The following is a 576,716-nucleotide window of genomic DNA, read 5'->3' on the forward strand; positions in this document are numbered from 1 at the left end:
ATTCATGACCTTCTTTCCTAATTCGACTTTGGATGATTTCTTAATAACCGACTGATCAAATATTTTCGGATAAAATTACATGTTTCTTTTTATTTAATATGATCGCGGTCGTGGTACTAGACGCACAGAATGGAAGAACACGGCTACGAATCTAATGAATTTATAGTACCGAAACAGTAGTAGGTAGGTGCATGAGAGTATTGATCTTTCCTCTTTGCAAAAGAGAAACGAACTATTACGTGTGCGAAATAAAACAGTTTACATCGTGGAAGCGTAGAAGACCTTGCAGGTGTGGCACGAACGGAAGAACTTCACGATCCGGCGATTCCTTAAAATACGTTACGGAAAAAGACATAGGAGAAAACTGTTCGCGCACATCGGCTGGTACCACATGCAACGAAACGAGAACAGGAGCTAATGTAATTTACACCGATCGTTTATTATCGATGCCGGAATATACGGCGGCTATCAGATGCCGCGGTGACCGCAGAAAATGAAAAACGATATCGCAAAACATCGACCGCAAAGAACCGCGACGAGGATGATTCCAGGCGTCGGAAAAATGAAAAAGCGATATTTCTCGTTAACCCCTCGTGATCCGCAATTCCGACTCATAGGCCAGTGTTTTTGCATCGGTTACACATTTAACGTTAGGCAACGGCCCACCTAAAACTGTCTCCGGCCAATGACCAAACAATAGTCCGTGTCGGTTAATACGAAGAAAAGTGTCGACTCATCGTCGTCGTTCACCAAACAATATTCCACTCTTATCCATCACTTACCCCTGAAACCTTAATTCCCATTGCACCTTCTCGGCAACTTCCGTTGAACGGGCCCAGGTATTCCAGGCTATCCACTGGGCTCCTACAGGACACACGACGGCCATTCACTGTGAGGACACGGTCGCACTGCACGCACACACCCGATCACAAATCGCGACACACGATGATACACAGCAATACGAGAAATCGGCGTTTCCAATCCGCCAAGGAGACACTGCCACTTGCCAAAACCCATGTCACTCGACGAGAGATCCCATAACACCCTCGCGGCAGACGCGTGCACGTCGCGAACCGTGTTTCGAGGAGAACTCGAAGTCGAGAAAAATCTGAAGTGGAAAGCTCGCCTAACGTGCCTTCCGGAATAGTCTTGAGAGAAGTACGAACGAAGGAGGGGACACACTGTTTTAGGGAGAATGCAACCGAGAACTGATAGGAGCAGAGGTTGGTACCCTGTGATTGGACTGAAGGTGGTTGGGGGAAGGCTGGGACACTCGAGAGGGCAAAGAACTCGACCGGCTGGAACGCGTGAGCGATTCGAGGTAGCTCAAGGTGACTCTCGAATAACCCCGTAATAGATACGGAATCGGAATAAAAGGTTATTACCAGGTTCGAGAAATTATGAAAACGATACACGACACCGAGATTTTCTCGCGAAACGCGTTTGCGTTCTATGGTATCGAGGATTGAAAACTGTACGAATTTAATCTAGATCGATACGACGATACAGAAGACGCACTTTAACAAAGGATTTACGAGCGAAAATATGTTGACTACCGATTGGCGAGATTCGGTGGGAAACGTGGCTCGGTGTCGCGTACACTCGTTCCACGAATCCAGGGCTGCGCGAGAAGCGAGCTTGGTCGGTGACAGCGACAGACTGCGTGCCGTGGGACGCCGGGTGAACGAGCGAACGAACCGATGGACGGTGGAACGCGGACGAGAGGAACGAAGGAACGAGCGAAACGGCCGGAGCGAAGCTTGCACCTTCGTAACGACAATGATCAACCGCGGGGTGCATTCGTGTTCCAGACGCGTTAGGGGTCGCATCATTTAGCTCTCGACCTTTTCAGGGGAATGAGTGGAACGGTAGGGTATAGCTTACTCGGTACAGAAGAATTTTATTGCCTCTCACCGAGGCCGATATCTCGAATGTCCGGTCTTGCCGGAAACGTTATGAGCCCTATAGAGTCTAAATTTTGATATAAACATAGATTTAAGTCGTTCTTGGTGCCCCTTTAGACTCGATACGAAATTGCGCCGTAAATGATTACCGATCGGAATTATTAATCCGAATGTTACGGAATACTTTTAGCACGTAGAAAAGAACGCGTACCGAGATGGAAGATTTTTCGAAATATTTCAGCTCTGTGTGTCCCGCATTGGTTCAAAATATCGAGCGTTCCGTTGCCTCGGAAAAGCGAAGTGGTGTAAGAAGAGGGCTCGATTCGAGACGATTGTCTAGCGAAAACCGTGCGAAGGGGTTCCTGATACGAAAATCGGGGAAGGGAGAAGCCGCTCATCCTACTTCCGGAGGAGGTCGAGGCACCTCGTGCGGAAAAACCTAACGACGGGGTCAGACGGCCGGGTTCAGTGACACGGAGAGAATTTGCTTTTCCGCGGGGGTGGAAAGTTGAAGGGAGAAACGGAGAGATAGAGGGGAAGGAGGTGGAGGAGGTGAAGGAGGAAGGGTGGCCGAGTAGAGAGGTTGCCTGGACGAGGGGTAGAAGGAGGTTCGAGAGGGTAAACGTACTTACACGCTAGCACAAATTCGGCGCGAAGGAGAACGAGCCGAATGTTCCTAGATGCAGAGAGTCGAGACTGTCTCGAGCGCACATGGCTGCCTTCTCTCTCCCTCGCCCGCGCGGGCCTGTGCGCACACCGTGTACACGACTCGCGCACTCACTCTCTCTTTCTGTCTTTGCCCTCTCACACCCTTTAGTCGGTGGTCTGTCGCGTTCCGTCTCTGTTTCGCAGCTCTGGTTTGCCCGTGCAAAATTCAGTGCCAGTGGCGTAACCAGTAGGGGATCGTCGACCCCACTCCGCATCGCTATAGTCTCGCTGTTACCCCTCCTACGGCCTAGCAGCCAGCGTTGCCACTTGCCAATGGCGTTGCCAGCTCGTTGCAACGAGTGGGAGACAGCCCGTTATCCCCCGCCTAAGGTCGCCTTAGAAAATCAGCCAGCGTGCATCGAAAATCCCGCCCGCGACAGGGTCATTGTGACCCTGCCTAATTTTCACTTCGCGAATCTCTCCGTTACCCTGTACCGTGTAGTCGGTATGTAATACCTATTTATAAAATCGAAGTGGAGCGTCTACGTGGAATAGAGCAAGATTTCGGGAAGGAACGTAGGGAAGACATTTTCCTCTCGATGGTTTATCGGGACTAACGTGGCCTCTGTAAATATTATTAAAAAGAAGCAACGCGAAACAATGGAAGCGAAGATGAACTTGACCGTCGACACGCGCGATCCGTTCTCGGTCGCTCGAGAAAATAATCCCGTCGGTAACGAAACAGTATCCGCGTAAGGAATTGAACGTGTATAAAAGTCCGGCGCGCGGTCTTGATCGCCGCGGGACGCAGCACCGGTAACTCTACGACAATAAATATTAATTCGTTAATGGCTTGCGCGTAACCTGAAACCGTAACGTCATAGGATACTTCTAATTTGCGCCGTTCCGGAATGTTACTCGATCGCTTCAGTTTCCAGCAAACCGGGCGAACCAGTTTCGTTTCTGGCAGAGCTCGTACGCGATAGACGAATCGAGTAGCTATTCGACCGATTACCGGATTCTCCTCTCCCTCTCCGTGCGAGTTTAGTTACCAAGATGTCCAACTCGGGGCGTTCGTTGGCGGTTCGAGTCGAGCAGTTACTCGTGGCACGATCATGCGACGTTACGTTCGAAATGGTTCGAGGTAGCGAGTACAGATCGACGAGAGAACTCCGTGCTTGGCGGGGTTCACGGCGTTTTTCGGTAGGACCGATATACGGCGTAACAACAGAATGTCACTTAACGATTTTATTTTTCTGCACGCCGGACGGACCAGTCCCTCCTCTCACGGTCTCGGAGAGTGCGGCTATGCGTACGGCTCGGCGTAGATGCGTGTGAGCATACAACGACCGCGTCCACACATGCACGCGCGCGAGCACGCGGAGCGTTCACACGAGAGCTTGAAGAGTGCAACGGACGATATCTCGTGGCTGGCTGCATATACGTGTTCCTGTGGTGGGGGCGGTAGAGGCCGACATGGCGGCCAGTTTTCTGGAACGTGCACGGGTCCGCCGCTACCAATTTTCTTTCTCTGGCTGCCCCGCTTCCCAATCTTTACCTCCTTCTTCCCTGCCCTTTCGTCTCCTCTTTTTTGCTCTCTTATTTTCTGCCTCGATCTTGAAAAGGAAAGGGAACCAGCCGAGATTGAAAGGAAGGATCGAACGCGGATTACTCCGGCATATATTGATCCTGAAATCGAGGGAACACCGGCGTTACTTTCGACGAAGATGATTGAACGACGACGATGACAGGGCCGCACACGGCACCGTCGAAACGATTCTTGTTCGTTGAAACGCCTCGATCGAACGGAATTCCCAAAGTGTTGTAAGGCTCGGTCGATGGTCACGACCCAGTGAAAATTAATTGCGCGTGAAGATCACGGGCGAGGGATCATAAAGCGAGTCCGCTAAGAGGCTGGGTCCGAGTATGTTAAATATTTGTCGTCACAGGCTTCATTACTCTCGAAAGGTTGATCAAGGGGCTGCGTAAAGCAACCAGGAGTCAATAAGCACGGGAACGAAGTGTCGGCAAAGGTGCGCGCCAAGTGTGAGCTCAAACTTTGATTCGTATGAGTGAATATTGCTCAATCGAGCCGAGAACATTTTGGGGCGAGCCCCGAGTCTCGTCGATCACGCTTCGGTGCAACGTTAAGGCCATTGTTCCGCGCCTATTTCAAACATCTCGAGTAATTATACGAAGCCCCGTGTAGTATCATCGCGATCATCGAGCATGCAATGCCGATTGAAAATCAATCGCCCGTGTGGAAACCGCGCACGTAAATTCCAAAATTTACACCAGCGATTCCCAAACATGGTTGCCAACCGCAATCGAACCACCCTATGCAACAGTTAAGCGCGAACCTCGGCGTACACGATAGCGGGGAATATATTGGGTAGTACGGAAAGTCATTTCGTTTTCCAAAATGGAGAATATATCATTTAATCATTTCTCGCGTAGAAAAAAAAATTATTCTTTATTTTTTATCCGTCCGCTTACTGGCTGTAATTTTATCACACGAGTAATTTTATCATCCATTTTTCCTTGGAAATAACGAACGGGGGAATATTTCTGGGAAATTTCAAAATGTCTCGTTCCTGGAACTGGTTTTTCGAAATTCAAACGAGTTTATCGTTATAGATATTCTTCGTCTATATGTCTAGGTAATTATTGTTCTCCGTTAAGACCGTTTCTTGTTATTCTTTGGTCGTTCGGAAAGTCATTTTGTTTTCCAAAATGGAGAATATATAATTTAATAAAACGTTTATGCGCTCTAAAAAAAATCGTGTTTCATTTTCACCAAAGAAAACGAAATGACTTTCCGAACAACCGAATAGTTCTCCGACAAGGACATCGATAAACGATGGTTTGAAAATGAAAAACATGCGTAGACAAAGTAGTTTTTGGAAGTAATGTATAAAAACACGAGACGAATGACAGTCGCGGATTGGTAAAGTTTGAACTAAAGTCTAAAAGCATTTTTAAACAATCGATACGATCAATAATGTTACGAATATGCACAGCGTTGTGTTAACGGTAATTCGTACTATTTGTATTCATGTTAAATCGTACTGTTCGTATTAATGATAAAATTTACAATTTGCATTAATGGTAAAATTTACTATTAATGTAACGCTACGTGTATTAATGACGTTATCGATCCATTGTACAGAATTTTTAAACCTAAAACTTCGTTTCGTCGCATTCGCTATTCGTAATGCACGAGAAAGTTAGTTTTGCCCAAAAATATGTTTTTCGAACAGAAATTAAAAGATCGCTCTTTCATCGTTTTGTCTTCGATCTACAGAGAAATGAAACCCATGCTCGTTGAAGTCGCGCATACGTTTTATCAGGTTCTTGGAATACGAGATGCGACACACGCTGCGTATACGTTGCTCGAAGAACTTTATTCTCGACAATTAAATATCGCGTAAGTCGCGTGTTACCGTGCCCGCGTGCAGGGAAACGAGAATTTCGTATGCACTTAACCTAATAATATTCATTCTTTCCCGCTGCATCGTTGTCCCCCTCCTTCGATAGCCGCTTCGACACTGTCACGGATAATCGAGGGTGAAAGAACGAGCGAGCACCGGAGGAATAAAGAGAGAGAGAGAGAGAGAGAGAGGGACCGAGAAACGGAGCGGGGCGAAGGGAAGCGAAGGGAGGGGGAAGAGAGCCACGGTAGGGGGAGGGGGAGGGGGAGCGAGTGCAGTTCTCGCGATCCAGCGTGCGTTGCACTCCGCACGAAAAAACATCGTCCGGGCGGGCCGAGGAAGGAGGAGGTGGGTCTTCGTGCATCTCCGGCCCGCGTCGGAGCTTATATTGATCACGAGAGAGTGCACGATATTCGAGAATACATTATACGCGGACTCTAGCCTAGCCGGACCGCCTATAGTCGCGCGGAGCATAGGCGGCCGGGCCGCTGCACTCTCTACTCCCTCTTCCTCTCATGCTCTTCCCCCCTTCGCGCTCCTATCCTCCCGACAGTCCTTCTCCCGCCTCCCTGTCCCCTCTCGCACGATTCCCACTCCTTTGATTGTCTACCTGTCCTTGTTCACCGTGCTCCCTGCTTCTTGCTCTTTCTCCCACCAAACACGGTCTGCACCTCGGTCTAGCGATGGGCGCTATTAGTCGTTCCGCCTGTTGCCAGTTTTCGTGCAGTTTCAGGAGACGCGAATCGGTGCGAACCTGGTATTCGCTTCGTGAAGCCTGGGCAAGTTTAAGAAAAATGTCGCGATACCCTATACAACGATCATTCTCGGATACAAAGAGACTTCGAAGTGTCCGTTTTCAAGGGCTCGTGTAAGAACTTTTATTAAATCCGTTCACCCTCCGATTGAAAATTCCCAAGCACGGTGCTAATTTAATCGCTGGAAGTTCGTGACAATTGGTAACACTTTGGAAAGAAATCGTGCAAGGCTCACCGCGAGGAGAGACACGTTTCTCGATAACGCGCGCGACGATCGATCCACGATCTCGGTTTTCGTAGTTTCCTTTATTGTTTTCTCTCCGGAACGCGACTCGCGATATTTTCAAGGCCGTTGAAGTTACCGTAACCCTCGTAAACACGAGCAACGAACAAGCCGGTTCGAAACGTCTCGTACCCATCGCTACCCATGTCTCACTCAATTCTCCCTCCCGAATACACACCTAGACTGCTCGTTCTCTTTCCGTTCCACCTTTCGTCTCATTCTTTTCCACTATCCTATATGCTTGCACTACCGTCTGTTGCTCTGCCTCTCCCTCGATCCAACGGTGCACATTATGGCTTCCTCTCGCTTGCTCCTCTTTGTCATATAACCCCTATCTCTCGCGTGTTTTCTGCCGTTCTTTTTCTCTCGCGCGAAACCTCCTGTCTTCTTCGTTCCCCCGCGGTCGGTGTTCCGTGCCTCTCTCGGTCCCTCAGTCAGAGTTTCTGCCCTCACCACCCCCGCCAGAGGGCCAATCGTCTCACCGCGGCGATCTTCCTGCCAGCGATGCCTGCGCGCACGGGAGGCTGCGGCTGCATACGCTCTGCTTTCTTTGGAATTTATCGCTGGCCACCCTCGAACCTGCGTTATCGAACCTACGCGGAGTACTCTCGGGTCTTCCCGATCGTTTCCAATCGGGAAATTCGCGCTGGGTACACACCTTTTGGAATATTCTTTTTTGCGTTAAAAGAAAACAAAAAAAAAAAAAAAACAAAAACAAAAACAAAAAAAAAACAATTTCAATCACCGTGTAATCGGACCACGGTCGACAGTCATCGAACATCGTTCGTATGTATCTCGTATGTACATTCCAACGGGTGTGGAACGATCCTCGAGTTATACGAAGTCTCAAAAATTAGGTGTACAATCTCCCAGTGGAGCATCGGTTCACAGTCCAGATGTCCTTGCGCGAGCACTTAGGCGATAGGATCGTCCACCTGCCCGTGATCGTCTCGCGCGAACAAGAATCATCCGTTGAGTTTGTTAGTGGTTTCGGGCTGTTATTAAAATAGCAACTTGGAAGCCCGATCGTGTACAACCGAAGGTGGTGGGGGGGTCAGGAAGTTATCGGACCACCGTTGTTCCCCGCAGAATCTTTGGACCGATCCGAGAGTAGACTCTCCCGTGGCACAGGCATTAATCCAGAAGGTTCTCTTCGTAGCATCCCCCGGGAGTCCCCCCACTTGTCGAGGAGACGTAGACGATACGATGGAGGGGAGCCGATGGCGAGGGAAAAGGGGACGGTGGAACGGGCTGGGCGCGGGCAGGGGACTTGGGTATGCACGGTAGGGGCAGGAGAGGACCTTGGCCTTTTCGCGGAGCAAAAATAAAACCTGTTGACACCGAAGCCCCGCGGACGCAGAGGAACCTCTCTCTTTCTCCTTCTCTCTTTCTCTCTCTCTCTCTGGCTCGTTCCTCTTACCCCTCTCTTTATCTCTCTCTTCCGAAGCCTCCGTTTCCAACCTCTTAAATATCATCTCGTCCTACTCTAGACGGGGTGCGATTTCAAAATTTACCTCGTGTACGAGGGGTGTTTCAAAAGTTCGTGATCTCGCGTATGAAAAAAATTATTATTCCTTTACTTTTTTTTCATCCGTTCGCTTACTGGCTGCAATTTCATCGCACGAGGGGTTTCATTTTTCCTTGGAAATAACGAACGGGGGGAATATTTCTTGGAATTTTCAAATTGTCCCGTCACTGAAACTGGTTTTTCGAAATTCAATCGAGTTTATATTCTCGCGTATATTCTTCGTTTATACATCTGGGTAATTATTGTTCTCCGTTAAGAACGTTTCTTGTTATTCTTTGATCGTACGGAATGTGATTTCGTTTTCCAAAATGGAGAATATATAATTTAATCAAACGTTTATACGCTCTAAAAAAAATTGTGTTTCATTTTCACCGAAAAAAAACGAAATGACTTTCCGAACAAGCTAATAGTATACGTCTAGCAGCGACGTACGATATAAAATAATCGTGCAGTATACAAAATTTTACTTTTCGTATTTCTCGCGTTATTTTTCTAAAATTGGTAACATTCTTTACATTCTTTGTCTTCTTAGTGTTTCATAAAGAAAAAATCGTGTTTCATTCGCACCGAAAAAAAAAAATGAAATGACTTTCCAAAAAACCTAATACATCGTTGTGGATATTAATGGGTGGTTCGATACAGCAACAAACAATAGATATAACGCGAAAATTATGATTCGCCGGGCTAAACAGATAGTGTGTCGTCTCCTCGACCTACGATCGTCTCAACTAGCATATATGTGTTCACTTAATTTTTGAATTATTTCCTACACTGTCACATAGAAGATCTAACCGTTAAAATTGTGTATAAATATTCATAATTCATTTCTTAATGATACGAGAACGCAAAATTGTCGCTAGCCCGATGGACGACCCGTGTCAATATCGGTTTGTATAATTTACTTTTATTCGGAGCAAGATAGTACATCCCTAAAGGGATTGAGATTAATACATTTAATAATCTTTGAAATTTTATCGGTTGAAATCTGCTAAATAGCACCTACCGTTCCTTCGTTCGATGGAAATTTATGTCTAACGGAAAATATTTTTATTAAAAATATATATACATCGGAAGAATAATGTTCTGTTGCATTATTAATAATGTTTGTACATAGTCCACTATTAGTCGTATACATACAAGTTTGTGTTGAGAAAAAAACGAACCGTAGCATATATAACAATATTTTATTGAACTAATCACAAAGAACGTACCACGGTGCAAATGCAACGTAAGTGATACGATGATTCAGTTGCCGTGAGTATCTATTTTTGTTTATTTATTCTCGTGGATAAAGAAATTCGAGATAATACGGGCAGTGTGGGTAATACGTGCACCATTGTTCGAATACTTGAAATATTCGAGTTACTTTTTTTAATTCAGAGACTGAACTTAATTACAACTTATCCTTGAATTTCAAACAGCTGACAAAAGAAACAATTTCTAACCCGTTATTTGTTCGATAAAAATTGTCAATATGAACAACAAAATGAAATTATATTCAACTATTAACGAATGAATAGTTTCTCCGAGTAACTATTCTCGTTTAACGATAACCCTACTCTTTTCTCTTTGTATTATAGTTCATTTTGTAACGAGTGGCGTACAAGTGTTCGCTATTAATACTTTTATCATACTTTAGTTCGATCGTTCGAAGAGCGAGTGTAATAAAATTTGTCTGAAAAACTAGAATTATTGTTACGATACATACTAAAACGGCTTAATTCATACCTTTTAATAATAGGACTGTAACGGTGCCATTGGTTGACATTTCCAAAAACAGATAAAAGTAATCGTATTAGAAAAATTGAGAATTACTAAAAAACTTGAATATTTAAAATGGCCGAAATTGTTCGCATAATCTGATCACTTTATCTTGGACTTATACGTCGCTTCGGAATCTAGGTTTGTTAAAAATAATAAAAAGTGACGACTTTAATTGAATTTTTCGTATTTACACAATGCCACAGTCGTGCCGGAATGATACTCGATAAAAAGAAAATATATTTACTCTTAAATCGCGTTAAATATATTTCAAGAAAATCCACGGGAATCCGTTAACGATGCAACCGTGTGGGAATATTTTTAACAAGCAGTTTCAATATAAATCACAAAATTCGTACTCTAATTCTACGAGAATTTTTCTTCGCGGTATTCACGAGAGATCGAAGTTTGGGAAACACCAACTTACGAAACGAAGTTCTGTCCACGTTCTTTACAACTGAATCTCCTCAGTGGTTTCGCGCTACGATTGCCCAATCGGGTCAACTGTATTGTCATCCTCTCAGAAAATTCGCATTAACTTACAGGATGTCCCGATACTGTACCGACCGGATACATGCATGCAGTGCAGTAATACCGGTTGAATGCATGTGGCTCTGTCTGTTTCCCCTTCGGGCTGGCCGGTCGTCTCTCCTCGTCCGCAGGCTGCGGCGAGCATTCGTGTTTGCGCGTGCACGAATGTTCGTTCGCAGACTACGGGAGCGTACACCTTGGTGCGGCTAGACGAGCCAGAGACGATGAGAAGCGGCCTCCGGCAACCTCAACCTAGCATCAGACGGACGGCCGCGTCTGTGTATGCGGTGTGCACTCGTACGTGCGCGTTTCAGCGCGGAAAAAAAAGAAAGAAAAAAAAAGAAAACAACGTTGAACGTGTACGATCGGACTGCAAGTAGCCGGCCCCGCGGATTCTACGGCTGCCTCGTTGCTTTCGGTTTGTGAAAAACCTGCTCACGTTCGCGATTTAAAACCACTTAATTCGGTGGTTCTGCGATCTCTCCTAACTCGGAGATATTCGGGTGTCTTAATCGTTTGTCGCGTTCACATTTCATTTACGAAAATAACAATGGAAAGTTTCAAATTAAATACGAAAATAAAAATGGAAAATTTGAAATTAAATACGAAAATAAGAATAGAAAATTTGAAATTAAATACGAAAATAGTCGACTTTTTTGTTTTTTTTTAGGATTGTGGGGTTTAGGTTTTTTAATATATATATATAAATTTTTGTATAAATTAATGACGGAAACGTTTATCAACGATATATTTGCATCGACTATTTTCATATTTAATTCTAATGTAGCGCACCGCGTAACTAATAAATCTGTTTTTTTTTTTTAATTTGATTTGTATCGTCTTACGACGAAAGAATCGTAAACGAGAACGATTACAATTTATTTACGACACGCTTGCATTCTTTTATGGCTACTTGATTTTGAAGAAAGGAGAGCACATAATTGAAATGTAATTTATGTAGTTTGTCGAATAAAGTAAAAGTAAAGTATAGTATGTAAGTTGTGAAATCTATTGAAAATTAAAGTTGTACTCTACGTAAGAAAAATCGTGTGCATACAAATTGTGATTTTTAAAACGAAAACATAAATTACATCCTACCGTTAATTCTTCGTGAATTGCAGCACTATATTGCTATATACTTTTTCAAAAACGATAAAATGTTTCACGATTCGTTCGATTATGAGTCAATGCCAGTGTATTAGTAATCGAAAGAAATAATAAAAATAGGGATACGCTAGAGACGTGTAAAATTTATTTTTCCAATTATTAGGTAAGAACTCTACGTGAAAAACCTATTCTCATCGCACGAAATACAAGTTTGGTGTAAATAATTCTTGTTTCAATACAGTCACCTGCGATTTGGTCAATTTTAAATCAAGTACGTCACATTTGGGTTAAGTTACAGTAACTATATATACACCGTATATATAAAAACACCAATTAGTTTCGTTTCAACATAAATCGCATTCGTATGAAATCTTAATGTCCGTCGCAACGTGAAATTCGATCTCGAATATTTGTTGGTCAAATTTCTTCGAAACCCGACGAAATGATAATCTAATGCGCCTGATTGGGTTACGAATTGCAACAAATGCACGGAAATGGTGCAACGAAACGGAACCGCGTCTTGCTGGAATGCACCTGTTCCATTCCATAGGAATGAAGGCTTGAAGCGAAAAAACGCGATTCTTCTGTGGGGCCGAACGATATTCGTTCCGAGAGAAAAGAAAACACGCACCTGCGATGCACAGACGATGCACAGGTGTGCATATGTGCATCGCGCATGAACATCGGCGAGCTTGTGTCGAAAATTTGTTCGCTAACGCGACGTTACGCTCCGAGGTTGCAAGATGGTAAGTACAGTGAATCCTGTCAAAGTGTCACACGATTCTCTGTCATCGTGTCAAAGAGTTATCCCCACTACGTTCCGAAACTGTTGGTTCTGAGCGAACCTCGACGTTATCTACCACGCGCGACTGACGATGGACTTACGTTATCTACTAACGAGTCAACGAAGCATAAAAATAACACTATTGTATATTAATACGGTAAAGTCGTTCTTAATATTTCTAACCTTTCGAACAGTTTCTTCAAGATCGATGTAACAAAAAAAGATAAAAATTGATTTAACACTGGAACTACCGAAGGTGTCGATTTGACTTGTTACAAACTTCTTTTTAAAAATTACTCGATTACTAACGGTGTCTGCGTACAAACGGTTCACTTTGGTGAACAATTATGAAAATGGATAACTAATGGTACTTGAAAATTAATTTGCCCTTTTCCCATTTACAATATCGAAGGTACGTATGCGGTCTAATACAAAAGAACAATACTTTCGATTTCGGCGATTCTAGTGTTAAAAGATCAGTCCCGGAAATATCAAACATTAAATGCTCTATAGTCGCCATTAATCTTCGGTTAGAAAATATAAATATCGGTAGTAATTATAATTATTTATGAGTATCTCCAGAATGAAATGAAAAAGGAAGAAGCCTTTGAAAAGACGTAAATATTTCTTTCATTCTGTAATAGCACGTATTATAAGTCGCTTGTTAGGTATTCAAATACACTGTACAATAAAGTGTTTCCGCTCTCAATGTACGATACGTGCTATTCTGGTAAAAAAGGAAACATTTACGTTTTGCCAGTAAGTACTTTTTTTTATTATTTTCATTTCATTCGAGAGATACTTAAAAAATAATTATTATTGGGTTGTTCGAAAACGAAACACGATTTTGTTTAGAGCGTATAGACATTTTATTAAATTACATATTCTCCATTTTGGAAAACGAAATCACTTTCTGAACAACCTGATGCTACGTGTAATAACTATTGTACCACGTATAACGACTTATATCGGTAACTATCGCTGATATAACGCAGTACCGATTGTTGTGAATAGAGTTTGTCTCTTAACGAATGAAAAGTCACCGCGGTGAAAGTCATGGTGGAACGTACCGTTGCGACCATTGAGAGAGGAAATGCAGGAAGTGAGGGCCGGGCCAAAGGGCCGTATCGGAAAAATTCTCATTTAGGTCGCAGCCAATGAAAGACCAGGTGGGTCCTCATGAAAAACCTTCCAAGGGAAAGGGGCCACGCCTGTCAGCTTCGGGGACCTTAATAGAACGACCAATGGAGGGGGCACCGGTGCATCTGCATCCGGGAATTAAAACGTATCGGTGCTAAACAATTGAAAAAGCTCGAACGCGTTAACCGGTGCGGAGAGCGATCTATCCGTTTAGGTAGGTCGTTGCACTCGACTTGAAAACGACAAACTGGAAATGTGAAACGAAAACTAGAGAAACGAAGAAAAATTGCTCGGTAAAAGGGGCTAGAAAATGGTGCGCCAACGATCGTAACGACCAATCGAACCGTATTTCGATACTTTTCCTCGCACAGTGACGAATTCTGGTAAATGTATCGTGTACGTGCAATCCGTTTCGCGTGCCTCGTACCTTTCTCGTATCGTTTAACACGTTATGCATCACGTGCTCATCGTTGGACATTTCATTTCGCGTCCGAAAGACGTATGCAACCAACGACGGACATTTATTGTATCAGTGGCTTCGGTCACGGATGGTTATCGTTGCGTACAATTCACAACCATTCGTTTGTAATTATATCGCGTTCAGCGCGATCCTTCGAAGCAACATTATTTATCGAACGTTGAAATCATTTTGAGGAACGATTCGCAGTCGAAAGAAGACTTATAATATTTTTCGTTGATTATTTGCGAAAAGAACTCGCAATAATAGTGTATGTATAGAGATAAATGAAGTAACGTGCCAGAAGTAGAGGGGAGAATTAATAGTTGAATTTTGTCTCGCAAAGAATTCTAATATGAAAATGTATCTTGTGCATCTTGGTGCATCTTTGGGCATACGGGAAACGAGCAAAAGGCGAAACATCGACCAATTAGAACGAAAGAAGAATATTTACTTTCGGTATTATATAATTTATCCTGATCCAGACGATGTGTACGTTCACGTAAATAAAAGTAGAAACACTTCGAACTATTAATTCGGAGGCACTCGATCGGTATTGTTAGCTGAGCAGAAATTTCGATGTCGTTTTATTCAATTATTCGAAACAGGTACGTATAAGCGAATACACAAGTGTTCGACAGTCTTTTTTTTTTTATTTAATTCGCAACGAGCAACTCGAAAACGACCGTCTAGACCAGAATAGCACTTTAAATTGATCCCGGATTCAAGTAACAGAGCCCCCGTCACTGTTTATATTTATTTAGCGTGAGCGGTCTGCGGTTTCAACCGACAGTTATACGATATCCACACGCGATCAAATTTGATCCATTATCAAAAATTACAATTCTTATATTTTTCATTATATTTTTACGATAGTGTTACCAACGAGTCCGCGGGAATTTCCCGATGAAAATGAATCCAAACACGACATTATTCGGATTATTCAAATTATACGTAAAACAGAATCTGAATTTTAGAAATAAGCGCGCGCTTTTGAAAAATATCGTATTCGGACCAATTTTCGTTTAGAAGAAACCTTGCCAATTCGTTGATAATAATATCGTACAAATATAACGCAAATGTAAAAATTTGTATTTCAAAGCATTGATAAAAATTTATACGCCCACGACGTCGTTTTCAAAATTCGATCACCGAAAACATGCAACGCGAGACCTGCTCGCTATGCACTTTCTTCAAAAATCGTTACCTGTTTCACTTTCAAGTGAACCGACGATTTCGATTTATCGTTTGAAATTTAAAAATCATTGTACAAAATTTACTCCTTGAACTGTCACAGGTTTCAGATCGAACGGAGACAGCTACGAGGACAAGTAGATATTTCAGGAATTAAGGGCTGTTACCTATCCTCGGCACGCTCGACTCTGAATATGTCAGGGATGACGTTCAGAAACATGGAATGAGACGCGCGTTCCAGGAAGTGATGGGTTTAACATACGACACATTCAAAGATGGTGTTTCTTTTCATGGAACGGTTAATACCACGCCTTTGCGCAACTTTCAAATAAAATAAATCCTTTTTCTAATCCCACTTACCAATTTCTAAATTTCATTCGTGTCAAAACTATTACTTTAAACATTGTGAGCAATATGAGAGAGTGATATCGAGAGTAATAAAATGTACCTATATTCTGTGTTTAAAAACAATTAACTGCATTAATGTAACAACGTGCCGAATATTCTATATTTGCTTTTTAGAAATTTCATCCGCTAAGAATTGGCCACTTGTCAATTAAGTTCGCGAAAATTTATGTACATTATTTACAACGCAAAGACACAGGGGGGAAGGGGGAATAGTATTTATTCGCAATTAAAAGAACATATTGGAAATTAGACGAATCATCGCGGGTCTACTTAAAGGTTAAGAATATGAATACGAGGGATACAGGAGAAATGGTAATTTTGTTTTTCGTGCACTTGGATTTACTCTTCTCTTAAAGTCGGTACAAATTTTAAATCCGTACCAGCCCGATCACCTTACTCGTGATCCACCACCGTAGATCGAGCAATTAAATAGAAACTACGATAATGGCTGAATAAAATTCCGTGGAAATGTGTAATAAAATCTCAGAGTACGAATTGTCTTCGGTTCTCTATTAAAGGATGAAAATGCTTACCGTCTGCAAAAGTGGCTGGGATAAAGAGAACACCGAAGACAAAGAAGAACTGAAAAGGAACAGGGGAAAAGACAGACGGGGAGGAAGAAAAGGGAGAAAGAGAACCTTGGCCCACAGGCCTACTGCAGCGCTGGCTGCAGCTTGCTTGCACACTGTGGCTCTGCCACTCTGCCATTCATGTGGGAAACACCCTACGTATTCGTAGGGTTGGGCCAACAACCGCCGGAAAAATTTCTCTTTCGATGTATCGCGACGGCCCCGCCCCGTGCAGTAACATGGGGAGGAAAAGTTCGGTGAAGACGATGAAGGACTGCAATGCCTATCGGCCGGATCGAGGCACTTTTACGAATCGATCTTTGAAAGTTATCGAAATCTTGTTTCCCGAATAAAATGAAAATATTACCGCGAAGCAGTCCAACTATCGTTCAATCGAACTATTTCCAGAGAGAAAAAAAAAATATATATATATATATATAAAATGTACCTATATAGTTTTATCTAAACAAAATAAATAAGTTAAAACCATGTTTGTAATAGAATAAGGATCAGCGACTGTCTTAATTTTACGTATAGAACGGAAAAGATAAAGGGCGCAATTTGAACTTAAAAAGCGACACAACATAAAGTAAGTTGGTTATACGCTATACGACAGATCTTTACCTCGTCGTCAGGAACGTCGCTGCATCCCGTCGAGCCGCTCTCGAAACGTGGAAATCCGTAGAAATCGCAAATGAAAGAGAACGAGAGAACGTTGTAGCGTAGATACGGAGAACGTCCCAGTGAATCGTGATACAAAACAGCGAGCGGAAAGTATAGTATAATAATATGCTTTCAGATTGATTGCGGTGATTTCCGTATAGAATAATTTTGATCCTGAAACTAATATGGATACCCCCTAAAGTGCGAATACAATCGGCACGGTTAGTATCGGGTTGTTTATTTTTCGAGATTACAATATCACGATGTCGCAATACATTGAATTGCGCTCGTCTGTCAGGATGATACCGATTGAGATATACTACTTTTTGAGAACACCGTCCTCGTCAGCTCGCAGTCATAATATCAAAATTATGAAAACATTTATTCTTATATTTCCGGCTCGCTTTCTCTGTGTCTCTTGTTTCGAAGCACCCTTCTTGTATTACGATTTATCGAACACCCTATACGGAGTGTTTCGTTTATCTTGACCTTGAAATCTCGTATAAAAATGACCTTGAGACGAAGAAGTCGTTAATCGTAATATTTATCTTTTCGAAACGAACAACTTATTCGTTACACGTTTTTCTGTAACCTTCGAAGCGACCGAGACATCATGACGGTCAAGATAAACGACACCCTGTACATCCTGTATCTATCGGACACCGTTCGTTCGTTCGTTGGTTCGTACGTCAGGTCGCCGCTCCCTGAGAGATCACTGCCCTCACGCATACCCGGTGCCTTCTCTCGTTCCTTTAGCCGGTCGACGTCGTGTGTCCCACCACCTCGACGACGGGGGCCAGGGATGTACCGCGAAACCCACGGACCCGCGGCGAACAACACGCGCGAAACGTTTTTGACTTCAGGGCGATCGTTGAATACGTGTACTCCACGTTGCTCACGAACGATTACGAATCATTACGCGTGGAAACATACACGAAAGAAATCAACAACAAACACGAGAGAAGGGAAACGAAGAGCAAGTAACGATGAGAGCGATTTGCGAAGAGTTTCGCGAATACTATTTCCGACGGTCAACGTGTTAACACGAACCGAAAACGTTCTATGCACTATCGGAGATATGTCCGTCAAGCAGTGCGAGACTGCTTCACGAGAACTTAAATGCTTTCTCGAAAGCTGTGGACACCGTTCGTGAGAACATCGTTCCCATCGCTACAGACCGAGCTTCCCTCCCTCAAGTCTGAATCTCAAAACTATCGAGCCGTCTCGACGATCAAACGACAAACGACCGCCAGACGTAACGATCACTCGCGAACGAGCATGTTTCTTCTTCCCGAGAACCGGCCGGATGCACGATGGAACTTCTGGCGGGTGGTCGATACACATATTCCGGCGGAGTGCACTGAGTATTCACGTCTTGCCCGCACTTTTTCGTGTCCTCGCGAATTCGCGGCACAGAGACTGCAGCCACCCGGATCGCAAAAACCCCGTTCTTTTCGCGGGAGAAAGAACGAGGGATTTAGAAACCCTAGCTCCCCCCACCCCGAAGCACGTGTGTGTGAACGTATGCACGTTCAGCGCACACCACGATAGATAGAGTGTATACGTACAAAGGGGAAACGATGTTCACAAGCCGGCGACGAGACGACGATTCCATTCTTTCAGTGGCACGCGTGGCAGCTAGTCGAATGAGCGCAACGTCGCCATCTGTATCGCGAATTTAGCAGCAGGATTTGCGCGAATTGACCGACGAGCGCGACGGTTATTGCGGTGGAGGGGATACACGCGCTTGCGCAACCATCTGTTATCACGAGGTTAATGCATACGAGATGTTTCTTTAAAACTTGTATAGCGCAACGGGTTGCATATTTCCGGGTGTCAGTTCGGTTCATCTTGTTGCCGTTTGATTAGTTATAGCATTCGTCGATCCAAAAAGTAAATATATCCACAATTCACGATTAAATTTTAGAAACTAAAAAACCGAATTGCGAAATAACATTGTAAATTGTTGCAACGAACGATATACCACTAATGGAAACGAATCTTAATCACATTCATTATAACGGAAATCAAATTGTTCGAAATCGATAAAAAATTTAGTATTTTACAACAATACACATTTTATTAATACCAATAGGTCTATTGAGTTTTTGGAGATTTTTATTCAATTAAACATACTATTTAAAAGCAATTTGAAATTTTTAAAAGAGCGCATTCAGACGATATTTTCACCGGGCATGATATCGCATTTAAATCGTATAGTACGTTTGAATCGACGATAAAAAAAAGTGTAACTTTTACAGAATCGTTAGGCCATGGCATTTTTCGCAACTGTCTGTTACAGTAAATTTATGTTTCATACTTTATTTTTAAGCTGGAAAAGTAAAGAAGATATCGCGGGAATTTGATCAAATCCACGAAAAAGAAGACATATCGTTTGTTCGTTATTTTTTTCCTTAATCTGTGTTACTTTTATTGGTATGTAATACGTATAATAATATATTTATATATATATGTATATATATATATTATATTCGTCAATATCGAATATATTAATATTTTATCAGTTTTCTCTTTCCATAAATTAAATAAATAACTCTTGACTGTGATATATTATTAAACAAAATATTTTACAAAAGTAAATAGCTGTAGATTGCCAGGTGAAGAGTGTGAGGATAGATGTTACTATATCGTCTATTCAAAAGTAACTAGACATCCGAAGCGCTTTATTCCGTATACGTGATCTTTGGCGAAGACATGATTACTCTTCGTTTTTCTTCAAATACCGAAGTATATATATACATATACATATACATACATACATACATACGTATATGTATATGTATATATATGTATATTTTTGTGTCTGGCAAATCTCGTCTTTAAAACACATAATAGACGTATATTCTATAAAAAAAAAGCATAAAAATAAATTGAAAAGAGTACGCACGATGATTAAAATCCTCATCAACGGTATTTTGGCCAAGATGTTTCCAAAATATTGATTCACTTAAAGCATTCTTATACGCTGGAGGTCTACTTGCATTCTTATCTCGTTTGAAAATACACGAAAGCGTCTGGTCTCTAAAGAAGCTGAAGAGGAGAGGTCGTCTCTGACCATGTAGAGTCTACACCCGAAGAAAAACAAATCTGTTCAAGGGGACATGATAATCGCCAATGTCACACCATACACGCGCTCCGTATTGCTCGACCCGAAGGCGACCCGGTTTGTCGTTCAGTGTTTAGTCGCTTTTCAATACCACACGATAAAGTAGTATTTATTACACTAGGCTGGACTGAGGTATCGAGAGGCAAGATGGTCGTTTAACTCTAAACATGGCGTAAGGTTACAAGTGAGAGCTGTGAGGCTGCTGTTCGTAAAACAGCACGTAGGCTTCGCTGGAAACAACCGACCGCGCTGGAACCACGGACACCCGGTTGTCATTGTACTCGTGCCACTCTCCTGAATAGGGATGCTTGCAATACGCGGTGTAATGGCCAGAATACGTGGTACCCGAATGGTTCGCGACTCCGTACAAATTGTATGTACAGCCCGGAACTCTTGGGGCGGCAAAGGCACTGAGATCCAATCCCATCAATGGAAAGTCCACCATTACGTTTAGCTTGCCGCGAAAACGTTCCATGGGAGAGAAACGTTTTAAGTCTGGAAATGCTCCGTTAAGGAAAATACAATATCTTTCGAACGCATTGCCAACCAATGATACTTAGATGGCCCGCAGGCTTTTTACTAAACCTTGCGTCACTTTTACCTATTCCATAGGACAAAAATACATCAAATGACTCGATTTGATATTCAAGACCAACTTCGATTATTTCGGATTTGTACTTTCACGCCCTGTCAGCTTGCTGTTTCTGTTCCAGCGATCGAGGCTTTGTTTGAAAAAGGATACGAATAACAAGGATCTTCGGGAACTTCTGTATGCTGAAACTTTTGGTACACTTTCTCCTCATCTGACACTTTGAACAGGTCGGCTTCTCGTCGCCATCGAGAACCTCTTCTCGGGTAAAATGTTCGAGACACTGACTCAATTTGACCGTGCCACTCCTGGCCGGTATCGGCAGACTCAAGTCCCAGAAAGGATCCAGCGTTACCGACACGTGATCGCAGGAAGTACAACGCAATGAAGAGCGTAATTGACCAACGAACACGTCGACTATCATACTATCTTCGCTGCGAAGATAACGTTTCCAGCTCTCTACGGCTTTCTGGCTGTCCCTGTTTTCAGAAAATCATGCGACACTTTAGAAAGATGCGTAGCGATTAATTATCTTGCGGATGGACGAAACTAAAGATAATTCTAGTGAAAGGGATTTAAAATTCTGATGATCATGGAACAATCAGTTACGTGTACATCTCGGGAATATCCGTGTGTATCGGCTGTGGCTTCACTGTCACTCTGTTCACATCCTCGTGCAACCCCTCGAGCAAATATCGGAGAAACTCTTGAGCGTCTTGTTGACTATACCCCATGAAACGTGGCGCGAATCTCTGTATCTGAGATTTCAGCGCCGTCGTGTTCACCACGTGATCACCACCCACCTCCCACAATTCATGGATCACCTGGTTAAACGCTTGAATAAGGGCACCCTTCATGCTGGACGTGGTGGTGTTTATATCTGCCAGGTATTGCTCGTTTAATAGATACTCCAGCAACGGTCTTGTATTGCTCAAACATTGAATCACGCTGTTCATAAAACACTGTAAAAAAAAAAAAGGCGAAAAGATAAGATTCGTTTATTGAGCAAAAACAATGAAAAATAATGAATACTGTAAAGTCTCTCCATATATGAAAAAGAGATTTACTCTTTAAATGAAATTGTTATCCTTGTTATTAGGGATATGTCAATCTGGAGCTCGGTTAACGAGCGTACAGTGTAATCTGATACGTTATCGAATATCTGGGTGAGAGGATCTAAGGTATATTTAATGTTAGAGTAATTATTTTAAAAAGGGGATAGATCTCATCGATCTTTTTGAATATGTTGTAGAAATCAATATTTTAAACAACTTGTTTCTATACATATAACCGTCACTTGACCTTAATTTCTAAGATTTTCCCAAAAAACTATAGCCGCTATCACTACAATAGGTGTCGCCTATAGCTACCTATTCGTGGGAATGTATGCATAAACATTGAATCGTCAATTATTTTTCTATAAACACATCGAGGCAACCGCCAACGGACGAGTATAACGGGTGTGAAAACTCGATTTGAGTCTCACGGCGACCAAAATAAGAATTTAACTAGAACTTTACTCAAACCTAACTATTATGCCTAATCACAGCGTGTGTTTATAGAAACTGCAGACAATCGACAATCCAATGCATACACATACACTGCCATGGATGCATAGCATAGGCAACATCCATTATAGTGTAACAACAGTGTACTAATACGATAGCAAAACTTTCTCACTAATAATAATTATTTTTCAATGAAAATTTCACTCTCATATTTGTAACACTTTTCCGATTAAAATAAGACTAGACGCAATAATGTTATTAAGATTATATTTAATTATTTAATAACTATTTTTACTAATTAAACATGTAAATATAGTTTAAAATATATTGCGTTCGGTCTTATTTTATTCAGGAAAAAGAAAATGTTATAATTGAATTAGTACGAGTCTCACCGATACGCCTTTGATCTGTACCGGCTACCTCAAGCGCTCGTCCACTCTATTTTTTTTTTTTCGCTTATTGTTCTTTTCTAAGTTCGACGTTGTCAACGAAGGAAAAAAATGTTGCCTTCTCCGTATGTAACGTTTGAGCCCCTAGACTTTTAATTATGGAGCGACTTTACTGTACCAATGGTCGTGTGTTATCGGAGCGGATGTACCGCTATTCGTGGTTAAATTGTCGCCGCCAATACTTACTGTATTTCCAATATTCCGCAACCCGTTTAGCCCACATCGCTCGTCGCGATGCGCTTGCAGCCGATTACGTACCGATTTGTTCGTCGGGCTTCCGTCCTGCAATGCAATTCAACATCAATTTTCGTTCAATTCGATACGTACAATACGCGTTTAGGATTCTACGTTTCTACAGGGATTGGAAACCGTGTATGATTGATAGTGTCGCGTTTTTTCGTAAAAGCATGACAAGTTAATTTTTTTAGTGGCGGCAGTCTAGCTTGCGCGATACATCACGCCACTCGTTACGAGAACAAGAATATAAAACACTCCACGCAATCGACAACAAGGTATATAATACACAGGTCGGTTAGTCATCGGATTATACAACACTGTATTAGGATAACACGAATCACCACGCGGCACCGCACAAAGAAAATGAAAAACAATCAAATCGGTTAGGTCGCTGGGTATTTTCTACATTGTACAGAAAAAAAACATTTTGTATTCCTTACATTCGCCAACACAGCCAGTGATTTTATGCGATCAAGTCATTTTGGTTAGGCCTCGGATTAGATCTGGATTAAAAGAAACTCCACATGGTACGTACATTTCTCGTTGCGTTCGACCTCAGCGTGTGGACAGTTCCGAACAGAAAGTACGCCCAACACAATATATTGAGAAAAGGGAAGATAGTGTGAGTATCTAAGGCATCGAACAACCGAGAAAAAGAAGCGGTGCATAACGGAAACGTCATCGCGCGTGCGCGACACTACGTGTCTCTTTCTCTCCCTCAGACGCTCTCGCAATTCTATCCCCGAACACTCACCTTCGTACGACTGGCTGGAGGCTGTAGAGTAGCGCGCGCGGATACCACAGAATCACCGAACTGTACGGAATAAACACCAGAAGGAAGTAGACGGTGTTTCACCGACGTGAGAGGCGTCGCGACACCTAGCAGAAACGCGTAAACGAACAGTAAGGTAATCACCACCCACACGCACCACAACCCCCAGCCTATGATTTGGGTATGCGCCAGTTTACAACACGGCGTAATTTTCGAGGATCGGTTCCGGCGGCGCCGTCACGCCGAATCTACACTGAACTTCCATCGGATCCCCGTCCACGCGGCTCGCCGAATAAACAGAAAGAACGAACATCATTGGCCGCGTCGAAACAAAGACGTAGCAACCCTAACGATCCCCTGTGTGTGCTGAACGAGAATTTCCGCGGGTCCCCCACTCTGTAGCTGCACGACACTACGCTGGTTCGCTGGTCTCATCGACGACGACGCGGTCCACTCGAGCAATCAATCCAGTGGAAGTTTCCGTCGCGGAAAAGATCGCCGATCGATGGACTAAAAACAGTCACACGGATATATATCTACACACGTTCCACCACGGTCGCTATAACGACACGATGGTTCCGTCTAATGCACGCGGTGTAACGCGTACTCGGCACAAGCGTTGCCACGAGGTACCGTTATGTTATGAGAGATCCGTTGACCGTGCTTCTCACTCCCCTGGTGAGAGAGCTCTGGTCTATTAATAAAAAGCAGCAGCGGACTGACCGTCGATGAGACTGGTCGAAGAAAACGTTCGAGGGACCGACGACGGAGAGGCTGTTTCGTAACGAACGAACCGCAAAATCCCAGCACGCCGAACGGAACACGTTTCGATGTGCATCGTGTGTCCTGTGTACCCCTACTTCGTACTCCTATGGGCTTCGCTTCGCGCTGTGCCACTGAACTTTCCGTGGATCGGGGGGGAAAAAAACCGACGGGCCACGAACTCGACTCCCCGTCGTAGTCGCGCGCACATGTGGCCCGACATGGCGGCGATCCTGCATCGACGCCGCGTGCTTTTTTGGCTCTGTGTTCGTCGTGTCTACGAGGCTGCTGCAAAGCTGAGGACGCCTCTCTGCGCATTGACACCGACACCGATGGACAAGTAACGTTTATTAATACACGATAAAACAATCGGGAAGGGATCGAGACACGGGTGTCCGATCTGAAGAAACCAGAACGAAACCGATATACATACGTCGTTGTCGATCGAAAGCGACGAAACGCTCGAGGAATAACTTTCTTTCCACCGTTCGCGCCGGGGATCCGTGGATCGCTATTAATATTCACCACATTCCCAAAAGCCGTATTTTGCCAGGCTCGTGTTACTTGTTCGAACAAACATACCAGAGAGGATAGACAGCCGTAGAGAAAATATTAAAACGAACGATGCAGCACGAATCGGGGATGCGGTCGCTCGGTGAAAAGCGGCGATAACGTCGACGAAAGTTAACGACTTATACCGAGAATATCGAAAAGTGATATCGGTTGAAATACGATACGCCCGAGCCCCGTGATACGGGGCCACTGTCTGCGTTACTGTGTTACCGATGGTTACTCTCGAAATACGGCTCGTAAGCGCGCGTTACCGAGCGAGGATCGGTCGTAAAGATTCGCGTAATCTTTGGGACACTCACGAACTGTTTGGCGACCCCGCGGTAGACACTCTGGTGTGCCGTGGACGGTGCGGTGGGCGACGAAGTCAAATTACTACTGGCAGCGTTCGTATTTCCTGAGAAATGACCGTCCGGTCGCCTGGACGTGGAAGGTACGGATGGATCGTCCCCGTAGGTACCGGAGGGTCTTCCAGCAACACCGTTTTGCAGAACAGGCGGCGTTGCGTCGCCACCGAATCTGGTATGATCGATAACGTACGAGGTGGACGCGTTACGTTGCTCATCGTCGTCCTCCAGTGTCTCCGAGTCCTCGGTGTGACCGCCTTGAAGGAGGAACGCGATCGTATCGTCGATGACGCGCATTACATCGAAGGTGTCCTCGGGCTGCGTGACTTTGTCCTGGCCGTTGTTATTGATCACCAGCTCCGTGTTACTCGGGTTAGTGGCAAGGTTAGTCAGCAGGTCGAGCTTAACACCGATCAAACCAGCACCGCCAACACCACCGGGAACGGGCGACAGGAGATTGTTATGCTTAGCGGGTGAGACCTCGTCGGTTCGATGAGCAGCGCGTTGTTGGTGGTGGTGATGGCGGTTGTTCAGATTGTCGTCGTCGTCGTCGTCATCGTGCTCGTCGTCGTTGTTGTTAATCCCGTATCCGCAGGCGTCCTCGGTGATTCCGGTGTTGTTCCTGTTCCTGTTCCTGTTGTTGTTGTTGTTGTTGTTGTTGTTGTTGTTGTTGTTGTTGTGCTGATCGTCGTCGGGGTTTTCGTTCTCGTCTTCGTCGTCTTCGTCGTCTTCGTCGTCTTCGTCGTCGTCGTCATCGTCCTCGTCTAGGTCGCGGACGGTGCCGCGCTCGTCGATCGTTACCTCGCCAGGCGATGCGGCACTCTCCGCGCGTACATGCCCGCTGGTAAGCACCGTGCTGCTGGCCAGTGGTCCTCTCTTCGACCTGGACCAGAATGCACCGCCAGCAGCGGCGGAAGACGACGATGAGGACGAGGAGAGCGAGGACTCGGGACGGTCCCTGGTACGTTCGACGTCGCGTTCGTCGCCGCCGAACAGCTCCGTTAACGATGAACCGGTCGTGTGATGCTTCCAATGGTGGGAACCACCGCTGGTGTTGCTCGTCTGGCGGATGTTCGGTATGTAACCGGACGGCGAATACCTGCTGATTATGTCCGCGGCGGTGGTCGGTGGCGGTTCGTGCCTGGAGGTGGACGACGACGACTCCTGCTGGGCTCTCTCCCTCGAGGAACCGGAGGTTACGGAGATGCTCGACGAGGACGACGACGTAGACAAGCCGTATCTACCGCCGCTGGTCCCGTTCGCTGTCACATTCGTGGCCGCGCCACCACCGGTGCCCGTATTGCTGTACGCCGACGACGAAACTGACCTGCAAAGTTCGTCCAATGTGAATATTGCGAACGTTGTTTCATTCGGCTGGGCCCGCGGCCAAGGGCTACACCTCCCTCCCCCGTCTCTAACCCCCTCCTCCCTCTATTTTCGAGTTATGCAATCATCGTGAGCATACACGCAACGCTTATAAACACACGCACGCGCAAACTCCGCACACTCGGAACAAGTAAGCAGCAGCCGTGTGTTAGCAACGGTCCGGCGGCTGCTTGGACCGCGAGACTGGGCGATTTGCAAACGCAACGGAGGAGAGACGTAAAATATTTTCGGAGAAAACACCGAGAATGTTGGATAAAGGTTGAGAAGAACGGAATTTTCGATAAGGATGTATTGTCTTTGGTCGAGGGGTTCGGGTACAACGCCACGAATTTAATAAGATCCCCGAGGTACGGCACGAACCAGTTGAGCGGCGAGGATGAGATCGGACGAGTGTCGCCCGGTAGCCTGGCTAGCTGGTGTTATCCGATACCGTTTCAAACGGGCAAGACCATGGAAAGGACGGCGAGAATCTACGTCGAACTTGGGGATCTTATTTAACTCGACGAGCTATATACGTACGTATATATACATATCGGTGTCGATGGTTAAGCGAGAGCACTCGCGGGAGTGGAATAGCGATAGAACGAACCACTCGATGGCGTGCAGAGGGAAGACGCCATAGTAAAATCTTACGGAGCCAGTCATGCTTCCAGGCGATCGCCACGGTTCGTTCGAATTTAGCCGCGTTAAAAAAAGCCTCTGGTGGCCCTGGCCTAAGGTGGTTTCAGGATGGACAGAGGCCCGACGAGTTAAAACTATTTTGGTTAAGAGAATTACACTTCTGGCCGAGTTAAATAGGACGACCCGGTCTAGCAGGGGAAATGAATAAATATATTTAAAAAAAAAAAGAAAAAAAATAGCGAATAAAGCGGAAAGGATTAGACACGAGACGTTCCGACGAAAATAATCCAACCGTGAAGTGGGCAGCTGTGCTCTACGGTGCTTGTTGACCAACCGCCTCACCGACCGTCGATCAAAAAAGCGGAAAACATCGTCGGGAACTTCTTACGCGGTCAAGTCGATGTCGCTGGCCTACATGCCGACCAGAACGATCCTCTTCGGGGTTTGGAGGTTACTAAATCAGACGCGCGACACCGTTTGCATACGGTGGATTTGGAAACGGTACTAGATACTTAAATACACACCGAGGCGGGGAGTTCGGGGATTCACCGCGATCGTAACAGCGGCGCTCGCAGATCGACAGGATTCCGGGAGAAAGTAATTTCTCACTGCACAACATAGATGTGAATTCACCGAGGTCAAGGCCTTCGGTTGCACGATCTAAATCGATTAACGCATGCTTTCGTTGACACATTTGCGGTAACGGACAAATTGTATTTGGACAAACGCTCGTCTTGCGATAGATTTGGAATTGTTTCAAGAATTCGATAATAACATTGCCGATCTGAAGTATAGGTTAGAACGAAGGAAAAATTTGGTCCGAAGCGAAACGTGTCTATAACGGGGCGTCTAATTGGGGAGCCAAACCACGTTCGTTTGTACAACTCTCTTGCAACTGGTACTTAAGGAATCTTTTTTTTTTCTTTTTCTTTTTTTTATAAAACACAAAAATCTTTCACAGATTTACTTTAAACTTCCAAGGAGGACTGGGTCAATAATGATTTTTAATTTTGCACGGATTTTGAGTTTCGAACAGTTTCTTGTAAGAATCGGACCCAATTTTTTAAATTTTGAGTAAACTTTTGGGGGGGAAACAGCGAGCTTGTTATTCTCGTTAAGACGTAGCAAGGAACAAAGTTTGATGTAAAAAACGAAGAGGCACGAAGACACGCGTGGAAAAGTAAAGGCAAAAGGTAAAACTTTTCAAAAAATTAACCAAGAACGGAAAAGAAACGGGAATTGTAATTTTTGAATATTTAGTTGAAGCGAAAATTACTCGCAATGTTTGAAAGTTTGGGAGTTACAAAATGAAAAATTACCACGGTCAATATTAATTACGTCCAAGTGACGATAATGCGCGACAAATAAGTTAGCTGGGCAAACAATAACGTTATTGGCTCAAAGTCAACTGAAAGTTAGGAGAATTCCAGTTGGGGCCAGCTCGATGCTCGCAACCCACTTCCCCGGTAAAAATAATTTCTCTCAGGTTCCCAGGACTCAGGTGTACCAGTTACGGGTTAATAATAAGCGTAAAGTCGCAACGATTGTTAACGGAACATAAATATTGTCCGAATATATTTATCCGATATTGTGTACCTACGAGATTCTGTTGTTTAAAATGCAGGACAGCGCTCGAAGTAAACCTGAAACTACTCGTTGAATTTGATTGTACTCGACCACCGATCAAACCATTACAGTGATTCAAAATATTCGACGAATACAATTCGAATATTCTACAAACCGATCAAGTATCTGGACGTTTGTAATATTAGAATGCACAGGGCAACGTAAACTATAAATAAAGTTCTTTTTCTAAACTCTCCTTTCATTTCACAATGTTTTACTAGCGAATAGCAACACTTATATTTCGATACAGAGAATCTAACGCGGTTACATTTTTCGACCCGAAAGTTCTTTTTCCAATCGCTGTATTTCTAGCTAGAGAAAGGAGTCTTTCGGCCGAAGTGACAGAAATATTTAAAAAGCATTTTGCTAATTTCGTCACGGAAGGAAACTTAACCTCGTTTAATATTCACCGTTTTAAAGTATCCACGTTGTGTTCAATTGTCAAAATAATGATATTCGAATGTCTGTAAAATACTCAAAGTGCATTCGTACCGTTGAAATACCCGTAAAATATTCAAAGTGCTATTCGTACCGTTCAACTACCCCGTGAAATGTTCCAAGTGCAATTCGTACCGTTCGAATGCTTCTAAATTATTCCAAGCGCAATTCGTACCGTTCGAATGTTTCCAAATTATTCCAAACGCAATTCGTACCGTTCGAATACCTGTAAAATACTCGAACAGTCCCGGACTCGAAGCCGTGGGTACCGACGCAAAGTACGCGCCGAACGGACTCTCCACGAATATTCAACGACGCGTCCAAGGTGACGCGAGGCGAGAAGAAAGTGGTATTTTGACCCATCGGTGACAAGTGCATAGACAAGAGAATCTTGTGTAACTAGTTCCTCGGTTGCCGGTACGGGTTTGGTTTACTATGCTCGTGGTGCGGCCCATTTTCACCGTCGACCTCGACCTTTGTCGTCCGGGTGACCGCGGTCAGCCGAGACGTCACGGAGAACAGGGACTTTCGCGCCGACGTCCTTGAAACATTGTTTATTCGGAAGCGAACAGAAGCGAACAGAAGCGATCGGCGCTTCTGCTAAGGGTGTCGCGTTCGGCACACGATTCGAGTACCTGTTGCCCGCCCGCCCGCGTTGGATATTTATAAACGCATTGCTGCACCAGGGAATAGCGTGAAAGTCTCTGGTGTCCATTGCGTAGTCGTGTTGTTCTCCGGGGAGTGCTATTGGCACGAAAATAATCGGTAAAAGGGAAAGGAAATCGATGACAAGTGTTCCGGTAGCGCTGCGTGGGTCAACTCCTCTACTTCACCCACCCCCCGCCCCCCACCCCTCCTCGCCGTCCCTGTATACTGTGTGCCTCGGAACAACAACAATCGCTATCGTCCTGACGCTTTACCGACCGCGTGGGCTATAATTAGCGGTTTCAAGAATCGATGGTGGACCAGCAAGCCGTTATTTTTAGCGTTTTAAGAATTCTGTTCGCGTCGCGACGGGCCGTAGCCGATGTAGGAAAAAAGTGACGACTCGCGGACCAATTGTGATCTGCGGTTTGGGGAACAACCGGACACGGTACCTACCTACCTAACACCTCTGTCGGTTCTCCATGACTACCGAATACGAGTGTGTCGCGCGAGAGCGTAGGCGTCGACAATTTCTGGGAAACGCGAGTATAAATTTATTGTGTATTCTTGAAACGCAGAATGGGTACAAATACATGTCTACGTGTCACGTGGCACGGTATCTATGGCTTCCTCGTAATATATAGATTCGAACCAATTTTCTTGCGTTCGCGACCGAAATGACTTACGCTGCGGCATTCAAGTGTGTCTATACGTTGAATGATTTCGTCGAGGTCTGGGTAACGTGGTATTTGGAGGACAAATATTGTAGACGATCTGCCACATCCGGTTTAGAGCGACGAAAGAGACGATGGATCGATCGATGTTAATCTGGTTGGATTGATTCTTAATCTCGGTTTGGGTAATGGATATGTTCTACCGATGAAAAATAATTCTAAATTAATTTAGTGAAATAATGACGAGTTAGAAAACGATACTGTTTTTTAGCTAATTATTTGATTAAAAAGATATTTGGAATAGTAAATATTGATGGTAATTGAAGGGTCGTTTTCACGGATGCTTGTCCTTGTTTTGGGCATTAGCTTTTATATGGAAATCTTGGAACGGTTGGACATTTGATCAAATGTTCGGGATTGTTTCAATGCTTCAAGAATGATTAAATTACGCGAAAGAGAAAATCGACGATAGGTGAGAACCGTGATTAGAAGAATTGATCGATGAACCAGGTTTAAAAAGAGAAATAAAGCCGATGCTAAAAGTTGTAATATTATCTAATTTAGATTTATCTAACTACAAGATGATGATAACAAAAATTATTCCAAAAAACCTGTTGAACATATGGAACGGAAGCAATAAAAATATTCTCGTTACTACACGTATATTCTTTTTATATGTTGGATCCGATGGATATCCACGCTCTTGTGTGACAGGCTGTAATGAGGTGTTAAAATATGTATAAAAAAATACAATTGTTAGATGTAAAGCAATGATAAAATATTGTTCCAAAAAAATATCTCACACGTGTGGGAAGAAAGCAATAAATTATTATTAGTGTTAGACGTAGAAAAACGTTTCGTATATATACCTACGTTTTAACCATATACGAGTTGCAATCAAAAAGTTCGTGCAATTGTTGAATTTCTCGCGATACGAATGTTGGATTAAAAAGATTCCTTTTCTATAAGATAGATACACCGATCTTTGTCATCTGTGTAAATTGTTAGCGATATCGTTCGCACAGGTCAAACGTCGCAGCGAGTTTCAGCATACACGACGATATTTCTGCATTTCACAATGGAAGATCAAAGAATTTGCATTAAATTTCGTACGAAAGATAAGATAAAGAGCTCCAGCATTGTGAAAATACCGTGAAAAGGTGAATATATGGATACGATATCGAAACAAAGGCTCGATCGTTTCAATGGAAGCTCTACGACCGATATAAGCGCGTCAAGTACGATCAAATGTTAAAAGTTCTTCTAACTTCTTTTCTTTGATCGTTGAATTATTGTACTTCCATGAATTTCCACCACGAGGCGGTACGGTGAATAAGGAATATCGTTTGAATGTTTAACGTCGATTGCGCGAAGCAATTCGTGAAAAATGGTCAGATTTGAGAACTCGTGGAAATTGTATCCCGATAATGCACCAGCCTGCACATCGTTGCTTCTCCGCAAATTTTTGGCCAAAAATAGCACGGTGGCGATACCACAACCACCGTATACGTCCAACATGGCTCCCCGTGACTATCTTCTGTTTCTAAAAATGAAAAGGACCACGAAAGAACAACGTTTAGAGAACATCGAAGAGATAAAACGAAAGTCACCTTTCGAGGGAGTTGAACGCGTAATCAAAAAGGGCATTCCGAAAATATTTCGAACACTGGAACTATTTTGGTATTATTTCGAAAAATACGGTATAAATTTAGACGAATGGACACACACTATTGCGAACAAACGAAAATTGCACGATCTTTGCGATCACACCTCGTGTTGATTTCTATGTATCGATACATCGATGGATATCGATGTTACGACGCTCTTGGGCGACGGATTGCAAACAGGATGTTAAAGTGTGTACCAAAAATGCACCTGTTAGACATAAAACGATGATGAAAATTTGTTCCAAAAAAACATGTCAAACGTGTGGGAAGAAAACACTGAAGTATTATTATTGTTACGCGTATAATAACGTTCCGTATATGAAAAATGAGTCACGGGAAACAGGGCCACGAAATATCTTCATTGTGTATCATCGTATCGAGAAACTTCCCGAGAGAAAGTAATAAAAAAAAAAACCAAAAACAAAAATTTTCAAAATCATTTTTCACACTTTATTAAGATCAGTGGTCTCTTTCAAATAGAAACGTGTATTTATGTATCACAGTATGTCGTACCTGACATCGATACCAATTCGTCGATCTAACATTCTATGACCTTGAAATAACCTTGAATCGAGAACTTTAGATTCAATCAACAGAATTTTCGAACATTTCATTCGATTCGAACAATACAATTTCACGTCATCGATACTTCCATCAACTTCTCCAGAAATTTCTCAATCCAACGGTTCACTTCTAGGTCACAGAACGTTACATCGACTATTATACTATAATACAAAAACGCACGATTTCATATTTAAAAAGAAAAGAAGAAGAAAAAATTCCCCACAGATAAATCATGGTAAAGAGCAACCTTGTAAAAGTTTCTCTCCTATCGTTGAACGCATTCTCTTCAACTTTGTCTCGAAAAGTTTCTCCATGCTACGATATTAATAACGAAGATATTTCGGGGTCTTGATTCTCTCGCGACTCACTCTGTACGCTTTCCACCAACCGTACCTTCGTGTTTTTTTTTTCTTTTTTTTTTTTTCTTCTCCTTTTTATATTTCGGATCGATACCGCGACAGATATCGACGCGATACGACGACGCATTCGTGCGACGGATTGCAATGGGGCCAAGCGTTAAAGAAATGCGATTGTTGTTAAGTGCGATCAAGAGTGGGAGAATTGAAAAGAGGCGCACTGCGTCGAGCTAGAGACACTTATCGGAACGTCGTGTGACACAACGACAGCGTTGAGATCTCGTATCCGCCGACCCCGTGCCTTTACACCCCTTTTTGTCAGGGATTGCTCACCTTGCGGGTGAGCAGCGAGACCGGCTGTACTCCCACACGTAGTTCCTGCGGATGCCCGTACCCGTCGTTGTTAACGAGTAGAAACTGTAGGGCCGATCGAGCATGAGCAATTTTAATATTTTATCGCATTGTCATGAAGCCTGGGATCGGCAGCACGCTAGCGGCGGCTCTCTTCTAACTTGAACTCGTATCTCCATTAAGTGTGACAACGCTCTCTAAACGGGCAATTTCACGAGTGATTATTTCGTTTCGATAATAAACAAACACGGAACGAACGTTATTATTTGCAGCTTCCAATGTACGGCGGTACCGTTACAACGTGGAACGTTCAAATCGCGCGGATCACGACCAAGAAGCTTAAAATAATGACCGAAATGATCAATCGTTTCGGTTTGTTCGTGTCACGTATAGTGACGCGCAAAATCATCGAGACCCGTGACACTTTTCCGTAATAACTTCCGAATACGAAATTGTGCGAGAAACGTCTCTTGAGAGTGTCCGATGGGTTTTTCTTTCTTTTTTTTCTTCAACTCTGTATTTTACGATCGTAATAATATCCGTAGAGAGACACCGGTCTCGTTTAACAATCTGCAACATTACACGGACGCATATTCATAGTTGCAACATGGTCTTTTTTTCTTTTTTCCTTTTTTTAAACACGATCTACACATTTATTAGCTTCCAATGAATTGCGTATACGAACGAATGACGTTACTGGAAGATAGAAAACGAACGATTCTCTCAACGTGGATATATGTTAATTCATCGAAGAAATGTATTCTTGGGGTGAATAAAAAGTACGCGCATCCGACTGTTCAAATTCTATCGGTCCGGGAATGATAAAAATAGGTGCAGTTTCGCGATTAGAGCCAGTACAGCTGCTGGAGAAGTTTTCGAAACGATGACACGATTGTCGCGATGAAACGGAAGTATGACGTTTCGTTTGATGGATTCACAGTGTCCTTGATACGACCTCGAAAAATGGGGGAAGAATAGTTTCCCTTCCCGTTACCAGATACTACGTGAAAAATAAGAAAGAGAATCTAATGTTTCTTTTGTGTCTCCTGGGTAACGTTCGGTAATTGTTTCAAACGACTCACGCACGAACGCTGCAACGTATCGAGAGAAAAGGTGTTGCTTAATTGATTTTACCAACGTACGTAACAGAAATGTACAAGCACCGACACGACCGGTTAAATCGGTCGACGTTGATCCCATCGAATATGTATGAACCGGGCAACTGTGTTCGAAGCGAAACAAAATTTAGCAAGAAAAATGAGCCGCGACGAGCTTCTTAAAAAAAGAAAGAAAAAGAAAAAAAGAGTCAATACGTTAACCATCGTATCGAAAAATGTGCAGTAACGGTCGCCGTAATAAACACGACGACGAATCATTGAAGCCTAACTATGGTTTACGATACAGTAAAAACCTACATTTCTTTTCTCCCTCCCCATTGAAAACTCTTCGTAATTCGTACAGAGAACTGTTCTTCACCCGATATACTCGCGAACGTTAATTCGACGGTAATAAATATATACAAATTGTAACCTGTAAGGAAGCAATAAATCCGTCTATCTATCTAGCAATAAATATCTATCGTTACGCTGTTTTCGAAGATTTATTATTCATGCATATCGGTGCATCAATATCGAGCGCTCCTGGCGCGATAAGAAATTCCATCCACAATGTCGGATTCAGAAGTCGTTGCAGAAAAATACTGCCGACCGATATTTTTGCACGTCGTTGTATATTCGAAGCGAACGGGCGAAAGCAATTGACCTCTTCCACAGACTCGTCCCCCAAAAGTGAGTCTCTTTGAAAGCCAGCAGGCTGTAGACCTCAATGGAAGCATACATTTTCTAGTCAGCGGAGTATCGACGATAGTAAGACGCCACCTCTGTAAGCAACATTCCCGTACGGACATTCATAAAAAGTAGCATTAACCCTTTTGGTGCTGGAACTTCGAAATACGTACACGCGCTGAACTGTTCGTTGCACTTTGTCCATATTTAGCGACGGGATCAAGCAACGTAGCCTCGAATCCTAACCGACTGGATTTCAGCCCTCTGTGCACTTATAGAATATATCGGATCGGTGGAAAAGTTCCGATGTATTCCAACGAAAAGATCAACGTTGGGCATCGAAATTAGTCTCTTTATATCGTACGAGAGACAGATACAATAATAAGAACCCGAATTACACATTCTGTCTGTTTGTTTTCCAAGGGATTAAATACGGACGAAATATAATAGATATGAATAGTATGAGTGTGGATCGAGCATACGAAAGTGTGAACGGGACTTAAGGATGGATGTAAGGAAGGTTAGGGTAGCGAGATGTCCGACGGCGCGTACGTACTAAAAAAATGTGTATCGTATTTAATCCAAGTTCGTATGTGCAATTATAATTCTATGTTTACGGATATTAAATATAAAGTGATCGAGTAACCAGTGTTACATTTATCTTTAATAGTTTTCAACCGAGCGGTAAAATTACTTAGCATTAAAATGCGATAGAACTTTTCCACCGACGTAATAAATATATACGTAAAATATTTATTTTCAATACCAAAAGCGCTACTCTAGAATCGAGTAGGTTCAAAACGTTCACGAGTGTCTTTCCAGAAATTGTACGCGTTACGCATTGCAGAGCATTCGTCAAACGTACGGATAACAAGCACGATTCGAATATCGCTTGCAAGTGGCTCGATTCTGTCGAACCAAGTATTTACGAGTACAGGGTGTTTAAAAAATATTTGTCGCGGTTTTCGTACAATCCACGCGTCTGGATTGGTGGAGATTTGTTAAAAATAACTGGCCTCGAAATATCGTGTTGACGTATTCCTACATTCCTACGTATTTTAATGAATACGAGAATAAAAAATTCGAGAGAAATCATACGTCACGGACGAACAGTTCTCTCGCAAAGGATCGTTGAAGTCTTAGCGAATAAGATCGCACCAAGGTGCTTCTGCACTTTGTCCAACGAGACGAGACATTCGAGGTAAACAAAACCACGTGACTTCGACAGAATCCGATTTGTTTGCTGTGTCGACGCGTCATTCCGGCCAGGAGTGTATCTTAAGTCAGACACGTGGTGGGTCGAAACACGAGATGACTCGACAAACGGTTAAAAAACTGATGACCAAGCTTTCGTTGAAAAATTATTTTAAATGTTAGAGTCCGTAAAAGGAAGTCTACTATACAAGGGGCGTGTCACTCAATTGGGATGAATTATATGGTACTAATACGTAAATAATACTTTTATACTATTTCTGTTTGTAATACATAAATAATAAACTATTAAAATTCTATCGTAATGTTAAATTTTAAATATGTGCAGATTCGGGGCATAACACCTCCGCCTTCCTATTATTTTGATCTTACCGCACTTGTACCGTTTTCTTCACGCGCAGTATCTCGTCTCGTTAAATCAAGTATACAGACGACATGTTTCCGCACTTTGTATTCGGTTACGATATTATTACGTATGAGTACTTTAGCGAAACACAATAAAGAGCGTAGAGGGCGACAACGTCGCTACGATACCCTGTGCTCGTAGACAACGATTGGTACATATTATCAGGAAAGGGGGCGAATCGTGACGCAACCGCAAGCATTTTCGTCCAATCCCATTGGCTGAAACTTCGACAATCTTCGCGAGAGATTTTGATTCATCTGCAACTGATGATCCTCTTTCAAGTTTTTATATTCCTCTCGAGTAGAATACTCGTGAATAATTATTAAAACATTCAACTTTGAATGTTAAGGTCAGAACGAATTTCAACGATTTTATTTAGCTACGATAAGGAAGATGAGAAAGAAAAAGAAATGTACGAATTCGGTGCATAAAAACACGGCATATATTAGCGGAGAAAGCGAAGTGAAAGGGTAAGGTACGGTGACTTGCTGTTTTGCAACCTAACCTCGAATTTGTGTCTGAAAACCGTGACAAATATTTTTCTTCCAGTACGTGTACACTTTCAAATTATTCGTTACGAGCAATATTCGAACCCGTGATGCGAACCTCGAAAATTGAAGTTGATTCGGATTCGTGAACACATGTTGAACTTGATCCCGTTCCTATCCGTATTCCCCCGTGTACGTTCAAGGTTCGCGAGTCTGTAGCACCGAAAGGGTTAACAGAGCAAAAGAGTTCGATTACACTAATGGCTGACTCCCACTAGCGCTCAAGAGTCGCGACGCTCAAACGACCCACACGCTCAATAAACAAAATTATTGGGTTTGGACAAAAAGTCTTCTTGTTTTTTCTTCCAGCAGATGACACTTATCAAGCCCAACGCGATTTTACTTCGCGTCTTGTATACATAACCTAATTCGACTCGTACATGCGTAATCGTGCTCTCGTTTATGTTCTCATACGCATTTTGCACGTATGTATTCGTGCTATTGAATAAAGTTTTCCTGTTTCAATTTTTATTGACAACGAGAAAGTCTTATACGGTCCCGTTCAATTTCAGATTACCTTTTAAAATTAAAATCGTGCGCTAAATGTACATCGTATTTATATTATTACGCGAAAAGCTTTGAAACGAATTAACCACGTTAATTGAGAGCTCACCGTGGCTGACATTTGTTTTTTTGTCTTTTTAGTAAGTAAATTGAGGATTTACTGTAGCTAACATTTGTTTTTTCGCCATTTTGATACTCTGTTAAAAACGAGACGTCTTTTTGTCCGACCCAATGTAACACTGCCTAGAACATGAACATTCACAAGAGGGGAGACTCGTATCAACACAATGTTTCACGAAAATCCTGAAGCGTCGTTGAGTGCGCGCTGTGTAGCTCATCTACATTTCCATTGAGTATTTTTAATTGCAATTTGGATACGATAATCACAATTTATAATTACACCCCTAGTAACAAGTTATAGTATTAAGTAAACGAATAGTTTCAGAAAATCTGGTAACTCGATTTTTAAATTTCGGATACGACAATTATAATTTATAATTATACTCTTAGTAATAGTATCAAAAAATTTGGCGACTCAATTTTCTAGTCGCCTTCAATTTTTAGCGCGAAAACTTCAGATTTATTTTCAGTCGCTCGAAGGTACCGATAGAATTTTTTTCGTCGGTTAATAATCAAACAGAGCGAAGAATCCTCCATCTGATTTTCTTCGAATGCAAAAAGGATTTTCGCCCCTTATTTTTTCGTTCTTCGTCTTTATCTAGCAATAACTTTGTCGTTTACAAGTCCTCGTTAGAAACATTTTCGAACACAGTGATAGTTTTAACTTTCAGCCACCGCACGAGCCACGAATGGTTCTTCGTACGAATGAGAATTTTATTTCTGTTTTACTAAATAACAAAATGTATACAAGCGATACCACATAAAGCATTTGAAGCAATTATAGCCGGAACTACGAATGGTAACAATAAAATTCTTTCACAAGGTTTTAAAATTCTAAAAGGCCTTTCTCGTAAGAAGTAAAGCACCCCGTGAGGATGGGAGTATTTAAACAAAATTAAAACAGTGTAACAATTTTAATCGATCGATGAGTACAATTAATAAATATTATAACTTCGAAAGTAATATTTTTCTTCTGTTCTACACAGCGAGTAAGTTACAATAAAAAATATGTTGTCCACGAAGAATATCAAATCGAATGACTCTCGGTCCTATGTTATAATAACTGGAAATTATCTTAATAATTATCTGAAATACCGTCCGCTTATTGCTACACTGTTATCATTGCTATAGTTGGAACAATAAGTAACGGAAGTGACGGCAATGATGTGTCAGTTGACCTGACCGACCGATATAAATATGCAAAATTCCATGACCCGAAATTGGATCGATGATTCGACGAACAATACAATTGTAGAAACCACATATCGAGATGTTTGGAAAAACAGCTTTTCGTACTCGTTACGCTCAAAGGGTTACCGGGTATAGGGACTTTCACACTGTTCACGGTCTCGACTTGTAGTCCTATGCATTTTATATATAATTTCGAGATTATTCGATAACGTATAATTTTGGACTTGTACTGTTCTTCGACTCGTCGATTCAATTAGAATGTCTGGATTTGCCAGCAGAAAACCAACTGTGTTGCACAAAGCTGTACAAATGGTGATTTTTGACAAAAGTGTGAACACGTTGCTAATTTTGAACAAATATCTCGGTAATTATCAACGAGTTAGCGAATTGTTTGCACAACGGTACAATATTCGAAAGTCACGTTTGTATGTTTGTAACGACGTACACCATGTAGAGACAATGTGACACAGTATTCAACCCGTGGTTGAAAAATGAACCTGTCGTCACGGAGGAAGCTGCTATGAACATTTTTGCGGCAATCAACGCGAATCCGGAAATTAGTCTTCGTCGATTGGTTCGAGACAATGCAAACCAGACATCCTTATTTCACGCGTATTGACGCATCCGTATTTTAATTCGTACAATTTTTCGAAATTACTATTTTGCCGAAGGAAAATATCATTATAAAAAATTTTCAGAGTATTCGAAAATAAATTTCAAAATTACTCCCATCGACGCAATTTATTCAATTAATACTCTGGTTCGATACAAATAAATTTAACCCCTTTTACATTTTTTAGCAACAAACAACTTCTTTTGAGTTAATGATATTTCAAATAGTTAAAAAAACGGCGTTTGAGAGTAACCGTTCTTAATTTAGTAAATTAATTAATTTTCGTACCCGCGACCTCCAAAATTGTAAATTAATCGCTCTATTTTAAATAATACAATTTAAAATACGGATGTACTGTTACACGTGTACACGTGTCTTTTTTAATACACTTAAAAAATCATTATTCCAGTGCAAAGTGTATCGCTTCCATCGATTTTGAATTTAGATAAGAGAATAATTTTCCAAGATCGTCCCTCTCTATCTTGTACTCAATTTTTTTTTTTTTTACGAGGGGAACCATACCCCTTGCCTCCTTCGGGGATACTTAACGCGTGTGTGCTATCTGTTACACGAAAGGCATCTTCGAACCTCAAAACCTGGTGAAAGAATTTTTATCGCTACCTTTTATGGTTTCGGAGAAAACGGCGTGTAACACTTTGCGCGGTACACCCTGCATATTATGAATATGCATATTACATAGGCATATGTACCTATTTCCTTCCCCTCGGATCGAGCAGTATTTTTTGATCATTTTCCTACTTAAAGCTTAGACGTAAAAACGAGATACAAGGAACCGAAAGTCCCGATCGAACTGTATTTGGTCTTCTAGTTAAACAGTTAAGCGTGCTAATAGTAACCCGGCATCGAAAAAACTTGTCCAAGCTACCGCAAGTGCATAGGCGCGTCTCGACTTCCAATTTGTAGAATGCGGTTGGATGCGCAAGCTCACTGGCGAAGACTTCGGTGCATTTGCGGTAGTACGAGCTAGTTTTTTCGAGATTAGTGCACACGTCTCGCGAACTTGAGCCTGACGCAACCGTCATTTGAGCGACGCGCAAAGGATAATTTTTCTACGAATGTGGTCAAAAGTTTGTAATTATACTTTCCTGTTAATATTTAACACTGTTTTACCTCGTGTATATAAAATGAATGTGTACCGAAAAGTGAACAAGCATTATGTATATTCTGTGTATGTTCTACAAATCTGGTGAAAAGTTTGTAATCATACTTTCCTATAATTATATTAATGTTTAATATAGTTTTACCACATGTATACAAAACGAGTGTGTACCAAAAAGTGAACAAGCGTTAACTACGTTCTGTATATGTTTCTCGATTACAATGATACGAAAACCACTGACATTGACAATGACAATAAATCAAATGTTTGCAATCTATTTGCAATTTCCACGCAAATATTACGTAAACTACGTTATGTGTAAAGTTTGTAGAAGTAAATTAGTTATATTTGTATTATTATTTTTCCTTTATAAATTCTGTACTTGTGCTTTGTAAACATGTATTCTTTTCCTTCCAACTATTAATTACTAATACTACTAAAAATAAATGATTGGAAAACGTAATTTAACCCTTCTGTGCACAGGTCGGGTCTCGATGACCCAGCGTATATAATTTCATCACTCTATTTACGTAAATGATAGAGTAACGAGTTACTTTTTTAAATCTTCTTTCATTTTTATTTGCAAAAATTACACGATACGCTATATAAAAGAATACTCTGTGTTTGCAACACTCGTGTAAAACTACTTGCAAAGTTATTAATTTGTTTAAATCAAGTTCCGCGGATCCAACCTGTCCCAAAGTGAACGAACGCTTTACCCGTGCACAACCGGGTTAAGGTACCGCTATAAAAATCCAATTGAAAAAAAAAAAAAAAAAAGAAATTACTCCTTTCGAGCGTGTATAAAAAAACTTGATCCCGGGTCAAAAATGACCCGAGCTCTCCGCGCGACAAAAAGATTACTCCTTTTGTACGCGTATTAAAAAAAAAAATTGCCCGCGGGCAAAAAAATGATCTAAGCTCTTCGTGCGGTAAAAAAGATTTCTTTTACCCGTATATAGAAAGATTAAAGCACGGTTGAAAAATGACCCGAGAGAGTCCTCCTTACGGTGAAAAAGAAGATTATTTCTTTGACGCGTGTACAGAGAAATTACAGCTCGGGTCATTTTTGACCCGTCTTACGTTCACCGAACCGTCAACGTTCGCGCGATGTGAAACAATAACAACGAATACTCATGGAAACCGAAGTGTTTTCGTTAGATCCTCACCCCCCGTGACGTATAACAGCTTCTGACCACATTATTGGAAATATTTCCCTAAGCGCGCCACATCCCCCTTGAGCGCTAGTGGAGATCAAGCGTAAAGAAACAAACACCGTTACCGCAGGCGCTTCTGGCAGTCCGAGCGTAATTGCCGATCCCTGGAATCCAATAGAATCCCGGAGGTCGTGGAAAAGAGACTCACCTGCCTGATGGGCAGTAGGATCGCCTTGACTCGGACGTATAGCTCGAACGATAGCCCGAGCTGCCCGACGAGGTGTAGAAGTTCGTCGGCCGATCTAGGATCGACGAGGTACCAGCAGATCGGTAAGAGTTCAGCTTGGAGGTGGACGTGGAGGTGCCGATAGCGGAGCTGCTGGTCCCGCTGCTACCGCTGGAGCATCGTCTGCTAGGTGAGTGCGGCGCCATTGGGCTGGTGCTGTACGACACTGCTACGGCGCCCGCCTGGCCCCCACGGTGATATGACATTGCACCTGGGTCACCAGTCTCTCAATCTCACTCTCACTCTTTTTTTGCTCTTTTCTTCGTAACAGACCTCCTGAATCCCAACAACATTCGAGAGCTTGGTATAATTATCGTTGCGGTTAACTCGGAACGCCTTCCTTCTTCTCTCTATCTCTAAGATGTTCGAAACGTCGCGAACTCGAACACGATACGGGGGTTCGCGATTTACGAGAGGATTATCGGGCGCGCCGGTACGGTGAACCCCGAAACGTGATTTCAACGCGCTCGGGCGAGGGTTAAACATTCCGTTATTTCTGGATCGTGCAATACGAAGGGCGATCCTCGATCCGGGTATTCAATGTCGCAATTTTGACGTCTAATGCGATAATACCCACCATCCTCGTCCCTAAACGCGTCACGGTTCATCTATAATACGTCGAGTCGGGAATATCGGGTAAAACCTGTCAATCGACTGTAAAATGTGCCTCGAGAGTCCGAATATGCGACGAAGTGTACCACGCGTTTCGTTGGACCGGCGATTATCCGACACAGGGCCGCCCCTAGAGACTACAGGACCCGCTATAACGCACAGTATACTTCAAAGATCTACATTTTTCAGGGAACTATATTTTACGTTCTGACTGACGGCGCGGCTCCTACTTAAATAATAATAAAATTAAAAAAAAAACTATATTTTACATTTCAAGTTCGTCAATATAGTTTCTAACTTAAATTTACTACACGAATAATAGAGTTCTAAAAACGCGTTAAACAAAATTGGATACCTCGGCCGATATAATTACAGTTGGTTTATTTTTTTTATAAAACATGGAAGTGGCTAGTAGTAAACGCGGTGCTCGGTTTTAAAGGCGGTACCAATCCGACATGGAAATGTATGCATCTACGAACGTTTATGTGCGCCAAACTGAAGGGAAAACTTTCGAACTTGGCGCCAAACAATTACAGTCTTGTGTTTCGAACCGTTTCTGTGGTTGGCATGATGCTGAAAGATCTTGAAAACCGGACTCCGGACTCTTCGAGGGGGACCACCACCAAACACGAGGCACGAGATTCTAGTAAAGCCGGATCGCATTACCAAGCGATAAAGCCACTCGACCGGGTAATACCCTTATTATTTCGAGTAGCTTACGTTACTCGTGTGCACACGGCTGCTAACCGGTTAAATCAATATCGCTGCACGAAACGATTTTCTCAACGGTTTAGAAGAATAACAAGAGAAAGCAACGTGCCACCAGCTAAAGCTCCATTCCAGCTTTAGTTCTGACCTCACGCTGACCTTGCAACTCGAGCGTACTACTTCACCTTGTCCCCCTTTTTCAGAGCGAATTACGCTAACCGCCCGGTGCCGGAAAGAGGGAAGGAATTCTCGCGCTACCGTCAATGTTCCATTTCGACCACCGTCGAATTCTGTGGCCGAGCGAGAAATACAAAACGAAGAAATGCCAAAGGTTACTGGGTCGCGTTAAAAAAAGGAACTCGGTTGACCTTGAGCCGAAAAAAGTGTGGTGCACCGGGAGCTACTCGTGCAATAGTTAATAAGGTATGTGTGCGGGTTGCAATTGTGTCGTGTCTGGAAGATTCGTGAAATGTTCCATCATCAACGCCGTACCGTAATTGAGGAGGATAGCGTAGGATACTGGACGTAAGGAGGGCAAATGGTGCGCGTGTGTCCCGCTAGAAATACGACCTTAATATCTTCGCTAGTTTAAATAACAGAACAAAGCGTTACTTGGGAAAGTTGTACGGCATCGAGAGCGGACGTAACAAGTTGGCGATAGTTTCTTCGCAAGTGTGGGCGTAGAGGTGATTCGAAGGTTGACTTCCTTTTGTTTTTACGGCGACTCGAACGAAGTGACAAATTCCCAGAATAAAAACACAGAGGCACGACGTCTGTCCCATGCACGACGATAATAATTTCCGTGATATTCTGCTTCCAAAGCTACGTGAAAACACTGGCCTACTTCTTGTTTGTTTACATTCGAGGCGATGAGGCGTACAATGGCCTTTAAAAAGAAAAAGAAAACAAAGTCCACGCTACCCGCAAACGTACAAGCCGTGCGCTTCGACTTTCGATTGGATGGAATCGCGGCTGGACGCGCAACCTGATTGGCGATTACTTCGACGGATTTATGGTAACATGGACTAGTTCCTTCGGTCCAGCGTGCACGCGCGTTATGGTGATTCAAAGTTTACAATTTCAATGCTTGGTCGTGTATCACGGAGACTGCTGATTTTTTTGGAAATGCGCGCTTTAATGTCTTCGCGCAAAACGTTTATCGAATTTTATCACAAAAAGCTGGGCATTTTAAAACCGACCTTGATTCGTTTCTGTTCCTCCGTCGACAATGATATTATCGTCGCCGTGGTACGTATCTCTCGAAGCTGTATTAAATTATTTTTTGATTCAAGAATAATATTTAACTGTTAATTTTTAACATTATTCTGGATGCACCGGTTAAAGAAAACACCACGAAAATTTTGTAACATTTTTTTTACCACTATGTTAATTGTTTACATTCACGTGTATCGTTGGCGATAAATAAATCGCGAAATTAATTCTACATAGGCGCTTTCCCCTACTACTTCGACGTTGAAAAGATGAACTATTTCTAGTACGACGCTTCTAATCGAAATAATTGCAATTTCTTTTTTCGGAACAAACGACAACGTAAAAAAGAATAAATTCGCGATTCGACGTGCAATGTTAAACAGGGAAATCCACGATCATGCCAAATACCTGGTGTCAAGAAAGCAGCCGCGCTTTGGCGGAATTTTTCCCCAGGTTTGGCAGGGATCCCAGTTTTCACCGGAATCAGACGCGCAAAACCAATACGAAACGTGTCTTGGATTTCACCAAAGATCGTGTAACAAGTAGAACCGTTTAATACACGCTTGAACCTAGCAACGATTTTACGCAAACTTCGATTCGCTAATAAACCCGTATATCGTATTCAATGAATTTTCAAATCGACTAATAGTACTGCAACCGAACGTTTTGCACTATTTATGAAATGATCGCTGCGGTCGAACGCTACGGTAATTATTCGTGCCGACAAAATTTTCCTGGGAAGGACAAAACATACACTACCGTGTATAACAAACGAACAAGATTACGCGTTCTGTGTAGCAGAGCTTCGCGACTAATTACAGCAAGACATTACGGGTCATCTCTTACGTTTCGCAGGCGAAGTCGATAACGCGGTTATGTAATAACATAAAGAGCACAATTGAAATTATGTAACTAATTCTACGATACGAACCGAGCAACAGACGAGCTAACTGTGCGATTTGATCGTATTTTCAACGGTTGCGACGACCAGCGTTAAATAATATTATCCGGGACAAACTTTTCCTTTCGTTTGGTCGAAACAGCGTCGTTCGTGGCAAGTAATCGAGAGGTCGTTTACATCCGGCGTTCTTTCATTTGAAATAAATCTCACCTAGGTCACGTGTGCGACGCACGGTATTTTCGAAAAGCGACAACACCGCCGCCGCCGCCGCTGCGTGCGCGCGCGCATTCGACGTCGCGATTCCTACCACACATAGAAACGTGCCTTCTTCGATCAAGGGATCGTACCGATTGCGTCACGAGGATCTGTACCCATGGATTCCGAGAGAGCGGATTATATGTTTATGCAACGAAAGCAAGGCACGACGCGTTTTTCCTTTTGCATCTTCGTGCCGCTACGAGAACTACGACAACCTTTCTCAGCAATTCAAATGAATATCCGTGAATACTCGATGATAATGTTTCGCTTGAGTAAGCAACGCGAAACGACTATTCCAATGCCTTTTGTTTTTACTTGTCGACCCATCAGAAAGAAAAGTATTGTAACGAGGAGAAATTTTGAAAAAATTTTTTTCACGGAAAAACGTGTTTCAAGGCCTCGTGATCGCATCGGGACTATTTTAGCAGAAAGTTTCTTGAACGTGCGTGTGTACGCGTGTACGTCTATTAATACAATTGAATTACCACTCAAGAATGAATTAACTACTCTTGAATTAATAGTCAACGAATTATTTTTAAGTTTTATACTATGATCTCAAGATCTCAGTACGTTTTGAGCAATATGAGTTCACGGATAACAATGACTATTTCGCAATTTTTTTGATTTTACCGACGTACGTTCGTTGTTTGTACAAATTTTGTAAAACGTTTTAAGTAAATCTTAAAGAGGATTCAATTTTACCCGAATAAGTTAAATAAACTTTTTCTCTATCTTCTCCATAAAGTGCACGTTACGTTGCATTGTTTAAATAATTGTTTTTTTTTTTTTTTTTTTTTTTTTTTTTTCGATTAATATAGTTTGAAGCAATGTGTCGATAAGTAGTGTGACGTATTCGTCTCTGTTAATTTCCTACTTTGCTATTCCCCACTCGATAAAGCAATGTTGCTTATCATCGAGGCGCTACAACTCTCGCGAAGCTAGCCTATCCTACAAAGTAGGCATGTCAAATATGCGGCCTGATTTCCGTTAAAAATTTCGGCCCGCTTCTTCTTTTTTCTTTTTAATTTCTTTTTATTATGCAAAGTTTCGATCACTTACATATTATTAATTTTTGGAAATGAGTACTCGTACGAACAACCTTTTTCAATAATTAAAACCAAAACACAACTCAATTTAATATAAAAACTTGTAATTTTAAATATCTTTAAAAGAAGGAAATGTTATTATTTAAAAAAAAACAAATTTGTATTTAATGTGTCTACCCTATCTTATAAATAAATGCACCATTTTGTTTATTTCCGTGAAAATTATTGTTTTCTTCTCAATCTTATACTCTTGGGATAATTAATTACTAGTTTTTCAAAAAATATCATTGACTGTTGAAAAATAATTTTATATTTGCGGCCCATGAAACGGTTACAAAGTGAAACTTGTAACGTACCAAAGTGAGTTTGTTTGACATGTCCGCTATAAAGCAACGTGGAGTTCCCAAGAGTGGCCAACAGAATTGTGCAAGTCCATGAAAATCAGAATTCAGATGGACCTTAAGCGGAAGTCAGGTTAAGGAGGCGGGGAATACACGACTTGACCTATTTTGCACACCCCGCCAGCCAGCCTATCTCATTAGGGACTGAGTAAGAAAAATTTCCGAGATGGATATCTCGGAAAGGGGATTGATCGCACCGCAAAACGCGACCAAAAAAAGCAACCTTCCTGTGTGGCGCTACGAATCAAATATGACCGCATTTCCTTTCTGATGTACGGTCCACATGTCTCGTGTAGAAACACCAAAAAAAAAACGACGGCGAGCACGTTAACTTTGTCAAGCCCAATGCATAATTAGAACTTGATACAAGTGATAATTAAAAATAAATCAATATATTTCTTTTCGTAAATTGTATTAACCCAATATAAATTATATTGATAAATTTTATCGGCTTCTTTAAATTTCAAGTGTAAATAAATTGAACTACGTTTATTCGCATTCGAAACGGTGTCCGTAAAAATCAAACCTTTTAAACACTTTGAATGTACTGTGCGTCGCGTTTCGAACACGTGGAAACGTGGCTTAACAAGTACACGTGCACGGGGAATAGCATTGAGATTTTCAATAGCAACGAGTTCCGTCTCACGTGCAACTGCACTCGTAACACAATTAATAAAATCGATTCGAATTCACCTATACGCGAGCGAGTCACTTTCGAAGTCACCTCTCGCATGGATTGTATCGTATTACATAAGATAACGTCGCTCGTTGTTGGCTAATTTTAAGGCGACACTTCTTTCCTCCCTGGAAAAAAGTGGCTCTCCAACGTACGAAAACCGTAATTCGATCCGACCATGCGAGACAGATATATAATGGTTGAGCATTTTAGGTTTGCTAAAGGCAAGTGTGAAAGTTAGATGAAAACGAAAGGGCAGAAAAATGACAAGTAACGAGAGTCGCATACTTTGTTTATTGTTTGATTGTATGTATAAACGTTCTTACGCTCTCACGTTGAAATATTTCAATGACGAATTTTTTAATAACGGTTCAAAGATTGTATTAAAACGACGTACCACATTGATCAAAGTAGTTCTATCCCAAAATCGTAAATTGATGTCGCGATGCTCTTTCCTGCCTCGATCGTGCATAAATTTGGAGCACTTTTCACAGAAATAAAAGATAAATAATTATTCGCTGTCAACGCACAACCTTATTCACCGTTTTAAAAAACATTATTTAATCCTTTACGAACGGATGTTTTGAAAATGGCCGAAAAATAACCTATTCATCTAAAAGTTAGTTTATTCGATATCTATTTTTTTCTTAATTTAATAAACTGTTACTTATTCACTAAAGACATAAACTTTTGTTAATTTATGCCGACGAGTTTATAAAAAATTTTTCGATACGCGTCTGAAATGACAAATGTTTCGTCAGTAACATTCCTACACGCATCCGCAAAGGGTTAAAACAACTTATTATCTCGAATGATCTGTTTCTCTGATAATCGATTATTGACAGAAAACTTATTTGACTTGATTAGATTTTTAAATGGTCTATTGTAAAATACTTGAATTATTTCTAAAGCTACATGAACAATTTTAATGCGAAACTTTCAGTCGTGTGATTCAAGTTACTCGATGCATCTCTATAGTATTTCCCATCTTTGTTTCTCTCGAGACATGTGTACGTAATTCAACGTGTCAGAGCATCGATTCGCAGTAAAGAAACCACGTTAGGTTTTACAGTAAAAAAATTAATTGAGAAAGAATCGATTATGAAATATTATTTTCTGTAGACATTCGAATCAAGTATAAGGAAAGAAAATGTATTCCATCGCAGAAGGCTCAAAGTCAAACAGCAAGATTAGGAAGTTATCATGATCACTAGATTAATAATTTGCTTGAAAGAAACGAAAAAAAAACGAAATATTTAAAAATCATCACCTTGTAAAACACAATTTTTATTATTAACATTTTCAAAAGTCTGAATCATGTATTTACAAACTGTCGAATACGAATTTAATCTTTTTTTTTTCAATCTTTCACCTACCTGCAAAGTTTCATTCTAATTGATACACGACATTTCTCGTGTAGGCCACTTGTAAAATAAAATTGCGATGCGAAAGCGTTTCTCGATACTTTGAATATTTTTACCGAGCTGTTCCGATTCGTAACCTAACCCCGTGCTCACGAGGCCAGAAAGAAGGAGACGGACACAGCCGAATGGTGGAGAGAGGGAAAGAGACAGAAAGACGCTTTGATTCAGACGGCCTTTGGCATTTCTCGCGTTCCAAAGTTAAAACTCGCAAGAACCCGTCCAGAAGAATCGTAATTCACTCACGCGCCGAGAGTCATTCACAGAAAATGTATAAGAGGAGAAATACTCACGGCCCGATGCTTCTGAAAGAGGAAGTAACTTGTGGTTTCACTCGATATATTGTCGCAGGAGGGAGGGGAGTCTGCTACCACACGATTTCACGAAACGTCGATGTTACGAATTGTTTCGAGGTATATCCACGATCATGTCGTGTACGCAACAAATTTACGGCGGTTTGTTACGGGGAGGAAAAAGGGAGGAGAGGCACGAGCCATCCCTCGGAACTGTCGGTGACGTCACCGTGATGAATACTCAGGACTTCCGACGTACCTGAGGTGAGGAGATAGTCGCGCGATGCGCTACGAGAACCTCGAGGCACACGATCGATTTACTGCACGTTTACGTCGATCACGTTACCCGCGTACGAGTTGAAATAATGATCCGGTGTTACCGGGCGTATAATGTGCTTCGCAAACTCGATACAGTAAGGTCGAGTTATTTACCTTTCTCCAGACACTTCTTTTCGCTCTCGTGGCCTACACCGCGCGAACACTTGTAACACCACGAGATTATCACCACTCTGACGACTTTGCTAACGCAACGTGCGTGCAAATAATATGGCGATTACAAGGTTGCCGATTTCCGCGTTGACAGTCATCGCTTCGGTGACTACCGTATTCTGCGCTAGCGCAGACGAAAATGCTGTCTCGATCGCCTAGGGTGGAACAGCGACCAACCAGTGCTGCCACGTTATCGTGACGCGTATTATTTCAACTACCAATGACCACACCAGCACCGCGAAAATTTTTTCAATTTAAATATCGTTAACCAATCTATCGAAATGATTAACGTTTCAAAGCTTTTCGAATAGTAAATACTTTATTTCCAAGTCTGAACGATTATAATTCATTTTAAGTCTTGTCTCAGCGTTAATATTGAAATCAAATTTGCTAGATTTTACACTATTTTATAGATTCTTATCCTTCCTAAACAAAAATGGCTATCGTTTCATGTATAAAAACTTATATATAAAAAGAAACAAAAGAACAGTTTATTTTTAATTTATGATACTCAAACTACTTAAGATTCCTTGTTACATTGTTTTTCTACGTATTCAATAGCCATCTGCTGAACACGAGCAACATCCTCACGAGTCCCATGTTGTTTTTCAAAGCTAATGAACTTTTTAAATATGCTCTTCATTTTCCTTGGCGGTAGTGTCTGAACAACTGCTCGCTCCAGTACTTTCCTATAAATATAACAGGACCTTATGTAAATACGCTACTATATTAAAAAAGAAAAACTATTAAAAAAATGTTTACCTTGCAATATCAATATCATTAGATTTGATTAACGAATCAACATAACACGACCATATATCCACACGTTTAGGGTAAGAACATAAAATTTGCTCAAACAAAGTCTGTGCTCTTTCTTTGTCTCCAAACTTATTTTCCAAAATTGCAAACTTTGTTATCAAATTTACATCTGCATAGAATTTATGTCAGTATTATTATCATCATATTTTTATCTTATCTTAATATACTTATTTTTTAATATATACGTACGCTCAGATGCTGGTAGAGATTGCAAGGCTCTTTGCATAATATGTCTAGATTTATCTTTTAAACTCATTTTTAAAAATGCTGTGCCACATTCTATCCATACTTGAGGATTCTGCTTGAACTTTCCTATCATAGTAGTAATTATCTTTTCCAATTCAATTTGCCTTCCAGCTTCAATATGTACAGTTAACATGTGAGTGTACACTTTCAGTGAATCGTTAGTTCTTACCGCCTCTTGGAAAACATTATTTAAAGATTCCAGTGTTCCGAATTTTGATTCTAAATTCAACCAAGCATTCCACACATTTAATCTTTCATTTTCTTCTCGGAAATTAATCATCTTAGTAGCTCTTCTTGCAACTGCTCTTGCTTTCTCAATTTCTGTTGTCTGCAAATGATAAGCCATATACTGTAACCAAATTATTGAACTATCTGGACTTGCTAAAACCAATCTATCAAATTGATCAACAGAATTTGGCAATTGTTTGCTGGCTAATGCTTCTTCTCGTTGGCGAATTTCACGTTCTTTTTGCCTCTCTTGCTCTCGACGTTCAACAGCACTTAATTTTTTCTTTTTCTGCTTTGGTTGTTCCATTTCATCCTCGCTGTCACTAGATGACTCTTTATTTTGAAGGAGATCTAAATTGGGTTTGTCATCCCAAAAAAATCCACATTCGGGTATTGTTGGCTTTTCCTTATTGGAATTATCATTTAAACTATCATTTTCAATTAACTGCATATCCTTTTCTTGTTTCATGTTGTTGGATTTCATTTCTTTTTTTTGTTTAGTGTGTGTTTTATTTATAATTTCTCTGCAGTTTGTGAGCACACTTTTTGTACCAACCGTCTCTGTTTTTATCTTTTTAGCAGGTACCTCATTTTCCTGAAGCGCCTTCTTTCTCTTTAAAATGTTCTTACTTGGTTCTGATACTGTATTGTATTTTGCTTCAAATGCAGATTTAACCATACAGATAGGCACGATATCTGATTCATTTGCATTCAATACAACATAACACCTAATTTTCGTATGAACAACATAGGGTGATAAATCTGGCTGCAAATCGTTCATATGACGCCGAACTGGCATTGCCGCTAAAGAACCTTTACCATGGCCTTTCAATACAATTAAAATGAACCAGTTTGTCACCATTAAAATCTTACCTCGTATTACTTTTCCTTCAGGAAATTGTAATTGCTTATTTTGCTTCATACTTATACTTTTCATTACTGAAGGTAACATAGTCATTTCAACAAGTTCATGTATATAATTCTTCCAAATAATTTTTGCAGAAACTACATCTCCAACTTTTAAACTTCCCGAGTAATGATTCTTGTGCACTATACCCAACAAATTAGTTTGTAATTGAATTACAAGTCCCTCAGGTGTAATTTTCTCAATTTTCCCGGTAACTTTCTGTCCTAATGTAACTGACGAGATTGGCCTATTTTCATAAAAGGAATTTTTAGTTAGTTCTGATAATTTATTAAAGTACAAGCTCAGAGTGTCTACTGCTGCTATCATTCTACTTTTAGAATCAGATAGTTTATTATAAATTTTCTTTAGTGTAAGCGTTAAAGCTAGTTGCTTTTCCTTTTTATTAATGGAGACGATTGTTGCAAATAAAATTTGATTTATATGCAATAGATTAAAATGACTGATATTACTGTACGAGACGTAACCGAATGGTGTGCAGCCTGTAACGGGTAAAATAACTCTTACGCCAGCTGGCTCAATATCTTTAACTGAACAAGGTATACAATTGCCTACTTCTAATTGTTCAAAATTTCTGTACTTTTCTTCTGGTAAAAACGTTCTAGTCAAAATCAAACTAGGCATTGTAGTAAACACCAGAGCAGTGAGAGTATCTCCAGGAATGCATTTTGATGCTAATAAAACAGCAGTTTCCATACAGGGTGACATGTGTCCTGCTGGTAAAAATCCTGTACTAACAGTTTGCCCAACATTTTTATTTATTCTCAAGTACACACCTTGAGTAGATGATTCTGTAATTGTTCCTTCTACACATTCTCCAATGACAAACATGTTTTCTTCTATCTTTGTATTCTTTGTGACTATACTTAGAATTATCTTCTCTAACTTTTTATCTACAGATTCGATCCTTACCAAAACTGTTTGTCCAATGGAATAGTTCCAATTTACATTAGCTGCTTCTTTATCTAGCGTAATACGCGAAACCCAACCTTTGACATCTCCAAAAAATTTTACCAATAATCCATTCTTATTTATTTGAATGATAGTACCATGATGCATTGATCCACATTTTGCTTCTCGTATGTCATGTAGAACAGGTAAATCACTTGTTAGTAGCGATTTCTTCAAAGTGAAATATACTTTATTTTGTGTACTGTTGACAGTTAAAACTTTTGCTTCAACTTCTTTATTAACTTTCAATTTCTTTAAAATGTTTATACCTTCATCAGATACATGTTCTGACGTAACATGGCCGTTAATCTTTCCAGCTTGTACATTAATAAAATGATTTTTCATGTTAATACTTGTAATTTTTACATTCACTATGTCACCAGGTTTAAAATCAGAAAGTGAAAAATATTTCTCTTCCATTAATGAACACTGCATTGTACAAACATAAGTAGCATCCATCCAACAATACGATAACACTCTACATTTATGTTTGGTACCAGGTGCAAAATTCTGAATAATTTTGTCAAAATCAATATTTGTTCTTTTTAAGGGAACAAATCCCCGTATTCCACTTTTAGTTAATTGCAATACAACTCCACCAGATTCTCTAAATAAAGCACTGGCTTCTTGTATAATATCTCCCGATTTAATAGTATTATCTTTAGACTTATCTATTATTAAACTAAAATAACCAAATTTTACAGTTGGTAAAATATATAGTAATGTGCCAATAACTTCCATTTCCTTTGAATATTTAGATAAGGGATTGTTTAAATAAAGTTGATTTATGTAACCTATATTGTTTTTACCAAAGCAAACATACAGTCCATTAGAAAGGACTTTTTTTATATGCAGAACAAATTTCGTTCCTGGCATCAAGTTGTCCAATGACATAATTTCAACATCATTTACTGCTGCGACTAACTTCTGTTTTGTAGATAATTTAATAGTTGATGTGTTCTCACTGGTTTTAATTTCCTCCACATGGCATAAGAGCTGCTTACCTGGAGCTAAATAATATTTATGCATTAATAATCACTTCAATTTCTGTACTTATCTAATTATTAGTTTTACAAAGAATAGACATATTTCACTCACATAAATATTTTTCACTGCTGTTCTCTTTAGTGGGTATAAATGCTCTTACATTTGTTAATCCTGTATCTACAACATAACCATGATCCTCTATACTAGAAACAGTACACACTATTTTCGAACCACTGTCCAAACAACTGATGCTCAAATTTTGATTTATTAGTTGAGGTTCAAGGGATAATACAATTTGCCATTTTTCTTGTGGCTGTATACTCTTTACATAACATACAACATAATCCCCACAAGAATAAAGTTCAGGCAACGATTTAAATTCATTAGACTGGCCGTGTTCAGATTTAATTAAATTTTGTAACAGATTTGTGTATGATTCGCTAATATCCGTAACTTGAACACGACCTACTATACCACCTGGCAAAGATATAATCAAATCGTACTCTGTTACTTCAAAAATACATCCCAATACTACCAATCCTTCACATATTGTTGCATAGGATAATCGGTCTGCAGTGTTAGCAACAAAGTTTACTTTTTCTTCATCATTTCTTAGTGTTTTATTTTTCTGATAATTCTTCTTATTGACTTTCTCGTGCCTTTGAAGTAACTGTTAAAGTAAAAATATTACATCCCTGAAGTAAGCAATGAATATAATAGTTATTTTAATGTATAATATATTTACCGTATTTGAAGGTTTCTTCTCTTTAAGTTTTTTCCCACCTCTTGGAAAATTCTTTAATGTCATCTACAAAAATATGCATTTGATTACTTGTACAAACATTAATATGTAAGTTTGCTAAGTTTTTTTACTAAAAAAATAGGAGCATAAAATCGCGAATTATCAACAATATTGATCATTTATCATACATAATATTGTATTATATTTTTTTTAAGTAATAATGTACTTAATCACTACATTTTTAGTTTACTCATAATTTACCTTTGTAGTTTTATTAAAAAGATTATCTGTCTAAACGTATCACATTTACAGATAGTCACATTACCGCTAGGTTCGTTGTATTTAGGTTATGTTAACAGTAATCAGCGCCATGTGCGTATTCCATTACCTGCGCAGTCAATCATATACAGTTTGCAGCATTAATTTTTTGTTATTGACATTGTCAATCTCAACTCGTTATATGGAATTAAGCAATACTTTTCTTTAAAAAAAACTTTTATTTTGAGTTCAATTTATTACTATATTTGTAATATACAAATTTTAACAGATTACTCTACTTTTACACACATTTATATTTCGTTTATATACTTTTAAATGTACAATATTTATATATTATCTATGAAGCATCTATTATTTTCTGTGTTTCAGTGTTATATATACTGTTTCTTAATCGTTTCAATGGATCATTTATCTTTGCCACTGGAGGTATAAGACCTGCCACAACATATCTGCCATCGTCACATAGAAAATTATAGATACCACACGCGTGCTCTACAGGAAGTACTTCAACTGCAATGCCTTTATCATTGAATATTTGGTTAATTTTTAAAATTTCATTAAAATTATATGCAGTCTCAAGTCCTAGGACTACTACATCTGGCTTTGGCTCAAGAGCAATGAATAGGGACAAGCTTTTCTCATTTATCTCCTTGCCAGATCTAATGTTCCAACACAGAATAGTTTTTGGAAAAATTGCAAGTGGTCCTATTAATATTGAACCATTATTAAACGTAAATCCCATCTATAAAGATAAGACAATCAATGACATATTTTCATAAGAGTATTTACACAAGTTAAAAATAAAATCATTGTATACCGCCGAGCATGATTCTATCATAAGTTTGGGACCTTCGCCGAGGTTAATCATTTTTAACGTCGTTTTGCCGGAACCTTCGTATGAGCTTCCATTCTTTAAATACGAGCAATGAAATTGTCTTTAAATAATTATAAACATTTAAAATGAGCTCTACTCTGACGAGTTATTGTTAGGTGCATAACAAATTTCACATTATACAATTCAGTGCACTTGCTTATCGAATAAAAATATATTCTTCTTTTGTTTATTTCAAGGACTGTACAAACAACAATTAAATATCTCAACCAATGAATCTGTTACTTACCTGATATTTTGTAGTAATCGTTTTATGATAAATGGATTTCTGTTTAAGACCATTATTTTGTTTTTAATCAATATTTAAATTACTAAGAAGAGTTAAAGATATTTGCGACGAACCATCCAACATCAACCTCATAATACACTCAATAGGTGGTTGTGCACATTCAATGAGTCGCATCATCTATGACCATCATTGATAACATTCGATTGGTCGATTCTAATAGCATTGTAGATTTTACCGACACAAAAATATAGAGTTCACGGTGGTATATGAAATCTAAGAATATCCTATCGTAGGCTACATCATGGAGATGTTCGGTCGGTTGCGACGTCCCCTTGCTATTTTAGTATATTTTTAGAAATATCGCATAGAAATACTTTGTCACAGGCGTACAATTATCGTATTTTGACAGAACATTGACACCAATTCGCGACGAAAATGAGTCGGTGCTGTTGGAAATTCGACTCAGATAATAAAGGTAAGCATCGGAATATTGCAGGTTACAGAATGATAAATGTCAGAAAGCACGGTAAAAAAGCGAGTAAGATTCTAGAATTGTTAACTCTGTACTTATCTCTTGTCTGTGATTTGTATGTTTTTGGGGAAATAGTCCAACATACAATTTAATATTACAGACTATTATAAATTCTGAAGAATTGTTCTATAATGTATATTTTAATGAAGTTTCATAGCGTTGTACATAGATCTTGATGAAGAAGAGACAGAAGAGGATAAACAAAAAAAAATATACAGTCACTGGGATCAAACACCTGATATACTCTTAGAAGAAATTTTTTCTTACCTAACTATTCGTGAACGCTATTACTCATCTTTAGTTTGCAAATCATGGTATCGTGCCTTCAAATTGCAAAGTGTATGGTCAACATTTAAATTAGAGGATACTACACTTACTAGGGGCCAATTTAACTACTATAGTGGTTGGCAATTTGTTTTGGATCATATGAGAATATCCAATTGTTTAAATAAAATTGGAAAGAATATTCGATCATTGGTCTTTGAGCCTATGTTAAATTTTTATAATCTTTATGAATTTATGAATATGATATCTTGGTACACGGAAAGACAAGGATCAGACAATACATCAGTGGCAGGAGTCGGTACTTATATTAGGCGATTTAAATTCACATTTCCTTGCAACATGGCAAGCATAGATGATCCTGACCGCATTAGAGTCTTTGGTACTGGTGGAAAATTGCTAGAAGCATTAAAAAGACTTATGCGTAATTTACATAACATAAGATGTTTAGAATTGATAGATCTTATGTTGGACAGTAAAGAAGCTTTACATTTAATGGATGATATTTGTGATAATTGTACACAAACATTATCAAAATTAGTATTAATTAATACTACGAAGTATTATTGCCCCCTTTTACACGTTGGAATATTTATTAATTTAAATGTAAGTTTCATTCGATAAGGAATTTAGAATGAATATGAATTCTTTGATTTCAAATATTTGTTTTGTTTATAAAGGTATTGATTATTAGTCCTCAAAATCTTCACGAAGATGTAATAGATTTAATTGGCTATACTAGATTGAAACACCTTCATATTGTTCAAAATCGCTACAGTCCAAAGAATACCACAATGAGATTGGTAATAAAAATATTAGATTGTTTAAAAACACATCATTTCAAACATGTCATTTTATTTTTAATATTTTGTTGATTCAGCCTAAACGTTCTTCTTGGATAAAAATGAAAGCAAATAATCCTTATCTTAAAGTACATTTTGAAGTGGAAAGTTACAGACGAACAGATATACTTTTACCTATTGATTTATTGGAGCATGGTGATATTCCATGTCATAGTATTGTTGTAAATAATCCAAATACACAGGTCAGTGTATGCTATAAAATTATAAAAATTTACTTTATGATTTAATATTTATAATAAATATTACAGATTTTATCCTCCACAATTCATACTCATGGAACATTTTTTGCATCCACAATAAAAGTATATGCGTTTAAAGGACTGACAAGATACTTCTTACATAGAAATTTTGCACAAAGATTGGATGAAGCATTAGTACAATTCTGCAGAATGTGTCCAAATCTTCACACATTGGTAATATTTTGTGTCTGAACAAACTACTGATGTTATACCCAATAGTTTTTCTAGTATACTGATTCTAACAAAGTTCTTATGGTAACCCAATATACATAACATAAGCTGTAAGAAATATGTTAAAAACATCAAAAATATCTCTTGGACTTTTTAGAGATCTATTTATGTACATATGTTGTGTGGCAATATCAATGGTCTGTGAATAGTACACAAGGCAACAGACTTAGATACAGATCGATTATTGTATCAATGACTTGGAAGCCAATCAGTGGGAGGCAAACATTTTACCATGACACATTTGATAACTTGGCTAAGGATTGGGTTGATATTAGTCCAGTAAAACCGAATGTTTTGATTAAAAGTTACGTGTCTACACAGATTGGTTTCCCCAATATTTTTTAGTTTTTAGTATTATAGCTAATGCAATTGTGATGTAAAAGTAACTAACTAGTGAATTCACGAAAGACATCTGAATAGTTTTAAACTAGTAATCTGATAGAGTTTTATATCCGAGAAATATTTTTTTACAGATGATTCGAGATAAGATATCAACGGCCACGATTTTAGAAATTGTTTCTACCGCCAAAGCCTTACGTTGTTTGTACGTCCGACGAAATGCAGTTTTAAAGAAATGCGATAGGGATTGGTTAAAAATATTGAATTGGTCGCCAGAGCATTATCAATGGATTAAAACAAATAGTTGGAGCTATGAGAACACCCAAAGAGAGGTTTCTAGAATATTGAAATACAGATGGCATATGCTATCCGAAGAAGAATTTAAAAATCAAACATTAAAATTACATATATAATGAACTCGCGTAACTACAGATTTTATTATCTTTTTAATTTGACTCAGCTGTAATGTAAATATAAATATACAAGAAATAAATTATTTAAAAATATATGTTGGATTGTTATGTACAGGAATTGTACTATTATTAGAAATATAATGTAATAAAACTACAAGAATTGCAAGTATTTCACTTTATTTTATTATGTGGTATAATCAAGGTTCCTATGCTGTGTCATAACTTTTTAATTATGTACAATGCCAGTATATATTTTTAACGAAATATTGTACTTAAATAATTACATCTAAGTAAAGAGAATCAGATATAGTATAAGATTTTACAGTAAGATGTTATTTATTAAAGATAAAATATTTGTAGTAACTCGATTATTAAAATTAACAAAATTCATATATATTGTAAACAAAGTTTTTGATATTTTGCATATGCTATCGCAAACATGTTAACGTTATTAAACTTTACAAAACTGTCTATCAATGTCAATAACTTTATTAGATGAAAAAAACAATATAAGGTCATTATCGCACCAAGTTTTATCGTATATACATATTTTAGTTTCGTATATACAAAACTTAAGTAGCACTAAATAACATTATACAACATTATTTTCGGATAATCGAGATTAGATTAAAACAAATCTTTAGTCATACTGAATGAAACAAAATTCAACTATATCCATATTCATCTCTATTTACAATTTAAACTAGACGATTACGAAGAACACAGTATTTAATAGTTTCTCATGATCGAATAGTTATAATAAATAAAAGGTGTAATTCAATTTGCACGATTCTAAAACAAGTTATCTAATGTATAAAAGCAGAAAGTTGAAGAATTACGGTGCCAAGGCTGCTGATCGTTTATCTCTGTTCTTATTGCGCTGAATAGTGCGCGCTTTAAATGCAGCTGCATTCATCAATGTCTATAAACAAAGTAAAGTTAAAAAATTAATCATGGAATCATAAACTCTAATTTATTTCATATTGTTGCAATAGTAAACTTACCCTTTCCAATTTGGTAGTTTTTTGATTATTTTGAACTGGTAAAACTTTATTGCCGAGGTGGAAAATTTCGCGTAAAAGTTGGTTTTCTGCAAGATGAATATTAATACCCGGACCTAGTAGTCTACAGCATGCGTTATATTGAGTTCGTGCACACCATCCCTCTAAATACAGAATTTCTTGTCCAAATTTAACGTGCATCTCTGGTACAACATCTTCCTAATAATGATTGTAGAATAGTAATTAGTAATATAGCATATAATGATGGACAATCTTGATATTTTCATTGCAAAACATACTTCTATGTAATGAAGTATATCTCTGAAATTAGCTCTCTGTTGTTTTCGATCCTTTTTTGCTCTGTACTTGTTAGAGTCTGTAGCTAGTTCTTTTAATATTTCAATTAAATCCAATGACCAACTTTGTTCATAATCAGAAGCGAAATCACGACCAAGTTCAAATATTACAGCAAGAGCTTCTCCAGCTGATAACCGAACATCCAAATGTGGTGACTCAAGTAATTCTCGCAGTCTATTCAGAGAACTAAAATAACATTGATTTTTGTTTATCATTTTATGTCAGTGATCATATATTATCCCAAATAGGTAAGTAGCATGCTAAGGTACTCACGGCATGTAACTATTAGTTCTATTGCTTGTAAATAAATTATGTATATCAGCTGAGGTCATAACTGTTAAAAGAAGTGTCCATGATGAGATTGCTGCTGCATGTAATGCTGCCACTTCAGGTAAAATGTTTGGTATAGCTCCATTTCCTTTCAAATAAGAACCAGAAAAAATACCAGATAGTAACTGTACGATTTCAATCGTGTCTACTGCATCATTGCCTGATAAAAATTGATTCATACTCAACGCCCAGCAACACTATAAATTTTGATTAGAATTTATTATTTACTTGTTAATTTTAAATTTATTATTATTTAATAATTATTTTGTATTTTACCTCAGAGCGAGCTTGAGGTGAAGCTATTGTATCGCTAGCAACAAAAGTCAAAGTACTTTTTAAATCTCGACAAACTGTTTCAGCACTTTCAAATGCCCCCAATTGGACACAAAGTAAAGTACTTAATCTGGCTGCTGTTGACTGTTCTTCACTACGTCCTTTTTTCAAACCTCGCTCTACAGAATCTGTAATGGTCATTTTCCTGTCCTCTACGAAATCTGGAACATACTTGATTGCAAACATTTTTTCAATTCCACTGAAGCAAACTGTTCTGCCTTTTGCACTCCTTTGTGTTAGACCATCTATTGCTTCTTTCAGTTTCTCCTCAAATGCTTCTTGCTGCGAGAACTCATCTACTTCGTTATCATTCATATCATCCAACATGCTGCGATTATCAGATTGACCACTGGATTCGCTGCATGCATCATTATTATTTGAATCATCATCAGATGTTAGTTCAGCTTTTTTTCCACCGTGACCTGTATAAGAAATCCATGGTATGTGTATTGTTAATCCAACTTTGATTATTCTACTTCTAAAGTTTTTAACAAAATACTATCTATGATACTAGCATTTAATTAATTTCATTATATCCTTTTTCCCTAAGGTTAAAAAAAAAGATTAATAATTTTAAGTAAACCAAATTAATATATAGAGTTAATGTACTATAAATATGAAACAAAAGTTTAAAATTTTTAGCCTTCCAAAATTAATATTTATAAGTGAGTTATAAAGATAGTGAAAGGAAATGAGAACAGCTGTTGAAAGTGAATGTTGTGTTACATAATGTAAAGTTTAAACAGCTGTTACTCTTGACATTTGATATAATTGTACCATATGTGATATCAAACAAAATATTATTAATGCATAGAAAATCGAAATTCCAATACTGAAATTGATAATGTTATTCTTTAACTTTTAATTTACAAAAAAAGGAAATGTTTTTTCTTATTACAAGATACATATGGATACATGTTTCCTTTCATCACAGATATTTAAAATGCTAAAACTACATTCCTTAAAACAAGTTTTTCTTTTTAAACGCTTATAACGTAATATAATTCATAAGATAAATATTAATTCTTAAAATAAACTACGTATAATTAATATAAATTAATGGTGCTCATTGAGGTCTAAAATTTCAAGAAATCGCTTCATTCTCTCAAAGCGTTTGAATTCTATCATTGTCGAAAATAAAAATTTGCGTTTGCAAATGTCTAGTGTAATGGTTTAATAAATAGTAAACATTCGATATTGATATATACGATGATCTAAATTTAACGCAAAAGGTTCGGAAAAAACATCACGTTGATCGACGTAAAAGATACGATTCATGCGCCTAACCCTTATCTCGTTTTTGTGATGTACAAAAATGTAAGTGGTTTGAGAAATTCTGATTCCTCGTTATTTGATATGAGAAATCTGATCGACGAAACTAGTGTACCAACGACACTTGTACGATATGAAGCATTCAAAGCATCAAATATTTCCATTCGCTTCCATGCCTAACCCAGAGACCCATGTGCGAAAAGCATGAAAGTCACATGGGTATAGGAGATGGTGTCACGGATGTTGGCTGGCTCGTTTCAAGATAGCTAAGGATATTTCGTGAATCAATATGCGATCTCTTAGTTTCGAAATGAATTAGCGCATATATCCATCGTTGTTAAAAAAAAACGTGCTAATCGACGAAGTACTCATGACGTAAGACGAAATAAATAAGATTTATATGCTGGATGAGTCATTCATTGAGAAGGACAACAATTTAAAAATTATTTGCCACGTGCCCTGACGAAATATTTTTTGCTATTTCAAAAATAAATGTACCAATGAATGATACGTAATAGGAAGACGATTAAAAAAATACGGCAGTTCTTACCGGATTTTCCTCTTCTGCCTCCTTTGCCTGGCATCGTTCTTCACCTTCCTTATTGCACAATTGATACTAACAAAAATACTCGATCAAGAGGGTAAATGTCTCGCACTAGTAATTTTCTTTCGTATACTGAATGCACTGCATGAATTTCTAATAAAAACTTGGTAAAAACTCATTAACATGTTGCGAACTGTTCAAAACATACACGCCGAGACAGCCTGCAACGGGCTTTCTCAAGTGCACTGTCTTTCACGAGCGCGAACGTAGCCGAATATTAACGAATATTCTCGAATAGTAACGACGCATGCGTCGTATTTACAATAAATGTCACACGTGACGAATGAATTTCTCGCTTCCATGATCCAATAGGAATTAGATGAAGTTCGCGGGAACTAAACATCGCGTCTCTGTTGTATGAAACGTTCGTAAGGCAATGAAAATTTAACGCGGGAAAATTTGACGAAGTTAAATAAAAATTCTCATAATTTAAATATTGCATAGTTACAAGCGTAAATAATTTTATTAATAGGGGATAAAGTAAAAGGAAGGAAGATTTTTGCTTGTAAAAAAAAAGTAGGTGTAATCATTAAAGTAATTAGGCACAATTCTTGTAACAACCATATGTTATTTTGTATCCTTGAAGTATAAAAACAATGTTAAAAAAATATAAACAACAACTTTTAAGTTTTTCTTCATAAGAACGACGCATTTACGTTGTGACAGTAATAATGAATCGATGAATTCGTTTATATCTGTGATTCAAAGTTAATAACACATTTTAACTTATTAAAAAAGGAGAAAAGACACAGTATGTCTACAATGTAACAATATTGAAGGTGAATGATGAATACAATTGTGTGATTTGTATTATTGCATATAATTAATAGTATTTATATTACAAGATTGTATTAACCTGCTCAAATATGTAACTATGATACAAAATTTAACATATTCAAAGTGTAGCAAAGTCAAGAAGAGCTAGTCTTATTGTAATTGTAGTTTATATTTAGATTTTGTTTACAGATACGGATGGTCACCTACGAATATGTCAGTCTTTTCTGAAGCACCTCAATTATTAGTAAATATTTTAGCCAAATATAATGGTCACATTTAAATTACACAATAAGCAAAGATTACAAATAGAAAGAAATTATTTGCTATTTCTTGAATATGTCTGACTTTCTTCATTGATATCATCAAAGATAAAGTTATACTTAAAAGAAAAATATCACATCTTGTAACATACTTTATTACAATATATAGTGATTGAAAGAAATGTGTAATTAATTAAAAATTAGTTAATCGCATGTATTCGTTGACGTTGAATCGTGATATGTATACTATGCAAAATTTAATTAGATTTACTTCAGATGAATCTTAATAATAAAAATACTATGCTTGTCGTCGCTAGCAAACTAATTGTAGACCTAGTAGCAGCATTTTTAATTGACATTAAACCTTCACACGGCGTTACTCGTAAAATAAAATTGAATATAGAATCCACAATGTTTGCTGGTGTTGGGTCCGAACATTTTTCCAATTTAGCTACGATGCAAGTTTGAAGCCTGGAAATATCCCTGTAAATACATCATAGAATATTTATTTACTCAAGGATTTAATAAATGAATATAATTCAAAAGTCTAAATCAATGTATGTACCTTAACATTTACTTACATGCATTCCTTTGATCCAAGAACAAGGGATGGAAAGTTATCTAATCCTCCTAAAAGTTCTCCATTAGAATTAATAGGGGGTGCATAACTTCCAAATGTAGCATTGAAACAATTTTCAAGTTCTTGTTGCTTTGATTTCAAACATTCTGGCCCGTTAGCAGATATGAAAACTACAAATAATATGAAATTTATTTAATACATTTATACAATCTAGTTTTATGGAGTTAAACTAGTGCCATATGTACAAACATTTTAATACTTATATACATACGAGCAATGCGATCTCCTTCTTTGAAACATACAAAACTTAGAAGAGAGTCTGTGATATTTTGAATTATTTTCTTATTTTCCTTTTCTTTTTGTTCTAAACAAGGTTCTATGGCTGTTGTAAAGTTGCTCACACATTTTTTAAGAACGGGAGTTTTACGGCAATAATTTTTGAATACAATATCTAAATCTCCAGTAGGTTTATATTCTTCCATTTCTTCCTGCAGTTTTGTGATGTTGACGAATGATTTAAGGCACTGTAATAGTTCATCTTTAGCAAGATCAGCATTCTCAAATGCACCATCTCCTCCATTTTTAATACATTTTTGTTTGAACAGATTCCTTTCCTCGTTAAGAACTGGTATTGAGGATAGATTCAAATTCTCTAAATTTGGGATTACAGATACATTAAGATTGTTTAAATCTATGACATTAGAAACTTTGTTTAACACTTCATCAGTATTTGGTAAATTTCCTTGTGAGTTGGTGTATCCAAGGAGGCCTGAAATAAAAATGGAAATACAAATAATTATAATTTATGACATTCATGAATCAACAAATAATGTTACATTTGTGTTACATTATGTGTGATATTGTATGTAGCCAATGTTTTGTACTGCTTAAATACTTTTTGCATAATTAGTATAATTACAGATTCCTTGTTGAATATTGTAGATTGTTTCATTTTTCCGGCAAAAAATATTTAAAATCACAATGAAAAACTATTTCTAAGTCGAGGTATGCAACTTTTTAACTGAATTACAAATTTCCGACAACCTTCTGAAACACAGGTTTAAAAATTAATTTAATAACACGTCTTGCTCGAACGGAAAAAAATTAGACTTCAAAGGATTAACGTCTACATAGCCTCTGGCCGCCTTTTTACGGCTTGAGCTTCAAATGCCGAAGTTCAGTAGATTAATTTTACTATCTATTAGTTTACCTCGACAAAAGCGGAAATAAACACGTCGTTTACGAATTTCTGTATTGAATTACTCTTTCTATCTGTAATTGCAAATTATCTGTACTTCCGTTTAGATATCTTTCAAGAAGTACGTCATCTACTTTTGCTCCGCGTTAACAAATGATGTTTAGGTATAATCAAAACGTGATTTTTGCTCACGTCTCCATACATTCTACTTTATATTAATAAGTAGGTTATGAAATATATCATAGAGCCTATAGTTAAAAGTTTCAACATGATTTACGAGTTCTAGCTCGTAAATTTAGTAGCACAATATCGATATATCGTGCTTATTGTACATCGTTATATAAGCATACATATTTTGATCTGTGTTTCGTTTGTTTTCCACGAAAAATAATTGAGTAAAATCAAATGTACACAGTAACCGTAGAGTACAAAGTACGGAAGTTGAATCGATATACATTCGTCACACGTGTATCGTAATGATAAGACTTTAGGCGGCGAAAAGAAAAAATCCAGCAATCGATTATGGCAATTGTTGTTCGATACTTATACGAAATTTACGTGCAAAATAATTATTACAATTAACATCACAATTAAGAACTAATTAAGATTCAAATCAATTTTAATCGTTCCTTGAATCAACAATTCGATATTTCGTTGCTGGATTCGATGCACTGACAATGATGTTCTCTTATCGATTATGCGAACATGATCGAAGGTCGCTGTCGTTTCTTGATCACGAATCGACTACGATTCAAGTTTACCATACCGCACTCAGCAGAACAATGCTTGACTCTTAAAAAGAAAACAGGAAACGAATGATCGTATTTCAAACTGAATTTGATTATACACATAACAAACAGTCCCTGACATTTAAACCCAAGCTACCGGTAAATAAATTATTTTTAACGCGAGTACGAAACCACAACACTTGTAAGGTATGATTTTGCACATGTAATTATCTTACAAATATCGAATTCTTTATCAGACTGTCTTTTTCGTTCGCAAATAGCTTCCTTTGTTGTTTTACGTGATACTACGCGGTATGAATCATCGTCACAAATTCTATCAACGAATAGGAAACAAAAATGAGGGACGATCTATGCTTTCGAGTGTAGAAACGGGTCGTCGAACTTACCGCAAAGGAACACCACGGCAGTGGCTGTCGAGTATTTGGTCATTTCCAATTTCTTTTTTTCACAAAAGAATACGTTCGAGCGGGAAATATGGTGACTCTTTTAATGCCAAAACACTGTCGGCGAGTTCTCCGTGAAAAATATGCACGTACACGACACGAGTAAGATGGAAATGTACCTTCAGCTACGCATCACGATTACCATCGTACTGGCTTTATGCATCCAACCTCTCGCTGTTTGTTATGGGAGGCGTATAGCGATGTGTCAGCGTTGCTCGGAAAATCGGTGAAAGGGAGAGGAACGAAAACGAAAGAGTGAGGCGTAAATCGGGAAGCAGAGGACAGAACAAACTAACCATGAACATGCATGAACGACACTCCGATACTGAGCTACTGGGCGCGTGCGCTCAACTTATATAAACTTGATGCATTCCCCCGCCCTTCCGTAGCTACCGTGCTCTAATTTCACGTGGATTACGTTAAAATACCTCAAAGTTTCGAATTTCTGCGGACTTCCGTCGTTTTGACTATCTTGATAGGAAAAGTTGTTGAAGTAGATTAAATTACATAGAACAGAAAAATTGTTTCTTTAGCTTTAAAAGTATGAGCAGTTTGAAATTAAAGGTATTACTGACTCAATGAGCTCGTAAATTATAAAAACTAACGTTTAGAGTAATTTATACATGTGAAAAAAGATGATGAATTATTAATTGATGAAAATATATATTATATATTTAAAAATTGTTACATCATAATTCCTCGGTAATATAGTAATCAGTACTCCTTATTATCTACGTATATACTCATATGATGGTTTAGACTTTAATATTATCTATAGATGTATATACTCATATAACGATTCAGACTTTAATATTATTTATATATTATATACTTATATGATGATTTAGACTTTGAGAAAATAACTGACGACGAAAGTACCTGAAAACAATTGATATAATAGCGTGTAAGCCAGCGCTGTGTAGCGTAGGGGCCCCTCACACGCCTGTTACCCTTTCTAACCGATCATCCCCACACAGCATAAATACTTATATTGCCAGCGCAACCGTGCGACGCTAAAAAGGCAGCCATGACGAGCTAGCGTCTCCGTCATAAGGAAACTCATAGACGATGTTTAGTTTTACATTCCGGCAGGAGTGGGAGAGCGTTAGAGATCTCACGAGGCTTGGCTTGGATAGTAACATATTAAAGAGTGACAACCAAAATAATTGCGCAGATTTGTAGCTTATCAAGTAAAAATAAATAAGACAAATTAAAAAAATTTATATAAAAATGATTTTCTAAAGATGATTTCACTAAAAGATTCTCGATAGTATAGTGGTAAGTATCGTATCTGTCAGATCTTTACAAACTTTTGTAGTAAACTCCAAACAAAAGAAGTGTAATTGTGCAATATATACGTTTGGACGTAGGATGAATACAGACATATATATAGCAGTACAAAGTGCAAACATTTTGTATGGCTAAATAAACAATAAAATAAGTGAAAGTGAGTGTCTCGATAGGCATTCTACTCTCTAAGATCTGCATAAATAAAACAAATAAATTAATTAATGAAAAATCAGAGGATACTCCTGCAGCAGCATATACCTCGATAAATGATCGAATGATACATTCAAACAAATTTTAAAGCAATTAAAGCTACCAGTGCAAATGTCTCCCAAAGATGAAAATTAGAAAATTTATTAATAAAAAACTACGCCGTGAAATTATCAAATAATGGAAAATAATTGCGATTAAATGCTAGGTATATAGTAATTTGACTATGGTCTATAACATCAAATTTATTATAGATTTATGTCAAAAATACTTAACATGACGTTAATTTCGTTAGAATTTTCTTGAACGTTATCTGTTATTTTAATTAGTTGAAAAATAGACACATGTAAACATATATTATATTTTTAGAGTTTTATTTTAGAGTATTTATTTTTACAAGCTTAAATTTAAGATGGGCGATAAAAGTATGTGAAATATAAGAAAATATTATTTAACATTATTTAGTTTAAATTATATTCCAAAGAACTGGAACATAAAATATCCTCGATAGTATAGTGGTCAGTATCTCCGCCTGTCACGCGGAAGACCGGGGTTCGATTCCCCGTCGGGGAGATTTAATTTTGCAAAATTTAAATATTGTTTTTTTTTATATGATAATAATGTACATTAAAATAATTTTGAATTTCTATACTTTCAAATGTGCGGATCATCAACAGTCGAATTTTATTTTGACAAAAGTAATATTTTCGATTCTTTTTAATGTTATTCTGTAATATTTAACGAGTGCAATTAGAAACTGTGAATTTTATTTGGCGGAAATCATCCATTTCTGAGTTATTAATGGTACCATACAACTGTATTTCGATTGTATATATAAATTCGCGGCAACGTGTGTGTGTGTGTGTGTGTGTGTGTAGCACAGCCTAATGTTCTATTAATATCCTGTGAATAGTATTAGTTTTTATGAATAAGAATTAGGTTAAGATTGAGCTAGTTTTTTTTCTTACTAAATGAAGAGCCGCTTGCCGCCCGAAGTGAATGCGATTCATTGCCATCTTGAATATTACGTGAAAATATCAATCCTAATTTATTAAGAAGTTTAAACAACATATTAGTCGGTTATTCTTATGCGTGTAAATGAAACAAAAGATAAATGATGATTGCATGCTGATGCACATGCAATTATTACGTTGCCACAGACGTATATGTACAGTCAAAATGCAATTGTATTGTACAATCAATAAGTCGAAATTGGATGATTTTCGCCAATTAAAATGTATGCCTGCGAATTGTAATCGTCAAATACTACACAATAACATAAAAAAAGTCGAAAACTTTATGTCCACCAAAATGAAATTTAATCCACCGACTTTGGGAAATATTTTTCGCCTCAGACGAGTGCCAAGAATTCGAGCTCACTGTCCCCTTATTTTGTTTCAAGGTCTCAAGTGTTTCTGTCACATCTGTTTTTCGTTAGATTCTCTTGAAGATTATCCAGTTTCAAAAAATATATTTATTCATTATCATCATTATTAATAATATTATTATCAAAGCTTGAATATATATAATTGTATTTTATTTGTGGTTATTATTTACATTCTATGCTATATTTTTTACTGTTTTCACTATAAATAAAACATTTGGAACATTTACATTTTTTACGTTTTGTAACTTTCCCACACAGCATAAATACTTGTGTATATTACCAGAGCAAACACGCGATGGTATGAGACAGCCATGACGAGTTAGCATCTCCTGTGTAAGGAGGTTCATAGACGTATAGCTAGTGTGACATATAGTAGAAGCGGAAGTGAGAATCATAGAAGTCTCCAGAGGGTTTGACTTGAACAGTGACATACTAAAAAGTGGTAATTGAAATAATTGCGCAGACTTTTAGTTTATTAAGTAAAAAAGAAAATAATACAAATTTAAAAAATCAGCTAGGTAATTTGAGTAAAAATAAATTTTTAAAGACCATCCTAATAAAAGATCCTCGATAGTATAGTGGTCAGTATCTCCGCCTGTCACGCGGAAGACCGGGGTTCGATTCCCCGTCGGGGAGATTTAATTTTGCAAAATTTTTAAATTGTTTCTGTTTACATAGTTATAGAGTATATTAAAATAATCTTGAATTTTATTATTTTCACATTTGTAGATCGACAACTTTGGCAAATACTTTTCGTTCTAACGGAGTGTCATGACTCCTTATTTGTTTTCTTATTTCGTTTTAAAGCAACAGTGTGCACCTATTTTTGTCACACCTGATTCCGGTTAGGCTCTCTTGAGGATCATCCAGTTTCAAACGACGCAATACGGAAGAAGTGTATTTGCAAATTTAGCAAAAAAGATATTTATTTATTATCATTATTATTATCGCATTTTTTATACACATAATTGTATTTTTTGCACTGAATGTGCAACACAAACACGTGTGCGACAATTGCTTCCATGCAATGCTATATTTCTTACCGCTTTCGTTGTAAATAAAACATTTGGAACTTTTACATTTTTTTCATTTAATGACTTTCTTTAACTTTCTTAGGTCTAGATACTTGCGATATGATATTTAACGATTTTCAAATTAGCCAGCTGGTCTTTTTATATTTTGTGTAACTAATTTTTTCTATAATTATTTTCTACATACACACAAAACATGATCACATCGTGATTAGAGTCAAAACCGACTTTCGTGTGGCCAAGGTAATGCGTAAATACACTTCGATATTTTACGTACATTCTCAACGTATTCATTTACAGCAAGCAATAATATAGAGAACGCAGTTTTATATAGACGCGCGCACGTGCCTGTATATGTGGTATGAGAAGTTAGATAAGAAGTCCATAAGACGTATGAAGCCTGATCACTTGCAAAAAAATTACAGTTTATACGACATATGGATTCTGATCGCCTGTGTAGAGACTGTAATCTATACGAGGTATGGATTTCGTAGGTGGGAGATTAAGGAATTAACAATAACATTTTCGCGCGGTGAAATTATTTCTGGAACCACAAAGCGTCTCTAAAATCTAAGCGCATCTAAAATTCCTGCACCTCCGTTATTTTGCATTATTTTTACTAATGATTTTAAAAGCATTTTATCAAAATCCGACAAAAAAATCGATTACTTTTAAGCGACAAACCAGTGTGTTCTCTTAATGTAATATTAAAATCTCCTTTTATTACTTGTTATCCATTAATCGTTTAAGATGATTGTATCACTTGTATCTATTTTTGTTGTTGTTGTGGCACGATAAAACATTCTTTTAAAGAATAAAGATATTTATATTTAAGTTCATACACGATTCATTTTATAGTAAAACAAGTCATGAGTTACAACAATAATTATTTCCTGTAACTTGTAATATATATATATATATATATATATATAATATATGCGATCTATATCTTAATGACGTCTATACTACTATACTAAATATGTAATTTACTATAGAAACGAAGCATTGTGTGGTAGATTCCAAAGCAGTCGTCTATACGTAGTCAAACGTCATATTTTTTGCAACAGTATCTTATATCTTTTTTCTTTACTTTTTTTATGTAAACTGCACAACATCTTTGCGAATCTGCCCTTTTGCCTTTCGGAGTAATTTTCCGGGCAATACGTCATTCTGTTAAGCGAGATATTATATTTATGTGTGTTATTCCTTAATTAGTGTTTGATTCATATAATTTATGAAATATTTTTTCTGTTAACGTAATTCTGTATTGTAAGCGCCTGGTGGATTTTGCACAATTAAGTGACAGGCAGTTTTCTTTAGTTGAAAAACATATTAAACAGATTGAAACTTTAGGAGAAGGTTAATCGAGAAAAAAATAATCTTAACGAAGATAAGCAAATTTAGGTTCCCTTGTACTTTGAACAAGATACTCTTACTTTAATAAGGCACTTCGCTTCGTTATGTGATATAGGTTCGATACATAAAATTCTAGGACCGCATAATAAAAAACCTTACAAATCCTTCGTAGTGTATGAATTAAGGAACACTGACAATGACTGTAATTTCTACAAGAAGACTCTTTGTACAGATGAATCATGTTTCAAAAATAATAAGTCACCAAATTATCAGAATACACACACATGAAGCACTGAAGATCCACGATTAAGAAGATCAATTAATTTTTTAAATCAATTTTGTGCTAACATTTGATCCTATTAACGATACGTTATTGGGACCATAGTTTTACAACGACATATAAACCGACCATAGATATTTAAAATTTTTAGCTACATTTTTTAATCATTAGGAACCATTGCTATTATCTGTTGCACAGGATATATACTATAAACCGTTTCATATCTCGAGAGGCATAGCAAAATTTTTAAACTATAGGACTTAAATAAGCAGACCTGTGAAATAACCACTTCGATCTGCGGATATTACACTCACAGATTTCTGTTTGTGGGGTCATCTTAAATTTGTTGTTTACGCTACATTGTACAGAGATATCAACGACTTGAAATGAAAACTAATTGAAGTGTGTGCATCGATATCACTGTCAACACTAAAAGAAAGTATGAAACGTGTAATTAAAAGAGTAGAGGAATGCCTTACACAAAATAGAAATCACATTGAGCATATTCTTTAAACTTATGCAATGTGGGAAGATTAAAAAGATATTAAATGAATGCGTAATGAATTCCCGAATAATATTTTCGTATAGTAAGTCTTTGAATTCGTCTCAGCAGTAATTATTGTTAAATACAATTATGGGTTTTTAATTTTAAAAAAACATTGTTATTTTATGACCATTATTACAAATTTTTTTAATTTATTCAAATCATAGTATTGTGTATAAAAATCGATGAAACTCTTTCCTTTTATATTTTTTTCTAAAATCTACTATTTGCGGGAAAAACATTGAGAATTAATAACATAAACACCCTGTATATTATATGCATGTTCTTTCAATGAATCATATGTGTGTCTGTTTATAAACATAGGACTGACAGACGCGATTTGTTGCTGGGTGTGAGAAATATAGGGTCCGTATGAGATACAGACAGCGGCGGTCGTTGAGGGATGAGGGGTAGGTGTAGGAGCTTATGTCAGACCTTTAATCATATTAGAGTTGATTTCCTTGGAATATTTTTCACACGGGCAATTGTGTGGGCCTTTCAAGGACTGGAAATTCACATAACCAACGTGTCCTAATACTCATCGGCAATAAAACCAAAAGTATCATTTACACAAAAATATAAATTTCTATATCATGGAACCTTAAAGCGAAGATAGAGTAAATATTATAAGCGTATATTTCTTTCAAGTTAAATCGAAAAATCGAATTTTAAACGTACAAAGTCGTGGGCATAGAAATACAGATTGTAGTTAATACAACCGATATATTATGTAATAATTCATATTATTACATTTGAATGTGGATCATAATATATATATAAACTTCTGAAATTTCTCACATTGTACAAGAAGCATCGGTGGTTCAGTGGTAGAATGCTCGCCTGCCACGCGGGCGGCCCGGGTTCGATTCCCGGTCGATGCAATTTAATTTTGTCTACACTCTTGTTTTTATCTGCGATTCGAATCATACGTATCTTTTATTAACGAATGAAGAAGAATTTAAGCATGTCAGAATTATTGCATTGATGACGTAAGTAATGTTTACAGTATTTGCAGTGAACACTCATTTTGCCTCCATTTATCATTACATTTCTAATGGTTTAAAGTAGAACATTTACGAGCAAGATAAAAATTACGTAAACGGAAAGAGTATCTATTAAAACGCTACGATACGTTGGTAAAAACAGTACACTTTGTATACACGTTGCAATTTACCTGATACACCACGATCATCGTTTCCAAACGTGCATTAACTGACACGAAAAATATTCAATATCTTTAAATAGCTAATCTACATATTAGTATTTTAAATCTTAATATGTACAATCTACATATTAAAGCGAACGATACAGAATGATAAGGAGAATGTATAAGGAGATCGAAATAATATAACTAGCGAGGATATTTAGAAATAATTTGTAGTTTATATGACAACACGATAACATTCATGTTTACATATCGTAGTCGGTAATTTGATATATCGTCTATGATAAAGAAGTTTAATATGCAAAGATGCAGACGAAAAATATAGAGATATTTAGTTTCAATCGAGTGTTTGCTACGTGTACCAAGCAGAGTTGTGCACATTCTAATTTAAATAACGAACAATGAACAAGAATAATAAATAACACGTTTTTCCGCGAGTCATGAATAAAAGTTTATCTAGATAAAGCGATATGCGTTACATGTTATTCGAAGGTGGGTGAATAAATATTTATTTGTTACACAGAGTGGGGAACGTAACTGGTATCACTTAGATAACGCTCTAAGTAAAGATTTTAGTGTAAGATAAGAGTTTAATCATTACGAGGAGAATGGAAGTCAAATTTTTTTTTTCGTTAATAGGTAGAATTTTTTTGAAAATTATTTAATAACCGTCACAAGATCACTGAATTTGTTTCACTATTATTCGTATCTTTCGTTACGAAAAAAATTAGACTTTTATTTAAAAAATTGAAGATGACCTAAAAATTGCAATTTAGGAAAATGCAAACGTTACGAATAAATTGAATACTTCATGATGTGCTCTTCTTTGAACCAGATATATTTCATTTAAAATATTATTTTTTGCTGAAGTTACAACTTTCGTAAGTATTGCAATGGTTCGAATCGTGTTACTTCTCGTAATTAAAGTTAAAATATCTCCCAAATTAATGAATTTGTAATATAAATATGTTAATAATTTTGTATGCAAAGGAACAAGCTAAATCGAATAATGTAATCAAAATGACATCATTTCGTTAAAAAAAAAAAAACTTGACCTTTACATGTCCTTATGTATATAAATACTTACAAAACAATTAATCGCGTCAAATTAAGTCTCCTACGTAACCATTAAACTTTTATTCCATATATTTTTTACTAAAATCATCATGTACGTCATAATTGAAGTGGTTTCAGTTACATGTCCCGCCCTCGTATAATTAAAAAAAAAATATCCGTTATGCCCACGTTAGTGGTATATGAGTGTTAGGCTTTGGTCTAATCAAGTACAATTACAATCTTACAATTGATCGCTTACACTTCGGAAAATTAAGAATTTAGAAATGTTTACAAATTTTCCATACATTTGTTACGAATCTTAGAATTTACAAATTTTAAGAATTTCACAACTTTTTGACAGAATTTTTACAAATTTATAAAATCTATGAATGTACAAAATTTCAAAAAATTGTCATTATAACAAATGTTTTATCTAGATAAAACTTTATTCGACATCGACGAAAATTATGAATAAAGAATAACAATTATCCGAATAATTTGTTCGAATAAAGGTACTTTATCTGGAGAAAGATGTTATTCGAATAACTCTCGACTGTAATCCCAAGTACTTAATTCGTATTAAACGGGATATCAAGAATAACTCTTATTGGACGCCTTTGTAACCCTGTAAACACATGTGCAGTTTAAAAACAGGCGAATTAAGCATTAACCCATTTTACGAGGGTCGATCTCAAATTCAACGTGTACGATTCAGAATGGAGTAAAAGATTATAGTATTATTAGCGATAGAAATTAAAATAAACACTTATACCATCGATTACGCGATTGTGGTAAAGGCATGTTATCACAAGTTGGTAAGTTTAAAGCAAGCACGTATAAATTAATACGTGAATAAATACAGACTTTATTTTGGAAAAAGAATCAATGTACAGAATTTAATAAAATCGTGGTATAAAAATGTCATTATTGCCCTACAAATTATTACGCTATAATTGTGGTAACGGAAAGCATTGTTCGTAAGTCTATAACGAGCATCTGTAAAATCGATGTATAAAGTTTTATGAAATAATGATACAAAAATATTGTTATTGCTTTCTAAATTATTGAGCCATAATTGTGGTAACTGAAACGAAAAGTATTGTTTGTGAGGAGCAAAGAAGCGAGGGAAATCGTAACATGCAAAAATGAAGGACTGTTGTTTATTTTGACATTTTATTATTTCGTTATGGGTAAAGGCAAACTGGTTTCGTATAAATAATTTAAAATAATTTAAACGCCAATTTGATTCACGTTCACTGCACGACAATCGTACGACGAGTATCGTTGAAAATTTCACTCTTGACAGATCGTTGTATTTGATCTTTGTTAAATTTCGATATCAGGAGACCATCGAAAAAGATTAGATAATAGAAATATTCGTGCAAAAAAAGAAATCGCATTTGAGATTGACACGATCGAAGTATTCGACGTATCCTTTGCGATTTTGGGTGAAATCGCTCGCATGTGTATCGTATATGTATATGTATATTATCGTACAATGTTTATATGTGTACGTGTGTATATATATACGCTCTCATTGCATTGGACCCTGCAACCAACTTCTGTTCCTTAGATACTATACACACGTGTCGTATATCTATATCTATATGTACAGGGTGTTGATAAAAACGGAAGATATTTTTTTCTCAGTTTCAGTTTTTCGTTCAATAAAAAATCAAGGAATCCTTCACCATTTCGCCGATTCGTCACTTCGTAACCTAAGATACGAACAGTTCAATTATACCGATACGATTTCCGGTACGCCCTACGACCCAGTTGGCCGATCGTGCAATCGCACATACGCCCATTCACGTACAAGAAACACATGTCCATGATGTTCGCGCGTATAAAATAGTAGCTACGCTAGATAACAAAGCCACGAATTGCAAAATGTGAAAAATTCCAAATTACGTTCGATCTATAAACGTTACGAGCGATCGATCCTGAAAAGACGCGTCACATTTTTCTCAATAACCTGTACAATATGAAATATTTATAACCGTATAATCGGGTAACAATTCGATGCAATGATTTTCAAACTTTAACCATTTTAAGTTTAGTTAAAAAAAGTTTTATTCACAGACCATCGAAGGACACTCGTGGACCAGGTTAAGAGCCACCGCTCAAAAACAACCAGGAAGGTAACGAATCTCGTTATATAAAATTATTTCCTTGTTGCCTCTTTTTTTTCTTTTTGTTGCAGAATAAGCTTAGTCACGGGTTAATTGCCCACGCGGAAAAAGAACTGAACGTAAAGCGAAGTTGTAAATCGATATAATTATTATTGCATAAGAGAAGCCTCGTAGCGCCCGGTGGAGGATGAAGAGGGAGTGAATCGTGTCCACTGTTTGACAATCAATATTTCATTCGCCGGTGACAGTGAAATCAGCTGCGCGTCGCTTTCGCGAGACATCGGACACGGTCGCGCCACAGAAGCCACACGGTATATTCTTCGAGCGTTGACATTGGCCATGGACGCCCCTGGCGTCCTTCGCAGAGCCGATAATTCCGTGTTACGGCCAGATGCTACGAGGAACGTGCGTCTCTTATCGTAAGACGTGACGAGGGTTCAGAGCTTGTAAGCATTGCGCATCATTAAGTCGAAGTACGCGTCGTGGTCGATACTCGCGCTAATTGCGCTGTAGTAGTTCATGAACTCCTCCTTGGTAACCTGTAACGAACGTACGTTAACGAACAATTATTTTTCACGCGGAAACAATCGTCCCTCTCGTAGAGAGTACAGAGTTCACGATGTTCCTGATCGAACACAAACGGGATGGATAGTAGTCGACTCTTAAAGTGTACACGATTGTTAAAGGTTCATAGAGGGCAAACGGTACAAGTCGATTCTAAAGTGATCTAAATTTTCTTACAATGCCATCTGTTGTGTTGTTCTGCTCGAAATTAGCCAAGAATTTGTTCAATATGCTCTCCTCGCTTTCCTCGCCGCTGATGTAACGAGGATGACATTTAACGTTGTAGACGCCTTTCAGATCATCGTACGTGATCACACCGTCGCCCGATTTGTCCAGTTTTTGGAAAGCCTGTTCCACCACATTCCTACGGCTCTGGGCCATCGGTGGCTACGCAACGACTCGTCCCATCAGGATGCAAAGTACTTAAACCGGGGAGAGACTCGAATAAAACGTTCGAATAAAAGTGATTTTCCAACTAGAAGTTTCATCGAGGTTTTTCGTTGTACAGGAATTGTCGAAAATCACTTTTATTCGAATGTTTCGCCGTGTGATCCCCCTCAACACGTTGACCGCCACGCCAGTTTTCCATACCAGTATCCACGATATTTGTTCTGGCCGTAGTGCAAAAAGTAGATAACATTCGATAATTTGTCGATGTACTTATTACTTCATAGTATTACCAACGAAAGTAATACTATTTAAAAATATACAAGCATTAAAGTTCGTGTCTTATAAGCGCTTTAGAGAATCGTTGGAACCTTGGAGCGTCGGTCATCAGTGACCATCGGCGCGTTCAACGTGTTAACCCCTTCGCCTACAATATCGTGCGACTAGTGGTAAGGCAGTCGGTCCAAACATAAGAACCATGGATGATTCTTATCCACGTTTTTACATTCAAATATATTTTCTTAAATATATTAGAAAGAAACCCTTATATAATGTCTTCGAAAAGAAAATTTAGCGTTTACAAGGGCAGCGAGTTGTGACCTTGCTGTTGATTACGACACGCGAAATTTAAATCGCAGGGTAAGGGGTTAACGGCGAAACGGAGGAATCGATCGTGAAAATAATCCACGATACGCACTCTTATGGCGACGAGGAACTCGTCGACACTGATGTTTCCATCGCCATCCGTGTCGAATTTGTTGAAAATCTCTTGGATCTCCTCGTCCGAGATGTCCAGGTTCGTTTCTTGCAAGCCTCTTGTGAATTCCTCGAGGGTGAGTTTCTTGTTGCCGTCATCGTCCATACGACGAAACGCTCTGCGAAACAGGACCATTGTATGAGTCAACTTAGTCCACGAGAACTTCCCATTAGGAAATATGATACGATAGCGACGAACGACTGCACTTGGAATTTGCACCGACATTGTACGCCTTCCCTACAACTCTGAATATCAGTTGCCCTAGCATTGTACAGTGTCTGTAAAAATATTGCGACTATCGGGGGGAAATTATATTATAAGATCTTTGGATCGGTGAGGATCCGTCGAAAAACTTTGCTGTAAAATTGATCTTCGTTGAGTTTTTCAAGGTGAAATTTTTGTTTGAATAAATTTTATTTGAGAGGAAGAAATTTGCAAAAGGAACCAATCTAGAGGTAATGTAATCATTTTTACGAAAATTGGTAGAGAATTTTTATTATTTTACTTAAACCGATTTTATTCGTCTCAATATTCGCATTTCAAATAGAACGTGTGATATACGTATCGTTTGATCGTTTGATAAGTAATCTGTAACGCAGATTAATTGCAATTATGATTAAACTCTCTTCTATCGGTACCTTCTAATGAGAAAACAGTTTACGTTCTCATTGATTCGCAAGCCACATTGAATTTCACGAGAAAAATTTTTCTAGTAGGAAAAATTATTTTACTGGATATTTCACTTACCGAGCGTACAAAAGGTGTCGAAACATACCATTTTGTCGTATTTGAAATACTAATCTGTGTTAATAAACAATCAAATGATAAGATAAATAAGATCGGTTTAAGTAATAATAAAACTTATTTACGAACGATTAAGTTACTATCGATGGTTTTGTTTGAAAGTTTATTCCTCTCAGTGAGTAGAGTACGATGCGATCGTACAAAAATTTAACCTTGAAAAAATCAACGAAGGTGAATTTTACGATAATGTTTTTTGGCGGATTTTCTCCGATCTTGAAGTGTAGAATTTTATCCTAATAGTCAAGTCGTTGCTTTTTTTAGTCGCATAAAACATGTAATTGTACAATTTTTATTCTAAATTAGATAAATTGCATTTTTCGATCTGGAAAATGTCTTCTCTAATTGGAAGATATCACACTTTAAAACATTATAAAATTTAAACAATATTAAGAAATTACCGTGTTTCTTATTCGTAGGAAGCAAGCAATCATACAATTTTTATTCCAAATTTAGCCTTTAATCAGCGAGTCGTTGGAACGAAACGTTAAAACGCTCCCGAGTGCGAAGGCTTAACGCGTAACTTGGAAACGGTCATACAGGAAATTGCCTCTGACAATTCTTCGTATCTGTAACCGCGCATTTCCTTTAGTTTTGTGTCACCCCGTATCTGGGAAAACATCCCGAATGCGAGATACAAAACAAATTTTTCCATCGTTGGCCACAAGTAATTAGTTAATGCGTTATTAGGGTATGTTCCCGATTAACAAGATTACCTCTTACATCCCTGACGAGCATCGTTACGTCACATACTTTACGGAACACGCGATAATCGTCGCACGCAGCACACACGGCTAACCGTAATGCAAACAAAGGAAAAATAAATTCACTACTTACCTACCCAGTCCGAGGATACCGTTGGCACCTCTGGCTAGGCAGAGCAAACGCAGTTTTTCGATGGAGTCCGTGGTTGTGTGTACGGCCCGTTGGGCCTTATTGATCATCTCAGTCTGTTGCCTCGTCGTAGCACTCTGCGGTCTGTAGAAGAACATCCCTGAAAGAGAAACCTGTGCGGTTGACTCACGTGACGACCGTGACTCAGGTATCCATGAAACACAGAGAACGAGAGGGAGAATCGAGATGAGTTACTCATCTCTTGGCATACAAATTCACAAATAATGATACAACACGTTAAATTCGATATTTGGATGGTTATGGACAACTGTTATCTATCATTAAACCATTTGAATGAAACATGTGCTCGCGAAGAGCCGACTCTCGATCTATTATTTCGATCGAACAAAGAGAGATAGAAAAGAAAGAAATTGGTGGGGAGAGCGCGAGAAGTGGGAGTTGACAACGCGAGTTGATCTGTACCGATGTACCGAGATTATCGTGCTGTTTCTTTTCTTGAAAGTTAACACCGGGAATGCGAACGCCGTTACGGTATTTGGAGTTGTATGTCACTTTAATCGCCACGCAAGGCGTGGCAATCGCTTCGTCAAACATTCCCCTCCCGTATCTTGGCGCTTGGATTAGTCAATTAACCCTTTAAAGCTCGTATTTGTTTCGACTTAACCCGTCAATAATGATGATATTTTTTTGTCATTGATTTTATTTCTTGGCTTCACCATAATGTGTTTTTTGTTCATTATTTTGAACATAGACATTGAATGTGCGAGAAAATAGTTATTTAAGAATGTGCAAGAATATAATACTTTTTTATTGTAAACAGTAAATAGAACAGTTAGAGGACAGATTGGTAGAACATTTAATAATTAAGTTTTCCGTGAGTAATTTCAAATACAGGACTGCATAAAGTCCAATATTACAGTTTTTGCGATAAAATCTTATTCTCTTAAGACCGCGTATTTTTTTATTGCTTCTCTTACCGCAGCAGACTCATTTTATGTATAAAAATTTTTCAGGAATATATCCCAGTATATCCAGTAAGACAGGGATTTTTAGAGATCGATACAGAGTGCATGAAAAGCGACGATGAAGAGTAATGTTAAAAAAACTTTGAACCTATTGATATCTATGTTTCGAAATATTCAACAAGAAGTATAAAGAGCCTAAACGTAGTCTTCTCAATACCATCCAAATTGCTTATTTTAACGGCTAGACTAAACAGATCGCTTCTAAAGTATTCCTATCGCTATTTGACTCTAACTTGAGCGTGTATTTACATTTTGGACGAGCGTGTATTTACATTTTGGACAATTAACCGTGCCCCAGTCACACTCGAGCGTGAGCGTTAAGTGATTAAATGGAGGTAAAGAATGGAAAATTGATACCGACGGAGGGCGGCGGAAAAATATCGAACTAAGGTATAATTTTACATCGACTTAGCACTTTGCCGATCGATCGAAACGGTTCGTGTTACGTGTTTACCGCAATTGCGCTCAAATCGTCTCGTTAATTATTTAGAAATTCAAGGGTAAAACGGAAACGGTGAATCGAAGAACTAACGCGTAACATTAACGAGGCTCGATCCCGTAAATCGTTGCGTTTCACGATGAACAAAGACTGCGATGTCGAACCGATCGATCGTCATCTGAACGACGAAATTCAGAATTTTTAATGTTAGGCGGAAGTATCTGGATACAATTGTCACGATAATGTAAACTAACATCAAATTTATCGATTTGAAATTGACGATCTCAATTGCAACATAAGTAATGCCATATGCGCGAAAATAGGGAGAATATCGACGCGTATTACCCAAAGAGATAAAATTATATTGGACGACCATATCTATTTACCAAAGCTTAAATGCATAGTAGACGTCGTATCTCGTATCGTTTTATTTGTTTACACTTACCTTCTTTTCCAGGAAGAGTGGCTCGAACCGTGCGCACCCGTTCCCGTGGCAATATCACAACGATCAAATTTTAATTGATAGGGGTTGATAAAAATATGCGTGACACCTTCGAAGAAGACCGGAAGGCGAGTGACGATACGGGGTTCCTTTGACGCGACTAGTCGCATTCTATAGGGCGACACACATTGGATCGCGCACATGAACGGACACCACACTCGCGTATGAAAACGAGGTGTGTTCGACGTGTACAATGTCCGTACAATAGTCTCTGTACAACGTATCCATAACGACCGACTAGTCACAACACGTGTATCAGCAAAAAATTCATGCGTGATCAATCGCCGATACCGATTTCCTGTCGAAGAATTTCAAGAGACCGAGATATCAACTAGTACCGGACAGAAACCTGTAGAACTACTCGCGATTGCCCCTAAAATCTTGTACAGTCAGTGATATTTCCTATAATGTTTTCTTTTTGATTTTTATCTAATTTCTAAGCATTTTTTGAATAATGTTAACTCCTCTGGACACGGTTGAAATATTTATTCACTTTGGAACGGACTGGGTTCTAGAGGCTCAATTTGAAAAAAGTGAACGATACTGAAAATATTTTTATTTAATCATTACAAACGTAGCGTGTTAATTTTACATACCTGATCCTGTCATCTTTGACGAATTAAAATAGAAACGAAAATTAAAAGAATCCTGTAGTTAGGTCTGAGTTAGGTCTATGAGACCAGACTTGTGCCCAGAATAGGTAAATTACCACAGGATCGTGTATTCGAGCGAGTACATTGCTCTGCAACACCATATCCGATTGTTTACAAGCTGTACCACGTATGTTAGTGACTTAATAGCGACAACATTTGCTGTACAATAGCAATTATTTCCAGGAATTTAACATAAAAGAACGAAACTGAGCGTTCAGCCCTCAACCAGCGGGTCCACGATAGCCGCAAGTGCGAAAGAGAATTTATTTTCGAGCGAGCTTCTGTTTCGTGATCTTCAACAGACGTGTAATTCGACAGTGTCGAAGGTCTTAAACATTGAACATTCGGATTGAATCACCTTTTAATTGGGACTTTTACAGTCGATGAGTGGAACCAAAGCTTTGGCATTTCGATGTTCTTGAGGTTATAATGTAAGGCAATTATACCGAAACAGCAATGATATCCGGTCTTTGTTCTAACGGATTTATCCTCTTGAGCAATCTATAGCTATTATTGACTGCGTTGTTAAGCTGAAATGCTATATACGTCAAAAGTAAATTTAAGTCTGAAATTATCTCGTCCGTGTACCGTGACAGTGCACGATAATATTGCTTTGGCCTCGAAAAGAGCGTGTTTCATATCGATGGATTAATCCGAGTACGAGAAACATTGATTTACGTTCAGGTTTAACTCAAAACTAGTGTAGAAACTATTTAGGTTTTTGACATTTATTTATAATTATTTAAAAGGATATAAATATTATAAAAATGCAATTAGAATATATTATGCAATTAAATTATAAATTTCTAATAGTTCTTCATAATATCAATAGCGACCCCAATAACGGACAAATATTTGGAAGTATCATAGAATAGAAAAAACTAGAATTGTTCAGTTCAAATGTACATTTTACCGACGAGAAAGAATTAACGACGAAATTAGGGGTTATCGACTGTACAAATTCAAACCTACTTACAGTCTGTCGATAACTTTTTTGTATCGCATGAAATAGAGACCTATGAAACTCTACCATTTTCCTGTTAATTTAAACATTATCGATTCAGACTAGAATAAGATTATAACGCTATAAGTGGTAAAAATTAAAACTAAGCATGCCGACAATTATTTATTTGAAAATGATCGCAATTTTGACTGATCTGCATCTGATGAACATGTTAGAAAATTTGGCTAAATCTGTATCAGAGTTTGCACTGAAACCAATCACGCAGCGGAACATTTTCTTTAAACGATAGATAGAACAGAGTTTTGTTTTAAAGTTGGTACAATAAATAAGATATAGCTTTCGCTACCATACCCTACAAACAAACTATACTTATGATGAACTGTACGAAAACGACTACGACCACGACCGATTTATTCGTCTTATTTGTTACGTAATTAATGATTGTATTACGTTGTCGCTGGTGATACATTTTGTAATTACATACCAAATTTTATTGATTACTCAGCTATCATTCTATAGAGGTCATTACATATGAATACCCGTTCTGTAAACTCGTTGTGTTTATATGTATTTAGGCAATGGATAGAGGAAGGTTCAATCTTTTATTCAAATTTGTATTTCTCCTAGAGATTAAATGTAATTTTAACCTTTCCTAGTGCAATTTAGCCTACGTCCGTGTTGCCATATATCATAAGGATTAGATATCGTTATACTGTTTTAGCACCATTTTTTGACTAACATTCTGACACTATGATTTAAAATTAAAACCTTATGGGAAATCTATGGAATTATAAATACGGGTTTCTTGTTGCGAGTAATATCAAGCTCATTGCTTACGAACTGAGAATAATTTGTTAAGATATACGAATAAATAGAATATTTTAATATAGACATTTGTCGGTCGAATTTGTTGCTGTACGACACAAATGTTAAATTAATGTATTTGACTGACAAATATTGCTTTCCATAAGCACTATAATTTGTGTTTCATATTTCGTCTCTGGTACTTATAGAAACAAGTTTACTACGTTTACTACGTTTACTACCTTTACTGATCTTGTTAGTTTATTGTAATATAGTTCTTAGAATAAAGAGGTCGCTCCAAAATCACTGATATTTCACGAGGTCGGTATTTCAGATCGTGTGACATCGACTTTTATAACATGAAACGTCTATTCTAGTATATCTCATCTGCGATCAAATGTCGATTTATTTCTCTATTATCGTAACATTCTTATACTAATGTAATTTTATATTGAAAAACGTAATATGAAAAGTAAAATACACACTTAACGTATATGCATATATATTTCATTTAGATTAAAGGTATTAAAGAGAATATTCTGGAATAGTCGTAAGCCATGTGTTGCATCTGCTACCAATGCGAAGAAGACATTTGGACCGAGCTGTAGCCGGCTTGTTCTTCATTGGTCGATGTGCGTTGCGTGGGTACATCTGATTGGTAGATGTACTTGATTCCTTTTCGCTAAATAGCGTCGCGGGTTAGATTATATGACAGTCGGTGTAAAACAGCAGAGTGAGAAATTTGGTGTATATTTCGATATTTTTTCGCTTTTTTGTGCCATTATTTGTGGACCTTCCACGATAGCAATGAAAAAGACATTAATATTGCTATCAATTGTATTTCTTCTAGCAGGTAAGTCAAATTAAGGAATGGTAATTAGAAAGAAAAAAGCGTTCGCGTGTACACCTTTAGTCACGTAGAGTCGCAGCACCGTCAATTGTCGTTTTTCTTGTTGTTCAGGACACGCTCAGGCAGAAGATAATATCGATGAGGATGTTGGAACCGTCGAAAACGATTTGGGTGCTAGCCGGGAAAGATCTCGAACAGGTAATACTTTTTTTAAATGTGTTTTTGTGTTATTAAAACAGATGCACATATGGGATCTTTATCTGATAATGGTAGTCATAATAGACATCCACTTCTGTGATAATATAGGAGGCTAAAAATAACTTTTTATTTACATTTATATAGCTTACAAATATATACTAATGTAAGAAACCTATATGTATTATTTATTTTATTATATCCTGTTAATAAATGTGTAAGTAAATGTTTGCAGATGACCAGGTGGTACAGAGGGAAGAGGAAGCAATAAAGCTGGATGGATTAAATGTAGCTCAAATAAAGGAACTTAGAGAAAAAGCTGAGAAGTTTGTGTTCCAAACTGAAGTCAATCGTATAATGAAACTTATTATAAATTCATTATACCGTAACAAAGATATCTTCCTTAGAGAGTTGATATCCAATGCATCAGATGCTTTGGATAAGATTAGGTTGCTATCCCTTACTGATAAAAATGTTTTGGATAGTAACCCTGAGCTAGCAATTAGAATAAAGTCAGACAAGAAAAATAAAATATTAAGTATAACTGATTCTGGTATCGGTATGACTAAGAAAGAATTGATTAATAATCTTGGAACTATTGCCAAGTCTGGTACTGCTGAATTTTTGGGCAAGATGCAAGAAAATTCAAATACTCAGGATCTAAACGATATGATTGGTCAGTTTGGAGTAGGCTTCTACTCTGCTTTTCTGGTTTCCCATGCAGTAGTTGTCACCTCTAAACACAATGACGACAAACAATATATCTGGCAGTCCGATAGCAGCAGTTATAGTATTGCTGAAGATCCAAGGGGAGACACCTTGAAAAGAGGAACTACAGTCAGGTCAGCAAAATAATATTTATTTATTATTAATCTGTGAAATTTATAGATTTATATTTATACTTAATATAGAAAACATCTGCAATGTATACATAGAATATATTCTATAAATTAATATAGTAATATTAGTATTTTATTTTGCATAAATATATATATTCTGTGTACATTTAGCACATGTTTATCATATTCATATACACTATAAATACATAAATTTCGCAATCTATTTATTACATATTAATTTGATAATGAAACTCATTTATCTATTATTACAGCCTTCATTTGAAGGACGAAGCATTAGACTTTTTGGAAGAAGATACAGTCAGAAACTTGGTAAAGAAATACTCGCAGTTTATTAATTTCCCCATATATCTCTGGAGTAGTAAAGTCATTCAAGTTGATGAAGAAGAGGAGGAAGAGAAACTGGTAAAGGAAGATGTAAGTGAGAAGGAAGAATCTACTGAAGATAAAGCAGCAGATGAAGAAGAGGATGCAAAAGTAGAGGATGGAGAAGAAGACAAGAAAACCAAAAAAATTGATAAAACTGTGTGGGACTGGGAATTGCTGAATGATTCCAAACCAATATGGACACAGAAACCATCAGAAGTAGAGGAAAAAGATTACAACGATTTTTATAAGGCACTAACGAAAGATACTCAAGATCCTCTGGCAAAGATTCATTTTGTTGCAGAAGGTGAAGTTACCTTCAAGTCGCTTCTTTTTATTCCTAAAGTTCAACCAGGCGATAGCTTCAATCGTTATGGTACTAAAGCAGATAATATTAAGTTGTATGTTAGGAGAGTCTTTATCACCGATAAATTCACCGATATGATGCCTAATTACCTATCCTTCATCCGTGGTATTGTCGACAGCGATGACCTACCGCTGAATGTTTCGCGTGAGAATTTGCAACAACATAAGCTCATTAAAGTAATTAAGAAGAAACTAATTAGGAAAGTATTAGATATGATAAAAAAGATTCCCAAGGAAGATTACGAGAAATTCTGGAAGGAGTATAGCACAAACATTAAACTAGGCGTGATAGAGGATGCTCAGAATCGCGCTAGATTGTCCAAGCTGTTGTTATTCCATTCTTCTGCGCAGAAGGGCACAACATCTTTAGTAGATTATGTCTCCCGCATGAAGCCCAATCAGCAACACATTTACTACATTGCTGGCTCCTCCGAAGAAGAAGTGAAGAAATCCCCGTTCGTCGAGAGACTAAACAAGAAAGGCTATGAAGTTCTATATTTGACCGAAGCAGTCGACGAATATGCCATTTCTGCTTTTCCTGAATTTGATGGCAAAAAATTCCAGAACGTCGCGAAAGAAGGATTCTCGCTTGACGAAGGAGAGAAAGCCAAAGAAAAAATGGAACAAATGAAAACCACCTTTGAGCCTTTGGTTAAATGGCTGAATGATGTACTAAAGGCATACATCAGCAAAGCTCAGGTATCTGAGCGTCTCACAGAATCTCCGTGCGCTTTGGTTGCCAGCATGTTTGGATGGACTGGAAACATGGAAAGATTAGCGATTTCAAATGCCCATCAAAAAAGCGATGACCCACAAAAGACTTATTACTTGAACCAAAAAAAGACGTTGGAGATTAATCCAAGACATCCACTCATTAGAGAACTATTGCGTCGAGTAGAAGTGGATACTAACGATCAGACAGCGAAGGAAATAGCTTTGATGATGTTCAGAACGGCCACTCTTCGTTCCGGATACATGCTCAGAGAAACTGCCAGCTTCGCAGACAGCGTAGAACAGCTCATGAGGAAAACTTTAGATATTTCGTTAGACGAAATGCCAGAAGAAGAGGAACTACAAGAAGAAGAATCTGCTTCGACGGAAGCAGAAGCAGAAAAGATCATAGACATAGACACGAGTGAAGAAGACGAGGAAAAAGATGAAGAAATGCACGATGAACTATAATTAAGAACTGCGTTGCACAAGACTAATTTTTATAGCTGTATGATTATACTATGTATAGTAATGAGGTAATTCATTCAGTCGTGCAACTATTGTTGTTATAAATGAAAACAAACTGTTGTAATTGTACAGAGAGAAAGGAAAGTATCCTTTGATGGTTCTTTGTAGCATTTAAAATGTTTTGTAATAATACAATTGCGGAGATACATCGAAGGATGTGATAAATATGTAGAGATGAAATATTTCGTTAATTAAGTTCGATACCATAATCTGTAGATTTTCGTAAGTTCCATGTTCAGTAATGAATTATTGTTATAATTTATTTGATTTGATCTTCCATTTTTTTATTTTAACATAAAAGGATCACTGACTGAACATAAGTATAGTAATGTTTGTGATGCGAATGACTGTATTTGTATAAAAGGATATTAAAAGATTATTGAAGTAACATCATCATTATGATTTTACACTTGCGTATTACCGACCGATTGCTTCATGTAATATTATCGGAGTTTCCTGTGTTTTTTGGTAGAAGTAAGTTCGATAACGTTATTAATAAAAAACGAACAATATTCTTCTATCATTTTCAAGAAATATAAAAAAAAGATAACGAATATGTTTTTTTATAGTAATGAAAAAAAATATCTTTTAATTTTCAAACGAAAAAATGAGTATTAATGTTTTTCTCCTTTTCAAACTAATACAGTTCCACTGTTACAAATAGTTATTTATATGCAATTAATTAGGGTTTGACACCATTTAAGTGGAATACGTAGAATTGAATTTAAAAATTGCGTTGAACACGCGCGTTCTTGATACTAAAATTACGAAAGGGATCATTTTACCTGTTTTGAATTTCTTTTTAAAGTTATTAAATCATTAACGTTGCTTTTACCTACAATGTTCGGTAACAAAATTAATTATTTTCGTAAATAAATTCTTTTCCCTTTTTACTTTCGAAGATAGGAATGAAGTCCGGTAGAAATAGAAATACGTTCACCGTCCATAGTTTAATATCAACTAAAATTTAAATTCATAAGTGCCGGGTGGATATACTCAGGCTTCATTTATTATTTCGAAAATAAAGACAACAAATTTTATTCAACATTTTCAATTTATTATTGTCAGAAGAATTATATTTTATATGAGTAGTACAACATATATTTCAGTATATCTTATATATCATACTAAATTGCAGCATTGTTTCCAGTATTTCCTATCTTATAATTTCCACGATTTGTATTTTCAAAACAATACCAAGTTATTCATTTCCGGCAGACGTAGCCATCCCAACTAACGGACCAATAAAGTAACTTCATTCCTATGGAACCAGGACAAATTGCGTAGGTATCCGAGCGCGGCCGAGCGCTCATTTCCGTTTTCGAATCCGACGTCACCTACTCTGAAAGCCCGTGTGTTTTGTGTTTCTTTGGGGCCACGATGATTATCGCTAATTTAACGTAAGTATCATCATGTTCTGGGAACGAAATTGCGTAAACTAAATTTGGCGGGATTCGCGCAGTGTCGTTCGTAAAAGGAAACTGGTCACGAAACCGCGCGAATTCTTTGCCCAAGTTTCACGCCAAGGAACGAAGACCTCTCTCGCCATGCCGGTCTATAAAACAGCCCCTCTTTATCAGGCACATTTAATTAACCGAGAAACGACGGGAAAAAGTCTCAATCGGCAATCTTGTACTTGTCTGTATCAAAACAATCGTCTTAACAAGATAGAACATTTTGTCAAGAGCGAAAATAACTGCTTGATAATATTTGGATGGTCACATACATATAAACAAAATAAATGGCGTCAGCATACTTCTGTTTCGAATATGACAAATTTCGACCTTTCATGTGCCAGTTGACTTTTCCGCAACTTAACAAACCGACGATCTATGATAAACAGTATCTGCCTTTTTGTGGAATGTAAATTATCAATATTTGTTATAAAAATTATGCATAAACATATTTTATATGTATTTTTTTTATTGTATTTCTTTTCTCACAGAATTGTAAGTAATTAAATCTGGTACTGTAGAATGTGAGGCATAAAATACATTACTTAGTGTTACCAAATAGTTTGGTACATTTTGTCTAGTCTGTACGTTGCACAAGGATAAATTACAAAAGGGTTAATTAACAGCCACAATGAAGGCAACATCACATATTCAGATTTAACGATTTTTTTGACTAATCAATAATGTTTGTTACAGGTTGAAATTATTGAAATTGAAACTAGATTTCTTCATGTCTTAAAAATATCTAAAGCAAAACACTAAATAAACATTCTCACGTACAATTTATAAGCAAACAAAAAAGTGTAACATTAAACGAAAAACATAAACAAGTTTAACTCGTAATTGTACATCACAAACGGAATCTTGAGCAAAATGGGCATTCAAGATTTGCAAATCTTTCTGAATAACAAGTATGTAGGAGGATCTGAACCCGTGGATCTAATAAGAATGGCGAATACATTTCGTATGGACCAATACTATCGTGTTGGTAAATCACGAGAATTATATTCTGGAAAATTAAGACTAGTCCTTGATGGAGAGTGCTGTTTAGATAGATTATATGGAGGCTCCTACTCAAGTATATATACTTTTTCTCTTGTTTGTTACTTCTTTAACAAATACAAAATTGAAAAAGCAATTTATACTTTAGACTGGGTTTGTGGAGGACAATGGAACCGAATGTTAGAATTTTTAGCAGCTCTCATACAAGCGACAGAACCACCAGGTATGGAACTAGCAGTATTCTTTAATGGATGTTTTGAATCTCCACGACTCACAGACTGGATTCAAAATCAATTACAAGTGCGAATTAAAGTAAATAATGTAAGTTAAAATCTGTTTAAACACTTGTAAATACCATCAAACTTGCACAGTTTTAGATAGTGATTTTTACAGGTACTAAAACATATTTCAACAAAATGTACTCCACCTCCAAAAATATGGTGGATTCCACCGGTATGTCTAAGAACCAGTTTGCGTATGGCTCTGCGGCATTTGAATGTTACAGTTGTAAGTTAAATTGTTCTCAAAATTTTATAATGTTCAATTCTAATATAATATGTGGTTTAATTTGTATTTAAACAGTTATGTAGCATGGATGACCATCATCAAGAAGTAATTGCTTATTGCCGAGAGAATAATTTCGATGGCTTGATTGCTGATGATGCAGAGTATGCTGTATTTGATCCTCCACGATATTTCTCATCTGAGCAATTAAAACTTACATACAAGGTATACCTGCATGGAAAAAGTATTCATGGTTTGTATGAGGCACAAGATTAATGACAATTGTATATTTGTAGGGTACTCTTAATACAAAGGAATACATTCTCCGTAAAGTTCTAAAAGCATTGAAGATACCCTCTACTAAGCTATACTTGTTAGCGGCATTACTCGGAAATTATATCTTAACCGAACAGGATCTGGCTGATTTTTATAAGAAGTTAAACATTGACACTAATTTAAATAATATTAGTGTGGAGAAAACAATTAAAACAATTGCCAGTTTTGTTAACGAACTACCATCTGTCGAATTGGATGTAGCGTCGCGAAAAGTATTCGGATCTCTATCAGATCCAAGATGTTCCAAACTAAGGCAATCAGTTCAATACTATATAAATGGAACTAAAGAAGGATTCTTACATTACAAACCAGTGAAACCAACCAGAGGTAAATTTTTACTTTAATTTAGTAAATTCAATTGTTACGAGTGACGCTTTAATTATAAAAATAAAAAAAAAACATTTTAGTACATAAATTGGACTCTAAACAAAACTCAGTACAAACACAGTCAAATTTATCCGAAACTCCATCAACGTCAGAAGTTGATTCCAATTTAGAGACATCCAGATTCGCATCCGAAACCGTAGAGAGTGAACGTGAGAGCTTGTCCGCCTATAAGAAGGCGACTGCAAATGCGAAATCTGCACCACGGATTGTGATAGATCCACCGGGTATTCAGGGTCACGAAGACGCCAATAATGTTAGGGCGGAAGAAGAACAAAGTAAAATAAAATTGAACAACTAGAAATCATTGTTAATTCTTATCTTCGCAATGTGGAGAAAATACTCTCTTGTTTAGGTAATGGACACGCTGTCAACGGTACACACAATCTTCTAATTAGTTCGTCGAGTTCAAGCAGCAGTTCTTCCGCCACGTCTCCATCTCACGCGACGGCCGATTCTGCTAAACGAGCAGAACAGACCAATATTCCTACTACGGTGCCGGAAGTGATGCGCACCGCGTCGGAGAGGCATCAAAAAGGATTGATGTCCCCTCATATTTATCAGATTCTAAATGCCGGCGAAATCAAGTTATCGGTTCTCTTAGAGGACGAATATCATCGCGAATTTCCATCTATTCATCTTATCTACAGACGCGTTAGACAAATGGTGTATGCGATATTGTTCAATCTACATCACCGAATGTATTTAGCTGCCAAGAGTAAAGAAAAGGGTGGTAAGTAAAATAATCTTAAATCTGTGCATCTAAATTGTTAGTTTTCGATACACTTTTTTTATTCGATTGATAGATAGCGAAAAAATCGAAGTCCCAGACGTTACAATAAAGGAGTGGATATGGTCCAAGTCAAATCCATATCAGTTTCCGGAAGTGGTAAAGGCGGAACAAATTGGTTGGGGTGTTCCTACGATTCAACGTTTATGGTTTGGGTACGCAAGTTCAAATTTCCTGAATGACAGTGTCCACTGAATTCTTGTCAAAGAGGGTGTTAAGAAATTTATACACAATATCTTTCAGCACAGGCATAGACGACAAACGCCGCCGACTGCGAGGATTCTTGACCTGTATGAGGTCAGACACGCCTCTTATGTTGAATACTTCCTATGTACCACAACACCTCTTAGTCATGGCTTGTGTATTAAGGTGATTTCTTTTTATGACGTATACTAAGAATTATATAATCACTTTGATTATTCGGTTTTAGAAATAAGTACTGACCATGATAACTTGTATTTCTGGTAATGTGTCAATTCTTTTTTCAGATATATCATGTCATTTTCGGACCATATAAAAATTTTACGTCGTCAGGAATTAGATGCTTTTATTGCACAAGCATTTTCACCTGAGCTTATGAACGTTCAGTATTTGCAAGATCTCCAGGTACTATAAATATACTCCAGTCATGTTTCCTTTGATGAATTATTTATTAAATTTGTTGCACAGCTTCCCTTTATGACATCCCGCGGTGTACAACTAGCTACATTATTTATGGCTGGTGTCGAGACTGCTCTCTTGGCTAACGATGCGTGTGGTGCACCTATTCCATGGTTAATGTGTTGTCCGTGGTTATATTTTGATGGAAAATTATTCCACCACACATTAGCCCTTACTACAATAGCGAAAAACTTACTGGACCTCTGCAGTGGTCATATAGATCGTGTTGTGAAAGTCGAGCGAATGAGAAAAGCCGTATTGGAGGGTATCAACGTTGTGTTTGCACGTCCACCGATGCCTATTGCAACAAGTACGTTTTTTCAACGTGCTATTAATGATTTTAAGAAATACTCGAGTTCCAATTTAAGAATCTAATTGTCCCTTCCATTCACCTTAGCATACCATGAACCTACCAAGTGGTATGTTTTCGGAGTGGAAGGAAAGTAATTCAGCTATGTTGCTTCGTGGGCTTTAATATACATATTCCTAGTTTACGAATCTCGAAGCTGATACATGAATCTTTTTGCATAAAAACAATTTTTAACCCTTAAGTAGACACGTTAATGTGCTGCTGACTGATATAGATCAGTTATTTTGTAATTAAAATACAACAAATTAAGTACACAATGTACAAGATAACGATAAGAAAAAGATAGCATTTATTCGTAATTAGAAAAAAAAAAAAAACAAATATAAGCGCGCCCACTTAAGGGTTAAGTAGCTCTCTGATTTATCTAGCTTGAACAAAATTCAGAAAGATGTTCTTTAGTATTAATAACGGAATCAAATAGTTTAATTTCATTCCTATTTGATATATAGGAATTCAATGTGATTTTGTTTAATAGATATCCGTGTAACGGGAATGCAAAATATTTTTGCCGCTGGCTGCCCTCTTAACGACGGTTTAGTGCGTGGGCGTGGTAGTGGAACGATGCCTCAGCGTGGATTAATGCGTCGCCCTATACCATCTCGTGGTGGTCAACTGGAAATAGCTGGAGTTGTTGTAGGTCAATGGGGTCCTAACTACGGACAGCCTGGTCGTTTGCCTCAGCCCTTGCAAGGACATCCCCGTGGGCGGCTTCCTCCACAGGTAAGATATGTATGCAATTACAGTTTGATCATGGTTAAAAATCGTTGTATTTACATGGAACAAGAATCGTATAATTATTGAAATATTTCGTTTTATAAGTAGTTATAATTAGGTAACGAAGTTACTTTTGTGATTTAATTTTTTACACAATGTCACTTTTTGATATAATTTACATTATAATTGTACCATAAACATTTTGTGTCTTGTATACCTGTAACATGCGAGTATTAATGCTCAACTGGTAAGGAGCGGAAATTAATTTTATTCTGGTTCTTTAACGATTTTTCTAACAGTTGACAATTACCTTTTATAATTATTAAAAGTATCTGGTATAACCATTATAGGTGACGTCAATAGGCGGTCTTAAATATGGTCTTCCACGTAGTTTTGCCCATATGGGTCGGCCTACGTTTCAGACGCGCGGAAACAATCGTACGCAAATAGCAGGACGTGGGAAAAAAATGCAAATGAAGGTGAAAACAGAACATTTTTGTTTATGCTTCAATTCTCTTTCTTGGTAGTTCTCATCTTAAATGTTACATAAAATGTGACTAACATAAGTTTATTTTGCAGGTAACTGGTAAAAAGAAAACCACCGTTAAGAAGAGCAAAGAATGCGAGAAGAAGGATAACAAGGGACGAGGTAACGGCGTTGATGGAATTTCGGATTACAAGTAAGCGTAATACCTTTATCTATCGTAGCGTTTTAGTATAGTTTTGAACATTGACCTTCTCGCCATTAGTGACTCGATTCCAAACATAAACGCAACAAAAGACGCACTGTCGGTGCCAGGTCAATTCGAGGACACCGTGGAGAACGGCAAAGGAATAGAAAAAGGGCAGGGTGATGCGTCGCTTGTTGCTCCGGTTGCTGCCGAGAACTAGGTATTTATACATCACTTTTTATCGACTTTTAGACACTCCCGGATGTGACACAAGACTGCAATCAAAATCTTATTATACGTGTAAGGGGTGATTGTGCGCCACGCGACATCTGAAAGCTCCGATATGTATTGACAAAAATTGTATCCGTATGGTGTTCGGATTGTTCTACAACTGAGAAAACCAAAAGGAAGAATTCTTTTCTGTCTTGTTGTACGCTTCAAATATCTAGGCGATCGTTGTTGGAGCGTATTGGAAGTTTCGCACAAGGGGAAGACCGTTCAAATGTCGCGCGCAGGATCACTCAATAATGTCTAAAGCTCTGATGGGGCCAAACTAATTAAACTAATATAGGAGACAAGTCATCGGTTAACGATGTCGAGATATGTAACACACATACACAGGATAGACCCGTTTCCGACGTACACAATACGATGTCCTCACTGCCAAACGTACCATTCAGTGTGTAAGATAAAAGCAAAACAAACGAAAAAAAAAACAGCAAAAGTAAAATAGGAGAAAAAACAGAATCGTGCTTGTGCTAAACGAGCGTGTTTCACCGACTCCGCTCGGAATCACCAATGGAATGAACTCGACTGATTAGTGTATGCGTGCGCTAATTTTACTAAACGAGAACAAGTCGTCGTCAGCTGCTAATAAGTATTTAATTCTTAAGAAGTGTGATTATTTTTTTTACAATGAAAATATATATTTTCCGGTATTATATGAAATGCTCGCATTGACAGTCTCAGTACTCTGATCTTTTGTGAGAATCGTAACACGGAATCGTACAGGACAGACGGACAGACGAATCGACAAGACGCACAGTCTTACTGTATTATACAGATAGTTTAATGTTTTTGTAGATAAGAACACGCGAGACAGGATACTGAGATATTCATTAACAAATGGAGACTGATGCTTTTCATATAGGTAAAATATATATTTATATATGATTTAGATTAGAGATTCCCGATATATAGCATATTATATGTGTAAGTTGTGAGTGCTCGTGTACGTATGCGTGGATGTATGCGTGTGGCCTGTATTCATGTATGTGAAAGAAAATTGTAAGAGAGTAAGAGAGAATCAATTGTTTATTTGCGAAAACATGATGAATGCGAGAATAAGAGAGTAAAGAGAGAGAGGGAGAGGAAGGGAGAGAGAGGTGGAGAGGAAGGGAGAGAGAGAGAGGGAGAGGAAGGAAGAGAGAGAAAAACTTCGAGAAACATAAAAATGTATATATATAAACGTGGGATGTTAAACGATGTCGGTGCCGCGTGCACGCGCGCGCACAAACCCGAGAAAGCAAAGAACGCTTGTACGCTCGTGCACGCAGCCCACCTCCGAATATATTTATTTGCTGTTGCGTTAAAGAAGAGAAGAATGTGTGTGTGCGACTTCGGGACGAATTACAAATTTATGTACGATAATTGTAACCGTGGATCCTCGGGGCTTGTCGTGAGAGCGTTGACAATTGAAGAAGGGCGAAGTTCTTTGAAAGAGTTACCCTCACGATATGCTCAGTATCGCTTAAAAAATATGCTACACTTTCGTCGCAAATTTTTCGTTACGTCAAAAAAATAGCGGTAAGTTGTGTACTGTTCGAAAGTTGCGATTTTCTGTATAAATATTGCAGAAACGTCGTTCTGTTTTTCGTTGTGAATTTGAGTGAAAATTATAAAAAGGAACAGCAAGAAAATTGTTGCAATAAAATATTTGCGCTTTCTGTAGCATATTTTAAGAGATATGTATGCCTCGTTTAATTGTACATACGAATAGTTACTTTAGAAGCGACAGTGTGATTGGTGTACATAAAGGAATATCCGGTTGTTGCGTGCTTGTCACGTAAACCGGGTTAGGGAATGATTATGTTAAACGAGAAAAAAAACTATTTATGGAGTAGAATAGTCAAAGAGACTTTCTACCAAAGATCATTGGAGTTTGAAGGATGGGGAGTTTCTTTTATCCGTGAAGTATGATATACAAAAAACGTGTAAAAAAAAGGGAAAAACAAAGAAGCAAGACAGCACGACAGAACACGATTATTAAAGTAAGAACAAAAAAAAATGTGAAAGATAAATAGGAGCAAAGGTGAGGCAAAGAGGATATGTGTCTTGAATGCAGAAGTAATTAAAATCGAATAAGAGAGAACGAGCGAACGAGAGAAAACCATTTATTGAGATAATATAATGAGAGATAAGAATAAAAAAATGTTATATTTTTGTAGATTTGTTATTGCGTAAAATGCATTAAGACAATGAGAAACTTTATATAATTTGAGCGACGGTTAACAAGCCGGTGTAGGAGAGAAAGAGAGCGTTAAGCCAGTAATTAAGATCGTGGTGGGATAGAGTGGAGAAGAAAGGTGAAAGTGCATTAGATGATGATGGTATGTTGAATATGTTTGACATCCGTGATTAATGTGTAAAAAAAGTCTCATTAATTCTTCTGTGTCTCCAAAGCTCTCAGAGTTCTGAGTTGCTTGCAAATAAGGAAAGGAATGAAAACAAGATATGATAAGAGAAACGAATTTGAGCTAAAAGAAAACGTATCTCAATGTCAGCTTCGATGTGAGCTATAAAAGCGTATGCATATAATAAACAGTTTTCCCAAATGTAATTCGAAAATGAAAAATTACTTAAGAAGATTTTTCAAAGAATGGAAAAAAGAAATCCCGTGAATGGAAGAGCTATGTTTGTAGGTAAACGATTCGCTATCATTCGACGATTTTCAATTGAAACACACACATGTTGTTTTCCGAGTATAGTAATATACGAAATGCACCGATATATGTAAAAAAAAAAGAGTCACCGTGTACCTCCTTTGAACATTCGAAATTAATGTCAATTGTACACGAACGACAGAAACGTATAATGTTAATGTTAAAACTAGAAACAGACTTTTCAGATCTGCTGAATGAATATAAAAATACTATTCGAGAATTAAAAAATGCCACTCTACGCTTTCGTGTAAAGGTAGATTTTCTTTGTGAGAAATCGATCGATCATCCTGAAAAATGCCAGAAAATGCATAAATAAAAAATATTATGAAAGAAAACTAAGACACAAACACGATGTACACAACACGATCAGTTGCTGCTGCACTGATATGAGTAACGCAATAAATAAACAAACAAGGAATAATTTAATAATGATAATATTGATAATAAGTAAACGAAGCGAACAAGCAAATCATGGAAAGAATGTAAAGTAAAAGGGGGAATATAAAAGAAGATAAAAGAACAAAATAGTGAAATCCATATTGAATGAAAACAGAGCAGAAGTATCGCAAAAAGCAAACGATAATATATACAAAAAGAAAAATGAAATGAAAACTTACATGTAACATGATCGACGATAAAGAACAGGTGCGTGCCTGACTCGTGCCTGCTTTTCGTTGTAATAAGTAGACGAGTAAAAGAAAACATAAAATTAAATAAATAACGCAAAAATAGGGGCCCACGAAAAACCTTGTCTATGCTAAGACGTATCCGCCAGAAAAAGGGAAAAAACCAAGAATAATCTCTCTTGTGTAATTTTAGAAGGTAAAACTATTTTATAAACGATCTTCTCGAACAATTGTGTGTTATTGTGGTAACAGAAAATTAATCATTGTACTTTGAACTAAGACACCACTAACTCCTCGCTGTGTATCATGCTGATGGAACGACGATAAATGCTTCTTATAGGTGAGAAACGGTCGAACGAGAGAAGAGTGTAAATTTAAGCGACTATTTTTTGTTCCTTCTTTTAATCATAACACACATCCGTGCGCAAATCATTGTTTTGTAAGTCGAGACGTCAGTTCCCTGATTATTTTGCCTTTCTATTTTCTCAATGCTATCTATCCCTATATGTTACTTTTTGTTAGAGCAGACTCTAATGTCAATGCAGCGTCTGTAATTGAAACGTAATGATAATTGTTTCTCACTGTGTGAAAACAAAGGAAAATCTTCGCTGCTTTGTTATTCGTTTCACATTTCATTTACTATTCAATTTTTAAAAATTTTTTTTATAATTATTTCGTTCTTCGTTTGATTTGTAATCACATTTGTAGTAGAATCTTAGGTCTTTTCGCGAAAATCACACTATACATGTATATATACATAGAAAAATATATAAAAAAGAAAAAGGAGCGGATCATTTAATTTCAATGATTTGTTTTAAATGATTGCCACAAAAAAATGACTATGATGATAATAATGAGTTATATTATTGTTTCACTGTATCTCTGTAGAAGCACGCAACAAATGGGCATTAAAACAGTTTAATGTTTCTTCTCATTTCTCTTTGAAACGTGCCGTGTAGCTTCGTGTAGATTCTTGATGGCAACCTAATAAGAAACAAACAGGTGAAAAGCCCTTTGAAGGGAAGAGAGACAATGAGTTGCTATGTAATGCTCGATATTTAAATTTTAAGTTCTTTTTTTTTACCATAGTTTTTTCACTTGCATACCTATTAAGAAGATATATTAAAAGTACGGTAGCAAAGACAGTAAAATAAAAACTATTTAATAAACTAAAAAACCAAAAAAAGACGTAATGAATTAAAAACACTTATCAATGTAGCTGCAAACGTATGTGGGCCCCGTCCTTATATATTCTTATTAAATATTACATAACAAGTATATTCTGCTATTATTTTTCATAGCTAATGGAAACGACAAGGAAAAAAAGTAAATGATTAAAATACAAGTGCGTACAGAGGGTAACCATTGTATGTTACAATTTATAATCATTGTATGTTTATTTTCGTTTTAATATCTTTTTTCTTGTTTTGTTATATGTAATAATACAAAGTAAACGATCATTACGTATGTAGCGCATAGAATGCAAAAAGTCTTGAGGAAAAACCTTCAGCAAACATTTTGTGTGTTGAGTAACAGTGATACAAAAAAATCACTGCTTCGTTTGAGTAAAGGAAAACAAGAAAAATTGTACATGCGCTATAATGTTGTCAATGATCATATTATTTTTTACCTATATGGGTCAGTGGGTAGGTTGTTATCTGAATCAGTAGGAAAAATATATGTAAAATGCAATAAGCATTATGAAACCATTGCATATTCTTTGGTATGACAATGTTGAAACTATTGCTGTGTAATGATTTAATACTGTATTCATCATTCATTGAACATTATTCGTATATGATTACAGTAGAACTTGAAGTAGAATGATATGCAAGGTTTTCTATGCAAAAATACTATACTGTATTAATTGACAATTTACTGGTGGGGAAAACAGGACAACCGACCCATTTGGTCTTTGCATTTTTCTATAACACACAGTCACATTGATGTATTCTTGTTGGATTATTCTACATTGTAACTTACTGTTGTAACATATACCCCATTCATGTCTAGTGTCAAGCAGAGCTGATTCTATGCTTTTGCTAGTTGGAAAATTGGAGAAAATGCGTTTTTAAACATAAAACTTATGAAGAAGAAGACGATACAAGAAAATAAAACGCGGAAATTTACTAATTATTCGTGTATTAAAAAAAAAATTAAAAACAAATTGAAGATTCCGAATGTTGTTGAATAATTTAGGAGCAGGTGTGTGAAAAGATAGAATGAAAAAGGAAACGGAAGAATCAGTGCTGGCGAAAACACGAGGCAACCAAAAAGTTATTATAAAGCTAAAAAAAAGTCACATTTAAAGTACTTTTAAAGCGGATACATATTTGGAAAAGTAGGAGGTAATCATTATATAAATGTAGTGGCAACTCTATAATACTACGAAAGAAATGAAACCAATATATTCAATAATTATTCGAAATATTAAATGCAAAATGCACTTTAATGGATGTTGTAACAATTTAGAGTATTCAAATTGCATCGACATTTTCCTGTAAATCTGTTCTTTGGAATACAACTGCTCTGCCGGTTGAAAGGCACTTTTCTTTTGAAAAGAAAAAAGAAACTAATGGTTGCATATTGGGAAATGAAAGAACACTTTTTCTTCTTTATCCCAACGTGCAGAGAAGTTTCTCCAATGACAGATACTTTAAGTTTGTTTCTTTTAAATATATATTTATCTTTGTTTATTTTGTATAAAAAATGCAATTATACCATACATATGCAAAGTAGATCGGTTAAGGTTTCACAGATCCTCTGTTGAGTCGAAGAAGAAAAACTTTGCAGGGCACACACTGCACAGTTCAAAATAAAGGAAACAAACTTTCAGTAAAGTTTTGTAAGAAAGCTGTTCGTGTGAGAAACCCTCGGAGATGGTTGGCTGACATTTTCGGAAGTTAATAATGATTTATTGAAACGTGTTGTCATGTCTTGAATACAATTAAAAGAACTATAAAAAAACGCAATCTTACGTCATTAACTTTATTTCCACTTTACATGTCTGTGCATTTGTGGTTATATTACCTTCAAATTTTTGTTATTTCCCTTACCGTTTTTATTTTAATATTTGCTAGAAACTTATCAATATAAGATTGTAACAACAAACTATTAAATTTGTAAACTAATAATTTCAATTTGTTGCTTAACGGGTCGTTAATAATGAAATGAATGATTCACGATGTTTGTGACATTCATTGCATCTTTATTCCACTTTGTTGTTCGCTAGATAGAGTCGTTAAATACATCTATCAATTTAGTAGAAGAATTTAGTATCACAGCGTTATTTATAGGATACCTGTGTAGATTACTCTTATATTCTTCTATATTGGTGATATAATTCCCAAGACGCGAGTCGTTGTGGCATTCCGTGTTGGGAATATAAATAAACGGATATTTCACATTTTCAGCTTTCTCTACATTCGATTCAGCTAAGAGGAAAGTAAACAGTGAAATATGTTACAAACTGTACTGTTGATCGTTTTAATGATATTAATGATGGGATCAAGTTTAATGCATACTCAAGAACTTCAGTTGATTCAATATTAACAATCCAGTTCATTAGAATAGAGAATATACTTGATCCTATCACGAAATCATGTATTCGTATAATACACAAAATTAGTATCCTTACACTGTGTCCTTTCTGCATGTAACTTAACATCTTCGTTTTCTTTATCGGCCGATTTGGGTGTTCCGACCACATGCACACTTAACTTTCTCAAATTGCTTCCGTTCATCGTATGAGAATTCATCCATTCTCTCAATTCCTCGATCGTGATGTGCTCTATTGCCATCAATTCATTTTCAATTCTATCGAACATATAATTACCTGTCGTTATCTCTGCCCAGTTTCTATGGAACTCTTCTCTTAAATTTATGTCATCACATTGTTTCTGCTTTATCAATGCTTCTTTTATACTCTTTAGATCCTCGTCTGTAGTTTCTTTCAGAATCTTTTTAAACGCCTTTAAGAAAACCTCAATCCTGTTATCCACATGCTCTGTCGAATATTTGTCCGCTTGAGTGAAAACGATGATTGAATAACCGAGAATACCAAAATGATCTCTCAGAAGACAAATAATCTTGTAGCAAAGCTGTTCTTTTGTCCTCAGTTGATTGAAAAGTGGTTCGTCCATGATCATCTAAACAGATATTAGCACAAATTTGTTATTTCTTTGATTATTAAGTACAAATTTTAAAAAATGAATAACATCTAGTGTGTAGAGCATCTTACACTTACAATGAGAAGTTCAATAATAACCGATAATTTGATGGCCGTTATACCAGATTGATAGTAATTTATCACGACGGAGTTGGCGTCCGTTGGGTTAAAGTTTCTTACTTTACAATAGTGTGAACCTATAGGTATTTCATTGACTATGAGCTGTGGCATAGTATTAGGCAGCAATGGTCCACATTTTAGTGCCTTGATAAAGTCTTGTACATTTTTGATTACATCTTCCTTGGTCATGTTACCTTGCACCAAGCACTGAATGTAAATATGATCAGTGAAGCACTTGATGAAATTCTGAAAATCGTGAAACTCCACATCGCTGATGGCAGCGTGTCTATCGACAGCGGGCCAGTAAACTTGCATTAAAATGGACAAACTTACATCTCTGAAATAATTAATAAAATATGTGAAAACATTGCTAAAGCATTAATGAGCTCTATAAATCGTTACGTACTCAACTAGCTTCTTCGGCTTTAAAAATGTATTGTAATATTTTTTAATCAGTTTCTCTTTCATGACGTCAAACAATTCTTTCGTTACAAGCGTTGGGCAGTTTGCTATATACTTTGCAAGAGTAATCAATAAAAGCTGAAAATCAGAATCTTAATTACGCACAATTAATATATAAATTGAATGACAACATTTAAGACTTTTTACCGGCAACTTTTGATTAAATCCGTAAACATTAACTATGATACCCTTGTCACTTGTATACATATCGTAATTCAGCTTGGCAGTTGTAGCTGGATACAATTCTTCTACTAACAACTGTCCTAATACTGCGACAAATAAATCAGTCAGAGCTGCGCTGAAATTTGAATAAAAGGAATATGAACATTTTAATATCGTTTCTATAAAAAGTGCTTAGTATATATTTTTTCATAATTTACCTCTTAGGCGAATTAACTGACATAGGCGATATAATATAAAAATTCATATAACACTCGGGAAAACGGAATTTAGGGTCAGGGCGATACCAAACTTCAGATATATCGTCTGAGTAGATTTTTGTGGGATATTTGGGAACATCTGGTGGTATCGGGATCAAGGTAAAATCGTCCGTAAGGAAGACATTAGATAATGGTAAATGAAATTCAGGGAAAGGTTCAATGGTTCTCCAGCATTCTATCCATTCCTGTGGTATCTCCACATCCGTGTATTTGGTTTGGAACCATGGCTCGACTTTATCAAATTCCTCATCGTTAAACTTCTTGTCAAAAATGATGATATTTACGTCATCAGGAGTTAAGTAGTTCATACACGTTTGTATAGCTTCTGGATTGTATTCAAAATACAATGTGTTACCAGTTATGTAATCACGAGGTGGAAAGTAATGCATGTTCTCGCACAATTCTTCTACATGGTCTACCGGTGGTACTTTATCCTCAAATCTGGAAATAGTATGTTTTATAAACGTTAAAAATTCTCCAATCTCTAAGTTTATTAATTCTATTCACCTAAAATTCATGTCTTCGATCTGTTGAATCTCATCATATATTTGCTGCTGTGGCCCTTCTTTACGCATAAAATTAATGAATGCGAATATGGCATTCAACACTTCTGACAAATGTTCGTGTCCTTGGTCGGTCAGTATTAACGACAAGATGAACAATGCATACATGGAACTGTGTTCGAAACCGCTCTCGCTATTACCACTGTAGATATCGAGACACCACATCTTTTTTCGCAAGTAGCTAATCAACGAACCCTTTCCCTCATGCCCTATAATCCACGCAATGTAATGATGCGGTTTGATTTTATACAAATCGTGCATAGATGGCATCGACCATGTTAATTCTATCTGTAAAAAAGGCAACGGATGGTACACTGCAGTTGTTTTAAATCTTTTAGTTTCGAAACAAATAAACATACTCGACAGATGTCTTTTATTGGTTTGATTTTATAGATTCTTCTGTATCTCGGTGTGTCGAAGGAATTTGCGCCTTTAAATGCTGAAAAATCGTCCGGTGGTAAGCCATTGTTAGGTACGCTAGCAAAACATTGCGTTACATAGTCTTCCAACACGTCCAATGAAAATCTAGCCTTCAAAGAATCGAAATTTAGACTCTATTCAATTGAAATTGAACTTTCGTAACACATAAAACCTACTTGTATGGCAAGTGTCATTCTATGAGCACTATAATGACGTTCTCTGAAATTATGTAGTTGTTTGTAAAGCTCTGCGTCCGTCACATTATCACGTAACGTGACTAAATTGCCCCAACCAAATTTCGTTGCCGGATGATTCGGTCGTGCAAAACTACAAAACAATTGCTCTTTCCTATAAGAATCAGAAGGTAAGGCCATCTGAAATTCTGTACAAATAATTTAATGTTATTATGCACAGTGCTAAGAAGTAAATTTACAATATATTGATATATACCGCTTTCAACGGCTTCTCGTTCTCTGGTTATAGCATCCTTCTTCATCAGAGGTTTGATAAAAAATTGAGCAAAACGATCAAGAGCAGGCAAGAGATGTTTCCCTTGTATCTCGAAGTAAAATGTTGTTAATTCGCAATCGGTAGAGGCATTATCTGAACCACCTCTTATTTTAATAAATGCATCCATTTCATTTTCCTAAAAAATTCATTATTTATTACGCAATGAAAAATAGTGGTAACATACATAAATTCAGAAATTGAATGTCTCTTGAATTTTTGCCTGATAATACCTGGGGATATTTCTCGGATCCCATAAAAACCATGTGTTCCAAAAAATGTGCCAAACCTGGAATTTCTGGTGGATCACTGAAGCTTCCCATACCCACGCATAAACCACATGCTGCCTGTAAAAGAAATATGCATAACAGCACTCTAAAAATATTAACAACAAATATATTTAACATTATCCAACCACTGAATCGTATATTTAAACCAAAGATACCATTTTTTCTTCTCTTTTTAACCGTTTGGAACAGGTGGCTGAATTCTCAACATCTGAATCACTGCCATCCAATTGATCATCCTCATCATCATCCTCCTCATCATCCTCTTCATCATCCTCTTCATCACTTTTATTGTCTTCTTCATTTTCAGTTTTTTCGTCTGCCTCATCTTTATTAATATAATTAATAAATATTTATATTAAGGAAATTACAATACAATGAATTAATGAAAAAGAACAGAATATTTGGGTAAAATCTGTTACTCGATATTTAAAAAAGGTTTCTAGATGTTTGAACTACAACATTTTTTTAATATATAAAGTATCTTCCTTTTACCTTCATCTTCATCATTGTTGTCTTGAGAGGCAGATGAATACACATCTGCGATTAGCAAAGCAGTTAAACCATTTTCCAATTTGATTACCCTAAATAAAGCACGGAAAAAGGACAGAGAAGTAGAATCTAAAGTAAAGAATCATAGTTCATCTAAAATTTAACTAGGTGCAACAGCATATGTTTTGCTTTCTCTCATACCTGTACTCCTTCGTATCATTTTCTGATTTAACAGGTGTGTCTAAGTAACTGACATTGTCACGTGGTTTCTTTGTGATATTGATGGATACTTCTTGGGGCTGATTTTCGGTTTGCATCTTGTCAAATACGGAGTCGGAGATGTTGAGGTTATGTTCTGCGGAGGTGGTTACGTTTTTCGTCAGATTCAAGGAATCTTGATTTAGTTGTAGTTTCTTCTCAATTGAACTCTAAAGGGACCTTTTTGGCATTATTGTCAACGTAAATGTTTGTTTAGTCTCGCATTGGTATACCTTTGTTAAAATATCTGCCACATATGTTTTATCGATAAGGTAAGTAATAGACCAAAAATAAGAAGCAATTCCGTTTTCTTTCATACGCCGGTAATAAAGGGTAGATACAAACGGTAACTTTATTGTTATCTTAAAACATGTCCGTAACATTAAGCTCGCGTCTTTTGAATTTGAAGCTTTCTACATTTACCTGATTGAAAGAGTTTCGTAGGATAGGAATGAAATTGTCTCGGATAGTGATGTCAAAAAGTGATAGTTTAAAAGAGTAAAAATATGTCTTATAGTAATCTAAGAAATACTGTCCCTTAATTTTCCTGCAAAAATAACTGGTTCACTTGAAATTCTACAGTTGAATTTTTTCTTTGTAACACTAATACGAAAAGCATCGAACTAGTTGAAAAAATGCATCTACAGTCAGTCCCACAATATAGTGTAGTGTAATTACTTCGAAGTTTTGCAGCTATTGTACGTGTATACAATCAAGGTATAGGGGCAATATTCACAGGTTCAATTGATTACATTTCTTGTGAAAAAGACTTGCGAGAAAAACAAACAAAAAAATTCTTTATGGGCAAACTTTTGCATGTATAGAGCTACTAATTCATTCTTTCTACATCTAAGTCATTAAATTCTTTCATTCTAATGACATCTGAAAATTTTAGATTGCTTGAGTTCTTTTAAATTCAACTATTAAAAAAGTATAATATTTAAAAGGTACAGAATAGACGACCCTACATAAGGGTTCAATCTGGACCAATATATTAGATGGACTAGATTTTTAAAGCATGCGCGTTGAAAACAACATCAATAAAGTACTCTGATTGAATAAAAGCATGGTGTTGTATGGTCCTACTGGGCTGTTATTAATTTTATGAAAATTAATAAATATTACGAGGAGATGAGATGAAGTATATATACACACGCATATGTATATATACACACGCGTCATGCAATTTCAATTATGAAATGTTGAATGATTTATATAAATATTAATATGCAGGAGAAGCTACAGTGAAGAAAGATATTGAATAACCACGTAAATAAAACATCAGTTTTATATAACTAAAAACAAACATCTTATCTAGTAGAAATTGTAGAGAATACATTTGGAAAATAATTTGGCCTACCTGTCACCGGAGCCCGCGCAAACTTTGTTGATTTAACGTTGAATGTACTGCCACTGACGGTTGTTTATAGTTTGCGACAGAGGTCGACACTGATCTGAATGTGTGAAAGGTTAATTTTACAGAGTTGTTTTTGATTGTTTAATTAAGTCGTTTTCAAAATGTTTTCTTGCTATGCATATATGCGCAACAAATAAATACAAATGTACGAAACATTCACTGATGTTTTACGAGTTGGAGGTTATGTTTATCATTGCAAATTTCAACTTGAAATAACAGCTGTTCTAAACATTTTTTCACCAATGATTTAATAACCGACATGGATACAGGAAATTCGACTTCTGGTGAAAGTTCTTCGCAGTTGAATCTAGAAACTACGCCGCGCGTTGAGCGAGTAAGTTTTCTAAGTTACAATGGTTTTAAGTACATATTTGTCAATCATTGTTATACACTCTTTATTTTTAAGAGAATTACCCGAGGTTCGCGACAAAAAGCTGTTGATAGCGTGACGAAAAAGTTTCTTAGAAACTTCGATCCAGAGCATAGCGAAAGAGAGAAGCGTAAACTTCATCGACGACTGTACCAGGGTCACAAGAGACACGCATTGTACGATGAGAATGGTCTTCACATAGAAACAGGAGACGATCTATGTGACTGTTTAAATTTGAGTTGCGCTGGTTGCCATTTCCCTTGTTCTAAATGTTCTTCCACAAAGTGTGCTCATGAATGCAGGTGTAGTACATGAAACAATTCTACAAGAATCATGGATATTTATAAATATTACCATTGAACATTTTTCACTAGGAGCAATCGTAAATGGACCTATGAATCGATCGAGAACGAAGGCTGTGATATCGTTATAAAGAATCCCCTGTTAAAAGAGATTTAATTTTTCATGCGAAGAGTGAAGTTAAAAGACAAAAGTTAAGATTAAAAAGGTAAAAGTGATCGTATTATGTTTATAAAAGTCGAGTGGCTGTGTTATTCGACAACTAGGACATTGATTTGTTTACTATTGTGTCTAAATTAAGATTACATAAATTATATAGATCTAAGATAACAAGTAGGATAGAAAGAATAATGTTGTGCAACTATGGAAACATAATAAAGTTATGCATTGGATCCTTTTATATTTCCCATTATACTTGGATCCTTTTCAATGTTGCCTCTTTGACAACATTGGCTTTCCTTTGTTCCCATAATTCAGTAATCTTAAACAGAGTAAACTCTTATGAATATAGTATTTTTTAGGAGGGACGCAGTAGTTTGTACAACTTGCCAGTAGAATGTCGGTATTTATAAATAGAAATAATTCATCGAGGCTCGTATAATCAGCAACCAAAAAGCTTTTGGAAGAGGATTACCGAAAATCGTAGTAGATTTAAAACAGTAGAGACATCCCGCGCTTAATGCACGTGCGTGTGGCACAGTACACGAAGACGCTATTGATTTTCCCCGGCACTTTTGGCGTAGTGCGCACGTACCTAACGCGCATACACACATACCATGCGCGCACACATTTCTTTGGAGTGGGGCGAGCCCCGGTGCGGAGGGCGTGCGCCTCGTTCCTCTTTGAAATCATCGTCAAAGTTCACGCAACTGAGTACCCGGAGAGGAGCGAGTATGGTGATTCTGTGACCGGTGAAAATCGAGCGTAACATCCGTTGATCGATCCACTAATTAACCATCGTGGTCATCGTCGTTTCATTCGCCGGTATATCAAGTTACGTCTCCGGGAAGTTACCACCGAAGAAGAACCTTGTACCAGGTCAGGTGCTGTTCTTGACCGCCCGGCTCGAGGAAGCTTCTCTTTTTTCACGGTATTTCCTCGCGTTGAGATTGTCACCGTTCGGGGAGATACTTTTGAAACCTGATAGCCACGCAGTGTGCATCTGGTGTTTACTAATTGCAAGAAGATCGTGGTGGTATACACCGGTGTCTCCTCCAGGAACAGCATAGTTCTCCGCGGGTCCAAGTGGATTCCTTCGCCAAGAGGAGCTTCTACCAGAGCGTCCTCCGCTCGGCCAGGTTCGCAGAGACGCTTTATCGTTTGTAGACCTTCTGCAACACATCAACACGGGTCAATGCAATCGTAATCTTATCACCCGATGATGGGACTCGTGACGCGTCAACGTTTAACCGTGGTCGTGGTTCAGAATTTCTCATGCTTAGACCTCTCTTCGCCGGTTGTATCGGTCGACCCTTTGTGCACCTTTCACACCGATCAGTCCTATGATCAGCTATTGACTTTTTACCAAATCTAGGAATTGTTCAAATTAGTGGACAATTCTTTTGTTTTGATTCGGCAGTTCCGCTTTTCCTCTCGTGGAAAGACCACTGGCCTCTGAAGTGAATATCGTGGTGGACGATGCTTGAATATGACAAGGGGTCTTTGAAGTATCACTTGTTGAATACATGCAGGTATAGACATGTGATTATAGGTCACAAGAGGATTGTGAAGTGGCAGGTATTGAAGGCAAAGGGGGGAGGGCGATCGCTTTTTTTTTTGCCGCGGAGCGGTTTTAATGTTCGAACGTATTTATCTGTGTCGAGCTTGGACAACAGGTTTTTAATCCCTTGCTAGCGGTGAAACGTGTTTCTATGCACTCGTATTTGTTTTGCAGATGAAGAGCACAAGTCAGTGGAATTGTGAAAATGAAAGGTAAACACGAGAAGCATCCCTGGAGATCGCTACGTTGAGTTCTGAAATCAGAAGCTAGTAGCGATGAGTTTAAAGCGCGAAGTCTCGAATCACTTTAAAAATTGTCTATAATTGGAAGTCCTGTTGACAATATGAATCGCTCGATTAGTGCTGGAACCGACTGGTACGGAAAATAATTTTTTAAGACTGATTTGCTCCGAGAGATATCAGTGCTTCAATGTTCTTGTGACTTTCGAATCTTTCGAGTGTTCGCTGAAATTGAACCGGAAAATAATTTTGTTGGAGCAGAGACATTACCGTTGTTTTCTGAATGCTAACCTGCGTAACGACAGACTTTGTCAATTCTTCGAAGTTATTTTATTGTCTGCGCAACAGACTTAAAAACATCATTAATGGTGGGAGTTAGGAAGCATGTTGGCCAACGTAAACACTTGCCGGTAAGGGTGCAGAAAATAACCCGGTTGTAGGGTTGTGGAGGGTCGCCGCAACCTTTCCGCATGGTCGTGGGCGTTTCACGTTGCTTTGTGTGTTGTGTCACAGATAGGTCGAGGTTTAAACGATCTTACAGAAGGGACCCCGACTGACGGGGGTTAACATCGTCGGGACGGCAGATGTTAGGATGCCGGAGCAAAGCAACGACTATCGCGTGGTGGTGTTTGGGGCGGGTGGTGTCGGCAAGAGTTCTCTCGTCCTACGTTTCGTGAAAGGAACATTTCGTGAATCCTATATCCCTACTATCGAGGATACCTACAGACAGGTAAGCACGATAAAAAATACGTTGATTCGATACTTCATCTTATAAATACTTATTTTGCGATGTATCGTGGTAACGAGTCAATCAGCACCCGCGGAAGTAGTTGGAGATCTTTTTCCGTGCAAAAATGAATCGAAAGTGTCCAATAACCATTTTTGGTAAGAACGTTCGTTTCCGAGAAAATCAGATTTTAAAAATACACGGGGCACGCGCGTATCTAGATTTGTTAGATGCACGTGTAATCCTGTTTATTTTTTAATCAATTTTTCCGAAAACGAACGTCCATAAAAAAAAATTATACTTTTCATTTTCAATTTATTTTTCATAAAGAATCAACTGTTATTATTTTAAATTGATTTTCTGACTTCACGTTTCGAACACATTGTTAACGAAGCAATCGTGCGAGTCGATAATGAAAGAAGTAGCGTAGAATTGGTCGGACAGGCGATGGAAGTAGTAGAGGCACGTCATGTATCAGGCAATGGTAATAGATTTCCCAGATTAGATAAGTAACAGGAACCACAGTGACGTAAACTGCTGACATTTTGTCGATGATTCATACATGATGTAAGATCATCACTCTAATTGTGCATCTCTCGATCATTATTTTGCTCTGTAATCGCGAGATTCGCGTGAAATTAAATCACGAGCAAACAATCGATCTTCTCGACCAGTTTTTCTCTACTTTATTTACATTTCAAATTTGTTTCTGACTCGAGTTGGTGGGACTAGTTTAAAGATCTGATTCAATTTAATTAAATACGTTTTATTTGTAAATTATCACCGTAACAACGTATATCTTCTGCATCGATTGTTTCAAGATGAACAGGTTGCAGTTACCGGTCCGTAGTCTTTTGAGTTATCGTGTATCGATATTGGATTTATCGACATATTGATCGTCGATATATCATTGTAAAACATTTATCGTTTTCTAACTTTTTAAGTGCTTTTTCACATGTTTGAAGATTTTAATACATTAGTAAATCAAAAATAAATATAAAGATAATATTCGGTGCAGAATATTAGCGATAATATCTACGCGTCTAGATAAGGATTAATCAAAACACTTCTTTATCAACATCGAAGTGCAAAATCGCGCTGCAATTAGGATTGTACGATCGATCGATAAATTTATGATATCTGCTAAGTAACTAACTGAACGATGCAATCCTACTTGTAAGTACGTTGGATCGTTTGAAGAAAGTGCAAAAAAATATAGGACGTCCAATAACTCGAAACACAACCGACAAAGCAGCTGATTCCTCGTTAAAAAGTAAGTCGAAATTTGTAGAACGAAATTTTTTGTACGAAACTTCGTTTCCGAATAAAATTAACGTTGAATATCCATTGGCTGTATATCTATGTACAAATCTAGATGAAATAGAATTAACCGAGTCGGGATTCGATTTTACCATAAACGAAGTCTTATACAAAAAATCGTATTGCACGTTTTTAACTTATTCTTTATCTTTATATTAATTTTAATTTATTCAATCTAACATAACCTAGCATAACCTAGTGTATTTGATTTAGTTATATATTATTGCTTTTCTACAACTTTTAATGTTCAATAATAGGTAATATTTGGTATTACTTACATTTCATATCGAATTATGTATCTAAACATTCATTTTTGTTAGTAAAATACCGTTTAGTTCTCGCTAAACATTAAGCTTTTATTTTAGATGATTTGTAAGGAACAAAATTTAAATAAGCGTGTAATGCTCGCCTACTGGTAAACGTGTTACAAAACGTAGTGCGTGCAATGTAGCGTTAATAAGGAATCACTTCCCTATCGGTTGTGCCACGAATTACCGGACACCCCTGTCAAAACAAGCTTCGTTGGTGAAATTGTTGAGACCCGTGCTGTGTGTGCGACGAGAAGCGTGGCGGCGAAACGAGAAAACACTGGAATAAATGGGACGTCGTGCTGCGGTATTTCAGGTGATAAGCTGCAATAAAAACATATGCACGCTTCAAATTACGGACACAACGGGGTCTCATCAGTTTCCCGCGATGCAGCGGCTCTCCATAAGTAAAGGTCACGCCTTCATCCTGGTGTATTCGGTGTGCTCACGGCAAAGCCTCGAGGAACTACGACCGATCTGGGCCATTATTAGGGAGCTCAAAGGACAGGACATATCGCAGATACCTATAATGCTGGTAAGACCCGCTATTCTTTGACGGCTACATTTTTCATTGGCTGTTTGGGATCTTTGTCTCTCTACAGATTATTATTTTCGCCCGAAACGGGAAATGTGAACAATGGCGTAAGATATTTTCGTACTTGGTCGCTTCAAACGTGACGTTCTCTTTGTACTGTAATTACGGTTAGGACTCCTTGTCGAATTTTTCTGCACTCGAATTCTCAAAACATTTTGTTAATACGAATATTTGTCGAATATTTAATTCGAACATTTTGTACCCCGATCGTATCTAAATATTCGTAATGTTTTAATAGCGCGATGTAGTCCATGAATCGAATTCTTTGAATTCTTCGTTCAATTTAAAACTTTCTTTTCATTTAAAATATTTTATCACATACCGATATTTCTATTTCGATGAAGAAACATCAATGCGTTTAAAATTTTTTCGGACAATAATATTCGGACTTCGTAGCGATCGAATGCTTATAAAGTACTTGACTATTAAATTACTCGATTGATTACAGTTGTAATTGCGATTTCTCTCTCTCTCTCTCTCTCTCTCTCTCTCTCTTTCTTTCTTTCTTTCTTTCTTTCTTTTTTTTCGGTTAACTCTTTTTAACTGAAATTAGTTTCCTTTATTTTTGTATACGCACGAAAAGATCTCTGTAAAGTGTCAAAGCCCTAACAAATGAATGCACTACATACAAATATATACTATGTACGTATAGAGGATGAGGCATACAAAAAGGGCAGCATAAAACTATTTCTGTCGCTTTTGAGGAAAAAATTTCAAAGAATAAAGTTGCACGGTTCAAAGATACGATAATCATTTTCAAGGTCATTTTACTTCGAGATTTCAAGGTTGAAACTTTTACACGTAATATTGTTGTTTTTTTACATTCTTATAGGATATTAACGGTTAAACGTAAGAATTCGTATCTTCATAAATAACGTTCGAAAGAAAGTAAAATCCTGGTGGTAATTCACGCATTCACCACCAGATAGCAATCATTTAAATGCTTCCTGCAAGTCTCTTAGTATGAACGAACACTTTTAAGTTGATTGTCAGTAACATAACAAATACTTTAAAAAATAATCGTAGGAATTTATTTTCCTACAGTTTTGGTATATTTCATACCAAATTTGATTTGATTAATTATTTTATAGCAGTGTTTCTCAAACTTAACTTTTTCGGGGATTTCTTCGATAAAGGAAAACTTTTAACGAACCGTTTAGCGGCATTTCATTCTTTTTAACGTATTTTTATAAATATCTTATTCTTGCAATAAATTTAAATTAGAAACTAGAAATTAAATTAGAAATTTATTTTACCGTAAGGTGTACTCTTCCGAAAAATATAAATTTGTAAAGTACAGTAAATGTACAATATTTAAATTTTACCCAGTCCCATAAGGACCGGGGAAACCGAGAGTCTACATTGTATTGAAGGCCGATGAAAAGATGGCGCAACTGTCGACAGCTTACTGCTGTGGTAGCTTATCCTTCGGGAATACACACAGATAACACACACACACACATTTTTCTTATCTATCAAACGGTCATTCACCAATTTGAGAAATAGTAACACATGGCGAAGAAAGGAAATGGGATAATAAATTTAAAATACAATAAAAAATAAGAAAAATATATATACATTAGGGAATAATATATTCGACTATGAGCTGCTTTCTGTGACTTCTTTTCATCGGTTCACAGTACACTTCAGCGACCGTGCCTCCTGAAAAGTTTTTAATCATTTTAAAACAGAAGCCCTACGATCTTCCGGGGGGGGGGGGGAGAGGCGGAAACCTCAAAATTTCTTTATTTTCGATCGAATCTGATTATAAACGCGTGTTCTGTTGGTTTTCCATCAGGTTGGGAACAAGTGCGACGAGAGTCCGTCGATACGCGAGGTGTCGATGAGCGAGGGTGCTGCGGAGGCGGCGAATTGGGGCTGCGGGTTCCTAGAGACCTCCGCGAAGACGAACCACAACGTGAACGCTCTGTTCCGGGACCTGTTGTTGCTCGAGAAGAATCGATCGGTCTCGTTGCAGCCGGTGCAGAGCAACAATGCGATCAGCCTGAAGGAGAAGTGCATCGTCATGTAACCGATCGCGGCCACATGAGCCAGGATTTCAGGATGTTCCGGCGTGACGCGTTCGTAGGCGATGCGACGAAGTCAGACAGAGGACAACGTTCGGTACTCCCTGTACACGGCATCAGAAACGTTTGTCGCACGTTTTCCGACCCGGGTGGCATCGTCCACTGTAGTCTCGATGTGATCAGTAGGTAGAGTAGGCTGAACCTCGCGCGAGCGAAAGGGACGATAGGTATCTGCGAGACCACGCGTCGCACAAGGTGCGTCTAATGCTCCTCCTGGTATTGTTGCTAGGAAACGTCCCTGTCCGTGAGAATCCTTCGTGGCGTCTGGATCGTCGACAAGAAAAGAAGAAAAAAGAAAGAAAGAAAGAAAAAAAGAGAAAAGAATCGATCGAACGATTCCCCGTGGTTGTTGGAGGGACCCTATCCGTTGTTACAATTGTTCGTTGTTCCGTTCGGGCGTTCGCGTTCGGAGCATTAGACCCACGTTGTATACCTCTTTATAACCGAATGTACTCTATACTATTGATAGATTTTTTAATTTTGATACAGAGCGATGTACTCGGTCCGCTTCCTAGGTTCCAACGAGACCAACGACAACCACGCGTTTATTCGTTCTGGACGAGTTTTGGCTCGTTTGTCAAGGACACGAACGCCTCGCTGATGATTAGGGTCCGGTCGTAGGTACGCAGGTTTCAACCGCGCTCGATACGTTTGACCATATTCGTCGTCGAGCTTACCGTACTCCGGACGAAACGACCGGCTCCGACCAAAAACATAAAAGTGACAGGAATAAACAAATTGGGGTTTCGGATCGAACACCGAGGTCGCGTTATCAACGACACGAGCGGTCGTCCCTTTCGTGACCAACGAAAGAACAGGTGGATTTTTCTGAAAGAGCAACCAGTACAAAAGCACCGCGAACGCGAGTCGACCACGTATCTTATAAGGAGAGACACCGAACTCGTTCCGTTGAACCCGCGGGGTTGGTTTCGTTATTCCGCGCTCTTTCACGAATAATCGTTGACGCCCCACTGTCCGAGACTACTGCATGATAACTTTGGGGGATGATGGGCTGGGGGGACCGATGTCGCGGTGTGTTTCTCCGTAAAGAGAAATATGAACAGGAGAGTACGGAAGATGGAGGACGGTAGAAGCGGCGAACACGCGAACAAGAAACGACAAAATTAGATAAAAGTTGTTACGAGATTGGTTTTTGTTGAATAGTTGTAAGATTTTTGTAACGACGCTAATTAGGATTTATTACTCGACACGTCGGAAAGTTCAGAAACAGAAACACACACGCACATACATACATACATACATACATACATACATACATACATACATTCATACGTACACGTGTACACACTCGGGTGCACAAGACACACACACCCACCCATAGAGACTTACGTACACAAGTGAGACAGGCTTTACGCACACAAACACATTAGGCACACGCGTTTCATCGCGTTGACCCAGATTTTAGTGTTTTCCTCCTGTATGTCGTGCACACGTAGACCGCAGGCGTGTTAGTCTTTACGAGGAGACGCTAATTAAAGGGACTCGTCGCGAAGGGCTCGTTTTCCCCTCGACAATTTTCGTTCACCTCAGTTTCGCTACGCATTTATTGTCGCGGCACGAGAACATCCGGCGAGAAACTTTCGGCCAATTCTCTCCGGCATTGTCACGATCTTCGCGATTTTCGACATTTTTTTATTAGGCGCTCCCAGCTTCACCTTAAAAAAAGGGTGAAAGACAGATGAATCTCGTAGACTTGTGATCAAATCCGAACTGTACGGGGTGATCCGGAAATACGCGTACACATCAGGGGGAGGCGAATCTACGACGAGCGAAAAATGTTTCATATATATACTTTTTATATACCTTGGTTTTCAGATCGTGGATGATCGCAGAGAATGTGTTCCATTCGTCCTTCAACATTTATGTTTAACATGTATCGTACATTCAACGGAACTCGACAATGTACTGTGCGGAGCTGAGAAGTTGACTTCTGGGAGAAATTGAGAACCCAGTCAACACGTTGACCGCCACGTTAGTTTTCCATACTTTTTTACTGTCCGCGATATTTGTTCGAAACGTAGCGTAAAAAATAGAAATATTCGATCATTTATCGATATGGTTGTTCTTTTATAGTATCGCTAACAAGAGGAATGCCATTTAAAAGTTTACAAGTATCAGAGTTCGCGTCTTGTAAGCACTTTGGAGAATCGTTCTAACTTTGGAGTGCCGGTCACCAGTGACCATCGTGGCTTTCAACGTGTTAACAATAAATGAAGATTGCTCAACGTTGTCCATATTCTTCTGTAACACTGTATTCTCCTTGAGGAGGTATTCTGGTAATCTAGTTTCAAGAAATCGTTTTTTCTTTTATATACAACACTCTCTTCGATTATCCGTGACTCGAAAACCAACGTGTACAGGCCATACGTTCGTAGGACATTTTGCACTCATCTTGGTACGTAGGTTCACCTTCTGAGGTATGAACATATATTTCTGACACCAATGTATACATAGACCAACGTTGGACGGAACTTCCGTCCATCGGCTTCAAAGTTTTTTTTTTCTCGATTTTCCGCCGGTACATTACCGACACGATTGAGCGTTTACGGTAGTTTTTTTTCCTCTTCCTCGACAACACGTCTCCGTATTGCTGGAAGCGAAAGCTTTTTCCCGCGAGGTACGAGTGGACAGAGAATGGAGACCAGAACCTGGCCAATAGTCGTCGTGTTAGATCCTCTCGGTGAATATCAACGAATTTATGGTTCCAACTACTTTGTAGTCAGTTTGTATATCGCTGGTCTGTCCACTCGTGTCAACGTTCAACCTTCGTACGACGATAGCTTTTCAAGAGGGCGAATGCTGCATTCTGTCCAAGAAACGAGAGTCGTCTCGTGGATTAATTACGATTCGTTAGTGAGATCAACGTCGTCGTTACGATTACTACGATTATTAATATTATTACGAATCCACCGAACGTTGCCGGTTGTTTACGGTAACGTATGTTGTTTTACAGAACGTAAATTTTGTAGAGGAACGAAGACGTTTCCCTTGTACATGTCGAGTGTACGAGCGGATCGTTGGTAAACGGATACGCGCGTGCAACCATTGACGAAACGGGGGCCGGTTTTGTACCGATTCAGCGTTTCCCAAACTCCGTGGTATCCGTTTTGTCTTGTTCCCGGAGAGTAAAACTTTTATCCGTGGAGATCATATTTTGTATTATCAGAGCGCAATAAAGTTACATTAGGATACGTAGAGAACAGCAAGGGCGTGCATATACTCGATGAAAGATAATAGCTCATGATAATAGTTTCTTCTGTATAGATATTAACAGAGTGATAACGAAAAAATGTCTTTGGAAAAATCTACTTTAAACTCGGTAATAGTTTCTTCTTCATCAAGGATTAATACGATACTAGAGAAAGCAAGATGGACAAGATCTGTTTTCACTCTTGGTAGCAGGTAGATTCATTCTGCGTTCTTTGCATTGTCAGGAATCGGTAGAGATACCAACGAAATGGGTAAATAGACCAGAATTTGGTAATAGTTTCTTTTTTCCATTGTCGACGATCGATATTGTATATTAACAAAGCAGTGAAACAAAGTTGCTCTCGAAGGAATGTATTTAAATTTTGGTAATACCTTCTTCTTTGTACTATTAAGAGTTAATACAAATATTAGCAAACCGGTAAAAGAAGGTTTTCGAAAGGATGTATTTTAACCTTGGTAATAGCTTCCTCTTTATACCATCAAGAGTAGTACAAATATTAATAAATCTGTAAAAGAAGGTTGTCTTCGGAAAGTCTATTTTGATCTTGGTAATAGCTTCTTCTTTGCACTAAAAAGAATTGATATAAATATTAGCAAATCGGTGAAAGAAGATGGTCTTTGAGAATATGTATTTTAACTTTGGTGATAGTTTTCTCTTTGTACTATCAAAAATTGATACGTATACTATGAAATCGGTAAAAGAAGGTTGTCCTCGAAAGGAATAATTTTAACTTTAACAACTTCTTCTTTGTACTAACATCACTCTCTACTATTTAAATCCACGAGAAGTCTCACGAATCTATAAAAGCACGATAATAATAAAGATCGAAACGAGCTTTTGTTTTAAAGAAAAACAAGGAAAGTTTTTCAATGTAACGTTTATTATTAGAATTACCACGGTTGCTACGCGAATGACCAGTAACTTGGGGGACGCTGGACGAAAACTCGAATCTCCGTTAAAGCTGGCAAAGATCATCGACAACGTGCGCGTGATATCTCGCAGCTTGCGCGAATCTTTTTACAGAGAGATTTGTTTAGTAATCGCACACGCGAAAGCTCGTTACTATTCGTACAGTCAATCGACGAAACTCCTAGGCGTAAATTGTATATAAGATTTTCTATATTCAAGTTAGGGCGTGTTATGGGCATCAGCTGATCGAGGTATTTGCACTGTTTTCGGTTGGACCAGGGATCATCAGGTTGTCCAGAAATTGAGATCGATAGATGATTTTTAGTAAAATTTCCCAACACGACACAATACTTATATTCCTTTACAAAGATCGCAGCGTTTGTCTCGTTTGAGTTCTCACGAAGAACGACGAAGATATCCCTTCTGAATTCTATCGTATTATTTCTATCGGCGTGAATTCCGTTCTATTCGCATTTGTTGCGAGACAAGACGCAATTAAGTCGCACATGGCCGTTTCTGGTCGAGAAATTACACGGTTACATCGTAGCCATCAATTTCTTGACAACCTGATACACACACACACACACATATATACACCTACACGAACGAACACACACACGAATACCCGCGCATCTGTGCATGAATGTATGTACATACACGTATTCGCTGTTATATTTAGACGCAAGGTTAACTAGAGTCTAGTCAAAGGCGAATCTGACCTTATGAAATCGACCCTCGACGGTCTGAAAGAGGAGCTCTGTGCAAGAGAGAGAGAGAGAGAGAGAGAGAGAGAGAGAGAGAGAGAGAGAGAGAGAGAGAGAGAGAGGATCGCGCAAACACACACACACACACACACACACACACACACACACACACACACACACACACACACATGCGCGCGCGCGCGCACACATAAGTTAGACGTTTAAACAAAAATTGTATCCTCTGATTTTTTCGGGGCCAATCGATGTGATTAACACACGAATCGTGAGAGCTTCTTCCGCGCGACGGTAGGTCGACTTCCGTTCCTTTTTGCGTCTTTGCAGGGATGGTACTGCGATCGTTGATTTCGATCGGATCCTTCGTTGGATCGCGGTGATCCAGCGCGTTTTCGTATTTTCGACGACTTTTTAACCATCATCGAGAAATTCGATTTTTCTATCCTCGCATCTCCGTTTTTTACGAAACGACTGCTTCGGTGTGGTCCCTTTTCAATCGGTTTAACCCTTTGCGCTCAAAGCACTTTTGCTAGGAGAAACCGATGCCTTGATAAAATTCTTCGAATCGTAAAATTAATCTGAAATCGAATATTTTTATTTCAATACTTCGCATACATATATAGTTTACATCATACGAGAGCGTAATATTTAAATTCCAATTCGAATTCCAAGCCACCAAGTATTTTCGAATTGGAAATAGTACGTTGAATCACTGTCTCCTCTCGAGTCCAAAGGGTTAAAAGAATGAAACGTTTTCTCGTCCCGTGTCTTACGGATGACCGGGATTCTCGAAGGATCGGGTTTTCGATGTTTGTTTCACGCGAAACCGCTCGAAACGCAAGTGGGTTGAGTGGCGGTGGTGGTGGTGGGGAGGGGTTTCCCGTTTTATTTCGACGCCGACGAACGCGGGCCGTCGTCTGTGTCCGCGCATGCGCGATGGATCGGTCGCGCGCTCGAGATCGTCGAGTACTCGCCGAGCCGAACAGCGTACATCGAGAGCACAAATTTTTATCGCGTTGTATCGATAGCCACGGCACGCACGACCACGATGATACAGACCTCGATGGATCTCGTACGATATTACGCTTTATTTTTTATTGTGTGTCCAGAAAACGTCCGGTGTACATTGATATTTCGATGATGGATCGGTGTTTGCCGTTGTTCGAGGACGGAGACCGATTGTTCCCGAACGCTGCGAAAGATGACCGGCGAGAGAAGGATAGCGTTGAGAGTGGAAGAAATAACTACGATGGATCCAAATAAGTAAAATTAATAGAGAAATCGTTATTTAAAGGAAAAAAAAAAATAAATAAATAAATAATAAGTATTATCGTATCAGAAATACTTACCATAGAACACGACGGATCCAAGTATTATAAGATATCTAGAAAATGTGATAGAAAATTGTAGGCTTTATTAGCGACAGAGTGACTAGAGAGCTTTTTGATTCCTAACGGAGTAACGCAGGTTCGAATCCATCCTATATAAGGATTTTTCTCGATACATTTTCCTGAATTTGACGTTATCGGTAACTAAGTCAATTGAGTAGATAAATTGGAAATGATAGCGTTGAGAAGGTAAGAGAGAAATAGTTCGAAAGTAGATAACGGTACATAATGGTAAAAAATACGAAAAAATAACGGGGGAAAAAAATATTAGTTGTATTGAAAGTACACTTAGGAACGCGAAGGATTCCGAGTAATATAAGCAATCTAAGAAACACAAATAGTAGTAGGTGTCGGTGGTGAAGTGATTACAGCCGCTCGACTACACACACCCCACCAGTGGCTCGAGTTTTTCAAATCTACAGCGTTTATAGAGTTTAGTAGAAACTATTTCCATCGCATTCTTTTTCACGGATCTTCCAGTAGCGTAATATTGTCTGAACGAGGACACCCATATCATCGAGCCATATCACCGAAGTTTTAGGTTCGTAGGAAAGTGGTTAATTCTCGTTCGTCTTCGAATAACGGCTTCCGGTCGGATAAAAGAGAAAGGTCGTCCGTGCCAAAATTCCGTTGTCCGTTATTTATGGAGTTTACTTAGGCTTAAGCTTGTTGTTAAGTGATCGATTTTAAAACACCATACACAGTTCTCTTAATATCCGTGTCTTCGTTGGTTCATACGACAGAACAAAAGATTGTAATGACCACGAGCATGCTTGCCACACTTCGCTTTCCTGCAAAAACAAAAATCATCGATGTAATGAAAGAAGTTTTTTAAAGATTAAGGAACATTAAACTCGAACGTGTCAAAGGTGGGGATACTCGCGAAATGAAATAGAAGTACGTATCGATAGAATTTATTATAACCGATTCGATACTGTACGGTGAACGCCAATGGGCGAAAAAAAAAAAATGAACGCGATATATCAACGAAGTTATCATATCAGTATTTCATATCACACCATCCATTGACTCTCAGGTCCAAATGTTACAATAATACACAGTGTGTCTCTGTAGAACGAAAAGTGAAAAATCACACGTGAACTACTAGATTTACACAGGTAAAATGTATACGTATGTATGTATATATACATATATATGTACACATCCGATTTTGTCGATGGATTAAACAAACCTCGAGAGAGTTGAATTCCCACCTTTGATCGCTCGTTCACGAAGAGAAATGAAGGAATCACATATCATGGCTGCGCGTTCCACTGTGTATACTCGCGAAATAGAGTGCGTCTAGAATGGCACGAAGAACGTTTCGAATATTTAGCGAAAGAGTACGAATCGAATGACCGATTTTATTGTTGCGACGGCTCGTTCATTATTATCCACTCAAACCGTTTTAACCCGCTACGAATCTGTACTCGTGAAAGATAAACCGCGAAATTATACAATCTTGATTCTTGGCAGCAGACTTGTTCACTGGAACCATCACCGTCATTTCCGCTCCTGATCATCTCCTGTATAAACCCCATGATCCAAAGTCATAGGACAATTGAGCATTTAAACTAATTTTGATTACATAATGTAAATTATTGAAATTGTTTTGCTTCACTCTTGTATGTATTTACAAATTTGTTGACAAATGTTCTAAACAATGGAAAACGTGTTTGAATCGTTGAAAAAAAATATCCAAAGTCACGAACGAAGCTGTGAAACATTCCACGAAATGAATGGAACGACAATAATCAAGAAGTTGGAAAAAAAATTAATCGCTAATATAACAAAATTAACAAAAGCGAGTCCATAGACAAAAAAAAGATTCGATTATTCTTGAGGATGATTAAACATAATGTTGGTGAGATTCTGCGCAAATTATTGCCATAAATTTCATTGTTTTCGACTTTCCATGCTTAAAAATGATTTAAGGTTAGGTTGTAGCCAGTGTCGTGGCTGTACCCCATCTTTTACGAACTTACAATACAAGGTGAGTCAATAAGAACTGTTATCTGAAATATCTCGTTATCTATCGATTGGACAAAAGAACATTTCATAAAAAAAACATTGTATTCAAGGGGGCCTATTGAACGAATGTTTTTTAATTTATGACAGCACTAATAAATTTTAAGACTTAGAATTGATATTTACCCAAAATGATTGCTTCCATGCTGTAATTTTTGTTCCTGATTATATCATACGGGAAAATAATTTTATTATATACTTCTTTTTATTATAAGATGAAGGTAACCTTAATTTATTCGTTAATATAGAATAGTATTATTTAAAATTCGTTTTTGCAAACATCACAAGTAAAATAACTAATATTTTCCTGATTTGTGTGATGCACATGTGTATAATCTTCACATTAGATGCATTATACTCAAATTTCGTTAAATGATTCCTTACACATATTATTCTATTCAGTGACTTCTGTATATAATTTACTTTAATTATCTAGCGATGAAAGTAAGAATTACTTTTGGTTGGTACTGGATACCGGTCGGTACTAGTGAAGCGATTTTTGCAAACTTTACACTCTTTTTTTTCATAACTAGTTGGTCATTTACGTTTATAATTCCGGCTACGATTGTTGCACATATGGACCTAGAAGCCTGTTAAATTTCATTAAAATCGGTGAAGATCAATACTGACATTCCTTTTGTAAAAATCGAAGTATTCGAGTGCATAATCTTGCATACTAGGGTCATTAATGGCACCAAGAAACTTCCTTCGAGTACCTCGACAATGGTAATCTACCTACATCAATGCCAAAAGCTACACAACCATGTATCAAGGCTTCAACATTTATCTTTTTATACGAAAGAAACTACAATCTGTTCTATAAAAGTATGTCGGCGATATCTTTGAAAGTTAATACCTAATGAAAAGAAAATTATACTAATCCAAACATATACAGTCTTCTCGAGTACGGATTGGCTAAAATTCGTTGGTACCATTGAGAAGAACGAAACCTTTGATGCAGATCCAATAGGAAACGTACGGTCCATAATGAAGCACAAACTTAAGGGAACGCGTATATTAAAAATAAGAATAAACTGTATTCAAGAAATATGGAACCTGCTACCCGTATCATATATCGAAAAATTGATAGAAAGGATTTCGAGACGCTATAATTGCCAACGGAGGAGATTTGTTATCAAGTAAGAGTATTAGTGTTTTAGATATACATTCACAGTATAGAGCTTCTTACATAATACTATAATTGCTAATGCAGAATATTGGACTCGTTATTAATCCTCGTTGTACCACTCTTGAGTTTTTCCAGACTATTTCTATTCCAGACTCATTCTATTACATAGAAATTAAGACATTAAGAATTATTTCCATATTCAAAATATTTGTGCAAGGTCAAATTACGGGCCCGTTTAAACCCAGTTGTGGTCTCCCTCGTGGTCCCTTAAACTGGTATTGTGAAAGTTAAGTAAGAGTACCAATATTTTAAATAAACCTTCGATCCGTATAAAGCTTTTTACAAATAAATTGTTGTTTATAGAAATATCACTGATATTTTACTACGAGACTGTATCTCTCGATCCAAGGTACTACAAGAGAGAAGAAGAAACCCCAATCGAGGGAAAATGACACCGGGTACCAAGATCGAACCGTGTAAGGTTCTCGCGGTCGTTGTCGTCATCGTCGTCCCAAAGAAGAACCACGTCAAACGCGTATTGTATAAGAAACACTCGACGTATCGATCGATCGACAAAAAATACAGACGAATCGCAACCCGGACCGTTCGAGGAACGAGTTTGGCGTCTTTTGGTTACTTGGTGCGTCGTCGAGAGTGTCAGGAGGCCAGAATCGCGTAGCCAGAGGCCAAGCGAACCCGGGTAGGAGTGGCGAGGAGAGCAAACATCGGGGAACCAATCGTCGAGAAAGGGTGGTCCAGTGGATGTTTGTCTTCCTGCTTCACCGGGGGGATGCTGGAAGCACGTAACGCGGCGTTCCCGGAGCCAATCGCGAGCGATGCCGATGGAGATGTCCGAGGTATCTCCGTCGGGGATTACCGTGAGATTTCTTTCGACGAGGAGGCCACTCAGTCGAAGATCAACGATCGTCGTTCGCGATCTTCGAGAGTGTCCCGTTCATCCCTTCGTTACACGCGTCACCCCGGACCTCGTAACCCCAGGAAGGTTGTTGTGACAACGATGGAAAGAAGAAAGAGAGAATAAATCTCTCAAAGACAACCAGGGGGGTACGCGGATCATCGAATCGTTCCACGTCGAAGGATGCTGCGCGGAAAGAGCAGGAACAAGTCGGAGAACGAGGAGGACGAGGGCCAGGTGAAGCAGAGGAGACCGAAATGCGCGCGTTGCAGAAACCATGGTCTGATCTCTTGGCTGAGGGGTCATAAGAGGGAGTGCCGTTATCGCGAGTGCCTCTGCCCGAAATGCTCTTTGATAGCGGAGAGACAGAGAGTAATGGCGGCCCAGGTAACGTACACTCGTGATCGAGCAATTGCAAGGCGATCGTAACGATCTACCGTATAGATCTAACCTTTTGACCGCGATCGACGCCTATTGGCGCTCGGTCGGTCGGTCGGTCGGTCACGTGCGTTAAACGCCTATGTGCGTTGGGTGCCTACGTGCGCTCGGTACGCAAGAAGGTTCTCCGCACAGGGGTCGGGGTACATTTTGCGTCGAAGACCGCGGTCAAAGGTTTGAGCGATTCTTGCCATCGCTCTAGATCGTTCGTAAGAGATCGATGATTTTCTAGCAGGTTTAACGAGGCTCTTTTACGTGCTCGAAGAGTCTTTTTTTTGTTTATATATTTTATACACCCGGTTTCTTGTATTTTACATCGGTCTACCAAGCCTCTCTTACGAAGAGTCTTTTCTATTATTTGTACACTTTGTACCCAGCATTTTCTATTATAACACGTTAACTGTCACTTAAGAATGTCTTCGAGATTTGTTCAAATTGTAGCGTGAAAAGTAGAAATACTTGTTAGTCTATCGGTGTACTTAGTACTTTGTAGCATTGCTAATGATAGTAACGTTACTTAAAAATTTACAAATATTTACGTATTTAAGCACTTAACGTGTTAATATCGATTTACCGAGGCTCTTGAACGCTTTAAAGAGTCTTTTTTATTATTTAGACATTTTATACAATCTTTTCCGGTTAACGTCGGTTTCGAATAATTCTAGACTCCTTCTTAATATCACCTATCGATGGAATCAATCGAAGAATGGTGCAACATAAAAATCCATATTTTGAGATATTTGTAAAGACAAACTTTTGCACTTATTAAGTACAAGGGACTACGTACACGTACTTTTCTTACGTCGTTCTTGACTACAATGTGTAAGTCAATAATGCAGTTTCGAGATTATTCGAAAATGCCTGATTTTGGACTTGGATTGTTCTTCCACTTACTGATTCAATTACAGTCTCTTGTAATTGTAATATTCGGGACATTTACGAAATCGAATTATGCGGCACTCCACGTAAATTTTAGAAAGGAGGAAGTCATCGTTTTGTTTTTGGTTTTAAATTTTCTTCTGGGTCGAACAATCGTTTTTATAACGTGAAAGATATAAAGAAATTCTTATTTTATAAATTTTGGATCGAAGGTTCGTGGTTAAAATTTTTAGAAAAAATAATTAATAAAGAACATTGTTAACATTGTGTCGATATCAGTGATTTTTTTTGAATTTTTAGAAAAGTTGCTAAATCGTAATATTAAACCACAATGCAACGGGACGACGAAAAATCGACGAATGACCAATCGAGTTTGTTGCGTATTTTTTTTATAAAATTTTTCATCGCAACGATGCAACGATACGAGGATACGCAACAAATGGATACCGGGCTTTAACGAGCTGTTAAACCATTGACTGTCTATAGGCGCTCGATCGATCAGTCGATCGCGTGTAGTAAACGCCTATGAACGTTTAACGTGTATACACCGTGAACCGAAATTTGTGATATAAATGGGGTTAGGGAGATTCTATGGCTCGAAGTCAGACGAAAATAAAGAGTAACGAAATTACATCGGGGGAATAAAAATGAATAAAGAAAAGGAAAGATGAATAAAAAGTCACAGCAGTGGATGTGTTTCAAAGTCTCGGTAATAATTGTTTGAAAACAAAAATGTGTGAAACTTTGTACGAGAATGGAGAACCATTGGAGAATATTAGCGATGGCTCGACAGAAAGTAATCTAATAAATAGAGGCAATAAGTTGTACATTATTATTTGCAGTAGATACAGAAAAGAAACTTAACAGATGTAGTACTTAGTGATTGCACATTATTGTTGTTTATAGAAAAGGGAGGTGCTATTAATGCGTAAAATTTTAAGACCTGAGAACACTTCTGAGAAAAGAATAATCAAAGAAGTATATCGTGTACATAATATACCGAAAAGAAGTTTAACAGATGTAATAATACTTCAAATAATACCGAAACAGATATCAACGAAGCACTCAAGTAGTCGAGGGATAAGTTTCTCGTGGAATCGAATAATAGCGAGGAAAATCTTGGAGTTTTTTTAGAGATCAAAGATATTTGAAAATTTTTTGCAGAAAATCTATTATTTCGTATCGTGCAAAACAAACACAACGATTGCAATTTAAAACAAAATATATTCGCACGTTTTATTACATGGAATGGGCAAATAAAAATTTCCTTAAGTTTTTACAGGAAATTAATAAAAACTTAGAAACATTTGAATTTAATAACCTGCACACCTTTGTAACATCGAATGGAGAAAATTCTAATTAGCCCAAATAAATTCCTAATTTATTTTATTCTTATTTAAAAATACTTAAATTACCTATTTTAATGAACCTTTTTTATTTTACTCAATATCCCTCTTGAAGATAAATCCCTAATTTATTTTATTTTTATTTAAAAATACTTAAATTATCTATTTTAATGAACCTTTTTAATATTATTAAATATCCCCCCTAAAAACAAATCGAAAGTTTACTCGTGGAAGTAAAATCTCTACGAGTAAATCCTTGTAGCATTTGCACGTAGTACGGATACAGCTGCCCGTCGTGTAAGTAATATTCTCCAAACAATCGCGTGACCCACGTTCTCCATTCTCGCAATCGTTCAAGTGCTATTCCTAATATTTTGACCGATGCAATTGAAGAGCCTCTTCCAGATCTATAGGTCCGGCGTTTCTAGCTTTTCGTTGAATAGAAGGATGTTTTTGAAAATGAACCAATACAGGACTGTGATAAAACAGAGATAAAAGGGACTAGGGATCTCGATTTTGAATCGATTCTTTTACACCGATTGATCCATCTTTTGTATCGATCTGTCGTCGATAAATTTTGCCGCGAATCAATTTCTCGTTACGAAATCGGATCGATTTAAAAAAAACTAACAATCGAAACGATTTGAAAAAAAAAACATAATTTTTTCTTTTCTTAAGAAAATGTAGTTTCCGTAAACATCAGTTTCAATTTGGTGTCTCAAAAAGGATAGTAAAGCGTCTCGTTAATTATTATTGCATTTTTGAAATTCTTGCGTAGAATTTTGTGTTTTATATTCAAAATCTCACGTCAATTCAACCGTACAAACGAACTCGTGTCATTATGACCTAATTGTCGGTATGTATGCGGTATCGGTTTCAGTTTGGCGTCGCAAAAGGGTTAATGAAGCGTCTCGACAAACAGGTGGAGCCACGGACAAAAAAAGGTCAATTTCCAACGCGCGTCGTCGATTCGGATCACCTTCGATATTTAACAGAGTCGATTTGCCCTCTGTTATTTTCCAGACAGGGAAGATAGCATATTATTGTCGCCATCTACATTCGGATCGTTGTCGGTGATTTTCTCCGACGACAAAGGGTGGGCAACAAAGATTCAGTTTCATTCGTGGCACTTGTGCCACTCGATCCTACCCATGCCCCCTCTGGCTAGGAAAAAGTCGATCAACGAGGGGACGAAGAGGGGGAATTAAATCCATTAACGCTCGGTGTAGCGTTTCATTTTTGTTTGCACAGGCATTACGATACTCGATACTTTGTCCACGGTGGCTTTCGATTCGGTTGACGGAAACCGTTACCCACTGATGATATCCACGAGTCTTCGAACCTGAGTTAACGATTATAGCGAAACTAGAAGGGCTAATTGCAAGTTAGCAGAACGGTGCATGTTTATAGTCGAGCGGTGACAAACTCGGTTTAATTATTTTAGCAGTTACTTAACCAATAAACATTGTTCCAGATCGAAGCGTAACGTTGCTCAAGAAAGTTTCTTGTGAAAATTTGTTTAGATGCTAAATACGATGAATAGATTACCTATTAATCAAAAATATACACCGAAGTCCAATGTTACTACTATCTCTCGAAAAGTTCTCACTCGAATGAAAATAATTCCTAGTTATTATCGATCCAGTTTGTGTCACTTCTATGGATCATCTTTAGACGTTTAAGAATTTTGAAGTATGAAAGAGGTTAATGGATCGAAGCAAAATTTAGAATATGATATCATAATATGTAAGTAAAATATTCGATCACAAGGATTCGTGCATTTTATGAATTCTAAGATAGACGTTCCAAAAAGCTGTTTCTCGAACATCGCTATTTGGATATTCCTAGTCTAAAGCATTCAGGGGCGATCTCTAATGAGGATGGTGTGTCTTGAAACAATCGATTTTTCTTAACGGTACAGATCAGAAATTAGAAAATCGATTTGTTAAAAAATCATACCACAAAAAAATCGATCTACAGGATTAAAACGATTCAAGACCTACATTCCTAACCAATCTCGTTTACACATACGATCAGATTTTCTTACATGTGCTTCGCCGCAAAAACAAGAATTATTAAAAAAAAGTTTGCTTTTGATCAATCCGACTTTGTATTGAGAAAGTATAAGTGATAAAATTTACCAACAAAAGATCGATACAAAATATCTACCGGTGCGAACAAATTGATTCAAAATCGGCAGCGTTGACCTCTAGAATCTACATTCCAAACGACAGTCTCGATTACTTCACCTTGTTTTGTACGGGAAATGTAAAATCTAAAAGAGGGACTCTGTCAGACTTCCTCGATGATCTCCGATGTGAAACAATATAGTGGGTGGTCCAGCCGGGAATAACACATGCCAAATGGTCCCATATGTATCTCTATTGACATTGGCTGTTAAGAAAACACATATGCAGTATCGTCTAAGCGGCGGGGTCCATTTATAAATTGGGAACGGAGCCCATGATCCGATCCAGCTTCGTTCGCGTTTTCATTGCCACGGACCTCGCGTCGCTTCTCCCTGTAACGACGAATCGAGCGGTCAACAACACCCGATTGATTCGCGCGTTCTGTAAATGCAACAAGGTGGCCCTAAAGAGACAGCAAGCCGCCGAGGACGCGATCGCCCTCAAAATGGCAAAAGTGGCGACCGGCCAAAAGCTGAGTCGACTTCCACCGGGGAAAATATTTGGAATGGCCGTCACCGAGCCTAAGTCCGCAACAGACACCAACAAAGAAGCCGATCCCTCTCAGAAACAAGACCAGGAGGTGTCCGAACACTCGAAGAAAGATGACTCGTTGAAAGACCAGTGCCACGAGCTTCCGGTACGTATATGGTACTATTACAATTTAGAAGCAATGTTTTTTAATATGTTTATGTTGGTCCTGAGAATTGTAATAAACTTTCAACGCCATCTTGTTCACACAATAAATCAGTAAATTCGATAAAAATGATGGCTAGCTAAATGACGACTAACTAAAAGAAAAGATACGACACATAAGAACCCGGTCCACGATATACGAAGATCTTTAATTTTATCGCAAATATCATTCTACTCGATTCCTTCTTTTCTTTTCCTTTACCAATCGAGATTAGTAATAAAACGTATAGAAAAATTGCAAGCTACGTATTCGCAACAGTTACAAAATAATATAAAAAAAAGAAACTTATAACGGAGTCCCTGATTCTCAAGGAATAATGATCGAGGTGTAATAATTTACAAATTATAAACTCAAATTTTTTCATTTTCACGCGTTACATTATACACTCGAAAACGTCCTTCTCGTGAAATTCTGCTCCACAGTCGATCGCCGAGGACCTCCCCAAATACAAGAGCCAGGTGTTCAACGCCAACAACACGGACGACTCAAAGGAGGCCAACGTGTCGCAGACTTCGGTGGACACTTTAGCGCGTCTCTTTCCCAACACGAAGCTCTCGGTGTTGCAGCTGGTGTTGCAGAGATGCGGCCAGGACCTGTTGAAGGCGATCGAGTACTTCGCCAGCGACAGTTTCGGGATTGGTTCAAGCGCATATGCCTCGGCTTTTCGACCACCTACGCAGACTATCGGCGAGACCAGACCCGGGGAGCAACTCACGAACACGATGCTGGCCCCGATTTACTCAAGCCTCTCGAGAAGCCTTTACGGGGATGGTTACTGTCTATTGAACATCGTTCCGGACCAATTCCCGAAGAGTATCGTAACGGACGCGTTGCCAATGAAGAATACCACCCAACACGACCAGGACAACGTAGCACTGAACGTTCAGTATAACAATTACTTCAATTCCGGGATGCAGCAGCAGCTACGGGATCACGTTTACGCACAGGTCACGGACCACCTTCCACCCAGGCCAGGATTCCTTCATTTGCCACCCGTGTTACCGGGTATACCCTGCGTGCAACCGAACTGCGCTCAGTGTAACTACAAGTTCCCCTGAATTGGTCATGTGTGACTATACGGTGTGAGAAACGGATACGGCGATCTCGTAAAGAACTATAAAGGTTGCGTGACATCGAGAGAGAACAGGTGGGAAGTTCTCTTGTCTCGAATTTTACGAGTTCGCGGATACAACGGTCAATAATAGGGATTCGTATTTCTTTTCGGCGATACTACTCGAATTTCAGGGGGGGGGGGGGGAGGGGGACTTGAGTGAAAGGTTGAAATAAGAGAGATTTTCAATATTGTTAATTTTATGTTTTTTTTATTGGTTCTATTAGAAAAAAAACTCCGTTTGATTTTTTATTCTGGATCAAAATGAAAGATAGGAAGACCCATGAAGAGGATTTATTACTTTGTTAAAAAAAAGTTGTTAAAAAAAGAAATATGTATCTTGAAATGTTAAAGAACATATATATATAGAAAGTGACAATAAGTTTCATTAAAGTTTTATGTTATAAAGAAATTATTGAAAATCACTTTTTATTTTAACGTTTTACCCAAGTGACGCCTCTTAACGGTACTCGGTTCTGTTTGGACCTGTCGCTATAGATCAGTAGCGGCATCCATTAGCTCTTTCGCTGCGGTGATCCTCTCCGCTAGAACGCCCCCGCTGAACGAGCTACCGCGTCAAAAGTGTACTATATGCGTTGCTGAAAAGATGACGAACGGGAGAAACGCGGGTACAGTTGGTTGCAGTGGATTCTGTTTTTACTTTTTTTATTATAATATGATATTTTATTGTAAGATAATATTTATTATATCTACTACTATTTAGTAGATTTATACATAGTTATATCTACTACTATTTAGGGCTGGAAACAAGAGAAGAGCGATTATAGTCGCCCATCGTAGCGAAAGATTTAAATGATAAAAGTGGTTCTTCAGAAAACCATAAGAAAAAAATAAACGAACGATCAGAATGAATATTTCTGTCATTTCTAATAACGTGAATAGAAATATCTTAGCGTGGGTTCGAATAGACCCGGAGACCGCCTTACGAAGGTTAACGGATGAAACGACTTTTCAGAGTTTCAATCTTTTGAAGAGTATCTTTGAAACTATTGAATTTAGAAAAAAGTGGAATTTGTTTTAAAACAAATACCGTACGGTTCGTGGCGGATAATATAAGCGTACACACGTAAAATAAAAGAATACGTATCCCTTATTTCTGGTTGCCCCACAAGTTTACAAAGTTTCACCAAAATTTGGGGGAGGAAGAGTGGACGCTTCATGGATGTTTCTTACCAGTCACGATTTTTATTGCCGTGACAGTGAATATCACACTTGTCCATATCAATTTTCAAGCAAATATTTTTCCTCAACACGTCGATTACCACATCGTGTATACATCTATAACCCTAATGAATCGCCTACTACTGCATCATTTTTTTTTAACACAACGTTTAAACACACATAGAAATTCAATGGATAGCTCTGCAGAAACTTTTGGTCAAAGTGATCAAAATTGAAGTATAAATTATTGAAAAAAAAAAAATCACTAGGGCAATGTGCCCATGAAAAATGTTATGAAATCAATTTGGCAGCCGACGTATTATAGTACGAGCGAGAACAAAGTTTCGTGATAAAAGAATAAAAGAGAACCTAACCTAGATCCATTAAGTACGGCTCTGTAGCCAACAAACAGCTTTTCAGTAGGGAAAAACACGTTTCGCAGCTTATACTCAACAAGGCTTAACAGATCACTCGAGTGTGCCTCGAGTAGATCGCTATATTTGTTCTACGCATTATACAGCAGTGTTGTCCAACATGAACTCTGGTACATAAAGACATTTCCTCGCTCTGTCCCTCACGTTACCGTGGTACAGGAACCGTTGATTGGTATCGCGTTATGTGTGCAATACCTTGTATAAACACAGTACGTCGCATACAGGGGAACAAAGCTGTGTAAGGGACGCTATCAGGTCGACGATAATTTCCGCTTTCAAGTGAGAAAAATCAAGACCGACGATTCATTCGAGAACGGGTTAGGTAGCGATTTTTATCTCGTAGCGAGATCCAGCGAGGACGAGTAGAGTAAATACAGTAATATTCACTTAAATTTTAACAGAGTTGTCTCCACTAAATTTCAATGACCTATCCCCACCATTCCCCCACTACGCGATAGCAGCTCTCGAACTGAGCTTGATTCGATCGTACGAACAACTACGGTAGTAGATACAGCAAGAGTAAGCGAGAAAGAAATAATATGCCAAGAAGCAACAATCTAGCTTGAGCACTTCGACGGAAACGAAACAAAAATTTTTATTTCTACATTTTTTCACATTATCTTTGAAATAATGGTATGTACAAATTGATGAGTTTCTCCCGATTAAAACGAGTCCAAACAAGGCACGCATTGAAGAAATTTTAGTACTGTTTTATTATTTTCATTATCTCAGATATTTAAATTAATTGGGAATAAAGTTCGTCCGATTTACATCGTGTTTGGACTCATTTTGATCGGGAGAACCTCGGCAATTCAATGATACAGTTATTAGAAAGAGAAAGTGAGATAATGAGAAATTTTAATTTTTGTAATCAAACGATTCCTCGTAATGCGTGTAGCGTTCCTTTGAAATACTCGAGATCGACCGTACCCACTTCGCACACTACTTCTTTCTCGCTCACTTGCGCTATGTTTGCTCTCTTTCCGTGTTGAGAGCCTCAAGACTTGAGCTGAAATAAAATCGCTACCTGCCCTGCGATAAATTCAACGTCAACCCCCGATTTATTTAAATTTAAGCGAGCATTACTGTGAACAAAAAGGACATAGAATGAACGAGATAAAGCAATTGCGGACGAGTCACTCATTACGTGCATTCGATGATCAAAATTTCGAAACGCAAAATGAATATTTATTCGTCTTTCGTCATATCTTTATGAGTATACTATCAATGATTTAGCAAAGATTTTACGAACGATTTAGAATTACACGTACAATAATATGTATGCGTCGCGAATTTTGTTTTGCAGAATTTAAAAGCGACTCGAATTATAGATAATTTAAAAATAGCCCAAACGAGATCGCGTTTGGACTGATTTTCGTAAGGCCACAGTTTCGCAAGACTCTATATTTTTAAAATCAAAATTAGAAGAGGTGTTCTGATCGTCAATCATAATTATAAAATGCACCTTTTTGACCACGTGACCCACTATGAGCATCATACTCTGCGTCGCAACTCGGTACACCGTGTTTATGATAACCCAATTGAAACGGAGTTAGATATTTAATATTACTTCGTCGAAATTTAATAATGAAACATCGACGAATAATACGTAGTAAACGACAACAGAGTGAAAATAATTAATATTTTATAATAGGTTCTTCAATAAGTTTTATCGAACGACAAAACTTATTGAGCAATCGAGTACTATACTGTTCAATAAGTTTTATCGAACGACAAAACTTATCGAACAATCTGGTATAATACGACAGGTGTGTTTGCTCGTTTATAAGTTAATTCCAGCCCAGAAAGTACGAGGACAATGGTACACAATTTCTGGAGCACTGTTTAGCCTATTTCTTTCCTTTGTTCTTAATCGTGTCAGTGATGAAAATTCTAGTCAGTTATTCTGCTTCGTAGTGAAACTTCTTCGTTGATCTTAATACAAAAGGATGGCAAACTTAATTCTTTCTAATTAATCTTGAATGTAAATGAACGAGTTGCCTTCTTCGACTCGGTTAATGTATGTAGATCTTTAAAAAGCAAATAGATCTTTTTTTTTTGGTTATTGCACATCACTATATTGATTTCACGATTCACTAACACTGCATACACACACACATATACGTATACACATTGACCTATGGTATATTTCTTCCACCAAGGAATATACAGAATGTTTCGAAAGTTTAGGACAAGCTGGAACATGCAGATTCGGAGAAAAGTCGGATCTTCCTTTAACATTTTACAATCAAAGGCTTCGTTTTCAAAATATATGAAGTCAAAAAGTAATTGTTGTATTAATAATTTTTATTTACGCGCAGGAACGTCATGATACGTGTTCTCATATGTGTGCTCCTGTGTAGCCGTGTGATCAGCTGACTACGATATACATAGTCATATCGGTAAAGTTTAATTGTTTATTTACACGTAATCAAGATGCTCGAGAAAAGTTTCAAAATAGGGTAATCTTCTTGGTGATTCGAGCGTTTATTTGTATTAAAATTAAAGCATATCTTTGCACGGTACAAACTTCTTGTGTAATCGATATTTATTTCGACGATTTCTTTGCCCAAAAATATACTCGACAGTGTTTCGTTGCACTAAATAATTGTGCTTGAATGGTTATTCGCGTTTCTTTTTTTTTTTATTTAACAGTTTTACATCGCATGTTTACTATCGTCGTTAATCGGTTCTTTCTCCATTATGTTTCATCTATTAATTTTGTATCCTTTACGAATCCAAGTAGATCGTGTATTTTCTCAGTGATGACATTGTCTTTAAGTAAAGGTTTCAGTTTGTGTTTATTTCTTTCTTTTTCTCGCGTTCCTTTATTTCTTATTTTCGCTGCAATTACGTCACGTTGCATTGTTCACCGTAATACAACGTTTTCTATCTTCTCTAGGTAAAACAGGCGTTTATATCCAAAAATAACCAGATCGAAAACGTTTACATTGCGCGGTCACGTTTTTTTAAATTTAATACAAATAAACGTTCAATGTTACCTTTTTGTATTATATCTATTTATATCTCGAAACTCTGGAAAAACTCCCTTGCAAAATGGTAAAGCATTTTTCGTTTTCTCTTCGCGCGAGGAATTTCCATCTTTTAGCTCATTCCATTTTATCCAGACACACTATACATGCGGTCCACGTTTTCCAAAACTCGGAATTGGAACTCACTTTCTTCTTTTTCCATCGAATCGTTGCGCTACCTGTTTCTCTCCTTTTATCAAAATGCTTTCCACGGATAATACCGCCTACGGTGCATATCGACCGTCTCTTCCAAAATATATACACGAGTAGATCAACGACGCGTCTTTGCGTTGTACACGGTACGAATAAAAAGCCACTGAAATTCCCCGATGTCCTCGTTTCTCGCGCGTTCCTTTTAAGGGGAAACGTTTGCGTTCCGCTCCGCATTTCCTCGCCTACGCTTTCTCATTTTTTTTCTCTCTTTTTTTTTTCTTCCATGCCCCACTGAGAACGAGGCGGTCGGCGTTATTCGTCGTTTTTAATTAAGGAGTCTCATTGCTTAATTAGAATAATGTTGGCGTATTAGCGTGCAAATTGGAACAGTAAATCTGTGACTCGTTGTGTACAAAGCGTTCGGTACTTTATCACGGATACCGAAGTTCGAGATAAGTGGAGAACGTGGAGAAATATTTTTTCCTCACTTGTGCAAAGCTTTCAAGAAAACCGATTTCAAAGTTGTTCGGTCGAAGCACATGCACGCTCGCTCGACTCGAATTTTACACGTTTGTGAACAAATTTGTTTTCCCGTATTTTTCGACTTATTCTTCAATAAGGTTGAAATTGGTCAAAAATTGCTCGAGGTTGTCAGCATACCTCTCAAACATAATTTTTCGTACTCTTTAAGAGAGTATTCTGGTAATCTTTTTTTGTTTCAAAAAATTGATTTCTTTTTTTTTTGCATGCAACATTTTCTTCGATCGTCCATAACTCGAAAATACAGAATTCATAGGACATTTGTTACTGGTCTCGTTGTGTGTATTGTTACTGGCCTCGTTGAGTCCTGAACTATGGACACGTATTTTTGAATCACCCTGTACATTAAGTTAATCAAAAGTAGTCCAATCTGTGTCGTGTTTGGACTCGTTTTAACCGGAAGAAGCCGAAGAATGCAAAGAATGCTACAATTTTTAGAAAGATAACGCGAGAGGTACGCAAAAAGTAAAATTTTGTATATTGCACGATTATTTTATATCGTACGTCGCTGCTGGACGTATACTATTGGATTGTTCGAAAAGTAATTTCGTTTTTCCTTTTTTTGGTGAAAATGAAACACGATTTTTTTAGAGCGTATAAACATTTTATTAAATTGTATATTCTCCATTTTGGAAAATGAAATGACTTTCCGAACAACCCATTATATCTATCGCGCTTCCTCCCGTTGCAACCGTTCATTTTCTTCGTTGAGATCAATGTTCCAAGTTCGATTCTACGAAAAATACGCTACACTGCGCGCAAACACTTTCGTCGCGTCGAATACCAAATTTCACGCGACAGTTTAAGCCCGAATCGTTGTATCCGGTCTTCGCTTCCTGTACCTACCATTTGTCGCGTGCATCGGGATTTTCAGCCTGCAGGCGAGATAAGGGAGGGTGGTTCGGTCGAAGCCCATTATAGCCTGGCGATTAGTCGCACGAATCTTGAACGTTATTGGTGTTATCGTGTGTGAATTTTCCACGTGGGCTTAACGAGCGCCGCGCGAACGTGGGCCACGATGAGCTGTAGCTAGCTGTAGTATCAACCGGGGAATATCCGTGATCGGTAGACCTTAATCTTCAAAGTTCAGCGCAACGAGTTGGGCCAAGTGAAGCGTGTCAGCGATACGCATTACTTGCTCGAACGCCGAGCTTTCCCTCTCTACCGATTGACCTTTGATCGTCGAGCGTGAAATAAAACCTGTTAGAATAGTTCTCGGCGACCGTCAAACCGGTGAAAGTGCGCTAACTTATTTTTCTGCACGGTCGGCTTCTTAACTTGCACCGGTGATCCATTGTTGTAACGATACTTCAGACTCTTCTTTTTTTTTTTATTTCTTTCAGGACGTGTCGTACGAGAACAAATTATGACGAATACACCGATTCGAAGTTCGATATCACCTTTAAATTTTATTTATGATATATATATAAATAATTTAAAATAAAATAATTGTATTCGACCGACATTTATGGATTCACGTGTACTGACTTCGCGTCGCGAAGCTTGAATATTCTGTTTCTTGTTCGAGAAGCGGGTATATATTACATCTCTTTGTTCGTAAAATTACGACGACTTACGTGATCGTTATAATTGTTACAAAGTGCCTCCACGTGACCTTTCTACTGACTTTTTTTGTTATAATTGTTCAAGTGCCTCCACACGACCTTCCTACCGACTTTTTCGGTACACCTTATATATTCGATTCACTGTTACATGTTTTTCCGTTTCTTACAATTTATAATCACTTGTCAAATGAAATGTACGAATGAAGCGTTCAATTGTGAATTAAATCGATATCGAACTATGATTTAGTTGTATCCAACCGTAAGTAGTCGTTTATCCGCATTGAATACAATGCTTTAAAGAATATAACTAAATTATAGATAACGAGCTTATTTACCGTATGCTAAACCCTAACAAAGAACGTGGTGTCAAACTTGTTGACTGCTGCAGAGGTACATATAAATAGCGCGGTTATTTATACGTTATTTATAAACTGATAAATAACATTGTTCTTAAAGATACAGATTTTAAGAGAGATATCTTGTTCGGATATTTACGAAGCGAGGAGAGTTTTCTTTGGAAACTGGCTATAAAGTTTCACAACAGCTACCGTGGCTGCTAAACTAATAGGGCGGCATAATCGAGTTAGAAAGATTCAATTGTCTGTATAAACAGTGCCAATATCGTTGAGCAACTGTTGATGCCCGGAAGCAGTTTGCCTTGGCTTCGGTTTTGGGGAGATGGATAAACACGCTTGATCCCTTGGGGAATCCGCAAACCGTCGTGCTTTGAATCGTGAAGAACTTAACACCGTGCCAAGAAATATAATCCATTCATAGAAACCTTCAAATCCTGCGTTTGTTTGGGAGAAGTTCCTCGTAACATCGAGATACAGAGTACAAATGAGATGGAAACTAAAACGACACACACAAGTCTTTCGTTATTTACTTTTTATTTGGTTCTTTAATAAAGTTCACAGAATGTGAATAACATTTCTTTTTTTTTTTTGTATACGTACACGATACGAATATACCAAACATTGCGTTCTCTATACCGACTGTCTTTAAGAATAAATGGTTATTTGCTTAACAATAGGCACATCAGTTTTGTGCTAAAATAACCAATACCATTATGAGATCCACTATGTAAACGTTAAATGAAAGTATTAATCTTACAATCCAAAATACTACGTAAAAACGAATCGAAAGATTAATAACGTTTGCACGTGTGAATTAGGTTCGATGTACGTCGCTACACCTCTTGTGTACACCTTTGCGTGAAAGAAACGCACAGAAAGCGTCGGATGCAATCGCTGTCAAGCTCATAATTAGATTCTTCGAAAGGGGTTACGCGACACGTCTTCGCGTCTCACAGAGATATATGTACACAGATAGTAGATTCCTCGAATGTATGTACATTTTTTGTTACTTTTCAGTGAAACGCGTGTGCCCCAGAGTGCGTGTCGTTGGTTTGAACGAGATCCAATTTAGAATCGAAGATGTGGCTTGTTCTTAATCATATGTCTGTAAGAAATGAAAACGATAATATTAGGCGATATTCAATATTGTGTAGAATTATACACTACTCAACGACTTGAAGAAGCTTTACTAACACCGATATAGGCTAAACGTTTAGTACTAAATATATGGTGTCTCTATCATCCTTGAAATTTAATTTATTTTCTTAAATTATTCTTAACCATTTTGAGCACTACGAACAAGATGTCCTTGTGCATATACGTACTTATCAAGATGTTCCCAGAATACCATTAATGCAGCTCGATCCAAATGTCTTTTTGTCCGACTCAATTCGATTACCGTTACCGCCCAACGGGCTACGTTTGCATCCAGCCTCATTTCATCATATTTTAAATGAAACGCGCAAACTGCAAAAATAAAAATAAATCACATTGGACGATACTTGCTAACAATACATACCAAAAATACAAAAGTCTACACACTTTTTGAAAAAATTTCAACGGGATTGCCATCAAAAGGCCAGCCCTTAAATTGCCAAGCTGGACCCATTACAAATACAGCGACAACCCTTTCCCAATCTGCGTTTGTGAGTTTCTGTGGATTATCCACTACTCTGTACGGAACCGTGAGCCCACCTTCCTTACGACGTTGCAGAAGGACTTCGTTCTCACGTTTACTTCCTTGTGTACGCTTCTCTTCATTGGTGAAGTACTTCAGATCCTGAAGAATATCTTTCGCATTGTACATCGTAATCAATGACGTATTCGCGCTCGGAATGATGATAATGGGTGTTCTACTGGGCCGTTTGTTTTGCGCGGCTTGTTGAGGAGTAAGTTTAGCGGCAGAAGTCGGTAACAAACCGGAACTGGGAGTCGTTGAAGGATTGGTCGGTGGTTTTCTAACTGCTGGATTGGTGCCTTCTGTTACAGATTTTAAAGTCATGCCATGATAAGTACCCATTGTGTCGATTTTAAATCCTTCTGTCTCTTCCTTTTGTCTGTTAAACCTCTCCTGATCGTAACGATTGTAAACAGCTGGCTGCGGTAACGGGCGCATTGGCGTAGAACGCGGAGTAACCATTGGTGTAGGAGCAGCAGGGCCTTTCTGCCTACCTTCCTCACGGGCTTTGATGCTTTGAAGTATTGCAAATATATTCTTTGCAAATATCTTTCCACTACTTTGTAGTATAGTCGCGCGTGTTCTCCACTGTCTTTCCCTAGAAACTATATCCTTGGTGTCGTCAACATCCATCAATATAACTCGTAAGTCAGATCCCATTCCAATATCGTCATTTTCTTTAATCGTGGTACGTTTCTTAGCTAAACGTTTAGCCTTAATAGCAGCAATCTTTTCAACAGACATAGCCTCAGAAAGAGATTTAATGTTGTCCACGGTAACAGAAGCTTCCTTGGGTGCATCCAGCCTAGCTGCCAGTTGTTCCTTAACCTTTTGAACATGTGTCTCTTCAAAACGTGGTTTCTTTGATGATCCACTTTCCAGTCCATCTTCAGCAGTTCGTTTTACTTGAGTAGGAATTTCCAAGGGTGCAGATTTATCTATGGCGGCTGATGTAGCAGTTTCACCATTGAGATAGGCCAATAAATCTTTTCTATCAGGTCTGCGTACAACTGGGATATTTTCAGCAGCTGCCTGTCGTACATACACAGGATGTGTAAGCTGTACATGTTTGAGCAAAAACAAAAGGCACTCGAGAGTATAATATTCCTTTGGCGTTCCTTCCTTGCCAGACCTAGAAACAAACACATTCTATAATCTTCTATTAACTATTACTCCAGACATTACGCCTTTGATGCAATAAACATCTCTAATTGTTTTCAAAACTGCAAAAATATTAAAATTTTAACAGATTGCAGACTGTATGTTATTGACTTTATAAAAATTCTAATCCCGCGCATTTTCAGGACGTATATTTAATTATATATTCAAAAAACGTGAACAGATGTTCTGTATGTGGAAGAAACATTTAATTTGTCAATAGTTTATTTAAAGAAGAATGTTCCGTTCGATTTTTTTTTCACACGCATAATTGAAACGTACGAGCAGTGTGCATAATTTGTTACACTATAAAAAGAAAGTAAACAAGTTAAAAACATTTGCTTCGTCTGATTTTTAAAAGTCAAGATCACTAAAAAGGATCGATGAGTCCACAAAAATATGACAATTTTTTTACAATTTATTTATTATTTCACGATGGTAAATGTTCGGAAAATTGTCTAATGGTGGAACCTTTCCAGGTTACAGCTGTCGGAATTTATCCATAGTTAATCCAATATGAACTTACCCGTATGTTAAATAATTGGTTTTCACATTTTTTGGCCAGGAAAATTCCCCGAAAATGATTTGATTTTCACGTTCGATTATCTCCTTTTTATTAACATTGTACTGCCGCAATAAGCTCAACGGATCCGCCATGATTATAAACTGCTACTCCATCTTCGGGTGGTTCAGTAAACCAAAATATAAATCGTAATACACACGATGCACATGTCAACTTTCGACACACATTTCGTAAAGTGGGTTGTGCACAGCTTTTAACGTTGTATCTCGTTCGCAGTTCGACGCCGACGACGTTGTTAAAATATTTCTAGAATATCTCTGATTTCACTCGAGAACTTTGTCCTTCGCTTTTTGTATGGAAAAAAAGGTCAACCTACTCCTTAAGTAAGCCGAACCAGTTATATTTAAGAGGTTATCTTCATTACGTAGTTTTATTTACACTGCGTTCTGATACGGAATCAGCTGTTATTGTGTCAAACGGTTCTTGAAGTCTCTCTTGCAAGGTACTTCGATCGAATCTGTATCTGCAACTATAATTTTGATCAATATTTACTTATCGTAACCATCGATGCTAATTGCAAAAGAACAATGAGCTTCCCGGAGAAACAGGATAATATATCGAAGGATGAGTGGGTTGCCAAGCTGGAAGAGAACTCTCACACGCAGCGCGTTTCCATGAATAATCTAATTATGAATTATCTCGTCACAGGTTGATCTCTATTTTAATAGCAACACACATTTTTATATGTGCCTATTGTAATCATCAAATTATGTCATGCAGAAGGCTTCAAGGAGGCTGCAGAGAAGTTTCAACAGGAATCTGGAGTGGAACCTACTGTAGAGTTGAGCTCTTTGGATGATAGGATTCGCATCAGAGATGCCATTCAGAATGGTCGTATTCAGGAAGCAACAGATCTTGTGAATCAGCTGCATCCAGAATTGTTAGACAATGACAGGTATCTTTATTTTCATCTGCAGCAGTTACATCTTATCGAATTGATTCGCACAGGCAGAATTGAGGAGGCACTGCAGTTTGCTCAAGATCGATTGAGTGAAGCTGGAGAATCTGATGATAATATCTTATGTGAACTGGAACGTACTCTGGCTCTGTTAGCTTTTGATGAGCCTCATAAGAGTCCTTTCAGCGATCTCTTACATCCAACTCATAGACAAAAGGTACTAATTCTTAATTACCTTTTGTGCTTTGTAAGTTTTTAATAATATCTATCTTATACCTGCTATATCTCATTCATTTAGTTATTTTAATTACATTTATAGTATTTTAGCTTTGTTTTTATTCAATAATATTGTTTAATCTTGTAATTGATTATACATATATCAGCAATATTTTGAAATTTTTATAAAACTATAGATAGCAAGTGAATTAAATGCAGCCATATTGAAGATGGAACACAGAGAATCTACAAGTCCACGGTTAAATAATTTGCTTAAAATGATACTTTGGGCACAGGATGAATTGGATAAGAAAAAAGTGAAGTATCCCAAAATGACTGATTTAGGTAGTGCCACCATTGAAAGTCCAAAGTAATTTTAACAGAACATACTGTGGGACAATATCAATTTATTTATTAGAATGAGAAATGAATGTGTGGTTGTATTATATTAGTGTTTTACATATGAACAGGATATAAGGGAAGAACAGAGATTCGAGCGTTTTAATATAATCCCATTTGAATTGTAACAGTTGTTTATTTTTTATGAAAAATGTGTATAAAATTTAAATTATGTATTACGCTCGAATTCGGAGAGAGGAACGCGCCAATTACAATAGCACATTTTTAACATTCATTTGTTCTGCGAAACAAGTCATTGTCGCATATCTTTTCTGGCATCTAATAATACTGACAACATGATTAAAGTACAAGTTTGTTACAAGCTTATGAAAATTAACTAACATTTTCTAAGTAATATGCGCACGTTAAGAAACGGACCATTTTAATCGATATTTGTGCAATATATGTGGTCAAACACCGCGAAGATACTTTTAAAACCTCTTAATGATAAGCTATATACAGTACAGTATAGAAACTTAATGTCAACATTGGTAGTTTAAGAGTAAAGAGAAAATATAACAGAAATATAGCTTAGACGCAACGTCGTGTGATAATTATTTGATGTTTATAAAGATTTATATTTCATACTATTGATGTAGTAAAAACATAATGAGTAACAAACACTTTAGGGTCATTGAATATTCCTCTCTCATATTAGTCGTGTTTATATTGTATCTGATTTTTATAAAAACAAGCAAAATTACACATTAAATATTTGTCATTAATGAATAACATTTACAATTATCTCTAACAAAAGCTACCATCCAAACATATATTCCATTGCTTTGGAAACTAGACTTGTAGACTTTTGTGGTACATTTTCTAATGATTTTACTGATTGAGGACTAAGATGCTGGTTATAACCAGCTGCTAAGGGTCTTGCATTTTGTATTCTAATTGGAGTATGCGGTGTACTGTATTCCTGTGAATGGTTAACTTTTCCGAGACTCGAAAAACACTTGATACTACCATTCATTTTAGAACGATTTTCTTTATCACTTCCTAACACAACACCTTCGTCTGTACAAGGAATCACACCGATCATAACAGATCCAGAAACAATGTTTCCGTTACATGCAAGTGCTCTTTGCACTTCTTGCTCCGAGGCGCATTTCAAGTGTATCCAATTACTTTGTGCATGTGGTGCTGGATGTTTATCCACTATACGAACTCTGCTCGAGATATGAGCTAATACATTGTTTATGTCACTAGGAAGAAAACCAAAAACTGTTACCCACTGCAAAAGACCCTGGGATTCATTCATATTTGGGTTCAGTGGGCTATCAGTAAGTACGGAATTGTTCATTGAGTTTAGTAAGAGTCTAGACTGATTGCAAGGCATGCTTTGATTCACAGTGGATATGTAGGGTGATGCTGTAGGTGACATTTCTAAGGTATCAAATAATCCTCTAGTTGGTGGCCCACCAGTACGACCCTCTGTCACTATTTGCGATGTGTTTGAAGTATTAGCTCCACCAAACACTGCTTTCTGCCGATTAGTACGATAATCTGGAGTGCCATAAAGTGGGGATGATAAACTCGTGTGACCAATATGCAATTGTTTTGGAGTATCTTGGGGACTTATCAGATTTACTTTAGCTGGCTAAAAAGTTAAAGAAAATGTTGTGTAGTCGAAACATTTACATAACAGTATTTAATATTGATATATACTTACTGTTGTGTTGTCTCCCAAAAGAAAACTTGGAAGATATGCAGAAGTTCCTGGACTTCCAGGACTTTGTACAGGACTTCCAACAGGTGATCCTAATGTCATTGGTTCCATCTAAAAAATCCAAAGCCTTAATTTAAAAAAATTCAGACCATAGTATTGATAACATAAAAATATATAATATAATACGCGTTACTTAATTAAAATTATAAAAGTTTATTAAGAGTTACGTAGTTTAAAATTTTAATATTACTAATTTCATTTAATAGTATAATATACATAATTGTTTAGGTTATAAATATCAAATGTCTAAGTACATTCACACAAGTGATTTTAAAAAATTTTTTTAAATTTTAAAAAATACGTACTTTTTACTATGTATTATATTTCCTTAAAAAATTCTAAGATTCATGAATATAGTGTACTGATGCTAAATATTCACAGCACTTTAAACGTTAAATATTCTGAATAACGTACAATATTTGATTCTAGTCAACAGATGGCAGTTTAATCTTATACAGCATCTAATACAAATTTTATTGAATGACACAGTGGTGCCACCTAGTGGCAAAGATGAATTAATAACACTAGACGGTGATTTTAAACTAGCGTAATTTTGATATAAAGAGAAAAAGTAAAGACAACTAATACCTTTTTTTTGAATTGCAGATCTGTATAAACGACAATAATTGATGTATTGTTGTCTGTACGTACATGCGTGCGTGCGTGCGTGCGTACGTACCTACATACATACATACATACATACATACATACATACATACATACATACATACATACATACATACATACATACATACATACATACATACATACATACATACATACATACATACATACATACATACATACATACATATACTATTTACTTGCATCAGAAGCAATAATTGCTATCGTAAAAGAACACTCAATGCAAACAATATATTTTAATCTCTTTTACTGCATTATGTTATTACGACAACCCTAGGGTGACTAAGAGTTAAATAACACAATAATTAATGAAAACAAAACAAATTATATCTCAATGAATGTTTATAAACACTAAAGAAAGTTTAAAACTGACTATAACATATAAAGTACACAAATGGTTGTAGATACATACATGTACCAAGTTTTAATAAACTGCATTCATACTTAAAAAATATTCAAATTAGATTTTTTAAAAAACAAAGCCTTATAAGAAAAAATTTTATTTCGCATATTTGACTTATTTTTACATAAAGAATCATTCCATTTTTGGTTGTATCACCAATTGTGCCCCACCCTATATAAAATGCTTAGCACTCGAAGTACAGACAAAATTGTATCAAATTTTTTTTGATAATTCTGAACCTTATACTTTGTATAATGATAGCAACTTTTTTTAAAAAAGTAATTTAAGTTTAATATAATAATACTTATTAAATATAAGAAGACTTTCATATTAAAATTCTCTTAAATCTATCCGACGAGTATTGTCAAATGATCTTAGATAAAAATGTAATAACATGTTTTTTATGTTATGTTATGTAAAACAATAACAATCACAGCGCACTTGTTAACAAATAAAATGAGAATGCACTATGGAATATGATCAGTCTGTGTACAAAATTCACATTAACATGTAGAACTGTTTATACTATATAATTTGTTTTAACATTACCAATTACTAAATTAAATACATAGAAATTGAAAGTGTATCTCAATAAAGTATCAAAGGAAGTACTACATTGAAATATGTAGCTATGTTCTACGCGTTATTGCTTTGTCATATGTGTACAATATCCATATAGTCTTACATTAATGGAAAAGTCATTTAAATATTATTGTTAACCTAAGTGTAGTTCAGGCTGAATAATGAATACTTTCCATACTTTGCCACAGTTAGATCTGTGTTCCAAAGCTAAATAATTTCTCATTGGCACTAATAAATAATAGTATGGATCTGTATTTAGTTGATACTCTTGCATAGCTTTATAAACAGCCTTAAATGGTGGCTGTTTCTGTGAATGAAATGTGCCCCTAGATCCATGTAAAACCAAAGCACCTTCTTTCTCTGCCATAGTACAAACAGGCATGTACATACAATGATCGGGTCTATAATTATATCTGCACGAGTATACATAAAGTTTTTCAGGATTATGATGAAATATGATATTTATTATGTCTTGATCTCCCCATGTTATCTTCAATTTATATTCCTTGTGTATGGGTATCACATGGGCTATCCACCTAAATTCTCTCATCCTTGTTAAATTCATCAACATCACACCTGAATTCACACCTAACTTTCCATAATATGGATGCTTTGCAAATCTGTTATACCAGCCTGTATTAGGATCTTCATGCTCTGGACTTAAAGCTGCTAATTGACTGGAATTCATTTTCTTAAATTCATCCCAAATTTTTTCTGGTGGAGCTAAGAACAAAGTGTCTGTATCCACGTAAAGAACTGCATCCGTATCATTTAAAACTGACTATAACATATAAAGTACACAAATGAAAGGATCAATTAAGGTAGGTGATAGTTTTTAAATGTACTTACCGGTAAAAACAATCTCTGAGCGGCACAAGGCTTGAACAATTTCTTCCACATTGCTGCATCGCTTCCTTCCGGAAAGGTAATAGATTTGACTATAAAGTCAAAAGTTTTGTTAGATAATAGCTTCCATTCTGCCAGTTTCTCATTAAATGCAGGGATTAAATTATTCTCTGCTAAAACAATGAATTGTAGAGGTCTGCTCGTAAAAACCAATGCTGACTTGAGCATTGTCAGTGCTTCGTTCAATCTGTCTCCGCAAACCACAACACATATTGTCACTTCTCCTGTTGTTATGGGTGGTACGAATTTTTTGACAGTTGTCGAAGCAACAGCAGCCTCTTTTGTCTGTGCATCGTATATCTTGTTCGAGAAATTAGTTAAATTAAGCAGTATTATTAATGCAACGAAGATAAGGCACAAAAAAAACAATTTATACACAGATTTCATCGTTGTACTTTTCGAGTTTTACATCCTCCACCGACTTTCCGCTGATACACGATCGGTGGAAAATACCGTGGAAGAACTTCGCATTTTGATGTTCTTCCTTGTTGTTTATAATTCAGGAATATAACCTTACTACTATAGAAAAATAATAACAGGTAGAAGACACTATCCTGTGGTTAGATACAAATTGAGATCATTCGAAAAAAATGTTAGATGTCCTTGAAAGACGAAAATTCTTATTAAATACTCAAAAGAAAATTTTAATTGTGAAAATGTCCTCGTTCTCCCACTTTCGAAAATATCGATTGATGTGTTCCACCTTGACAACAGAACCTGTTTTTCACTCCCACGTACATTTGCACAGATTAAATAGTTATATAGTGTAGACAATTTGACTGTATCTAAAAATTAGATACAATAATAATTTCAGAAATATTTATAAATATTATTAAGTAGAAATCCTACAGAAGACTTGTTACTTTACACTTTATTATCTCATAATGTAAAGGGAAAGGTATACATACCTTTGGGACTATCCATGAATATTTTTAATTAATAATATAATGAAAACCATATTAATCAGTTGTAGATTCATTTACATGCATTGTTATACGTATGTATTTGAAATATTATTTTAACGTATATTACAAATATACAGCAATTTAAATAAGAAAATTCTATAAAAATTTCTCACAAATACACACACGCGCCATGTATCGTATCATATCATATATATATATATATATGCACACGCGCGACAACACACGCACCCAACAAGGCTATTTAGGCCTTGTGATTTTGTAAAAACACATACATCGTACTGAATCCTATTTTTAATGGAAGTAAATCACTGGTCCTTTGAGGGGTAAAATTAATTATAACGATTAATTTGTTAGAATCTTCAAATTCTATACAAACATATCTGCAATATCAGGAACTAGACTCATTCGACGCATTGGAGATAATCAGTCTGTGGTAATAAAGAATTTGTTTACTACATTGAGTGTTTACTCTGACATTTCTTGCTGTGCATTTCTTTCTTTCTTCTTGTATGAATTGTTCCTAGTTAAAAATTTCTTTTATATCAATAGCTAGATTAACGTCCGAAAATTATACGTATCACGATGGTGATTTCTCTAGTGATATATTATGATCTAAGTGATCACAGTGAATAGGGCAATGATGGTAGGACACTGCACTTGCATGACCCGATCTTCCCGAAGTCATAGGTACTCCTTGTTCCCAAATATCTCTTGCAGGATCGTAAATTTCTACAATTTTTAAAAAATGTTCTCCATCGTATCCACCTGAAAAGAATAATAGCAATTAATGTAAAAGTTATAAATGTGATGTAAAATTGGATGTATATAATTAAGTTCAAGAATTCTTACCCATTGCATATAATTTTCCATCTAGTACTGTTACACTGAGTGCACTACGAGCAATAGTAACACTACTAACGTATTCCCACATGTCTCGTTCCGTGTCGTACCTTTCGACAGAATTTAACTGTCTACTTCCATCATATCCTCCTACAACATATATATACTGACCAAGATTAGCTACTCCTGCTCCTGAACGACTGCATTTCATTGACGAAACCATTGTCCATTCATCATTTTCAGGATGATAACACTCTACAGAATTAAGTCGATTTGTCCCATCAAAACCACCAATGGCATAGAGTAATCTGTTATTGTTGATTCATATGAATATTACAATTTAATTTAAAAATTTTTAAGTGTTAGGTCAAATAATGTAACCACATATTACTTTTACCTGTTGACCATTGCTACTCCAACTCCCAATCTTTTGATGTGCATTGGTTTTACATTTGTCCATGAATCTAGATCTGGATCATAACACTCAACACTACTATGATATACTGCACCCGCACTACCACCTACAGCATACAGTAACCCATCCATCACAGCTACTCCTACACGATTTCTTGCGACAGACATTGGACTACAAGGTCTCCATTGATCTGTTACAGGGTTGTATTTATCAACCCAATCACTATCATATCTGTGAATTCAATGAAAAATTTCTAATTTCTTGACTATTCTCCATTATTCTTTCTTTTAACATGCTCTCACCTACTCTCTGGTGAATTGTTTCTGCCACCAACAGCATAAAACATGCCTTTCAAAAATGCTCCACCCAAACCGGATCTAGGAATAACTAACTTTGCATGTTGAGTCCATGTTTTGTCATCTGCGTTGTACCCTTCCAATACATCCAGTGAATGTATTAAGAAACCACCCACAATATATATTACCCTTCGAGTATTAGGGGTTCTTTCTTTCACTACTGGTTTCTTGTGAAGAGTCAAGTCCTTAAAGATTTGTGCAAGATATTCTCGACATGCAGGTACTTTTTTTAATACATCACAGTTCTTCATTTGTTCCCGTAAAAAATTTGGAGTGAGATACTGACACCTCACTGCATGTAGTATATGTTCCATTTTTGGTCCTCTCGCTTCTTCATTGTATTTTACCCACTTTAACACAGCATTATATACTTCTCTCTCTTCTTGCACATTAAGCTCATCCTTTCTCACTAGTGCTATCAATTGTATCGCTGATAATTGCAGAAACTCCTCTTCCTGACATATTTGACTAAAATGTTGAACAATAAACTGATTTGCTTTTTGGTATAAACTGTGACAACCATGTTGTTCAGCAAAATTTGCAATTCCAATAGCATTTGTGGGATCTAATTGTCTTTCCAAAAAAACACAACACGCATCTATGACATTACTAACCTGCATAATATATAATAATGAATAAATATATATATAATTTACATGGAAAATATTTTCATACCTGAAACATGGTGGCTGCTGATAAAAGTGAACACACGGTAATCTCTGTAACCCTTATTTGACCAGTGTACATAAAATACATTAAACGTGCCATAGTTGTTGGACAGACACCTTGAAGTTTTACCCTAGTCATTTCAGATTCTTTTAAACCTCCTGTAAACATTGCCTGTAAAATTATAAATAATGCAATATGTTTTGTATTTATCTATGTATAAAATTATATCTTTGTACAAATTACTAATGAGCACTTTTACATAAATTACCTTAAAATATGGACTTGCAGCTGCTAAAATAACTTTATGTGCATGGAATAATTCTGATCCTACTTCAAGTATGACATCAGTGAGCATATGATGGCTACGCATTATGAACATCATCTTCATAGCATCTTTAATGTAATTAGTCATATAAAATGTCATGTCTCCAAGATCTCCAAGCTTTTCTGTACCTTCCAAATCTTTTTGATCATCTGTCATAAAGGACAAATTGGATCCAGAATTTGGAGATTGGAAGCTACTTCCAGCTCCTTTTTTTGCATAACAATCTTCTTCATCCATTAAAATAAACTAAAAAAAAATTAACAGTATAGCAGACAACCTCAACCTCCCAACATATTATTGATTAATAAACATGATAAATTTTCATTTTTGATTTATTAAAGATGTATAAAAAAACGGTAGAATTTATAAAACGACTTGATACAAATTCAACCTGATAAACAATATGACTCATGTAAGATTAACGCGCGTTTGTAATTCGTCTTTTTGGTAACGATTGCAAACATTTGAATACAAGCAAACACTTACTCAAATTGAAGAGTCTTGGCAGTATACAGAAATGAAAATTACCAAAGGAACTTGTTGTCCAATAATTTTCTTGACACAAACTAAATTAGGAGGGGAGAAAAAGGTGCGATCGTACGATCATAATTCGACGATTAATTTATTGATGTTGCACGATGACGCAGGGATTAAACAAATGCACCGGACCCTGTCTCGGTAAATGAGATGTGTTGCTGAACATGGGCACGCGTCAAACCACAGAATTAACATACGCACGTGCTTCTACGAGATCTTGAACATTGACAGTTTCTCTTCTGTCAAAAAATAAACATTAGATGATCATTTCGTCACTACACACCGTGTATATATAGGCTGTATTCTTCCTTTTTTTATGAATTGTCATGCGTAATGTTCACGCTAGCACATTGGAAGCCGATAACGAATTTGCCTGTGATTCTTAATCGGCTTCTCAACGAGGAATCTGTATATCGCCCATGCTCGATACACTTTTATACAACGAATCAGGAAATAAGGTAAAAAGGCGCGATAGGAATGAACAAAAACTGACACAATGAACACAAAACAAATATTTATTTATATATCACGATAGTAAACGAGTTAAGTCGTGATTGAAACTTGCAACGCCAGAACCGCACATAAAGCAGACGCGAAGGAAAGTTCAACCGTGAAACAGCACTCGTGATCGTAGGTGACGCGGATGACTTGCAAATTCTTTCGTTCGCTTACTCTGCTCGATGAAGCACGTAGTTATCGCATCGCGCGTTGACTCTGTACTTTTTAGACCACTCATTCTGTGCACCTTTGAACCAGCGGTTCCGGTAATTTTTACATCTCACGTTTCGACTTATAGATCACTCGGTGGTGTACCATCGTACGTGTAATCTACTATTGACGTTCTTCGTTTATTATCGATTCAATGAGCTCTTAAAGTAATTTGATCGTAGAGGAAGCTGTAATACTAAACCTAAATATTATTAATGTATTGAATGTTAATTATGTCAAGTATTATGAAATTTTGTAACGTAATCGTAATATAAGGTGTCATAATATATACATTCAGAGAGAACGTAAGATTCATCTTTTTTTACGTTCCCATATCTTGTCGATGAATACAATATACAGGAACAAAGTAGTGTGATTAGCGATGGAATATGTCTCAAATTCTATGAGTTTATATTGTAAAACAAAAGCGATACGTATAAGGAGTCGAATTTTCATAGAATATTGAACATAAATATTAATATGTTTTTGTGGACGTTTCAGTTCTATTAAATTTCTTTTAGGAAATACAATAGTCTGTATTGTAAGTCACAATTTTTTGTACATATATGTATAATCCGATCTTTCTTTAGTATTTAATTTTATTCATCATGATATAGAATCATTAATTATTTTTCCTATAATATAGATGTTTCCATGATTAATTAAGTTTGTAATTAAAATAATAAAGAATTTTCTTTATCACCACTAATTATGACAGTATGATAATAGTTTATTTAAGGTTTATAAATATTATTAGGAGAATTAGGAGCGATGGTTATTTTGAGACAATATATTTATTTCTTATTAATATGGAGTTTTCAACAATAACAGTGTAATAGTAGGCGTAACAAGAGAGACGAGGTAGGTTACGAGAACCTAACCTAATACCGTACGCCAACAAGTTACCGCGATAACATAATATTTATGATCGTTACGGCTATAGATGTTTTTCTACTTTATGACCTAAACCAGTTCTTATTTCAATAAAGTTGCAATCAGACACGGATTCTGCAACCTTAATGTAATTTGAGTACTAATGGACTTTGAATATTATTATCTCTCAAATTAAAAGCACAGTAACTGTGTGATATCAAATCAAATTTACTTATACTAATAAAAATCAGTAAGTACAATATGAAATTCCAATGATAGTATAATTTCGAATATCTTAATCGACGAGCCTTGAGCATTGCATCCTATGCAATTCAAAATTGTATGAGTTGATTATTATGTTGTACAAAGTTTCGCAACAGTGATCATTGACAATTACATTTCACAAATATTAAGAATCTCTATATGAATTAATCAAAAAGTTAGTTTATATGCATAGAATTCAATGATTAAGTTCTTCCAATTTTAAATTGCCATTATTGTTCATGTTTTTGTTTCAAATCTATTTTAATTCGTATTACAGTCCTTACGATTTAAAAATGTCATGTCAAGTGATGAATTAAAATAATTTATTGTAAACTTAAACAACAAGACAATTTTTTTTAATTGAAATAATTCTTTACAAAGACTTTAATTTTTTCACAATTTACATATACGCAATATCTGATTTTGTTGATAAATTTTAAAAGTTTAAAATAAGTTTATTTGTGAAATGAGATATGATAATAATGTTACTTGGCAGGATTTTGAAATTAATGTAACAGTAGTTGAAATTATGGCAGTGCTTTGTAGTGTATAATAATCTTATTGCCATTAGAGATGGAATTAATATATTATAGCTAATACGATGCTAATAATAATATTTAAGTACTAGTTATTCCTAAGAACTGAATTGTAAAATTTTACTTTAGACTTATCAAGCAGTAACTGTTTCTAGTCTTTTCTTGTGGCAACCGCTAGTCTTTATTCGAATTTTTTGATGATTTAATTTTAAATCTATTGCTTCTATTTTATGGATTTTGTCAACCATTTTGCATACAGATTATACATTTCAAATGGTATTTGTTATTTTTTTATTTTTTTTCAAAATTAGTGCAAACACTTTATAATGTTCATTTAGTTATTGGAAAGAACAGAGCAATAAAAAGTTCAATAGTTCGTATGTAATTCAATTAAAAAGTCATGTCAAAAATGAAATACATCTTTGTTTAGATTTAATAGGCCGATTTATACACTTAAGGGTTACAAATAATTATCATCAATTCACAAGATAATTGTGTACAGTAATTTCTGAATTACTTTTTTTTCAATTTGTTAGCACAAGTACAATTATAAATGACTAAATTTTTGCTCTAATCTTTCCATATAATGTTCCAACTATATAGGTTCTTGTTGGCGCACAATGAAGTAGGGGGCTCGACCTTTAATTCAGTGCAATAATGTTTCTTCAGGTATCTAGTAGAAGACATGTATGTACAAGGACTTTCGGGAGACAGATTTGTTTTATACACGCTGGAATGAATCATAAAAAGAATGTATGATCACTACTGAACTAAATTACTGGTAGAACCCACTTATCAAGAATTACAGCTATAATTAATTTAATAAGTCTATATTTGATTTATTTAGGCTTGGGTGACTCTAAACTGGCCCCCTATTTTGTATTTTGATTACTTCCTGAATAAATTGCAATATATTTTAATGCTAGTCAATAATTTTTCCAACTCAAAAAGTCAAAGAAAAAATAGAGATAACTCTTTATTGTTTGTAACGCGCAATTAAAGAGTCTAGTTCAAGATACTGTGGAAAATCTGTAAGATAATAACAATAGATGCAAATGCATGTATTGATGATGTAAATGATTCGAATGAAAACGAACGAGCTAATGCAATTATTCAGGACACTTTCATCAGTAGCAGTCATGTATTATCATGCAGTAAAATCGAAACTCATAAGTGCATATAATTACTAAACGAAAGACTTTTTTGCTGCGAAAAATGGAACGTGAAATTCTTGTGTTCAATGAAATTCACACGACATTCATTCACGAAAGTCTATTCCTTACATTTTCAACAATTTAATTATAAGTTCAAATATAACGGTCTAACGAAAAACTATGAAACTAAATACTATCTCTATGCAATTGTAATATAGCGAATTGTTCAGAATACGATAACGCTTTTCAAGTAAAGAATTGGGCGGATCGACTACTTCTAAGGCCTCGCTCATGAATTATTTAAAATTAATTTAGTCCCACATATTCACACTACAGACTAAGTTGGATAGCATGATTAAACAAGAGATGAATCATTTTCATCCGACTGAAAGAATTTTGTCGTCGGAGGAGAAACAAAAAGGGGATACGAACATCAATCGATAACAGTATTTTTCAATTCCGACGATGTTTCGCATGCAATTCCTGAATTAATTTCATCTATCAGTCTAACAAACCGATAAAGGGTACGCTTTCGTGTGGATACAGCAAACACACGATTACCATGCGATATAAGATTTTTTTGGGAATAATAATCATGATAATCATGGAGTGATATCGCGAATAATGAATCGCTGTGAATTTGTATGTTTGCTGATGGCGAATCCCTACATTCTGTTCAGAAATGACTCGGTCGATTAAAATTTCATCCGCCTGTAACATTTTCTCTTCAAAATGGGCGCGATAGTTACGAGATTATGTGTATCTTCGTAGTAAGTGGTCATTCTACACCGAGAGTCCTTTGAGCGAGTCTCTCCCCTCCATGATCACGAGCATTATTAAAGTGGCAGTATGCGATCCAATTCAGTAAAATTCTGTAGACCAGCGATTTCTCAACTTTTATCTTTGTCCTATTGATGAAATTGTCGGACTTCCTTCATACGTCTCGTCCTACGTCTACTAGTAGACTTGTTAGTAAGGCCTAGACTTAACATACCCTGCCTTAGACGCAGGAACATACGGTGGTTGGTCGAAGAATAAATATGTAAGAATCGATGGCGGACAATTCTCAGGAATAATATGAAATGGAAAGCCTCTATTAGTGAGTGCACGAGGTGTCGTCACACCAATATGCGTGCAATTACCCTACTTTCCAAATGGAACTAAAAGGCATACATCAATACAAAATTTACACAACATGTCAACGGATGAACGAACAATCGAAATAAAGTTGAGATATACGGCAGTGCATGATATATAATCACTATTACAATTAAGAGAGACTCACCCAGGCTGACGGTTAATGTAGAGTTAAAATGCCAACAAGAAAATATTTTAGTATTCATTCAAGTTCGCTACTCGTTAAGACATTTCTACTAAAGTTTATAGCACTCTTTTTCTTTAATCAACATATCCTATTATATTATCAATGTACGCAACAACATGAATAGACAAAGAGATTCTTCGTTCTTCGTAAATCTCTCTCTCATTACACGACCCCCGAAGATTGCCTATGTTTTAAACATTTTTTTTTTGTTTTTGGCTTTTGTTAAATTGTCGCATTCCTCTACAAATTGACCTATAAATCTGATATTGCTTAAATCAATCAAAGCCCCTCAGAGGCAACGATCCTCGAAGCTCTGTTGCTTTCAAGAACTCTTAAAGCGGCGCGTCGATCTATCAAGGAGGATGTAAATCGCGATGATGAGCCCTGGCATTTAAAATAGCTTTCAATTCAGATTCTAATTGTTTTTTAGTTCGTTCGCTTACCGATCGGCCTCCCACCACCGGTTGGGCGGTTAATCTTGGCGAAGGTAAATCAGCCATCAGTTTGCCACTGTCTCTGTTTTCGTGGCTTCTAGCGCGTCGTATAGGCTTCTTCATTGGCAACGCGTCATTTTTAATTTTCTCGTGCGATGGTCGCTCTAAAGACAACGTCATTTCTTGGTTCAAGGTATACGTTGAACCGCCTCCAACAGCTTCGGAGGATCTGCTGAGGTCGACAGTTCCGGAACCCCATTCGCGAGACAACTTTCGTCCGATGGCAGACGTTAGTTCATTATTTGGGGACAACAAGGGACTCTTGGACATTTGATGGCTAGACAAATGCGGTGGTCTTAAAGTACTGAATACCGGGAAAGATTGTCCTCGTTTCGCTGGACTGCGAGAGTATCTCGGTGTTGGCACACCACCTCCACTAATTTCGCCCTTTACCACCGGTGTAGTAGTTCCGGTCGAGTCGCTCCTGGTAGGAGCTAATGGTCGTAACGTCGCGCTACCACCAAAGTGCGAGCCAAGACGCGGAGGTGGTGAGCTACCGTCACCGTGACTCAATCGTCGTCCAACGGTCTCCAATGGACTTCTTGCCCTGAGATTAGTACTACTTAGAGTAAATTCTCTCGGTTTCATTGGGGTTTCCAAATTTATGGGAGATAATCCAAGCCTAGAGCCTGACAGATTGGTTGAACTCCTACTTTTCTCGGATCTCTTCGGACTTCGGGGCATCAAAGGACTTTTGCTTCTACTTCTTTCTCGTCCTTTGATTACTTTTTCATCTTTTTTAAGCGTCGATGCTTTCTCTTGATCTTCCGATACTGTCTGTGTCTTTTCTTCTTGCTGTACTCTGTGGGATCGAAATGGTTAAGTTGTTACTTAACTTGCTCGATTGAAATTATAAGAAAAATTTCCGCGAGTCTTGAGTTACCTTCGAATTTCTTGAATCATCTCGAAAAATTGAGCTTTACTTTTGCGCCTTTGACGCTGTTCGTGTTCCTTCTAGAACATGGTCACCTTGTAGATATATGAAGAGTAGGTTACAGGTTTCAGAAAGAAAAAATCACTTACTCGTTTTACGCTTTTTTGGAACAGAGAAGCAATTTGTCCTTGTCGTACCGTGTAAACTAATTCCCTCGCAGCGTGATGCGGCGACACCAATTCCACGCAATTGATGAATCTGTACAGCTTTTGCGAGAAGAACATGACGTTACGGCTGCGCCATATTGAGTCTTCCGGCCTGTGTCTCAATCTGGGCAAGGAGTATTTGTAAAACAGGTGTTCTCCAGCTAGTATAATGGTACCGAGCACAACACCCATTCCAAGTAAACAAAATACACCGGCCACAGATGCCACACCTAAAGGCCTGGGTTGTCCTCCTTGCTCGTGTTCAAGACCCGTATCCATATCTTCTCTTCCTCGTATACATGGTAAACCACCATACCTACAAAGTTCACAACTTCCTTTTCATTCTGAACTGATGAAAATTCGAATTCTTTGCACTCAGAAGTTAGATATTCCTACTTGAACTGTAACTTAAACGTAAGCTAAGTGCAAAGAGTCAAAGAATGTGAACAGAATACGTGGTTTACCATTTCTCTTGTAAGATATCGAGTAATCCGGTACTCGTGTAATTCGCTATTACTTTGGATATACTTTCTTTCAGGGGATGCCCTTTTGTAAGTGCAACAGCGTACATGTCTTCGTTTATAGTGTCTCCGATTTTTTGCAAGCGGCAGCCGTCATCTATTGCTCGATAGTAATCCAAAATAGGCGTGTCTGCTATAAGAATATCTAAACTACCATTTCTTAGTCTTTCTACACCTTCTGCGACATTTGCTAACGAATACCGAGCCATGTGTGACCACAATTGTGGACTTGCTTTTTGTACATAGTAGTCCGCTGCAGATGCTCTCGGTGCACCGACTTTTTGCAACAGTAACTGTAAAATCATTTATTGTTAACACGACAATTCGTGTAAATGCACAATGAAAGCTGAAGATTCAATTATAAATACTCACGCTTTTATCGTCATAATTGCTTACTGCCGAATGAAAAAAAAGGCCCGCAATTAGGGCAGCTATATTGGCTGTATAAGAAGCCACGAAAATAACAGAGAAACCTCCCCAAATGTTGATTAGAAATTTGTTAGGCCAAGATTTCGGGGCTTTGAAGGCAACCAGATGCCCGCATAGAAGACCCCACATTACCCATAAAGCAGAGGCAATTGAAAAATTCTTGCTTCGTTGTCTGCCCCAGGGGTTCAAACCAAAGGGGCTGAACCATTCATATAACGCTACTGCTATGGCAGTAAAGTTTAGGAATGTGAAAACAGCGATCCACAGTTCCGTACTAAATGGAAAGAGAAACGCAAATAGTGATATCTCGGATTTCAACTTTGGCGCCGTGAGAAAGCTTACTCCACTGAAGAAATAAGGTGTTGTGAAGTCAACTACTGCGGCTCTATGAGCAGACACGCTCAAAGGCGCGAACGCTAGTTGCGCTCGACCAGAAACCAATTCTCCCATAATGCCATTCCACGGACCACTTCTACCATTTCTCTTCCCGAACAGACCGTCTTCCACCAAGTATAAGTCATACCGAAATCCTAATTCGCGGGATACCAGGGACATTAAGTCCATGCTTAGACCGTAACAACACATCACGGTATTTCCTTGGCGACAAAATATTCCTCTTAGACATAAACCTTCTTGCAAGTTCGTTACCGTAGTAAACGGTGATGCAAGCGCCGTCACGACACGGTACATGGGCATACCAATCTTTTCACCACCTTGTTCGAGATAGGCGGGCACAATTCCACCTCCGGGCCAAATGATGGTATCGAGGTGAACCTCTTTTCCACCTTTAATTGTGCCTACTTTGGTCCATCTAATAAGGAAATTTAAATGTAAACCAAAATATATTCATTGTATTCTTAAATTCAATAATAATAATGCTTGAACAAACCTCAATTGAGTTTTATTTCCAGGAAATCGTATTGCTTGTAAGTTCAATAATTGAAATTTAGCTTTGTCTTTGGAAATTTGACTAGCTGAGTCTCTCAGTTTCTGCGTCAAGGTCTTAGAAACATTACTTCTTATTTCGCTTATTAAAAATTTAGCTTTTCTTTCTGCAAAGCATTCTGGTATAAAATTTTGTTCGAGCCGCATTTCTCCAAATTGATTTAACTTGGGTTTTACTTCTAAAAATGTTTCATCCAAAGCCTGGGAAGTTTCTCTTATCATCCTGGATAATATTGTATCACTACCCATTAATTTTATGCCAGAAGGTCTTAATGCAAGCATACCAACTGGCATAAAATCTTTTGAATTTAATTCTTTGTCCATTATTCCAATTTCTTCATCATCATCAAAATGAAAACTTTTGTCTTCCTGTTTAGGTACAGTCTTTTCATTTTGCCATCTGTATTCTTGTAGTCGATGTATATCATTAGCTAAACTTGGCAAAGCATGTAATGTTAACTGGCTTTCAGCTATAAGATTCATGTTTCGGTTTAAGTTCTCCATTGGTGCAGGATTTTCATTCGTTGCAATCGATGCTCTCAAGTTGTGTATAATGTGTGAACTGATTATATTTGGCTCATTAGGTCTTAATTCTGCCTTGAGGTCTAACCAAAGCCATAGAAATCTTCCAGCAAGCATTTCAAATTTGCTAGCAGCAGAAAGTATCCTTCGGGCATTGTTTAAATCACAAGCCATCACCATAACTCCCCCACTTCCTCCTTCTTCCGCTACTCGTCTCAGTCTCATTCTTAAAGTTTTGTCATTTGTTGGAAGGTATATGATGGTTCTGGGTATTAAAGTTGGTTGGTTAGATTGTAAAAGATGAGTAACTGGAAGTAAAGTGGTATCAATGAGAAGAGTAAATGCATGCCAGTTTGCTCTATGCATTAAAGCAGCTGCAGCTGCTCCTACTTCTTTTGTACTTGAACCTATACGACTTTCAAATTGTCCAAGATTTCCCTGTAAAGTATAATCTTTGATTAGTTGTATGCAGATTACTTTAGCAAAAAGGTAAACTTTAACAGACCTGCCGAAGAAAATCTTCATGTGTAAATGGTAGCCATAGTGCTGGAAGATTTAAGGCAGCTGCAGCTGTTGCAAGAAATCTGGCTGCTGATCCTCCCCCAATAATCAAGCTCAATACTGTCTTTTCACCTTTAATTTCAGTACAGAATTTGTTCAGTAACGTTAAAGGATATGACAATGAATCTGATTTTGGCGGTGCTTCTATATAGGATACATTCATATCTGCATGAGATGACTCTAGTCTTGCTTTCTCCCACACTTTTTGAATGTCTGTTTTAATAGAGCTTTGCGATTGTGTCAAGCATACCAAGATGCGCCATGGAGCAGCAAATAATCGAAGTCGTCCTTTGAGAGCTCTCACAGACCTGCTAGTATTTGTAGTACACGAGGCTATTGAGCAAAATGAAACTCCCAGTAAAAACAGAAATACAATTTTCCAAGAGAAACCAAACATCTTCAAATTTTCTATACTTCTCCTCTTCTTTATTCACTTAGCTTTCTTGATTTACATTATCCATGTAAGGTACTAATCTATAATTATGACAACCAGAGTGCATAAATAATATTCTGTTAAGGCTGAATGAATATAATATTTATGTGTAATGTTAATCATTATTACTCATGAACATATTTCAAATCGGTATTATTTTGTTGACAGTTCTAAATGAAAATATTTTATATTTTCAGCATTTTTGCATGAACAACATTAATATGAAAGGTTTTATCGCGTAATTAATAACTCTGCTTTCATTAGAGAGATTTTATCTCATACTTTTGTTAATGTTAATTTTTGACTTTTAATTTTTTATATTACATTTTCTTTTTATATAACTTGTATATTTTTTCACAAATATAACATGTTGTATATAAAATTAAAATTCATTCAACCGATTATTTTCTGTTTCGATAAATCTACAAATATTAAAAAGAGCTTACCTTTTACCGAAGTGAATCATATGTCGTAGATCCGGGGGTGGGTGAAGAAGAGCCCGAAGATTGCTTCTTAACCGCCACATAATAGCTATCGATTAGGTAATCGTATCAATTGTCGTAAAATAATGTCAATTGGTCAATGTGGAAGACAGGGATGAACCGTCACTTGCCCTCTTCTGGACGTCCTACCCAGTGCATAACAGCCATTTTCGAGCAGCCCCTCCCTTTAAATTTCACACCTACACTACTCGTGCATTCAGTATCTATATATGCAGTACTCGTATTTGCTTTGCTATAATCATTGAATAATAATACTAGTTTTAATTTTTTAATTTTGAAATGTTATATTTTTTCTAAACATTTATATTAATATATAAAAAAATATAAAAAACATAATTATATAATTGGATACATTGAAATAATTATCAATCATTTTTACAGAGTTACTACAGTATAAGTTGAAAAAAAGAATTTTAGAAAAATGACAAGATTAGAGTTTGAGTGATGTTAGATATTCAGTATTACAAGTTTCAAGCAATTTAATATATAGTAAATCTTGACAAACTCTTAAGTTTTGTCACTTTTGTAAAGTACAAAGCAATTCGTTTTAAATGTAATGATAGGTATAAGGTGTAATAGAAAAATATAAAGTATTTGGCCGGAAAATATCTTTATATATTTGGAATCTTCCTTAATTTACATATACCTTATATACATATATGTTATGCCGCAATACGCTTAATACAGTAAGTGATCTTACAAGGCTTTATATGATAAAGATGCATGTACATACACAGTAGCCATTCAAATGCAGCTTCAACTTTACCTCTGCTATGAATTTGTTACTTTGTCGCTACAGCTAAGATAACATAGCTGGAATGTAACACGGAGTTGTCTTACAATTAAATATAATATTCTCGGGTCTTTCCGCTAGGAACTACCTTAATTGTGGACATAGATTTTATTCTCTGTAACAAGTAACAGACATTAAAATTAACTAAATAAATTTTGTTGTGATGCATTATCATCGAACGTGCTCCAAGCATTATTTAGTTCCATAAAAATCAATTTCGCTATATTTTCGTTAGCCGTTCCTGCTTGCTGTAAACATAAAGAAAAAGAAATATGTGTGATTATTATTCAGGTTGACATTTATTTCTTATACTTGAAGTTTATTACAATGTTTACAATACCTTGTCTGGATGCACAATCAAGCAAGCTTTCCTGTATGCTTTCTTAACATCTGCACCCGTAACTAATTGATGCATTTCAAAACGGTGAACTTTTTCAGCTTCTGGCCATAAGACAGTATGCATTGAACAGAGAAGAGCACGTAAATTCCCTTTTTTACCGTTCGTCCACTCAGCTATTTTTAATCGATCCGGATCCATAGTTTTCGCAGCTTCTACTTTCCTCATTTGATTTATTGTCTTTGGATTATCTTTCTCCGTTTTTCTTGAACTAAAGAAGTTATATCCTTGACTGCCAAGTAAATCCTCAAAAGCATCTCCACTTGATTTAGTCGACTTATTGCCAAATGTAACGCTGTCTGCGGTATTGGTCTCGTTAGTTACATTGGATTTGTGCGTATTAGGACTCGAGTGGATTGGTGTACTAGCTGGCGCAGGACTAGCAGACTGTGGAGTATTCGAATTCCTCGGTGTACCATTCCAACTTGACGTTAGTCCAGCCCCTAACGAACTGGCAAGATTTGCAAATGGATCCTTATTTTGTGCTGCGAAGTTTGGAACACTCGAATTTCGTGGAAAGTTTTCTTCGATGTTTGGAGACTTTGTAACGTTAGGTTTGGTATTTTGCATACTTCCCAAGAGATTCTTCGCGGAATTTCCAGCCAATGGATCAAACAATAAGTCGTTAACTTCTGGTTTAACGGTAGGTTGAGTTTGATTAAAGAATAAATCATTCATATTTAGATTATTATTAGTGTTATCGTTTTTAGTAGGCTGATCGTGCTCAAACAGTAAATCATTCTGAACAGGATCGCTAATTGTGGGTACGGTGTTTTTTGTTTCTTCCTGAGTAAAAACACCAAAACCTCCTAAGAGATCACTTTCGTTCTGACTAGAGTTAGAAAAAATATCTAATCCTGGATTCGCTGCCTGTTGTGGAGTATTTAAGGTACTGGTGTCCGGTATTCCTAAGTTCAATAAATCAGCTTCTTGGAATCTAATTTCCTCTTTTGATTCTTCCTCTTCATTTTCTACTTGCTGAGGTACTTCTTGTCGTACGTTAATGTTGCTCGGTACTTCGACTGTGGGTGCAGCTGGTATTTCCTTTTGAACCTAATGTAATTAGAACATTAAAGTAATTGTATTAACTGATTCGATTTTTTTGAGACTTACTTCTTCCGGTCGAGCGGTTCTAAAATTCTCTAATGTTTCTTCCATTTCCAAGGTTGATCCAAATAACGGATCGGGTTCTGGTTTTGACGAAGATAATTCTGCTTCCCACGGTGCCGGAACTCTAGCTAATTTTGAATTCTCTTCAGCTATTGTAATATTTAAAATAATGCGGAACTTGCCACCAATTTCGGGTACATCGTCGAGATCTTTCTTTTCAAACGTTAAAGGGGTTTCAGTCAAGGGTATGTAACCCGTATGAAAATGAAATGATGTGATCTTAATTCCGATCACGCGACCAAGTTGCTGGCGAGCATGGAATATCACGATAGTAACATCTCCGCGAACTGTTGCATTACCCAACATTAAAGGAACTTTTCCCTCCATCATACCGAATAATCTCATCTCCTCGTACTCTGGTCGCTTAGTGGAGAAAACTAATGCACTGTTACTATAAATATCAAGATATGGTCGACAACCGTCTTTTGCTCTTGTAAACAACGGTACCGGTTGTATAACTAAAGTGCGTAGCGCCAATGGTTTCGTATGCGGATGTACACCACTACTCAATAAGCTCATGTAATTAATACTACGCAATTCTGAAGGTTGTAACTGAGGCGGCTGACAACGTCTTGTCGTAAATAATGCTATCGCCTCTTTGGGGGTCGTTAATGCTTTAGCATAAATGAGTAATGTACACGCAATTGTAGCGCTTGCTCGATATCCATCCTAAAATTAAATCATTAAAAATATTTATCAGCTTGTACATATTCAAAGATTGTTTAAGTGAAGTATACTTACATTGCAATATAACACTACAACGTGATTGAAGTCGGCGTTCAAGTATCCATAAATATCTTGACAAATTTGGTATAATGCCGACAGTAAAGGAGCATTTGAGTCTGTTGAAGCATAGGCGAATGAGCAATCAATATGTCTACCAGGAAGCCTAGATACGTTTGGTCGTCCACGAGATAAATTATAGAACTGAATACGAGCAGGAGGTGGATGCCGGGCTTGAAGAAAAGCTCTAACGTCGTCCACGTGATTAGCTCGATAGGCGGACTCTATTCCATCCGCTGGATAGGGCATTATTAGTATACGAGACGTTAAGTAACTTGCATCCAATTCAGTTCTAGCCATGCTTTGTTGCACGGAATGCATCATTTTACTTGAGGTATCCTTTAAATTACGTAAAATACTACCAGCACCATCCTTCAACGAACTAAATAGGCCTGTTGGTTGAGCTACTGGAATTTTTGCAACAGCTGTTTGAACTGGTGCAGGTCTTGGAGGTGGCACATTTACTGGAGGAGGTGGTCGTGATTGTGGAGTAGGTGTAGTAGGTGGTGGAGCGGGTCTAGGAGGTGGAGGTGTTTTAACTACAACTTCTACTTTCGGGGGTTCTCTCGGATCAAAATTATTTGATTCAGCTATTGCTGCCAAACGTTCTAGAATCATTGACGTTGCGAATCTTCGGACAGGTGACACTTCCAAACACCCTGTTACTATATCATGAAGACAGGCTAAACGAGGATTGGGAGGAAGTGGTGGATACTTGCCGTTAACAATAGCAAGTTTATTACCTGTAAATACAATATACAAGTTACAAATATTGACTTCAAATCTCATACAAATTTAAATTCATACCTTCAGGAAATGGGTGCCTTAGTGTTATTAAGGAATACAAGATACAACCCAGTGCCCAGCAATCAACTGGTGGACCAATAGGCTCGTTATTCCATGTATCCATCACTTCAGGTGCACAATACATAGGTGTTGTATATCTTGCCATTTGCTCTTCTAATGTAGCACGTTTTTGAGCATTCCATGATGGATTTGGTAAAATTTGTTGTGACGAAACACTTCCAAAGTCACAAAGTTTAATCAAACCATCATTTCCAATTAAGAAATTTTCTAGCTTTATATCTCGATGTACAAGTGGTTCAGGCTCTTGACTGTGCATATGATGTACAGCTTTTGTTGCCTGGTATGCTATTTTACAAATTTGGGCAAGACTCAAAGAATTTGGCGACAAATTTCTCAGTAGATCTGCTACTGTTCCACCTGAACAATATTCCATTACCAACAAATATTCATACCCTTTACGATCCTCATTTTCTAATCGTTGAGTATATAGATACTGAATTATATTTGGATGACCTGATAGCCTTTTTAAAGTCTCTATCTCTTGTATAATACTTTTATTAGCTTCTTCGTCGACTGGAATGAGTCTCTGAAAATATAAATATATGTAAAAAAAAATATTTAATTCACTATACATATAATAATACAAATACAATGTAGTTCACCTTAAGTGCATATTCTTTTCCTGTATTAATATCTTCTACTACAAACACTAAATTCCAACCACCTGTTAACACAATATTTGTCATAAATTATCTACATATTGATAATAATGGATGTCTTTAAGGTAATTATACATTTTTTTTAAGAACAAAAAAAAATAATATGAATATAAATTTCATATGATGGCGTGTTTTTTTAAATAAAATATAAAATTGTGTAATTTTATCCTTTTAAATATTAAATATAAATTACATATAAATAACATGAGTTGCGATATTAAACTTTTTTATATTAATACCTAATTATTATATGTGGAGGATTTAAATATGCACCAATAATTGATCTTCTTCAGCTATGTTTGAAAATCTATTAGAACAAGAACGTATCACAGAATATTTGGTTTGCACTGGTAGTGCACAATTAAATGTCAAAACACATTTGACACATGTCAAGAGATTGATAGTTAACAGTGCTAGTACAATGTATCATTGATTGTTTTACATAGTTTTAAGACGATACGATAAAGAATAAATATTTTTATGAGACGATCAAAAATAATCATCAACGAAGAAAGATTTTATTTCAGTGAAGTAGTATAGCAGTCAAATGAAAGGGTTGACAGAAACTTACAGTCGGCAAGTAGTTTGGTCACGCGTAATTTCACATTGTTGATTTCCAATATTTGTCCAATGTATTTATTCGTATTTGTCGCTCCATTCAAGTATCCCAGAGCAGACTTCAAATAATCCGACATATTTCCTTAAAAATATCTCTTAGAACCCCCGGAAAGCGTTCACCTAAAATTACAATGCAGACAGCCGATGGTGTCCGGCCATACTGTCTTTGTGACGTCATTACCAGTGCTGTACATACACATTTTTTACATTAATGATTGTAGAAACTATTGTTGATGAATGTTTATTTGTATAAAATATATCAACTTCGATGACATTAATAATTTGACTATTGCAGAAGCTCGTTAATAACAATACTTTGGTATACTTATGGAAATTATGCCGAATACAATTGCGAAATGAGCGGAGTTGTCGAACAAAAATACAAATGGTATTGTGAAATAAAGCAAGTAATAAAAAGAGCGCAATAATGTATTTACACTCTTTTAAGTCCGAGAAGTGTTCTTCATTTTTTATCGAATATTTATGATTGAATTTGCGATATTAGAAGAATAAACAGTGTACATTGTAAAATATTTTTTAAAAGAAGTTTATTGATTGTGTAGAAAATTAGGAAAGACGGAACAAAGTTACGAAAATATTTTGACGATACTTTTACTTCAGTTTTAAACGATAAATAATTTTATTAATTCGCATTAAACATGCGCATGCGCATTTCGTGATGCAAGACAAATTTCACAAATCAGCAACACAACTACTAAAAACATATTGTTTCTTCAATCGTATATTTTTGTACGGTGTCGCCGTTAATTCAGTCATTATCGGCGATTAATGACTAACTTAGTAACTATATACATAGGTTACTAAGTAAGCAGACTTATCCTGATTTGGATCAAACATATGTATATATATTTGTGTATTGTTTTCATTCTACAAACAAACATACTATATTAATTATCATAATATTGTAAATTAATTCTTGGATCTGACGTCGCCTGTCAAAAGTTTAAAAATGTCCAAGTTCGTGAAATTTACAAAACTTAGGTCCACTACAGATTACACGTTTTGGGCAAAATTTGCAGAATTGAAAATAGATAAATTCAAATTGGATGAGAAAGTAGTAATCAATTTATGGGGAATCTATAATCTTCAGTCGTTAAATGAAGACAATACCAATCCTTTAGTATTGGATTTTACATCATTCAACGAGTAAGTTTAATTCATTTATAAGTTAAGTAAAATAAGTACTTGTTGAAATCAACTCCATATAGGTAATTTTTAGAGACACAGAAACAATTTATGGCAATTCGTCAGTAATTTGTTGTGGAAAAATGATTAATACAAATACTTATGAGGCGTTTCGACAAACCAATCCTGGAACATTTATTAATACCCTGGGAAAAGATATTTTGGACAGCATTGTAGATGGATCTAGTTTGCAAATGCCATGGAAATTATCATTATTTTTAGTACTGGCATATTCGGATTTAAAAAAATATAGATTTCATTATTGGTTTGCGCATCCTACTCCATTAAAATTACCTGAAATTTATTACGAAGAATCTCCAAAATCAATTAACGAAGAATTCGTAATTACTCATGTAGAAGACCTTTGTAAAGGCTTCCTCCAACTGGATGGCAGATCAAAGAATTACTTTGCAGTTTTAATATCTCATAAAAATAATCTGAGTATTGTTAATCTGGCAACAGGAGTAAATATAATTGAAACACATAAATTTTATGAAGACAAACCACAGGTATGAGGTGTACTTTTATGTAACTATATTGTGTATTGCTCTTCATGTATTTAATTTATTTTTAGGAATATAGTGAAATTTATTTTGCATTTTATGACCCTTCTACAAACTCTGAGCCAGGATGGCCTTTGCGCAATCTCCTTTGCTTATTATTTTGGCACTGTTCTATGTATTGTTTTACAAAAACGATTAAAGTTATATCTATAAGAGGAAATAAGGCACAAAAGAGTATTGTTTTCAAACTTAAAGTTCAAGAATATGAAAATATTAAAAGACTGAAAAGCACTTTGTTTAAAAATCAATTAGTCGGTTGGGAAAACAATGCAAATGATAAACTAGGTCCAAATATAGCTGATTTATCAGATACTATGGATCCAGCCAAGTAATCTTTTTAAATAAATAAATTTAATGTGAATTTTATTTATATATAAAAATTTGTATTTCTTTTTTATTTTTATCTTTTATTAGGTTGTCAGACAGAGCTATTAACTTAAATTTGAAGTTAATGAAATGGCGGCTTGTTCCAAATCTAGATTTAGAAAAGATTAGTAATCTTAGATGTCTTTTATTGGGTGCTGGAACCTTGGGCTGTTCAGTAGCAAGAGTACTTATAGGTTGGGGAGTGAATAACATAACTTTTGTTGATAACTCTAATGTTTCTCATAGTAATACTGTAAGACAAAGTTTATACAGCCATCAGGATGCTGTAGAGCATAAGTATAAAGCTTATGCAGCTAGAGATGCATTACTCAATATAAGACCAAGTATGGTGAGTCTTCTAAAATTTTTTAAATGAAATTTCATTATATAAATTACATCAACACCACAGAATGCAGAGGGTGTAATCCTACATGTTCCAATGCCTGGGCACGTTGTTGGTAAAAGTATGATGGAGTCAACAAAGCAAGCACTGGAAAAATTGGAAGAACTCATTGAAAAGACCGATGTAGTTTTCTTTCTTTTGGATTCTCGAGAAGCTAGGTGGTTACCCACTGTATTATGCGCGGCAATGAATAAGATTGCTATTAATGCTGCTTTAGGTTTTGATTCGTTTACTGTACAAAGGCACGGTACTCGCAATTCTTCGATTCTATCTTCTCCAGATATAGATGTAAAAAATCCTTTAGGATCGGATCTCGGTTGTTATTTTTGTAACGATGTAACACAGCCTGGAAATGTATGCATATGAAGAACTGCAGTGACTTAGCTTTTTGTTGTCTAATTTTTTAATGAAAATTATTTTATTTCACAGTCTCAAACTGATAGAACGTTAGATCAACAGTGCACTGTTAGTAGGCCAGGCTTGTCACAAATTGCTGCGGGATTAGCGGTCGAACTATTGATTGCTTTGTTGCAGCATCCTCAAAGGTAAATAAAAAAATGCAAATTTCGTGTAACTTGAAGAATTTATTTGATTGTTTAACAATTTGTTTCTATACTTAATAGTATTGAGGCAGGAGCATTAATGGGTAATAACAGAGATAATATTAATTCAAACAACACGGAATTAGTTGGTTTATTAGGAGGTGTGCCACATACGATACGCGGGTCTCTGTGGAATTATGATATGCAGTTGACGATAACGCATAGATTTACATCCTGCACGGCTTGTTCTGTGCCTGTCATCACGGAATATAAAAATCGCGGTTTATCATTTGTACTTGACGCATGTAACATTCCAAACTATTTAGAAAAATTATCAGGATTAGAGGAAATCCTTAAAAGATCCGATTTGGACGAGGTATATATTTGTTGGAGTTTCCACACGTACAGAAACATTGTTGATATTATTGTATGTATATCTAATTTTTCTAACTTTATTTTAGCTTTGTTATGCCTTGGATAACTTAAGCGACAACGACGACGACAATAACGATGAATTAAGCGTTATACCTTAAGATTTGATCTGTGCATTTGCACGCTTTTAACTCGGACAAAAATCTCTTTGTTATATATAGAATTAAGATGAACCAAATGTGATGGATAACTAGATGACCGCATTCGATAATGTCAGTATTCATACATCTACGCAATTGAATTTTAAGAGTACAATGCTATAAGCATTTGTTATTGTGACGTATACCCTTGGAATTGTGATCTGTTATTATAGACGTGACCTTTAAATAAAATTTTTATGCAAATCACAATATATAAGACCGCAATGTACATTGTAAGAGATTGTAATAAGTTTTTTAATCTTATTTTTACCAATTGGATAGAACAAGCATAAAGAAATAAACGATGTTGAACAAAACATTAATGTTGCTTAGTAATGTAGAGAGAAAATATTTTTTATTATATTTAAGGATAACTTTAATTTTGAAATTTCAATACGCATAATACAATTTCTATCAAGATATTGAGAAAATAACACGGGCTAAAGTTTTATTAACTTGCATCGATAAAATTATATTTTTAAAATTAGCTACAGAATCTACTGAAAAAATATTCTCTCCTGGAACACTTTTTGTAAATATAAGAAAGGAAAAGCATTATAGCTGAAATTGGAGGCATAATCAAAGAAGGGTAACACGGGCATCAGACCATATTTACACAGAGTGTGGTATACAGCATGGTTTGCAGTTTTGCCTGTAGAGTGCGCCGGAACAACCGAATGCCATGCATTCCAGTGTAATGTTCAAGTAGTAGGGGAAGCGAGGCTACCTCTCGTGTCAAACAGGCCGTGTTCTGCGTGTCCGCCCGCATACCATTAGATTTTCATCGTTTTCAATGAAAATACTTGCCCTATCTCGGCTCGACATGCCAGGAAACGTCGCGCCGGATGTTTGATCGTGTGTTCACGCGAGTGTCATCGCACAACGCTCGGTGAGTAAAGACATATTCGAAAGGGAAAAAACCGTTTGATTTTACCTCAAGGAATGCGTGCCTTGTTCTTCTTTTTTTTCCATGCTACGCCGCATTCCTTTATTGATTCCTGTGACCGACGGACGCGGTACTCGAGGAGAAATGCGTTCTTTCTGTTACTTGTCGTGGAAAAGTGTCCTAAGAGCTCACTGATGATGGTACTTTGTCGAAAAACCGAGCGATCCGTTTCTTTGCGAAGTCCCCTTATTCCGCGGCATTTTCACGGATTTTTCGCTCGTAACGCTTCACGCCACTTGCCAAGGAGCTGAGTTCAGTATTTACACGGCGCATCATTTTTTAGCTCGCGGTTGTCCGTGCTTGCAACGTGTGCGTGCTCGTTATGCGATACCGAACATTCGACGTTTCGTTGATTCATCGCATTCGACGAATTCCATTTATTGAGACGCGAACTAGCGACCGCGATAATTTGTAATCCGCTTAATTCTCTATCGGAGTGTTTAACGATACACATCATGCTCCGCATTCAAACTTTACTGATCTCTGAAATATCACTGTTCTATTTGCTCGGACGATGCGTTACACATTTTCACCGACTCGATTAATAATTAAACGCACATAATGCGCGGTTATGTTCCAATAAAAATTGAAGAAAATCTCGAAAGTATTCGAATCAGGAGTAGGGGTAAAAGTATTTAATCGAAATTGTGAAATTACTTGCTCTTTTTTCTTCGGTGGGAAAAGGTACACATAATCGATCCATTTCTGTCGTCTGTTTCCCATATTGTAATATTTATCCCTGTCGCTAATTAAAGAAAAGACCGAATTGAACGTTTCACCAGTTCTCGATTTAAGAGGGTTGCATTCAAAGCATTCGCGAACCACATGTACAAGAGGGAAAATTTATGGACCGTGTGTTGGATGAAACGTCATTTTAGCCATTGTTTATATGTCATTAAGATGAAATTGCGATGCCGTACGATTGGCGCCGGTTGTGTTGAAGTTTGAAAAGGGGCAGGAGCGGCGCGATACAGGAGTAAGAAGTACGGTTCTAGCGATGGACTTGAGGGCAGCACGAGGTCGGTGTCGAAGCGCGTTTTCGAAACAGCTCTTTATTGTTGCTTGTTCGAGGATGGTTCGTGGAACTTGCACCGCCGTTTGGAAGCCGTTGATCAATTTCTCTGTTGGAATTTCATGTTTCTGGATATATTTCGAAGGGTCTAGAGACGGAGTCTTAGACTCGAAACACATTACGACCGACGCGTTTTATAGGCGTCCGATTCTAGGGTTTTAGGACCTGTCGGTTATACAAAAAAGCGAAAACTCTGCTCGGATGGTCGAAAAGTGTGTTGAGTCTATCGCTAGGCAGCAGTAACGGTGGGTGGAGTGGGATCGGCCGCCGGCACGGCGGGCGGGGTGTGTGGGGACTCGCGAAGCAACGGTGGGTGGGTGGGATGAGGTGAGGAAAGAAGCGAGAGGCGGGTCTCTGGTGAGGGGTCCGCATTCCACAGACAATGTCACGTTTTTTAATCCCCGTTTTACTTTATTTGTGCTGGCTTCGGCCGCGAGGAAGTCCCCCAAACAGTTAAGTTCGACTTCTGTCCCTAGAGAGCGGATTTCTACAACGGTGTCGGGCTTCCACCGATTTCTCGCGGGTACCCCGACCCCGTGGTGAACACCTGGTGCCTCCTCAGGTCAACGAAGACCTGCGCTTGGACTGTTTCGTTGGTCTCAAGAACCATCGACGACTAATCGGGACATAAATATTTGGATCTCTGCGAAATTCGGTGGTTCTCAAGGGTGCAAAACTCGTACGAAGAGGGTCCACGAAGTGCGAGCGAGGAGGCGAGTCGCGGAATCATCGATCATAGGGAGGAAATGTCTGCTGTCGAGAGCGCCTTAGACGTCCTCTCCAGGGCAGCGACGATGGTGCAAGGTCAGTTTACACCGAGGAATACCTACCTTACTCGTGATCTAGCGAGCGTTTACGCGCCACCCGGCTCTCTCGTTTGTGTTCGCTCGTGTTGGAGACCATCCGTTCGACACGTTCCGATACCCGCGGCTTCGGTTCTGATCGACGTCGGAAATCGATGTATCTGTTCCACGAATGCTAATTAGTGGCCCGAAGTACGTTTATTTCTGTTGGAAGATCCGACCTCATTGTGTAACAATTGAGATTCTCGCGCGGAGAATCGCCCGAGGATTTATGTAAGAAGAGGAGAGGCTCCTGCGATATTTCGCCCCAGTTTGAGCCCGCATTCCTACGAAATGCCAATTTCACGTCGAATTAGATAACATTGTGCAGTGTTTATTTTAGATTCCTCGGCCGGCACCGAGTACCGCTTCTCCAACACGCTCGTTGGCAAGACACTGGCTCTCGAGGCTCTTCTTCCCATGACGCGCATATTCGTCTAGTACGAGCAAAACTACGCGCACGTGACTACTCTGTACGGAGCCATTGATTATCGTTTGTATCGCAGCGATCTTCTCCCCGTTTCCGCTTTCTTTGAAGCGATTCTCTCTATGCCGTTTCGGTGTATACGTACCATGACTCTATTCACATATATACGCTTTACTTGAACTTTTAGAACGGAGGATTACGTTCGTGGCGTAACGAGCGTTTTTTTTTTCTTTCTTTAAAACGGAGCGAAAGAAAAAAAAAACAGAAAAGAGAGAAAAAAGAAAATCTGCTTCTCACGATGCCGTGAAACGATTGCTCGCAAGTGTGTCGTTTTCGCAACGCGATACGCGTAATCGACCGTAAACAATGGAATAGGTAAATCGCAGACGGTGCGTATCTACTGCGCAACGCGATAAGCCCCGTTTAATTGCGCCGCCCGGTACAGGATCGCGCGACTCGTCTCTTCTCGCGAGATTTTTCACGCGAAAATTCGCAAGTCGAAAGTCGATCCTTCTTCGATCAGCGTACCACCCGAATTCCTTGGATCGTACGATTGTTTATCCGAGATCGAATCGCCGAACCGTGAACGATACCAGCGTGCGATAAAACGCATGGATAAATTCGTGTGCTCGAATCTCGTGCGTACACGCGACGAGTAGGACGAACCCGAAATTCTCGTTCTTCTCGAAAGACTCGATCGATGCAACCAATTCACGCGATGCTTTCTTATTGTCGTCTCGTGAAGCTGTCGAATAATCGGATTTCTGGCACTGGTTTGGTTCGTAAGATTCACGCGTAATAAGCTTGCAAATAGTGAGTCTTCGATTGTTCCGCGCATCGCGTTGGAAAGTGTCTCCGGAGAAGTTCGTAACGAAAGAAAGTAGTTTTTCCGTTTAGTGTGGAGATATATCGAAAATGAGAGAAAAAGTACGCTACCAATAATAGGATATCTGTTGAGCCGTTAACGACTTCGCAACGTGGCACGAAAACGTTGTTCGTGATGATTTCCATAAACCATTGGGTCCTATCGAACGAAATACCAGACCGTAACGAGCTCTTATTCGGTTGTGTCGCGATAGTGTGCGACTCGTTCGTGTGGTGTTTGTTGTGATGGAATGCCGAGCTTCGAACCTGTTCCGAATACCAACCGTAGTTGCACTCGATGACGGGCGATGGCGCGTTCAGTGACTTTCTCGTATCAATTTTACCGCTCCGAAAATACTTTTTACCGTAAATTTTCAAATTATTAATAAGCGTCTTTCCGTGAAAATTGTACGAACGTCGAGATATTCGAAAAGGAAAAAAGAGAAGAAAATAAAATTTTTTTTCTTTCTGTGACGATATCGCCTTCGATAAGGACGATCGCTCTCGGTTGATTCGGTTCGGAGACGATTTTTCTCTCGTGCGTGGCGCTGTTCTGTTTTACCGAACGATCGACGCCGGTATATTAATTCACGAGCGATGTTTCGGTTCTCAGGTCTTCCAATTCAGCGCATTCCTCGGGCATTCCGTGAATTATATGCTCGGCTGGCACGAGCCGCGCGTCTCATTAGCTTCGCCGCACGAATGAAATCCGCGAGCGAGCGGCGGTCGGAATTAAGGAACAAGGAGAGCTAACGAAGCGGTGTGGCTGTCGACATTCGAGAGATAACGTCGATTTTCCTCGTAGCCACGACGTGAGCGACACGATATCGTCGTCGGCTTTGGTGGAAATGTTACATACGGCGTTACATTCCGCGAATTCACGCCCACGAAGCCCCGCGATTCGCTGTTAAACGAACGTCCGATAACTGCGCACGATTACCTGGACGCGGTGCTATTAAAATACCATGGATTCTTGCACGATGTCTCACGATACCTCGGGTATATAATGTAGCACCTTGATCTTGTACGGTGTATTATTATTGTGCAAACAATAGAGTAGAGAGATCGAATAGTGGAGACTCTGGAGAAACGTGGGAGTACCAAATTGATTTTCAAGGTCTATTTTGTACACATTACTTCTTAAAATACAACGCGTAACGTAAAATCCGTCCTAGAGATGAAATCAAGTTCAACGTGTACTCGTGGTATCCGAGTCAATCCCAATATATATTTGAGATTCGATTCACAGATTAGAATATCACTCGGATCGAAATAACGTTCTATCATACTCGTACAAGGTACTATACAGTACCAGCTGACTTCAATACCAAATCGGTATTTGAAGGAGCGGAAAATGTATTTCTATCCTACTTCGTTCATTAAAAGGAATCGTTGTTACGTAATGTGCAAAATTTATGGGTAAAATATTCCGTGAAAATTTCTAAACGTACTCGACGAGGCTTCGATTTTATCTGGAAGTTCTGCTTTTGTTTCTCAAAATACTCATAGAGTGTTGCTTGATCCCATTACTAATCAGAGCGCATGGACTGTATTAAACAACGGAAGAGGAAAAGACCTAATAGAGCAGCAAGTTAGTCCTTGGAAAAATATGGAAGCGTTGAATTGACCTTCGTGGTTTTCCTTTGTAAAATTTTTTTCTCGAAAATAATCAAATAATCATCGAACGATCGCTTTTATAGATACGATGAATTGTTCGAACTTGCCTCGCTTATAACAGGTGTGTCCTTGTGTAACGTGTAATTTATCGATCTCAAATTGAAAACGTGGAAATTTCGCGGTTTCTAATTCGATGGAATTATCTCTTGACAATATATCCCTTCTTTCCAAAGGTTAACTTGTTCATAGTTCACTTGTTAACTTGTTTCTCTATAGATGTTAGGTGATTTATTTTGCATGTAAAATTTTCTGTTTCTATTTGTTTTTTATTATACTTCGTTTAATGTCTAAGGTGGAAGGTCTATTCCGCTTTTGAAAACAGTATAACATCGATTTTCAAACCGTTTGCTTGAAGTATAATTTTTTTTTCTGTTTACCAGTTCATTTTTTATATATATATAAAGTGATATTTTCACTCAAAATGGATAACGTACAGTTGATCGATGCCTCTACAAGTGATACCACTGATTCGACAAGTAGGAAAGAGATAAGATTTTATCGTCAGGATAGCAACGTGGGACTATGTATGCCATGTTCTAAGATTCAGTATATACGACGTACTTATTCACGTTTAAAATGAGAAAATGATAAGTATAGAATTCTTTCCACTAGGAATAATTACTATTCATTAGATTTCAAAGAATTTATTACAAATTCTCGGATAAGATTAATTTATAACAATGTTTTGCGTATTGTTATCTTCAAAAATATACCAATCTATGCCTGTTAGAACAGCAATTTTGTGATTTCGTTGTGAAATCCATTTAAAAATCATTTATATAATATAAAGGGTTGCCAAATATCTATTCTACTTAAATTCCACGATGAGAAATTATTTTGTTCGAAATAAATAGAAGTTCGAATCGATATCGATCCGTGATATTTATTGACTTTACAACTCTGCTGCGATATATCATTGGAAAACTTTACTGCAAATATTTGTTCACAATTTTAGCGGTTAACTTCCATAGCACGATACTAGAAATAATTAAAAAATTAAACGTACACGTATCTGGCGGTGTCGCGAAAGAGGTTGAAAGCGTGTTACAGTAATTGAGCGGTATGTTTCGTTGTTTCTAACAATTTGATCGATAAACAGTTTCTTCGAGGCCCCGCGACGGAATCGCGAAGGAATTCGAGAATTCTCCAAGTAAGAACTCTTATCCGACGTTTTTCCCCAACGTGTCGGCGGCATGGATCGTGTGCACGTGTGCACTCGATGCACGCGTGCATAAGTGCGCGTGTATCGATCGTCTCTACCTGTGGAGGAAAAAAGGGAAAAGGAAAGAGGAAAGAGGAAAGAAACGACTCGGTTGGCCAGAGGTGTGCGTGCATCCATCGCATGCACGCATCAACACACTTACATCGCGTAGCGATGGCTTTAAATCGTTACTCAAAATTACGAGTTCCGAGGAAATATCGATATTCTCAAATATCAATTAATAAATCTGGTTGAAAAATATTAAAAATCATCTTCAATACGAAATTCGTATGATACGATTGTTTCGCTTTTACGGAAAGTAGTGTTTGTAGAAATTCCATTCGTTTTCTTTTTTTTTCTTGGAATTTAACGATGAATAGTATTTTTGAAATTATCACCACGTGTATTTCCATTCTTGATTTTTCAAGAAAATGATACGAATATGTTACTTGAATTTTCCCGAGTTTTTCTTTTGCGTTATATTATTTGCAAATTTATGTTGTAGTATCATTTATTTATTAGTGCAAGAGTTTTGCAAGTATTTCAATACTCGTTGGGCGGTCTAAGATTTTCCTTAAATTATTTTTTACATTCGCGGATTAAAAAAGTTCAATCGATCAATATCGATCGAAATAACTTTTAATGAATGAAAATAAATATGATAAAAGTTTGTCCTTTTAGCGATCGATTGTTCGTGTAACGTATAACAATTTATTATACTTATAATCCTTTGAAAAAATATTCTACCATTTAAAATGGTAAAAGTATGTCGAGTAAAATTTGGCAGTCTCATGGGTACACATGCACAACAATCGTAACTGGAATTAGCTGTGTATGACTAGCCTGTAATGAAAAAATAAGTATAAAATTTGTAAAACTCGTTTAATCGGTACAAATGCTTTGTGATATTTCGATTTGTTATTTGGTTGGCATCGAATCAATAAAATTATATAAAGAGAAGGAAATGATAAATAAATAAATTGCCTCGGTAGATTTTAAACGAAACATAAATTTTGTAATAATACACAAAAATATGATTGCCAAAAAAAATACACTTTGTCCGGTATTGTATATTCGATTAGTGCAGTGTCTCAATCAACGATAACTGTCGTAGAAGACTGGTAATATTTTGACAAGAGATGTTCGTGATGTAATATACACATGTTTCCATTGTTTCTACGACGAATTTCATTCAAATTCCTACGCTTGAACTGCGCTACAATTATTGTTATTTCGAAAGCTCTATTATAGAGTATACTCGACTACATGGTTTTTTCAAACTCTGCACTTGTTTTTTTCCATAATCGATCATCTGCGGCAACAATTTCAGTCACAATTACCCGTTCCACTGGAATTTCACTAGAATCATTGTAGATCGGTACTTTCTCCTGTAAGACGTTAAAAAAAATTCATCAACCATTACATCAGTTTCGTAAAAATCGGTGCGGATCGGTACTTTTCCCTTCAAAGGCGGCAAAAAAAATTCTCCATTTATCGTTTCAAAATTTCCCGTGGTCGATTTGTATACCAAGACCACGTTGAAAGTACCGGGAAGAGTCCTGTTATTTCAATTTCGTTAAAATCGGCGCGGATCAGTATTTTTCACGTTATGAAAAGACACCAAACAAAAATTCTCAATTATTATTTCAATATCGTTAAAATCGGCGCGGATCGGTACTTCCCATTTTGTGAGACGTCAATAAAAAATTTTCAACCGTTTCAGTTTCGTTAATATCGGCGCGGTAATTGCCCCTTGAAAGACGTTAAACAAAAATATCCCATCCATAGTTGCGAAATATTTGGCGGTCGATTTGTTCGCGAACACCCCGTGAGGAACACCACGGTGGATAAAATCGAACAGCCATCACTACCACGGCCGCGTGTGCGGAGGATTCTGCATGTGTAAAAGGCAACCTTCTCCGCGGCGTCGTGGTGGAGGGGGCAGACGACGGGACGAGGCGGATGAATGAATGAATCTTAAGACAGTCGTGTAAGAGGGGCATTCACGAATCCACGGGCTCTTTTCAGGAACGCTCTCTTTCCCTCGGGGTGAGAGGAGAAAGAGAGAAAGAGAGCGGTGCTTTCCAGCGGTGTTTCCGCGGGATTCGTTCGGCTTCGATTATGGTCTTCGCGTCCGCAATCGTCGTCCTCGACGCCGTTTTCCGTTCTCGATCGCCAGGATCACCACGCGAACTCGATCGGTACCATCCGATTCGCTCCTAATCGCGTTTACGTACATTTTTCCGAAGCCGTTGCCCGGTCGGTACATCATGGAGGCTGCATTCTTCGGCGAGAAGAAGATCCCTGGATGGACACGATCCCGATGACCGTTATCGAAATCGTAGTGCGCGTTGATACGAGACCAGTGAAATTCGAATTCCTCGGCGTGGAACCAACTAACCGATCGGTGGCGCCTGGAACACGAGGAATCTCGCGAAGGTGCTCGTCGTTGTTCACCGGGTAGTTCTTTCATACGGATTTCACCGGTTCGAGTCTCGTTCCGGGCGAAGGTCGCGATCATGGAGGTCTCGTCCAGGAGAAGCTGTTTCTGGCAGCCGTGGCTCAACACGGAGAACCTCCGATCGGTGTACAGGCCGAGAGGTACGCGGAAATACTCGATGTTTCTCGTACATGCGTGAACACAATCGTGTTCGCAGTGATCCTTTTCGGGGTTGCGAGTCACTTTCGAGATCGTTTTCTTTCTTTTCCACGAGGAAGGGAATACTCCACGAGTCTCGATTCTTGGGACTCTTGGGCCGCATCGGTGTTCACCGGTACACCCGAGTCGCATAACTTACACACGATCGGGGAATTTCGTGAAACGTTAGGAGGAACAGTTCGGGAAGTTAATTGAACGGAACGATCGCGTAGCACGGTCCATTCATCTTTTCCCTGCTTTTGTGCCTCGTCCTTTGCCTTTAAACCAGTTTGACCGTCTTCCTGACGATCCTCTCACGGCTATTAGGCACTTCCTGCCCCATCCTGGGAACCGAACTCGTCTCTACCACCCCTTCCCGTCCTCCTCGTCTACTCCTCCGCCTCTTCTCGATCACTCTGAGGGTTGTCGTTAGATCGATTTCCAATTTTAGATATCACGGGGAACTAGGTGAACCCTGGTATATATATTTTATAAATAACGACCGATAACGCAGACCCAACCGAGGACACGGTTCTCCTCGATTTATTGTTTATCGTCTCACGTTCGATAAAATTGACACGATTGTGCACAGACAAAATTTGTAATACTCTGCTGTTAAGGGAATGTACAAATATATCCCTGGATCCATAAGTATGCGGATACTTTGTATTTAGGTTGTTCGGAAAGTCATTTCGTTGCTTTTTTTTTTTTTAGTGAAAATAAAACACGATTTTTTTAGAGTGTATAAACATTTTATTTAATTATATATTCTCCATTTTGGAAAACGAAATGACTTTCCGAACAATCCAATATTTTTCATGAAACAGGGATGGAAAACTGTTTCGAGAAAAATACGGTTCTCGCCGTGGGTGTCACTTTATCATATTTTCATTGATAGAACGGGTTCTTCGATACGACACTTTTTGTATTATATTCAAGGATTCGAACCATAATTTTATATGAGAAAATATTTCGATTCGCAAAAATAATGTAATCCGTTTAATATTATATTTCGTTTCGATTGGTCCACGTTCAATGGCTACATATTTCTTCTGCGATGTAAAATATCAAATGGGGGAACATTTTTCCGAGTCTTTGGACAAGTTTATGATAGTTTTTGATTCACTTCCGACAAATTTTCTAATATTTTTGAACGAGGGTGTACGTCGAGCTCTTTCCATTCGATGTTCAATTGAATCTTATCGCTGTAAGTTATTCGAGGTAAATAGTAGAGATAGGAAAGTTTACCATAGTTTTAGTATCACTTTCCATAAGTGTTTTAATAGTTTTGGACGAGGGTGTACGTCGAACTCTTTCCAATCGGTATTTAATTCAATTTTATCGTTGGAAGTTATTCGAGGCAAATAGTGGAGATAGGGAAAGGTCAGTAATATTTTCAGGGACTGAAACTCTCTCTTTCTCTCTTTCTCTCTCTCGAGTGCCTACGTGAACCAAAAAAGGAAAGAAAACCAGGACGACCGAGTAGCGCAAAAGTCGGACCTTTTATGTTCTTCTCCGAGCTGCGGTCGCACGCGTGCATGCAAAACAATGAAAAAAAAAAAGCTTTCAAATATACAAATACACATACACGTACAGACACGATTCGTATAAAACTCTTGGTTCGCGAGCCCCACAGTAATTAACACATTCGCTATCGCTGTTCATTTTATTTAACACTTTAAACACGTGGGTTTAACGCGCGACAATAAAGCACACTAACTATGTACAAATAAAATGTATCGAACGAATCGACCGAATATTCCAAATATTAACTGGTACATTTGTACGGACGTACAATAAAAAAAAATCATCGGTAACCGCACAGAGACACGTGAGGTAGACTGCGGATTTTAGTAGGTAGACCGGCGTACGACTAACACGGAAAACATACATTAAAATCGGTACATCGAATTTACTTTGTAAATTAATAATTTCGGTTTCGTGTAGGTGCATACTTACCTTCTGCGTAAGTTTAGCACACAAGGGATTTTCACGCGATGGAATATTTCATAAACGATCAATGGTACGAAAGAAATGTTCTTACGAATATACGTAGGGAAGTGGAAAAATGATTTACACCGTATAATGCTCCCTTTCGTAGCAAACGATTTTCTTGAGAACACATTTTCCATATCTTTGCTTCATCGCGCGATATTCCACTATATTGAAATAGAACAGACACCCTGTATATTCGTATATCTCCTAAATCAAGAATCTAAAAATCGTCTCGCGAGTAAAATGAATTGAAGAAGCTGTACAGGGAGAGATAAATTAATATTTCGTTTCTCGTGGACACCACTGTGTTAGCATTCGTGTTTACCATTGGTACGTACCGTTAAAATACCCCAAAAATCGACGATCTAAAATCGTAACGCGTTGAAGAAACTATACCAAGAGACAAAAGAGATAACGCTCCGTAAATGAAGAATCTAAAAATCGTCTCGCGATTAAAATGAATTGAAGAAGCTGTACAGGGAGAGATAAATTAATATTTCGTTTCTCGTGGATACCATTGCATTCTATGTTTACTATTGGTAAAAAAATACCCGAAAATCGACCGTTTAAAAATCGTTACGCGTTTAAGACACTGTACGGGAACAATTTCGAGAGTTTTCGGTACGGTGTACAAAGCCATCGATCGTTTCTTTATCTAGACGTGTCTGAAATCGCCCATTGTGCGTGTTTTCCTTTTATTTTTCACGAATAGAGGAGAGACCGAAGGCGACGAATCTCCACCGGAAGCCAAGCAGCGCGTGGCGCAAAGAACGCAGGAGGGACCCGATTCAGAGCGAGGCGCTCGACATGTCCGCAGCCAGGGTTCATCATCACCATCATCACAGCAGGCCCAGCGTGATCGTACCCACTACGCCACAGGCTGGTAAGCGGAGAGACGGCTGCAACTAGGTCTCGCCGCGAATTCGTTAGGCGCGTTGCGTTGTTCTTGGTCGCAGGGGGGGTTCCATGGGCCCCTATTGTCCGCTACGAGGGGTGACTGCGTCCTCTGACAATGCACCGTGATGCACGAGGCGCAGATGCGCGCGTAACCGTGCCCGATAGGAACACGGTTAATCTCTTGTTACGCAGAATTCCTTCGTGCCCAGCTTCCTGGAACACGAATTGTCCCTGTAATGTTCAGAAACTTGGCTAGAATTATTAGTTTTTCCCTCCTCCCCTGCACCTCCACCACCTTGAATAAATTTAACACGTTGATTACCGCGCCAGTTTTCCATGTATTAGTGGACGTCCTGAAGATTTGTTCAAATTGTAGAATAAAAAGTAGAAATATTCAATAGTATTTTATAGCATTGCCAACGATAGGGAGCTTACTTAAAAATTTACCTGTATCAGAGTTTGATCTTTGCGGGCACTTTAAAGAAACGTAAACTTGGAGCGCCGGTCACCCGTGACCACCGTGACGTTCAACATGTTAACAATACACCACGATCGAGTATCTATAAATGCAACTTAGTTTACGTGCGCGTTCGTATTTCCAACATATTAATCACGCGATCGCGTTAGATTACCAATCAGTGACGTCGCGATTAATGTTGCTCGAGGATACTTTTTTATAACCACCGATATAACGCGTTTTTGTACCTGGAGCTGTAAACACGTTTCGTAACACGAAATTCGCTATTGCATTAAACGTTGAACGGAGTATTATTTCGTTCAATGGTAGAAAAATATTGGTATGGATAAAATATGAAAAAATTGCTATCGTTTTTTTTTTTATTCTAGGCACGACGATCGAGGACACGGCAGTTGCACCGACTCCGACGCTGACGCCATCCGCGGCAACAGGAGGCCAGAGGACCGGGGTCAGAACTGTGGGCGGTGTAAGCGATCCTGCAATAGACGAACACTTTAAACGTTCGTTGGGGCTGGAGGAGTACGCAGCTGTCTTCAATGCGACCACCACCGACAAGGAGGCTGGTCTCAGCGGTACGACACGACGAGCTATGTCGCGAAATAAATAAATAGAAGAAACCAATGCGATGTTAATACCGACGACGGTCGACGGGGGTGCAGATCGAACGATAATATTAAATAATAATATCGTATTCGAATATTTTGCTTCTAGTTTTTCGGGTCCGCTTCGGTAAACGGTACAGTAATCTAGAAAGTACGATACGGGACACTTTTACCGGTAACGCACTAACCGTGTACGCAGAGGAACTGATTAGTCTCAAATGAGATTAGATTGTAGCGATATTTGTGGAGAAAAAGAGTACAGTGAGAAGCGACAACGCCAATAAAGAATAAGTTAGAGATACAATAATCGGGTGAGGTATAACCGGAATTGTAAGAAAATATTTACGAGAGAATTATGCGCGTTGAAAAATTTGTTCAGATGTATATATCGTTCATCGAATCCAAGCTAGAGTTGAAATGTATAAACGTGTAATCGTTCGACCTGTACTTGCGTACCGTCGTCGGTAACCTATCAATGTTCGATCGGATAAGCAATTTTTGTACGAATTTCTTTCTTTTTTTTTTCCGATAACGAAACGATTCATTCTTTTGTGTATGGAAATTATCTTACATTTTTATCGTAGTGGACGACCACTTCGCGAAGGCGCTCGGTGAAACCTGGACAAGGCTGCAAGCGACCAGTCGAAGCAAGGATTCCACTTAACTGCCGGACAGTTATCACGAGTTTCCCCGGGGTCTTTGTCGTTGCTGTTGTCTTCGAGGAGTGGTCAATGTCGTTCCAGTATTCGTCGACTAATAGTGTTAAGTCGTTGTCATTGGTAGAAGGAACTTGAACGACCGACCCGGCGAACCGCTCCGCATTATTGTTACATGGCGATGAGAAAGAACGTGCGGCGCGTCCGTGAAATTTCGCAAATTTGTCCGTCAGTTTTTTTCGTTCCCGGATTTCTTGGCAAAAGGAAAACGTACCCCAAGTGTCCTTGACTGCCTGAAATCGACTGAGTGTTGGTCAATCTCCCGACACAGAGTGCTTCGTTCAACATTCACGGATCCACGAACGAAGGAGAGAACATTGGAGAGGCGCGGACGAGTTTGACGATACTGTATATAGATATTGCGTATTCTTTTATTATGCCATCATCGCAGTCGTAATCGCAGCCCGCTCGTAGGGGGCGTGAAGTTATTTATTACGATGTTCCATACTGCCTCGCTAAATAGTTATAGTGGATCCGTTTACACTCGGACTTATCCTATCCGCGATCGACAGCCTTGATCGCGTGCACGATAACGAACCGCAAAACCAGTAAGAATATCAAGGTGATCGACGAAGTGTTGCACAATGTTGGTGTCTTTGCGGATTACTCCGCGAGTGTAAATGGACGGATGTGTATGTAATAATTATTCGCATAAATGTTAACTTTACGCATATATATATGCGTGTGTACATACACACATATATATATACACATACACACATACATATGTATGTGTATATATATGTTGTAATTATATAAATCCGAGAGTCTTTACAAAACGAACATAGATAGTAAGCACGAAACCGTATAACAAACCGATCGTTGCACAAAAACAAAAAGAAAAAAAAACTTGTAACACGTGTTCGCGTCGAGCGACGAATTATACGTAAACATTGTACTAAAGACAAAGAAGAGGATACATAAAACGACTGGTAACATTTTAATACCAAATGTCGCTGTGGCGAAACGTGTCTCTCTCCTTGACCGGTGAACGGTGACAACCAATTGTCCAGACTTTTCCCCCTCGGAGTTTCCTCGGTGTCCGAAGATTGCTAAGAAGAGTAATACTAATTTCAAATGGTGCTAGGAAGTCCAACACAAACCCCAGCACGCACAGAAATCAGTACCTCTGCCTTCTTATTGCCTTCTGCTCGCACCTCCCTTGTTCCGTTTCCGTTCCTCGGGTCTCTGGTTACCGTCGTCTGGCCGAAAATGCGGGTTCTCACGGTCTTCGCCGGCTGATGAGTAACAGTACGACCGTTGGTCTCTCCGTGCGGCAACCTTACAAGTCCAACTCGCGACGAGAAAGGTCAGAGTTCGAGGAAATATCCGTTAATCACCACACGCGGCCACCAACGTCACCGCCGCAGGTGGAAGAAAAAAATCGAACGTAACTACGCGTCTCAAGATAACCGCGGTTCGCTTCGAAAACTGTGGTACACTTCATCGGCGATCTCCGTTCATGTACTCCCGATTATTCCAGCCACGGTGATAGCGCCAGGGCCAGCCTCGTTCAACCGCCCAAGACCTCTGGCGGATAATTACGACGCCCGGTTTGGTCCGGAGTTGAATCGAAACGAAAAAAATGGACCCGAATCGAGAGAATCGGCCCCGTTTTTTGGACAAACGACGTAACACACGATCGAGAATGCGACGGGCACGGAAGGTGGCCGGAGGCTTTATGTGTCGTAGGTGGGCCCAGGCTGGCGAGCCAGACTGTCCCAGGAGCGCTCGGATGGCTTCCTATATGCAGGCAGCCTGTTCACTTGCCGTAAAGCAAAATGGTAACTTAATATTAGACTTGAATATAAGTACGGTAATCCCACACCAGAGTCCAAAGTAAGCCTACACCTACCCGCCGCCCCGTCCTACCGGCCAGCCAGCCAGCCAGCCAGCCATCCCTGGACCTCCGTTCCCCCTTGCGAACGCCCTCGAGCGTAATAATACGATGGGATACTAGATATCGGTGCTCTCTGTGTTCTAGGTGCAAATTGCGACCACCTATGCTTCGTCTCTCTCTCCCGTCGCCGCCTCACTGCCCGTCTCTCTTCCTGTCAGCGCCTCTTTTCCAACGGGAGACGACTCTCTCGGTCCGGATTTCCAGCGCGTGCAGCCGTTGCTACACCTTCGTCGAATCGGAGACTGGCGCGCATCGTTCAACCTTTTCGATACCGATAAATATATCGCCGACGCGCGATGCGTCTCGCGAACGCTGTACGAAATTCTCCAAGTTTGATCGTTGCTTTTCAATCCGAAGGTCCCAAAACTGAACTCTTCGTTTAACCGTCGAGCAATTATCGCGAACGTTCAACGAAAATGTCCAAATTCGATCGTTGCTTTTCAATCCGAAGGTTCCAAAAATGAACTCTTCGTTTAATTGTCGAGCAATTATCGCGAACGTTCAACGAAAATGTTCAAGTTCGATCGTTGCTCTCAAATTTGAAGGATCCAAAACTCCCGTTGAATCACAATTATCGTGAACGTTAGACGAAATTGTCAGTTTGATCGTTGCTTTTAAATCTAAAGGATCCAAAACTGAACTCCCCGTTGGATCACAATTATCGTGAACGTTAAACGAAATTGTCTGAATTTAAAGAACCCAAAATGAAACTCTTCGTACAATCTTCGCGCAATTATCGCGAACGTTGAACGAAATTACAAAAGTGTGATCATCGGTCCCAAATCTAAAGCACCCAAACTCTCTCTCTCTCTCTCTCTCTCTCTCTCTCTCTCTCTCTCTCTCTCTCTCTCTCTCTCTCTCTCTCTCTCTCTCTCTCTCTCTCTCTCTCTTCGAAAAACGTCGAGCAATTGTCTCGAACGGTTAACGAAATGATCAAAGTTCGATCATCGGTTTCCAAATTTAACTAAGCCACAATGGGACTCGGTTACCATCGCGCGATTATCGCGAACCGTTGAACGGGAAATTGTCGAACTTCGAATCGTCGTTTCGAAACCATCGAGACCAAGTACAAAACTCATTGTGGAAACACACCGAGTGAATTCCCGTCGCGCGATTATCGGGACCGCGTCCCTGAGACGCGAGCGGACTATTCGCGACGCGAAATCGCTGAAACTCGATCCTCCATTTTTTTTCTCAGCGTGTATTTTTTTTCATTTCAGGTAAACGGGAGTAAAAGTGCTCCCCGAAGTGCGACGACCTTCGCGGCGAGAAGAACTAGGATAAACCAGTCGTCTGCGTGTCTCTTTGGAGGCGAAGTAAGCTAATCCCGGCCCGCGTATCATGTTTGAGTCCCTTTAAACGATACTGATACGTCTCGCTCGCGAAAGCAGACGACGTTTCGCGGACTTGACGACTCGGTGTCTCGCACCGTGCTCGAGTTTCTTACTCTCCGCCGCGACGTTAGTTTCGCGTTGTCGTCGTTGTTACGTACGGGCGCGACAGATGTACAAGACCCGGTTTCCCCGAACGGTTTCGAGAAGGGTTTTCCTTTTCCAGAGCCACGATCGCTATCTACCGGCATCGGGGTAATTTCGTATTAATCACGCTACGGGGTGAAACACGCAGCTGGAAATAGACCGGCTAGATCATGGGCAGATGCTCGAGTCGAAACGAGCCTATTTCCCGGGCTACGCAGGTGTTTCAACGAGTTCTTCACTCTCGGGACGGTGTCTCTGTATTTGTTTCGCGGTTGGTTTCACGAACGGTGTCCCTCGAAACGTCTCCAGTCGTGATCTTTCGTACACAATCGTATTTAATTTCTTCCTTTCTGTCGTACGTGATCGCGAGGTTCGCGCGATTGCAAAATCGAACGCTCAAGGCGAACAAAATGGTGGTGTCTCCTAGTTTCTCGACCCTCGTTAAGCCCCCTGCCCTACGATTTCAGTTTCGATAACGCGTGTCGTAATCAACAAGCTTGGTCGCACAACTCGCGACTGTCTCCGTGTACGCTAAATTTTCATTCCGAAGAAATTACGCAATGTTCTTTCTGATCAATTTTGCATGAAAATGTAATCGAACGTACGAACGCGTATTGCGGGCGAAGGGGTTAATCTTTTGCACTCAAGGATGCCTCCGTGATGAAGAACTGACCGACGAAATTTCTTCAAACAGAATCACGTACAATTTTCTTACGTAACTTTCTCGCTTCTCGATATTATTTCATACATTTTTTTACATTTTGCAAGATACAAGTAACCATTCGAACGGAGAGTCCTGCAATTTTTTACGGCACGTTACGACGCGTGTTTCTGCGTTAAATTCACAGCGCGAGGGTTAAGACCGATTCGATCTCGAAATTTACGTTCGAATTGGAAATTCTTCGACGCTGGACCAACAATTTACTCCGGTCGCGTGAACGTTCTCGGTTAACCCAAGCTATGATACCGATTCGTGTTCTCGATCGAATCGTTTCGAAGATAAAACCAACTCCCCCTCTTACGCGCCCATTTTGTCCACTCGCGGCCAGTTCCGCTTTCGGTGAGCGCGCATCTCCCTCGAATGGATCGGAATCGATAACGGATCAGGCTTCGGTCGTGTTCTAGATTCTATCGGTTCGCAGACTCGCGCGGCATTACTGTTTGTTTATTTTAAGTCTCAGGCGTATCTTGTTTCGGAGCCAGACCCAGCTGACCGCAACCCGACATCGTTTTCTCCTTTTATTCGGTTGCGTTACGCGTCGGGCTGGTGTTCGTGCGAATTAATCGAGAAAAATCGACGGACGGACATGCATACGCGGTGTTTCGAGAACGATCGTACTTTGGAGGAAGGTTTTTCTCGTACCGAGAACCCACTAACTCCTGTACAACCTCTTCCGGCCACGAATTCGTACGTAACAGGAAGATCTTCCTCTGAACTCCGCGGAAAGCACGTTCGAAGTTGCAATTTCCCAGACAGGAGTTATTAAACAATGGAGTGGATGATCTTGTTCCACACTGTGGACTACACGTAGTTACAGGACCCGAAGATCAACGCGAAATCCCGATCGAAGTGAAACGTTGGAACGTTGGCCCCCCGATCGACGCGCAGAATCGCGCGTCACGACGCCTCACGTTGCCGGCCTTGCATCGAAATCCCCGAGCCATCCTCCGCGCCGCGTGAAACGCGATGCCGTCTTAAACTGGAACGAGCTTCCTATTTCCAACGAAATTTCACCGTTACTTCGCCCCCTCCCTAACCATTGTCGATCAATTCGTCTCGAGGATACTCTCGTCGAAGTGTCGAGAATTCGTTTCCCATTCGACTCGAACCGAGCCGACGGGAAACCCTCCGGTTCTCGAGATCGGTAAAGTGCGTCGTTCGGATTCGAGGTTACGAACGACGCGTTCGCATCGGGAAAACCGTCCCCCTCCCCTGTGAACATCTGCGACTCCGTTTCGCGATCGTAGAACAACCGTGCTTAATTTCTCTTTACCTGCTCGACCGTGTATAGGTGTATCCTAAAGGATCTCGAGGGAGAGACGGACACGGGAACAACGCAACGATAAACTGGATCCTGATGCGTTCGAGACGTTAACTGGCACACCACCCAAGATATCAAGCACCGATCACCCACTCGTAGGATCGTCCAACGATACCCGATCGGTGGAAATAGGAAAATCGTGCGATCAGCGTCGTCGTCGTCGTCGTCGTTGTCGTCGTCTTCGTCTTGGTCTTCGTCATCGGCGGCGCACTTGGATTCGACGCGTCGTTCGGGTCCGCGGCGCGGGTAAAACCGCCGATTCAAATCTCGTTGGGAGCACCGGCGACACCTTGGCTCTCTTTCAACGAACGATTAACGAGATTTACATCGTTACTTGGATCGTACGTACGCGACGGTCCCGTGTGGAATTTTTCGCGGTCCCGATTGTCAACCGTAGTTGGAACGACGAGGAATCGCGATGGCAACGGTCGTGGCGCATGGTTTCCAACGGCATGGGACTTCGGACACGACTGATCGAGTGACCGAGGGGGTAGCATTGTAAGAATACCCCTCCTCGTGCGCTTGTATAGAATTACGTGTGTGCCCGCTCATCGCACATAGAGCAGCTCTCCGTCCTCTTGGTTCGAGCAAAAGGGAGAACCGAAGGGAGAAGAGTGGCTCCACGTTCTCTCTTCCCCTCTCTTTGCGCGCTCCTCCTGCCCCGTCGGTACGCCTCTCCTTTCACCGTGTCTACCCACCCCGTGGCTCCACTCTGCCCTGTGCCCCTACCCTCGCTCCGGATTCCCCACGTCACGTCTCTCTCGCGTGCGTGAATCATGCATATCGATTTTCTTTCGTTTAGTACGCCGTTCGGTAGTTGTTCGCCGCCGCCACCGCCACCACCGCCGCCGCCACCGCCACCACCGCCGCCGCCGCCGCCGCCGCCGCCGCCGCCGCCGCCACCGCCACCGCCACCAGTGCGTTCGCGCGCGTACGCCCGTGGCAAGATCCCTCTTCTTTCAGAAAGTCCGGGGGCCGAGCGAGCGGACGAACCCCTTTCTGAAAACGCGTACACGAAAGGACGACGACACGACGCAAAGCGACGCGAGGCGATGCCGACGAATGAGCACGAGCGCGCAAGCCAACACCACCGGTGCCCAATTCTTTCACGCACAATGCCCCCTACTCCCCTTACCCCCCGAGATTTCCGTTTAACTCTACGGTTGGGCACGGTTGGTTTTTTATTTGGATAACGTACAACGTTTCATCTAGATAAGGTCCAGCGAAGAAACCCCCGAGTACTCGTACAATCGTTGAACGTATCGGCGCCCCTCGATAATAGTAACCGGACGAACGTTCGTATAAAAGTTCGAGCCACGAATGTATGAGTTATGTCGCGTTACGCGACAACGAAACTATTCCGTTGGCCGTTCAATTCGACCTTGTACGCGTTTCACGAAACACGTGTACGGGTATATTACGTGTACCGGTGAAAATCAACGCAACGAACACGTGTACGCCGCGCATGTACACGCGACAAACGTGCAGTACCCGCGCGCCGTTTCCCGTGTAAATGGGATTCTATTTCTGTTTGCGTTATCGGTTACGATTTCCACGTCGAATTCTACCGGCTTCCACTCACGATTGTTTATAACAATCGTCGTAGAGCGACGAATGTTTATTTACTTGTTCCTTGCGATCGGGATTACCGTTGCTCCGAAAACCTTATAACTTTAAAGGAATACATTGAAGCGCGTGCAAAAATATTCGTTTCGATTATACGCTCGAAGCTCAGTTTTCGTATTCGTAAATATCTTAACTCTAAGACACGCGCGAGATTTAACGACGGACGAACATTTATCGTGTATTCCCCCGTTTAAGAATCATCGTGCGCGACTTACGTAACCGTTAACGCGTAAAGTTGGGAAAACGTTCGATCTATTCTTAATTTTGCGTTAAAATTAAAAGCAATTTAAAACGGACGAGTACACGATTTCCCAATCGTGTCCCATTCATTTTTTTTTTTTCGTTACGAAACGATCACTGAGAATCATTGCGTTGCAATGGAACCCGCGACTCAAAAATTATATTGTTGCAACGAAGTCGAGGAAATGTAATCGATTGTGTTCGACACCTTTTTCGATCTCGCGGATAAATTCTCATCCGGATAATCTTCGATTCCTGATAGATGAGTGCATACAAATAACGATTATCCGGATAAGAGTATTATCCAGATAACCGTCCGCTTGAAGATTTATCCAAAGCTTTTCGAGCAATGTTCAATTTTGGTTTAACCGTTAATAGTCGTTCCACGTTTTGCCCGAGGACGCGATAGGTCCACGTCGAAACTAAAATTAATTAATAGGTATTACGTATTTGCATGGCCAAGACGCAATCGATTTGGTAAATTTAAATATCCGGTGAAAGTTGGTGAAATTTTTTCTTCCGTATAATATCTCTGTACCGATCTAGGAAAAAACCGTTACTAAATGGTAAATACGGAGGGGGGGAGGGGACGAGATGAGAAAATATATTAATTTTTACACGAGTCGTCGTGCGTTCGGTTAACCTCGACGAACAATTTAAAAGTAGCTGCAACTGAAAAATCTCTAAAATGCCTGGATCTGCACTCGTCCCCCCATCACGTGACGCTCGAAGCCCTCAAAGAACCCCTTCTTCATCCACGACGGCTTTTTGCCCGAGCAAAATGTCCCCGTATGACGCGAAACAACGATGAGACGATGCTCTTGTACCCGGCTCCCTAGCCCCCCTCTTTTCTCCTAATGTTCCGTCTCCCCCTAATCTTGCAGCACCCCGCACTCTTCGGCCAAGCCCAGTAATAAACTCTCTTTGTTTTTGCCCACTCTTTTCCCTTCGTCGTGTACCCCTCTGTTTTCGCTGCTTTTTTTTATCGATGGCACGGTTAGTCCGACCGATTCGAGGTAATTATCGTTTTTTAAATTTTAATTATCGTCGTTTCACCAGTCGTTCAGTTGCAGTTTCCGGATCGTGTTGTTCGCACGTTTCACAAATTTATCGGATGATCGTTGATTCTTGAACGACGCGTTCAAATTCATTCTGTCGATACTTTTGATTTACAATGGTCGTTATTCTCATGAAAAATCATACCTCGTTCTATGAAACAGAAGGAAAAATGCAGGAGTGGATCGAAGTAGGTTGGAATCGATGGAACGAATAACAGCGGTTTATAAACAATTCCTTTAATAAGTAAACGTGATAGATATGGCGCTTCAACACGATAGAAATAACTTTATGTACAATCGTACGACATTTACAATAATTTTACACCGTCGAAGGGTCAGTGTCATCGACAGAAATAAATAAAATTTTACAACCTATACAGATCATAAGAAACTCCAGATTCGAATAGTTTCACAAATAAATAAATAGACGCTACGCGGATGGCACAAACGTGTTCGAACGTTTCGATAATTTAACTACAACGTCCGCGACCATTTATACTAACAGAATAATCGAACCGTCATCACAATATCGTTTGCGTTAAGTGTCGCGTTGGTCTCCTAGTATGTATATATGTATGTACGTGTAAAAAGAGATTTGTTTTAATGTGAAGTACATCTTGAAATGCAAATGGAATGCGTAGTCCTTAATACGTGTTCCTACGAGGTAATCACGAAAAGATCGTAACATTATTCTACGTAATATCAAGAAGGTCTGAATCCTAAGACGAATTCGATTAAAGTATTTGAATTACTCGTACAATCGTATTATTTGGCCACTGAATTACTGTGCTTACTTATTACCGAATATACATGTAAGTCGTCGTCGAGATTGAAAGCCTGTAACTTTCATTTTGTTCCCAGTTGCAAAATGTTTCTATTGGTTGCACGTTCGTAATTAATTTAGTTTCGTCAAACAATGAGGGCCGAGTCCATTCATCGACGTCCTTAACGAGCTTTCAGTACTTTGAGCATCGATAGAATACGATAATACTTTTAAGTAGGTCCTTGTATTTTACAATTCTCGTGGACACGATTTAACGCGTGTCTCGACTACCTGATTGTTATGCGTTTCTTTAATTGATGAAAAAGTCGTGAATATTTCAAACTGTAAGGACACTAAATAGAACGCTAATCGTGTTTTTCTTTTTCCTCTCCCTTTGGTATTAAGACTTCTGGGTACGCCTATTTTGCACCCTTGGCGAAACAGAATAGAGTTTGCGAAAAATATCTACTAAATTGTTCTGTGGAAACAGTGTCTCTATTATCCCCTCCAAGAGTACGTACAACAGTCTTCGATTTAACACAGGTCGTTGAAACAATTCAAACACTCTCAAGAGGCCTCGCCTCGTTGTCTCGCTACCAATAATATGCTTCAACTCGTCCGAGAGACAAGACAGCAAAGCAACCTTGGCCGCCACTCTTGTTCTGTTTTTCATTTCCGTGTCACGTGGCGGTTTTTTGTCAGCCTTAACACCGTTGGGCCAAAAGCTATTTCTGTAAGGTAATGTAATCGTTGGATAGCTGCAATAGTACAGCTATTTGTCGTTATCTAGATTCAACTTTACTCACTTGAACGTCTTTAAATACCCAGCTACTTTCGCTGGACTAGTTAACAGTGACACGTACTCTACTATTCTCCGATTTACGATGTCCCCGAACATAGTACGAATAATTTGTCTCAATAGCGTGATGATCCGCCGTCTGAGCCACTGATTTCGCACTTTCAAGTCGAAAATCTCGTCCATCAGTAAGAGCATTATACGCAACGGAATATTATCGTCAGTCTAAAACACGAAAGTTTAATTACTTCGTTACTGTCTTAAAGAAAAATAAAAAATAAAAAGAAAAGCAACCGTGTACCTCTATGTCAAGGCTAGCACCAACTTTAGTGTTCTCGTAAAAAGCGCTAGGTTTCTTTGGATTGCCAAAAAATTTGCTTATGTTGTCCATGACACCATCTACAGTGTTCAGCATGTTATCTGGCATAGTCTTGACAGCTTGTGTCATAGTCTTCATTGACGTCTTCAAGGGATTCATCAAACTATCTATCTGTATTAAACCAAATATTTAACAGTCTTGTGTGATTCTTTTACAGACGCTTATTAGACTTACCGTTCTCGAGATCTGTCCACCGGTAACACCTTTATCATAATCTCCCTGTTCCAGGAAATTTAATAATAAATTTTGTAAGCCCATGTGACCATCAACCACCGTTGGTTTTGTTAATTGATACAACCAAGCGTTTAGCATCAACATTCTTCTCTCCAACACCGTCCTCTCCATATTGTGAAAAGCTTTCTTCGCTGGAAAAGGTATTTTCGCCAGATCGTAATATTTCTCTTTTATTTTTTGATACAGATCATAGAAGTCGGAGTATCTCCTGTAAATGTGCCACTTCTCCTGATATCCTGAATCATAGCTCTTCGACACAGCAACTGCGTAAATACCAAAGGTTTTTCCACGATCATTCACAATACCGGTTTCTATGATTTTCGCATTAATTTCAAATCGACCTTGTTGCAACTTTTTGATCGCGTTCTGAGCGTACGTGTTCTCATCTAGTTTGACGAACTGTTCCACGTTCGATTCTACATAAAACGACATGTCCTTGCCCTCACCGATATGATCGGTATCAATACTACTCATTTTCCTCATGTTCTTTGTAGTTCTAATGTTCATCTCGGAGTCACTTTCGTCAGCTGCCTTACCTTCGTTAGGTTCCACTATGCTCGCCAAATTGACCGAGGAATACGATTGTAACTTGTTATCCTTCAATTCACTTGCCTTCGTTTCGTCCAGCTTGTAAAGCTCGGACATTTCATCCAGAGTCTCGAGTTCGTTGTTCGTACTGGACAAGCTGATGCTGTCTAGAGATTTCGTATCTTCCTCCGAGGCTGGATCTTTAAGTAAGTCCAGTTCAGCGAGGAGTTTCACGTAGGCTATCGATCTTTTAAAGCCGGGTAGAAATCGGTCCTCGTTCTGCAATTTCTCGTAACAACAGGCTCGAAGTTCGTCGAACCATGTCTCTTTCATGGACTCGGTTCTTACTCTAGTTAACAATGTCTTTACCAAAACGTCGTCCAATTGCAACTTTGGCGACGCCTTATCGCTAAGGTACTGTTGATAAATCTTTGTAGCTGCTTCCTTTAAATTCTCTAAGTCAGCGTTTTTACGCTTAGTACCCATGGTACTGGTACCGGCATGAGCCGCGTGTAACTTCTGCAATTTTATGTCAGATATTTGCTGCTCGGCTGATACTCTCCAGCCGTATATGTTCAGATAAAAATATAAGTATGATTCTGCGTTTATAGAAGTCATGTAGTCGATAAAATAACTCAATGCAATGTTATTTTTCAGTAATTCATCCAATGGTAAATTTACTAACTTTTGGCCCGGTATCAGCAACCTATTCCAGTCTGGTTGAGCACCGATTCCATCAGTCTCTGATTCCAAACCTTCTTGCATTCCAATGATCCTGGTTTCCAAGATTTTCTTTACGTAAAGCAAACTGTTTAGCTGCTGCTTCACAGACAGATCGTCCTCCCTGCCGGAATCTTTAGAGCGTAAATGAGCAATTTCTTTACAAACCATGTTCTTCGTCGCTGTTAATTCGTCTAAGCTATTCGTGACTCGGATCACTGTTAAAAACACGTCGCTCGGTAAGCCAGCTTCCTTAACGCACTGTAACAAAACAACTTGATTATATTTCTGCACTCTTCGTTTATATAATAATGATTTATCGTTATTTTTTTGTACTCACCAGCCATAAACACGCCTGATTAATGTAATCAGGATCGGAGAATAAATCCAACAGTGGTCTAATTATTACGTTTACTAACAACTCTCTTAATATAAATCTTACAGTCAGACAATCAAAATCCCCTTTAGGTAGTACCAAATACAACAGAATTTCCGATATCTCGCCCAAAAATTCAAGTTCCTGTGAACTGTTAGTACACACCAAATCCCTGCATATAAGATTGTTTTCCATCTGCACCTCCAAATCAAAGAATATTTTCTCCAGAGATTCTTCTTCTTGCTCCTCACCAGTTTCAATTGGTTCGGTGAGAGACGATAAATTAGGAATGTAGAACTTCGACTGAGAATACCAGGAAACGTCGGTTTCACTTTTGTTTCGCCTGTGAGTCGGCGTTTTCTTCGGAGTCCCGCTAGACGTGCTCGAACTCGCACTACCTTTTTGTAGTTTTTTCGACCGAAGCTGCTTCATTCTCGCTCTTGCCTGACGATACAGCCTCACGTGGGAAGCTGCATCGTCAACAAGACGAGTTGTTAAGTAAGGTATCCAGTCCACGCCTTTCACTCTGTTTTAGGAAAGACTCATTTAGAAGAAAGTAAACCATTCTCAAACAAAACTTAATTATTATCAGTATTACATACCGATTTGCAATATTGATAGCTATTTTTTGAGCAGTATCCCGTACAGAATATATGAACTCTTCATCGTCTGTAACAATGCTGTACCATGGTTCCACGTAATCTCTGATAACGAAATCTAATATTTCCTATATAAAGGAAGTAGCAAATTGCTAAGTTACTTTTATTATAACATGTGAAGGTACGTAATAGTAGTGAAATTTTTAAATCGAGTATGTACTTGCAGGGACTCATCAATAATACGGCTACCAGTGATTCTTCTATCTAAAGTAAAGTTCAACTTCTGCTTTGATAGTTCTAGGATATACTGTAAAGTAAGAAAGATAAGATTAGATAGAGACAATTAACTAGGTAGTGTTCTTAATTATCCATTTACCTGCCGAAGGTTTTCAGTCTTCTTATTTAAGTCTTCCCTTTCAGATTTAATGACATCATCAAGATTTGGGCTACATGTTCTAAATACACAAGTGATTGTTCTGTAATAAAGTATATATAAGTATATACGAGCTAGGTACATGATAGTTCTTGATATTAAAAAACTTAAAATCAACTTCATTGTACCCTAAAAATAAGGCGATCAAGCAAATGAATAGCTTCACAATTGTTTCACTTCCAATAAGATATAAGAACAGAGCCGTTGCAACTCCAAGAAGTCCACACAGTGGAACGTTCATCTGCAGAAAATTACAATTCTTTCAAATAGAAACAGTAAAGAAGAATATACTGGAACATCATATAAGAATCACGATAGAGCTCCTATGCACATAATCACAGAAGAATATATTACTGGAAAGTTTTTACACGACGACCTTTATCAATCGTGCGGTGTAGAATACAATGGTCGGTACTATCACGAGACTCGACTTTCAGAGGGCACACACGTTTCACAATACATCAAAGCGTTTTGAATTTCATTAAAAGATCTTTCTTGTTTGTACATCTTTCGTTCGTCAGTAAATAACTGTCACGTTGACGTATTGACCACGTCGTATCTTCGTATCGTACAAAATACTAGACGGCAGAAAATCTTGAAAAAAGAAAAATTCGAAGAAATCTTTTAAAAAGACCGTACACTCGACGAGTGCGTACTCAGTGACGAATTTGCGCACATTAAAGAGACATAAAAGTCGATGTGCGATACGTATGTTCCGTCTGCTATACCGCATTAAGTTCGACGTAATATCACATGCACCCACCTTTGGATTTTCGAATAAACAGTCGTACATGTAACTACACACATATTGCGGATCTCGTACGATTCGTCGCACGAACTAGTCAGCTAAACGACAATAGTTTATTTACATGTTTGCAGGAGAACATTAATCCACCGAATATGTCTGGCGACATGTCTGTTAATTCTGCATGCGGATGATAGAGGCGCTTTAACGCACCACGAATGTTATGCTTGACACGTAGCGATGGGTGTTCGATCTTCTCTACCATTGCAATTTTTTGAGCATGTAATGATGTAAATAGAATCGTCTACTTAATTTTATTTCCTTTTTCGAAAAAAAATACATTATTTACTATTCTACTTTATAGTTATAATATACATAATTAATGTTAACGCTCGAACCCATCACTATTAACTTAATTTCTCGATACGCTTGAAAAAGAAAACATTCAACACGTAGCAGTATTATTAATGTACATAAGAATGTTGCTCGCTTCAGTGATAATTCATACCTTTGATCAAAGATTTACTTGTTGGCTACAAATGTTTATTTTCAAAACTTTATAATAATTGTAAATATATTACACAATTTTGGAATTTTATAAAGTTTCAGAAGTTAATAGTGAGTTTTGTAATAAACTAATATCAGAAAGAATACAAAAATGTTTCTTTTATATACAATCGCTATTTATGATCATCTCTCATATTATTTTTTTTTTAAGTATAAATTGAAGAATTGTACTTTACTTATTGTAAAACTTGTACTTTAATTATTAAACCAATCCTGGCGGTACTGCAATGCCAGGCAGACTCTCACAGAGGTAGAGCAAGCTCCAAGTGCAACGTCAATTACTAAAAATCAGATACATGTGGTTATGCGTTAATGTAGCTTATTATTTTAGGTATATGAATGTGAATTTCGGGATAATCTTGCCGCCCTTTGACAGTCAGTTGCTTTGTCAATTGCACATGTTAATAGTTTTTATAACAGCTCCCATTGTGGAATCACGCTCACATTTCGTTTCATATAATCACTTTTTAGGCATTAAATAAATAGATAGATATGCACACACAGTTATTTCGCGTTACAAAGTTAGATCGCGATATAGAGTATATAAAATTACACGCGTTCCTGCAATGCCGATTCTCCCCTTTAAGGCTCTCGAAAGAAACATAAGAATAGGTGGTAAAAGCAAATAAAACAAAAATCAAAACAAATAAGACTAAAAATATATACAGTGCTGGACGAAAGTATTGGCACAGCATCATTGTTCTGATACAAGTGCTTATAACTATGAAACAAATTGATAAAAAGGAGAAATTTTTTAATACATTTATTTATTTATTATTCTAGATTATTATTTAACAGAAACAGTAATATAAATAAAGTGATATGCGAAATAATAACAAAAACATATTTATTGAGCGTTTTAAGCGTGGACAAAAGTATTGGCACATTATACAAAATTTAGTGTAGTTGTATCTCTCGGAAAAAAATCCGATTGTTACTTGATGGTATAGGTAGGGGATTCCCTGATAGTCATTTTTTCTAACAGTCATCCTTAAGTTCAGTCGATTAGCAACATAGGAAATATAACAAGCAACAATGTCAAGAAGAGGGAAAGAAACTACAAGTGAAGAGAGAAAAATAATATTAAATTTGCACAAAATGCGAAAATCTTATAGTGAAATAGCAAAAAGTGTTAATAGAAGTCGATTCACTATTAGAAGTGTCGTAAAACGATTTGAGAATCAATCAGATTTCAAAAGTAGGAATCGAAGTGGACGTCCCTCAAAGTTAACAGTTAGAGAAAAACGGAAAATTGTAAAGGAAGTGAAAATAAATTGTAAATTAAACTCATCGCAACTTAGAGCAAAGTTAAATGAAGAAAATCAAAAAGAAGTAAGTTCGAAAACTATACTGAGAGTGTTAAAAGATGCGGGATATTCTGCGTGTGTCGCAAGAAGGAAACCATACATATCCAAGAAGAATCGGAAGATGAGAAAAGAATTTGCAAAAGAATTTATAAAAAAGGATCCCACATTCTGGAATAACGTATTATTTTCAGATGAAAGTAAATTTAATATATTTAAATCAGATGGCAGAGTATTAGTTTGGAGAAAGCCAAATACGGAAATGGATCCACAACATTTACAAGCCACTGTGAAACATGGAGGAGGTGGAGTCATGGTATGGGGTTCCATTGCAGCGTCTGGGGTTGGCGAATTAGTATTCATAGATGAGATTATGGACAAATATGTATATTTAAATATATTAAAGGAAAACTTATTTAAAAGTGCTAATAAATTAAATCTCCCGCGTAATTTTTATTTTCAACAAGACCATGATCCAAAACATACTGCCTATATTGTACGACAATGGATCGTTTACAATACCGCACACACGTTAAATACCCCACCCCAGAGTCCAGACATGAATCCCATCGAACATGTTTGGAATGAATTAGAAAAAAGAATTAGAAAATATAATATAACAAACAAAAACCAATTAAAAGCTATTATTTTACAAGAATGGAACAATATAGAGCCGGATTTTACAAAAAAATTGGTAACTTCAATGCCAAAACGATTGAAGGAAGTTATCATGAGGAATGGAGGGCCAACCAAATATTAATTTTTAATTTCTAAGTACTTTCAATCATTTGTGCCAATACTTTTGTCCACGCTTAAAACGCTCAATAAATATGTTTTTGTTATTATTTCGCATATCACTTTATTTATATTACTGTTTCTGTTAAATAATAATCTAGAATAATAAATAAATAAATGTATTAAAAAATTTCTCCTTTTTATCAATTTGTTTCATAGTTATAAGCACTTGTATCAGAACAATGATGCTGTGCCAATACTTTCGTCCAGCACTGTAGGAACTATCGTCATTGCATAATTGTTTGGGATGACTAGGAGAATAGTTTAACAGGAGTAAGTTTACGGGTTTGATTTATATCTAGAACCTAGAACAGGAGTAAAGTTTACGGGTTTGATTCATAGCTAGATATAGCACTAACTAACTAATATAGCATAATGGTCACAGCTTATTTGTATGCAATTGCATAGTACGTGAACGCTTTTCGATGAAAGACCAAACCGAATCGTGACGAAAAATATCCTTTGTGTGTAATACACACAAAATTATTAAACTAGAGATTTTGTAATAATATATGAAAAATCGAAACAAAATTCTGATTTTTCAAAAATCCGTATTGATACTTTTTTTAAAGTAATTGAATAATTACTAAAAAATTATGTTTTAATTCAATTATTGAGCCAATCCTGGCGACACTGCAATGCCAGGCTGACTCGCGACAGAGGTGGAGCAAGCTCCAACTGCTCCGTCAATTTCCAAAAATCAGGTTAATATTCTGACTCCCCAATGGGGAGTGTATCAGATATTAAGCTGATAAGAACAGATACTACACTTTGATCTTAGCCATAAGGCCGAGAAGCGATACCAATGAATGTTCCAACAATCTTCTTATACTTTGTACAAGTAATAATACTTGTGAGAAAGAATTAAACGGATACATCACCTAGCGGTGTATGCAAGCATTACATTAGTTACTGCACTTGCATATAGAGGTCGCATTCAATCATTTTTGGAAATACAGATATTAAAACCTTATTATTAAATAATAAAATATTGAAATATTTTACATATTTTTATACATTACATCTATTCTTGAAGAACAATTACAAGAAGTATATTAGCCATATTCCAGATATCATCTTTTTTTATATCTACTAATTCTGATAATTTTAAGGCAATTATTTTCGCTGTTTCACCGTCTATACACGAAAAAAATGTACCACAAAGAATTATTGAAGCACCCAAAAATAATACATTTGATTCCAAAGTCATAACATTTTTCTTTTCCTGATCAGTCTTCGCAATGTGTCCTTGTATCATACACTGTAAATGAGAGTATACTTCCTCTCGCTATAAACATATTTCTACTTTATTAACTATGTAATAACATTATAATCAAAGTATACAATAAAGAACTCATACCTGTAAATAAACTGAATCCAACAAACTTATAGTTAGATCTTGCATATTTGGTGTGTTTATAAGACCTGTTGCAGCTAAAAGCACTTCTATGCAATTTAATGGAGTACAAAACGGCATTCTAAATCCTACCATTTTAAATACTTTAAATTCAGATGAAAAGATTGTACTTTTTGTATATTCAGATTTTTTATCAATCCAATGTAAAATGTTAAGTACCTATGTTAGAAAATAAGCAAGAAAGAATATTGAAGTACCATCATATATGTGTATATGTATATATATACTTGTGATGTTCCTAAACTTTTGGAATGTGAGTCCATCTTACTAGCTAACTGCAAACATGACATAAGATACAATTTTGATTGACTGGATATCTTTTTACAAACTTCAGACCAAGAATTTTCTGTCTGCTCAGCAGCTTCGGCTTTATACACTTCCCAAAAATAATTGCACATAAATTTATCGTATAAATGAATGGCAATGTATCTAGTATCTGGACCCAAATCAAGGTGTTTTGTTATTTTAAAAATTGCACTGACAACCGGGACAGGTATGGCTATAAACATAATTTAGTATGTATGAATATTGTTAAAATAAAACTATTAGTACTTAGAGAATGTATATTAACAATATACATTAACAATTACCTACAAATGGCATATAAAATTCATCATTGGTTGCAACTAGATTTTCTTGTTCTTTAATAACTGTTTGAAGACCCTCCAACCAATCTTCAAGTAGAGGTTCTATACAAAAATTTGTTTCAAAATGAAAGTTTAGGTTCATTCTCCCATATTTTATCTATTATACATCTATGATTTTCTGTCAATATTGCGATGATAAAATTATGGTAATTACCAATATAAGCATTATCCAAATCCATTTTTTCTCAAATTAAATCCTCAATGTTATTCATAAAATTTTTCGTAATGAAATTATTACTAAATATTATTTACCTTTTAAACAGCACAGGAAATGCTTTTAGACAAAGCTGATTGGATAGAATTTGAGTCACGTGACGCACTCTATGATCTATAAAAAATATTTTGTGGGTATTTCAAAATGTTTTAATGTAAAACGTACCCTTTATTTATTATATAAACATACAAATATTATCAAGGATGGGAAATTAAACATATTGTATAAATTGTGAAATTATGACAAAATTTTATTTCACAAGTCCTTTATATACGTCTGTATATACATTTAAATATTATCGATTGATCGATCTTATTCCACGTTCATGCTCTCTTCTTGATGCAACGATTGTGTCAACAATAAGGGTTCATATGTCCACTTTGGAAATACACGTTTATACAAATTCATTAGAATTGTATCTTGTGACTTCAGTTGACCATTAAATACACATTTCATATGACCATGTGTACCTAAATAGAAGTAATAAATTATTAACCACGTTATAACATTATAATCAAAGTTTGATTACAATGTAATAACATTATAATCAAAATTTACTTTACTTAACCAAATATTACAAGTTTGAAAAAGTAATTTACCTAATGGTTCTTTTATATGACCCCTACGACCGTATTTCGTTAGCAGTTGAACCGGTTTAAACCAAGTAATGTCCTCTCGATGAAAGAACATAAATCTTATAACTGCTGTTCGTTTATGTACTTTATATGGATGGCCGCTGAGAACTACTCTTTTCACGACTATTCTGTCTGGATTTGCAGACAATACACTGCCGGTAGCAATTAGTTCCTATTCAAATATGGTACATTTTAGTACGTTTTAAATTTAAAAGTAATTTACAACAATCGCCAATTTCCTTACCAATGATCTATTTAATTTTTCAAGGTAACATAAAACTGGACAAGGTGGAAAAGTAATAGGCGCGTACATACTTGCGACAACTGTACTTTCTGGTTGAAAATATCGTTCGTACTAGAAAACAAATTTTACTTTTAGTAATAAAAGTAATATAGAAACTTTATAAGTAAGAATTTAAATAGAACACGCACCTTGTGTTTGTTCCCGTTTGTGTGTTGACTATATACTGGACACGCTGCGAATCTTCTAAATCCACATTGGAATATCAAACGTTCTTTAGATTTGACTGGTTGAGGACTAATATTAGTATGTTTCAATACCAAATTTAAAAGAGACATTTTATGTTCATTCGGAAGTAGGGCAAACACAATTAGCGGACGATTTTCCAATGCACAAAATGTAGTGAAAAGATCTCGTTTAATATTTACAACGTGGATCGTGATGTACCAACCAGGCTGCAACAAACAATACAATTATTTCATGCATTTTAAATAGATAAATATTTCATAAGATCGATAAATATACCATAGCTCCTTCGGATTCCTGAGATTCTTTAAATATACGTTTACGTGTTCGATTAAAATTTTGAAACTGAAATATGCGAGCATAATCAATGGGAAGATTTTCTTTTGGATCCCACAAACTTGTTCTAAATGATTCCAGTCCACGATATTTTTGGAATCTCTGTTTTGCTAAAATATCTTGAGGTGTATCCACTTCATCAGGAAATTGTGCATCCAATTTTGCTTCTACATTTTGAGTATAATTGAAGTTATATGATTAACTTTGAATCGAATAAAACGCAAAACGTAATTTTTGTCAATTTAACAAACATACGCTTCAATTTCTCTATAGCTGCCTTTTCTTCAATTGTATCAATGTCCTGATCATATCGTTGCTCATCGGGAGCTGCTTCTGAGACAGTAATTGTTTCGTATTCTTCCTCATCTTTATCTGCTTCTACCTCACTATCTACTTCACACTTGGCATCGTCCACAGACATGTTATCTTCCGATTCATCATTTGAGTATTCATCACTCAACTCCTCTAAAAAATAATATAAATACGTTATTTATGTGTACGAATTTATAAATTTAAAGACCAAATTTAAGAAAAAAAAACAATACCTCCATCTTCGTCAGGGATCCAAGCTGCTTGGTATTCAGAAGTTCCTTTTGGAACTTTTTTTAAAATTTTCTTTTTTAGAGCAGTTGCAGCCTGAGCCAATTCTTTTTCTGTAGGCCAAGTTTGTTCGGCATCCATAGGATTAGGTACATTTTCGCTTTCAAGAGATTCCTAGGAAAGTAAGATTATGTATATTTAATTATATAAGTTACATAATTGTTTATTATTTATACTTGTTTCTCTGGATTTGCGTGCTCAAGAACCCTAGTGGATGGTTCACTCTCCATTGCATTGCAATGGTTTCTTTGTTTCTTTTCTATTGGATGTGGATCTTCAGGAGCATCAATTTGAGACATTTGAAAATCTCCAAATCCAGGTATATGTATTAAACCATTAACTGATAATGGTACTCCTCTAAGGTAGCCTGAGACCATAAGAGTTCCAAGCTCTGTAGAGTCCTAAAAAAGAATTAAAATTCTTAGTGGTTTCATAATTTTCTTACTACAAACAGTGCTTATTATAGTACCTACATCATTACATTTAAATTTTATTTCTTCAGCTAATAGATGGGCTCTTCTATTTTTGTAAGATACAGTTCTTTGTTTTTGATATCCGATTCGTCTTAAAACATTTAAAGCATCAGTAGGTGTATCCAACTGAGAAATTTTCTCTTCAGGAAGCCATTTGGAAATTGTAGATTGTACACGGTTTTTATAATCTTGACGTTTCTGTGATTATATTCATGTAAAACAATAGAAATTGTGTTTGGTAAGAATAATGTTAAAATAAATTTTGTATAGTACCTTTATATGAAGATTTTCAACATTCATAAGTGCTACTACTGGAGTAGTTAAGCCTTGAGCAACGCAAGGCATAATAATTTCTTTACCCCACTGATCTAAAATTTCATCTCTTGGACTATTATCACACTGATTTATTGCAGACATAACGAAAAGGACAGTTGTAGCTACTTTTGTTGCATCCAATGTGGCAAACAAGTTACCAACTGGTGGTATAATAATGGAAAAGCGTTGTTTAAATCTAGGCATACTATTACAAACAATGCAGTAATTAATTATTTATACTTCAACTAATGCAATTTAGATATTGTACCTTATATGTGTTGTACCACATTGACTATTAGTTACATTTGCAGTCTCATCTGCTTTTGTTATTCTTGATAACAGATCTTGAACATCTATATCCTCCTGCAATGGAACAATACATATAAGTATAGGCGCAGAATGAAATCCACCAAGATTTCTTTTCTGTTGTAATACATCTTCTCTCTTCTTTTTCCTAATTTGAGAAGACTGATGTCTTCGTGCCTCTTTTCCAAGAGTTTTGTGTGCACGTTTTGATAAAACTTTTATTCCAACTTTTCCTACGCATTAAAAAAATTGAATATTTAAAAAGTTATAAAGAAATAAATTAATAATAAAATTAAATTACAATTAAATTGCAATTAAATACCTTTAACATCGCTACTTATTGAACCTTTACTACGATGTCTCCCAGTTTTGTGTGCTTTGTTTGTTTGTTTAAATGCACCAACTCGATGCACTTCTTGCTTGATTATTCCCATTTTGTTTTATGTATTATAATAATTTATTAAAACAATACCATCACAATATACTAAACATTATCTACAAAACACGTGTATTTCCGAACAGAAACCTTTTTTTGGGATATTATAGGAACATTTGGACCAGTGTAAAATTTTCCTACATATTTTATACGTTTATATTTTTTATAAAACCTATGATTTTATGCAATTGATTATATAGAATTCTTACTTAGAAAGGTACAAAATATGTTTAAACATTTCATGTAAATTTGGTTTCCCGAATCAAGACGTATGTAATTTTTATTTAACGTATTTATTGTCTTTGATATTGGTAACATTTACAAAATGGAGTTTTCCGCAAATGATCGAAAAGTGTTCTCAGTTAGGTTGCACTTTATCGGACATGTGTGTCGAGGAAATATCAGTATCGTACCCTAATCAAATAAAAGTGGGTGTTATATGACTCCCTGTTTGGCTATTTTTAAAAAATCTCCAAAAGTTTTAAAAAAATAAATAAAGAAATTAAAAGGGGGAATACTTTAAAGAATCCGGCATAATTTTTTGGATTTTCCATTGAAGGAGACTTTAATGAGAAATTTGTCGCAAGATACTGAAGCTAATTCAAGGTACGTGTATCACTTTTTTGATGAAACATTTGTCGGTACCCACTATACTTTGACGCCTATAGCATACAACATGCTCATGTCCCTGTTTTTGACGTCATTGAGCCACTAAAAATCTCGCTTACTTGAAAACACCGGTTGAATCTGTAGTAATTTAATACTAGTAAATACAAAAGATAGGTTATGACTCACGTGTTCACTTTGAAAAGTTTAAATTGTTTTTTATGTCGTCTCAATATAAGTTATTTATCTTAATATTATTCTATAACGAAGTTTAAAAGTTTATAAGTTAATGACTTTCAAGTATTTATTATTTTAAAACGTGTAAATGGTTGTAAGGTTTTATATTTTACTATTTCTTTTTAAATTTTAGTTTTCGCTACATATCCTTAGAATAAAATATAAAATATAAAACAAGATGGGGCGAAAAGCCAAATTTGATGGGACAACAGTTCCAACTGGTCGTGGGAAAAAAGCAAAGAAACAAGGAGATCCAACATTTCCAAAAGGAGTGCTAGGTATAAAATTGTACAATTGTAAATTATAGTTTATTTGCTTTGCTTATGAGAGTTTACCATACTTTATACTATAGTATTATAGATGGTGATTCTGTGTTTATAACTAATTTAAAAATGTAATGAAACTCACAATATATTATTTTGTTTTGTAGTGAAAGAAGAAAAAATATTAAGTCATCGGCAAAAGCAACGTGTAAAAAAGCGGTTGTTAAAACAACAAAGTCTAAAAGAAAATATAAAAAAACTACAGATGGAGAAACGTGAAGAAACAGAACATACAATAAGTAAAAATGTAAGTTTTTCATTTATTAGTTAGATTTTATACATTAACAATATTATTGAAAAATATATACTTCTATTATATTAGAATATCAGAGATGTATCAAAACAAATAATGAAAAAGAAGAAGAAGAAATCCTCTAAACCAAAACCAGTTAAAAATGGTAATTTGAGTGATGAAAATGAACAAATGCAGTTCAGTGATGATGACAATATATCTAATGTTGAATATGTAAACAAAAGTAAAAAGCAGAAAAGTACAAAAATGAAGTTAATAGATAGTGATATGGAGGATGAAAGTGATATTGTAGAAAATAATGTGGATTACAATGATACTGATGAGTTTGATCAGGATGAGGATACAGAAGGGGAAGGCAACATGAATCAAGATGAAGAAACTATAGAGGATAATGATAATGATAATGACGGCGATCTTCTTCCTATAGAAAAAGCAAATAAGAAATTGAAGCTGAAGCAGGAAAAAGAACGGTAAATGTTGCTTATAATTGGATAAGATTAAATGTTTAATTTCTCATTTATTTATAACCATCTTTTAGAAAACTGGCAGAAGAGGAGATGAATGATATGATTTCGCAACAATGTGTCTTCACTTTTCCTACTGAAGAAGAACTCGCAGATGTTACTAATCTTAAAGATGTGCAACAACGTATAAAAGACATTGTTATGATATTATCTGACTTTAAAAGATTACGAGATGTGAACAGGTATATTACTTGACATTAAAGAAAGTCATGAAGAAACTTTTGGAAGTTTGTATCATTTTCTATTTTATAGATTGCGTTCGGAATATATGGATGTCCTTAGGAAAGATTTATGTACATATTATAGTTACAATAATTTTTTGATGGAAAGATTGATGCAAATATTTCCATTAGACGAGTTGTTAGAATTTTTGGAAGCAAGCGAAGTTCAAAGACCTATGACGATACGAACAAACACGTTGAAGACACGTCGCCGTGATCTAGCAGAAGTATTTGTTAAATTAAATACTAAAGAAATATTTCACGTACTTCCTGGTATATTTTTGAGCTTTACTCAAAAATTATATTTCAGGCTTTGATCAACAGAGGAGTTAATTTAGATCCAATAGGCAAATGGACAAAAATTGGATTAGTAGTATATTCTTCGCAAGTTCCAATGGGTGCAACACCAGAGTACCTAGCAGGACACTATATACTTCAGGGTGCATCTAGTTTTCTACCTGTTATGGCTTTAGATCCTAAGGAGAACGAAAGAATTCTGGATATGTGTGCTGCACCTGGAGGAAAATCGTCGCATATAGCAGCACTTATGAAGAATACAGGTGTACTTTTTGCGAATGATATGAATGAGGAAAGGATAAAGGCAGTTGTTGGTAATTTCCATAGACTTGGCATTGTGAATTCTGTAATTTGCACTTATGATGGACGGAAGTTACCGTCGGTAAGTGACATTTACTTACATTATATAATATTATATTCATTAACACGAACACATTGAATAAATTATATAATTTTCAGGTTATTAAAGGCTTTGACAGAGTTTTATTGGATGCACCCTGTACTGGTACTGGTGTTGTTTCGAAAGACCCGAGTGTTAAAACAAATAAAGACGAAGTAGATATACAGCGTTGTTGTACGTTACAAAGGGAATTACTTTTAGCAGCTATAGACTGTGCTAATGCTCGTTCAGAATCGGGTGGAATTATTGTTTATTCCACGTGTTCGATTCTTCCGGAAGAAAACGAGTGGGTTATCGATTATGCTCTTAAAAAGCGTGACGTTAAATTAGTACCGATTGGTTTAGAGTTTGGTGCTGAAGGTTTTACTAGTTACAGACAGCATAGGTTTCATCCTTCGTTGAAATTAACGAAACGATTTTATCCACATGTTCATAATATGGATGGATTTTTTGTAGCAAAATTAAAAAAATTTTCTAATATTGTTCTGAAAAAGAAAGATGCTGAGGAAGAATCGTTTGAATAATTTTAGCGAAGTAGGTTAAAGCTAATCAATACTTTTATGACAATTACCGTAATATTTGAAAATCATGCTGTTTAAGTAATTTAAATATATTAAAAATATATTATATGTATGTACAGAATTTATATTTTACATTAAATTTTATGTATAAATTATATAGCCTTCTATAATTACAGTGCTACATGCTGGATTATATATTCTTTGTATATGATCGAAAAAGTAAAAAACAATTTAACTGTCATACAAAATAGTATGGAACATTAGTGACTGATAAATCTATGAAATGCACAATATTTTTCTCGTTAATGGAAAAATATACTCTTCAATTGTTTCTCACAAAGTCTTTTTACCTCATCTGAAAAAAATATTTGTGTTAATACGTGAACTTTCAAATCATAAATCAATAAATAATAGTATAATAGTTATTCAATATATATATGTACCTTCTATTTCAATTATACTTGCACTCTTTTGTTGAATTACTACAAAAAATTCCCTCAAATTTGATAGTTTTCCAATAACCCAATAATGGCTCATAGTTTTTATAATAATTTCCCCAGCTTCTTTTAATCTGAAATGAAACAAAATATATTTTAATCGAAAGTAATAGATTATATCTAAAGTAAAGCACTGCTATACTAAATACTAACTTGTTTGTATCATTGTATATGTCTGTAATAACTCTCAATACTTCAGGTGTTGTAAGTACATTAGAACATCGTCTATTACCCACATGTATTGTACTTTTATATGCTAAGTTAAGTTTATTAAAGTACAAGTACTTTGTGCATGATTCAGGTGTAACTATCACATGTTTAGTACATTGCTCTGCAACTGAACTAACAAGAGTAGTCAATTGCGGTCCAAGAAAACTATCAAGACTTTTAAAAAAATCTATTAACAAATTTGTTTTACCTGCACAGAAAGCATTTCAATTATGTAGATTTAGGGCTTTAAGATCAATTATAATTGTTTTCAAAAGAAAGATACTTACTATCAACAAAAAGACAGATGGTAGCACTTAATGCTCGATAAACTACCAGGTATAAAGAGATTGGTTCTGTAGAATAATTTATAAACACTGTAGGAGATTTTCCAATTAAATTTGGATCATTAATACTAGACGGGCCTGTCACAAATCTGAAAATTTATATTATATGTGTTGTTTATTTCATTATCATATATGGAGAAATAGATTAGTATATATGTACTAACTTTCCATAGTGTGAAGTAGTAAATGGTGAAGGGGAATTTCTGGGCATTGAACCCCCATGCAATTCTTTTTCGAGATGAGCTGGTAAAAGTGTACCTACTAAGTAATTATAAACTACTTGCATATCTTCAGGTTCTAACCCACTCCTAAATAACAATATAATATTATTTTCTTATTGTAATATATTATATCAATACATTAATATTAATATTACTAACCACACAACTTGATCATTATAAAGAAATGCTGTATACTTCACTTGAGAGAACATAGCTTCTATGAGATTCATAAAACACTGAACTCGTAAAAATGTTATTTTATCAAGGGGTAAAAATTGTAGGCCTTGGAAAACATCCAAAATATCACTGTTATTTAATTTCAAGGATAACAAATACTGTGGAAAATGTATGTTTGTAAAACAAATAGTATGATAAAAAATATATAAATAACATGTGTTATTGATTGTATATTTACCCTTGAATAAAAATGTTCAAGTTTATGTTTTAGTAACGTTGTGGAGCCACATTCAGGTTCATTAATGATTGTATTGAATGAGCCCATGAACAGTCTGAACATAACATATGCTTGTTTTAATATAGCTTGACAAATACTGCTAGAAATCTCATCGTTTTGATATTCTATATAGTTATTACCATCTTTTTCTTTAGACACATAAGGTACTCCAACAATCTATAAAACAATTATATATTTAAACTTTTTAAACAACAGAAAGTTTATTTGATATAATTTATTTTAATACTGCAGAGGAGATACATACCATTACCATCCAAAAATTTGGTTCCGGTTGATAATATATTTGACGAGTTTTGTGTGTGTGGCAGTAGTCACAAGGTTGTCCAGGATTAAACGATCTAGAAATATTAATAAAATAATTTAATCTTATTAACCAAATATGAAAAATGCATAAAGATTTTAATGTTGCACGTACTCTGCAAATTTAATAATTGCTTCACTGAGTCCTATATTTTTAATCTGAACGTCTAAGTCTCTTTCTGGATAATAATAAAGTATTTTTTTCTCTTCCTGCACAGAGAATACACGATGATTTGTTTGTTATACATATATCAAGCAACAATTTTCTAAATATTCTATTGTCGAATTTTATGTACTTGCCTCCCCTTCTTTCTTTGCATACGTTCCATTGAATATATAAAAGTGTTCCAATGTAACCTCCGTTTTTATTGACATTTTAACAAACAATGTAAACGAAGGTGTATTATTTTATAAAATATCACTTCGTTGTATAAAATATCAAAATGTTAACAAACACAGCGATTGATTAATCAAAAATAACTTCTTCGTATTTATTTTTGATCAAATATCTTAAACGCCGAATAAAAAATAACCTCATTTCTTGACTGCTTTGTTGAATTATTTTGAAAACTTGACAGATACTGAGATGGCATCGATGGCATCGATGGCAGTACATGCAGTTTATCGTTCTGTGATCGATGTGGTGGACGAATTATTTCATGCTAACTTCAAGTTCATTGTAAGTTTTCGCGGCAATTATCAATTCGAGCACTCTACAATGAACATATGAATAAATATAATAATATTGCAAGGAGCTAAAGTTAATCTGGTATTTCTTTTTATTCTTAGCGCAATATTACATTAGTTTATGTATATCTCAGCTGATTTTTATTGAATAGAAATATAATGTTAAACAATGTAAAAAACACATCATATATTTAATAATATTATCAAATACCGATTATCCAAAACAATAGGGAGATAAAGTATTTCTGCCGCAGATTTTTGAATAATCGCCCCTCCCAAAAAATAAAATTTATAAAGATACTTTACACGTTACACTTTGCAAGTTTTTTATATTAATATACAATCTTAAGATCTTGATGCTAGTCCTGAATTGTAATAATTTTATCTACAAATCCTTTTTTGGATAGGCTCCTTTTTGAAAAAACTGCTAATACGCGAAGTACACACGGGTGAGTCACTTATTTCGATCGTCGTTGAGACCGCGACACTCCTCGAGAAAAACATTTATTCTCTTTCAAAATATAGATATATACTTATCTTTGATAGTAGTATTGTATTTTCCTTGTATTTCTCTTTTTCCTTACACGTTTCAAAACGTTACGGATTCTAGGAATTATCACATCATTTCCAAAAAGTTTCACAAATTGAAATTTTCAAGACTTTGTTTAGATGCTATGTTAAATTTTTGAAACTATATATTTGGGGAACATGATAGTTGGGAAAATCTATCTAATCCTTAACATACGTCTATTATTCGCGTTCAACCTCTTTTCAATTAATTTTTCCAACGAGTTACAGCTGAAACGCTATACCGGTTAGACCATATAAATGAAAACACTTAAACATCTCCGTTATTCATTTACAGTAAACATTTGGGTCAACGTCTGTACAGTGATAAATTTTCATCTTGTATTTGTCTCTTGTTAAATGAATTTTTGTCATAATAAAGCAGTTTCAGCACACCAATATTGTAGACCTCGAAAGTTGCGATAAGTGAAGAATCGTAACACACGAAGTAAGTGCAGTGTCTTGCGATCTGCATACACGTAGGCAACAATTTGAGCAAGAAGTAGTATTAAAAGAAGTCTTGTGTGTATTATAAAATATACGAAATTGTTAATAACGTAAAATTCTGATTGTATTGCAGAATTAAAAAATCTTAAATTACGTATGTTTTAATTGCATTTGAATAAATCCTAGCGACACTAAAATGCCGGACCGACTTGCAATAGAGGTGGAGTAAATTCAAACTACTCCGTCAATTTCTAAAAATCAGTTTGGTTACAGCACTGCACTAACTAGTATAGCATAACGGTTATTAGCTAGCTTATTTGTATGCAATTGCATAGTTCGTGACTGCTTCCCGATGGAAAGGACACAACCTAAATCGTGATGAGAAATAATCCTTAGATATACATAAAAAAATTATTAAACAAGAGTGTGGTTTGGTACTATTGATTAATACATGAAAAATTTTTGATATTTGATAAATTCGTATTCGAAACTTTTTACAAATTCCAAACTTTTTAGAATTTTAACAGAGTTAATAAGTTTCTAACATATTATGTTTGAATTCAGTTATTGAGCCAATCCTGGCGACACTGCAATGCCAGGCCGACTCGCGACAGAGGTGGAGCAAGCTCCAACTGCTCCGTCAATTTCCAAAAATCAGATTAATATTCTGACTCCCCAATGGGGAGTGTATCAGATATTAAGCTGATAAGAACAGATACTACACTTTGATCTTAGCCATAAGGCCGAGAAGCGATACTCCATCAACTTTCAAGACCATATTTATGTCCTAGAAGACATGTGTGCAATTGCGAGAATATACGAAGCGTAGCGGAAGTAAAGGGAAACAAAATAGTTCTACTATTCTCCGCACGGAGGCCAGTATGGTTCTAGAGGGATGAATATAAAAAAAAAAATACACGATAATACATATTTACTAAAGTAATATACTATTGATAATGAGATACACAGTATAAAAAAGATTTTCAAAAGTCACAAATATATTAAAGTCTATTTTATAGTCATTTCAATACTAGTCATATTATATAATAAGCAAATATGTCTATAATTGCGAAAGAAACAATAATTTCCATAAAAATAAGTAAAAGGATATATTTATTTATAAAAAGTCATTGATGAAAAAAAAATTTGTTTCCTAAATAATATTTTTTCATTTTGTTCTTTTTTAAATACTGTTCACATCGTTTGATACCAAACCACCAAAATCTTCTATAAAATCTTAACCAGACATTATTTTTAAATTTGAAGAAATCTGCTTCTTATAAATAATAAATATGTAGGGTCTATATACTCAGCATAAACAGTACTGTGGCACGGCAAAATCTAATAGATTAAAGCGAATAAATGCTAATACGTTTACGACATAAACTATTTATAATCATAGAAAAACTACTATTAAAACTAATATATTTAAAAAATCAAATAGTTTCTAAAAATTTATTTTTCTATTAAATTATTTAGTCAATTTTGGCGATACTGCAATGCCAGGCCGACTCGCGATATTTTCTTCAATAATGTACATATGTATGTATATGTATCTCATTGTTGATAATGTATTATGAAATAGATACATATATGGATACATATGTATATGTTCTATACATTTCATTTCTTTTTTTAAATTTATCTTTTAATACCGTGCTGACGTCTGTACAGATGATTCTGAAACGATTCTGTTTCTCAATCATTTTCGTTATGCTGTGTATATTCTCGCAATTGCAAATGTAACTTCTAAAAAATAAATAGGCACTTAAAACAAAAATAGGTATTTGCTTGTCGTCTCTATGATTAAGGTTGGAGTAGTGTATTATGTAATCGAGATGAGACGGAAGTTTCTATCATCTAATTCAAATTTTACAAACTTTTAGTTACAGTGGTTTATAAACACGTGTACCCTATCTGTCAGGGAGCAGTTGATTTAAAAATAAGAAATCTGTTTTTATCAACTTAATACATTCACACTCCCCATTGGAGTGTCAGAGTATTAATTTGATTTTTAGAAATTGATGGTATTGTCAAGGACAGCGAAAATCGACAGAAGCCAAGAGTGATAATGCGTGCGATGAGTGATAATGCGGGGAACTGATAGACTGTTGAGTGAGAATATAATTAACACTTGTTTGCTTTTTTGTCGTGGATGGGCAGTACGTCCCTTTATAAATGAACCGTTCCTATTGTTTATTTCCATAAAAATTATTGTTTCCTTTTTAATCGTAAACATTTTTGTTTGTTATATGACAGTGAAATGACTGATATTGGGATGGCTGTTAAATAGACTTTAAATATTTTTAACGGTTATAAATTTTTTCAATAATCTGTATCTCATAATCGATAATATTTTACTATATACACTGTGGCCAGATTGTAAATAATGGCTATATAACGAATGTTGGAATATTTCCCTATCACTACACATCTAAACAAGAGTCACGTGTCATAAGTTTCGCACTTCGGACAGTTTCAGCGAATAAAAAAAAAAGAGCGTGAGGATTGCTCTCTTGTTTTCGAAAGATCTGAAGCCGATTTGCGGGCAGACGGCTTGACTAATTGACTGTTGCGTCATTTACGTGTGGAATGAAAACATTACCTACAATTCGTATAACGTGGGAAAATATTGTAATAAATGGAAATTTCAACAAATTTTTTTTTACGAAAAAATATGTCTCAGAACTTTTTGATCGCGTTTCACAAAAAAAATTTTGTTTTGAATGTTGGTACTACAATTACGTCCAAACTCTGAATGGAAATTTGGAGCATAATGAGTCGATGAATAACAATGATTACCTCTTGTAGTTTTTCGTTAAGTTCGATATATATGTATTGTTACATACATGCAATTTTTATATCTTTTTCAATGACTCATAATTTACGATCACATAAAGAGAATGGGAAGAAGACAAAGAAAGAAAAGAATGAAAGCAATTTGAATTACTTGAAATAAATTTATTGAAATGCAGAGTTACATTTTTATTCTTGCATTCCTTATATATTACAAAAATTTATTTATTCGTATATCTTGATAAACTATTCTAAATTTATAGCCGATTAACTCGATATTACCTGGGATGAACAATTCTTCGTCATGAGTAACATCGATTATATACATACTTCCATATTTGCGTAAAACACAAAGTATTCCAAAATACGGATACAGCTTAGAAGTGGATGATTTCACTTGGAAAAACAAATTGGATAAACTTATTTCATATTTTTGATTCATTTTTCTGAGTAGAATTCTCTTTTCGAAATTTACCACATATTTTCATGGTACTCAGCATTTTTTTGGAAACTATGGAAATGTGGGGTTATTTCACACTTTTTCTGATTTTTGTTCTGCGTTTTGTTATTGTATTAGGTGAGACGGCCTATGGGGAAGAGATTTATACCATTGTAATTTCGTGAGTTTCTACTTTCAAATGCAATAGGAATTAACTAGATTTGTAAAACCGTTTGCGAGTTTTTCTAATTGAAAGCGAAAAACGCGCAAACGGATTTACGAATCCGGACAATTCCTATTGCATTTGAAAATAGAAATTCACGCGATTACAATGGTATAAGCTTCTTTCCTCATATAGGCCGCCTCATCTCGATTATTGATTCACAAGTGTTCATCACGATGATTTTTCTATCTAGAAAAGCGATTAATAGAATTTCGGTTTTTAAGTAAAAAATACGACTTCTACGCGTATTGTGTAAATTATAAGATTTGAACAAATGTTAAATAAATGTAACAAATAGACTATTATTACTTTCTATACTTTAAAAATTTACAAAACACGTTTTTACTTCGAGTCTCGATCAAAATCAAGTACTATAAGTTACTTAATCATTTGTAATGCATAAATAAGATGCACATTGTTTGATTAATATTGAGAACATGCATAAATGTTAATGACAATCGGGGAAATGAGCAAACATTCACCAAAACCGTTCGCCTTCACAGATTTCGCAATATTTTGATGTTTATTTATCATAATTATTAACAACTGTCGTAGGAACATAGTTTAAACAATTATTAACAATGACCTAGTATAATCAAGGGAGATATCGATAATTTCATTCACGCGCTATAACCGAGGGGAATATCGATTTTTTGCGCGCGCTGAAACTGAGGGAGAAACTGTTAATTCGCGGAAATTATTGGAATTTAATTTCATTTCTAAGAATTCGCGAAATAAGAATGCCTCCTCGGCTATCATGTGCTCTTGATACCAAAGTTCCAAAATCGACGAAAAATTTTAGCAAATGTTCAGAAATTCATTATTATAATTGATAGCGTTGTAAATATAACGTATATTGCATAACGTTTAAACGTATGACGTATAACTTATAACGTTGGAACGTATAACGTATATTGCATAACGTTTAAACGTATGACGTATAACTTATAACGTTGGAACGTATAACGTATAACGTATAACGTATAACGTATAACGTATAACGTATAACGTATAACGTATAACGTATAACGTATAACGTATAACGTATAACGTATAACGTATAACGTATAACGTATAACGTATAACGTATAACGTATAACGTATAACGTATAACGTATAACGTATAACGTATAACGTATAACGTATAACGTATAACGTATAACGTATAACGTATAACGTATAACGTATAACGTATAACGTATAACGTATAACGTATAACGTATAACGTATAACGTATAACGTATAACGTATAACGTATAACGTATAACGTATAACGTATAACGTATAACGTATAACGTATAACGTATAACGTATAACGTATAACGTATAACGTATAACGTATAACGTATAACGTATAACGTATAACGTATAACGTATAACGTATAACGTATAACGTATAACGTATAACGTATAACGTTTGAACGTATAACGTATAACGTATAACGTATAACGTATAACGTTTGAACGTATAACGTATAACGTATAACGTATAACGTATAACGTTTGAACGTATAACGTATAACGTATAACGTATAACGTTTGAACGTATAACGTATAACGTATAACGTTTGAACGTATAACGTATAACGTATAACGTATAACGTATAACGTATAACGTTTGAACGTATAACGTATAACGTATAACGTATAACGTATAACGTTTGAACGTATAACGTATAACGTATAACGTATAACGTATAACGTATAACGTATAACGTATAACGTATAACGTATAACGTATAACGTATAACGTATAACGTATAACGTATAACGTATAACGTATAACGTATAACGTTTGAACGTATAACGTATAACGTATAACGTTTGAACGTATAACGTATAACGTTTGAACGTATAACGTATAACGTTTGAACGTATAACGTATAACGTTTGAACGTATAACGTATAATGTATAACTTATAACCTTTGAACGTATAACGTATAACTTATAACGTTTGAACGTATAACGTATAACGTATAACTTATAACGTTTGAACGTATAACGTATAACGTATAACTTATAACGTTTGAACGTATAACGTATAACGTATAACTTATAACGTTTGAACGTATAACGTATAACGTATAACTTATAACGTTTGAACGTATAACTTATAACGTTTGAACGTATAACTTATAACGTTTGAATGTATAACTTATAACGTTTGAACGTATAACGTATAACGTATACCGTATAACTTATAATGTTTGAACGTATAATGTTTATATGTATATAACAGAATCTATAATTTGCTAAATGCACATGGATAGAAAAGACACGAATTCATTATCGATAGTGGTGCGAAATCGAGAGATTTACGTCATTCGATTGTAACGAGTTTCACGTATTACGTGTACGAAATTGAACATAACAAATTTGTCGTAATGTGGGTAACAATTAAATTTAGATAATGCACAGTGATGAGCAACATGTGATGTTAAACTGTAAAGAGAAAGAATTTAAAAATAATATTGGTCTTTGGGTCTACGAAAGATCGTAATAATACACCAATGGCCTATCAAACGTTTCGGCAGGAGTATATGCAAATGCCTGTGGTGACACGAGCTTACACAACAGCTTGTGTCATCACGACCCTTGCTGTGGTTTGTAAAATAGTCTCATTAAGAAATTTCTCTATGTGTATAGAATACATATTTCTGAAAAATAATCATAAGGTTATCTTACTTTTCTCGTTCTAGCAACTAGACTTAGTGTCCCCGTTTCGGTTGTATTTTAATCCTACACTGATAATTGAACAATATCAGGTAAATAAACAAAGTAGAGTAACATTTGTCTAACAAATGTTCACTAAAAAATGAATAATTACTATCATTATATAACTGTTCTTTTAGCTATGGAGATTAATAACAACATTTCTATTTTTTGGAAATATGAGTTTCAATTTCTTTTTCAATATGATCTTCACATATCGATATTGTCGAATGTTGGAAGAAGGATCATTCCGCAGAAGGACAGCTGACTTTGTAATGATGTTCATATTTGGAGGCATATGTATGATTGTATCCTTTTAACACGTTGAGCAAGATATTGGTCTGCAGAGATCAACAATAAACTTTCTGCTTAGGTGGCGTCAGTTCATAGGGACAGTAAGTAAACTTTTTATTTAAGCAGCATCATATTAAAGGTAAAAAATAAATGGTATAATTAATTTAATATAAAAAGATATGTGTATAATCCTTTATTAATTCTTATTAAAACATTTTAATATCCGTCAATTCGAATAGTTTTCACTTTTTCGTGATTCTTTTTAACTTATCGTTTCTTGGTGGATCACCTTTTTAGTGTGTCCCATCTCATTATCTACTCTTTATACTTATACAAACCGAAAATTAAACAAAATCATGTAATCTTCTGTTTATACTCTGTAACTGAACAATCTGTAGAATAATTGCTGCTGCACATCACCTGAACAGAAAGCAGAGCAAAATCAGCTCCATGCTCAACGTGTTAATGCTATTTTTGTTATCTGCATTACATTAATTATAAAGACTCAATAATTTACTAATGCAAACTTCCTGAGCTCACTGTAGACATTTGGATTTTTTGTTAATTTATTGTTTCTGGGTCATGCGTTTACTATTATGTTGGTCTATGTTTGGTCGAGACGAAACCCATTTGTCAGACTAAACTTTTTTGGACTTATAAACTTTCAAGTAAGTTTGAATCTTTCATTTTTGTTGTATAGAAAAAGCATGTTGTTATTAAATACATTTTATATTCCTTATAATTAGGCACCATATTTGCCATGGGTACTTCTTGGGTTTTCTGTACTTCTTGGTAATACAATATGGGTAGATCTAGTTGGAATGGCTGTAGGACACGTGTATTACTTTGCAGAAGATGTACTTCCACATTTAAGAGGAGGTTTTCGCGTTCTTAAGACTCCACAAATACTGTAAGTTACTTCAATAACAATGCAATAAATTATATGCTTTGATGAAAATAATACCATATGTAATGTTTGTTTGTAGTAAGACTTTGTTTGACGCACATCCAGAAGATCCAGACTATACTCCGCCACCTGAAGATCGTCCTGGTGGATTTAATTGGGGTCAAGAAGCCAATGTGCAGTGACTCTAAATTTGAAGTCCTGCTTCCAAATCATCTCTTACCAATTGGCATATCAAGTAAATTTTTATATTATTACATATACAACATCGTTCCTTGATTTTCCCCGTTACCAACAAGAGTACTAAGTAATCACACTGTCTACAGTACCACATGAAATGTAATGAGACACCTATAATAACGATAAGACTTCCAATATTTTACAGGGGTTACAATTTTTTACACAAAAAATGGTGGTATTAGATGCAATATCTGTATGTTTTTCAAAATATATTGTGCAACAAATATATAATTATAATTATAAAGGAAAACAGTATTTCCCAAGTAATTAATTATTGTGGTACATTTATAATTCTCATAATTTTTAAAAACGAAGATAGAAAAATTTCGTACCAATAGTGAACTTGTTAGAAAAAATATTGTGACATTCCCTTGCATTTGTTTATGGACTTTGTAATAGGTATAATTTAAAAAATACCTAAAGAGTACAAAATTTAAAATACATGTGTAAAAATAATTTGTATCAGTTTATTTTACATTATCATATAAAATTAATTTTGGTAAATATATTTAGTATATTATTAATCTTGTAATGCCATTTTCTTGATTACTATAGGTACTGTGCAAAGTATAAATTTTTACTACAATCTTGTGCCTGATATAATATACAATTTTAACTGAACATAGGAAGTTGCAACTCTTAGGTCCTTGCTTTGTGATACATTTCATTTAGAGAACATATTACTATCATAGAATACGAAGTACTGTTTTTACCCTTTACAAAACTATGAAATTGAAACCCCTGATTCCAAAAAATTCTACTGTAAAAATAATTCACTATTGAGCGATGTAAATATTTTTATTTATTCTGTTGTTTTAGACAAGTCTTTGGACTTTATATTTATTATATAATAGTACATTTGATACCACATTCATGAACAGAATGCATAATACTTGCTAACAATAGAATACATCACAGATTTTTTTATGGGCATTTGATAAAAGTAATATTACAAGGTACATATAAGTTACAATTTCAAGGAGACCAGAGGATGTTTAATGAAGTGTAAAATAGCATTCCCTTTCCTGTTGGTGTTTGTAACTTGTGCGCATGAATGAAAAACAAAGTGTAATGAGTTGCGAAGGATATTGTATGTATATACTTCACTGAAATGAATACATCTGTTTAGGTACATCGGATTATATATACATAACGTTTAGATGAATGTAATTGTTAATCAGGGAACTAATTTTTTTTTTTATTTCATGCTGATATTATGATGTAATAAACATCATTTACAGTGTTTTGTGTAATGGGGTTTATCGCGACAGCTATTTGCTTGTTTTAAGATGTCATGTTGCATGTTATACTGTGATGTACTCATATTATCAATCAAATGAATGCATTCTAACATAATTTAGAACAGTACATTAATTAAAATTGTTGCAACAAAATGTACGACGGCAAAAAGCCAAAGCATTGCAATGAATTTCCACTTGGATGATTATTTATGACTTATCAGATAGTAATCATTTTGTAAATACTAGATAAAAATGTTATTTATATGACCATTGCAAGTAAATAAAATAGTTCGATTTAGTTTGACATTATTGCTGTATTGTATATCATTAATCTGTATGTAATAGTATTTAATCTTCTTGCATAAAAGATTTAATGCATTTAGTTACATTTTGAGTTAAATTTTGAATACATTTCATTTTTATATGGTAGTTTTTGAAATATTTTATCATTTTTTGAACATTTATTGTACAAATGAAGGTAATAAGCTTTTACACGTAACGCATTACAGTGTTGCATGGTTATGTTATTGTGCCATATAGTGAATAGTTATAATTTCATTGTCAGTAAAAACAAAGAATTTAGAAACTTTTGATGTTTCCTATATGTTTTTGTACATTTAAACAAAATGGTATTTGCTCACAAATTTTTACTATTTCTTTACGGTGGTTATAGAGAAGATTCACAACACAGGAAATGATTTACAAAACCATTTATTTAGATTTAAATAATAAATGATTATCATAACAGGATATAATGATGTATAACTAGGTACATATACGCAATGACATGGACTATAATACAATGATCAAGACTATTGTACATATTTTATTATATTGCCACCGTTGCTAAAAGCACTGTAATGTCATCTGGTTTACCACCTGAAAAATACAAAACACACACTTGGGATACAAACGTATTTTTCAATTCATTTAAATTATCCTAGAGTAAACATCAACAATTACATTTAAGATCAAGTATAGTGGTAGGGGTAAATAGAACTAGAATATCTTATTTGATTGCTTTGTTTAAAAAAATTGCTTTCTTTGGAAATTTCAAATCAAATAATACATTTGTGCAAGTTGTTCACTCTAGTTATAAGAATTGAAACATAATTAAGATACCACAGAAGGAAATCAATGTTGATACAAAGCTATCACCAAAGTATAAAAGATAGGTACACGCATAAGATATAAGAAATTGTCAAATGTATCTTATAAATAAATTGAATATATTTTTTATTAAAAATAATGCGTATTGTAAGTAATCAAAGATCGTTGGACCAATTATTGATCAATTTTAATGTATAGATAAAAACATTACACATACAAATTGTTTGGTATAATGTTACATGCACGGATATCATTTACATACCTATAGTGTCAATTCCATTCGCTCTAGCACTTAGGGAGAATGGAGACATAAATGCGCCATCAAAAGCTAAGCTACGAGCCATCCAAGCTATTGAATTGGCAACTCCTTGTATTTTGGTAGGATCTCGTTCCCCTTGAACTTTTCGCATTTCAGTGATAAGCAATTGGTCAGGAATATTATCGAACACTCCATCTGTTGCCAATAGAATCACATCACCATCTTCAACCCCAAAACTCAAAGTATCTGCAGATTCTGGACTGAAGCAAAAACACAATGATATATATAAGAGTGATCTTACATAAAGGTCTGTTGTTTGCAAGTATTCTATTACATCTTACGATACAATATAGTAATTCACAGTATATCTATATCTGTGTTTATATAAATGAAGTATTTATAATACCTGTCGCTAAGTACCAGACCGGAATGTCCTGGAGGTGGAAGACACAACTGAAATGGAGTATTGAAGTAGTGCTGTTGTTCAGAAGAACGATGAACTACTTCTCCTTTTCTTACAACTACAAAACCACTATCGCCAATATTAGCGGTATAAATGCTGCTTGTGTCTTTATTAAGAACTATAACACATGCTGTGCTGCTACCTAAAAAAATTTTTCCTCAGTATTTCAACAACTATGAAGATTTTATAAAACTTTTTGATACAAGAAAATACAGATAACAAATTTCTTGTTGTACCTAATATGGGTTGTTTATTTTCTAATAATTCATAGTAACTACGAGCTAATAAACCAGCTGGTTCAGAAGATGTGAACCTGCCCATAGAGACTAGTCTTTCGCATGTTCTCATTAAAAAGCTAGAAAATTCTCCTGGATCGATTCCATAATGTCTCCATCCACCTACACCATCTGCTACACCTAAAGAATTTAAAAAAGCATTGAATAATTTGGTAATAAATTTCTTAAATAAAAGTTACGCAATGCAATTCATTTCGAGAAGAGTCCAGTTATTGGTTATGCAAATACACAATGATAACCTTGTACGTACTCACTCTATACATCAAACCCAGTTGAATCATACCAAGTACTTTCTAAGCACTCATTTGTACGATTAAGACTCGATTCTAACAAAATGAACTGTAAGTATTGGATCGGTTGATATTTGTAAGTACATATTGATTGTATTCCAACATTAGAAGTGACCCAATAGATTGACATTACCTATCACTTCGACAGCCTTGAATTTGGCACTGAACCAAGCATCATCACCGAACTGACCCTTGCGCACACGTCCCCGTGCGAAGTCTTTAGGGAAACCGCATACTGCCAAAACGAAGGATGCTTCGCGATGTTTGTTCACGTTAGGTTCGGCACATGCTGTGTAATTTGATATACCGTTCCATATCGCCCGAGATAACAGCCTTCCGGTCCAATTAATGGCATGCATTGTACGGTGAGACTCAAACTTTTGTAGCGCACATTTTTAACAATTAATCGACGAATCTGCATGAATTGTGCAGTCGATTCATGAGTGTATTGGAGGCATGTTTCTTGGTGATTCCGTCATCAGGTGCGTATAACGTCAATCGAACTTATTGTCGGTTTTCCTCGTTATATTTAACATCGGCTGCACTGTTCACAAATTTCGATCTACGCTCGAAGATCGGTGACCGCGATTCCGACTGAAATTATCTCCTGCTTGGATGTAAATCGACAAACTCTATCTACTAGCGCTCTGTTCACAAACTAACCTGAACTGTCGTCAGTATTGCACCGACATAACTATACGTCTTGACTCTAACTTCAGACCGATGTTTGGCGGGGAAGGAAGATGGTCTATGTCATTAATGAATATTATCGATACGAAAGGTGTCCCAATTCAAAGTTTATCAAACGCTGAAGACACGAGTTCTTCAAGATTAATTGTAAAAAAGTAAATTTTTTGTTAATTCTTTGTTTTTTCGATATTGATTTTAAAAGCATATTTGTTAGGTTATTTAGGAAGAAATTTATTTTTACTATTACTATGTTTCAGCACAAATATCAAAATTGTTGCAATGTAAAATATTCAATCGACATTACGATCGACGTATAAATACAACAGATTGGAGAAGATCTTAAAGTTGCTGCGAGACTATGAATGTCATTTGTGATTCTCAAGCACGCATCGAAAATTCGAGTTTCTTCTCGAGTTTCTCATCTACAGTCACAATGATCATTGATGCCGGTTGAAATAAGTTTTAGTGGAAAAGAGCATTTTACTGATTTACAAAAAAAGAAAAAGATACTAATGGAACTTCATTTCGGCAATAATCGCTAAATGTATATCAACCGTGTCTGTTTACTTTCTACGAAAATTACACTTTGAAAGATTTGATATCGGTGAAGTTTATGTAATCAAAACACAACTAACGAAAATATGTATAACTGTTTTTAGAGATTTATGCGATTTTCAAGAAATAAAGATTTAACGTTATTTCATTTTTATCTATGAAATGAATTTCAAGCCCATATAATTGGCCAGTCGTTTCCCCACCGTTTCAAACAAATGTATCGAATTTATGGCTGTATTTGCGCACCAGTTTCGAGTAATTTTTTTATTTTTCGGATATCGCGTTAATAGTATCAAGGGAACAGGATGATATAATTTATAACTAAAACTCGATATTATCTAAGTGACGATAGAATCGTGTTAGGGTATGTAAGAATAATAGCGACATGTTTCTTTGAGTAAATCGCTTTACTAATGTTTATTAATAAACATTTCATATAGATTATTTTAATTCATTATAATTTAATACCTGTTTGCTGTTGTTGTTCTCTTGTTCTTGATGTCGCAATCAATAAGTTTTATCGTTATATTTACACTATTCAGTATAAAATGCGAGTTCAAGATTAAATCACACCACTATGTTTTATGGACACTATCTGTCATCGATTAATAATTATCAATGCTTGTACTCAGGAAAATGCGAAGGGGGCAGTAGGGCAGTATTTTCGTTATCACTAGTGTTGTTGGTATTTAATTCTTTAGGGGAACCATTATTTATGTTACAATCTAGACTAAATGTATCGTCTAGTGGGCATTTGTTAATATTAGGCAAGTGATTAACATCGATTCCACGAACGTCGGGGAGGAGCTTTTGTTGATGGGATTGAGCATTTTCAGTCTCGTCGTTGTCGAGACCGTTGTTGTCAGTGTGGGGCGGGGATGGATAATAGCCGCGCTGCTGTATTGGCAGTTGTTCCACCGGCAGTTGTTGTTGTTGTTGTTGTTGTTGATGCTGTTGCTGCGACGACTGCTGCGGCTGCGATTGCGACTGCTGTGCATGATGATGATGGTGGTGATGTTGCTGCTGCTGCTGTTGTGACGGTTGTTGGTGATGCTCGTGTTGAACGTGATGGCGCTGCAGCAGCAACGGCATCGTACCATCAGTCATTGCAGGTGGCAGCGGCGGCGGTGGCGGTGGCGGCTGTTGCGGTGGTCGGTGCTGCACTCCGTCCTCACTAGTCCATCGGGCTAATTGTTGTTGAGCTTGAATAAATGCATCACTAGAAAATAACAAGATTACACGAGCCCATTGGATCTAGTCCACGACCACTAATGCTGCATATGCACGCCGCGGTACGCGCGTCTAGGCCACGGACACGCGCTCGCACTCGCCTCCGACAAGCTTCTAATCGTCGACCGTTCTTTCGGCCGCTTACCTTCCTAACGGCCAGTGCTACGCACGCACACGCCTTTCTCTATAACAACAGTCCTGTCTAAAGCTGTTACTGTAGCCGCGTTCTACGTATACTCGGTGGAAAAAATACAGTCGAGTACCAATATAGGAGAGCACCGAGTCAATGAACGCTCTTGAATTTTCCTAGTCAAGGTTTCACGATCGAATTCCCTGTACACAATTTTTTTAAACATTAGAACGTCATGGGGTTTGAGCGCGGCATCAAAGCAATCACGGTACCGTGCAATTTGTCATTCGAGCGCGCCTCGAGTATCCACGCGAATGAAAAGAGACCGTGTCTGTTCTTTTCTTTTTCTTGTTGTTGTTGCCGCGCCGCGGGTAAACGTCTAGTGCGTTTGCGACGAAACTCGAAGCGTACTTGTAGGATAGACTCGAGATTCGAGTTACGCGACTTGGCAAAATTCATGTCGCCGTTAGATACTTGCATCGATTGTAAACTATGCGATACCTTGTAACTCGTCGGTTTTGCGACACAAACATGCACGCGATGAAAGTCGTTAATAATTGTAATTGAATTCGCGTGAAAATTTTATTTTATCATCGATCCGTGCCGATCGGGAATAATAAAATGCGAGTTTCTCAACGGACGTGTACTAGATAACAAACTATAACAACTCGGTTCGCATCGGAGAATTATCGAGACACGAGAATGCGCGTAGCATGGAAACAAGTAGGATAAATATTTGTACGAATTATCGTGCGACGAATTCATCTCCAAAGTTACGTCCATGTGTTCGGATACAGGCTATATATTACACATAATTTTTCCACCGAGTATAAGTACAGTAGGGTGGATAGAAGAGGGAGAAAATGGCTCCACGACAGGACTGCTCTATGCGTATTTGTACACAGGCTGGATCGCGTAAAGCGTTTCACTTAATGCGGCCCACTCTGTACGGCCCGTATATGTATGAGTTATCGATTAACATCGCTAGCGTTACGATCGATGACTGTTTCGTTACGCACGGTGTCCTGAATTGAAAAATACTTTCATCGTGACACTATCGCGATGTTGTTTCATAGTTCTAAGTATCATTGAGAACGGTAATTCCCGTTTTCAAGTCCTAGTCGAGTTTCGTTTCTTTAATAAGTAGCGAAATTCATTCATTCGTAATTGTATCTTCGAGAGAGTATTATCAATGGATTAGCGAGATATTTCTGGTGACATTAAACGAAAAGACAACTCAAACGATACCATTCTTAAAATTGCTTACCGGTTCCCCTACCATCGCGCGCATTGTCGCTAACGGCCAAGGACGATAAATAAGATCGACAGCGACCAATAGCGACAACGCGTACTGGGTTGATTTTCAATTGCATCTTTCTCGACGAGGAAACCTTCGATCCAATATTCTTACACTATATTTCCGTCTTATTTCGAGTCACAGAATCTGTTTCTAACCCCGTTTGTCCCATCAATTTTCTCCTATAGTGTGCACAAGTCGATTAAACGCGCGCGTACGAAATTGATTTTCAAATGCATTTGTTCTCGAGAACGAAGCCTCCGACGAAATTTTACCATTCCAAATTTTCGTCTCATTTCGAATCACAGAATCTGCCCGAGACTGTTTGTTCCCCGAATTTTGCACCCCGGTATGCGGAAACGCTCAAATACGCGCGGTGTCGTCGCTTTAAAGTTTCTCGCGCGCGTAACGCGAGGCTCGCTCGGTGATCGGTCTGTTTCTCGTTCGTATACCGTTCATTTATTCTCGTCGCACGGTACTTTCCACGTGATGCACGGATCGCGTATAAGAATCGCTACCCGCCCCGCTTTCAAGCGCGTAAGCGGTGGAAGTCACGATCTCGCCGCTCGAAAGCGGGAATCGCCGTAGCGTTTTCGCAGTTACACGGTCGCGCGAATGGTAAGTGATAACGCATACATATACGTCGATGCGTTACGTACACAGAAAGCCTTACTAGCGATAGCGCGCGTGCGAAGCGTTGCAATCGCGGCTACGAACAATTGCCCATCGAACGTATAATCGTCACACACTCTGTACTTTTCCCGTAAAGGCTAAAGCGTGTATGATTAACGAGGAAGGAAATCTTCAGATAAGGATAAGTGCGGATCGTTCTAGCGCGTCGTAAAAAATCGTAAATGATCGCGATCCGCGTATTCGCGCGCGGACTGCTTCGCGAGGAGAAGCTCGTCCCCCCGAGAAGGAATCGTTCTCCCGGTTCGTATTTTTGTTAGCGGCGTGTCCCGGGTCGAAAGTGACCCGGGGGTGAACAATTTTCCCCCGTTATCGCGTCACGCAACGGATGCTTGCAAAACGTTTTTTTTTTTCTTTTTTTTTTCCTCCCGTTTCCTTTCAAGCCGTTTTCGCGCGTTCGAGAAGAGCCACCGTAGATGATCTCGATGTAGTTCGCAGCACATTCACAGCGCATTGCACAAGCAACTAAAACAGTAGAGTAGCATGCGAAAGTTGGTGTGTTGAAGTTGGTCCGGATCTCGTGAGATACTTGTCGCCGTACGGGTAGTTTCTTTTCTTTTTTTTTTTTTGTTTTTCGGCTCGACACCTTCTTTTCTCGGTTCCGATTTATCGGTTCGTCGTTCCTTTTCCCCTCCTTTTTTTGAAATTCTTTTTATTTACTTATTGTGTCCCGGTCGAGAACCGACTTGCAAAATTTCATCGAATATAAAAGAGACGCGAAGAGTATGCCGAGTCCATTTATATTCCGTTTTACACGTCGACAATTTTCAGGACAATTCCACCAGTCTTGAACAAATAAATTTCGCAGCTTTCTTGACGAGCGAACCGGGGTTTTTTTTTTTTTATTTATTTTTTTTTTCGGTTCCCGGCGTTCGCGCGAACCGAGACGCGCGTACGCGCACGTTTTCCAAATCGTTTTCTGTTTTTTATTTTTTTATTTTTTTTTCTCTCACGGGGGCATGCACCAATCCTTATCTGAATTGCGCGTTCACTATAGTGATGGGAATAAATCGGTTCGAAATAACGTTCCCCGTTCCTCTCTATGAACCCGAGCTCGTATTAACGTCGGTTGCACGCGAGAAGGGAAACGTGTTCTTCGTTTCATCGAATCATAATTCCCAACACTAATCGCGGCACGCGTGGACTCGTGGGACTTGCGGGGGGACTTGCACAGAGGTCTTGTATGTTTTTTTTTTTTCCCTTTATACCGTCGATCACGACGATTCGCTAGACGGGTTACGGCGTCTCTTTATCTACGGATAAGCCCCGTTGTTTATTATTATTATTATTATTATGATTATTATTATGATTATTATTATTATTAATTTTTTTTTTTCGTATTGAAAGAATCTGCGATACCTTTCACTATCGGGCGTTTCACCCCTAGCATTTGAGTCTCTGTCAGGATCGGCAGTTTCATAGATACCCTCCTCCTCGTGCATTTGATGGGGGTATTGAGTGTGCTGATGGGTGCAGTAAGGACTTCGAGACGATGGCTGACGATATCTACCGTAGGTATCGTCGCGGCCGCGGCTACATCTTCTGCTTCTACGTAGGAAATCGAATCAGTCCGTTTAAAAGTGTACACCTTGGCCCGGTGATATCGTTAATCGCGCGCGTGCGGGGGTTTCCGTTTGTTTGTTCGTTTTGTTTGCTTTTTTTTTTGTTTTTTTTTTTTTATTCGAAAAAAAAAGGTATTTTCTTTTCCTTTCTTTTTCTCTCTCTCGCGAGCTGCGGACGGTGCTATCGGGAAGTTGGTTATTCGACAAATCGAGATTCTTTTCGCGCGATGTACGTGTACGTCTGTCCAAATACCCCGAATAGTCTCCCTAAGCAGGTGCATCTACTTGCCCCAGACGGAAACACGATAGGGACACGGTATAAACAGACTCTGCATGTGTGTTTCGTGGACGACCACGCGAGTCTACGATGCAAGTGCATGCGTGTTCGCGCGGATCGTTCCTTAATCGCCTATGTACGGGTGGTATGGTAGATTTCGCTGCAACGTATCTACGCTAACGCCTACTGTATAAAGTCAGACCACGCGTTCCATGGGTCTGATAGCTGTATTATATGCGCAAGTTAGGAAGCGTATAAAAGACAGAGAGAAAGAAAGAGAGAAAGAAAGAAGAAAGGAAGAAAGAACAAAGTGGCGAGAGAAGTAAAATGTTAAGCAACGACGCATCGATACAGTATAGAAATGAGTAACAACAGTGAGTTGCGCCAGCGTGTGAGAGGTTTCATCGTATACGCAAAGTAGAACGATACGTAAGAAATAAGCCAAGATCGAACCGAGCACGAGTACTCCGTTCGTTCTCGACGACTAAAACTAGTGGATGGGATCAAGCACCTTGCCGGTAGGTTCGAGTTTCGATTATCACTTTTTAAAAATACTTGGTTAATATTTAATCGATACTTCCGAGTAGAATACCGAGATAGTAGCTTCGATACTTCGAGGAGCATCTTAATTAGAAATTGAAAGCGTTGCACACTCCAACAGCACGATTCGTGTTCTGTGGGTTGCTGAAAAGATGGCCGATGGGTCGGCACAGAGGTAAGTGGGGTACAACGCTGACTCCACCTAAAGGTATGTTCTCACGTGACAGTGAAAGTCACGACACTGCACGACAGTGTAGTATTCGATGTTGCAATAACAAATCCAACGTTTTGAATTTTATGACTGTATATATATATATATAATATAACAAAATTACACTAACGTTGTAATTTTATTATTTATAGCATTAATCTGATAATTTTGATTCTTTGGCAACAAACTTTATCATTTCAAGAACGATACGAACAGATGCTAAAATTAGTTTATTACAAGGTGTTCTAAAAGTAACGAATGTCATCTAGAAATTGTAAAAGTGACCTGTTACACTGTCACGTGAGAACGTGCCTTAAGTTCAACTTTTTACTCTCCCGTAGTCCCCACTGTCGCACCGCTCGCTTCATGTTATTTCGTTTTGTTTCGCATCTGGTTTCCCCTCTTTGTCAGGCAAGGCGATTGTTCAGTGGATGAGGTTTATTTCAACCAATGATACACTGTAACTAAGGACCACGCGTGACTAAGATCACTCTTTTCGCTTGTCATCTTTCCAGCAACGCATAGTACTGTTCATCGTTGGTAAGATGGCAGTTGGAACGTTACACGGGGTCAGAGGAGTGGGACGTGCACGGGTAGTGCATCATAGTGAGGAGGGGGAGTACCGAATACTATGTCGCTGACAGTTCTCGGTGTTCCCCCTCCCGAAATCATGTGAGAATTTCAACGGATAGAGGTCAGGGCAATTTTTGAAAGATTTCCTCCGTGTAAAAAGAAAAGGGAATAAGTCGTTTTATCTATTTGCACGAAGTCGCAAGCCTGGATCTGTTGATGCGAAAAATTCGACCAATAGTACAAAAAGGCGCGTGATTCGATTTTACGTTTGCGTTGGAATAGGTCGACTCACTTTGTAATTGACTCGTATCTGCGGATATTGTATGGGGAATGAACGATCGGTCCCGAGTTAAGGGGAACATGGTACTATTGGGTTGTTCGGAAAGTCATTTAGTTTTCCAAAATGGAGAATATATAATTTAATAAAATGTTTATACATTCTAAAAGATTCATGTTTCATTTTCACCAAAAAAAAAAAAACGAAATGACTTTCCGAACAATCTAATATAATTAAGTAGTGTACGAATATGCTTCACGAAGGAAGAGAGACTTTCAGGACCGATTTTTCTTTTCTCCGTCGAATACAAATTGAACTTGATCCCATCTCTAACGATGACACTTTCGTGTCGTTAACAGGGAACACCAATTTGAGGATGTTGAAAGATCGATTTTTGAATTTTGCCGAAGCGTTTGATGTTCTAAGAATATTGTGTGTCATGTTCTACGCATAATGCTCACAGGTCTAGAAGCTTTCCCTTATCATCGAATTCGAATCATCGATGTCGAGTACGGAACACTCTTATTCTAATCTCCAGCAATTGCAAGATTTACTTTTGAGTAATTTTCGCTGCTGGAGTTTAACATAGTTCCAATAGGAACAAGTCTCGAAATATTCTAAGAACACTTGTCGAATATTAAGGAGAGATTCGAAAGAATAGCGCAGATATGATGTGTTCCGCGAAACTTAGAGAAAGTACACCGCCAGGATCGAATTTTATTCGACAATGAAAATGAAGAGTTTGATATTTGATATTGTATCTTCGTGAGAATATTATCAATGGATCGTCGAGGTTGTCACGTGTAAAATGAGCCCAAACACGGCCTCACTTGGGCTATTTTTAATTGTACGTAATTTTTTCAAAACAGTTTTTCAAAAATTTTTCGTACAACGCGTAAGTAAAAATAGTCCGAATACGGTCGTGTTTGGACTCATTTTCATCGAAAAAATACCGTCAATCGATTGACGACAGTTTCGCGAAGATACAACAAAAAATGTACAGGATGTTCCAAAAATCAGAGAGATATTAAAGTTTTCAGTTTACGTTAACGTTCCCGTCGGATGTATCTAGTTCGCTCTTCTTGTTGGACGGTTTACGTGGGTGGATCTTGTTTTCAAATAGAAAGGGGCGTGTTCAAACGTGGATGGGTTTGCGACTACGTAAAATGCAAGAAGAAAATTACAGAAAACTAACGACGAAATTAATCGACAAGTCGTGTACAGTTATTTCGGATTTGTTGCCCGGAAAAATTACGACTTCGTTGGAAATGCAAAGAATGATATTTTAATAATCCTGAGAAATCGATGCACGATCGTTGTCGCGAAAGGGAGCATTCATGGTGTACATGGCAAATAGCAAATTGTTGCTGGAGAACTTTGCGAATATAATCGTAAGCAGGCTCTTCCTGTGTTGGTTTGCAACATATCGGTTCCAACCTACGAAGACACGAGCAAACAAGATTTGTAGGAACGTTGTTCGAATAGATTCATGCAAAACAACAATGAAAGTTTGTATGCACGCAATCATCGAGAAATTCGCTTTAAACGCGATGCCAAGCGGTGGTTCGATCGCAGAAATCGCGACTTACCTCGCTGGTTGGGTATTTCGTAAACGTTAAACATTAAAATTGAACCAATCGTTGCGGTATATTGCGAGAGTCGACACGGGAGGCAACATTATTACGAAGACAAGCGAGAACTGCCATCGAAGGAGCTGCATCTACAGTAGAAGGTTCGCTGCATGGTCCTGCATCAGACGAGTTACGATAAATTAGCGATTATTGTTTGTAAAATAATCGATACTTGCATTGATTTTTTTTTCCGAAAATTGATTCTTTTCGAATCGATACACAGGATTATTCGCAGATGTTATTGGATCGGTCCACTGGAAATTCGAATCCTATATTTTAATATTATAGTGTTAGAGGTAGGCTTCGAAGTTGTCCATTTTTTCTGCACAATCCACATTGTTTTGTTTAACGTTTGTTGGAAAGTAAACGTTTTTCAAAACAACGTAATTTCTAAAACGTCTAGGCTTTCCAACGATGTTGGAAAACTGGTAGCGTCGGATTAGAATTCGAATTCGAATTTTCTATATCGGTCGTCTCATCCGAAATAGACTACCTATGCGTTCTCGATATTATTTTCTTTTTGCCAGAGGTTTCGAAGTCATTCGTGTTTCCCCTTTTGTTCGTTGAGGTATATACTTTCTTCCCGTATATTGTAGCTGTCACGAATATGCATTCAGGCTTTGACACCAACGTGACTTTAAAACGATCTTGAAACGACCATGGGCTCAACAATTGAAAGCGAAATACACGAAACTCGTTTTCTTCCGAGATACCAGGTTTCAGCGACAACCTGTAAATGCAAACGAACAAGTTTATCATCGCACGACAGAAATAAAAAAAAAAGAAATCATTAAGATGTTAACTCACTTTCTCGATGTCGATGTCCCTCTATGGTGATACGTTGTTCAAGACGAGCACGCAACGGATTGTAATGTCTTCACGTTGAAAATGACTGCTTGTTTTGAAGTAAGTTGTACGATTTAATTTACAATTTCAAAGTCCAAGGTCGTTCCAAGGACGTATTATTATACACGTCTGAATGCATATTCGTGTTAACTACAACGTACGGGAGAAACTACACGTAGTACTTCCAGGTGTGAGAAGCATGGTCGATCTTGAAACGTCTGAAACGACGACATTGAAAATATATTATCTTCGAAGCGTATTCCGCTTCTTGAAACCACTAAAATTAAGTATGAAACATTCTTTCGTATCATTGCAATTGAAGGAGATAATTAGATCGTTTCTTTTAGGTGGAACGGTCAGTGGCGTTCAATTTCTTTTATCGAAAATTATAGTTACCAAATATTTGTTTCTAGTGTGTATTTCTTGCCCCAGAAGGGCTGATTGTAACGAGAAATCATATTGAAAACCTAAAACAAGAAGGGTAGGGGGGACTTGACGAGCTCACTTGCGTTTTTCACATATTTCATTTGTTTAAACGACTTTTAAAAATAAGTACGTTACCTCTCTCTATTCTACTAGAATCAAGTTTACACATGTATCCAGGAATTGAAAAATTGGTAAACCGACCAGTTTTTCCCTATAATACCATTTTGTTCACATAGTAACATATTTACATGGAGTTTAACTCTCCCCTTTTGTCTTCCCAGGTTGAATAGGACAAAGAAATATATTTGTTGGAAATGAATTGAGAAATCAAATCAATCCTATCATCCTTCCATCGAAGTGGTGTTCCCCTGTCAACGTTTACCCAAACAAGACCTGTCTGCTTTGAAAGTTTTTCCGAAATCCAAGAACACCCCTGCGACCGGGTAATTCTCTAGAAAAGAAGTAGGGGAGAAACGTAGAAGAAGAGAAAAACTTAAATCGCCAACAGAGAACTTGGGACAACGGTGATGACATCCGATACGAGAAAAGTTCTTTACTGTCTCCTAAGTAGCGTCCTTTCCACATGGCCAACAGCCGATAGTTGGCCACCATAAATCGATATTTCGGTATTTGGAATCGTTGTTTCGAGCTCGACCGTCCCCGCCTTCCTCTCTTCTTTCCTCGTTCGTTTCATTAACGACGCGTCGAGGAGACACTTTCTTTGCAAATAGATTAACAAAGAAATCGATCCTTTTGTTCCTTCCATCGAAGTGGTGTTCCCCCGGTCAACGTTCACCGAGCGATTCGCGAACGTTCAAAAGTTTCTACTTAAAAAATTTGTCCGATATCCTGGAACACACCACGACCGAATAATCCTCTAGAAAAGAAGTAGATAAGGTAGAAGTAGAAGAAGAAGAATTGGAAGAAAAAATAGAAGAAGAAGAAGAAGAAGAATAAAAGGAAGAAGAAGTATAATAAGAAGAAAGAACGAAAAAGCGATCGTCGGGTCCAACTCGGCCGCGATCGAAGCATTCGATGGCAAAGAACGACGATCGAACGGTAGAAGCGATGAGAACGTCGAGAAATGAACGTAAGCATTGGCGAAGCGCGAGTATTCTTGCCGCTTTGGAGTTCTTACCCTTGCGAGGACTCGCTACAAACGGACGAATCTATTCTGTAGTGACGATCTCCCTCGTTCTCGGACGTCCGGATCTCCTCGGAGCCGCACGGGCTCATGTAACGCATCGAGTGACGTTCAAGCTGCTTGATGATGTCGTCCAGTGTACGTATGCGTATCGGGCTGCAGGTGTCGTCCTCTTCCATGACCTCGTCGTCGTCGTCGTCCTCCTGGTTGTCGATATGATCCGGTCCGTTGATGTCCTTGCAGCAGGTGTCCGGGTAGTTGCACTCGGTCAGAGATTTGCGCAACGCCTCGTCGTCGATCAGGTTACCGCTGGCCGATGGTGTACCGGACAGCTTGCAATGGGTATTCGCGGTTCTCAGCGTCTCCATGATGTTCTCGTGGTACCCGTTCAGTTGGTCCAGTGTGCACTCCAGATCGCCCACGGTCCCACTCGCTGTACTCAGGGATAAACGTGGGGGATTCCCGGTTAACGTTCAAGCGTCGTGACAATCACACCGCCGAGTAAACAACGCATATCGTGCACGAAGGTTGGGTGCGGAAGAGCTCGAGAATTTTTACTCGATCGTTCACTTTCTCTAACTTTGGTTCGTACTGTGTAACGAAACGAATGTTTTCATCGTTAACAATATTTGTACTGTCACGTAAAAATGGTAGCACATAGCACAACTCGTTTACAAAATTGACCGTTCCAGGGTGTCTCTGGGTGGTCAGATCGGATTCCCTAGGTCCCTAATTGAAAGGAGTGGGAGTAGGTTGTACGGTGGAGACTGTCCCCGCATTAGAGCGGGGAAGCTCACGCTCTGTCGCGTGTACGAAATTATTATATTCGTAATAGGGCTAAATTTCTGAATGTACAGAAAATACACAACGAAATACTAATTCAATTATTGATTTTGTTAATGTAATTTTAATAATTTATTTCTCTTTTTATATATGATACGTAATAATAATTGTTACTTACACGAATATATAAGAAAAAGGATAATTCAATTATCAACTTTATTCGCGTAATTTTGGTAATTTATTTCTCTTTTTATGAATGATATTTAATAATAATTGTTACTTAGACATAATAATATATAAGAAAATATATTATTTATAAATAATAGGACTTTTTATATACTTCTTGTATACTGGAGCACGAGTTTCCCCACACCAATGTCTTTAACACACCTCCCCATCGTGTTACATTCTCTCACTTCTCCTAGTTAACGATTTAGGGGCACCCTGTAGAGACTTAATATCGGTATTATAACAGCAAAGCTATTAGATTGTTCGGAAAGTCATTTTGTTTGCCAAAATAGAGAATATATAATTTAATAAAATGTTTATACACTTTAAAAAATCGTGTTTCATTTTCACAAAAAAAAAAAAAAAAAAAACGAAATGACTTTCGGAACAACCCAATATATTGTCGATATACAGTATGGACCGGAATTCGTATTACAATCGAGCATGGAGTGATTCTACGTGAAGAAATATGAAAAATATTTGGTATAATATTTTTTCATTCGGGGCTTCGTTTGGACAAAATTGATTTTAAAGTTTGTTCAACTTTGTAAACGAGTTGTGGTGTATGCTACCGTGGTTGTATCTCTCTGAGACGGTACAAATATTGACAATGATGAAAACATTCGTTTTATTACATAGTTCGGTTTACGGTGGAAGATACAGTTTATCAAACTGTGTAATAAGTCATTCTTATCTATCTCATGTTGTTAAGTCATCGCCAACAAGTGTCAGCAACGAGAAGGATGTTTTCAATACTTGTATTAGCGTACTGTATCGTATTATTGCAATAGAAAGTAATAATATACAAAAGTTAATTATCAGTAGAAACGCTTTGTAGTCATTTAAACACGTGATAAACAATATTTGTAAACACTATCTCGCACGGAGATAATCGCGGTAGAAGAATAAACGACGACTAAATCGTTTGCAAACATGAACAAACTTTAAAGTCGATTTTCTCGAAAATAGAGCTCCGGATAAAAAAGTCTTATACAAAAATTTTCTTCCTTTTTTTGTCACGTAGAATCTCTTCCCGTTCAGTCGTACTACGAATTGCCACTCACTCTCGTAATACTGAAATCATCACCGAAATACCGATATCGCTGGTTCGGTCATTTACGATTCAGAGTTTCACTAATTGTAAGATGAAAGCAAAAAGTGAAAAATTAATTTTTCGTCAATAATATCTTTGGAACACATTGTTAACATTACGTTATAATTTACCGTCACGTCGTGCTGTTAAAGCCTGAGTCCAACCGGACTCGTAATTTGACCTTGTACAAATATTTCGAATAAAAATTCTATCACTTTATCGTTTCGGTTTCTCAATTTCCAAGACCAGGCGTGGTATGGCGAGGTTTAAGTGACTCAACCCCCACCAAACTCGAAGACTCTCCCTCCACTCGATGTAGGAGGAGTTCCGACCAATCGCCGCTCCGTACTCGCAGACGTCACGGTTCATCTAACCGGGGTTCGTCGTAGACTCGAGCTCCTTGCACCTTACCTTCATGGGGCTTTTGTGAGATCGTCTCTGCCCACATGTGTGTATATATATTTTTTGTTAATTATCTTTGTGTACGACTAGCAGTCATTAGAATACCGTAACAACCGTGTTTCTTTAAAATTCCCTTCTCAGGCTTTGACAGATGGTTTGGTTGGAGATCAATGAAAGAGACAACCTCCTCTGTGCCCGTACCTCCGTCGTCCTCGCTAATCCCGTGCCTCTTCAGCTGCGATTTGTGCTCCCTGAAAATGGCCACGTAAAAGAACAGTTTTCATCGCGTGTCGTACAACGACGATATTTCGCGATCATTGTATATAACCGTTCGACGTTCACGGTGTGTTCACGAACGAACTCGGAGTGTCTCGTGATCTTATGGGAGGGCACAGAGGATGGAAATAAACCCGATCGTCCGATCAAACGGTATCCTGTGCACGCGCGTTCTCTTTTCTTTTCGCGTCATCTTTATCGATTCATCTCACGAGTCGCACCTGTGAACGTCGAGACTCGTAAACAGTGAACGCATCATTTGTCTCCGCGTTTCCCGCTCCGGGCTCTGTGCAGGCACTCGTTTTCGTCGTAAGGCGTCCCTTTAGATCGGTGTGGCCGACGTGGTGACGTGATAACGTCGGCGGTTCGCGGCTTCGTCTTCAACGAGCTACCAATTAAAAACGCGACGCGAACACGAACGCGGGAATCGTTCGAGAGGTCTCATCCTCGAGAGTCTTTTTCGTCCGATTGAAACCGCACGCGTGTTCCGGAGCAAGTCCCGCCCGTGTTACTCTCCCCTTCTTCGGTCGCGTTTAACGATTCACCGAGTGCAACTGTAGCGAGCTAGGTCGTTCCGCATCGAATCGATCACACTTTGCACTTTTTACTCGAGATAGAAATACCATGGTGGTCCAAGAGGAAATACGAAGGTCGAAACGATCGTTTCCCCATCCGTGGTTTCGAATTTGTTTAAAAGATGAAAACAGTTCGCGAGATCGGCCCATTTCCACGCTAGACGAAGACCGTCGTTTGTCAAGTACGCACGTTTCGAGCGTACTGCTCTAGACTTTTTCGAAATTTCTATTCTTTCATTTCATATTTGTATTTTTATCGATTGGAACGAAAAGCACGTTTCTCGTGCTCGAGTATCGCAGCCCGAAACGTTTTATCGTCGTATTAATCGATGGTAAAGAAAAACCTTCGCGGTGAATTAATTTTACCATTTAGTTTTTCATAATCGTAGTGTCGCGAATCGTGCGCGTGAAGTGAACCAAGTGGTACATTCAAGTAGAATTTTCAGCGACAAGTAAGAAATCGATCGGGTGGTTTTGTTTTTTGTTAACTAGAATATTTAGAAAATGTGAACAGTAACGGGTTTGTTTTTCTTTCGTTTTCGTTCGAAATGGTCGGTTTTTAGAGATAAATTTCCATTTTGAGTCGAAAGTTACATCGGTCTTCGAATACGGAAATTGTAAAAAAATTCTTGTTTTGGAAATTTTTGAAATTTCGCACAATTTCACGAATTCGAAGAAATAAATTTTTTTTGAAGAAATTCGAAACCAGGAAACGGATCACCGAAGCGCTCTGTATTTTTACGTAGAATGTTTCGTATACTGACCCTCGTTTAATCGTCGCTGAACAGGTCCCGAAGACTTTTCTAATCTTGAACCGAGGTCAAGTCTCGCATGTACTGCGAGCAGCTACAAAGATTGCCCCCGAGGAATACACACGACGCGAAAGAAATTCGTCTTTGCGTTTTTAAATTGTGCTTCCATAATAACGACGTCAATAGTCGTAAGTTCACGCGATAAGAACTTCCGATCAATGATACGAGAATCATTTCCAGAAATTCTGATTTCGATAATTCAATTTAAATTCAGAGGCATTCTTTCCAGTTCTTCGGTATACACCATAGATTAAAATTCGTGGTACGAATAAGATCAGGGGAGTTTCTATGCCTCGAAATAAAACGAAAATATAGAATAACGAAATTTCATTGGAGGCTTCGTTTTCGAGCAAAATCTATTTGAAAATTAGTACAACTAACCGATGTCATTCAAAGTGACATTCGTATACCTTAAGAATGCATTAATAGGTAAGTATTCATAGTAAAGAGTGTATTTTGTACAAAAACAATCATAGTAGCCGTCTACAGTGAAATCCGTGTCACCATTCATCCGTTAGATGCACTGAACTGATTTTCAAGTGCATTTATCTCGAAAGCGAAGCATCTGACGCAAATATTGTTATTCTTTATTTTCGATTCATTCGAACCATAGAATCTTCTCGATCCTATTTATGCTATGAATTTTAATCCATGGTGTATGTACGTAGATTCCGATGCGGAGACCGAACGAAGATGCACCGAGTGCGAGAGAAATAGATCAAAAACAAGCGATTGAAACTTTAAAGCGACGCATGAAGTGAACGAAGATAAACACTGAAAGATAAACTATTCGTAGTACCCTCGTTCAACCATTACCAAAGTATTAGTAAAATTTTCTCGATGACAATAAGTCCAAGCATAAAATATTATAATATAAAAATATTATAATTACCATTCAGGATGAATCATACAGGGTAAAAGAGAAACAAAATGTCACCATTCACAAGTTCGGTTCAACAGGACCTATATTCCTTCCAGACCTATACGTTTTATCTCCACGCTGTGTTTAATCTCTCTCACTTGGGATAACGCTCATGTTGCTTTCGAGCGACAATTAAGCGGGTGTTTCCCATATTTCTATTGTATCGAAATTCTTGAGTGCAAAAAGCGATCGTTTCGAGCGGAATGGCCCCCGTTTTCAAAATCTCGCGCGCGATCCGTTTTGTTTCTCCGATCGATAAATTCGTACGGTTTGTCGCTTCGATACGGTCGTGTCCGGGGTATATAGTAACGAATGAAGAACATGCTCGGGTGCTAGGGTGCGAGTGTTCGTTGTCGCGAACGATGTTCGTTCTATCGATGGAACTCGATGATTTTTGTGCGCTGCATTCAAAAGAAAAATCATGCCAGGTGCCAGGGTGAAAAGACAAGCCAAGCAATTTCTACGCATGCACTTTACTTCTCCTCTGCTTGGATTGACCACAGCGTGTGTGTTGGAACGTGAAGTACATGTATGATGCCATTGATTCAGACTTTTCGAAATCGAGCGTGTTGCGTTCGAAACGCGCGAACAGCGATGCACACACTCGGACAAAACGAGTGCTATCTACGTATGTTCCCAACGATGTATTCGGTAACTTCTAATTACAAAGAGTGGGCATTAATGGATATTAATAATAGGGAATTCGTTGATAGATTGTTGCAACAAATAGTTTTTGTGCGTAGAGAAACGATCTGGACAAAATGATAACGCGCTTAAAATGTATAAATAGAAATTTAATACGAAACAGTGAACGTTGTTCGTAGCAGTCTGTAAAACCGTTTTTAATTTTTCTTATATTTTTCGATCTGTGCAATTTGTGCAGTCAGCAGGTTGCGTTGCACGAGAAGTTACTCCATTTTGTCGTGAATTTTTTTGTACTTTAGGTTTTTACATAATGTGTATTATGTAAAGAGAAATATTTCATGTAATAAAATATCCGGACTGTAAAGTCGCTTGAAAGCGGGGTAGGTAGCGATTTTTATCTCAAGCTCAGATGGAAATCTAAATGGAATACATCATGCGCGAATGAGCCAGTGCGAATCGATATATCAACCGTTGATAAAAAATAAACCAAAATAAAAATTCTTATATTTTTTATTGTATCTTTACGAGAGTATTATTAATGGATTGTCGAGGTTTTTTCCATAACCATGAGTCAAAACACGGTTCCATTCATACTATCTTCAATTACACATAAATGGAAACGTTTCACAAGCGGTTCGAATAACGTATAATCAAAAACAGCCTGAACGACGTCGTTTTATCACTCGAATCCGGGTTAAGGATTGTCCCTTGAATGTGGAAATTACTGTAATAGACAATTTTTGGGGAGAACCGTCAAGAGCTCTGCAAATGGGAAACAGCTTGAAGATTTACATCGACTGATACAATTCTTCGAAACAAAATGGAGTAATTTATCCTGAAATAAAACTCATCGCTCGAAGTAACAGAACAATATTCACAATATACTACTAACAATGCTTACTGTCCCGTACTAAAATTTTATTTAGTTCTTTTAAGTGTGCAATCAGTCGGTAGATTGTTTCTCTATGCAAAAAATTGCATTTGCCGCATCGATAGCGAATTACGTATTCGTCCAGGGTAATATTAAATAACGTTGAAAAATCAAATGTAACCACGCGAGTGCTCTCCGGCCCGAGTGTGTACATACATACGTATACGTGACAAACAAAACTCGGTAAAAAGTAAACACGAATATATGAACAATGAAAGGCGAAGTAAAATCTGACAACAGCTGCTGTCAGACTCTGAACCAGACTGTGTAGATGAACGAACGAATGTACGAACATCGTGCAAAGATGGGCTCATTCTACGTACAGTAGAACCTCGATAATTGCACAATCGCGCTTAAACCTCGTTCGTTACGTTTCATTGGCGGAGTCATTGAGGAAAGCAACGACCATTTTGGTTCATCTTCGATTTTAGTAATACCTTCGTAAAATGGTGGATCACGTATCCCAGTAGCTTTGTGCAAAACGTTTTGTGCAATAGCTCGATAATTTTATAGACGCAAGTAACTAATTAATAGTAATTATTTACATACCCTGTATTCTAATTTAAATAAATAAATTGGCACCAAGTAAGATAATATATATATATATATATATATATATATATATATATATATATATATAGGTGAAGTTACAACTGTTTTGTAATGTAAATAAATATAAATACTACTATCTGTATTTGCAAGTGGCCGTGCTGCGAATGACATAAGCTGAAGTTGAAATGTTCGAGATTGTCGTGAATTTGATTCTCGTACATCGAATAATTTTTCTTTTTTTTAATAGACCTCGTTCATAATCGCAACAATGATGCCGAATCGTAGTCATATTTTAATTAATACATAATTTTCGGAATATATACATTTTTCTTTCGCAAAGAGGAATTGTTTCCTTGACGTCGAGCGAGGATGCTTTATTTTTTATTTACAACACTTGTAACCTAAATACACACCACTCTGTCAGCTCTGTAATGTGTACTTTTACGAGCAGGTAAAAAATTATACAGGGTGATTCTAGAAACGGGGACAAGCTGTAGCTCTTCTCTAAGCGAAGATGCAACAAATTCATGGAGGAAAAAGGCGAATTCCCTGTGCGGGACGTGAAAGTTGAAATTGAAATTAATTGTACGAGTGTAACCCCTGCGCAACGTAAGAATGTTATAAAAAAAGGAAGGAAACGGGTAACAAAATATTCAAATGTTCGAGTGGAACTTAACCTACATCTGCTGGAACAAAGTAATATCCTAACATAAAATACGAAATACCTCGTAAGGTATTATATTTTCAATGGTCATGGTTCAACAATTTTAAATTATATAAGAAGAGAAGAATCGATTTAAATTATACGAAGGAACAAATGTATATTTATATTTGGAAAACAAGTGCAAGCAGATATTGCACTTGCATCGTTGCATCGATCAAAAAAAAGAAACGATGACTCTCGTTTCGCTTCGATGGAAAAATGCGGGAAAGAATCGATATTCGTAGCGCCAGGTGCGTTACTTTAATCTTCCTTACACCTCTAAAATTATCGAGCCGTTATACCTAATATTTTCACACATGACACCCGGGGTGCACGATGCACCATTCTTTGCGCACAGATTAAAATTGCACCTTGCGAGCCAAACGAACGATGTTGCAAACGGAAGGAGCCAGGTGATGATGATCATAGGTGGCCGGAGACGTAACAAACGGGTCTCTTTTTTTATCAGTTACCGACGTTCGTAGGTGAACGTGCGATTCACCATAGTTTCCCGCCAATTATCGAGGTTCCACGATCGAAGTAATTGCGCTAGAAACGAATCGAAAGGTGCCCACCTCGGACGTTGCACGAACTGTGAACTTTCGGCCAGATGCATCGTGCCGTTATGCGATACTAAAATTATATTCGTTCGAACCGTTTCTTTTTCGGTCCAAAATCAAAAAATCCACCGAAAGTGGTGTATTATCTCATCGGGAGAATGAAAATAGGTTGGAAAAATAGGTTAGAAACGAAAGTGCAATTTATATGTATGTCCCGGAACGAAAAGGATTCGTTTCCCGTTGTTCCTGTTTCGCATCCACGGTATACCCGATTATGTTTACAGAGTAATCGCTACTGTTGCATTCCTGGTCGAGTTCTCTTATAAACATTATCACGTTCGCAGCTTGACTCTCCGTTACCGTGTTCTTTATCAGAAATGTGTGTCTATGTGTGTATGTACGTGTGTATATCGGTGTGTGTATGCGCCCGTATACGTGTACGTGTGTGTTTACGCATGTGTGTTGACGCGCGCGTACGCACGCCGAAACATACTCACATCGCGGTGAATATCTTTCTTCGCGCGGATGCGGCGGTTTACTCGATGAACGGGACCGGTCCTTCGGTCGCTTCACGCGAGTAATAACGAGGCAGGACAGCGTGGACGTTATATCGAGGGTGAAACGAACAAACAAAAACAAACGAAAAAACAAAAAAAAAACAAAAAAATTCTCATCTACAAAAACGTGGTTCCTCAGAGTGTACACTAACCTTCCCACATAGGAAAACGTGGCTCTCCAGAGTGTACACCCCCACCCCCCATCACCCCTAAAATTCTCACGTTAGACAACCAATGATTAGTCTCGAATCGCAAAAGTTCGCTTTCACGGTTTACTCGCCGACCTGCTTCGTTGGCACATGGTTTTGTGTTTCGAGTCTTTAGATCATCGATCAACTATGGTGACATAACGGCGAGACACATGAGACTTACTTGGGTCTTGGCCCGTCTGCGATGACGACGCTATTCGAGGGTCGAAACAGCACGCGCTGGGGCTCACTGCGGCTAGAAATGTACTAATATAGGCATGCCGCGGGTATTTCACGTTCGTTCGACCCTTTGCGGTCGGTCCGTTTCGAGTTTTTTCTCTCGTCGAGAACGCGATAACGAGGGTCACTCGATATTTATCGCGATCACCGTCGGTACGAATTGTCGTGGTTTCGCGATGAGCATCGGCGCGTCCAAGCCGGTACACGCCGACCGCAAAGGGTTAAAGCTGCCTAGGAAACCGCGAGCGTCGGACGGTGTCGGGTGTTCCCCGCTTTCGAGCGAGAAACGATGGCGCGCGGGCTCTCCCCGTTTCGTACGACGTATATCGTGTGTCTCCGTTCTCCGTCGTTCGTGTCACGTCCCCCCCTCCCCCCCTTTGATCTCGCTCGAGTCAGCGCGAAATGTGAGAAAAAACGAGGAAGTTACTTGCAAGCTCCAGAATTTACACGGCGATCGTACCTTGGGCGTATGTGTGTGTATATAATGTGTGTGAGTATGTATATATATATGTGTGTGTGTGTGTATATTTATATATTTTTCATGTGTATATATATGTGTGTGTGTGTGTATATATATCTACATATATATATAAAAGAGACATTTTACCGTAGAAATATGTGTATATAAATGTGTGTGTATTTATGTAATATATGTGTACGTGTATGTATATGAGTATATGTATATACATGTATGTATGTGTGTATTACATAACGTCTGCCTTCGAAGTCATTTCTATGATAAAATGTCTCTTTCGCTAGGAACGCGGGTCTCTCTCCCCAATCTAAATTTCGCGTCAGATTTTCTCGATATCGAAGGAACGCTCTCTCGCGAGACAAGTGGATACACGTCGAGCGAGATTCCGTGAGAATTTCATCGAACGACGGAGAAGACTATTCGTCCAGAACGTCGCGAGCGCGCGAAACATCGAAACACCTACGGTGGGACTTGGAGGGAATGTCCCGAAATCGGTATACGAATTGTCACGCGAATATGTAGTGATCCCCGCTCAATTGTCACTGAATAAGATTTGCTCGTTTGCACTTGTGTCCAGTGGACGGGTACAGTGGTTCCGGATTAGGTGCGAGAAATCGAGAACGGAGATTACAGTGGATTCAAAGCTTTGGTTGGATGAACGATTGACCGGTTGATCCGAAAGTGTAAACCGTAATACGGAGTACAGCACTTGGAAATTTATTGCGATAGAAAAGAAGATTAACCGAGAGAAGCAGTATGTGTATATTTAAATAATGACCAATATAATAGAAAGCACATTTACTCGAACGAAAGTGAAGCATCGTGGAATGTATCGAGCGTCGTCGTCGCGTCAAAGCGATGCCACGCGCGTATCGGTGTGATATATATCTCGGTGTATCTTCGTAAGAGTATTATCGTTAGTTCGACGAGATTCTCACGATGAGAACGAGCCCAAACACGACCATAATCGGACGACTTTTACCTGTACGTTGTGTGAATGATTTTCGAAAAACTTTTTTGAAAAAATTTCATGTATTTGAAAATAGTCCGAACATAATCGTGTTTGGGCTTGTTTTCAACGGGACAACCTCAGCGATTTATTGATAATATTCTTACGAAGATACAACGTTAAATATGAAAATTTTAATTTTCATTTATTTTTCGTTATCTCATTCCTCCTCCTTGAGTTGTTGACCGTTAAGGAAACATAAAAAGAGGTGAGAATGGTTCTTTCGTATATATTCGGGTACTATTGAACTAATAGTTATGAGCCGTGGCTTATGTCTACAATACTGGTGGAGTCTAATGTAAAATTTCTAATTTTCACTGATGGATGAAATTTGATTTCTCGTACCGATCGCTTTCACCTGAAACTGTCGATCACAAGAATCGAAGTATTTTTAAGCGGGTGACAATTAAGCGGGAATTGCTGTACTAGCGCATAGAGGAATAATTCTATGAGAAAAAATAGAGCAAAAATGTAGAATACAATTTGTGTTTGCACGACTTCGTTCCGGAGAAAATCAATTTTGAAGATAGTCTTGCAATTGAGTACGTCTTGGTTAATACGTTTGATCATTGCTCGTTGTTTTTACTCGTCTTTCTGCTCATAAACATCGACGGTTCACGGTACGTGGTATTATTTGCTTCGACAGATTACAGATTTGATCAGTAATTGATTATTATGCAATTTAAGTAACGATAATAAACTCCAATCAATTGATCAGTGCTGTGATTAATCGGTAATTATAAATATAATTTATTATCTGTAACCATAAATCAATAGTTGGTAATGATTCGATGAGAGAGTATTTTAGCGTTTATTTGAATCAGCAATGCATGTACACGATAATAATATAAGCTTTACCGAAATCAGGTAGATTGGAATGTTCAAAACGAGAATCGTGCTAAAAGCAAATTACGTTTCCGTAGATATTCGTTTTATAATTCATTGGTTTACACTTCATGATTAATTCATTTGTATATTTAGTTACTTGATAAATATTTATATTGTCTAAATTATGCGCGATGATTATATTCGCTTTGATTATTTGCGTTATTCATCGATCATGATTATTGATTATATATTCTGTACGTATAATTATTAATCATTGACTTGATTATACGGTATACGTAATTGTTAATTATTAGTCCGGTTAAATTTTGTTCAACGCACATTGGTTCTAATTAGAACTTAACAAGATCGATGAAAGACATATAATATCGTTGTTGATGCTTTTATCTGTCAACATAAGTAGAAATAACGAGTAACGGGTAGACACGTCTGTCAAGTTGTATTCACTCGCGTGCGTGTTCTCGAAATTGATTTTCTCGAAAACGAAACCTCGGATAAAAGAAATTTTATTTCACATTTTTCGTTTACTCCTTCCCCAAGAATCGTCCCCTCTTCGATAGTACTACGTTTTACGTGAACATTCTCTATCATCGATAGAGACTTTTACGCTCCATCTTTCCGATAAATAAACAAAAAATACGTCAATCATTTCACGTTATGTTACAATATTGTTTCAAGTTAACAATGATGAAAGAATTGTGTTTGCATGCTGTATACGGTTGATTCAATATCGAGAAAGAGATAGAGAATAATTCTCTCGTCGCAAAAATATTCGGACAGTTTCCAAATGAATACTCTAAAACGATATCTTCCAGACGAATGAATTAATTGAATAAAATTTAATCAGTTCATTTAATTTAAACAAAGATTGATTAAAATAATTGATTGCGAGAAATATGATTAAATTCTCCGAACATTAAAAGTAATCGATCCGATTGCATCAATCGATGCTTTCGTAAACAGATGTAATATTACGTCAAGAACACCCGACTGTATAGCTTTTAAAGTGATATAATTACGTCATATTACGTGATAAAATGATTAATTACGTCAGTTATTGTTTGTAAACAGACATAATATCGCGTTCATGAAGTCAGAGCCAATCAGCTGTGACTTACAAAGTGACGTAATGCTACGTCATTGGAAATCGACTATTGCTTACGAAAAGACGTAATGTTACGTCAGCTGTTGTGAACGTGTACCACTAACTTTGACCCACGGTGTATACATATGCAATTAGGTACACGCGTACCGGATCGATTTTCAAATGCACTTGTCTCGAAACCGAATCCTTCGATGTAATTTCGTTAATTTATATTTTCGTCTTAGTTCGACCCATAAAATTTCCTCGAAACCCATTTATACTACAAATTTTCGTTCACGGTGTATATACATGCAATTAGGTGCACGCGAATCGAATCGATTTTCAAACGCACTTGTCTCGAAACCGAATCCACCGACGCGATTTCGTTATTCTACATTTTCGTCTCGTTTCGAACCACGGAATCACCGTGATCCCGTTGGTGCTATAAATTACGTCCGACGGTGTACGTTACCAAAAATAAATCGTGTGTATCCGAATATTTTTGCGTGTCCCCGTATTCGATGCTTCGAGTCGCGATCGCGCAACGAGTACTCTGTGCTTCTCGATAATCTCCATTAATAAGATATCCCATCGCTATTGCTCATCTAGACGGGAGACGCAGCCGCGAGTCGGGATCGTCGAATGACTTTCTTTTTTTGTTGAATGTCGAATGAATGCCGTGTGACGTGAATTCGTGTGACGCAAAAACCTTAATGGAAAAACCAATAGATAAGTAGAAGCGAGATGTGTCTTTGGCGATCGTTGATGGATCCTTTTCAACACTAGTTGCAGGGGTCTTCCCTAGTATGTCTCTTAAAAGCGTATAAGTATGTATCTCAAGACCTATATCATCATTATCATCATCATCATCATCATCGTCATCGTCATCGTCATCATCATCAATGTTGTTATTATGATTTTTTTTTCCCGGTTTGTATTCTTTCGTCATCTCCAAACTTTCGCACGTGGGTGTATTACAAAGACAACCATTACGCGGCGATACGTACATACGGTCGGTTGAAACGGTGTAAACCCCGGGTAGGGTTCGAAAGACTGGGTTCGCCGGGCTCGCGTGTCGTGCTCATCGATCGACGTTGCAACCTCTCTCTCTCTCTCTCTCTCTCTCTCTCTCTCTCTCTCTCTCTCTCTCTCTCTCTCTCTCTCGTCTCGTCTCGTGTGCAAGCGTACGTCGAAAGTTTGGACCGCGAGCTTTCAAGCTAACGACGCGAGAATGTCTCTAAATTGTTGGACAGATCTAATTAACGCGGCCGGGGGAATGTTGCCTAAAGTGTGTCTAGTTCTGATGTCGATCGCTCGTTAAGCAAACGATGTATGCATGAATCGTCGTACCTGTAAGTAGGCATTCTGTCGAAATTGAGAATCTTGCTGTTCACGTTGTCCAGTACCGCATGCTCAGGATGATGGTTCTTCGATTCGCTGCTGGAACTCTTCTGCGGGATCTTCTTCTCGTACGGTTGATCGGACTTCTGGACGGTGCTCTTCCTTCTGCGAGAAATTCGCTCGTTACGAGAGTGCTGGCACCGCGAGAATGGCAACCGGTAAACATCGTTTAAAAAGCACGTGCATACTACGGGAGCGAGTGAGAACTTCCATAACAGAGACCTTTGTTCTTTTCGTTAGAGAGAAGAGAAAAAAAAGAAAAAAAAAACGGATTCGTCGACAGCGCGCGTTGCTCGAGATCATTAAAACGGGTAATTGGTGTCCCCCTTGTGTGGACAAGAGGGAGACGTTACGCCAATGGGAGACCGCGTACATGTCCACGCGTGCTGTCCACGAGTAGCCACGAAAGTATAATCGGCGAAACGTGCGTGAGCGATGCTCTCTGCGGTAAGAGTGCACGATGTGTTCGGTTCGTGGATTGTTCTTTTTACCGCGGAGGTGCATTGTCCACCTGGCCAATGGAGTATCCGGGAGAATCTCGTTGGAGAGTGTCTCGCTCGAGAGATTCGTTTCGATCGAACACACCGTGCGTGGTGTTCGTTTCTTTCTTTTTTTTTTTTCTTTCTTTTGCTTTCTTCTCGTACAAATCGGTTGCATCGAATCGGTCGGTTCTAGCGAAGCTTGGCGTGTCTACGGGTGAGGGGGTTAGTAGTTTCAACGGGGAGCCGTGTCTGAGGCATGCATTAGAACAGAAACAGATAACCAGTCGAATGGTACAACCGCAACCGGCCTTACAGCCACCCGTGTGGGATCGCCCTCCGCTGCAGTACCCATCAACCGAATACTCAAAACCAAAACGATAATGTAAACAGACAATGTTTCCTCGTGGATCAAGTGAAGCTCTGCAATTACGTACAGCTTGTACAGGAAACGTCTTGTGTCTCGTTCGAGGACGAACGAGTCGGGTCCTGCCACGGTTTTGCCGAGGAGGATTTCTCGCGGCGAGAGAAATCGCGATTTCGCGCGATTCAAGGTGACATTCCATTTTTATCGATCCCCACGGAACGTGTTCCACTCGAAGAGACGACGAAGTGAGTTCAAAGGGAACCATTGTCGAGGGAGTCGGGAGATCTACCGACCCTAATTTGCGCGTGACTTCTTGCCGGCGAACACACCGCCAAGTAATATTACCCCGTGGTTAGACAAGTATTACCTCCGTAGATGGTCAGACAAGCAGTATCACAACGTTACAGTCAGACAAAGCAGTATTAGCCCGCAATATAGCCAGATAAGTAGTATTACCGTCTATGGCCAGACAAGTAGTATTGCGCGTATGGTCAGGTAAAGTGGTATCGCCCGTACATGGCCAAACAAGCAGTATCGTCATCCATACCTAGTTAAGTAGTATTACTCGTCTATTGCCAGGCAAGTAGTATCACCCACGTTTATAGCCAGACAAGTAGTGTTAGCCCGCATATATCCAGACAAAGTAGTATTACCATCTATGGTCAAACAAGTAGTATCGTCGTATATATCCAGTCAAGTAGTATTACCCGTATATGGCCAGATAAGTAGTATCATCCACGTTTATAGTCAGACAGAGTAGCATTAGTCCCATCTACAGTCAAACAAGTAGTATGACCTCGTCTATGGTCAGACAAGAAGTATGACCCCGTTTATGGTGAGACGTGGTTGTACGGTCAGACAAATAGATATAAAGAAAAGAGTTAGTAAATTATTGGCCGGACCGTCCAATAGTGTAGTTACCGATCGAGTATACGCGCGTTGAAATAAGAAAAAAGTCCTTTAAACATAGTCAAACGAACGCTTTGTTAAAAAGTTATAGCAGAAACACGAAATCGTAACGAATTTTTCGCAAGGGGGGGAATCCCGAAAGAGTGGCATCGAGCGATCCTCATCGATTGCAATGAAATTGGACAGAGTGATAGATCTACATTCAGAACAAGCGTAAGTGTAAATTTGGGTATGGACGAGCGACCAATTTTGAGAAAATTGGGTATAAAAATTTGAGAAATCCTGCAGTTAGGTATGCTCGTGCGGAGAAATGATTCGTGTCAGTGGCGTAGCGATTAGCTTGTACGATTACGGATCTCTTGTCCTGTGTTTGAGTCTAATTACGGAAATTAAACATTTTTTTTTTCAGCAAGTTCAATTATCACTAACAATACAGTCTCTTGTCGGAATAGAAGCACGTATATACAGACTAGTATATACGCGTATATACGTTTTTCCAAATTTGTGTACTTACTTTTCTCGAAATCGGTTGATCATCTACGGATAAAATTTCAGTTACGCTTATTGTAGAGGTAGATACATCACTCCCTTGAATTTTATTGGGATTGGTGGAGATCACTATGTTGATATATTGTAGCGTAATCTATTTTTACGCGCATTGTGTTCACTGTTTAACATCGTCGAAGGTAATGGATTAACTTCTATTAAACTCTTACCGTTGTTACTACTTTTCAAAACGATGACCATACTTGTCGACACAAAACCGACATCATTGAAAACTGAAGTTAGCTCCACAACTGATTGATAGTTACCACTACTAATAGAAACGACATGGATCGTGCTCAGTGATTTCAAACATTCGATAAACAAATTGCGTTTAAACACATTATACGAACACCATCGAATTATTTATACGCTGCAACTACGAGAATGTTCGTCATTTATTTGATTATATTTAAAGAACTCGTACAATTTCCCCGCAATATCATTCGTGAGAATGTCCCAGCCAATTGATCGGTCCCTTCGATCGCTTTTGTCCTCTCATCGTGTAGAACGCGCACCGATCTGTCTTTCACCGTGAAGCTACCCCGTTAAAGCGACCGCATCGCGACAGATATTTCCTCGCGGATCACCACGTGACCAAAAACGCGCGGATTCGTCCTCGTGAGACGTGAGAAACGTTTTCTTTACACCCTGCGAGCGTGCGTTCCATGGGGGTGAAGATATTCGTCCTCGATAACTGTCGAGCTATTATAACCGACGCAACGTTGTGCGTTCGGAAATTGTTTCCACGTGATTCGATCGTGATCCATAAATCGATCACCCTGCTGAAACGCAGCAACCTTTAACCGATACCATACACTTTAGATCACACTGTAGGTGAGCTGTTTGCGAGTCGCCCGTTTGTTCGGTGAGAGAAAAGAAAAAAAAAAGAAAAAAAAAAAGAACAAAATCGGTCTCTCGTTTCGTTGGATGATGGATCAGTTAACGGTCACGGAAAAACTATGTATGTGTACACTTGAAGCTTTTCTTTAATTGCAGATAGACAAGGTGATACAATAATACGGTTAATTAGCCAATTTTGCGAAAGCAATCGTACACGAATCTACGATACTCGGTCCAACAGCCAAATAATTTGCCGGCGATTACTGAAGCAGCTCGGGCGCGTGCATACATAGTCGTAGCAACGATCAGATTCGCGGCAAGTGTCGTTCGTTCAATAATGCGTTCGCGCGACCAAGTGTTCACCGTTCGGGGCGCGTGAGTGGCTGTTACGAAACACTCGAATCTCGCGTAATTACGGGGCGAGAGAGAGAAAGGGGTGGGGGCTGGGAGGCCCTCTGATTCGTTGCGACGAGTATCGTTTCGTCCCGCGAAAACGGCTTCAAGCCATTTGCACGTCGCAGCGTTCGTTGCGAAATCATTTGCGAGATCGTTGGCAGCGCAGCGTTGCAGAAGAAGAAAAAAAAAACAAAAAAAAAAAAATAAAAAGAAAGGAAAAAGAAAACAGTGGAAAAAATACGTATTTCGAGCGTTTCTTATCGGTGGTTACGCACCACCGACGAACGAGTAAACAGTGAGACAGAGAGACAAAGGAAACGAAAGTAACTGAAACGGTACGAAAAGAACAGTAAGCGAAGAGAATAAAAGACAATAACAATACGGACTCTAAAGATATACATGTAAATATATATGCACGACGTGTGATCGTAAGAGAATGGTAGGGCATACATATATATGTGCATATATATATAGATAGATAGATAGATAGATAGATAGATAGAATATATAGATAGATATACGCATACAAAAAAGTTTCTACGTGTATGTTTCTGCACACTAACCTGAGACAGAGGGAGTAGTTTTTATGTACTACGACTGACCTGTAGCATAGAGCCATCAGAGTAAATACTAGGAAAACACCCCCTACCACCGCCATGAGCACACCAACTAAAAATATAGTGTTAGAGCCGTGGTAGTTCTCTGTGACGATCAGAATGCGTCAGTTTAGTCGCATCGTTGTTGTCGTCACGGATATCAATGGTCGTCGCCGATATCCCCGTGCGCGATATCATGATCGAGTACCATTGTTTACGCAGCGCGCGGGTTTATTTTTGGTATCCGAGCGTCCCACAGCATGCAGACAGACAGAGATGCCAGTGACAGACAGAAACAGACAAGAAACAGAGAAGCCAGAATCAGCACATATACGTATACATATAGATGTAGTTTCATTGTACGGGTACACGCTATCGATCATGTACCAACGCGATACCATTCATTTATTGGACACTATCGACTCGCCGAGCGCGCGAAATGTCGTCGATGCACGTTACGTGCGCGAGTCGTTGATCCGTATCTAGATTATTTACTTTATCTCGATTAATGAGACGAAGAAGAACGAAAAGAAAAAAAAAGAAGCTCCGATCGGTATCCATTGGACGGATGATCGTCGAGTATATATCCGTTGTGTGTCTCGCGAACCGATCGTCGTAACTCGAGTACTGTATTTAAGGTTAAGATTGGACAACAGCACGAAAATCGGGACCGGAGTCGAGCACTTATCGTACAGAGGTGTTGATTTTTGACAACCGTTCTACGAAGTTCGTTATCGTTCTTGTCGATCGTGGAAAAGGACAAAGGAGAGAAAGAAACTCGACAAATTGACGCGACGGTTAAACTTTTTTTATTTTTCCTTCTTTTCGAACAAAACTTCTATCGTCCGTGTTTGAGAGATTTTTACGATTAAAATGAATCCGGACGCGTTATAATTTTGATTGCATTTACGTATTTAATAAGGCGTGATAACTTTCTCGTAGCGTTTATTAAGTAAGTAAATATAAATGAAACTTTTTCGCGTTCGGTATCATTTTAAACGGAAGAACTTCGCAGAAACTTCGATGAAAGTTTCGTGAAAATCTTACCACTCGAGCTCGAGTTCGACTCGGCCAGCGATAATTATGTCTTTGAGAGCGTTCTGTTTGATCTGCTCGTTAAAATCATCAATGTGACTTTCTTTCTCGTTGTATGTATCGATATATAAACATTGATAAATTCGAACTTCGAAGTCTTTCGACGTTCGTCTTTTCACACTCGGTGTACCACACTCGTTTCCAACCTATCGTGTTTCGAAACACGAGGTTACAAGTTTATTATGCGAGACACGACATTAAAATTAATAAAGAACGTATTTTCACGTGGCTGAGTAACAAATCCGATAGCTACAAAATTGAATCATTTCTAGTAATTTAAGTTTAAAAAATACATGAACGTTAAGAGGTTACATACAAAAAAAAAAGGAAAAAAAAAAACAAAAATAGAACGGTATCAATGTTATATTAGTATTGTTTCACCGATATTTTAGTTCGGATCGGGTTACATGGTTCGGTCGTCGAGTTTCGGATTGTATCAAGGGGAGTCTCCCTCAATGGTGTGGACAAACAACAGACAGTTATGTCGTAGATCATTTCGCGCAGTTGTCCAACTTTTATTGTATTAATTTTGTCTCTTTATCGAAAAGAAGAAATAAAAAAAAGCTATATTCGTCGTGTGTCTCGCGAACCAATCATCGCAGCTCGAATACTAGGTTGTTCAATAAGTTTTGTCGTTTGATAAAACTTATTGAACAGTATAGTACTAGGTTGTTTAATGAATTTTGTCGTTCGATAAAACTTATTGAACAATACTGTTCAAGGTAGTATTGTTCAAGGTAGTACTGTTCAATAAATTTTATCGAATAGTACTGTTCAAGATAGTACTGTTCAAAATAGTACTGTTCAAGATAGTACTGTACAAAATAGTACTGTTCAATAAGTTTTATCGAGCAGTACTATTCAAGGTAGTAATGTTTAATAAGTTTTATCCAACAGTATTGTTCAAGTTAGTACTGTTCAATAAGTTTTATTGAGCAGTACTGTTCAAGATAGTACTGTTCAAGGTAGTACTGTTCAATAAGTTTTATCATTCGATAAAATCTATTATACGTGTTCGAGTTGGACAACGTCTTCGAAGGGAACAAACCCTTTGTCGAGGTCTTCCGGTTCAACGATGAAGACACACGAGATTGTGATGGGACCGAGACCTGTTTCAATCAGTTTATTCGCGTTTGAAAGTCGATACTCTGGTATCGAACCATTCCAAAGGTTCGTTTTTTCACGTGGTGTAAAATCGCGACTTTTAATCCCGTGACAACGAATACCGTGACATTTGTCATCGTCACACGTTGTAAACAGTTTCAATACGTCACAATGTTCCGATCGTAGGTGACGTTGTTAAAAGTCGTGACACAATGTCGGATCTTAAAGACGGTGCAATCGTGTTTTTAGAAAGATTGAAAAAGACATTGTTCAACTAGAATGTATTGTTAATGCATAGATAATTGCACTGCAAAGTTAATTATCCAATGTTTTAGATATTTATTTTTATTTTCTACTTCACTTCATTTTCCTCTTCTCTTTTCTTGATTTCGTATTTCCTTTATTGGACTTTTATTGTATTGTTTTCGAGATTGAGTTAATCATGGGTTGTTTGGATTAAAATTGGATTATTGCAACGCAAAATTAATTATCCAACGTGTATTTTATATATTTATTCTTATTATGTAATAAGAATCAACAATTACATTGTAATCCAAATGACTCATGATTAATTAAAGTAAATAAAGAAGAAACTTTATTCTCTTTTTCTCTTTTCTTTTTCTTTATTTCTCAATCCCTTTATTGCACTCTTGTTATGTTGTATGGATTAATAACAGCTTATAGCCGTACCTCGACTTTGTATTGAATGTACACCTACTTAATTTTACTTCTTTTTCTCTCAATACTGTATTATGTTGTTTCTTTTTCAATGTACACGAACTTGGTACAATGAAGATGTATTATTATTTTTATTATTATATTATTATTATTATTATTGTCTTTTCAAGCATTTTATCCCTGTTTTAAATGGAACTTTTCGAACACCGTTATTTCAATCTTCTCGTAGGGAAGAAGAAATAATTATTTTCTTTTGGATTAAAATACGAAAGAGAAGTTTTTTCTAGCGTACAAGTATCTGTAGCACAAGTATTTTAAACGTGGTACGGATAACAAAGGGTTCTTCCAAAGGTAATTATAATTCGTATGATACTACAAAATTATTCGAATAAACGTTATTTGGTGGAAAGAGGTGGTTTCCCACCAGTTGGTTGACTGACAGCTTGGTTGCTGGTATACCTATATAGCATTTCTATATGAAAATTGTTCAGTGGATGTATAGTAAATCCTCGAATTAGATGATTTTAAAAGTCCAAAATCTTTGGATCACGGATTTAGTTGAAATTTTGATTACTAGTAGATTTGATCATTTTGTTCATGAAAATGTTCATGGTAGAGCAGATATTTGATAATATTTTGTATCTTGTGCATAATATTAAGTACCAGTTTTGTCTTTTTTATGCAGTAAATACAGTCAAAATATTTGATTTAACATTTATTTCAAATTTAGTACTCTTTTCTACGCGTAAAATCTGATTAATTTAAACATATAAATCGAAAAATAATCGTCCAGCACGGAATTGCACTTTAATATGATAAGAACTATGTACATACATACCAAAAGAACCACAAGAATACTTGTTTGTTGGTTCGACTAAAATAATATTCGAAAAGTTCTAATCGTAAATATCTAATAAACTATCTGCTTCCACGATGTTACATCTTCGTAAACAGAATAATCAAATTTACCAGTACGCAAAGTTTAGACTAAATCCGTGATCTGAAAGTTTAACACTCTCCTTGTAAATCGTATCAACGAGTTCAATCTGTTCGATATTGACGAATAAAGTATTTCAGCCAACCAGGGAAATCACTCATTTCCATTAAAAACGGAAATAGTAACAAAAATAGTAAAAATCTATTTAAACAAGTTCGTACCATTTTACGAGATACAATTATCTTTTTTAGCAAACTTGGGATGAAATAAATTCTTTTGGGAAACCACCTGTTTCCATCGAACAACGTTCTTTGAAATTTTTTCGAACACGATTGCACCGCTTTCGACAAGCTGTTCGTCGTTTATCCGTAACGATTTATCGTAACAAATTGTACGATTTTGATCGATACGGTTGTTCGAGTCGTAACAAAATTGCAAAGTGCGTAAGGTCGTCGTACGAAGCGCCGCCATATTGGATGGCATTACCGCGCTGCGCATACGACTGTCGTTGCAACTTGACGATAAATCGTTACTTGCACCAGGGGTCAGAGACGCAATGATATTTCGTATAATAATTCGCATGAATATCGTCGATACGATTGTTCGAACAATAATTGGAAAGAGATATTGCACAATCTGTTGTACGATCCGGCCATGATGAATAAACATTACGGCGCTATCATACGACAGAGATAAGCAACATTTTTATCGAAATAAAAGATTACTATCTTTATACATTCGGATTAAAGTAACTCGCGACGGGGTTATTTGTTCGTGAAAAATTACGACTCGATCGAATTATAATATTTCACGTTGAAAGTTTATCCGTATAAATGTCGATCGATCGAACGTTGCAAGTAAATAGTTTGCGCAAGAGTGTTTATTCGTCGTCCGTTATTCGAATAAAATACCGGCGGTCTCTGTCACACGAGCATCTCGTTGCAACTCGACGTACGACTCGTCGTAAAATAAATCGTTACGTCTATGGTCACTATGAGAAATGTCTTCGAACGATTTGAGGCTTACCGAGACACGCGACCATCGCATCGACACCCATCAATTACACCGAGTTTGATACATACGGACGCGATAAAACATAATTGGTAACTCCTCGAGATGAGAATACGATGAATTTTTCATCATAGGCAAATCTTGCGCGTTTAAACGTGGGAGGAGCAAATAGCAACAGCTACAATGAATAACGATAACAAACTACCGAGAAATTTATTTAGATTCGCGATGGATTGTTTGCTCGGTATCGAATAACAATGAAAACATTTTTCTTCGCGTGTAAAAAAACGATAAGAATCGGATTTGAAACGCTTTAAAATTTCTGAAGAAAAATAAATCGATATTTTGATAATCGTTTACCATTATTTACCATTGTACGATATTTCGTTCGTAATTTTACGATAATCGCTCGAAAATACAATTCCTTCCTGTTCTCTTCTATTACAGAATCAAATATAAAAGAATTCAAGGTAAATTAGAAACGTTATAAATATTTACTTATCAACGCCAATTTTAATCGAGACGAAAGAATTCCTAGGAAAATTAGGGGATTACCAATGGTGAAAAATCCCTCTCAAATCGTGTTACGTGGAAAGTTATAAAAATTAAAATTGTTCGAACAATTATTCATCTCGATAACGATCTATTCGGAATCGATCGAATAATCCATCGACACCGATGGTAGATCGGTTGTCGTCACGTCGACGTACATTCTCATTAATATCCGTAGCGATAATTTCTTTCGAGAGCCGTATCGATGTCTCAATGGGATACTTTAGAAATTGATAAGTATCGATGAGTGTGCGACATACGTCGTTGGTCCCATCACTTTGCGCGGTTTACGGATCGATCCCGATCAAAGTGATTAAATTTGTTAATAATAAACCGAGACGGATTAGCATTTATCGTCGGGCGATTGGTTCATTTCTTTTTTTTCTTTCTCGGACGGATTCGAGGGGACGACGTTCGTTTCTTTGCTAATCATCAGCCTTATTCATGCTTTTATAGGGCATACAAGCAGCTGGCACATTGGCGTTACGTTTATGGTGGATCGTGTGTTAGATATCGCACTCTAAGGGACGAAATGCCATACTCGGGGGAGAGGTTAGTCGGAAAACGACGCAACTATGAGGCTCGCAGATGCGGTTACAATTTGTAGCGTTTAATCGCTCCGTGGGCTGCTGCACACCACCACGGAAGTTCATGCTACTGCTCGGGACACGGCGATCGAATCTGTCGGGTGAATGCAACGATTGTAAGAATCGTGTGTCTTTCGAGAGGAAAAAAAAAAGAAAAAATCATACGTCTCGGAAGAAAGCAGAAACGAAACGAAAAACCATTGAACACAGAAAACGCAGAACGCCCGTCGGAGTGCGACGATCGTAAGTATGTAAGATCCCTCGCTCGTGCAGCATAGTCACGATCGTCGTGATCGTTCAAACACGCGCGCTATGCGAGCACGAGCACATTCAGAGCATACCATCGAGAAAACAGGTAGTATATGTATGTATATATATTTTATGAGATGTATATATATATATATATATATATATATATATATATATATATATATATATATATACATATAGAGGTAAATGAACATCGAGTGAGTAAGCTAAGATGAATCAATATTATGAGAGCATGTGATGGCCGCGTGCGATGCCCCCATCATCCAGCTAGCCACGAATTACTTGACAACGACAGGCGTTGGGGTTCGAACCCACTCAGCTGAAGCTCGGCTCAGTGGGCTCTCTCCGGGATTTCCAAGTACTTTTATTTTGCTACTGTACCTGCAGCAAAAAGCCAATTGTGTAAAACAAACGAAGACTCCTGTGACCACACCCAACATGATTGCTACCATCTCCACGGTGCTAAGGGTGTTGTTAGTTGCTTCTGAAACGACCAATCACTTTGTATCCTACACGTGTTCGTATCAGTTGGTCGAGCGTGTATGTTGTTTCAATTTTTTTCTTTTTACTTTTTGTATCTCCCCTCACGGATCCCCTCCCACGGTAATTAATCCGGTTACGTTATGCGAGCATCTGTTTCACATATGCGCGGTATTCTCGCGAAGAGAAGTTTGAGCGTTTCAAGGACAGTGCTGTCGTCCAAATGTCTCGGTGATAATTCCACGCGAGTTCTTGGTTTATAGAAACGAATGACGTTACGAATACAGCCGCTGCGATACTACGCGTGGCTGGAAAGATGACCAGCGAGACGGCACAGAGGCCGGAGTTAAGATACTTGACTCCGCCCAACCTCCCGCCTTTCCGCTCTCCCGTAGCCCCCACTATCACGCCGCTTGCTTTGCACTGTTCCACTTCGCCTCGACGCGCCTCTTTCCCCCTCCCTCTTTCTCAGACGACGCGTCAACTAGCGGGCGAGAACCATTTCGACCAATAACGCACCGCGACTAAGATCACGTGCGCGTTTAGGCGTGACTAATCCACTACGACCAATCGTAAACCGCGTTCCTTTCGCTCGTCATCTTTCCAGCAACGCGTAGTGGTCGTGTACGAACAGCCGATCAGGCAACAGTGATACTTTGTTAATGTATACAAACACGGGATTGTCGGTAGAGTATTTAGACCACGACTTTGAGTTCACTAGCGAAAGAATCACCCTGTAATTTTGTCTCTGAAACTCAACGCGCGGATCGAGATCGTTATGGGTTCTCCAAAATTTGATTCCTCTTTCCCCCATCGATTAGTGTCGAGCTTACTCGAGAAACAAGACTTAAGAGTCAGAAATGTGTGCGCGTGTATGTGTGTGTACGCAGGTCGGCGATAAAATGGATTACAACCGTTATGCGTGGGGGAGTGGGGGGGGGGGGGGGGGGGAGTGAATTGTTCTTTGGATGTACAGAGGGGCGAACGAATTTCACCGTGGTAACGGGTCGTGGTCCATTTGACTTGGAAATAGGTCCCGGAACGAGAGAGAGTTCTCTCGATGAAAGCTCGTTGCAACCCTCGGAGAGAAGGGCGGTTCTGCACGATACAAAAATCGCTCGTGAAAACGTGGTTGAAGTCGTTGTTGCGTAGCGTTCGCATGTAGTGGGTATGTAATACACGATCTGTTCTCTCTTCGGGGGACGGGGACTCGTAAAGTGGTCAAGAATGGAGAAAGTGTAACTGAGGTGAGAGCTTATCGGTCCGTGTCACATACAGGGTGACCCGTTCAGCCGTAACGTTTGCCGTACGAAGAAACATTTCGAACGAGAGTTCCACGATACCTCGAGGCGAACGAGGAACTTCATTTTTCCCTATTTCGCTTTCCTTCATCGAGGTACGAAGGTCACCTTGTATTTGTTGTCGAACGTAACGTGTAGCGTTCGATCACGCGATTCGAAAGTGCGCGTCACGATTCGAAAGTGCGCGCCACGATTCGAAAGTGTGTGCCAAACGTCGAGTAGAAAATTATTGGGTTGTTCGGAAAGTCATTTCGTTTTTTTTTCGATGAAAATGAAACACGATTTTTTTTAGAGTGTATAAACATTTCATTGAATTGTATATTCTCCACTTTTGGAAAACGAAATGACTTTCCGGGCAACCTAATGTTACGTTATGCGATAAAACCCAAGGTGACCTAAATAAAAAAGCAAAATAATAAAAAAAAAAAAAAACAATTGTTGCATCGTACGCAGTCCCTGAGTACTGAGCAACATTCGTTTGGAAACTTCCTTCACGCGACAGTTCACAAGTAACGTCAACCGGTACGATTGAAACGACTCACCCTGTCTGTGTATGTATGAGTCACGTATACACGCACACACGCACATATATGTGTATGTATGTATGTATGTATATATATATATATATATATATATATATATATATATATATATATATATATATATATATATATATATATATATATATGTAGAAGTATACGTATGTGTGTGTGTGTGTGTATGGAAAGATATAAATATATACACGGAGAACGTATCGAATTTTATGTGCACAGCTGATGGTATGGCCCCAAATAATCAGGCGGTTAACGGATATCCCGACGGGAAATAGGTGATATTTTTTCGTCTTATCGTGAATTAAACGCGGATCCATACGATCGAGAAATGTCGTGCGCGAGAGATCGTTGGCAACGGTAGAATATTCGCTTATCGCGCTCACCGTTCGCGTTTCTCCGTCCGAAGAAATCTTTTTCTTCGAATGGCCGATCAACCTCGAGACCATCCCCCTTCCGTCGTGAGGCGATCTTATCTTTTATCGAGGTGGACGTTATCATTTGTACGTAAAGCCTTCGCCGTTTTCCGATACACAGCGCGGAAAGATATTGTTTCGTACGAACGAAGATCGACGAACCGATCCATCGCGAGTTTTCGGTTCACACACGGTGGGAGGGGGGGCAGAACGAGACAAGGAAAAACAAAATCGTAAGAGATTGTCTACCGTGCCCGGTGATACGTACGAGTATCTTATCACCGGGATCTAATCAACGATTTCTTTTAGCGATCACGGAATAATATCGGTGATAGGAACCGAGAAATTGAAACCGGCCTTGTTGGCACGGAGTCGTTGCTGGCTCGGTTAGTTTCGTTTCCTTGGATCGATCGCGACAGTTTCTCGGTTCGTCCGAGAATATGCAGAGCGTTCTAGAAATACACGTGTGTACAACAGCGAGCGAATCCACGGACTCGTTTTAGTAAAAAATGTCGTTCGAGCGTACACACTATACGTCCTTGGTACCGTGGTTCTCGAGCCGCGAAAGATCGAAGAAAATGTTCAAATTGCCGTGGAAGAAGTCTCGATACGTGCTAATATAGTTTCTCAACCGTTTTCGAAAATACCAAGTGTTCCGCGAACAGTTTCGTATCCATTTTGTATCCTTTCTCGCGGATCGTGTAGAGTTGGGAGTTGAAAAGATGACTCCTGGATCAAGGGGAGATATAACAATGTTGCAGAGGAACGTGGACAGTGTTGAGCATATTTCATTTAATCCCAAACCTTCAAAGACCGAACCGATCGTTCGATCCGATACGATTCTCGATTTCTTCCAGAGGTCAACTTCTCAACTGCGCACAGTACATTGTTGGCTACGAAATAAAAACGTCGAGGAACGAAACAGACACTGAACATTTTCTTTCATTATCCGTAACACGAAAATCAAAGTACACAGGACACCTGCGTACCTTCGTAGAACGATTTTTTTACCAAGTCCGTAGCTTTATCCCCCGAAGTATGGACATGTATTTCTGAAACATCTTGTGCGTGTATATATAAATTCTAAACCCGAATATTAACGAATCAGGGATCGTTTATGAGATACAACTTACCGTAGGGGGTCTCTTTCTTCACCAATCTAGTATCTGTACCATTTTTACCGGCTGCTTCGGTGCGAGTGATCGTCGGCGGGCGTGTCACAATAATTTGTTCTATGGAGCAGTCTGGTCCGCACCAGCCCGGGTTGCAGTAGCACTTGTTCATGTTCGTGCACACCTAGAAGAATTTGTTCAACGTTCGTTATCGAACGAAAGAAACCGGTCCGTGAAACGCTATACTCACGCCTCTTCCCGAGCATTCGTTGTTGTTGTGATTGCTGGGACACTTCTCGTTGTCTAAGAGCGCAAAGAAATTCGTGCATGTCTGGTTTACGCAAATCTGAAACGTACAAATCAGGTCGATGTACTACCGGTGGTGCATTCTTTCACCGGGCCGGTTCCCGTCGTTGTCGTCGTCGTCGTTGTCGTCGTCATCGTCGTCGTCGTTTACGTTGTCGTGGTCGTTGTCGTCGTTTTGCCCCAAATCTATCCAGATTGAAAGCAAACAGTTTTGTTTGCCCACGAAGCCGCTACGTAGCCGACTTTGCATAATCCGGTTCGCAGCAACAACGAACTAGGACCGTTAACGCAACACCCGAATACCGGACATCGTTGAACCCTCGAGTTTCGTTTAATTCGCCGTGGCACGGTCGGCACGGTGATTCCCCGGTTTACGAAAGGATTACGAAACTTACCAAATTGTCTCCGCAGGTCGTCCCGTCGCGGACCAATCCCGTGTACGGCAGCTCGGAACCTTCCACCTTACCGGGCGTGGACCTTCGCAGAGAGCAGTGACAACGTTACAGACACCCAGTACCGGTGGAGTAAAACGACACGATCGAACGTGACTTACTTGCACTCGAATTCTTGTCCACCGATCGACACAACGGTCCTTGAGTTATCCACCTTCTTCATCGGATGCTTGTTGCCCTGTTGACATTGCAGCGATCCGCAACGAACGTTTCTGAGGAAGGAGAAACAGCGAGGATTGAAACGATGGAATACAAGAATGGGATCGATCGTGTACCGGGGTATCGTCGATCGTTCGTTGTCCCGAATTTCGTCGTTTCGTGGAAGGAATTACGTACAGAGGTTAGGTCTGTGCATATTCATCGTAACACACTGTTTTCTCGGTGTTAACACCCCTACCTGGGTGTTTACTTACTCGGGTTCGCATTTGATGTAGTGGCCGGACAAATCAATGCCGCAATGTCCGCTTCGCGAGCCCTTCGAATTATATTCTTCGAAGCACTCTTTGTCCGCTACGGTGCTACCGATTCCCCAGATTTCCTCGCATTGAAGATCCAACACTGGGCAAATGCCGTTGAAACAGTAAGTGGTGTTGTCCGCGCAGAGATTGCCGTTCTTCTTGTAAACATCCGGCGGACATTGGCCCGTCTCTCCGGAGCAGACCTCCGGCAAGTCGCACTCGTTCGTCGACTCCCGACAGACAACGTCCTGCTTGAGCAGCTGTATCGTCAAACGAGCCTTCGTTTAGCAGTTTTTACGGGTGTATAGCTCGGCCGCGCGAAAACGAGGTGTGATAGCGAACGCGCTCGGTAGGGGTACGGTAAAGTCTCCGTAGCCGACGATCGCGTCTTCACTCTACAAGCTGTTTCAAAATATGTAGACGGAGTCTCAGAGGTGTATTGAACGCACCGAAATAAGAGGAAAAGTTAAATCTTGTTTACCAATTGGAGTCGTTTTTTTTCTTCTAAGTTAGCGGTATCGAACACGTGTACAAACGGGTGCTATCGAGTGCAACAATTTTGGAGAGTTCACGGGTCTCGGGAGGTAAAAATGGTGGCTCGAGGTAATGTTACCGATTCGACGAATCATTTAAATTTGATTTTACAATATATTTTTCACAATAATTAATTTCTAATACTTTGAGATATATATTATATATATATATATATATATATATATATATTTTTTTTTAAATTCTACTTTAGATCGGTCCCGATTTATTTCGGAAACAGGGTTGCATTGGATACTCAGAAACGTCTTTCTTATTTCGGTTTGCTGGATCCGCCTCTGAAGTTTCACATGTTTTGGAACACTCTGTATAGATGGCAATCTCTGGCCCCATTCCACAAGTTTTCTTTAGATTTAGTCGACCGTATAATCGAGCAGTCGATTCGACGATTGGGAGCTCCTTTTCTGTAGATAAATCTGATGTAAAATGTCTCCTACCTATTCTGATCTTGGCATTTGAAGGTTCCACGAGCTACTGTCATCTATGGAGACTTTAACGTAGTTGATACCGGTAACTTTCGCCAGATGTAGGAATAGTGTCTTTTGCGAGCCAGAGTGCTCCTCGTTTCGGCTCGCCAATTATCCACGAGCCGCTACATGGGTCAATTGATGTCACGGTGAAAGGTGACGGATGGGGAGCAATCGCAGGAGTGGTGCGTAACAGTGCCCGATACAGAATACAAAGTGGAGGGGGAAGCGGGACTCTGCGCGACTGCACTCGTCAATCTGCGCACGCGCGTTTGGAACCTCGTTCTTGTTCGAGCTGTACGAACAATAATCTACTAGGCGCGATCGAAAAATTTGAAAACGATATCGATCGATGAATAGACGAAGAAACTGCGCGCTCTGAACTATATATATATCGGTGAAATTAAAACAACGGCGCTCAAAAGCATTAATTTTCTATGATCTGAACAAATTAAAAATGTACATTTCACAGAATTGAAGTAATGAATAATTTGTTCAATATACGTGTGTAATCTAAGAGTAAAGAATACTATTCTAAGAATAAGTAAGAACAGACTGTAAGAAGTCTGTATCGAACAAGTCTAAATAGTGATCCAAAAATAAATATAAGAAGTCTGTACAATACCGAACGATAAATAATTTAAAATAATTAATATAAATAAATAATCATAATAATAATTTATTTAGTCGTATACGTTTTCCGTGATCACGTAGACGCGTGCATCTGCGATTTTACGGATCTCGCGTTCGACGAGTAAGCAAATATCAAATTCTGCATGAAATTCAACCTTCGTGTCGAGGACTTATCAGCGTTGAGAGTTGACTCTGCGGCTACGAGCCAGAGACCAAACAACAGTCTTTGCGAGTGAAAGAGCCCGCGTTTTTCAAGACCAAAGAACGCTAGATAGACAAGAGTGGAGAGGGGGAATGGGCGACCAAGAACATTCATGTCAATTTCTCTTTTTGACATTCGCGTGCTCGTACACCGTGGATTTGTTCTCAATAGTTAACTGTTAAACTCGAATTTTACCGTAACTGCTCCGAGGCGTCCGAGGGAGGATATTGGCGCAAACAAACTGAATCATGGCGCGAGGGTTCTCCAACGTACAGTTGGGGAAAATTTGTATCCGGACAAAAGTTTCGAACAACGTATATAACAGATAAAAAAGCTTTTTATCGAAACTTTTTTATCCGTTGCTCCGACAAAACAAAATAAAAATTAGAATTTAAATCGAAGAATGAAATATTTTGCAACGAACAAATAAAAATTTAATCGTCACGATCGAATGAAATATCGCGTCAGGAAGAAATGTGTTGGCTTTATTATTAAATAAATGATTACTGAAATGAACAAAAGAGGGTATCGGTTCGAAATTCTTGGAGATTCAATGATTTCGAACGAATTAAAGAAGTATCCATATTACGAAACATCGATGTTTCACCGACGATACATCGACCAACATCGATGTTTTCTTAACCCTTCCGCTACGGAGCGCTTGTGATAAAATGTGATAGCTGTGAACGGAGTGCATTACGAAGTAGTTGATACTGAGGTACGGAATGCTACGAAGTACGTAAGTAGAAATCGTTTCTTGTTCTCGAAATTTCACAATGATATTTATTATATTTGGTAATATCGTTTTACTTTATAATCGTAATTTATTTTTTTATGTATTATATTATAATGCTCGTATAATATATTTTAATACAATATAACGAAATTACTAAAGTATTTAAAGCCAAACACAATATTAATAATCAAGTTTGATACGATAAAGTTCAAAGCATGGACCCACGCGTAAGTCAACACAATTACGTGAACAATAGTACCTCGACTCGCGTCTTTTACCGCGTTTTTTTTCGGTGATGTTTGATTTCACGATAGTTAACTGTTTGAGGCATGCAACGTTGCCGGACACTTGATCAACAAAAGTATCTCGTGTAAAGTATGAAATAAAAGTATATATTGTATGAACGTACATATATGCTCTTCGTACCTAAGCGATCACTTTTGCAGTGCGTACATATACGCCCTTCGTATACGAATGGTCGTTCTTCGAGGGCGTGTATATATGCCCGCCGAAGCGAAAGGGTTAACGATGTATCGACAAACATCGATGACAGTTGGTGGATAGTAGCACACGTCCGTGCATCGATGGTTTTCATTTTTCAAAGAATAAATGTAAGAAGTCTGTATCGAACAAGTCTATATCAGTGTCACGTTCGGACGAGAATGGGGGATTCCCAGAGGTTTCGCGTGGGCCCGTGCAGAGAGCGCTGACGTAGCTGTATCGCGCAGAGTGGGGGAAGCAGGCGATCGAGGGGCCTCTGTTACGAATGGTGATTTTTCGAGGGCGTGTATATATGTTCGTCGGAGCGAAAGGGTTAACGATGTATCGACAAACATCGATAACAGTTGGTGGATAGTAGCACACGTCCGTATATCGACGGTTTTCATTTTTCTAAGAATAAATGTAAGAAGTCTGTATGGAACAAGTCTATATCAGTGTCACGTTCGGACGAGAATGGGGGATTCCCAGAGGTTTCGCGTGGGCCCGTGCAGAGAGCGCTGACGTAGCTATATCACGCAGAGTGGGGGAAGCAGGCGCTCGATGGGCCTCCGTTAGGTTGGACAACGCCAACGAGACCTCGTGATGGGGTACACCGTATTCGTGGACGGAGGATGACTTCCTAGCGCGTGTTTCAAGAGTGGACGAGCAGAAACGCGAAACGATCGAGGACGATCCGTTTTCGTGAACCCGTACAAGATTTTCCAACTCTACACCGACACTGTTTACTTACTTCCTTTCGACCGTATTCTTGTCTCTGTTTAGAGACGCGTTTACCGTGCTCGTCGTTATCGGGCACGTAGATCTCCTTCGGTTGCGGGGCCGCATGCCAAATGTTTGACGCGTATCGACGCGATGCGCGGGCGTATCTAAGCGAGGAGAGAAATATTTTACCTTGCAGTTCTTGCAGCACGGCCCGGTCGCGCATTCCGCTTCCGTGGTGAGCTTGCAGGTGATCGGATCGCAGCAAGGATTGAGTTTCTGGCATTCCTCGATCGATCCGCAATCGCATTGTTCCCCGTCGTCGATTACGTTGTTTCCGCAAGACCTCGCCTCCACCTGTTGTCAAAAGCGGGACAAAAAGAGAGGGAGAACCGACCGTTTACATTTCCGCTTAATGCTCCCGCCATGGGAAATTAGGTTGCGGCGCAACGAACCGCGATAAGGAACTCCCGTGAAAGCCGAAAGGCGCGGCAAGTCTTCTCCAAACTACTCCGCTGTTAATTCGTCTTTTTGCGAGTTTATGTAAAAAGGACCTCCAACGGTTTGTGACGTTTTCGTTCACACCCTCGAGCGCGTCGATCCGCTTTCGACTCTTTCCGAGCGGACACTCGCGATGGATCGCGAAAGAACGTTCCCCGCTTTCAAGTAACACGAACGCGGTAACATCTTCGGTATCGAGAGAAATACAGGGTGATTAAGAAATACGTGTCCATCTAGGAGACGTGTACACGCAGAGGTTCTTTGCACGCACCTAATATGTCGTTATGGGGTTATCGGAGACCAATTAACTGGCTTTCAGAGTTTAGGGGGATATTCTACTCTAGAACCTTAAAAGAATCAATTTTTTTTTTTATTTTATTTTCCGAAAGTAAATAGGTGGTTTTTGAGGACATAAAGTGTCCTCAAAAATATTTCTACTAACGAGATTGATATTTATTTCAGTGAATTTGGCTCGAGAGACCAAATGTTTCTGTAAGGTGCATGTTAAGAAACGTCGGGGGGAGAAAAATGCACGTAGAAAGATCAAGTTACTGGCACGAAGAACTTTAAACACGATTTTCTCGAAATTATATTTCTTTTGGAACGATCGTCACGATAGCTTAAGTCGACCGACTGACACCAAAATTACGAAGAATTTTCACCACGTATTAGGATCTTTAAAATACGATGTTTCTTATTATTTTTTTTTTAAGCGCACCGAAGACGAGAAAAATCGATTGTCCAGCTTTGAAGTATCGTCATTTCGATTTACAATATTTTCTTACAATATTAGTACCAGCTAATGGTCACGTTCGTACCGAATGAAATGGTTTTCGAGTGTTTCGTTTCAAATAAACAGAATGTCTGGAACTTTATCGAAGTAGTTTGCTTGGAATTTTAATTACTTTCGCATATTCCTAAAAAAAAAAGAAAATTGTGCATATTCTTAAAATATACACGAAAGATATGTGTACGAATATAATGCAACAACACGATACGGTATTGTTTTAAAAAATTTCATAGAACCTCTAACAAAATTGCAGTCTAGGCTAGATTTATCCTCTTAAATCTGTCAGATGTACGAACAAAATGATGCGTTTGTAAAGTTCAGTTTACCATAGATACGGGACGGTTTATTTTTCGCGTACCATTTTCCCTCTCTTTTCGTTGTAGTTTGTTTAATGTCTAAAGTGGAAGGCTAGTGAAGCCTTTGAAATTCACATTTGAAAATGGTATGTATGCCGGTATAGCATCGATTCTCGAGATGGCTTTTCAAATTCACATTTCAAAATGGTATGTATGCCAGTATGGTATCGATTCTCGAACCGTTCACACGATATTCATATATTTACTGTTCGACTCTCTCATAGCGATACGATAGAACCTCTGTTATACGAACCTGCAACTCGTTATTCGAATATGCAACTCTGCCATTCGTTTCATTATCAAAACTAAAGCTACGTTTTCACGCGAGGATAAAAGTTACCGTGACAGTTTAGGACAGCATAGCAGTCAGTGTTGCGACAATACGACAGTGTAGTTCCCCCACGATGACTATCACGACTATTATCACTGTTACCACGGTGATCTGAAAATTTCGATTCTCCGAGGACAAACATTATCGTTTCAACGAACTCAGATGTTAAAATTGATTTGTAAAGAAAGCCTTCATTAAAAGTATTTATTATCGAGAAGTAACGAATGCCGTGTAACACGCAACCGCGTAGAAATATGTAGTCGAAAAACCGCTATACTGTTATTACGTTAGTTACCGTCACGTGAAAACGTGCCTTAACCCTTTAAGTGTCATTACGCGTCTAGCGTTTGCGATTTAGCGATTTTAGCGTGAACTTTGTCGATTTTACGTACAAAGTGCAATTAAGTTATAATAGTAATTCTTTACCCCAAATCAAATAAAAAAGAAAGTCATTTTCGAACGTATGTATATACCGGTTCACACCAATGTAATTCGTAATGGGTTAAAGTATCCATAATATTCTTCGCCCCAAATTAAATAATAAAAGAAAGTTATCCTCGAACGTAAGTCTACAGTCCTCGATGCGTCCACAGTTCGCACCGATAGCCTTCTGTGAACGTGTATACACGTTTATGACACCCAAACGGTTAACAGCGACACACCAACGAAATCGACAAACAAGAAACAAGTTTCAATCGTTCGATGAACGATTACGCTAGGCTGCGTAACACAGTTTTCAATTTTCATACCGCGCGACGTGGGGTACCCAGTTTTTTTATTAATCCGAGAAACGAGAAAGGATACGCGCGAAACACGTATTCCACCTTTTTAGTTTCTTATTGCAAAACGGGAGCAATTTGACACGTAAAATGAATGCATATTTTTTCAGACCATTTCTCATCATTTTACTCCGCGACGAAAAGGGTTTAAGCGCGAGGAGTTTCCGCGACCTACTTCTACGGCGGTCGCAACAGAGAGAACACGTTTACCGATTTCTCTCGTTCGTCTTACCTCGTTTGGTTTATTAAAAAGACACAAGCCATTGCCGTTTCTTAAAGAATCTATGTAATCTGTTTTGCTACACTCCGAAAACTTGTACGGTTGAACGTTCTGCGAACCGACGATCGATCGAGCCATAATGCATCCGTGCCAGTCTCGACAGACGCATTCCTTTCCTGCGAACAATATTCATCGATCAGTCGTATCAACCGGTCCGGTTTTTTAACCGATCGAGGGGACCAGGCTTTGCAGAATAAATTTTGTCTTTATGTCACGCTTCTCGAACGTGTCGTCTTTCCCGAGCGAAAGGAGTTCCGGGTCTCCGTATCGGTTGCTTTTCGTCGAATTAACGAACGTTTAGTACTGTTAGTGGATATTTATAGGTGGGTACGTTGGCTGTAATGGAAACGTCGGAAGTCACTCTAACCGATTTGCGAAAGCAACAGAGAATTTCTTTGAAACGACCCTTCGATCGATCGTGTAACGTTTTTAACTTATATACAGAGTGTTTGTATTATATTGTATTAGATTGTTTCGATACGGTGGAATATTTTACAAAGAATGGAAGGTATCAAAAGTACGTTTGGTAGCTGTCGTGTCGTTTGTTTGTAATCTCGACTTGTCCGTACACATATTTTACTCGATCTACAAAACGAGAGTTCACAGTAGGCTTCACCGTACAGAGAAAACACACCTTCGCGAACGAAAGGGTCGATTTTCAAAAGAAGATCTTCAATCTCGTGCAATTCGCTAGGAATTTTGAACTGAATTTCGAAGAAACTTATATTATTTAACGTTCGTGTAGAATCGGTAACACGGTGCAGTGACGAGCTGATAGCTCGTAAACTCGAGGAGTGGGTTAAATGGAATGCGAATTGTGGAGTATTAAAAGAAAAGAAAAGAAAAATTGTCCGGTCCCCTCGAATCCTCCGAATCGGAAACTGACTATCGTCGTCGTGGTCCATGCCAATATTGTGACCGATCATGTGTGCCATGGTTCCAGCGAGAAGATGAGGCTCGTAAATGTCCAAATCGACGCTGATCCCGATTGACTTTGGGCTGCAAATGGTCGACGATACGGCTACCCCGGATTCATGGCCGGCGAATATTTCGCCCCTGGAAATCGGCGGAACGGTGTCTTTTAAATTTTTGTGGTTCCGAGAAAATGGTCGTAAGTAGCGTAGCCGGAAAAATAAGGTGAATACTATGTGTAAGGAGTGGGGGAAGGTAGTAGAAACGAAACGGGAGAAGTAGTGTGTGTTCTTATTGTATTGTAAATATTGGCTTGTTCGGAAAGACATTTCGTTTTCCAAAATGGAGAATATATAATTTAATAAAATGTTTATACACTCTAAAAAAATCGTGTTTCATTTTCACCAAACAAAAAAAAAAAACGAAATGACTTTCCGAACAACCTAATAATTAGGTATACCACTATACCTACCTACTTGGTACATCAATGTTTTCTACTTTTTCGTGGTTGGGTACACCGCTATATCTAATGTCTAGTATACCAATGTTTCCTATTGTATTAAAGTTAGGTATACTGTTATACCTAATACCCGGTATACCAATGTTTTCTATTGTATTATAATCAGGTATACCGTTATATTTAATATCCAGTATACCAATATTTCTTATTTTATTGTAATTAGGTATACTGTTATACCTAATACCCAGTATACCAATGTTTTCTATTATATTGTAATTAGGTATACTGTTATACCCAATATCTGGTATACCAATGTTTTCTATTGTATTATAATCAGGTATACCGTTATATTTTGTAGCGGACCTCTCCGGATAGTTTCGGCGAAGTATAGCTATGCGACGAAAATGTAATTTGACGCGCGACAGTCGCGCGGAGGACACGGCGCCGTGTAACATAAACAGGCGAACTAGTTTATCGTTGCCGGCGGAGGCCTGCACTTGACTAGATGAGTTACCGCTGTCCGAAAGAAGGCGATCGTGAGAATCGGCTTCGAGGACAGCAGAGCGGCGGTCGAAGGACAGTAAGCAGAGGTCGCCCGTAAAATAAAGAACGCAGGCAGATCCTTTCCGTCCGCCGAACCATTCACTCGACTTTGACTAGCTTTGTGTCAATTATTTAATACCTACCTACCGTACAATCCCCAAAATTTAATATCCAGTATACCAATATTTCTTATTTTATTGTAATTAGGTATACTGTTATACCTAATACCCAGTATACCAATCTTTTCTATTGTATTGTAGTTAGGTATACTGTCATACCTAATACCTGGTATACCAATGTTTTCTATTATATTGTAATTAGATATACTGTTATACCTAATACCCAGTATATCAATGTTTTCTATTATATTGTAGTTAGGTATACTGTTATACCTAATACCCAGTACACCAATGTTTTCTATTATATTGTAGTTATACTTAATACCTGGTATACCAATGTTTTCTATTATACTGTAGTTAGGTATACAGTTATAACTTATACCTGGTATACCAATAAAGTGAACTTATTACACTTATTGTACTTATTGTACTTATTGTATCGGTATACCGGATCTAAGATATAGTGGTATACTTAACTACAATACAATAGTAACACCCGTTACTTCTCTCACTTTATCCATACTGCTTTCCCCCATTCCTCAGCTTATTCTTCCGTCTACGCTGGTCGTGAGCGGCCATCGCCACCGATACTCACGTGAGCAACTGTGTGGTGTCTCTCAAGACATGGTACATGCTTCGCATCGAGTAATCGTTCAACTTTTGCAAAGCCGCATTGATATCCTTGCCTGTACCGAAGTCCACCTGGTTCTTGCCCTGCCAGGTTTCGATGTATATGACGGAGACTCTAGTGTTTAACGTATGGAAATACTGCAAGGGCGCGAATGGTCGGAAACAAGTAATTAATATCGAGAAAGCCTAGTTCCATCGGGGAAAATAATTATCAGATACGTTACGTACGTATTGTACGCGGCTTGTAAGTTGGAATCTGAAAGAAAATATGCTCATCTATCCGGATGCAATCGTAGTGCGCTCATACGCATTTTTTGCTATCGGTCGAACCAGTCCTAGTAATCACAAAAATAAACCGAATACTATGTGTAAGAAGTGTGGGAAGGTAGCATGGCCAGAGTAGAAGTAACGGGTGTTTCTATTCTATTTTAGTTAGGTATACCGTTATACATTATATCTGGTACACCAATACGATAGGTACACACGTTACTTCTTCCATTTCGTTCACGCTGTCTTTCTCCATTTCTAACACATAGCATTTGGTTTATTTATTTTTTGGTTACGTTGAAAGCGAATTTGTGCGCGACAGATTCTACACCATTTCGAGTGCAAACTTACGAGCGGCGTACAGTACAAGGTTCGTTTGAAAAGATCCTAGCCCACAGCTGGTGGACAGTATTTAAATTTTATTCACGCATCTTGAAGTTGCATCCTCTTTGCACAACAATCTTCAAGTTTGACATCGGTCTACCGCGTAATTTGTCGAAAAAATTCGTACAAAAGAATTCATTCCCGCTGCCCGCTGCAAAATGGATAACGCTGGGCATCGTGCCGTACTTAAGTTTTCTTTTCTATTTAAAAATAACTCGTTCCTGAACATCTGTAACTTATCCATCTGAAACGTTAACGCTTTTTCGATAATACAGTCGTATGTACAATACAACGCAAAATAATCTCAGGGGGAGATTGCTTGAAATGAAAAGAAAAAAAAAAAGAAAAAAGTGAAAATAGGACATTTTTATTTTTAAGTCCCGAACTTCTCAAACGATCCTCGTATATATTTTACGTTCGCGTAACCTTCATCGACTTACCAAATCCGCGATATTGGCGATTTGGATGGCATCGTGAACAACCTGCGCTCTGGTGCTACCGTTCCTCTTCTCGAACTGAACCGGGATGAGAACAACGATTTTCTTTAGAAACATCGTCACGGAATAGACTCTGCCTTACGATCGATTTTATGCGATTATTTACAGTTTCCGGGTAGCTCGATAACAATTATCGTTGAATTACGCCCTCGAAACTTGGCGAACGACATCGTCGACGTCGTCGTTTCGTTTCTAACGATTACGTCGATCATCGGACCCCTGACCGGGGCACAAACTCCCGGTCCCCGTCCCCACCCCCCAATTCCCGCTATTCTCTAACGCGAACGGACACGCGGTGGAACGAAAATTCTTATACCATAGCTTTGTCGATAATGATGGCAGTTTCGATGTATTTGGTTGCTTCACGGACGTCTCTCTTGTATCGATCGGAACTGGTCTCGGATAGTCCCCGAACGTGCTTCTGGCGACGATTTTTTAAGTGCCGGTCGTGATTCCCCGTGTTGGCGCAGCCATTGTTAGTTTTCGTTCGAGCCTCAAATATAACGTGAGGATGTTTCTGCTAAAAGAGAGGTCTGCATATAGTTAAGATCCTCCGGGCGGTTCTCTGCCCACCTTCAACTTCCGGGATTTCCCCCCTATTCGATCATGGTCGCTACCGCGCGCACTTTTCTCTCTGTTACGATCTATTTATTTTTCTCGATTAAACCTTGTATCGCACAAACAACGATGCACGTGTTGGTCGCACTCGCGAGAAGTACCTACGACGATACGTTATCGCGCATGCGTTGGCACGTGATGGTGGCATTCGCGCGAAAACTCGAACACTGGTCATCGAACACCAACGCGTACTTTTATCGAGGACGAACGATTTTCGAGGCTCTTCGAAGCATCGAGCGCCGAAATCGCGGAAAAATTCTCCATCTGTCTCCCCTCCAACTATCCAGTGAACATTTGATAGGGAGGTCGAGTGTTGCGGGCAAATAAGGACCGGCGGTGACATTTTCTCCGTGACACGTTGCGCGAAATTATATATTTCTTTTTTTTTTCCCTTCGTTCCGTCGCGTTGTTACTTCGGGATGTCTTCATGAATAATAACGAAGGCACAGCTCATGCATATAAGAACAACGTCTCTCTCCACTTGACGCGCTCGAGCACACGGGCCTCGTTTCCGTTGTCCTGTCGCGTATAGAATTTTCGTCGTCGTCGTCGTCGTCGTCGTCGTCGTCGTCGTCGTCGTCGTCTCGATATTTTGGAGAATTCGCGAACGCTCCGTGTTCTCCATGTTTTTCGCAAACTCTGGGTATCGTCTTCTCGACGACCGGAGGAAACGCGTCGCGAGAGATTAGCCGCGACTCGGTGATTTCGACGGAAACTTCCGGTCTAGCGAGCATCTTTGATAGTAACTAGGCGAACGCGCAGAAACAGCTGCGCTCGAACAACGAGCTACAGAATTTAATGCGCCATCTTGCCTGTATGTATGTATATATATATATATATTTATATATATATATGTATGTATGTATGTATGTATGTATGTATGTATGTATGTATGTATGTATGCATGTATGTATACAATTACAGTAGCAACTGGACATTCACACGTGACCGGGGTTGGTCTAGAATTCGTTCCAGGAATCGACTTCACTTATCTCGTGCCAAAATTAAGACTCGAGCAAACCGTCCGACAAAGAGGCGAATAGGAACACCAGGAGTGAGTGTAACAGACGCTAATACAAAGTGAAAACTTTTATACTTCACTTTGTATCTTTGTGAGAATATTGTCAATGCATTGGCGAGATTCTCCCGATGAAAATGATACCAAACACGACCGCATTTGGGTCGCTTTTATTTCGAATCGTTTTTGAAAAATTCTTTTGAAAAAATTGCACATAGTTAGAAATGGTCCGAATAAGGTCGTGTTTCGACTCATTTTTATCGGGACGACCTCAGCATTACATTGATAATATTCTTACGAGGGTAGACAGTTGAACGAAAAAATTAAAAAAAAAACTTAATATTTACGACACTATTGTCCGAAGAGATCTGAACTTTCCATTTGGTAATCATCTACGAAACAAATTCTCAAACTTTAACATTTTTATTTTAAAGAAAATGGAAAAACGAAGCTAACGGTTACGATACTACTGTCCGGAAAAATCTGAACTTTCCATTCGGTAATCACTTGGAAAAAAAAATTCTCAAACTTTCACATTTCTATTTTAAAAAAAATTGAAAAACGAAGCTAACGTTTACGACACTATCGTCTGAAAAGATCTGAATTTTCCATTCGGCAATCACCTACGAAACAAATTCTCGAACTTTCACATTTCTATTTAAAAAAAAATTGAAAAACGAAGCTAACGTTTACGACACTACCGTCCGAAAAGATCTGAACTTTTCATTCGGTAATCACTAGTAAAAAAAACATTCTCAGACTTTACTCGTATTTAGTCTACCATCTCGGACTAGTGTAGCCCCTAAAGGGAGTCAGTCGCGCTCGAACGACGAGCTGCAGAATTTATCGCGCCATCTTGCCGATTACTCGTTTGCAAGTCGAGTCAACTCGATGGCAGTTTAACTCGATCCTCTCGCTTCGTCTGGCGTGCTCGTGAAACCGGATCGAGCCACGCGGCGCGTGTTTTCAGTGCTCGGTGCAAGCTACATCGGGATTCGCAGGATCCAATCGAACGTCGCGAAACCAAGAGAACGCTTTACGCTCTTGTCTCCCCAAATCTTTCGTCCTGCCCACACTCTATCCTCGGTTACGAGTTTCTGCCACGTTTCCTCCAGACCCTTCGAAGATCCGTGAATCGAATTCTCCTGCGCGACCATGCGAAAAATTATTATTATTACCATCGCGTGTACTGCCCTTTTGCACATTCATTGCCGTTCCCATAATACACGTCTTCTCGTAAACCATAACCGGGTTTACGTAACATTGTACCCAAGTTGCTCGATAAGTTTTGTCGTGTTTTCCATTGTAAAAAAATACTATGACATTTGAACTTTGAACAATTGTAAATATACGAACGAATCGATGGATCTGCATGATACTTCGCACTTGTTCATCAACCAGTGGTACCATCTTTAGAAAAATAAAATCGAACGACAAAACTTATCGAGCAAGCTATTATCTCTTTATGAACTATTGTCGTTGACGTAACGTTACATCCAACCACGACGAATACGAATCATATTAAAAATCTCCATGGTCGAGGTCAAGTGTCTCGAAATTTTCGAAAAATCGTTTTTCAAAACTTTTCGGTATTCCAATAGCCACGAATTTTCTGCATTTTCCGAGCTCCGATTTATTGGAATAAAAATGATTAAATTCTTCTTCGACGTTTTGTCATACCTACTAGAGATCGGTTTCTTTTAATGGGAATTTTATAGACATATACCGGGATGTTTCACGATTCTCTTGTATCGAGCCGATAAAATCGATATTTAAACCAGGAATGGAATTTTCTCGAAAGTATGTTTTCGAAAACGGTTCCGCGATTTTCTCGAAAATATTTCTACCTGTCATCCATTACTTCGTACAGTGAAGCATCTGTTGAAAAATGCCATAATTTTCGAAGACCTCCTACGAAGGTCGAAACGTAAAAATAAATATCACGTTTATTCGAGGAGCCATTACTTCCCTTCCTCTAATATTACGTCTTTTCATCGGCTATGGTTGTTTGCGGTTGACATAAAACTGCATCTATGGCCACATATGGCTTATGAAAAGCCATAGGTGGTTACCGCTGACGTAATATTATATCATCTCGTGGGCTATAGCTGGTTGTATTTCACGCGAAACTACGTCTTTTCGTAAGTAAAAACTGATTGCAACTGACGTAATACTTGCAACAGGCTGATGCACATAAATGCACGTCCTTGCGATTCCAGCAAATATTTAACGATAAATTAATTTCAAATTCGTTAACACGTGGCAAATGGAAAAGTGACGACGAGAACTCGACTATAATTACATGGATTTACGAATACGAACGATTTTTTATAATTCCACCATGGATGGAACGTAACGTTAACGTTGAATAAATTCCTTCTTTTTTTTTTATTCATTTTTAACGCAAACGGCGCACGGAGGAGATCGTAATAAATTTTTAGTATCGGAATTTTCTGTTCCCATTCGAGCTTACAATAAAATGTTTTTCGTGGAAATGACGTGCGAATGGATCTGCGTTAGGATAAACATTTTGGCGGGAAAGGAAATACTGGTGGTCCGGAGAAAACGTAGAGTATTTGGGAGAGACGGACGATCGAAATGAGCGAAAGTAACCAGATGCATGGAGTGAGCAAGTTTAAGATTAGAACGAGAGGGAATTAATGCGTGTGAGAATATAGGGTTCGAAAGAAGCTTGTTCGAGGGCAATGGGAGTCGTAAAGACGCGTGTCGAAGGCACTAAGACGATTAGTTTAGCTTTATACGGAAATTTTTCGTCTATGTAATCGATCTCCTAATAAACAAGTCTATTTTTATGACTTTTATCAAAAAGTTAGATTGTCTTACGTGCAATGAACTGTCCCCATAAATTTGCTCGGTTACGTTGGATTGTTCGGAAAGTCATTTCGTTTTACAAAATGGAGAACGTATAACTTGATAAAACGTTTGTACGCTCTAACAACATCGTGTTTCATTTTCACCAAAAAAAAAAAAAAAAAAAAACGAAATGACATTCCGAACGTCTCCAATAGAAATCCAATTTAAAGGTAGAAAAATGTATAAATGAATAATTTTTCGCGGGAAGGATAGACGCGAGTGCTTCTTTTTCTAAAATTGCTCGTGTTCGATCGTGTCGGTGTTCGATGGTCTCGAGATCAGCAATAGTTACACTGACCGATAGATCGCCGCCGTAAAACGGATGAATGATGAACGTCTCGTTGCCTATATGAATAATACCGCTGACACCGTTACACGTGTGAAAAGCAGCGCTGGCTCCTGGATAATCCTTGACGGTGCCGTGATAGTAGCAGTGCTCTATCTCCTGTAAAGAATTATTTTCGTAACGAGTCTCTCGATCACGATCGATGATCTACACTTGATAAAGAAAGAGAGAGAAAGAGAGAGAGAGAGAGAGAGAGAGAGAGAGAGAGAGAGAGAGAGAGAGAGAGAGAAAGAGAGAAAGAGTTAGATATTCGACGACAACGTTACCTGTTTCGAACTTTGTTCGGCTGTGGGTAAATAGTCTCTTTGTACAAGATTCGGAGCTAAAAGTTGCCTGGAACACAGAATCGTCTCGTAACCGTGAAGGCGTTCCCGCGAATGTTCGCGATGGAAAGGGAGGAGAACTCGCATCGATTCGGTTTCGCGTAAATTGCTTTTCCATTATTATTTCCCCCGTTCCGTCGAAATTAAACACTATCGAGGGGAGGAGAGAAGGTTTACAACGAAGTTGGCTTTCGAGCGAAAGAAAATTGAGATGATTCTTCACGGGCGAAATAAATTCCAGCTTTTCTTTTCGAGCGTAATGGCCCCACCCCTCGGGCCCCTTTCGAGCGTAATGCCCCCACCCTCCCGGCCTCTTTCAAGCGTAAGAGGCCTTTTCTCGTAATACCCTCCCTATCGAGCATAATGCCCTTCTTTCGAGAGTAATATCCTTTTCGAGCGTAATGCCACACTCTTTCTCGAGAGTGTAACGGGCCCCCTTTCGAGTGTAATGCCCAGTTTCTCGAAAGTGATTTCCCCTCTCGAGTGTAATAACCTCTTTCGAGTGTAATATGCCCCCTTCGGCGCGTAATGCCCTCTTTTGAGTGCAGTACTCCTTTTCTCAAACGCAATGCCCCCTCTCGAGTGTAACACCCCCCCCTTAAGCGAAAGAAATTTGGGCCCTCATTCTCGAGCGTAACCCCCCCCCCCCCCTCTCTTGAGCGAAAGAAATTTGGGCCCTCATTCTCGAGCGTAACAATCTCCCTCTTTCGAACGTAAAGCCCCTTCTTGAGTGTAATATCCCCCCTTCCGCGGGTAATGCCCCCTCTCGAGTGTAATACCCCTCTTGAGCGAAAGAAATTTGAACCCTCCTTCTCGAGTGTAATGTCTCCCCTCTCGAGCGTAATGCCCTTTCTCGAGTGTAATGCCCTCTCTCGAATGTAATCCCCCCCTCCTCCCTTGAACGTAATGCTACCCTTCCGAGCACAATGTCCCCTCACTCACGTTCTTCGAATCGCGAAACCGAAACGACGCGAACCCGTGACACTTACGTATTTAATTCTAAATCTAGGCGAAATTTGTGACTAAAGGCCTTGATCAAAAGGGACGTCCGATGAAAGTGTCTTTCCGTCTGAAAATCGAAGAACATTGCACGATCAATGAAGGGGCAGCTCGTCGTCGAAACGTTGCCTCGTTAATTGTATCGCGTTACGAACTTTCGCGTCCACTTACTCTGATTCTGCCTCTAAGATTTTTATATCCGGTCTCTCCGTATCCTCTTTGAGGAAACTGTGAACGTGATAAAGTTTCGTGTTACTCGCTCGAACCACGAGGACGAACACGCGCGAGTCTTCTTTTCCTCTTGACGAGGTACGGAACAAGACATTCGAGAAAATAGCTAGCCGTACATCGATATCCTTTCGGTACAAGGAAAGTGTTGTGTTTTGAATTATAATCGATAAAATTACAATCGCGTCGTTGACAACCGACTCGAATATTTTTCTCGTCTTGTTTTCCTTGTCGTTGTACCTCTGTTCCTCTCCAAGTACGAAAGGAACAAAATTCCGCCATTAGCTCGTTAAGAGAGCACGAGAATAGAATTTTAAATGATACGCAAAACGATCAAAATGAAGTTTCATACGGAATTCGTTTCTCTCGCGGAAAATATGTACGGCTAGCTAATAATGATACAAATCGAAGAAAGAAAGATCAGTGATCGAGGAAACGACGAGTCGTATTTGGTTAGATATTTTCAAACGGCCATCGTCAGACGTTGGACTAACTTTCTATTACTCGATATTGTAAATATTCTCGTTAGTGGCCATGCTCAGGTATCGATGTTGGACGAAATGTAATCCGACTAGTGGTCGATGGTTATTATTAACGAGTAATCAATATTTACGAGCAACGAATAACAGAAATAATCGCGGCGCGTGTAATCATCGGGCACGATTAACTAATTAATTATTAATCGGGAAATGATTACAGTTTTCGATCGCGATCGAATCGATAGGTTAATAATAAAAGATGTTGGAAGAGGGTAAAATAATCCTACGTTGAATGTTTACAAATTACTTTTTTCCTTTGCTATCACGGACTGTAATTGTTATTTATGATTACCGATCGACGATCGAGCGAATTCGAACATTTCGTTGCGAGTACTGTGAAATAATAAGTACGCCATTGGAGTATCGAATATTTATGTTTTCTTTTTTTGCGGTACAAGATAAGTACACGTAACTTTCAATTTATTTCGTTCGTACGATTAGCAACATTTTCGATCGGAGAAAATTTTGTTTCGTCATTTTTAACGAACTATGTATTTTCAATCGTTCGACATTAACAACAGTATTTTCCATATTTAGATACGATAGTGCAATGTCACATTGTAAGCAAATTGTAGTGAAAAATTTCGAAGCAAAATTTCCTTTTGAAATACTTGCAAAAGTAACTTTAGCGTTGGTCTGGGTCAGGTATTAACGAAATAAATTGAACGATACATCGATGACTGAATCAGTGTCGAAATTAGATACGCGCGCGAAGAATTGAAATTATAATATTAAAACATTACGTTATCGAAGGAAAGAGAGTAAAACGAAAGTGGATAATTGTTTGAAAAAGTAATTCGGAAATGTGACGATGCTAAGTGCACCGAAAATATTCGAACCAAAAATTTCATCCCGAAATACATCGTACAAATTTAAGCTTAGCGTTATTTTAGGTTATGTATCAACGAAACGAAACGCGTACCTTACATTATTGCAAAAAAGATAAAGGAAACAGAAATAGACTAAGGTAATAATTAAAAAAATTAATTTGAGAATGCGTAGGTGTAAACGCGATAAAAAAAATTCGAACCGAGATTTCCTTTTGTTTCAACCTTAGCGTGGGTCAGATACGACCCGAAACCGAGTATCGCCCGTAGTTCGAAGATCGAACCAGGCACCGATCTTTCTTTCTCCTTGAAGGGCTCTCCTTGGACGATTTCTCGCGCGATGCTCGCCATAAATCGAACATGTAGGACAAGGTAATTACCTTCGTTACGCCGACTTCTCTCGTGGATATCCCCATTTTCTCGTGATGCCGTAACTGTACCGGATAGATGATCTGATACGAATGGGTCCCGATATTTTTTAGTAGCTCCTCGTTTTGTCGATACTCTCGCAGTAGTCGTTCGACCTCACCTGAAATCAATTTCCACGGCTCAATCGAACGTTCCAATTTACCCTCCCCCCTCTATCCCCCTCCTGTATCTCTAATTTCATCTCGCGCCGGTCTTGAAACTTTTGAAAACCTTAAAATAACACCAGCTTGTTGCTGTCGTTACGATACCTAAGAACTTTTGCTTATTTCCCTGTTTCGTTGCATCCGTGTTTACCCGACCGTCAACCGTACCCGGTTATTAAGGTTTTCAAGACCCGCGCGAAACTTTCAACTTGTCCAGAAAATGGTTTGCATCTCGCCGTACAATGGTCACATTGTTCTCAGCCGAGTATCAAATCACAATAATCAGAGTCCCGAATCTTCGTTTGTCTTCTTCACGAATCTTAGATGTTTCCGAGCATTTTCGATTAAATCGAATTATGCACTAGGTTGTTCGATAAGTTTCGTCGTTTTCTCCATTGTAAAAAAATATTAGATTTTTTTATAAAGAAAAATAACAAAACTTTAAATTTTAATAAAACTACGAACCTAATACCTCCATTTCTTATCGCACGACGAGACTTATCGAGCAACCTATTGCATATCGATTGAATGTTAAAATTTTGTTTTTTTATACATAAGGGTTGAATGTTCAAATTTCGGTTTTTTATACACATCGATTGAATATTGAAACTTTGTTTTCTTTCACATATCGGTTGAATGTTTGAATTTTGTTTCTTTGTACATATCGCTTAAAATGTTAAAATTTTGTTTTTTTTATACATAAGAGTTGAATGTTCAAATTTTGTTTCTTATACATAAGGGTTGAATATTCAAATTTTGTTTCCTTTCACATATCGGTTGAATGTTTAAATTTTCTTCACCGACTGAATTCGAAATTTTCGTTTTCGAACCATCCGAACCGATGCGTCGAGACGTGAAACATTTCATTCGAACAACGGACGAATAAGAATCAACGTACATCGATACAAATTCTAATCTTTATTCAACGTATAACGGATGTGCACGTTGCTTATCCGTTATTCGTGGTTCGAAATTTTTATCCGGGTTGAAATTTTAATCATGTCTGGCTTCGAGCGTGTACAGATACCTGGTGTCTCCTACACCGAGTATGAATAATGCGAGATGAATTTTAAAGAGTCTCTGGAATAAGATACTATTTCAAGGTGTTTATTTCCGTCAGAGTTTTCTTACCTGATCTCTCTCTTTTTCTCTCCGCCTCTCAACGATACTTCGTATTTGTATGATTCGACTCACGCGGGAAGTTTCGAAACGGAAATCAAACGTTCTAACCACGCAAGTCGAGAACTTCACCCTATACGACTGGACAATAAGATTTTCGTACGCGACATAATATGGTAACGTGTCTCGCATGGAAGATCCTTTGGTTTACTAGTTCGTAAGCTCCTTTGGTCCATTAGTCTGTAAGTTCCTTTGGTTCATTAGTCCGTAAGAGGTTTAGGCATGTAAATTAGCGGTAAGCTAGGTAAGCGACGCCGATTGGTAAACGCGGTGAAGAAGAAGCGCGGAACACGTGGGAATGTTGAGACGACGATGCGAGAAAACTGGTACGGACAAAAGCGTGGAAACAAGAGTTTTAATTAACGAGAGGGATGTTCTCCGACACGAGGGCGAAAAACACGAGTATGATGAAATTGAAGCGATCCAGAAACGGGAGTGCGAGACACAGAAGTTTTCAAGAGACGAGTACGCTCGAAAGAGAAAGGACACAGTTCAAGATAACGGTTGAACTATTGTTTAATAAACTGCCGATTTAGTTCAGCGAGACAGTTTGATCGTCGTTCGCATTCTCACGTGTAACATCGTAAACAATATACCACCCGTTAGTATTTGTACGGAACACGGTGTCCAATGCGCACCGGTACTCGTTGTTGCGCTGCACGTGACTGTTACGGGCGATTCATGTTAATCTTTTCGATCACGTCGAACGACATTTCGAGCATTTCAAGACCCTTTTGGTTAATCTCGAAGATCGATCGCTTTCGAGTGGAAAAATCTTTGGAAATTTATTTCTATTACTAATGTTTCTTTATTTTGTCGTTATTCTTAGTCAGTTTTAGTAGAAGTTATTAAGTTAGTAATAGTTTTCTATGCCTCCGTTTATTTTGAGTGTTAGTTTCGGTATAAGTTATTATTAAATTAGTTCGTAATGGTTTTCTATATTGCCACTTATTCTCGGTCTCAGTTTCAGTATAAGTTATTATTGAGTTAGTTCGTAATAGTTTTCTATATTATCGCTCATTCTTAGTCTCAGTTTCGGTATAAGTTATTATAAATTTAGTACGTAATGGTTTTCTATATTGCCGCTTATTCTTAGTCCGAGTTTCGGTATAAGTTATTATTAAGTTAGTTTTTCTTTTCAAATATCGTTGCGAAAGAAACTTCTAAAGCGCAAGTCGTAAATCTAAATACTCACGATCATGGTTCCCATTCAGCCGTTCTAGCAGAGAGGATCGTCGTAGAGAAAGGGTTAAAATACGCATTACGAGCGAGTGGTTCGCGAAAAATTACCGTTTTCGAAAATGGATCCATAAAAATCGGAAAACTCTATTGTAGCTCATTCCCTGGAAGGAATTACGATCTTATTGGATATTTTCGTCAGCTTTTTAATCTTCCTTTTTTCTTTACAATAGTAAATTTTCTCAGCCATGTTACAATTCGATAACCACTTAGAAACGGTTAAAAAATAACGAGTAATAAGTAACAAGTAGAAATAACGAGTAATGGTCAGACACGCTGACTAATCCTATTGAATTCTACGCGGTGTTCCTTCAAAATGAACGCGTGTGCGCGCGTGTGTGTGTGTACACATTATATTTTATAAAATATAATAAAATTGTATAAAATTGTGTGTACATATACATACACATACACAAACATACACGCAACACTTTATTTGATAATCCGTAACTCGAAAACCAAGGTATCCGTAACACTCGTTCATCGTAAATTTTTTACTCATCTTATTGCATACATTCACTATTTGAAGTACGGACATCTATTTCCGAATCACTCTGTATAATACAGAGTAGAAAACTACAAGAAGTAAGGAACAACAATAACGAAATAAAATAAAACAAAATAAAATGTTTAGAAGCGAAAAATTAAACGACAGTGACCATATTAATCGATCGATATCGACCAATAATAAAACAGACATTAAGTAAAACCACATGAGAAGTTACAGATTCTTAACTGCAGTTAACCTCAAATGTTCAAAAACAGAGTGAGAGCGGTCGAAAAGATATAGCGAATTACAAAATCAATTTGCAGAACCGTAAATTCTGCTTATTCGTTTCGAGCGTCCGTAAATACGGCGCGTCCTACCGTACGTCGAATAAATTATGATTTTCCAGATCGATAAATAGTGCGTAGAAATATCCGATCGAGGTTGTTCGTCTTCGAAGGAAATTTTACGAACAACGATACAACCACCGAGAAACAATACTCGTTCTCAGGTATCGCGATTCGGTAGTCACTGTCGCGGAGACGGTCTCTATGTTTCGCGCGTGCGCGCTGTAGCGAGGGATGGTGCATGTTCTCGAACCGTAAAACAGGCTACCGTAATTGGCAAGATCCGCGACTCGAGCAACGTGCAAGTTTCTCTTTCGCTCTCTTTTCTCGCCGTGGTTAAACTGTTGCTGGCTGCGAGCTACGATTGAGTCGAGATAATCAGTGAAGGGCCTTCTCGAAGCGTGTGTAGTGTCTACTAGTTTACCCTCTTATCGACTGTCCGGGCTTTGCCCGATTTAACCCGACCCATTCAAAATGAAGTATGTGGATAATTACCTGCCACGCTTCTGCACCGTTCTCCCTCCTTTAACACTCGCGTTCTCCCCACCTTTAACACTCGCGTCCTCCCCTCCCTGCCGCGCTCGCTCCTCTGTGCCCCTCCCTTCCCCCCACCCGGGCCCGCCCTTAACTACGCGCCAGTGTCGCCCTATACAACACGCGGGAGGAGACGCGGTGGCCGCGTTTCGGGTCACGCAGCGATGAATTATTACACGGCTCGCGCGATATTAGCGAAAGGAACTATCGGCCCCAGTTGTAAATAACTTGCGACGGTGCCCGACTACGGTTACGAAGTATCATGGGCGAGTGTTAGCGGGTAGAAAACTCGAGAATCGTGCTCGAAACAACAAACGAATCAGGGGAAAATCTAACGTCGTTCGAGACGAAGGAGAGAGAGACACGAAACCGGGGAGTTTCACGGTATCGAATATTTTTGCGCGGGAAATTACAAGTTGTTGGCACGTAAGCGTGTAACGTCGCGCATGCGTGTTCTTTGATCGGGATTTTAGCGAAGTTAAATGCGTAAGAGGTTGTCGAAAATCGAAAGGCGAGAGTAAATTGAGTAAGTAAATAAATTTTGGATCGAGAATCGCGAAGAGACTTCATTAGGCTGTTACAATGTTTTTGGTTCGAGTTTTGCGAAGGATTCCATCTTTTGGACCTACGCGTGTCCTTTGATAGGGATTTTGTTGAAGTTAAAACCGTACGAGGTTGTGACACGTGATAATCGAAAGGTGAGAGTAAATCGAGTAAGTCTTTAGGTTTACAGACGTCCATCTCGTAGGTAATATACGTACTCTCTCCGCTTACGAGGAACACTACTAAATCGACGATAAGATTGTGAAGATTCTTTTTATATAAATCGAAAGTACGCGTCATAATGACCGTTGAATTTGGATGCAATATTTTCCATGTATAAGAGACCAATATGGAGAACTTAAACGTTCACTTTTATTAATGGATTCGTCGTTTGGAGTTTAACGACTGCAGGAGTATATTTATCTTCTACCTTTTTAACCACCTGACCGGAGGCAAGTTTCCGAGTATAAAATAAATTAAAATTCTAACCGACAGCGATTTATAACATCCATCAATCTTACAACGATGTTGCCGCGGTATGTCGTTGGAAAATTGAATTATTGGACACGTACGTGTTCTAATATTTAAAATAACTTAAAAATCCACCGTACGTGTATGTATGCGTCGCTATCATCGAAGAGGTTAAATATATCTGTCACTTTTAATAAATTGGATCGTTTTAAATTTTTCGTACAGAGAAAATTATACGAGCACGTTGCCCGGATTTCCGTTATTTTTGTCGCGCATTGTATTATCTGCATTGAATCGACGAGTTCAAGAAGAAGGGAACAATGCAAATACAAAAACCGTATTTTGAGATATTCGAAGAAATAAGTTTTTACGCTCGTCGAACTCAAGGAACAGCCTAAAACTCGGGCAGAGGTTACTCATTTTGCACTGTCCTTGATCCCAACGTGTAGTTCTATGCATTTTACATACACCGTGGGCCAAAATTCACGGTACAAACGGGGTCAGGGAGATTCTATGTCTCGAAATAAGACGAAAATATGGACTAACGAAATTGCATCGGAGGCTTCGTTTTCGAGAAAAATGCATTTGCATATAAATGCATATAATACACGTGCACCAAATTAATGGCTACCATTATGGATTTCATTACAGACAGCTACCGTAATTATTCTTCTCGAAAATGAACTTTCCAATGCAATTTCGTTATTCCATATTTTCGTCCTATTTCGACCCACATCGTTTCTCCGTCCCCCTCCCCCCTACCAAGAATTTTGGCCCACGGTGTACACTTTTACAGTTAAATACACGTACGCTAGATTAATTTACAAATTTATTTTTCACAAAAACGTAACCTTTGATGCAATTTCGTTTCCCGTATTTTCGCTCAATTTCCCGAAAATTTCCCCGATCCCCATTTTTATCACGAATTACGGTGCACGTCGCACACTTTCGAGATTATTCAAAAAATGTATAATCAATTTCTCTTCCGTATTTCGGCTCACCGAAGTGATCGTACGGTAAAATTCATTTGTCGAACACGAGCGTTTCGAAAACAACACTTAATTCCAGCGAATGAACACCCATCGATGTTGGACCGTTTCGTTAAACACTTTCGCGAAATGGTCGATCGTTTGCAATTGGCTTGCGACGATTCGAAACGTTCTCCGATTCTACGAGGGGCGATTCTTCGTACGACACTCGAAGACACTTTCAACGTCAATACGGAAGATGTTTACGACTCGAGCCAATAATCGTCACCGTGGCTCGCATCCTCGAGTCTGATAGGTGCTCGAAACGGTTTGCGGTATCGTTTCGGCGAGTACTCGCACGGTAGCCATTATTATTCCCTCGAGCGTTCAAGTTTGCGAAATCGTAACGCGGCAAAGCATTCCGTACAACGAAATGGCCACTTAGCCTCGAATGCTCGGTTGAGACGGTTGTCGGCCATTTTGTCACCGACCGCGTGAACCCCTCTTTCTTTTTATCCTCTATCCTCTGGCCCTCTCGTTCGCGGGATGGCCAAGTTTTAAAAGGTTGGGAGACAAAAAATCTTTAATGCACGCCGATGTGTAACACCTGTTGAAGAATTGTGTCGCATTTAGACGAGACGTCGCGTCCGGGAATTGGACGTCGTTTAGCACGGGTAACAGTGACGAAGGCGCGGTTATGCTAATCCGTGAAGGGGGTGTAACCCGTTCCGCTGCGTAATGTTCTCTCGCAAATGCGGCAACCCGGACCAGAGCTCCGCGGTCGGCGATAAAATTTAATTAAACTTATTAAACGAATGTGGTTTGAAAAGGTGAATCGTTGATTTTGTTTTTCTTTTCTCTCTCCTTTTTTTTTTTCTTTTTTCGCGACATATGGTTGCTCCGAGAGGAATTTTTTTGTTGCGCGCAACGACAAGGAATTTTCCGAGCCGCCGTAGTGAACGCGGTAAATATTTAGACCGCGAGGGGAGGTCTTGTTTTCGAACCAACGAAATATTTGTAGAAATATCAATCGAAATGTGTTTTTAAAAAATGAACGAGAAGTAGATTTAAAGTAGGTTTCGTGCATAATTTTCGGTGCGGTACCAATTCATGCATTATATATCTCGTTTGTTGGGACGAACGCTTTGGTAAATTTCATGTTTTCGATCGCGATCTTCGGAATGGTAAAGTATACATGGTGTAATTTATCGAGTTATAAATAATCAATGCTTTGACAGTAGTTGAATGACGGTGAATAACGTGACTATGATACAATTCTCTACAACGCTTTGTGACAACCTCGTTTGATACTTCTCGGCTCAATCTTGATTCGACACTTCTCGGTTCAACACTCTTTGGTTCAACATTGCTTGGTTCAATACTCTTTGGTTCAACATTGCTTGCGATGTATACTGCTAAATTTTGTTTTAGTGTTTCCAATATTTGAGTTAGTATTGTGCCGGTGTTTGTTCCTTGCTGCACGTGGCTTGTTGTACGCGTTGTTAGATTTGTTTCGATTGGTTTTCTCTTGTGTTAATCTTCGTATTTGTTTTCTTATGTTATCGATCTTCTTTTATTATTATTATTATCATTATTGTTATCACCCTCATTATCATTATTATGATTATCATTATTGTTATCACCCTCATCATCATTATTATTATTATTATCATTATTGTTATCTCCCTAATTACTATTATCATCCTCCACATCATCATTATCTTTATGACGATTATAATAATATTAATAATAATAATAATAATTGTTATTACGATGGTTACTATTACTATTACTATTACTATTACTATTATTACTATTACTATTACTATTACTATTACTATTACTATTACTATTATTATTATTATTATTACTATAACTATTACTATTACTATTACTATTACTATTATTATTATTATTATTATTATTATTATTATTATTATTATTATTATTATTATAAAAATATTAGTAAGGTCGCACCGATTCTTTCGACGATGAAATTAGAATCCAAGTAATGATTCGAATTACAGAAGGGAAACATTTCGCGATGAACGAATAAAAATTGCACCGTCCGATCGCAAAAAAAAAAAACAAAAAAAAAAAGGAATAAACGGTCGCGAACAAATCCTTCCACGTTGGTTTCGTTCCGCGTCTTTTGTTCGAATAAAATGTCGCCCGTGTCTCCGTGATACACCGATGCGATCGGCGAACAACGTTACGTAAACGTTTCTCTCTTCCGACGAGTACCAAAAAAAAGTGACCGTTTTTCGAACATTGTCGTTTTCCCGCCTCGTTGCGGTTGCGTAATCCAATCGGGTGAACGGGTAAGGTATAACCGGCGAAGTCGTACGGTTGAAAAGATACGATGCGAAATGTCTCGCGCAAGGTACAATCGATCCGAGAATAACGTAACTTCATCCAGTTCCTGTGCACTCCGCACGGAATAACAATGCAAAGTTCCCCGGGAAAGCAGCGGGGGTTTATACACGGAAAATTTCGTTGTTCGAGCGAACGAGAGCGCGAGGGTAGTAATTTCCACCTGGAATCGTTCAAACGAGGAAATTCCGCGGTTCGACTTCCATTGTAAAGTCTGATTAAGGGGGTTGGGTACAAGAGTCGTGGTGTTTTCTCGTTTTTCTTTCTCTCTCACTCTGCCTCCCTCCTTCTACCTTTTTCCTCCTTTTCTCTTTACCACGGAATTAGTATCTACGAGCGCGAATCCTCGACGCAATTTCCGACGCGATAACAATCCACGACCACCCCACAAGGCGGGACAAGGAAAGGAAAGAACTCGACTTTTGAAATTTTCGATCCCGTTTATCGATGTACCTATGTATTATTCTTTCACGAGAGGGTACACGGTGTTTACGTTTACGCTATTGTCGTAGTCTATTGCCTCTTCTACGATCGAAGGCAAGAATCTACTTTGGCCCGAAACGTTGACGAAGATCAACAGCTTCTCGTAGCGAGTTTGAAAGAATACCGAGCCCATTGGCGTAGTCTTCTCATCGAAATATTAGCTATTGACACTTAGAACTACCGATAGATTCCAGTGTATCGAGGTGTTCTCCGAATGTAACTCGGCGAAATCGATGATTGAGGAAAAACGGGGCACTTATGAAATTTATTATATCTGTAGAATGATAAAAGTTATAACAGCTTTTGGAAAATGCCATGGAATTTGAAGTAAATTTTCTTCGTAAAAGGAATTGAAACCAGTCGTTTTGACTGGTTGGTAAATCTAGTGTTGAGAAACAGAATGATTTCGTTCCTGTCTAGACAGTATCACTGATTCGTTAAGTTTCTCGTAATGAAAGAACGAGTTTAATTTTATTATTTGTAATAATCGTTAATACTTTGAAAATTATTTATAGCGAAAAGAATTAATTTGTATCGATTAAAAATAGTATAAATCCGGTTACGCTGATTTTTATCTAGATGAATTCTATGCAATTACCAATTTACAGGAAAACAAGTCGTAGTAAAATTAAAACAAGCGTAACCTTTACATTTTCTTACGTTACGAATCATCAAAGTTACACTTGTCTTAATATCAGCATTACTTGTTTTCGGATAATGGCGGCCAACGTCTGTGATGGTAGAAGATTCAACTGACTAGAACTAGAGAGGGAATGTTAACATCTGAAACAAGATACTGATATCGGTACACCTTACGTTCCACCTGTACGATAAGACTGAATTCTACGTAAGATATCTCGTTACACCTGCAGACTAAATACAGACTTCTTGTTACACCTGTAGGTTACGATTTCACGAAAGACCTCCCACGTTCCATCGAAACCCACTATATCGAATTGTATACAGAGTGTTCACGAATAACGTGTAAAAGCGAGCTGGAGGTGATTCTTCACGATGGAAGAAGAAAAATAAAAGGAATAACATTTTTTCGATTTCGACTTTGTTTTAGAGATAATCAAGTTTGAAGATTCACTTCGCGTTTGAGCTTCCCTGACGAACAATTTTCCAAAAAACTTCTTTCTATTCTTTGTATTGATCCTCAGGAACCTTCGCATTAGGATATAGTCGTCTGTAATACCGAACAATAGCGGATAAATTTTCGTTACAGACTCCGAAAGCTCGGATCGTACGAGTAGTCGTGGTGAATTATCGAAAACTGAGTGTCCACGAAGCACTGACGATTCCAGAAGCATACCAACAGTCGTGAAACATAGTTTACAAACACGATAAACACTATAGATCGACGAGCGAATTGTATCTTAGTCGTAAATGCGAATAACGCGAAGTGAATTTTCAAACTTGATTATCTCGAAAACGAAGTCGAAATCGAAAATATTGTGTTCTTTTTGTTGTTCTTATTTTTTCATAAGGAATCACCTCCAGCCTTTATAAGACTAATTCTACGTAAGTTTATAAGATTAAATTCCTCGCAAGACTTCTCGTTACACCTGTAGGTTACGATTTCACGAAAGATTCCCCACGTTTCATCGAAACTCACTACATCGATAGCATAAGCTTTTACATGCTATTCATGTATAATTATTACCTTTAATAATTATCAAAGGTAATAATTATACACGAATAACATGCAATTATTCCCCCCCCCCATTATTCACCTTGTATGATGTAGACGACCAACGATCGCCACAGTTAGGTAACGAACGATACAGTATTTTTGGAATGTTCATGTGGTAATGCATGGAAACGGATGGTTTTGCGTGTGGTGTGGAGAAAATGTGAAGTGTTTGGAACGGAGGAGAGGGAGTGAAGTGTTTTCAAGACGTGAGAGAATAATGCTTGAATAGAATGATAGAATGTCCGAACTAAGGTGAGAAAGACGAGCAATTGAGGTGCGCGCCAGACCGAGGGAATTTGGACGAACGTGACCAGATGCATGGAATGAGAAAGGTTAAGAATTAGAATGAAAGGAAATGAATGCGTGTGAGAACATAGGGAGAGAAGCACGATCGAGACACTTGTTGGACATTTGTCGAAGCGAGTCGGAGCACGAATAAAGACCTTTTATCAAGAAAATAAACCCACCGCCCTTTAATTACACACGCTGTGTCTATTATAATAAGAACACCGCATTATTGGATAAAGTCAGTCATTTTACCAACCGAGCTTTGTGCCAAATCTCTGCGACTCTGTCCTTCGTTGTACGTAAAACTCATCGACTACACTGAGTGGTCCACGCGACTGTTTCAGGTCATAACGCCGTTATTAATGCATTTACGAAAACATGTCAAAGGAAAATGGTGTAATGGTTCGAAGAGCACTACATCTGTAGGACCTTAGTTTCTTTTTTTTTTTTCAAATTCAACGATGCACGTGCAATTAAGAATTGCATTCTTGATACGGAAATGCATGTTTTTCGACCGATACGAAATCTCTGGAACTACATATTCAATTTACTTCAAATTTTATAGAGATATTCTCCGTAGAGTATTCTACAATTTAGTCTAAGATTTTTTTAATATGTTAATTATTGAATCTTTTATAAACGTTTATAGTCGTTTGATCGTTAATCGTTTAATTTAATCTCATTGTTCTGGAGATTAAAATATCACGTCTGATTGGATAAAAGAGATTTTGAAATAGGAGAGTCACATTTTCAAATGTAACGACGTTACGAATTTCTGGATCACGATTTCTTTTTTAGTCTTGGTGTTAAATACTTCGTCGAGGTGTTCCGGTTTCTTACGAGCAAAAAAAGTTTCGTGTGTAACGAGTTAATTATGGAAAAACGATACGAGAACGCGGTGGATAAAAAAAAAAAAAGAAAAACGGCCGAGGAATGCAGCGGGATTAATATCAAAAAGTCTCTGAAACGAAATACGGTTTAGTTTCTGGGATCAACGAACGTTTGTGTAAAGTTTCATCGATAGATTTACTCCGATCGATTGCAAAATATTAAAGGCCTGGTCAGGATTTTGTTTCGAGATCGGGTTACTCGTTTCTGGACGAATATTGTTCGACACGGTCGCATTCTAAAATGTTCGGATTTTGAAGTGTTTTTATGTCTAGCGTGTTACTCAATTGTCAAATGTGAGAATTGTAGAACAAAAAATTAAAGTAAAATAAAAGTAGAACAAAATGCAACGAATTGGTGCACCAAATGAACAACTTAACTCTTTGACGGTCGCACGCTGTACGCAAAGACTGCCATTGGTTACGCTCACGTAGTTTCTTTAATAATAGCCCCCAAAGCTGTTTGGTTTTTTAATCTTACCGTTAATCCTACGTTTTCAACAATATTGAAGTATCAGAGGTATATACTCTTTAATAAGGTAAATAAAATTTAATTAAAATGATCACGAAATAAAATTAAATAAATATCAAGTTTATCGGTTTGCACAGTTTGTTGATGTTGCTAATGACAGCGAGAGAAAGAGAGAGACCAGAATTGTTAGGATTGTGAATTTATATAGATTAAAGATCATGACTGGGAACGTTAGAATTATAAATTTATATTGATTAAAAATTGTGACCGACTTAATTTAAATTATATTTAAAAATTCTGATCGACTCGTGCAAATTTAAGACGAACGATTAGAGACAATCGTGTCGGCTACGTATACGGACCAATGAGAGCACACGAAGATGCTAGATTTATAAGGAAGAATAAACGAATATAACGTGCTGCAAAAGTGCTGTCCGTGGATGTCAAGTAAAAATTGTACGCGGAGGAAAAATTTTGTTCGTTTTGAACAAAGCCTGTGGATGTTTCGGTATACACGAAGCCAAAAATTTTGTTTCATTCTAAACAGCTCGGGACGCGAACATCGACTACAGAGTGTAAAGGGAGTTTAAAACAGACTATAGTGGAATCAAATTCAAGTGGCTTGAGATCGTTGAAGTTTAACCCTTCTTCGGAAACTTCTCGGTGAGAGTCACGAGTATGATAGTCAATTGTGTTCGAGAATTTGATCAGAAGTCTGGTATTGGATGAGCACAATAACAGAAAATTCAAATTTCAATACGAGAAAATAGTATTTCCGGTTTACCGGTAAACCGGTACACCTTATGTGTAAATTTCTCGACAGTGAGAACAGCAAGCGATACGATGGAAGAAATGTATATATTTTGTGTTATATCCTCAGGGGGGATTATTAACAATGGATCAATGATGTTTTCTCGATGAAAATGAGTCCATACACGACCCCGTTTGGACTATTTTTAATTATTCGTACTTGGACGTTCTCCAGAAACACTTCGAACAATGTAAAAATAAAAATAGTCTGAAAAGGGTCATGTTTCGACTCATTTTCATCGAGAAATCTCCGACGATCCATCGATACACACATGAAGATGAGACGTTAAGTACGATTTTAATTTTTATTAGCAAATCGGAATCTTATAACTATCGTTTAAGATTGTTGGTAACTGAAGACTGACGAGAATGTTACTTCATTCCGGGGTGAGAAACAGTAAACGTTTCTCTTGAAAACGAAAATTACTCTACTTATATATAATTAATTGGAACGAATACTTTTGTATAAAAGGTTTTACAAAAGTACTACTAGTTATCTACTTTTGTAGATGACTCTCGTCTAAGATCGATGACAACTGAAGACTGACGAGAATGTTACTTTAATCCGGGGTGAGAAACAGTCAACGTTTCTCTTGAAAACGAGAATTACTCTACTTACACATAACTAATTGGAACGAATACTTTTGTAGAAACGTTCTCCGATACGTTAATCGATTTAAGCATTATTTAATATATAATACTAGATTTCTTGTTTCAAGTACAAATATTTCAAGTTCTTTGTTGTACGTGGAATTTTTTTAGAAATCTAAACACACAATGCTAAAACACGGTACATGCGTCTTATAAAACGCCCTATTACGAGTCAAGCAAAAAAATTCGCATCTGTCCTAAACCTACATTTGTGAGAAATAACTACTGACATTGAATTACGTCCACTTTGAAACGAAGTAAAATTGTAAAAAATAGGAAAATTATTCGGTTGGCTTGTCTCGTCTAAATACTCCACTCTGTATATCAATCGTTACTCGTGAACACGGCTTTATTTACATGCAGATTGAATTACTGAGTGTGGTATATTCTCTAAAACCTCCATCTACCTAAACAAATATTCACATCGGTATATGTCTATCTTCGAACCAAGCAAGATCTATAAGTCTAATGCATTTTTCCCTTTCGCCAAAAGTATGTAAATTATTCTCGTGTGATTCGTCTTAAATACCTCAAAACTCTGTAGAGAAGCAAATATCCATACGACTATCTCGAAGCTGAAAGAAGACCGGTGTACTGTATTTTTCTCTATCGTCAAAAGTATGCAAATTTATTCTGGCAAGAAAGATCGGTCTAATTCATTTTCCTCTATCGCAAAAAGTATCTAAATTATTCTCAGGTAGCCCGTTTAAAATTCCCCAAAACCCTATGCAAAACGGTCATCGCGGTTGAACATGGCTCTATTCAGCGCAATTCGTAGATCGAATCACTGGTGGTGGAAATTCTCTACACCGCAAACTACGAAAGAAATATCCACATTGGATTACATCCACCTTGAAACTGAAGCGAGATCGGACCACCGCATTTCCCTTTATCGCCAAAAGTAGTCAACTCGTCCTCAGGTGGCCCATCTCGAATGTCCCAAAACCTTATGCAAACTATCGTCGACCGTGAATACGACCTTATCCGACGCAATTCGTAGATTGAATCACCAGAGGTGGAAATTCTCTACACGGCCAACAGCGTAAAAAGTATACACATCGGGTTACGTTCACCTTGAAACTAAACCAAAATAGTTCTAACCCATTTTCTTGCATTTTCAAAAATAGGTAATTCAATTCCACCGACAAAGATCGCTCTAACTCATCTTTTTCAATTTTCAAAAATAGTTGTCATCCTCAAGTAGCCCGTCTAGGATACCCGAAGAAGCCTCTAGAAAAACGAAACAAAAACATATAGCATCCAACGATGCTCACCTGGAAACAAGGCAAACTAGATCTAATCCATATTTCCTGTCTCCAAAAATATGCAACATATTTCAGTGGCAAAGATCGCTCTAATTCGTCTTCTTCGAAGAAAATAGTCAAGTTATCCTCACGTGGTCTAGCATTGTGACATGCCTTCAAGTCCTCTACAAAAACGAAACAAATACCCACATTGAACGATGCTCACCTGGAAACAAGGCAAACTAGATCTAACCCATATTTCCTATCTCCAAAAATATACAATTCATTCCAGTGTCAAAGATCGCTCTAATTCGTCTTCTTCGTTTCTCGAATGTATCCAAGTTATCTTCACGTGGTCCATCACCGTCACGTGCTCCAAAATCGTAGACGAAGCTTCGTCGCGCTTGAACGTGTCCTCGTACGACGCGATTCGTAGATTGAATTTCTAGAGGCGGTCGTCATTGGGTTCGTCGGCGCGTGTCTGAGATTACCAACCGATTAAGTCGGTCGTCCGTGGGGTTTGCCACGCGTGTCACGGTTGGCAGGCCGTTTATTGTCGCTACTGGAGAAACGTCACAAGTACCGGAGACCAGCGGAATTGCGATTAATTTAACCGACACGGGCGGGTTATTATGTTTCGAGCGAGTCGGTGACGACACGAGACGAGACCAGGCGAAACGCGTCAAACTCCTACCGACTGAAATTCACGGTTAGAGAAAGACACACGTTCCGTTCTATTCAAACTGTATATATATATACTATATATACGGAGTGGAAGCGAATTTACTTTTCGACCCGTAGCATCTGTCTCGGCTATAGCCGGTCAGTAGGTGGTACGCGCGTAATTAAATACGAGTATGAATATTAATTTTTTCCACGAAGGAAGGGGAGGGGAGAGGAACGTCGCGAGGAACGACGACCGTTCGTCGTTTGCAATTCAAATCTTTTTTCCACGCCCCCCTCCCCTCCCTCCCCCCGCTACTCGCTTCTCTTATTCTTCGTTCGAATGGAAAATCGTCGAAAGAAAATCGCGTCAGTTTCTCGGGTCGAACCGATTGAATTTCACGGTTTTCCCCGATCGAAGAATCTTCTGACGATTTTCTGTGACGATTCTTCTACCCCCCCCCCCACCCCCATATTCAACCTACCCCCTATCATCAAATCCAAGCTCGGTTTACCCTCGTCCGTTTTATACACGAACGCATTGTCCTCTCGTCTAAAATTTAACCCAATTTAAGTTTCGTGTTTCCAGCCAATCACCGCTCTGTTGACTTAACAATAAACCATTCTCCGCGTCCGAGAACTAGATGTAACCGCAGATCGAGTTTCCAAGCCGGGGGGAAGTGCTGCAATGCGGTCTCTTTCTCTCTCTCTCTCCCTCTCTCTTTCCCCCCTCGGCGTCGTCGTCGCTGCTGGCTTCCTTTGCGTACATTTCGTCGCGGAATTGGAAGGAAAATCGTGCGTCGACTGGTTCCTGCCAGAGCCGGGGAACGTCCTTGATAACCGATGACGACCAGTAACGGAATTCTGCGTTAACGTTTCTCGAAACGTCGTTCTTGTTCCTCTTTCGTCTCGTATTGCGACCGGGGTAACCGTGGAATTTCGGTGAGAGTTCCCTATTCGAATGGAGAAACACCATCTCGGTGTAATGATGTCTGGAGGACGGTGTCGCGGTGTTTCGGTGTCTACGGCTCGGTGTCTCGGTGATAAAGTTAACGAGAACGCGTCTAGCATTGCGATGTCTCTCTTTATTTGTCTATCTGACTCTCTCTCTCTCTCTCTCTCTCTCTCTCTCTCTCTCTCTCTCTCTCTTTCTGTCTCTCTTTGGCGCGATAACATTGATTCGAGTATCCCCTTCAGCGTGCGATTAGTATCTCTCAGACTCTTGTTCGAATGCGCGTTGAATTTTCTGCGCCGTCGAGGCGCAGCCGACGCGCTTCAAAGGGGAAACCAGACTTTGACGAGAAGTTCCGTCACGCATTGTCTATTTATGCGATCGTTTCGTAACTTTGCATTCGCGTGCTCTTTGTCCTCGCGTCAAAGGGACTGGAAGATACTCGTTCCGTCGCAATTAGAGGCAAGTTTTTCCGCGGGAACTGGTTTTCGCAGCTAGGTGTGCAGGTTTTCAAGGAACCGGCTGCCACGTCGCTACCGGGCCGGCAAACAAACGATAAAAATTAGGAGGGTGGAGGTGGGGTGGACGCAACGAGAACCCGATATTGTCGGTGTAGATCGGTGTAGATGACTGTACGCCGGTCTACGTGGGTGTAGATGGGACTACATGGGTGTAGATGGGTGTACATGAGCGTAGATTGACGTGAGATGAGTGTGGATGGGTGCAGATAGGTGTAAATAAGTGTGGATGAGTGTAGATGGGTGCAGATCGGTGTAAATGAGTGTAGATGAGTCTAGATCGCGGCAGATGGGTGTAGCTGAGTGTAGATGAGTGTAGATGAGTGTAGATGAGTGTAGATGAGTGTAGATGAGTGTAGATGGGTGTAAATGAGTGTGGATGGGTTTAGATAGATGTAGATGGGTGTAGGTGGGTGTTGATTATTATAGATGGCTATACGCGGGTCTATATGGGTGTGCATGAGTGTAGATTGAGGTAGATAGGTGCAGATAGGTGTAGATGGTTGTAGATAAGTATAAATGAGTGTGAATGGGTGTAGATAGATGTAAGATGGGTATAGATGGATGTAGATGGGTGTACATGGGTGTACATGAGTATAGATTGGGTTAGATAGGTGCAGGTCTGTTTAGTAAATGAATATGGATGAGTGCAGATAGGTGTATATGGTTGTAGATGAGTATAAACGAGTGTGAATGGGTGTAGATAGATGTAAGATGGGTAAAGAAGGATGTAAATGTGTGTACATGGGTGTAGGTGAGCGTATATGAGCAAAGATGGGTATAGATGGTTGTAGATGAATGTAGATGGGTGTACATGGGTGTAGGTAAATGTAGACGAGTGTAGAAATTATGATCGAAAATTGTCTGAGATGGAAAATTACGAGTCTGACTCGTATTTGTCCGAGATGGAGAATTACGAGTTTGACTCGTGGTAGCGTGTTTTGGTTCAAGTCGTCTATTACGAGCCGGACCAGTGGTTTAGGTTTTTACTTACCACGAGTAAGTAGAACGTAGACAGCAGGCCTTACGAAAGCAGACTGAAATGTTCGATCCACTACGATCCGTGATTCCTCTCAGGACCCATCTTTCTTCTTCCAATACACAGGGGTCCATTGATTCGTGCCGTTTGAGGGGAATACGATACGCCAGATGCATCTCTCTTTTCGATTATTCTTTTAGACGTCGACGAAACGATCATTTTAAAATTATTTTATCTCGAAGAGGAATTTCGATACTTTCGTAACTTGAACCTAAGAGGGTTCACGAAATAACAATAGTCTATTATCAGTGTGGTAACATTTAACATCTACATTAGGATTACCCGCTCTATCCAAGAATTTAATTCACGTTTATTATTTTTTAAATAAAATAATAATAATGATAATTTTTCGGTTCGGTATTCGTGATAAAATTTCACTTAAAGCAACAATTTTATACCAATTTTCGAAGTGTTATAAATTTTAAGTTATCAAAAATGATTCAACGTTCCGACCCTATTCGTAGTATTACATTTTTGATAAATTAAAATTTTTACTGTTGTAAACGAAGAACACGCGTCGGTAAGAATTTTACGCGGTAAATTTATTAGATTTGTTTTCAAGACATTTTATCATACTATCGTGCCTTCTAATCAATGATGTTAATCTTTCAGTTACAATTATTTATCGTACGTATTAATTTGGCAAAGCTCCCGACGAGGACCCGAAATAAGGTCGAAATAGATAGAGTCAGACCATTAAAACTCCGAGTTTACGATCCACTGGAAGGTCTAATAAAATTCCTACTATTATTTACGAAATGTGTATCGTTGCATTTCGAGAATAAATTTCGATACTTATATTCCGGATACGACACGTGGTACGAAATAGAAACGGTCGGCAGTTTCACGGTACGCGTTTTAACTTTATAACAGGTTATTACTCCAGCGAACAAATTTGCGCAAAACACGTATGTAAATATCATAGTACTTTGAGAACGAAGTCTGATACGCGCAACAAATATTTTCCATATTTTATGCAAATCTCGTTCATACAAGTAATGTATGTATTAAAATACTATATAGCTATTAAAATGCAACGATACGTATTTATTAAATAATAGTTTGTCGGATTGGTAATCTATTCTAATGTTTAAACATTGTGGTCGTGCAATTACGAGTTTGTCCAGAAAAATACGGAGATGCTTTAGCGTGCCGTTTCCCCTTAAATTGCCAAGAATTAATGGACCCGTGTGTATTGTAGGGAGAAAGAAAAATCAGTCCTGGGAGGAATAGCGACCCGTATTGTGTCAGACGTTTTGGTCCGCCCTCGTAAGTCCACATTCTACTTACCGATGGTACCACATTCTCTTTAACTCAGACTTTTTCTCTTTACGATATAAGAAAGTCTCTTATTAGACTCGAGCCGTAACGGTACAACTAACAAGAGTTCTTTTTTCCTCTAAATAACGCATTTCGTTCGAACTTCTTTCAACAAATTTCCTCTTTACGACGATATTCCACCAAAGTTTCTTTTCTAGGCGATATGTTTCACACCTTGCCCCATAATCACAGTTCTGTACACTTTTATACGGACTGACCCTCACGATATCAGTGGTTTGGGCGACCTGAGTCAAAACGGACCCGTAATTTGATTATATACAAACATTTTAAACGAAGATTCTATCACTTTATCGTACCTTTTTTTGATTCTCAAGGAAAGTTGCACTAATAATGGTATAAAGGAGAGATGAAAAGTCTCTCTGGGTCTGAAAAGACCCAGACGTGTCGCGACGAGGGCTAAACCGAAAATCATGCCTGTTGAAGATTAAAAATACGTTAAAACGCACCAGTATCGATGGTACCGCGTTAATTAACAAACGACGATTCGCGATCATAATTTCTTCATGGTTCCGTGGTAAACCAGCGAAAACGAATCATTGATAAACGTTTGGTAAACACGAATCAGTTAATAATACTTTTTTTTAACAAAAGTGTGTTGTAAATATTGGACGCGCGAAATTGGAATAACTTCTACGCTAATAATTTCCAAGCGTAGTAAAAATACTTGTTTTTGGAAAAACCAGTTGTATGATCGGTGCGCTCGGAAACGTGAGGTTTCGTTTAAAGAAATATTTGCGATCGCGCGTTTCGAACGCACACGTGCACGAAACTAGCGTTTAAATTTGCAGTGTCCGTAAAAATTGAACAACCATTTCGTCTGGTAAGGTTTTCTCCTATCTCGGACTGTCTTAACGGTACAATGTCTCCCAGCTGCGCGGAACACCCTGTATTTATGACACGAGATTCATTCGACTTCGAGACCAGCATAGTCAGAAAAATAAGTTGGATCCCATGTCTAAGGAGTGGGAGAAGTAACGAGTGTACCTATTGTATTGGTACACCAGCTACGATACGCGAAAGCCTCGGACCAAAATTCACATTTATAAAGTACCATCCATAAAACTCTATACCTCTGTTAATTATTCTGTTTTCTTTCACGAAACCTTAATCGATATATTTCCGAAATTTTCCCGATTAAAACAAGACTGAAACGCGACATAATTTGGACGATATTTATTCATTTAGGTGACACAAAATAAGTCTCTCTTCTATTCACATTTATCGTGGTGGTGCACGACGATAAAATACAACGCGATCAAATTCGGCTCGGAACCGGTAAAACCTAGTTTCTTTCACATTTATCGTTTAATAAACAAGTAAATACGATCTACGTAGCCCGGTATACCGTTACACCTTATACCCAGTGTACCAATAAAACAGCTACACCCGTTACTTCTCTTATTCCGTTCATGTTGCACTCCTTACTCTTCGCGCATGGAGTTCAGTTAATTTTTTTTACACCGATCCAGACTCGAAAAATCTTTCGATTTTTTGAATTTTCGGGTTTTGGTGTACCCGGTGGCCGAGAAACGTTCGACTCGGTCCGGTGGTAATATTTGGTAATCGGTGGACCCGGTTCCGTTTCGTTTCGTTTCGAACACTTACCAGCAGGAGTCTCGTCGTTCCAAAAGGAATCATCTAAAGTGTAATCGGCCTCTGCAACGAAAAAAAGAACAGAAAACGTGATTAGCGTACAGAGGTTTGCCGTACCGTCGTGCAGCTACGTTACAAGATGCCGGGCGTGCAAACGTTTAAAGAGCAGGCGCAGGGGATGGGAAACGAGATTCCAATCAGTGCACACTGAAGAGTGTTCGACCGTCTCGTTGAAAATTCTCGAGTTTCGCGATGAAAATTCCTATGGGAGGCACTCGTTCCGTAGCGAAACCAAGTTGTATCTCGGAGGAATTTCGGATGGGTTACCTGGGAATTTTCCACGAGGTGGAAAGTTCTTCGAAAGTTTTGAGACTACGTAACGCCGGGACTCGTGTTATCGAAAAACGATAAAGCGTCGATGTCGCGCTCCCGGCCTTAATGTTTCAATTTTAACGAGCCACCTCTTAACGTTTTATAAAGTTCTCGGTAAAAATAACGCGTGCGCCGATTTCCGGAGCCGCGTGGCTGTTCGAACGACGAGTACGTCTACGAGCAGAGACAATGATAAGTTTTGATACGCGTGTTCGTCAAAAATCGACGTTCGCGATACTCCTCGGGCAGTATGTACAGTTTCTCGGGGTAAAATTGAACAAATATTGTTATACGGTGTTTTATTATGTTTTTTTCTTAAGTTTACACTAGGTCCACCCTTTCGAGAGGACTAAGATACTTATCGAATGTAAAACTGTTTTATTGGGTTGTTCGGAAAGTCATTTAGTTTTCCAGAATGGAGAATATATAATTTAATAAAATGTTTATACATTCTAGAAAAATCGTGTTCCATTTTCACCAAAAAAAAAAAAACGAAATGACTTTCCGAGTAACTTGATATTAAAATTATCGGAGAACTCAAAGGAATATTTCCCTATTTGATATTTTACACTGTTGAAGAATTTGGGTATCATTGCACGTGGGCTAAGAACTTTTTGATTTTTTATCTTTCAAAATGTAGAGAAAGGGACTAAGATACATCGTAGAAGAAAAAAACGTATTAAATAAATAAGATTTTAACCGACTAAAAAAGAACTTTTCGGATCATTTTGTAAATAGTATTATAGTAATGTGAAAAATCAGGTTTGTGAATCAACTTCAGGAATCGGCCTTTTTTTATTTCGAGCGGAGACACATGCCATGCGCGAATCGTCCAATACGGAGAGCAAACGAGATAAAAAGTTTTTCCACATTCCTCATTGTATCTGCGCGAGAGTATCGCAAACAGATTAATAAAATTCTCCCGATTCAAACGAGTCCAAACACGACCGTATTCGGACAACTTTTGCTTACACATCGCGCAGGTCATTTTCAAAAAAAGGTTCAGTAGCACGTAATTGAAAATAGTCCGAATAGGGTCGTGTTTGGACTCATTTTCAACGGCAGAAGTTCAACAATCCGTTCCTAACATTCTTGCGGAGGTACAGTGTCAAAAATACAACAAATTTCTATTCTCATTACTGAATTGAGAATTTCCATTTCACCGATATATTTATCCCTTGAATCGAAGAAATGTAAACACTGATGGGTATTCACTTTCGTATATTCGTGAAAAGTTTTGGCACGCAATTGTTACCAATATTAACATCGATACTGATACTATTTTTCGTTTCTCTCACGGTTTGAGAACCGCTGATCTAAAAAATCCCCTCTCCCGCGATCGAATCGGTATCCGTGATTTCGGGCACGGAGGACAAATGTAGCCACTATAAACCGTTCGAGCGAAATTTTTACTCGGCGACGATCAAAGTGGAACGAAAGACGGCAGGATACACGGGCGGCTGTGAGAAGGTCTGAAGGAGGGCAATATTCTTTCCTAAGGACATTCGCCGGGTCGATCGAAATCGGGAAACACCCGGTTCCGACCTAAATCTCGACAGGATTGCAAAGCGTTGCTGAACACCGCGGCTTCGCAAATCCGGCGCCGACCGTTTTCCAACTCGCCATTTCTTCTTCTCGTAAACCGTCACGTTCCTGCTATACCTACCAATCAGTGACCGTCGCGCTTCGTCGGTTTTCTCCGTGGGAACGCGTTTAGCGCATTCGGCTCATCGTCGGGAAGTTGCAGTGTCTGCGAAACGCGTCGTCGTCACGGACCCGACGATAAACGAGTCGACGCGACGAACCGATCCGAACGACGTATTCCTTTGCCGCACGCTCGACCCCGATAAATCGACGATGTTGGTGCAAAAGTACCGCCGTTCACCCTATACCGTTTGGTCGACGCTTTCGACGAAAAGGAACGAAAATAAGGAGAAATAGGTGGACATTCGTTTGCTGCGATTTACAGTGGGCGATCAAATTACTATGAACACTTATTACGAAACTATTATTTATTGGAAGTTTGGTCAAAAATGGAATTGAAAGTGCAATATCTTGCGAACTATTTTAAAGCTTTTACGAGAAAAATTTATACGCGTATGTAAATGTATACATTGAGTAAAGTTTAAGTAAATGGTAGTTTTAAAGTGTTCGTAATAATTTGATCACTTATTGTACCTTAAGTTATTGTTTATAATGGCGAGTCATATGTCGATGTTCTTTGAATTTTGTCTCTATCGTACGTTAATCCTCTGTACTCGAGAGGCGACTCTCAATCGCTAGTTAATTTAATCTAATTTTTTAAAAGATCAAAATATCGTTTCCGTGTAATATTTATTTTATTTGATCTACGTGTGCTGGTATGTCACTTCTCCTATTTTTATATTTTCGTATAGGATTTATTTATTATTACTTTATCGTGTAGGGTGCTTTTCGTAAAGGATTTATTCTGTGAATAAATAAATAATAAAGAATCAGCGGAGAAGTTTCCGAGTTAGCGAGTGATGACGTAATTATAATTCCTTTGACTTTACGACAGAAAGGACGACATGCTTTTTTCGTGGAAAGAATGCTAATCTATAGCTAGCTAATTACAGCGTGTTTCTCGATTCGTTTTCAGACGTCGATGTTTCGAAGATTTTTATACGAACGCGAGAAGAAATTATAATTTTCTATTTTTTATTTCGTTGCAAATGGTAGAAAAGATGAGAATCTACGATCACCAAAGAAAATCACCGAAAAAAAGAATTGTTTTAAAAAGAAGGACTTACGTATCTAGAGTTTTCGTGCGTGTAAACGCGGAGCATGTTTGCAGAAGAAAAAACTTATATTACACTTCTTACACAACAACAATGTAAAATGAACTCTGGAGTACGTGGAATAATAGAAGTAATTAAAGCTATTTCGCCTTTTATGTATGGAATTATTTTTCTTTCTTGCGAAACGAACGTACAAGTGGAGATTGCAATACTATCGTATAAAATTACCGAAAATTAAAACTCTCCTCCGGAACACACGATAAAATACGATTCTAATCACAACTTGTACACTCATTTCATAAAAAAGAGAAATATTCTCGTATAAAGGAACAGTCTTAATTATTTAAATTATTCCATATAGTCGAGAGTCGATTTTATTTGCGTAACAACCGTAATATGAACTCTTTATTCGTTCCTGTATATATATTTTTTTTTTATGATTACACGTGTATACGTGTATTTTAATATTATTGTATTATACGTAAGTCCTTCTTTTTCTTCTTCGCACAAAAACCATATTATCAGCAATTTTTTTCGGTAATTGCGGGTTCTTGTCCCTTTCCTGGCACCGAATCAAAAACAAGTTAAGTATTAGAATTTTCGATGTCAACTACTGAAACCATTTTATGGTTTCCGCAGAAAATTTGACACTATTACGATAACGCACATCTCGTAGGTTCCATTATCGAACGATAAATGGGTTGGCACGTGATTTAACAAATTTTACACGATCGTTGTGTAAGAACCAAAAAGTATGTATCAGATTTTGCAATTGTTTCGTAAATCGTCCACTGTTAATACATTTCATTCGTTTCTTGTTTCATTTTTACCATCTGAATTCGAGAAGATCGTTTCGTCATGCGTGTCTTTGAGTATCGACAAATTCGAGAAGAATCGACTCGAACCGATTCGTAAGATACGTAAAAGTTACAAATTTTGTATCAGATTGCCTTGTTCTTTGCTTCGTTTTTACCTTGTTCATTGTTTCGTGTCTTTGGATATTGACAAATCGGAGAAGAATAGACTCGTAGGACTCGTGAGATACGTAAGAACTAAAAAACACGTATCAGATTTTGCGACAATTGTTGTCTAGTAAATGGTCGACTACCGGCGCGCTTGCCTCGTTCCTCGTTTCGTTTTTACCAACGAAATTCGATTCACGAGGAGGTGGTTTCGTTCCTTCTTGCGTGTCTTTGGATATTGACGAAGCCGAGAAGAATAGACTCGAACGATTCTTCGATGAATAGGACACTGGAGGAGAGAGAAGCAAAGACCGCTGAGAAATCGCGGCGAATACACGTGTATCCGGTGGAAAAATCTACGGAGCCGTGGACAGCGACGGGGGCGTAGAACTTTTCTCCGAAGTTTCATTAAAGCCCGCGAAACTTTTTCATCTCCGTACAAACCGTCCCGGGGTTTCATAAAATTCATAAAATGGACGGGCCGCGGATAAAAAGAACTCGGTTTCCAGTGGCCTAGTTCCTCCTCTCTCCGTAGTATACGAAAAATAACCCCGAGGCGAGGAGGGCCTCGAATAGATGATAGTCAATGACGGTGTTTCTATAGGGGCGAGCCCGTGGGGGAGACTTTTACGCAGGCACAGGCGGAAGAATTTCGCCAGGGGTAATCGACACGCTTCAAATTACTTCTGTTTCCCGTCCTTCGCCCTTTTTTAATAAATAATCGTCGAGTTATCGTTCGTTCATCCCGAGGACACGTCTGTCCGAGCGAGTCGACGTTGTGCACGATTCGCGACTACGCGGGTACGTGAGCTGACTTCAAGTGACTCCAGGTGACTCTGAGTGACTTCAGCTGACTCTGCGTGACTCTAACTGACTTCAAGTGACTCCAACTGACTTCAAGTGACTCCAGGTGACTCTGAGTGACTTCAACTGACTCTACGTGACTCCAACTGACTTCAAGTGACTCCAGGTGACTCTGAGTGACTTCAGCTGACTCTCCGTGACGCCAACTGACTTCAAGTGACTCCAGGTAACTCTAAGTGTCTCCGGGTGACTCTGAGCGACTCCAGGTGTCTTTAGGTGACTCTAGTCGATAATTAAAAATTGTTTGTGGAGGAGCTAAGAGTCGCGACGAGTCCCGGTTCGAGAAGGTAAGGAAAGTAAAAGTTCTAGAATTAATTTGCGACTACGCGCAGGCGTTATTATTTCGAAATATGATCTTAGGATGACTCTAGCTAACTATAGTCACCAATCGGAAATTATTTGCAGAGCCGAGAATGATAAAACAGGGCTTTTCGCTAGAAGGGCGAAAGCAGTAAAAATGCCATAATTAAAATAAAAAAAAAATAAAAATGAAGAGCTCCGTGTAAATATAACGGGACGTATACCCTTACGTATCGTTGTGTATGCTCTTATATATACTCCGTCACTCAAAAATCGTAATAGTTATTAAGAATCGCATATATTTAGATGCGAGATTTCTTTCGAAACGTCTGTCGAGCATCTTAATTATTTAAAAATCATAAATCGTTTTATTAGTAATAAAATATATCCTTTTCTCAAATTTGAAGGAGGCGGATAACTTTAGAATTAGATCGCTGATGCAATTTAGGGGTAGCCGTTCGGATTTGGTTTCGTGACGATTGCGCGATCGATCGAATGCAGACTGGCCAGAAAATTTGCAAAGACGCTCGACAGCCCACGTAAACGCAATCATTCCTGTTAAGCCTCTACTAGCTGTCTTCGTGTCTCGCTTTCCACCCGAACATAACACACACATACTCTCTGTCTCTCTCGCGCGCGCCGGGAAAATTAAGTTTTAATCCTATTGAGCACGACAATCGCGAGTTAATGCAGACACGGGCGAACACTACTTGCTCGGCGGAACTGGCTTTCAAACATCCTCGTCGACACGTAAACGCCTCCACGAGTCGAATGTTTCGCGTGGTAACGTAACATCCTGCAAGTTGGTCCTTCGAATGCTTCGACCCACTACACGAGTATCGCGCTTAAAGAACACGCGCGATACGTGTTTCACAAAGTGAACACTTACAGGCCTATGCTTGGGTCTGTTCGGACCCACGCCAGAAAATTTCTAATTCTTATTTGTCTCTTTTTACGATCTTCGAAAACATCCCTATGATTATTCAATGACCAGAAAACATGTTAATACAATGGTGTATTTACATTACGGTATAATTCGAAATATTTATTACATTTCTCGCGGTACCAGAAGATACACCCTAGAAAACGAAAATTCCATATTACCAATAGATTGCTGGGGTTTCCCCGATGAAAATGAGCCCAAACACGACCTCGTTCGGATTAGTTTTAAATATACGATTTTCTTCCAAAAAATTTTTTGAAAAATGATTCTTGCCATTAAAATGGTCCAAATACGGTCATGTTTGGTCTCATTTTCACCGTGAGAATCTTACCAATCCAGTGGCGACACTCCCGCGAAGATACAAAGAGAAACATAAAAATGTTTAGTTTACATTGGAGATTGTCGCATCGATACGCGAGGAGCATCGCTTTAAGGTTCAACGAACGTTATGTAATGCGAGTCTCGCTCGTTGTTGCGTTCAGGAGTGTTCACTCCTGGTGCATCTCGTTCACTCTTTCGTCGTACGGTTCGAGATGAAAAGATCCGGATTGGTGCGACGAATTCGCGACCAACCCCGGTTACACGCGTACGTTCGGTCCCGATTTTTTTCGCACAGAGTCGAGCACTGCTGCGCAGAAGCTTGTGAGCATTCTGCGTTACGATTAATTTTAGTAGTGCGGATGGACGTGCGTTACTCAGTTTCATTGACCACATCGAGCGTCACTTAATGACGGACCGAATGCGGTTGACGAAAGCACAGCTGTTGGCGAAATGCGCTTAGACTGTATTATATCGTCGAGTAACAGGGGTGGTCGACATAATGTTCGCACTGTAGAATTAAACGGTTCAGAAACTCCTATAATCTGCTACGTAAACCGTCGTCGGCCGGGGGTGGTGGTGGAGTTAATGGGAATGGGGAAAGATTTACACCGAGTGAATTTGGTTTGCCACGGTTGAAACAAGTTGGTGCTCGCACCGCGGATGATAGGTGTCGGTTGTTAACGCGGGGAAAATTTAATTAGTTTTTATCGATTGAAACCGACCTATATCCTAGACAGGGTCAAAGTGAGGGGAAGGAGAGGGGGGGGGGGAGACGATAGTTAGACGCCGTATCGTTTTTTAATCCGTCGATTCGTTCTTTGCTGTCCGTGGCATCTTTACGACGGAATCGTGAAAACGGGTTGCTCAAGTCCATTCTTCGTGAAAAAACGAATCGAAAATGTCAAACAACATATTTTCGTCCAACTGTTCGTTATCGAGAAAATCAAGCTCGAACATTGGTGGGGCACGCGTTACGTTTGGGGAAGTTTGAAGCACCATTGCGAATACTGTGCTACAATAACATTAATTTCGGAAGGTAAGTACTGGATAATTGTACACAGTTCGTATCGAGATCTTTCGGACCGAGAATTAACTACAATTAGATGCACGGATGCCCCGATAAATTTTCGGATCATACGGATATGCCCCGATAAATTGTACGGATAATTTTCATTCAACATTTTTTATTTGTTTTTGTACGGGGAATCAGTGATAACGCTCTGTATAAGTATTGCATCGTAGTACGTGAAATTGTTGATATGCGATCATTTGTAGATTGATCACGATTAATAATGTAAAGAATATTATGTCACATTGTTGTTATATTGCTTTTTCGTCCAAAACTCGGAAGAAACCATACACCGAAAGATATTTATAAGTTTCTACAAAAACGTTAATTTGCATTTAAGTTAAAAGTTGATCGCAATTAATACAGCCAAACCACAGTACGATATCTATCCATGATGGTTAACATACCGTTCTTTAAATAATAATTTTAAATTTAGAAAAATTTACTCAATTATAACGTTACCATTAGGAATACTTTTCCCAAAGGTCAAAACGCAGAAGAGAACACACATCAAGACATCAATTGTTTATAGCTGCCGAAAAAGACGTTAATTTGTATTTACGCGTCTCTTTGTAACTCCGGGAGAAATTGACTTTGTGCACGAAATAAGCGTTGAGCGAGACGGGCGACTTTCTGTGCCAAAAAAGGTCCCCTAATTCCCTGGAGTGTATATACACGTACTATGTATATACACCATTCTCGACTTTACCTTCTCGGTAGGCTTAAAGTATTAACTGGCCTTCTTAAGAGAAATTCATCGATCACCACCGATCCACGGAGTCGTTCTTAGGTCAAACACCGATCCAATCTTCTCGTTGTTTCACGTGTGATACCGCGTTGTTGAAAAAAGTTTTCGACGAAACGCCGATTTAACTCGAGGAAAAAATTGGCACCACGAAGCGGAGAGAAGCGGGTGTAGCTCGCGTCGCAGCCGATGAACTCCCAACTCGCTCGGTTCCTCTTCGCCCCGAGGGCTTTTAACGATTTCGCGCCGAGACTCCGTCTACGGCATCACGGATGCAACCGGAACCCTAGGCGAGGCGGAGATATACGAACGAAGCAGCTCCCCGGGGTTTCTGGGCAGACGTCGGTGCTCGCGGAACGCAACAATCGCGAGCGTAATATTCGCACGGTGGAATTAACCGGGTTCGGGAGGCATCTATAATCTACTGGTACAAACCGTCGAAGCGGCAGCCAGGGCAACGGGAAATAGCAACGGAAGATAGACGTAACGAGGATCCGGATTTCGCGCGGAACAAACCTACCTGGTTGCTCGCGGAACAAGTAACCAGGGTGATACTGTTTCTAGTGGAACGAGTGGGGGAAAAGGCACAGACCTAACGAGTTATCGCGCGATAAATTGTTACCAAACGGCAGGAATGATTATTCCAAGCCGAACTCACTGATAACGATGGTTATTAAAGGGTAGATGTTTCTCTGTTCGTGATCTATCCCTGATTGGTTTAGCGGAACAGACCTCCCTGGTTGCTCGCGGAACAAGTAACCGAAGTGATGCAGTTTCTAATAGAGAGGAAGGGCACAGATGTAAGGAGTTATCGCGCGATAAATCGTTACCAAGCGACAGGAATGATTATTCCAAGTTAGAGGATAGATGTTTCTCTAGTTCGTGATCTCTTCTCGATTGGTATAGCGGAATAGACCGCCCTGGTTGCTCGTGGAACAAATAACCGGGGTGATACTGTTTCTAATAGAGAGGAAGGGCACAGATGTAACGATTTATCGCGCGATAACTCGTACCAGAGCACTGCTTTTCGAAAATAAGAGTGGGGGCACGACCTCCAGAGGTAACTAGACTCAATGACTCTTGCCACGACTCTCCACGGTGCGATCTTGATTTCAATTAGCAACGCGCAACGTTAGTCGCGCGGTTAATAGTTCCAGAGTCACCGTTTCGGTTCAATTGTGTTCAACGAGGGAGAGCCACCTAACACCTGTCTTCCTCCGATTTCAACGTGTTTCCGCGGGACGGGTAATTCCGGTCGTTGTTGTTCCTTGAAATAGAAAACGCGTTACTCGATTTTCTGTGGCATCGTTGTTCATGAGCAATACGAGTGGTTTGAATATTTTGGTTCTGGGGACGATAAAAAGTAGTTCTGTTGCTAATTTCTCCCGAAGAAATCGCAAGATTTTCTAATACAGCGGTTTTGTCACACATCGATACACGTTCTGAGAGTACTCGAAATGTTGTTCAGTAAGGAATAATAACAATTATAAAATTGGCAACACTTTAAGATTGAAATATCGATCTTTTCTGCTTTTGTACAACTTGCATTTATTTGGAATATTCTACGCTTCGAGATGGAATTAAAAAGGTCAATGGGAACACGAAGAGTGTTCTGCATGGGTTACACCTGATGGCTATATTTGCAATTCGTGTAATAGTCAAGCATGTTGAAATGAAAAATAATACAATTTTTTTAGTATTTAACCATTTTATTGCTTCTTTTTATGAAGAAATGGAGAGTTTTAAGAGTTCAATTTTGTTACAATGTTAATTTATGTTTTCTCGGTAACGGTAACAGAAACTGGACACTTTGAGTTATGATTTAATATCAGAGAATCAACAAATATGTAACTTGTTCAAGTGTTATGGCATTCTTGTCGAGGTAGTCTGACTTACCCCGCTTTTCCCCTGCAGGTCTCTGTTGGAGTAACTTCTAAATGCTTTCGTTTGTATAACATTTATATTAACTTGTTATCGAGATTGTTACGTTGCTACTTCGAAAAGAGCAATTTATTCGTTGAAATTTCTCACAACAAGGTGAAATATCCACAGAAACTCGTGATGAAAATAAAAAATAACACACTCTTGTAGAATATTAAATAACAGCATCTGCACAACTATGGCTAAAGGGATTCTTTTGTTTACGCGAGTAAAATGGTATATTCGTGAATAACAGAGAAAAATTGATAGAACCGCGAGTTTTTATACCATTTCCGGCGCAGCAACATCGACAAAATAGATCGATATTCAAGGTATATGCATATATACAGCTGTATGGTAGAAAATATTATTTGTTTATATTTTTACGATTATCGTGTGCTTACGCTTAGTAGAAAAGTGCTGTCCGTAGTAATAGTGGAATACATCAATCGTCGTTAACACGTTGAACGTTCATGATGGTCACTGGTGACCGGTATTCCTAATTTACAACATTTTTTCAACCCTTGCGCCGTACGTCAACATAACCTCAATCCGTCCAGCCGGACATTTTCCAGTCCTTTCGACTCTTTTTGTTCTTATTTGTACTATATCAGATGTTACCTTATACGTCGTACTTTGTGCTTTTAGTGAACTTAATGGATTCATACGTTGCAATTTTTATCATTTCATTCGTGAATGAAAATTTAACTAAATTTTAAATTTGGGGAGTGTGTCAAATTTCCAATAAATTTACGACATAGAATTGTTGTTAGTTAAATTTGAAGAGTGTGTTCAATTATCAATAAATTTACAACATAGAATTGTTGTTAATTAAATTTGAAGAGTGTGTAAAATTTTCAATAAATTTACAACATAAAATTGCTGTCAATTGCTCAAAGCCTTTCGAGAAGGTATTCGACAGACCAGGTGTATATAATTTTTCAATTCGCGACAGATATTGCGAGTAACAAGTAATTGTTGGACGATCAGCTTTCCATTGTAATTAGTTTGCTTTTACTTGTTCTCAGTCGCTAAAGGCCCCTTTCACTGGACAGCCGAAATTTTCGTGACACGTTACTCGGTGCGGCGCGCTTGCTAAATAGTTCGAAATTCGATTTCGCTCAAAGTCCAACTTCCATTTCATCCAGCGTCTGATGGTTAGAGTTATCCCTCTCGATTAAATACCTTGGGTAAATCTTGAAAGTGCACCACGATCGTGGCAATTTTAAATATTTTTATTCGAAGAATAGCCAACGCGTATCGCAGGAATTTGAAATTATCATTAAATTCAACGTTCATTCAAAAACTTGGGGAATACTATCCAAAGTATTTTGGATAGTAGTATTTTGGATAGTAGTAGTTTGTATAGAACCATGATTGTTGAACAATCATCGAGGTGAGAGCATACGTGCAGACGAGCGAAGGAACGTTTCTAAGTTGAGCGGCCTAGATGATTATTCGGATGAAGATTTATTTCAAGTTATACGAAGAATTCCCTATGTCGCTTCTGGTGGTGATTTTCTCGCTACGCGTACGTTGACGTAACGTTCAAATAAATTTCAACGAAGCCGACCTCCGCTCGTGTGTGTTCGAGAGTAATTAAATTTTTCGCCCGGCAACTGTCCTCGCTTTGCTTTGCTTCGGTTCGCGTGACGTACCCGCAGCTCGTCCCCACCACGTGAAAATCATCGAATATTCCTTCTGGTGTTCCCGATGGAGGGACAAGTTTTTGAATTAAACGGGAACTGTTCGGAAGATCAAAGTCCCTTACGATGCCCGCCACTCGAAATATCTTGTAATTAGTCGATACCTTTAGTAACCCTCGGCAAAAGTGGGAATCATCAAGTTTTATTCGACGCTGATTGCATTCGATCCGTGTCACTGTTATCGGGGTCAAAGGTAGAATTATCAAGCTTCTATCGAAGGAGTCGGTTCAAGGGTCGTATCCTCGATGGAATTGTTTGTTAAACTGTAGCAGCAAAGCTGACCCGAGAGTACACATTCTTGCAACTTTCGGAGACTGGAGTCAAGGGTATTCGTTCTCGATGATTCGAATATAACGAGAGGATCAGTTATTCCAAGTCAAATTTTCCTATAGTGGTGAATACTAGAGGGTAGGTGCTTCTATAGTTCCATAATCTTTTATCAATGAGGTTATAGGCAAATAAAATTCGAATATAACGAGAGGACTAGTTATTCCATGTCAAACTCTCTGGTAGTGATGGGTACTAGGATGTAGATACTAGATACTCTGTTCAATAAGGTTATTATAATAGCTAATAGTTCAATAAGGTATATAACGAGAGGATTATTTATTCCAAGTCAAACTTTTCGATAGTGGTGAATACTAGAGGGTAGGTACCTCTATAGTTCCATAATCTCTTATCAATGAGGTTACAGGCAAATAAAATTCGACTATAACGAGTGGACTAGTTATTCCAAGTCAAACTCTCTGGTAGTGATGGGTACTAGGGTGTAGGTACTAGATAGTGGTGAATACTAGAGGGTAGGTACCTCTATAGTTCCATAATCTCTCATCAATGAGGTTATAGGCAAATAAAATTCGAATATAATGGGAGGACTAGTTATTTTAACCAAGGTGTAGGTACTTCAATAAGTTTATGGTCTATGCTTAATAAGGTTATAAGAGGAAATCTTGGTATTTAGGAATGTTATAACGTAGAACCTATACTCAATGTATTGCACGAAGAGAAAAAGATCGATCTTGAAAGGAATTCCATGTCGTATTGGTTCAGACATTTTGATCAGTCTTCATAAGGTCTGTTATCCAGGTTTTCTCCACCCCAAAAGGTTCCCTCATTATTGTTTTGAAGGAATAACATACACATGGTACTTTGGAACAAATATCGTTGAACTTTATCATCATATTTGGAAGATCATTTCGAAGAAAAAGTGTTGTACCCATCATGGGTTGATTAGTCTTCGTTTTCGAAATATGGACATTTAGGGGAGAGTCCAGGTAAAAGACTATTCTCATGCATGTTGAAACAAACTGTGCGTTTTGGTGGTGTTTATGTTTTCTATTGATAAGAGGGAAACGTTGATCCAGCTAATGATGTACTTATGGCTATATTTAGATCGAAAATCTGATACACCCGAGCAAATTAATAGCAAACATCGGGGAAGTTGATGTTAGCATTAGGAATGATCTTGTCAATATTCAGTGGAATTAGTCAATGGAAACACACCTATTTGCGTGCTTAGAGACACGAGGTGGTCATTTCGAACAATTTGCGTAAATCGACGCGTAAAAACGACCTTCCCGCAGTTTTGAGCGAATTATTATCGTTAAAAGTGAAGTAATTCGAATACAATCGATTATTCGTGATTTATATCACTTCACCTTTTCTGTCTCAAAAATGAAAACAAACCAATTTATGGTGTACGAAATTTTTTATTCGGAATGATTTCACACACACACACACACACACACACACACACACACACACACACACACACACACACACACACACACACACACACACACACACACACACACACACACACACACACACACACACACACACACACACACACACACACACACACACACACACACACACACACACACACACACACACACACACACATATTTCGATAAAATTAGCCGGTTTTCATTCTGAAACACCTTGTATATTATAGAATAGAAAAACGTACAAATGTACAGATAAAAATACACAATAATTCGTTTGTAGGTAACAAGGAATCTTTCTGTTAAGCAGTATTCGAGTAACGAAACGTTGTTGCTGTTTTATAATATTTTTTACGTACGAGGTGAGCACGTGTATCGTATTTGAGCGCGTTTGTACTATAATTTAGCTCGTTATCGCTTTGACATCGACAGTTCTACACTAATCGTTTCGCTGCAGTCGTGTGAGGTATTATCGTCTACGTCGCAGTAATCTATTTCCCGTATTCGAGTGCAGGGATTTTTATGAAATTGGAATATGTTGCAGTCCATGCGAAATTAGGGTGGAAATTAGGTTTAAGTCATCGGTTCGCTGGTTTCGAATCAGTACGAATAATACGGCACGTCAAAGTTCACGCTTTTTGCATATTTCGTAAAAATGTGCTGCGCAAATGAATTTTTATTTTCGAAACTACCAACTGTATCATGTTTCTCTCTTTTTTATCGCAATCGAGAAGGATCGGCCTTTCGAAATGCACTCGGTTTTAGATCGAACCGGCGTGTTTTTGCTACGTGAAAACGATAAACGAAATTCTTGTTTCGAAAATGTTGAGTCCACGTTCTGGTATTAAAAATTTCGAAAACACTGTGTCCCGATATCGTATCTTATCTCGAGTTTATTGTGGTTCGTGTGAAATTAAAAGAAAAGATGGAATAAGTTATCATTTTTTCGATTTCAAATTTAAGACGAAATGATTGTCAAAGTTGTCTATTTACGTGAAAACGAACTGTACAAATGAGTTTTTATTTTTCGATTTATCAATCTTTTTCAGTCCTTCGTTTTTGTATTTGCATCGAGAAGGGTTTGATTTACGGAATAAATTTTTGTTTAGATTAGACAGTCGTTTTTGCAATGTGGATAATATAAACAAATTCTTATTTCGAAAATTCCGAGTCAATGGTTCGCGGTTAGAAATATCGGTAAAAGAACGATTCGATTTTTCGAAATTTTCTTTATAAAATTTGTAACTTTTAACGCTGTTATATCACAATTAACATCATGACAAGCTGTTAAACGTCGCGGTGCAACTTATTGCAAGTTAAATATCGCGAGTATCTTTCGCTCGAAGTACTTTGTACATTTATTAAACTTCTTTTCAGTATTTTATGGACGCGATCTACTTTTTAAATTGTTCGTTTCTTAGACTTTAAAGTTTCACGCGTTAATGGAGGCTCTCGTACCGATAACAATAACGTATAACTCAGCACCTCTACTCGATCAATTGACGTCGGATTGCTTTCTGCTGAGGTATCGTAAGTATTCTCCACCGATGACTGATGGCGCTGGTAAACGCGCTTTCGTTCCGTATTCTTCTCAGAATGTAATTTTATGCTAGAACGATGTAACCCACCTTCTGTAATACAGCAGAACCTGCGTTGTACGAGTATGACCAATCGGGGAGTAAATGTGTTCACATAAGAGAATTTTCACATAACAGAATTTTCACATAAGTGGATATTCACATCAGGGAATGTTTACATAATAGAATCTTCACATAAGAGAATTTTCACATAAGACAATTTTCACATAAGAGAATATTCGCATAAGAGAATTTTCACATAAGAGAATTTTCACATAAGAGAATATTCATATAAGATTGTGTTTACATAATAGAATTTTCCCATGATAAAATGTTCATATAATACAATTTTCACATAAGAGTAGGTTTTTATCCATTTAGGGTGTTTAAAGAATCGATATTTCGTAAGATATCACACATTTTTTGTACTTCATTTTCCTTGCAGATATTCTATTAATTGTAAACACTTGTAAACGGAAGAAGATGTGTCAAGAAGCAACAGCACTCAACCTTTTGAGAGCAAAAACTCTAATGATCGACAAGATTCACTTATTTACTGACAGTTTATCGTCTCGTTAAGTTATTAAAATTCGCACATAAACTATCACCGAAAATAACACCATTCACCAATAATGAAAAAGTTAATAAGTTTACTTCTTAACCGAAAGGTAAAGTGTACTTTATTTCCGTGGATAATTCGAAAACACGAATTAAACTACGTTGTTCGAAGATAAAGAGTGACCATATTAAGTTCGTTATGAAAAATATGAAATGCATTACTCAGTACTATGTGAAATAGGAACATGGGTTTTTTTTTTTAATAAGGTAAATACACGGGTTAGAAAAAATATGAGATATCTCACGAAATATTGATTCTTTAAACATTCTACCCTGATATTGTTCTTACGCAGAATGTTTCCACGAATTGATACGAATAAAGAGAAACGTAATATCGAGATATAATCCCTCCCAATTGCGTGACACACGTATTGCCATTTCGGACAACGGTTCCTTATTTATTACTCCTACGTCGAAAATTCTAGGCGATTGAGAGAGCAATAAAACGAAAACAGTATGAATTCGCTCTAAAACGTTTTATTAGTCGAAATTGGCGATCCCCGGCGCGCCCTTTGCTTAAATTAATATAGGTTACGAGACCCTGAGGATTTCAATTTTATTGCAGACCTCGTTGAAGCAATATACATCGTGACCCTTCTGGTTATAGGAATCAAACACTGGTAAAGCGCTATCTTGGAAAATGAACTCAGAAGATTCAGTATCACAATTATAAGAAAGTTTCTCGAGGACTGAAGTAGACTTTCCAAGGTGATACTCGATAATATAGAGAGTCACGAGTACACATAATGCCATTTTAGGCTACAATTTCAGTCAGGTAAAATCCCAACGACTATTTACTTTTGTATCGAAGATTTTAGACGAATGAAAGTCCGGTAAAATGAAAACAGACTGTATTCGTATTAAAGAGTGTTATTCCACAGAATCGGTAATTTCAGGTGCACCGCTTGCTTAGATTAATATCGAGTGGGTCGCTCAAATTCGTTCTGGAGGTAGAAACGGCACTATCGAAACGATCCGCCAATTTCGATTGTAGACCTCATTTAAGCAATATAACGCGAGAGTGGTACGGACTGTAACAGCTGGGCGTATGGGTCAGTTACCCGAAACCTAATACACGCGAAACTTTTAACAGTCAGTAAAGATGTTAACCGTGAAGTAACCGACCCGAAAATCACACATTTTACAGAGAAAGCTCCGCAGAATCCATTTGTACAATTTTCCAGACTCTTTACACCGAACCTACGATTCGAAATTCGCACACCGAGAACTTCTTTATAATTCTCGCGTTGCAAGAACACGTTGTTCGAGCTAAGAGAATATTTATTCAAAAAGGCGGACCCTTCTCGATGACGATAAAAAAGAAACGAATAAAATACACTTGTTACTTCCGTAGATAAAAATTCAATCGTGCAACGTTCATTTTCGCGAAACAAGCGAGCGAAGCGTGAACTTCGATGACGCGTATTTTTTAAACAAATCGAAAACCAGTCGAACGATGACTTAAATACCCCATAATTTCGCTCAGGCCGCGACATGTTTCAATTTCATAGAAATCGGTTAGTTTCTTACGCGATTTCGCGTTATTTCTTTCTTCGGGTACTCAGAGTGGCCATTTTTTGGGACGTTATTTTTCTTCGAAACGAATCTTACGGGCGGTTCGGGTTACAGGGGTCCCGTTGCGCGATACGTACGTTGCGGACGATAACGAGAGAAGGAAAATCGTCGACAGAGTCGGAGAATCGCGTGACACATTTATGGCCGCGTTGCGGACAAACGAAACGGCATTACACCGCGTCTCGGGCAAGCGCGAAAAGACGGTGCGCAGTAGGTACCTCGCGATCCGGAATTACGTTATACTTCTCGGGTCCGCGAGCCGCGCTTTATGCGGTTTCTGAAATATTCACTTATTTACATGTATATTCCATGAGGCGCTTTGACGCCGCACGGTTGGCATTATACTTGTATACTTCGCGTGCGTGCACGGCATTTACATACTCGAACCATCCATCCATAGAGGGGGTGGGGTGGGGGGGGGGCAGAGGAGGAGGAGGTTTCGTCTTTGAATCGATGGATTCTCGGAGGAACGTTTGAGTTACAAATTAGACGGTATCGAGCATCTCTCCGCTTCGTACGACTTCTTTTTACCTTTCGACCTACTACGAGGAAGCGAGATATCGTAATCGCGGAAAAATTTCCCAACTATTCTAAACGCGTTTCAAAGAGCCCGGACTAGCATTATGATCGTTAGAACAAGAAATTATTGCTGGACAATTGCGTAGATGGAGTGAAAAAGTCATAGAATAGCTACGAAAGTGTTACAAAGATCTGAAAATAATGGAAATCATTGAAACGTTTAATGGAAAAGTAATGTTGTTAATAATAATTAGATCTTCCTTCGTCTATGTATTTGTATATACTATAATATATCGTCTGTTATGGACAAGTTTCGCCAACATCGTTAATAATAGTCAGACCTTTTTTTTGTCTATGATATTCTTCGTTGGCATCCTGGCAATTAGTTTCGTTTTTATAACTCCTTGATTAATATTGTCCCATTTATCTCGCGGAACGTTATATAGCTCCATTTGTAACTTTCTCTGGTACCGAGAGAAGCGTACAATAATCAGCTCTCTGCTATTTCATTTTTTTATCGAGATACAAAGAGATATCACTTTTTATCGCCTTCATTTTTTTAACCGTAATGTACAACACTCGATCGTGCAAATTGTATTGAACGCTTAGTAAAAGATTATTAAGTATGCGGTGTCAAAAATTAATATTCACCGAGATATTCTCCAATAAAAAATGATGGAACTCACGTGCACGAAAAAATCTTTCAACGCTTATTATTTCAATAAAAAAACGAAATAGCCCAAAAATAATTATTGCATTCTTTGCTCCTGTCGATACCGAGCAACTTTCGTTTCAAGTATTTTTATATACGACGGATAATTTACAAGTAAATTTAACTTAAACGATTTACCCTGTACAGGGAACAATTTATTAAAACGGATAAGTGTCTTTTGATTGTGTATGTATAGTATGCGCGCGAAGAGATTGCATCTGAAGTCACAACGGGTGTTCGTTCTTTCAGAGATGTCCTCGAGTGCGCAAGGGACAGATACGCACGCACAGTTCTCGCGCTCGTGGAGAAATAGCCCCCGAGGAAGTAAGAACCGCTCGTAACGTCAGATGCAATCTTCTCGCGCGGATACTGTACATACGTAGCCGTGCACGCTGTTACCGTGATTGCTTCCAAACGGCTGAACGGATTTCAATGAAACTTTACATTTCGGTTTTATATTCTCATCCGAGGATTTTAGTGGATTCTCGGCAAAATTGGTCGGTGGAGAACCACGCTTAACTTGTGTAACTTTTTCATTGCACCGATACGTGTCTCAAGTCTCTCAAGATTGAAAAATTGTTGTTCTTCTCTTTCTCTTCTCCTCGGATCACTGGAGAAGAGATCTTTGAGTTATTAATCCCCGTACGAGCCCCCAAATAACTGTTGCACTTGTGCGGTATATTGAAGTATATTTAAGGATATTATATTTTACAGTGATATTAGTATTAAACGCAGTGTTGTTGATTGGTTTCGCTTTCCACTAAAGTAGATCGACCGCGTATTAAACTAAGCTAACCGTCTTTGTGCCCTCGGCACGCGTCTCGATCGTCTTTGTTGCTTAAGTCTCATACCGGTCTTTCGTCTTAGTGCGTCTTTTAATCGTCTCGTCTTATTATCTTCTTACTCATACTGTCCGCGACACACTCTCCGGACATACCCTCGACGTCGTACTCTTACACACGGGACACACCGTCCTGTCCCAACTTCTGGACACACTGTGTTGTACCGTCTGTGACATACTGTCCTGCACCGTCTGTGACATACTGTGTCCTCAAATTTTCCTTTCGTACTTTATATAGTCATACCCATTCATTATCTTTCATTCTATTCCTCAGTCTCTCTCACTTCAGACATTCGGTCACGTTCGGCCATCCTACTCTCTTTCATACCCATGCATCCTTACACCTGGTCGTCGTACAGGACCCCCTGTAAAGGGATCCTCGGGCCGATCGTAAAAGCTGGCGGACAGATCGGCACCAAATGTTTACCTTGACCCGGGTCTGTCCGCACGTGCTGCCTCGTTTAGGCCCGCGGTCGAAGCAGGCCCAAGCGGACTCGGAAAATCCGATACTACAAAATATATTTGGCGATAAATAGCGAACTATATTAACTTTCGCGTAGGAACATCGAATGTAAATTTTTTTTATCGTAATTTGTAAACCTAGTATCGCTATTTTTTGTAGATTTGAAAGAACAATTTGGCGATCAATCGCGAAGAAAATTAACTTTCGCGTAGGAACATCGAATGTAAATTTTTTTATCGTAATTTTTAAACTCAGTATCGCAACCTTCTAAGGATAAAGAAAAACGTTTCGCGTCGAATCGTCGTGAAAATAGATTTTCTCGTAAGAACATCGAACGGAAACTTTTCCATCGTCATTTTCGAGCAATATTCTCGAACAAGGTCCATTATTACAACGCATACATCGGTATGCGATCGTTGTTAATTCTTTTTAATTTTCTCCAGGGTCGTGATCCGGCCCGATCAGATTTCGATCTACGCTCGTGTGTGTAAACACGGGCGCGGTGCAACGTCACTCGATAATGTTGGTTTTCGATTTTAACGTACGCGATAGCGCGGAATCGACGCTTGCTGGATGCGGACGCGCGTGTTTGTCGTCGAGTCTCTCCCGCGGGCCGCATCGATACCGTCGGTCTATATTAAATTCTCGACGCTATCGAGTAAAACATCGAAATCGCGTGCCTCGTAAACCACGCTTACGTCTCTGCGTATTTATACCGCTTTGTTGTCCTAACTAGCCCCCGTCCTGTCGCGGCTTAAAGCGGTTTAACCGACGACTCTGTTTTGCCGCGACGCGGAGGACAACTTTAATGCGTCGCGCGGAGCAAGTATAAAAGAAAGCAAGAAAAAAGAAAAAGGAAACGAAAACAAAAAAAAAACAAAAAAGGAAAATAAAAAGAAAAGAGGAAAAGAAGAACACAAACGAAACCGACTTCCTCCTCTATCCATGGAGATTCGAAAAAAAAAAAAAAAAACGGAGAAGCGTCGAGCGCGCGTCGTCGTCGTAACGATCGAGTGGTAGATCGGGGAGGGGCGACACGGGCCAGGGGAGGGGGGGGGGGGGGGGGGACGAGTCGCCCTCTTGTAATCGAATTGAACGACAACGACGGTTATCTTCGACGGCATTTTTTTTTCTCCTTCCTCCCTCCTCCCCCTCTCCCACCGTTTCGTTCCTCCCTCCGCTCCGATGTTCTTCGCCATTACGGCGGGTTTTCTTGTGAAACAGCTTCTCTCTCGCTGTTCGCATTGTTACGAGTCGTAAGCTGCTTACGCGAGGAGCGCGCGCACTCGTTCAGACCGTCCTTTCTGGAATTAACCCCTTTTTCGTTTGCTAAATTATTTAAAAGCTACGAAAGAAAATCGTCCCTTTTGAATTTTTGCGCATATCGGATACAATTACTTGTACACTTTTAAGCTCCCCCACCCCTCTCCCCGCCCCCCACCACCGTGAGGGTTGGTAAGGATTTGTCGGAAAGGGACGAACGATGCACGAAACGTGTATTGTATTTTACGCGTGTGTTATATTTTTCGTAGGTTGATTTATGCGTGGTCTCTTTCTTGAAATTTGCGCGCAATGGAAATTCTACGTTACCAATTTTCCGAGATGGTATCAACATTCGTTCCACGCGTTCAATCGCGAATAAAATTAACTTTCGCGTAGAAACATCGAATGTAAATTTTTTTATCGCAATTTGTAAACCTAGTATCGCTACTTTCTGAAGATTTGAAAGAACAATTTGGCGATCAATCGCGGAATAAAATTAACTTTCGCGCAGGAACATCGAACGTAAATTTTTTCATCGCAATTTGGTTTGGTTCTACGTGTTCGTCGGTGACCTCGATATTTGTACGCGTTGCAAACTCGGGATGCGCGAACGCATTTCGAAATATTTGGAACACCGTGAAAATCGGTTCTGCGCCGAGACAAATCGCGGATGGACTATCAATTAGGTGGGATTGTTCGAGCATCTTGAAACCTTGACTGTTTTCCTTTCAACGTTTCGTATCATTTTCCCCGACCTTTTCATTCGGGTTTCCCCGACTGTTCTTTAGATGCACTTTAGATTGCCCCGATGACTCTTTTCCACGTTTTCTATATTTTCCTAAACATCCAATCCTGCATCGACCACTACCAATCTTGTTCTCATTGTTCTCGTAATCAAAGATTCAAAATCTACGAGATCATCTCCAGGGATCTACCTTCGACGGTTCTTCAATAACCAGCTACCTTTGCAAACATCCACAAACCTCTACAAACTTTCACAAACTTTCACAAACCTTCACAAACCTTCACAGATCTTCTCAGGTCAAGTGTAATAAACTTTTTGATTTAATTCACTTACACGATAGTCATATACCTTTACATTAACGTTTTCGTAAGTATTATTTAAATCGTGGCCTTATCTGTAAGATGAGCTTTGTAGAAATGCTATTTAGTTACGAGAAAATGTTCAAAGATTCGAAAGTGGTATTATTTAAATGTTAACGTACAATTTTTCCTAAAATTTTGTTAATAAAAGAATACAAATCCAAATTTTTAGTTTCGTTTGTAGAAAATATACAACGTTACAACTATGAAATATAAGTCAGAATTGAAATTGTTTCATGCCCCTTTTGCGTGCAATCATTCGTTTTTATAGAGGAATTTATTTTATCTACTTTCGATGTTAAAAGACTTTAAATGATTTTATTAATAGTACCATTTAGTATCCATTATATCGGTAAAAGTACTACGGAATTTACGATAAAGATATTGTTAATATTTTATCACAATTGATCATTTTATTACAAGCAATTATTACAGATACGTCTATGATGATTACAATAATGGTGCTATTTAAACAAAACGTGCAAAGAGAACGTATCGGGTAGAAGATAATCGGAGCAGCCAAATTGTATTTCAAAATTCTCCATTTTCTTTAATTTTAAAGATATTGGAACGAAACGTGGAAGAAATATATAGTACTTCAAATGTATAATAGGATGTAACGAGTCGATGTGCACAATATACGGTTAAGAAAAATTCACAACTCTTTTACGGATAACGCAAAAACTATATTTGTATTAATTGTTTTCATAAATCGTTGTCATTGTACATTGCATGCAATTTCGTACCTTCTTATTCGTCGGTCACGCGAGTATAATTCAACGCGTGACACACGTCAATTATTACCTTTGACAAGATACGTTTGACCCAATTAAGCTGAATTTGATTAAGAAACATTTGATCTTTAAGAGTTGGATTTGACGCGAAACAATTCGTATCGTAGCGTGAAAAATGGAAGCATTCGATAGTTCGATGGTGCACACGGTGTTCTATAGCGTTCTTAGCGACGGTAGTGTTATGTAAAAGTTTACGAATATTGATGTTCGATTCCAGAAGTGTGTGTTTGGGAAAACTCCACGCATCGCCCGTATACGGATGACACGGTGTGAACGCGGTGAAGGGATAATATGGTCCAGAACTTTGAAAAATCGATTCTTTTTTTTTCATTCTCTTGAAGTTTTCGGTACGGAGAACTTGCATTGGGAAATAGATTGTCAAGATTCGAAAAACTGACCAAGTTACAAGATATTGAACCGAACTCTCTATGCACACGGTGTGCCGAAACTTCAAAGCCGTTTTTCTCGAAATAACATTTTTCAAACCGGTGGCCTCTACGTCTCGAGATATAGTTAACCGATTGCCCTGAAACTTTGCACACGTATAAATTTCATACCCCCTCCATCGCGTGAACCAGAATTATTTTCGTACGTCGCAAACTTCTCCAATCGGTGCATAATAACGACGTATATTTCTCTCGAACGTTGAACCGTTCACTCTTCGAAGTGTCATTTTTATTACTTTTCAAAAATCATAATTCACGCGAAAGCCACTATTTGTCCAAAAACTGTAACTGTTTCAATCGACATCATCGAACAAATTTGTATTTTACGTCCTACGATGCAGCGGTATGCAACTCGAGAACAAACAATCGTTGATGCTTTAAAAAATTTGTAAAAAGCAGTGAAAGCTAGTATAAACGTGTACGTGAAATTTGAAATCGGTAGGTTTAATAGTCTTTTTTAAATTAATTCCCTGCGTGAACAAAAAATCAGACAACCTAACGCAATTTATTCTTTTACGGTTACCGTTTATATTGATCGTCGAATATTTACAAGAAAATCTACTTGGAAAATACACACCGAGATAACTTGTTCGTAGAAACATTTTGTTTTTCGAAAGTTCAGGAAAACAATCCTTTTCCTTCGTGGAGCATAATTCCGCATTGTTCTTCGCTCGTTTTGTTTCAGAAAACGAAATTTTACATAATTTTCGCACCCTCCTTTTGTTCCACACGGTCTAGAAATTGTTCCAGAATGTCGTAGCGAATATTGTCTATAGACTCTACCGCCATAGAATGATAAAGTTTCTTGTTCTCTTTGTCAGCATCTGATGATACCTCGTTCTTTTTCCTTTGATTTGCCGCATTTCAATAAACCATGCGCAATGTTTGATTTAAAATCAAAGAGACGCATATTTTCTTCTTTCACCTTTGTGTCGGGTACCGTAGGTACAATGGACAGGAATTTACAACAGAATCTACACCCAGAAAGTGGAAAAATATTCTGTAAGTAACACCGTTTCATCTTGAGCTTTACACCGTACAACTCTATACCAATGTATCTATTCGATCAATTTCTTCGATAAAAGTGTCGCGTCCTTTTATTTTATTTTAAATCGAAGCACATCAACACATTAATCGGTCCTTTGAACCGTAGAAAGTTTACAGGTGAGCTCATTGTATATAATATCTAAAACAATACAAATCCTTGTATTTTTCAACATATACATTTCTTTACCAGAGATTAGATATTACATTTTTTAACGTCAAGAACAGTATATCGCATTACACGATAGTTATAATCCGATCAATCGTATTATCGTGAACGTTAATAAACATTCTAATTATGTTGATATTTTAAGTTCGGTCGTTAATTTCGGATGGAATATTCTTTAGCGTTTGTATCACGAGAAGTGAGTTTAATTACTTCTATTACATCACCAATTATAGCTTACTCGTCATTCTCTTTCTATCTGTTCCTATTATTTATACATTAATGAAATTTCTTCCCGTCGATAAATAAATAAATAATTATGTAACTCGAATGAGATACACGAAGAGCGTCGAACTATATAAATCGATACTAAACGAAGATAGGGTAAGATTGCCTTATTGAACTCTCCCCTTCCTTTTCAATCATACCGATCAGTGGTGATAAACAGTTAAAATTAGTAAAATAACGTATAATAAGTCACCTGTATTTTCCACGCTGCTACGATACACGGCTTTTAAGTTAGAAGTGGCCAGAATAGATTACTAGGATTCGATAGTAATTCTATAGGGTGTTCGATGGACAGATTTAATCGTGACTTTAGTCACAGACTACTGTCACGCATTAGTGTCTCATAAATTATGAACACATTGGAGGTCAGAAGCAGATGATATCTTTTTTGTTTAAAAACACGAACGATCGTATCGATCGCTCTACAATGGCAAAATTAATTCGTTTCAACTCTCGCACCCGGATCACCCTATACCTACTCTCTTTTACCAATACGGAAACCTCGAAGCCAACCTCTCTTACACCGATCCTGCTACCAGATTGCGCAATTACGCGAATAATCTCGCCAATTCCGTCGATTTCTTTCGTCGTTCCGTCAATTCGTTCGAAATGTCGATTCGAAAGGCTATCGGTTTCTAACTTGTTAAAACTTATATAATACTTTATATAATACTGTAATAATTTTGTATTGTCTTTCTTTTTCATCGAATAACACGCTCATGTTTGTTTTCTTTTTACATTAATTTTAGTAATAAGGATATTTATATCGAATAATTTCTGATGAAAGAATATTTGAATAAAATAAATCGAATCGAATCGAATTATATAACAATAATCGTCCATACAAGACCCGAAAGGAACAAACGCGTGTTCGCGGAGACTTGGTAATACAGGTAACCCTCATACAACGCGGATATTCCGTTTCATAGGAATATCGCATTACATAAATCGCGTTACGTAAGACTTCCAATTATTTCAAACTTGTTTCAATTTTTTTTTTTTAAATTGCACAAACAATACCGATGCGACGAACGGGAATACGTTTTCATCCAATTCGAGTAATTTGTATAAATTAACATGTATACCATGAAATCGATCATAGTACGATATTCGTCATTCTGCGTTAAAATTGCAAATAGAAAATCAACAAGAATCAACATTACACGAAAAAGTTCATTAAAACTATGTATCGCGTTAAACATTACAAACAAAACTCAAGATTACGTATTATCTCGAAATTGTAGAAAAAACTTCTTCGTTCGTAACGTGACGTAAAAAATAAAAATTGTATTAGGTTGTTCGAAAAGTCATTTCGTTTTCCAAAATGGAGAATATGTAATTTAACGAAGTGTTTATACACTCTAAAAAAATCGTGTTTCATTTTCACCAAAAAAAAAAAAAAAAAAACGAAATGACTTTCCGAACAACCTGATAATACTTCGTTGCATCGAGATCGTCGTGTTCGAGTACCGCGTTACACGAGGCTGCCCGTATTTCGCGATTCCGAATACGCAGCCGTGCCAGTGATCGCGAACGAGAAAGATTGAAGATCCCCGAGACGCTGTTCGCCCTCGCATCTCGAACGAATTTTTGACCCCCATACCCCGGTGACGAAACGATTGCGGGTGTATTAGTTCGTAAGAAAATAATTCAGGGCCGCCTGCTCCTACGGTGGCAGGAGAGGGACGATTTACGAGACGAGCGGGGATAGAGCGCGGTGGAGATCAATCCAATCCATTTCGTAGTCGCGGAGTGGCCGAGACATCGGATATTTTTCAACGTACATCGCCGCTGACGTAACTCCCTTTCTCTACCCCCCACTCTCCGCCGCGCGCCTCACACGCCTCCTAGCCCATCCTCCCGACCCCCCACCGTCCCGGGTGGCCCATTCACTGTCCGGTTCGGGCAAGGGCGTAGCCGGTTTCCAGGGCTGGGGAACTTTAACTCGCGGAGCTGAAGAAACTGGAGCGAACTCCGTACAGGTTGTTTCTGAAACGATGTCGTGGTGCACGTACGATATATCGCTCCGAGCAACAGTGTGTAAAAGATTCTTCTCTGCTCCTCGGCTCGCGTCACCTTCTCCCCGCGAATGAAAGAATGTGAAAACCCACGTACACTTGAACCGCCCTGTATGCGCACCCCAACGCCGCCGGAGTGTCGAATTTCGAAAAGTTTCAATCGCCTCTGGCAAGGGGTGGGGCCACTCGGGTAGGGGGGGGGGGGGATAGAGGGGGTCAAATGGAAAACGTTCACCGTCCGTCGGGGCTTTTCATTCGATTTAGTTTTATCGACTACGAGGGAGAGAGTGCGGGCGCGCGCGCGCGCGCGCTCCCTGTCGCTATTTACATCGAAGGGTCGTGAGTAATTGGGGGGCGTGGGGGGCGGTCGGAATCGGTGCATTATGAAGCGGTCGGAAGTCTATAATTTATTTCCATTAGCCGAAAATACCTCTCCTGTGTAATTCGATTACGCACGCGCGCACAGAAAATCACGAGTCCGGTATTTTTAACCACCCGGTAGAACCGGCCGCGTGGTCGTCGAGCGTGTTGTATACACTGTGTGGCGTTTCAGCGGTTTATTAACGAGCGGTAAAATATATCTGGGGAGAAAATAGTTTTCCAGATGATAGATAACCGGTGCGTTAGATGGAATTTTTGGTACGTCGTATAGTCATTACCGTAAACTTATTACCGGAAACGATGCTCTCGACGTATGCAAATGCGACACGCGCTGGGGATTTCGTTGCTCGATTTTGTTCCTCCTGTATATTTTACGGTCGTCTATTCGTTCTCGCGTGGAAAACTTGTCGCGGCGATTGTACTCGCGTTTACGCGATCAGCGTTCGATGTGCCGATCTCGCGACAGTTGCACGTGAAGTTTGCAGCGAGATCGACGAGTTGAAATATTTATTTCTGTAATTATGCATCCTCGAGTAATCTTCAACGAAAAAATTTGAAAATTTCTCGAACGTTGCATTTCATTACAGGGAGAATGTGACGCGAATATTGTCGTCGTTGTATCGTCACCCAAGCTATTAACAATTTCGATGCGAACAATACGAAAATTGCGTAAGTACTGAAACTGTGGCGAACGACACAATGTTGTAATGTGCAGTTAGTATATACAAGGTGAGATAATAATCCACATGTGCGTAGTTAAATGAAGTTTTCTCGTATAAATAAAAAATAAGGAATAATACGAATGTGTGAAATGAACATCTAAAACGAACTGAGAAGAGAAAGGAGAAATTAAGCTGAAGTTACTCGACAAATTAGCAGAATCTTTGCGTTCACGTAATGCAATAGTCGTGTAAATGCTTTCAGTTGCTTGTTAAAAACAATGACTCGTGTACAATGTTTAGTATCACAGTTCTTCTACCGTGTACCAAGAGCAAAACAAAGTTCACATTTTATGAACGACGTTTCAATAAATTAATAGGAAGAACACTTACACGCGTTCGAACGATCTTCCGTCGTTTAATCGATACTCAAACTATCCGTTAAAAATTACAATCTACCGAAAATGTCAATCTCTCGGTTCTCCTCCGATATAGCGATCAAAACGATCGTAAATACCGTTCACCTCACAGAAATCGACAAAATCGAGATCTCTCCGCTCGCGAAGGATAATTTAACCCTTTGCGATGATTAATTTTCTTACACGGAAAACCGAATACCTCGAAGAGATCCTTTAAATCGAAAGTAATAACAAAACATAAATCAATATCGATCTTGTGTCTCCGTGTACTTTAAAAATCGTTACTCTCGCTTCGAGTTCAAATTAGAAAAATTAGAAAAATTCCGGTGCGTTGGTTGGCGACCGAGGGTCGTCACCCGACTGCAAAGGTATTGAAACGATACCGCCGTTGACTTCGAATCTCTCTCGAATCGCTTGCACCGAAAGAACGATGGATACTTAACGGTGACAGATTCCATTAACTGGCGAGAGAACCGGCGCGTAAGTCGCGTAAATTTCCAATTACTCGGTAGTTATTGCGCGTTGACGAGTTATTGACATTTAAAATTGTTACGGGTTGTAACGCAACCGGGCGAGCGCAGCGTAGGGGTGAAACGCAGCCAGAGCTGCTCGTCTTGTTCCCCGTACCTCGATCGCAGCACGGCCCTGCGTGCGACGCCGTCGTAAATGGAGCGTGCGCCGATGTTTCCGCGTTCTCCCGCGTTGACCCTTATTAAATTTTCGTCCGATTCGCGGGGAAATAAAGTATCACGCTCGTTATCCGCGGATACCTTCGGTCGTCCGCGCCGCGGGTCACGCGGCGAGTGGTGGGGGGAAAGAGAGTCGCGCGAACGCTCGGAGTGGGGTCGCGCGGCGTTCCGGCCAATGGGTCGCGCGTACCGTGCGTCCTCCCGCAGTGCTGCCAACAGGCGGGCCTGCCAACTCCCCAGACGAACGGCTCGCCACGCTTCGTTCCGCGCAGAACCGACCAGATAATCGGAGTTGCTCCGGCGACAAAGATAGATAAATAGATAAGTAGATGGACGGAGATGGCGAAGGAGAGGCGGGATAACTAGGCCGAGAGCGCGGCCGGGAGAGAGAGAGAGAGAGAGAAGAGAGAGAGAGAGAGGCAGAGACGCGTACGGGGTGACGAGGAGGCAGTGAGGGTGGAGTTCCGGGGGGAGGGAGGGGGGTTGGAAAGAAAGCGACGAGAGGGAGAGAGAGAAGCTTGTGTAGACACAGGAGAGCGCAGAGAGCGAAGTTGAAGAGGGGGTTGAAACGTGCGCGGTTGTGTATGTATGTGTGTACGAAAGAGAGAGAGAGGGGGGGGGCGAGAAAGCGAAAGATAGATAGATAGAGAGAGAGAGAGAGGGGGGGGCGAGAAAGCGAAAGATAGATAGAGAGAGAGAGAGAGAGAGTGAGCGGAGGGTACGAGGGACGCGGATCCGGGAGCGTTCGGTACCATTGCATATCCCGCACATCTCGCAGGTGCAGGGCGTGGTGCCTTGTCGGCAATATCGATTACAAACCCGGGCGGTTGCGCATTCACGTCGACACGTGGTCGTGGACCGGCAGCCAGACTAAATTTGTGTTGCCCTATATTTTAGATTCCTGCACTCATCTGCCTCTCAAAGATTGATTGCTTTTCCCTCCAGCGGGCCGAGTCCGCGGCCTATCCTCGAACACCGACGGACGCGCTCGAATTTACGGTACTGCGCCGTCTGCGATCACGGCGTCTCTTCTACCCTGTTCGGTGGTCCGTGCCCCGTGCGGCGGTGCCCGGTGCGTGCTAGAACGACGCCGAAGGGGGAAGCCCGAATTTTCGGGAGAGCGACGCCTAGAGTCGGATCGTTTCTCGTATCCGTTCTGCACACACACACACACATACATACCTTCCTCTATCTCTGTCTTTGTCCGTCTCGTTCACGGTTTCGACCTTTCCCGTGAACGAGCTTAACGGTTTTCATCCCCGAGGAACAACTCGACGCGGAGAAACGACGGGACATCGACTCTCGCGGACACAGCCGTATCGTTCAGTAGGTAGGTCCGTTCCTTCTTTTCGCTCCTTGTTCAGACGACACCGCGTCGCACCGCGCCCAGACCCCTTATTCCCCCCCCCCCTGCTTTCTTTCGCTCCCTTTTGCAGTTTCTGGCCGAGTCCGAGTCGATACTCGACCCACAATTTTTATCGCCACTCGGGACCGGCTACCCACTCGCTTCTAGATACGATGCTTGAATTTACTCGCAGCCGGATCTTTGAATCCTTCCCCTTTGAAAACTTCGCGAACCGAGGAACGATGGAGTGCCACTCGTTTTCACGAGATACCCTTCTCCACAAGCCCCTCGATTCTGTCGGGATCGCCGTGCTCCGATCATCCCCATTGATCCGGTATCGCTCGATTTTCTTTTCCAATTTCCGCGACCCCCGCCCGGAACGAGGAGCAATACTCGTATCCGTGCGAGGCACTGGGCCGACTCGACGCCCGGTCGGTAAACCAGGGACAGTCGCGGACCAACTTGGGTCGTTGCGGACCGCCAGACGGTGGAGTGGGGGGACCTACTCGAGACGTGGAGGAGCTTGAACCGCGTTCAGGGGGCCCCCTATCAATTTGCGCCACGACGTATGGGAGACTCTCGATACGTACACGAGGGAGCAATTTCGTGGATCTTATATCGTAACGTCTCGGCTCTCGTTTCTCGGGTCATCTTTAAAAAACAAACGAGACGGAAACCTGTTATAAATTTATGGAAGAAACAAATTTGGTAGCGCAAGATAATAATGTCGAGTTTACTGGACGATTAGAAATTTAGTAATTCGATAAAGATCGTGGAAGTAGGTGAACAATACGAATGTAAAATTGAAAAATAGAAAGAGGAGGAACGAGAAACCATCTTTTTCTTTTATTTCTGTTTTTTAATTCGTATATTCGTATTATTTACTTCTGGTTATTTTCCCTTGACTAAGATCGTTTGAATCGTTGTTTGGTATAAGTTTGGTGCATAAGTAATGTTTTTGGTGCGATGAGTAATATTTCGTATTTCAGGAAGACTGGTAAAATATTATTATTACTAAATGTATCATTACTGAATTATGAGCCAATTATTGGAATATATTATTAATTGTAGTTTTTGTGCGCGCGAAACCCGAGCCAAAAAGCTCAATTTCTCCCCCTCCCCTCATGATAGAATGTGTGCGTACGATATGACCGATTTTAAAAACGTATCAAGTTTTTCGTAATTGATGACTAAAGAGCCCCGCCAGATGAACCTCGTTATTAATACTGGAAACGACAGGATGGATATTCCATCGATTGTTTCGCCTTAAAATGGCTTATAATGTCGAAATAGAGTACTTTTCTTGCGCGAGTTTAAATCGAAACGCTAATGTTTCGTAATATTAAATCCAGGTTAGACAAATTTTACGTTAGAAAATACAAACACCGAAATGAATCGCGTGGTCGATCCAAGGAAGCGATCGACGATCGATGAAAGACTTAGATCGAGTGCGACAAGCGTCAATATTTTTAGAAATATTCTTTGCAAATAAGACGTACGTTGCAAAACGATCTCTTGTTGTTTAAAAACTGTGGAGAAATTGACAAATGGTATTATTTCGAGGAAGAATTATCTTTTTCAAATAAGTAAAAAATTTAAACTCTTATGAACCCCATATTGATGTCTATCAATATCTCTACGGTGTTGTTGTGTTACATTGTTTTGAAATTGAACAAGGAAATTTTGTACGCAACGTTGGTAGTCACTGTCAGTCTCCTATTATTTACAAACCGTAGAAAAATTAACTAAAGTTAGTTTTTTCGAAGATGAATTATTTTTTTTGGAAGTAAATAAAAATTAAAACTGTCATGGTTTCGTAACGGTGCACATCACTCTTTCGACAATGTTGCCACGTTACATCGTCTTGAAATTGAACAACGAAATTTTGTACGCAACGTTGGTAGTTACTTTCAGTCTCCTGTCATTTACAAACCGTAGAAAAATGAACTAAAGGTCACTTTTTCGAAGATGAATTCTTTTTTTTGGAAGTAATTAGAAATTAAAACTATCATGGATTCGTAACGGTACATGTCACGAATTCGACGATGTTGTCGCGTTACAACGTTTTAAAATTGTGTTATAAAATTTCGAATACAACATTGGTGGTCACTTTCGCGTCACGAAACTTAAAATAAATTAACAACCAAGCGTACACGTATGCGCCTGTATCCCCGAAGCGGTTAGATAAATGGGTTCCGCACGATATAACAGACACTCGGACGTAACGCCAGTTGGAGGTGCGCGTTTCTCTTTTCACTCGTAATGCAAAAAAAAAAAAATTCATTTCTACATGAAATTGTAACCTGTGCCGAGAAGTGGATTGTATGCGATGATCGTCGACGATTTTCAACGGAAACACGCTTGTACCGAGTCTCCGTGCGGGAACATTATGATAACTATTTGACGGTCCGCGGCAGACGTTATCCATTATTCCCTCTTAAAAGTTAGCGAAATTATAAACGCAGAAAAATACACGAACGACGATACGGGGCACGAAAAATATTGCGGAAGGCAACACGCTTTGGAAAACAAGCATAGCGTTCCGTTGCACAACGATAACACGACTCGTGTCGTTGCGAATAATAATTTGAAAATTTCACGAAATACAATATGAGATTTGTTTTCACGCGTCGCGCGAAAACGAATTTAGCAACGAAATTTAGCAACGAAGTTTAGCAACGAAATTTAGCAACAAAAGAGCACTTTCGTAGAATTCTCTCGTACCTGGGAATATAAATTTTTAAATAAATGCGTAAGCACGCTTGTTCCACGACGATCGAAGTGTGGTATCCATTTGTAATTTTTATTCCGCCGGACCAGGAAACGCATTCTCTTTTATATCGATCGATCGACACGTACGAGTCATTGTCCGCGGTTCGCGGAGTAAAACAGTTGGATGAATCGCGTAGACTCGAACTTAATACAGGGTGTCGTTCATAAAATACGTAGGGTAAATGTAACGAAGAGGTTTAACGAGAGTACCCCTCGTTTATTAAGCACCAATTTTGAAGAAACTTCGTAGGTAGTTGGAAAATCGAAAAATATTGTTTCACGTTCGTTCGTTCGTCCAAATACTTGTTAAATTCTTTACGAGGTATGGTCATTTTTATGCGAAGTAGTGATTCGTACTTCGGACGAGTGGTTAGTTTTCTTGAAAACGGGGTAGGTATTGCAGAGAAAAAGAAAGAACGCTCTCGGATTAAAGAGAATGTAATGCGATGTGTGTAAGTAGTGTGTAAACAGTATTGAGTGAGTAGATAGTGGATAGTATCGAGTAAGTAGAATGTGGATAGTACCGAGTGAGTATAACGTGGACAGAATCGAGTGTGACTAACGTGGTAGAACGAGTAAGTAAAATATGGACAACATCAAGTAAGTAGAATATGGACAGAATCGAGTGAGTAGAATATAGACAGCTCGAGTATATAATATATACTTATATAATGTGATATAACAAGTAAGTAGAATGTAGACAACATCGAGTAAGTCCTACGAAGGCTGACGTTTGCACGAAAGCGGGGTAGCACTCTTAACACCGGGGAAACGGGACACTTCTCTCACACATATTGTCAATTACTTCCATATTTTATAAAAATCAAATGAATGTAATTGTACTAACCAACGAATTCAATTTTTATTATCATACTTTTAAAATGATCATATTCTTGTAGTAAATTTAAGTTAGAGACTATATAGACAGAATATTGAGAAATAAGAGAATGAAAAATTGAGACGTATCGTGAAACATATTTTTTCTAAAGAATATAGATTTTTAAACTATATTCTACATTATAGCGGCCAACATCTACAAACTTTTCAATTGTATTAGAATAGAAACAGCGGGCCACGTAATTTCTAATTACCCCGGGTTCCGCAATCTCTAGAGCGGCACTGGCTCCCGGATTAAGGGGAATGTGGTATGACGCGTAAGTAGAATGTGGTACGACGCATAAGTAGAATATGGCACGACGCATAAGTAGAATATGGCACGACGCGTAAGTAGAATGTGGAGCATCCGGCAAGAATTACGAAAGGCTGACTTTCAACGTCCTACCCAGTACGTTCGCACGAAAGCGGGGTAAGTATTGCAGACGGAAAGAATACTGTTGGATTAAAGGGAATATGGTACGATGCTCAAGTAGAATGTGACGAGATGCGTAAGTACTATGACAAGCTGAAAAGATGTCGTCTGGAAGGAACTGGAGAATCCTGTCGGTATCAGATACCGTACATTAATCCGAGTGACATTTTTCCAATTGCTCATAGTAGAGTATGATACGTCGAGTTAGCCTTGCGAGGATTGACCATAACGTTCGATCCAACTCGTTTGCACGAAAAATCTTTCTCTTCTACGCAAAACAGTAATTTTTGTCTGGAGCTCGTAACTTCAAAGCGATACGTCCGAGTGTGTCCGATAACGAATGCGAACTAAAAATTTCTATATTTTTCGTTACGCCTTTACGAAAGTATTACCGATGGATTTCTGACGGTTCTCCGAAGAGAACGAGATCAAACACGACCCGGTTACGACTGTTTTTAATTATACGTAATTCTCGTCACTTTTGAGAAACTTGTAATTTCGCGTAATTAAAAATAATGCGAATAAGGTCGTGTTTGGACTCGTTTTCGTCGGAAAAGTCTCGCCGATGCCACTACAGAAACGTAACAACGATATTCAGCCGTTACCGTAACAACGCAACTTGTAAAAGAATAAATATTAAATCGATATTTCTCGCAAAAGTGTCGCAATTCTTAAATCGTATCGTTGCAAAATTTCACAATTCGTAGAATTACGATGCGCGTGGAAAACGATTCTTTGGCACGTGAAACATCCATTACGAAAGTTCGTAAAAATAGCAAAGCGTAAAAGATAGAAAATTTATCGTCACGTCCAATCGTGACTCGTAAAATTCAACGCACATACGTTACTTATCAATTATCATCGCACATTAGATACTTTTCGTTCGGTAGCAATACAATGTTTATCGTTAAAATAATTCCTCCTTTCAACCGTATCTTTCCGTACTTCGTTTCGCAAAATTGATTATCATCGAAGATAGCACGATCCACGGAACCATTTGATCGCGCACTATATTATAAAAAAAAACCAAGTATCATTATAACCACGTGTAACTTGGTCCCGGTAACGGAAATTCAACATTTCGTGCCAAATATCCGGAAGCTCCTATAAATTCGACCGAAATTATTACCGAATAATTCAACGTAAAGTATCCCAACCGACTTCATTTCGGTAACTCGGTCTCGTATCTACTCTATTGCCTCGCTCTCGTGCGAATCGGGTACGTATGGACGCTAGGTGGACGCGCGAAAATAAGCGAACCCAAGGAAGCACGAGAAGCGATAAGATCGCTCGAGAAAATTGTGTCCACATCTTCGCTCGCATTTTTCAAAACCGGACGTGCAAGCGTCGGTTGACTCACGGACGGTATTGTGACTCTCGATGCGGAATCACTTTGTGTTCTCCCGTATATACCGTCTACTTCTCCCTCTCTTTCTCTCTCTCTCTCTCTCTCTCTCTCTCTCTCTCTCTCTCGCTCGCTCTCTTTCTCTCGTGGTTGTTTCGTAACTCGAAAGAAGGGCAAACAACGCGCGAGGTAATCGTCGTCGTTTTCCACGCGGATCGATCTTCGCTCGTTTCGTCTGGGAAAGAAAGAGCCCGAGGGTGAAAAAGGAAAGGCCGCGTTCAAGTTCCGTGATCGTCGAGTGGCGTATATTTTGTCCCTGTCCCCGAATACTCGCGCCACTTTGGCGTTTTATTGAACTTTAGCAGTTTGCTGAAACGCCGCTTAAACGCGGCACGGCTGACCGCTTGATCGATCGGGACGCTTAAACGTCGAGCAAGCGTCGCCCGTCGTTCTCGATCCGTCTACCTATCATCGTAGATCGATCAGCGGACGGGAACGACGTCGACGGATTTATTACGCAACGTTGATCCCGCGTTACACCCGCGGCGGGGCGCGTCGTGATATGCGCGTTTCACGGAGAAATTGCAGCCGATCGGTTCGTCCGCCATTAAGTCCGACGAGGCTCCTTAAAGTCGCGTTACGCGAATCCGCGCGGATTACGAGACACACGGTTACCGAAGACGATGTCTCGTTACGCAAGGGGATCGATGCACCGATGAAACGTCCCTCTCGCTTGGTGCTCAAGACGTTAGCCATCGTGGATGGTGGAGAATAATATATCCTTTTTTAAAGCGATATTCTTTACAATTATGAGAAGCATAATTGGGCGTTGAGGGATTCTTTAAAAATTTGTTTGAAGATTTTGAAGTAAAAGTTTAGAAAAGATGTCTCTCTCTTGGTGATCAAGATGCTAGCCACCATGGACGATGGAGAATATTATATTCTTTTTTAAGGTAATATTCTCTACTATTATGGATAGTAGAGAATATTTTCTTTTGTAAGGAGTAGTATAATTTGGCATTTAGAGATTTTTAAAAAATTTGTTTCCCTTAGGTGGAGGTTTTGAAGATTTCGAAGTAGAAGTTTAGAAGAAACGCTTTCCTCGCTGCACAAATCATTTTTTTTTTTAAGGAGTCGTGGTGGCGCGGTGGTCGCAAAGAGATTTCTATTTTAACTTTGTTTCCTTTTCAAGCAGAAGTTTAAAAGAGTATCCACCTAATCAAAATGCGGAAACTTAACGAATAACAAAGATACGAATTTCTTTCATGATCGTCTAAAGGACGAGAGGCTTTATTGTATAGCTCTTATTTATTCAAGTGTATTTTTATTTTAGAAGTGTATTTTTATTTATATGTGTATTGCACAGAGTACGATCTAACACGGTTACTATAGATATACTGTAGTATAGTAGATAAGACGTGGACGAACTCTGCTTCGTAGATCCCCCGTCCGGGTGGTTTAAATTTAGAGGGTGATTCGATCGACCGATTTCGTACTACGATCTTGATATTTGTCCAAACAGTAAATTCGTAGAAATAAACGAGGAACATAATTTTGGCGCGTTCGTAAAGTTTCTAGAAACGAAACCCCGCGGCGCGATTGTTGCCCCGCGAGGCGCCGATTTATGGTGCGCTTGGCAAACCTACGAACGTCCTTGGAAAGTTGGACGAATACGCGAATGGAAGAGCTTTTTTAAAAACTCCCTTCTCGTGTTCTACAGCGATAAGTCTACTCAGAGTTTTAGAATACGATCGATTTTTTCAATTTGAACGAGCCGTTACGCACGGTGTTCATCTACCAGTCTACCTTGTAGGTCTGTCTTTAGCGACGAATTTGTTTTTTTATTACGATAGTATTTTGCAACCTTCTGTGTCCCGTGTAATCTTGAAAGTGTTCGTTATCGACGCGTTAATTAACAATTTAATACGATAGATGATACGTTTATTGAACATTCAGTACGGTATTAATACGTTAACTAAGAATTCAGTATTATCGATACGTTAAGTGAGAACTCAATTCGTTAACTAAGAACTCGATAAGTTTTCAAAACGTTAACTAAGAATTAAACGGTATCTATACGTTAGCTAAGAATTGAATGGTATCCATACGTTAGCTAAGAATTCAATGGTGTCAATACGTTAACTAAGAATTCAATGTTATCGATACGTTAATTAAGAATTCAATGTTATTGATACGTTAACCAAAAATTCAGTACGTTATCGGTACGTTAACTAAGAACTAATACACGTTATCGACACCTTAATGAAGAATTCAGTGTGTTCTTGATTTGTTAACTAAGATTTCAATATTATTGATACGTTAACTAAGAATTCAGTACATTATCGATACGTTAACTAAGAACTCGACACCTTAACTAAGAATTCAGTACGTTCTTGCTACGTCAACTAAGAATTCAATGTTATCGATACGTTATCTAAGATCTCGACACCATAACTAAGAATTCAGTACGTTCTTGTTACGTTAACTAAGAATTCAATGTTATCGATACGTTAACCAAGAATTCAGTACGTTCTTGATAAGTTAACTAAGAATTCAATACGTTATCGATACATTAACTAAGAATTCAATGGTAACGTATACTTCCTCTGCGAAAGAATCGCAAACATTGTCTTTTCTTTCGGTCCCCATAAGGTTAACCCCTTGGCTCTGTTCCCGTTTAGGCTGGATACACGTTATCGATATCGACTTTCTGTCGCGTAAGGACATATTAGTAGATTGTTTCTCGACACGACGAAACTGAGAGATTGACACTCGACTGAACTGTTCAGTCGAGGAGAAATTGTGAATCGGTGCCCCATTCGACTGAAACAGTTTAATTTCAGAAGGTCGATGGTACTGTGTTTGGTACCGGAAGAAATTTGTACAATTTTTTCGTTAATAGTAACGGCAACTCGAATTTTGAATAATAATTTTTGAATATGATCCACGAAGTCGATTTCAATGAAAAGTTTAATCTTTGTAGTTGATATATATCGTGGTTTTCAAAAGTGTAGCTAGGAATCTTAAATCATTTCAATATTAAGACAAAAAAAGCCTTAAATTTTTAATATAAAAGATAGAAGTAAATACAGTAGTAAAATAGCAATATATGTCGTATATATTTTTCCGTATTATTATTCCTATTGCCAATATCGACGTTAATTGTTTATATAGGTTTGACATTAGATACAAAAGTAAATCAAACATATTTTTGCATTTCATAGTTCTACCGAAACAAGAAATAATAACGAAAAGGTTAGGTATTCGATCCCACTACCAACAGTTTCATAGTCACTCGCTCTATCGATTTAGCCAAAACAAACTCTACTGAAAAAGATTCAAGTAATTTATTTATTACGTGCGTATCAAACTTCAAATAAAAATCTCTCGAAAACGAAGATCCATTTCGAAGAAACTTATTAGATTTTTTCGATACCACCTATGTACCATAATTAGCATCTACCACCGTTCCAAAAGCAATTTCCACTATCCTAACAACCCCTTGTTAGCATGCCCCGCGATCTCGTCATTCAGCTCGGCACTGAAAACCCTAAACTAGCCAAATCTTTGACGCGTAACAGACTCTTCGACACCTTCGATGCAATCCTTAAACTAACGTCAGCGATCGACGTTAACGACGTCTCACTTATCCGAACATCGTCGTTGCATTCGTTTCAACGGACACTTCAATCGATCGAGTCGCGTCCTGGCTACCATAATTTCTCCACGACTGTTCAGTCGAAGGTCGATGCTACGAGGCTGGCCTTACGCACAAAAATCCCTTTTAATTTCCAGCGCGAAGCAATCCGCGCGCGTTACCCTTTACATGTTCGCTGGATTTTAATCTGGAAAACGCTCTCGTTCTCGCTCTCGTTCCCGTTCTCGGCCTCGTTCTCGCTCGTCGGAATGACACGCGGGACGCGAAACCTTTCACGCTCTCGCGATTGCTTCGAAACTTCCAAACTCGAGTCGACGCGTTGGACAAAGCCGTGATCCGCGTGTCACGCGCGACCCAGTAATTTCTGGACGCGCGATATTAAAAAGAGACCGGTCGAGGTCGCCGTGGGTTAATTCGTACGTAATCTCGTAGCAATCGGGACGCAGATCGCATTAGTAATTGTAAGTTGCGCTCGAGCACGGACCTAGCGGGAAAGGTGGAAGCGCGACGATCTCCCTGGTGGGCAGATTTCTCGTTGCACGTACCCGCGAGTGCACGCTTACTGGTTTTTAATCAGAAAAAGCGGAAGCCGGCGGGAGCGAGCCGGCGCCGCTTCCGTGACCAGGGATCTACAAATATTTATCCCTCGGAAAGGAATTAGTCGGTACGAGGAGTACGAGGAGAGTGAAAAATTACTTTCGACGGCTCGATCCTTCTTTGCCTATCCGGATCAGGAATTATTATTCGTCGAGGGTAGCCGCGAAGTGGGATAGACCCGAACGCGAAACGGTATACCGAGAATGGGTTAATAATAACTGGGATGCGAGAACACCGGAAATATGATAGAAAATGGCGGATCGTGAGCGACCGGGAACATTGTAATTTGGATAATTCGGGGCTCGTGTGCTTTCAACGAAAGGTACCTGTCGAGGATTTTCGATCGTGAACGTTATCCGTGAGTTGTGTAAACTCTAATAAGGATAAGGAATAAGGAATTACACGAAATTGTACGAATTTTCTGGGAAAAGGAAGGGAAATAAAAATAACGCGGAAAGTTGGTTTCGTAAGTTTGTGGATCTTGGAATTACCTCGGTTGTAGCAGCTGTGTGTTAAATTTTAGATAAGTCGCATTATTGCAAAGTCTCGCAAATCGGTTCTACTTGTGGAGGGGTACGTCGATAACTTTCGTATCATTTTCTCTTTTTGGTGATATTGGTGTGTGTAAGTTGTTCGCAAAGCGTTGAAGTATAATGCGAACTGATATTATAATATAACATTATAATGTGATGTTATAATTTAAGGAACGACGTGTGCGGTACAAACGACATGGATTGGAATAGAGTTAACCTTTTTGGAAAATTTAGTTTTATCTTCACACATGATCCTGTTCCAAATGTTCTATCTATGTAAAAAATGATTTCTCGCATTTCTATCTTATTTTAACTTATTTGACTCGAGACTTTTAGTCAACAAGATCTTTTCTTAATCCTTTAACAAGTTTTAATATCGTTTCTGGTAGTTTTGAATTTTCATCGAAACTATAAATTAATATATAGCTCCAGTTAAATTATATAAACTATATAATTATACTACATTTCTTTACATTTACTAGTTTGGGGAGAAAAGAGTACGATCACACTATGTTTGTATAAATTTTTTCCATGTTCTTCATTCCCACCCAGTTTCTTGTTTTTCAAACGTTTATCCGTTTCTTCGTTTATTTGCTCGTAATTGACAATATTACAAATTTATATCTGATTTGAAGCGTTTTTGCCCAGAGAAAACCACGAACGATGTGGTCGAAACACTCTCGTATATGCTCGCAATTGACTTGTTTTTATAACTAACAAAATACGTTTATCGTTCTCGTCGAATTCTCAGGAACAGAGAGTCTTTAATATTTGATCCGTTGCACTCGAAAGGCGATTCTCGATCGATACGTATCGATCGCCGTAGAATTTAATTCAACGATTTGTTTTAAATCGCAACGTGGAAAATTGCAAAACTTCCCGTTCAAATGTCTTTTAAAATATCAAAATATTATATATATTAAAAAAATTATATATATAATACATAAGAAATTATATATATATATATATATATATATATATATATATAATATATATAAAAGAATTATATATATATATAATATATAAAAAAATTATATATATATAATATATAAGAAATCATATACATTCAAATACGTAATTTTTGCTTTAAAAAGATTTCGTCGTTTAGATCTTTGTCACCGAAGAATCTTCCAGTAAAGCGTTAAGAAATATTTTTCTGTAAGAAGAACAGAACCGTTTAGGGACAGGAAGTGAGTTCATAACGCTCGAAGTTACAATCGACAATTTCTAGTAAACGTTTCAGGGAGATTCGTCGAATTTAACGCTTTGTCGAACGATCTGGAGATGTGTGCCATATGGCGTTTATAACTCGTCATCAATTAAAGTTCGAACTCCGTCGATAGACGTCCGCTTATGTGAATTCAACTGATTGGGTTGCACTCTCGACTGTCTAGCGGAACTTTGTTAACTCGTGTTCCACCGATGACAAACTATTCGGTGAAATTGTTAAGAATATTTCTAAAATTTCTGTTACGAATGAAATGTTTTTTTTTTGTAATATTTCTCGATATCTCGTCTTGTATTCTTTTTAAGAATATTTCGAAATATCTCTGCCATTTTTGCGAACGAAATGTATTCGAAACAAAAGTGTCAACGAACTTTCTAAAAATATTTTTAAATACCTTTGTCAACCATAGAAACGAAATTTATTCTTTGTAAAAATATTTCGAAATATCTTTACGATTGATACGTATCGAGATTTAATCGAATCGAGAGTCTCGACGAACTTTCTAAAAATATTTCTGAATATCTCTGTTACCGATACGAGTGAAACTTACTTTAATCGAGTGTCGACAAAATTGTTAAGAATATTTCTAAACATTCCTATCATCGATACGAATGAAATTTCTATCGTATTTCTACGGATGTTCCCGTAATTTGCGAGGCTTGTTTCAAAAGCTGATTGTACACTTAAAAATAATGAAACAAGTTTCTACAAACGTATATTCTACTTGTCCTTGTTTACGAGATGGAATTTTGTATTATCTTCTCAGAAGATGTTCAAAATAACCATCTTACGTTTCCAGGCAAGCTTATAGATGTCTTGTTATTGATCTGATTACTCTCTCGACGGTTATTGAGGTTTTCAACATTTATTGAAAATCTTCAATAAATACTTTAACGTACAATTATTTACGTAATATATCTATTTCGAAAACAGAGGACCCGCGAATATTTAAACGTTCTATCGCTTCTCATCGTTTCCATTTGAGTAAATGAAGTTTAATATCGGAAAAGTTTTTCTATCAGTTCGGATACGGAATGCTCGAATGTATTTCGACAGAGAGATTTCTTGCTAATGAGATACAAATAAATAAATGATTTGCTCTATTTAAAAAATTTCTTGCATCTTATCTGTCTTCAACGAAGACGAATGAAACGTACATTTGTACGAACTATCTTCGATGTTTTCGGGTGTACGATCTTTCTAAAAATATTTTCAAGTACCTTTGTCAACTATAGAAACGAAATTTATTCTTTCTAAGAATATTTCGAAATATCTTTACGATAGGAGTTTCATATGAAACTCTTACGAAGAGTTAAAAACCTTATGAAGTGAGTTTCATAAATTACGGGACACACTGTGTAAAATGTTGCTACATTTAACGCATAAAAATTCCGTGCTCTTTCGAGAGGCTCTAAAAACGAACCGTAACCGTTTCACGTTGTGTCTACGTGTACCTTGCTGACGTATTTTTTTTTATTTCACACTTCACCGTGTCAATCCTATTATCGTACAGATTTTCAGTCGTATATTTATTTTAGAAACCGATCGACATACACGCACGATACACAATATTCAATTACAGCCCCCTGTACCTGTACGTTTTCATTTTGCGAACGCTGACGTTCTACACGTATTTCTGCGATAATCGTGTAAAATACATCGCGATAGTGTAACGTAAATTAGATACGGGACATTTATAAAACTTTTTCAATGATAGTTAATTGCGAACAGAGGTTTACGTATAGCTCGTTTCAAAATTACGAAAAAAAGAATATATAGAAAAAATGAAAATGTCTACAACTAAAAGTACAGATATATAGAAATATGTAAAACGAACAATTTACAAATATGGATATAATAAAAAGTATAGAATATTTCAGTAATTATTAATTTTTCACTTTCATGTACCTTACGTGTACATACCTTATTCTATGTTCGATAAACTTTTGAGTGGTACGAAATAAATATTGCACAGGTTAAAAAACTTTTATAAAAAGGTGACCTCCATATTTTTATAAAAAGCAAACTAGCAAGAAATTAATTATCGCATTGCATGTTCCCTTCGTATCGAACAACTTTCGTTCGAAATATTTTTTCGTGCATCGTATAGTTTGTATGTAAATTTGAGCGTAAGAGTTAAACAATCTCCCTGTATATTCTTGAAAAATATAAGAAATAAACGTTGAAACGTGGCAATGTACAAATCGATCGTTATTCAAGTAGAATGTGTATACGGTGTCGAAGTAAGAATAAATTGGTCGAATAGTTCCACGGGAATCGTGGTACATCGCTTTGGAAAACATAGTTTCGAGAAACATCGATTTAAAGTTTCGGTTGTACTATTCATGGTGATAAAACGCAAAAGTTGCGACACTGTCTATATCGATACATTCCTGGGCTAAATCCGTAACGTCAGTCATTAAATGCACGCGCACAAGATTGATTTTCGAATGCATTATTTTGGACAACGAAGCATCCGATGCAATTTCGTTATTCAATGTTTTCGTCTTGATTGATAATCTCTCTTTGACTCCGTTTGTATCACGAATTTCGGTTCACGGTGTATACACACAGAGTCACTCTCGAAAACGAAGCGTTTAACAAAATTTCATTATTTGTTGCTTTTGTTTTATTTCGAACCGCAGAATCTCTCCATTCGTACCACAAATTTTACCTCACCGTGTACACATATACACTTACTCTCGAAAAAGAAACCTACGCAATTAGAATTACGATGTCAATTTTCTTACTTTCTACATTCGTCTTATTTCGTATCAATCTCCCCATTATTATCATAAATTTTACCGTGTATACTTACTCTCGAAAAAGAAACCCCTAACGCAATTCTATTATTTCATACTTTCCTCTTATTTCGACCCCAAAAAACCTCCCCATTCGTATCACGAATGTTCTCTCTTCGTGTGTCCAACTCACCGAGCTTTCAAACACATCGAAAGAAACAACCAGATGTATCCACGTACACGACGAAGCTAACGAAAGAATCCCATACGATCCTACACAAACGAACGAAAAGGCTACATAAACAGGCCCGAAGTATTGCCAGATCTCCGACACCACCGTGTCACAAGCTTTCTCTACTTCTCGCGCGCCTATTTAAAGTTAAAATTTAACTGCGATACATCCCCTTGAGGAGCAACCAGTCGGGTCCGCGGAGGATCGGGGGAGAGGGTTTGAAAACCTGGTGACCCAGTGCGGAGCGAAGACGCTTCTACCGTGCTACACACAGGTTGACCCCGATTTTGACCGTGTTCATGGCTTAATTGTAGCTACGTTAGGAGGTTACAACGACGTGCCGCGAACCAAGGGCAGAAAGAGAGAAGAAACTCCCTCTCTCCTTAATCTCTTTCCGTAAGTACGTGACATGGTAATTTTTCTTCGGTTTTCGCAACGAAGCTTTGAAGAACCAGGTAGAGAAGTATTTCCTCGAAAGACGACGAGACAAGATTCATGAAGAGAGATGGAGGGGGAGGGGGTGAACCGATCGAAGGTAGCAGTCGAATTTGGAAACGTTATCGGCGGACATGGTGGTTTGTGGGGTGTGTGGGGGCAAAGGGAGGTGGGGGTGTACCTTTTCGCTTAATCCGTGGCACGAGCTTACGACCCGGCCGGGTTGATGGATGATCCCGGGTAAAAGTTGGACACGAGTGCAGCCAGTATATAGCCGCCAGTTTCCGCGGTCGTGTAATTAATAGTCGCACATTTGCATCCGGCCGATATTATTCTATGATCAACGAGTGAAACTCGCCCGAGTGTAATTGAACTGCACACGCGCGCGTCGTCTGCGTGGGCATGAAATTATTAATCGAACAGACCGCTCGCGCTACCGAACGAGGATCGATGAGTCTGTGCAACTGACAGAAACGTACCACTTTACAGCTGTATTATATTCTACCTCGTTCTCCTAACGACGATCTTCTTCTCTCTCTCTCTCTCTCTCTCTCTCTCTCTCTCTCTCTCTCTCTCTCTCTACATATATATACATACATATATATATATATATATATATATATAAGTAGTAAATATAATATATAATATATTGGGTAAAGTATATATATATTGGGTTATTCGGAAAGTCATTTCGTTTTTTCTGGTGAGAATGAAACACGATTTTTTTAGAGTTTATAAACATTATATTAAATTATATATTCTCCATTTTCGAAAACGAAATCACTTTCCTAAGAACCCAATATATACACTTTTTAATTTTTAATTTTTAAATACTAATAAATACTTTTTCATTTTTATTAAGAATGTAATATTAATGTTTTATTGCTCTCTGTTTGCATACATATTGTTTACATACATACATATATATATATATATATATATATATATATATATATATAATTTTTTGTGTCTATGTATGTAAACAAAGAATAATAAAACATTCATATTACATTCCTAATAAAAATTGAAAAGTATTTTACATATCATGTACCCAAGTTTTCAACCGGCAGAGAGTACATATATAATCGAGAAGAAAAGTAGTTGTATATAATACAACATTTCCATAGAAGATATTTCAACTATTATAATTTATTTGTATAATTTTTTGTGTCTACGTATGTAAACAAAGAGTAATGAAACATTCATATTGCATTCATTAGTACATGTATTAATATGTGAAATACTTTCTAATTTTTATTAAGTATATATCGTATATATTCTCTTCCGGTTAAAAGTTTGGGTACGTGTATTGATACGTAAAATATTTTTTAATTTTTATTAGGAATCTAATACGAATGTTTTATTACTCTTTGTTTACATACGTAGTCACGACAAATTGTAAAAGTAAATTATAATAGTTGAAATATTTTGTATGGAAATGTACTGCACATTACTAAACGTTCCGCTCGTCAATAGAACTACTTTTCTTCTCGATTAATATTTTACACAATTTGGCCATTCTCGAAACTAATTTTCGTAGTTTTTCTGTTGATATATTTTTTCAAAGAAATAGACAAGTGTAGAATGGAATATTTATGTCGTACATATACGATATCGTAAACGATATTGGTCATTAAAACAGTTTATTTTTTGAGGAGAAATTATGAATCTTCCTTTCATCGATAGTAAACTTACACAAACAATGTGTAAAGATTAAGATATGGTGAAATATTCAACCTTGTATTATAGTTCAGATTTAAGTGCGGAATATAAATGCAGTTGGTGTACCCAAATTTCTGGCCGGTACAGTATATATAAAAGTACACATGGTAACCTTTTTGAACACCTTATGTGAATGTGTGTACGCACAAATTTATATCACGTGTTACTAAAACCAAACAGATGGAAAAAGTTCGTATATACGTACATCCGAAAATTCTTTACTAAAAAGATGCAAGCGTTTAAACATATTTGCGATTTATTGTGTCAGTTATAAGTTCGAAAAGTCTAGAGGAGTTGGATCAGGAGACCTAAGAGACCAACTGATTGGTCCACCACGTATAGTACGTACACGACACTGTACAACGAATCGTAACGCGAAGTATACCCGTAAATCTTTCAATGCTTATATCTTTTTAGTAAACCAATTTCGGGCATATGTTTATACAAACTTTTTTCATCTATTTGGCTTCATATATATCTATCCAGTTAGTTGGTTACCTCTATCGATGCGGTCTTCGATTTTCCATCGTCACGCATTCGTTCAACTATCCACCACCCCTCCACTTGGGATAATTGCATAGAAAGGACAATGGTCGAGAAAATAGCCAATTTCGAATCTAACGGAGTACAATTTTTACGGAACAGGTACAAGGGTCGTTCGAAAAATTTGACAGCCTCGTGTGGAGAAAAATATAATTCCCCGTTTGTACTCTTGGTCTTATTTGCGCGATGTAATTGGTACCTTTAACCCCTCGAGCGACGAAACGAGGAATCTCCGATATTGTCGTTTAAGGAGTGTAATTTGTGTCCCGCTTTTCGTTCGAGTCGTTGCTTTGCGAATCCGCCGTATCGAGGAGGTAATGGTTTTTAGATTTTCGTCGAGAAATTTAAGACAAAGCGAAAGGTTTTGAGTCGATTTGTGACAATCTCCCGCAGAAAGTTGCAATAAAATGAATGAATCAGTAGCTGTGAATAAACTTTCGAATAAATCGTAACCAAGCGGTCGAAGAGGTAATCTAGTATTTTCGAATCGATTTTTCTTCGAGATGATTTCGCTTACGAAGATAAATTTAATAAATTGTTTCATTGCTAGTAGGTGCGATTGTTTTTAAATAAGTTGCAAAGCAAGAGGTTTGGGGGCATATTTTAGTATTTTCATATCGTTTTTTCCTTCTTTTATATTTCCTTGGAGACTCGTGTACAGAAAGCATCGTTTTTGAAAGATTACAACGCAGTTCGAAAAATTGGCAATGCTGTAGATCTTTGAATTAATCACTCTGTATGTTCCAATACCTCGTAACGAAACTTCAAGGCCAATTTTCTCGTAACAATATTTCTTCGTGCACAGTGTGCACGATATCTGAAACGTGACTTGGCTGAATAACTTGAAATTTCAATACGTTATAGAAATAGCATATTCGATTATCGAATCGACGTCACTCGATCTGGAATTTTCCTTCTCGAAGTGGCACGAGTCTCTACGAGTTGATTACCAAATTTACTGTATTCAATTATTCGGTAAATTATTAAGTACAGTATTAATCGAAACTCTGATTCTCGTCACACGAACACCCGTTATACATTTTGTCGATGCACGTTTGTTGGACAAAATTAAAGCAAAAGTTATTATCGAACAGCGAATGCAAAAGTTGACGAACGAATTATCGGTTATTGCTCCCAGGTATTCCGGTGAGAATTCCATGATTTGTTTGTTTCGGTCAATTGGAACTGTCTATTTCCTCCACGGTTATTTCACGTAGAAATCGGTATTTGAAGAAAATAACGATAAATTACAGTAATCGAGTAATTCATTTTTTATAACTTTTCCACGACGATGGCAAAATAATCATACTTTTCGAACTCCTATTCGTTCAATCTAGCTTAGATTGATAGAGATCTGAATATTTTTAATTTACTTTAACTTTAAGAGAAAGAAACCCTGACACGTAGATTATTTTAATCAACGTTTTCATCTTTCGTGTAGAGCCTCTGAAATAAACAGCGTTTCAAATTATTCTCTTTTAGAGTTTCATTTACTCCGTGCTCTTATCACCGAATAAAAAACATTCGTGTCTTTGTGTTACGAAACTAATGAAAATTAGTTTATTACCTTCCGTCGTTATATTAAACGTTAATATCCAAAAGAAGTAAATAACTTCGGTTACAAGGACTCGCAAACGAGACTTTTCCAGTGAATTCTCGTTGAAAAGTATAGTTTCGAGAAAAACGCGAAACAAGTTTATTTATCGCTGCAACTTCGCTAAATGTTTGAATTTCGAAATATATTTTTTATATAACATTCCACGCACTTTAAACTTTAAGAAAATAAGAAAGATTCGATTTTTTTGACTCGTCAGGCTGGTGTGTGCCCCGTTAACACTAGATTTACCAACCAGTCGAAACGACTGGTTTCAACTGCTTTCACAATAAAATTTACTTTAAATTCCATGACATGTTTTTCGAAGACGTTAGGATTTTTCTATTCCATGCGTGTGATCAATTTTACAAATTTTTCTTTTTCCTCATCGATTGATTTTCTTTTATATATTATATATATATATATAAATATATATGTGTGTGTGTGTGTGTGTGTGTGGCAATGCGTGAAAATGAAAGGGATTGCGTGTGGTCCGGAAAGAATCTGAAGTGTTTGGAATAGACGAGCGAGTGAAGTGTGAAAGAAGAGCGAATGGAATACCGCCATACTGGGAAATTTTGAGCGTACGTGACCAGACGCATTGAGTGAAAGAGATTAAGAATTAGAATGAAAGGGAATGAATACGTGTGAGGATATAAGGTGCGAAAGACGAGTATTTAGGGCGGCAGTTGTTGTTGGAAAATTGTCGAAGCGTGTCGTGTCGCGTAAAATAAGGATAATCAGTGTAATCAGCGTAGTCAGGGTAGTCATTAATTGTATGCTTTGTTAATGTTTTGTACCTACTGTTACCTCATTCAATACACGAGTATCCTAGAAGTTTATTCACCCTTATTTTATAACCACCAGCACTAAATAAATTTCCACACATACATTAGGTTGTTCGGAAAGTCATTTCATTTTTTTTGGTGAAAATGAAACACGAGTTTTTTAGAGTGTATAAACATTTCATTAAATTATATATTCTTCATTTTGGAAAGCGAAATGACTTTTCAAACAATCCAATATAAGGTATAACTTCCTATTACGAAATCTGTCGGTAGTTCTAGCGTTAAGGAAAGTCGAACTGGAAAATCGTTATTGGAATCGGAATTGTATATTCTCCATTTTGGAAAACGAAATGACTTTTCGAACAACCCGATATAAGGTGTAACTTACTATTACGAAATCTGTCGTTAGTTTTAGGGTTAAGAAAAGTCGAACTGGAAAATGGTTGTTGGAATCGGAATTGTATATTCTCCATTTTGGAAAACGAAATCACTTTTCGAACAACCCGATATAAGGTATAACTTACTATTACGAAATCTGTCGTTAGTTTTAGGGTTAAGGAAAGTCGAACTGGAAAATGGTTGTTGGAATCGGTCCTGGATGGAGGGGGTTGGTCGTACCGGCCAAAGATTTCGACAAAATATCTCCTTGGTGGTGTCACGGGGGTAGGTGGGGAAACGCGTTGCTGTTTACGGGCATCGCAATTAGAGTAACTTTAATTGCTGTCGCTAGCCGGGGCACAAACAGCACACGTCCCTCTCCCGTTAGTGTCACTGCCAGGAAAATAGGTTGCAACGAACAATTAACCTTTGAAAAAAATGCAGGAACGCGCACGCCAGTTTCGCAACTATAATCGAGCATGGCGTCCGTTATTAAATTTCTACCCGTTGGAAGGCCGTCGCTCGTTATCGGTTAATTCCACGCGAATGAATGTTTCCCTGGACGTTGGAAATCATCGGAGCTGCAGCTTTCGAGGTACAGATTTCGCTTCTTGGCGATCCACGTGGACCGGTGTCCAGATGTATTGAAATATTCATCGAAAGTGAGTTCGAGAGTATCATAAATTTATCGAAGGATTCGAAGTGATCTTGTTTCATATTTTATGACGTACGAAGTGTAGGTGATTCCGCGCGGATCCACTAGAACGAAATATTAAAGGTTTACGTCAGTTTTTTTCCGTAGGAAGTGTATTGAAATTTTTCTCGCGTAGAAACGATCGTTCGAATCGTGAAAAATAATAATAAAATACTCGAAGAAATGTGTAATCGCGTGTTATAATTCTCCTGTTTGATATTTTACATCGCGAGAGATGTGACTGTTGCGCGTGGATCTATTGGAACGTTATTTTTTGTTAAAATATACTCTGCTAAAAATTTCGTAATTTCTAAAATAACTCTGTAAAGTATGCTTCCTCGAGGTATGGTCGTGAATTATTCTACCTTCTCGCGAGCATTGTCCCAAATTACTCGATTTAAAGTTATCTCGATAAAACAAGCGTGTCGAAAATCTCACAATTTCTAAAATATCTCTATAAACACTAAGATATAAAAATATATAAATAATATACTCGAGTGCACTTCTTCGAACTATGGTCGCGAATTATTCAAACTTTACGCGAGCATTGTCCCAAATTACTCGATTTAAAATTATTTCGATGAAACGCCTCTGACAACAATTTCCCAATTTCTAAAATGGCTCTGTAAACAACAAGATTAAAATATACAAATAACAGTATGCTTCCTCGAGATATGGTCGCGAATTATTCTACCTTTGCGTTGGAGAGCGTTGTTCTAAATTATGGTACTCGATTTAAAATTGTTTCGATGAAACGACTCGGTAAAAGATTTCGCAAATTCTGAAACAGCGAGTCTCGCGTACGTGTAGTCCTCGATCGACGGAATAGAGCAATTTCCGTGGTACGCGCTAAAAAGGGCAAACACGGAAAAAAGAAGAAGAAAAAAAAAGACACTTACAAGATATCGTCGCAACACTCGTTGGTGCGCACACGAGTCTTTTGAGATCTCTCGCGAATACCTTAATTTCTAAGGTAAGTTATTCGCTCTGGTCCGCGTTCGCGGAGTTCTGCGTTTCAAAAGGATTAAAGTAATGCGCAAAACGTCGCGCAATCAACCGCGGGGACAAAATTCTGCAAAAGGGGAGCACGTACCCTGCCGCGTACCTCGAGTTGGTACCGCAACGAGACACCGTAATGCATTTACACACCTACACGCGTCCACGTACGTAATCCCGAACGAACCGACGGCAACCTTTCGCAGATTGAAAGAGTTCCTCTCGTCGCTGTCTCTATCTCTCCTCCTTAATGGAGCTGCGTAACATTCGAGATAAATTGCCGCCGCGGAGAACCTTTTCTCTCGCGCAAACTATTTATCCTGAACACCGACACGGGAACGTTTTCTAATGGAACCATGGACCAGGGGAACGAGGACGGGGCCGAGGATAGATTCTTCCGTAGCCACCGCCCACGATTACTCGCTCGGCTTTTAACCTTAATCTCTATCAGATGCGACGATACCGTTGGGTTTCGGTCGGTTTGCATCGCTGGAATCGTAAACGCGGAAACCGAATTTTCGATTCGTGACGCGTTGTCGATGGTAGGGATCGTTTTTTTTTTTCGAAACGTCTGCGACTAGGGACAATTTTTCTAAGAGTTGCCGGAGAGACGACAGTTTTTCGATGGGTCGATGACGCGGAATGTCGATCGACGTCTTTTGTTCTCAAATCGTCGGTGAGATGCTAGACTACAAGTTTTCGAAGCGTTCGCGAAGGTAGATGTAAACGTTTTTCAAGCGTCGATAACAGGAGACTTCAATTTTTTGAAACGTCGGCGGAGAGAGATGTCGGTTTTTCCGAGCGTTGGTGGCGAGAGACGTCAAGGTTTTCGAAGCGTGGGTGACGCGAGATGTCGATCGATGTTTTTTTGTTTTCAAATCGTTGGTGAGATGCGAGATTGCAATTTTTTGAAGCGTCAGCGAAGGTAGATGTAAACGTTTTTCAAGCGTCGATAACAGGAGACTTGAACTTTTTGAAGCGTTGGTGGGGAGAGACGTCGATCGACGTCTTTTGTTTTCAAATCGTTGGTGAGTTGCCAGATTGCAATTTTTTGAAGCGTTCGTAAAGGTAGATGTAAACGTTTTTGAAGCCTCGAAAACAGGGGATTTCAATTTTTTGAAACGGTGGAGAAAGACGACATTTTTTGAAGCGTTGGTGAGGAGAGACGTTGATCGATGTTTTTTGTTTTCAAATTGTTGGTGAGTTGCGATACTGCAAGTTTTTGAAGCGTCGGTGAAGGTAAATGTAAGCGTTTTTGAAGCCTCGATAACAGGAGACTTCAATTTTTCGAAGCGTTGCTGGGGTGAAACGTCAGTTTTTCGAAACGTCGATGACGTGAAATATCGATCGACGTCTTTTGTTTTCAAATTGTTGCTGAAGCGTTCGTGAAGGTAAATATAAACGTTACCGAAGCCTCGATAATAGGAGGCTTTAATTTTTTGAAGCGTTGCTGGGGAGAAATTTCAGTTTTTCGAAGCGTCGGTGATGCGAAATGTCGATCAACGTCTTTTGTTTTCAAATCGTTGGTGAAATGCCAGACTGCAAGTTTCTAAAGCGTTCGTGAAGGTAGATGTAAACCTTTTTGAAGCGTCGATAACAGAAGACTTCAATTTTTCGAAGCGTTGGTGGAGAGAGATGTCAACTTTTCCAACCGATGGTGGGGAGAGACGTCAGTTTTTCGAAGCGTCGATGACTCGAGATGTCGATCGACGTCTTTCGTTTTTAAATCGTTGGTGAGACGCGAGACTGCAATCTTTCGAAGCGTCGATGAAGGTGGATGTCAATTTTTTTTTTAAGAATCGACAGAGGTCGATGTCGACTTTTTTTAAGTGTCGATTACAAGAGACCTCGATTTTCTTAAACGTTGGTGGGAAGAGACGTCGATTTCTCGAAACTTTGGTGGGGAGAGATTCATTGACGTCTCTCGTTTTTAAATCGTTGGTGAGACGCGAGACTGCAATCTTTTGAAGCGTCGATGAAGGTAGATGTCAATTTTTTTTTTAAGCATCGACAAAGGTAGATGTCGATTTTTTTGAAGTGTCGATTCTTGGCAACGTTGATCACGTTAATTTTTTACAGCGTTTTTCATTTTTGAAGCGTTGTTTACGTGACGTGTAAATTTTGCAAAGCGCCGATGACAAGAGATGTCAATTCTTTGAAGCGTTGATGACGAAAGACGTTAATTTCTCGAATCAACGACGACGAAAGAAGTCAATATTTTAAAGCGTTAATGAGGAAATGTTTGGAATATAAAATCGCCACGTCTGGAAAATATCAAAAACATTCCATGAAGAATCCCCCGGAGCAATGTTAATAACAAACTTTGGTAAATGACTTTCGAGGGAACTTCGAAATTAGAAAGATTTTTTCATTGCCGGATTAATTTGCACAAATGTTACGTTAGAGTTAGGAGTCGACAGCCTCGATGAATTATATTTTTCGAGCGATTATTTTTAAAAAAATCTTCGGTAAATAAAATATTTCGTATGCTTTTCGAGATAAAAACGTTGTTCTTTGTTTACTCATTGTATTCCGTTGTGCACCCGTGTTCCGAATAAAATTCTGTTTATTTATATTCGCTCGTAATGCTCGATTACATTTGAACAAAATGTTTTATTATTGGCGTTTACTGTTTTTCATTTCCGATATCGGCAGCTTTACGAGAAAACAAATAACGATAAATTACCGTTGAATCGGTAACTATTGAAAATTTTATCGGAATGGCGCTAATTGAAAAAGTCTGTACATTTGTAATCTCCGTGGCGTACGGTTGTTCAAAAATCCCAGTTTGTAACATGGTCGCAATAAAGTAACTTTTTGAGCACAAAGGTTAATCGCGGACCTTAATTTGAACTGCATTATTTTTCAGGCTTGCGATTACAGTGGATCGTCCATCGTCGAAAACAATGACAAAATGTTTAATAAGAAACATTTCGTGTAACCGAATAAAGTAGCACGTTCAAGAAACAGATACAATTCGTGTTAACGAGCCTAATAACAATAACGTACCGATACACATAGCTAGTATATTACATAAAGAAATATATGATTTTTTCTCAAACTCGAAAAACGATTTCAGTAATTTTTTACTATTATTTGAAACAGGTGTTAGAATGTTTCCTTACATGAGTTTTAAAGATATAAAAAGCTGTGAGAACTAAGAAACTTGAATGTTTAAAACGCTGTGAAAATATTTATAGAATTTTATCAACTTTCCTTTAATTTTAAGTAATAAGTGATAACGAATTTTATCCGATCCTTTGATCACACTGTAACAATTTTACCAGAGAGCTAAACAATGAACACGAGAAACTTTAATATTTTTTACTTTGAAAAAATTAATTCATTATCGAATAATACTAAATAAATTCTGAAAAAGATTTCAGCGGACAATGTATAAAAAGTTTGAATTAAGAATAACGATACCATTGAAATTACATTAAGGAGGGCGATTCGAGCGAAGTGTTAAAGTAAAAATGGTCTTTGACAATTTTTTAAAAACGATGAACAAAATTTTTCACTCCGCGAAATATAATTTGATAAATTCTACCGAAAGAAGAATGTCACATCGCGGAATTTTGAAAAATATATACGAAAAGCGACAGAAAATTATCATCGAGGTTTAACAATTATAAAAGAATTGTCAAAAATTGCTTCAATTTCAATATTTTACTCGTGTCTCGTCCCCCGGAACAATTTTGGTTGAATTATCTGTAAAAAGGCATTATCGAAAAGTTTTTCTTCCATTTAAGGAAGCTCGTGTTGAGTCAAGGTTCGCGAAACATTATCCTAATGAAAGTTCCAAGACAGAAAGATGATCGTGCTGACATTTCTGACCATCCAGACGCTCGAAAAGTGATTTAGGATTCTTTAATTACGACTCCCGTTTTGTTCGCGTCCGGTAACGTCGCGCCTGTTCGAAAGCCAACGTCGTGAATGCAGGTATTCAGCGGAGATTACTGTACGGACGCACAAAGCTTGTCAGCCACCGATTTCTATGGAACGACCGGCCAATCCGGCCGTGAAAAATATTTCGTTACAAAAAAACCGGACCCCATTCAGAGCCGCGTGTGCGTTTATGCTTTCATAAAATTGCAAACGATAATCTAATTGTGTAACCGTATGAGAAAATACATACGTGGTACGAAAATCGGTGACAACACACCGACCGATTACCTCGTTAATCCTCATTCTGGTTAACAGACCCTTTCTACATATGTCGATTCACCATTGATCGTTGACTCCTCGCAACGCGAAAGTGTCATTAAAAGCGTACACCGAGGCACGCAAATGCGAGCTGAAACGATGTTTTCATGAATGCATTTTTCTATTCCACCGTAGCGGTTCTCAATCGGCGAACCGTGTTGTTCGGGGGTCTGTGACCTCTCGAAAGAAAGAAACAAGTATCCGACACGGGATGCGACCCCGGGTAGTGGTTCTTTTTCTTTGTATAATATAATTTTCAAGAACTTTCTATTTTTAAACATACGATGTTAAATGTGGACAAAAATCTGTAATTTCCTCTGTAATGTGTTTATTTACGGTTTGTTTCGTCATTGTGGAATATTGATCGATTAATTTTGTCATTATTTAATTTTTCGCTAGTAAACATTTATATTGCTCATTGGTATTTCTCGTTCATGTTTTTTTGCTCTGTAACGTATGTCTTGATGTACTCTCGTTGATATAAATATGCGTATACGTACACACGTTGTAATAGGTTCGTTGTTTTAATTTTCTAAAGATGGTACTACTGTTTGACAAACATGTGCAAAGTTTCATGTAGATTTGTCGATTCGTATATTTAGAGTTGTTCAAAGTCGAAGTGTCATAGTATTCTTTGACAATGAAAAACACGACAAAACTTATGAACAACCTAATATGCATGTACATATATATATATATATGTACTCTTCTTGATATACATATATACATTTCCATTGTATATGGATATTAATAAGTTAAATTAAAACAAAAAAGAGAACGACTCTTCATTTTTGAGAAAATTGTTTTTAAAAATACAACACGTAAGCGTGTAATTAGCTACAGCACGATTTGTCGAATAATATTTCTAGAAGTTATGTTTCTTTATGCGTATAGCAACAATTAGCGAAGTTTCTTTATCATTGTGCTGTCGGGACGAAAAGATAAAATTTCTCGAGGGAATTTTTGGAAGTATAAAGTACGAAGAATATGTCTGTAAAATTATATTGGAAAATTCGTAGAATTAAAAAAGTTATAACACTTTCAATGAAAAGTTTTGGAGGATTGGGGAAACTTTACGATGTAAAATATGTAAACTAAATCGGTGACGGAGACGCTTAAACTTTTAAGAATCTTTTTGACACGAATTCGTCTGGCGACGACCCTTTTGTAAATTAACTAGAATTAAAAAGAAAACCGTGCCTCCCGGGCAACAAAACGGACTAGGAAAACCGGAAGGCTTATCGTGTAACGGTGGAACATACAATTAATTCCACGCGCTAGTTATTTACTAAAAAAATTAATACAAAACTTCGGGTACGTTTACCTGGGTATCGCTACATTCTGATCTAACGTGCACTAAATCTGTACGATAAGAGAAATCATTCCATGAATTGATTTTTCTCTTTGAAATTACTAAAAAAAAAATATGTATATATAAGCGTAAAAGAAACTAAAAAGAAAATAAAAACATAAAAGACACTAAAAAAAAAATAACAACATAAAAGAAACTAAAAAAAAAATAAAAAATAAAATATAAAAGAATTGTCACGTAACTGAAAGTGATTTCCCTCGATTGTGTTATTTTATCAATTTTCGTTCTCTTTACGCGAGTATACGCTAGATACGACCTTCCAGGGAATTCATACTGATTGATAACTCGACTTTAATCGGTAGCTTCGGGGTATTTCTGGAGAAGTGACAGCGCATGCCCCAAAGGCCTGTTTTTTTTTTCCTTCTTTTCTCATCGTGTTGCGCGCCAAAGTGTAAACACTGCTGGCTGTACGTTGCACGATGATTCTTCACGCTGAACGAACATTCTACGAGCTTGTTAAAATAAGTAAAATCGTAGGAAAATTCGTGGAGAAAAGTCCGGCTCGTATTCTTTTACCGAAAAAAAAAGAAAAAGAAATTCTCCGAAGGTAACCGAGTTCTCGAAGCATCGGAGTAGTTTTTCCCCCTTTACTGCCCCAACAACGCGAAGGTGGATTCTCGAAATTCGAGTAATTTCTCGCCGAGTCGGTCCACCGTGAACTCGCCTGGCGAGGTATTAATTTTTCTCGTGAAACGAGAGAAGCTTTCTTGCAGCAACTACTAAGGTTACGCACCGGCGCTGGGTTCTTTTTAATCAATCATCCCACAATTGCACCCGCAACCGGATCCCACTTGTAATTATCGAGTGCGTCGATAAGTGATGTTTCACCTTTCTTAAAGGTCGTTTGGATCACGGTGAACAATTTTTTGTCTCGATTTCATGATTTTCGCCGGGAATACGAAAATCGACCGTGTCTCCGAAAAAACAAAGAGGGAGATACGTTCGATCGAAGGTAGCTCTATACGAACGGTGGATATTTTTGTTTTTTTTTATATATAAAAGTCGATTTATTTATTTGTCCAACGAGCAAAGATCTTTGGTAGTTTGGATGAAACAAGCACAGAAGAGAACAGAGTAGAGAAGAAAAATATACAACGTAAATAAAAAGAAAATTGAAAATATTATTCTTGTATCATTTCTCGTTCGCATACTGGACGAATGTTATATCAACGCTAGAACTTTCCACAGATTCTGATATACAGTGTGTGTGTGTGTGTGTGTGTGTAGGTATATATATATACACACAATTAAGTCAGCCAACGTTAGATTAATCTTCGACTTTTATTTTCTTCAAAAATTAAGTATCCGGTGCAATTCTAAATTCTGTATATTTCCATCTCGTTTCGTGCCACAGAATCTCCCCGATTCAATCCAGACGGAAAATTTCACGTTGTATACATAATGCAATTAGATCTCCCCGTGCCGGATTAATCCTCAAACGCATTTCCTTCAAAAATTAAGCGCCCCGTGGAATTCCGTTGCTTCGTATTTTCGTCTTGTTAGGTGCCGCAGAATCTCCACGACCCCATTTCGTCCACAAATTTCCCCCCCGCGGTGTATATTTGCCCAACGAACCGAGAAATCACGAGCACAAGTAGGTTCATCTCGATCGACCCGTTCCGTGCGACCAAACGGCTCTCCTTATCTTACGAGCGTAACAGTTTTCGTTACTTTTCGGGCTGCTCCAACGCGGACAAGAGGTCCAAAGGCGAATATGCATCGCCACGCGTCGCACAGCGCACGAACGACAGTGTCGTTTCATTCTTAACCGCGCGTTTCTCCAGCGCGCTCCCCTAATTGAACCATCGCCGCAGATCGATGCCCCCTTTGTTCCTGGGTGCACGCTGTCGCTGCGTGGCTTTTTCTCTCGACGAAATTACGGGAACGCCATTGGCCGGGGCTCGGGTGGTATTTTTTTTTTTTCCAAAGAACTCGGCTGCGTTTTGTTCCCGCTCGGCCTGATACGCTCGATGAGAGCAGCTGCGTGAACAGCTATCGGGCCTACAGCCGTCCAACCAAATGAAAGAGTACGCTACCTCTCCGCATCCTAGATAACGCTGACGTTGTCCTGCACGCGTCCCGTGAAACTTGGCCTCTGCTATTCTGCGGAAGACGAGGCCAGTCACCGTGAAAGGAATTATCGCTCTCGGCTCTCGTTTTCTCTTTTTCTATCTCTCTCTCTCTCTCTCTCTCTTGATCTCGGTTTCTAACACTCTTTATAACTCTCTTTCTATTTCTAGCTCTCTCTCGTTAGCTCTCCGTCTCTAGCTCGGTTTCTAGATCTGTTTCTCTAGCTCTCTCTATTTCTCTGTATTTCGTTCTATTTCCCTAGTTCTATTTCTCTATTTCTCTAATTCTCTCTATTTCTCTCTCTCTCTTTGTAGCTTTCTATTTCTTTCTTTCTAGTTCTCTATTTCTCTATTTCTCTATTTCTTTCTTTGTAGCCCTCTATTTCTTTCTCTCTAACTCTCTATGTCTCTCTATTTCCCTCTATTTGCCTTTATTTCTCCATTTCTCTCTTTGTAGCTCTCTATTTCTTTCTCCCTAGCCCTCTATTTCTCTCTCCCTCTCTCTAGCTCTCTCTATTTCTCTCTACTTCTCTCTACTTCTCTTTATTTCTCTCTCTCTCTCTATCCCTCTTTATCTCCCTCTATTTCTCTATTTCACTCTCTGTAGCTCTCTATTTCTCTATTTCACTCTCTGTAGCGCTCTATTTCTCTCCATTTCTCTCTCTTTCTCTCTCTCTCTCTCTCTCTCTAGCTGCCTCTCTCCAACTTTCTCTCTAACTCTATTTCTTTGGCTGTCTCTCTAGTTCTCTCTCTAATTCTCTCTCTAGTTCACCCCCTAGCTCTCTCTAACTCTTGTTCTCTCTTTCTCCTTCTCGTCGTATTTTCATGCTCGAGATAAGCAGGGAAGCTTTGCACGAGGAGTTTTCCCTTCTCTCCCGGTTGCGCGTCTCTCTCCGATTATCATGGAAACGGAAAAAGGGACGATATTAAATACACGTTTCCTTCCTGCCAGCTGAAACAGAGTAAAAGCGAGGCGAAATCCTTTTGTTGCCAGCCTCCCGGGGATAATCTCTCGCATCCGGTATCCTGTTGACATGTCGTCGATGGCGTCACGAGCCCCGACAGGACGAGGTGGATCCATTGTGGTGGCTTTCTTTATTCGTAACACTCACCAATTCTGCGTGGATTCACCCTCTTAAGTATGGATATGCGTTTACGAATCGTCCTATGTATTTCCGACTTACTTTTCACATAGAATCATCTCCTTCTTACTTCTACCATCGATACCGGGACACCTTGTAGTTTGGGAGGTTGTGCAGAGCGAAAAGTATTAAATGTACTGTGAATCGATTCATCTTCGTTTTCAATTCTATTATATATTTTCGAATTAAATCTTTAAATTATTTATTTTTCGCGAATCATCCCCCCTTGTATCCAGGAGGTTGTTCCGGGCGAAAAGTGTTGTATGCATCGTGAATCGATTCGTCTTCGTTCTCAAGATGTGGGCGAAATACCAATACGCGTAGGTGTTAGGTTAGGAGACCGTTTCCGTGCTTGTTGAGACGAGTTGCGTGTTTCTGCGGTGTTTATGTTTTGTATCGACAAGAGTGAAACGTTGACCCAACTAATGATGTACTTATGAGTGTACTCAGAGGGTGTATTTAGTTCGAAAAGCTGATACGAACGAGCAATTGATGGCAAACATCGAGGAAACTGCTATTGGCGTTAGCTAACTAGAAACCTAGTTGCCCGCGCAGAGACGCAAAGTAATTTTGTACAATTTACGCGAATACGGCGTAAAAACAATTTCGCGTGATTTCGTGTAAATAATTATCGTTGGGAGTGGAGCACCCTGAATGTATTTGGTTACACGTGATTCGAGTCGCTTCATCTTTCGTATCCCGAGAACGAAGACGAATCGACTCACGATGCGTGCAACACTTTTTCTTCGAAATGATCTCTCAAATATGCTAACGAAGGTTTCCAGTTTCTTTCTAGAATACCCTGTGTATAGTCTCAGCAAAGCACCAACTGCATCTAGACGGTTACCAGCGACGATGGTATAAATGCATATGGTTGCAGAACTGCAACATATTTATTTTTACATATCAGAGACGTGTTTATTTTTAAATATCAGAGACGTATCTATCTTTAAATATCAGAGACGCGTTTTTTTTACCTATCGTTGCATTTCTACAAAATACTTTTGTCAATTTTAATTTATTCCATAACCAATGTCTACGTATTACAACATTATTTTTTATACGTTGTATACTACGTATTACAACGAGTGAAATAATTGTTTCAAGTTTTATTTCCAACTTATGAAAAACACTCCGCGTGTAAGGATTAATATTTTTAAAGAGGGCGTAACTTGAACCAAATACCATTGAAGAACATTGTATCTTTCGAAAATAATATTGCCTTATATAGTATTAACCTCAATTAGCATCCATTTCGAGATTCAGAATATTTGCAGTCGAAATTAATAATATGTTTCACCGTAATTCGATTATTGCATTCACTGAAAATCAGCGAACCTGTGTTGGAAATTAAGTACAAACGAATGAGTCCGATGCGGACGGTTTTTAGTCTATTTAAGCTCTTATCCGAGAGAATTTACTCGATAGAATTTTGGTTTGTAATTCTTTGTCGAAACAGCACAAAAGTGACCCATTTTTGCATCGATTAATCACGGATGACGTTTTATTCGTTCCGAGGTTTACTAAATTTTCTTAATGCGGAAATCCTTTAATAACACAGAGTTGTACGTATTAATGTGCTCGTGTATTTTGTTAAGAAAATGAAAAATTTTACAGCGACGAAATATGCATATTGCTCGATACACGGTAGAAATTAATAGCACAAAATTACGTCTAAATAATAAATAGGTATATTTTGTATAAAAATGTTAACACTTGATGTTCGTCTAAAGATACAAAAACAAACTTCTTACTCGAGTTGCAAAATGCAAAATGCCGAAAGTAACGTATTTAATCTCTGTTACTTACTACAAAAATCCTTTTTACGCTAATGGTTTTGTATTTGAATATTAAACACGATTTAAAATCTTTCGAAAGATTATTTCCATAGTTAAACTGTAAGAAAATGGAGGAAGAAGTCATTCCTTCCAAAGCGCTAAAGTAATACCCCCTTAAAGAGTAAAAATTAAGTATCCTCGATGTGATTTTATGTCGTTTCCATAATTTTTATACGGTATACATCATTAAAGAAGAAAGTAGAACGATCTTTTTGCTACGAGTCCTTAATACTCGTGCACCATAGAACACTTATAGAGTGTCTCGCGAATTCTGTCCACGTGTGTTATTTATTCGAATAAACAGAGAAAATGTCACATATAACGTAGAATCATCTCACGGATAAAATATTCGACTAAGGAGAATGTATTCGACCTTTAGACGAACATCAAGTGTTAACCTTTTTCATACAAAATATACCTAATTATTATTTAGACGCAATTTTGTGCTATTAACTTCTACCCTGTATCGAGTAATATGCACATTTCGTCGCTGTAAAATTTTTCATTTTCTTAACAAAATACACGAGCATGTGAATACATTCAACTCTGTGTTATTAAATGATTTCCGCATTAAGAAAATTTAGTAAACCTCGGAACGAATAAAACGTCAATTATCTAAGAAAAATATTTATTCGAAACAATTCAATCAACACCCAACTCTGATTCAAAGCGATCAAACTATCCATCTCTCGACAGAGTTCGCGAATTGACAATGTCGCAAAGACGATATAAGATCCCTCAGAAAATGTACGGAAGACAATTAACGTTTAAAATCATTCCACGTAAAGTTGGTTAATCAGAAACCCCTAATGTCCTTAACTTCTTTCTAGGAATAGATTCACGGGACCCGAGAAACGTTCATACGGATCGTTGACTCTCCCTGTCTGGTGGTTTGGAGAATCGGAAGGTTCATCCACCGAGGCTAACCGAAGTCGCTAAATTAACATCCGTGGTATTCTCGTAAAATAATATTTTCACGGTTCCACGGCGTGAGAAACGAAATCGGTTGTTTTTCGTAGCACGTCGTGATCTTTATGTATCTCGTGAGAGGTTTCCATCTACCTGGTCCTTGTCGATGGCTATAAAAAAAAAAAAATCAATAACCGTGAAGGAGTTTTAACCGCGAAGGAATCGACAGCTGCCGCTTACGCGGATAATAATGTTAAGAGGCCTCGAGGCAAGGGTAGTTAAGCCTAAGGTATATCCGGTGGAACTTTCTTTCGTGATTACCCGAAGATTATGGTAGATTTCGTAAGAGATGATAAAGATAATAAAGAATGATTCAAAAATACGTGTCCGTCGTTCTAGGGACGAATATGGGTACTCGATAAGTTTTGTCATTCGATAAGAAATGGAGTTATTAAGTTCGTTGTTTTATTTTTCTAAAGATGGTACTACCGTTTGATCAACACGTGTCAAATTTCGTGTAGATCTGTTGACTGTCGTTTGTATATTTACAGTTGTTCGAAGTTGAAGTGTCGTAGTATTTTTTTTTACAATGGAAGAAACCACCAAACTTATCGAACAATCTAGTATACACTAAGTAAAAAGTGTCCTATGAATGTACACCACCGACTAAAAGTTTGAGACCACTTTACTCTTTGTTATATTTTAGAGCATAATTACTGGAGGACGATTCTAAAGATTCTGTTATTTTATTTCGTGTATGGTAATAATAGAGAATGATTCAAAAATACATGCTGATACTTCTAGGGGCGAACATATACACTAATTGTAAGTAAACAGTGTCCTATGAAAGTACACAATCGGTCAAAAATTTGGAATCATCTTATTCTTTGTTATATTTTAGAACATAATTACTGGAAGGTGACTCTAACGGTTCTGTTATTTTAATTCCTATCCAGGAATGGACAGCACGCATTATTTATTTATTATTATTTGTTACTTATTGTTATTCCCTGTGCACGTACTCTTCGTTTCGTTTACAAGTGTCAGTACAAACAATAAATACTCCCAAAGTGTATACACAAAGATTGGGAACATATACAAATTTGTTTTTATTCTACGAATTAAACGCATTTTCAATTCCATCCTTGTCCAAAATTCAAACGAGTAATAATTTCAAAGTGTTCGTAATAATTTGATCACCCATTGTACTACATATTACTTCAACAGACATTGAAATCGCTGATTCGATGAATTCGAAAAATATAGAGTTGCTCGAAAATATGGCCAAAAGTTGTCGAGCGATAATCACTAATAAAATATTGGATTATTCGACAAGTGTACATTCATTTTTTCAAGCACACTTGCGATCTGTGCAAAGGTTTTTGCAAAAACAAAAATGTCAACCTCCTCACCAACTTTCTTACGAAACACACTGTGTACATCTTCGTTGAATCACCGAACCGTGGCGATCTCTCGCGGAAAATTTGAGTCGTTTATTTATTGTTCGCTTTCCGCGACTACCGTGAAATTCGAGCGGCTTGAAATTCGCGGGAGGGCAGCAAACTATGCTCTTTTTACGAGGCAGCGTGTCATGAAATAGTTTTTCCACGAACGTTTGAAGAACTGTCGTTCGATCTCTCTCTTGAATTTTGAGAGGATAACCGAGCGAGGTTTGAAAAATCCGAGATTTTTTGTTCGTATTTTCCGTGAAAAATTTATCCGGTTCGAAATATAGCAATGGCTCGCGTAATGTTCGAAATTCGGGTCCCAATGATCAATATGCGAAGCACGCGTGGAGATTTTTTTTTTTATCGAAACTGGTCGAGCTCAAACTCGCTCTGCTCAAAGTCTTATGATTCAATATTTTCGAAAAACGTGTTCTGGTGAATAAAACGCGCCGGTAGCATGTAAAAATGAATTTTTCCGCATTATTTTCAGTTATTTGGAAGAAGAATCGAAGCCTCAAGTTATCGATGAAAGTATATTTGAAGTGAACTGAACAGATTATTTGAAATATTATTACTTTTTAAAGCACTGTCGCTTGAAATATTATTATTTGAAACGTTATTGTTTGAAATGTAATTCTTTAAAATACTATTGCTTCAAATATTATTATTCGAAACATTATAGTTCGAAATATCACTTTGGAAATACTATTTTCTTTAATTTCAATGAAATGCACGTTTTAAAATAAACTCTACGAGTTAGTACTAAATTATATGTTTACAGTACTACTTCTTTACGTAAATACTATTTCAAAGGAAAGTTTATTTATCAAATCCTGTATCGCTCGAAGAAACAAAAATATTTGTTTCTATTTATTTATTTTAGAAATCTATTTTCCTTGCTGTGTAAGTAACGTAAAATTCTCTTTAGCCTCTTAAATATACCAGCGACACCAATAAAACAACGCGAATAAATAAAATATATATTTCTTTAATTCTAATCAACGACGAAAATCTTTGTACTGTATATTAATAACTGCAAGACGATTAATACACACGCGATTATCCGAGTTTCTGTTCGGAACACATTTTTTTCCACGCGATAAATAAGTATCGTTCGTAGAAATTAACTTCCACATTCTCTTATTACGAATTCCCCGCTTTAGTCTCCATGGATCGATTATCGGAAATGTTTTGTCCCTTATTATTCCCGATAATCGACGTTCCACCGTATTTCAACGTGCAAACATCGAATTTTTCCCAACGAAATACGATGCGAACAAACTTGAATACACAAATACTAGGCAAGCGTATTTATTTAAACTCTTTTGCTTCCGTGATAAGAAAAAATGGAAATAAAATAAATTTCGGTTTTTATTATATTTCCATTTTAATCATTTAGTTGGGGTATTTTTTACCTCGAAAGCTTATTCTATTTCTAGTATTAAAATAAAAATTCTATGCAGATAGATCTATATAGATTTCTAGAAAAAATTCTATATAGATAGATCTATATAGATTTCTAGAAAAAATTCTATATAGATAGATATGTATATTTCTACTATTACAATAGAAATCCTCTCCATATATTTCTATCATTAGAACAGAAATTCCATCTATGCATTTCTGTTATTAAAATAGAAATTCTATCTATGAATTTCTATTATTAAAATAGAAATTCTATCTATGAATTTCTATTAGTAGAATAGAAATTCTCTTTCTATATTTCAAATAAGAAAAATTTCCCAAATATTCTTCGTAACTTTTCGATGATTCTCTACCCTATCGAAGCGACAAATTTTTGAATAATATTTCCGAAATCGTCGCTCGAGGTCGCTTTCGATGAACACGTCGTTCGCAATTTATTCGAATCGCCTTCGACGACTGCTTCTGAAATAATTTCTCACGCACAAAAAGAAAGCTTTGCGCGGATTCGAATAAAGCTTTAAAACGAAACGATAACTTTTTTTCACGTTAGTTCACGCAGCCCCTGGGCACTTGGGCCCGGGGGCGCACGTCCCGCCGCCTGTGCGATAATCTGCCGCTACGATATACCCGGATATTGACACAAGGATTAAAAGTGTAAATTACGAAGAAGCCCGGAGCGCCGCCGTGGGAAAAGTTTTACGAAATCGGCTCGACGGTCGTGTCGCGTTCAACGCGCAAATAAGGTAAATCGGCTCGTTAACGTGCTCGCCGTTTTCGTCGAAGGAATCGAATAAATACAGGGTGTCCAAAAAGTCAGCAGCGAGCTTACACCGCGTCCTATTAAGACCAGGTAGATGAAAAAAGTTTCCCTGGACTTGAATCCGACCGAAAAATTTCCAATTTTCGAACAGCTGTAACTTCGTTAAAAGTTATCGCAGGATCGTGATTCTTTTTTTAAATTAAAGCCCGAGATCTCTATTTCACGATGCCGGTCTTTACCTCTCGATATCGTGTATATTCGCTACTGTAGTGTTCGAAATGACAGGACACGAGGTGCCGAAGAATTGCAAGGTTTAACGTCCTCTACGAAGTTGCAAAAGTTTTTCTATTACACGTCATTTGATGTATCGTAATGTTCAAACTTTTTCCTTCGATCGAAGAGAAGAATCAAAATTTTTCGATTTTTTTTCGCAAAGTTACAGCACGTTGAACGAGAAATGTGCCGCTCGAGATACACTGAACACGGATCTAACACATTCGAACGAAACGCGTGTAAAACATACACTCACTTTACACCAAATACACACGAAACACTCTTAAAACATACAGACACACACACGAGGCAAAAGTCTAACCGTGTAACCTCTTCGTTCGTTCAAAGCGCTGTAACTTTGCGAACAAAAATTATAGCGACTTGATTGCATTTTTCCATCAAAGGGAAAGGTCCAAACTTTACGACGATGCAAACAGCATGCATCGAATAAATATTTGCAACTTCATAGAGGACGTTGAAGTTTGCAATTTTCGTATCACGAACGTGCCTCCACATTTCGAATACCACAGTAGGAAGATCTCTGATTTGAAGAAGTAAACCAGAGCATCGTGAAGAGGAGACTTCGAGATTTGATTTGAAAACAAAAATCATGATTCTGCGCTAGCTTTTAATATTCGTTCGTTTGAATAAATATTTGCAACTCCGTATAGAGCGTTGAAGTTTGCAATTCTCGAACATGCCCCCACATTTCAAATACCACAGTGGTGAAGATCCCTGATTCGAAGAAGTGAACTAGTCTCATAGTAAAGAAGAGACTTCGAGATTTGATTTGAAAAAAAAAAAAAGAAATCGTGATTCTGCGATAACTTTTAACGGAGTTACAGCTACTCTGTGTCCTTTAATTTTGCACGCGAGTGTACTTATAGACAGTAGTTTACGTATGCGTCTGTTAAATAAACATACAATCGGAAATCGCGAGAGTCAGGCAACCGTCGAAAAGAGCGGTACTCTCCTTTGAGCATTCGCTTCCGTTTGCAGAAATTTGTCCGCTGCGTCGTGTTTGCGCCGCGACTATTTATTTTCTCCATTTATGAAATAACCGAACGAACGACGAAGTCCCACGTGCACGAATAAACGCTGACAGACGCTTCGAAATCTCAGAAGGAAGGGGAAATTATTTCTTTCGCTTCTACCGGTCGTATTTCGTCCCGTTTGCCCATCTGATTAGCGATCAACAATGTTGAATTAATCAGGGTCACTGGTGACCGAGGCTCATCAATTCACAACGCTACTCCAAAGCGTTCGCAAGGATACTTGTAACCTGATACTTGTAAATTTTGGAATATTACCGTGTCATTTGAAAATAACAAAAACCATCCTCCATTTTACCCTTAGTAGGATGGTCAAAGTTCTTCACCAAGAGGAATCCTCAAGGGGGAGACTCGTATAAAATATTAAAGTAAAAGTAATTTTCATCAATGTTTTCTAACGCAAAACCTCGATGAAATTTCTCGTCACTTTCCACAAAATTCTTCAACGTTTCAAGACACAAACTCATTTTGTTCGTTACAATTTATCGACTCTTCGCAAAGTAATAAATATTACTCTCCATGAACCTTAAAGGGTTTGAAGTACAGTATTTTTCATCCAGAATAAACAATCGCACGGGGTTTATTTTCGTAATAGAATTACGTACGAACCTAGATTGAAAAGTATCAAAGTAACGATAATACACGGTTTTGGAATTCCTTTTTTTTTCAAATTTTTGAAGAACACCGACAGTAGAGTTTGATGGACGAAATATGAAAAGACACCCAACGATACCCTGAATGCGTCGGAGTGGGTTCGAAAAAGAAAGATACGAACACCGATGGTCGGGTTCGATCGGTGAAATTTACGCGAGAAATTCAAACGATGCCCCAACGTTCCGATACGATAGGTCCGGCGGGGGAGGGGAGAGAGAAAAGAAAAAACAGATACGAACACCGATTCGATCGGTGAAATTTACGCGGGAAATTCAAAGGATGCCCCAACGTTCCGAGACAAAAGACCCGGTGGTGGAAGGGATAGAAAAAAGAAAAAGGAACAAAACGAGGCGCAACACCGTGGAAAAAGCATCCGGGGATCTCGAGGAGATTGGTTAACGAGATTACTTACGACTGTCAGCACTCTGTAAGCAAGTTCTGAATAGGGGGCATGGCGACCCGTGCCGCAGATGATCTACTATGCAGTCGGTCAGCCATGTCAACGATATACATTCAGCCCGGCCCCGTGGAAGTAGGCTGCACTGTCTGCGAAACGGTAATGGAACGGCAAACGACCTGGGATTTACCCTTGGAACGTCCTAACAAAGCTCTCGCGGCAGCTCAGGAAAGGCCAAGGAAGAAATTGGTGAAAAATTTACATTGGCACCGCGCGCGCGACGACGTCGTTGCCGTAGCATGGCGTTTGCTGCTGGTGGTAATTGCGTTGTATATTTCACGGTATATATCTGGCTGCCTTGAGACGCGATTAGATCGGATACCGGGTGCTCCAAAGCGGATACCTCGGTATTCGAGCTTCAATACCGGGGACTCGAGCGAGATAAAATCCTGAGAGGCTGCGAGCTGGATAGACAGAGAGCTCGTAAAAATTGATAACGAAGTTAATGGGCTCCGTCGCGCCCCTTGTCGACGCGCGACGAGTTCCTTCGTTGTACCGCGAAACGAGACACACCGTGTCTCCGCTCGCGCGTCGATCCATGCGTTATTTTACACGCCTCGGACGACCAGGTTACCGAGGGACGTTCGAATTTTCGTCAACGATTCGTTTTCGTTCAAGGGAGATCGAGTTTTCGTCGATACTGCGTCCGGAGGAAATATGTACTGTTCGTCAGTGAGAAAAAGGCAAACGAGTGTTCCCGGTTTAGTTTGCAGTCTATTAACTTCCCCACTATGACACGTTTTCGATCAGTTGGTAGAAGGGAGAGAGAGAGAGAGGGATAAATTTTTTATGAATACAGCGTCCGGAGGAAATATGTACTGTTCGTATACGAAAAGAAGGCAAATGAGTGTTTTCTTTACTAGTTTGCAGTCTAACTCCCCCACTATGACATATTTTCGATCAACTGGTAAAAGAGAGAGAGAGAGAAATTTTTCGTGGATATAGCTAAAGAAATATATACTGTCTATCTGTGAGAAAAAGGTAAACGTGTGTTTCCCATTCTAGTTTGCAACCTATTAACTCTCCCACTATAGCACGTTTTTGATTGACCGAGAGAGGGAGGGAGAGAATAATTTTTCGTAGATACCGTGCTCGGATAAAGTATGTACTGTCTATCCGTGAGAAAAAGGCAAATGGGTGTTCTCCATTCTAGTTTACAGTCTACTAGCTTCCTCACCATCCTACGCATTGTCGCTATTGGTCGATAACGGTGACGAAGATCGACAGCGACCAATAACGACATTGTGTGCGATGATAGGGGAACTAGTAGATTATAAACTAAAGCGGGGATATAGACACACGTTTGCCTTCTTGTCAGAGATGGACAGTACCGACCAAAATTGATTCTTATCTCAGTCATTGAACACTCAAAGATAAGTAAAATAAAATAAAAGGGTGTGTTGATAATATACAGAAGCCATTAAGCGATGACCAAATCGACATATGTATTATGTCTAAAAAATCGTTCCAACGAGGATTGCAATGCATCCAAAGTTGAACACATGTGCAATTCTCGAACCAGGAGATATTAATTATTTTATTCGCAACGTTTGTAAAATTAAATTTGAAATAATACTATATCAAGGTATTTTACTAACGTTTCCTAGAATTGGTGTTCCCTTTGCACCTAAAAATCTACTAACCGACTTTTCGATTATGAGGAACGATTTTCTCGTACACTATGAATTACGACATTTTTATATATTTTAAAATTATTAATACTTACTATTACCATTTCAAGAAACCAATTTTCTTCTTCTTACCAAGCATTATTTACACTACGAATGATTTTTTTTAAAGTTATATTTTACCGACTCTGACTCGAGTTACGTCAAAAAAGACTTAGAATACTGGGAGATCTTCCACTACGTTCACAGGATTGAATTCGATTCCGTCGTATCGCGTGGCAGAATATTTTTCGTACCGTGAAATATAATAACTTGACCCTTGCCACTCCACGAATAACTGTCAAGAAACGCGAGAGTCGAGAACCGTAACCTAGAAGACACCTCGCGAGAAAGAAATGGTTGCCCGTGTCGTGTATTGCAAAGGTCTTATCCTCGACGGAATTGAGTTACACTGCAATATCAAAAATGATCTAATATAAATATCCTCGCAACTGTTGGAAACTGAAGTCAAGTGTACCACTTCTCTTCGAACCTAAACCCAAAACCCCTAATAATGATGATTATCAGGGTAGATACATTTTATAATTCGTGATCTCTGATCAACGAGATTGTAAACGAAAGTTTCGGTACATATGGGCGCTGTAACACAGAACTCACGCTCGAAAGAGAAAAAGATGAGTTTACCAAGTTTTCACAATACTCTGTACACATGTTATCGCTATTTAACATATAGGATCTGGCCTTATCAACGTAATAATCTTCTTTCAGGTTACCTTTTTTTCAGTACCACGTACCCTATGCGCATAATAAACGAATTGTTCAACGTAGCATGTAACTAATAATTCTCTCTAGTTGTATTGGATACTGAGGTTGCAGATGCTTTCACGAAAAAGAAAAATGAAACATCGTAGCAGTGTCTCGTTGTACGCGAAATAATCATTCTTAAAAATTGTACTCCGGATCAGAATATCTTGATCGTAAATTCTCGATTAGTCTCTACTACGAACTATCGTCCCATCCCGATTTTTCGGGTATAGTGGTGCACTATTGTTGATTCTCTGTGTGAGCGCGAACGAGCAGACTACGATAGCAGAAATCGCAGTGTTAGAATTTCGCAAACAGTATCATAACAAGGAACGGTTGTGCATCTTGGTCGCGCGCGTTGACACAACGTGGCCGACGCGGGTCTCGAACAATCCTCGGGGGTTGTGGACAGTGATTAATCGAGCTTCGAGTGGTTCAGTTACCCTTACGATGGCGCGGCGCTACGTGCTCGCGAAAATCGCGCCTGGTTCCAGGCCTGCCTTTCTCTGTCCAGCTGTCACCGGATGAAAATTTATGTGCATTCGTTTCAGATTTCAAACGCTTTGCCACTTCGAGCATCGGTAAAGCGTAAGAATTCTAAAAAAAATACGACGCTTTCGCTCGACCGTCGATGCATCCACCTGCTCCGTCGCGCGATGATCGTTGCTATCGTTGTTATCGTTGTTGTTTTTGTCGTTGCTGTCGTTGTTATCGTCGTTGCCGTTGGTGTTGTCGTCGTTGTCATTGTTGTTATTGTTGTCGACATTGTTGTTATTATTGTCGTCGTTGTCGATGTTGTCGTCGTCGTCGTCGTCGTGGTTGTTGTTATCGTTTTCGTTGTCGTCGTTGTCGTCGTCGTCGTCGTCGTCGTCGTCGTCGTCGTCGTCGTCGTCGTCGTTGTTATTGTTCTCGTTGTCGTCGTTGCTGTTATTGTTCTCGTTGTCGTTGTTGTTGTTATTGTTCTCATTGTCGTCGTTGTTGCCGTTGTTGTCGTCGTCATCGTTGTCGTCGATGTAGCTGTTGTCGCTGTTGTCGCTGTTGTCGCTGTTGTCGCGGTAGTCCGACCCTCGATCGCGAAAGGACGAAGACCGAACGCGCGAAACTTTCGTCGTTGGATACAATCGCGTTCGATACTTTCGTATTCAACTAAACGGGGATAATTTTCGATAAGGGTCGTTACCTCGAATCGGCTTCTGCTCGCTCCTCTGCATTATTTTTGCCCGTTTCTTTGTACCCGGCCGCCTTTTCTTCGGTCAGTATTCCGCTGAAAGTTTGCCCCGAGAAAAGCCGAACTTAGTTTGCATTTATCGGGAAAGATTGTCCGCGGTAATAATCGACGCCGTTGGAGTTTCGGTGAAGTTCCATCGTAGAGGAAGAAAGAAAAAAAAAAGAAGTGAAAAGAAAACGAAAAAGAAGAGTAGAGGAAAAAACAGGGGGCGGGGAATATTTCTGAAAAGGGCTGGAAAACGTGGCAATTTTCGCTTGTTGAAAATTTCCTCCGCGACGTAGCTGGAATACGGGAAAGCGGCAGTATTTATTGGCTTCCATCCCATCGCTTAACTCGGTTGGCATTCGGTCAAAACTGATTCGAGCACTCTGAAAACATTATTCGGGCTCTTTCGACCCTATTATTCTTTGCAACGGCGTGGAATGGATCGTGAAAAATCTCCCTTTACCCGTGTGTATCAACGTTCGCCTACGGTGATGATCGTCCAGGACTCGATCTACTCGGCCGAGTCCTCGATAAGCTACCGGTTTTTGTAATTTAAATTTACTTTGGTCTGAGACACTACACGATTTACCTTAATCTGTCGTGCAGACTGTCCCCGCGGGACTGGGACGAGCTGTATCGTCGAAACGGTTCGAGATACGAAAAGAAGGGGGGGGGGGGGGGAGGTACGAGGCAAAATTCAATGTTCTCCGTTATTCGGGCTCACGCACGCGGTTACAAAGTGCAGTCGCGGGTCTTTTGTTTTAAACGAAATCTCGTATTTTCCAATGCGGTTTTTCGTTCTCCACAAAGAAACGTTAGGAGAGTGTTTTTCTGGAAAACCATTAACTCGAGTGATTCCTCGAGTTTAGAATTGAAAGTAATTAGGATTTTTATTTACGGAGATTTTTAAACGGCCGAGCGTGTTCGAATTCAATCAAGGATGTGTAGAACGTGTTCCGTTGGAAATATAAAATGTTACGATAATTTAAACAGCGGTAACAATGGTAATTTATGAATTTAGAGCGAAAATATACACATCTCGGTGTGACAGTTTTCTGGAAACACGTTCTGGTACTATTTTGTAGAGAACGAAGATAAAATATTCAAAGATACGAAGTTCTGTTAGATAGAAAAACTACGACTACACTTTGCAGCTACACGTGTGGAATGTGAATGCACAATGGTAACATAAAAATTTGAAGCATCCAGTATTATCGAATTTTGTCTTGTCGAACTTTCTCCCTTATCTTTCTGCCTGGACACCCTCTATACAATGATTCCTCGTTAAAAGTTCAGAATTTTACTTCGATAAAAATGTCGAGATCGTCTTTAGTCGCTTATACCAATTTACTCGTACGGTCGGGACGAAAATTGTAACTTTTAATAATACAAATTAAAATTATTAACAATTGAAATTAAGACGTTTATATTCGGCGTTATATGTTCGTGCGAGTTTTATCAATGAAGAACGAGTCGAGACACGATCTAATTCCTATTATTTTTCAGTTACACATAATTCAAAGTTTTCCATAAATTAACGAACAATTAAAAACATTTCGAACGAAGTCGTGCTTGAACTCATTGTCGTTGAAGAAACTTTCTCGGTGCATTGGTAACACCTCTTGTAAGGATACAATTGGAAATATAACAAATATAAAAGATTTTATTTTCCATCGTTGTCGCACCGATACGCGTATAACGTCGCTTCAAAGTTTCGTTCGCTCGCACTCTATTGGTCCATCTTTATTGGTTTTCGGTGTGTCCTGTTCCATTTTTCCGATCCGACAGTACACACTACCCCCAGCCTCGAATTGACGCTAAAGAATTCGAATTCTAGAATAAAATCGTCTCCGTACTCGTTAAAAGTCTCCAAGCGGAATCGAATTTGCAACTTTTATCGAGGAGTTGGCGTATTTTCCATCGCTATCGAATCATTCCCATTTATTTTACAATTCATCGATCCTGTCCGCGTAAAACTTAACGAGTTTCGAACGAACAATATTTTCGATCAAGTCTCTCGACCTTGGCCATCGTTGTTGAATCGTTTTGGCCACTGTCGTTGACCGTCTACCAAAGCCAAGATTCTGTAAATAGCGTAGACGCAATGAAACACTGTTAGATCAAAATCATACGTCACGTGAGTTCTCTCGCACGTTATCTCGCATTATCGCTCAACGGAATCATACTTTCGCATTTAACGAGTACAAATTACTCATCCTTGTTAATTTCTAATACACGTGCTCGAATTGTGGAACACGTGTCGGGAAATGTTTCGTTACGATTTCCCGCAACAAATTGCGTTCCTTCGTCGGAAATTGTAAACTATTGCCAACAATCGGTAATTTTCTCCGAGTCTAATCGACACGGCTCCCATTTTGGTCGTTTAATTACGATACGTTTATTATTTTCGTGGAATGTGTTTTACCGAACGGAATATTTTCGCCCTCGAAAACGTTCTAGATATAAATAAATGCTTAATGGCTGAGTTCCCGAACAGAAGTTATTTACGTGCTTCGCGCGACAGTGTCGCAAAATATTCGAGGGAGCGCAGTATGCGTGCGCGAGGATTCGACGAGTCGGCCGGAAAAAAAGGACAACGACCGATCAGGTTCGAAATATAATTTTTCAAGCTCAGGTGGGAAACGGAGTCTAGGTGGGATCGTCGAGGAAAAATGAGCTGCCATCGAAGTACAATCTGCCGCCCATCCCGGTACCAGACATGTTTACACGAGGCCAGCTAAACGATACGCCCTGGAAAAGTGTCCCGAAAAGAAAGGAGAGGACGTCGTTAACCTTCGTCACGACACGGATCTTCCATTCTACGGGGGGGTTGGGGAACGGGTGGTGGGGGTGGGCGGGGAGACAAGCTTTATCGATAGTTGCGAACACGAAACTTCCTCCGTGAGTGGCGCGCTCCCTCCTCCCCCGCCCACCAACCCATCCTTTCCGGATGTCGGGGACGTGTCACGAGGCGTACGCTCGAAGGAAAATTATTTCTAATTGGTTCCTGATAATCGAGTCGCGTTTCCGCCAATGGAGGTGGGATACGGTTGAGTGGCGGGGGAGGGAGGGAGGGAGGGAGGGGGTAGGGGGAAGAGAAACGAGAACGCGGCCTCCGCTCGGAACACGGTTGGTTTTCTCCAATCTTTTGCCTAGCAAAAGTTTCCAGCCGGAAGATCTTAATTTAATCCTTTAATCCCCTGATCCGTCCATCGCGTTTAAGCCGTCTCTCGGCCGGACCCCGCCCTTCTCCCCCACCACCGTTTTTTCTCAGTGCGCGCGTTCGATGAATAATTTCGACGGTAACGCGAGATTTAAGCGAATAAACATTAATCTCGTCCGGAGCGAAGAAACTGTAACGCGCGTCTCGACGATCCGCCAAGGAAACGTGCAATCCTGAATCGTGTCCCTTTCTCGCTACCGTTGTGCTGCGTAACGAATGAAAATCGTTTTATAGGGTATTCACGCGTTAAGAGCTCGCAACCAGCAATAGACAACGCGCGGTCGTTACGTGCCGGATAAAATTCATTTTATGCTCATTATGCCGGATAAGAATCGTTTCATACGGTATTTACGCGTTAAGAGCTCACAAACGGGTACCAATCTCTTATCACGAAGGGGACACGTTTACCGTGCGGTCGTTTCTCGCAAATGTCGTTGGGTATATTGAATAAGAATCATTCTATACGGTATTCGCGCGTTAAGATCTCGCACCTCGAGGCCGATCTCTTAACACGGAGGAGACACGTCCGTCTTGCGGTCGTTTCTCGCGACCGTCGTTTCGTATTATATATTGGATAAGAATCATTCCATACGGTATTCGTGCGTTAAAATCTCGCACCTTGAAACCAATCTCTTAACACAGAGAAGATACGTTTGCCTTGCGGTCGTTTCTCGCTTGTTTCTCGTCGTAAATGAGAACAAGATGGAATAAGAGAAAATCGGAGGTCGATTCTGCTCGAAAGACGAAAGGCGTTCGAAGAAAGAAGCGAGACAAACTACGAATACATCCTGTAACTCGTGCTCTCTCAGTCCCTCCTATTTCATCTCGCTTTCGAAGAACAGGAATAAGTAAAAAATATCAAGAAGTACGTCAACTTAGTGAAATATTTCTGCAATGGCGATTTAATTATCTCGCTTTCTCTTCTCTTGGAACAAGTCGTGCTCGTATAATTACTACAATAAATGCAATACGATCGCTGCTTTTTCATTACTTTCCAACACGATTGCGCGAGTATCGTCCACACTCTGTCTGCCCCATTGACGATCGTCGCCCTGTGATGCCCCACCCAGCACCGTCCGAAAAAAGACAAAAAAAAGAAAAAACTCCCGAAACACCACGAAGCGCGAACAAAGGGCGCACGCGCGCGCTCCGTGGCGTCCCAGATACACGGGGTCAAAAATTGGGGATCCTTTTCTCGGCGTTCGCCTCAGTCGCCGACATATCCGGTTCCCGACGTGCGAAATTTAATTTCGCCCCGCGCGCCGGTGCCCCGATCGCGTAGACCGCGCATTTTTATCGCTACGTGACGAAATTTCCTGATTTTCCGCTGGCTACGTGCGATCTTGAGACTCGATAATGGCGAGCCGCCTCAAAGAAAAGACCGACCGCTCCGCGCGCGTCAAAGGAGGCGGAAAGAGAGCACCGGGGCCCTTTCGTGGAAACGAACGTCCCCTCCAACGCCGCGCCCCATCCCTCTCCCTTTTATATCCCCACCGTGAAAATTTCTCCGGGCGGGGCGCGTTAATTTTAAACGCGCGATTCGCCCTACACTCGCGGCAACGGTCAGAATCTCGTAACTATTCCCAACGAACCCCCCCTCCCTTTTCGGTTAAAAAGCTTCGAAATTACTTCGCTTATCCCGCGTTAACGCCAGGTATTTCACGGTCTCCATAGCGGAATTTAATTTAGGGCGGTTCGTCGAGTTTGTCCGTGGCCTGGTCGTGCGTGACCGCCTCAAAGGGGCGGAAATTTTGGGATTCTGTTTGCGAGGAGAAATAAAAATAAAGTAAAATGGTACATAAAATTTAAAAAAAAAAAGAAAAAAGGAACGGAGAGAAGAAGAAGAAGAAGAAGAAGAAGAAGAAGAAAGAAAGAAAGAAAGAAAAGGCGGTTGCGCTCCGTGAGACTTTTTCTCTTTGAAACGCGAGCAAGGGCCGGTGTACCGGGAACGTTTTCTAATCCCGTTTCGCGGAACATCGCGGGAATATTAATTCCGTGCACCGGCCCGGCTGGACGGTCGATAAAACCTCGCTTTTCCAACGAGACTGCTCGCTTGCCCGTACGTGCTTCAGACGCGGACTCGATATCCTTGACGACCCGCGTCTTCGATACGTCGTTCAATTACAAACGAGTGTCGTCTTGTTAGCTGCTGTAAACTCATTAATTTCGGCCCGGGGCACTGAAACTTCGGTCGTGGCCCCTTTGAGAAATCCTGAGGCTCATTAAATGCTCGAGCATGTACGCTCGGGACACCTCGCCCTCTTTCGAACTTTTAAAGTAAGTACCGGGAAAATACGTCGTTGTAACGTTCGAATGAAAATCGAACGAGAAACGGGGCGAGCATCCTCGCCTATGTAGAAATTCTTGGAGAGACGAAGTCGGGATCGAAATGCCCTCGAAAACGGGGTAAGTAGCGATTTTTATATCTTGTTGTAACGTTTGGAAAAGTGAATAAGAAATGAGCGAGTATCATTAAGAAAGTAGTCATTCTTCGAGGAATAAAATCGAAACCGCCTATATTCGCTCCGAAACGGGGTAAATAACGATTTTTGTCTCGATTTGACGGGGATTGCTCGTTATTGTAACGTTCGAAAAAGCGAACGAAATAGTCACGTGCGGGCATTGTCGCGAAAACGATAATTCTTCGAGCGATAAAGTCGAAATCGTCGATTCGCCCGAAAGCGGGGTAAGTAGCGATTTTTATCTCGAGTTGACGCGGATTGCTTGTTGTTGTAACTTTTGTAAAAGCGAACGAGATAGTCGAAAGCGGACATAGTCGCGAAAGCGATAATTCTTCGAGAGATAAAATCGGAACCGCCGATTCGCTCGAAAGCGGGGTAAGTAGCGATTTTTATCTAGGATTGACGCGAGATGTTATGGAGAATAGTGAGAGATATCGAGGGAAAGCTTGACACGAGATACACCTTTCATTTATATTTACAATATCGAATACGAATAAATAACCAAAAATTCACACCTTTTAAATTACCCCCACCATTAAATCTCACGTTCAAAAAATAGTTACGCAAATATATCTATCTACGTACCAGAAGAATTCCTCTGCAAGAATTAATGATAGATGAATGTTGAAAATAGATTCTTCAATAATTGCAACACGTTTTCGTAGATATAAAGACGAGAAGCAACAATTATAACATACATAAATGACAAAGAAACCGTCGCGGAATAATATCCGCGAACTGTGCTTACAATTTGATATCCACGAAATAAAATTTTTCTCTCAAATGTCCATTTGTCGCGCCCCGAAAAATTATTTTCCATCATTATAAATCCACTACTGTACTTTGCGAAATTTTTCTCCATTCGTAGGCAAAAAGAATAAAAACTAAAAACTCGACTATTTCATTTTATATCATCGATCGTTTTACTTTTCCCAACTACACTCCCGTTTTTATATCGGACAATTTTAATTCGACAAACTTCAAACTTTTTTCCACGCTTCATCGCCGGCAAGTAACTTAAAGTCAACTTTTTTTATTTTCGTACGCTTAAACTTATTTTAAGTTCTTCTTGTCCACGTATACGTATTCGTTCCTCTTTAGGTCGTTGCGCTGAAATATTATTCTACACCGAAGAAATCCATGTATAGAATTAAAAGATTGAAATGCATTTTGGTATCATACTCGCGCACAATCGTTATACGCTCGAATTTGAAGCGTTCACCGCGTTAAAATAAAACAAAAGCATCATTGCCCTATAATATCGTCTGTACCGAGAAGAACCTTCCAAACGTAGAATTAAAAGGTCGAAATGCGTGTTTTCGTAACAATGCACGCGTACGCTATACCGTTTTATTTAAATTCGAAGTGCTTGCCGGGTTAAAATAAAACAAAGGCGTCGTTGCGCCAAAATATCGTCTAGAACGAAAGAAAGAACTTCGAAACGTAGAATTAAAAGGTAGAGATTCGTATTCTTCTGACGATCGTTGTAAAATAAAAGGGTCGGTAAAACATCGTTCTGTATCGAGGAAATCTCTCATAGGGTCGTAAAGTCGAAACGTACCTCCTTGGAACGATGCTCGCGTACAACCGCTGTATTTAAATTTAAAGCAATTATCGCGATCGAGTTTTCGGTCGTATTCGATTGGAATCGATCGAAGCATCCCGATGCTACGTACTGTATCGTGTACGTGTCTTGCGTGGAAAAATGTTCTCGTTGCGAATTCGTAAACAATCTAACGATTCCGCTCGCCCGATGTATGCGCGCGTTTGTCTACTTCAGACGCGTCCAAAAAATTTCTCTCCCGTCTCTGAAACTTTGTCGCGGGGAATGGAAAAGTTTCCGTTTGGGAAATTGCGTGCTCGTGGCACCGCTAAACGCCTGGTTTTCGCGTCGGGTTGCAATAACTCTTTCTTTGATCCCTCATTCGTTTCCATTTGCTGGAAGTTGCCGGCACGCGCTAACTCGATATTGCGTTTCAGTCATGCACGGCGACGAATGACGAATACCGCGTCGCTGTTTTCGTTTACTACGACCCTGATATTCGCGATATATTCCCCCAGCCTGGGTACACGAGAGTGGTTCTGAGTTATCGACGAACATTTTTTCGTACAGCGATGGAACGATAACGATAAAGAATTCACGATCTTAATGGTTTCTCGGTCTTGAACTTTATAGTAGAGTATAGTGTCTGTAATAGATTGCTCAAATAAGATTTGTCCTTCAATAAGAAATGGAGCTATTAGGTTCGTCGTTTTATTTTTCTAAAGATGGTAATATCGAACGATGAATGTGTGTGAAGTTTCATGTAGATCTGTCGACTCGTTCGTGTATTTACAGTTGTTCAAAGTTCAAGTGTCATAGTAGTTTTTTTACAATGAAAAAAACGACAAAATTTATTGGACAAACTAGTACGTAGGGGTTTTAAGAAATGCAAAAAGTATTATTCGGTCCTCGTTGGGTGGGAATATTATATAAAATTCACATATATTCGTTTTCAACTATAGATACTTCAGATGTTTGGGTAAAAAATTTACTCAATATATTAAAATCCTGTTTTTGATTTTATAATACAATGAGAGGACTAAGGAGATACTAAAGAGGTCTCAATCATCTCGTTGTAGTGTAAAATTAAAAATATATATTCTATATATGAGGAAACTATTCATAGAACTTACACCGATGAATATATACTCAAGATGTTTGGAAAATAATATAGAATTCGTGTTTTTAATTTTATACTACAATGAGAGGACTAAGGAGATGGTAAAGAGCCCTTAATCATCTTGTTGTAGTGTAAAATTAAAAATATATATTCTATATATGAGCATAGAACTTACACTGACGAATATATACTCGAGATGTTTGGGAACTAAATGTCCCCAATATATGACACTCGTGGTTTTAACTCGTTGTTTTTAACAGCAGAATGAGAAAATTGAAGAGGTACTAAAAATCACCCAGTGTATTTATTATAATATATAATATTAATAATATAACATCGCTAAGGTTAAACATGGAATTTTAGTACAGGATTGAAGTAATTGAATTGTCCCGATCACTGTTTGCCTCTTTCCAGCGCGAGCGATCAACAGCTTGTTAAAACAAAAATCAGTTAATCGAACTTCAAAGCGACATATTATCTCCGTGTCGGTGTAGCAGTGGCTAGCGCGAACGAAAACAATGTCAAATTAAAATTCGAACCTTTTAACATTCTGCATTCTCGACGAAGGTTCAGAATCAATTTTACAAATAACGATACACGTCTCGCAATTTTTATTCCTATCCAACGAAAAACTAATTACAGAGAGCCCTCGATTTTCTTCTCAAAATACTAGATTTCTTCCCAAAATACCCCTCTAATTAAGTGAATCATTTCCAGTACAATTCTTTTACTACTATACTCTGTATCAAAGTTATCGAGTTACAACGATAGCATACTGAACGCTGTACACCTCCCCGTATACTTTATGTACTGTGCGCAGCAGAGAAGTTGACCTATGGAAGAAATTTGTATATGGTATTGCCTCGTACGTTTTGGTCAGCCTTCGAAGACCCGAAACTAAGAAAAATCACACCATTCGTATTTCTTTTAGATACTCTCAGCTGCGCGAACGATAACTTGTACGAAACTTATTGCGCAAGAAATCGTCGCTTTGGTGATTCCTGTTAAATTCACAATTGCATCTTCGACGATGGAACACGATTCCGGAGCTCCTCTTTTTGTTCTCATCGACGAATCGTTTACCGCGTGGCGATCGATTCATTTTGATCCGTGATGTCAAACTGTGTCCCGTGTGTCGGTACGTATCAATCAAAATGAACCGGTTATTAAAGCGGTTTAATTAAAAAACGGCGCACCGTTCGACGCGCGTCCTTTGTTTCCCGTGAAAATTTCGTGGCGCTACGCTGCGCGCAATCAGCGTCGATCTGTCATCGGGAATGTCTGTATACAACGCGTTTCGAAATTACGTCGAGCAACGTATGCGTCATGAAATTTCCAGCCCCGCTATCCGCGAATAATAATTCGTTTCCCGGACCGCAAAATACGTGCATCGTGTATTCTCAACAACCAATCTTCGAAACACCGCGAGAACGAAATACGTGGTTAGGCGAAACGAAATCTCGTTTTCGAAGCGTTTCGATTATCCGGGATGGAACGATTTCTCGTTCCAAAAATTGAAATTTTGCATTCGAAAGATAAGAAAGTAGCTAATCGGTAGTGCTCGAACACTCGCGAGAGAATCATCCTCCGCGTGACACTGACAGCATTGAATTTTACTCGCGGAGGAAAATTAGAATTTTTGTACTTGACATTGTATCTTCCCGAGAGTATTGTCAACGAATCGCTGGGATCGTCCAAGTGAAAATGAGTCCAAACACGGCCGTATTCGGACCACTTTCAATCATACGCGATTTTTTCGAAAACATTTTCCAAAGAATGATTCGTACAACGTGTAACTGAAAGTAGTCCGAACACGGTCGTATTTGGACTCATTTTCATCGGCAGAATCTCGCCAATCCGTTAACCATACTCCCGCGAAGATACAAGGAAAAATATAAAAAGACTCACTCTTTGCATTACTCCTGTAAATATCGTTCTACTAAAAAAAAGTCTATTCTTGTCTCAATTGTGCGCGAACATCCCTACGGTAAATTCTTTTAATTTTCAACCGTGCTTTCTCATCTATCGTCGCTTTCGAGTTCTACAACCGATTTTCGTTTTCACGGGCTGCCGACGGATCGAGTCGTTCGAGCCGAGTAAACGCAAACAGGGTACGGTATTGTTTCGCTTATCCGGAGTGGAAATTATTTTCGTTAATCCCGAAATATTACGAGGAAAAGGAACGATAACGGTCAAAGGCAACGCGCGAATCGAGCGGTACATTAATTTACAACGTTCCACCGTGTCCGGCAAATTGGATTTTCTAATCTGCCCGATCGATCGACGCCCGGAACTGGAAACGCATCGGCGTACGCACACGACGGCTACTTTAAATATCTCGGTGCCTCGTCAACGCGCTGGTCCGCGAACAGTTTGAGAATCGATCGTCAAACGCGACACGCACGAGCGCCTACGTTCGCGACGATGAATTTTAACCAACGCGCGCGCAGACCATAGCCCCCCCCCTTCCCCACCCGTGTCTGCCTACCCCCGTTTCGTCCTCCGTGCGTATTCGCGATTAAAAACGTTCGAGATGGAAGGTGAACCACGCGCGTTGCTGTCACGAAGCATCTCCAGCCCCGTTTGCGAACAAGCGTAATTATGAAATTTTGACGACCAGTTAACTCGTCGCGCTCGCTCTTTCGAACGACGTGGTCGTTCTCGCCCCAGACAGCCGAGAAACGAGCATGAACGATCGATAGTAAGTGGTTCCTTCCTACGTTATTAGCCGTTCATCGGTACAAAAGAAGAATTTGGAATAATACACGGCCGTTATTATTGTTTAACCCCGTTGTATACACGAACCGAAATGAATTTTACACTTTTACAAATGTTGTATTTCGTTGTTTTAAAGTATTCTTCCATTGCGATTGCACGCTCGAGGTCTTTGAATTGAAAATACACCGAATGTGTATGGAATTCGTGTTTTCGTTTGTACGCTCGAAGTCTTTGAAATTCAAAATATCCCGAGTGTATGGAATTCGTGCTTTGAACTTATTAATCGATGGATTGCAGAGGTTCTCGATGCGCAGGAGTCGAAATTAAATTTGTAATTTTATAGACGTGTTTCCTTAACCTTAAAGCATTCCTAGATTCGACCATGAACTAGGTTGTTCGATAAGTTTTGTGGTTTTGTTCATTGTAAAAATATACTACCCATCTATGAGTAATCACTTCAACTTTGAACATGTGTAAATATACGAACGAGTCGACTGATCTGCATGAAACTTCACACGTGTTCATCGAACAGTTGTACCATCTTTAGATAAATAAAACGACAAACCTAATAGCTCCGTTTCTTATCGAACCTATTACGTGCCTAGATCTTTGAATGAAAAGTATCACGAATTTATGGAACTCGTGTTTCTAACTTTACAGTACAACGAGAGAATTAAGGAAACGCATCCACTTGCATTTATTGCAATAGCTTTAATTGGAAAAAAGTACTATATTGTGGGTATGCGACGGATCGAAAAAGATCTGAGAAATTCATTAGGGTTCGGAGGGGACTGAAGATAAAGGTGATATTTAGGAATATTTTTTTACGTTGGAAACGAATTTCGTAGATGTATTGAAGGTATATACATTGAACAATATTTCTGTCGATTTTCGTGGAAAAATATTAATTTACGTAAAAGATAGAATTGTTCTCATACCCACTCTACTGAAATTTCGTCGCACTCTGATATAAATTTAATACAGATTAAGATACGATCGGAATTGTATAATATTTAAATCGTTACTCTGTGGTTGATGACTAAATATCGTTTTATTCAATGTATACTAAATAACGTTAATTATTTGCTTTCCCTTAATTTTCTCAAATTTCAAGTTTCATTACATCGTGTTATCACGATCCAAAAGAGTACAAATGTGTACTGTAATTGAGATATTATTTATTAATCATCAGTAATTAACAATAATTAATTATCATGATTATTATGAAATAACAACAACACGAGAACGGCGCATCGATGTCTTCCTGTTATAATAGATAGTTGGTAGATCCTTTCTTGCCAAAATGCAATTTAGGTAAAAGTGAAAGTGAAGAATAATAATAATAGTTTTGTGAGGCAATGTAATAGTATATAATAATAATTTTTTGATAAAGGAAACAAATTTACCGAAATTATAAATGTTGCAAAATCATTAAATCACTACTTCTAAAGCACCTATATAAAAAGCAATGTGTAAATATCTATAATTGCCAAAAAATATGCTCGTCGCTGGAATAAATAACGACCAACCATCAGCTATTTTTACTATGACGTTCTATCTAAAATTATCCAACGAAATAGTGAACATGCGGAAACTGCAGAAAATGTTTACGAGACCAATTGTAATCTCTTCAACTGGCATTATTCCAGAAACGACAGTTAAACAATTAAAAAAGTTAAACGTAGTGTGCTTAACTGAAAAATGCAGAGGACTGTTGTATTCGATATATGTATATGACATATAAGAAGACGTTTCTTGGCACGTAAACTCTATAGAAAACACTGCGTGATACTTGACAATATCTAGTCCGCAACACTGCAGCAGAGTCGTACTGGCGTATTCTTTTAAGAAAAACCGTAATAAAAGCGATTTTAAAATATTGCTACACTTTTACATATAATCTCGTGTACTCTATGCAATTCAATGGAATAAGTGTCTTCTCATCGTGATTTGCAAATTGCTCCTTATGCAAGAACATTTCCTGGAAAATTAGGAATGTAATGTAAAATAAATCTGACAAACAAATAATAGTAAACAGAAGTCTAATTGAAGTACGTATTTTATTGAAAGTTTAGTACGGGTCCTGAATAACCTAAACAATAATTTCAAAAGTAATTATTATAATATTCTATGGAAAAAGAACTTCTATGGGAGAAGAACTGGAATTTAAAAAGTTTATACTTTCAGCATCGTATTCAGCTTCTTTCGTTCTGCTTTGCTTAACAATTTCTCAATAGCGTTTGGCTCAAAGAAAATTAATATATTACACATTAACTACAATAAGAATAAACATTAAAATCGGAATAAAAATCGTTCGAACAGGGGAATGAATAATTTTGTCATCATTTTCGAGTCTGTTGCAACTGTCGACCAGTGCTACGACTATTGACGAACACCATGTTGTTTTCTTGTTAACCAACTTGCCATGCTCGCAGAATCAACTTAACCGTGGTCATAATTACCCGAAGTTCCCCTATTGATTCGAGATACGGGCAGGACATCAGCTGTCGCGCAATTTCGTAGAAGAACAGGGAAGAGGGAATCAGTGATCGGTAGGTGGAATCGATTTGTACGGGCCAAGAGGTACGGAGGCCGTGGTAACGTTATTTGCACGATTACAGTCGACGAGTCTGAGGGTAGATACCGAGGGAGACAGAAAGAGAGAGGGTGAATTCTGAAATCCAGGCTGCTCGGTGGAGGGTAAATGTGCTTATTCTGCTTGAAAAGGGCGACGCATGGAAATAAATCCAACGGGGTCGAAGTGACGATAATATCTAGCTTCTTCCCTGAAGGCACGCCGCTCCATTAACCGATATATCGTGCGGGCACGTTTCTTCCGCTAAAAGTGTCCCCACGAAAGTTATGGTTGATTCTGGCGTTCACGGGATGCGATGACGCTAACTCTCGACGAGAGAAATTGCAACTCGGTGTATTGCACGCGAGCAGTCGCGTCAGAAGCACCGTCACATGATCGCGATCGAGTAGTCTTAAAGGTGGCGTGTCCCTTGGGTCTTCTTCAACTTATTTCGTTAATATAATATATCGTTTCGACGTTCAGATTTGACATTTCTTTCGCTAAAAGTGTCCCCGTGAAAGTTATGTTTGATTCTGGCGTTCACGGGACGCGACGACGCTAACTCTCGACGAGAGAAATTGCAACTCGGTGTATTGCACGCGAGCAGTCGCGTCAGAAGCACCGTCACATGATCGCGATCGAGTAGTCTTAAAGGTGGCGTGTCCCTTGGGTCTTCTTCAACTTATTTCGTTAATATAATATATCGTTTCGACGTTCAGATTTGACATTTCTTTCGCTAAAAGTGTCCCCGTGAAAGTTATGTTTGATTCTGGCGTTCACGGGACGCGACGACGCTAACTCTCGACGAGAGAAATTGCAACTCGGTGTATTGCACGCGAACAGTCGCGTCAGAAGCACCGTCTCATGATCGCGATCGAGTAGTCTTATAGGTGGTGTGTACCCTGGGTCTTCTTCAACTTATTGCGTTAACATAATACATTGTTTTTCTATAGTTGGAATTATCATAATAGATTTTCCGTATTTCCTTAGTCTTCACATTGTATTATAAAATTAAAAACAAAAGTTTCGTGCATAAGTGACATTTTCTAACTCTAGACATTTAGTATACACTGGAACGGAAGAACACTTTAAGGTTAAAAGGTGTCTTTCGGTAAACAAACTTACCACGAAATGTTGGGTATCGATTTTAGTGAAATTTTATAGGTACTGTTTAAAAGTCAGATTCGCTGGTTTTTCACTTTCCGCAGAACAGTCGTTTAAATTGTCACTAAGCAGGTAACGATTTTGTTCCAGAAATTATCTCAAAGTCCTCGACGAGGAAAGAGAATAAACATAGTGGGAGTAAGTGAGAAAGAAATAGTCTGCAGAGTAGAGACGATTGATCTCGAGCATTTCAAAGGAACGCCGCATTACGATCAATCGTTCAATCATGAAAATGAAAATTTTTCATTTTGCGACTTTTTCTTTATAGTAATGATATCAATGGATTGCTAAGGAAGTCCTGATCAACACGACTCCGAACACGACGTAAATCGGACAAATTTTATCCGTAATAAATTTAAGTATCCCAAATAACAAAATAATAGAATAGTAGTAATTTCTTCTCCAATTTATGCCGTGTTTGGATTCATTTTAATCGGAAGGACCTCGTCAATCTGTTAACTACATAATAGAAAAGGTAAAAATGAACAATGTTACAATTTTTATTTTTGGCGATTCATTGTAACACGCGCGGCGTTTCTTTGAGGTGCTCGAGCTTGATTGTTACTACTTGGCACACTATTTCTTCCTCGCTTACTCTTGGTATATCTATTCACAGTCTTTGTTCATAGAATCAGATTATGCTCAGCACGAGACACTCAGTAGTAGGGAAATGGTGGGGGTGGATCGTTGAAATTTAGGCGAGACAACTCTATTGAAATGTAAGTGAGGATTACCGTAACGCCCTTAGTACTGAATAAACGAGATACATAAACCGGGGACCTGCACTTAAGAATTTCTACGATTATTATTAATTACTTCCATATGTTGTAAAAAACGAACGAACGTAATTGTACCACCCCGGGTAATAATTTTCAAAATTATATTATTCTCGTAATAAATTTAAATTTGAAATTATTTATATCGATAAAATTCAGATGTTCGTAAAGTACAGTACCCTGGAAGATATAGATTTTAAAAACCAAGCAAACTTTTTATTTATACTAGAACACGAATAACGAACCGTTCTCGAGGAACACATCTTGTTTCGCGCACATTTTCGACTGCAACGCATTGCCCTAAACGGTGGCACATACTAATTGGGTCAAGCGACGTAGAAAATAAATGAGACGTATGAAAATCGACTGAGCCAGTGCAAAGAGAGCCCCTATACCCCCTCGACTTGTTTCGAACGGTGCTCAATATTATGTTCGAAAAAAAAATGCCCCGAAGAAATTTGTCGGTGAAAAAAATTTGTTCGTGATGTTTTAAAACCACCCGCTTGCGTTTTGACTATTAAAAAAAAAGAAATTGTTCGAATATGCGTATATATGCATGAGAGGAGATTGCATCGGGAGTTATGGTGACTGGTATTCGTTTAGAGGCCATCTCCTCGGGCACGAAAATGATGAGTGTATACGTACATGTGTCCTGTACTCGCCCGAGGAGATGACCCTCGAACAAATTGGACTGGCTATAAATACAAACGCATTCTCCTCACACGTGTACCGATTATTATCTACATAGAACGTATATGTGTGTGTGTGTGTCTGTTTACACAACTGCGTCTAAACGACTGAAACTTATATTTAAATTTCATATTCTTATCTGAAAACCTGATTCAATTCTGGATAAAATCGATTCACGAATAACGATGTCCACCTCTTGTCATTTTTTAGTTTTTCTAATATACATTCGTCATTGGTAAACACTTTTTAAAATACTTGCAACGAACCACTAAGGTATGCCGCGATAAAAAATATTTAAGTAGAATGGAGCAAAAATCTTTTTGTTACTGTACTTTTAAATAATAATTATCTATCTACAATACCAAATATAACCCCTTCCTTGTTTTACACAGCAAGGGCAATTTTCAAACCGAGTGAAACAAAATTTGTGAACATCTACATTTCTAAATAAAAATAATCATCCATCCATGATTCCAAATGTAATACTCTCCTTGTTTTCATTAACAGAGGCAACTTTCAAACCGAAAAGTAAAACAAAATTTGTCTACATCTACATTTATAAATAAAAATAATTATCTATCCACAATACCAAATCTAACCCTCTCTTGCTTTCCATACCAGAGGTAACTTTCAAACCGATTGAAACAAACTCTCTACATACCTATATTTCTAAATAAAGATAATTACCTATCCACAATATCAAATCTAACTCTCTTTTGTTTTCCATTGCACAGATATTTGCTCCTTGGCCCCCCTCCACCACTTCTAATCGCACCACAGGTAAATATTTTATTTCTTCCAAGATACCATCGACCACAAGATGGTTAGAGCGTTTATTCCTTGCACTCGCAATACCAGCAACGTTTCCGTGGCTTCAACGAATGTTAATCGAGTCCAATCCCCCGTTGTCACCCACTGTCACCCACTATTCCCCCTCTCGTGAAAATTAGTCACGCGCCGCTCGCGCGTTTATCGCGGCCAGATAAACGCAGGGACGAACGCTGCCCCCGCGATATGAATTTACAATCTCGCGCAGCAGTAAATCGGGGACGGTATAATTTTCCGCGAAATTAGTATTAGGCGACCACAGAGAGAGAGAGAGAGAGAGAGAAGAGAGAGAGAGAGAGAGAGAGAGAGAGAGAGAGAGAGAGAGAGAGAGAGAGAGAGAGAGAGAGAGAGAGAGAGAGAGAGAGAGAGAGAGAGAGAGAGAGAGAGAGAGAGAGAGAATGACGTTCGCGTGCTTAGCCTCCTTTCGCAGCGGGTGTGCTTCACGGATTCGCAAATTACGCGAGAACGAGCGCGCGCAAGCTGTTGTCACCAGGGCCACGGCCGATTCGAAACGTTGCCACGAGTAATTCTACGTACGGTGTGAATACGCGTAGCCGGTTGTTATAATTTTCGAGCGGGCGAACGCGTGTAAAATTGCCGCTCGCTCGGGGGAACATTTGTTTCGCGATCTCTGGCGCGCGATAACGAGCGCGTCCCGTATATTTCATATCGATACCGGAAGCTGGTGAACTTTTCGCATAAATAACCGGTGCTCAGCGCTCGTCATTTTCTCGATTAAAATAAAAGTTAACAGCTACGGGTCGAACGGAATTATTAATAAAAATCGGCGCCGGGCGGGCGTTTTCATTCCGCGTTTAATAATGTAACCGACGGCCGTTCGTCACCGCGTTTATCACCGTTCCGCGACGTTTCTCGCGCGAACGGTGCCGCAATTTTTCAACCACGCGAGTAACACGACGAATTACGCGCCAATGAAATTTGTAAAGTCGGACGGGAATTGTTCGCCCCGCGCCAGTCGAATTAAATCCCGTGGAATCGGGCGCACCAGCGATTGTTCCAGACTCTCCCGAGAAATAACGAAAACTTGGCTACGCTCGTTTTTTGGGACTGTCTTTAACCAATGAAAACTACGAGTCTTTTGTTTCTCGAGAAATCCTCGATATTATAATTGTGTCTAATAAAGCTCCAAAAAGAATATTAAGGAATCATGGGTAATATAAATATATAAAAAAAATTGTGAAATTATTGAGCTTCGTACGATTAATCCAAATGATATCGGGAAATAATAAAAACTTGGGTTTTCTCGTTTTTCGAGAAAGTCTTTGCGTTTGCGTATGCGTTGAAGACAAAATATTAAAAATATTGAGGAATCGAGAGCAATATAAGTATATATAAAAAAAACTTGTGAAATTACTGAGCTTCGTACGATTAGTTCAAACGGTCTCGAGAAACAATGAAAACTTGTATTTTCGCATTTTGTTGGAAAATCTTAAACTTTGGGTACGCATTAAGGAGAAAATATAGAAAAATATCAAAGTGTGAGACAAGAGTATACAAAAATAGTTTAAATTGCTTCGTTACGAGTAACATCCACCGTTTTATCCCGTCCTCTGATTGTCCATTGTATTCGAAGAAAGCGAAGAAATTTTCGAGAGAGAAAAATAACACGATTACCTAACTAAATATTATCTCTCACTCGTATAAACGACGGTAGAAACCGTGGCTACGCCACTGCCTAATAAAGCTCGCTAAACTTCAATGCAATAAGAAACGAAATCACTCGAAGCCTAAAATCTCCGTGTACAAAATGTCGTACAAATCCGACAATTCCGCGTAATTGCGGCCATGCTGTTGCCCGATAAAATCCACGGTCGGATTTCGAATCCGCAAGAAACAAAGTCGGCGAGCTCCGAAATCCCCCGATGCAGAAAAGAGGGGGAGGATGAGCAGGAGAAGGAGGAGGAGGAGGAAAAAAAAAAGAAACGAAATTCCACATAATTCGAAACTGATTCGGTACGTATCCGCAATTTCCTATCGCTTTTCAGGCATTTGGAACCGGTGTTCACCGATGCGCCTAATGTCGATGGAATCGACATAGAAAGGGAGCGAGGGAGGAGGGAGAGGATTGTTGGACGAGGGGGGGGGGGGGTGAGGAAAACCGGGATGAAGCAGAGGCGTGTTCACGACAGAGAGCAGACCCTTCGTCCCCTTTTCCTGGGGCCGAAATCGGCCAAAAGTTCATGTATTAAAAGTACCTACAAGGCCAATAAATTAGAACTGGCGCTCTGCCATTTCAATCTCGCGGATCTTGCTCGAGACAAGAACGTTGAAAACTCTTCTCCGCGAGCCATCATTTTGTCGGCGGAGGCGACTTGATTAATTGCGGCCGGAACGAATCGATTGATTCCTACGTAGGAATTTTTACCGTCTAGATTTCACGGGCACTGAACGAACGTTTATCAAGATGTACAGTGGTAGTAGTACACTACAAACACTGTTTTCTTTTCGTTACCGGTAAAAAAGATACAATCGATGGATGCATCCGGAAGGTATTTGCCGATCTGTAAATCATCCACGTTGGGGTCCGTCGGTGGAGTATACGCCGGGACAGGAAAGAAGTAAACGTCAAAAAATCAATACCCTTTGTGGGGGGAAATACGGCAGACTCGTGGGGGATAAATACACGCCACGTTTCCAAAGGAAATTTTTTTCCTCTCTTTTCGAAAGGAGAGAAAAAAAAAAGCAAAGTAAAACTCACGCGCGAGAGATAGATAGATAGACAGATAGATAGATAGATAGATAGATAGATAGATAGTTAGATAGATAGATAGATAGATAGATAGATAGATAGATAGATAGATAAATAGATAGATAGATAGATAGATAGATAGATAGATAGATAGATAAATAGATAGATAGATAGATAGATAGATAGATAGATAGATAGATAGATAGATAGATAGATAGATAGATAGATAGATAGATAGATAGATAGATAGATAGATAGATAGATAGATAGATAGATAGATAGATAGATAGATAGATAGATAGATAGATAGATAAATAGATAGATATATATATATATATATATATATATATATATATAGAGAGAGAGAGAGAGAGAGAGAGAGAGAGAGAGTAGTAGACTCGTTAATCAAAACTAATTTTCCTACAAACGAAAATATTTGCTTCGACGCCACTGCCATCGGTTTCCCCTCCACTTCTCCCCTTCAGGAATTCGTCTGAGCGTCGAGTTATTTCGTTGGAATAACCGGGAGAGATTTCGCGCGATAAATTCCGCATTTCCAATGCAATCCCCGAGCTTGAAACGGGGCGAGGTGAGGAAACGTTATTAGCCCAATAAGAGAACGAAGACGGAACGAGAGAAAAGACGCGATAAAGGGATACCTGTATGTATTCGGAATACGTAGAGACTCGGTTAGGATTATCGTTACACGGTGTTCGAAATATTCCGGTAACCCATCGACATCGAGTGTACTCGGATCTTGTACAGTGCGCGGAAAAAATGTGCGAGGAGAACTCTGGTGGGGGGAAACCCAATATAACCTATAAACGATACGCGGTGGATAGTAGCCGAAACGAAGAAAAAATGAAACAAACGTAACAGAAATAACAACGAGTGGTACGAATTATTAACGACAAACGATAACGGTGTAATAACGATAATACGACAGAGATTAAAATAGAAAATAGTATCGACGAAGAAAAACGAAGAAACGGGATAGAGACAGGTACAAAGGGGGATAGAAAATGGCGATAATGGGAGTGATTGTAATCCAACGAAGAAATAAACGCAATAATAACCGGTGAAACCACCACCGGTCGTAGTATAAATGTTTAATATTGGATTCCTCGTAGTGTACCGATACTGGGTGGAATTATCAGCGAACCTTCGCGCATTACATTGTCGCGAACGAATAAGGGGAATTACGAGTCACAGAATCCTTCGAGCGATAATTGAGGTTAGGTTTAAGAAAATTGTTTCAATCGCTACTCGGTTGCTGCACCTTGTGATTTTTACTCTTTTTGCGTATTTATTTTATACACGTGTCGTGTATTTGAAACAATGCAGGATAAATGTTCGTACGTGAATAAATAATGTAGAAGATAACTCGTGGAAACGGTAGCATTAGATACTAGTTATTAGAGTGAACTTCCGATTACGAGCAAAGGGTACTGGAACAAAGAAAGGTCAACGAGTGAAAAAAAAATCTCACAGACGCTGTAATTTTTTTTTTCTCGTACCTTTACCGTAAAATTTACATTTTTCCAGGGAAGGGCGCGATATAGTGACGCGTTACGTGCTACAATAATTTCGTAAGTGTCGTTGGGGTGTCAACCCCAAAACGTAACCATCTCTGTGCTGGTATGAAACTTTTTTAAATTTCTATACATAACTTACGCCCCTTTGCCTCGTGACCACAGATTTATAATCTCGTATCAAGTTCACCATCCCTGTGTTCGTGGGGAGCCATACTATTAACCCTGAGAGGACTAAGGGGTGGGATGATGGCTCGTCGAGGGCTCCAATCACAAAAAATGATGAATATATGTTACTTTTCCAACGTGGAATGTTTTTCAACGACTCTCGTGTTTTCGAGGGTGACGTTTAAACATCCGTTTCGATCCAGTGGAAATACTAATAAGAAGTACTGAAAAGAAATACTGAAAAGAAAAATAATAGAAAATAACAAGGAACCATGGTTATGTATACACGGGAAAACTTAGCTTCTTAGAACTCTCGTAGCGTAGAATAGGTAAAGTTTTGATTAAATTAAAATAAATAATCACGATACGTGTGTTTTAACTTTGTACGTATCGTTGGACAAAATTTATTACGCACAGTTGCAAGTTATTAACGAAGAAAAATTTATTGGGAAAAATTGATATGTTCCCCTTTCTTTCGTATTATTTTATGTACGGAAATACCATTTCACTTAAAAATACTTGTTTTTAAAGGTCGTTTCCCAAACGAAAATATAGAAAACATAGACCCTACTCTTCAACTTGATGGCTCGTGGCTCGGTCTTTCTAGAGTTAAACCTCCCTTTCATTTGCACACTGAACGACACTTATATTCAGTTGATAACTAGCTGAATTACCCGAACGTTGCACGGGACAGGAAATATTGTTTAAGTGCAGAAATTATTTTAGCTCGTTTTCTTTCTATAGCGTATTTTTTCTTCCGTTATCGCTGAAACGAGTACAGAGGGCTCCACTGTCATTCGCCATCGTAGACTACCAAAGGCATGAAACTTCGGCTCGATATCTCGGTTATTATCGATTTTATCGAAAATTTGCACGAAACGAAAAAAACTCCTATTTTAATTTAGAATAACTTTTGTTGTACACTATTTTGCTGTAAAAGCAACGGTAAGCGAGATAATCGGCACAAGTTCATGGTGTACACTCTCGCCAAGAATTATGCGACGTCAGGTGGCATAGTTTTTGAATTGGGCTGTTTTACACAAAATTTACCACGATGCAGGTAACAAACAGACAAATGCAATTACATTTTACACGTATCCAATTACCAAAGATAGACAAATTTTCATTCGAACCGAAAAGAACTATTTGTTCGATAATTTATTCGATTGGACACCCAAATCTGTGCAATTCGAATTCTAATTTATACTTCAACGAGAAACGAACAAAAAGTTGATTTGTCCTTGATTCGTTGTTCGTAATTTTAATCCGTGCAAAAATGCTCTCCGCCAGATACCGATCGTTCAAACACGGATGACGCAATCTACCAAAAAACATCGATACAATTCGTACATGTACAAACGATGGCAGCGATAAACGTCAAAGTCTAGACACATTATAAATTTGAATAATTTCTCCTCGAGAAAAATCTCATCGATGATACACGGTGCGCGATTCGTTTCACTCGTTATCTACGAAATATAAACGATATATAAACTGCACCCGATCGTTTCTCAACAACGAGGGAAAATAACGAAGAAATAATAAACGATATTGGGGCGTGTAGCGAAAAAAGAAAACTCTCAGATTTTTGTTCGTCCCCTCTTCGAGTCTCGTCGACGCGACAAAGCGAATTATCAATTTTGCGCGTTACGAATTGTCATGCTAAATAAACGGTTGCGTACCTTTGAAGTTCCCTCGAAAGAAAACGACATTTTGCGCCCGCCCGGCTTAATACCTTACGAAGGCATTCGAATCAGAAAAGAAGGCTTAAAGGCGAGCTTTGTCCCGGTTTTATTCCAGCATTACGCCGCACCGTGAATTGCACATATTAGGTAAGTGTGGCGTTGCACAACTGCCGCTCGGTTGCGTTCCACTAAAATTGCCGCTCCGCAACCCCAACCCTACGACGAACGTTCTCGGAGGGTGCCAAGGACGTCGTGGCAAGGGTTCGTTCGGGGCCTACTTCAAATTATACCCGCTATTCATATTCTTGTCCGTCCGTCGTCGCCCACCCTTTTTCGCCCTCTGCAGAAACAATCTCTACTCTGCTGGCTGCTTCTATCGAGTTTCCCCAAACAGTTTTGCGCAACGCCTGTCCCGTTCTGCCTCGTGTCACCTCGGGTCGAAAGTGCTAACAAGGTTCATCTTTTAAGGAGGTGGTATGATCATTTTAAAAAAAAAATTCATTTCCCGCCCATTCCGTCGATGTGGTAAGTTTTGAGAACGTATCCAGTGGATAAGTATTTCGTAAAATTGGTACCGACGCAAATCTTCTCATCTAACCAATTTGGTGGACAAAATTTGGGCATAGGTACGTTTTCGTCGATTGAAAATGATCGTTTCTTCACTTGAGGGGGTAGTTTGATAATTTTGAAAAAAAATTTATTTTTCTCCCATTCCGTCGAAGTAGTAAATTTTGAGAATGAATCCAAGTGGGTAAATTTGTCGCAAAATTGGTACCGCCTTAAACTTTCTCATTTAACCAATTTGGTGGATAAAGTTTGGGCGTAGGTACACATTTTGAAACAAAATTAATTTTTCTTCGATTCCCTCGAAGTACTAAGTTTCGAGAACGTATCCAGTGGGTAAATTTGTTGCAAAATTGGTACCGCCTTAAACTTTCTCATTTAACCAATTTGGTAGATAAAGTTTGGGCATAGGTACGTTTTCGTTTATTGAAAATGATCGTTCATACACTTGAAGAAGTAATCTGATAATTTTGAAAAGAAATTAATTTTCCTCTCATTCGTTCGAAGTACTCAATTTCGAGAACGTATCCAGTGGGTAAATTTGTTGGAAAATTCGAAAAATTAACGATTCCGAGGAACATTAAGCGAGTCGGCCCGAACTCACTCACTTAACCCATTTGGAGCATAAAGTTTGTGCGTACATTTTCGTAGATTATTTTTCAACGAAAATGGTGCAGTCGCACTTAATTGCAACGCTGTCGTTGAAAACTATAGAGCACTCTTCGATTTTTATAAAAACGAAGTTTTTTTATACGTTCTATCTATCGGTTCGTCAACATTTTGAATCTATCGTTTCGAAAGAATATTAATTACGTGTAATATAAATTAAAAACTATCGAATTTTATCATTTTATTGAATATTTCTTCTAACAATCGATTGTCTAAATTTGTTTACTTCAATACAGTTTTGTGGAAAAGTGACAACTGTCTTCGTTATATAGTGACAAATTACATCGATAAATTTTCATTTTTTTTAAATAATTTACGCAGAGAGGTAAGAATTGGTAAGAATAGACGACGATAAAATGCCTAAAACCAAATACAATAAAATAATAACTTTCATCTAAAGTTATAGTTAAGCAATGTCTAATTAAAACGGAAGGATAGGATTTGCGAAAAAGGTTCGCTTATTTTGAAAATCCCTGAATAATACCCTAAGGTATAAAATTATTTCTGATAAATTTAAAAATTCCTAGGTTACGATTCTTCTTCACTTCAAGTAAAACTTACAAGTGATAATGGCAATAACGATTGGCGACAAAACTTATAATTATACTCAGCATCGTAATGAACTACCCCACATTGAATGGTGCATCGATGTTATCGTAGATAAAATAAAAGCTTCCAATCTGGAGAAACAAGTATAAAATGATTTTTTTTTATAGCAGAGAGGTACTGAACGAACGTAGGATAATCGCCAAACCTTCAACAATCAGCTTCTTCTTTTCCTAAAACTTTAAAGCATTTTACTCGAATTGACATTTTTCGACACGATGTGCACGATATCTCCGAACCAATCTAAATTAATACTCGAGTTTTCGAATAGTATTTGAATTATATCCATAGAATATAGACAAACTCGATTATTACGACCACCGAGGGATCGACAAAATTTCCACGTAGCAACCATTACTCACAATATCAGCGATGAGCTAAATATGCTTCCAATTTTTTATAATTTTCAAAAATTTGATAAAAAGATACATTCAAATGGTGGTGCAACCAGTCGTTTTACAAGACGAAGGGTCAATGTTCTTTTTCAAGGAGTTCTTTTTTCTTTTCTTTAAAAAAATATTTCCCTATATTTAACAAACATAAAAAGAAATTGTTTCGTTATAGACATCTCCTTTACCCCCACCTCTAATACTAGCTCACTAAAAGAAAGAAAAATATTTATAGAAAAGAAATAATATAATTACGTAACTAAATATTATTTCCATTAATAATATACTCGTATAAACTGCAATGCACATGGCGTCGAACACAATCTATTAATCCCTAATTCGAGAACCGCGTACAAGCAATATTCGATTAGAGCTTTTACGACGAATTCAAAAATCAACATTGCAAAGACTGCGCTTTGACCTTTCTCAAATATACCAAAAACTTGAGAAATATACCAAATACACCAAAGTACGCGCGAATTAAAATTCTTATACCCGCTCGCTCGCGACCATAATGTCCTCTCCGGTACCGTCTCGTCTACATCCGAAATTACTCGTTACAATCGAGTTCGAGCGTATTTCTTCAATCACCGAATCGTTCGAATATTCGAATACTGAAAATGTTTTCTACTAACGCTTTAACACTTTTCATCGATGTTTGCACCGTCTGACACAACGTTTTGCAGCCTGACAGCGAATCGCGAATACAAACGACCTCGCGAAACACGCGATGCGTATCTCGGAGGAAAAACACGACTGTGCATCCGAATCGTACAGGGATAACGATCTAGGGGGAAAAAATTCCATTAGGGACAATCGTGCGAATGGTCAGAGAGAGAGAGAGTGAAAGAGAGAGAGAGAGAGAGAGAGAGAGAGAGAGAGAGAGAGAGAGAGAGAGAGAGAGAGAAGAGAGAGAAGCACGGATGATCCAGCGATTTTTCTCGGCAGTCAACAGGACGCCCTCGATCGTCGATTCGGTTGGCACTTCGGTATAATAGAAACGAACGACGCTCGTCGATGAATCACGGATAGACGGTGCAAGTTTCTCACTGTAAATCTGTTTCTCTAATGCTTACTAATATCGCGGAGAAATTAATTGGAATTCGGGAAAGTGGGTCTCGAGCTCGTTATGTTTTCCTTTTTTTATGTCGCTGCTGGAAATTAATATCGAGATTTTTCTCTAGCCGTCTCTTTCGCGTAATTTCAGTTTAATTATAAAGAGAGAGTGAGCGAGCGTGAGTAAGAGAGGAAGAGAGAGAGAAAGAGAGTAATAGAAAGAGTAATAGAGAGAGTAAGAGTAAGAGAGTAATAGAGAGAGTAAGAGTAAGAGAGTAATAGAGAGAGTAAGAGTAAGAGAGTAATAGAGAGAGTAAGAGTAAGAGAGTAATAGAGAGAGTAAGAGTAAGAGAGTAATAGAGAGAGTAAGAGTAAGAGAGTAATAGAGAGAGTAAGAGTAAGAGAGTAATAGAGAGAGTAAGAGTAAGAGAGTAATAGAGAGAGTAAGAGTAAAAGAGTAATAGAGAGAGTAAGAGTAAGAGAGTAATAGAGAGAGTAAGAGTAAGAGAGTAATAGAGAGAGTAAGAGTAAGAGAGTAACAGAGAGAGTAAGAGTAAGAAAAAGAGTGAACGATCAAGAGTGAGAGAGAGAGGTGGTGGGGTTGATACGAGCTTCTTTCTCGCGACGAAGAGCAAATCGCTTTTAGCCGTGGCTCGCCCGGCCGATCGATTTTGATTCGCGTTTTCGTTGATACGTTGAAATCGGGTCTCGCGGCACGTAGGTATGCGTGTCAGTGCACTCGTGACCCATCTCGTTCTTCGATGACGTCATTGCTCGCTGGCGTAAACTATGACGAATATGGCGCGCTCGGGGAAAACGGGAGTGGCTGGGATCCTTCGACCCTCGAACGACCGAATTTATTCACATCGCGGAAACGGAGCCGTATACCCCGTCGAAGAAATCACAGAAAAATTTCGTTTTGTTTTACGTTCAATTATCGCCCAGCATCTTTGAGGTTAGGTTTAAAAGCGACCTCTACTTCGCGAGATATCGTTCTATTTCAACACGAGAGAGACTCGAGCAGTTTTCGCGATATCAAGAGATTTTGAAAACTTTCGAAGCATTTTCAGAGCCGTTTTTTAAAATTTTAATAAATAGCTTCAAGTGAGCTTCACCGTGCGATGAAGTTCCACGATGGAAATCGTTTCTTTTCTCGTGAAATTGTTTCTTTTTTCGTCGTAAGTGTTCCGATAAATTGTTTCAAGTACAATTTTGCGATAATATGTATACCTACCTCCGTGAGAAACGGCGTACAAATTTCTAAGAATTTTTTACAAACTTCGATAAATATTGCGGCGCGAATACGTTGATATATTGTTGCTCTACTTGCATTGGAAAAGCAACGCTTTCCACGAAAAGAAAACAGAATTTCATTTACCTCGTATCCTTTCACGTTACACGACTGCACATAAACTAACCAACCGACGAAACAAGCGTGAATATTTTACGTTGCATAAGACAGGTTATCAAGAAATTACGTCAACGCGAACCGATTCCTCTGTCGATCAATTGCTGGAAGATTATGTTTGGAAGTATAGTGGAATTATTTAGCGCAAAATTATCAGAATCACTTTCAAGCATTCAATTAGAAACGTAATGCAAATTAATCGTTAAGAATTGCCGCGAGTAAATTTTCGAGAGTGTATATTATTCTTTTCCTCTTTAATGTACACAATCTTGGTACAATAAAAATATATCATTAGTATTATCGTTGAACATGCGCAATTATAAAAATACAAATCAGCAGGGTACTCGTGGTTCAAAGACTCTTTGAAATACATTCAACCCAACCCTCTGGTTCGCGCAGCAAAGTAAGTTTCCACGATAATAATTCGCATCGTCGTTGTCGTTTCTAATCGCCTGTTTCAGCTGCGAGAAATTAATCGCGAGTTTCGTAGCATTTTTCTCGAAGGAGCCCGCGGAAACTGGTCGCGTGAAATTGGAACTCTTTGAACCGTGACTCGCAGATTTTAAGGAGATCGGGTTGAAAATCTGTGTCGCACGAAACAAAAAGTATCGTCCGGTAATTAAAAGGGGCGTGCGCGCTCGAGGGCTGCAAAGCCGACGAAACAAATCCGATTTCAGCGATAGCCTGGCGGGATGATCGGGCGAATGGGTCGAAAGTCACCGGAAAAAGTTCAAACGTTCGTCGTTCGATCGCGCAAATACACTGACCACCACGAAGCCACGATTTCGAGCAAACCATGAGAGTTCCTCGAATACTTCGTTCCTTCGCGAATTCTGCTTATTTAGAATTTCGATGGCTACTCCTCTTTTGGCCAAGGAGTTATCTCGAACCGTTACTGGGAATTCTCCAATTTTTCGGGGATAATTTTTCCTCGATATACGAAACAAGTATCCTACGGTCGCGAGAGCAAAAATATTTTGTTACAATGCATTAATATTTTGGTCACGAGAGCAAATATATTTTTTTAGAACGTAGAAGAAAGAATTTATTTCTTTCGTTCTATTTTCCTTAATAATTTATTTTTCTTAAATTCCTAGGGATCCGGTGAATACTTCTGACCTTGAGTCAACCACGTTGCAAACAGTACATTAACGATCGAGTTCGAGAAATAAATAATTTTTTGCATCGAATACTGCGAACGTGACTGTAGATGCGAAAAAATCGTATGCACGAATGTTGTGCACCAATGGGTTAAAGAATGCAATCGTCAGCTGAAGAAGATAGTAACGAAACACTCGTTGAGTTTAACAAAACTCCGGTACGACATGATTGCCCTTATCGAACCGTGTTAATAATTGATATCGTAATAATAACGTCATTTGCCCCGTGTGTCCTCCACATATTGTTCAATGAATACAGAATGATAATCGGTAAGAACATTTTCGATACTTTCGTTAGAAATGTTACAATCAAAGGAAACGTCGGAGGTGATCCGATATTACCTAATAATTGTAAGAACATTTTTAAGAAAACCACAAAGATGGCCGAATATTACCTAATAATTGTAAGAACAATTTTTAAAGTCACCTACTCGAAACGAGAAGCATTAATTCGATAATTTAATTACTCTAACCTGCAGAAAATGTGTTCGTAATCTTCGCATTACAATTCAAAACCAGGACGAAGGATACGCATAATTCTTCCGATTAATTAAGACGGTGAAAAGACTCTAAAAAGAAACCAAACACGATGCCAAAAAATGGTAGAATCCCTAATTAAGAAACACCACGGAAAAATTGATATGCGAGAGAATTTAAATTATTTTCATAATTCGCGGTAAGAATTCCATCCCAATGCAAAACATCGAATGAGAGAAAAATTCCTCGGAAATTGTTCAAGGAACTGCGTAATTTTTCCCGAATAATATTTTATTTATTCTACCGATCATTCTCTACAAAGGTACGATAAATGAAGATAAATTTATACCCGACGATAAAAGAAACAGACCAACGCATATGATTGAGTTAGAAGCACTTATTCGATGTACAATTTCGTACGGAAGTGAAAATAGTTTAAACGATGAAACATCGAAAGAAGTCAATGCCGTTAACGAAGTTATTCGTTAACGAGCGAATTGCGCGAATAGAATTTTTTCGTTTTCGGTTTCACGTAAAACGCGAGACTTTTGAGCGGTAGTGTACATTGTCGGTACTTTCACGGGTACATTTCCATATTTTCCCCGTTATCTGGAAATACCTTTCGGATATTATATATTTGTGTGTTATATATATTTATGTATGTACATGTGGACGTGTATTTCCTTCGTAGAAGTTCTCGCGGCCCTTCGAAATGCTCGCCTCGATGTCGACGTAGATCGTACATCATTCGCGGACTCGTATTTTTCGGATTCGATTAGCCCCGCGTGGAAAACCGCCCGTGAAATAATTTCCGTGTTCGCCATCATTTTCACGCGGCTGAGAATTTTCACCGGGAACCAGCCCCTGAAACTCCTGAGAAACGTTGCGGCACCATCTGCTTCAGTGCATAGACGGGCAATTAATCATCCCGATTAATCAATCGAATCTTGATTCAGTCTGCACGCGCGAATATATGGATCGACGTATCGCGGGCATGTTTATTGTGGCCGGCCGTATCCGTCGATGCAAACTTAATTATACATAACAGTGCGACAGAATGTCGCCCGTGCGCGGAAAAATTAATCGCTCGCGGCGGCAGATACAGAGAGAAAGAAAGAGATAGATAGAGAGAGAGAGAGAGGACTTACCGAGTAAGTGAGTAAGCGAGTGAGTGAGTAAATGAATAAGTGAGCGAATGAGCGAGGAATGAGTGAGTAAACGAGATGTGAGTATGTGAGAGAAAGAGAGAGAGAGAGATGGAGAGGAAGTGAGTAAGTGAGTAAGTGAGTGAGTGAGTGAGTGAGTGAGTGAGTGAGTGAGTGAGTGAGTGAGTGAGTGAATGAGTAAATGAGCAAATGAGCAAATGAGTGAGGAATGAGTAAATGAGCAAATGAATGAGGAATGAGTAAATGAGCAAATGAGTGAGGAATGAGTGAGTGAGATAGAGGTGACTATGTGAGAGAAAGAGAGAGAGATAAAGAGGAAGTGAGTAAGTGAGTAAGTGAGTGAGTAAGTGAGCGAATGAGTGAGTGAGAAAGAGATAACTATGCGAGAGAAAGAGAAACAGAGAGAAGGAGTGAGTAAGTGAGCGAATGAGTGAGGAATGAGTGAGTGAGCGAATGAGTGAGCGAGTAAATGTTTGAGGGAAAGAGAGAGAGAGAGAGAGAGAGAGAGAGAGAGAGAGAGAGAGAGAGAGAGGCAGAGAAAAGAATCTTAATCCTCGACGGACACATTTAGACATCCTAGACACGGTGGACCTTTTAAAAATTCACCTATTTTTTCATGTCGGTCCAGTGTTCCGGAAAGACAAAAAAAAAAGGAAAATGTTGAATTTCTAGCGCACGGTGCTCCGAGCTTCTATCCTCTCTATTCGAACTTTTTTCGAGATTCCTTGATATTTCCATGGTTATTGAAAAGAATTTCCTGTTCGAAAAATACCCAAGGGTTAATTGTAGCGATGATTGCGAAAGGGAGTCGTTATTTTTTAATTTAAGGTTTCGTGTTAGGCGTAGAGGATTTACAGAACACTGTAACGTATGATTATTTACGTAATTGTTCGAAAGAAATGAGACGGTTAAATATTTGAAGAAATTGTCGATTATTTTCGTTTCTATTCGAATAAAGGAAGTTTAATCAGAGTGATTAGTTGTATTATTCGAAACTTCACACATTTCGCTATTTCGGATACGGGAAACTTTACTGTTCGTCGAGGGTGTACAAAATACGCGATACGGTCAATTTTTTATTGAATTTTACACTCGGAAATGACTCGAATCAATATTTTTTAATTTCATCCTAGTAATCGTTACAAAGACACAGGATTCTTATATATTTGGACAAATTGTCGATTCTTTTCGTTTCCACTCGTATAAACGAAGTTCTCTGTTCATCGGTCATTTGAACAATTACCGGCATAATTACCATACTCTTCTATTCATCGACAGACCACAAAATAAGCGGGACGTTTAATTTTTTGCAAGTTTTAGACTTGGCCCAATTTTACAGTTACTGGACTCTATTATTCGTCAACGGAGCGTAAAATGAGCGATACGTTCAATTTTTTACAAAATTTTAACTCGCCCTAATTTTACAATTAATAGACTCTACTATTTGTCGACGGAACGTAAAGTAAGCGACACGTTCAATTTTCTACAAAATTTTACGTTTCTCCATTTGTCAATTTTATACCCGGGCTTAGATTTACAATTACCAAACTCTATTGTTCACTAACGCAACGTAAAGTAAGCGATACGTTGAAGTTTTCACAAAATTTTACGTTCCTTGACTTTCCAAACTTTATACTCGACCCACATTTACGATTACTCTGCTACTCGTCAACGGAACACAAAACAATCCATAGGTTCGATTTCTCGTAAATTTTCGTTTCTCAATTTTCGAATTTTATACTCGACCCACATTTACGATTACCAGCCCAATTACCGGACCCAGATCGGTTAACAAGGCTCCCGTTCATTCGCAACGAGGAATTCTCCGCACCCCGTGTTCCGGGCGTGCAACGTTCTCTCTCCACCCGTATGGAAAACGTTACCTACTCGACGATCGAAAATATCGTTTATTCACCGGCGGAAGTAGAAACACGAGCGCGCGCGGGCGGGCGGGCGGACGCGCGCGCGCATCGCGTGTGCACGCTTCGCGATCTCACGCGAGTGGCGTGTGGCCGCACATGCATCGAGGAAATAGTAATCGATAACAACGAGCAACAATAACGTGTCCGTGCAACCGTACAAAATATATACGAATATATAAAAAGGAAAATGAAACAACCAAACACTCGTAGAGTGAAATTCGCGTGCGGTTTTTCCTTTACGCGAGACATGCAAAGTGCGTGTATGCGAAACAAAGAGGGGAGTAGCTAGCTAGGTAGGTAGGTAGGTAGGTAGGTAGGTAGCTAGCTAGCTAGCTAGGTAGGTAGGTAGGTAGGTAGGTAGGTAGGTAGGTAGGTAGGTAGGTAGGTAGGTAGGTAGGTAGGTAGGTAGGTAGATAGGTAGGTAGGTAGATAGGTAGGTAGGTAGGTAGGTAGGTAGGTAGGTAGGTAGGTTGGTAGGTAGGTAGGTAGGTAGCTAGATAGGTAGGTAGGTAGGTAGGTAGGTAGGTAGGTAGGTAGATAGGTAGGTAGATAGGTATGTAGGTAGGTAGGTAGGTAGGTAGGTAGGTAGGTAGGTAGGTAGGTAGGTAGGTAGGTAGGTAGGTAGGTAGGTAGGTAGGTAGGTAGGTAGGTAGGTAGGTAGGTAGGTAGGTAGGTAACTCTTTACGCGATCGGATTACGAGTAATGGCAGCCTCTGGACTCAACGCGGCGGAAATGCACGGTGCAACGGTGGTTACGTATCACGCCCCCTCTATCCGGGGACACGCTCTATTTTATCGCGAAATCGTCGTTTCTTCGTCTCGAAGGAACTCTCTCTCGACTCTTTCTCCGCATACACGCACACATACACACACACACACGCACGCACGCATGCACACAATTATTTTTTTCCCCTCTCCTTCCTGTATTTCGAGCTCGTTCGAAGACCGCTTCGAGACCAATTGTTTGCCCGGCTGTCCCCCGTGAGTTCCGTCCGAGAAGAGAAATTACTCGTCGGATCTGAACGACTGGTTCCTCGAATGAGGATTCGGGGGATATTTTCCAACGGAGAATTCCTATTGGACGCTGTCTGCGTCGAGCACGGAATCCCCGTGGAACTCTCGCGAAAAATCGTTTTTGGTTTCTCGCGCGGCGTCGGTGGACGTCGCGGCGGGCCTCCGGCACGCGGAGTGAACGATTGTCAAATATAGAGAGAAAGAAAGAGAGAGAGAGAGAGAGAGAGAGAGAGAGAGAGAGAGAGAGAGAGAGAGAGAGAGAGAGAGAGGCAGAGAGAGAGGCAGAGAGAGAGGCAGAGAGAGAGGCAGAGAGAGAGAGAGAGAGAGAGAGAGAGAGAGAGAGAGAGAGAGAGAGAGAGAGAGAGAGAGAGAGAGAGAGAGAGAGAGGAGAGGTGGATTCGTGCTCAGGAGGCCGGATAACAATCGCCGGGCCGAAAATTTCTCGGGCGGTCTGCAACAGGCAATTGTGTGTAACCGGAACACGCCATGCCTGCGAACGATTAACGACCGCGGGACAGGGAAACGGACAGAATGGTGGAGAGAACGAACGAATCAGACATACACACACAGAGAAAGAGAGAGAGAGAGAGAGGAAGAGAGACAGATACATAGAACCAGCGAGAGAGAAAGAGACCCGGAGAGGAAATTTACGAGAACGGGAGCGAAAAGACGCCGGAGCGATGGGAGGCGGCTGAAACGGGCCTTCGACGCGACCGGGTGGAGGATGGGGCGGGCGACAGGGACGCGGAGGCAGGAGGGGGTGGACGATGCACGAAATTACAGGATCGCGTGTCGGCGAGCGTAAATCAGGAAGGAAACTGCGAAACCCGAGGCGAGACCGCGCGTTCTCAGGACGTTGAGTGTGTTAACCGCCGACGACGAATCGTCGAGCATGGCCATGCTGACGCGCGGACACACACACACGCACGCACGCACGCACGCACGCACAGAGGCACGCACACGCACCCGTCTATACACGCGCGCGCGATCACTCTTCTCGCGTCCAGGATCGCGAAGGTCCCATTGCGAGAGGATATTATTTTCTGTTTTTTTTTTTCCTTTTTTCTTGCTTTCTGAAACAAGGTCCAGAAGACGGCGCACGAGGCACGCGGGTGCCGTTTGTCCGCGCGTGCGACAGAGAAACAAGTAAATGTAGAAGGGTATACGGAAACAGTACTCGGGAGACGATTTGTGCGTAAAGATGGAGAGATAAACCGGGCTTGGCAGGCTGCAAATAGACAGACAGGCAGGTAATTGTTAGGGGGGAAACGGGTAGACAAACAGATAGACAGGCTAGGCGAGAGAGCAAGCACAGGTAGCGGGCAGGCAAGTAGGCGGACAGGTGGGCAGACGGGCAGGCGGGCAGTCAAGCAGGCAGGCAGGCAGGCAGGCGGGCAGGCGGGCAGGCAGGCAGGCAGGCAGGCAGGCAGGCAGGCAGGCAGGCAGGCAGGCAGGCAGGCAGGCAGGCAGGCAGGCGTTACCTCGCTTGGACGTGCTGTCGGCGCTGCTAATAAATCCAGGTACGGCAATCACGAGAACAAAGAGTCCACAGTGTAGCCAAAACATGTTTACGTCTTAACAACATTGTTTAATTCCATTTTACGTGACGCTCGTGAAACACTACTACGATGGCGGTGGTGCTCATGTCGCGCATAATCAGCGGTACTACCTGGTCGCCGGTCGGATCATGAGTACACGACTGACTGACTGGGTTACGGCGGGTGTTTCGGGGTGTGTGTCTATATGTATGTGTGTGTATATATACGTGTGTGTTTGTGCCCGTGTGTATGTGTGTGTGTGCGCGCGCGCGCGTGTGTGTATATGTAGAGGAGCGTGGAGAGGCTGAGCGAGAAGCTAGAACCGAAGTCCGCGGGATCCGGCGTTACCGGAGTGTGTGGCGCAAAAAAAAACCCGAGAGAGGTGAGAACAACCGGGACAAGGTGGGAACCGTGTGGGAAACTTTTACCGTGTGGTGCGTCGTGCGACAGGATCCAACGGTGGAAGACACCTGGTTGAAAACCAGGGGTCGAGGGGAGGAAAGGTTTCGGGGAAAATAGGGAAATACGAGGTGTCGGGGACCGAATCCGCGCGTAGACGGAGCTGGAAGACGCCGGGGGATGTTGGCGAGGAGAGAATGACAGTGTGAGTGAACCAGGCGTGTAAGCGCGAGAGAGAGAGAGAGAGAGAGAAACAGAGAAAGAGAGAGAGAAACAGAGGAAGAGAGCGAGAAACAGTTCGGTGGCACACAGAGAGACGGAACGGAGAAAGAGAGAGAGAAAAAAAAATGAACGAAATGGGCGAAGAGAGGAAGACCGAACAAGAACGAAACGAAGTTCTCTCGCAAAACAGTTGAGAGAGAGAGAGAGAGAGAGAGAGGAGTTGGTGTTTCGGGTTGAGATACAGAGGCTCGCGGCGATTAGGAGGACAAAAACCCGGCACCGACGGTACAGACGAACGACGGTCCTCCTAGAACATCGCGGATCCGCTGGTACACTGGACGATCACGCGATAATGCACCACGCTAGCGCACTACTTCCGCGATCTCTGGTCCGTACGTCGAAGGATCGACCCCCTACTCGCGCGCGCCCAGAGAGAGAGTGAAGGTCCCGGTCTCGAATCACGCCTCGGCTGCCATCTTCTACCTACGCCGGGAGTCTGGAGTATGAAAATATTCTCTGCTGCCTCCTCTCCAACCCCCCCCCCCTCCCTACCCGACCCCCACCTACCCTCCCCACTTCTCCGCGTCTCTGGCCTCTCCACCCCACCCCGAAACCGAGAGGAGCTTTCCACCTAACCCCTCCACAGAGTCACTCGTACTCGCTCGCTCGCTCGCTCGCGCGGGCTCTCCCTCCCACTCCTCGACGTTTTCCCACCCCTGGAGCTCCTACACCCGCTTCGTTCACCCGCGCGCACCGTACACCCGCGCAGAGCCACCACCAGCTTGGGACCACCTCTTATCGATTCCTGCGCCATTTCCCGTCATTCCTGTCAAATCAATAACGCGGCGGCGGCGGCGGCGGCGGCGGCAGCGGCGGCAGCGGCGGCGGCGGCGGCGGCGATGGTGCCGGTGGCGGTGGCGGCGGCCACCGTGGCTCCTTCTTCGCCACGGATCAGGCGCCGATACAGAGATGCGAAATCCCCAGCGAACTCGGCGACCGGTGTTCTCTCTCCTGGCGGTGCCGGTGTTGCCGCTACCGCCGCTCGCTGGCTGGCCGGACCCACCATTTTCCACCGCCACGATCACGAACCACCACCGCCCGAAAGATGGGACACTGGCCGCCTAACCTGCATCCCTGCATCCCTGCCTGGCTGGCTCTGCCGGACCTCGTCGCCCGGACGTTGCCCCTCTCTCTCTCTCTCTCTCTCTCTCTCTCTCTCTCTCTCTCTCTCTCTCTCTCTCTCTCTTTCTCTCCTCTCCGGTTCTTCCAACCACCGCGAATTTCAGACCCCGGCCTCTCCAGCCACGCCGTGTAACGCGCGGACCGACTCGTATCCCTTCCACGTGAGAATAATAATAATAATAATGATGATAAGAACCGTGTGTCTTTTCAACGAACAACGAGGATTATTTACGAGCTTCGCAACCGGGACGAATAGAAAAAGTAGGCGTGTAAATCAACGCGGTGAGAATCTATGTGCATACAGGGTGTATAGGGGAAATGCACACGGTCGTAGTTCGCGCGGTGAATCCGCGTACCGAGATCAGGGCGAGACTTGCGAATGGTTGTCGCGATTTCTTGGTTTTCGGGTCGCGGATCGTCGGACAGAACACACGGGGATTTTTATATCTCGATGGGAAGGTTCAAAGTCTATGGAACGATGTATTGTACGCGATTGGAAGATTTACATCCGGGAGAAATTTAGAAACATTCCGATTTAAGGATCTTTGCGACGTTCAAATTACCGGATCCACGTTTCTCACGGTGCTACATTCCCTTTAAGGAGGTGTTCCGGTAACGCGGTTTCAAAAAATTGTATTTTTTACTTTTCGTTCGACACTTCGAACAGTTTCTTCGATCGTTCGTAACTCGATGACCCGTGGTTCGTGGAGAATCGTGGAATATTTTTTTTCAAAATTCATTCGCGTCGATAATAACAGAGTTCAGGGAACTCCATCGGGGGATTTCCCATTCGCGTGTTTACAGTCGTTGATCACGACTGTTGATCAACTTTTCACGCGTTCGTTGCAGTTGCGTGGAAGGAAACAAAGTCTTAGCGCGTGGATTCGTCTCTTGGAGTACGGACATGTATTTTTAAAGCGCACTGTATACGGTAGTGTCGGGTTTACAGTCCGTGGGTCAGGACCGTATCTGGACGATTATCGCGGGAGGTACTATAGAGAGTTAATAAGTTGGCGAGCGTTACAGGGCCAAGAAGTGTTTCAGCGATCCAGTTTTCGACGAAAGCACGAGTCTCTGCATAGGAATAATGCAAAGGAACGGAAGAATTGTGGTTTCTGAAAATTGCATTTGTTTGGAATATAGAAATGAACCTAACTACATTCCCTTTCTGTACTAATTGTTTCAGGAATTCTCGTCTTCGGACGGATAGGGAATGGAAGCGAAAAATATTGAACGAGATAAACGTTACTCGACTCGGATACGTTTATTTGTTTTAAATCAATAATATCGATACGGCACACGCCACGAAGTTCTTGAAACTGATGGGGTTAAAGACGGACCGTAAAACCGGACAAAATCCGGACCGTAATGATGCGTTTTCACGTGTCGGTAACTATTTTAACAATGTAACGATTTCTCGACTATTTCTACGCAGTTGCATATTGTACGACATCCATTAATTTTAGAATTACTTGTAATCAATTAATTTTAGCAACTACGATTGGTAGTATTTTTAAAACGATAAAATTTGTTGTTTTAAAATGACTTATAATAAATTAATTTTAGCATTCGTATTATTTTTAAAACGATAAAATTTGTTGCCGGAGAATCGACATTTTGAGATCACTGTCCTAACATTGATAAAAGTCACGACAGTTTTTACCTAAAAGCAAGATTTGTTGCATTGTTTGTTACATTGTTGTAGAGTCACAACGGTTGAAATCGTGACTTTTACCGTTACGTGAAAACGTGCCTTAAGACTCCATTTTTCACCGCACGTTCGTACGTTTTTCCTTGTTCTTCTTAATCGAAAGCGACTGAATGCGACAAAAACAGCATAATCGTATAATCATATATTTGTTCTCGTGCCTCCAATTGGAATCAAAGAAGACAAACGTAATAATCGCACGTCCGCATCGGCCTTGTGCGATTTTTTCCCTTGCAATCTGCCTTCGTCGTTCTTAATCTGACTATTAAAGAAAAACGTGTTGTTCACCATCTTGGAAAATGTATTCGCAAAGTTACAGGGTGCAGGAACGCGCCATCTTGGAATATATACTCATGAACTAGTAGAGTGAGAATTGAAAATAATTTTCGCGAACTTACAAGGAACAATAATGCACCATCTTGAAGTATATAATCTCCGCGAACTTACAGGTAGCAATAATGCGCCATCTTGGAGTATATATATATATACGTGAACTAGTAGAGTAAGAATCGAAAATAATTTTCGCGAAATTACAGGGAACAGGAAATTTAGCAGGGAGCGCCATCTTGAAGTATATACTCGTGAATTAATAGAATGAGAATCGAAAATAATTTTCACAAACTTACACAACGCGCCATCTTGGAGTATATATTTGTAAATTGATAGAATGAAAATCGAAAATAATTTTTAAAAACTTACACAACGCGCCATCTTGGAGTATATATTTGTAAATTGATAGAATGAGAATCGAAAATAATTTTTAAAAACGTACACAACGCGCCATCTTGGAGTATATATTTGTAAATTAATAGAATGAGAATCGAAAATAATTTGTATAAACTTAGATAATGCGCCATCTTAGAGTGTATATTTGTAAATGAATAGAATGAGAATCGAAAATAATTTTCACGAACTTACATAAAGCGTCATCTTGGAGTATATATATATTTCTGAACCAGTAGAGCGAGACTCGAAAATAATTTTCTACAATCTACTACTTCGCGAGTCTTGTGCAATGGATGCAACGAATTGCGCTCCGAGGAAGCTGTTAACGATTCGAGTAAAAATGTTCTCGGGTAAACCGTTAACCCCCGCACCCATTGTATCGCAAGGAGGCTACAAAGAACTGCCCCGAGCAATGTTCAGGGCGCGAGAGAAACTCATTCTTCTTTTTTCCCTGCGTAAAACGCATCTACGCGGTGGTGACGCTATCGGTCGTTAGGTTGCGCGACGCGAGGATCCCTGACCAATGGCGAACATCTCGATAGCCGAATCTGAATACGAGTCCGGCGTTGCATCAGCTCTACGGTACACAACCGTGTAATACTCTTGTGTGTGCTCAATTGGTGCGAACGTAATATGATCCCTGTGCTAGGTCAAATGTCGGATCTTATTAGAAACGGTTCGACGTAAATTTCCACGCTCAGCGTCCTGCAAATTAGGCCGAATCGCGCGTACGATAGTGGATCGTAACTGTAGGCTGACATTGAAAGCTCGTAGAGAGCTGCTCGTTGTTGATTTTTGGTAGCAATTTTGGAAGGGATTGTTCTGTTATTCGAGGAGTAATGAAATTAAATTTTTTCTTTAGAATTCTTTTGCAGAAGTTTCTTTTTTTTTTTTTTTTAATATGGAATCGTTTTAGGGATAATTTATGTTTACGTATTCGTTAATTTCTTGTACGGTATGAAATCGTTTTAGAAATAATTTACACGTTCGAGTTATTATTTGAAGAATTTTTTTTTAGAATCTGTTCGTACGAGTTCTTCTTTTGATATGGAATCGTTTTGGGAATAATTTATATTTGCGTTAATATTCGAAGAGATGATTCCATTTGTTAATTCTTTGTGTGATGTGGAATCGTTTTAGAGATAATTTATACGACTGCATGTTAATAGAGATTACTTATTATCGTTGGTAACGACTCGAGTTTTGTCTTTGATTTCAATCGGTACGTTCGTTTGAAATGTGTAAAATTAATTTTCTCTACTTTCTCTGAAATACCAATCCACTATTGTAATACAATTATTGCAATCAACGAGATATTCCCATTTAAACGAGTAAACAACAATAAATGAGCAAATACACCAAATCCCGAAACAAACACCAATTGGAGCCTGAGGGGAAATTTTAACGATGGTAACAAAATTGACGAAATAATATTATTTTTTGAAAATACTGCGCTCCTCGATGATATTTTTCAAGTATTAGACGAATAAATTATAACGGTTCAGAACTTCTAAGATGCGTTATGGAGTATCGTATTAACCTAGGTGTATCGGTATTATTTAATCGTAAAAACGAATATATCGATGCAATACTTAGGATCGAAAGAGTCAACGTCCTTCAGCGTAACAACGGATCTCATTACGTAGTAATGAATCGAACGAGCAAACATCGTTCGGAAAATTAACAGGAATATAGGTATACGCTTATCTGTAAATTAAAACGTACGAAAAATCCATAAACATTTGCAAGATATTCATCAAAGTTCGACATGTTTTCGGTGATGATAAAAAATACAATTTTTTTATCCATATATTTCTCTTCACGACGAAACAATCAATGAATTTAATTAAACAAGATATATCGTAAAACATTTTTCAATTTTTACGTTGACCAAATTACTAATAAATAGCGCTTCTAATAAGCTAATAGTCTTCAAAAGAATATGGTAAAATTTTTCAAAACTCCTACTAACGAGTTCATCGATATGTCAAGACGAAATGTCTAATTTTTTATACAACATGAATTAAATTAATGGTAACTATATGTATATTACATTGTATAAAACAATTACTAAAATCTAATATTAATACATATTATTGCCCATCGAGTCGTTACTTTGCTTCGATTTATCTTCTTTAAAACACGTGATGGCGAGAAAACGATGTCCCGATTAATTTTGACAATTATTTTTGTCGCATTGTCGTTTCTGCAAAAGTATCAAAATAATGTCCGAAACGTCCAACTAATAAATATTACTCGTTATTACCGTAAAGATTGCTTTTCAAACCAAAGAATATGCTTGGTTGTCGCAATTTCGTTTACTTTGTTCGTGGCTTGGAATTATAAACCGTCGACCGAGTTTTATTCAAAACTGAGTATTTAACCGTTGCGGTCGGCTGGCGAGCCGGACATGCCCAGAACGCTTCTGTCCTTTCGTTACACTTTGTATAATTTAAAGATTTTACACGACACTCTCTCGGTATCAGATTTTACTCTCGAACGTTTACGTACAGGTGCATACACCTTTGGTTGTAAATAATATATACTACGTCCAATTTTAAACAATTTGTTTCCGCTGTACGAATAAAATTGAACGAAAAATGACATGTACGCTAATTATCGCTCTCGAGCGAGGAAATCGAATCACTTGATGTACTTGAAAACGGGGTAGATGAATTTATACATAAAAAATTAGAAACTGATCATAATTGACAACTATCCGAATCTAAACAATTTGTTTCTGCTGAATGTAAAATATCGAATGGAATATTACACGTACGGTAATTGTCACTTTCGAGCAACAAAATCGGGATCACCCAGTTTACTTGAAAGCGGGCCAGATGAATTCTCGAACGAAGATCTAGTCTCTCTAGTGAACGGGACACGGCGAAAGTGAAAGAGATAGAGAAACAACGAGAGAGACTCTCATTAAATGCGTTCGATGATTGAAACTACAAAACGACACCACCACGAGTGTTAACCATTGATGCAAAATAACAAGTGTTATATTCTTCGTTGTACCTTTGCGAGAGTATTATCGACAGATTTGCGAGGTTTTCCCAATGAAGATGAGTTCAAACACGACTCGGTTCGGGTTATTTTTAATTACACGTAAAACAGATCGTTCCCGAATTTCGCAAATTCGCTCGAATTGGGCTGTTTGGACATTTCCCATTATCGCGAATAACGTCGTGTTCGGACTTATTTTTATCGGGAAAATTTCGCCAATATTTATCGATAATACTCTCGTAAATATAGAAAAATTTTAGTTTTCACAAAAACATGAAATTCGATCCCGCCCGGCTATTTGATTACTTTCGTTCTGGGATCATCGGATGCACGATTCTTCGAATCGCTCGCGTTGCATAAAGATAAACACCGTTTGAACAGAATTGAATTTTAACCGAAATTAAGAAAAATTCGCGTCCGTGTATCGGTGTCTTCTACAGATTAGATCTCGATACGAGAGATCGTTTTGTAAGACATCGTACGCTTGAAAATTTTTCGGTATCTTTTTCAACGATCCCTTTTACCATGTACAATGTGTCCCCGAGTTAAGATGGATTCGTAGATACGCGCTTATGCTCTCTCTTGCGTCCTTGCGCGTGTACGCATGTATATTTAGACGTTAAATAAAGTTTTCTTTTCATCAAGAAGTACAACGTACGGATCTGTTTAACTTTAATTAACTCCCGAGGTTCAGACTTTGTACGAAATGTATTACAGAGAGAAAAATAGATCGATTCTGGAAATAATTACGAGTCGTATCGGGCGTTGTAATCAGTCTTTGTGAGGGCTGTGATTGAACAATAATTAATCGAGGCTATCCTCGTTCCTGTTGCTCGTGACACTACAGTTTCCTCAACCCTTTCTAATTCCTTCCGCCCTACGATACGTCGTATTTATACCGTTCGAATTGCGTGGAAAATCTTAGCTGTACGATATCATACTTTCTAAGTAAACAATAATTCGATAAGAGCTCCCACGGATATTATCGAATGATCTTTTAACCACGCGATACGGTATCTTGGTGCAAATGACCGTGAAATGTCGTAAAATACGTAAAAAAAAAAAATTTCTTCGAGTCTCGATGTCTGTTTCTTCGCACAATCTTCCCCTTTGACGTATTCTCGTTTCATTGAATGAGCATATACCAGATTCTGAAGTGGAAACACTCGAGTACGGTAACTTTCAACGCGGAAAGGTTAAAGTTTTACACAGGGTGTTCCAGAACTTAACAACCAACCGAAGTTACGGTTAAATACTCGAACACTGTGTAGAATTCCTATCAATAACACAAGTAAATTAAAACAACCATCAAACGTGCGTAAACATACTACGCAAATATCATCGATTCGTTCATACGCTATAAGGTACTGCGTGGTCATTACTTTCATACTTTCGTTATAACTTTTCAACCAAACGTTTATTCGATTACGTTTATAGCACTTTTCTTCCCATTTCTACTCATAGAATATAAGACCTAACCCCATTCTACTCACGGTTGGTCGTTAAATCCTCGAATGTTCGAGGATTGTTAGATTCTTCGCGATAAGACGAGTTCGTGAAAAAGAACATCAAACTTGAGTAAACACACTACATAAATATCATCGATTCGTTCATACGCTATAAGTTACTACGTTGTCATCACTTTCATACTTTCGTTATAACTTTTCAACCAAACGTTTTTTCGTTTACGTTTATAGCACTTTTCTTCCCATTTCTACTCACAGAATATATTGAACACCGGTCAGTCGTTAAATCCTCGAACACCACGTAGAATTCTTCTCGATAAGACAAGTTTGTAGAAAAAACCATCAAACTTGCGTAAACACACTACACAAATATCATCGATTCGTTCATACGCTATAAGATACTACTGCGTTACAACTTTTTAACTAAACGTTTATTCGATTACGCTTATAGCACTTTTCTTCTCATTTCTACTCACAGAATATACTGAACACCGGTCAGTCGTCAAGTCCTCGAACACCGCATAGAATTCCTGTCGATAAGACGACGAGTTCGTAGAAAAAAAAGCATCATCGGTTCCGATTCGCGTTCAATCGAAGCAATTTTCAGAAAGAGGGACGAGACTTGATTATATCCCCGGGAACACAGTGCGAATGTAGGGCCAAGTACCGATACATCGATTTAAAAAGGAAGAACAAAAATGAGCTCTCCAGCATGGACAAAAGATCGCCGACGAGAAAGTAGTGTTCCACGAGGGCTAAAGGGAAGCGGGTTTATTCATGCTTTTTAGGCGCACACACGGCCGCCATACAGGATCGAGTGGCTATTCAGCTTGCCTCTGGCTTAACGAAATTTCGTAGCTTCTTAGCGGACGAGAAATCCGCGTGACATCTCGTTTCTAAATTTACACCGTGCCGGGGATACAAGCCGGGGCCACCGTTCGAACGATCCACGGTATTCGAAACGATCGACCTTGCCGGCCGAAATTTTTATTTTACAATTAAACCGGCTTCTGGCCGCACGCGTGGCGTTACATCTCGTCGCGGTGAGAGCCCGGGAGGGATAATCGATGCTGAAAATACCAACTTCGCTGAAACACGGAGCCCGGCCAATTAAATGAAACACAACTTTTTCGAATCTTCAAAAGCGTGTCGCACGGTCCCGCGTGCACGCGCGCTCAGGAAAACAAATTTACATCGTCGAACGACGCCACTGAAAAGTTTCCTGAAACGAGGTCTCTGCACGCTTTTACGGGAAGTGCGTACGGTAATTGACTCGATACACTTGCGGAGGGAATTTAGCGAAAGGGGGCCAGAATCCGAGTGAAAAAAAAAGGAAAAAAAGAACGAGAGAGAATGACACTCGCTTTGAATACTCTATTATGTGACGTCACGGAGTAACCGTGTATTTGGACGCTGCTGCAACTTTGAGCAGCTCGTGCGCGTGGTTCGCGATCGTGCTTAAAATAAATGTCAAAACTCGTGCGAGCCCGGTTATAACGTATATTTGTAGCGAGTGTGGTTTATTTCTTATGTGCGAGGGAATTATTCTTTTGAGCGATAATCGTTAGGTCAGATATGAGTTAACGGAATCCATCTCTTATCAGTGTTTACATTTATCGGTAATCTCGAGAAATATCATGAAAGATAAATATTATATAAATATTACAGTATGTGTGTTAGGTGTATTTTAATATGTTTATTTGATTGTATTTTATTTCTTATGTTTGGAGAAATTCCTTTGAGCCATAATCGTTAGGTCGGAACCTACCTTTCATGAGTGATTCGAGATTACTTATCGGTAATCTCGAGAAATATTATGTAAGATAAACATTATATAAATATTACAATATGTTTGTTAGGTGTATTTTAATATGTTTATTTGGTTGTATTTTATTTCTTATGTTTGGAGGAATTCCTTTGAGCGATGATCGTTAGGTCGGATTCGAGGTACCGAAATCCACCTTTCATTGGTGTTTACATTTAACAATAATCTCGAGAAATAGTATGTTTGTTACTTGTATTTTAATATGTTTATTTGATTGTATTTTATTTCTTACGTGTGGAGGAATTGCTTTGAGCGATAATCGTTAGATCGGAATCAAATTATCGGAATCACCTTCCATACTGTTTATTCATCGACGCCCTCGTGCGATAAAATACACAGAAGGATTTTTATTTTACATTCAAAAGTAACAAACATATTTGTTACTACATGTTTACGATAGGTTACAAATGTTCACCCGATGAAAGTAAACTCGAACACCACTTTATCCGAACTACACTCAATCGTATATTAATGAAAGTTTTTCCGAAGAGTTTCAAATTACTTGTAATTAAAAATAATCAGAACGAGGACACGTTTGTGTTGATTTTCATCGAGAAAATCCCTCCAGTTCATTAATAACGTCCTATGTTAATGGACATTAATTCTAAATAAATATACATTTCTCCTTTATTTTTGTCCCGTTGGTAATGCACTTCATTTCTATTAATGTAATTAAGAAATAGACAATTTGCATCAGTTAACAACATATAGTATATTCCAATTTAAGAATCTGTTAAAGTGAGGTTGAAAAGCTAACGAGTTAAAGATTCAAACGGAATCAAATCTAAAGTGAATTGTTCGAGAACTTGCAAATAAAATTAGTGGTTATCTGTTCGATGTGAAAACGATACGAAAAATGGACAAATGGATATCGCGAAAGCTGACCGAACAGCAGTTGGTGAAGAGAGTAGAAGTCTCCATTTCATTGTCGCAGCGAGATAAATCGCTTCCACTCCTGGGCTGCATATTGACGTGCGACGAAAGGTGGATACCTTATGACAGTGTTTCTCAAACTGTGGTCTGTGTAAGTTTGCCAAGACTTGGCGAGCTCTCGAAAGAAAAAACGAAGCATATTACATAACGGAATAAAAATATGCTTCTCGTGATATTACATTCTTTCGAAAGCACATGTTAAAATGATATCCGTTATTGGTCGTAAAAACATCGACGAGCAACTGAAAACCGACTCGAAAGTTTGAAACAGCTGAAATTTGTCGTAAAAATTTATCAATTTTGTTTTATCCTGCAACGTATTCGATGTCCTGTTTTTGCAAACTTTGTTGGATTTTTCGTTCGTAACGAAATAACTTTTTGGAAACGTTTACAAAATCAATTTTTTTGTAAATGTTAAGCACATAATAAGGAATTGTAAATCGTATGCGATAAAAATATTTATTTATTATCAAGTAGCATCAAGTGTGTTCTAAGAAAACCTGTGTTGTCATTTTTACGCATTGTTTCGTTTAACAGCGCATAAATAGATTAAATTAAGGAATGTAAATCGATTTAAATTGAATTGCTCACGATATAAATATGTATCTTTTTAAAACGGCTTCAAAATATATTGAAAATAGTATAATTTAATTCAACATCAGGGCTCCTAGAAAAGTTTGTCGCTATCAAGGGGTTCCGCGCAAAGGTCAAATGTAGAAAACGATTTGTGTAATGACAACGCAGAAAAAACGACCAGATGGTTGAATAAAAATGAGGTACGGAAGCATGTGCCTAAGCCAAACATTTACCCCCAAAAGAACATGATCACTGTTTTCAAACCCAGCCTACAACTTTGAAACAAAGAAAAATTAAAATATGTAGGTCTTATAGAACGAATACGAATGTTCGGTAACTGCGGAGAAAATTTAATAAAATCTAATTAATAGACCTATTGCGTTACAAGAAACGGTAAAGGAAATTTTATGAACATTTAACTTTATATTTTTGTGCGATTAAATTTCCTAAACGAACGATTTCCATTGTGAGGTGCTTTTTATGTAACGATTCCTTTCATTCAAATTTTGCATGTTACGTTCTAGATATTCTGAAACTGAAATAATACGGACCGAATGTTTTTGCATTTATTAGAAACGTGTTTTATTTATGTATACAGTGTGTAATTCCTTAGTTTGTTTTTCATCGGTTCCTGTCCCGAATGTTCGCCTCTGTCTAATCCGAAATGCAAATTTCCAGTTCTTTTTGACATCGGTATGAGCCTAGTGGTGAAACCCATCGTGTATAAATATTATGCATTTGTACTTCGAAAATATGTTTTCATCGACTTCGATCGTTATTTACCGTTAGATTTTCGAACAAAAACAATTCCTCGTTAGAAAACTATACTTTGTAAAAAATAATTTTGTCGAATAAACGACAACAAAATCAATCCATCGTAAACAAGTTATTTTTCGCTTAGGTTTCGAGTAGAGATTACAAATTTACCGATTTTTTTATCGTTAAAGAAACGATCGCTATTGAAACTAAAAATCACCGAGTATTATTAACAATAAGTACACTATTCGCACGTTAACGAGCATTAGAGAAAAAGAAACGAATGAAAGAGCAAACAATGATACATTTATTTAAAAAACACGGACTATTATATATTTTCTGAGTCATTTGATTAAATACGCGGGCAAAACACAATTTTTCGAGACTATCGTCCCCTAATTGCGATCTAATTTTTCTACAAATTAATCGCGCCGCGGAAAAAAACTCTCAACTGTACGTTTGTTGGTCGCCTGGTCATTAAGGAAATCATACAGCACTTAAACACACATATATACATTCATATGATCTCCCATTTTTCCTCTCTAAAATACGTGAATCTTTCTTCAACACGTTGAATACTATACGGTCACTGATGACCAGCATTCCAAAAACACGTTTCTTGTCATACGTGAACCCTAATGCATGGTAAATATTTAAATGACCTTACTGTCGTTCGTTATGCTATAAAATAACAAGTATACCGACAAACTATCCAATAATTTTACTTTTCACGCTACAGTTTGAACAAAAGTCGTTTGCGCAAACATTTGACCAACCTTAATATTTGTAAACTTTCAAATAACCTTCCTGTCGTTAACAACGATACAAAACAACAAGTAAACCAATAAAACCAATAAACCATCTGATATTCTTACTTTCCCGGCTACAATTACAACAAATGTTAACAACATTCGTAAATATGCAAAACTGACGTGGCAGTCAACGTGTCAACGATCGCTCTTGGATGTTCAAACCGGAATCACGTGCATGCTTCGATATTCCCTCCAAGGAAGAGAAATTTTCTTCTTTTTTTTTTTTCAAATAATTTTCCAAAAAATCCAATAACCTAAACGCGATGTAAAAATCCACCGAAGAGCCTCGAGTTCCGTGGGTTAATGAACCGTTGAAGGGTTAATCGTCCTACCGTGGGCCGCACGAATTTCATTTCAGGTTGGCGGTCGTTACTTTTGCAAAAGTCTTGCATTTCGGGGGCAAGAGGAGGATGGGTGGGTGAAAGAAGGAGAGTACTGGAACGCGGAGGAGGCGGTTGGGGGCGGTTTGGGCGTAGAAACGGGGGACGGTGTTTCAACGGCGGAGCGTTCCTCTCTCGCCCGCGACTCGTAATTCCTCTTGGCTCTTATTTTACCTAGCTATTTATTATTCGTCCACGCGCATCTGCAACTTTTCCGCGCTTTGTTCTCGAGTTCGGCAACAGGGCGACGTACCGCGGTTATAAATAGCGGGACGATGAAGCGGTATCGCGAGCCGCATCGTCCGAAGAATGAGCGCTCGCGACAATCTAAATACGTCGAGGCACGCGTGAATGACTCTTTCACGAGTCTTGAATGTGATCCGCATACCTGGCGATCCGCGACCCCCGGGGCACGTCTTTCTCTTTCTATCGTCTCGTCAATCCCCCCCCGCACAGTTTCGCAAATATTGTAAGGGAGAGAGGGAGAGAACTAGAAAGAGAGAAGACTAGAGAGAACGCTAGAGAGCTTGAGATAGAACTAGAGAGAGAGCTAAAATGAGAAAACTAGAGAGAAAGAGAAAGAAAAGGAGGGAGAACTAGAGAGATAGAGCTAGAGAGAGAGAGAGAGAGAGAGAGAGAGAGAGAGAGGGAGAACCAGAGAGATAGAGCTAGAGAGAGAGCTAGAGAGAGAGCTAGAGAGAAAGCTTAAGAGAGAAAACTAGAGAGTTAGAGAGAGAAAACTAGAGAGTTAGACAGAGAAAACTGGAGAGAAATAGAGAGAAAACTAGAGAGAGAAATAGAGAAAAAATTGGAGAGAGAAATAGAGAGAAAACTAGAGAGAGAAATAGAGAGAAAACTAGAGAGAGAAATAGAGAGAGAAATAGAGAGAGAAAACTAGAGAGAAAACTAGAGAGAGCTAGAGGGAGAGATATGAAGAGAAGGCTACAAGGAGACACAGAGTAAGAAAGAGAGAGCGAGAGAGAAAAGCAAGGTGCACCCTGTAGCCCCAGACAGGTGTACGCGCCTCGCCTATCGATACGTTTCGCCCCCGTCATCCGGGATATAGCCGTCGGTCTCTCTTTTCGTGTTCCGTCCTCGAACGAAAGAATTTTTCCAACATCCGCGTGGAAAGCTCCGCGCCCGACGCCAACAGGAACAAAACGTTCGCGAAACGTCTTCCTCGCCTCTTTCGTTCGAACTAATCTCGAAACGAGAAAAAGGAGGTTCTTTAAGAACAAAGCTTCACCCATTCGCATCATTAACGTGTACACACGCGTAATTTTCCTACTCGAGATCACCGGAGAGTGCACAGATGGTGTTTCGGAGGATGAATTTCTCACAAATTAAGACGAATGAAAAACGTCGTGTAAACGTACGATCTATGTATATCTTGACTTTTCAATTACAGACGATTGTAAAAAGTTAACTCTTGTCGTATCAAAGTGATACGACTTTTATTTCGGAGCCGTTTAAAATTCTGTTGTGTATTAAACGAGAACCAATAATGAAGAGAACCAGTGCGTAAGTGAGAAATTGACCTATGGAAGAAATCGAGAATCGTGTTGGGTCGAATCTTGTAAATTTTGCGTTTTATGAAAAATGGTCGTATACAAAATTGCATAATTTCGATGCGGTTATTAAGTAGCGTATAAATTTTTCTTCCGAATGAAAGTATTTTGAAAATTCGAAGATAAACTTCGACTTTGTGTACGCAGTGTTACATTTTTAACATCATAACTCTTATACACCTTATCGTAGCACGAGAACAATGAAAATTTATTTTGGAAGCAATTGTCCACTTAGTTCAACTCGGTGACAATTTCGAGCATAATTTTAACACTATAAATGCTCCGTCTGCACCCTGCATTGTTGCCCGAAAGAGCCCATTTTCCTTGCCAAGACCAAAACTTCGAGGAAGTTAAAACACAACATCGCTGAAGAAATAAACAATCCATCGAAGTTTTCAACGAAGTAAATGACAAATGCGCCGAAAAGGGTTCGAACTAGCAAAAGCTCGAGAGGCAATCGTTTTTAATGGATGTAATTTTCCAAACTTGATCGGAAAAAAAAACTACTCGAACCGATAAATAATGTCCCAAATTAAAGGTTGCGTTTCTACGCGGGGTGTTTACCGTGTAAAAGCACTTTGTTTCGTCGTTATATTTCACTGTAATCGTTCTCGTTATTTATGAACGAACACTGACGATTCATTACGGAGCGTTTAACGCGTTGACATGGTGTTTTAACGATTAAAATATTTTACAAAATGTATAATTTTGGTTCCACTGCGGAACCAAATTTTTTCTTCGATGCTACTCGAAGAGTTTACGTTAACAAATCGACTATAATGCAACAGTTCCAGCAAAACGTTTGCGATGAAATTGATCAAAATTTAATCGAAAAAAATTTGATCGATACGTAAAAAAAAAATTACATTTCGAGAGTTTTAATTAAAAACTATTATAAAAAAAGGAATGCCCTTAGATAGTAAGCAATTTGTACTAATTGAAGGAAATTTTGGGCCCACTCAAATTTGTGAAAGGTCGGAGGAGAATTACTTTTAACTGATTGTAATTTTTCATACTCGATTGGAAGAAACTATTCAAAACGATAAATAATTTATTGAATTTCCAGATTCGTTTCTATAAATCGTTAGATAAATTACGGTCGAGGGAAATCAGAGAGCTAGCCAAATTTGTGGAAGGTCGAAAGATAATTATTTTTAACGGACAGAATTTTCCATACTCGATCGGAAAAACTACTCGAACCCATAAATAAGTTTCCAAACCGTAAGTCGTGTTGCCACTCATCGTTACAAAATTCACAATCGAGAGAAATTGAGAGGCAACTTTCGGCCCACAAAAAATTTGTGAAAGATCGGAGGAAAATTATTTTTAACGTACGTAATTTTCCACAACTTATCTGAAAAACATGTTCGAACCTATAAATAATTTCCCGAACCGTAAGTTGTGTTATCATTCGTGACAAAATTCGTTACAAAATTAACGATCAAGAGAAATCAAGAGGCAACTCTCGGTCCAGATTGATTTCGAACCCTTTAATTCGCAGTATCCAATTTCGATGATTTTCGAGGATGACCAGAAAAAGGGTTGATAATAAATGGAACGTTTTGACTACGTTCCATGTTATTGAAAGAAGAAAGATTGCCAAAGGATCGTGACCGTACGTCGATCGTCTCGAACGTATTTCGGAAACACGGAGAAGGTCGAATGGATTTGTCAGGCTATAATAATAGTTTTTGTTTCCCTCTGGACGATCGAGGGGGATAAACGTTTCCTGCAGGACGGAGCGGCTCGCACAAAAAGTCTTTCTTTGATGAAAAATGGCAACGACGCGCGCGAGAACCACCTTTCCGACAAATTATCATTTCGTGAACGTCGAATCGGGATCAGGGGAGGAAATTAAAACGTCGACCGACGGAATAAGCGAGCACCGGATGTCGCGACTAATTACGGGGTTGTCTACGAGCGGAAAAAAAAAGAGAAAAACGATCCCGGTAAAGTTTCGTTGACCGCTCGTTTTGAAATCGCTGATCGACAGGACCTGTATCCGAATATAAAACGAGACCTGTTTAATTTGGATTAATCGAGGAAGATCGTCCGAACTAACGGAGCAAACATGATTAAAAAAGAACTTGCAATACCATTTTGAACGCCCCGTAAGGAGCTCCATTGTATCGTTAGTTACTTGTACGTTTTTTTTTTTTCTTTTAAATAAACGAATGTAATCGTACCAACCGAGGCATCAAATTTTTGTCACAACGTACTTTTACGACTGTATTATATTCTTGTTATAAAAATAAGTTGTATGAACTACATCGATCAAATTTAGATGCAATGTAGTTTACTTGATAAATACATGACACACATAGGTGTATATTGTACGCTATGGAGGCCAACACCTGAAAACTTTTCAAACGTGTGTATTGCAATCGTTTCTGTTTTTGTATCTCTCATCGGTAGATTTAAATATACTCAAAGTAATTCTGGCATGGACGAAACAGAATTAAAGGAAACGTCGATCGATAAAATGCATATTCGTGTCATAGAGCTGTTTGAGATTCGAAGAGCTTCTACAGCTACGGAGGCTATAAGAAACATTCGCGAAGTGTTTGGCGAAGGTGCCATTATGGTTAGAACGTGTCAAACATGGTTCGTGGAATTTTGATCGGAAGATCTTACTAGGTTTACCCTTTTCGGTTCAGCAGACAGACATAGCGAACGTTATTTCTTTTCTTCTATACAGATTGGACCGCTTTGTTGCGAATATAACGAGATTTCGAAAACAAATAAAAATAAGGAAGATGATGGAACGTTGGTTTCGCAACTGTTTCGTTGTATTTTGAAAAATCATACCGAACGTTATTTCAAGTAGTGATTCGTCCTTGAGAAACGATCCATAAAAGAAAAAAGGCACATAATTGGCATCGTGATAACGACAAAAAAGTTGATTAGAGCTACAAAAAAGATTCGCATCCAAAACGATACGCTGGACGTGATATTAATAATTGACACACCCTGTATAGCGTAGTTGACATCATTTATTTATTACTTTCAGACTTTTGAAAGCTTTTTAAAACTTTGACCTGACCAAAGATTTCCTCGAATAATTTCTCGTATTCGGTGAGGAAAAAATTCACTCGATTGAAATCGATAAAGAACATCTTAAATAAAAGATTTGTTGTTTATGTATAATTTCGAACCCTAGATGTTCTTTTCTTTGTTTACGGAGAGGGGCCTAGGGGTGCCTCCATTGAGTTTCATTCTTAATCTCATGTGACCTTGGACATATTGTCTCAGGTATTATTAAATATGTCATTCTTAATTGGCAAACTGTCATCAGGAACAGCGATACTGTTTGAAAAAGTGAATCAAAGGAGAGTACCTTTCAAAATAGTTGTAAATGCCTTTCAAAACTATTAAAAGCGCCTTTCAAAACTTAGAATTGCCTTCTAAAATGATTAGAAACGCCTTCTCAAACTGTTGGGAAAGTCTTTCACGATTGTTAGAAATGCTTTCCAAGATTGTTAGAAACACCTTTCAAAATGATCGGAAAGGCTTCCCAAAATGATTAAAAACGCCTTTCAAAATGATCGGAAAGGCCTCTCAAAATTGTTAGAAACGCCTTTCAAAGTAATTGGAAACGCCTCCTAATATTGTTAGAAACGCCTTTCAAAGTAATTGGAAACACTTTCTAAAATTGTTAGAAACGCCTTTCGAAGTGATAAGAAACGCCTTCCAAAATGGTGAAAAACCAATACCTTGCGGTACAAATTCTTGGAAACGTAAATTACAGTTTGTTAGTGTATTCGTCGTCGTGTCGCTCAGCTGCAAGATTTACGCGACTCAGAATCTATCGGTACAACGTCCCCTCGCGTTCGTTACGTTACAAATAACTCGTAACCCGTGAATAGTTACATAATACCGGGCAAATATAGATACATCGGAACGTGTGACGATGCGCGTTACTTGCCTCCGTAATTCACGGGACCTATTTCGACGTTTGCCGCAATATATATATATATATAACATAACAATCAGATATATATATATATATATATATATATATATATATATATATATCTGATTGTTATTTCCTCCGATGTCTATTAATCACCACATTCGTGGCTACGTAACGTGCCAATTCGTCGGTGTTTACGAACATTCTAGCGTGTACAACATTTCCTATATTTTTTAAATCTACCTGGCCGCCACACCGCGTCTGGTAACAATTTGTACAAGACCGTGTTAACAAATACCTGAACACTATGAAAAGTCAAAGGTTAACCCGAGATTTCCGTGTAATTGTAGAAATTATCGAAATTATTGGAAATGGAAAGAAACTTCGACGAAACCATCACTCTAATTGTAAGAGGCGGTATTAACAAATTCTTGAACTTTATGAAGAATAGAAGAAAAGTTTGATATTGAAATCCGAGATTTCAATGATATTGTACTAATTGTTGAAATAAATGAAACCAGAAGAATCTTTGGTAAATTTACCATTGTGCAACGTGGTGTCGACAAATTCTCAAACTTTATAAAAAGTGCAGAGCTGATTTGAAATTTTCTTGAAATTGTAAAAATTGTTGAAATAATTGAAAACAGAAAAAGCTTCAGTAAATTTACCATTTTACAACTTGGTGTCGAGAAATTCTTGAACTCTGTAAAAAGTCCAGAGCTAATTTGATATTTTCGTAAAATGATAGAAATTATCAAAATAATTAAAAACAGAAGAAGAAAGGATCTTCGGTGAGGCGTTCACCATCGTACGAGGCAGTGTCGAAAAATTCGCGAACTCTACAAAAAGTTCGATACTAACCTGAGATTTCGTGACATTATACAAATCATCGGAATTATTGAAAACAGAAGAAGCTTTCGTGAATCCGCTACCCCTCTCGAGGACAACCCTCCTGCAAGTCGATGCAACGGTCCCAACGATTCTTGTCATTGTTGGAACGCTTTCTGAAAGTCCTTTTCCTTCGTGTTCCTTCGGGACAATCCTCGTCTCTTCCTGAATCTCCTGAACTGTGCCAAATCTCCCTTTGAGTTTCGTCTACGTTCCAGAGAAGATGAAAACCCGTCCTATTTTCCTGATTTGGCCATGTGTGTCTTTTTTCTACCTTGTTCCGTGACGGTAAGAAACTTGTCTTCGATAAATTTCTAACATTCCAGACGGTCGGCGCCGTGCTCAATTATATCGCCACTCTCAACTAAAAAAAAATTGAGTTTTTCTACCAGTCTCGAAATTTATTATTCGTAAAACGTGCTCCCGAAGTGCGGTAACGGTATTCAAAGGAAGAACTCAAATATGCTGACAAAACTTGTCGATTTCGTTCTGAAACACCCTGTACATTATACTTGAAAGTATTCAGATACAACACTCGATGTGCCCCAACCTTTGAGTAACTTGTAACAAAAATGAGAAACGGTAACAATTTGACAAAACTATAAAATATATACATATTAACATAATAAATTGTTCGATAGGTTTTGTCATTTTGTCCATTGTAAAAAAATACTATGACACTTCAACTTTGAACAACTGTAAATATACGAATGAGTCAGATGTACATGAAACTTCACACATGTTCGTCAAACCGTAATACTATCTTTAAAAAATGAAACGACGAATCTAATAGCTTCGTTTCTTATCGAACGATAAAATTTATCGAGCAACCTGTTCTAAATATATGAATGTATATCAAACTAGTTTGACAGCTATACCATTTGACAAACGCGAACGTATCGATAAGTTAAAAGTATTATTGACGTTGTTCGTCACAGAAATTGGGTAATCATTTGAAAAAGTGAACGTAGAAACTGTTATGGTAACCTTCCTCTACCGTTTAAATTTCACAATGCTAATGAAATATACAGGCGCAAACTATCAGTTTTATTTTAATCGTGTTGTACGAAGTTCAGCGGGTGTACGTTACCCTTCTTCTCTCAGTTCGATCGTCCGTCAACTAAGTAGAAAATTAACTTCGCCAGCTCTCTTATCCCCTTTGCCGTATGAAGACGGGGGAATATATAATTTGCAAGGTTCGGTAAACGGTTCGAACTTTGGGAAGATAGCGAGAGGGAAACACGAGTCCCCCGCGTTGCCTCATCCGTTTAATGGTCTTTGATTAAACTTCACCCGCGGTTGTTTCGCAAACACTCGGTGCTCCGAAAGGAAAACGTCAACCTGCTTGATCCGTTGTAGATTGTTCGCAGACACGTTCCACCGATCGGAAAATCATCGACAAAGTTCTGAGAATGCAAATTTTGTCAATAGTGTCGAACCTCGAGCAACGATTGAAACATTGAATCATTTTCAACGGCCGATGCTCGATGAAATTTAACTTTCTACTGACACGTTTATATCCAGGATGGACATTTAACTTTAATGGACGAATCAAAATTTTGTTCTCGATGATTCGATTTTACATAAAAATTGCTTTGGATTATTTTCAACAGTCGATGTACGATAAAATTTAACCCTCACTGACGCGTTTATATTCAAGATGTACACTTAACTTTAATGGACGAAACAAAATTTTCTTCTCGGACAATACGATTTCGAAGGATCTTCAGGACGATGATTCGATTTTACATAAAAATTGCTACGAAGACGATCTTGAAAATTTACGTTAAAAAACGCCAACCTTTTCCCAATATTTTCAATTACGCGTCGTTTCAAATCGTTTCCCAAAAACTTTCAAATACGTCGAATTAAAACTGTTGAAAGTAGAGTCGTGTTTGTACTCGTTTTAATCGGAAAAGACTCACCCATTTGCTCATAACGATGAACACTCGCACAAATTTATAATTTCCAGTAAAGTATGAAATTGCAACCAGTAAAATATCACGCGCGCGTGTATATATTTATATACCGAATAAATATAACCAACAACGGAGATGATTTCCTCTCGTCTTCGTTGTTCACCTTGGAAATAGTCGAAAATTCCAAGAAATTCTGATTGTGGAATTTCGGAACGCCACGGTTGGATCGTTAGTCGCTGGAAAGAGAAGTAACACGAGTCCGTGACAGCCCGACCATCGACCGTTTCGCTAAATATAATTCAAGGGCAGGAAATTAATTTCCAGAGGGAAACGGGGTCCTGCCGGCGGTTTTTCTCGTCGTCTAATGAAGTGTAAATCAGAGAAGAAACACCGACCGGCCGACTGTATTTTCGCAAACTTCTGCATTAAGTAGCGGCGGCCGGTTCGCTATCCTGTCCGTTATTACAAATTATGGCATAGAGTGCCGATGCGAGCGGTAAACTCGCAAACCGCGAGTAGCCTAGTTGCATCTTCGCGGTCAACGATCTTCTGACGCAGTGCGGATGCTTAAAAATTTGTTCCCCCGATCGCTCAAGGTTCACGTGAAACCACGGAGAGCTCCGACGAGGAAGCGCGTAACTCTTCACCTCGGTCGAACTGTTTGCGGATGGACCGACACACGCGCGTACAAAAACGTACGTGCACGTACGATCATAAATCACCGGTTCAAGTGCGTCTTCACGTGACATTAACAATGGCACTACCGACAGATTTCGTAATATTAAGGTATACTTTATATGTATATGTAAAAGAAAATCAATCGATGAGGAAACGGAAGAATTTATAAAATTGATCACACGCGTAGAATAGAAAAATCGTAACGTCTGGTGTGGAAAACATGGCATGAAATTTTAAGTAAATTTTAGTACGAAAGCAGTTGGAACCAGTCGTTTTGACTGGTTGGTAAATTTAGCGTTGAAGGGAATTTTTTATGAATAATGGACAATATTTCCAATCTTTTCGGGGATAAAATGTACGCGACGTATTAAGGTGACATTTTTCGCGTTAATTACGGTTGCACGGGTTTCGAGAGCATGCGACGCCAATGGTCGAGCCTTTGCAACTGGCGGCACGAGTTCAGGAACACGACGCACAATCAGTCGCTTCTCTGTAACGAAAAGAAGAGTATAGGTGCCAGAGAAGACAGGTTGTAAGAAGATATTTGTTTTGGTGTTACTGTTGAAGAATGGTAGGTCGAAGCGGGACATTTCTTTTTGGCTTAACACGGATTAAAAATATATAATTCGAATACCACAGAGATCTTACTGATATATGTATATCTGTTCGACCGTCGAAAGAGTAAGGACGACACGTGGTCTATTTTGGCGTCGCCTAATTATGTACACTATTCTATTGCGTATATTGTACGATAGATGTCGCGATTGTACAAGAAATCCATCGCTCCAACAGATTTTTATTCTCTCCAACAAGATCTAGTTCGTTATTTTTTTTTCCTAACCGAGAGAGGTATAAATAAAAACTAAAATGTTTGATTCTACCCGGAAAATGGAAAATATCGACTCTGTACCTTCGTCAATTAAAATTTGTAATTTACACACCCACGTTTTACGGTTCTTAAAGAACTGTATCGATAAATTACGTTTTCCACAAGAATAATATACTTCTAACAATACGAATAAAATATGTAATTAACTACCCACAAGTGCAGACCTAACCACCCCCTCAAGTGGTCCGTTTGTCCCGGTACCAAAGATACCATTCTGCAACAACGTTTCAGATTTCGAGTCGTACGCGAAATTGGAGAACACGGGCCCGTAAATAACTACGCTAAAGCATCGTTGCTCGATCTATTGGCATTCCGACGTTTAATGCGCATCCGATCTCGACGCAGCGCGTCACGTCGCGAATAATCGCGTCGCGATACTATTTTATTAATGCCAATGCCGATACCGATATCGCGCGAACCGGCAGGACGCGATATCGAAATTTTACGTATCCTTTGCAGATTGCATCCCCCCCCCCCTCACCCCTCTCACCCCCACCCCTCTCACCCCACCCCTCTCACCCCTCTCCCCTCTCTCCTCTCTCCTCTCTCGTCTTTCCGCACTGTTCTCTCTCCCCACTCCTCACTGCCCACTCCCCACTCCTCGCCCTCTACTTTCCACTTCTTCGCCCCTCTGTCGCTTCCCCCACTCTCGGAACCACGTTACCTGATTCGGATACTCGTGTATCGCGTTTGTTTCCTACGATCGACGAAACCAAACGCGCGGGGAACCGATCGTCGATCGCGTCGAGTGTGTGCTTCAACGACGCGGCATCGGCGTTTCACTCTCGCGATACATCGATGCGATCGTCCACGAATCATTGACACGCGTTATCAATGGAGCATCGAGTGTCAATGGGCGTACAATGTTTGCGCGGTATTAGCCAGCGAGTCCCACTGTGAGTGGACCGGGACTAGGACCGCACGTCGAATTTTTACTGTAATTCTAACATTCAAGATGGTATTCCACTTTGGAAACTTTGAAATAGGAGTAGGGGTAAAACCCGTATGTTTAACTCGTTGAAGATGAATAAAAAAAATTGTTATAGTCTAACTTAGAATATGGTGAAAATTTTAATTTTGAATGTTTCCATTGTTTTTAGCTAGAGATGAGAAAAATAAAAACGAAAAATTAATAGTCCTTCTTTGAGGTTCTGTTGAATTTAAAAATTGTCGATATTAAAATTGTTTTTAACACGCTGAAAATGAATAAGAACACGCAAAAAATGGTCTAACTTTGAAACACTGTGAAATTTTCCATTTTCTCGCAATTCTAGTGCTGGCTATTGCCAGGTTTATAACGTGTAAAATGGTTTCTGATTTTTTCACGTTGGATAAGCAGAATGACCGACATCGTGACAACCATGTAGGCACTTTTAACAAAGAGAAGTGTATTAAAGTAACACGTAACTCCTGTAACTTTGATTACTTTTACGTGAAAAAAAATGTTGCACACTTTTAAAATATAGACGAAAGGTGTGTGTACAAACTCGATACAAAAATGTGGTACAGTTTTATTGTAACAAAATTTCAAAGGACACCTAACAAATTGCAATCTGGAGTAGAATACCCCTTAAGCGACCACGGGAGAGACCACACTTGCCTGCGCAAATATGTCGAATAGAAATTCTATTATTTTATCGTACCTTTCTTAATTTCTAAGGAAAGCTGTACTAACGGTACAATTGAGCGATACAAGAGTCTCTCTGGGTCCGAGAAGACCCAAGAAATGCGAATACTCGTTTATTTTCCAAGCCTGAGTCTATGTTTCTCGTTAAGAGTTTGAGAAAGCTCGAAATAAGTATCACGAAACAATGTTCCCTTTTGTCCGAAATATTCGGACTATCGCGAAACAAGTTACAATTAAGATATGGAAGAGCAGAATGGAGCACAATGGATCAAATGTCTTTGTCTTGTTTGGCATCGTTGCACCAGAATGTTGAAAACGAAGTTACTTTTATACGTAATCGATGTGTGAACGATCCTGAGGGTGACTGAAATAATAAACTTACAAAAAGACGCTGAAACGAAGCTGTTAACTCCAAATGATAAACAAGAAGTAAGCAGAATGATTAAGACGCCGTAAATAGTTCTTTATAAATTTTAAAAAACTTTCTTCATCTATCATTTAATTGTACAAACGTGCAATGTATCGTTACATTTGTAACTCGTTTCAAAAACAGTTCAGTATTATCGTTTAGCAAATGAATTCTAAAATTGTTACCAAGTTACCCGAATTTACACTATTCCTAATTTACATATTATCTCGATACATTACGACAATTGATCAAAATTCCAACACGATTTTCCGATAGAAGAAATATTTCTTTTCGTGGAAAATATTACAGAGATTCGAATCAACGGAGATCATAAACTCCGACATCTTGATCGTTCGAGTTCAATCGCGGTCCAAGTGGCGCGGAAACGGTTCGAAACATTCGTGTTGGCCACGGAGAAAACTTCACCGACAAAATGACGGTTAATAGGTGGTATGCCCGCTCCAGAGAGAAAGAGAGAGAGAGCAATTCAGTAGCCATGCGACTCTCCTCTATTTGGACGCTCGACGGTGTTCGACGAAGCATTCCTCTTTGATTCTTGTTGTTTCGATTGAGCTCACGTGGTGATCCGTGTACCGAATTTTTCAACTTTTTCCATTGATTGGAGGTGATGGACAATTCTGCTCCGCCACTGTGTCGATTCCCCGATCGTTACGCGATCGTCGTCGCGGAGAAGGTCCTCCGAAGTTTTGCTATACACGAGGGCAGCGTCATGGACTATAAACCGAATAGTCTCGACCTAACTGTACCAATATTTTCTTACTTCGATAACAATACTCGAATCTTCATTTACATATTTCCCATTTACCACAGTTTTTATATGCACACTGTAGGAATCCGTATCGATTGTTATCCGTTACCTATTTATACACACTGTGCGAGTATCTTGTAACTCGTAGCTCTGCGGTTACGTGTATTATAAAATGACCTGTCTCGATTTGTTGGCCACGATACAGACGTGCAGAGCGAGAAAGTAACGCGTTGGAAGCATCCGGACTAAATGTTGCACTGTTACGGATAACATTTAGACAGATAATACTTCACCAGATTTGATACGCTCCGATCGATCCGAGTCTATCGATTCGTTCGAAAATATCGATTTAAAAAAAAAGAGAAACATTCCACGTTTCGAAGTTTATTCGACGAACGATAATTCGCATCTACACCGCGAACGTTGTCATCGATTTTACAATTCCGCGAGTCGACCCGAGTCCGTCGATTCTATCGAAAATTTCAACGGGGGGGGGGGGGGGGGGAGCGTCGAACGTTTCGAAACTTATTCGACGAAAGTTGGTCGAAGAAGAAGCACCGGCGCCAGAGGGACCCATCTTGGAAATATTTCGCGCGACTCTCGACGCGTTAAGTATCTAGCTTGAAACTGGATCGAGGCGGTCCACGATAATAAAGTAAATCGATAAAACAAATCGAGGCTCGTTCGTCATTTCGTTCGTGGCGAGTCCCACACGCTGGAGACGCGTAATTTTCTACAACGCCGTGGTGGTACGTTCCTCTCTCTCCTCTTCCCTCTGTTCACCGCGCTCGTTTCTTTGCCAGCGACGAAAGTTTCGGGGCAAGCGACGAATCTTCGCGGCACTACGTCATCCGTTCCGCGCCATTTCCTTTATTTGTTCTTTCGCGCTGCAGCCACGCGGAACTCACCGGCAACTTTCGACGATTTAACTTTTTTCAGACGAATAAACAGAGAGAACAACGGCCCCGAGGGTCGCGTATCGATAGCCCGAGCGGGACATCGCGCGAAAATAAACTGCATTATTAGCCAGCTGTGCCAAACACGATGCGCCCGTTCGGCGGACTTAACGCTTCGTCGCTCGCCTCCGCTCTTTCCGGGCTACCTTCTGCTATCTCTCTCTTTCTCTCTCTATATCTGTCTTCGAAACTCGTTCCTCTCAACTTTCCGCGAAACTCGCGGCTCGCGCCTTTCGTACTCCGATTTCGTTCGTTCCGCTTCGAATGTCCGCGAACGCGACGCTTCCGGGATGCTACCAACCGTCCGAAACCCGTAAGGAATGGAAGCTAGGAGATAAAGTCGTTCGTGGGAGGACTAAAAGGGGCCATACACGGAACGATTTATCGCGCGATATCGTTTCGCATCGCTTCGGGGCCGATGTGTGCAATTTTCGCGGGATGCACGGCGGCGTTCAGATCGGTTCGATGTCAATATTTTGTTTCTTTATACATATCGGTTGAATGTTCAAATTTTTTCTTTTACATATTGGTTGAATGTTCAAATTTTCTTTCTTTCTTTATACATATCGGTCAAAATGTAAAAATTTTGTTTCTTTATATATATCAATTGAATGTTCAAATTTTGTTTTCTTTCACATGTTGGTTGAGTGTTCAAATTTTATTTTCTTTCACATATTGGTTGAATGTTAAAATTTGTTATTTTTCCACACATCGGTTGAATGTTAAAATTTTGTGTTTTTATAAGTAAGGATTAAATGTTAAATCTTTGTTCTTTCATACATTCAACGCTTAATGAAATAAAGATGTATGGGTCAAACAATATGGTAGGAGTAAATTGCGAGATTGAAATGTAACAAAAATTGATAGAGTAATACACAGAGTGAATGCCCTGAGCTTTGTAATCATGTGACAAAAGAAGGTTTTGAGCGGAAAGGAATGAAATGTTACAATTTTCTTTTTCACACTTTTACCGCTTAGTGAAATAAAAATTCGTGGAATGAAAAATATTCGAGGGATAAATATTGAGAGATTTGCAGGGTAGTACAAAATGTGAATATTCTAACATTTGTGATCATTTAACAAAAGAAGGTTTCGAACAGAAATTGAATGTTAAAAATTTGTTTTTCGCACTTGGTAGCGCTACGAAAATAAATTATTTTCGAAATTTTTATTATCGTCATTTTTTATACACTCGACACCCATCAACTTTTCTCCAAAACATTTTCTGTCAGGTGGCCACAAATAGCTGAGAAATCGTGCATCGCTTTAAAATATACGCTCTGTAATTCCAAACAGATAAAGTAAAACAGATTAATAATGGGTATTCTAACTCTATTTCTTTCACACAGTGCTACGCTATACCACACTCGCTTTTTGACCGACTCTTCGTTTAATTCATCCAAAATTCCCTAAGCACACACACATTCTCACATTATATAATACTTTGAAAAGGGCCACACGTACTCCTGTACACTATCGTCCAGAATAATTTAAACGTGTACAGGCACATATAATCTTCCCACGTCGTTTACTTTATTTTATAACTTGTATCAATTCTATATAACAAATATTGTATAAAAATATTCCGTTCGATGTTCAATATTTGATTTTGGTACGACATATTTTAAAACACAGAATGCACGGACCGATCTCACAATCTGGACGATATCGTGCTTCTTCTTATTCATTTTTCTCTCTTATTCAATTCTTAATTGAATCTCAAAATTCGTTTACATTTATCGCAAACGACGACGTGAAGAAACTTCGTCTTATTCTTGCGCCTGGTTCTCTAGTCAGAAACGTAATAAACTCGTGACCAGTTTACAAAACGACTGAATATTTTGGTCACCGTATCTTTCATCTGCTCGTAGAGATACTCTTGTAACACGACCTGCTTGTTTTAATGCTACAAGCGCAATATACGGTCACGCGACTCCTGGCCGGTACGGGCCAACGGACTAAGCGACGAAAGGGTTAATACTCGAACTCTGTAATTCAACGTGTTTTCTCGAAGCTACGAATAATTAAAAACTATACACGATTCACCGTATCGTGGGAACGTTTAACAGATTTATGTACGATTTCGATCAAATTGAAGTAAATCCGTATGAAATTAAAAAGATTGTTAGTCGTCCTTCTTGGTGTCGAATTTCTTCAAAAAATACGATACGTCAAAGATTAGAAATTTTTGTCTCTTTTCTCGAAAAAAGGTCGTCCGATTGAATTTTTATCTCACAAGATTTATCTTGTACAACGAGTTGCACAAATGAGCTTTCACTTTCAAGGAATTTATCTTGTACAACGATTACATAAATGAATTTTTATCTCGCGTTTATCTTGTACAACTGTTTCTACAAATGAAGTTTTATCTTGGACATTGTCAATCGTGTTTAATTTCCTTTTTTTCCATCGAGAAGAGTAAGCCTCACAGAATAAATTTTCTCTCAGGTCAAACGAGAAACTTCGTTGTTGAAAGTCACGAAAAAATATGACGCGATTCTTCGAAGTTTTCTGTGGAAAATATGTAACTTTTAGCGCGATTATTTCATAATTAACATCTTAATGAACTGTTGAGAGTTGCCATGTCGAAAGTTTCGAGTGATCGAACGCTCTAGCGTTATATTCTTTCGACGAAATTTACGATCGAAATTCGTATAATCTCACAATCGTTTCGATGTTGCCATTTGTACCTGTGAAACAATTTCAGAGACCCCCTCTACTAGTATATTAAATTAAACAAGTGTATTCGAAAATTCCGATTTTGTGTAATAAAACGATAATACACACTGTGTCCATTTTACCGTCATTTTATTCATCTAGAATCTTCGACACAGGGATAATAAACCGAGGGATGATTGTAAATTTATCGATCGTAAAAGCATTTTCAATCGAATAAACATTACAAAATTATAAGCAAAAAATCAAACGTACAGTTATAGTGTACAATTCGTATGATAAAAAGGCAGGTCTTAATTTTGTTGCCATTAATTTGTACAAGATAACAACAAATTTTAAATTCTCTCGATGTGTGGAAACTACAATTTCCTTATTAACGAAAGAGAATACAAGACGCTAAAGAAGAGGCTATAATTATAATATTTAAGTTATTAGCATAGTAAAATATAACGTAAATAGAAACTATTAAGGATCGTAATTTCACGGCTTTTACAAGTGACGGTAATAACTCCTTAAACACTCGTTAAATTTATAAATAACGATACAACCTTCGAAAGTCGCATAAATTCTTTCTTTTTGATCGTTAAGTAAAAAAAAAAAATAATATACAATATCACAGTCGATCTTTAAAATGTCTGTAACTGGGCCTTCTACCCTACTGAAAACACTACTGAGTCGATTACTTTAACAGTTCATTAGAATGTTGATTTTCGAGAGCAGGTTAAAAATTACATACTTTACAGAGGAAGCTTCAAAAAGATAAAATCAAAGGGCCCCGCACTTATTGTCAGGCACTTCTATATTGTACAAAAAACTAATAAATTTTAACGTTCAATTATTTTCAAATTTTACCGTTAGCTATTTCCATACTTTATAAAAACCGAATGAACGTGACAGTACCGTCTATTTACTGTTAATTATCTGTCATTTTACTGTTAGTTATTTCCAAATTTTTTAAAGAAACGAAAGAACGTAATACTACCTTCCTTCATTTTTACTCGAGTTTAACATCACGCTGCTTCCGTAGGCGCGATAAACAGTCACGCCACGGTTTCACAATTCGATTCATTTGCGCGTAGCTCTATATTTCAACACGCCTCCACCGCATCAATTTGCACGTAGAGATAGTGTAATTCGTAACCCTTGGCGAATACGAACGGAGTGTCGGATGGCCTTACAACCAGTTAGGTGAAACGACTCTCAACAGATACGACTGTTTGAACGATAATTGTAACCTGCGGGGGGTTACCGTACAAAGTGATCGTATCGTATAGTCGTAAGGTAAATGTGCCATACGTTATGTTGTTGTTCTCTTTCTCTTCTCCTCGGATCACTGGAGAAGAGATCTTTTAAGTTATTAATCCCCGTACGAGCCCCCAAATAACTGTTGTACTCGTGCGGTATATTGGAGTATATTTAAGGATATTATATATTACAGTGATATAAGTATTAAACGTAGTGTTGGTGATTGGTTTCGCTTTCTACTAAGGTAGATCGACCGCGTATTAAACTAAGCTAATCGTCTTTGTGCCTTCGGCACGCGTCTTGATCTTCTTTGTTGCTTAAGTCTTACACCGGCCTTTCGTCTTAGTACGTCTTTTAATCGTCTCGTCTTATCGTCTTCTTAGTCGTACTGTCCGCGACACACTCCCCGGACATACACTCGTCGTCGTACGCTCACACTCCGGACACACTATGCGTACCGTCTATGACATACTGTCTTGTCCCGTCTCTGACATACTGTGACATACTGTGTCCTCAAACATTCCTTTCGTACTTTATATAGTCATACCCATTCATTCTCTTTCATTCTAATCCTCAGTCTCTCTCACTTCAGACATTCGGTCACGTTCGGCCATCCTAATCGCTCGTCTTTTCCAAGCATAACTCACTTTCTCCGAGTCACAGGTACTCTCTTTCATCCCCATGCATCCTTACATCTGGTCGTGGTGCAGGACCCCCTGTAAAGGGATCCTCGGGCCTATCATAAAAGCTGGCGGACAGATTGGCACCAAATGTTTACTTTGACCCGGGTCTATCCGCACGTGCTACATTGTTTAGGCCCGCGGTCGAAGCAGGCCCAAGCGGACTCGGAAAATCCGATACTACAGTTATGTAATCAGTACCGCCCTTAGCACCGGGTAAACGGAGCCCTTGCACCGAACCACGGGTAGTCTCTGCATTTGTTGTTAATTATTTCCGTATTTTATCAAACACAAGTGAACGCAATTGCACACTCAGCGGCAAAGACGTGTACGAATTGCGATATGAGAACAGAATTTTTTTTTTAATCACTAAAGGGTAATCGCAGTTGTTTGTTTATCACTTTTTTATTTAATACCGTTCCGTTCGTTTCTTCGAATGCTTCGTAAGTCTCCTTTGACTTTAAACATTCTTTTCACCAACGATTCAAACACGTTTCTTGTCATTTCGAACATTTCGCCGACTAAATACTTTCTTCTGAACTTAGCTAATAATATGTCCGTAAATACACGGACAAGAGTAAATCAAACCGGACTCTATAATTTACATTATACAGGGTTGTCAGGTATAAATTTGTGCAACGGAAATATCTACGCAACGAATTAAAAAAGAAAGTTTGAAGCGTCTGTGTAAAAAATATGCGCAACTTTTAACCGAGGCATTATTTTCCGAGACCTCTATTTTCGAGGATGTTTGAAGAAAAATCTAGAATATTGTTACACCGTTAATAAGAATTCGATGTAATTTTACATTGTACAATAAGAGGCAATATTCAGATATTTTTACATTCCGATACAAGCAAAAATGTTGTTACAAACCCTCGAATTTCACAGCGTCGACTTACGCGGGACGCTCTGTACAATTCGCAAACGGTTAAAACCGGTTAAAACGTACCCGTGACTTTTGAGCGTGAGTGTAACTCCACGGTTCACCGTTTCAGCCGTATGTAAAATCAAATACATCCGAGCTTGTACACACGCCGCGACAACGAACGTCTCGACCGTTTTGCACCTACGGCCGAGTCGACTCGTGAGAAACGTACGGGGAAAAAACTGCCTGTACCACTGTCCGTGACAGAAAATTCAATTATCCCCCGGAAAGAAATTGAGAGAGCACTGTGATCCAATTTATCGTGCGCCCACGGTGCGTTAACCACCGCGAAACGGTTAACCGGAGTTGCGTTACTCCGAGTAGGCGTTAATCTCGCGACAAATAAAGTGGAAGGAGACCAAGACAGAGGAGGAGAGTAGAGAGATAGTAAACGAGTTCATCCGATGCGACCGGAGACACTCGAAACGTCAAGGATCGACCAATATTTGCCGAATGTTCGCGCGACATCGAAAGCGACAAATGTTACCCGGTTATGGCCCCACCCCTATCCCGACACGCCGGGCGCGAGACGAAATAGCGACCCAAAGGGGTGTAAAGGGGGTTGTGTAAGGGGTTCGTGGAACGTCGCAGACGTCGACGTCGAGGAGTCTTAATAATTTACGAGGGAAACTCACGGACGATCTGATAATCCGCCGTCAGTCATTTTCAGAAAACTTAACCTCGAAGGTGTGTAGGCCCTTCTCTATCTACTCGAGAAAGCGGCCTCGGCTAACAGAAGCGGCCCCGGTTATCTCGCTGAATCGCGCACGTAGACCAGTTTCAAGTAAATTGATTGCAGCCTAAGATTTTACCCGGGCAAAACGAGCCCATTATCGTCCACGAGAAAGTGGCTGGATAAGGCTCAACGGGCTTTCCCTGCCCCTCTCCGGCCAACGTTTGGAAGCCCCCGCCCCCGGCCCCTCCCACCACCACCATCACCATCGCGCCGTGGATCGGCCGGGACTTACGGGAACCGTGGCTACGGAATATGTTCCGGAATCCATAAATATTTATTACGTATTATCGCATCTACGATTCGAGTGCTAATTCGAATACGAGTCGACCGTTTCCCGGTGGCCGTTACGTTCGTGCCACGCCTGAACTAAATAAATGGCGAACCGGTCGGTAGCCTAGTGGCGGATTACTTATTCACGGGGCCCACGAGACGAACGAATTCCAGGGTACACGGCCGCAACGACCATTTCAAATATTGAATTCAAAAGGCACACGACGTTTTATTTCTGATACCACGGAGAAAGCCGGTTATACCGCCATGCGGGAACATTAGGGGATCGATCTTCTTTTTTCTCCAAGGATCTTATTTTGCGAAAGCACGTGTCCTTGAAAATATTTCCTACCAACGTGTATTACCGGATTCGAAGAACGACACCGTCCGACACGATTTTTGCTTGCCAATAATCGATGAACGATCATTATAAAGCGACACTTTCCAGACGAGAATCCCGAAATCGAATTGTATCCCAAGATTTTCGATAAAAGTGAAGTATTACACGAAAAGTAAAATCGTTAGATCGTTCTGATCGATCTTCAAATATAGAGGAGAATTTCTCGGATATAACGGTGTGTACTTTATTGATTGTTTTCGGTCTTAAGTATTTACAAATTAACGTCAGAGTTTAAAGAAATGCCACTGTGTGTAGTTTCTCTGCACCATTTGTGAATTTTTACGAAGAGCTTTTCACCCAGGACGAAAGCTCTGCCCAAGATCGGATTCTATAGACACTTCTGAAGAAGAAACTGCTGGAGAAGAAGTGTTGGAACGACCTGTACTTCGAGAAAATATTCGTCGGCAATGGGAATATAGTGTTTGCCGCCATTCCCTCAGCTATACACCTGCCTCGATTCGGTATGGTTGTAACTGTGCGTAATCAATGTCGTTGACGGGATTCAACGGGGCATCCACATCGTGTAAATAATGTTTGACTTTCTTTTTTCACACTTCAGGGATCTATCCTTCCTTCGCATATATTTTTGTAAATATCTATGATTAAACTACGGTGCACTTCAATCGAAAGGAATTTCGTTGATATTGTTGTTTCGATCACAGACGAGCGTCCAAAATTGTTGATCCCCGTACGAACCCCCCAAATAATTGTTGTACTGGTGTGTTGGTGTATATTTAAGTATATCAAGTATATTGTAAGTTAGAGTGTCATTAGTATTAGACGTGGTGTTGGCAATTAGTTTCGCTTTTCACTAAAGATAGATCGACTCTGTATAAGACCTATGTTCAATTATTTTCGTCTAAGCTTATCGTCTTGATGCCCTCGGCACGCGTCTTTGTCATCTTTGTCACTTACGTCTTTTACCAGTCTTTCGTCTTAATGCGTCTTTCCAACTGTCCCGTCTTATTACATTTTTTTACCCATACATACTGTTACGTACTCTTCTTTCTTACTATGATATACTGTGCCACACTACGACATACTACGACATACTACCCGCGACATACTACGACAAACTACCCGCGACATACTACGACATACTACCCGCGACATACTGTCCGTGACGTACTGTAGACATACTGTGGACATACTGTTTCAAAAACGTTCCTCTCGCACCCTATATAGCCATTCTCTTTCATTCTAATCTTCGGGTCCCTCTCACTTCAGACATTCGGTCACGTTCAGCCATCCTAATCGTTCGTCTTTTCCAAACACTCTTCATTTTCTCCGAACCACGTGTATTCCCTTTCGTCCTCCTGCATTCCCATGCTCGGTCGTCTCGCAAGACCCCCTGTATAGGGACACTCGTGCCTTCCACGAAACCTAGCGAACACATCGGCGCCAAGTGTTTACCTTAACGCAGGTCTGTTCGCACGCGCTATCTCTTCTAAGCTTGTGCTCGAAGCAGGCCCAAGTGAACATGGAAAATCCGATACCGCAATATAATATTCCATTTGCAGCCAATTAGCTCGGTACTATCCGCGACGAAGAATTGTTTCTCATCGCGTATAGTACCGATTTCCAGGTCTCACCACGTGGAGGTTGCTGCGAGCGGAGACCCGGAGAGAGACAGATGGAATTAAAGTGCCATCGATCTCCCTCGACACAGAATACAAACGAAATTACCAAACCAGGAAAATGGAAGGAATCAAAGTTCCTTCGATCTCCTCGTTTAGTTCTGTCAAGTAATTGCAATACGGAAAATATGAGGCAAAATTGAGAAAGAAGCGACGCGTACCGTGAAGTTGGCACTAGGTCAGTCCCGTTTCCCCTTATTGGGCCAGGTTCAGGAGAAAATGGCCGACGCCGCCGAAAGGAGCGCCCCCTTTTCCCACAACTCCACTCCGCGAGCCACGCAAGTGTAACCCTACCAGATCACTGATAACCGAAATTCCTTTTGCATACGTTCCCATAACAACGCATGATACTCTTTCCGTTCCCATAACGCACGTATGACACCCCTTACGTAACGCATGATACTCAGAACAAGGGAATGAACAGATATAAAAACCCGATCCATAGGAGACAGTTCAGTTTCGACCTGTGATTCGATCCGAACGAATCTATGACCGACAGTACGGTAATTGTAATTATAGTGTAAAACAAGTGAAAATAATAAAGAGTTCGTCTCCCGTTGGAGATCAACAGTTTTTTTGTGTCAGATACCGAATTATTACGTGACACATGCGTGGTCACGACTTACGAAGGATCACGGAAGAGAGGGTCCTTTCTTGCGATCGGTGGCTTCCACAGAGACAGAGGTAAAACCTCCCTCTGTGTTCTCAATATATTCCTCTGGAAGTGGGCGTACCAGAAGAGGCGGCAACTGACCGTTCGGACCACCTACACGGCCGGTCACTTGCTTATGCAACAAGCAGAGGTGACCGGACTGTGAAACGAGGAACGAGCAAAAAGAAGCTAATTATTCGATAATTGCTCGACAGAGTACAGAGATTCGTACATGTTGGCCTTAAAATTAACTTAGTTTAATAAACAATCCCACGGACGGTGCGATGAAGCAGTCCTCTTCGTTCTACGTTTTTCGTTTTCCGATGTGCCTACCTAAGAGAAACCTAAAGTCAAGGCATGATAGAGAATAGAAATGAAGTTGATTAGTGGTTAAATACAGTTATGCAGTAACAAAGAAAATAAACGAAGCAGTGACAAAAAATAAACATGGAAAAAGAAGTATAAATTAAAATCAGAGAATAAATACACATATATGTCGGATCAAATAAAGTTAATCAAACAAAGAAGGAACTGAAGAAACGAAGAAAATTAGAGTCTACCGAGCTAATTGGCTGCGAATTTAGAATATTACATTAATGAAATTTCTTTCAATTGAAGTTGATTAAGAAATGTATCACAGTTTAATTATAGATATTTTCAAAAATATATGAAAAGAAAGGAAAGAGCGTTGAAGTGTTAAAAACAAAGTCAGATATTATTTACACAATGTGGATGCCCCGTTGACTCCCATCATTGACGTTGATTACGCATAGCTACGGCCCTACCGAATCGAGACTAGTGAATAGCGGAGGTAACCTTGTCGTGGTAATCGTGAAGTCACTTTTAACGAAAGGAAATGTATTAAAGTTACTATAATTCCTGTCATTTTTCAATTATGAAAAGTCGTTCTTTTTTGAAAGAAATCAGGAAGATGTCAATATTTTTCTATTAGATTACTAGAATACCATACTGTAAAAGAACTAATTAAACCAAAAAAACAAAAACGAATCCCATAAAACACTTCAACTTTGTCCATTGTATTTTTTGGAAATATTCGTTTGTAACGCTTCGTGCGCGCTACCCTGTTGTTTTCGAAAAGGTCGAATACAAATTGATCGAGACGTCGAATAAAGTGTTCGAAACAACGTTACCTCGTAACAATTTTTTTTACACTGAACAGTAATGCAAACTTTCAATCTATTATGCTGGCAATGTTAACAATGCGCTTGGAAAAAGGAAAAAGAGGACTTAAACATCAAAAGAGATCTCCACCTCCGCCAATGGATTTTAATGAGCTGCTTGAAAAAAAGTGCTGGGGATGGGAAAAAGAATAGAGAGGTCAAATCCAAACGTAAAAAGAAAAATTATTTATTTAGCTACACGTTAGACGGGGGAAAAACCTTTGGTATAGAAAAGAGTATAAATTGAAAGTTATGGAGTCTTCGAACTGCATGAATTCAAACGACTTGATTTGAAATTGCGGTTTGAACAATTCAAACGACCACATTAGAGTGTTATATCATTTGCTTCGTGTACAAGGAGATGATATTTTAATGGTACCCGTGATTCGTTTAGCCCAAAACGGAATTGAATTTCCTAACAAGAAACAATGGCGCTAAATACTGTAAAGATAAATATTGTGAGGTTGGAATGTAGAGTTGACATTGTATTACAAACAGATAAGACAAAAACGATTAATAACGAGTATTCTAACGCTATTCACCGTACTCTAAGCTACGCTGTCCCACTCTTGCTTTACGAACGCCTCTTCGTTCGCTCCATTCGTCCTAAATTCTCCACACACACTCTCATCGTACTTTGGAAAAAGTCACACGCACTTCTTAGAAATAAACACGCACTCGATCTCTTCTGTGCAGCTCCAAACACTTTACTTCACACCCAATTCTCTATGGTTCGTAATAGTTCAAACACGCACACATAATTTGTTAATCTTCTCATAAAACCTTGTAGGTGAACATTAAACCAGGGTTAGGCAAATTTCATTTGAAATAAAACAACAAATTACCGTTTGAAATAATTGGACTGTTTCAAATTATTATTTTCATTTTGAAAACAATCATGAAAATTACCTTTATTTAGTGTTTAATTCAAATAAATTATTCCGAAATGATTTTTTATTGGAATAATTTGTTCTTTAAATTACTTCGCTCAAATAGAGTACCAAATAATTGCTAAAGATTGTTATAAAAAACAATAGTACATATTAAATCTTTGTATTGTAGAAGTTCTTTAACTTCGTTAATTCGTTTTTGTAATATTCAACGACTCGAATGTCTTGATTCAGGAATGTTTAAATTATTAAATATTAATCCAAAATTATCATTTTCCAGTGTACTTAACAATGTCAGGGAATTTATAATACAATATTTCCTAATACAGTTGACGATGTTGATGCGGTGGATTTGGAAAGTATTTGAATAAATATTTGACCAAATAAAATAGAAAATAAAAAATTATTTTATTCGGAAGACAAACAATAGAATAATCTAAAGAAGAATCGGATAGAATAACTCATAGTTATTTCAAATGATATGTAACCAAATGAGATAATATATACACCGATTACTTTTTAAATAATTTATTCGGAAAATGCTCCCATCACCGTTAGATATAGCATACAGCGACGATATCCGAGAAACTTTGAATCGAGCCGAGATAAAATATGAGTATAACCATGATCAGAGTGCAACATGGGGAATCGAAGTTCGTGAGACGCTAACCATAAGAATTTATGTTGCACGGCTCTCGAGTTTAACGCAGATACTCTAATAAGATGACCGGATCAACGAAGAATATTCCAACCGAGAGCCAATAAGGGAGCGATACAGTATTTTTAAAGTGCCTATGTCGTTAAAATGGAATTTCAGTGAATTAACAATAGGCTGTGAGTATGAACATTGTCGTAAGTCTACTCTCGGTTCATAAATGTTATCAATGGTAACGAGATCGGTCTTATTGAGTCGGTTTACATAATTATTCAACGATTAATAACATTGGAAGATTGTGCTCGTTACAAGATTGTGTCCGCTTGAAATCGGAACTATTCGCCCAGGTAGTCGCAAATCGACCATTTGGGCAATATGATTAAAACAGACCAAACTCGACGCGATCCAACTCGACTCGACTTGTTTCTGCGGACAAACGCTCGACGCGAACGCGGCTCAAAATTGAGACAAAGTTTACCGAAACCGAAATCCATAGTTTACTGACGGCAAATTCGTATTTACCGACACGTACGGGACGAGTTTGGTTAAACGCCGGAACGAGTTTAGAGCATGTGTAATAAAGCTATTGCTAGGGCTTCGTCGACGAAACTGCCTCTCTTGCTCTATCTCCCTTCCTGTCTCTCTTTTGCTCATCTTTGCACTCTTTTTTTACTCTCTTGCTCCCTCTATTTCATTATTTCTCTCTTATTATTTCTTTTGCTCTCTCTATTTTATTAGTTCTCTCTTATTGTTTCTTTTGCTCTCTCTATTTTATTAGTTCTCTCTTATTATTTCTTTTGCTCTCTCTATTTTATTAGTTCTCTCTTATTGTCTTTTTTGCCCTCTCTCTATTTTATTATTTCTTTTGCTCTCTTTATTTCATTATCTTTTTCCTCTCTCTCTCTCCCTCTCTCTCTCCCTCCCCCCTCTCTCTCACTGTGTCTCTCTCTTTCTCTTCCTTGCTCCCTTTTACCCTTTCTTAGATCCTCTTCACCCTTTCTTGCCCCCTCCCTCCATCCCCCCTCTCTCATGCTCTCCCTTACTTTCTCTTTATTTTCTCTAGCTGTCTTTCTCACTCGCTCGTTCTCGCTTTTTCTCTCCCCCGCTGCCCGTCCCTCCCCCCGCGTACGGTCGAAAACCATCCCCGAAGCTCGTTCGCGCGCGCATGCACGATCAGAACGGAAAAGGACGCGACCCTGACCGGCTCGTCTCGGTGATCATCGGAATTTCGTGTCCAACCGCAAATTGGTAACACGCTTTAACCATTCCAGCGTAAGTAACGAGTCGACGACCACGCTCGTGAGCGCCGGTAGGCGGCGCCGAAACAAAAATCCGCGCATAGAAAATTCGGTAATTAACAGGCGGCGTCGTTGCGGAAACGAAACGGTCCCCCGTAAACTTGTTTCCGGCCCGGCCGTTTCCGCGTGGACGCGTATCGAAATACGCTCGCCTGCATTTTAATTGGAGCAATTAGAAGAAACAGAATTTCCACCGATTTAATCGTCGCGAGCGTTCGCCCTACCACTCCCCTCCCCCGGCCCCCACAGCCGCCCCGTTCTCCGTTAACCGGCCAATCGAACGAGAGAATTTTCATGGAGGCCGTCTGACCATTCGTGGGCCACGACTACTGCGAAACATCACCTTTCGCTCGGCGCGTTATACAGGGTGGGGGGAATTAAAACAGGGCCAATTATCCACGTGAATAATTTGGTCGCTTTCGGCGATAGAAAAAATACCTGGAATCTTGCTCGATTTCGGAACAGGGTGTAATCCGATGATAGTTGTTTCGTCCGCGAAATGGGAGAGATCGTACGGGGGAAGTTGCAATTTTTTTAAATGGGACATTCGATACTTACAGTTTCGTACAGGAATTTAGATACTCGCCAAGCTGAAAATATTACAGGATGCATTGTGTCCATTGAATTTCCAATACGGTCTGAAAGATGATGTAACAAAAATCATCTATGTGCGAATACATGCATACATTCATATATATGTGAATATGAATGTATGTATGTGTATATGCTTGTGTATGTGAATGTATGTATGTGTATATGCATGTATATATGAATGTGTATACGCATATATATATACGAATGTATATATAAATGTATATATGAATGTGTGTATATGTATGTGTACATGCATGTATATATGAATGTATGTATGTGTATATGCATGTATATATGAATGTATGTATGTATATATGCATATATATAAATATATATATATATATATATATATATGTATATATATATGTGTATATATATATATATATATATATATATATATATATATATATATATATGTATATATATGTGTATATATATGTGTCTTTCTAGAATCTTCTAGAAGATTCTACTCTACGGATACGTGATGTTTATTAAACAAAATAAGAATTTGTTTGTTACCATAACGAAGTAGGATTAGCAGTTAGAAAACCAATCTCGCAAAGAACGTGCACAAAAGGTATATTAATAAAGTTCGATTTATTGATAAACTAGAATTACCGAGCTATTATTTAATCGCATCCGTAACCATAAATTCCAATAAAATCGAAGAAATTAAACAGTTCAACTACCAACAAAATTTGAGGTAGGTTCGATATCTTTTAATTTCGTAAAAACGAAGAAAGATCGAACACTATTGTTACTTTTAGATTTTACGCCCTATGTACGAAATTATCCACGAACGAGTTGTAGTCATTTTATCTAATAAACTCGGTTACTTATTGTCCCAGCGTGTTAAAATTCTCTTACAGAAACACCTTTGCCCCTTACTCATTGTTAATCACATAACTATTCTCGTTTAATTCTGTAAAAACTTTCACTATATAAAGTATACAATTATTACTAAACGGAGAATTATAAAATTTCGGGTCTTCGAGCTGTGTATTTCTTCATTCGTCGTTCGAAAGTACTGTCCGGGTAAATGCTCCGCTCGTTTTCGATACTGGCGGGGAAGAACAATAAAAAGAAGAAAATATTCTTCGATGTTATGTTAGAGTTTGTATTATTTGGAAGAGCTCGGGTCTCGATTCGAAGGTTCTGGGGTAAGTGCCGTGCCGCTCCTCAGAGTCCTCTTATCGGAAGACATCTCTTCCCCGCTCGGTGGCCAGATCCTTCGGGACAATATCTTCATTCTTTAGGCAACGCAACGTCCGGCTGCTTGCCTCTCTCAACACATCCAAGCCTACTCTAAACAATCAATCCCACGACATCCGATAGCTACGTGACTTCGAGTCACCAGCTATCGACAGGCGACCGTTCGTGAGTCGAATACTCGAGCTCTGTTGATTCTCGTTCCTTACGAATTCAAATATAAAATGAACTATCATTATTGTAAAAGGAGCGAAAGATTTTGTACGTGCCCTGGAAGATATTCCCTCCTTGTGGATCATAACGTAGACAATATCCAGAAATCTATTATCGTTCGAATTGACGATGATAAAAAGGTTAAAAGACTTTGCAACGTGAACGAAATCCAAAAATTTTCTATCGTTGTTCGAATTGACAATTACGAAAAGAGCGAAAGACTTTGTAACATTGACGAAACGTAACGTTCGGAAATTTCTGTTGTCGTTCAAAACGATGATTATAAAAAGGGTAAAAGACTTTGTTCGTAGCCTGTAAAGTATTCTCTCTTCCTAGATTAGAGCGTGGACAAAATTCAGAAATTTCTATTATCGTTCAAAGTGACGATTATCCGAAAATATGTCGATAATTGGGGCATTTACCTTAAGGGCTTACGTACACCCAGAAAGGCTAAAAATAGAGACACGTTGGAGAATATTTTGCGCTCCTGTCAATGATCGTTCGATAAAATCGATAGAATCGAGCGATCGTTATTAACATTTTAAAGTATAATCTTTCAACAAGCATTTCGGAAAAATTTGTTTAATTTTTTCTAATCAGATTTTCAGTCAAGAACATCGAATTTAAATACACAAATATGCATTTAAATTCATTCAACCGTTTGAACGTTATCGTGTTAACAGATATACACACGCGCGAACGTATCTATATTCGACAAAAATTGTTCTAATAGTCAACGTGATCAGGTTGCCTTAAAACATATTTATTTGTAAAACTTAATCTTCTCAAAATTCATCCAGTTTGTGAAACTCTCGATTTCTCGTAAATTCCTCAAACGCTATTTTGACCTTGTTCGCAGGTTTCGAAGCGAAAAAGCACGAAACGCGAGTTTCTCGTTGTTGATTCTCGTCTTATGTTGGCCTGTGGAATCGCTCCCTAAAATATTGCCCACCTGTGGGCGAACACAGTGTATACCTGCTTGCCAACGGTTGCCGAACCGACACGTTGTATTATAAAAGACCCTATTAAAATAACGATCGTTATTTTTAGGAACTCCTCGATAAAATGTTCAGTGAAGACGCTTTTAAAGTGTCTTACGTTCGCGTACGAGTATATTTTGGAAGAATCGATCGTTTCGAGCCAGCAGAGTGCTCGTCACATTCTAAAAAACGACAAATCTCTCGCGTTCGAAATTTAGTATGCATTGAAACGTGATATATGTTTCCCTCGATAAATGTTCAGTGAAGACACTTTCAAGGTGTCGTACGTTCGCGTAAGAGTACATTTTCGAAGGATAGATAGTTTCAAACCAGCTAAGTGCTTGTCACTTCTTTAAAAACGACGAATCTCTCTTGTTCGAAATTTGATTCGCGTTGAAACACGTTCCCTCGTTAAATGTTCAATAGAGATACTTTCAAGGTATCGTACGTTCGCGTAAGAGTACATTTTCGAAGAATCAATCGTTTCGTGGCAGCATGCTGCATGTGACCTCTTAGAAAACGACGAATCTCTCTTGTTCGAAATTTGATTCGCGTTGGAACACGTCCCCTCGAAAAATGTTCAGGTCATGGGTGTCTTTCCTTCCGCCCCTCGCGGAGGGAAAGAAACCCACGAGCTACGCCCGACGAGAGTCAAAGGGAAGAAAAGCTGGGCGTGAAATAGGTCAGGTCAAAGGGTTCTCGCCGGTGGCGGTGCCAATCAAACTGAACTTTTAGCCTTTCGCGTCCCCGTCATCGGTCGCGTCGCTCTAAACTCCCGCATTATAATTACCGTGTCGGCAATAACTGCGTTAGTTAGGGGACGTGCAAATGCTATTTTAGGCTTCGAGTTATAATTTCCGATTACCAACGACTATAACCAACCGCTTCTATTCGTGAGGCGGAGCACAGTTCGCGCCGTCTGGCGTAAGAAGACACGCGAACTGCGAGTCAAGTTATAATAACGTTGTTAATTACAACTCGGCGACGAAGGGACCTAGAAACGCAATTGCCGGTGCAACACGGTTGGTAGTCGACCGTAGCATCCTCGTGTTTGACCAACTGTGTCGTTGTTCGTTTTTGAAATATATTCGGTTTTCAGTTTCGTTGTGAAATGGTGGCATGATGTTGGGAGAGAGGGCAGGAGGGACTGTAATAAAAGGTTCGAATAAAAGTGATTTTTGACAATTTTCTTCTAACGTTCAATAACACTTTTCGTCACTTTGTGTATACATTATTTAACGTTTCAAGGTATAAATAAGTTTTGCGAAGTAATAAATGTTATTCCCGTAGACCTTCCTGTCGAGGACCTTAGATTAGAATGAAAAAATATAAAATTAATAATAATAAATGGAAATTTCTTTCAAATTTCCAGAGATATTACAAAGAAGAAAAGAAGGAAAATCTACTTCGTAGATTTGGAACATTTTTCACCTAACGAATTCCAACGAACAATCGAACTAAAATACTTTTTAAGATTAACGACTGAAAATCAAGTGATATGGTCTAACATTGGCCTGACACTTCCGATGTATCGCATTTTCGTAGTATATTGTTTTTTTACAATTAAATGTAATATATTAAATTCAATGAATGCTTCTATAATTCCTTAGTCTTCTCACTGTACTATAAAGTTAAAAACAAGAGTTCCATACATTGAGGATACTATTCACCGAAAGGCTTCGAACGTATAATCTAACTAAAAAATTCTTCGAGGTTTAAAACTCGAGTGAAATACCTTAAAATTAAGCCAACACTTTTGATCCATCGCATTCTCGTAATACATTATTTCTCTATAACTAAAACCAGTACGTTAAATGCAATGAATGCTCCTATAATTCTTTAATCATCTCGTTGTACTGTAAAATTAAAACTACCACTTGACCATATTTTTCGCCCACAGTTTTAAAACGTACAGTCTGACTAAGTAACTCTCCAAAGTGAAGGTTCGAAAATCAAGTGAAATACTCTAAAATTAAACCGACTGGCGTCGAGGATAAACCCTTTTCGACGGGGATCATCTTTGGACTGTGTGTCGAATCAATCGATGTTGCTGTATGCATCGGTGACGTCAGAAGCGAGGAATTCGCTCAAATTGCGCTCGTACTCCGCCAAATCATTCCGTAATTAAAATACATTTCGATGATTCGAGCTCGACCGTGGCATAGCATTCCGGGAATAACCGCGTCCGACCGAATAGCGCGGGGGACTGGGGGGAGGGGGAGGGGGGGGGGGGGGGCGTTTATTCGCGAAAAGAATCGCGTCGCCTCGAGGATTTCCGGGCAAAGTTTCGTGATCGAAGACTGCCTTGGCTGCCGTCCTCCTCTTCGATAAATTAACCCGCCACGAACACACCGTAATTCAACGCCTTACCCGGATACAATGAGAAACTTTTAAAATCGGTCAATTTCGTAAGTCGGGGAAGAAAATAACTCTTCGAGAAATACATCGAGTCTCCGTTTCACTTTTTACGTATATTTTTTCATTTCCTTACGAACGACTTTACTCGCTGTATCGAGGGTAAATGAAAATTGAGCACATCGGGGAGAATTAAAATTAAGTGTTCGATTCTTTTTCGATCGATCGAAAATATCAATCGGTTATAAGAAGAAATCGAACGAGGATACCGTCGAGGAGACGATTTTGAGAGAATACCAGTTTAGAGTAGCTCGACGAAAAAAGAAGAAGCAACGCGACGATCGAACCACTTAGATGAATCGCACGTTGCACAGATTATGCGGTAAAAAGAGTCGAATCGAGCGAGTTGCTAAAAGATTTTTTCGCGCGTTCCTCGAGTTGCTAAGCCACTTGATTTTTCATCTGCACGAAATCTTCGGATTTTCGAGTACGTCGAAGTTACGAGTCCTCGAGATTCCCAAAATATTCGGTAACAAAAAATTGAACATTTCTTCGAGGATCCAGCCAAGGGTTAAACGAAACTACGAACCGAATACTGAAAGAATTTTTCACGAGTTCCTCGAGATTTCGACTCGATTTTTACCTACGGAAAATCTTCAATTTTCTGAGATTGTCAACGTTAAGAATCTTCAATTTTTTGAGATCGTCGAGGTTAGAAACTTTCAATTTTTTTAAATGGTCAGATTTAAGATTCCTCGATTTTTGAAAATTGTTAAGGTTAAGAATCTTTTGTTTTTTGAGATCGTCAAGGTTAAAAACCTTCAGTTTTTTGAAATCGTCAAGGTTAGAAACCTTCAATTCTTTTGAGATCGTGAAGATTAGATCTTCAATTTTCTGAGATCGTGGAGGTTAGGGATTTTCAATTTTCTGAGATCGTCAAAGTAAAGAATCTACAGTTTTTTGAAATTGTAAAGGTTAACAGTCTTCAATTTTTTCAGATGGTCAAAGTAACGAGTCTTTGAGATCTTCCGAATACTCTCAATCCAGAAATAAATAAACCGTTGAGATATTTCCACCACTTCCTCGAGACTCCATTATCACAATATCACCCGGGCAAAATCTTCGCATCTTTTCGTCAAGATTATCGAGATCACGGTCTACGATAGCCCGGTTCCCCGAAACGCTCGATACCTCGAAAAATCGACCGTCCCCTCGCGGATCCATCGAAGTGTCGTAACCTCGAGCGAACGAACGAACGAACGAATCGGCCGAATCGGTTCGCGAACCGTGCGAAATTTCTCGGCGTACGACCGAAACGTTTCGCTTCCGTGAACAGAAAGAAACGCGCGTACAGTCCGGCGATAAACAAAACGATATTTCCCGAAGAAAGAGAAACCACGTTGCCATGGAACACACCGTGGATCAATACCCTCTCCACCGTCGCCTGTTGCGAGATTATACCTTTTGCTTTTCCGTATTTTACGGCCACCGGAGCACCGGGTGGGAAGAGGGACGCGGTGAGAGGGGACGGAAACGGAGATAAACACATTTTCTTCAGGCGTGAGCCGTCGTGAGCCGCGAAAAAATGCGAGTAAGTGCGCGAAGGTGCTTTTTTACTAATAACTTCGGATGGCCGTCGTCATTCAACGCCCAAGCGTCTTAATTTCTTTCTCGTCCCGGCGCGATTAAAAACCTACGGACAATCGCGTACACGTTGTACGAACGACGCCGCTGGAAAAGAACAGAGACACAAACGAAATATCAATCCACGTTACGAGATGCTCGTTCCACCGAGTGATTTCAATTTAATGAAAGCTCAAACGGGATCGGGCACGAGGGCGAGATTCTCGATGGACGAAATCCTTGACCCCCCACCTCCGCGCCGTGGGCGTGCTCGATCGGAACGAAATTGCAAATTATCAAGGAACGAGCGCTACCCGCGAGACACGGGATTTTCGCGGGTCACGGTTATGGTACACGGGCACGTAACAGGTTGCACGAACGACGGGGGAGGGGAGAAAAAAAAAACGAAAGAAACGTGACAGCGTAAACGACGCGTATTCGATTAAAACGGGGAACAGCGAACACGCGAAAGAAGAGAACCCGAGCGACAGATAGCCCGCTTTTTTTGTTTCCGTTTATTTATTCGGTTACGTGTGAAAGGCGACGGCCGGCGGGTAATTCGGAATGACCTCGGTCGGTAAACTAGAAACGCTTGGGAGATAATTAGATACAACTGGCTGTTTCGGAATTATCGTACGCGCAGTGTCCACGTACGTGGTCGGCAGAGATCGAGAGAGATAAAGACTCTCGAATTGATGTTAATTATACGTAACGGGAGCAGTTATTGTTTCATTTTGGAGCTCCCGCTCGCGCGTAGGTGTTTGTTTACGACGAACGAATTTATTTTAGATACTAGTCGTTTAACGAGTTTATCGATAAAGTATTCTCGAAAATTGTATCGTTATCGCGAAACGATTCAATTATGGAAGCATCGTTGATGAATTTGTTAATCAAAGGTACAATCGCGAAGATAATTGCTTTTTAGAAACTTTCGGCCAAAAATTCATGGTACGTACGGTGCTAGGAACGATTTTTCGACTGGAAATCAGACGAAGGTAAAGAAGCTTTTTTTTCGAGAAGAATGCATTTGAAAATCAATTCGATGCATCCAAATTCCGCTAGAAAAGTTTAAAATAAACAATCCCAGACATTGCGTTCTGTATAAAAACAGTCACAATGACCGTCCTTGTTCAAACACGTAACGCCAGTAATCGATTGGGTCCACCAGATCGGTTTTCAAACCAGATCGATTTCCGAAAACCAAAACCTCCGTTCGTTATTCTTTATTTACTGTATTATTTCAAGCCCTAAAATCTTCCTAATTCCGTTTCCACCACGAATTTTAACCCACGATATTTCCTTTCTTCGTTGATCGATACCTTATTCCGTTTCTCTTATTACTAAAGTAGAAAATTTTATTTACAATTCGTGTCTTGTTCGTTTGAATTTCAACAGCTGGGTAAATATTCCTCGCAAGTTCCACCAGTCTGTACAGCTTCCATCTAAAGCTCCAAAACACCCTGTAGACACCTTAGGACAAACGGAGTCGCTGATAAAGACAAACGAACGTACGTGGCGTTAGCTGCCATTGAGATGCACATTATTCCTCGTTATTTTCATTTCATACATGATGCACCCTCGCGGGTAAAGTGGGTGCAAGTTCTGTGTACTTATTCCTAGCCGTAGGAAACGAACGTTTCTTTCACGCGCGGTTTCGAGCGTTTTATCAATGCGTCGCAAAGCGGCCGATTAAAGGACGGGGATGTTCAATTTTGCGGACATAAGTAGAAGCTTCCAGCAGCTTCGCACCCTCGTGGTTGAATTCCACCAGCGCTCGAGAAACGAGACGCTCGAGCGACGTTCAGGCTCAGGGCCGTGGCTAGGTAGTTTCGCCCACGGGCCAAGAACGAAACGATTCGCGCAGCAACCACGTTCGAACATCGTAGATTGTCGACGAATGGTATCGGTCGTCCCACCTCGAAGCACACGCACTTTCCTTATTGGTTACGGTGACTGTACATACGAGTCTGTGAATAGAAAAATCAAGAAATAAAGTAAGGCGAAGCGATAACGAGCGACGAGTGGAACGCATTGGCGTAGACACGTACCTTGGAATATTAATTACCAGTGAAATAAAAAATTTCTGTATCTTTGGTAACGTAATCCCGATAAATTCCACGTAATAATAATTATTGTCGAGAACGAGTGTCACGATTGATTAAATTTTCTTGCCTGCTTATTAAGAAATAAAGTATGGCGAAAGTATTCTACCACATCCGATGAACTCTTTTCACGTAATTATAGCTTCATCTGGTTTTTTTTATTAACATCATATTTGGGACAAGTAATCGTGGGTTTACAATTCCTTAGAACCTTTAAAAGGATGTTCGAATGTTACATCTTGTAAAATGTAAAGATATACGAAATATCGAAGTGAAAAAGTTACGTTTGCGATTGTGTAATTTTTCCTTTAAGAAGTTTCATCGAGCGACCAATCCTTCGTCCTGGAAGAATCTTCGAGCGAATCATTCTTTAGAGGAGGCTATTGTTTTGTTCAGAGCTGTGCCAAAGATATCCTTAATTTTATAAGTATACACGAGGAATTTTATTTTGCAATAAAATCCCCGTATTTACGGGTTTGTATATCTCTCACGGATACGGAGATTCCACGCCTATGCAATGTGGTCGTTTAGCACGTAAAATGAAGATTCCTGATAGGAAGTGGGTGGAGCAAAAGCCTTAACTCATTGCTCTCTAGCGTTTGGTTCGTAGAGACTTTTTCTTTTGGCGGGAGTATCTTCTTAAAACTTTCCCAATCCCTTGGTGTAAGGTCGAAAAGCATGTAAGATTCCCCGCATCGGCAATTTGGAGGAGAGAGAGCAGGGACTTTACGTACCAGCTCTCCTCGGGCTTGTGGCCCTCGCCACGACGTCTGAAACGCCCATCGGCGGGCGGGGATCACGCTGCCACGCCCACACTCGTCAAGAGGGCGGCTCTATGGGCGTCCGTGAGGCCCAAACTCACGACCGCCCGCTATTTCTCCCCTCCCCCTGAACTTGTCACACCTCCACACCTTGCCACACCTCCCGGAGGTGAAGGACACATTAAGATATGTCAATAGAACTAAGTTATTGCGACCCTCGTTCCTCAAACTCGTATTTTTTCTAGCTTCAAACAGTAAGTGCGTTTTATCGTTATCGAAAAAAATTGTTACGCGAACTTTACAATCGGGAATGATTAAAGTAATTACTTTGATAAATGATAAAGAATAAAGTAATTCATTTGATAAATGGTAAAGGTTAAAGTTAAATTTCATTTTATCGTGCTTGTTAAAAAGCACATGCCTCTTCTTTCCCTCGTTTTGTTACAGTCCTTTTCATGCTCGATAGAAAAAATTATAACATTGTTTTTGAAACTCAATAACGTAACATATATCGTTCCTTAATGTTTGAGAAATAGGTACCTATCGTGAAAATTAAGTCTGCTAGATTTAATATTCGACATACTTCGTATAAATTCTGCGCGAATAAATGTATTCGAGTTCGATGATAAATATTTAGTAAATAATAATTCGTTCGTTGGATTGATAATCTACCAGGAAATTTCAGTAACATCGTCTTGCGTCTTAAGCGGGCTAAAAACAAGTAGAAACTTTTCAAGAAGACAATAACTAATGAAATCCTGTGTATTATACGAAGAAAGAATAACCTGAAAATATGTTCACACTTTATAGTTCAAACGATACTGGTAACGTAACTATGTTTTGTTGGATAATGAAACGATCCTTGCGATGAAAACAATCCCACAAAGAAATTGTGAGTTTTCATATTATCGTGAACGTAATTGCGAAACCGTCAAAAATATCAAAGAAAAATTGAATTCAAAATTTTATGCTTCTTAATATCCTACGATAGACGGTGAAAGAAAATTTTCGAAGAAAATTAATCACTACAGAACTTTGCGAGCGATAACCACCGACAATGTCACGCCTATTGGTCAATGTACTGTTTTGTCTCATAGAAATGCGCCTGCTTAGACTCGTTCCTGAAACACAGCTACCAAACTAGAGAAGCACGTCCGCAAGAACATCCGCAATGTGCCCCCTCCCACCCCCTCTTTTTAATACTGTAAGAGCAAAAAGAAAAGATTGAATACCTCCTAATCGTAGAACATTTTTGTATACAGAAAAGCAACAAATCCGTGTAGTCGTTAAATTTCGACTGTAACATCGAGAAACTAAGTTTAGAGAATAATTTCACCACTTACACTCGAATTATCTCCGCTAGGAACAAATACGTGTCCGTTGTTTTTGTTTGTTGTAAGAACCTGCAAACTTTCATCGAAGTCGATATTGGAAGGAAATGAGAATTTCACGAATGTTTCTTGTCGATTTCTCATAGAAGGACATTCAATCCTCTTATAGTAGAAGTATAGTAAACTTGTAATTACCCTCTACCACATTAACTGGCTAACTTTTTTTGTTAGACGAAAACAATGGACCAGTAGAAAAATTTCGCCACATACACTTTTGTTCGAATATATACCACCTTTTGTTCTTTTGTAACTATCTTTCGTCATATTAATCATTATTTAAATACATAATTTTCTTCTCGCTAATTTAATTATTCATTGTGCTAAATTTTCGAGTGTTGAATCGCGTATTGTCGTTTATATTTTTAAATCAATCGGCCAATCGTTTATTCAGCCAAAGGTCCAGTATCGTAAAAGAGAATCTTCTGTATAGTAATCGCTACCGAGAGTAAGCAGGATAGAAGAAAAGCGAACGAGTCTCGCATTACTTACGTTTAGCAGCTCGCAACCAAAAGAAGTAACAGGCGTGATGTATCAGCCATTAATGAAAATGAAAATTTGTATATTTTTCGTTATATTTTTAATAATGGATCGTTGGATGTATCAACCACTAATGTATACCTTTTACGCTGAAATTTCTATACGGTGGAATTTCTCTTAAGCTGGGATCCTTTCGCGCTGGAATCTTTTACGTTAGAATTTTTTATACACGTTACATGAGCGCAAGCATGGCATAATTGTCGCTCGAACGTCGCCTTTCTTAACTCATTTGCATCATTAGCGTATATATACGCGTAATTTTCCCAGCCATTATCACCAGAGCGTACATATACGTGCATTCACATTGTGGGTGAAAAATGATGGCCGAGAACACGAGGAAGCGGTTAAATGGGGTTTTGGGAATTCCCCTAATTTTTTACTAAAATGCACGGACCATACACAATGACCGCATAGTTTCTAACCAAATAGAAAAGAAAAAGAATAAATACGTACAAACTTCTCGTTTTATTCTCAACCTTTAAAAATGATCGAAATGATAAGTTTGTGATACATTGAATATGAAATACCTTTACTTAGATTCAATGAGAAAAAATTTCACGATAAAGACCTGGTTTTCGTACGTTCTTTCGTACCAAATAAGTTTTGGTGGGAATCAGGTTTTGAGCATCGATCGAGATCAACGACACGCGTGCACGAAGGGAGAAAACGCGCACGTTGCTATCTCGTATTCCGCGAGCGTAAAATTTTCACCCGCGGCGACATGCGGATCGATGAAAACGCGTAATCCCCGGGAAAAAGGGCGTAAGCAGCTTTAATGCCTCTCCCTTAATTCCGGCGAACGTTTTCGCGGGAAAAGCTCGCGAAACATACGAAAAGGAACCACAATTACCTCGTGTCGATCAACGTAAACCGGGAACGTTTATGCGAGCTACACACGTTTCACGGTTTCTCGAAATACCATTTTATTTTTTTTATTCTATTTTTATTATTTATATATTTGCGCAAGTTAGACCCGTGTCTCGACGTGAAACGTTTCCTCGAAATACCATTTTTTGTTCTACTTTTATTATATATATTCTATTTTTATTTAAGCAAGTTAGACGAGTGTCTCGACGTGAAACGGTTGCTGGAAATACAATTTTTTTAATTCTATTTTTATTATATATATTCTATTTTTATTTAAACAAATTAGACGAGTGTCTCGATGTGAAACGATTTTTCGAAGTATCAGTTTTTTTATTTTATTTTTATTATCTGTATATTTATGCAATCTAGACGCGTGTCTCGACGTAAAACGTTTCCCCGAAATATAATATTTATACACTATTTTTATTGTTAATCGACAACTGAAGCACTTCCCATGGAATTCGCGAATCGTATGAAAATAGTTTAGTTCCACTATCAAACACTAAAAATGTTTACATCTCTCATTGTACTTTTGAAAGAATATTATTAATAGATAAATATTTCTTGATGATACTCGCCTTGATGACGACTCGACTTCGTTGGAAAGAACTCACAACTAAAATGAGTCGTTTCGTTTCATTAACGGAAAGAACTCGCTCAATTAATATCACTGTCGCAAAAATATTGTATGAAGTCTAACAGTGCTTTTCTCGGAAAGAACTCACAAGAACATTATCAATCGGTGAGTTTTTCCTATTAAAAATGAATCGTTTCGTGTAGACTCATTTTCATCGAGAAAAACTCGTTCAATTAATACCGCCCTCGCAAAGATATTGTAAAAAGTTAAATTCGCGTTAATTTTGACAGACCGTTACACTCGCTCTCGGTGTCGTATCTCGTTCACTATCCTCTTCGAACGACCCGTTTAACCTTAATGCGTTCTTACGATTGACTATACATTTAAGGTCTTTAGGTAAAATATATCTCGAATATATAAAATTCACGCTTTTAACTTTATAATGCAATGAGAAGAGTAAAAATGTACGAGCGTCCAATCCCGTCTATTATAATAGATTTAATCAAAGGAAAAGAATATACAGTGGAATCTGGTTATTATGATCACGGATGTTATCAATCGTAATCATTCAGTTCCGAAACATTAATTAGATAATGATAATCCGTCTATTATAATCAAACCTCGGTTGCGGTATCGATTGTGATAATTATATTCGGAGACAAACGATAAGAATTCTTAATAAATTTGTACCAAATAGACAATTCTTTCAAACCTTGTTTAATCGAAGCATACTTGTGTGCAATTGTCATAATTTTTCGTGATAAATTAAGATCGGAAAATTCAAATTTTGTATCCTTTGTGCAATATTATCAGCCGGTTATTCATATAAAAAATTACAAGTCCCAATGTGATCGTAATAAAGAAATTCCACTTTAACGTTGAAGACGGAACTTCGATGGGTCGAAAAAGACCCCAGGACCGCGCCAGGGTAAAGTTCCCTACAATGATACAGTGTATGTATATATATATATATATATATATATATATATATATATATATGGTTCTTTATTATTTACATTCTTCCTTTTTGGCATATCATTCATCAAATACTGTTCAGACACTCGCTCGCTGTCACTTGTGTGTTATATTATATGTACGCGGTGTTGTGTGTACGCGTACGCATGTGTGTATGTATTCATTTATTTATATTTGTATTTATATATATTTGTTTAATATTTCGTTCGTATGTATACATATAGTATTCCGTAACGTGACAAAACGTCGTTAAAAAAGTCAGTACATTGTTCGTAATGCTTAAAAAACCGTAATTCGCACGCTACATCATCTTATGTTTCGTTTTGACAGTATACAGTAGGATTGCAAATTGTGATTATGTATAAATATATATATATATGTTTTTTCTTTTTTTTTTCTTTTGTTCTTTTTATATATCGTATCTTGTGTATTGTTACGTACACGCGTGTATGCGCCTATTGCACGCGGGTCTACGCGCACTTGGGCGATTCGTCTCGCGCGACGGAAGACTCGTTCTAAATCTTACAAGAATCGCACGCTCTGGTCTCTCTTTCTCTCTCTCTCTCTCTCTCTCTCTCTCTCTCTCTCTCTCACTCCCCCCGATATCTATTGGCCCCGGGGGTCAACGGAGGTCATTGACCCGGCGTCACCGGAGGTCATTGAACCCGGAGGTCACGTGAAGACATCGGAGGTCAAGGACCCCGAAGGTCACGTGAGGTCACCGGTCGTGAAAGTCACCGGAGATCATGTGAGGTTAGAGGCGGAGTAGCCTATTGGGGGTGGGCGGGGCTAAAGGCGGAGTGGGCGGGGCTATCGGAGAGGGGGAGGGGCACGTTTATCCCGTGGCACGTTTCTCAGCTATTGCAGAGGAGTGTATTTAAAATATATATGGATAAAAATTCTATTTACAGAAATCTAGACGAACCTTGCATATCGACGAAAATTGCCTTCACACATTTGCAACGTACAAAGCAGATCTTTGTTGTTTGGTTTCTTAGCTCACCCTTCCGTTACAAAACGAGAGTGTGAAAAAAGTATAAACGACCGTTCATTGGACGTCGGTGTAAAATATGATACGAAAAAGTAATGTCCGACTTTCCTCGAAATTTAGTTGAAAAATATCAATTCGTTAAAAAGTTGTAGCACTTTAGCGTAACAGGATTACCAGAAATGGCGCAAAATTCTCCCGGACCAAGCTCAACCGTTGCGTTGAACGTTCCGTTGCAAATTTACTGAAAAAGAAAGATCCTGATCTTTAAATTTAAGGGCACTTGCTTCGTTAGACACTCTATTTCGTCGCTAAGAGGAATGGTAATTTTCCGAAGGTTATCTCACCTAAGATAATATAAACAATGTCGGTATTAAAACATTGTTCTCTCTCCGACCTGTCATTTATCGTTTAACCCCATCGCCTACAATATTGTGCGAGACTCGTGGAAAAAAATTGGACCAAACATAAGAACGGCTAAGTCTTGTCCACATTTGTACGTTCAAACATATTTTTTTAAAAATATTAGAAGAAACTCTTGTATAATGTAGAGATTATTATTTCGGAGAATAGAGTGTACGTTCCGGGTTCGGAAAGGCGGGTGTTCAAAAGAGGATTGGCCCGAAAAGGAAGGGGGAGGGACTATTCGAAGAGTGGGCGAGGCCAACCGAAGGGGGAGGATCCTATTGGTCAGCCCAGTCCACTGCCCAATAGGTTCCGCCCGCTCCTCCAATAGGCCCCCCAACAGACCCCGCCACTCCCACAATCGGCCCCACCTCCTTTCCGATAGCCCCGCCCACTCCCACAGTATGTACCTCCCCCTCCCCCGATAGGCCTTGCCCAGTCGTCCAATGTACCCCGCTCAGTCGTCCAATAAGCCCCGCTCACTCGCCCAATCGGATCCTCTCCCTCTCCGATAGGCCAGTCCACTCCCCAAATAGGTCCCTCCTCCTCCCCAATAGGCCCCGCCCACTCCCTCAATCAACTCTACTCCCTCTCCGATAGCCCCGCCCACTCCGCCTTTAGCCCCGCCCACCCCCAATAGGCTACTCCCCCACTAACCAGACGTGATCTCCGGTGACTTTGACCACCAGTGATCTCACGTGACTCCCGGGGTCAATGATCTCCGGTGACCTCACGTGACCCCCGGGGTCTATGACTTCCGGTGACCTCCGGGTTGAATGACCTCCGGTGACCTCACGTAAGGTCACCGAAGGTCAATGACCCCAAAGGTCACGAGAGGTCACTGGAGGTCATTGACCCCGGGGTCACCGGAGGTCATTCACCTAACTTCCGGTTTGGTCCTCAACTTCCGGTTTAGCCCTAACTTCCGGTTTGATCCTCAACTTCCGGTTTAACCCTAACTTTTGGTTTGTTCCTCAACTTCCGGTTTAACCCTAACTTCCGGTTTAGCCTCCACTTCCGGTTTGGTCCTCAACTTCCAGTTTAACCTCCACTTCCGGTTTAGCAGCTTCGAAAAAGAGAAGCACAAAGAACAAATTATTAATACCAGATTCTGGCTTACCAGATTGTGCAATAGTTTTCCATTACAACCGGCATGATCGTTGTATTAAAAGGGGAAGTGAAACTCCCTTAAAAATGTAATCCCCGTATTTTTGCAAATAAATCTCCTACAAAATATTGGCTGAACGTGTAATTCACTGTTTTATATTTTTATCGCGAAGAGGAGACCGTTATGCTTCGGTTTGTACAGTGTCGTAACTATTACTCTTTGTTTATTATTTTTTTTATATACGTTTCGGTTATTAGCTAACAATAGCTAATAATTTCGATACGTACAGAAATATTTATTTATTTTATCGCACGGTAGGGAATATCATACAAATGGAATTACTTATCTGTAATGTCGGAAAATTATGCTCGTGGCGCTATCTATTGGTGGAAATCAGAACAATTCCTCAGCAAACTTGAGCGTTTCTCTGCCAGGTGTTTTCACTCCTTAGGTGTAGTTTACCTATTTTCCAGTATATGGCAACTCACTTCATTGAAATATTCATTTATTTTATCGCACGATTACTTCGATTGTCTTTGCTCGATCTAACAAATAGTTCCAGAAAGTGATGGCTTTTTGCCATTATTTATACTAGAATATTGTTAATAATTGTTTAATCTACGTTCCCACGACGATTGTTAATAAATATGATAAATAAACATTAAGAAATTGCGAAATCTGCGATGGCGAACGGTTTCGGTGAATGTTTGTTCATTTCCGCGATTGTTACTAATATTTACGCATGTTCGCAATATTAATCGAACAATGTGCATCTTATTTATGCACTACAAATGATTAAGTAACATATAGAAATTGATTTTGATCGAGAATCGAAGTCAAAACGTGTTTTCTAAAGTTTTAAAGCATTGAATGTAACAATTGTTTATTAGATTCATTAATTTGACATTTATTTAATTCTTATAATTTTCGCAATTCGTGACAGTAATATTCTTCACTTAAAAATGCCGAAATTCAATTAATCGCTTTTTAAGAATTTTAAGAATTATTAAGAACCGTCGTAGGACCGTAGTTTAAACAATTATTAACAATGTCGTAGTATAAATAATGGCTTAAAATATCATTTTGTTGAAATATTCTTTATTCAGGAAGGAATTTTTGGCTTAGAAATAATGGCTTGAAAGTCATCACTTTCTGGAAATACTTGTTAGATCGAACAAAGACAATCGAAGTAACGGTAAGTTACCTTGCTGTGGGTATATAAGGAGCCCTCCTCTTGCCGAAAATTTCATTCTTCGGGGAGCCTCCCTGGTGGATGGATGTCTTCATTTTAGGTATCTGGAAGGAGGCGAGGCCCGCTCTTGGTAACCGATACTGACCACCGATAGGCGGTGGTCAGTATTGGCGACCACTCTCTTAATCCTTTTTTTTTTGTCATCTTTTTCCTTTGTCTAATTTATTTTATTTGTTCTCCGATTTTAATTTGTACTTGTTTGTTCATGTTTATCTTTTTGTCACTGCTTCGTTTATTTTCATTGTTACTGCATGACTGTATTTAATCACTAACCAACTTCATTTCTATTTTCAATTTATTTCTCTTAAGTAGGCACATCGGCAAACGAAGAACGAAGAACGAAGAGGACTCTCTCGTCGCAACCATCGTGGGATCGTTAGTTAAGCTTAGAATAAGTTAGTTTTAAGGCCACCATGTACAAATATCTGTGATCTGCCAAGGAATTATCCAATCCTTAGCTTATTCTTGCTCGCTTCCTCGTTCTTCAGCCCGGTCACCTCTGCTTGTTGCATAAGCAAGTGACCGGCCGTGTAACTGGTCCGAACAGTCTATCGCCATCTCTTCCAGTACGTCCGCTTCCAGAGCGGGCATGTTGCGAACACAAGAGCAGGCATTTTTGCCGATCCCTGCGGAAGCCTCCAGAATAAGACCCTCTCTTCGTAAAGCTTCATCAGTCGGGTCCACGGTCTGCGTGTGCTGACACGGAGTTGGGAGAAACGGGGCACTCCTTCTCTGCGGATGAGTGGAGACGTCGCTCGTTTTCTCTCGAATCGGACCCACTGAGGGGAAACGGGATAGATCTAGTAGGATTAACTACACGGTACGCGTCGCGTCTTTCCCAATTTTGCCTAATTTTTCCATAATGTAATTGCTCGGCAGAACTGAACCAGGAGATCGAAGGAACTTGGATTCCTTCCATCTTCCTGGTTTGGTAATTTCGTTTGTATTGCGTGTCGAGAGAGATCGATGGAACTTCGATTCCAACTATCTACCTCCGAGTCTCCACTCGCAGCAACCTCCACGTGGTGAGACCTGGTAATCGGTATTACTCGCAACGAATAATAATTATTCGTCGTGGGTAGTACCGAGCTAATCGGCTGCGAATTGAGAATAGTAATTTTTACGGTACAGTAGAGTACTTTACAGTACAGTACTTTCCACAAGTAGAGTACTTTAAAGAACAACATTTTTGTAATGAGTATGAAAGTGCGAATATGTTAATATTCGAAGAAAAGCGATTGTATCTTCGATGAATTGATGTATTGAAATAAAATCAATTTTACTGGCAACAGAAATTTTATTTTTGTCCATTATTTGTTTCCATTTTTTTAACCCGGTCCTATCAAAATGCCAAAACTACTTATAACTATATGTCCTCGACTATCATGTTCTCCTGACACAAAAGTCCAAAATCAGTGAAAAATTTAGCAGAAGCTCAGAAATTGGTTCGAAAGTCCTACAAAATTCCGACTCGCGGAAATTCTTGGAATTTGACGTCAAATCTAAGAATCCGCGAAATCGTGCCACTTCGTCGCATATCGTATACTCCCGACACCAAGAGTCCCAAACTCAAACATTTTCTAAAATTTATGCCTGAATTTCAACCATTGGTATCAGAGAAATACCAAAAATTTCGATTCAAGTATTAATCAAATGTTAAATTGATATATCTCATAGGCAATTATTACTTTTCATGTTTTAAAACTTTAAGAAACATATCTTTACTTTGTAGCTCGATCAAAATCAATTGCTATAGGCGAATCAATCATTTTTAATGCATAAATAGGATGCACATTGTTCGATTAATATTGGGAACATGCGTAAATGTTAGTAACAATCGCGGAAATGAACAAACATTCACCGAAACCGTTCGCCTTCGCAGATTTCGCAATATCTTGATGTTTATTTATCATAATTATTAACAATCGTCGTGGAACCGTAGATTAAACAAATATTAACAATGTTCTAGTATAAATAATCGCTTGAAAGTCATCGCATTCTGGAAATATTTGTTAGATCGAGCAAAGACAATCGAAGTAATCGTGCGATAAAATAAATGAATATTTCTCTACATATCGAAAATATAGTTTTTATATGCATATATATTCTGAACGCTCAGTGACACACATATGTCACACGGCAATGAAGTGAGTTGCCATCTACTGGAAAATAGATAAACTACACTTAAGGTGTGAAAATACCTGGCGGAGAAACGCTCAAGTTTGTCGAGGAATTGTTCTGATTTCCACAAATAGATAGCGCCACGAGCATAATTTACCGACATTCCGGATAAGTAATTCCAATTTGTCTGATATTCCCTACCATGCGATAAAATAAATAAATATTTCTGTACAAACTTTCGTATATATCATCTTTCGAATAAATGTAAAATTAAACGAAATCAGCATAATGTAATTTCTCTGCATTCTAGCCTTCTTTTATACATTTAAAAAGATCTTTGATACCTCGAAATCATGGTTACACATATCGATTATCGACTCACAAGTGTTTATCACGATGATTTTTCTATACAGGAAAACGATTTATCGAAATTTAGCACTTTTGAGTAAAAAATACAACTTCTACGTGTATTGTGTAAATTATGAGAGTTAAATAAATGTTAAATTATTGCACTAAATAGACAATTATTACTTTTCATGCTTTAAAACTTTATTAAACGAGATTTTACTTTGAATCTCGATGAAAATCAATTTCTATAAGTGTAATCATTTATAATGCATAAATTCGATACACATTGTTCGATTAATATTGGAAACATGTATAAATGCTAACAACAATCGCGAAAATTAACAATCATGTTCTCCAATAGACGGCAACCCATATAATTACCACGTTACAAATGTTTGGAATTGCACGTTAGAATATATTTGCATGCATACAAACAATAATTTCGATATGTAGAGAAATATTTATTTATTTTATCGCACGGTAGGGAATATCATACAAATGGAATTACTTATCTGTAATGTCGGTAAATTATGCTCATGGCGCTATCTATTGGTGGAAATCAAAACGACAACCTCGACAAACTCGAGCGTTTCTCCGCCAATGTTTTCACACCTTAAGTGTAGTTTACCTATTCTCTAGTAGATGGCAACTCACTTTATTGCCGTGTGACATATGTGTGTCACTGAGTGTTCCAGAATATATATGCATATATACAAACTTTAATTTCGATATGTAGAGAAATATTCATTTATTTTATCGCACGGTTACTTCGATTGTCTTTGTTCGATCTAACAAATATTTCCAGAAAGTGATGACTTTCAAGCCATTATTTCTAAGCCAAAAATTCCTTCCTGAATAAAGAATATTTCAACAAAATGATATTTTAAGCCATTATTTATACTAGGACGTTGTTAATAATTGTTTAATCTACGGTCCTACGACGATTGTTAATAATTATGATAAATAAACATCAAGATATTGCGAAATCTGCGAAGGCGAACGGTTTTAGTGAATATTTGTTCATTTCCACGATTGTTATTAACATTTACGCATTTTTCCAATATTAATCGAAGAATGTGTATCCTATTTCTGCATTACAAATGATTAAGTGACTTATAGAAATTGATTTTGATCGAAAATGAAAGCAGAATATTAGCATTGATATGTTTCTCGATTTGCGATCAAAATTAATTTCTATAGGCAAATCAATCATTTATAATGGATAAATAATATGTATTTTGTAACATTAATATTCACTACTTTTACAGTGTAAGTTAGTAATTAGTTTACAAATGTTAATTTTGATAAAAAATCGAGAAATATATGAATGCCGAACTTTTACTTTAATTTTTCGATAAAATTTAATTTTTATAGGCAAACCAATCATTTACAATACATAAATAAAATATATACTGTAACATAAATGTTCGAAACGTGCACGATTTCTTATCTTAATTATTAACAATCGTCGTAGTACCGTAGATTAAACGGTCATAAGTTACACATATCGATTATCGATTCACAGGTGTGTCGATAACGATGATTTTTCTATCTAGAGCAGCGATTAATTGAATTGTGACGCTTTTAAGTAAAAAATACAACTTCTACGCGTATTGTGTAAATTATAAGAATTGAACGAATGTTAAATAAATGTACCAAATAGACATTTATTACTTTCCATGCTTTAAACCTTTACGAAACACGTTTTTACTTCGAATCTCGATCAAAATCAATTTCTATAAGTTACTTCATTATTTTTTATGCATAAATAAGATGCACATTGTTCGATTAATATTGCGAACATGCGTAAATATTAGTAACAATCACGGAAATAAACGAACATTCACCGAAACTGCTCGCCTTCGCAGATTTCGCAATTTCTTGATGTTTATTTATCATAATTATTAACAACCGTCGTAGAACCATAGTTTAAACAATTATTAACAATGTTCTAGTATAAATAATGGCAAAAAGTCATCAATTTCTTGAAATATTCGATTAGATCGAACAAAGATAATCGAAGTAACGGTAAGTGACCTTGCGGTGGGTATCCAAGTTCCTTCGATCTCCTCGTTTAGTTCTGGAATATATAACAATGTGGATCGTAATCGTCCATTGGTATGGTAGGAATGTTCGAATTGACCGTCCTTTTTATTTTAGCAGACTGTAGCCGAGTGTCGTACTTCACAAACTATGCACCGCAGCGCGGTAGGGTGGTATGCAATTCTCAGAGGGATTGCGGAATATTTCAAACCTTTTAGGAAAATACAAAAATTTAAAGCATTTATTAAATGACGATCCTTTTGACGATTTCCTTTGTTTGCAACAATACGTGATTACGAAGTATTAAATATTTAAACTTTACCACTTAATAACCAAGGTATTAGGTATTTAGGTATTTTTTTAGCTTAATAATGCCATGAAAATATTGCCGAATAACACCACGGGCAAAGGAAGTTTGGCAACCTCTAACACAGTGACTGTCTACAATTATAACTTCGTAGCCGTTGCAGTCCAGCATTTCTTCGGATTGGATCTAATAATCGTTTTCATTCATTTTTTTCCGACAAATGCATAAACGTATTCAAGTATATTTCTTTACAATCTTTGTCGCACACATTGCATTGTCACAGGTGATATTGTAAAAAAGTATAAAGTAGAAACACGTTAATGTAATCTGCAATTTTGTAAAGACTTTAACAAACGAATCAATTTGTCGGGATACCTTCTATAACATTATACAACGGCAAAGTTAGGAATACTTTAGAATTATAATAATTCTTTCGCTTTCACTTATTCAATTGTTTCTGTCGATTGAATATTTACAATAAATAAAATCGAATCAAGTTTGCACCTCGATAATTTCACGTGCAGCGATGCAACTGTTACGTTTCACCGTACGATATTTTTATTGCAGTTTTATGAAAAACGACGATCGTTTAAGAAACCGCAGACTCCTCTAAACAATTGCACGAACTGGTTTAACCCCGGTTTTAACAGAATCTTTCTGTTTAATGCACGTTGCCGTGCTTTATTCCCACGTACGTGTATACGTACGTAGCCCGGCAACAGTATTCGACATGCTATTGGGGACACATCTAAATATGACTCCAGGATTGAAATCGAATATCTCCGCTTTTGTATGCTTCGCTCACGCTGTTAGGTGAATAGTAAATTCAATTGTGGTGGTTCTTGAAGTTCTACTTCTTCATTCCGCGGAAACTCAAAGAATCCTTTGTTTAATTTCCAATTGTCTTTCGACGCAACACGCGTTTGTCGAGGGTCGCGAAAAATTCTTCTTTCGATTGAAAATAATTCTCCTCCGATCTCGTTGATTTCGATTATACAGGCTGCACGACAAACAATAGTGCCGCAAAGAAGAAAGTTATTTCGATGACCCCGGGGTCAATGACCTCCGATGACCGCGGGGTTAATGACTTCCGATGACCTCGGGGTTAATGACTTCCGATGACCCCAGCGTCAATGACCTCCGATGACCCCAGGGTCAATACATCAGGTGACCCCCGGGGTCAATGACCGCCACACGTTACCTCTGGGGTCATCGACCACGGAGGTCACGTGAGGTCATCGAAGGTCAAGAACCCCGAAGGTCACGTGAGGTCGACGGTGGTCAAAGTCACCCGAGCTCATGTGAGGTTAGAGGCGGAGTAGCCTGTTGGGGTTAGGCGGGGCTAAAGGCAGAGTGGACGGGGCTATCGTAGAGGGAGAGGAGTTGGATGAGGGAGTGGTAGGGGCTTATTGGGAAGGAGGAGGGACCTACTAGGGGAGCGGACGGGCCTATCGGAGAGGGAGAGGGGCCTATTGGGCGAGTGAGCGGAACTTATTGGGCGACTGAGCGGGGTAAATTGGGCGACTGGGCGGGGTATCAGAGACGGGGAGCGGCATGTTTATCCCGTGGCACGTTTCTCGTCAATCCCTCCGCGAGATATACGACTTCGGAGCGTAGAAATGGTTGAGAAAGCATAAAATTTTTCGCAATTCTGATGCACGAAACGAATAACTAGAATGGCTAAGGGGAAAAATACTCATACCATTGCAATCGGACGTGTTTCTGCTTTCAGACGCAAAAGGAATTTTTCGGATTCGTCAATCCGTTCGCGAGATATTCGAGTTTGGAGCGAAGAAATGGTTGAGAAGCATCAAATTTTTCGCACTTCTAATGCTGTAATAGAATAACTGGATTGACCTAGGGGTAAAATACTCATACCGTTATAACCGGGCAAGTTTCTACTTTCAGATGTAACAGGAATTTTTCGGATTCGTCAATCCGTTCGCGAGACATTCGAGTTTGGAGCGAAGAAATGGTTGAGAAGCAACAAATTTTTCGCATTTCTGATGGTGGAATAGAATAACTAGAATGGCCTAGGGGAAAAGTACTCCTACCATTGTAATCGGGCGAGTTTCTACTTTCAAATGCAAGAGAATTTTTCGGATTCGGCAATCCGTTCACGAGATATTCGAGTTTGGAGACAAGAAATGGTTGAGAAGCACAAATTTTTCGCACTTCTAATGGTGGACTAGAATAACTAGAATTGCATAGACGAAATAGACACATACCGTTCTAATGGGGCCAGTTTCTACTTTCAGACGCAAAAAGAATTTATCGGATTCGTCAATCCGTTCGCGAGATATGCGATTTTGGAGCGAAGAAATGGTTGAAGGAGAAACAAATTGTTCGCACTTCTGATGTTCAAAACGACTAAATTAAATGGCCCAGGGGAAAAATACACAGACCGTTGTAATGGGGCGAGTTTCTACTTTCAGACGCAAGAGGAATTTTTCGGATTCTTCAATCCGTTCGCGAGATATGCGATTTTGGTGCAAAGAAATGGTTGAGATTGCATCAAATTTTTCGCAATTCTGATGCACGAAAGGAATAACTAGAATTGCCTAGGGGAAAAATACTCATATAATTGTAATGGGGCGAGTTTCTACTTTTCAGACGCAAGAGGAATTTTTCGCATTCGTCAATCCGTTCGCGAGATATTCGAGTTTGGAGCCCAGAAATGGTTGAGAAGCACAAATTTTTCGCATTTCTAATGCTGGCATAGAATAACTAGAATGGCTTAGACGAAAAAGACACATACCGTGATAATGGGGCCAGTTTCTACTTTCAGAAGCAACAGGAATTTCTCGAATTTGTCAATCCGTTTATGAAATATGAGATTTTCGAGCATAGGGGACTAGGGGAAAAATACTAGTACCGTTGTATTCGGGCGTTATAGCTTATACGTTATACGTTATACGTTATACGATATACGTTATACGATATAAGATATACGTTTTAGGTTATAACATATACGTCATACGTTGTACGTTATACGTTATACGTTATACGTTATAAGTTATACATTATACGTTATACGTTATACGTTATACGTTATACGTTGTACGTTATACGTTACACGTTATACGTTACACGTTATACGTTACACGTTATACGTTATACGTTATACGTTATACGTTATACGTTATACGTTATACGTGATACGTTATACGTTATACGTTATACGTTATACGTTATACGTTATACGTTATACGTTATACAGTATACGCTATGCATCATAAGTTACACGTTATATGTTATGCGTTATACGTTATACGTTATACGTTATACGTCATACGTTATACGTTATACGTTATACGTTATACATTATACGTTATACGTTATACGTTATACGTTATACGTTATACGTTATACGTTATACGTTATACGTTATACGTTATACGTTATACGTTATACGTTATACGTTATACAGTATACGCTATGCATCATAAGTTACACGTTATATGTTATGCGTTATACGTTATACGTTATACGTTATACGTTATACGTTATACGTTATACGTTATAGGTTATACGTTGTACGTTGTACGTTATACGTTATACGTTATACGTTATACGTTACACGTTATATGTCATACGTTACACGTTATACGTTATACGTTATACGTTATACGTTATACGTTACACGTTATACGTTATACGTTATACGTTATACGTTATACAGTATAGGCTATGCATCATAAGTTACACGTTATATATTATGCGTTATACGTTATACAGTATACGCTATGCATCATAAGTTACACGTTATATGTTATGCGTTATACGTTATACGTTATACGTTATACGTTATACGTTATACGTTATACGCTATACGTTATACGTTATACGTTATACAGTATACGCTATGCATCATTAGTTACACGTTATATGTTATGCGCTGTACGTTATACGTTATACGTTATACGTTACACGTTAAACGCTATACGTTATACGTTATACGTTATACGTTATACGTCATACGTTATACGTTATACGTTATACGTTATACGTTATACGTTATACGCTATACGTTATACGTTATACGTTATACGTTATACGTTATACGTTATACGTTATACGTTATACGTTATACGTTATACGTTATACGTCATACGTTATACGTTATACGTTAAACGCTATACGTTATACGTTATACGTTATACGTTATACGCTATACGTTATACGTTATACGTTACACGTTACACTCTATACGTTATACGTTATACGTTATACGTTATACGTCATACGTTATACGTTATACGTTAAACGCTATACGTTATACGTTATACGTTATACGTTATACGTTATACAGTATACGCTATGCATCATAAGTTACACGTTATATGTTATGCGTTATACGTTATACGTTATACGTTATACGTTATACGTCATACGTTATACGTTATACGTTAAACGCTATACGTTATACGTTATACGTTATACGTTATACGCTATACGTTATACGTTATACGTTACACGTTACACTCTATACGTTATACGTTATACGTTATACGTTATACGTCATACGTTATACGTTATACGTTAAACGCTATACGTTATACGTTATACGTTATACGTTATACGTTATACAGTATACGCTATGCATCATAAGTTACACGTTATATGTTATGCGTTATACGTTATACGTTATACGTTATACGTTATACGTCATACGTTATACGTTATACGTTAAACGCTATACGTTATACGTTATACGTTATACGTTATACGTTATACAGTATACGCTATGCATCATAAGTTACACGTTATATGTTATGCGTTATACGTTATACGTTATACGTTATACGTTATACGTTATACGTTATACGCTATACGTTATACGTTATACGTTATACAGTATACGCTATGCATCATTAGTTACACGTTATATGTTATGCGCTGTACGTTATACGTTATACGTTATACGTTACACGTTAAACGCTATACGTTATACGTTATACGTTATACGTTATACGTCATACGTTATACGTTATACGTTATACGTTATACGTTATACGTTATACGCTATACGTTATACGTTATACGTTATACGTTATACGTTATACGTTATACGTTATACGTTATACGTTATACGTTATACGTTATACGTCATACGTTATACGTTATACGTTAAACGCTATACGTTATACGTTATACGTTATACGTTATACGCTATACGTTATACGTTATACGTTACACGTTACACTCTATACGTTATACGTTATACGTTATACGTTATACGTCATACGTTATACGTTATACGTTAAACGCTATACGTTATACGTTATACGTTATACGTTATACGTTATACAGTATACGCTATGCATCATAAGTTACACGTTATATGTTATGCGTTATACGTTATACGTTATACGTTATACGTTATACGTTATACGTTATACGTTATAGGTTATACGTTGTACGTTGTACGTTATACGTTATACGTTATACGTTATACGTTATACGTTATACGTTATACGTTATACGTTCTACGTTATACGTTATACGTTATACGTTATACAGTATAGGCTATGCATCATAAGGTACAGGTTATACGTTATACGTTATACGTTATAGGTTATACGTTGTATGTTGTACGTTATACGTTATACGTTATACGTTACACGTTATACGTTATACGTTATATGTCATACGTTACACGTTATATGTCATACGTTACACGTTATACGTTATATGTCATACGTTACACGTTATATGTCATACGTTACACGTTATACGTTATACGTTATACGTTATACGTTATACGTTACACGTTATACGTTATACGTTATACGTTATACGTTATACAGTATAGGCTATGCATCATAAGTTACACGTTATATGTTATGCGTTATACGTTATACGTTATACGTTATACGTTATACGTTATACGTTAAACGCTATACGTTATACGTTATACGTTATACGTTATACGTTATACGTTATACGTTATACAGTATACGCTATGCATCATAAGTTACACGTTATATGTTATGCGTTATACGTTATACGTTATACGTTATACGTTATACGTTATACGTTATACGTTATACGTTATACGTTATACGTTATACGTTATACGTCATACGTTATACGTTATACGTTATACGTTATATGTTATACGTTATACGTTATACGTTATACGTTATACGTTATACGTTATACGTTATACGTTATACGTTATACGTTAAACGCTATACGTTATACGTTATACGTCATACGTTATACGTTATACGTTAAACGCTATACGTTATACGTTATACGTTATACGTTATACGTTATACGTTATACGTTATACAGTATACGCTATGCATCATAAGTTACACGTTATATGTTATGCGTTATACGTTATACGTTATACGTTATACGTTATACGTTATACGTTATACGTTATACAGTATAGGCTATGCATCATAAGGTACAGGTTATACGTTATACGTTATACGTTATAAGTTATACGTTATACGTTATACGTTATACGTTATACGTTATACGTTATACGTTATAGGTTATACGTTGTACGTCATACGTTATACGTTATACGTTATACGTTATACGTTATACGTTATACGTTATACGTTATACAGTATACGCTATGCATCATAAGTTACACGTTATATGTTATGCGTTATACGTTATACGTTATACGTTATACGTCATACGTTATACGTTATACGTTATACGTTATACATTATACGTTATACGTTATACGTTATACGTTATACGTTATACGTTATACGTTATACGTTATACGTTATACGTTATACGTTATACGTTATACGTTATACGTTATACAGTATACGCTATGCATCATAAGTTACACGTTATATGTTATGCGTTATACGTTATACGTTATACGTTATACGTTATACGTTATACGTTATACGTTATAGGTTATACGTTGTACGTTGTACGTTATACGTTATACGTTATACGTTATACGTTACACGTTATATGTCATACGTTACACGTTATACGTTATACGTTATACGTTATACGTTATACGTTACACGTTATACGTTATACGTTATACGTTATACGTTATACAGTATAGGCTATGCATCATAAGTTACACGTTATATATTATGCGTTATACGTTATACAGTATACGCTATGCATCATAAGTTACACGTTATATGTTATGCGTTATACGTTATACGTTATACGTTATACGTTATACGTTATACGTTATACGCTATACGTTATACGTTATACGTTATACAGTATACGCTATGCATCATTAGTTACACGTTATATGTTATGCGCTGTACGTTATACGTTATACGTTATACGTTACACGTTAAACGCTATACGTTATACGTTATACGTTATACGTTATACGTCATACGTTATACGTTATACGTTATACGTTATACGTTATACGTTATACGCTATACGTTATACGTTATACGTTATACGTTATACGTTATACGTTATACGTTATACGTTATACGTTATACGTTATACGTTATACGTCATACGTTATACGTTATACGTTAAACGCTATACGTTATACGTTATACGTTATACGTTATACGCTATACGTTATACGTTATACGTTACACGTTACACTCTATACGTTATACGTTATACGTTATACGTTATACGTCATACGTTATACGTTATACGTTAAACGCTATACGTTATACGTTATACGTTATACGTTATACGTTATACAGTATACGCTATGCATCATAAGTTACACGTTATATGTTATGCGTTATACGTTATACGTTATACGTTATACGTTATACGTCATACGTTATACGTTATACGTTAAACGCTATACGTTATACGTTATACGTTATACGTTATACGCTATACGTTATACGTTATACGTTACACGTTACACTCTATACGTTATACGTTATACGTTATACGTTATACGTCATACGTTATACGTTATACGTTAAACGCTATACGTTATACGTTATACGTTATACGTTATACGTTATACAGTATACGCTATGCATCATAAGTTACACGTTATATGTTATGCGTTATACGTTATACGTTATACGTTATACGTTATACGTCATACGTTATACGTTATACGTTAAACGCTATACGTTATACGTTATACGTTATACGTTATACGTTATACAGTATACGCTATGCATCATAAGTTACACGTTATATGTTATGCGTTATACGTTATACGTTATACGTTATACGTTATACGTTATACGTTATACGCTATACGTTATACGTTATACGTTATACAGTATACGCTATGCATCATTAGTTACACGTTATATGTTATGCGCTGTACGTTATACGTTATACGTTATACGTTACACGTTAAACGCTATACGTTATACGTTATACGTTATACGTTATACGTCATACGTTATACGTTATACGTTATACGTTATACGTTATACGTTATACGCTATACGTTATACGTTATACGTTATACGTTATACGTTATACGTTATACGTTATACGTTATACGTTATACGTTATACGTTATACGTCATACGTTATACGTTATACGTTAAACGCTATACGTTATACGTTATACGTTATACGTTATACGCTATACGTTATACGTTATACGTTACACGTTACACTCTATACGTTATACGTTATACGTTATACGTTATACGTCATACGTTATACGTTATACGTTAAACGCTATACGTTATACGTTATACGTTATACGTTATACGTTATACAGTATACGCTATGCATCATAAGTTACACGTTATATGTTATGCGTTATACGTTATACGTTATACGTTATACGTTATACGTTATACGTTATACGTTATAGGTTATACGTTGTACGTTGTACGTTATACGTTATACGTTATACGTTATACGTTATACGTTATACGTTATACGTTATACGTTCTACGTTATACGTTATACGTTATACGTTATACGTTATACAGTATAGGCTATGCATCATAAGGTACAGGTTATACGTTATACGTTATACGTTATAGGTTATACGTTGTATGTTGTACGTTATACGTTATACGTTATACGTTACACGTTATACGTTATACGTTATATGTCATACGTTACACGTTATATGTCATACGTTACACGTTATACGTTATATGTCATACGTTACACGTTATATGTCATACGTTACACGTTATACGTTATACGTTATACGTTATACGTTATACGTTACACGTTATACGTTATACGTTATACGTTATACGTTATACAGTATAGGCTATGCATCATAAGTTACACGTTATATGTTATGCGTTATACGTTATACGTTATACGTTATACGTTATACGTTATACGTTAAACGCTATACGTTATACGTTATACGTTATACGTTATACGTTATACGTTATACGTTATACAGTATACGCTATGCATCATAAGTTACACGTTATATGTTATGCGTTATACGTTATACGTTATACGTTATACGTTATACGTTATACGTTATACGTTATACGTTATACGTTATACGTTATACGTTATACGTCATACGTTATACGTTATACGTTATACGTTATATGTTATACGTTATACGTTATACGTTATACGTTATACGTTATACGTTATACGTTATACGTTATACGTTATACGTTAAACGCTATACGTTATACGTTATACGTCATACGTTATACGTTATACGTTAAACGCTATACGTTATACGTTATACGTTATACGTTATACGTTATACGTTATACGTTATACAGTATACGCTATGCATCATAAGTTACACGTTATATGTTATGCGTTATACGTTATACGTTATACGTTATACGTTATACGTTATACGTTATACGTTATACAGTATAGGCTATGCATCATAAGGTACAGGTTATACGTTATACGTTATACGTTATAAGTTATACGTTATACGTTATACGTTATACGTTATACGTTATACGTTATACGTTATAGGTTATACGTTGTACGTCATACGTTATACGTTATACGTTATACGTTATACGTTATACGTTATACGTTATACGTTATACGTTATACGTTATACGTTATACGTTATACGTTATACGTTGTACGTTATACGTTGTACGTTATACGTTATACGTTATACGTTATACGTTATACGTTATACGTTATACGTTATACGTTATACGTTATACGTTATACGTTATACGTTATACGTTATACAGTATACGCTATGCATCATAAGTTACACGTTATATGTTATGCGTTGTACGTTATACGTTATACGTTATACGTTACACGTTAAACGCTATACGTTATACGTTATACGTTATACGTTATACGTCATACGTTATACGTTATACGTTATACGTTATACGTTATGCGTTTCACGTTATACGTTATACGTTATACAGTATAGGCTATGCATCATAAGTTACACGTTGTATATTATGCGTTATACGTTATACAGTATACGCTATGCATCATAAGTTACACGTTATATGTTATGCGTTATACGTTATACGTTATACGTTATACGTTATACGTTATACGTTATACGCTATACGTTATACGTTATACGTTATACAGTATACGCTATGCATCATAAGTTACACGTTATATGTTATGCGTTGTACGTTATACGTTATACGTTATACGTTACACGTTAAACGCTATACGTTATACGTTATACGTTATACGTCATACGTTATACAGTATACGCTATGCATCATAAGCTACACGTTATATGTTATGCGTTGTACGTTATACGTTATACGTTATACGTTACACGTTAAACGCTATACGTTATACGTTATACGTTATACGTTATACGTTATACGTCATACGTTATACGTTATACGTTATACGTTATATGTTATACGTTATACGTTATACGTTATACGTTATACGTTATACGTTATACGTTATACGTTATACGTTAAACGCTATACGTTATACGTTATACGATATACGTTATACGTTATACGTCATACGTTATACGTTACACGTTACACTCTATACGTTATACGTTATACGTTATACGTTATACGTCATACGTTATACGTTATACGTTAAACGCTATACGTTATACGTTATACGTTATACGTTATACGTTATACGTTATACGTTATACGTTATACGTTATACAGTATACGCTATGCATCATAAGTTACACGTTATATGTTATGCGTTATACGTTATACGTTATACGTTATACGTTATACGTTATACGTTATACGTTATACGTTATACGTTATACGTTATACAGTATAGGCTATGCATCATAAGGTACAGGTTATACGTTATACGTTATACGTTATACGTTATTCGTTATACGTTAGACGCTATACGTTATACGTTATACGTTATACGTTATACGTTATACGTCATACGTTATACGTTATACGTTAAACGCTATACGTTATACGTTATACGTTATACGTTACACGTTATACGTTATACGTTATACGTTATACGTTATGCAGTATAGGCTATGCATCATAAGTTACACGTTATATGTTATGCGTTATACGTTATACGTTATACGTTATACGTTATACGTTATACAGTATAGGCTATGCATCATAAGGTACAGGTTATACGTTATACGTTATACGTTATACGTTATACGTTATACGTTATACGTTATACGTTATACGTTATACGTTATACGTTATACGTTATACGTTATACGTTATCCGTTATACGTTATACGTTACACGCTATACGTTATACGTTATACGTTATACGTTATACGTTATACGTCATACGTTATACGTTATACGTTAAACGCTATACGTTATACGTTATACGTTATACGTTATACGTTATACGTTATACAGTATACGCTATGCATCATAAGTTACACGTTATATGTTATGCGTTATACGTTATACGTTATACGTTATACGTTATACGTTATACGTTATACGTTATACGTTATACGTTATACGTTATACGTTATACGTTATACGTTATACGTTATACGTTATACGTTATACGTTATACGTTATACGTTATACGTTATACGTTATACGTTATACGTTATACGTTATACGTTATACGTTATACGTTATACGTTATACGTTATACGTTATACGTTATACGTTATACGTTATACGTTATACAGTATAGGCTATGCATCATAAGGTACAGGTTATACGTTATACGTTATACGTTATACGTTATACGTTATACGTTATACGTTATACGTTATACGTTATACGTTATACGTTATACGTTATACGTTATACGTTATACGTTATACGTTATGCGTTATACGTTATACGTTATACGTTACACGTTATACGTTATACGTTATACGTTATACGTTATACGTTATACGTTATACGTTACACGTTATACGTTATACGTTATACGTTATACGTTATACAGTATAGGCTATGCATCATAAGGTACAGGTTATACGTTATACGTTATACGTTATACGTTATCCGTTATACGTTATCCGTTATACGTTATACGTTATACGTTATACGTTATACAGTATAGGCTATGCATCATAAGGTACAGGTTATACGTTATACGTTATACGTTATACGTTATACGTTATACGTTATCCGTTATACGTTATACGTTATACGTTATACGTTATACGTTATACGTTATACGTTATACGTTATACGTTATACGTTATACGTTATACGTTATACGTTATACGTTATACGTTATACGTTATACGTTATACGTTATACGTTATACAGTATAGGCTATGCATCATAAGTTACACGTTATATGTTATGCGTTATACGTTATACGTTATACGTTATACGTTATACGTTATACGTTATACGTTATACGTTATACGTTACACGCTATACGTTATACGTTATACGTTATACGTTATACGTTAAACGTCATACGTTATACGTTATACGTTAAACGCTATACGCTATACGTTATACGTTATACGTTATACGTTATACGTTATACGTTATACGTTATACAGTATACGCTATGCATCATAAGTTACACGTTATATGTTATGCGTTATACGTTATACGTTATACGTTATACGTTATACGTTATACGTTATACGTTATACGTTATACGTTATACGTTATACGTTATACAGTATAGGCTATGCATCATAAAGTACAGGTTATACGTTCTACGTTATACGTTATACGTTATACGTTATACGTTACACGCTATACGTTATACGTTATACGTTATACGTTATACGTTATACGTCATACGTTATACGTTATACGTTAAACGCTATACGTTATACGTTATACGTTATACGTTATACGTTATACGTTACACGTTATACGTTATACGTTATATGTTATACGTTACACGTTATACGTTATACGTTATACGTTATACGTTATACGTTATACGTTACAGGTTATACGTTATACGTTATACGTTATACGATATACAGTATAGGCTATGCATCATAAGTTACACGTTATATGTTATGCGTTATACGTTATACGTTATACGTTATACGTTACACGCTATACGTTATACGTTTTACGTTATACGTTATACGTAATACGTTATACGTTATACGTTAATCGTTATACGTTATACGTTATACGTTATACGTTATACGTCATACGTTATACGTTATACGTTATACGTTATACGTTATACGTTATACGTTATACGTTATACGTTATACGTTATACGTTATACGTTATACGTTATACGTTATACAGTATAGGCTATGCATCATAAGTTACACGTTATATATTATGCGTTATACGTTATACAGTATACGCTATGCATCATAAGTTACACGTTATATGTTATGCGTTATACGTTATACGTTATACGTTATACGTTATACGTTATACGCTATACGTTATACGTTATACGTTATACAGTATACGCTATGCATCATTAGTTACACGTTATATGTTATGCGCTGTACGTTATACGTTATACGTTATACGTTACACGTTAAACGCTATACGTTATACGTTATACGTTATACGTTATACGTCATACGTTATACGTTATACGTTATACGTTATACGTTATACGTTATACGTTATACGTTATACGTTATACGTTATACGTTATACGTTATACGTTACACGTTATACGTTATACGTTATACGTTATACGTTATACGTTATACGTTATACGTTATACGTTATACGTTATACGTTATACGTTATACGTTATACGTTATACGTTATACGTTATACGTCATACGTTATACGTTATACGTTAAACGCTATACGTTATACGTTATACGTTATACGTTATACGTTATACGTTATACGTTATACGTTATACGTTATACGTTATACGTTATACGTTATACGTTATACGTTATACGTTATACGTTATACGTTATACGTTATACGTTATACGTTATACGTTATACGTTATACGTTATACGTTATACGTTATACGTTATACGTTATACGTTATACGTTATACGTTATACGTTATACGTTATACAGTATAGGCTATGCATCATAAGGTACAGGTTATACGTTATACGTTATACGTTATACGTTATACGTTATACGTTATACGTTATACGTTATACGTTATACGTTATACGTTATACGTTATACGTTTTACGTTATACGTTATACGTTATACGTTATGCGTTATACGTTATACGTTATACGTTACACGTTATACGTTATACGTTATACGTTATACGTTATACGTTATACGTTATACGTTACACGTTATACGTTATACGTTATACGTTATACGTTATACAGTATAGGCTATGCATCATAAGGTACAGGTTATACGTTATACGTTATACGTTATACGTTATCCGTTATACGTTATCCGTTATACGTTATACGTTATACGTTATACGTTATACAGTATAGGCTATGCATCATAAGGTACAGGTTATACGTTATACGTTATACGTTATACGTTATACGTTATACGTTATCCGTTATACGTTATACGTTATACGTTATACGTTATACGTTATACGTTATACGTTATACGTTATACGTTATACGTTATACGTTATACGTTATACGTTATACGTTATACGTTATACGTTATACGTTATACGTTATACGTTATACAGTATAGGCTATGCATCATAAGTTACACGTTATATGTTATGCGTTATACGTTATACGTTATACGTTATACGTTATACGTTATACGTTATACGTTATACGTTATACGTTACACGCTATACGTTATACGTTATACGTTATACGTTATACGTTAAACGTCATACGTTATACGTTATACGTTAAACGCTATACGCTATACGTTATACGTTATACGTTATACGTTATACGTTATACGTTATACGTTATACAGTATACGCTATGCATCATAAGTTACACGTTATATGTTATGCGTTATACGTTATACGTTATACGTTATACGTTATACGTTATACGTTATACGTTATACGTTATACGTTATACGTTATACGTTATACAGTATAGGCTATGCATCATAAAGTACAGGTTATACGTTCTACGTTATACGTTATACGTTATACGTTATACGTTACACGCTATACGTTATACGTTATACGTTATACGTTATACGTTATACGTCATACGTTATACGTTATACGTTAAACGCTATACGTTATACGTTATACGTTATACGTTATACGTTATACGTTACACGTTATACGTTATACGTTATATGTTATACGTTACACGTTATACGTTATACGTTATACGTTATACGTTATACGTTATACGTTACAGGTTATACGTTATACGTTATACGTTATACGATATACAGTATAGGCTATGCATCATAAGTTACACGTTATATGTTATGCGTTATACGTTATACGTTATACGTTATACGTTACACGCTATACGTTATACGTTTTACGTTATACGTTATACGTAATACGTTATACGTTATACGTTAATCGTTATACGTTATACGTTATACGTTATACGTTATACGTCATACGTTATACGTTATACGTTATACGTTATACGTTATACGTTATACGTTATACGTTATACGTTATACGTTATACGTTATACGTTATACGTTATACAGTATAGGCTATGCATCATAAGTTACACGTTATATATTATGCGTTATACGTTATACAGTATACGCTATGCATCATAAGTTACACGTTATATGTTATGCGTTATACGTTATACGTTATACGTTATACGTTATACGTTATACGTTATACGTTATACGTTATACGTTATACGTTATACGTTATACGTTATACGTTATACGTTATACGTTATACGTTATACGTCATACGTTATACGTTATACGTTAAACGCTATACGTTATACGTTATACGTTATACGTTATACGTTATACGTTATACGTTATACGTTATACGTTATACGTTATACGTTATACGTTATACGTTATACGTTATACGTTATACGTTATACGTTATACGTTATACGTTATACGTTATACGTTATACGTTATACGTTATACGTTATACGTTAAACGTCATACGTTATACGTTATACGTTAAACGCTATACGCTATACGTTATACGTTATACGTTATACGTTATACGTTATACGTTATACGTTATACAGTATACGCTATGCATCATAAGTTACACGTTATATGTTATGCGTTATACGTTATACGTTATACGTTATACGTTATACGTTATACGTTATACGTTATACGTTATACGTTATACGTTATACGTTATACAGTATAGGCTATGCATCATAAAGTACAGGTTATACGTTCTACGTTATACGTTATACGTTATACGTTATACGTTACACGCTATACGTTATACGTTATACGTTATACGTTATACGTTATACGTCATACGTTATACGTTATACGTTAAACGCTATACGTTATACGTTATACGTTATACGTTATACGTTATACGTTACACATTATACGTTATACGTTATATGTTATACGTTACACGTTATACGTTATACGTTATACGTTATACGTTATACGTTATACGTTACAGGTTATACGTTATACGTTATACGTTATACGATATACAGTATAGGCTATGCATCATAAGTTACACGTTATATGTTATGCGTTATACGTTATACGTTATACGTTATACGTTACACGCTATACGTTATACGTTTTACGTTATACGTTATACGTAATACGTTATACGTTATACGTTAATCGTTATACGTTATACGTTATACGTTATACGTTATACGTCATACGTTATACGTTATACGTTATACGTTATACGTTATACGTTATACGTTATACGTTATACGTTATACGTTATACGTTATACGTTATACGTTATACAGTATAGGCTATGCATCATAAGTTACACGTTATATATTATGCGTTATACGTTATACAGTATACGCTATGCATCATAAGTTACACGTTATATGTTATGCGTTATACGTTATACGTTATACGTTATACGTTATACGTTATACGCTATACGTTATACGTTATACGTTATACAGTATACGCTATGCATCATTAGTTACACGTTATATGTTATGCGCTGTACGTTATACGTTATACGTTATACGTTACACGTTAAACGCTATACGTTATACGTTATACGTTATACGTTATACGTCATACGTTATACGTTATACGTTATACGTTATACGTTATACGTTATACGTTATACGTTATACGTTATACGTTATACGTTATACGTTATACGTTACACGTTATACGTTATACGTTATACGTTATACGTTATACGTTATACGTTATACGTTATACGTTATACGTTATACGTTATACGTTATACGTTATACGTTATACGTTATACGTTATACGTCATACGTTATACGTTATACGTTAAACGCTATACGTTATACGTTATACGTTATACGTTATACGTTATACGTTATACGTTATACGTTATACAGTATACGCTATGCATCATAAGTTACACGTTATATGTTTGCGTTATACGTTATACGTTATACGTTATACGTTATACGTTATACGTTATACGTTATACAGTATAGGCTATGCATCATAAGGTACAGGTTATACGTTATACGTTATACGTTATAAGTTATACGTTATACGTTATACGTTATACGTTATACGTTATACGTTATACGTTATAGGTTATACGTTGTACGTCATACGTTATACGTTATACGTTATACGTTATACGTTATACGTTATACGTTATACGTTATACGTTATACGTTATACGTTATACGTTATACGTTATACGTTGTACGTTATACGTTGTACGTTCTACGTTATACGTTATACGTTATACGTTATACGTTATACGTTATACGTTATACGTTATACGTTATACGTTATACGTTATACGTTATACGTTATACGTTATACGTTATACGTTATACGTTATACGTTATACAGTATACGCTATGCATCATAAGTTACACGTTATATGTTATGCGTTGTACGTTATACGTTGTACGTTATACGTTACACGTTAAACGCTATACGTTATACGTTATACGTTATACGTTATACGTCATACGTTATACGTTATACGTTATACGTTATACGTTATGCGTTTCACGTTATACGTTATACATTATACAGTATAGGCTATGCATCATAAGTTACACGTTGTATATTATGCGTTATACGTTATACAGTATACGCTATGCATCATAAGTTACACGTTATATGTTATGCGTTATACGTTATACGTTATACGTTATACGTTATACGTTATACGTTATATGCTATACGTTATACGTTATACGTTATACAGTATACGCTATGCATCATAAGTTACACGTTATATGTTATGCGTTGTACGTTATACGTTATACGTTATACGTTACACGTTAAACGCTATACGTTATACGTTATACGTTATACGTCATACGTTATACAGTATACGCTATGCATCATAAGTTACACGTTATATGTTATGCGTTGTACGTTATACGTTATACGTTATACGTTACACGTTAAACGCTATACGTTATACGTTATACGTTATACGTTATACGTAATACGTTATACGTTATACGTTATACGTTATACGTTATACGTTATACGTTAAACGTTATGCGTTATACGTTATACGTTATACGTTATACGTTATACGTTATACGTTATACGTTATACGTTATACGTTATATGTTATACGTTATACGTTATACATTATACGTTATACGTTATACGTTATACGTTATACGTTATACGTTATACGTTAAACGCTATACGTTATACGTTATACGTTATACGTTATACGTTATACGTCATACGTTATACGTTATACGTTAAACGCTATACGTTATACGTTGTACGTTATACGTTATTCGTTATACGTTATAGGTCATACGTTATACGTTACACGTTACACGTTATACGTTATACGTTATACGTTATACGTTATACGTTATACGTTATACGTTATACGTTATACGTTATACGTTATACGTTATACGTTATACGTCATACGTTATACGTTATACGTTATACGTTATACGTTATACGTTACACGTTATACGTTATACGTTATACGTTATACGTTATACAGTATAGGCTATGCATCATAAGTTACACGTTATATGTTATGCGTTATACGTTATACGTTATACGTTATACGTTATACGTTATACATCATAAGGTACAGGTTATACGTTATACGTTATACGTTATACGTTATTCGTTATACGTTAGACGCTATACGTTATACGTTATACGTTATACGTTATACGTTATACGTCATACGTTATACGTTATACGTTAAACGCTATACGTTATACGTTATACGTTATACGTTACACGTTATACGTTATACGTTATACGTTATACGTTATACGTTATACGTTATACGTTATACGTTATACGTTATACGTTGTACGTTATACGTTGTACGTTCTACGTTATACGTTATACGTTATACGTTATACGTTATACGTTATACGTTATACGTTATACGTTATACGTTATACGTTATACGTTATACGTTATACGTTATACGTTATACGTTATACGTTATACGTTATACAGTATACGCTATGCATCATAAGTTACACGTTATATGTTATGCGTTGTACGTTATACGTTGTACGTTATACGTTACACGTTAAACGCTATACGTTATACGTTATACGTTATACGTTATACGTCATACGTTATACGTTATACGTTATACGTTATACGTTATGCGTTTCACGTTATACGTTATACATTATACAGTATAGGCTATGCATCATAAGTTACACGTTGTATATTATGCGTTATACGTTATACAGTATACGCTATGCATCATAAGTTACACGTTATATGTTATGCGTTATACGTTATACGTTATACGTTATACGTTATACGTTATATGCTATACGTTATACGTTATACGTTATACAGTATACGCTATGCATCATAAGTTACACGTTATATGTTATGCGTTGTACGTTATACGTTATACGTTATACGTTACACGTTAAACGCTATACGTTATACGTTATACGTTATACGTCATACGTTATACAGTATACGCTATGCATCATAAGTTACACGTTATATGTTATGCGTTGTACGTTATACGTTATACGTTATACGTTACACGTTAAACGCTATACGTTATACGTTATACGTTATACGTTATACGTTATACGTTATACGTTATACGTTATACGTTATACGTTATACGTTATACGTTAAACGTTATGCGTTATACGTTATACGTTATACGTTATACGTTATACGTTATACGTTATACGTTATACGTTATACGTTATATGTTATACGTTATACGTTATACATTATACGTTATACGTTATACGTTATACGTTATACGTTATACGTTATACGTTAAACGCTATACGTTATACGTTATACGTTATACGTTATACGTTATACGTCATACGTTATACGTTATACGTCATACGTTATACGTTATACGTTAAACGCTATACGTTATACGTTGTACGTTATACGTTATTCGTTATACGTTATACGTCATACGTTATACGTTACACGTTACACGTTATACGTTATACGTTATACGTTATACGTTATACGTTATACGTTATACGTTATACGTTATACGTTATACGTTATACGTTATACGTTATACGTTATACGTTATACGTCATACGTTATACGTTATACGTTAAACGCTATACGTTATACGTTATACGTTATACGTTATACGTTATACGTTATACGTTATACAGTATACGCTATGCATCATAAGTTACACGTTATATGTTATGCGTTATACGTTATACGTTATACGTTATACGTTATACGTTATACGTTATACGTTATACGTTATACGTTATACGTTATACGTTATACGTTATACAGTATAGGCTATGCATCATAAGGTACAGGTTATACGTTATAAGTTATACGTTATACGTTATACGTTATACGTTATACGTTTTACGTTATACGTTATAGGTTATACGTTGTACGTCATACGTTATACGTTATACGTTTTACGTTATACGTTATACGTTATACGTTATACGTTATACGTTATACAGTATACGCTATGCATCATAAGTTACACGTTATATGTTATGCGTTGTACGTTATACGTTATACGTTATACGTTACACGTTAAACGCTATACGTTATACGTTATACGTTATACGTTATACGTCATACGTTGTACGTTATACGTTATACGTTATACGTTATGCGTTTCACGTTATACGTTATACGTTATACAGTATAGGCTATGCATCATAAGTTACACGTTGTATATTATGCGTTATACGTTATACAGTATACGCTAAGCATCATAAGTTACACGTTATATGTTATGCGTTATACGTTATACAGTATGGGCTATGCATCATAAGTTACACGTTGTATATTATGCGTTATACGTTATACAGTATACGCTAAGCATCATAAGTTTCACGTTATATGTTATGCGTTGTACGTTATACGTTATACGTTATACGTTACACGTTAAACGCTATACGTTATACGTTATACGTTATACGTCATACGTTATACAGTATACGCTATGCATCATAAGTTACACGTTATATGTTATGCGTTGTACGTTATACGTTATACGTTATACGTTACACGTTAAACGCTATACGTTATACGTTATACGTTATACGTTATACGTTATACTATATACGTTATACGTTAAACGTTATACGTTTTACGTTATACGTTAAACGTTATACGTTATACGTTATACGTTATACGTTATACGTTATACGTTAAACGCTATACGTTATACGTTATACGTTATACGTTATACGTTATACGTTATACGTCATACGTTATACGTTATACGTTAAACGCTATACGTTATACGTTATACGTTATACGTTATTCGTTATACGTTATACGTCATACGTTATACGTTATACGTTATACGTTATACGTTATACGTTATACGTTATACGTTATACGTTATACGTTATACGTTATACGTTATACGTTATACGTTATACGTCATACGTTATACGTTATACGTTAAACGCTATACGTTATACGTTATACGTTATACGTTATACGTTATACGTTATACAGTATACGCTATGCATCATAAGTTACACGTTATATGTTATGCGTTATACGTTATACGTTATACGTTATACGTTATACGTTATACGTTATACGTTATACGTTATACGTTATACAGTATAGGCTATGCATCATAAGGTACAGGTTATACGTTATACGTTATACGTTATAAGTTATACGTTATACGTTATACGTTATACGTTATACGTTATACGTTATACGTTATACGTTATACGTTATACGTTATACGTTATACGCTATACGTTATACGTTATACGTTATACAGTATACGCTATGCATTATTAGTTACACGTTATATGTTATGCGCTGTACGTTATACGTTATACGTTATACGTTACACGTTAAACGCTATACGTTATACGTTATACGTTATACGTTATACGTCATACGTTATACGTTATACGTTATACGTTATACGTTATACGTTATACGTTATACGTTAAACGCTATACGTTATACGTTATACGTTATACGTTATACGTTATACGTCATACGTTATACGATATACGTTAAACGCTATACGTTATACGTTATACGTTATACGTTATTCGTTATACGTTATACGTCATACGTTATACGTTATACGTTATACGTTATACGTTATACGTTATACGTTATACGTTATACGTTATACGTTATACGTTATACGTTATACGTTATACGTTATACGTTATACGTCATACGTTATACGTTATACGTTAAACGCTATACGTTATACGTTATACGTTATACGTTATACGTTATACGTTATACGTTATACGTTATACAGTATACGCTATGCATCATAAGTTACACGTTACATGTTATGCGTTATACGTTATACGTTATACGTTATACGTTATACGTTATACGTTATACGTTAAACGCTATACGTTATACGTTATACGTTATACGTTATACGTTATACGTCATACGTTATACGTTATACGTTAAACGCTATACGTTATACGTTATACGTTATACGTTATTCGTTATACGTTATACGTCATACGTTATACGTTATACGTTACACGTTATACGTTATACGTTATACGTTATACGTTATACGTTATACGTTATACGTTATACGTTATACGTTATACGTTATACGTCATACGTTATACGTTATACGTTAAACGCTATACGTTATACGTTATACGTTATACGTTATACGTTATACGTTATACGTTATACGTTATACGTTATACAGTATACGCTATGCATCATAAGTTACACGTTATATGTTATGCGTTATACGTTATACGTTATACGTTATACGTTATACGTTATACGTTATACGTTATACGTTATACGTTATACGTTATACGTTATACGTTATACAGTATAGGCTATGCATCATAAGGTACAGGTTATACGTTATACGTTATACGTTATAAGTTATACGTTATACGTTATACGTTATACGTTATACGTTATACGTCATACGTTATACGTTATACGTTATACGTTATACGTTATACGTTATACGTTATACGTTATACGTTATACTGTATAGGCTATGCATCATAAGTTACACGTTATATATTATGCGTTATACGTTATACAGTATACGCTATGCATCATAAGTTACACGTTATATGTTACGCGTTATACGTTATACGTTATACGTTATACGTTATACGTTATACGCTATACGTTATACGTTATACGTTATACAGTATACGCTATGCATTATTAGTTACACGTTATATGTTATGCGCTGTACGTTATACGTTATACGTTATACGTTACATGTTAAACGCTATACGTTATACGTTATACGTTATACGTTATACGTCATACGTTATACGTTATACGTTATACGTTATACGTTATACGTTATACGTTAAACGCTATACGTTATACGTTATACGTTATACGTTATACGTTATACGTCATACGTTATACGATATACGTTAAACGCTATACGTTATACGTTATACGTTATACGTTATTCGTTATACGTTATACGTCATACGTTATACGTTATACGTTATACGTTATACGTTATACGTTATACGTTATACGTTATACGTTATACGTTATACGTTATACGTTATACGTTATACGTTATACGTTATACGTTATACGTTATACGTCATACGTTATACGTTATACGTTAAACGCTATACGTTATACGTTATACGTTATACGTTATACGTTATACGTTATACGTTATACGTTATACGTTCTACAGTATACGCTATGCATCATAAGTTACACGTTATATGTTATGCGTTATACGTTATACGTTATACGTTATACGTTATACGTTATACGTTATACGTTATACGTTATACGTTATACGTTATACGTTATACGTTATACAGTATAGGCTATGCATCATAAGGTACAGGTTATACGTTATACGTTATACGTTATAAGTTATACGTTATACGTTATACGTTATACGTTATACGTTATACGTTATACGTTATAGGTTATACGTTGTACGTCATACGTTATACGTTATACGTTATACGTTATACGTTATACGTTATACGTTATACGTTATACGTTATACGTTATACGTTATACGTTATACGTTAAACGTTATACGGTATACGTTATACGTTATACGTTATACGTTATACAGTATACGCTATGCATCATAAGTTACACGTTATATGTCATGCGTTATACGTTATACGTTATACGTTATACGTTATACGTTATACGTTATACGTTATACGTTATACGTTATACAGTATAAGCTATGCATCATAAGGTACAGGTTATACGTTATGCGTTATACGTTATACGTTATACGTTATACGTTATACGTCATACGTTATACGTTATACGTTATACGTTATACGTTATACGTTATACGTTATACGTTATACGTTATACGTTATACTGTATAGGCTATGCATCATAAGTTACACGTTATATATTATGCGTTATACGTTATACAGTATACGCTATGCATCATAAGTTACACGTTATATGTTACGCGTTATACGTTATACGTTATACGTTATACGTTATACGTTATACGCTATACGTTATACGTTATACGTTATACAGTATACGCTATGCATTATTAGTTACACGTTATATGTTATGCGCTGTACGTTATACGTTATACGTTATACGTTACATGTTAAGCGCTATACGTTATACGTTATACGTTATACGTTATACGTCATACGTTATACGTTATACGTTATACGTTATACGTTATACGTTATACGTTAAACGCTATACGTTATACGTTATACGTTATACGTTATACGTTATACGTCATACGTTATACGATATACGTTAAACGCTATACGTTATACGTTATACGTTATACGTTATTCGTTATACGTTATACGTCATACGTTATACGTTATACGTTATACGTTATACGTTATACGTTATACGTTATACGTTATACGTTATACGTTATACGTTATACGTTATACGTTATACGTTATACGTTATACGTTATACGTTATACGTCATACGTTATACGTTATACGTTAAACGCTATACGTTATACGTTATACGTTATACGTTATACGTTATACGTTATACGTTATACGTTATACGTTCTACAGTATACGCTATGCATCATAAGTTACACGTTATATGTTATGCGTTATACGTTATACGTTATACGTTATACGTTATACGTTATACGTTATACGTTATACGTTATACGTTATACGTTATACGTTATACGTTATACAGTATAGGCTATGCATCATAAGGTACAGGTTATACGTTATACGTTATACGTTATAAGTTATACGTTATACGTTATACGTTATACGTTATACGTTATACGTTATACGTTATAGGTTATACGTTGTACGTCATACGTTATACGTTATACGTTATACGTTATACGTTATACGTTATACGTTATACGTTATACGTTATACGTTATACGTTATACGTTATACGTTAAACGTTATACGGTATACGTTATACGTTATACGTTATACGTTATACAGTATACGCTATGCATCATAAGTTACACGTTATATGTCATGCGTTATACGTTATACGTTATACGTTATACGTTATACGTTATACGTTATACGTTATACGTTATACGTTATACGTTATACGTTATACAGTATAAGCTATGCATCATAAGGTACAGGTTATACGTTATGCGTTGTACGTTATACGTTATACGTTATACGTTACACGTTAAACGCTATACGTTATACGTTATACGTTATACGTTATACGTCATACGTTATACGTTATACGTTATACGTTATACGTTATACGTTATTCGTTATACGTTATACGTCATACGTTATACGTTATACGTTATACGTTATACGTTATACGTTATACGTTATACGTTATACGTTATACGTTATACGTTATACGTTATACGTTATACGTTATACGTTATACGTTATACGTTATACGTCATACGTTATACGTTATACGTTAAACGCTATACGTTATACGTTATACGTTATACGTTATACGTTATACGTTATACGTTATACGTTATACGTTCTACAGTATACGCTATGCATCATAAGTTACACGTTATATGTTATGCGTTATACGTTATACGTTATACGTTATACGTTATACGTTATACGTTATACGTTATACGTTATACGTTATACGTTATACGTTATACGTTATACAGTATAGGCTATGCATCATAAGGTACAGGTTATACGTTATACGTTATACGTTATAAGTTATACGTTATACGTTATACGTTATACGTTATACGTTATACGTTATACGTTATAGGTTATACGTTGTACGTCATACGTTATACGTTATACGTTATACGTTATACGTTATACGTTATACGTTATACGTTATACGTTATACGTTATACGTTATACGTTATACGTTAAACGTTATACGGTATACGTTATACGTTATACGTTATACGTTATACAGTATACGCTATGCATCATAAGTTACACGTTATATGTCATGCGTTATACGTTATACGTTATACGTTATACGTTATACGTTATACGTTATACGTTATACGTTATACGTTATACAGTATAAGCTATGCATCATAAGGTACAGGTTATACGTTATGCGTTGTACGTTATACGTTATACGTTATACGTTACACGTTAAACGCTATACGTTATACGTTATACGTTATACGTTATACGTCATACGTTATACGTTATACGTTATACGTTATACGTTTTACGTTATGCGTTTCACGTTATACGTTATACGTTATACAGTATAGGCTAAGCATCATAAGTTACACGTTATATATTATGCGTTATACGTTATACAGTATACGCTATGCATCATAAGTTACACGTTATATGTTATGCGTTATACGTTATGCGTTATACGTTATACGTTATACGTTATACGCTATACGTTATACGTTATACGTTATACAGTATACGCTATGCATCATTAGTTACACGTTATATGTTATGCGCTGTACGTTATACGTTATGCGTTATACGTTATACGTTATACGTTATACGCTATACGTTATACGTTATACGTTATACAGTATACGCTATGCATCATAAGTTACACGTTATATGTTATGCGTTGTACGATATACGTTATACGTTATACGTTACACGTTAAACGCTATACGTTATACGTTATACGTTATACGTCATACGTTATACAGTATACGCTATGCATCATAAGTTACACGTTATATGTTATGCGTTGTACGTCATACGTTATACGTTATACGTTACACGTTAAACGCTATACGTTATACGTTATACGTTATACGTTATACGTCATACGTTATACGTTATACGTTATACGTTATACGTTATACGTTATACGTTATACGTTATACGTTATACGTTATACGTTATACGTTATACGTTAAACGCTATACGTTATACGTTATACGTTATACGTTATACGTTATACGTCATACGTTATACGTTATACGTTATACGTTATACGTTATACGTTATACGTTATACGTTATACGTTATACGTTATACGTTATACGTTACACGTTATACGTTACACGTTATACGTTATACGTTATACGTTATACGTTATACGTTACACGTTATACGTTATACGTTATACAGTATAGGCTATGAATCATAAGTTACACGTTATATGTTATGCGTTATACGTTATACGTCATATGTTATACGTTATACGTTATACGTTATACGTTATACGTTATACGTTAAACGCTATACGTTATACGTTATACGTTATACGTTATTCGTTATACGTTATACGTCATACGTTATACGTTATACGTTATACGTTATACGTTATGCGTTTCACGTTATACGTTATACGTTATACAGTATACGCTATGCATCATTAGTTACACGTTATATGTTATGCGCTGTACGTTATACGTTATGCGTTATACGTTATACGTTATACGTTATACGCTATACGTTATACGTTATACGTTATACATTATAGGCTGTGCATCATAAGGTACAGGTTATACGTTATACGTTATACGTTATACGTTACACGTTATACGTTATACGTTATACGTTACACGTTATACGTTATACGTTATACGTTATACGTTATACGTTATACGTTATACGTTATACGTTATACGCTATACGTTATACGTTATACGTTATACGTTATACGTTATACGTTATACGTTATACGTTATACGTTATACGTTATACGTTATACGTTATACGTTATACGTTATACGTTATACGTTATACGTTATACGTTATACGTTATACGTTATACGTTATACGTTATACGTTAAACGCTATACGTTATACGTTATACGTTATACGTTATTCGTTATACGTCATACGTTATACGTTATACGTTAAACGCTATACGTTATACGTTATACGTTATACGTTATTCGTTATACGTTATACGTCATACGTTATACGTTATACGTTATACGTTATACGTTATGCGTTTCACGTTATACGTTATACGTTATACAGTATAGGCTATGCATCATAAGTTACACGTTATATGTTATGCGTTATACGTTATACGTTATACGTTATACGTTATACGTTATACGTTATACGTTATACGTTATACGTTATACGTTATACGTTATACGTTATACGTTATACAGTATAGGCTATGCATCATAAGGTACAGGTTATACGTTATACGTTATACGTTATACAGTATACGCTATGCATCATAAGTTACACGTTATATGTTATGCGTTATACGTTATACGTTATACGTTATACGTTATACGTTATACGTTATACGTTATACGTTATACGTTATACGTTATACGTTATACGTTATACAGTATAGGCTATGCATCATAAGGTACAGGTTATACGTTATAAGTTATACGTTATACGTTATACGTTATACGTTATACGTTATACGTTATACGTTATAGGTTATACGTTGTACGTCATACGTTATACGTTATACGTTTTACGTTATACGTTATACGTTATACGTTATACGTTATACGTTATACAGTATACGCTATGCATCATAAGTTACACGTTATATGTTATGCGTTGTACGTTATACGTTATACGTTATACGTTACACGTTAAACGCTATACGTTATACGTTATACGTTATACGTTATACGTCATACGTTGTACGTTATACGTTATACGTTATACGTTATGCGTTTCACGTTATACGTTATACGTTATACAGTATAGGCTATGCATCATAAGTTACACGTTGTATATTATGCGTTATACGTTATACAGTATACGCTAAGCATCATAAGTTACACGTTATATGTTATGCGTTATACGTTATACAGTATAGGCTATGCATCATAAGTTACACGTTGTATATTATGCGTTATACGTTATACAGTATACGCTAAGCATCATAAGTTTCACGTTATATGTTATGCGTTGTACGTTATACGTTATACGTTATACGTTACACGTTAAACGCTATACGTTATACGTTATACGTTATACGTCATACGTTATACAGTATACGCTATGCATCATAAGTTACACGTTATATGTTATGCGTTGTACGTTATACGTTATACGTTATACGTTACACGTTAAACGCTATACGTTATACGTTATACGTTATACGTTATACGTTATACTATATACGTTATACGTTAAACGTTATACGTTTTACGTTATACGTTAAACGTTATACGTTATACGTTATACGTTATACGTTATACGTTATACGTTAAACGCTATACGTTATACGTTATACGTTATACGTTATACGTTATACGTTATACGTCATACGTTATACGTTATACGTTAAACGCTATACGTTATACGTTATACGTTATACGTTATTCGTTATACGTTATACGTCATACGTTATACGTTATACGTTATACGTTATACGTTATACGTTATACGTTATACGTTATACGTTATACGTTATACGTTATACGTTATACGTTATACGTTATACGTCATACGTTATACGTTATACGTTAAACGCTATACGTTATACGTTATACGTTATACGTTATACGTTATACGTTATACAGTATACGCTATGCATCATAAGTTACACGTTATATGTTATGCGTTATACGTTATACGTTATACGTTATACGTTATACGTTATACGTTATACGTTATACGTTATACGTTATACAGTATAGGCTATGCATCATAAGGTACAGGTTATACGTTATACGTTATACGTTATAAGTTATACGTTATACGTTATACGTTATACGTTATACGTTATACGTTATACGTTATACGTTATACGTTATACGTTATACGTTATACGCTATACGTTATACGTTATACGTTATACAGTATACGCTATGCATTATTAGTTACACGTTATATGTTATGCGCTGTACGTTATACGTTATACGTTATACGTTACACGTTAAACGCTATACGTTATACGTTATACGTTATACGTTATACGTCATACGTTATACGTTATACGTTATACGTTATACGTTATACGTTATACGTTATACGTTAAACGCTATACGTTATACGTTATACGTTATACGTTATACGTTATACGTCATACGTTATACGATATACGTTAAACGCTATACGTTATACGTTATACGTTATACGTTATTCGTTATACGTTATACGTCATACGTTATACGTTATACGTTATACGTTATACGTTATACGTTATACGTTATACGTTATACGTTATACGTTATACGTTATACGTTATACGTTATACGTTATACGTTATACGTCATACGTTATACGTTATACGTTAAACGCTATACGTTATACGTTATACGTTATACGTTATACGTTATACGTTATACGTTATACGTTATACAGTATACGCTATGCATCATAAGTTACACGTTACATGTTATGCGTTATACGTTATACGTTATACGTTATACGTTATACGTTATACGTTATACGTTAAACGCTATACGTTATACGTTATACGTTATACGTTATACGTTATACGTCATACGTTATACGTTATACGTTAAACGCTATACGTTATACGTTATACGTTATACGTTATTCGTTATACGTTATACGTCATACGTTATACGTTATACGTTACACGTTATACGTTATACGTTATACGTTATACGTTATACGTTATACGTTATACGTTATACGTTATACGTTATACGTTATACGTCATACGTTATACGTTATACGTTAAACGCTATACGTTATACGTTATACGTTATACGTTATACGTTATACGTTATACGTTATACGTTATACAGTATACGCTATGCATCATAAGTTACACGTTATATGTTATGCGTTATACGTTATACGTTATACGTTATACGTTATACGTTATACGTTATACGTTATACGTTATACGTTATACGTTATACGTTATACGTTATACAGTATAGGCTATGCATCATAAGGTACAGGTTATACGTTATACGTTATACGTTATAAGTTATACGTTATACGTTATACGTTATACGTTATACGTTATACGTCATACGTTATACGTTATACGTTATACGTTATACGTTATACGTTATACGTTATACGTTATACGTTATACGTTATACTGTATAGGCTATGCATCATAAGTTACACGTTATATATTATGCGTTATACGTTATACAGTATACGCTATGCATCATAAGTTACACGTTATATGTTACGCGTTATACGTTATACGTTATACGTTATACGTTATACGTTATACGCTATACGTTATACGTTATACGTTATACAGTATACGCTATGCATTATTAGTTACACGTTATATGTTATGCGCTGTACGTTATACGTTATACGTTATACGTTACATGTTAAACGCTATACGTTATACGTTATACGTTATACGTTATACGTCATACGTTATACGTTATACGTTATACGTTATACGTTATACGTTATACGTTAAACGCTATACGTTATACGTTATACGTTATACGTTATACGTTATACGTCATACGTTATACGATATACGTTAAACGCTATACGTTATACGTTATACGTTATACGTTATTCGTTATACGTTATACGTCATACGTTATACGTTATACGTTATACGTTATACGTTATACGTTATACGTTATACGTTATACGTTATACGTTATACGTTATACGTTATACGTTATACGTTATACGTTATACGTTATACGTTATACGTTATACGTCATACGTTATACGTTATACGTTAAACGCTATACGTTATACGTTATACGTTATACGTTATACGTTATACGTTATACGTTATACGTTATACGTTCTACAGTATACGCTATGCATCATAAGTTACACGTTATATGTTATGCGTTATACGTTATACGTTATACGTTATACGTTATACGTTATACGTTATACGTTATACGTTATACGTTATACGTTATACGTTATACGTTATACAGTATAGGCTATGCATCATAAGGTACAGGTTATACGTTATACGTTATACGTTATAAGTTATACGTTATACGTTATACGTTATACGTTATACGTTATACGTTATACGTTATAGGTTATACGTTGTACGTCATACGTTATACGTTATACGTTATACGTTATACGTTATACGTTATACGTTATACGTTATACGTTATACGTTATACGTTATACGTTATACGTTAAACGTTATACGGTATACGTTATACGTTATACGTTATACGTTATACAGTATACGCTATGCATCATAAGTTACACGTTATATGTCATGCGTTATACGTTATACGTTATACGTTATACGTTATACGTTATACGTTATACGTTATACGTTATACGTTATACGTTATACAGTATAAGCTATGCATCATAAGGTACAGGTTATACGTTATGCGTTGTACGTTATACGTTATACGTTATACGTTACACGTTAAACGCTATACGTTATACGTTATACGTTATACGTTATACGTCATACGTTATACGTTATACGTTATACGTTTTACGTTATGCGTTTCACGTTATACGTTATACGTTATACAGTATAGGCTAAGCATCATAAGTTACACGTTATATATTATGCGTTATACGTTATACAGTATACGCTATGCATCATAAGTTACACGTTATATGTTATGCGTTATACGTTATGCGTTATACGTTATACGTTATACGTTATACGCTATACGTTATACGTTATACGTTATACAGTATACGCTATGCATCATTAGTTACACGTTATATGTTATGCGCTGTACGTTATACGTTATGCGTTATACGTTATACGTTATACGTTATACGCTATACGTTATACGTTATACGTTATACAGTATACGCTATGCATCATAAGTTACACGTTATATGTTATGCGTTGTACGATATACGTTATACGTTATACGTTACACGTTAAACGCTATACGTTATACGTTATACGTTATACGTCATACGTTATACAGTATACGCTATGCATCATAAGTTACACGTTATATGTTATGCGTTGTACGTCATACGTTATACGTTATACGTTACACGTTAAACGCTATACGTTATACGTTATACGTTATACGTTATACGTCATACGTTATACGTTATACGTTATACGTTATACGTTATACGTTATACGTTATACGTTATACGTTATACGTTATACGTTATACGTTATACGTTAAACGCTATACGTTATACGTTATACGTTATACGTTATACGTTATACGTCATACGTTATACGTTATACGTTATACGTTATACGTTATACGTTATACGTTATACGTTATACGTTATACGTTATACGTTATACGTTACACGTTATACGTTACACGTTATACGTTATACGTTATACGTTATACGTTATACGTTACACGTTATACGTTATACGTTATACAGTATAGGCTATGAATCATAAGTTACACGTTATATGTTATGCGTTATACGTTATACGTCATATGTTATACGTTATACGTTATACGTTATACGTTATACGTTATACGTTAAACGCTATACGTTATACGTTATACGTTATACGTTATTCGTTATACGTTATACGTCATACGTTATACGTTATACGTTATACGTTATACGTTATGCGTTTCACGTTATACGTTATACGTTATACAGTATACGCTATGCATCATTAGTTACACGTTATATGTTATGCGCTGTACGTTATACGTTATGCGTTATACGTTATACGTTATACGTTATACGCTATACGTTATACGTTATACGTTATACATTATAGGCTGTGCATCATAAGGTACAGGTTATACGTTATACGTTATACGTTATACGTTACACGTTATACGTTATACGTTATACGTTACACGTTATACGTTATACGTTATACGTTATACGTTATACGTTATACGTTATACGTTATACGTTATACGCTATACGTTATACGTTATACGTTATACGTTATACGTTATACGTTATACGTTATACGTTATACGTTATACGTTATACGTTATACGTTATACGTTATACGTTATACGTTATACGTTATACGTTATACGTTATACGTTATACGTTATACGTTATACGTTATACGTTAAACGCTATACGTTATACGTTATACGTTATACGTTATTCGTTATACGTCATACGTTATACGTTATACGTTAAACGCTATACGTTATACGTTATACGTTATACGTTATTCGTTATACGTTATACGTCATACGTTATACGTTATACGTTATACGTTATACGTTATGCGTTTCACGTTATACGTTATACGTTATACAGTATAGGCTATGCATCATAAGTTACACGTTATATGTTATGCGTTATACGTTATACGTTATACGTTATACGTTATACGTTATACGTTATACGTTATACGTTATACGTTATACGTTATACGTTATACGTTATACGTTATACAGTATAGGCTATGCATCATAAGGTACAGGTTATACGTTATACGTTATACGTTATAAGTTATACGTTATACGTTATACGTTATACGTTATACGTTATACGTTATACGTTATACGTTATACGTTACACGTTATACGTTATACGTTATACGTTATACGTTATACGTTATACGTTATAAGTTATACGTTATAAGTTATACGTTATACGTTATACGTTATACGTTATACGTTATACGTTATACGTTATACGTTATATGTGATACGTTATACGTTATACAGTATAGGCTATGCATCATAAGTTACACGTTATATGTTATGCGTTATACGTTATACGTTATACGTTATACGTTATACGTTATACGTTATACGTTACACGTTATACGTTATACGTTATACGTTATACGTTATACGTTATACGTTATAAGTTATACGTTATAAGTTATACGTTATGCGTTATACGTTATACGTTATACGTTATACGTTATACGTTATACGCTATACGTTATACGTTATACGTTATACGTTATACGTCATACGTTATACGTTATACGTTATACGTTATACGTTATACGTTATACGTTATACGTTATACGTTATACGTTATACGTTATACGTTATACGTTATACGTTATACGTTATACGTCATACGTTATACGTTATACGTTATACGTTATACGTTATACGTTATACGTTATACGTTATACGTTATACGTTATACGTTATACGTTATACGTTATACGTTATACGTTATACGTTATACGTTATACGTTATACGTTATACGTTATACGTTATACGTTATACGTTATACGTTACACGCTATACGTTATACGTTATACGTTATACGTTATACGTTATACGTTATACGTCATACGTTATACGTTATACGTTAAACGCTATACGTTATACGTTATACGTTATACGTTATACGTTATACGTTATACGTTATACGTTATACGTTATACGTTATACGTTATACAGTATACGCTATGCATCATAAGTTACACGTTATATGTTATGCGTTATACGTTATACGTTATACGTTATACGTTATACGTTATACGTTATACGTTATACAGTATAGGCTATGCATCATAAGGTACAGGTTATACGTTATACGTTATACGTTATACGTTATACGTTATACGTTATACGTTATACGTTATACGTTATACGTTATACGTTATACAGTATAGGCTATGCATCATAAGGTACAGGTTATACGTTGTACGTTATACGTTATACGTTATACGTTATACGTTATACGTTATACGTTATACGTTATACGTTATACGTTATACGTTATACGTTATGCGTTATACGTTATACGATATACGTTACACGTTAGACGTTATACGTTATACGGTATACGTTATACGTTACACGTTATACGTTATACGTTATACGTTATACGTTATACAGTATAGGCTATGCATCATAAGTTACACGTTATATGTTATGCGTTATACGCTATACGTTATACTTTATACGTTATACGTTATACGTTACACGTTATACGTTTTACGTTATACGCTATTCGTTATTCGTTATACGTTATACGTTATACGTTATACGTTATACGTTATACGTTATACGTTATACGTTATACGCTATACGTTATACGTTAGACGTTATACGTCATACGTTATACGTTATACAGTATAGGCTATGCATCATAAGTTACCCGTTATATGTTATGCGTTATACGTTATACAGTATATGCTATGCATCATAAGTTGCACGTTATATGTTATGCGTTATACGTTATACGTTATACGTCATACGTTGTACGTTATACGTCATACGTTATGCGTTATACGTTATACGATGTACGTTATACGTTATACGTTATACGTTATACGTTATACGTTATACGTTTTACGTTATACGCTATTCGTTATTCGTTATACGTTATACGTTATACGTTATACGTTATACGTTATACGTTATACGTTATACGTTATACGCTATACGTTATACGTTATACGTTATAAGTTATACGTTATACGTTATACGTTGTACGTTATACGTTGTACGTTATACGTTGTACGTTATACGTTGTACGTTATACGTTGTACGTTATACGTTGTACGTTATACGTTATACGTTATACGTTATACGTTATACGTTATACGTTATACGTTATACGTTATACAGTATACGCTATGCATCATAAGTTACACGTTATATGTTAAGCGTTGTACGTTATACGTTATACGTTATACGTTACACGTTAAACGCTATACGTTATACGTTATACGTTATACGTTATACGTCATACGTTATACGTTATACGTTATACGTTATACGTTATGCGTTTCACGTTATGCGTTATACGTTATACAGTATAGGCTATGCATCATAAGTTACACGTTATATATTATGCGTTATACGTTATACCGTATACGCTATGCATCATAAGTTACACGTTATATGTTATGCGTTATACGTTATACGTTATACGTTATACGTTATACGTTATACGCTATACGTTATACGTTATACGTTATACAGTATACGCTATGCATCATAAGTTACACGTTATATGTTATGCGTTGTACGTTATACGTTATACGTTATACGTTATACGTTAAACGTTATACGGTATACGTTATACGTTATACGTTATACGTTATACAGTATACGCTATGCATCATAAGTTACACGTTATATGTCATGCGTTATACGTTATACGTTATACGTTATACGTTATACGTTATACGTTATACGTTATACGTTATACGTTATACAGTATAAGCTATGCATCATAAGGTACAGGTTATACGTTATGCGTTGTACGTTATACGTTATACGTTATACGTTACACGTTAAACGCTATACGTTATACGTTATACGTTATACGTTATACGTCATACGTTATACGTTATACGTTATACGTTTTACGTTATGCGTTTCACGTTATACGTTATACGTTATACAGTATAGGCTAAGCATCATAAGTTACACGTTATATATTATGCGTTATACGTTATACAGTATACGCTATGCATCATAAGTTACACGTTATATGTTATGCGTTATACGTTATGCGTTATACGTTATACGTTATACGTTATACGCTATACGTTATACGTTATACGTTATACAGTATACGCTATGCATCATTAGTTACACGTTATATGTTATGCGCTGTACGTTATACGTTATGCGTCATACGTTATACGTTATACGTTATACGCTATACGTTATACGTTATACGTTATACAGTATACGCTATGCATCATAAGTTACACGTTATATGTTATGCGTTGTACGATATACGTTATACGTTATACGTTACACGTTAAACGCTATACGTTATACGTTATACGTTATACGTCATACGTTATACAGTATACGCTATGCATCATAAGTTACACGTTATATGTTATGCGTTGTACGTCATACGTTATACGTTATACGTTACACGTTAAACGCTATACGTTATACGTTATACGTTATACGTTATACGTCATACGTTATACGTTATACGTTATACGTTATACGTTATACGTTATACGTTATACGTTATACGTTATACGTTATACGTTATACGTTATACGTTAAACGCTATACGTTATACGTTATACGTTATACGTTATACGTTATACGTCATACGTTATACGTTATACGTTATACGTTATACGTTATACGTTATACGTTATACGTTATACGTTATACGTTATACGTTATACGTTACACGTTATACGTTACACGTTATACGTTATACGTTATACGTTATACGTTATACGTTACACGTTATACGTTATACGTTATACAGTATAGGCTATGAATCATAAGTTACACGTTATATGTTATGCGTTATACGTTATACGTCATATGTTATACGTTATACGTTATACGTTATACGTTATACGTTATACGTTAAACGCTATACGTTATACGTTATACGTTATACGTTATTCGTTATACGTTATACGTCATACGTTATACGTTATACGTTATACGTTATACGTTATGCGTTTCACGTTATACGTTATACGTTATACAGTATACGCTATGCATCATTAGTTACACGTTATATGTTATGCGCTGTACGTTATACGTTATGCGTTATACGTTATACGTTATACGTTATACGCTATACGTTATACGTTATACGTTATACATTATAGGCTGTGCATCATAAGGTACAGGTTATACGTTATACGTTATACGTTATACGTTACACGTTATACGTTATACGTTATACGTTACACGTTATACGTTATACGTTATACGTTATACGTTATACGTTATACGTTATACGTTATACGTTATACGTTATACGTTATACGTTATACGTTATACGCTATACGTTATACGTTATACGTTATACGTTATACGTTATACGTTATACGTTATACGTTATACGTTATACGTTATACGTTATACGTTATACGTTATACGTTATACGTTATACGTTATACGTTATACGTTATACGTTATACGTTATACGTTATACGTTATACGTTAAACGCTATACGTTATACGTTATACGTTATACGTTATTCGTTATACGTCATACGTTATACGTTATACGTTAAACGCTATACGTTATACGTTATACGTTATACGTTATTCGTTATACGTTATACGTCATACGTTATACGTTATACGTTATACGTTATACGTTATGCGTTTCACGTTATACGTTATACGTTATACAGTATAGGCTATGCATCATAAGTTACACGTTATATGTTATGCGTTATACGTTATACGTTATACGTTATACGTTATACGTTATACGTTATACGTTATACGTTATACGTTATACGTTATACGTTATACGTTATACAGTATAGGCTATGCATCATAAGGTACAGGTTATACGTTATACGTTATACGTTATAAGTTATACGTTATACGTTATACGTTATACGTTATACGTTATACGTTATACGTTATACGTTACACGTTATACGTTATACGTTATACGTTATACGTTATACGTTATACGTTATAAGTTATACGTTATAAGTTATACGTTATACGTTATACGTTATACGTTATACGTTATACGTTATACGTTATACGTTATACGTTATATGTGATACGTTATACGTTATACAGTATAGGCTATGCATCATAAGTTACACGTTATATGTTATGCGTTATACGTTATACGTTATACGTTATACGTTATACGTTATACGTTATACGTTATACGTTATACGTTATACGTTATACGTTACACGTTATACGTTATACGTTATACGTTATACGTTATACGTTATACGTTATAAGTTATACGTTATAAGTTATACGTTATGCGTTATACGTTATACGTTATACGTTATACGTTATACGTTATACGCTATACGTTATACGTTATACGTTATACGTTATACGTTATACGCTATACGTTATACGTTATACGTTATACGTTATACGTTATACAGTATAGGCTATGCATCATAAGGTACAGGTTATACGTTATACGTTATACGTTATAAGTTATACGTTATACGTTATACGTTATACGTTATACGTTATACGTTATACGTTATACGTTACACGTTATACGTTATACGTTATACGTTATACGTTATACGTTATACGTTATAAGTTATACGTTATAAGTTATACGTTATACGTTATACGTTATACGTTATACGTTATACGTTATACGTTATACGTTATATGTGATACGTTATACGTTATACAGTATAGGCTATGCATCATAAGTTACACGTTATATGTTATGCGTTATACGTTATACGTTATACGTTATACGTTATACGTTATACGTTATACGTTATACGTTATACGTTATACGTTACACGTTATACGTTATACGTTATACGTTATACGTTATACGTTATACGTTATAAGTTATACGTTATAAGTTATACGTTATGCGTTATACGTTATACGTTATACGTTATACGTTATACGTTATACGCTATACGTTATACGTTATACGTTATACGTTATACGTCATACGTTATACGTTATACGTTATACGTTATACGTTATACGTTATACGTTATACGTTATACGTTATACGTTATACGTTATACGTTATACGTTATACGTTATACGTTATACGTCATACGTTATACGTTATACGTTATACGTTATACGTTATACGTTATACGTTATACGTTATACGTTATACGTTATACGTTATACGTTATACGTTATACGTTATACGTTATACGTTATACGTTATACGTTATACGTTATACGTTACACGCTATACGTTATACGTTATACGTTATACGTTATACGTTATACGTTATACGTCATACGTTATACGTTATACGTTAAACGCTATACGTTATACGTTATACGTTATACGTTATACGTTATACGTTATACGTTATACGTTATACGTTATACGTTATACGTTATACAGTATACGCTATGCATCATAAGTTACACGTTATATGTTATGCGTTATACGTTATACGTTATACGTTATACGTTATACGTTATACGTTATACGTTATACAGTATAGGCTATGCATCATAAGGTACAGGTTATACGTTATACGTTATACGTTATACGTTATACGTTATACGTTATACGTTATACGTTATACGTTATACGTTATACAGTATAGGCTATGCATCATAAGGTACAGGTTATACGTTGTACGTTATACGTTATACGTTATACGTTATACGCTATTCGTTATTCGTTATACGTTATACGTTATACGTTATACGTTATACGTTATACGTTATACGTTATACGTTATACGCTATACGTTATACGTTAGACGTTATACGTCATACGTTATACGTTATACAGTATAGGCTATGCATCATAAGTTACCCGTTATATGTTATGCGTTATACGTTATACAGTATATGCTATGCATCATAAGTTGCACGTTATATGTAATGCGTTATACGTTATACGTTATACGTCATACGTTGTACGTTATACGTCATACGTTATGCGTTATACGTTATACGATGTACGTTATACGTTATACGTTATACGTTATACGTTTTACGTTATACGCTATTCGTTATTCGTTATACGTTATACGTTATACGTTATACGTTATACGTTATACGTTATACGTTATACGTTATACGCTATACGTTATACGTTATACGTTATAAGTTATACGTTATACGTTATACGTTATACGTTATACGTTGTACGTTATACGTTGTACGTTATACGTTGTACGTTATACGTTGTACGTTATACGTTGTACGTTATACGTTATACGTTATACGTTATACGTTATACGTTATACGTTATACGTTATACGTTATACAGTATACGCTATGCATCATAAGTTACACGTTATATGTTAAGCGTTGTACGTTATACGTTATACGTTATACGTTACACGTTAAACGCTATACGTTATACGTTATACGTTATACGTTATACGTCATACGTTATACGTTATACGTTATACGTTATACGTTATGCGTTTCACGTTATGCGTTATACGTTATACAGTATAGGCTATGCATCATAAGTTACACGTTATATATTATGCGTTATACGTTATACCGTATACGCTATGCATCATAAGTTACACGTTATATGTTATGCGTTATACGTTATACGTTATACGTTATACGTTATACGTTATACGCTATACGTTATACGTTATACGTTATACAGTATACGCTATGCATCATAAGTTACACGTTATATGTTATGCGTTGTACGTTATACGTTATACGTTATACGTTACACGTTAAACGCTATACGTTATACGTTATACGTTATACGTCATACGTTATACAGTATACGCTATGCATCATAAGTTACACGTTATATGTTATGCGTTGTACGTTATACGTTATACGTTATACGTTACACGTTAAACGCTATACGTTATACGTTATACGTTATACGTTATACGTTATACGTCATACGTTATACGTTATACGTTATACGTTATACGTTATACGTTATACGTTATACGTTATACGTTATACGTTATACGTTATACGTTATACGTTATACGTTATACGTTATACGTTAAACGCTATACGTTATACGTTATACGTTATACGTTATACGTTATACGTCATACGTTATACGTTATACGTTATACGTTATACGTTTTACGTTATACGTTATACGTTATACGTTATACGTTATACGTTACACGTTATACGTTACACGTTATACGTTATACGTTATACGTTTTACGTTATACGTTACACGTTATACGTTATACGTTATACAGTATAGGCTATGCATCATAAGTTACACGTTATATGTTATGCGTTATACGTTATACGTCATACGTTATACGTTATACGTTATACGTTATACGTTATACGTTATACGTTATACGTTATACGTTATACGTTATACAGTATAGGCTATGCATCATAAGGTACAGGTTATACGTTATACGTTATACGTTATAAGTTATACGTTATACGTTATACGTTATACGTTATACGTTATACGTTATACGTTATACGTTACACGTTATACGTTATACGTTATACGTTATACGTTATACGTTATACGTTATACGTTATAAGTTATACGTTATAAGTTATACGTTATACGTTACACGTTATACGTTATACGTTATACGTTATACGTTATACGTTATACGTTATAAGTTATACGTTATAAGTTATACGTTATGCGTTATACGTTATACGTTATACGTTATACGTTATACGTTATACGCTATACGTTATACGTTATACGTTATACGTTATACGTCATACGTTATACGTTATACGTTATACGTTATACGTTATACGTTATACGTTATACGTTATACGTTATACGTTATACGTTATACGTTATACGTTATACATTATACGTCATACGTTATACGTTATACGTTATACGTTATACGTTATACGTTATACGTTATACGTTATACGTTATACGTTATACGTTATACGTTATACGTTATACGTTATACGTTATACGTTATACGTTATACGTTATACGTTATACGTTATACGTTATACGTTATACGTTATACGTTATACGTTATACGTTATACGTTATACGTTACACGCTATACGTTACACGCTATACGTTATACGTTATACGTTATACGTTATACGTTATACGTCATACGTTATACGTTATACGTTAAACGCTATACGTTAAACGCTATACGTTATACGTTATACGTTATACGTTATACGTTATACGTTATACGTTATACGTTATACGTTATACGTTATACGTTATACAGTATACGCTATGCATCATAAGTTACACGTTATATGTTATGCGTTATACGTTATACGTTATACGTTATACGTTATACGTTATACGTTATACGTTATACGTTATACAGTATAGGCTATGCATCATAAGGTACAGGTTATACGTTATACGTTATACGTTATACGTTATACGTTATACGTTATACGTTATACGTTATACGTTATACGTTATACGTTATACAGTATAGGCTATGCATCATAAGGTACAGGTTATACGTTGTACGTTATACGTTATACGTTATACGTTATACGTTATACGTTATACGTTATACGTTATACGTTATACGTTATACGTTATACGTTATGCGTTATACGTTATACGATATACGTTACACGTTAGACGTTATACGTTATACGGTATACGTTATACGTTACACGTTATACGTTATACGTTATACGTTATACGTTATACAGTATAGGCTATGCATCATAAGTTACACGTTATATGTTATGCGTTATACGCTATACGTTATACGTTATACGTTATACGTTATACGTTACACGTTATACGTTTTACGTTATACGCTATTCGTTATTCGTTATACGTTATACGTTATACGTTATACGTTATACGTTATACGTTATACGTTATACGTTATACGCTATACGTTATACGTTAGACGTTATACGTCATACGTTATACGTTATACAGTATAGGCTATGCATCATAAGTTACCCGTTATATGTTATGCGTTATACGTTATACAGTATATGCTATGCATCATAAGTTGCACGTTATATGTTATGCGTTATACGTTATACGTTATACGTCATACGTTGTACGTTATACGTCATACGTTATGCGTTATACGTTATACGATGTACGTTATACGTTATACGTTATACGTTATACGTTATACGTTATACGTTTTACGTTATACGCTATTCGTTATTCGTTATACGTTATACGTTATACGTTATACGTTATACGTTATACGTTATACGTTATACGTTATACGTTATACGCTATACGTTATACGTTATACGTTATAAGTTATACGTTATACGTTATACGTTATACGTTATACGTTGTACGTTATACGTTTTACGTTATACGTTGTACGTTATACGTTGTACGTTATACGTTGTACGTTATACGTTATACGTTATACGTTATACGTTATACGTTATACGTTATACGTTATACGTTATACAGTATACGCTATGCATCATAAGTTACACGTTATATGTTAAGCGTTGTACGTTATACGTTATACGTTATACGTTACACGTTAAACGCTATACGTTATACGTTATACGTTATACGTTATACGTCATACGTTATACGTTATACGTTATACGTTATACGTTATGCGTTTCACGTTATGCGTTATACGTTATACAGTATAGGCTATGCATCATAAGTTACACGTTATATATTATGCGTTATACGTTATACCGTATACGCTATGCATCATAAGTTACACGTTATATGTTATGCGTTATACGTTATACGTTATACGTTATACGTTATACGTTATACGCTATACGTTATACGTTATACGTTATACAGTATACGCTATGCATCATAAGTTACACGTTATATGTTATGCGTTGTACGTTATACGTTATACGTTATACGTTACACGTTAAACGCTATACGTTATACGTTATACGTTATACGTCATACGTTATACAGTATACGCTATGCATCATAAGTTACACGTTATATGTTATGCGTTGTACGTTATACGTTATACGTTATACGTTACACGTTAAACGCTATACGTTATACGTTATACGTTATACGTTATACGTTATACGTCATACGTTATACGTTATACGTTATACGTTATACGTTATACGTTATACGTTATACGTTATACGTTATACGTTATACGTTATACGTTATACGTTATACGTTATACGTTATACGTTAAACGCTATACGTTATACGTTATACGTTATACGTTATACGTTATACGTCATACGTTATACGTTATACGTTATACGTTATACGTTTTACGTTATACGTTATACGTTATACGTTATACGTTATACGTTACACGTTATACGTTACACGTTATACGTTATACGTTATACGTTTTACGTTATACGTTACACGTTATACGTTATACGTTATACAGTATAGGCTATGCATCATAAGTTACACGTTATATGTTATGCGTTATACGTTATACGTCATACGTTATACGTTATACGTTATACGTTATACGTTATACGTTACACGTTATACGTTATACGTTATACGTTATACGTTATACGTTACACGTTACACGTTACACGTTATACGTTATACGTTATACGTTATACGTTATACGCTATACGTTATACGTTACATGTTATACGTTACACGTTATACGTTATACGTTATACGTTATACGTTATACGTTATACGTTATACGTTATACGTTATACGTTATACGTTATACGTTATACGTTATACGTTATACGTTATACGTTATACGTTATACGTAATACGTTATACGTTATACGTTAAACGTTATACGTTATACGTTATACGTTATACGTTATACGTTATACGTTATGCGTTTCACGTTATACGTTATACGTTATACAGTATAGGCTATGCATCATAAGTTACACGTTATATATTATGCGTTATACGTTATACAGTATACGCTATGCATCATAAGTTACACGTTATATGTTATGCGTTATACGTTATACGTTATACGTTATACGTTATACGTTATACGCCATACGTTATACGTTATACGTTATACAGTATACGCTATGCATCATTAGTTACACGTTATATGTTATGCGCTGTTCGTTATACGTCATACGTTATACGTTACACGTTAAACGCTATACGTTATACGTTATACGTTATACGTTATACGTCATACGTTATACGTTATACGTTATATGTTATACGTTATACGTTATACGTTATACGTTACACGTTATACGTTACACGTTATACGTTATACGTTATACGTTATACGTTATACGTTATACGTTACATGTTGTACGTTATACGTTATACAGTATAGGCTATGAATCATAAGTTACACGTTATATGTTATGCGTTATACGTTATACGTCATACGTTATACGTTATACGTTATACGTTATACGTTATACGTTACACGTTATACGTTATACGTTATACGTTATACGTTACACGTTACACGTTATACGTTATACGTTATACGTTATACATTATAGGCTGTGCATCATAAGGTACAGGTTATACGTTATACGTTATACGTTATACGTTACACGTTATACGTTATACGTTATACGTTATACGTTATACGTTACACGTTATACGTTATACGTTATACGTTACACGTTATACGTTATACGTTATACGTTATACGTTATACGTTATACGTTATACGTTATACGTTATACGTTATACGTTATACGTTATACGTTATACAGTATACGCTATGCATCATAAGTTACAAGTTATATGTTATGCGTTATACGTTATACGTTATACGTTATACGTTATACGTTATACGTTATACGTTATACGTTATACGTTATACGTTATACGTTATACAGTATAGGCTATGCATCATAAGGTACAGGTTTTACGTTATACGTTATACGTTATACGTTATACGTTATACGTTATACGTTATACGTTATACAGTATAGGCTATGCATCATAAGGTACAGGTTATACGTTGTACGTTATACGTTATACGTTATACGTTATACGTTATACGTTATACGTTATACGTTATACGTTATACGTTATACGTTATACGTTATACGTTATACGTTATACGTTATGCGTTATACGTTATACGTTATACGTTACACGTTAGACGTTATACGTTATACGTTATACGTTATACGTTATACGTTACACGTTATACGTTATACGTCATACGTCATACGTTATACGTTATACAGTATAGGCTATGCATCATAAGTTACCCGTTATATGTTATGCGTTATACGTTATACAGTATATGCTATGCATCACAAGTTGCACGTTATATGTTATGCGTTATACGTTATACGTTATACGTCATACGTTGTACGTTATACGTCATACGTTATGCGTTATACGTTATACGTTGTACGTTATACGTTATACGTTATACGTTATACGTTATACGTTATACGTTATACGTTATACGTTATACGTTATACGTTATACGTTATACGTTATACGTTATACGTTATACGTTATACGTTATACGTTATACGTTATACGTTATACGTTATACGTTGTACGTTATACGTTGTACGTTATACGTTGTACGTTATACGTTGTACGTTATACGTTGTACGTTATACGTTATACGTTATACGTTACACGTTAAACGCTATACGTTATACGTTATACGTTATACGTTATACGTCATACGTTATACGTTATACGTTATACGTTATACGTTATACGTTATACGTTATGCGTTTCACGTTATACGTTATACGTTATACAGTATAGGCTATGCATCATAAGTTACACGTTATATATTATGCGTTATACGTTATACCGTATACGCTATGCATCATAAGTTACACGTTATATGTTATGCGTTATACGTTATACGTTATACGTTATACGTTATACGTTATACGCTATACGTTATACGTTATACGTTATACAGTATACGCTATGCATCATAAGTTACACGTTATATGTTATGCGTTGTACGTTATACGTTATACGTTATACGTTACACGTTAAACGCTATACGTTATACGTTATACGTTATACGTCATACGTTATACAGTATACGCTATGCATCATAAGTTACACGTTATATGTTATGCGTTGTACGTTATACGTTATACGTTATACGTTACACGTTAAACGCTATACGTTATACGTTATACGTTATACGTTATACGTTATACGTCATACGTTATACGTTATACGTTATACGTTATACGTTATACGTTATACGTTATACGTTATACGTTATACGTTATACGTTATACGTTATACGTTATACGTTATACGTTAAACGCTATACGTTATACGTTATACGTTATACGTTATACGTTATACGTCATACGTTATACGTTATACGTTATACGTTATACGTTATACGTTATACGTTATACGTTATACGTTATACGTTATACGTTACACGTTATACGTTACACGTTATACGTTATACGTTATACGTTATACGTTATACGTTATACGTTACACGTTATACGTTATACGTTATACAGTATAGGCTATGCATTATAAGTTACACGTTATATGTTATGCGTTATACGTTATACGTCATACGTTATACGTTATACGTTATACGTTATACGTTATACGTTACACGTTATACGTTATACGTTATACGTTATACGTTACACGTTACACGTTATACGTTATACGTTATACATTATAGGCTATACGTTATACGTTATACGTTATACGTTATACGTTATACGTTATACGTCATACGTTATACGTTATACGTTATACATTATACGTTATACGTTACACGTTATACGTTATACGTTATACGTTATACGTTACACGTTACACGTTATACGTTATACGTTATACATTATAGGCTATGCATCATAAGGTACAGGTTATACATTATACGTTATACGTTATACGTTATACGTTATACGTTATACGTTATACGTTATACAGTATACGCTATGCATCATAAGTTACAAGTTATATGTTATGCGTTATACGTTATACGTTATACGTTATACGTTATACGTTATACGTTATACGTTATACGTTATACGTTATACGTTATACGTTATACGTTATACGTTATACAGTATACGCTATGCATCATAAGTTACAAGTTATATGTTATGCGTTATACGTTATACGTTATACGTTATACGTTATACGTTATACGTTATACGTTATACGTTATACGTTATACGTTATACGTTATACGTTATACGTTATACAGTATAGGCTATGCATCATAAGGTACAGGTTATACGTTATACGTTATACGTTATACGTTATACGTTATACGTTATACGTTATACGTTATACGTTATACGTTATACGTTATACGTTACACGTTATACGTTATACGTTACACGTTATACGTTATACGTTATACGTTATACGTTATACGTTATACGTTACACGTTATACGTTATACGTTATACAGTATAGGCTATGCATTATAAGTTACACGTTATATGTTATGCGTTATACGTTATACGTCATACGTTATACGTTATACGTTATACGTTATACGTTATACGTTACACGTTATACGTTATACGTTATACGTTATACGTTACACGTTACACGTTATACGTTATACGTTATACATTATAGGCTATACGTTATACGTTATACGTTATACGTTATACGTTATACGTTATACGTCATACGTTATACGTTATACGTTATACATTATACGTTATACGTTACACGTTATACGTTATACGTTATACGTTATACGTTACACGTTACACGTTATACGTTATACGTTATACATTATAGGCTATGCATCATAAGGTACAGGTTATACATTATACGTTATACGTTATACGTTATACGTTATACGTTATACGTTATACGTTATACAGTATACGCTATGCATCATAAGTTACAAGTTATATGTTATGCGTTATACGTTATACGTTATACGTTATACGTTATACGTTATACGTTATACGTTATACGTTATACGTTATACGTTATACGTTATACGTTATACGTTATACAGTATACGCTATGCATCATAAGTTACAAGTTATATGTTATGCGTTATACGTTATACGTTATACGTTATACGTTATACGTTATACGTTATACGTTATACGTTATACGTTATACGTTATACGTTATACGTTATACGTTATACAGTATAGGCTATGCATCATAAGGTACAGGTTATACGTTATACGTTATACGTTATACGTTATACGTTATACGTTATACGTTATACGTTATACGTTATACGTTATACGTTATACGTTACACGTTATACGTTATACGTTATACGTTATACGTTATACGTTATACGTTATACGTTATACGTTATACGTTATGCGTTATACGTTATACGTTGTACGTTACACGTTATACGTTATACGTTATACGTTATACGTTATACGTTACACGTTATACGTTATACGTTATACGTTATACGTTATACAGTATAGGCTATGCATCATAAGTTACACGTTATATGTTATGCGTTATACGTTATACGTTATACGTTATACGTTATACGTTATACGTTACACGTTATACGTTTTACGTTATACGCTATTCGTTATTCGTTATACGTTATACGTTATACGTTATACGTTATACGTTATACGTTATACGTTATACGTTATACGTTATACGCTATACGTTATACGTTAGACGTTATACGTCATACGTTATACGTTATACAGTATAGGCTATGCATCATAAGTTACCCGTTATATGTTATGCGTTATACGTTATACAGTATATGCTATGCATCATAAGTTGCACGTTATATGTTATGCGTTATACGTTATACGTTATACGTTGTACGTTATACGTTATACGTTATACGTTATACGTTATACGTTATACGTTATACGTTATACGTTACACGCTATACGTTATACGTTATACGTTATACGTTGTACGTTATACGTTATACGTTATACGTTATACGTTATACGTTATACGTTGTACGTTATACGTTGTACGTTATACGTTGTACGTTATACGTTGTACGTTATACAGTGTACGTTATACGTTGTACGTTATACGTTGTACGTTATACGTTATACGTTATACGTTATACGTTATACGTTATACGTTATACGTTATACGTTATACGTTATACGTTATACGTTATACGTTATACGTTATACAGTATACGCTATGCATCATAAGTTACACGTTATATGTTATGCGTTGTACGTTATACGTTATACGTTATACGTTATACGTTATACGTTATACGTTATACGTTATACTTTATACGTTGTAAGTTATACGTTATACGTTACACGCTATACGTTATACGTTATACGTTATACGTTGTACGTTATACGTTATACGTTATACGTTATACGTTATACGTTATACGTTGTACGTTATACGTTGTACGTTATACGTTGTACGTTATACGTTGTACGTTATACGTTGTACGTTATACAGTGTACGTTATACGTTGTACGTTATACGTTGTACGTTATACGTTATACGTTATACGTTATACGTTATACGTTGTACGTTATACGTTGTACGTTATACGTTATACGTTATACGTTATACGTTATACGTTATACGTTATACGTTATACGTTATACGTTATACGTTATACGTTATACGTTATACGTTATACAGTATACGCTATGCATCATAAGTTACAAGTTATATGTTATGCGTTATACGTTATACGTTATACGTTATACGTTATACGTTATACGTTATACGTTATACGTTATACGTTATACGTTATACGTTATACGTTATACGTTATACAGTATACGCTATGCATCATAAGTTACAAGTTATATGTTATGCGTTATACGTTATACGTTATACGTTATACGTTATACGTTATACGTTATACGTTATACGTTATACGTTATACGTTATACGTTATACGTTATACGTTATACAGTATAGGCTATGCATCATAAGGTACAGGTTATACGTTATACGTTATACGTTATACGTTATACGTTATACGTTATACGTTATACGTTATACGTTATACGTTATACGTTATACGTTATACGTTACACGTTATACGTTATACGTTATACGTTATACGTTATACAGTATAGGCTATGCATCATAAGTTACACGTTATATGTTATGCGTTATACGTTATACGTTATACGTTATACGTTATACGTTATACGTTACACGTTATACGTTTTACGTTATACGCTATTCGTTATTCGTTATACGTTATACGTTATACGTTATACGTTATACGTTATACGTTATACGTTATACGTTATACGTTATACGCTATACGTTATACGTTAGACGTTATACGTCATACGTTATACGTTATACAGTATAGGCTATGCATCATAAGTTACCCGTTATATGTTATGCGTTATACGTTATACAGTATATGCTATGCATCATAAGTTGCACGTTATATGTTATGCGTTATACGTTATACGTTATACGTTGTACGTTATACGTTATACGTTATACGTTATACGTTATACGTTATACGTTATACGTTATACGTTACACGCTATACGTTATACGTTATACGTTATACGTTGTACGTTATACGTTATACGTTATACGTTATACGTTATACGTTATACGTTGTACGTTATACGTTGTACGTTATACGTTGTACGTTATACGTTGTACGTTATACAGTGTACGTTATACGTTGTACGTTATACGTTGTACGTTATACGTTATACGTTATACGTTATACGTTATACGTTGTACGTTATACGTTATACGTTATACGTTATACGTTATACGTTATACGTTATACGTTATACAGTATACGCTATGCATCATAAGTTACACGTTATATGTTATGCGTTGTACGTTATACGTTATACGTTATACGTTATACGTTATACGTTATACGTTATACGTTATACTTTATACGTTGTAAGTTATACGTTGTACGTTATACGTTGTACGTTATACGTTGTACGTTATACGTTGTACGTTATACGTTGTACGTTATACGTTATACGTTATACGTTATACGTTATACGTTATACGTTATACGTTATACGTTATACGTTATACGTTATACGTTATACGTTATACGTTATACGTTATACAGTATACGCTATGCATCATAAGTTACACGTTATATGTTATGCGTTGTACGTTATACGTTATACGTTATACGTTATACGTTATACGTTATACGTTATACGTTATACGTTATACGTTGTACGTTATACGTTGTACGTTATACGTTGTACGTTATACGTTGTACGTTATACGTTGTACGTTACACGTTAAACGCTATACGTTATACGTTATACGTTATACGTTATACGTCATACGTTATACGTTATACGTTATACGTTATACGTTATACGTTATACGTTATACGTTATACGTTATACGTTGTACGTTGTATGTTATACGTTACACGTTATACGTTATACGTTATACGTTATACGTTATGCGTTATACGTTATACGTTATACGTTATACGCTATACGCTATACGTTACATGTTATACGTTATACGTTATACGTTGTACAGTATAGGCTGTGCATCATAAGTTACCCGTTATATGTTATGCGTTATACGTTATACAGTATATGCTATGCATCATACGTTGCATGTTATATGTTATGCGTTATACGTTATGCGTTATACGTTATGCGTTATACGTTATACGTTATACGTTATACGTTATACGTTATACGTTATACGTTATACGTTATACGTTATACGTTATCCGTTATACGTTATACGTTATGCGTTATACGTTATACGTTATACGTTATACAGTATATGCTATGCATCATACGTTGCATGTTATATGTTATGCGTTATACGTTATGCGTTATACGTTATGCGTTATACGTTATGCGTTATACGTTATGCGTTATACGTTATACGTTATACGTTATACGTTATACGTTATACGTTATACGTTATACGTTATACGTTATACGTTATACGTTATACGTTATCCGTTATACGTTATACGTTATGCGTTATACGTTATACGTTATACGTTATACGTTATACGTTATACGTTATACGTTATACGTTATACGTTATACGTTATACGTTATACGTTACACGTTACACGTTATACGTTATACGTTATACATTATAGGCTATGCATCAAAAGGTACAGGTTATACGTTATACGTTATACGTTATACGTTATACGTTATACGTTATACGTTATACGTTATACGTTATACGTTACACGTTATACGTTATACGTTATACGTTATACGTTATACGTTATACGTTATACGTTATACGTTATACGTTATACGCTATACGTTATACGTTATACGTTATACGTTATACGTTATACGTTATACGTTATACGTTATGCGTTTCACGTTATACGTTATACGTTATACAGTATAGGCTATGCATCATAAGTTACACGTTATATATTATGCGTTATACGTTATACGTTATACGTTATACGTTATACGTTATACGTTATACGTTATACGTTATACGTTATACGTTATACGTTATACGTTATACGTCATACGTTATACGTTATACGTTATACGTTATACGTTATACGTTATACGTTATACGTTATACGTTATACGTTATACGTTATACGTTATACGTTATACGTTATACGTTATACGTTATACGTTATACGTTATACGTTATACGTTACACGTTATACGTTATACGTCATACGTCATACGTTATACGTTATACAGTATAGGCTATGCATCATAAGTTACCCGTTATATGTTATGCGTTATACGTTATACAGTATATGCTATGCATCACAAGTTGCACGTTATATGTTATGCGTTATACGTTATACGTTATACGTCATACGTTGTACGTTATACGTCATACGTTATGCGTTATACGTTATACGTTGTACGTTATACGTTATACGTTATACGTTATACGTTATACGTTATACGTTATACGTTATACGTTATACGCTATACGTTATACGTTATACGTTATACGTTATACGTTATACGTTATACGTTATACGTTATACGTTATACGTTATACGTTGTACGTTATACGTTGTACGTTATACGTTGTACGTTATACGTTGTACGTTATACGTTGTACGTTATACGTTGTACGTTATACGTTGTACGTTATACGTTGTGCGTTATACGTTATACGTTATACGTTATACGTTATACGTTATACGTTATACGTTATACGTTATACGTTATTCGTTATACGTTATACGTTATACGTTATACAGTATACGCTATGCATCATAAGTTACACGTTATATGTTATGCGTTGTACGTTATACGTTATACGTTATACGCTATACGTTATACGTTATACGTTATACGTCATACGTTATACGTTATACAGTATAGGCTATGCATCATAAGTTACCCGTTATATGTTATGCGTTATACGTTATACAGTATATGCTATGCATCACAAGTTGCACGTTATATGTTATGCGTTATACGTTATACGTTATACGTCATACGTTGTACGTTATACGTCATACGTTATGCGTTATACGTTATACGTTGTACGTTATACGTTATACGTTATACGTTATACGTTATACGTTATACGTTATACGTTATACGTTATACGTTATACGTTATACGTTATACGTTATACGTTATACGTTATACGTTATACGTTATACGTTATACGTTATACGTTATTCGTTATACGTTATACGTTATACGTTATACAGTATACGCTATGCATCATAAGTTACACGTTATATGTTATGCGTTGTACGTTATACGTTATACGTTATACGTTACACGTTAAACGCTATACGTTATACGTTATACGTTATACGTTATACGTCATACGTTATACGTTATACGTTATACGTTATACGTTATACGTTATACGTTATGCGTTTCACGTTATACGTTATACGTTATACAGTATAGGCTATGCATCATAAGTTACACGTTATATATTATGCGTTATACGTTATACCGTATACGCTATGCATCATAAGTTACACGTTATATGTTATGCGTTATACGTTATACGTTATACGTTATACGTTATACGTTATACGCTATACGTTATACGTTATACGTTATACAGTATACGCTATGCATCATAAGTTACACGTTATATGTTATGCGTTGTACGTTATACGTTATACGTTATACGTTACACGTTAAACGCTATACGTTATACGTTATACGTTATACGTCATACGTTATACAGTATACGCTATGCATCATAAGTTACACGTTATATGTTATGCGTTGTACGTTATACGTTATACGTTATACGTTACACGTTAAACGCTATACGTTATACGTTATACGTTATACGTTATACGTTATACGTCATACGTTATACGTTATACGTTATACGTTATACGTTATACGTTATACGTTATACGTTATACGTTATACGTTATACGTTATACGTTATACGTTATACGTTATACGTTAAACGCTATACGTTATACGTTATACGTTATACGTTATACGTTATACGTCATACGTTATACGTTATACGTTATACGTTATACGTTATACGTTATACGTTATACGTTATACGTTATACGTTATACGTTACACGTTATACGTTACACGTTATACGTTATACGTTATACGTTATACGTTATACGTTACACGTTATACGTTATACGTTATACAGTATAGGCTATGCATTATAAGTTACACGTTATATGTTATGCGTTATACGTTATACGTCATACGTTATACGTTATACGTTATACGTTATACGTTATACGTTACACGTTATACGTTATACGTTATACGTTATACGTTACACGTTACACGTTATACGTTATACGTTATACATTATAGGCTATACGTTATACGTTATACGTTATACGTTATACGTTATACGTTATACGTCATACGTTATACGTTATACGTTATACATTATACGTTATACGTTACACGTTATACGTTATACGTTATACGTTATACGTTACACGTTACACGTTATACGTTATACGTTATACATTATAGGCTATGCATCATAAGGTACAGGTTATACATTATACGTTATACGTTATACGTTATACGTTATACGTTATACGTTATACGTTATACAGTATACGCTATGCATCATAAGTTACAAGTTATATGTTATGCGTTATACGTTATACGTTATACGTTATACGTTATACGTTATACGTTATACGTTATACGTTATACGTTATACGTTATACGTTATACGTTATACAGTATACGCTATGCATCATAAGTTACAAGTTATATGTTATGCGTTATACGTTATACGTTATACGTTATACGTTATACGTTATACGTTATACGTTATACGTTATACGTTATACGTTATACGTTATACGTTATACGTTATACAGTATAGGCTATGCATCATAAGGTACAGGTTATACGTTATACGTTATACGTTATACGTTATACGTTATACGTTATACGTTATACGTTATACGTTATACGTTATACGTTATACGTTACACGTTATACGTTATACGTTATACGTTATACGTTATACGTTATACGTTATACGTTATACGTTATACGTTATGCGTTATACGTTATACGTTGTACGTTACACGTTATACGTTATACGTTATACGTTATACGTTATACGTTACACGTTATACGTTATACGTTATACGTTATACGTTATACAGTATAGGCTATGCATCATAAGTTACACGTTATATGTTATGCGTTATACGTTATACGTTATACGTTATACGTTATACGTTATACGTTACACGTTATACGTTTTACGTTATACGCTATTCGTTATTCGTTATACGTTATACGTTATACGTTATACGTTATACGTTATACGTTATACGTTATACGTTATACGTTATACGCTATACGTTATACGTTAGACGTTATACGTCATACGTTATACGTTATACAGTATAGGCTATGCATCATAAGTTACCCGTTATATGTTATGCGTTATACGTTATACAGTATATGCTATGCATCATAAGTTGCACGTTATATGTTATGCGTTATACGTTATACGTTATACGTCATACGTTGTACGTTATACGTCATACGTTATGCGTTATACGTTATACGTTGTACGTTATACGTTATACGTTATACGTTATACGTTATACGTTATACGTTATACGTTATACGTTACACGCTATACGTTATACGTTATACGTTATACGTTGTACGTTATACGTTATACGTTATACGTTATACGTTATACGTTATACGTTGTACGTTATACGTTGTACGTTATACGTTGTACGTTATACGTTGTACGTTATACAGTGTACGTTATACGTTGTACGTTATACGTTGTACGTTATACGTTATACGTTATACGTTATACGTTATACGTTATACGTTATACGTTATACGTTATACGTTATACGTTATACGTTATACGTTATACGTTATACAGTATACGCTATGCATCATAAGTTACACGTTATATGTTATGCGTTGTACGTTATACGTTATACGTTATACGTTATACGTTATACGTTATACGTTATACGTTATACTTTATACGTTGTAAGTTATACGTTGTACGTTATACGTTGTACGTTATACGTTGTACGTTATACGTTGTACGTTATACGTTGTACGTTATACGTTATACGTTATACGTTATACGTTATACGTTATACGTTATACGTTATACGTTATACGTTATACGTTATACGTTATACGTTATACGTTATACGTTATACAGTATACGCTATGCATCATAAGTTACACGTTATATGTTATGCGTTGTACGTTATACGTTATACGTTATACGTTATACGTTATACGTTATACGTTATACGTTATACGTTATACGTTGTACGTTATACGTTGTACGTTATACGTTGTACGTTATACGTTGTACGTTATACGTTGTACGTTACACGTTAAACGCTATACGTTATACGTTATACGTTATACGTTATACGTCATACGTTATACGTTATACGTTATACGTTATACGTTATACGTTATACGTTATACGTTATACGTTATACGTTGTACGTTGTATGTTATACGTTACACGTTATACGTTATACGTTATACGTTATACGTTATGCGTTATACGTTATACGTTATACGTTATACGCTATACGCTATACGTTACATGTTATACGTTATACGTTATACGTTGTACAGTATAGGCTGTGCATCATAAGTTACCCGTTATATGTTATGCGTTATACGTTATACAGTATATGCTATGCATCATACGTTGCATGTTATATGTTATGCGTTATACGTTATGCGTTATACGTTATGCGTTATACGTTATACGTTATACGTTATACGTTATACGTTATACGTTATACGTTATACGTTATACGTTATACGTTATCCGTTATACGTTATACGTTATGCGTTATACGTTATACGTTATACGTTATACGTTATACGTTATACGTTATACGTTATACGTTACACGTTACACGTTATACGTTATACGTTATACATTATAGGCTATGCATCAAAAGGTACAGGTTATACGTTATACGTTATACGTTATACGTTATACGTTATACGTTATACGTTATACGTTATACGTTATACGTTACACGTTATACGTTATACGTTATACGTTATACGTTATACGTTATACGTTATACGTTATACGTTATACGTTATACGCTATACGTTATACGTTATACGTTATACGTTATACGTTATACGTTATACGTTATACGTTATGCGTTTCACGTTATACGTTATACGTTATACAGTATAGGCTATGCATCATAAGTTACACGTTATATATTATGCGTTATACGTTATACGTTATACGTTATACGTTATACGTTATACGTTATACGTTAAACGTTATACGTTATACGTTATACGTTATACGTTATACGTCATACGTTATACGTTATACGTTATACGTTATACGTTATACGTTATACGTTATACGTTATACGTTATACGTTATACGTTATACGTTATACGTTATACGTTATACGTTATACGTTATACGTTATACGTTATACGTTATACGTTATACGTTATACGTTACACGCTATACGTTATACGTTATACGTTATACGTTATACGTTATACGTTATACGTCATACGTTATACGTTATACGTTAAACGCTATACGTTATACGTTATACGTTATACGTTACACGTTATACGTTATACGTTATACGTTATACGTTATACGTTATACGTTATACGTTATACGTTATACGCTATACGTTATACGTTATACGTTATACGTTATACGTTATACGTTATACGTTATACGTTATACGTTATACGTTATGCGTTTCACGTTATACGTTATACGTTATACAGTATAGGCTATGCATCATAAGTTACACGTTATATATTATGCGTTATACGTTGTACGTTATACGTTATACGTTATACGTTATACGTTATACGTTATACGTTATACGTTATACGTTATACGTTATACGTCATACGTTATACGTTATACGTTATACGTTATACGTTATACGTTATACGTTATACGTTATACGTTATACGTTATACGTTATACGTTATACGTTATACGTTATACGTTATACGTTATACGTTATACGTTATACGTTATACGTTATACGTTACACGCTATACGTTATACGTTATACGTTATACGTTATACGTTATACGTCATACGTTATACGTTATACGTTAAACGCTATACGTTATACGTTATACGTTATACGTTATACGTTATACGTTATACGTTATACGTTATACAGTATACGCTATGCATCATAAGTTACACGTTATATGTTATGCGTTATACGTTATACGTTATACGTTATACGTTATACGTTATACGTTATACGTTATACGTTACACGTTACACGTTATACGTTATACGTTATACATTATAGGCTATGCATCAAAAGGTACAGGTTATACGTTATACGTTATACGTTATACGTTATCCGTTATACGTTATACGTTATACGTTATACGTTACACGTTATACGTTATACGTTATACGTTATACGTTATACGTTATACGTTATACGTTATACGTTATACGCTATACGTTATACGTTATACGTTATACGTTATACGTTATACGTTATACGTTATACGTTATGCGTTTCACGTTATACGTTATACGTTATACAGTATAGGCTATGCATCATAAGTTACACGTTATATATTATGCGTTATACGTTATACGTTATACGTTATACGTTATACGTTATACGTTATACGTTATACGTTATACGTTATACGTTATACGTTATACGTTATACGTTATACGTTATACGTTATACGTCATACGTTATACGTTATACGTTATACGTTATACGTTATACGTTATACGTTATACGTTATACGTTATACGTTATACGTTATACGTTATACGTTATACGTTATACGTTATACGTTATACGTTATACGTTATACGTTATACGTTATACGTTATACGTTACACGCTATACGTTATACGTTATACGTTATACGTTATACGTTATACGTCATACGTTATACGTTATACGTTAAACGCTATACGTTATACGTTATACGTTATACGTTATACAGTATAGGCTATGCATCATAAGGTACAGGTTATACGTTATACGTTATACGTTATACGTTATACGTTATACGTTATACGTTATACATTATAGGCTATGCATCAAAAGGTACAGGTTATACGTTATACGTTATACGTTATACGTTATCCGTTATACGTTATACATTATACGTTATACGTTACACGTTATACGTTATACGTTATACGTTATACGTTATACGTTATACGTTATACGTTATACGTTATACGCTATACGTTATACGTTATACGTTATACGTTATACGTTATACGTTATACGTTATACGTTATGCGTTTCACGTTATACGTTATACGTTATACAGTATAGGCTATGCATCATAAGTTACACGTTATATATTATGCGTTATACGTTATACGTTATACGTTATACGTTATACGTTATACGTTATACGTTATACGTTATACGTTATACGTTATACGTTATACGTTATACGTTATACGTTATACGTTATACGTCATACGTTATACGTTATACGTTATACGTTATACGTTATACGTTATACGTTATACGTTATACGTTATACGTTATACGTTATACGTTATACGTTATACGTTATACGTTATACGTTATACGTTATACGTTATACGTTATACGTTATACGTTATACGTTACACGCTATACGTTATACGTTATACGTTATACGTTATACGTTATACGTCATACGTTATACGTTATACGTTAAACGCTATACGTTATACGTTATACGTTGTACGTTATACGTTATACGTTATACGTTATACGTTATACGTTATACAGTATACGCTGTGCATCATAAGTTACACGTTATATGTTATGCGTTATACGTTATACGTTATACGTTATACGTTATACGTTATACGTTATACGTTATACGTTATACGTTATACAGTATAGGCTATGCATCATAAGGTACAGGTTATACGTTATACGTTATACGTTATACGTTATACGTTATACGTTATACGTTATACGTTATACGTTATACGTTATACGTTATACGTTATACGTTATACGTTATACGTTATGCGTTATACGTTATACGTTATAGGTTACACGTTATACGTTATACGTTATACGTTATACGTTATACGTTACACGTTATACATTATACGTTATACGTTATACGTTATACAGTATAGGCTATGCATCATAAGTTACACGCTATATGTCATGCGTTATACGTTATACGTTATACGTTATACGTTATACGTTACACGCTATACGTTATACGTTATACGTTATACGTTATACGTTAAACGTCATACGTTATACGTTATACGTTAAACGCTATACGCTATACGTTATACGTTATACGTTATACGTTATACGTTATACGTTATACGTTATACGTTATACGTTATACGTTATACGTTATACGTTATACGTTATACGTCATACGTTATACGTTATACGTTATACGTTATACGTTATACGTTATACGTTATACGTTATACGTTATACGTTATACGTTATACGTTATACGTTATACGTTATACGTTATACGTTATACGTTATACAGTATACGCTGTGCATCATAAGTTACACGTTATATGTTATGCGTTATACGTTATACGTTATACGTTATACGTTATACGTTATACGTTATACGTTATACGTTATACGTTATACAGTATAGGCTATGCATCATAAGGTACAGGTTATACGTTATACGTTATACGTTATACGTTATACGTTATACGTTATACGTTATACGTTATACATTATAGGCTATGCATCAAAAGGTACAGGTTATACGTTATACGTTATACGTTATACGTTATCCGTTATACGTTATACGTTATACGTTATACGTTACACGTTATACGTTATACGTTATACGTTATACGTTATACGTTATACGTTATACGTTATACGTTATACGCTATACGTTATACGTTATACGTTATACGTTATACGTTATACGTTATACGTTATACGTTATGCGTTTCACGTTATACGTTATACGTTATACAGTATAGGCTATGCATCATAAGTTACACGTTATATATTATGCGTTATACGTTATACGTTATACGTTATACGTTATACGTTATACGTTATACGTTATACGTTATACGTTATACGTTATACGTTATACGTTATACGTTATACGTTATACGTTATACGTCATACGTTATACGTTATACGTTATACGTTATACGTTATACGTTATACGTTATACGTTATACGTTATACGTTATACGTTATACGTTATACGTTATACGTTATACGTTATACGTTATACGTTATACGTTATACGTTATACGTTATACGTTACACGCTATACGTTATACGTTATACGTTATACGTTATACGTTATACGTCATACGTTATACGTTATACGTTAAACGCTATACGTTATACGTTATACGTTGTACGTTATACGTTATACGTTATACGTTATACGTTATACGTTATGCAGTATACGCTGTGCATCATAAGTTACACGTTATATGTTATGCGTTATACGTTATACGTTATACGTTATACGTTATACGTTATACGTTATACGTTATACGTTATACGTTATACAGTATAGGCTATGCATCATAAGGTACAGGTTATACGTTATACGTTATACGTTATACGTTATACGTTATACGTTATACGTTATACGTTATACGTTATACGTTATACGTTATACGTTATACGTTATGCGTTATACGTTATACGTTATAGGTTACACGTTATACGTTATACGTTATACGTTATTCGTTATACGTTACACGTTATACATTATACGTTATACGTTATACGTTATACAGTATAGGCTATGCATCATAAGTTACACGCTATATGTCATGCGTTATACGTTATACGTTATACGTTATACGTTATACGTTACACGCTATACGTTATACGTTATACGTTATACGTTATACGTTAAACGTCATACGTTATACGTTATACGTTAAACGCTATACGCTATACGTTATACGTTATACGTTATACGTTATACGTTATACGTTATACGTTATACGTTATACGTTATACACTATACGCTATGCATCATAAGTTACACGTTATATGTTATGCGTTATACGTTATACGTTATACGTTATACGTTATACGTTATACGTTATACGTTATACGTTATACGTTATACGTTATACAGTATAGGCTATGCATCATAAGGTACAGGTTATACGTTCTACGTTATACGTTATACGTTATACGTTATACGTTACACGCTATACGTTATACGTTATACGTTATACGTTATACGTTATACGTCATACGTTATACGTTATACGTTAAACGCTATACGTTATACGTTATACGTTATACGTTATACGTTATACGTTACACGTTATACGTTATACGTTATATGTTATACGTTACACGTTATACGCTATACGTTATACGTTATACGTTATACGTTACAGGATATACGTTATACGTTATACGTTATACGATATACAGTATAGGCTATGCATCATAAGTTACACGTTATATGTTATGCGTTATACGTTATACGTTATACGTTATACGTTACACGCTATACGTTATACGTTTTACGTTATACGTTATACGTAATACGTTATACGTTATACGTTAAACGTTATACGTTATACGTTATACGTTATACGTTATACGTCATACGTTATACGTTATACGTTATACGTTATACGTTATACGTTATACGTTATACGTTATACGTTATACGTTATACGTTATACGTTATACGTTATACAGTATAGGCTATGCATCATAAGTTACACGTTATATATTATGCGTTATACGTTATACAGTATACGCTATGCATCATAAGTTACACGTTATATGTTATGCGTTATACGTTATACGTTATACGTTATACGTTATACGTTATACGCTATACGTTATACGTTATACGTTATACAGTATACGCTATGCATCATTAGTTACACGTTATATGTTATGCGCTGTACGTTATACGTTATACGTTATACGTTACACGTTAAACGCTATACGTTATACGTTATACGTTATACGTTATACGTCATACGTTATACGTTATACGTTATACGTTATACGTTATACGTTATACGTTATACGTTATACGTTATACGTTATACGTTATACGTTATACGTTATACGTTACACGTTATACGTTATACGTTATACGTTATACGTTATACGTTATACGTTATACGTTATACGTTATACGTTATACGTTATACGTTATACGTTATACGTTATACGTTATACGTTATACGTTATACGTCATACGTTATACGTTATACGTTAAACGCTATACGTTATACGTTATACGTTATACGTTATACGTTATACGTTATACGTTATACGTTATACAGTATACGCTATGCATCATAAGTTACACGTTATATGTTTGCGTTATACGTTATACGTTATACGTTATACGTTATACGTTATACGTTATACGTTATACAGTATAGGCTATGCATCATAAGGTACAGGTTATACGTTATACGTTATACGTTATAAGTTATACGTTATACGTTATACGTTATACGTTTTACGTTATACGTTATACGTTATAGGTTATACGTTGTACGTCATACGTTATACGTTATACGTTATACGTTATACGTTATACGTTATACGTTATACGTTATACGTTATACGTTATACGTTATACGTTGTACGTTATACGTTGTACGTTCTACGTTATACGTTATACGTTATACGTTATACGTTATACGTTATACGTTATACGTTATACGTTATACGTTATACGTTATACGTTATACGTTATACGTTATACGTTATACGTTATACGTTATACGTTATACGTTATACGTTATACAGTATACGCTATGCATCATAAGTTACACGTTATATGTTATGCGTTGTACGTTATACGTTGTACGTTATACGTTACACGTTAAACGCTATACGTTATACGTTATACGTTATACGTTATACGTCATACGTTATACGTTATACGTTATACGTTATACGTTATGCGTTTCACGTTATACGTTATACATTATACAGTATAGGCTATGCATCATAAGTTACACGTTGTATATTATGCGTTATACGTTATACAGTATACGCTATGCATCATAAGTTACACGTTATATGTTATGCGTTATACGTTATACGTTATACGTTATACGTTATACGTTATATGCTATACGTTATACGTTATACGTTATACAGTATACGCTATGCATCATAAGTTACACGTTATATGTTATGCGTTGTACGTTATACGTTATACGTTATACGTTACACGTTAAACGCTATACGTTATACGTTATACGTTATACGTCATACGTTATACAGTATACGCTATGCATCATAAGTTACACGTTATATGTTATGCGTTGTACGTTATACGTTATACGTTATACGTTACACGTTAAACGCTATACGTTATACGTTATACGTTATACGTTATACGTTATACGTTATACGTTATACGTTATACGTTATACGTTATACGTTATACGTTAAACGTTATACGTTATACGTTATACGTTATACGTTATACGTTATACGTTATACGTTATACGTTATACGTTATACGTTATATGTTATACGTTATACGTTATACATTATACGTTATACGTTATACGTTATACGTTATACGTTATACGTTATACGTTAAACGCTATACGTTATACGTTATACGTTATACGTTATACGTTATACGTCATACGTTATACGTTATACGTTAAACGCTATACGTTATACGTTGTACGTTATACGTTATTCGTTATACGTTATAGGTCATACGTTATACGTTACACGTTACACGTTATACGCTATACGTTATACGTTATACAGTATACGCTATGCATCATAAGTTACACGTTATATGTTATGCGTTATACGTTATACGTTATACGTTATACGTTATACGTTATACGTTATACGTTATACGTTATACGTTATACGTTATACGTTATACGTTATACAGTATAGGCTATGCATCATAAGGTACAGGTTATACGTTATAAGTTATACGTTATACGTTATACGTTATACGTTATACGTTATACGTTATACGTTATAGGTTATACGTTGTACGTCATACGTTATACGTTATACGTTTTACGTTATACGTTATACGTTATACGTTATACGTTATACGTTATACGTTATACGTTGTACGTTATACGTTGTACGTTATACGTTATACGTTATACGTTATACGTTATACGTTATACGTTATGCGTTATACGTTATACGTTATACGTTATACGTTATACGTTATACGTTATACGTTATAAGTTATACGTTATACGTTATACAGTATACGCTATGCATCATAAGTTACACGTTATATGTTATGCGTTGTACGTTATACGTTATACGTTATACGTTACACGTTAAACGCTATACGTTATACGTTATACGTTATACGTTATACGTTATACGTTATACGTCATACGTTGTACGTTATACGTTATACGTTATACGTTATGCGTTTCACGTTATACGTTATACGTTATACAGTATAGGCTATGCATCATAAGTTACACGTTGTATATTATGCGTTATACGTTATACAGTATACGCTAAGCATCATAAGTTACACGTTATATGTTATGCGTTATACGTTATACGTTATACGTTATACGTTATACGTTATACGCTATACGTTATACGTTATACGTTATACAGTATACGCTATGCATCATAAGTTTCACGTTATATGTTATGCGTTGTACGTTATACGTTATACGTTATACGTTACACGTTAAACGCTATACGTTATACGTTATACGTTATACGTCATACGTTATACAGTATACGCTATGCATCATAAGTTACACGTTATATGTTATGCGTTGTACGTTATACGTTATACGTTATACGTTACACGTTAAACGCTATACGTTATACGTTATACGTTATACGTTATACGTTATACTATATACGTTATACGTTAAACGTTATACGTTTTACGTTATACGTTAAACGTTATACGTTATACGTTATACGTTATACGTTATACGTTATACGTTATACGTTATACGTTATACGTTATACGTTATACGTTATACGTTATACGTCATACGTTATACGTTATACGTTAAACGCTATACGTTATACGTTATACGTTATACGTTATACGTTATACGTTATACGTTATACGTTATACAGTATACGCTATGCATCATAAGTTACACGTTATATGTTATGCGTTATACGTTATACGTTATACGTTATACGTTATACGTTATACGTTATACGTTATACGTTATACGTTATACGATATGCGTTATACGTTATACGTTATACGTTATACGTTATACGTTATACGTTATACGTTATACGTTATACGTTATACGTTATACGTTATACGTTATACGTTATACGTTATACGTTATACGTTATACGTTATACGTTATACGTTAAACGCTATACGTTATACGTTATACGTTATACGTTATACGTTATACGTTATACGTCATACGTTATACGTTATACGTTAAACGCTATACGTTATACGTTATACGTTATACGTTATTCGTTATACGTTATACGTCATACGTTATACGTTATACGTTATACGTTATACGTTATACGTTATACGTTATACGTTATACGTTATACGTTATACGTTATACGTTATACGTTATACGTTATACGTCATACGTTATACGTTATACGTTAAACGCTATACGTTATACGTTATACGTTATACGTTATACGTTATACGTTATACAGTATACGCTATGCATCATAAGTTACACGTTATATGTTATGCGTTATACGTTATACGTTATACGTTATACGTTATACGTTATACGTTATACGTTATACGTTATACGTTATACGTTATACAGTATAGGCTATGCATCATAAGGTACAGGTTATACGTTATACGTTATACGTTATAAGTTATACGTTATACGTTATACGTTATACGTTATACGTCATACGTTATACGTTATACGTTATACGTTATACGTTATACGTTATACGTTATACGTTATACGTTATACGTTATACTGTATAGGCTATGCATCATAAGTTACACGTTATATATTATGCGTTATACGTTATACAGTATACGCTATGCATCATAAGTTACACGTTATATGTTACGCGTTATACGTTATACGTTATACGTTATACGTTATACGTTATACGCTATACGTTATACGTTATACGTTATACAGTATACGCTATGCATTATTAGTTACACGTTATATGTTATGCGCTGTACGTTATACGTTATACGTTATACGTTACATGTTAAACGCTATACGTTATACGTTATACGTTATACGTTATACGTCATACGTTATACGTTATACGTTATACGTTATACGTTATACGTTATACGTTAAACGCTATACGTTATACGTTATACGTTATACGTTATACGTTATACGTCATACGTTATACGATATACGTTAAACGCTATACGTTATACGTTATACGTTATACGTTATTCGTTATACGTTATACGTCATACGTTATACGTTATACGTTATACGTTATACGTTATACGTTATACGTTATACGTTATACGTTATACGTTATACGTTATACGTTATACGTTATACGTTATACGTTATACGTTATACGTCATACGTTATACGTTATACGTTAAACGCTATACGTTATACGTTATACGTTATACGTTATACGTTATACGTTATACGTTATACGTTATACAGTATACGCTATGCATCATAAGTTACACGTTATATGTTATGCGTTATACGTTATACGTTATACGTTATACGTTATACGTTATACGTTATACGTTATACGTTATACGTTAAACGTTATACGGTATACGTTATACGTTATTCGTTATACGTTATACGTTATACGTTAAACGCTATACGTTATACGTTATACGTTATACGTTATACGTTATACGTTATACGTTATACAGTATACGCTATGCATCATAAGTTACACGTTATATGTCATGCGTTATACGTTATACGTTATACGTCATACGTTATACGTTATACGTTAAACGCTATACGTTATACGTTATACGTTATACGTTATACGTTATACGTTATACGTTATACAGTATACGCTATGCATCATAAGTTACACGTTATATGTCATGCGTTATACGTTATACGTTATACGTTATACGTTATACGTTATACGTTATACGTTATACGTTATACGTTATACAGTATAAGCTATGCATCATAAGGTACAGGTTATACGTTATGCGTTGTACGTTATACGTTATACGTTATACGTTACACGTTAAACGCTATACGTTATACGTTATACGTTATACGTTATACGTCATACGTTATACGTTATACGTTATACGTTTTACGTTATGCGTTTCACGTTATACGTTATACGTTATACAGTATAGGCTATGCATCATAAGTTACACGTTATATATTATGCGTTATACGTTATACAGTATACGCTATGCATCATAAGTTACACGTTATATGTTATGCGTTATACGTTATGCGTTATACGTTATACGTTATACGTTATACGCTATACGTTATACGTTATACGTTATACAGTATACGCTATGCATCATTAGTTACACGTTATATGTTATGCGCTGTACGTTATACGTTATACGTTATACGTTATACGTTATACGTTATACGTTATACGTTATACGTTGTACGTTATACGTTGTACGTTATACGTTATACGTTATACGTTATACGTTATACGTTATACGTTATACGTTATACGTTATACGTTATACGTCATACGTTATACGTTATACGTTATACGTTATACGTTATACGTTATACGTTATACGTTATACAGTATACGCTATGCATCATAAGTTACACGTTATATGTTATGCGTTGTACGTTATACGTTATACGTTATACGTTACACGTTAAACGCTATACGTTATACGTTATACGTTATACATTATACGTCATACGTTATACGTTATACGTTATACGTTTTACGTTATGCGTTTCACGTTATACGTTATACGTTATACAATATAGGCTATGCATCATAAGTTACACGTTATATATTATGCGTTATACGTTATACAGAATACGCTATGCATCATAAGTTACACGTTATATGTTATGCGTTATACGTTATGCGTTATACGTTATACGTTATACGTTATACGCTATACGTTATACGTTATACGTTATACAGTATACGCTATGCATCATTAGTTACACGTTATATGTTATGCGCTGTACGTTATACGTTATACGTTATACGTTATACGTTATACGTTATACGTTATACGTTATACGTTGTACGTTATACGTTGTACGTTACACGTTAAACGCTATACGTTATACGTTATACGTTATACGTCATACGTTATACAGTATACGCTATGCATCATAAGTTACACGTTATATGTTATGCGTTGTACGTTATACGTTATACGTTATACGTTACACGTTAAACGCTATACGTTATACGTTATACGTTATACGTTATACGTCATACGTTATACGTTATACGTTATACGTTATACGTTATACGTTATACGTTATACGTTATACGTTATACGTTATACGTTATACGTTAAACGCTATACGTTATACGTTATACGTTATACGTTATACGTTATACGTCATACGTTATACGTTATACGTTATACGTTATACGTTATACGTTATACGTTATACGTTATACGTTATACGTTATACGTTATACGTTACACGTTATACGTTACACGTTATACGTTATACGTTATACGTTATACGTTATACGTTACACGTTATACGTTATACGTTATACAGTATAGGCTATGAATCATAAGTTACACGTTATATGTTATGCGTTATACGTTATACGTCATATGTTATACGTTATACGTTATACGTTATACGTTATACGTTACACGTTATACGTTATACGTTATACGTTATACGTTACACGTTACACGTTATACGTTATACGTTATACATTATAGGCTGTGCATCATAAGGTACAGGTTATACGTTATACGTTATACGTTATACGTTACACGTTATACGTTATACGTTATACGTTACACGTTATACGTTATACGTTATACGTTATACGTTATACGTTATACGTTATACGTTATACGTTATACGTTATACGTTATACGTTATACGTTATACGTTATACGCTATACGTTATACGTTATACGTTATACGTTATACGTTATACGTTATACGTTATACGTTATACGTTATACGTTATACGTTATACGTTATACGTTATACGTTATACGTTATACGTTATACGTTATACGTTATACGTTATACGTTATACGTTATACGTTATACGTTATACGTTATACGTTATACGTTAAACGCTATACGTTATACGTTATACGTTATACGTTATTCGTTATACGTCATACGTTATACGTTATACGTTAAACGCTATACGTTATACGTTATACGTTATACGTTATTCGTTATACGTTATACGTCATACGTTATACGTTATACGTTATACGTTATACGTTATGCGTTTCACGTTATACGTTATACGTTATACAGTATAGGCTATGCATCATAAGTTACACGTTATATGTTATGCGTTATACGTTATACGTTATACGTTATACGTTATACGTTATACGTTATACGTTATACGTTATACGTTATACGTTATACGTTATACGTTATACAGTATAGGCTATGCATCATAAGGTACAGGTTATACGTTATACGTTATACGTTATAAGTTATACGTTATACGTTATACGTTATACGTTATACGTTATACGTTATACGTTATACGTTACACGTTATACGTTATACGTTATACGTTATACGTTATACGTTATACGTTATACGTTATACGTTATACGTTATACGTTATATGTGATACGTTATACGTTATACAGTATAGGCTATGCATCATAAGTTACACGTTATATGTTATGCGTTATACGTTATACGTTATACGTTATACGTTATACGTTATACGTTATACGTTATACGTTATACGTTATACGTTATACGTTACACGTTATACGTTATACGTTATACGTTATACGTTATACGTTATACGTTATAAGTTATACGTTATAAGTTATACGTTATGCGTTATACGTTATACGTTATACGTTATACGTTATACGTTATACGCTATACGTTATACGTTATACGTTATACGTTATACGTCATACGTTATACGTTATACGTTATACGTTATACGTTATACGTTATACGTTATACGTTATACGTTATACGTTATACGTTATACGTTATACGTTATACGTCATACGTTATACGTTATACGTTATACGTTATACGTTATACGTTATACGTTATACGTTATACGTTATACGTTATACGTTATACGTTATACGTTATACGTTATACGTTATACGTTATACGTTATACGTTATACGTTATACGTTATGCGTTATACGTTATACGTTATACGTTACACGTTAGACGTTATACGTTATACGGTATACGTTATACGTTACACGTTATACGTTATACGTTATACGTTATACGTTATACAGTATAGGCTATGCATCATAAGTTACACGTTATATGTTATGCGTTATACGCTATACGTTATACGTTATACGTTATACGTTATACGTTATACGTTATACGTTATACGTTATACGTTATACGTTATACGTTATACGTTATACGTTAAACGCTATACGTTATACGTTATACGTTATACGTTATACGTTATACGTCATACGTTATACGTTATACGTTATACGTTATACGTTATACGTTATACGTTATACGTTATACGTTATACGTTATACGTTATACGTTACACGTTATACGTTACACGTTATACGTTATACGTTATACGTTATACGTTATACGTTACACGTTATACGTTATACGTTATACAGTATAGGCTATGAATCATAAGTTACACGTTATATGTTATGCGTTATACGTTATACGTCATATGTTATACGTTATACGTTATACGTTATACGTTATACGTTATACGTTACACGTTATACGTTATACGTTATACGTTATACGTTACACGTTACACGTTATACGTTATACGTTATACATTATAGGCTGTGCATCATAAGGTACAGGTTATACGTTATACGTTATACGTTATACGTTACACGTTATACGTTATACGTTATACGTTACACGTTATACGTTATACGTTATACGTTATACGTTATACGTTATACGTTATACGTTATACGTTATACGTTATACGTTATACGTTATACGTTATACGCTATACGTTATACGTTATACGTTATACGTTATACGTTATACGTTATACGTTATACGTTATACGTTATACGTTATACGTTATACGTTATACGTTATACGTTATACGTTATACGTTATACGTTATACGTTATACGTTATACGTTATACGTTATACGTTATACGTTAAACGCTATACGTTATACGTTATACGTTATACGTTATTCGTTATACGTCATACGTTATACGTTATACGTTAAACGCTATACGTTATACGTTATACGTTATACGTTATTCGTTATACGTTATACGTCATACGTTATACGTTATACGTTATACGTTATACGTTATGCGTTTCACGTTATACGTTATACGTTATACAGTATAGGCTATGCATCATAAGTTACACGTTATATGTTATGCGTTATACGTTATACGTTATACGTTATACGCTATACGTTATACGTTATACGTTATACGTTATACGTTATACGTTATACGTTATACGTTATACGTTATACGTTATACAGTATAGGCTATGCATCATAAGGTACAGGTTATACGTTATACGTTATACGTTATAAGTTATACGTTATACGTTATACGTTATACGTTATACGTTATACGTTATACGTTATACGTTACACGTTATACGTTATACGTTATACGTTATACGTTATACGTTATACGTAATAAGTTATACGTTATAAGTTATACGTTATACGTTATACGTTATACGTTATACGTTATACGTTATACGTTATACGTTATATGTGATACGTTATACGTTATACAGTATAGGCTATGCATCATAAGTTACACGTTATATGTTATGCGTTATACGTTATACGTTATACGTTATACGTTATACGTTATACGTTATACGTTATACGTTATACGTTATACGTTACACGTTATACGTTATACGTTATACGTTATACGTTATACGTTATACGTTATAAGTTATACGTTATAAGTTATACGTTATGCGTTATACGTTATACGTTATACGTTATACGTTATACGTTATACGCTATACGTTATACGTTATACGTTATACGTTATACGTCATACGTTATACGTTATACGTTATACGTTATACGTTATACGTTATACGTTATACGTTATACGTTATACGTTATACGTTATACGTCATACGTTATACGTTATACGTTATACGTTATACGTTATACGTTATACGTTATACGTTATACGTTATACGTTATACGTTATACGTTATACGTTATACGTTATACGTTATACGTTATACGTTATACGTTATACGTTATACGTTATACGTTATACGTTATACGTTATACGTTACACGCTATACGTTATACGTTATACGTTATACGTTATACGTTATACGTTATACGTCATACGTTATACGTTATACGTTAAACGCTATACGTTATACGTTATACGTTATACGTTATACGTTATACGTTATACGTTATACGTTATACGTTATACGTTATACAGTATACGCTATGCATCATAAGTTACACGTTATATGTTATGCGTTATACGTTATACGTTATACGTTATACGTTATACGTTATACGTTATACGTTATACAGTATAGGCTATGCATCATAAGGTACAGGTTATACGTTATACGTTATACGTTATACGTTATACGTTATACGTTATACGTTATACGTTATACGTTATACGTTATACAGTATAGGCTATGCATCATAAGGTACAGGTTATACGTTGTACGTTATACGTTATACGTTATACGTTATACGTTATACGTTATACGTTATACGTTATACGTTATACGTTATACGTTATACGTTATGCGTTATACGTTATACGTTATACGTTACACGTTAGACGTTATACGTTATACGGTATACGTTATACGTTACACGTTATACGTTATACGTTATACGTTATACGTTATACAGTATAGGCTATGCATCATAAGTTACACGTTATATGTTATGCGTTATACGCTATACGTTATACGTTATACGTTATACGTTATACGTTATACGTTATACGTTATACGTTATACGTTATACGTTATACGTTATACGTTATACGTTATACGTTATACGTTATACGTTATACGTTACACGTTATACGTTATACGTTATACAGTATAGGCTATGAATCATAAGTTACACGTTATATGTTATGCGTTATACGTTATACGTCATATGTTATACGTTATACGTTATACGTTATACGTTATACGTTATACGTTACACGTTATACGTTATACGTTATACGTTATACGTTACACGTTACACGTTATACGTTATACGTTATACATTATAGGCTGTGCATCATAAGGTACAGGTTATACGTTATACGTTATACGTTATACGTTACACGTTATACGTTATACGTTATACGTTACACGTTATACGTTATACGTTATACGTTATACGTTATACGTTATACGTTATACGTTATACGTTATACGTTATACGTTATACGTTATACGTTATACGCTATACGTTATACGTTATACGTTATACGTTATACGTTATACGTTATACGTTATACGTTATACGTTATACGTTATACGTTATACGTTATACGTTATACGTTATACGTTATACGTTATACGTTATACGTTATACGTTATACGTTATACGTTATACGTTATACGTTATACGTTATACGTTAAACGCTATACGTTATACGTTATACGTTATACGTTATTCGTTATACGTCATACGTTATACGTTATACGTTAAACGCTATACGTTATACGTTATACGTTATACGTTATTCGTTATACGTTATACGTCATACGTTATACGTTATACGTTATACGTTATACGTTATGCGTTTCACGTTATACGTTATACGTTATACAGTATAGGCTATGCATCATAAGTTACACGTTATATGTTATGCGTTATACGTTATACGTTATACGTTATACGTTATACGTTATACGTTATACGTTATACGTTATACGTTATACGTTATACGTTATACGTTATACGTTATACAGTATAGGCTATGCATCATAAGGTACAGGTTATACGTTATACGTTATACGTTATAAGTTATACGTTATACGTTATACGTTATACGTTATACGTTATACGTTATACGTTATACGTTACACGTTATACGTTATACGTTATACGTTATACGTTATACGTTATACGTAATAAGTTTTACGTTATAAGTTATACGTTATACGTTATACGTTATACGTTATACGTTATACGTTATACGTTATACGTTATATGTGATACGTTATACGTTATACAGTATAGGCTATGCATCATAAGTTACACGTTATATGTTATGCGTTATACGTTATACGTTATACGTTATACGTTATACGTTATACGTTATACGTTATACGTTATACGTTATACGTTACACGTTATACGTTATACGTTATACGTTATACGTTATACGTTATACGTTATAAGTTATACGTTATAAGTTATACGTTATGCGTTATACGTTATACGTTATACGTTATACGTTATACGTTATACGCTATACGTTATACGTTATACGTTATACGTTATACGTCATACGTTATACGTTATACGTTATACGTTATACGTTATACGTTATACGTTATACGTTATACGTTATACGTTATACGTTATACGTTATACGTTATACGTTATACGTTATACGTTATACGTTATACGTTATACGTTATACGTTATACGTTATACGTTATACGTTATACGTTATACGTTATACGTTATACGTTATACGTTATACGTTATACGTTATACGTTATACGTTATACGTTACACGCTATACGTTATACGTTATACGTTATACGTTATACGTTATACGTTATACGTCATACGTTATACGTTATACGTTAAACGCTATACGTTATACGTTATACGTTATACGTTATACGTTATACGTTATACGTTATACGTTATACGTTATACGTTATACAGTATACGCTATGCATCATAAGTTACACGTTATATGTTATGCGTTATACGTTATACGTTATACGTTATACGTTATACGTTATACGTTATACGTTATACGTTATACAGTATAGGCTATGCATCATAAGGTACAGGTTATACGTTATACGTTATACGTTATACGTTATACGTTATACGTTATACGTTATACGTTATACGTTATACGTTATACAGTATAGGCTATGCATCATAAGGTACAGGTTATACGTTGTACGTTATACGTTATACGTTATACGTTATACGTTATACGTTATACGTTATACGTTATACGTTATACGTTATACGTTATGCGTTATACGTTATACGTTATACGTTACACGTTAGACGTTATACGTTATACGGTATACGTTATACGTTACACGTTATACGTTATACGTTATACGTTATACGTTATACAGTATAGGCTATGCATCATAAGTTACACGTTATATGTTATGCGTTATACGCTATACGTTATACGTTATACGTTATACGTTATACGTTATACGTTATACGTTATACGTTATACGTTATACGTTATACGTTATACGTTATACGTTATACGTTATACGTTATACGTTATACGTTATACGTTATACGTTATACGTTATACGTTATACGTTAAACGCTATACGTTATACGTTATACGTTATACGTTATTCGTTATACGTCATACGTTATACGTTATACGTTAAACGCTATACGTTATACGTTATACGTTATACGTTATTCGTTATACGTTATACGTCATACGTTATACGTTATACGTTATACGTTATACGTTATGCGTTTCACGTTATACGTTATACGTTATACAGTATAGGCTATGCATCATAAGTTACACGTTATATGTTATGCGTTATACGTTATACGTTATACGTTATACGTTACACGTTAGACGTTATACGTTATACGGTATACGTTATACGTTACACGTTATACGTTATACGTTATACGTTATACGTTATACAGTATAGGCTATGCATCATAAGTTACACGTTATATGTTATGCGTTATACGCTATACGTTATACGTTATACGTTATACGTTATACGTTATACGTTATACGTTATACGTTATACGTTATACGTTATACGTTATACGTTATACGTTATACGTTATACGTTATACGTTATACGTTATACGTTACACGTTATACGTTATACGTTATACAGTATAGGCTATGAATCATAAGTTACACGTTATATGTTATGCGTTATACGTTATACGTCATATGTTATACGTTATACGTTATACGTTATACGTTATACGTTATACGTTACACGTTATACGTTATACGTTATACGTTATACGTTACACGTTACACGTTATACGTTATACGTTATACATTATAGGCTGTGCATCATAAGGTACAGGTTATACGTTATACGTTATACGTTATACGTTACACGTTATACGTTATACGTTATACGTTACACGTTATACGTTATACGTTATACGTTATACGTTATACGTTATACGTTATACGTTATACGTTATACGTTATACGTTATACGTTATACGTTATACGCTATACGTTATACGTTATACGTTATACGTTATACGTTATACGTTATACGTTATACGTTATACGTTATACGTTATACGTTATACGTTATACGTTATACGTTATACGTTATACGTTATACGTTATACGTTATACGTTATACGTTATACGTTATACGTTATACGTTATACGTTAAACGCTATACGTTATACGTTATACGTTATACGTTATTCGTTATACGTCATACGTTATACGTTATACGTTAAACGCTATACGTTATACGTTATACGTTATACGTTATTCGTTATACGTTATACGTCATACGTTATACGTTATACGTTATACGTTATACGTTATGCGTTTCACGTTATACGTTATACGTTATACAGTATAGGCTATGCATCATAAGTTACACGTTATATGTTATGCGTTATACGTTATACGTTATACGTTATACGTTATACGTTATACGTTATACGTTATACGTTATACGTTATACGTTATACGTTATACGTTATACGTTATACAGTATAGGCTATGCATCATAAGGTACAGGTTATACGTTATACGTTATACGTTATAAGTTATACGTTATACGTTATACGTTATACGTTATACGTTATACGTTATACGTTATACGTTACACGTTATACGTTATACGTTATACGTTATACGTTATACGTTATACGTAATAAGTTTTACGTTATAAGTTATACGTTATACGTTATACGTTATACGTTATACGTTATACGTTATACGTTATACGTTATATGTGATACGTTATACGTTATACAGTATAGGCTATGCATCATAAGTTACACGTTATATGTTATGCGTTATACGTTATACGTTATACGTTATACGTTATACGTTATACGTTATACGTTATACGTTATACGTTATACGTTACACGTTATACGTTATACGTTATACGTTATACGTTATACGTTATACGTTATAAGTTATACGTTATAAGTTATACGTTATGCGTTATACGTTATACGTTATACGTTATACGTTATACGTTATACGCTATACGTTATACGTTATACGTTATACGTTATACGTCATACGTTATACGTTATACGTTATACGTTATACGTTATACGTTATACGTTATACGTTATACGTTATACGTTATACGTTATACGTCATACGTTATACGTTATACGTTATACGTTATACGTTATACGTTATACGTTATACGTTATACGTTATACGTTATACGTTATACGTTATACGTTATACGTTATACGTTATACGTTATACGTTATACGTTATACGTTATACGTTATACGTTATACGTTACACGCTATACGTTATACGTTATACGTTATACGTTATACGTTATACGTTATACGTCATACGTTATACGTTATACGTTAAACGCTATACGTTATACGTTATACGTTATACGTTATACGTTATACGTTATACGTTATACGTTATACGTTATACGTTATACAGTATACGCTATGCATCATAAGTTACACGTTATATGTTATGCGTTATACGTTATACGTTATACGTTATACGTTATACGTTATACGTTATACGTTATACAGTATAGGCTATGCATCATAAGGTACAGGTTATACGTTATACGTTATACGTTATACGTTATACGTTATACGTTATACGTTATACGTTATACGTTATACGTTATACAGTATAGGCTATGCATCATAAGGTACAGGTTATACGTTGTACGTTATACGTTATACGTTATACGTTATACGTTATACGTTATACGTTATACGTTATACGTTATACGTTATACGTTATACGTTATGCGTTATACGTTATACGTTATACGTTACACGTTAGACGTTATACGTTATACGGTATACGTTATACGTTACACGTTATACGTTATACGTTATACGTTATACGTTATACAGTATAGGCTATGCATCATAAGTTACACGTTATATGTTATGCGTTATACGCTATACGTTATACGTTATACGTTATACGTTATACGTTATACGTTATACGTTATACGTTATACGTTATACGTTATACGTTATACGTTATACGTTATACGTTATACGTTATACGTTATACGTTATACGTTATACGTTATACGTTAAACGCTATACGTTATACGTTATACGTTATACGTTATTCGTTATACGTCATACGTTATACGTTATACGTTAAACGCTATACGTTATACGTTATACGTTATACGTTATTCGTTATACGTTATACGTCATACGTTATACGTTATACGTTATACGTTATACGTTATGCGTTTCACGTTATACGTTATACGTTATACAGTATAGGCTATGCATCATAAGTTACACGTTATATGTTATGCGTTATACGTTATACGTTATACGTTATACGTTATACGTTATACGTTATACGTTATACGTTATACGTTATACGTTATACGTTATACGTTATACGTTATACGTTATACAGTATAGGCTATGCATCATAAGGTACAGGTTATACGTTATACGTTATACGTTATAAGTTATACGTTATACGTTATACGTTATACGTTATACGTTATACGTTATACGTTATACGTTACACGTTATACGTTATACGTTATACTTTATACGTTATACGTTATACGTTATAAGTTATACGTTATAAGTTATACGTTATACGTTATACGTTATACGTTATACGTTATACGTTATACGTTATACGTTATATGTGATACGTTATACGTTATACAGTATAGGCTATGCATCATAAGTTACACGTTATATGTTATGCGTTATACGTTATACGTTATACGTTATACGTTATACGTTATACGTTATACGTTATACGTTATACGTTATACGTTACACGTTATACGTTATACGTTATACGTTATACGTTATACGTTATACGTTATAAGTTATACGTTATAAGTTATACGTTATGCGTTATACGTTATACGTTATACGTTATACGTTATACGTTATACGCTATACGTTATACGTTATACGTTATACGTTATACGTCATACGTTATACGTTATACGTTATACGTTATACGTTATACGTTATACGTTATACGTTATACGTTATACGTTATACGTTATACGTTATACGTTATACGTCATACGTTATACGTTATACGTTATACGTTATACGTTATACGTTATACGTTATACGTTATACGTTATACGTTATACGTTATACGTTATACGTTATACGTTATACGTTATACGTTATACGTTATACGTTATACGTTATACGTTATACGTTATACGTTATACGTTATACGTTACACGCTATACGTTATACGTTATACGTTATACGTTATACGTTATACGTTATACGTTATACGTCATACGTTATACGTTATACGTTAAACGCTATACGTTATACGTTATACGTTATACGTTATACGTTATACGTTATACGTTATACGTTATACGTTATACAGTATACGCTATGCATCATAAGTTACACGTTATATGTTATGCGTTATACGTTATACGTTATACGTTATACGTTATACGTTATACGTTATACGTTATACAGTATAGGCTATGCATCATAAGGTACAGGTTATACGTTATACGTTATACGTTATACGTTATACGTTATACGTTATACGTTATACGTTATACGTTATACGTTATACAGTATAGGCTATGCATCATAAGGTACAGGTTATACGTTGTACGTTATACGTTATACGTTATACGTTATACGTTATACGTTATACGTTATACGTTATACGTTATACGTTATACGTTATACGTTATGCGTTATACGTTATACGTTATACGTTACACGTTAGACGTTATACGTTATACGGTATACGTTATACGTTACACGTTATACGTTATACGTTATACGTTATACGTTATACAGTATAGGCTATGCATCATAAGTTACACGTTATATGTTATGCGTTATACGCTATACGTTATACGTTATACGTTATACGTTATACGTTACACGTTATACGTTTTACGTTATACGCTATTCGTTATTCGTTATACGTTATACGTTATACGTTATACGTTATACGTTATACGTTATACGTTATACGTTATACGCTATACGTTATACGTTAGACGTTATACGTCATACGTTATACGTTATACAGTATAGGCTATGCATCATAAGTTACCCGTTATATGTTATGCGTTATACGTTATACAGTATATGCTATGCATCATAAGTTGCACGTTATATGTTATGCGTTATACGTTATACGTTATACGTCATACGTTGTACTTTATACGTCATACGTTATGCGTTATACGTTATACGATGTACGTTATACGTTATACGTTATACGTTATACGTTATACGTTATACGTTTTACGTTATACGCTATTCGTTATTCGTTATACGTTATACGTTATACGTTATACGTTATACGTTATACGTTATACGTTATACGTTATACGCTATGCGTTATACGTTATACGTTATACGTTATACGTTATACGTTATACGTTATACGTTATACGTTGTACGTTATACGTTGTACGTTATACGTTGTACGTTATACGTTGTACGTTATACGTTGTACGTTATACGTTATACGCTATACGTTATACGTTATACGTTATACGTTATACGTTATACGTTATACAGTATACGCTATGCATCATAAGTTACACGTTATATGTTAAGCGTTGTACGTTATACGTTATACGTTATACGTTACACGTTAAACGCTATACGTTATACGTTATACGTTATACGTTATACGTCATACGTTATACGTTATACGTTATACGTTATACGTTATGCGTTTCACGTTATGCGTTATACGTTATACAGTATAGGCTATGCATCATAAGTTACACGTTATATATTATGCGTTATACGTTATACCGTATACGCTATGCATCATAAGTTACACGTTATATGTTATGCGTTATACGTTATACGTTATACGTTATACGTTATACGTTATACGCTATACGTTATACGTTATACGTTATACAGTATACGCTATGCATCATAAGTTACACGTTATATGTTATGCGTTGTACGTTATACGTTATGCGTTATACGTTACACGTTAAACGCTATACGTTATACGTTATACGTTATACGTCATACGTTATACAGTATACGCTATGCATCATAAGTTACACGTTATATGTTATGCGTTGTACGTTATACGTTATACGTTATACGTTACACGTTAAACGCTATACGTTATACGTTATACGTTATACGTCATACGTTATACAGTATACGCTATGCATCATAAGTTACACGTTATATGTTATGCGTTGTACGTTATACGTTATACGTTATACGTTACACGTTAAACGCTATACGTTATACGTTATACGTTATACGTTATACGTTATACGTCATACGTTATACGTTATACGTTATACGTTATACGTTATACGTTATACGTTATACGTTATACGTTATACGTTATACGTTATACGTTATACGTTATACGTTATACGTTATACGTTAAACGCTATACGTTATACGTTATACGTTATACGTTATACGTTATACGTCATACGTTATACGTTATACGTTATACGTTATACGTTTTACGTTATACGTTATACGTTATACGTTATACGTTATACGTTACACGTTATACGTTACACGTTATACGTTATACGTTATACGTTTTACGTTATACGTTACACGTTATACGTTATACGTTATACAGTATAGGCTATGCATCATAAGTTACACGTTATATGTTATGCGTTATACGTTATACGTCATACGTTATACGTTATACGTTATACGTTATACGTTATACGTTACACGTTATACGTTATACGTTATACGTTATACGTTATACGTTACACGTTACACGTTACACGTTATACGTTATACGTTATACGTTATACGTTATACGCTATACGTTATACGTTACATGTTATACGTTACACGTTATACGTTATACGTTATACGTTATACGTTATACGTTATACGTTATCCGTTATGCGTTATACGTTATGCGTTGTACGTTATACGTTATTCGTTATTCGTTATACGTTATACGTTATACGTTATACGTTATACGTTATACGTTATACGTTATACGTTATACGTTATACGTTATACGTTATACGTTATACGTTATACGTAATACGTTATACGTTATACGTTAAACGTTATACGTTATACGTTATACGTTATACGTTATACGTTATACGTTATGCGTTTCACGTTATACGTTATACGTTATACAGTATAGGCTATGCATCATAAGTTACACGTTATATATTATGCGTTATACGTTATACAGTATACGCTATGCATCATAAGTTACACGTTATATGTTATGCGTTATACGTTATACGTTATACGTTATACGTTATACGTTATACGCTATACGTTATACGTTATACGTTATACAGTATACGCTATGCATCATTAGTTACACGTTATATGTTATGCGCTGTTCGTTATACGTTATACGTTATACGTTACACGTTAAACGCTATACGTTATACGTTATACGTTATACGTTATACGTCATACGTTCTACGTTATACGTTATATGTTATACGTTATACGTTATACGTTATACGTTACACGTTATACGTTACACGTTATACGTTATACGTTATACGTTATACGTTATACGTTATACGTTACATGTTGTACGTTATACGTTATACAGTATAGGCTATGAATCATAAGTTACACGTTATATGTTATGCGTTATACGTTATACGTCATACGTTATACGTTATACGTTATACGTTATACGTTATACGTTACACGTTATACGTTATACGTTATACGTTATACGTTACACGTTACACGTTATACGTTATACGTTATACGTTATACATTATAGGCTATGCATCATAAGGTACAGGTTATACGTTATACGTTATACGTTATACGTTACACGTTATACGTTATACGTTATACGTTATACGTTATACGTTACACGTTATACGTTATACGTTATACGTTACACGTTATACGTTATACGTTATACGTTATACGTTATACGTTATACGTTATACGTTATACGTTATACGTTATACGTTATACGTTATACGTTATACGTTATACGTTATACGTTATACAGTATACGCTATGCATCATAAGTTACAAGTTATATGTTATGCGTTATACGTTATACGTTGTACGTTATACGTTGTACGTTATACGTTGTACGTTATACGTTGTACGTTATACGTTGTACGTTATACGTTGTACGTTATACGTTATGCGTTATACGTTATACGTTGTACGTTACACGTTAGACGTTATACGTTATACGTTATACGTTATACGTTACACGTTATACGTTATACGTTATACGTTATACGTTATACAGTATAGGCTATGCATCATAAGTTACACGTTATATGTTATGCGTTATACGTTATACGTTATACGTTATACGTTATACGTTATACGTTATACGTTATACGTTATGCGTTATACGTTATACGTTATACGTTACACGTTAGACGTTATACGTTATACGTTATACGTTATACGTTATACGTTACACGTTATACGTTATACGTCATACGTCATACGTTATACGTTATACAGTATAGGCTATGCATCATAAGTTACCCGTTATATGTTATGCGTTATACGTTATACAGTATATGCTATGCATCACAAGTTGCACGTTATACGTTATACGTTATACGTTATACGTTATACGTTATACGTTATACGCTATACGTTATACGTTAGACGTTATACGTCATACGTTATACGTTATACAGTATAGGCTATGCATCATAAGTTACCCGTTATATGTTATGCGTTATACGTTATACGTTATACGTTATACGTTATACGTTATACGTTATACGTTATACGTTATGCGTTATACGTTATACGTTATACGTTACACGTTAGACGTTATACGTTATACGTTATACGTTATACGTTATACGTTACACGTTATACGTTATACGTCATACGTCATACGTTATACGTTATACAGTATAGGCTATGCATCATAAGTTACCCGTTATATGTTATGCGTTATACGTTATACAGTATATGCTATGCATCACAAGTTGCACGTTATATGTTATGCGTTATACGTTATACGTTATACGTCATACGTTGTACGTTATACGTCATACGTTATGCGTTATACGTTATACGTTGTACGTTATACGTTATACGTTACACGTTATACGTTATACGTTATACGTTATACGTTATACGTTATACGTTATACGTTATACGTTATGCGTTATACGTTATACGTTGTACGTTACACGTTAGACGTTATACGTTATACGTTATACGTTATACGTTACACGTTATACGTTATACGTTATACGTTATACGTTATACAGTATAGGCTATGCATCATAAGTTACACGTTATATGTTATGCGTTATACGTTATACGTTATACGTTATACGTTATACGTTATACGTTATACGTTATACGTTATGCGTTATACGTTATACGTTATACGTTACACGTTAGACGTTATACGTTATACGTTATACGTTATACGTTATACGTTACACGTTATACGTTATACGTCATACGTCATACGTTATACGTTATACAGTATAGGCTATGCATCATAAGTTACCCGTTATATGTTATGCGTTATACGTTATACAGTATATGCTATGCATCACAAGTTGCACGTTATATGTTATGCGTTATACGTTATACGTTATACGTCATACGTTGTACGTTATACGTCATACGTTATGCGTTATACGTTATACGTTGTACGTTATACGTTATACGTTATACGTTATACGTTATACGTTATACGTTATACGTTACACGTTATCCGTTATACGTTATACGTTATACGTTATACGTTATACGTTATACGTTATACGTTATACGTTATACGTTATACGTTATACGTTATACGTTGTACGTTATACGTTGTACGTTATACGTTGTACGTTATACGTTGTACGTTATACGTTGTACGTTATACGTTGTACGTTATACGTTATACGTTATACGCTATACGTTATACGTTATACGTTATACGTTATACGTTATACGTTATTCGTTATACGTTATACGTTATACGTTATACAGTATACGCTATGCATCATAAGTTACACGTTATATGTTATGCGTTATACGTTATACGTTATACGTTATACAGTATACGCTATGCATCATAAGTTACACGTTATATGTTATGCGTTGTACGTTATACGTTATACGTTATACGTTACACGTTAAACGCTATACGTTATACGTTATACGTTATACGTTATACGTCATACGTTATACGTTATACGTTATACGTTATACGTTATACGCTATACGTTATACGTTATACGTTATACGTTATACGTTATACGTTATTCGTTATACGTTATACGTTATACGTTATACAGTATACGCTATGCATCATAAGTTACACGTTATATGTTATGCGTTATACGTTATACGTTATACGTTATACAGTATACGCTATGCATCATAAGTTACACGTTATATGTTATGCGTTGTACGTTATACGTTATACGTTATACGTTACACGTTAAACGCTATACGTTATACGTTATACGTTATACGTTATACGTCATACGTTATACGTTATACGTTATACGTTATACGTTATGCGTTTCACGTTATACGTTATACGTTATACAGTATAGGCTATGCATCATAAGTTACACGTTATATATTATGCGTTATACGTTATACCGTATACGCTATGCATCATAAGTTACACGTTATATGTTATGCGTTATACGTTATACGTTATACGTCATACGTTGTACGTTATACGTCATACAGTATAGGCTATGCATCATAAGGTACAGGTTATACGTTGTACGTTATACGTTATACGTTATACGTTATACGTTATACGTTATACGTTATACGTTATACGTTATACGTTATACGTTATACGTTATACGTTATACGTTATACAGTATACGCTATGCATCATAAGTTACAAGTTATATGTTATGCGTTATACGTTATACGTTATACGTTATACGTTATACGTTATACGTTATACGTTATACAGTATAGGCTATGCATCATAAGGTACAGGTTATACGTTGTACGTTATACGTTATACGTTATACGTTATACGTTATACGTTATACGTTATACGTTATACGTTATACGTTATACGTTATACGTTATGCGTTATACGTTATACGTTATACGTTACACGTTAGACGTTATACGTTATACGTTATACGTTATACGTTATACGTTACACGTTATACGTTATACGTCATACGTCATACGTTATACGTTATACAGTATAGGCTATGCATCATAAGTTACCCGTTATATGTTATGCGTTATACGTTATACAGTATATGCTATGCATCACAAGTTGCACGTTATATGTTATGCGTTATACGTTATACGTTATACGTCATACGTTGTACGTTATACGTCATACGTTATACGTTAAACGTTATAAGTTATACGTTATACGTTATACGTTATACGTTATACGCTATACGTTATACGTTACATGTTATACGTTATACGTTATACTTTGTACAGTATAGGCTATGCATCATAAGTTACCCGTTATATGTTATGCGTTATACGTTATACAGTATATGCTATGCATCATAAGTTGCACGTTATATGTTAAGCGTTATACGTTATACGTTATACGTCATACGTTATACGTTATACGTTATACGTTATACGTTATACGTTATACGTTATACGTTATACGTTATACGTTATACGTTATACGTTATACGTAATACGTTATGCGTTATACGTTATGCGTTATACGTTATGCGTTATACGTTATGCCTTATACGTTATACGTTATACGTTATACGTTATACGTTATACGTTATTCGTTATACGTTATACGTTATACGTTATACGTTATACGTTATACGTCATACGTTATACGCTATACGTTATACGTTACATGTTATACGTTATACGTTATACGTTATACAGTATAGGCTATGCATCATAAGTTACACGTTATACGTTATACGTTATACGTTATACGTTATACGTTATACGTTATACGTTATACGTTATACGTTATACGTTATACGTTATACGTTATACGTTATACGTTATACGTTATACGTTATACGTTATACGTTATACGTTATACGTTATACGTTATACGTTATACGTTATACGTTATACGTTATACGTTATACGTTATACGTTATACGTTATACGTTATACGTTATACGTTATACGTTATACGTTATACGTTATACGTTATACGTTATACGTTATACGTTATACGTTATACGTTATACGTTATACGTTATATGTTATACGTTATACGTTATACGTTATACGTTATACGTTATACGTTATACGTTATACGTTATACGTTATACGTTATACGTTATACGTTATACGTTATACGATATACGTTATACGTTATACGTTATACGTTATACGTTATACGTTATACGTTATACGTTATACGTTATACGTTATACGTTATACGTTATACGTTATACGTTATACGTTATACGTTATACGTTATACGTTATACGTTATACGTTATACGTTATACGTTATACGTTATACGTTATACGTTATACGTTATACGTTATACGTTATACGTTACACGTTATACGTTATACGTTATACGTTATACGTTTCACGTTATACGTTACACGTTATACGTTATACGCTATACGTTATACGTTATACAGTATTGGCTATGCATCATAAGTTACACGTTATATGTTATGCGTTATACGTTATACGTTATACGTTATGCGTTATACGTTATACGTGATACGTTATACGTTATACGTTATACGTTACACGTTATACGTTTTACGTTATACGTTATTCGTTATTCGTTATACGTTACACGTTATACGTTATACGTTATACGTTATACGTTATACGTTATACGCTATACGCTATACGTTATACGTTACATGTTATACGTTATACGTTATACGTTATACAGTATAGGCTATGCATCATAAGTTACACGTTATATGTTATGCGTTATACGTTATACGTTATACGTTATACGTTATGCGTTATACGTTATACGTTATACGTTATACGTTATACGTTATACGTTACACGTTATACGTTTTACGTTATACGCTATTCGTTATTCGTTATACGTTATACGTTATACGTTATACGTTATACGTTATACGTTATACGTTATACGTTATACGTTATACGTTATACGCTATACGTTATACGTTAGACGTTATACGTCATACGTTATACGTTATACATTATAGGCTATGCATCATAAGTTACCCGTTATATGTTATGCGTTACACGTTATACAGTATATGCTATGCATCATAAGTTGCACGTTATATGTTATGCGTTATACGTTATACGTTATACGTCATACGTTGTACGTTATACGTCATACGTTATGCGTTATACGTTATACGTTGTACGTTATACGTTATTCGTTATCCGTTATACGTTATACGTTATACGTTATACGTTATACGTTATACGTTATACGTTATACGTTATACGTTAAACGTTATACGTTATACGTTATACGTTATACGTTATACGCTATACGTTATACGTTACATGTTATACGTTATACGTTATACGTTGTACAGTATAGGCTATGCATCATAAGTTACCCGTTATATGTTATGCGT

The 576,716-nt window shown here is 37.5% G+C and overlaps 31 protein-coding genes, 3 long non-coding RNA genes and 5 other non-coding genes across 84 annotated transcripts; 17 read left to right on the forward strand and 22 right to left on the reverse strand.

Annotated features, from left to right (window-relative positions):
• Window positions 1-6,716: 6,716 nt before the first annotated feature.
• LOC143147300 (uncharacterized) lies at window positions 6,717-11,401 on the forward strand. The gene is made up of 2 exons (XR_012992230.1): window positions 6,717-6,851; window positions 10,856-11,401. It is a non-coding gene; the product is annotated as an uncharacterized LOC143147300 (long non-coding RNA).
• A 7,860-nt stretch (window positions 11,402-19,261) lies between these two features.
• On the reverse strand, window positions 19,262-50,940 carry LOC143147471 (uncharacterized). Of its 5 annotated transcripts, none has more exons than XM_076312721.1 (8): window positions 50,754-50,940; window positions 42,716-43,069; window positions 33,835-33,918; window positions 25,480-26,851; window positions 23,023-23,118; window positions 21,495-21,841; window positions 21,033-21,358; window positions 19,262-20,785 (listed from the first exon to the last, which is right to left on the reverse strand). In XM_076312721.1, exons 2-8 carry the CDS (start codon window positions 42,997-42,999, stop codon window positions 20,469-20,471), a joined length of 2,826 nt encoding a protein of 941 aa, XP_076168836.1. In that variant the 5' UTR covers window positions 43,000-43,069; window positions 50,754-50,940; the 3' UTR covers window positions 19,262-20,468. The 5 variants fall into 5 exon arrangements, with proteins under 5 accessions (XP_076168836.1, XP_076168834.1, XP_076168838.1 ...); XM_076312719.1 differs by having other exon boundaries at window positions 21,489-21,841; window positions 50,754-50,939; XM_076312723.1 differs by having other exon boundaries at window positions 21,489-21,841; window positions 26,005-26,851; window positions 50,754-50,938.
• On the reverse strand, window positions 35,621-36,309 carry LOC143147472 (uncharacterized). The gene is made up of 2 exons (XR_012992266.1): window positions 35,810-36,309; window positions 35,621-35,731 (listed from the first exon to the last, which is right to left on the reverse strand). It is a non-coding gene; the product is annotated as an uncharacterized LOC143147472 (long non-coding RNA).
• A 355-nt stretch (window positions 50,941-51,295) lies between the features above and the next one.
• Rrp5 (Ribosomal RNA Processing 5) lies at window positions 51,296-56,099 on the reverse strand. The gene is made up of 6 exons (XM_076311281.1): window positions 55,970-56,099; window positions 55,712-55,774; window positions 55,078-55,636; window positions 51,819-54,989; window positions 51,573-51,738; window positions 51,296-51,499 (listed from the first exon to the last, which is right to left on the reverse strand). Exons 2-6 carry the CDS (start codon window positions 55,772-55,774, stop codon window positions 51,331-51,333), a joined length of 4,128 nt encoding a protein of 1,375 aa, XP_076167396.1. The 5' UTR covers window positions 55,970-56,099; the 3' UTR covers window positions 51,296-51,330.
• A 64-nt stretch (window positions 56,100-56,163) lies between these two features.
• Window positions 56,164-57,331, reverse strand: LOC143146725 (NADH dehydrogenase [ubiquinone] 1 alpha subcomplex assembly factor 3). Its single transcript, XM_076311286.1, has 3 exons — window positions 57,109-57,331; window positions 56,805-56,922; window positions 56,164-56,729 (listed from the first exon to the last, which is right to left on the reverse strand). The coding sequence occupies exons 1-3, from the start codon at window positions 57,159-57,161 to the stop codon at window positions 56,325-56,327; spliced, it is 576 nt and encodes a 191-aa protein (XP_076167401.1). The 5' UTR covers window positions 57,162-57,331; the 3' UTR covers window positions 56,164-56,324.
• Window positions 57,290-60,176, forward strand: LOC143146722 (uncharacterized). 3 transcript variants are annotated; one of them, XM_076311284.1, is made up of 6 exons: window positions 57,290-57,583; window positions 57,798-58,528; window positions 58,603-58,725; window positions 58,803-58,967; window positions 59,034-59,198; window positions 59,353-59,558. In XM_076311284.1, the coding sequence occupies exons 1-6, from the start codon at window positions 57,544-57,546 to the stop codon at window positions 59,398-59,400; spliced, it is 1,272 nt and encodes a 423-aa protein (XP_076167399.1). In that variant the 5' UTR covers window positions 57,290-57,543; the 3' UTR covers window positions 59,401-59,558. The 3 variants fall into 3 exon arrangements, with proteins under 3 accessions (XP_076167399.1, XP_076167397.1, XP_076167398.1); XM_076311282.1 differs by lacking the exon at window positions 59,353-59,558 and adding an exon at window positions 59,729-60,176 and having other exon boundaries at window positions 57,298-57,583; XM_076311283.1 differs by lacking the exon at window positions 59,353-59,558 and adding an exon at window positions 59,729-60,176 and having other exon boundaries at window positions 57,298-57,583; window positions 57,810-58,528.
• Window positions 60,168-64,103, reverse strand: LOC143146724 (interferon-related developmental regulator 2). Its single transcript, XM_076311285.1, has 6 exons — window positions 63,851-64,103; window positions 61,972-62,450; window positions 61,639-61,892; window positions 61,308-61,551; window positions 61,012-61,227; window positions 60,168-60,929 (listed from the first exon to the last, which is right to left on the reverse strand). The coding sequence occupies exons 1-6, from the start codon at window positions 63,882-63,884 to the stop codon at window positions 60,843-60,845; spliced, it is 1,314 nt and encodes a 437-aa protein (XP_076167400.1). The 5' UTR covers window positions 63,885-64,103; the 3' UTR covers window positions 60,168-60,842.
• A 597-nt stretch (window positions 64,104-64,700) lies between these two features.
• LOC143147111 (27 kDa hemolymph protein-like) lies at window positions 64,701-68,247 on the reverse strand. Its single transcript, XM_076312045.1, has 4 exons — window positions 67,855-68,247; window positions 65,793-66,290; window positions 65,523-65,691; window positions 64,701-65,424 (listed from the first exon to the last, which is right to left on the reverse strand). Exons 1-4 carry the CDS (start codon window positions 67,895-67,897, stop codon window positions 65,214-65,216), a joined length of 921 nt encoding a protein of 306 aa, XP_076168160.1. The 5' UTR covers window positions 67,898-68,247; the 3' UTR covers window positions 64,701-65,213.
• Window positions 68,248-69,909: 1,662 nt separating this feature from the next.
• Window positions 69,910-69,981, forward strand: Trnad-guc (transfer RNA aspartic acid (anticodon GUC)). The gene has a single exon. It is a non-coding gene; the product is annotated as a tRNA-Asp (tRNA).
• A 1,378-nt stretch (window positions 69,982-71,359) lies between these two features.
• Trnad-guc (transfer RNA aspartic acid (anticodon GUC)) lies at window positions 71,360-71,431 on the forward strand. Its single transcript has one exon. It is a non-coding gene; the product is annotated as a tRNA-Asp (tRNA).
• Window positions 71,432-74,816: 3,385 nt separating this feature from the next.
• Trnag-gcc (transfer RNA glycine (anticodon GCC)) lies at window positions 74,817-74,887 on the forward strand. Its single transcript has one exon. It is a non-coding gene; the product is annotated as a tRNA-Gly (tRNA).
• Window positions 74,888-77,050: 2,163 nt separating this feature from the next.
• On the reverse strand, window positions 77,051-83,775 carry LOC143147147 (calcyphosin-like protein). The gene is made up of 5 exons (XM_076312126.1): window positions 83,633-83,775; window positions 81,706-81,862; window positions 80,008-80,185; window positions 79,101-79,310; window positions 77,051-78,898 (listed from the first exon to the last, which is right to left on the reverse strand). Exons 2-5 carry the CDS (start codon window positions 81,858-81,860, stop codon window positions 78,797-78,799), a joined length of 645 nt encoding a protein of 214 aa, XP_076168241.1. The 5' UTR covers window positions 81,861-81,862; window positions 83,633-83,775; the 3' UTR covers window positions 77,051-78,796.
• LOC143147148 (uncharacterized) lies at window positions 81,744-86,143 on the forward strand. Of its 3 annotated transcripts, none has more exons than XR_012992180.1 (3): window positions 81,744-81,910; window positions 82,737-83,138; window positions 83,645-86,143. It is a non-coding gene; the product is annotated as an uncharacterized LOC143147148 (long non-coding RNA). The 3 variants fall into 3 exon arrangements; XR_012992182.1 differs by lacking the exon at window positions 82,737-83,138 and having other exon boundaries at window positions 83,645-83,864; window positions 84,526-86,143; XR_012992181.1 differs by lacking the exon at window positions 81,744-81,910 and adding an exon at window positions 82,517-82,597.
• A 660-nt stretch (window positions 86,144-86,803) lies between these two features.
• Window positions 86,804-90,376, forward strand: Gp93 (heat shock protein 90 Gp93). The gene is made up of 4 exons (XM_076311918.1): window positions 86,804-86,963; window positions 87,072-87,158; window positions 87,391-87,997; window positions 88,267-90,376. The coding sequence occupies exons 1-4, from the start codon at window positions 86,819-86,821 to the stop codon at window positions 89,924-89,926; spliced, it is 2,499 nt and encodes an 832-aa protein (XP_076168033.1). The 5' UTR covers window positions 86,804-86,818; the 3' UTR covers window positions 89,927-90,376.
• Window positions 90,377-91,310: 934 nt separating this feature from the next.
• Window positions 91,311-101,043, forward strand: LOC143147489 (constitutive coactivator of PPAR-gamma-like protein 1 homolog). Its single transcript, XM_076312750.1, has 17 exons — window positions 91,311-91,383; window positions 92,134-92,515; window positions 92,588-92,760; window positions 92,833-92,946; window positions 93,022-93,168; window positions 93,240-93,606; window positions 93,687-93,941; window positions 94,019-94,396; window positions 94,470-94,608; window positions 94,697-94,822; window positions 94,942-95,059; window positions 95,123-95,423; window positions 95,959-96,203; window positions 96,548-96,676; window positions 96,777-96,877; window positions 96,947-97,088; window positions 97,440-101,043. The coding sequence occupies exons 2-16, from the start codon at window positions 92,311-92,313 to the stop codon at window positions 97,086-97,088; spliced, it is 2,940 nt and encodes a 979-aa protein (XP_076168865.1). The 5' UTR covers window positions 91,311-91,383; window positions 92,134-92,310; the 3' UTR covers window positions 97,440-101,043.
• Window positions 101,044-103,410: 2,367 nt separating this feature from the next.
• Window positions 103,411-109,531, reverse strand: LOC143147488 (nardilysin). Of its 6 annotated transcripts, none has more exons than XM_076312748.1 (15): window positions 109,514-109,531; window positions 108,097-108,323; window positions 107,899-107,987; window positions 107,562-107,731; window positions 107,350-107,463; window positions 107,060-107,255; window positions 106,786-106,991; window positions 106,549-106,719; window positions 106,134-106,477; window positions 105,567-106,067; window positions 105,334-105,484; window positions 105,131-105,264; window positions 104,683-105,061; window positions 104,074-104,584; window positions 103,411-103,870 (listed from the first exon to the last, which is right to left on the reverse strand). In XM_076312748.1, the coding sequence occupies exons 2-15, from the start codon at window positions 108,210-108,212 to the stop codon at window positions 103,665-103,667; spliced, it is 3,288 nt and encodes a 1,095-aa protein (XP_076168863.1). In that variant the 5' UTR covers window positions 108,213-108,323; window positions 109,514-109,531; the 3' UTR covers window positions 103,411-103,664. The 6 variants fall into 6 exon arrangements, with proteins under 6 accessions (XP_076168863.1, XP_076168858.1, XP_076168864.1 ...); XM_076312743.1 differs by lacking the exon at window positions 109,514-109,531 and adding an exon at window positions 108,387-108,770; XM_076312749.1 differs by lacking the exon at window positions 109,514-109,531 and adding an exon at window positions 108,577-108,768 and having other exon boundaries at window positions 108,097-108,250.
• Window positions 109,399-110,632, forward strand: LOC143147492 (ARL14 effector protein). Its single transcript, XM_076312753.1, has 3 exons — window positions 109,399-109,904; window positions 109,977-110,242; window positions 110,315-110,632. Exons 1-3 carry the CDS (start codon window positions 109,830-109,832, stop codon window positions 110,397-110,399), a joined length of 426 nt encoding a protein of 141 aa, XP_076168868.1. The 5' UTR covers window positions 109,399-109,829; the 3' UTR covers window positions 110,400-110,632.
• Window positions 110,633-111,105: 473 nt separating this feature from the next.
• Window positions 111,106-117,666, forward strand: LOC143147491 (GTP-binding protein Di-Ras2). The gene is made up of 5 exons (XM_076312752.1): window positions 111,106-111,538; window positions 112,135-112,609; window positions 112,713-112,929; window positions 114,871-115,089; window positions 116,948-117,666. The coding sequence occupies exons 3-5, from the start codon at window positions 112,792-112,794 to the stop codon at window positions 117,179-117,181; spliced, it is 591 nt and encodes a 196-aa protein (XP_076168867.1). The 5' UTR covers window positions 111,106-111,538; window positions 112,135-112,609; window positions 112,713-112,791; the 3' UTR covers window positions 117,182-117,666.
• A 10,023-nt stretch (window positions 117,667-127,689) lies between these two features.
• Window positions 127,690-134,309, forward strand: LOC143147490 (doublesex- and mab-3-related transcription factor A2). The gene is made up of 3 exons (XM_076312751.1): window positions 127,690-127,944; window positions 132,807-133,046; window positions 133,526-134,309. Exons 1-3 carry the CDS (start codon window positions 127,741-127,743, stop codon window positions 134,159-134,161), a joined length of 1,080 nt encoding a protein of 359 aa, XP_076168866.1. The 5' UTR covers window positions 127,690-127,740; the 3' UTR covers window positions 134,162-134,309.
• A 7,682-nt stretch (window positions 134,310-141,991) lies between these two features.
• On the reverse strand, window positions 141,992-145,121 carry Hyx (cell division cycle 73 hyrax). The gene is made up of 4 exons (XM_076313022.1): window positions 144,839-145,121; window positions 143,019-144,286; window positions 142,802-142,943; window positions 141,992-142,581 (listed from the first exon to the last, which is right to left on the reverse strand). Exons 1-4 carry the CDS (start codon window positions 144,967-144,969, stop codon window positions 142,545-142,547), a joined length of 1,578 nt encoding a protein of 525 aa, XP_076169137.1. The 5' UTR covers window positions 144,970-145,121; the 3' UTR covers window positions 141,992-142,544.
• Window positions 145,037-147,150, forward strand: Hou (GID complex subunit 8 homolog protein Houki). 2 transcript variants are annotated; one of them, XM_076313026.1, is made up of 4 exons: window positions 145,037-145,218; window positions 145,338-145,543; window positions 145,616-146,010; window positions 146,207-147,150. In XM_076313026.1, exons 1-4 carry the CDS (start codon window positions 145,190-145,192, stop codon window positions 146,381-146,383), a joined length of 807 nt encoding a protein of 268 aa, XP_076169141.1. In that variant the 5' UTR covers window positions 145,037-145,189; the 3' UTR covers window positions 146,384-147,150. The 2 variants fall into 2 exon arrangements, with proteins under 2 accessions (XP_076169141.1, XP_076169142.1); XM_076313027.1 differs by having other exon boundaries at window positions 145,054-145,337; window positions 145,419-145,543.
• On the reverse strand, window positions 146,435-148,579 carry LOC143147627 (nucleoporin Nup35-like). The gene is made up of 3 exons (XM_076313024.1): window positions 148,446-148,579; window positions 148,084-148,191; window positions 146,435-148,011 (listed from the first exon to the last, which is right to left on the reverse strand). The coding sequence occupies exons 2-3, from the start codon at window positions 148,189-148,191 to the stop codon at window positions 147,166-147,168; spliced, it is 954 nt and encodes a 317-aa protein (XP_076169139.1). The 5' UTR covers window positions 148,446-148,579; the 3' UTR covers window positions 146,435-147,165.
• Window positions 148,580-149,269: 690 nt separating this feature from the next.
• On the reverse strand, window positions 149,270-151,063 carry Shams (glucoside xylosyltransferase 1 shams). Its single transcript, XM_076313023.1, has 2 exons — window positions 150,620-151,063; window positions 149,270-150,551 (listed from the first exon to the last, which is right to left on the reverse strand). Exons 1-2 carry the CDS (start codon window positions 151,061-151,063, stop codon window positions 149,904-149,906), a joined length of 1,092 nt encoding a protein of 363 aa, XP_076169138.1. The 3' UTR covers window positions 149,270-149,903.
• A 1,115-nt stretch (window positions 151,064-152,178) lies between these two features.
• On the reverse strand, window positions 152,179-155,608 carry Keap1 (kelch like ECH associated protein 1). 2 transcript variants are annotated; one of them, XM_076313021.1, is made up of 8 exons: window positions 155,417-155,608; window positions 154,694-154,983; window positions 154,151-154,453; window positions 153,889-154,053; window positions 153,160-153,827; window positions 152,840-153,088; window positions 152,452-152,750; window positions 152,179-152,367 (listed from the first exon to the last, which is right to left on the reverse strand). In XM_076313021.1, the coding sequence occupies exons 3-8, from the start codon at window positions 154,442-154,444 to the stop codon at window positions 152,180-152,182; spliced, it is 1,863 nt and encodes a 620-aa protein (XP_076169136.1). In that variant the 5' UTR covers window positions 154,445-154,453; window positions 154,694-154,983; window positions 155,417-155,608; the 3' UTR covers window position 152,179. The 2 variants fall into 2 exon arrangements, with proteins under 2 accessions (XP_076169136.1, XP_076169135.1); XM_076313020.1 differs by having other exon boundaries at window positions 154,694-155,608.
• Window positions 155,609-156,233: 625 nt separating this feature from the next.
• Window positions 156,234-165,197, reverse strand: LOC143147623 (uncharacterized). Of its 2 annotated transcripts, none has more exons than XM_076313019.1 (9): window positions 165,035-165,197; window positions 164,100-164,629; window positions 163,017-164,032; window positions 162,071-162,938; window positions 161,642-161,991; window positions 161,121-161,493; window positions 160,981-161,048; window positions 160,047-160,899; window positions 156,234-159,987 (listed from the first exon to the last, which is right to left on the reverse strand). In XM_076313019.1, the coding sequence occupies exons 2-9, from the start codon at window positions 164,550-164,552 to the stop codon at window positions 159,883-159,885; spliced, it is 4,086 nt and encodes a 1,361-aa protein (XP_076169134.1). In that variant the 5' UTR covers window positions 164,553-164,629; window positions 165,035-165,197; the 3' UTR covers window positions 156,234-159,882. The 2 variants fall into 2 exon arrangements, with proteins under 2 accessions (XP_076169134.1, XP_076169133.1); XM_076313018.1 differs by having other exon boundaries at window positions 160,981-161,051.
• Window positions 165,198-165,668: 471 nt separating this feature from the next.
• On the reverse strand, window positions 165,669-170,526 carry Aux (cyclin-G-associated kinase). Its single transcript, XM_076311678.1, has 7 exons — window positions 170,332-170,526; window positions 169,704-169,765; window positions 169,042-169,627; window positions 168,193-168,977; window positions 167,395-168,120; window positions 166,225-167,334; window positions 165,669-166,132 (listed from the first exon to the last, which is right to left on the reverse strand). Exons 1-7 carry the CDS (start codon window positions 170,453-170,455, stop codon window positions 166,025-166,027), a joined length of 3,501 nt encoding a protein of 1,166 aa, XP_076167793.1. The 5' UTR covers window positions 170,456-170,526; the 3' UTR covers window positions 165,669-166,024.
• Window positions 170,527-170,674: 148 nt separating this feature from the next.
• Atg7 (Autophagy-related 7) lies at window positions 170,675-174,341 on the forward strand. 2 transcript variants are annotated; one of them, XM_076311679.1, is made up of 8 exons: window positions 170,675-171,545; window positions 171,619-172,093; window positions 172,159-172,475; window positions 172,562-172,862; window positions 172,923-173,270; window positions 173,346-173,461; window positions 173,540-173,834; window positions 173,920-174,341. In XM_076311679.1, exons 1-8 carry the CDS (start codon window positions 171,349-171,351, stop codon window positions 173,989-173,991), a joined length of 2,121 nt encoding a protein of 706 aa, XP_076167794.1. In that variant the 5' UTR covers window positions 170,675-171,348; the 3' UTR covers window positions 173,992-174,341. The 2 variants fall into 2 exon arrangements, with proteins under 2 accessions (XP_076167794.1, XP_076167795.1); XM_076311680.1 differs by having other exon boundaries at window positions 171,416-171,545; window positions 171,608-172,093.
• A 250-nt stretch (window positions 174,342-174,591) lies between these two features.
• LOC143146518 (uncharacterized) lies at window positions 174,592-191,025 on the forward strand. Of its 2 annotated transcripts, XM_076310823.1 has the most exons (6): window positions 174,753-174,919; window positions 176,525-176,852; window positions 186,405-186,575; window positions 187,436-187,639; window positions 188,254-190,169; window positions 190,370-191,025. In XM_076310823.1, the coding sequence occupies exons 2-5, from the start codon at window positions 176,795-176,797 to the stop codon at window positions 188,331-188,333; spliced, it is 513 nt and encodes a 170-aa protein (XP_076166938.1). In that variant the 5' UTR covers window positions 174,753-174,919; window positions 176,525-176,794; the 3' UTR covers window positions 188,334-190,169; window positions 190,370-191,025. The 2 variants fall into 2 exon arrangements, with proteins under 2 accessions (XP_076166939.1, XP_076166938.1); XM_076310824.1 differs by lacking the exons at window positions 186,405-186,575; window positions 187,436-187,639; window positions 188,254-190,169; window positions 190,370-191,025 and adding exons at window positions 177,234-180,382; window positions 180,958-181,423 and having other exon boundaries at window positions 174,592-174,919.
• LOC143146519 (uncharacterized) lies at window positions 190,556-201,458 on the forward strand. 3 transcript variants are annotated; one of them, XM_076310827.1, is made up of 3 exons: window positions 190,568-190,599; window positions 191,506-191,601; window positions 193,776-201,458. In XM_076310827.1, the coding sequence occupies exon 3, from the start codon at window positions 194,582-194,584 to the stop codon at window positions 194,996-194,998; it is 417 nt and encodes a 138-aa protein (XP_076166942.1). In that variant the 5' UTR covers window positions 190,568-190,599; window positions 191,506-191,601; window positions 193,776-194,581; the 3' UTR covers window positions 194,999-201,458. The 3 variants fall into 3 exon arrangements, with proteins under 3 accessions (XP_076166940.1, XP_076166942.1, XP_076166941.1); XM_076310825.1 differs by having other exon boundaries at window positions 190,556-190,599; window positions 191,506-201,458; XM_076310826.1 differs by lacking the exon at window positions 190,568-190,599 and having other exon boundaries at window positions 191,157-191,601.
• Window positions 196,951-202,494, reverse strand: LOC143146517 (sorting nexin-13). Its single transcript, XM_076310822.1, has 10 exons — window positions 202,321-202,494; window positions 201,686-201,798; window positions 201,501-201,600; window positions 201,345-201,431; window positions 201,128-201,252; window positions 200,490-201,051; window positions 198,842-200,410; window positions 198,590-198,778; window positions 198,299-198,513; window positions 196,951-198,223 (listed from the first exon to the last, which is right to left on the reverse strand). Exons 1-10 carry the CDS (start codon window positions 202,348-202,350, stop codon window positions 197,893-197,895), a joined length of 3,321 nt encoding a protein of 1,106 aa, XP_076166937.1. The 5' UTR covers window positions 202,351-202,494; the 3' UTR covers window positions 196,951-197,892.
• Window positions 202,495-205,576: 3,082 nt separating this feature from the next.
• LOC143147730 (U2 spliceosomal RNA) lies at window positions 205,577-205,769 on the reverse strand. Its single transcript, XR_012992336.1, has one exon. It is a non-coding gene; the product is annotated as a U2 spliceosomal RNA (small nuclear RNA).
• Window positions 205,770-205,985: 216 nt separating this feature from the next.
• On the reverse strand, window positions 205,986-207,274 carry LOC143147036 (cyclin N-terminal domain-containing protein 1). Its single transcript, XM_076311858.1, has 5 exons — window positions 207,187-207,274; window positions 206,976-207,074; window positions 206,613-206,884; window positions 206,329-206,544; window positions 205,986-206,256 (listed from the first exon to the last, which is right to left on the reverse strand). Exons 1-5 carry the CDS (start codon window positions 207,209-207,211, stop codon window positions 205,993-205,995), a joined length of 876 nt encoding a protein of 291 aa, XP_076167973.1. The 5' UTR covers window positions 207,212-207,274; the 3' UTR covers window positions 205,986-205,992.
• A 152-nt stretch (window positions 207,275-207,426) lies between these two features.
• Window positions 207,427-211,112, reverse strand: Tsr1 (Tsr1 ribosome assembly factor). The gene is made up of 12 exons (XM_076311621.1): window positions 210,721-211,112; window positions 210,361-210,631; window positions 210,051-210,297; window positions 209,778-209,975; window positions 209,481-209,705; window positions 209,250-209,418; window positions 208,960-209,169; window positions 208,648-208,871; window positions 208,314-208,577; window positions 208,126-208,236; window positions 207,846-208,053; window positions 207,427-207,716 (listed from the first exon to the last, which is right to left on the reverse strand). The coding sequence occupies exons 1-12, from the start codon at window positions 210,830-210,832 to the stop codon at window positions 207,559-207,561; spliced, it is 2,397 nt and encodes a 798-aa protein (XP_076167736.1). The 5' UTR covers window positions 210,833-211,112; the 3' UTR covers window positions 207,427-207,558.
• A 181-nt stretch (window positions 211,113-211,293) lies between these two features.
• Window positions 211,294-214,371, forward strand: LOC143146895 (28S rRNA (cytosine(4447)-C(5))-methyltransferase). 3 transcript variants are annotated; one of them, XM_076311624.1, is made up of 8 exons: window positions 211,294-211,440; window positions 211,811-211,955; window positions 212,108-212,247; window positions 212,323-212,723; window positions 212,792-212,959; window positions 213,030-213,225; window positions 213,309-213,677; window positions 213,755-214,371. In XM_076311624.1, exons 2-8 carry the CDS (start codon window positions 211,856-211,858, stop codon window positions 214,217-214,219), a joined length of 1,839 nt encoding a protein of 612 aa, XP_076167739.1. In that variant the 5' UTR covers window positions 211,294-211,440; window positions 211,811-211,855; the 3' UTR covers window positions 214,220-214,371. The 3 variants fall into 3 exon arrangements, with proteins under 3 accessions (XP_076167739.1, XP_076167737.1, XP_076167738.1); XM_076311622.1 differs by lacking the exon at window positions 211,294-211,440 and adding an exon at window positions 211,601-211,725; XM_076311623.1 differs by lacking the exon at window positions 211,294-211,440 and adding an exon at window positions 211,618-211,740.
• Ccz1 (vacuolar fusion protein CCZ1) lies at window positions 214,311-217,252 on the reverse strand. Its single transcript, XM_076311625.1, has 10 exons — window positions 216,564-217,252; window positions 216,379-216,473; window positions 216,208-216,301; window positions 215,904-216,119; window positions 215,648-215,823; window positions 215,432-215,575; window positions 215,211-215,356; window positions 214,867-215,131; window positions 214,660-214,787; window positions 214,311-214,571 (listed from the first exon to the last, which is right to left on the reverse strand). The coding sequence occupies exons 1-10, from the start codon at window positions 216,636-216,638 to the stop codon at window positions 214,519-214,521; spliced, it is 1,392 nt and encodes a 463-aa protein (XP_076167740.1). The 5' UTR covers window positions 216,639-217,252; the 3' UTR covers window positions 214,311-214,518.
• Window positions 217,253-218,526: 1,274 nt separating this feature from the next.
• On the reverse strand, window positions 218,527-218,719 carry LOC143147731 (U2 spliceosomal RNA). Its single transcript, XR_012992337.1, has one exon. It is a non-coding gene; the product is annotated as a U2 spliceosomal RNA (small nuclear RNA).
• Window positions 218,720-223,763: 5,044 nt separating this feature from the next.
• On the forward strand, window positions 223,764-227,731 carry Der-2 (Derlin 2). The gene is made up of 6 exons (XM_076311823.1): window positions 223,764-224,026; window positions 224,123-224,188; window positions 224,276-224,443; window positions 224,975-225,097; window positions 225,176-225,339; window positions 225,416-227,731. The coding sequence occupies exons 1-6, from the start codon at window positions 223,934-223,936 to the stop codon at window positions 225,516-225,518; spliced, it is 717 nt and encodes a 238-aa protein (XP_076167938.1). The 5' UTR covers window positions 223,764-223,933; the 3' UTR covers window positions 225,519-227,731.
• On the reverse strand, window positions 227,510-229,913 carry LOC143147011 (protein phosphatase PTC7 homolog). 2 transcript variants are annotated; one of them, XM_076311822.1, is made up of 6 exons: window positions 229,366-229,497; window positions 229,193-229,281; window positions 228,883-229,062; window positions 228,590-228,788; window positions 228,187-228,443; window positions 227,510-227,693 (listed from the first exon to the last, which is right to left on the reverse strand). In XM_076311822.1, the coding sequence occupies exons 2-6, from the start codon at window positions 229,221-229,223 to the stop codon at window positions 227,644-227,646; spliced, it is 717 nt and encodes a 238-aa protein (XP_076167937.1). In that variant the 5' UTR covers window positions 229,224-229,281; window positions 229,366-229,497; the 3' UTR covers window positions 227,510-227,643. The 2 variants fall into 2 exon arrangements, with proteins under 2 accessions (XP_076167937.1, XP_076167936.1); XM_076311821.1 differs by lacking the exon at window positions 229,193-229,281 and having other exon boundaries at window positions 229,366-229,913.
• Window positions 229,914-230,871: 958 nt separating this feature from the next.
• On the reverse strand, window positions 230,872-420,445 carry Mmd (disintegrin and metalloproteinase domain-containing protein mind-meld). Of its 23 annotated transcripts, none has more exons than XM_076313248.1 (26): window positions 419,810-420,442; window positions 419,325-419,512; window positions 310,807-310,857; window positions 289,825-289,973; window positions 288,022-288,078; window positions 287,841-287,920; window positions 286,795-286,861; window positions 286,481-286,627; window positions 281,989-282,192; window positions 281,616-281,690; window positions 280,490-280,662; window positions 278,747-278,916; window positions 277,813-277,976; window positions 275,016-275,180; window positions 270,992-271,296; window positions 270,680-270,790; window positions 270,522-270,603; window positions 270,071-270,166; window positions 269,842-270,004; window positions 259,694-259,832; window positions 255,543-255,698; window positions 250,723-250,794; window positions 243,923-244,068; window positions 241,306-241,744; window positions 235,184-235,372; window positions 230,872-231,696 (listed from the first exon to the last, which is right to left on the reverse strand). In XM_076313248.1, the coding sequence occupies exons 2-26, from the start codon at window positions 419,407-419,409 to the stop codon at window positions 231,093-231,095; spliced, it is 4,089 nt and encodes a 1,362-aa protein (XP_076169363.1). In that variant the 5' UTR covers window positions 419,410-419,512; window positions 419,810-420,442; the 3' UTR covers window positions 230,872-231,092. The 23 variants fall into 23 exon arrangements, 19 of the variants coding, with proteins under 19 accessions (XP_076169363.1, XP_076169364.1, XP_076169372.1 ...); XM_076313249.1 differs by having other exon boundaries at window positions 420,287-420,440; XM_076313265.1 differs by adding an exon at window positions 235,033-235,077 and having other exon boundaries at window positions 231,635-231,696; window positions 419,325-420,444.
• Window positions 420,446-576,716: the final 156,271 nt, after the last annotated feature.

Source organism: Ptiloglossa arizonensis, chromosome 5 (assembly GCF_051014685.1).
Source record: "Ptiloglossa arizonensis isolate GNS036 chromosome 5, iyPtiAriz1_principal, whole genome shotgun sequence".
NCBI lineage: Eukaryota > Metazoa > Arthropoda > Insecta > Hymenoptera > Colletidae > Ptiloglossa > Ptiloglossa arizonensis.

What these genes read in the sequence shown, in the direction of transcription:
- Mmd (XM_076313248.1), bottom strand. Translation starts at nt 419,409, where the DNA reads ATGTTTTGGCTACACTGTGGACTCTTTGTTCTCGTGATTGCCGTACCT. An exon ending in ATCTTAGAGGCAGAATCAGA is followed by an intron (nt 287,921 to 288,021) that starts GTAAGTGGACGC and finishes TTCGATTTTCAG; the next exon opens with ACGGAAAGACACTTTCATCG. An exon ending in AACTACTCCCTCTGTCTCAG is followed by an intron (nt 255,699 to 259,693) that starts GTTAGTGTGCAG and finishes AATTTCTCGCAG; the next exon opens with AAGGAAGAGCACCGTCCAGA.
- Ccz1 (XM_076311625.1), bottom strand. Translation starts at nt 216,638, where the DNA reads ATGTCAATAAAAACGGAGGTTACATTGGAACACTTTTATATATTCAAT. An exon ending in ATGCAAAGAAAGAAGGGGAG is followed by an intron (nt 216,474 to 216,563) that starts GCAAGTACATAA and finishes TTCTCTGTGCAG; the next exon opens with GAAGAGAAAAAAATACTTTA. An exon ending in TTGAACATTTTTATTCAAGG is followed by an intron (nt 215,824 to 215,903) that starts GTAAATATACAA and finishes CATTTTCCACAG; the next exon opens with TATTTGTTATCCTTGAAATT.
- Aux (XM_076311678.1), bottom strand. Translation starts at nt 170,455, where the DNA reads ATGTCGGATTATTTGAAGTCTGCTCTGGGATACTTGAATGGAGCGACA. An exon ending in GAAAAGAATATGCACTTAAG is followed by an intron (nt 169,628 to 169,703) that starts GTGAACTACATT and finishes TTATATTTTCAG; the next exon opens with AGACTCATTCCAGTCGACGA. An exon ending in GAACCGCTCGACCGGAAGAA is followed by an intron (nt 167,335 to 167,394) that starts GTAAGTCTCAAA and finishes TAATTACATTAG; the next exon opens with GTTCAAAAGGAAATACCAGC.
- LOC143147491 (XM_076312752.1), top strand. Translation starts at nt 112,792, where the DNA reads ATGCCGGAGCAAAGCAACGACTATCGCGTGGTGGTGTTTGGGGCGGGT. An exon ending in TCGAGGATACCTACAGACAG is followed by an intron (nt 112,930 to 114,870) that starts GTAAGCACGATA and finishes GCGGTATTTCAG; the next exon opens with GTGATAAGCTGCAATAAAAA. An exon ending in CGCAGATACCTATAATGCTG is followed by an intron (nt 115,090 to 116,947) that starts GTAAGACCCGCT and finishes GTTTTCCATCAG; the next exon opens with GTTGGGAACAAGTGCGACGA.
- Tsr1 (XM_076311621.1), bottom strand. Translation starts at nt 210,832, where the DNA reads ATGGGAATAATCAAGCAAGAAGTGCATCGAGTTGGTGCATTTAAACAA. An exon ending in ACGCAAATCCAGAGAAACAA is followed by an intron (nt 209,419 to 209,480) that starts GTATAAATAATA and finishes TTACTTTCCTAG; the next exon opens with GAATCTCTTGAAAGCGAAAA. An exon ending in CAAACGGGAACAAACACAAG is followed by an intron (nt 208,237 to 208,313) that starts GTGCGTGTTCTA and finishes TTTGTTTTCTAG; the next exon opens with TACGAACGATATTTTCAACC.
- LOC143147623 (XM_076313018.1), bottom strand. Translation starts at nt 164,552, where the DNA reads ATGTTTGGTTTCTCTTGGAAAATTGTATTTCTGTTTTTACTGGGAGTT. An exon ending in GATATCTTACAAGAGAAATG is followed by an intron (nt 161,494 to 161,641) that starts GTAAACCACGTA and finishes TGAACTTTGTAG; the next exon opens with GTATGGTGGTTTACCATGTA. An exon ending in ATGATTCAAGAAATTCGAAG is followed by an intron (nt 160,900 to 160,980) that starts GTAACTCAAGAC and finishes TCGATCCCACAG; the next exon opens with AGTACAGCAAGAAGAAAAGA.
- LOC143146519 (XM_076310825.1), top strand. Translation starts at nt 194,582, where the DNA reads ATGCATATCGATTTTCTTTCGTTTAGTACGCCGTTCGGTAGTTGTTCG.
- Rrp5 (XM_076311281.1), bottom strand. Translation starts at nt 55,774, where the DNA reads ATGACATTAAAGAATTTTCCAAGAGGTGGGAAAAAACTTAAAGAGAAG. An exon ending in AGAAGAAACCTTCAAATACG is followed by an intron (nt 55,637 to 55,711) that starts GTAAATATATTA and finishes TTACTTTAACAG; the next exon opens with TTACTTCAAAGGCACGAGAA. An exon ending in CAGCAGTGAAAAATATTTAT is followed by an intron (nt 54,990 to 55,077) that starts GTGAGTGAAATA and finishes AATATTATTTAG; the next exon opens with CTCCAGGTAAGCAGCTCTTA.
- LOC143147471 (XM_076312719.1), bottom strand. Translation starts at nt 42,999, where the DNA reads ATGTCATATCACCGTGGGGGCCAGGCGGGCGCCGTAGCAGTGTCGTAC. An exon ending in TCCTACTGCCCATCAGGCAG is followed by an intron (nt 33,919 to 42,715) that starts GTGAGTCTCTTT and finishes TCGGCCCTACAG; the next exon opens with TTTCTACTCGTTAACAACGA. An exon ending in CCCGAAGATCCTTGTTATTC is followed by an intron (nt 20,786 to 21,032) that starts GTATCCTTTTTC and finishes GAGCATTTCCAG; the next exon opens with ACTTAAAACGTTTCTCTCCC.
- LOC143147490 (XM_076312751.1), top strand. Translation starts at nt 127,741, where the DNA reads ATGCTGCGCGGAAAGAGCAGGAACAAGTCGGAGAACGAGGAGGACGAG. An exon ending in AGAGAGTAATGGCGGCCCAG is followed by an intron (nt 127,945 to 132,806) that starts GTAACGTACACT and finishes AAATGCAACAAG; the next exon opens with GTGGCCCTAAAGAGACAGCA. An exon ending in ACCAGTGCCACGAGCTTCCG is followed by an intron (nt 133,047 to 133,525) that starts GTACGTATATGG and finishes TCTGCTCCACAG; the next exon opens with TCGATCGCCGAGGACCTCCC.
- LOC143147011 (XM_076311821.1), bottom strand. Translation starts at nt 229,591, where the DNA reads ATGCATGCCATTAATTGGACCGGAAGGCTGTTATCTCGGGCGATATGG. An exon ending in GGTCTGGTACTTAGCGACAG is followed by an intron (nt 228,444 to 228,589) that starts GTATTATAAATA and finishes TTTTTGCTTCAG; the next exon opens with TCCAGAATCTGCAGATACTT. An exon ending in GAATGGAATTGACACTATAG is followed by an intron (nt 227,694 to 228,186) that starts GTATGTAAATGA and finishes TGTATTTTTCAG; the next exon opens with GTGGTAAACCAGATGACATT.
- Atg7 (XM_076311679.1), top strand. Translation starts at nt 171,349, where the DNA reads ATGTCCAAGTTCGTGAAATTTACAAAACTTAGGTCCACTACAGATTAC. An exon ending in TCAATATAAGACCAAGTATG is followed by an intron (nt 172,863 to 172,922) that starts GTGAGTCTTCTA and finishes TCAACACCACAG; the next exon opens with AATGCAGAGGGTGTAATCCT. An exon ending in AAAGATCCGATTTGGACGAG is followed by an intron (nt 173,835 to 173,919) that starts GTATATATTTGT and finishes ACTTTATTTTAG; the next exon opens with CTTTGTTATGCCTTGGATAA.
- Shams (XM_076313023.1), bottom strand. Translation starts at nt 151,063, where the DNA reads ATGAAATCTGTGTATAAATTGTTTTTTTTGTGCCTTATCTTCGTTGCA. An exon ending in CTCAGAGATTGTTTTTACCG is followed by an intron (nt 150,552 to 150,619) that starts GTAAGTACATTT and finishes TATATGTTATAG; the next exon opens with TCAGTTTTAAATGATACGGA.
- LOC143146725 (XM_076311286.1), bottom strand. Translation starts at nt 57,161, where the DNA reads ATGGTCTTAAACAGAAATCCATTTATCATAAAACGATTACTACAAAAT. An exon ending in CGATTACTACAAAATATCAG is followed by an intron (nt 56,923 to 57,108) that starts GTAAGTAACAGA and finishes AATTATTTAAAG; the next exon opens with ACAATTTCATTGCTCGTATT. An exon ending in TGATAGAATCATGCTCGGCG is followed by an intron (nt 56,730 to 56,804) that starts GTATACAATGAT and finishes TTATCTTTATAG; the next exon opens with ATGGGATTTACGTTTAATAA.
- Gp93 (XM_076311918.1), top strand. Translation starts at nt 86,819, where the DNA reads ATGACAGTCGGTGTAAAACAGCAGAGTGAGAAATTTGGTGTATATTTC. An exon ending in AATTGTATTTCTTCTAGCAG is followed by an intron (nt 86,964 to 87,071) that starts GTAAGTCAAATT and finishes CTTGTTGTTCAG; the next exon opens with GACACGCTCAGGCAGAAGAT. An exon ending in CCGGGAAAGATCTCGAACAG is followed by an intron (nt 87,159 to 87,390) that starts GTAATACTTTTT and finishes AAATGTTTGCAG; the next exon opens with ATGACCAGGTGGTACAGAGG.
- LOC143146517 (XM_076310822.1), bottom strand. Translation starts at nt 202,350, where the DNA reads ATGTACGACTGTTTATTCGAAAATCCAAAG. An exon ending in TTGATCGCCTTATTTTTAGG is followed by an intron (nt 201,601 to 201,685) that starts GTACAATGAAGT and finishes ACTTTATTACAG; the next exon opens with AACAATCACTTGTGTATTTA. An exon ending in AGACTGAAAACCTTCGGCAG is followed by an intron (nt 201,432 to 201,500) that starts GTAAATGGATAA and finishes CTTACTTTACAG; the next exon opens with TATATCCTAGAACTATCAAA.
- LOC143147627 (XM_076313024.1), bottom strand. Translation starts at nt 148,191, where the DNA reads ATGGAACCAATGACATTAGGATCACCTGTTGGAAGTCCTGTACAAAGT. An exon ending in TTTTGGGAGACAACACAACA is followed by an intron (nt 148,012 to 148,083) that starts GTAAGTATATAT and finishes TTAACTTTTTAG; the next exon opens with CCAGCTAAAGTAAATCTGAT.
- LOC143147147 (XM_076312126.1), bottom strand. Translation starts at nt 81,860, where the DNA reads ATGTTCTTCTACAGACCGCAGAGTGCTACGACGAGGCAACAGACTGAG. An exon ending in AGTTCCTCGTCGCCATAAGA is followed by an intron (nt 79,311 to 80,007) that starts GTGCGTATCGTG and finishes GTCGTTGCGTAG; the next exon opens with CCACCGATGGCCCAGAGCCG. An exon ending in ACAACACAACAGATGGCATT is followed by an intron (nt 78,899 to 79,100) that starts GTAAGAAAATTT and finishes CGTTCGTTACAG; the next exon opens with GTTACCAAGGAGGAGTTCAT.
- Keap1 (XM_076313021.1), bottom strand. Translation starts at nt 154,444, where the DNA reads ATGGATGAAGAAGATTGTTATGCAAAAAAAGGAGCTGGAAGTAGCTTC. An exon ending in GGAGTAGCAATGGTCAACAG is followed by an intron (nt 152,751 to 152,839) that starts GTAAAAGTAATA and finishes CAACAATAACAG; the next exon opens with ATTACTCTATGCCATTGGTG. An exon ending in TGGAAAATTATATGCAATGG is followed by an intron (nt 152,368 to 152,451) that starts GTAAGAATTCTT and finishes TATTCTTTTCAG; the next exon opens with GTGGATACGATGGAGAACAT.
- LOC143147489 (XM_076312750.1), top strand. Translation starts at nt 92,311, where the DNA reads ATGGGCATTCAAGATTTGCAAATCTTTCTGAATAACAAGTATGTAGGA. An exon ending in GTCATGGCTTGTGTATTAAG is followed by an intron (nt 94,823 to 94,941) that starts GTGATTTCTTTT and finishes TTCTTTTTTCAG; the next exon opens with ATATATCATGTCATTTTCGG. An exon ending in GATGGAATTTCGGATTACAA is followed by an intron (nt 96,878 to 96,946) that starts GTAAGCGTAATA and finishes TCTCGCCATTAG; the next exon opens with TGACTCGATTCCAAACATAA.
- LOC143146722 (XM_076311282.1), top strand. Translation starts at nt 57,544, where the DNA reads ATGAGTCGGTGCTGTTGGAAATTCGACTCAGATAATAAAG. An exon ending in ATTCGACTCAGATAATAAAG is followed by an intron (nt 57,584 to 57,797) that starts GTAAGCATCGGA and finishes GAAGTTTCATAG; the next exon opens with CGTTGTACATAGATCTTGAT. An exon ending in AGAATACCACAATGAGATTG is followed by an intron (nt 58,726 to 58,802) that starts GTAATAAAAATA and finishes TTGTTGATTCAG; the next exon opens with CCTAAACGTTCTTCTTGGAT.
- LOC143147111 (XM_076312045.1), bottom strand. Translation starts at nt 67,897, where the DNA reads ATGACCAAATACTCGACAGCCACTGCCGTGGTGTTCCTTTGCG. An exon ending in TGCCGTGGTGTTCCTTTGCG is followed by an intron (nt 66,291 to 67,854) that starts GTAAGTTCGACG and finishes TTTTTATTTCAG; the next exon opens with GCCTCCTTGGATACACCAAC. An exon ending in CTTGGATCAAAGGAATGCAT is followed by an intron (nt 65,425 to 65,522) that starts GTAAGTAAATGT and finishes ATGTATTTACAG; the next exon opens with GGATATTTCCAGGCTTCAAA.
- LOC143147492 (XM_076312753.1), top strand. Translation starts at nt 109,830, where the DNA reads ATGGATACAGGAAATTCGACTTCTGGTGAAAGTTCTTCGCAGTTGAAT. An exon ending in CTACGCCGCGCGTTGAGCGA is followed by an intron (nt 109,905 to 109,976) that starts GTAAGTTTTCTA and finishes TTTATTTTTAAG; the next exon opens with AGAATTACCCGAGGTTCGCG. An exon ending in AAGTGTGCTCATGAATGCAG is followed by an intron (nt 110,243 to 110,314) that starts GTGTAGTACATG and finishes ATTTTTCACTAG; the next exon opens with GAGCAATCGTAAATGGACCT.
- LOC143146895 (XM_076311624.1), top strand. Translation starts at nt 211,856, where the DNA reads ATGGGGCGAAAAGCCAAATTTGATGGGACAACAGTTCCAACTGGTCGT. An exon ending in AGATTACGAGATGTGAACAG is followed by an intron (nt 212,960 to 213,029) that starts GTATATTACTTG and finishes TCTATTTTATAG; the next exon opens with ATTGCGTTCGGAATATATGG. An exon ending in ATGGACGGAAGTTACCGTCG is followed by an intron (nt 213,678 to 213,754) that starts GTAAGTGACATT and finishes TATAATTTTCAG; the next exon opens with GTTATTAAAGGCTTTGACAG.
- Hou (XM_076313026.1), top strand. Translation starts at nt 145,190, where the DNA reads ATGGAAAAAAAGGTCAACCTACTCCTTAA. An exon ending in TATGAATTATCTCGTCACAG is followed by an intron (nt 145,544 to 145,615) that starts GTTGATCTCTAT and finishes TATGTCATGCAG; the next exon opens with AAGGCTTCAAGGAGGCTGCA. An exon ending in ATCCAACTCATAGACAAAAG is followed by an intron (nt 146,011 to 146,206) that starts GTACTAATTCTT and finishes ATAAAACTATAG; the next exon opens with ATAGCAAGTGAATTAAATGC.
- LOC143146518 (XM_076310823.1), top strand. Translation starts at nt 176,795, where the DNA reads ATGTCTGCTGTCGAGAGCGCCTTAGACGTCCTCTCCAGGGCAGCGACG. An exon ending in ACCCACTACGCCACAGGCTG is followed by an intron (nt 186,576 to 187,435) that starts GTAAGCGGAGAG and finishes TTTTTATTCTAG; the next exon opens with GCACGACGATCGAGGACACG. An exon ending in CAAGGAGGCTGGTCTCAGCG is followed by an intron (nt 187,640 to 188,253) that starts GTACGACACGAC and finishes TTTTTATCGTAG; the next exon opens with TGGACGACCACTTCGCGAAG.
- LOC143147036 (XM_076311858.1), bottom strand. Translation starts at nt 207,211, where the DNA reads ATGGATTTGGATAATGCTTATATTG. An exon ending in AAAGTTTAGGAACATCACAA is followed by an intron (nt 206,545 to 206,612) that starts GTATATATATAC and finishes TTTCTAACATAG; the next exon opens with GTACTTAACATTTTACATTG. An exon ending in TGGATTCAGTTTATTTACAG is followed by an intron (nt 206,257 to 206,328) that starts GTATGAGTTCTT and finishes ATATGTTTATAG; the next exon opens with CGAGAGGAAGTATACTCTCA.
- Hyx (XM_076313022.1), bottom strand. Translation starts at nt 144,969, where the DNA reads ATGGCGGATCCGTTGAGCTTATTGCGGCAGTACAATGTTAATAAAAAG. An exon ending in ACCAATTATTTAACATACGG is followed by an intron (nt 144,287 to 144,838) that starts GTAAGTTCATAT and finishes GTTTGTTTCTAG; the next exon opens with GTCTGGCAAGGAAGGAACGC. An exon ending in TTCTGGGAACATCTTGATAA is followed by an intron (nt 142,582 to 142,801) that starts GTACGTATATGC and finishes CATTTCTTACAG; the next exon opens with ACATATGATTAAGAACAAGC.
- LOC143147488 (XM_076312743.1), bottom strand. Translation starts at nt 108,536, where the DNA reads ATGTTACGGACATGTTTTAAGATAACAATAAAGTTACCGTTTGTATCT. An exon ending in TGGCAGATATTTTAACAAAG is followed by an intron (nt 108,324 to 108,386) that starts GTATACCAATGC and finishes AGGTCCCTTTAG; the next exon opens with AGTTCAATTGAGAAGAAACT. An exon ending in GAATGACACTTGCCATACAA is followed by an intron (nt 106,720 to 106,785) that starts GTAGGTTTTATG and finishes GATTCTTTGAAG; the next exon opens with GCTAGATTTTCATTGGACGT.
- Der-2 (XM_076311823.1), top strand. Translation starts at nt 223,934, where the DNA reads ATGGCCTATCAAACGTTTCGGCAGGAGTATATGCAAATGCCTGTGGTG. An exon ending in TCATCACGACCCTTGCTGTG is followed by an intron (nt 224,027 to 224,122) that starts GTTTGTAAAATA and finishes TTCTCGTTCTAG; the next exon opens with CAACTAGACTTAGTGTCCCC. An exon ending in TGATAATTGAACAATATCAG is followed by an intron (nt 224,189 to 224,275) that starts GTAAATAAACAA and finishes CTGTTCTTTTAG; the next exon opens with CTATGGAGATTAATAACAAC.
- LOC143146724 (XM_076311285.1), bottom strand. Translation starts at nt 63,884, where the DNA reads ATGCCAGGCAAAGGAGGCAGAAGAGGAAAATCCG. An exon ending in AGGCAGAAGAGGAAAATCCG is followed by an intron (nt 62,451 to 63,850) that starts GTAAGAACTGCC and finishes TTTCTTATACAG; the next exon opens with GTCACGGTGGAAAAAAAGCT. An exon ending in ATATACTTCATTACATAGAA is followed by an intron (nt 61,228 to 61,307) that starts GTATGTTTTGCA and finishes AATCATTATTAG; the next exon opens with GAAGATGTTGTACCAGAGAT.